Consider the following 498,832-nt stretch of genomic DNA (forward strand, 5'->3'; position numbering starts at 1 on the left):
TGGGGAGATTATTCCAGTGGTGACTGTCCTCACTGTGAAAAATTTCCCTCTCGTGTCCAGTCGGAATCTCCCCAAGAGCAACTTGTGTCCATCCCCCTTGTCCTCTCCATGGGACTCTGTGTAAAAAGGGAACCTCCATCTTCTTTGTAGCTGCCCATTAAGTACTGGTACATGGGGATGAGATCCCCTCTGAGCCTCCTTTTCTCAAGGCTGAACAAACCCAGCTCTCCCAGCCTATCCTCGTATGGCAGCTTCCCAGTCCTCTGATCATCCTGGTGGCCCTTCTCTGGTCCCCTTCCAGCCTGTCCACATCCTTTTTGTACAGCGGGGACCAGAACTGGACACAGGACTCCAGGTGTGGCCTGACAAGCGCTGAGTAGAGCGGGATAAGGACTTCTTTCTCTCTGCTGGCAATGCCCTTTTTGATGCAACCCAGCATCCTGTTGGCCTTCTTGGCCGCAGCAGCCACTGTTCGCTCATGTTGAGCTTCCCCCCACCAGGACCCCCAGATCCCTTTCCACAGAGCTGCTCCCCAGCCAGGTGCATCCCAGTCTGTGCTGCGCTCCCGCATTATGTTTTCCCAGGTGCATGATCTTACACTTGTCCTTGTTGAACTTCATAAGGTTCTTGCTGGCCCACTCCTCCAGCCTATCCAGATCTCCCTGCAGAGCAGCTCTCCCTTCTGGAGTGTCTGCTTCCCCACTCAACTTGGTGTCATCTGCAAACTTCATCAGGCTGCACTTGATGCCGTTATCCAGATCACTTATAAAGATGTTGAATAACACCAGGCCCAATATCGATCCCTGGGGGACCCCACCAGTGACAGGTTGCCACTTGGAAAAGGAGCTATTTACCACCACCCTTTGGGTGCAGCCTGTCAGCCAGCTCCCCACCCACTGCACAGACCCTTGTCTGGGCCTTAACGCTTTAATTTCTCCAGGAGGAGGCTGTGGGGGACCCTATCAAAGGCCCTGGGGAAGTCCAGGTAGACAATGTCCTGCATAAGACCTTTTCGATGTTGCTTTGTATCCCTTTTTGTCTTTTTTTTTTTCCCCCCAATTCTGTTGGTCTGAATTCCCTCATTGCAAGGACCCTGACAGGTCTCTGAAAGGACAAGCATTTCAAGGGGTTGGGTATTACTAGTGCAACTAAGGATAAGAAATGCCCTCCAGTGTAAGGAAAAGCTAGTTTAAAATCTGTTTCCAATGTCTCCATTAATCTAAAGGTTGTCTGTTCAAGAAGCTTGTGATGACAGTGCTGTTCATTTCAGTACTTACTGGTACTAGCTGCTTTTGAGGATGTGTAAGTTTGGGTGTAATAACTTTTTAGTCTGGACGTGCTCCGCCAGGACATGTTACTGGAGGAAGGCTCAGCACTGGCTCGCCCCTGCTGCGTTGGCAGGCCTTCCCCGTCACTGATGTCTGTTTTCTTTGCCGCTGGAGCCAGAGAGAGGAGGATAAAATGAAAGTTAGGATTGGCAAGGAAAGAGCGAGGTGTAAACATCTGAATCTCATCATTCTAATCACAACTATGGTTATAATTAGTGATATGGCAAAATAAAAATAGGCAGCATGCCTGAGGGTCCTATATATCCAACTGCTCCTGGATTCCTATCTGACAAGTTAATTAGCCACAGCATTGAAATACATACTCAGAATGATTGCCTGGGACTGGACTCACAGTTCATAGAATCACAGTGACATGGAGAGAGCAGAGAGAAACTTAAGGGAGTAAAGAAGGCAATGAGATGAGGGAATTATTTCTCAGCCAGCATGGAGGAGTTCAGTCTAGTAAACCTGCACTACAACTGATGTTAAAGATGAGCGCGTGAGCTCCCAACCGCAGTCTGGACTCAGAGCGTGCTTAGAGCACTCAAGCAACAGGGAAGAAGAGGAAAGAAGTTTTCCTCTGTGGCCAGCCCACTTCAAAATGAATTTTAGAAAAAGACCTTTCCTGCTTTTAAGGAGGTTTCTTTTCTTGTACTTCTGTTTTCTAGTGTCTTCTGTTTTCTTTTGCCCAAGAGTGGGCACTTCTGAGTCACCAGGCTTTCTGTGAATGACAGAACAAGAGCGTAAGCAGTGGAATGATGATGGAGCATTTGTTCACGGTAGGCAGAAGGAGGCTCCAAGTTTGGCTTACTAAATTAATAGCTTGCTCAGCTGTAGGTGCTCGGGTATATAGTGCTGAGTAACTACACTTGGATACATCATTATAGCTTGGTGTGTGCTGACAGATTCTGGTGCGGAGGAAGGAAATCCTTTATCCAAAGGAGAAAAAATGCAGAGGTGGCCACGAACGACAATTTCTGTCTTCTGTGAAATGGTGATGTGTCAGCATTTGGTCTTGTCCTCCCTGCTCAGGACAGAGAGGTGAAATAATGACCTCTGCTTTTTCTTCTTTTTACCTGTAGATGATGTCGGTCATGTGTTTTCTGGAAAATTTCAGGTGGGCTTCTCTACTGACTACACCTACAAAGACTCAGCAGGTCACCTTGGCGATGCTCCAGTGGCACTCTGCTCACCCTTTGGTCTCTTTGCCGAGTGTACTGCCGCCCCCTTCTCTGTCGCTCCAATGGAGATGGACTGTTCCTAGGTCTCTAAGTTCAAATAGCTGGGTCTGTCCATTTGCTCAAATGTGGAAATTTGAAGTGGAAACCCCTGCAGGGAAGTTGCTCACTGTTGAAACCCTATGACTAGCAACTTGAAACTGTTAAAGAATTACAAATGAAATAGGAGGTCTTGTAAGTGAATTGTAGATCCCTAGTCAGACCCAGCTTCCCTCCTGTCACAGGCAGAGTTTGACGTGTCTGGTTTGTTGGTAGAGAAGAGGCCTCTCTGTAGGAGATGGCACATCAAAGAGATCCATCATAGTTTTCCTTGGCTCTGTGTATATTGGAAGGGTTTTTAAAAGTACTGTTCAAAATTTCAACAACTTTTCTGCTTTATTAGCTATAGAGGTGTATTTGTGCTCGGTCTAATGCACCTCTTCTGTGTCTTGTGTTTTTGCAGACGTTTGCTATTATAGGAGCTGCTTAGAGCAACTGGCGGGTTTGTGGCGGAGGCTCCTTCCTGCGTGTGAATGTCGGGGCCACCTCCATTTCCTGAATAATTGATGAGCAAATGAGAGCATCTCCTCTGAACTGAAAATTAATCGTAACCAAACTTTAGGGAGCCCCGGTAATGATAAACAAAACCAAACCACCTCACAAAAATGTGAGTTGAATAAGCTCATGCTTTTTTCTGCTCAGAGATAAACACCTCTGTTTAATCAACGTCTTTTCAGTTGCACTGTTTACTCTCCCGAGGGGACCATAGCACGTTCTCCTACCCTCACCACAATTCCTTGTTCTCTTTCAAGCCGCTAATACCCCGTTCCAGGAAGAAATCTGGAAGGAGGGCATGGAGGACTAGGAGGGCACGGAGGATTAGGAGGCCGGTAGAGCCGTACTTGATTATTGCAGGCGGTAGGAAACGATCACCACTTGCTTTAACTTAGTCCTTTGCAAAAGTATGAAATGTCACACTGTTTTGGACAGATGATTATAATTATTGAGAGAAAACAGAAAGATGTAGCTGAGTGTTCATTTTAATTTTAATCTATTGGGTATTTCTGATTGAATAAGAAAAGCCCACAATGCCGACAGACCAAAACCAAGTTTTGGCGCTAAAGCCACGTCTTGCAGTCCTTAATCAAGCAAACCTCCAAACAGTTCAGATGGAAATCTTGCTGCAGGAAGGATCAGTTTTTTGGCAACAAAATAGAAGAGCTACAGCAAAACATGAATAATTTTGACATGATTTACTTACTTTCTTCTTTGTAAAGTACTTTTTTTTCTTATTTGTGCTTGTAACACGAAATCTCCTTCTTCCTGCGCAGCCACAGAGCCTGCTTTAAAACCCAAAAATTGTTATTGGCCTGTTTTCAGCTGCTTCTGTTGACGTCAGTAGGGAGATCTGGCTCTCCCTGAAATGCATTAAAGTAGTGGATATGAATGTTATAAATATATCAAGAAATAAAGACATTTCTTCAAAATTAGTAAGCAGCAGCTCCTACCTCAGCAGACACCCGGCCACCCCCACTCAGCAATAGGCAGGAGCATGGCTGTTTGGATGGGTGCCCTTCTTCTGAGCTCTTGTCTTCTGTTCCAAAGCACATCTCTTATTTCTAAAGGATTCAGTCATATCAAGTTAAATCTAAACAAAGGAAGGTCCTGACAAGTCAAACTAAAAAACAATATCATTTTACTACAGAGTCAAAAAATAAATCAAATATTTGCTATAATTTTGTATTCTCTGTGCAGAAAAAAAAGCTTACTCTTCAGGCATGATGGCTGTATTTTTTTTCACTGCGCTTTCATATTGCAGGAGGTGCAGAGGGTAACCCAGGACGTCGGTAAGTGGCTTTTCTCGTAACGTGAGATCTTCATGCAGCACGCATATGAGCAAAGCATTTGTGTGCAACCCAGCATGAATAATCCTGCAAAGATGATCATACTTTGTTACTGATGGAAAGATGATACGGCTCCTCAGCCGCACAGAAGCAGCTCTCCTGATGGTTTGCATTAGTTCATATAGAAGGCATCCAGACTATGTCGCTAGCAGACAGCTCTGCCTTATTAGGATGAGGCTGTTTTCTTCTCGGAGCCTGCGCTTTCCTGGGTTGCACAGGAGCCTGATGAATGGGTAGATGTTACACCCATCTGACTCTCACTTTTTCATGCCAAACTGATTATACTGTTTCAATGTAAACTAGAGCCCCTTTCCTTAAGCTATATGTTGGCATTTCTTTGAGTCTAAATATGTAATTTTCTATCTATGGGAAGTCATAGATTGTGCTCATCGCCATCTGTGGGTGAAAGCTATATTCTTCACATGTTTAGGTTCACATAAAATCCTAAAGACGTGTATGCAGGAGGGAGGATTTCTACCTGAGCCTCTTCCCTCCTCAATACGCCAGCAGTGGTTTTTCATGTGAGAACTTCCCAAGGAGCTGCTGTGATATTATTAAGACTATTTGGACCGGTCAGCTCTGGGGCTTGAATGATGCTGCGAAGTAAACACAGATATAAAACGTTAGGCACTGGAATTTTGGCACTAGGCACACGTCTGGGGTTTTTACACCAATAAATTCTATACTTAAAAAAGCTGCAGCGGTGGAAGAAACAGCTTCAAGGAAACTAATTCTAGTCTCCCTCTTCCCTAAAGAAACTTAACGTGATAAACATGACTTTTTGCAAAGTTGAGCAGAGCCCGGTGCTTTATGCAAGTGAAGGCGCTGGTCTCCACTTGCGGACGCTGAAGCTACACTTAGAATGTGTATCTGCAGGGCAGCTGGTCACTCGCCTTTCTGCAGGTCTGTGGAGCAGAAACCTTGCCCCGGTGCAAACACTGGAGTCTGCCCATGGTTACTGGGAACTGGCAAAATAGTGTTGTTGAACTTTACTCTGATTTCCACCATTTGATGTAGTCTGGCCCATAACGTTCAAGCAAGAAGGTATCCTGATATTTGCCTCCAGCTTCAAAAATACAGTTTTGCTGAAGCTGACAAATTACTTTTGTTTGTTCTCTGGTCTAAATTTGCAAACAAAGCAGGACTTTCTGAATACTCAGAAAACAACTGACAGTGTTGTTCCAGAATAGACTTAACCAGGTAACTTCTGCTTTTAGAAGTCAGACACGAGGCCGCATGACTACTTTGAACATTTTCTGATACCATGTTTGGCAGTAATGCCTCTTTCCCGTAGTAAGTGTAGGCTTTCTCAGCACCATCAGAGGAGCAGCTCTGGGGTCAGTGGTGAGGAGGGCAAGATTTGGAGCCCCACTGCATTGAGTCCCACTCATTTTACAGAAATCACAAAAGAATAGTCAGTCACAAAATCCTGACTACTTCCCTAAGTGGTTTAAAATTCCTTCTGTTGCTTACGTTGCTGTTACAGCCGTAACTAACAAAATAGCAGAACAGGAAAAACCCTCCTCTCACTCCTCAAAGTGAGAGGTCCCAGAAGCTGCTCTTGGGGAACCCATCACTGCTATAGCATTTCATTTCTTCTTCTGCAAGAAGCTGTCAGTTCCAGAAGGAAGATGATCCTCTTCTAGACTCCCAGTCCAATAGGAGATCCATTTCTCCTAAGGTTTTCTATCAATTCTCTTATCTAGATTTTTCCCTTACTTTATAGCTTTTGTTTCTGTAAGTTTGCCTAGGGACACCCCACAATACTTCCTGCTCTAGACTTCCACCAAAGCCAGAGAGTGCTGCAGTTACTCCCATAACTTCCTTAGACAGATTCCTGAGAGAATACATAATCTCCCTCTTTTTTTGGCTTGCTGTAACATGCTTGAGTCTTTTAAGCATTAAACCTTTTAACACTTTCTAAATTTATGCCACCAAAGAGATGAGCAGTATATAAGGGTCCTAAATTGCATCTCTTACATTGCTCTGTTAAATATACTCAAGAACGCAATGCCTCTCACCTCACGGAGATTGCACTTTGTAGCAAAGACATGTTCTTTTAATTAATAAAAGCTAAAAGAAGGCCTCAAGCAATGGTGTTGTCTTGGAAATCATTAAATTCTTCAGTCTCGATCTGGGGGAAAAAAAAGAAAAAGACAGGTTTAGACTGTTACACTTGTGCAGAACGTCGCTACCTCCTCTCTCATGGGTTATAGACTTCAGCAAGAAAGAAGTGTGCAGAAGGTGTAAAGAAAAGGAAATCAGAGGTGAAACAGAGTGCTGACCTGGCTAATGCACCGCTTCTTTAAAGTTGTATGTTTTTATTGGCTACTAAATGCTAATTTCTCCATTGTAAAATATTTACAGTAACAGCTTCATTTCTGGCAGAAACCTACTTCCAGTTAAATTTGTAACACTAACAAAAGCTCCTTGTAGCCATTTTTCCAACGATATCTGCTTAAGATACATTTGAAAACTGTCTGATGTTTCACCCTTCTTAAATACCATTCCTTGGCTGTTCTTCATACTTGTTCCCTAGCTCCTCTTTCCTTGGAACTTTTGTATAAAAGCAGAGTATTAGTTTGGAGTTCTTCACTGTGGGTTTTCCCTTAACTGTGTCAGGGAGAAATGACTTTTTCCTTTTTTAATCCCCTGCAATGCTGGCTGTAAAACTGTTTCAGTTTGAGAATGTCCACACTTGGTCTGAAAAGAACAGATTATAGCCAGAGAACCTGAATACACCTCAAATAGTTGCCAAACTTTCAATGTCATAGAAATAGTCAGAGTAGATCCACCGTGAAGTGTCTTCCATCTGCTACTTGCCTTCTTCAGCCTTCCAAAGGGTTTAATATACCTTCTCAGGGTTCTCATGTCGCTGTGCATAAGCTGTATCAAAGAAAGTGGTTTATAAATTACAGGGTTTGGGGTTTGTCTGGGTTTTTTGGATGGTTGGTTGGCTTTGCTGTAAATAGGTTTGCATCTAATCTTCCTTCCATTGGTTTTAAGGAAAGCTGCTAGAGTTGACCAGATGACAGTGGTGTAATTCCTACCATAACAGAAGTCAAGCATTAAAAAATATTAAAATTAAAATCTAGGGGTCCCTGAATAATAGAGGTATTTAGCATAAGATACATTTGTGATGATAGGATTGTGATCCTATCTGTTCATTTTTGTACTAAGCATCCAGATTCTGCAAGTTCTATTTTGGGTAACCTTATTGTCACCTGGCAACTTAGCAGATTCCCCTAAAGCAAGCCTTTCACATTTGGAAACACCTCCAGAATAGCCAGTTAAGAACAGTTTTGGTGGTGTTCATCTCTGAAGTGATTTCCACAGTATCAGACACCTGGCTTCAAAGCTTTGCAAGTTTTATGTCTGAGAGCAAGGGCTGAATTTGCTATTAGTAGCAGCTTTCTTATTGTGTAAGCCACAAAACTAACATAGGTAGTAAGATGGTATTTCAGTCCTCGCATCACCGCAGTTCTCGGCATAGGGTTTGCTGTGATGGAGGGTCTCTGTTCCAGGAACAGTTCCCCACGTCTTCATCACTGACTCATAACAGCTTGGTTACAGTCTGGTCCCACCCCATTCTTTGAATGCTTTTGGGGATCCAGCTGCCAAAACCCACCGAAGTCCCCTGTGTCTTAACAGTGACTGATGGCTGTTTTGTAAAGCCTGGGTGCATAAATGCAGTCTGATCTTTGCTGGGGCCATGGGACGCTGCGGTTCAGCTCCCCACGAGACAGAGCCACTGCCACCATGAGCTGCTGGGGCTTGCTGTGAAACCTTAGTCAAGTAATGTCCGCCTAATCCTGTGCAGGTGGCTGATAAAGCCATTAGCTGGCTTGTGGCTTAGCCTAACAGGCAGCAAAGATGAGGACACATGAAAGTAGAGAGAATCACGTCAGCCCTTTGGAGCTGCTGTGATATGAGATGCCTCCTACCACTCATACTGCAGAGGCTGGTGGAGCTGTGCTCCAGTGCGCATCCGTCACAGGAAGAAAGACATAACAGCAATAGTGCTAGTGTTGGCTGCCAACCCGAGAAATCCACGGATCGCCATAGCCCTGCTCACCTTTGCCTCCCTCCAACACATGAACTAGGCTGGTAATGGAAACAATGTACACGGCAATGATTTTTAATTGCTGTCACTGAGTAATGGCCACAAACTCAGAGGCAGGGCAGAAACTCATCTATTATTCTTCCAAGAAATAAATACCTCAACCATTTATTTGGCGTTACAGTAAAAAAGAGTGTGTTACAAAAATTTATCTGAATTTTTCTGCTTGTCTGAGCAGATAGGTGGTGTAAAAAGATCAACGCTTTCTAGCAAAACAGGGCAGGGCTTTCTTTTTCATTTTCTAAAGAAAATGATCTTTGGCTTTTTAGACTGAAATGAAATAGAGAGAGGTGGGAATACTGCCTTTTCTGGGTCCTTCTCTCAATATTTGCAACACATTTTCTGAGCCCTCCTAAACAGATTATTTTGCTATTTAGCGTAGTTATGATGGTGGGTAGGACTAGAGGACCAACTGGATGGCACCTCTCTGCCCCTACTGCATTTTTTAAGACCCTTTAGAGAGTTTTCAGAACATGCTTCCATCTCACATAATTCGAACAGGTTTTTTTTTCTAGTATGATTTATGATGTGCTCAATTTTAACTCTATTCCTTTTGCAAACGACAAATTATTTCACTTTATTGAAAAGCGACATTAGAATCAGCACCAAACCCAAAAATAATCTGAGGTTTTCTGGCAACCCAGGGAAAGCTGTAACATAAGACAGGGGATAAAAGCTTTCCGATGTTACTGACCTGCTCAGGGCAGCTGAAGACTGGCATGGCCTCTGATGTAATCTTATCCCAGGCTTTGCTTGGAAAGTGATGTCTCACTACACCCCGATGAAGCCCGGAGTGCTGTACACTAAGCTCACCCATCACTTGGCCAGCATTGCCGCTGCTGTGCTGGAGGGAGGGACAGGGCTGACAGCCCCTTCACTGGGGGAATCCTTCATGCTATAGATTCGGTAAATTTTGGTTGAAGTAAATGCCACTTTTTAACAGTGGCACTCCTCCACGTGTGGAGCTGCTGCATAAGACTCTTAGCTGAGGCCAGAATTAGATCCTTTAGCTTTTAAACTTGACATTTTAGCTTCATCTCTTTATAACTCACTCACCTGTGAGCCACCAGTACTGGGGTCAATTGGATAAGGAGGTTTATTTGTGCTGTTGTTCATATCTGTTGTGATACTTCATTGGATTTCTAGGCTGCATGACAGGAAGGGAGAGGCAAGGTCTGTCTTCCTCCTGCCTGCGTGTTAGCTATGCCAGAATGGGACTAACGGCACCCAAAATTATTGCCCCAGTAACGTCTGCAAAACACTTTCTCATCATTGCTTGGATATGTTGGAAATTATTATGGGTTTGAGCAGAGATTCAGGGACTGGGTTTCCTCTTCTTTTTTCTAAATGTGCTACACAAAGCCCTTGTCTTGTGAGAGTGAGTGGTCACCCTAATCGCCTCTGCAGACGTGTTCCTACTTGCTGCCTATGTCCTGATGTCGTAGCCCAGTACTGGATTAGTGCCAGGATCAACACGCATTTCCGTAACACGGCGAAGGGGGACATCACGTGAATATTACCTTTGAATTGCCTCTGGCTGGATTTGCCAGCCCTCTGTCCAAACTGTGCAACAACAGTCATTTGTTTAGGCTGCATACGGTGCTGTGGTTCAGGTCTGTACCTTGTTCCTTGTTCCTTGCCATGGGATCTAACTTGCCCCTGCACTCTAACCAGCACACCCCAGCACAGAGCTCTTTCAGAACATGGGGTCGGGATCTGCCCTGTCATGTCTGAATGTGGTTTCAGAGGTCAGGCTTGTATATACATCTTTAAAAGATGCTTCTCAAAATCTTCCAGTAAGGCAAGCTAAATAGGCTACAGCTTCTACAGGAAAAACACATGAAGTTTTAAAGGCCTAACTATAGCGAAGTATAGCAATTACCAACATGTGTGTCCTATTTTCAAACCTTAATCCAGCCAATTTCAGTTAATAAACTGGATCATGTGTTTGTTTACAGTACTCCAGTACTCTTTGTTTAAAAGAGAAGTCACATTTACAGTAATCACATACACACGGAATTCATTTTATTCATGCCTTATCAGTTGTTCATGCTTTTTGAATATTCCTTATTCTAGTTTCCCTGAAGCTAGAACTTAGTTCAGAACCTGGTTAAACAAAAATTAGTGAAACGAATTTGTTTACTAAGCACTGTAAATGAAGTGAGAATTATTTCTGTCCAGTGCACCAGCTCTATCCTGGGGTTTTCTGTTGATGTACAACAGTGGTACACTCCTTGTGTGCCCAAAAACTCAGCCACGTGCCGGGTAAGACTTTGTAGATGCAGCTGAGTGACCAATATCACCTTATCTTCCTCGTTCATTCCAGTCTTTCCCACAGTGAGCGCATGTTTCAGGCGTTTGACGGATCCAAGTGCTGCTGTCACCCGACACAGCCTTGCAAGCAATGTCCTTCAAACGCTGCTCTCCGGTTGCCCATACTGCGTGATTCCCATGCAAACTTAGCCAAATTAATGACTTTTTAAAGTCCCTGTTACAGAAGAGTAGAAAGTATGTACACAGGAGTATAAGGGAGCAAGGACTTGCTGCCAAAACTGATGGCGAACTTAGCGTCATATTCAATTGTTTTTTAACAGTTGCAAAACAGACTGTTCTCTTTTCGGGTTCATTTAAGTTTTCCGATGGGCTTAGCCTAAACTATGATTGCATTAAGAGAAGGAGGTAAATAGTGATGGATTTTCTGCTGGAATATATACTTTTTTGTTGTACTTCAGCTTTCGTGTGAAGGATCATTTTCATTAATCTAGTCTTTATTGAATTAATATATTTATGGTCCCCGTTTTCCTGTATTTTGCAATCCCAAAATAAGCTTTTAACCTTACAAAAAGACTTTTAAATATTTCTGCCTGTTGTTGCTCCCCTAACTTCCACATTCCTAGCAAGCAGATCAACTGTGTGATACCCTTATTCCCTTCGAGCAGCACCTTGCTTCACAAATAGCTTCACTGACATCAGTGGACGTCCTTGTTATGTCTGGCAGCAGCTATCAAACTGTGATTTATCAGCCCAGAGACATTCTGGCAGTTCCAACAGGGTGACTAGCCTGGCAGAAGTACAATCGTTCATACAGTTTATATGGTCACAAGCCCAACAGAAGTGGGATAAAACAGAGGAAAATTGGGAAGGGCTAGGGTAAAGGCAAAATAGCTGTGAACACAGATATTACAATCTGCCCCTCGATCTTAAACAGTGCTGTGAATGCTGTAGGGCTCCTGCCAGTGTTGTGTCACGCAAAATAGAGAAGCCGTCTTTGGCATTTGAAGATGACCTGTGCATGCCAGGATGCTCCATCCATACAAACATTAAGTTTGCACCCCAATGGCTGCCTGCAGAATCCGTTTCAGCTTTGTTGCAGAAATTGTTGCAGTAACTTGTATGGACAAATGGAAAATATTATGCCTTGTTTTTTTCAGCTACAATGTCATGAAGGATTTTTCTTTGCAAGACTTAATCCTACTCACACTGTGTCTCCCCAAATCATCCTACTTGTTCTGCTCTTTCAAAAGAACCACCTTACAACCATTCATCATTGTGTTTGCTAAACAATACAGTAAGAGCTCTGTTCAAATGCAGAGCTAATCCCACAATATTTCTTTTCATTTCAGCTAGTGTATTGTTTCATCATGTTTATTAAGTCTTTAAGAGGCCACAGTTACTCTTGTAATAGTCAAGGAATGGAAGTTAGTTGAGATCCGTATCTAAAACTGATAAACTTGTGAAAACCTATAGGGCCGGATAATAAACAGCAGGTTGTTCTGTGATGGTAAGTCCATCCTTGTACAGAAATCTGCGCTTCATAAAACTGGAATTGGCTTAGTTTCATATGTCTGATTACTGTGCATAGGGGCGGTAAGCACCTGGGAGACTGGCTGTGGGAATGGGTAAAGGCATGCAAAGCCTTCTAGTTCTCCATCAGAAAACTTAGTGTGGTTGAGTAAAGCCCATAAGTAGGTACTGGGGGAAAAGCTGCCTTGAGCATTTGAAGCAGTGAAGTGTGGTTCTTGTGAATACCAGTTTTAGAAAGTCAAAATTGATCCAGGTCAGTCAGCTCAGACATTGGAGGATGAACAGTGGTAGTCTGAAACTCTAGCTCTTTCCTCCTTTGAGGTGTTTCCCCAGCTTCGGGCTGCTCAGTGACACAAAGAGTAGTCTGGAGAAATAATTGCCGCTGTTGCTCATACCGTTCACTGCTCTTTGGCTGCCCTGGTCTTACTTTATGCTGCTCTGGCAACCCAGAGCAGCCATCAGCCCTTAATGCTCTCACCTGGAGGCGAGTGGCAGGCAGAATGCCACCGTGAGTCCCCATGCTGTTCTCCTGTAGGCCATTCCCAGCAGCTTTTGTTATTCGAGTTCTCAATGCGAGGGTCCACCTGGCTGCTTAGCTAGACTTCGAGAGTCAGGCAGAAGCCAGGACAACGGCAGACCCTCTTTCCTCATTGCAGCTAATGAGAGATGGGCTGCTGAAGGTCAGTATGAGTAAGGAAGAGGGAACTTCAATGGGTGAGATGAAGAGCCTGGACTTTGCCTTACACGCGTTTTCCTCAGTGTGCACGATGCACGAAGGGACTGTGGCAAGAGCCTCTGAAAGTGTGTCTGAAACACTGACACCCCCAGCAACAGGTTGTACACAGGGTTGTCTTGACCTTGGCCCTTCTCCCGTTTCAGCACTTTGTACTGTGAGATGTAGAGTAATACGAACCAGCAAAACTGCCCGAGGTGTTGGTTAACACTGTTCTGGAAGATTTATTACCACCTAAAGCATGAGAAATTCTTCTCAGTTGACTGACTTTATAGTAGTAAGATCTCAACTGAAAAAAACATGTACTGTGGCAATGTTTGAAAAAATTCCCTTTGTACTGCTGTGTTGTAACAGGCTGCCAGCCAATGTCATCCACATGTCTGCTTGGTAGCAAAAAAGATTTTCAGCATTTCTTCTTGCTAAAATGAAACATTTTATATATGTTTCAAAAGCATCCTGTCATTTTAAATTAGATCACATACATTTAGTTTTACTTTGAGAAGGAAAACAAGGTTCACACCACTTATAGTTTGGCTTCACTTCCTATCTCTCACTTCTCTCTCCTTTTTCAGTCATCTTTCAGCAGAAACTCCACTATGCCAGCCAGTTTTAAGCAGAATTCCTTAGACTAAATGGGCCCAAGTTTATACAGCAGAGAATAAAAGGCACAGCACTACAACTCTACTTGAGGAAGTGCCATCAGTGGAGTTACTTCCACGGACTGGGAGTCTGGAGTCTGACTTACCACGTGAGCTGAGCTCACATGAACCCCGAGTTCGTCACAGTTAATGCTTCGCCCACAAGACTAGAGCAAGCCAAGGGAACAGTCAGATAGTCATTGGAGACATTTGCATCATGAGCAAATGGAAAACTGCTGAGGCAAGGAGGTCTTGTGTCCTTGACCTGTGTTTTCAGTTGTACAGCAGTCTGTTAACATTAATAATTTTTACTTGTATTGTGGAGCTCCAGTCTGGATCTTGACTGTGTTATGCTTGGTGCAATACAAAGACCCAAGAGACTTTTCTCTGCTTGGGATGCATTTGCCATGACCCATGGACACTGGCAGCAGCCTGGTCTCTGGCTAATTCTCTTGATAAATCTATGCCAGAGTCAGAGGTGCTGGATTTCTGGCTGCTGAACACCACCACAGCGTATGAACTCTGGTGGGACCAGATCAGCCTTAGGACAGGCCATCTGTCCTTCCTTAATGTAGAGATTGTGGCTTTGTGGCCATCTAAGAGGGTTCCACAACAGTTCATCAAATCTGTAAGAAGTATGAGATTAAATACTTCAAACTCGCTAAACGGCCTTTAATATAATGAGGAATTTCCAACCAGATTGTAAAAAGATATTGAGCAAAGTCCTTCTATTTTAGAAATAGCCTTTCTGCTAGAAAACAGCAAGTTTTTATGCCCTCTAACCTTCCCTGCAAAACAACTCTTCAGATTGCTGAGTGGCCTGTAACAGGATTATTTCCTTATTTCCATCCATTTGCACTCATTTATCATCCATTGTATCCCACACAGATTGCCAGCTTCCTTTGGGCCTGCCTTTTTATTCCAGTTCCATACAACATTCAGCACAACTGATTTAGGGGCTCCAGAAACGGGGATGAATAATGCCTGTACACAACTCTGCTAGCTTCGCGAGTGTGGCTCTTGGAAGTGTGGATAACTGTCCAAATTAATATAATTTTACCTTGCTTTTCGCCTATAATAGGGACAGTGAAGTGAAATCCCTCCCTCCAGACCTGTTGCACTGCTGAGCCAGTCACCTTCTCAATAATGCTCCTGGGAAGGATGGGCACAAAGGGAGTCTTCTGGAGTGCCGTTTCTCATGGGCGGAACAAAAAACTGCCAGCCACTTCCTAAATGCACCATTATGCAGGAAGAGAAGTTACCCACAACTTCATACAAAATTCTGCCAACTCATTTTTGCAGGTTTTTTTGTAAATAGAGTACATGTGCGTATTAAAGATCACGATTATTTAGCTGGCTATTCACCTGAATAGCATTAAGTACTTCACGAATAGCATCAATGGAAAGCAAATACTTAAAACAACTCTTTAAAAAGCTTCAGAGAAGTGACTCAGTACTTTACAGTATAAGAAAATTGAGAGTTAATTTCCCAAATTAATTATTAAAGTTACAAAACCTTTATCTTTGTATGGGGTTTGGATTGTTAATTTTGGGACCACACCTTTTAGATACCATTACAAGGCCCATCTGCTTTTATAGCACATGAATGATTACTGTGTGCAAGTCTAACCCCGCACGGTATTATGTTCGGCAAGACAGGCAGTTCTATGTGCTCCGCATCCCCCTGCGCATATCAGATGTCAACGTTTTGGCATGGAATTCCCTCAGTCCCGCTTTCTGGATCCGCACCCAGGGCCCCGAGGTGCCCCCTTGCTCCTGGGGGCAGAGTGAGCCGGCGGTTGCATCATCCCACCCGTGCACCTGTTCTGGATGTATTTACTTTTCCTCTACCTCTTCTGTGGATGCTATATTGACACTCAGACAGAAAAGGGAGATTGAGTGGTTTAACAGTAATGTGAAGAGTATTTTGCAACATGGGAGTACAAAAGCACAAGTTTTAATGGTTACGACTAGAATTATTAAAATGCATAAAAATAGAGAAGCTAAAGAACAAGTTTAATTGTTTTTATTATAACTGGCAACTTACTAAGAAGCAGATTGTTGTTAATGAAATTACTCATATGGGTAAAATGGGCAGGAGTCAGCTCTACAGCTCTCTAAGGCTCAAATCTAATCACTTTGGTTAATTTGTTATTTATCCAGAACATTTTGTTTATTACCTTATTGTCCTTCACAAGTAACTCTGTATAAATTTCTCCCCCTATTCTGGTTATATGATTGTAGAACCTGAATGAATCTAAATAACCCAGCAGATGCCACTCTCTGTAACCACAATTTCAAACAGGGTCATGGGTACTTTTTTCTAAAACGGTTGTCAGAACAGTCTTCTCTTCCAGCTGCTCTCTTAAATCACAGTCATCGTGTGCCACCCAGAGTTGGGATAGCAGAGCCAGGGCACAGAGTGGGTTTGGAGAGGAGGATGAGTCACCACGGTCCTTGCCTGTCAAGCATCGCCTCCCATGTTTCCCTAGAGATGAGTGACTTCAAATACAGCTAAAAAATAATGCGTCTTCCCATGACAAAACACAGGGAGGAAAACATCATCTTTGGTAGCTATATAGATGTGATGGGTGGCAGAAAACTGATACTTAATATGGTGCATATGCTTACCTATATATGTTTTATTTCCCTATGTCTCGCTTCTAAACAGATCATTTCTCATCCTGCAAGGGACAGAGGGGAGAGGGGGTTAAAAGTGGCAACCCACTCCTAGATTATCTTCCTGGCAACACAAAAAAGCTCACCTTGAAGTGTTCAATGCTATGTTTTCCCTCTTCTGTGGTGACTTCTGCTGGGACTGACATTCCATCTCCCCTTCCGCACGCGATAACACTCTGCATCTCCATGCACCCAATAGTATTTTTAGCACATATTGCAATTCCCTAGATGGGAAGCAAAACCACAATGTTGTATCTCAGCCCAATGGTATCACTTCAGACTGCTGCCATGAGCTGGAACTTAAGTCATACATCCTTAATTATATCAGATACATGCTAGGATCGCATTCTTTGCCCTGGAAGGTTGCTGTGGTATGTCATGTGTCAAATCACACCACAAGCAAAAAATACTCACTGTACCTTTTTTGGGCAGTTCTTACAAAATACAACCTATGTGCACATTCCCCTTCTGTGCTGTTGGCAGCCAGGCACCAGAAGTGAATTTGGGCTCTGAAGCCCAGAGGTGTCCTGTTTGAGTCTCCCACAGGGGCTGATTGAGCCACCCTTTCCTGTAGAGCACCTACATCAGTGTGGTAAGTTCCAGCCTTGGACCTGGTGCCTGACCTTCAGGCACTGCACCGAGCCACCACTGAGCCCAGGCTCTGCTGCTGGCCTTCATTGTCTTTTCATTAATGATTTACCAACCTTTCTTGGTTTTTCCCTGGTTTAAGCACAACCAGCTCTCCACACGTCCACACAAACGCTCCTGCAAACACCAGGGCAGGGGAGTCGTGGGATGACAGCAAGTAGCTGGAGGGTGGGGAAGGGTGGACAGCTTATTTCAACACCAGAACTGGTTTATGCTACCTGAAAGCATTCATGAAACTACAGCCACTGCTGACTATCAACAGGGTGAATAACCTACCAAAAAAACCCCAGCTGCTATTAGTCTCACTTGGAGACAGGTAGAGAAGAAACTCTTGGGAGCTAGAAAGCTCTGGCATCAACCATGGTGTTTCCTGAGGGGAAAGGTTACACTGCGACCTGGGTTCATGGCGGCTGAGGAGACACAAAGAGCTTCTGGCCAAGATGCGCTCCTCTGGCCCATTCCCTCTGACGGCCCGGCTCCGGGGGAGGCGTGGAGCTGCCGCTGCTGCACACCACCTGGAGCATACGCGGCGAGCACAGCTTGCAGCCCTGGACTGAACGGAGTGTCCCGGAGACCTGTGCCGACCGCTGAGAGAGTGAGTGCTGGGTGCCGTGGCCATTCTGTGCTCCTCCCCAGCCTGTGCCTAGGCTGCCTGAAACCTCTTTCAAAGGAGAGTACAGTGCTACAGAAACACCAGTTTATGCCCACACAGCAGCAGCAGATGACATATAATGCATTCACACAGCTCCAAGAGGTGGTCTAGGCAAACGCTGACACAGACATGGATTCTTCTGCCTGTATCTTTCTGGACTGTCTCATTTTTATGCATATTGGGAAAAAAAATGCAATCTCTACATTTTCATATATCTTTTCAGTAGCAAAGGATGGATAAAGAAGAATCCATTGTGGGTCTGGGTTTTTTAATCTCTTTATTTGTAAAATCAACTTAACATCACAGCTCCAGGTCTGTAGAGTTAAGAAAATGGATGCCTGGGTTTTCTATAAATAAGCTTTTAGGGGAATAATTCACAGAGCACACAGTGACCAGAAAACATGTTTGCTATGTCGCAAGGACAGCTGTAGCAGGAGGGGAGGAGACTTCCTGACAAGGTTCCCATCAAATGATGACGTGAGATATGTGACCTTCCTAACAGCATACTGGAGCATTTGTTTGAAGAGCAACCTCCTGCTGGCACCATTTCAAAACCTGACCATAAATTAGTTCTTATCCACAGCTGCCTGAAACCCAAAGAAATTAGCTCAGGTTCTTCACATTGCTTCCTTCTGACGGGAAGGACTAAAACGTTTACATGTCATGAGTACTGTAGGTGTGTGTTGTTAAATCTTGGCTACTAAATAGAGCTCGAGATTGTATTTTTATCTATTGTTTTGATACAACTGAACATCATATGGAGTAAATTATAGACGAGAAATTGCCGATGAAAGAACCTCAAAAAGGAGGAATGGCCAACAACTGTAGAAATTCTACCACCCTCAGAGAAAAAAAATGATTGAGGAGTGAATATACTGTATTATGTACGAACAAATGTTTCAGGCTTATAATCTTGTAACTGGTCTTTATTTATATTTGGGTCTAGTTAGAATCAGCGGAATGAAAGGGTCTAAACTTAAAAATATTTGTCTGTAACCATTGTGACAAATTCTCTTTGTTTTATGGACAGACAGAGCATGCCTCCCCAAGAGGGGTAGAACAAAGAAGTCGTCATGCACATTAACTTGTATTGGCACAAGTGCTTCTACCAAGAGTAAATTGCTCACTGGAAAAAATATAGCTATGAAGTTGAAGATCACGTTAAACGAGTAAGTTCAGTTGAAACCTGATCACAATCTTTGCATCCTGTAAGTATTCATACAACATAGAAAATTAGCAAAAGCGTACATATTGTAATAGGAACATTTAAACATTCTTGCAAATAATTATGTGTATTTTGCCTCCATGTGTTACAAATGGAAACTTGTGCTGGAGACCGATCTCTGACTAGGTGGAGCCTCCCTAGCTCTGTTCTCTCTCCCACCCTGTCTTTCAGGGTAGTTACAAAAGAAAGACCCAGGTGTATGTGATGTTTATATTGATCTGCCCTCTCCTGCAGCTGTTGGCAGGATATTCTGCATTAATATTCTGCATGTTTCATAATCTCCTGGTTTTATCTTGTAGTCTACCAGAACTCAGGTTTCTTAACTTCAGGATATGGCAGAGGGCATTTCTTTGCCCGTGCAGAATGGAGCAAATAGATTCACCTGTGGATACATATTTGGGTTGGTTTATACTATGAGGGGCAGGTTTTTACCATTCAAAGAGTATTGTAGATCACTGGACATAAGTCATCTATACTCTTACAAGTTTTCTGCCTTTAATGCACATACTGAGCAAATACCATGGTGGATGTAGAGCTACGCTCTGCAACGATTACTGCACAGGAGGAGGTCACTGTAATCACTGGGAGGCATTTCTTCCTTGTCTAAATGGGAGTGTTAGGGACCCTCCACAGTGCTGAGGATTTTGTCTTCCCTTTCACTGTCATTTTGGGTAACGTATTCACTTCAGGTGTCTTCTCAATTTTTTTTCTTTGTGGCGACGCCGTAAGGGTAGTTGTTTCACCAAAAAGGACTGTTACTTATGCCTGTTTCCAGGGCACACCATCCCTGGATTATTACTCCAGTGCAATTACTTGTCTTCTTATTCCTCACTGTTCAGGACTGTAACACTGGAGAATGGAGGAGAGAGGGAGGAGATACTGTAAGCTTTTGTAAAGCTGAAAGAGCCAGAAAACTAAAGCATCTGCAACCGCTGCATAAATAAGCCATTTGACACCTTTAAAAGCTTTAACATACTCTATTTTTGGAATGAAACTAGCATCTGTGCTGACAGCTTACATGCCAAGTTTCAGCTTGATGCAAATTTGAAAAGTCCTGAATAAAAACTGCTAAAAATCGGGAGTGTATAAACACTACCTGATCCTAACTGACATTCAAAATAGACAGTAGTTAAGCTGCAGTATTTATATAGCACACGACTTCATACCCTGGAAAGATAGAAAGTAATCTCCTTCTTTAGAAGTGCTTTACCAAGTATACGATTGGGTCACCTGAAAGCTTATTATAAATAGAACTACTTGGCTGAATACAGATGACGTTATAACTTGGCACCACTGTCTTGGGAAGGAGCCTGTACTCCTGCAGTGCTCTCCAGCAAATTGGACACCTCTGTACTCAATAACAGTAAATTCTGCAATATCAGCTGAAAATGTGGGAGACTGTGCTATACATACAGCCGGATCCCTTGTTCCCCTGCTGCCAGCTCAGCCCCTTGGAGGGAGCAGGGCCATCCTCGCCCGACTTCCCCTCCACACCCTGCCAGAGCGGGCACCCCTGCTCGCCCCTGGCCAGGCTTTGCGGCATGGGGGCGATCTATACACGTCTCTTCATTGCCTCTTCTGCTGGACAGAGGGTTCACAGGAAGCTCTGCAAGACCTTTCTCCTGCCCCTTTTCTTTTTCCAGAGAGGTCGGGTGGAGCGGTGCAGGTTGGAAGACCAGGATAAGCCCAGTTCGTCACAGATTGAAAAGGAATGTGATGTCCTGCTCACACTAACAGCACTGGCCAACAAAGCCAGATGCTGAAGCCAGTCTCAAGAAAAATGCTTCCAGATTTATTTTCAGTAGGTGGAGTTTTCAGTTTAAAGAATTGTAATAATTTATATGGGAATCTGGTGAAGCTGTTAGTTTTAATATCTCTTATTTACCTATGAAGTGTTGTGTAACTACAGGGTTCTCTACTGCCTTACTGTGTGTCTCAGGGACTCCAGTGAGTGTGACCCTATTAGAGATGTACAGGCAAAGATCTCTGCGAAAAATCTTGGAGTACTTATTTTTTAGCGAGAATAAATGCAGGAAAAGTACAAAGGGGAAACATTTCTTAAAAGAGAATTATTCAGGAACAAGTCAGATATATCAACGCTATTATCTATACCAGTGCTTTGCTTTCATAAAGTTTCCACCACTAGAGTCAAACACTGTTGGTTTTTTTTATACAGGGATTCTGTGTGGGGCAAGGGCAGAAAATGTGATTATTAACCGCTTGGTGAACATTTCCCCTGAAGATGACAGAAGCAAAATAGCATTATTTGCTCATTTATTCAGTAAATTCAGTTGTCATTACGTTAGCTGTGTTTGCATTACTCCTTCAGTTCCACACATGCTGAGGGGAGGCTTTTTGTTGGAAATGGAGGTTTTATTAGAAGATACTTTGTTTAGGAATGAACCAGTTTTTGGGTGAACATGAGTATTTCTGTGAAATAAATATCCATAAAACACATCTAGATCTTATCTACTTATATTTGTGCATTTTTTTAAAAGGCTCTTGGGGAATATGCTAGTGCAACCTGCACTGGAGTGCCCTGTCTGCAGGCGCAGGCCAGCCGTTCAGGGTGTGCGAAGCACAGGGATGCCCTTGGCACCCAGCCGATCCCAGAAGCGCTTCTGATGCTCTTTATAAGTGATCTGGATAACGGCATCAAGTGCAGCCTGATGAAGTTTGCAGATGACACCAAGCTGAGTGGGGAAGCAGACACTCCAGAAGGGAGAGCTGCTCTGCAGGGAGATCTGGATAGGCTGGAGGAGTGGGCCAGCAAGACCTTATGAAGTTCAACAAGGACAAGTGTAAGATCATGCACCTGGGAAAATATAATGCGGGAGTGCAGCACAGACTGGGATGTACCTGGCTGGAGAGCAGCTCTGTGGGAAGGGACCTGGGGGTCCTGGTGGGGGGAAGCTCAACATGAGCGAACAGTGGCTGCTGCGGCCAAGAAGGCCAGCAGGATGCTGGGTTGCATCAAAAAGGGCATCGCCAGCAGAGAGAAAGAAGTCGTCTTCCTGCTCTACTCAGCGCTTGTCAGGCCACACCTGGAGTCCTGTGTCCAGTTCTGGTCCCCGCTGTACAAAAAGGATGTGGACAGGCTGGAAGGGGACCAGAGAAGGGCCACCAAGATGATCAGAGTACTGGGAAGCTGCCATACGAGGATAGGCTGGGAGAGCTGGGTTTGTTCAGCCTTGAGAAAAGGAGGCTCAGAGGGGATCTCATCCCCATGTACCAGTACTTAAGGGGCAGCTACAAAGAAGATGGAGACTCCCTTTTTACATGGAGTCCCACGGAGAGGACAAGGGGGATGGACACAAGTTGCTCTTGGGGAGATTCCGATTGGACATGAGAGGGAAATTTTTCACAGTGAGGACAGTCACCACTGGAATAATCTCCCCAGGGAAGGGGTTGACTCGGCCACGTTGGACACCTTTAAGGGTCTTCTGGACAGGGTGCTGGGCCATCTTGTCTAGGCTGTGCTCTTCCCAGAAAGGTTGGACTAGATGATCCCCGAGGTCTCTTCCAACCTGGGATTCTGTGATTCTGTGATCTCTACTCCCTCTCACAGCTACTCCAGGCAAGCTGTTGAAAGGCAGCCAGCAAGTCTATAGCAGTGTCCGAGGGGAAATCTGCAACCAAGAGCAATTCAGGAAATTTAAGAAAATCTTGTGAAAGTGGAAGTGTTGGGTTTGTAATTGACGGTCTTTATGGGAGGCAGGGGAGAAAGCCCTGGGACACGTTTTGAAACAACTGACTTTCCCAAAGAACTGTTAAGGGAAGGAGGGAAAATAAAGCAGCCCTGGAAGAGAGAAGGCTGCGCCTCGAAAGCCAGGTACCTGCCTGTTTGGCACAGCACCCAACAGCTACTGCTTGGACAGGCACTGAGCTGCGGCGCACACTACAGATCTGCAGGTGGATCCATGCCCAGCTCCAGCTGCATGTGAGGAGCGGGATGTGGGGAGGCTTGTCCTTGGGACTCACTTTGTGGCAGGAGCAGCCCCACCAGCACCCAGCAGGAGGAGAGGCTCCTCCTCCACTTTGGGTTCACATGGGCTTGTAGCAAGAGATTAAAAGCAGAGCTGATTTTTCTTACAGACGAGCCTGAGAAGCGTGGCAGGAAAGGAGCAGACTCATTGGCAAGAACAGCACCGTTCAGTGGGTGGGGGCAGTAACGGCCCCAGCCCTCTGATTTTAGTAACCATTGTACATCTGCCAGAGGCCTTTCCTCCTTGCGAGATTCAAGACCTCTATAAGTTGTTCAGAAGCCTCCCCTTTTATAAAAAGTTAGCCGTCATCTTTTCAAGGAATAAGAACCGCAGTGAGAACTAGCTAACCAAGGTATCAGAAGGAGCAAGCACCGTGCCCGGTCCATTTAGACACTACAAAGTGAATACCACATGCTGTGTTAAAATGTGGAATTCTCAACAGTCTTCAAGCATCCAGCTCTCAAGCCTGCCAAAACTAACATATGAGATGAAGTTAATCTATGTCATTTGTCCTATCAGTTTGCAGATACTCATGTGACTTACTGCGTATGTGACCCGTTTCCACATTTATAAAGCTCAAAATCTTGGAATTTCTATGATGTCCATCACGCCTGTGAGTTCGGAAATAACTGCCAGGCACTGGGAGCCAGGAGCACAGCCCTGTGCGATGCTGTTCCAGCCAAGGCTGGCTCCTTCCCGGCCCGACTCCGCAGCTGGAAACGCCACCGTAACGGCGCTGGAGGGAGCTGCAGCCCCGGTTACCGCCGCCTGCACCGGCACGGCTCCCTCCGGCTAAGTCCTCGTAAGCAAAGAGGATGAGCGTACTAAAATTACTTAAATTTTATCCCTCGCTGTCACTTCGGTTCAAGAATGTTCGCGTTTTAAAGAAATCAGGCTAGTTTGTAGCCTGTAAGTAAGCAAAGATTTGCAAAGCCTGCTAAACAGAAATCTTAATTCTAACAGTATTTTAGTTTTATAGGTCATATGATGAAAAAGGTACAGAAGCAACTTTCTGAATTAAACATTATACACTGCCCCCTCTTTTGAATCTTCTTTAGCATGGCCTACTTGTTTCTTATCTCCAGTTTGAATAGAAATTGGATAAAATTCTGTCTAATATCTGCTTCTATCTCATTTAAAAATAATTTCCAGATCAGACATGACAAAGATAGAGGGTTATCTCCTAGCCTTAACTTTTGTCCCTTGCTATACCTTGGGCAAGATCATGCTACTGTTATATCTTTTATGAGTTTAAGTGAAGTTAACTGAAGTTTAAAGATTGAATAACAAACACCCACTTTCTGGAGAGAAGAAATGGAAACCTGACTAAAAGTTGTGTGGTCACTAAGTTCATTATCTTCACTTAGTGAACTTTCCTCTTGCCGTGTCTCTCTCCTAGCATTTGCATACACTGCATTATCACAGATAACCCCACCCTGGACTAAATAGACATAGCATTTCTAAAATAGAGGCTAATTATTTCTTTCAGCCCAAAAGTGCAAGGGGTAATATAATATTCAGCTTATTCAGGCAGACAGAAAAGAGCTAATCGCTAACCTAAAAATCAGCTGTTGCCTAGACACCAGTGTCCGTGAGTCTTTTATAGCTAGCTGGTACAGAAGTTGTATTGCACCTGCCAGTGATGACAAGGAACCCAATATGCAAATGTAACGATGCAGATATGACAGAATTGCTGATTACCTCTTCCTTCGCTGTACTAGGAATGCCCAAGCAGGATGCATCCCACCTGATGATGTACCTTCAATCAAAAGTTTACCATTTGCCAAAGAGAAATATATAATGGAGTATCTGCCAAAGCAAAACAACAGCTGGGTAACTGGCATGTAATTGCCTCAGATGAATTAGCTGAGGAGTCCTTTGCACCACTTTTCTAAATGTTTATAAACTCTTTAAAAAACTGGGGCTTTCCAAGGACTGGAGGACAGCCAAAGGGTGAGAGCTATAGGTTAGTTCATCTGATGTTAGTCATAGGCCAAATAACGTGGACTTAGCTCAGGAGAGGTTGAGCACACCTTGCACATGTGCTCCTGGAAAAAAGGGAGTTTTCTCTCTCATAGATGAAGGCCTATAATGCAGGGACTGAAAGACAGAGTAAGACAAGCTCAAGTTTGACATTACTTCCTATTCCCAGCAGTGGCAGACGGATTCACAATCATCTGGATTCTTTAAGACAAAATTCCCCAAATTTATCCCTTAGTCCAATTTCTAGGCAAACGGATGGCTGCCAGTAGGAGAGGTCAGACAAGACTGGGGTCATGCCTTACAAGCTCTGAGGCTATGCAGTCACAGAACTGTCATGACTTGTGGGCAGACATGAAATTCCATCTTCCCTGATGGGTGATGTGGGCAGATGGCACAGGAGGGTAGAGCAGCCCAGGAGTTAGCTGGCCAGGGAGTCCAGAAGTCCTGCAGTCTTGGATTTTGATGATTCGCATGGCAAGTGGGGCGAGCTTTCCAACTGAGTCAGCAGAGTAACAGGTGGATTTCGGTGGCATCTTGGCTGAGTTCTGCTAAAAGGTCACTGAAAAAGATGCTTCTTTGTAAAACATTTCCGTTTCAATGAATCAGGTTCTTTCTGTTGCAACTGAAATGTTTTTCTGAAAACCTGTTGTGTTGGAAAACTCCCAACCATTTCTCTCTCCTCCCATAGAGAGGAGAGGGGCTGTCTCCAGCCTTTGCTTCCCTTGTGCGCATTCAGGGTCCATCCCACAAAGCACACATCTGTTAAAGGGTCCAAATATTTTGTTCTGGGAAGTGTACGAGATCTTCAAACAGTATGAAAAGAAGGAAACAGTAGTACCCAATGAAAGACAGTGACACAGCATAGGTGTGTGATGAGAGCGTATCACCAGCTGAACAGGAAATTCAGCCTACCTCTTCTGAAGGACACAGGTCACTTCAGTTCCTGAAATGCCAGTTTGCACTAGGGATCTTTGATACTCTTTGACTGCAAACACTAGTAAACCATTTGAGGGCCAGGGAAAAACCCATAATGGGCCAAACCCACCCCTAATGTTACTGAATTAAACCACGGCTGATTTTGGCTATGGCTGCATTTTGACTTCTGACTGCAGAGGGACATGTGCGGTACACTCAATTATTTGTCATGAAAATACTAGCCAGAGAATTTAGCCCTCTTTATTTTTTTCATTTGTGCATGACTCCCAAATGGCAGTCCCTGCGAGTGTATCTATTACTTGTAAGCATTTACTAATGATTTGTGAACAAATGTTAGCATTTGGTTTGTTTCCATCTGTCATTCCTAGTGGCGGAAAGTGCCTGGCCACGTCATTGCACAGAGATGTGCCGTTCAGTTTTTCCCCTTCCTGACAACTCAAATAGAACAAATATATTTGTGAACAATTTTAAAGCAGTCAAGAAGGTCGCCTTCTGGTTGAAAGGATCATCAGCTTGCTAAGACAGAATTGTTCCCCCCTAAGTACAAGAAAATACGTTCAGGGTCTCGTACAGCCTGTGTTGTCCCCCACCCAATCGTTCAGGGGTGTTACTGCAGTGAACGTATGCATATCTGAGCCAGCAGTGTGGCGAGCCAGGGTGGGGTCCAGCACAGGCTGCAAACTCATCCAGGAACCAGGGGGGATATGTAGGCCCAGGCAGGATGTACTTGGCATGAGCAACAGGTTTTGATTGAACTTCACCTTTCCCACTCACCAAAAAATACTGCAGACTAGCTGGCACCATGTGATTTACGATTTTTAAGTGGCTCAGAAGAGATTAAAAAAATCAAGAGTCCTTGGAGGGGTAGAGGAGGAAGCATAATAACAGCTGAGGATGGAAAAGCAACCACCGAGGTAAGCGAAAGCATTATCAGCCTCAGAGAAAGAACTGGAAAAATTATGAAAGGTAGTGCAAACAAAAAGCCTGCAGACACTTTCACAATAAAGGCATTGAGTGTGCATGGCCCTTTGTCAAGGCTCCCAGGCTATCTGGCCAACAAATTCATGGACTCTTGTAAATGGCAGTTGCATACCTCTGTTTAGTTTTGCAAAACTTTGTACACTGTATATCCCGCAAATCTTGTCTGTTAGAAGACAGACTCTCTTCATCCTGTTTTCTGACTGCTTCATTGCCCACGACCCTGGTTTATCACTTTGGCAACAAATAATTGCAGGGTTTACACGCGTTGCCTCATTACCTGCAGCACTGCTGCACGCAGCATCCATCAGTGCTAGCAAATTGAAAGCCGGTTTAGGCATGCCTTCCCCAGCCATGGTTACATCTTTGACTGCCTTGTGGATCTATGAATTATATAGAAATACTTCTAATTACAAACCCCAGGCACCAGTTGTAGGCTAACTTTGTTAGTAGGGAAAATGTGTTTGCTTCTCCTACAGTGTGTGGTCCTTTTGCTTTCTTATAAAAATAGGAAGACATTTTTTAACAGTACTTTTATGCCTATTTTCATAATTTTCGTGGGTCAAAATATTCACTTGAATTAGTTTAGTTCAACAGAACACTTCAGCTTCAAATAGCACAGGACAGTTTGGATAGTAAAAATTGGTGTGTTTGATGTTGCATTAGCTTTTTGTGAAATAATCTTTCTATAAGGCTATTTCTGTGTTTTCAAAGCTGTTGAAAATCAGGCTCTTATAGCTCAATGGAACTCAAAAAACCAAGCATTATGAATGCATTCGTACACTTGCCTTCCTACATTTGTATTTCCCTTTGCTTCGTCTCTCTCTGCAGGCTCAAGGGACCAGATCCTTCCATGTTTCAAGCTGGCACAGCTCCACAAAACAGCTGTGCCAATTACTTCCAGCTGGGGACTGCCACTGGGTGTATAGCTGCTTGTACTGAAGTTGTTGCAATTACTATCATTATGTTATTTCTTGGCATGGAAAGGAAAAAGATGAGTGAGTGCTTGGAGGGCTTTGTTTAAGTGCAGCAGGACACTTACTCATGCAAACCGCTGAGAGCAACTGGGAAGTAAGCACAGCGGAGTGAACTTTTTGGAAAACCAGCTCTCATATTTAACTTGGTAAGGAGACAAAGCAATTCCTTAATGAAACCTAATAAACTCCAGGTCTGCCTGTTCCTTCAGAAAGAAAAGCATTTTTTCTGTGCGTTAGATTACCACTGCAGTGCCTATTATGCCCTTGCTTTTATTTAGTTTACAGAGATCTTTACCACAGCTCCAACCTGCAGGAGGTACTTGTGTAATACCAATGCTGAGAAAAACTATCACGTGATTTACCTCCGTCCAAAAAACAATTTTGAAGATTTGTTTCAAATGGTCTGTAACGCTATTCAGTCTCCTTTGATCCTGATGCTGGGAGGGGAACTCTTCTCCAGACACAAAATTAGAGTGGTCTGGAAGCAACTTGTTTCATCTGGCAGCTAGTGGGTCGAAGGGCTTACATTTTGTGTAGTTTAGCATACGCAAACACGGCAACCCTCGCAGGTGGAAGGGCTCCCATACCTTTGCATACCAAGCCAAGCAGTAGGTCAGTACCCCACAGACAAATGCTGTATTATATCTAGTCTAGGTGTTGTATTGCAACCAGTGCAACATAGCACATCTTCTGAAGATGATTTTTTTTTTTTGTTGTTATGTTATTACAGCACCAAGGCTCTGACAGCAGGTATTACCTCAGGCATCCTGAGACCTGTCAAAGACCTGCCTGTCGCACAGGCCCTGGCACCGCTCTGGCTTTGCCAGTGGAACAGAGACAGGACTAAGCTTATTTCTGTATTTTCCTCGTTAAAGTGTGACCTGAAGCCGTGATAAGGTCCCCTGAGGTGACAGGGCGGTCTCGGGGGTGCCGCTAACAGCACGCTCCCTGCCAGCGGTGCCATACGCTGCACCGGCCCGGTATGACAGAGGAGCGCCAGCGCCGTGCCGGTACCCGCCCTGAGGTCCCTTCACCGCAATTTTTTATTTATTACTCTTGTATTTACTCATTGCCATGCCCCCGGGGCTCGGCGGTACCACCCACCCCCACCCCGCCGAGTGAAGCCCCCGCGGAGCCGCGGCCACCTCGCAGCGCTTGCGCAAAGCGCGGAGGGCAGCCCCGATTCCCCTACGCCCGGCCGCCGCCTGGCCGGCACAGTAGCTCTTCCTGCGCTACGCAGTTTCCGTAGCCGTGTCCTCCGCTGCCCCCGCGTGGCGCCCCCGGTCGCCAAGCGCGTTTCTATGAGCCGCCCATAAACAACATGGCGGCCAGAAGGCCTTCTCTGCGCCGCCGTCTGTAGGTGGCGCGGTGGCTGAGGGGGCGTCGGGGCAGCGGTGTCCGGCGGCGCCGGCCGCCTCCGCTCTGCGGCCTCCCGCGCTCTCCCCCCTCGCCGGGGCCGCGGCGGGGGCGGCAGGGCCGCGCTCCGCCCCGCCCCGCCCCGCCGTGCCGTGCCGAACCGTGCGGGGGTGTCTGAGCGCCGGCTGCTGCATTGTCGCGGCAGCCCCGCTGGGGGTGCCCGCGGGGGTCCGCGGAGCGGCTCGGGGGCGGCGGCGGGAGGGAGGAGGAGAAGAAGAAGAAGAGGGCGCGGGCGCTGGGGCTCGGGTGCCGGCGGGAGCTGCCGTGAGAGGAGAGGCGCGGGCGGCCCCGAGAGAGGGGCGGCCGGGAGCGGGGCCATGTCGCTGCAGAGCCCGCCGGCGGCCACGGCTGCCGCCGACCTCCCCCCCGCCGACCCCGGCGCGGGGCTCCCGCCGGGCGCAGAGCTGAAGCAGGGCAGCGCGGCGTCCCCGTCGGCCGAAGAGGGTGGCGAGGATGAGGAGGAAGAAGAGGAGGAGGAGGAAGAAGAAGGGGAGAAAGAAAAGGAGCGAGAGAAACTGCCGCCCGTCCCGTCGGCATCCAGCGCGGCTGCCGGGGTAGGTCTCCCGCGGCCGCCGGCAGGGCCGAGCGACCCCTCAGCGCCCGGGGAGCGGGGCTGCCGGCCCCGGCCCCGCTGTCGGCTTCCCTGCCGCGTTATTCGTGGTGGAGGTGGTGGTGGTGGTGGTGAGCATCGTGTTCGTTTTCGTTCATGTTCTTTTCCGTTGAGAGGCTTTCATTCAAGTTTCTTAAAAATAACAAGTGCATCTGTAAGCGGTGACATAATGAAGCTATAAATTCTCTGTCTACTTATAGTTCTTTAACATTTTACAAGGCTCTGCTCTTTTGGGTTAGTCATGACTGAGGGTTTGCAGCATTGTGAGTGTTCGTTGAGGGTTTTCAGGGGTGGAGGGTTTCGGCTCTTAATACACTTAATACAAGATAGCTAACTGGAAAATACTTTTGTATTTTTAACTTATTATTAAGAGATTTTTTCCGTTTTTTACATTGCATTAAAGCAAAGGTGACAAAACACTGCGATAATTGATGAATGAGTTAACGCGGGTAAAAACTTTGAGAAGGATATCTGCCAGAATAATTTAATTTCAGAAGCCTCATTTAAGATTTTTAACTTTACTGCAGTTATGATTTTCTTTCTGCTGAACATACAATATTACAAAACATAAAATTTTCCTGGCATGAATTGAATATCTTACGTAGCTAAATGTTAAAGCTTTCTGTAACTTCAGTCCAACAACAGAGCAAAAATTTTACCAGTCCTGTAGTAAGTAATACAGTTAGGAGATTTTAATTCAACAGTTCTGGTAAGTATCTGACTTACTAGAAATTATCATTTGACATAATTTGAGTTTAAAAGATTGAGCATCTAATGTTTATGACTGTCGTGAAATAATTGTAATGTTAAATGAAGTAATCATAGGCAAACTGCAAACTCCTTGGAGCGGTTCTGCCAATTTTGTGTTTTGCCTACAATGTTCCAATTTTTTGAAGACTTTCAGTTTTGCAGATCTGTCTGAATGTGGAAGAATGTGTTTGTTCTTGTGATTCAAATACAGATTTGGTGGGAGAAGTCTGCCAGGGACAAGTGCCCAGGAGTTATTTGTACCTTTTGAAAATCTCCACTTCAGAATTTGAGTGGCACATGCTAGTGCCTTAGAATAAAGGTATAAGTGCTGGTCTAAAACATGTCAGGCTTAGCTCAGCTAATGACAAATGTGTGCAACTGGGCAGCCGTGTAGGCTTCACGCTGCCTTAAAAAAATCAGAAGAACTTGTTTGTAGATGGACATCCTTCATGCACCTCTGAACTGTTGGACACCCTTGGTGTACCTCTGAACTGTTGCCCAAGGGTGTACGTTGCCTCAGTTGACCTGCTACAGAGGAGCTCAGATCTGGCTAGGTGTGTTGGCTTGTCAAATACATGTGGGATTTTGAATTTATGAAGAGCTGCTGTGGGTTTTAATAGTATGTTACAGAGGGAGAGTTTTGCGGACAGTTGTAATAGATATTTCCATAACCCTGGATTTCTCTGTATGTAACAGCATGCAGTTTTTGATCCAAATATTCCAAATAAAGAATGCAGGTATGCTTTTGCAAGACCTTTATGAGTTGCCCTAAAGGAAGTGTTGGACTGTTGGTGTGCTAAGCCCTAGTTGTGACCAACCTACACATCTAATTCTAGGGCTTTGTGAAGTATGTTATGAGATTCATCTTACATAGTGTAATTTTAATGCAAGTTCTTGTATTAAAAGTTCTGATTGAATATATAAAAAAAAAATAATCAGTGTTACTTAACCAAATCCTCTCAAACACTTTTAAAGAGAGAGATATGTTCTCAGCTTCCTCCTCGTTAAACTGGGGGAAAGTTTGTAATTTGATGTGATGTAAAAAGGAGGAAATTACTCTTTAAAAAAAAACAACCAACTTATTCATAGGGTTTTTTTTCCTGTTAAAATTCCCTTCCTTTAAAAATACATACCTGTTACAAATATAGTGATACTCCAGATTAATTTTTCTATTCTCTCTGCCTATTTCTAAATCTATAGCCATCATATGACGACTGTGTTGATATAGGTACTATACCCTGTCCCTATATGAAGTGAGCCTCAGATATCCTTGTCTGAGAACATCTCCCCAGATTTCGTTTAGCTGACATTTTCTTCAGTGCACTAAAGACCCACTACAGATTTGTGCAACTGATGTGGCATGACTAGAGCTTCCTCAAAGGCAATATGAAGGTGTGACACATCGTTTAAGGAGTTTCCATTCTCAGCAATAGCTGTGGTAAAGGTCAGAGTTTTAGTAAGTCAATAGATAACCATGGTATCCTTTTTCTCCTGAGAGCATGTGCGTGAAAGATATTTCATCTGGAGTTTAAGATGGCTGCAGCTTGGAATAAAGGGATTATGTGACTATTGCTATTGTCATTCATATTGTAGCTTTTTCTAGCTGAGGGCCGTGTGGAATTGGAGAAGAATGGTTACTCTTTTTTGGTTCTTTTTTTTTTTTAATTTTTGGCTTTTATTTCTAAGGAAAGCTGCAGAGATCAAATTAGTCCATGAATAAATTAACATGTTCCTGTAAGGAGTACAGGTGTTTCTTATGGGCCAAATGGTGACTAGAAATAATGCATAAGGGATAAGGGTTTGGAGGTCAGTATTCAGATTCTGAAAAGAAACTTGTGGGAAGCTAAATAACTTGCTTCCTGGTAAGCAGGAACAAGTAGGGACTTCTGTAAAGCTAAACCAGTCCTATGTTACGACTTTTGAGATATGAATGGAAGGGAAAAACCTACATCTTGAGTAGGCTGTTACATTAACAGCTGCCTTTAGGTAATCTGAGCATCTTCCATGTCTTCTTGCAGAAGGAAGAAAACCTTTTACTCCTCACTGGCCTACTTGTTATGTACACATGCGTCTTGAGTGAGTTATGTTGGGGCTAGAGAGTATGATTTTTAGGTAACTCTTCCAGATAGTCTTTTGCCTCTTCCCAGAAAGCACTCTGTGTGTGCTCTTTGCAGTTGGACTTACTTTCACCATCTACTTTAACTTCAATAATGAAAAATATAGAACCATAGAATCATTAAGGTTGGAAAAGCCCTCTAGGATCATCAAGTCCAACCATCAATGCAACACCCCCCAGGGCTCCTAAACCATGTCCCCAAGTGCCACGTCTACACATCTTTTGAATACCTCCAGGGATGGTGGCTCTACCACTTCTCTGGGCAGCCTCTTCCAATGCCTCATCACTCTTTCAGTAAAGACATTTTTCCTAATATCCAATTTAAACCAACCCTGACACAGCTTGAAGCCATTTCCTCTCATCCTATCACTACTAACTTGGGAGAAGAGACCAACCCCCACCTCACTACAACCTCCTTTCAGGCAGTTGCAGAGCACGATAAGGTCTCCCCTCAGCCTCCTCTTCTCCGGGCTAAACACCCCCAGCTCCCTCAGCCGCTCCACATCAGACCTGCTCTCCAGACCCTGCCCCAGCTCCGTTGCCCTTCTCTGGACACGCTCCAGCACCTCGATGTCCTTCTTGTACTGAGAGGCTCAAACCTGAGCCCAGCACTCGAGGTGGGGCCTCCCCAGGGCCGAGCACAGGGGCCCCATCCCTGCCCGGCTCCTGCTGGCCACACCAGTGCTGACACAAGCCCGGGGGCTGGTGGCCTCCTTGGCCACCCGGGCACTGCTGGCTCATGCCCAGCCGGCTGTCAGCCAGCACCCCCAGGGCCTTCTCCGCCGGGCACTTCCCAGCCACTCCGCCCCAGGCCTGGGGCACTGCCTGGGGTTGGTGTGACCCAAGTGCAGGACTTGGCACTTGGCCTTGTTAAACCTCATACAATTGACCTCAGCCCATCGATCCAGCCTGTCCAGGTGCCTCTGCAGAGCCTTCCTACCCTTGAGCAGATCAATAGTTTTATCAAGGATAATGCTAGTACCTCTCCAGTCTTACGGAGGGCTTAATGCTCTGGAAAACTTGCACTAAGAAGCCAGCAGAGCTGTGAGTTATTAATATGCTCTATAAAAAGAGGATTAAAGATTGCTTTGATCCACTTACCCCCCCTAAGTATTCTGTATGTGGCGGTTCCATTTCCTGATGGCAGTATGTGTGTAGAGTCTTAGGCCCTAGAGGCTCACTGACCTCCTACAAAATTTTGTAAGTATGACATGGTGCTGTACACCTGTCCTAGATTACTCTCCCAGGAGGTGTCAGAGATCCTTATTAATGAGCATGTAGTTTCCCAGTATTCCTCCAGGGCTTTCCAGTAAAGCCTTTGTCCATATGTTTGTCTAATGTTGTTGGAACCGCACTTGGAGCGAGATTATGGTGTTAAATAGCACATGCAGGGGTTGTTCTTTCTGATCGCTGCTGAGGAAGGTGGCATTAAGAACCACCTTTTTAAATAACTGTTCAACTGTACTCTTTCAGTGCTATGGCTGGAGTAGAAAGCTGAGTCAGTCATAAAGGCTGTCACAATAGAAGCTCCTCTTCTTAATCATCCATGATCTCTATTCCCTATTAATCATAATGAGACTAGTCCAAGCTCCAGAGGTTTTCTACCTAGAGCATAATGTTTTGTGACACAGCAGATTAACCCCAGATCTGGATTTGTTTAAGTCCTTTTTCAATCAGTCATGTCTTGCCATGTTTGTTCATGGTCTGTTTTATTCCAGTCACGTGCCAGGTGATTTTTAAGAAGCATCTTAATGATATTTCAGAGATTATAGATTAAAAGAAAAAGTTAATGTTAAAATTATAGTGGTAATTGAATTTTATTTTTTAATGCTTGTTGCATACAAGGAATTTGGAGCTAGAAATTGAAACTTGGTATTTTTAAAGCCAGAAGTCCTGCTGATTGTTCAAATTTATAATTTGTTGAGTTATAAGCCATGGAAAAATGGCTGTTTGTGCCACGGTTATTTAAAATTCCTGGCAGCGTACCAGCTTGTGTACACTGTGGCATGGCAGGTTTATTGGCTGTGTTATTACCCTCCTGGTGATATTTCAGGATGTTGTGGTAGAAGTGAAGTGCTTTCCTCAGAACTCTGGCTGCAGTCTTAGTCCAAATTTACTACTCCTAATGGGAAAGGGAAATACATGGGTTTTAAAAAAAAATTGGTAGGAAATTACGTTAGTTATTCTAGAATTTTTATTCTCCATTGGCGAATTACAGTTTTGATTCGCATGAAAACTTTTTTTTCTAACTGAGAGTGCAGATAGAAGATATCAAGCAAAGGAATCTTTGGTTTAACATGAGGCTGAAAATCATGATGTTCAGGGAGAGGGTGTCTATTTTTTTTTTTGAGTTGATCTACCTTTGCCTGCTATCAACTGATGACTTGGACCTGAGATGGAAATTAAAATCCTCATGTGACTTCTGCCATTTGGGAATGACAAATCTAAGTCCAGGGACTTGGGCAAGCCCCTTAACCCACCTATACTTTGCAAATTCTCCGGAGTAAATAACTATATTTAATAGCACTCGGTGTCAAACAGTGTGATTGGCACAATTCTTTGGAAGTCTGAGTGATTTCACTTCTCTTCAGTGTTAAAACACATTAGTACTCAACATTCCTTAGCAAAGGTTTGTGTAGACTCCTTGGTGGCAGCACATATAGGTACTCAAGCATTTCTTTTTTTAAACACGGTCTTAACAAATGTTTGTTGGTCAGCCTTTCTTCAGTGGCAGCTGATGCTGATGTTCTCGAATCACTGGGGTTTTTACCCAGGTAGCCAGCATTTAAATTCTATTAGCAGGTTAGCTCACATAGCATTTATTGCCCGACATTTCAGGTTTTGGGAAATTTGTTGAAAGCATGTTAGGCTTATTTGGAAAAAGGAATATGTGACACTTTAATCTGTTTAAACTGAGCTGCATGTAGTGAGGAATATAAAAGTAGTTAGAAATTAGGATACAGAATGTTAGAATATTGTTGAAAGCATTCTAATTGTATTGTGTTTTCCTCACAGTAATCCAAGGATATCTTCATATCTTGCAAAATCATACTTGAGGTTTTTGAATGTAATGGAAAGGAATTTTGTGGTATGTCTCCTGATTCAATTTGAAACAAACTTGCAGAATCATTATTCATGTTTTATTTAGGTATTACCAATCTGATTTCAAGGTAAGAGATACTTAAGTATTCTGTGTAATACCTCAGGAGTAAGATTATTCTTGCAGTAATGTATTAGCCCTTTATAGCATGCTGTCATCTTAATTACAGGGGTTGGAGAGAGGAGCCAAAAATCAGTTTTCCACTTTCAGCAACTTCATCACCACTATCAACCAAAAGAAAGAAGGCATCGGAAACAGAAATTCACCTACGCAACTTGTAATACCCAACATCAAAAACGGTAAGAGAATAAAAGCCCTGTGTTACTTAGTCACCAATTTAAGAAGGTGCTCACTGTTCTGCCAATATATTTATTGTGGTAGTGCCAGAAAATCTAGAATTCTAGACTTCATTAAATTGTGCTGTGCTGTACGTTGTACAGGCAGTGATATATATTGTAGTCTGTCCTCTTGTAGAGGTTATGTCATAGAGACAAGTTGGATAAGAAAAACAAATAGACCTGGAGAATGGAATAATCATATGAAGTTTGAAAGAAAGTTACAGATCAGTAGCCCATCTGCAGATACTGTTTGTCTAACTGCAGTCAGATGGCCATTGCTCTAGAAATTGTGTCGGAACTTTGGGGGGAAGATTTTTCTGTCGCTATCTGTAGGATGGCAGGGATTAGGCAAGAATAGGGCTCTTAAGGGAGACAGTTGCTGAAAGTTGCTATTTTTTCAGTGAAAGTGAAGGCCAGTGATGACACAAAAATTCACAGGCAAAGATTGGTAAGTTCTGAACAGCTTTAAAGGCAAGAAGGAAGGTGGTTGTAGCATGATGAGGGAACGATAATCAATGAAAAGATAGAAAGTGGAGCTGTGTATTCAGTATGGTAGGCTAGAATTGTGAAGCCACATGAGATGACATTGGGGTTAGACCTGAAACTTCTATTAGGTTTTTGGGCTAGGATATGGAATTTCAGGAATTTGGGATGACTTTTGATAAAAAGCTGTACAAACATTTGTCAGGTTTGTACTGATCTTGCCTCTGAGCAGGCCCCCCTCAGCCTTATTATGCTGGGGTTCTCCAAGTCTTTATAGCACTCAGCGAATTCGAGGCTAGAAAGAAAAAGACTGCATTAATTAAGAGACCTCAGTAGTGCCAGTTTGAAACAAAACTATGGGCAGGAATTGTCAGTTTCAAAGCTGTGCAAAAAAAGGTGGCTTACACCTTTCAGGATTAGATCCTTACTAAAATAATCTTTGTATCCTTTCTAGCTACACTGCAAAAGTAGAAGTCAATGCAAGACTTTTTTTTTCTTTTTTTTTTTTAAGCAATTTTTGTTACGGAGTAAGGAGGTGCTTTCTACTTAAAAAAAAGGCAATTGCTGAAACACAGAAGACAGTTACGTGTAAATGACAGCTTGGTAGGATTTTGTACTTTGCTCGAGTCACACTGTACTACACAAAGGAAACCAAGGTGGCTGGAGGTAGCCAGGGAAGAATTCTCCCACTGCTGCATAACTTAGAGGAGTTAAGGTAGAAGTGGTGCTTTTGAGAGCAATACTTGGGGTAAGCAAAGAAGATGATGCTGCAAAGCAGGTCAGAGCTCTGCTGATTCTTACAAAGTGCTGTAAGGTTGAGCTAACAAAGCCGGAAGAACAACCTTCAGGTGGCCATTGCGCACTCATATATATTTTTAAAGAAAAGTTGTCGTATGTGAATTGCATGTAAACAATTGCAATATTGTTGGAATCTGAAAGTCCTCAGAGGAAAGAGGTGTTTTGCCTTTCTTGGGTAACTTTATTTTCCTCAGAAGCTAAAAGTGACCTCTTGTCAATATTAACTACTCAGCTGCTAGCCTTTTCACAGAAACATGCATGCCGTTGATTCATAGACTCCAAGTTACTGTCTTTCATTATTTAAGCCTTAATTGTTTCCTGCCCATCTTCTGTCTGAATAGTTGCTTAATACAATCTTATGTTATGATATGAAAGCCTGCTGCTTAATAATTTAGGACAAAGTAAAATTAAATCTAGTATTGGGCCAAGCAATGTGAAAAATACAATACCCTTTTGCAGAATTCTTTTTACTATATAGAAGAATTCTGCGTCATCCCCCCCAGCTTTTTTTTTCTTTTTTTTTTTGTACATGGCAAGAATGGTAAACTCTAAACATGCCTCTCTCTCAACATGCACTGGGTTCTTGCTGCACATGATACTGTCCTGGTTGTAATTACCACCTTGTAAGTACTTAGCTGTCAATTTTGGCCACACTAATGCATGGCCATATTTATTCTAGTCAAGGATATATTCTTGAAATTGACCTGAATGGGTAACATTGAGCAGATATTCTGGTAATTTCAGGATCAGAGTAACCTGCCTATGTAAAACCAGATTATTTTTGCTAACAGTCCAAGGTGCACTCAAAATTTTTTGAGTGTGTTCTATGGAAAAAATAATTGAAACAAACTCCTCACTTAAAAATGCTTCTTCTCCTGTTCTGGAGTTCAGGAATGATGCTTGGTCGGTCAATTCTGCTTTGCATCAGTAAGATTTTCTTCCTCAAAGTTTTCGATCATTCCCTAAGTAGTCATGAATTGCTGAGTCTTTTTACATGATGTGACTGGGCAAACAGCCAGAAATGATTGCTTTTTCTTGTCTTGTAATACTGTGTTATTGCTGCTCATCAGCTCAATACATAAAGTTTCAAGTTTCTCCTCAATGGAACTCAAGTAACAGATCGTAATTAATATTTTTGAATGTCAGATAAATAAATCTATTTACAAATAGACTTGAATTATGGCAAAACATACTGAAGTTGACAGTATTTATTAAACATATTATTAAAACTCAGATTTTGTATATCTAATTTAAGCTGCATATATTTCAAAGAAAATTATATCACTGGCAAGGGTACAAGTTGCCAGCTTAGCACCTGCAGCTTCAATTTACTGAAATTAGAAACAGCTTCTGTCAGCAGCTGTCTCTTCTGCAGATGCGGAGATAATATTTTTCTTATTTCAGTGTATTCAGCTGGTTATAATTCAATGTTTAATCCATTTAAAATTGAGAAGGCAGAATGAGAGCTGAATTAGAATGACTTGTCTTTCTCAGAGTATAAAAATAAGACATAGTCGTTAGGTTTTTTTAAGTCAGTCCATCCTGTTTTCAGAGAATGATGTGCAATAGCAGAGCACTTGTGTGGTGGGTTTGTTTGACACCTTGGCTTGAATTAGTTTAGTAACTGTGTGTCCACTGTGATTTTTAAATTACTGCTCCTCTCTTTAATCCACCTGTGAGAGTGGGCAAGGTTCCATACCTATAATTGGTGCCATACTTGGGGGATTTGAGGGCAGCTCTGATCTATTACCACCTGACAAATGGTGGCTGAGTTGAATCACAATGACAGTGTCTCTATCATTAGCATGAGTGAAGAGAATCTGCCTTTGGGTTTGGGGGATTTTGTTAGCAACTATTTCCCTGCTGTGATAAATGAAGTAGACAGCGGAGTAGTGATGCTACTTTGATGTTTAGTTAATTGTAAAAAACAACAACTCTTGGAATTGTGGCTTAGGGGGTTCTTAGACAATTCATAGAGGATTTTGGTTTAATATATTTGAATTTTGAGGGTGCTTTTATACAGTGCCTTTGTTTCCAAACATGCGTCATAATTCATGTAAATGCTTTTAAAAACACGCAGTATAAATCAGACCAAAAAAAGCATTTTAAGGATATTTGAGAAGACACTGTCATAAAATGGATGTTTGTGTATACTGCATTGGAAGGGGTTTTTTGTGTTTTTGGTGGATTTACCTTGGCTGGCTGCCAGACACTAACTGAGCTGCTCTATCACTCCCCCTCGTCAGCAGGACACAGGGAGAAAACAAGATGAAACAGCTCATGGGTTGAGATAAAGGCAGGGAGTCCACTTTCCAATTACTGTTACATGCAAAACAGGCTTGACTTGAAGATACTAATTTCTTGCCGGTTAAACAAAAGAAAAGCAAAACTCAAAACACCTTCCCCTGGCCCCCCTTCTTCCCAGACTCAGCTTCACTCCTTTGTTCCCTGCTCTTCTAGCTCCTTTCCCCAGGCAGTGCAGGGGGTGAGGAATGGGGGTTGCAGTCAGCTCATAAAACTTCATCTCTGCTACTCCTGCTTTGCACTGATCCAGCACGGGGTCTCTCCCACGGGATACAGTCTTTCACAAACTTTTCCAACATGGGTCCTTCCCACAAGCTGCAGTTCAAGAACTGCTCCAGGCTGGGCCCCTTCCACAGGGTACAGTCCTTCAGGAACAGCCTGCTCCAGTGTGGGTCCCCCACAGGCCACAATTCCTGCCAGCAGCGTGTGCAGGCATGGGTTCTCTATGGGCTGCAGGTGGATATCTACTCCACTGTGGCCCTCCATGGGCTGCAGGGCACCGCCTGCCTCACCATGGTCTTCTCCGCTGGCTGCAGGGGAATCTTTGCTCCAGAGCCTGCAGCACCCCCTCCCCTCCTTCTCCACTGATCTGGGTCTGTGCAGGATGATTTCTCTCTCTTCTTTTTAATCCTTCCTCTCTCAGCTGCTGAGCGGTGGTTTTTTTACTCTTTCTTAAATATGTTATCACAGAGGCACTACCTGCATCATTGATTCCAGTGGTGGGTCTGTTTTGGAGCTGTCTGCATCTGACACAGGGGCAGCCCCATCTCTCCTCTCACAGAGGCCACCCCTGCAGCCCTCCACTACCAAAAACTTGCCACGCAAACCCTATACAATGTTCTCGGATCAAATATAAAGTAAGGAGAAGAATAGAAAGACATTGTTAAAGCACTGCTATTTATACTTAGAATAGACAGCCAAATTTATTGAGAATAAATGTTTCAAGATGCTACTGTTTTAACAGCAATTCTCTGCAAGACAGAAAACTTGCATTTCCCATTCAGTTTATTGGAGAGATTCTTTTAGGAGGCTGTAGATGATCCACAGTCAGCTCTAGCTGAAATTACATATCACAGTATGGAAAAACTGAAGACTTGTCCTTGTACATCAGAAAACAGTTGGACTTTGGTGTGGTTGTGCTTGAGATTTTTCTTAGATGCAGGGAACACCAGTGTTACAGTTTGTACATTACAATATTTACAACATATATTGTAAATACAATAATGGACAACACTAGTATTAGTGGCTAATAGCTGCCAGTCATGGGCGGCTCCGTTTGTCTTTCAAACAGCAAAGGATCACCCTGGGTAACTCTATAGTTCCATGACATCCTTTGAATTTATTTTTTTAATTATGTTCTAACTTGCTTAGCCTGAGTTCCTTATAGGTTCACATAGATGTGATGTTCAGAATAGGCACTTGGCTTAATGCTTAGAAGGTTGACCATCTACAGCTACAAATAGATTTAATGAAAATTCTGCAGCACTCATTTCTAGAAATGAACTTCTATATGAACTTGAGGTTTTCTTGTGTGATGTGAATGCTGCTGTTTGTATACCAGGGTGTTATTACTGATGTAATACCAGTGCATCTTATGTAAGTACAGTATTTTGCTATTTTCCCTAATAATGAATTGAAATACAGAGGACCAGCTGTTTTTTGTGTTTTTTTGGTATTTTTGTAGCACTATGCCAACAATTCATTTGTGAAAATCTGTCTTGGTTTTCTTTGGTTTTGTAATAGACAAATAATTTGTTTGCAACTTTGTCCAGCAGTTCATTTATAAAATAGTGGAGACTGCTGTCCTTCGGAAAGCCTTAGATAGGAGACAGACTGGCCAATTTTCTCCCTCCTCTGGCAGAAGGAAGCACTTTGTTCACAAAGACTTGGTTACAGATTCAGGACACAGTGTTTGTTCGTAGGGTTTTATTTCCCTTCAGTTAGTGGAAGCTTCCATGCTTTCTGGGATGAGCCACATGGTAAGAAAAGTACTTGGATGAGTAAAGATTTAAAAGACAAAGAATCAGAAGGCAGGGAGAGTTTTTTGGGGTTGGTGTCCCATGTCCTGTCTCCCCCCCCATATCTATATTTCACTAGCTAACTGTCTGTTTATATGATTGCATTGTACTTATTTATTTATTGGCTTTTTTGGTTGTGTTCTTTTTTTTAATAAGTGAGAGACCTACCACCTATTTGCCTCGATGTACGACAAAAGCAGCGCATCTCTATAGATACATTACCCCAAGAACTGAAAGCACCAATTCCTCCTGAACCTTCCCTTCCCATCCGAACCAAAACTGTGAAAGATTTTCAGTAAGTTACACTGGTGTTTCTAGAAATATTTTCTCTTTCTTTGGACTTCCTTCATTTTGTCCTAATTCATATATTCGATTTTGTTAATCTCAAATGAAGGAACAGTTCAGTAAGATTGACTAGTAGTAGTAGGTGTTTGGTTGTGATGGTGGGATTGATAACTCTGTTACTGTGAAAAGTATCAAAATACTGTCTAGCTTGAAGTATTCTGCTCAAGAAATGGCAAAGCTTGTACTTCAGAGATAGAAATTCAATTCCTGACATCCTGTGGATGTTTAGGTGTGGGGAAAAAATATGTATGGCTTATTGTAGGTTGGAAAATCCCTTTCAGTCTTAGGTATTTTGTTTGTACTGCCAATTATGGCGTGTCCTGTCCACTGAGGTACTGGACATTCTCAGTCTTGTGCGAAACACTGCATGTCAGACACTGAAATGTACAACATCATATTTGAGGACCTGGACCAGTGATATATGTGGACTGCACTATTTCTAACTTTGGCTAAAAGTATGGATGACCTTTCTTCATGCATTATGTTAAAGAGCGTTAATTTTCAATATTAGGTTTATGGCAAAAACTTATTTCTTTTTTCATGTATACTTGCTGCTTATGTGACCACGATTTTAAGCAGTGTAAGTGTAAGCTATTCTAGCACGTGTCTATGAATCACAGAATCCCAGGTTGGAAGGGACCTCAGGGATCATCTAGTCCAACCTTTCTGGGAAGAGCACAGCCTAGACAAGATGGCCCAGCACCCTGTCCAGGCGACTCTTGAAGGTGTCCAACATGGCCGAGTCAACCCCTTCCCTGGGGAGATTATTCCAGTGGTGACTGTCCTCACTGTGAAAAATTTCCCTCTTGTGTCCAATTGGAATCTCCCCAAGAGCAACTTATGTCCATCCCCCTTGTCCTCTCCATGGGACTCTGTGTAAAATGGGAGTCTCCATCTTCTCTGTAGCTGCCCCTTAAGTCCTGGTACATGGGGGTGAGATCCCCTCTGAGCCTCCTTTTCTCAAGGCTGAACAAACCCAGTTCTCCCAGCCTATCCTCGTATGGCAGCTTCCCAGTCCTCTGATCATCTTGGTGGCCCTTCTCTGGTCCCCTTCCAGCCTGCCCACATCCTTTTGTACAGCGGGGACCAGAACTGGACACAGTACTCCAGGTGTGGCCTGACAAGCGCTGAGTAGAGCAGGATAATGACTTCTTTCTCTCTGCTGGCGATGCCCTTTTTGATGCAACCCAGATATGCTTTAAGTTTGTGTAAGTAAAAAGAGTGTTAAGATTCAAGAGTCTGTGCAGACAATATTTATGCTGCTGCCCTGTAACACTGATTTAGCTAGAAAGAAGGTAGGATTGATGCAAAATAGTGTCTTGTGTTCCACTTCCGTTTTTCCAGATCAGTACAGACCCTTAATCAAAACTGTATCTGCATTAGTTTTCTTCCAGCACTGTTATATTTGGTACATGATGCTTGATCAGCTTAGCTAGGCTAGCAGAAGTCCCCAGGGAAACCACCTGAACTGTTTTTAACTATTTCCCTGATGTCAGGTCTACACCACAAAGTTTTTCTGGCATTGCTTGGTTCACTATAAGCACAAGGCAGTAGAGAATGTTTTTTCTTTACTTGACAAAGCCGTGTTCCCAAAAATTGTGATGTTAACAGTGTCATTTGAGGAAATGGCATAATTTTGCTGAAAAACTAATGGCATAAGGGGTGTCTGTACTAGGGGATTCTGCCTGCAATATGTGAGGATATACTGGCAGGGTGTTTCTTCAGAGTGGATGTTTAGAGGGGTATTTACTAATTAATTGAAAGCGAGGCTGCTGGTTGTTGGTTTTGGTTGGGGTTTTTTTGTTTGGTTTTGGTTTGGTATTTTTTTTTCCCCTTTACCATCCACAAAGCAGTATTATGCTGCTGTAATACCCTCAAGTGTTTTACAATAGATTAATCTGGTCAGGACATGGGGAGATGTATTCCTAGGAAAAAGCCTGATTCATCTATTTTTCAAACAGATGGGGAAGGGGAAAAAAAAAAATCACAGTTGCTCCAAGAGGCGTATGAGCATATACTCTTTGTTGCTCTTTTCTGTGTTCGAAATTTTGTACATTCAGTGAGGAAGGAGAATGCTTTTTGATTAGTCTGTGTGTATTTGGTGGAAAAGGAAACAGGTATAAAAGAGAATGGACGAGAGTTGATCATTTGTTGGTATTCAGGTGATCTGAAGAGCTGAAATTTTTTCCATCTTCACATTTTTGTGTCTATTGACTGCTGCCTAATTACATAATTACCAAGAATTTTATTCTTTCAACTAAAGTATTAAAAAGTCATTAGCATTTTTGGTGTGTCCCACTGATAAATTTTTTTAAATATCTACTACAAAAGAAATTATCTGTGGGGGAACAAACTGGGATTTGTGTCAACAGCATTGTGGATAGCTAAAATAAAATTCTGCTACAAAGGTTGTTTGGGGTTTTTTTTCTTGGTTGGTTTTTTTTAGATGTGTGATATTATACAAAATTTCATATACAGATACTTTAAGGTCCAATACTTAAAATGACTTTAAGAGTAAATCCATAGATTTTGTTGTCCCCTTAAAGAATGTGTACAGTCATATACAAAGATTCAGTTTTACTTGAAAAATTTGAAGAGAAATAAAATCTTCTAGAAATTGTAATGAATTTGACTAGTAGCCTGCATATTCAAATAAATTAGTCTCAGAAATTTTATCATGTCAGTATATCTTCAGCGTAATTCTATTCTGCTAATTATTTGTCTTAACCTACTGAACTGTGACACCATGAATTAACAGTTTGAATAAGAGACATTGCTCAGGTGTTTCAAGCACAAACTATGCTTTTGTTCTCTTGTAATACCATAATCATAAAATGACAAGGAAGATGTTAGAAAGATACTGATATTATACTTGTCTGTCTTCTAAGTGTGCTTAGTGAGGAAAGCTTATAGTTACAGTGCAGTCTAAAGTTGAAGTGGTTGAGCAGATTGAACCCTTATATTGCCAATATTTTCATATATTCTTTCTAGGGATGATGTGGAAAAGGCTAAGTCATCAGGAGATTGGAGAGCTGTACATGATTTTTATTCTACAACATTTGATTCTTTCCTGGAGATAAATGCTGCATTTAAGGTAGAAAAAATCATAATAGTATTTAGTACTTACAGTGCTTTGTATCTTCAAAGTATTTACAAAAACATCAGTTAAAGGCTTGCAGCAAGTTACTCTGGCCACTAGGATAATTTTGTCATGTTCTCACCTGCCTTTGGTGGACAATCAATTGCACTGATGTATTGATTCCTGTTTAAGCAGATATATTTCAAGTGTATGTGGAGCTTTACAATTCCTGTATGTAGTTCGTTTTGTGACGCTATGACACTGTAGATACTTCCTACACAAATTGCAGTTTAAAAGCATGCAAGGTAATGCAGCTAAAACAGAGGCCCAGACAAATCTGGAAACAGAAATTCCCTGTCCGTAAAACACAGTGTGATGTGGGCTCAAGTAGTATAGCTATTCTTGTGTTGGGATGGCATACTCAGCTTTCTTTGGGAAAGATCATATTTGTGTGTGAAAACGTTGTGAATTCATGCTAAATTGATATTTGCTTATTTGCTGCCAATTACAGAGCAGAAGGTACTTAGGATGTTTAATATGGACAGTAGGGCCTGAACCTAAGCAAAATAAGCTGTGACTTTTAGTTACTTAACAAATATTGAACGCTTATCATTTTGTTGCTCTTGTCTGATGACGGATCGACAACAAAGATGAAAGGTGGAAATTCAAACGTAACTCATTATTTGAAACCATCTTACATTTTTAAAATAGAATGGCAAGGTAATGGAGTTACATGAATGTTGCCATTGTGTAAGATTAATATTGTTTACTTTCATCTTTCACGTATTGATAAAAGCAACTTAGATTCTTATGTTTTGATAAGGAAAGTAAAGTTATATCTGTATGTGCTTTGTTTAAATTTGCTGTTAAACTTTTATTTTCAAAGACAGCTAAAATACTCAAAACATTTCAAAACCAAAATGCTTCATGTATTATCTGACTTACAGAAAGATACTGATTCTCCATTTAATACCATTGAGGACTCTGGAATCAATGCGAAATTTGTGAATGTTGTCTATGATGCCTTATTAAATACTGTAAGTAGAAGAAAACAATTCATGTTTTAAAACACTGTAACAATTGCTTCAGCAAAGAAATATGCTAAGAAGCAATTTATACTGAAAGTTTTTCTCAGATAGGCACAATTTCTGAAGAATCTCTCAAAACATACTTAAAACGGTCCCATGAGAATTCCCATAGAATCATGAAAACTGCTGTAGGAAAAGAGGAGGAAATTTTTGCTACTAGTAGTGCAGAGTTTATTCCGTGCTAGATCTCAAAGACCACTTGCAAGGTATGACGTGACTGTGGTGGGACACTGCATGGTGGGCAGTAAGGAAAATGTGAGGATGGGGGTAACAAAAAGTAGGTACTCTGCCTATAGACAAAGGACAGGAGTAATTTAGAAATTATATTTACAGTTTGTAAGTTGTTTAAGGCATTGAAAGCCACCATTGGCACAACTCCAGGCCTCAGCAATAGTCTTCGAGGAAGGATACTTAGGAGCTCAGCATCGTAACACAAAAGATTTCTTAGCTGACTTGAATTACAAGCAAAACAAACTTGCTTGTTTGTGCAATATCTTGTATAGAATATGTATAATTACATCAGATATGATTTTTCCTCTCCTTTTTCCATAGCCTCAAGATGTTCAGAAGTCAGTCCTAAAAGGAATAATTAATGGTCTGCTACAAGAATGGAAAGGGTAATTATAACAAATGTTTGCATTAGTGCTGTGCCAGCACTTAAAACTGATGCACTTTCTGTCTTTTTTGTTTTAGCCAAAGAAAGAAAATATTCTAATAGAACTTATTTGACTCATAAGAACTTGTCTCTGTTCAGGAGGCAAATTTGCTGAAACATATCTTCAACTCTCTAAACTGACACTGACCCTCTGGGAGGCAGGTCCAACCCCAGCCATGCATTCCCCAAAAATCTCAGCTGCTTGTTGCCAGGGCAGTCTTTTGGGCGTCTGAACTGTGAGATGAATTAAGGAATTTTTCTGGAGTAAAACATATTGTCCCCATGCACCCCTCAACAGCAACTAACATGTTTTAACCTAGATAATTCCTTGATCTGAAGTTTCCTTCACAATACTGTTCATGTGTGGCAATGGCATAGAAAGGGCTGGCCCAAAGGCAGGAGGTTTGGAGATGACAGCGTTTTAGCAAGAATTAATGGAAGTGAGAATGCATGGTTTGATTCACAAAAATATATAGCAAGAGACAGCACCTTGTGGCTAACCTGTGACCCAGCCCTTGGCTATTCCTTTCTCTGCCTTTTACTACCTCTTCTGTGCTATTGCTGCATGTGTTCGTGGTTGTGTAAAAGCCTTGAAGCAGATAAACAGCAAGAAGTACAGCAATTGCAGTGGTAAAAGTGTACGGAGAATTCTGGCAGGACATATCTAAGATGGGGCAAATAAACTCTCCTGTGGTGTCACCCGAGATAGACAACAGCATGGACTTCCCTCTTTGGAAAACCTCTTACTGTTCAATTCTGAATTTTTTTTCCCCTTCTCTCTTGTGCTGTGCCACAAAAGACAGATGCTACTGCCTTTAGACAGTAGTCAGAATCTTTGTGTGCTTTTCAGTTTCTGAGAGCAGTGAAGATCCTTAAATGCGGTATTCAACACGTATTGGCAAAGCAAAGTTAAACCATAGGGTGCGTATTTTCATGACTCTTAATGTGTGTATACATGTGATGTATACATATGGTTCTGCTTATTTCATTCATTCATAGGCCGCGAACAAAAGATGATCTTAGAGCATACTGTATACTTTTACAGGTAAGAAAAAGACAGTATTTTTATTTAAGTGTATGTCTGCTTAATTTATAATCTATAAACCAGTATACTATGCAAACAAGATACTTTGAATAGCTGAGATACTTCACATTTAATTTCCTATTATAAGAATGTATTAAAATATGAAAGAAGTGTAGGGTATGCATGATGGGAATGGGAGCTTAATGCAAGGTAGTTGATGGGGAAAGGTTGCAGAGATTAAAACTATGAACTAAGTTAGACATGTAATTGTTTCCTGTCATTTTGTGGGTTGAAGGAACAAATGTTTTAGCAGGTTATTTGTTCTTATTTCTTCCTTATTACCAGATTTGCTTTATTGGTATGCTGTAACTCTGATCTTTCCAGAAACTTTCAGTATATGCACTTTCTGATATTGCTGTAACTTTCTCCACTGTTGCGTTTTATCCGGCAGACTCTCTGCAGTCTGTCTGACAGGCTCCGTTGTCTGATTTCTGTCTGTGTTAACCTACCGCCTTTGCTGGTGTAGCTGATTTGCATTTGTAGCAGATGTCCCCTGTAAAGTTTGCCAGCGTAGATAACACCTCTCTGCACAAAGAGAGGTTTCTGCTCTTATTTGAGAAGATCAGACGGTAATTTAATTTTTTGAGACAATAGTTTTCTTCTCTGGGGTGGTGTACTAGCTGTGAATTATAAGGAATATCCTGCTGAAAAGTGGGAATGTGTGAACTCATACATAAGAGGGAATACAAGTTTGGATTGGTGTACGGGAAGACTGGAGCTATGAGAATCCTTATTACTGAGATGGAAAGCACATCACTCAGAGGAGTGTAATTTATGTGCTACACAGTAAATGATAATTGAGAAATATATATTGAGTACTGCCTTTATTACCCGTGGGCTTTCTTTTGAAACCAAACAAACAAATCTTACTTTTACAATATAGAAGTTACATACTTTTTATTTTGACTAGAAGTTTCAAATCTTTTTTTCATAGTCTTACCACTGTCACAGCAATTTTGTGAATTCCTGTCCTGCGTAATTGTATTGGGAACAGCAAACATAAGAAAAAAATCCTAACGACTTTTTTCCCTTTATGCAGTTTATTAACCTAACACATTTTTTTAATCTTTTTCAGAATCCTCAATTTAGTAACACTTCTACTTATGTCATCTATGCTCACTTGCTAAGACAGATAGCAGCCTTAACAGAAGCTGACCATCATTTCCTAGTGCACTGGTCTAAAAAGTAAAAAAAATAAAAAAATAAAATTAAAAATTCCATTTTTAGGATTACAATTGCTACTGTATTTCCATTTGATGTTGACTGTTTTATAGATTATATGAAAGTTAATTTAATTGACTAAAGAGATTGTTTTTGTTGTTTTCAAAGTACACTTGGACATAGTCCACTAAGTGATACTGATTTATAGATGCAAACTGTATATAATGTATAAAAATTAGTATCTTTATGCAAAAAAGCCTTAATTGTAAAATAACTTGTAAGTTATTTTTCCGTAACACATGCAAAATAACTTATGTATGTAATTATTTTAGATACATGTTTAAACGGTATTATTAATACAAACATCTTTATGGTCTTTGTTTAAATAAAGGTTTGTCTTGCATAATTTTCAAAAGATACTGTAACTTTACTATATGGTATACAAACCACAAATGAAATCGAGTCCCTGCTTCGTAGTGTAATAGAGGTGGTGAGAGAGTGTAGTTAGAACATTAGATTTTTAATTAATTGAAATAACTCTAATAGCACCTTACTAATAAAGTCACTGCCCAAAGAGCGGCTTTTAAATTGGTATGTAGGTTGCCTTCCTTATAATGACTGTGCAAAAAGTTTGGTCTGGGGTAAAAAAGAAAGTTTGAATGGCCATTTTCACAATTCCCTTATCTCCTAGGGAATCTGTTAATAAAGGATTTTCTTCTCTCCATGGATGGAAGTTATATTTCCCTGCTCCCACCCTGTAATGTGTCTAGATTTGCTTAAAATGGTGGTAATACATGATTTCATTTTAATCGGTATTTACAAATAAAGTTTACCCTCCTGCTTAAGGATGCAATACGCATATTGATGTTTTTATTCCTAAAACATGAATTAGAAATCTAAACCATTAAAACAGGAGAGCTCTTATTTAGGAAAGGATGCTTTAGTATATCTACCCATACATGTTTGTTGTGAAATTATGGAAGTGGTGCAGCACATAATTTGAAATGTGCACTTGTCACAAGTGTAGGAAGTACTTTCCACTCTTCATTCAATAGAACCAAGTATCTCAAAATAAAAGAAATCAGAATCCCTCACTATTCAGATTGTGGAGTGAAATAGCGAAGGATTTTTGTTTTCTTTTTGTTTACTAAAAGTCAAGAACAAGTAATGATTCTATTGCCTTTTTTTTTAACAGACATTAAAAAGCATAGTTAGGGGTGCCCTGAAGAGCCTTGCTGTGTGCCAATATTTCAAAGCAGGCTTCTTCAAATTTTATATTTCAATTTTTCTTTTTTTATGTATAAGATAAAAGCATGTTTTTTAAAAAATGACATTGAAATCTGATAATACAAACTCGAGTGTGGGAGTAACTGCAGCATGTTTGTTTTAGGATTTCCCAGAGAAGGTTCAAGCAGCTGGTAGACAGATTACTGCAATTTATTTCTTTACGCCTGTTTCCTGCAAAACCTGAAGAGTTTCCACCTATGGTGAAATGCTCCTGGTGGATTCCGTCAGCAACCAAAGTCCTGGCTTTATTTAGTAGGTGTTTTTCTTGAACCGTGATGCATGTGTATGTATATATATGTACATTTGTGTGTACATATATATATGTACACATATATATGTGTACATATATGTGTGTACACACATATTGGGGAGGGGATAGTTTGTGTCTCTCTGCTTCTGCAGGAGACTGACAATGATGGTGGCACAGTACAAACTAAAATAAAATGCCAAAGAGTAAGCAATAAAAACGTGTTCTATTGGCAAGTCTTTGTACTTGCTTTCCAATAGAGGATAATTGCTATGCATCATGTTCCTCTAACAACAACTGAAGAACATTCAAACAAAAATCCACAGAAGTAACCAATGGTTAAGGTTTCCCTTGGATTTATAAAAGAAACTGTTTTAAATGTGTAATTGCCAGAATTTCTTCTGTAATTGGCTTACCCCCGCAGAATTGTTTAGCATCTAAGAGAAGTTAGGCAATGCACGTGCCTCAACTCCAAAACCACAGCTTAAAAAGGTAAATTCCTTTCCAGGTCAACACAGAGCACAGCAACTTTGACCATTGCAAATGCAAATCTTCTCCTCCACTCATCCCCAATAGCTTAGTGATGAGACTATTTACTATGGAAATGGGAGGCTTAAGGTCAGTCCCCTTTTCTACAGGGGTAAAAAATCTTTCTCCTTTCTAGGAGGAAATGAAACCACAAAGTTAAAATTCAGATTGGAATGAGTATGTTTTCATTTCAATGTCAGCTTAAAACTTGTACTTAAAAGCAGGCTGCGCAGTCCTGCCTCTCCAGAGTGACAGTTTAGACACATCTGCCCAACTCTATCTAAAACCAAGACTTGTGCTGTCTAGTCATCTGTGAAAGAGTTGCTATTCCTTAATTCTGGGAACAGAGATACTTAGTGATTCAAAATACACTACTTCATTTGACTGATCAAAATTAAATGTTGTTTAAGTGCAAATAGAGTAAACTTACTAGCTGTTTGACATTAAATGAATGTTACATAATTAGATAGGCAGCTTAAATGTGAATTCGTTTTCTTCATGTGGTCAAGTACTTAATTTTTGTACTGGTGAGTCTAGATGGTATAGGCGTAACTTTGCATGCTCTGTATTGTGCCCCTCCCTTTCCATCCCTTTTGCAAACAGGCATTAAACTCAAAGGGATAATTGTTACCTGGAAAGCATGTGTATGTTATATCCATAGCTATGTTTGAAACTTGGTGAAGGTGTTCAAGAAATCCATCTATCAGACTGCTGTTTCATTGATCCCAGCAGAACATAGCATTCTTTATCCATGAAACCTTAACTTAGTCTATGTTATTAAGTGGGCTAGAGCCAAATGGAGTTTCTCTTGTCATAAATGGGTTGAATTAGGGCTGAACTTTATTTTCTACAGCAATTAATATGATGTCATATGGTGTTGCGTTATAGTTGTAAGTCTGTAGCTGAGACTGAGGCAAAGTTATCAGTAGCTGATTTGGCTTAAAGTTTCTGATGTCACTGGTGCTCAGGATGCCTAGGAAACGGATGTGCCAAATCCAGGCAGTATTTTAAAAGGCTTTTGTGTTTTCTTTGTAGACGCTGCAAATAGTCTGATCAGTCCTCCTATTATTTCATATACGGATTTCTATAATTCTACACTTGATCATATTGATCTTATGGAAGAATATCATAACTGGCAATGTTATGGAAATTCTCACAGGTAAGAAGAATAACTCTTTTTTTCTTATATTTCACAGCACCGTATCTACGCTATGTATATTTCTCCTCTATATAGTGTGTGTATATACAGTGTGTGTATAAATGGTATACCTACCCCTTATGCATATATATAGCCACATTAAATACTGTATTTTATTGGAAAAACATAGAATAGCTACACCTTGCTATACTTGCTACTGCATGGATGCGTGACTGACCGTAATAAATCTTACCTTTGCAAACTGTAGAAAAGATGTAAAATATAGATTATGTTTATTATTTATTTGCATAGACTTTTAATTGTGTCTTAGTAAAGACATATTTTAAACCTCCAATACATTACTAGAAAGTGGTGTTGTGTGCATACTTGCCACTTAATGATGAAAATATATCTACCTACCTGTATATATGTGGCTCCAGTCATATATGTTCCAGTGAAATCAATTGTACTATTTCTGTTACATGAAAGTAAATACTCAAAGATTTACAGGCTCAAAGCTTGCAAAGGTATTTCTCTTCTTGTCAGAGGCAGCCAGCAGTATGATTTAGATTTAGAAATATCTAGAGAAACAGGCATTTCATCTTTCTGCTAAAGTCTAAAATCTTATTAACTGTATTTTTCAGGATATCAGTATGTATCACTCAGTCTTTACACGAGACTGAATCTGAATCAGTTAAAATTTCCCTATATTTCAACACTGTCCAGTAAGCTGATTTAACCCATCGACCATCCATATGGAGCTTTTTGTTTACTGTGTGTGCAATCTTCCTTGCCTTTGGCAGCAGTTGAGGAAAACTCAGAGCGCATCATTTGCTCCACCAAAGCAGGTATTTTAGGCTAGGCTTCTGTCCAATACCTGATACTCTGCTTGGGAAGGAAGAACAAAACACCCCAAAACCCCAACAGAACCCACAATACATGATAGCAATAAATGTACAGTAGGCTTTGCGTTGTCTCAGTCAAAGCATTGCAATCTGAATACTGCTGAGCTTCAATATTTTAGGGTTTTTTTCCCCATTGGCACCATCTGGCTCTTCTGGCACCCACATCCAAACTTACAAAAGGGCTGTGAGATTTCTACCTGCTCCATTTCTTTTCAGTTAGCTGGGACAGTGGGAACTCAAAATATATCAAAACAAAGTTTGCTTTGTACATGATTTCAGGAGTAGCTGAAGCGCAGGCTAGCTGTATTATTCGTAAAGTAAATTTCGTTTCCTTTGTTACAACTCCACTTTTTTCCAATTTTACATCTTTTAACTCTGTGTTGTTCCACTTAAAAACAGACAAACAAACAGTAACAAAGAATTGCAATCAATATTATATGCTTAGAACTAAGAAGGCCAAGTAGCAGCAACTGCTGGTTTACCTTCCCTATGAAATATTTTGAAATACATAATTCTTCAAACTAAGTCAACACAGCTTGGTAGAACATTTTGGATGAGGATTTCCAGGAGACCAAGTGAGAATATTTTTTCCTCATTTTCCTTTCTTTCCTAAAGACATTCGAATCCAGAGCTTCTCACAGGCAGGATGCAGGGTGCACGTGCAGTCTGGATTGAAGATGCACACATAGAGTCTGAAGCTCTGGGTATTTCAATATGAACTTCTGCGAGGTGATGCATGAGCTAAATCAACAAAAACTTACCAAAATAATCAGTAACAAAAAAATCTTTTATCCTAGATGATTTCTGAAGTTTTTCAGAATTGTTTGTATTATTTGATTGCTGTGGAATGTAGCTGTGATCTGATATTTTAGAAGTCCTAAACCCTTGTAACCCCGGGTTAAATCTGAAGGATCTGTGGAAAATCAGTCCCTTTGAAAATCAATTCTGCAGCAAATAAGCCAAACCAGAAGTATTTCTACGGTGTACCTAAGAATGCTGCACTGAGATAACTGTTTTTCTTGTATTTAATAAGATGATATAATTTTCTTTAATTCAATGTAGCAATTAAAATGTAGTATTTAAAGCAGATGACTTTTTATTAGGTCTCTTGATAATGATAAACAATAAAAAAGAGGGTGTTATTACTAATTATAATTTCTAGTAGTATTTGCAAATAACGGCTTGTTCTGCTGAATTGAGTATCTATGTATGCAACAAAAAAACCCCAGCAGCTATTTGCAAATGACTGTCAGTGGAGGGAAGGTAGGTATTGAATGATAATGCAAAGATTCACTCCTGTATTCTTAAAAAGAAAATCATATGCTAGATGCTAAAAAGGAAATATTTTATCTTCTCTTCTCTTGTTGTTAGGTTTTCTTTCTGTCAGTACCCATTTATTATTTCTATAGCAGCAAAAAAAGTAATTATTCAAAGGGACTCAGAACAACAGATGATAAGTATTGCACGGGTAAGTCATTTAGTGATATTAGTGATAAGTGTTTGTGTCTCATGCACTGGCACTTTATAAGTTTTTGTTGGATTGATATTACATACAGCCTTTCATCACAACTTATAGTATTTTGGACTACCGTGAAAAGAACTTGAGCTGTTTTGCTATTACTAGTCTACAAATGTCGATGCTGGATTCTCTCAATATTTTCCATTCTACTGTGCTTAGTTTCAGGATGCTTATAAATACCAGAAAGAGTATTCTTTTTTTTCTTTCTGAGACACCAGCATAATGTGCTAGCATGTTAAATTAACAAGATAATTAAGGAAGAAAAATTCCATGAGGCTTTTGGACAGTTTCCTGTTTTATTCTGTGAAGATATGTTGTCTTGGAAGACCAAGATGCAACTGCATTTTCACAGGTCACAGAAGAGGTACTCTTTCTGGGTGACCTCTTTTCTTTTGAAAGAGGCGTTGTCTGCCTCCTTCAGAGGTAGTTTTCTTCAGGAGCTAGGTGATAGCTGGTTTCCTTGGTGCTCAGTGTGGCAACACCACCGCCTATCCATTCCTGTCCTGCTGTCTTATGAATAGCTTAGTAAAGCACAGGCCAGTCTCCAGAATCTTATGGGCATGTTTTTAACTATTTGGGGAGTTTAAAAGGTTGCTGCACAATTGCTGCTTTCTTGTTATCTGCAGTAGAAAAGAAATTGCTCACCATCTCTTAGAAGATACTGAGGCAGCTATCATATTAGGGTAATGTGTTTAATGCAAGGTACTAAGGACTCTTTACATTTTACACAAGTGGCACTTTGGTTTTTTTAAATGAAGATACTGCATGTGTGATGTTTCTTTTTCAATCAATAGCAAAGCCTTGTGGATAAAGTCTCTCGCAGACAGAAACCTGACATGAATATGTTGTTCCTAAATGTGAAAGTGAGAAGGACGCACCTTGTTAGTGATTCACTTGATGAGGTAACAAAAATGTAATTAAAAGTTGTGTTGCTGCAGAATAGCTATTGCGCTTAGATTTCAGTTTGATAAATCATATTTAAATCTTTCTGTGCTAAGAGATTGGGAATATACCTGTATAATACTAAACAAAAAAACTGAATTACTGTCACAACAGCAGTGCTGCAAAATAGATGGGGTTAGACATTCTCAACTTTATTTTCCATCCTCGTACTGCTCCGTAGCTAAGCCCGTAATAAACATACATGTTTGCATGCCACGTGTTATTGTATTTGTGTTTGCAAGTCTTGTCTTAAGAATACAGTGCATAATTATCAGGTTATGTAGGACTTGGTTCCATGATAGAAGCATGAATAGTAAGTGACTAAAAACTGAGTTTGTTTGTTCTAATTCTTGGAATATTTTTATGCTTTTCTTTCACTAACTTCTCTGTCCTGTAAGAATTATTTTAGGCTTTATTTTCTTAAGTTCTTATCTTGGTTTTAACTAATTCCTCACATTCTTGAATGTAATTTTTCCTTTTCAAAAATGAAATAGCTGTGTCCATTAAAGTAGGTAATTCTCTAGTATCCACTGAACCTTGCTAAGTAATGTTATTTGGTGAAATCTTGTTCCCTACTCTTTCTCAACGCTAAAAACAGCCTGATGGTATTGAAAAATAAGTCCAAGTGGTGAAAACAAGACCAAACAAATTCTGATTACTCATGTTCAGAAAACATAAGTTTAAACTTTTTTTTCCTAGATTAAAGCCTGTCTGTTTTGGCCTTCTCTCCTAAGATGGAAGAAATACAAGTGGTAATGCTGCTCTCTCAGGCATTGTTTCCCTGCTCTGGGTGTACCTGCTCAAGCAGGGGGTTGGACAAGATGATATCCAGAGGTCCCTCCAACCCCCACCATTCTATGGTTCTGTGAGAGCAGGGCTTTTTTACCACACTGAAATAACCAAGAGCAACTTCAAGAGTTCTGATAGCCAATATATTCTCCTATTTATTTCTGATGTTTTCTTCTCCCCATCTCAGGGATGAGTAAGAATCTATTCTATTAGCCATGTTCTCAAAAGTGTGGGGAAGGGAAGGTAGGGGAAGAGGACGCCTTATTCATAGTTCAAATGTAAAAAAAATAATTTGCAAAGGAAAATCACATCAGCTAATAAATAGTTTGTGTCAAATAATACAAAATAGAAATATACTTATGAAATTTGTGCAACAGGAATTTACTTGAGCAGCTAACAGTGCAGAAATTATTTTAGTACATGCATCCTCCTGATTGGTTTAAACGCTTTCTCTGGAGCTGGCCAGTAATTAATGATTTTAAAGCAGAATTGTATAGGGACTTAATCTGAAAGATCACTGCTAATTGTGAAAGGCTGTAATCTAATTCTTTGCAGGTCTTTTGCATACCTGGATGAAATGCTGTCTCTTAGGACAAAGGAATGTAAAGAGCCTGTTACCATTGTCTAAAAAACAGTTTTACAAAGCAGCTGATACTTGCTGGCAGGTATCTTATGCTGAACAGAATGGTGTCCAAATATTGAAAGTTTTAGCTACCTCCTTATTTCTAAATATCTCCAAAGGATGTCTAATATATTTTTTTTTAATCTAGAATTTCCTCCTGGCAGAATGTCTTCTGTGTAGGTAAAAAATGACAGAGGTCCAAAATATTCTAGACAGGCTCAATTCATTGTATCTAGTAGCCTATTAAAAATCTGTTTGCATACCATTTAACTTCTCTTCAAACCTAGAGGGTGGCACTATGTGCAAGGTAGTTGATGATGTCAAGTAGTCGTGATTGCTTCTGAAATTCAATCATTGTTTTGAGCTGTTAATAGGAGATGATGCAAATTACTAGTTTAAACAAGGCAAGAGCAGTAGAGACAGAGAGATGTGCATGTTCTCTATGGCTAGAGGTAGCAGTAATATGCTAAATCTCCTTTTTCTTCTTCCCCACCTATTTTGCAATAGCTAGCAAGGAAGAAGGCAGATCTGAAAAAGAAGTTGAAAGTCACATTTGTAGGGGAAGCTGGTCTTGATATGGGTGGACTGACAAAAGAATGGTTTCTTCTTCTGATTCGCCAGATCTTTCACCCAGATTATGGTGAGTCCTCATGTATGTTCTTAAGTACGATGTGAAATTTTGTTCATTTTAAATTATCGAAACAGTGATGGGTAAGAATTTTTCATTAATGCAGTATTAGGCAGGCCAGTTACTAACTGATGTAAAACCAAAAGTGGACAGGAACTATTCCTGTATATGTCCTGTATATATGAGGACAAGAATTGTATATATATGAGGACAAGAATTGTATATATATGAGAAGCTTTGGCATAAAGGAAGGTGGAAGAGAGTGGGGAGTACATGAAGAACTTAGAATATCTTGGCTTTTGACAAAGAGGTTCAAGCACTGCTAAATTCCTTCAGTGATATGGCAAAATTAGAGGGTGAACAAATCTCTGATCAATGGAAAGGTTTAGAATTAAAATTAGGATTCAGGTTTTTAAGATGTTAGACATGCTAAACCTTGTTTCAGAAACTGGAGGCTCAATATTTATCATTTGCTGGTATCCCTAGGCCAGTGAGCATATTGGATACAAAGCAGGGGGATTCAAGACTAGCCGTAGATTTTCCTTGAAGTTCTTCCTCTGATATATCTGTGTTAGTGTTCCCATGTCTGTCCAGAGACAGGACCTGATTTACCTCTGGGCAGATGGGAGAAGGCCGTCAACTGTTTTATGGAGCGTAGGACAAGGATAATTTAAATCTGTTATAACTCAAATGGAATCAGGCCTTTAAAGGGTTGTCTTAATTTTCCTTCTGAGTAGAAAACTCCTGAGTTTTCGATAAGTGTTGGTGAACTGCTAGGTCTACTAACAAGCTAAGAAGAATAAGCAAAAGCTGTGCAAGCCGTTGAAACACTGACCCTCGTCTGCCTTTAGAAATTTTCTAGAATTCACACAAGTATATGTGTGAATTCGTATATTTGGATTTAAGAATAAGTTTCTTCCATAGTTCAGTATGGTTTTTTGGTTGCAATTGGTATATGATATTACTGTTCTGAATTAGGAAGAGACATATAGCAGCCTCTGAAGTAGATGGTTTAGCAAATATTCCAGTGGAGATAAGGCCAAATGTATTTATTTGTCCCCTGCCATCCTTGCCTCTTCCTTCTCATGCTACATTTTCTGTTTTAACGCTATCCTCAGCTATCTTCATATTGCTAGTTCAGGGAGTTTTCCTGGTTTTCATAAGCAGCTACAGTTGGATGCTGTTACTGTATGCAGTCCTGGCCAACTGCTGACTTTGGTCAATGGTTTCCATTTGCACTGACAGTGTTTACAAGTTCTAGCACTATTTTGTGATTAGTATAGGTAGAGGTTAGTTCTTACTTGCATCTTTGTCATATATTCTGTTTGGGGTGTCTGTGTGGCCAGGGTTCTTAAAGTGGTCTGAGATGCTCTCAGGAGAGAAAGTCCTTCAGCTGGGGACAGAGAGAGTATAGGCAGATGTGAGATTGAATGAAATAGCATGCTTCTGTTGTTACCAGGACCTGTGAGCCCATAATGATATTTGCAGGCTCAAGGGGGAAAAAGGAAGATTTTTTTGAGTAAATAGGAGATTGGAAGACATTAATGAGGATTCATAAACATGCGGTTCAATCTACTTATTTTATATTTGTGTAGGTGGATCTGGGTGGGGGTTTTTCCCCTACTCCAATATTTTTAAAATGAGTCAGCTTTCCTCAGCTATGCATTACTGATGTTATAATGGGTTAAAGTGCTCCCAGGCTGGCTCTTAAATTAGAAACATTGATTTCCAGGGACTTCAGCATAACACCCAATAGTCATTGGTAGAATGCGAGAGCTTGCCTGTCCTTGCCTAGAAGTGTTCATGTCCCTTAAATGCATGGTCCTCTGTTGTTTATCAGACTCCTTCTAAAGGTCCAGAGTTTTAAGTCATAAATATGTCCTCAAATCTGCTGAGATCATTATTTGCCTGTAGCCCTTTTTCTAATAAAAAGGTGTCTGTGTGGAGAGATGACATTTGGTGATAACAACCGTAATAGGAAACAATTTATCCTGGAGAAAGTGTTCTGTAAGTTTGACGGTTCTGTTAGTAAAAATGTGTTGTCAGCGGAGCTTGGTATCTGATGAGTTTGGAAACATTTGAGTAATTTTTTTTTTTCACCAGCTCTGGCAGGCTTCCTTGCTTTAAAGTGTAAATTCTTTCATTGATATGAGCATCAGCTGAGTGTGGGAGGAGTTCAGAAGTGTTCTCGTCCCTTGGAAAGGGACTGTATACTCTGCTGTCTTTAGTGTTTGAGTTGCAAATAATGTATGTCAGAAGCATGGAAGCAAAAACATAGGAAAACATCACTATTATCACCCTTTCCAGGTTAGCCAATCCTGCAGATTTAACCTCTGAAACTAAAGAACTCCCAATTAACTCAGTTGTCTGCCCTCCTATGTCTGTTACAATGCTTTCTTCATCTTGGTGTGGACAATTAATAAATGGGATTTGAGATCTATTTTGTTCCAGCATCACTGTTGTCTTTTAGTATGTGAACCTTGTTCTGCCTTACATGCAACTGTTATGTTCCTTCAGGTAAAGCCACTGTGTAAAAGTTTTGTGATGAGCACCTTTCTGAGCGAAAGTTCAAAGGAGAAAGTTAAGACTGTTCAGGAGAGTAGGGAAAAATATTAAGGCAGGATTTTAATTTTAGTTTTTCATAAAAACTAGATGTCCCTGGGACATCAATTGGATTTTTATTCTTTTTTTAATCCAAAGAAGTCTGACTTTTCATTTAAATATTATTTTTCCCCAGCTTTGTCTTCAAACACAAATGCAGTGAGCTACTGCATACAAGGTGTCCTTAGAACTATTGAGTGCTTTGGTTTGTACGCTGACCATGGAAACAATAATAAATTGTCGGCCCATTCAATCCCAACAAATTAAAACCAGTCATCAAGTTTTATCCAATTTACTTCTGCATTGCTAAAGTTAATTTCCCTGTTAGTGCACACTTAACTAGAGTGTGTCTTGCTTCTCTGAGCAATACTTCTTGGGCATCTTAAAGCAGTTATGTGGTTTCGTTACATGGGTTTTTACTTTCTGTCACTCTTGAAAACAGAATGATCCATCTCTGACGCAAATAGAAGTCAGACTAGTCTGTAGTCATGACTTCACTAGGATCTAACTTGTGACTAGACCAGCGAGTGGCTTTTTAGGATATTTGTGGTTTGGGGTTTTTTTTTAACTTGTCTGATGTAATTTTTTGACAGAAAATTTGAAGCATACCCCTTTGCTGCTAGTGTGTGTATAAGATAAACCTTTTACAGCTTTCTATTATAAGAAGATAAAGCTTATGGTATTTGTATCATGGGATTTACGCCAGCGTTTTTTAAGTTTGTCGTCTGCTGTTGACCCAGGAAGGGAGGAAGAAATGGGTTTACATTGCAGCAGGAAAATTTTTGGTTAGACAATTGACATTTCTGGCTGTACAGATGATGAAGTACAGTGGAGCAGCAGATTGCACAGAGACAGTGCAGATTATCTGCGACTGGAGGCACTGAAGAACGCGCGAGCCGGTGGGCTTGGGCCCGCTTCGGGCTTGGCGCTGCGCTTGGTGGTCCGTGCCCTGCGCCGGCAGGCTCCTCCTGTGGGTGGGAAGGCAGGGCTGAGAACAGGCATGGAGATACCGGCGCTCCGACGAGCGCTCCTCAGGGTGCACGTGTGAGAAAGATGAGGTTTTGTACGACTGTCTTTTGAAGCTCAGGCTTTGTAAAGGCCACCGTTCCTGTTCTGCAGGCATGTTCACCTACCATAAGGACTCGCACTGCCATTGGTTCAGCAGCTTTAAGTGTGATAACTATTCTGAATTCCGATTGGTTGGAGCTGTATCCTTTAATGTCTGCTAGACGGTGCTAAACGAAATGCCACTCAGTAAGTTGTTATGGGGATGAAATAAACCATTGATTAAAGCTCATTCAGGTGTTGTATATACAAATGTGTTCTATTTTAAATGTATAAAATGAATGTCATTCAAGCAAGTGAACTAAAATTAGGAAGAAAATGGTTGTATGTGGGAACATGGTACATTTTACAGTCAGAAAATACTAGAATTAAGATTAAATGTGCAACTTTTTGTGTATAAGCTATACTTTTTTATGTACTTACACCTCTGAGTTTCATTCAGTAAACATAAATGAGCCTGTATGCATTAATATCTCATTTAGGTCCCCATTGAGCAGTATGTGGTCCTTTTTTAATTTGATTTTTATACTAAACAGAAGCCACATGCTATTTTGAGCATAACTTTATTTCCTAGACTTTCTGTTGTGCTCATTTATGGAGTTCTCAGACAAATTATTAATGATAATATATGCTTAAAACTCCACTACGATGAGATGGTGAGGGCCCCATTTTACTGATTGCGGTTGGACCAGATGATTGATGTAGGTCTCTTTCAACTGAACCATTCTGTTCTAGTGAGAAGCTGAATTGTGAATTGGATTCTTCTAATTTTTGGTACCATTTCAATTTTGTTTCACAAGGTACACTTACATGTGCTAGCTGATGAGCTATAGTACCAGTCTTTATGTTTTTAGATTTATTTAAAAGAAAAATGGCTATATAGAGCTTTCTCTAGAATTTTTGGATTAAAAACATATATCTATAGTTCTCTATAAAAACTTTTTTCATAATAGTACTTTGGAGTAATGTATTCTAGATGCTTGTCTACAGTATTATGTTGAAGATTCTCAAGTATTCCGTCAATGTGCATCATTTGACCATTTTAACTACTACTCAATTGTAATGCAAAACTATTTAAAATTTAAAACTTAAATTTAAATTTTTCCATTCCTTCTGGTTTTTTGGCATGTATTAGACTATGCTGAGTAAAATCTTAAAATATTTTTTCCAAGTTACTTAAAATATTAACTATAATAAGGATGTGTGGGGTTTGCCCTTAACATTTGACATATATAGCTTATGGGACTTGCTGTTTATAATAGCATCACCTTGGATATTCGTTTCCCACCTTGCTGTTACAAGAAATTATTGAGTCCTCCCATTGTTCCCTGCGATCATAGCACACTTGTAGGCATCTGTGATGTCACATTAGATGACCTGTTTCAGATTATGCCTGTAAGTATTACATTCTTTTATGAGGCTAAACTACTGATTTAAAACCTGTTTTATTTATATTTAATGCTTGAATTGTAAACTGTTTGAAAACAGCCTTTTTTTCCAGCACAGGCTGATAAAGTCTCCTTTTCTTCTGTTGAAAACAGAAATTCTCCATGTTTTCTAGCGTAGCAGAATTTGTGTTGATCTACTTGAAATTAAAATACCAACATCTTAGCATTCTAGATGCATTTTCCCAAATAAAAAGAAAAATGTAACAGTTTATACTGAAATAAAAATAAATAAATATATGTATACGCATATGCATATATTAATTAAGCAGTGAGTTTTTCTTTGTGGGTGCATTTTGAATATACAGCTTTTTCCAAGATACTGTGTAAAGTACTGATTCTGGCATGTCCTTGCAAAGTGCATCACTTAGTTTTGTAGATTTACTAAAGAGTTTTTACTCGTATTGTAGGAACTGGCCCATGGACTAAGTGAACTTCTAGCCTATGAAGGCAATGTTGAAGAGGATTTTTACTCAACCTTCCAGGTCATTAAATACACAATTATAAGTGATTCTCAAAATCATTCAGTAATTTTTACCAATGTTTCTGCAATGGAGTGGCCTACTACTGTGTGGTTGCTGATTGTTTGGAATATAACTGAATGGGCATTGAAGTTTGTTTCAAGAACCAGTCTAGTCCTGGGGCCTCGGGGCATACAGAGGCTGGCTGCGTTACGGGGCTTTAAGCTGGTGTCTCCCAGCAGCGTCGCGTGGCCGGCTGCCGGTGCATTTCCAGCAATTTCCTTCCTCTGACACCATCACCTTGCAGTCAGTACCCTGGTTTGTGGGATTCATCTGGCTGCAGAACAATCCCTTCTCTGCCTAACCCAGATGCTAGTCGAAGCATACTCTGGTTATTTTATGCACTTTGTCCAGGAAATCTCACTTGAATGATAGCTTGTTCAAGTTACAATAGTTTTGCCTGACCTGTATGTCTAACTGCTACTTCAATCAATAAAGCCTTTTTCATTTATTCATTGTTTTAGAACACATACTAGGTAGTAAAATTTCATGCTGGTTTATGGATATGTATTGGACTCGTATTGACCTTTTTCCCTCAGCTTTGAATTACATTATTGCTAGACCATAAGAGAATTTTTGTAGAGTGGGTGCTTTTGACTTCCTAGGTGAGCGACAGCGGAACAAATACCCTCTTACTTGTATTTGATGCTCCTAAATTTTTCTTTTGTATGAAAAACTCTGTGGCTGCAGAGCCTGCAGGTCACTTTGATATGCCACTGTGTAACAGGGTCAATTTTTCTACTTTAAACACAAACTTCTTGAGCAAAATGCTGAAAATTGTAATATTGTTGAAAATTGTAATATTTAACTTTTTAAACCCCCACATCCATCAGAACTACAGCATGTGCTAAAGAGAGAGACAGGGGAAATACATGAAATAATAAATACAAGCTTTGTAATGTGTGAGTAGATGAATGTATTTTCAAGTACTGACCTTAACTTTTTTTTTCTCCAGGTTTTCCAGGAAGAATTTGGTGTTATAAAATCTTACAACTTAAAGCCAAATGGAGATAAAATTCCAGTCACAAATCAGAATAGGAAAGGTACTTCAGTATATATTAACTACACATATTTGACAGATTTGTTTGTCCTTTTTTTCCTTCTTATAAGCCTAGGTTTTCTTTAACAAAGTGTGAAAACAAAATTAGTGCTGTCCTTTCTGGCATGCCTACCAATTTAATAATATCTAAAATGAAATACGTACATTTTTCTTAATTCAGTACCATTTGAGAGAGCACAACAAACGATTATTTAAAATTATTATGATGTAACAAAATAAATTGTTTTTCTTTTTTAGAGTATGTGCAGCTCTATGTTGATTTTCTTCTCAACAAATCAATTTATAAACAGTTTGCAGCTTTCTATTATGGATTTCATAGTGTTTGTGCTTCATATGCGTTACTGGTAAGAATAAAATGAAACATTACTTTGCACTTCTGTTTCAAATATGTGACAATGACTTATCTAAATTAAACAAGTTACACTGGATGAATTTGGGATTCATGAAAAATCTTGATTAATCAATATAGTTGATTACCTGCTTTATTTCTTCTGCTTATGTTGGATTAATCAACTGTTCTCTGCAGTGTTCCACTGAAAACAGATAAGTAAAGCTCCACAAATTAGGTTTATCAGTATGCTTTCGCAGAAACTTCACAGGTTCTTGTGTGAAGGTTTACAAGGACTGACCGTATTCCCCACAGTTATGAGCAGCAGAGGAACGGTGTCTGGGTGCTCTTGAGTGACTCCTCTGAAAACACCAATTACTTTTTGCAGGAAGAACACTCAGTGAGGTTGAGATTAAACATTCTTCCATATTCAGGCCTGTTTGGTTGTTGGAATGCCTTTAGTAATTTACATCATCCATTGTGCAGTAAGAAGAGAAAGAGGAAGCAATTACAATTTGCATGAGATTTTCTTCATTCCTGTGAAATTAGCCAAGTATGGCACACTTGCGCCAAAGTGAGATGTGACTAACTGCAGGGAAGGTTCTGGAAGGAGCATGAAAATCCATTGAAATGCCATGACATACTTTCATGCATTTAACGATGTTGTCGTAAATTAATAAGTAGGTTCTGCAGGTGTAAGGTTAGTGGTTGTTAAACATGGTTTACTGTTATTGTATTTGCTTTGCACAGCAGTGTGTACAGCTAAGAGTCAAGTTCTGCCAACCACTGCTACTCATCAACCTACACTGGGACTCTTCGGTATAAAAGAAATGGAAGTTGTAAGCAAAATTGAGATCAAGACCCTCCCTCTGAATTCCATACCTACAAACTTAATTTTCTTCCTGACCCATTTGTAAACTAGTCATATGACGAGCAAGTCAGTGCAATAAATCTAAGAATGAAAAAGAAGTGAGGAACAAAAGAAATATGCTAAAATACTATGTTATCCAGTAATTTGCTTTCTACTATATACAGTTATAAGAGATTCTTCAAAGGACTAAGGAATTTATTTTTCTATAAAATAGTATGTATCTAAGTTATAGATTTATATTGAATTGAATGATATTGTGAATTTTTCTATAATGCCAAAAGAAAATTGAGTGTTAATCTAGTAGCATGATTTTTCACCTTTAAAAAGGTTACATATTTTGTCCTTAATTTCTGACAGCTACTTCGTCCAGAAGAGGTTGAAATTCTTGTCTGTGGCAGTCCTGAGCTGGATATGTCTGCTTTACAGCGAAGTACCCAATATGAGGGCTACCAAAAAACTGATCTTACTATACGGTAGGCTTGATTTTTTTCTTTTTTTCATTCTAATTACTGAATTTTAAAACATCATAGAATGGTAGACTGTTGGGAATAATCTCTTCAAGGATAATCTGAGAATGACTGAAGTTTTAAAAAACCTATTTCCAGATAACACAAAGGCACTATTAAATTATCTATAAGTAGGATGTGTTAGATCCTTAACAGTATAATATGTTGCTGAATACCTTTAAAAGGTTATGATTAGATTGAAATGGAGATAGTTCAAAACGAGTAGCTTCAAATCCCACGTAGTGAAATCTGAGTCTTTGTTTTTATTATCCAATCTTCTAAAAATGCTTTTTCTCTTCCAATTCTGTTTGATACTAAGGACGTTTATATTAGTGAGGAGAAGGCATTTATATTGTTATAGAAAAGTGGCTTTGGGCATCATTTGACAAGACATCATTCCAAAACTCATAAAACATTGTACTTGTCAAGTCCTTAGGAATTTATTTAACCTTCCATATTAGGATACTACTCATGTCCCATATATTACATTAATTAAATTCTCAGTAGATTACATTCATCAGGTAGTACTTGTGGTTGTATTATTGTCCCCATACTGTTTTGTCATGATGTTGCATCTTACACTATTTTCTTCTTCCTCTGCCCTGAACATAGATACTTTTGGGATGTAGTACTTGGATTTTCACTTGACCTTCAAAAGAAGCTGTTACATTTTGCTACAGGAAGTGATAGAGTACCTGTGGGAGGAATGGCTGATTTGAATTTCAAGATTTCAAAGAGTGAAACATCTACTAATTGGTAAGTAGTTTTCTGGATTTTAAAAATTTTTTGTTACATTATTTTCTGAGAGCCCTTATCGCTCTTGAATGTCTTTTTAAAGAACAGCAAACTAATGTATAAGGAAGAAACTGCATGGAGTCCTTTAGTTTGTCTTCAAAATGTTGTTTTACCCATTTATTGATTGCATAAATTTTGCAAGTGACCACCTAATCCAAAATTGATTCTCCAGTCAAAGTTTACATTTGAGACCAGGAATTTTTTTAGTCATAGAGATTCCTTACATGTCTTCAATTCAGATAAATTATGTGTTTAATTGTTCCTAACATGACAGCTGAGCTAATGAAAATATACTGTGAATGACAATGAATTTTTCTGAATTCATTGAGTCTGTTGATCATTATGAATAGCAGCCCCTGCAGTTACAGAAAACGCTTGCATTCTTTCCTGATGGTCTGAATTGATCAGAGTAAGGATTTGAATACATGTGGCTGAGAAGATGTAGCATTCCTTTAGGGTCTCTGGTGACTAAGTGTATGGCTGATACAGAAGTTGCTCAGAAGAAATGGGAACAAAGCAGCCTTGTAATTTCATTGTGAAGGTTAAATTGTTCATGCCAAGTTCTTATGTTTCTGGTAGTGTTTTATTTTGTACTGAATTGACTTGAGAAATTCCATATGCTTTCCAGCTAGTGTTTTCCTTCTCATGATTGGAGAAAGCCAGTTTAAATAATTTGGAAAGCTGTATAGAAAAGCTTACTGCGATGAAGCTCACTGCTAAGCAGTAATTGCTGCTAACCAGTAATTACTGGCTTTACCAAGATTTCTCAAACATTTAGAATAATCAAAATACTTAAATGGAACTATATTTTTAAAGTCAGTTTTGTTGGGTTTTCTGTGGACAGGTGAATTAAATGCAGAAACAAAATAAATTTTGGGTTTTTAAACTTGGTTTATCTCATTACTGTGGTATTTCTAATGCTTTATTCGATGAGCTAATAAGTGTTAAAGGAACATGAGGATCTGATGAAAAAAATGAAGAAAAATCAGTCAACATTGAATTAATTCCAAATTTGAGTTAATTCCAAATTAATTCCATTGAGTTAATTCCAAATGTCATTTTGAGCTTCAGCTTGTTGTCATTCTCCTCTCTCCCCCCAAGTAGTCAGTTGTAGGACAAGCCTATATCCGCAGTGCTGTCCTGCATGTCACTTGAGAATATAAAGGGCAGGAAGGTCCTGTAGCTTCTTTTTGTCTGTGGCTATGAGGCAGGACATTAGTGGCATCTCATATTGACGGCAAAACAAATGCTTCTGCTACTGAAGAACAGTTTCCATGAAACAAATCCACTCTAGTGAGGAGCAGAGTTTGCAGTGTTTCAGTCAGGCAAGCCTAAGAGGTATCTGCAACATATATTCAAACTCAGCTCTCAGAAGAAACTTGCACTTGAAAGCATTGGTATGGCCAAGACCAAAATTAGTGAACTGTTGTTTTTCCAGGGCTTCAGTGGGCTCCTCGGTGCTCTGCACCGAGGCAGATATCTGGAAGAATGTATTTAACAGGCCGAACTTTGAGTGCTGTATCCTTATAGTAAATGGTTCATCAGGTATCTCTATACCTACTGCAGGACCCACCTTCCTTCTTCATGTTGTGGAGTCTGATTATACTCAGATTTCATATTTAGAGAAAAACTGATTTTGAAGTTATGCGGTACCAAAACCTGGAAGGAGATGTTTCCATCTTAACAAAAAATAAAGATGGGGAGGGAGTTGCAGGCAAACAAATTCACCTGAGGTACATATGACCAGCAGTAGCATTATCTGTGTTCAACAGAACTTGAACCGACAACATTAGGACAAATCTTCCTTATACAGGGTTTCTTACTTAAGTAATGTTTAAGTGAAAATGTGTAAGCCGTTTGCAGTGTTCTGCTTCTATTGTATTATTATTAAATGTGTTTCATTGGTGGTTTTTTTTCTTTAATTATTTCAGGTTACCTGTGGCCCATACCTGCTTCAACCAGCTTTGTCTCCCTCCTTACAAGAACAAGAAGGAACTGAAGCAAAAGTTGATAATTGGAATTTCAAACGCAGAGGGTTTTGGTCTAGAATAAAATTAAATACTTCAAGAGCAGCATTTTTATGTAGCATTCACTCTCTTCTGATTGTGCCTTTAAGCTTTTTGTTGTTATGTCTCTTGATACTGTGCCAGTCTTACCCAACTGAGATTTTTTTTTTAATTAAATATGAAGTGTATGTTTCTTCCTGAATGGCAATACATTTACTGCTTGCTTTGTCACAGAAAGTAGCTTTCTTCGTACAAAAAGCTAGTCTGTTTGATAAACAAAACCCAACTAAGATGATTTCTAAGTTATAGATTGTTTCTGGTTTTTCTTAATAGCACTTTATCATTAATCATAATTCCTTTATATTGCAGGTATCCCACTGGGAGATAGTATACAGAACATTTCTTTATTAGCTAATCCCAGTGGTAGAATGTTTTCAATTAACATGAATAATAGGGAAAAAAAATAACATACAGCATGTAGCCATATTTTCACAAATGCAAATAGGAATTTTAGTCTTTATAAAATGTATGCAGTTTTAATATTCTGGTTTTCCTTCTCAATGAAACAGGCTGTCTAAGAAGCATGTAAATAACTGCCTGTGGACAAATAGGGTTTTGATAGTGCCATTTACTGCTAAAAATTTATTTTTTATGAATAAGAGGTTTTAGATGTTCTATATTCGGCTTTTGCACTTGACTGTACAAGAGTGTTAAAAGGTACTTTTTTCAGCTTGAGGGGATTAAAGTTCCAACTCCAGATATTAAGCAACTTGTATGTTCATTCTCTGACAGCAAACTAACCAGATCTACTGTAGCGTTATAGTAATCAAAACTAGATATTTAAAATAAATTCCACATATGATGAAATATTTCGGGAAAAGACTTAAATCCATGCCACATGGAAAACTGATGGAGTGTATCATGCTATCATTTTTTCCAGCAACTTTATTGAAAGTCTTAAGTAAGCTCTGACAAAAGTGAATACAGCAACATTTCAGGAGAATGTTGAAGCTTTCATTAACTTGAAGGCCAGCATTTAAAGACAATGTTATGTGGTTTTCACTGCACAAACTACGTTAAAAGAATTCTTGGTGTGCGTGCTCTGAGTTAGTACATTAGGCGCCGGGAAAGGAGCTGGTTCTAAAGAAAGGAGCTGGTTCTAAAATGCAGATGTAATTATAAGTCTGGGGTTTATCCATTAAATGGAAAGAATTTATCAGCATGCAGTATAGTATTTTTTTTAATATGAATAGCTACTGTGTGTTCTCTATAGATTTTTCTTTCAGCTGAATGAGGCCCACATCGTTCAAGACACTTTTGGCATCTAATTTGTCAGCTTTCCCCATTGACTTCTGCTGGGGCATGGATGCTTAAATATCTTGTAGTGTCTGTACTCAATTACTTATTTGCAATAAGAGTAAAATGTTATATTATTCTTGTTTTCCCTCTCTGTATTATTTACATACAATCAACAGTTACACATGGTGAACAAATGAATCTGCCTAAGCTGTAGTTTCAAAGCTGTTACGGATTTTCTTCAATAGCTAAGTGTAAATTTTATTTTATTCTATTTCCTAGAGAAGGTATGGTGATTTTACTGTTTTATTAAAGCACAGATAAATACTAGGATACTTCAAAATATTTGGCACTGTATTCATTTTGCTCTCTTTGAAACCAGTAATAAAATTTCCATTGACTTCAGCCTGGAACGAAGCTAAGTTAGCATGGAGAGTGTTAAAAGCAGCCCTTCAAACTTGTGCATTTTACATTGTTTCTCCCAAATGGAGTTTTTAAAATAAATTTTAATTTACAGATTTCAGATGGTAAGAAATAAATGAAACTTTCACCATTGCACTGAATGAACTAGGTAACTTCAAGCAATGTTAAATTTCTAACAGCTGAAAGTGGACGTAGGTAAGAAATCTGGAAACGAACACCTCCCCTCTCTCCCCTCTCTGTAGAATTGGATACATGGAAGGTTGGCTCATGAATAAATAGCTATACAGTTTATCTGAAAACATGGCAAATTAGCCAAAATATTTTTTTATGGCTTAAGCCCACTTTTAATAACTATTTATCTATTGTTGTTAAAATAAAAGTTTTATCTTCTTATTTTCACTGAATTGCACTTTGCCTTGGGTTTAGTTTTATTTATTAAAGCTTTTTTGATTTACTGTATAATATTACCTCAGAACTCTAAAAAGGCTATTGTATTTGCATCAGTTTTTAAATAAGATTGTCATTCAATGACATTTTATATATTTCCTGATGTTGATAAATTAAACAGTAAATTTTGTATTTGTTAAATGAACGCATTGCACTGTATTTATGAAATAAGCCTCTGATCATTTTAACACCTCCCTCAATGATGTTTTGTTGTTCTTTTGTCTTGCCCTGTAATCCAGCAGATCTTTTTATCTCCATCATTGTTTTGTACCGTACAAAGGAAATCTGGTTTGTATAACCTTGTTCATTACTAAGTATCTATTTTTATGTATTAAAATTGTGCAGTCATTAAATCCAATATTTAAATTACTGGCCTCACTTGTTTAGTTTCAGATTTCCAGAATTGATCATAATGGGTTTAAGAATATGATCAACCTATCTGCTTTTGTCTTATTTTTCTTTTGAAAAGTTTTCTTCACAGTAGCAGATTTGCCTTAAAACATTGCATGGCTCACTGAAAAAGAATCGAAGTTTCAACTACCAACTGTACACCCAGAAGTATATTCCATATTTATAGTCAAAATTACAGGTGTTCCAGTGCATACCATGCTGTAACAATGCTGTAAAATAGCATGGATCCTCAATTTTCCTTTTTATTTCCTTGGTTGCAAGACTACTTTGAGGTACAAGGGGAAACAAAGCCAAGCTGTTGTATGTTTTGTCTTTTTCTGACTAATTTTAACATTATAATCGGGAGGGGCAGGTAACAGAGCATCACGCTTTCTCACGGGCACAGGTCCTGATGGCAGGACTAATATCTGACCAGATTCAAACTTGCTTCTTCTCGCCTTTGTACCGCTCAAGTTACCTACAGATGGCAGCAAAGATGAGGATTGAAAGCATTTAATTAGATGTCAGACTTTCCTCTTAACCAACAGTAGGTATTTTAAGTACAAATAATGAACAAAACATTTGTCTTACAAATGTGAATCACAAATAATTTCAGATTCGCAAAATCAGCAAATATAAATTGGCTTCTAGCAAACGGATACCAAGGAGGGAGAAGCAATTGCCTCGCTCTAGCGCTGGGTTTTGAAAATGTCTCCCCTTTCCAGGAAGAGTTCCCTAATGCAGTGAGAGACTGCCAAAGCCTCAAAGAGAGGTGATTGTTACTGATCTCTGAACAGTCAATAGCCTCGACTGATATTTAGAGAGAGGTTAGAAACCCTAGCTTGCCTTGCCCTGTTCCAGCTAGGCATCAGGTGGCTGGTGCTGGGGCTTAAAACTGAAATGCAGTAGTTCCTTTTGATTTTTTTGGCCAAAAGCAGTGAGGTTCCTTCTCTGCAGTTGTAGTTGTTGGTGGTCCTGGTTGACTTGCTCCACGAGCAAATGCTGTATCTGTTGTTATTTTTCATAGCTGGGGTATTTAGTATTGTTTCAGAATTCTTCCCTGAAAAGACTGGAATATCTTAAAGGACCCTCAAAGCCTCTGTTTTCATGTCCTGACTGGCAGACTGTAGAAGCATGTGGTTTTCCTTCTAGAGCACCTAGTTCTCCTCCAAGAATATTTCTTTATTTCCTTGGGTCAAGTAATTTTCCACTCTATTTGTGGTTTTTTTTCCTTCAGGATCTGTGCTGTTGTATGCGTTGTTGAAGTTCCTTGCACTTTTAAAGATTCGTAGTGCCTAGGAATATAGTAACAGGACGGCATGGGCTGCCACAGCTGTTTCACTTGTTTGAGAAATGTTCCAGTTCATCAGTGGGCCCCCAGAGGTCTGCACCTTTCAAATTGTTGATTTCATTCTTATTAAAGACTTGAAACCCCAACGGCTTTATGTAAAGTATAACGGGAACAGGTTATGGCAAGGGTTGTGGTAGTTTGATATAGTTAGTGCATTCGTAACTGTAGAATGGATGTTTGATTCAAAAATAACTTGTTCTACAAATTACACTTAGGAAAGAACTCTGAGGTCAAGGAAGATGGAGAGATTCTGTCTCTGAGGATCTGGTGGAGTAGTTGCTCATTAAACTTGGGAAGGGTGGGAGAAGTTCATGCAAGTTGGGCAGCGCCCAGCGGAAGTTCAGTGCTGGACTCTCCTGCAGTACTGATGTTAAATAATGCCTGTGCGCGTAAGAATAGGATACACACGTTAATGGTTTTCTTGTGTGTTTCAGGAGGTTTCTGTTCTACCACAGCAAGGCTTCATTTACCATTTCTCTTTTTGGCATCAATTTTTGTGGTTTGATATTTGTAGTGAGTTGAGGAATAGGCCTTTGCTTTCTGACGCAATCTTTTCTTCCCACCAGAGTTGTCCTAGATTATGTAGATGCGTGATGGACAGGTTTAATTTTGGGCTTCTTGTTCATACAGTGATTTATAGCATGTTTTCACAATAACCAGGAGAAATGCATCTGTTCTCACAGAGTCCGTAGTATCGTTCCACTAGCACCTCTGGCCGCTGCCGCACTAGGGATAGTAACAATCCAGCCTCCGCCGGGCTCTGTAGGCATTATCAGACAGAACTATCTGTAACTATGTGTGAGTTATTCAAACCATCTTGTCAAAGAGTGAGTTTACTCAGTGTACATTCCATCTCTTTGCTCTAGCGGAGAGCTAGAACATTCATTTATTTTGCTCTTCATTTTGTGTCAGTAGCGATACTGTGGAGGGGAGGAACTGTGTTTTGTCTCCTGAAAAATCGGTTTAGCTGGAATATATAAAGTAGCCAAAGCACAGTCATTTTGAAAACAGTGTGGTTTCAACTCAGACATGTGGCTCTTCATTTTGGTTGTCTTCTGGTGATTTTATGTAACCTCACACACCTTATTTTCAAGGCCTGTGGTGGCAGCATGTGTACTGCTTGGGGTTTTTAATAGTCGGCCGTGATTAGTAGGAAGGACTGGGTAGATGAGCCAGTACCATATGCCATAGTGAGCTGAGAAGGCACGTAATTTTGTCACCTCACTCATCTACGTTACAGAGGGATCTTTCCCCTGATCTTTCTGGATTTCAAAATGGAGGAGTACCCTGCTCAGGTTTTAAGATTCCCTGAGGGGACATCACAGAACCACAGGATGGTGGGGGTTGGAAGGGACCTCTGGAGATGATCTTGTCCAACCCCCTGCTTGAGCAGGTACACAGTGATACTAAATGCGTCATACTAATTCTGAAAGATTTCACTTCATTAATAGACAAATTAATCACAGCAGATAAATGTGACCTATGTTTACATAGAGGTGAGCACAGGAAAAAATTTGGCTAGTGGTGAAAGAGAAAAATCTCCTTTCTTATACAGAAGTTCTATAGAATTGCTTCTGAGTTGCAGAAATCTATTTTTATTCCCTTAAATGATGAGGTTTAATTTTTCTAGTGATTAATGTCTGAAATTATTTTTCTTTAATTCAATCACCATGTTAGAGAAAGCTAAAATTGAGTAAACTGTAGTATTTCCCCATGTGCACCGCTGTGTAGTGCTTACTGCATTGGCTAATCGTAGTGAAATCAATAAAATGTTCTGCATCCATTTTCTTTCAGAATTCTAACTTTTACTGCAATTTTTACTGTGAAAGATAAGCTTTCCTAAGCATTGAAAGTACTTGGTATTCATTCAGACTGAAGCATTTAGAGTAATAACATACGCTTGTTCCTGTTGCATGTAAAAAACCTCATTGCACTTTGGTTTGGGTGGTTTTGGTTTAGGATTCTGAATTTTTCAATAACATATTTGTGTGTATTGATTGAAATGCATTAAGCTATTATCTCAAATGGCACATTCTGGAAGGTGAAAACTCGCTTTCCAGTAGCGTGTGCTGCTGGAGGTTACTGTAAATCTGCGAAAAGGATTCCATTTCTTACTTCTCTCTGTTAGTTGCCAGGCAGGGGCTGAAATCTCCTGGGGTGTTACAGCAAAGCTGTGTTTGAATTACCGGGTTTGCTTTCTTCCTATTGATTGTCGCCTATCCCATGCTTGCCCAGTTTCTACTGGTAATTTTTTAAAATGTATTTGTTACACTGAAATATTCAATACCCATGAATTCTTCCTTTCAAAAAGTGAACTCAGTTTCTTCAACAGTCTATGACGTAGGCCAGGAACTCACAGGTACAGAACTAAAATCTCAGTGAAATTAGTTTAGAAGACCCAGTTTTATTTTCCTATCCTTGATTTTAAGAGTTAAACATCATCCTGTAATCAAAGCTGTTCAGGAAGCTTCAACTGAGCTATGCCGAGAGCTGTGTCCCGTGTTCCTCATTCCCTGTGTTTTTGTGTAAACTACTGCAGGCGTGTAACCAAAATGCGAGAGACGCGATAGGAGTAAGTTTTTAGTGTTAGAATTTTTTGAGCTCTTTGCTTGATTTCCCATCCCCTTGTGCGAGCTGTGCTTGCGCATGGTTTTTGTTCGTAACTGTTTGCAGTGGGTACTCTGCAACTGGGAATCCGAAGGTGTAATTGCTTGTGTCATTTTCTGTATCCTTAGTGTTCAAAAGAAAAAAAACGAACTTCCTGGGTTTCCCTTCCCTGTCCCTGGGGCACCATGTGATGATACATCGAGGCTTTTATATTTTATGGTACAAAGGTATTCTCAGTTTATCTTTTGCCCTTGAATTTCTCCTCAATTTATTTGTCGCTCACTTTATTAGTAGAGCTTATTGATTGTATAGGACATAGGCACGGATGCTATGCTTAGTCATGCATTCAGTTAGCATTTTCATACTTGTAGGTGTACCGTGAGGAAAGAAATTACTACTTTCACGCAGCACAACCAATCCCTGACTAATTTCTCCTGTCATTACTTATAGCAGCAATCTGCACTCTTTGCATAGTGATGTTGCCTTTCGCTATGTTCAAGATCTACTGACATTCGTAATAAAACAGATACGTGATTGTAGAATGATAAAGAAAGGGAAGCTTTCGCTTTGAACTTCCCTGGATTAGGAAATCATCCCTTAGGCTATTTGTGACAATTTTTTTTCTCCCTTTTTTTATTTCACTAGACCTCAGGTTTTATTTTCTATTTTCTCAAGATGTAGGGTAACTTAGGGGAACGTAAGAGACATTTTAGAACTGAGTTGTCACTTACATAAATGAATTATTTGGCTAGCTCTCTTGTCAGTCTTTATCCTGGCTACATGCAATGTCAATCCTCTATTTGCAGCACATTTTCATAAATCAGTGATTCTGATATTAATGAAGAACACGCAGATAAAGCTGCTGAGAAAGGGTAATGAGTTCTGTATCTCGGGTGGAACTTGTAAATGTGTCTTTGCCTCTTCAAAAGCAAACAAACAAAAAAAGGGCTGGTTAAAAACAACGGATCGAGGGGGAAGCGTAAAGAGTCACTGTGCTTCATCTCTTATTTCTGAGGAGCTCCACAGAGGCTCCATATTGAAGACAACCTGTCTGGGAGGAAAATCCCCGAGGGATAACACACTAGGCGTTTCGGATCAGTGACTGTAATTTGGTCCCCTCTTCCTTTTGTGATTAGCCACTTATGTGAATTATCTTGGGGATGTTTGCTTTTTTTCCTGTTGATCTTGTCAAAGCCCGTGCTTACCTAATTTCTACTAGCGATGGGTTTCACGTGCTTTCAGATCGACAGAATTCAGATTTAACTTGCTCGAACAGCAATCGAGCTCCACTTGTGAGAAAGAAGCCAAGACCTGTCTTGGACCACGTGAGATCCCGCCCTATTTGACAATATTTAGAAAGCTAAAGAGTTAACGATATCTATCTGAGCCTGTCTAGATGGACCTATTTTTAACCAAGGCTGATGGCAGCGCCGCTGGGAGACTGGTGTTTGCTCAGCTAGAGCCACAGCCTGCTGCCGCAGCGGAGCCACGGCGGGGGCTGGCAGCGCGCTCCGCGTAGCGAGCCGGCTGCCCGTTCAGCGAGGCCGCAGCCCCTCGCTTGCAAAGTGCCGCGCGGTGTTTCCCTTCGGAGCCGTCGCCGCTTGTTAGTGTCAGCCAGTCGGTGAGGGCTAGATCCCAGCTCAAGTTCGCTGAATATCTTGCCTCTGTATTCCGTAGCTGATTTCCCAACCTTGTTCAAACAGGTTTTGCTAGAAATTGATAAGTGGAGTTGAGCAAAGAATTTTGAAATGTAGGTTTATTACCAAACTGATAGGATTAGTAGGTCAAATACCAGTCATTTCTTTTGAATACAATAATTCTGGGGGGGGAAAAAGAAATCCATCTTTTTTAGATATCACTTATTCATGTTTTTTAGTACGTGGGCATGCATACAGCTGCCCTGAGAGTGCCATCAACGCAAAATCCTGATGCGTTAGATTTCTGCAATTAGCATTCATCTTTAATTGGGTGCATGTGGGTATCCCTGTGATGACCACACAATTTGTACCCCAGTATCTTTTCAGCTCACGGGTCAAAGGAGAAAACCAAGCAGCAGGAGATTCTTGTGTTCTGGGTGGATCGGATACTGCTACCAAGTTGTCAGCCCCGTGGTTGGTGACTACTTTTTAAGCTGTTTTACATCAAGGCAGTTTTGGAAATGCGCAGCGTTGATATCACAGCTTCATTTGTCTTAATTGTAGCAGATTAAAAGACAAAACATCTGCATCAAACACTATCTTAGAGCCTTTTGTTAGTAATAGCATTTTTCACGTAGCTTGTCATACCTAAAAGCAGTGATATAAAATGAATGTGGAAATGTATTGCTTCGATCAGAGTTTCCTCACAATTACTGAATATTACTAGTCCGAAGCAGCTAAATAAAGGTGTCTCAACATATAATACATGCTGGGCATTCTAGTCCATTATATCTTGTAAAACTGGGTAACAGCCTTTCCAGTCTCCCTCAACTACTTTTTTAGCACAGGCGGATTGTGAAGAGAGAACCACACGTTGGCAGCTTGCGTACGATGAGAAAAGGTTTATTTATTTTTGTGTATTGAAGGGTGGGGTTTCTTAGATATTTTTTGGTGTTGTTGTTTTGGTGGTTTTATTGGTGGGGTTCCCAGACTGCCCACAAGCAGAGCACGGGATGGCTTTGGTGAAGGGAATTAAAAAAAAAAACAAGAGGTAACTGTAGGGCAACGTTCTGGTTTGTAGTTGCTCCCTCCCTTCAGTGTTTCGTCTAGCCAGTAGCGTAAGTGCTCATTTCACTAATGACTTAGTTTTATAGCAAACGCATCTGATTTTTGCAGCAAGATAAACTAATACACATCAGAAATATTTTGTAAATAGACTATGCATAAAATGTAGCTACAGGGTTTTGCATACTTAGAGCCATGCAAACCTATAGCAATCCTCCCTCGTGCTTTCAGAACCTACCTGAGTTGTTGTTTAACCCAAAACCACTGATAAAATTTAAGGATTGATTTCAGCTCATGAGCTTTGCAGGGAGAAATATTCGATTTACAAAGCGAGGGAGGTGTCGTGCCTTTCCATGCTTTCTATTCAACACTCAGGTGCTCCGAGCACTTACCGGTGACGGGGGGGAAACTGGAATTCAGGTATTCTGAGGGCAGGATTTGAACTCGCGTAGCCCGTAGCCCGCGAGCTCCTAAATCTGCGGTTTGCATCAGGCAGAGGGAGCCCGGCCCTCTCGCGCTCGAGGCGAGCACAGCGGGTCGGTCAGAGCGCGCCGTGTTCTCCCACCATCGTGGGTGCTGTGTGAGCTCTGGCTTTTAACTTCTGTGCTTGCTCTTGTTAAAGGTCTCCAAGCGGAATGAAAGTTGTGTTTCTGATTCCGTGTGAACCAGGGCCTTCTGCTTCCTCCCCTCAGGAAAAGAAAACAGCCCTCACCACGCTTTTATCTTGATTTCATCTCACTCTTTGTTTTCTGAAAATGGTTTGGTTTGGTGGCCGAGCCAAAATATTCATCATGCCCAGGAGTTGTGCCTGAAACCCTCCGTCCTGCTCGCGAGCCAGGCGTGACCTAAGAGGAGTTCAGAAGGGGCTGAGAATGGGAAAGCATTCTGCAAAATGTGCTAAGTCTAGTAACTAAAGTACCATCATTCTTCACGTCTCGGTATGAAATTTTCCTGAGCAATGTTGAAAAAATAACAAGCCCGAGAGACCTTACAGGCTGAAAATGCAGAGAATAATGGGAAAGCCATCATGGTAAATTGTTCAGTTATTACATAGCACTAACTTTTTTATTATCGAACTCAAAAATGACATGTTTTATTGTAAAATAAACACTGTATTCTTTGGGCTTTTTTTTAGCTGTTTATATAACATCAGAAACCTTCGAACAAGGCCTTGCCTGGCCCCTGAACCATCGAAGGGGTTGTTTCCTCTGGGGAAGCTGCCTTCTTTCTGGGAGGACTGGTGTAGGGTCAGGCTGTGAGCTGGACAGCCACTAAGTGGAGCAGGCAGGGAACCTCTGGGTCCTGGACTCAGTTGCCCTTCACATCAGCTGTGGGGTTTATCTGCAAACACTTTCTTGTGTGAGAGCAAGAGACCTTATCGCCAATTCTTACTGCTACTTTTCAATATTCCAGTCCAGCATTTCTTCTGCAAAACTGTGTCCTGGATTGCAGATCACTGAAGAAAGAAGTTTAATTTTTAAGTTTGGCGTATGTTTTTTACAGATTTTGTTAGTAGAAGAACCTTTGCGCTGCAAGTGCTGGAGGGGAGCATGCCTATGGCATTTTGAAATCATTTGCATCACAGGAGAACAGAGCATTTTTCGCAAAATCACATACAGGATTGAACCCAACCTGGGTTTCCTGACTCCTGGTTCTCTGGCCTACTTGTTAGCTGTTTTTTCTCGTAGATAAATGTACACAATTTTTAAGAACATTGTGTTGAAAAACATGCATTTGGAGTCTCTGTGAAACTTTGAATTTTTTAACATGCTTTCTAAGCTGAAAATAATCCATTTTTATTATAAAGCTTCAAGCAGTTTTGCAGAAGTAGGTGTTGAGAACACTGTGTCATTTGCATTATGAAGCATATCGTGTTAAATTCCTTATTGGAGCCCGTGAAAGCGCTCGCTGATTTCACCAGGCTTTGGATGAATCCTATATTTGCCAACTTGTAAAAATGCTGTCGATATAGAACTAAAGTTTTGACTGTAGAAATTTCAGTTTGACAACCTGATTGGCAAAGACTTTAATACAACTATTTATATGCTCACTAGTTTACAAAATATGTTCCCTAGACTTAACAACTTGATCATTCATTCTTTCCTTATTTATGAAAATCATAACTTCATGTATAGAACTGCAATCTGCACAATGAAAAGGCATTTTTTAAGCTTTGATTTCAAATATTTTCCTCCTTTATCAAGCTTGGATGTTTTGTGAGTGTTTATACCCAAAGCATAGAGCACGCCAGAACCACATACAGCCGTTATCCCCTTGGAATATTCCTAAATTCCTTCTTATTAAGTTACTTCTTAGGATACCCTTGAAAGAGATATACCCTCAGTTTTAATTGATGAGGTGTTTGTTTTCGTGTTTCAGAAGGTAAACAGTGTTCCTGTAGGTTCCCCCCCACCCCACCTTGAAGTACTCACTACACTGAATGTTATGCATCTTTTTCAAGGGACCTCTCTTTCTTTAATGAACTGATTTTTGTCAAGACAAGTAAGAGAGATTGAAATGCTCTTGCAGCTCTGGAGTCTGAGGGGAGGGATCATAATCAGCTTGAGGAACAATGTGGTTCTGAATATACTAAGGAGAAAGATCATCAAATCAGAAAACAGAAAATCAGCCTGAGCAATTGTGTGCCCGTTTCCCATGGGTGTCTATTTATGCAGCATATATTTAAACGTTAGCTGCTCCAGTTCTATGCTTGGGGTCAATTGTGCCTCATCTCTTCACGATATCATTCCCCTAGCTCCAGAAAAAATTCTGCCGGAGGTGAGTTTGAGCATTTCCTAACACGAGCTCTGCATTGCTGTCTTCTGCACGGCTGCCCTGAGGACGTGGCTGCTGCAGAGTGTACGGACCCAGTCACTAATCTGCCGGCAATAACGTCCATATGAGCATTGCCTTCCAAAACTGTTGACTACCTTTGAATGCTTAAGGTTTTGAATGATCAGGCCAAATTAATAAAGTAAATCAACATCCAGAATGTGTAACCTTTGCAGTTTCTGCAGGTTTGTATGGGTATCTCAACATGGGTTTGTATAACTCATCACCTTTAACTTCAGTAAAATCGTATTTTGTAAATACTGCTAATACTCAAAAAGACTTCTCCAGTCTAATTTGTTTGTATTTATTCTGAAATAGTTACTTTTTTTTGTCCGCTAATCGGTCTGTTGCTCTTTTTCCCTCTTTCTTAACAGGACATTAGGGGTTTGCCTGTTGTTCTCTAAACTTGTTGAAGAACTTCGATTCTGACCAAGGCAAGAAATGCTGTTGATAGGTTGACATGGAATTCATGTGGGGACCCCGCTCAGGTCACGTACGTCGTCAGCACCAAAAGCTGTCATTCTCAGCATCAGCAGAGAGACAGCTATTTGAACAGGCAGAGCCATCCTCCATCCTAAAAGTGTGAGTTCACGCTGGGCAAGAATCTGCTCCGAGCTTTTATCTCCCCATTAATCCTCATTCTAACGTGAAGGCGCGTTTGCTCAGAAGTGTGTTGACAGTTAAGGGGGGGTGGGGGAATCTGTGCTTAAAAACTCCTGAAAGGATTTAATCTACAGAAATGTACCCAGTCTTGCATTACAAATTTTTAAATCCCGTTAAATGTTTTATTTTCCATTATCTAAGACCAGTTCACCACCCAATTACCTCACCCCTGGAGTATAATTAATGCATTCTTGAAACGCAGCAGAGATCCCACTTAACGCTGGGATTCATGGATTATGCACATCAGACTGCTTATAGTAAGAGTACCCCGGTATCTCTGGCACCCCCTGTATAAAGACAGGTTCATGGGCTCTGCCTCCCCTGTCCCCTGCTCTGGTCCATCAGCAGGAGTTTTCTCCTGGCAGGGGGCTGCGCCTTCGTCCCCGTCCCACGGGCCGCTCCTCCCAGTCTTGTGGCAACAATCTGCAGGGAAAGGACTGAGCTGCCCCACCGCCGCCGCTCCAGCACGGAGCCAAAGCCTGTTTGTGGGCTGGGCTGGATCTGCGGCGGAAGGAGCCACCTCTTCTGCCAAGGCTGTCAGCCTGCCCTCTCTGTAACAAGGCTCTGAGTAGTGTGTCAGTGTGACTTGGCAATCGCCGGGCGTGCTTCAGGCAAACGAAAATGCTATTTCAGGCTTTTCTTGAAGCGCCTTTCCAATATTCTCACTGTCACAGCTTATTGCAGATGCTTCTTTTAAAGGCTAGCACAACAGCTTAAAAAGAGTCGGGGAATGAAGTGAAAAAAACCATATTTTATGTTTTTCTTAATCTAAAATTTCTTTCTCTGAGAATTTAGATTCGCATTAGGCCTTTGCTCGGATAGAAACTACTCCTGAGCCTCCCATAAGCGAAGTGCGTTTGGCTGAGCCCGCTCACCAGGGTTCACACGCTTTTTCTTCCTGCAGCAGCAGGACTTCCCGAGCAAGCACAGACAGATGAGGAGGGGAATGGCAGACAAGGCAAAGCACCCTTTTCTTTCCCTGTGCGTTCCCAAGTCTGGTAATTACCAGCTCTGTAAGACCACGAGTGATCACAGGATTCAGAAGAATACAGAAGCCAACTCCTCTATCAGGTGCCAGGAGGGGAAAAAAAACCCACGCCACACCAAATGAAATGGCTAATTTGCCACGTCAGCCACAGCTCATCGCAGGGGCCTGCTCATCCATCTGTTGCCAATTTATCGCTGAAGAGCAAAGCGTCAGCATCTTGAGCAGCCGAGGGCAAGAGGCAGCATTTCATGCAAATCGTAAGGTCTTTGATACAGTGATAACTACACAAGGATTTCATTAGCAAGGCCTGTCCTGTTTCCCTAAGGCTGGTCATCATAGCAGACTTGCTAATAAATCTGATCTGAAAGTTATGCATCCGAAGCTAAATTACCCTTCCCAACCTCCACAAGCTTTCTGCAAAACCCAGATGAGGCTCTAACCGCTGTTCTCCTTTTTCAAGCTTGCCTCAGGGTTAGTATCATAAAAATCACATAGGAAGGTAGAGAAAATACATCTTCCTGGCAGGGTACATGCTCTGGGTGAAAGTCAGTTAATGCAGAGATTAAATTCAAAACTGATGCATGCATGCTAAGTCTGGATAATGTGATTTGCAAAATGATACCGTGCTTTTAACTCAGGCTCTGGTACCTTTTGGGTGCCTGCCTGCACTGGGAGAGGAGTCTCTTGTGGACCGCTGAGATGCCAAAGCCCTTCTTTCCCCAACCACAGACTGTATGTGGCCATGTCAACAAAAGCTGGTAAAGCATCTATTTATTTGAAACCAAGCTAGTAGGCTATTAAATTCACTGGTATTTTGGGAATGACAATTGGTTACTAATGTCTCTAATACTTCCACTGCAGCTGGCATTTATATGAATAAAGATATAAATCTAGCTCTGAATTTAGCTCATTTCATGCTATGAGCAAAAAATGTGTTTGTGGGAACTTAGTATGACAATGTGCATTCACATTACGTGATGTATCAGTTATGCGAGTACCCTGGGGAGGAAAAATGTTTTAGGATGCGTTTAATGGGCAAACATCTAAAGATAAAGAGGTAATAATCTTTTCCATCTTGCAATACTTCAATGAAGTGCGTTTGTAAGGTAGCAGAAGAATATGTATCACAGAACTGTTCAAGTGTAATAATGGTGAACTTTGTTACAGGTGAAATCTCTCTCATTCAAGTATGAAATTGCTGATTTGCAGAAGGAAATAATGTCCCTGGCAATCTTTACGTAAGGTCCAAATGATAAATTAATGCTTTATAACTGGACTTTTTAGGCTTGCTGCAGAACTCCCTAGCAGGAATACAGGTCTGGATGAAAAGAACAAGTAATAATTCTTGATAAAATTCTGCAGACTACTTATAATTTCTGTGGGACTCTTTTTCTATAAAATTCTGGCTTCTTTTTTGTATTATGTGAGATTTTTCCATAAATTAATTACAATTTTTATATTTCTTTTAATTTTTTTACTGTTCTTTTTTTTTTTGTTCACAGACATACATACACCTTGGAGGGTAAGTGCGAGGGATTTCACAGGAAATGAAGGGGGTTTGTGATGAAGGCAGTGGCCTGAAGCTCCGGAGATCTGGACTCAGTGCCTGGCTCTGTACCAGGCCGTTTGTGTGAGCCAGGGCAGGCAGGCAGCAGCTGGCACCCAGGCGCGGCCCCGCGGGCGTGGGGAGCAGACAGGACGTGTTGGACATGGAGCGTGGCTCTGGGCCGGGCTCAGTAGCTCCACGCTACCCCCCCCGAGCTAGGTGGGAGACGCAGCAGCAGCAGGAGCCCACCCGACCCGTCAGACCACAGCTGGTGCTTACCCAGCTTTAGGCAGCCTCACCAGCATCCCACGGACCTGCCCCAGCTCCTGTTTAGCTGGTGGGCAGACCCACAGCTCCTCGTGCAGGTGTCACCCCCCAGCACTCGCAGGCCCCACGCAGCAGCTCCCACCCACCCTCGGTAGAGTGTGGGGGCCCTTTTACCTCTGCCCCTTCCCCAGGGATGCGTCCCAACCACGGCGATGTTCCAGTCACTCTCTCGTAGCCTTTCCCAACGCTCCAGCGACACCCTTATCCCAAAGCCCGTCCCATTGCAGCTCCCGGGTTACTCCTCCAGATAACGCCTGTGTAAATGGAGGCAGCCGCAGATCACTCTTTTATAGGGTGAACATGATTATTTTGCTTTTGGGTTTAGTGCAGCCGACTCATTCCCTGAGCTACACCGTTTGTGGGTGACGTTACTTCTGTAAACATCAGTACGCTTTGTTATCGCTCCGTTTTCAAAGCCGATAGCCGTTACCTGGGAATTATGGTATGTTGTCAACTGTCTCAAGTGAGGTTGCAACAAGATTGGAAATTACTGACCCTGCAGTAAATCAGATAATCTCCCCACGCTTCATTTTCCACATATGAAAAAGTGGGAGCAATGCAGGGTTTTAGTAAAAGCTCTGGATACTGAAGGACGCCAGACAGTGGGGAACAGCAAAAGGGGCCCTGTTGGCTGCTGAGCAGTCAGGTAACCTCACCAGAATTAACCTTCCTCAGAAACATTGCCTCTGGATGCAAATTATGATTTATTTTCAGAATATATATGTATCTGTAAAGGAACGACAATACACGCTGAGTAGAATGAAGATAATTCTAGGCTTAGAACAAACATAGCTGGGCTTTCAGCTGGGGTGAGAGTGTCTTGATGCCAGAATAAACATGCTCTAGTTTTCCTTTGGCCTTCCTTTGGAAAAACTAGCTGTGCACACATAGCTGCCAACTTCTGTTGGCTGAGCTGACATGCTTCTTACAAATGCAGATTTAACTCAGCCAGCGATTACAATAGACTTTCTTTGCCTTTATATGGTGGTTTCATATTTCTCTGCGTCTAGCTCAGCCTACTCCCAGTTATGTCCTCAGAGATTAAGAAACAAGCTTTGTCTTTCTGGGCATCCTTTGCAATTTCTTAAAATAGTGTGGCACTGATGCTTTAATGCTTAAGGGGTGCTAAACCCATTACTTCTAGTCGGTTGTTGGAACCCGATAGCATCAATAAAGAATGAGTATTAGAGCAGCCCCTTTTTCACCCCAAGAAATACGTTGTTATTGATTATTCTCCCCTAAGACTGATCCATTTTCAGCTTTTTAAAAAGTGTTCTGAAATAAGCAGCAGGCTTTGTTTACACATGGAATAATTCTTTGTCCAAATCTTCACCATATTTAAGGAGAAGGGTGTTCATATTCCCCGAAGGAAGTCTTCTCCAGGACATGGTCTATTAGCATTGCATTAGCAGAACAAGTCTGGAAGCTGGAAAACAAATTTCTGTGCTACTGACTTCTCTCTTTACTCAGGATGAATAGATGTGCAGAACTATTAAGCCATATGCAGTGACTCCCGATGACCTTTGATTTCCACTCTCTGCAATGACAAGTGCCACTAAACATTGCTTTTATTTTTTTTTCTTTTCCCCCAGGGTTAGGACTGTCAGAGGTTCAGTGTTTGCCCCCTCTTTGGCAGAGGCAATAGATGGAAGAGGAGGTAGAGTCAAGCAAAGGAGGCAACAAAAACAGGTGAGAAAAAATACTGGGAAATGGGAAATTGGGAAATTGAAGAAATTGAGGGGGCCAGAGCAGGGGCACAGGCTGCCCAGGGAGGCTGTGGGGTCCCTTCCCTGGAGACATTCACCCCCCGCCTGGATGCAGCCCTGTGCCCCTGCTCTGGGGGTGCCTGCTCCAGCAGGGGTGGGACGGGGTGAGCTCCAGAGGCCCCTTCCAACCCCCGCCAGTCTGTGATTCTGTTAATATAAAGTAAGCAGTACCAGTGTTTGATGCCAGAGGATTCTGCCTGCAGTAATAGATTGTTACTTTTTCCATCCTGGCAATATCGGTGTGGTCCCGGTCCAGCGCCCATGAAAAGACTCTTTTCAGTGCACTTGGAATGAATCCAAACCAGGGTAACATAAGGAAGACACATCATTACATACTACGTGTGTTTGTCTGGCCTTTGTTAGATTTTTCTTTTTTATCAGTTTTAAAGACTGCAGTGCTTTCAAAAATTTCTTTTTGTGGTATTTTCCTATTTCAGGTATATTTTACACACTACTATCTAAGCTGAAGTCCATTGAAAACCTGGATGCATTTTTGTAACTCACAATCACCTTTAAAATCCAAGACAAATTAGTCAGGAAGTAGGAGCAAAATAATATATTGTCCAAAGTAAAGATCTTCTGGGTTGGAAGCACTTCCTTCCATGGCAAGCACTACCTTGCCCTCTCCTATTTTAGAGGTCAGTGCAGGCAAGTACATAGTTTGTACAGTAAGAAAGTGTAGCCAATCTCTCTCTATTTGATGGTGGTTTTCTGCTATAAACCAGCATTATCTCAGGAGACTGTTTTGTTTCTTCCTGGGAAGCTTTGAACAGGGCAAACAGGATAATGTCCTGAGTCTGCAAGAGACAGCATAATACCACCACAAATTTCCAGACAGCCTCAACCTTCGTTATTCCTGGGTCAAAGCAAGGTGCTGGGGTGCCAGGGGCGTTGCTCTCATCCCTTTTTACCAAGCTGCTTTTTGTCTGCCGCCACTTCCTTACCACAGCAGCCCTTCTTGCTCTTCAAGCACTGGTAAGGTGCAGTCAAGTTTGCGCCGCCTGGCATCTCACTTGCTGCAGCCCCGGCACTGCTGCTAGGCTCACTAACACTGCTGAAATTCCTTCTCTGTAGTCACACAGTGCCCCAAAAGAGGGTTTAACAGAAGCAGACGGCAACGCTGGCAAAGGCAGCCAAGGGCAGGCAGGGTTGGGGATGTTTGGGGAAGAAAAACCTGAAGCTGCTTCAAAAGGGGAAAGCTATGGGCAGGGAAGAGTCCAGCTCCTTGGGGGCAACCCCTGCTTAGCAGGAGCTCACCTGGCATTTCTATCATGGCAATTTGCACCAGATTTCTATGCTTTCCATACGCTGGGTGGCTAGGGGAAAGGAGAGAGACACGCCACGAACCAGAAGTGATGCGTGAGCAGGTTGGCTCAGCCCAGAATCACGCTTATCTGCCTGCTGAAAGCGAGGACATTTTGATACCAAAGGTATGGCATAGGTACTCCCAGCTGGCTTTTCTTTGCCTGAAACAGCTGAACATTTGCCCTAGGTGTTTTCCTTTCTTTCAGCAATATCCATATATATCCTATTAAGAACACAAAGTAGCTCGTTTAGGTAACACAAGTCTTACCAACATGTCATCTTTCCAACACAGCGCATTAATCCCAGTCAGGGCTACATTAGTCCGCTACTGGAATAAGACACTAACTTCTAGCCATACAAATTATGCAGAATGAGGATTTTGGCCACTGAAACAAAAACACCTCACAGTTTTCTCATTCCTAACACTTCAGGAAGAATTGGATAAGGCATTTGCTCTGGGATGGCAAACAGCTGCCTCTGTTCTCTCAACCAGGAGGACTAACGGCTCCGATCAGACTCGGAGTCAACAGATTGATCCTGACTGGCATCCTTCAAAAGTCGGGTGCATTGACAGGCTGCATTTGGAAGAGCCGTACCACTCTTAGCTCCTGTGTTTTGTGTTTGTGGTGGTGCGGATCCTTTCTGTGTCTGAGTTCATACCACAGCTGTGTGCCTCTGGGATATAAATATTTATTGGTAAAACATCAGTGAAAATTTACTGTGTAGCATAACTGTGCTAAGCCAACCGAAGCAGTTTAGCTTCGGTTCCGGTGCTGGCGGACGAGAGCTGCGTGGCTGCATCACATGAACGGGGTTGTTTGCCACACCAGGCAGCCCTTCGGCTGTCTGCAGGTGAGTCGGTGCTTTCTGCACCCAGAAAGTGCATCTATTTGTTCATGCACCAGCTTTCTGGAAAACTCTGGCCACCTGACCGTATGGCTCTTAGCAAAATAATTTTAATATATCAGCTTTGATGATTATATATTTTCCTACCTTTGCTATGAATGTTTTAAACAACATACACACATTTTTGCTGAACAAAATCTGTCCTTTTTTTTTTTTTTAATGTTCTTTGAGATTGGAAAACCCAAACATGTTCTTGTGGGACTGAAATGACGATAGGGCTGCCTGTCAGTTAACGAGTCCTGGGGTATTCCCATATTTAATAGCTATTAGGTATGAAGATAGAATTAAAGCCACTTCAATTTCATTTTCTGGCAATATTGCCTTTAAAGAAGTTCAAATACTAGCTTAGAGGCCAACTGAAATGCTTGCTTGGGGAGGCAGGAGAGGAAAGGAAGACCTTTAGTTCATGACATGGTTTTAGTTTGTTAAACTGCAGAGTGTTTACATTTTTGTTTGCTAAATGTAGAAACAGCCCGTCTCTTTCAGCCGAGTGGCATCTGGGAATGTGTGTCGAAATACAAAAAGCACAGAGCAAAGGAATGGCTCATTAAGCTGCAGCGGGGTTGTCCTATATGTTTCTGGAAGACATTAGTGGGAGGATATGTTCTAAAATATGTTAAGAAAAAAGTAGAACCTCACATTTCATCAGCATTTTGTGTTGTTCATATATGGCACGCGATTTTGTCGAGAGTTGTATTTCTCCCATAACCAGAAAGGTCACCTCTGCTTTCTGCTGCAGTAACATTCATGCTGCAGAGGCCACAACAAAGGCTTATGGCTTTATTACTATTTCCTCACATGCCTATGTTAGTTGTTTAAGTGTCATATTGCAAAATCCAAGTTTACACGTGCTACTGAGCAGGGCAGATGGCATTGAAGCACGCTGTGTGTGCGGACACGCTTTGGTGTTGGGGACCATTTTACTGAAAGCACAGGTTTTTCAATCTGCTGGAAGTTTGCTTTGAGGCATCTCCAACATGAAGCAGGGGCTGAAAATCACTGCAGGGCTTCAGAGATCCCCGTAACACTTTGGTGATGCCTGGGGGCCCTGTACCTGAGCTAGAGGCGAGGGTTCATCCTTTCAGTCCTGGGAATGAGGTCAGCACTTAATTATCATAAAAAGACATAGAGAGTTGAACCTGTGATACTTATACTCCAGCCTCTGAAAATAAAAACATAGAACAGCTATCCACTGCTGGCTGCCTTTTGAATTAATGATAATTGGATTTAAATGTGATGAGTTCACTAATAGGGTGGCAGGAGAAATCTGTGTCATGCACCAAGGTATATAGATGGGGTGGATACTGATATTAACACTGGCAACAAGTATCTTCTTAAAATATTGGCATTAAAGAGAAACTATCAGGGGTTTCCATTTTTTGAAAGGACAATCTGAGGTGGCATTTTTGAGGAAAAAAGCACAAACCAGTGGTGACCTGCCTGGGGGTTCTCCAAGGTGGGCCGGGGATGGGGAGGAAGCATGCGGGGCTTCAGCAGCACACAGCAAAGACCGCCAAGGGCCGGGACCTTGCTCCGTTTCCTGAAGCAGGAGGAGCAGCCTTCAGAAGCTTAGGAAATCCTGCTGCAAATGAGGGGAAGTGGTTGTCCTGGGCTTCCAGATAAAACCTTCTCTAATCTGTGCACTAGCACAAACTACACTGAGAAAAATGGACTGACAAGATATACCTAGTGTTTCCCTTCCCAGCTGCAAAGAAAGCTACCTACAGTTCAGGATCCCGTTTGACAAAGTACTATGCAAACGAGACATTTAAAGCTCCGTGTAGACTAAAATTCTCTATTGCACGGTTGTAGCTGCCCACACCTGGGTCCTGTGGTACTTTCGGCGTAAGTGGCATACCTAAAAAATGGCGCTATTTTATTGGTGAAGGACAGAGAAAAAGGGGAAATGAGAATACCAGTGTCTTTACATCCCAGCTCCAGCAAGCAAATCTAACTATTTTTGCAAACAACCTTCATCACTCTAAATTCATCCTAAGAGAGCTGAAGCAGAGGTCTAAACACCTGATTTTGACAGCACATGCAGACTAAATGAGAAAATTCTGCTTTTGATTGTTCAGTCCCATCCACGAATCTCCAAATTAGCCCATCAGACAGTTATTAATTAACATCACGCTAAAATAAATATCTTTATTTAGTAAAACATAAAAAGGCCTTGGGCAATCCCCATTTTATGTCAACAATCTAGATTTACCATTAGGGTAAACTTTTTCCTAAAATCCTGTGATTTTTTTTTTTTTTTTAACTTGAAAGGTGCTCAACGAGGACAGAAACATTTAGTGAATCGGGTCCAAGAGACATTTCACCATGCTCAAGGCAGATGTTATCAAGAAGGATCATTTGTATTGGCAGTCCTTCAAAGGTTACCCTCTAACCATGCTCAAATCAGGTTAGTCCCACAGAGAACTCCTACTTTATTTTGGGCATGGCTTCAAAGTCTGCAGCTACACAAGTTAGATGATGACTGTTAATTTTTAACTGACATTACAGTTTCTTGCTATTAAACCTGAGTAACCTATGATTGGTAAATACGTATTTTTAGACATCTGCATGTTAGTAAACACATGGAGGCTGATCCAGAAAGTTCCGCTCCCCTGGGTTTTCAGAATGATCCCCCGGCATTTCAACTTCTTCGGTAAAAAATTGGAATGGTTTCAACTTCAATGGGTTGTAAGACTTTTTTTCTCCGGTGCCAGCTAAGCATTATGCCGGTGCATTTTAGAAAATCAGCAAACTTTAAAAGTCAGAAATGTTTTTTACTTCCTTTTCTTTTCTTCTATTTGCCCATAAATGGGAGGAATGAAAAATTAAAAAAAAAAAACAACACGTTCTTTTTCACAAGTTGTGAACTACTCTTTTACCTCTGTGTTGTGCAGGCGACCCACTGTTGGGCAGCCTGAGAAGCTGGTACAGACCTCTGCCAGTCACCAGACTCGGATTTAAAAAAAGAAATGGCACCGCTTATTTGCACTTATTTTACATGAACTTTGAGGGTGAATCACATAAACAAAGCGCCACTCCCAGCAAATGATGTTGGCATTTAATTTACCCTCACTGGGTATTTAGAAATTTGTTTATGTGGGAGGGTTGTACCCTTGCTGCACGCTCATGCCAGGGTTTCCGCAGCCTCCCCAGTTTCTTTTGCTTGGGGACTGGGGAGTCGGGGGGTGAGGAAAAGTGGATCTGAGACTTCCATTGCAATTGTAATAGTGAGATATGTTCTTTATATTCCTCTTTGGGTTTTTTTTGGGGGTGTGTGTGTGTGATATTTTTGTTTGGTTTTCTGCTAACGAAGTTGAGTGAAAGATTGAGGGGGAGGCTGGTAAGATGCACTGGTCATTTCTGAGCCCCGATTCTTGCAGATTCAAAGGTCTGTTCCAGAGCTCTCCAAAGCATTAGCAATGCAGAGGTTTGCTGCCGTGGGGAGGTGGATCTGCCACGCAGCCCCATCTGGGGCCAGGCCTCCGGCCACATCGATTAGGGTGGAAGCCTGGAATCGTGTACATTACAAACTTCACCTTCCCCACCTCTAGAAAGGAATCATGTCCCCAAGGGAACAAGTTCTTTCTTATCCTTTTCACATGAGGGAGTCCTTGGTTCAAGCCTAGGATTTTGCTTATAGGGAAAAAAGCTCAAACCTACTTGTTGGCTTTAGCCAACTTAGTTTTACTTCTTTTCTTTCTGGAAAGATTTAGCACATGTTTAACATGGATCTGTAAAGCTGAGAATCCTCTTTCCCTGATATCTCCAGCCTTCCTTCCCCAGCAGCAATTTTCTGAAACACATCACTTTGTCTGGCCTGTCACTGATTGAACATTAGCTATTCTGAAAATGTCCTCTTTTTGTCTAAAGGGATTTTGTCTGGCTGCCTGACAGAAGGCTGCGAAGAACAGCCCCAGCTCTCGGTCTGCCGCACGCCAGTGCGGAGCCCAGGCTGTCGCTACCCCGGTGTCCCAGGGAAGATGCTGACAAGCTGCACCACCTTCGCTTCTGAAAATTGCCAGAGTCAAAGGGAGGATATTAATGAAGTTTGGCATCGTGGTTACAGTTGTACTTTTTCTGAGGCCAAAAGAATAGAATCAAAACCATGAGCTAAAAGATGCACCGAGATACTCACAGTCACTGGAACATCGTCACCGTTCAGCAATGTGCTTTGATAAAGTATAACTCTTTCCTTTATATAGCATAGACCACTAATAAAAAGACCACAATTAAAAAGAATCTAATATAAACACATTACAGCTTAGACCAGAGATTTTCCTGAATTAGTTCCTAGTTGAACAAAATGGTGTCTAATTTTATTTCAAAATTGGCATTGGTGGAGTATCTACCATAGTCCTTAGCAAATTGCCCCAGCAAGTCAGACGGTCAAAACTTTGCAGTTTACTTAAATGATTTGGTATTGGCTCCTAGTTTTTGTATCTTGTCACACGGTTAAGTTTCTGGTCCTTCTATTCTCATATTTGCGATCTCCATGTAGGTACTGAAAAGCCGCAGGCAAGTTCTCCCAGAATCACAGAGAGGTGGATGGGGGCAGGGGCCGCTGGAGGCTGTCTTGTCCAAGCCACCTGCTCGAAGCAGGGCCACGTAGAGCCGGTTGCCCAGGGCTCTGTCCAGTCCAGCTTTGAACATCTCCAAGGATGGAGACTCCAAAAGTTCTCTGGGAGACCTGTTTCTGTGTTTGATTACCCCACAGTGAACAAGTTTTTTCTTATGTTTAAGGGGAATTTCCTGTGTTTCAGGTTTTGCCCGTTGCTCCTTGTCTTGCCACAGTCCTGTCACTGCAGAGGCGTCCGGCTCATTCTTCTTTACTCCTCACCACAACCATCAGGTATTAAAAAACAATGACACAGTGTTAAATTAATTACTCCCTGTGATCTCAAATTCTTATTAGAATCCGTTTCTTACCCCTTCGGTGACTACCGCCTGGCTTCTTCCATTTTGGACAAATTCATTTCCATTTGCAAATGTACATTAATCATGCAGCTTGTCGGCTCATGCAGATTGAATTGTAGCAGTGGGTTGGCGCTTTGCAGTTTGACAGCTCTCCGTCTTCACGGTAAATTGTCATACATGAATTTAAATTGGTTCTGTGTTTGAGATTTGCTAAAGTGGTTCGAGTGAAGGACCGTAGCAAACTTGCTTTTGCTCTTGCTCCGAAGTCTGTGTTCCTACGCAGTGTAACAAGGGAGAAGAGTGGGAATGGAAAAGAGGCAGAGGAAGAAGGAACACTGTTTGGATGACCTAATTTGGTCAGGGATTTGGAAGTTCGTAATAATTTGCAGTTTACTACTCTCATTTGGTATTTCTACACTAGGAGTAGATTTTACTTGCAGGATCTGGCAAAGGGACTGCTACGACTTATTAATAGAGCTTTGTTATTCAAAAGAGAGATTAAGATAGAAATTAACTGACAGTCTACCCACATTTGCACTTTATAATTCACAATCCAGTGCATGAACAGGAACACTCTATTCTACAAACTTGCTCAGGTTCCACAGATCTGTAGATCTTGAACAGACAGGCCAGTGACTCAAGGCAATCCTGCTAAGAGATGCTGTAGTCATGGCTCACGAAAGCCCACTAAAGTCACGACCAAAAGGTATGAGTCACTTCAGTGTGAGCACCGTGACCCTTCATCCGTGCGCTGGGCATTTATCTGACTGCTTTCCAGTTAGTGGGAACTCGAAAAGTGCCTCGTCTGTGAGCTGCTAATATGCAACCTTAGGTTGTTGAACTCAGCCTGAACCGTATTTATTTTTACTTCTGCAGAGAGGACACGAATTGTCCTTCTGACACCAGATCTGAGTAAGTAGGTGCATTCCATGTGATCACATTCTTTCTATTGCAGGAGGCAGCAGCAGACTCCAGCGCTTCCTCTCGGTACTCTGTTCCTATATATATTGCTGCGTGGCATGGATATGCTTACATGGTCATGTGGGAAAAGGATCGTGTCACTTGAGAAAATGTGTAGGAGTGAATTATTCTCAAACAGAGACAAGAGAGTCCACAGCAGTTCACAGTTGAGCAAAGCTGGCAGGTTTTAGCAGAAAAAAAATTGCCTGAGTTGCATACGGTCTCTTACGCTACGTGCAGTAACAACAGAAGGGGTCTTGGGTCCCAAAAATGCCCAATATTTTGATTCAGCCATAAATTAAAGGCAGATTTTACAGATAGGAGTCTCACTCTTACACGTAAATAGCGGCTCAATACTGTTTCCAGCCCTTCTCCAGACTTGAGCGAGACTCTGATCTCGGTTCCGCAAGTCCAGGGGCTTCGCTCTCCCCATGGTTCCTTCATGCCAAGGAGGATGCGCTGGCAGCTGGGGAGCCTGCTCGCTGGGATTTGGGCTGGTCCTGTGTAGCTGGTGCCGTTGTTCTCATTCCACAGCAGAAGCCGCAGGGGAGGAAAGGGGCAACTCTTTCTCCCCTCCTGAAAGCAGAAGTGTGAGACTTGTTTCTGTGGTGGTCACTATATCTTGAGCAAATGAAGGAACCGAAACCTTCTCGGAAGTCATTATAAAGCCTAGTAGGAAGTGCTGCAATGCTGCTCATATAGTCAGCTTTCAGGAGAGCCCTTACTGTCAGACGTGATATGCTTCAATTAGAAACTCAGCTTAGCAAGAAAAGCGCTCTTTAGACTGCAGGGCTGGTTCCCACAACTTATCAGGGTGGCTCCTGTGGCTAGGTTTTACCCAGGCACACAAGAAGTAACATAAACTCTTGCTTCACATGCTAATACTGCAAGGATGGCAACTCAGAAGACAAGGAGAGTGGTGTGATAACAGGGAAGGATTGTCCAGCTTTTATGGTCAGGCCTGGAACAGGGGCAGAAGCCCTAGGTGCTCTTAGGAGATGCTCAATATTTTTCTTCTTAGGTCCCCATTCCTTTCCCAGAGCCTGCAGAACCACTGATATATAATTTCCATACGTAGCCTCCCCGATGACATTCAGTAACAGGGATAAAATGGAAGGGCGGAGGGGAAGCGCACAGCATCCAGGATCATTGCATGGTAGCAACTGGACACAACCTGGTGTGAGAGCTGCTTCTAAATAAGCAAGAGCTGATGTCCAAAAACCAGAAGTGTTTTGTTGAAGCCTGAATGACTTCTATGTCTGTCTGACCACCTCCCTGAGTAGCTGCTAGCTTTTTCTTTCAGTTTCTTTTGTGATGTCGCAGAAGGGAGATTTCAACGCTGCTGTCAGTTCCAGCCATTTCTCAAGATGCTGGGCAACAGTCAGGCCTCATGTAGTCAAATCTGTAAAAGCTAATTCTCAACTGGGCTTTCTCTGTACTTGCATAATTTCTTGCCGCTGTTCATTAGAGGCTTCCTGATGTTTGTCTCATTTTAAGAAAATAATCCAAGCCAGCCTATGCATAGAAACTCCAGAAATCTCCGTGTCTTCCAATGGCCTTGAGACTCAGTTCCTTTAGTTCTGCTGTGGGCTGCAGCAAAATAAATTGACCTCTGAAGGGAAGCAAAATGGAGCTTGATTTATTTGGTCAGGGTTCAACCTTACCTGTAGCACAATGCAGCCCTTCTCTCCGGGGCTGACTAATATCCACATAATAACAAGTGGCCTTTGCAGAGCAAGCTGAGCAGCAGCGCAGTGGCAACAGCAAGTCTTGACAGGGCTTGCTAACAAGCAAAGAGGGAGAAACATTGGAAATGCAGTTCGTGGCAAAAGAAGAGCTGCAAGAGATCAGAGGAAAAGGAGACGAAAATGATCAGAAACACTTGAAAATTGTACAGATGTTATGACAAGAGCTATAAAAAGGAAGGCAAGGAAGGGAAAAGGCAGCATGAAAAAACCAGCAAGTTAGCAAAGGGCGGACTGAATTAGCTGTGTACACACAGCGGCTGCCAGAGGAAGAAAGGAGCAGAATGCAATGTTCTTTCTGGCCAGAGTCAGTCCAGCATGGTATTGCAGCAGCACACACGGATAAAAAATCTGGACTAGATCCAGTAGCTGAAAAGAGAATACAACGTGATGGAAGCAGGAATCCTTTTTATAGCCAAGCTACCGTAAGGTCAGCAACTAGATCTCTCTGTGATCCAATAATTGTTATCTGCGGAAAATAGCCCAAGATAAATCTCCATTACCTGAAGCATAAGTGATTCATTGGGCTTTGGGAGAGATGGTCAGTTCCTGAGACCAGCCTGGGGAAGCCGCGAGGTGTTTTATTTATAGTCAAATAATTCGATTCACAATGTTTGAATTGTAATTAAAGATAAACATTTCTCATGGCTTCAGCAAAACTTACAACTAATGTCATAGTCTGTTACAGACAGTATGGCAAACATTTGTCAGTTTTTCCAAACATCCTGGAACAAAATTTATTCAGCAATAATGAGAAACTTACTAAGAAATGGACTTGTGAAAAGCAATTGGACATGCCACCAGTAAAATTTCAAGCAAAGTTACAATCTATAAATACTTCTCCATTGCTAACGTGCTGAAGGTAAGAATCAAAATGCCAACAGTAATTTATTTTTTGAAAAAAAAAATCCACTGGGCTGAAAGGCAAGAAAAAAAATTTGCACGACTAATTTTAGGAATCCTGCATTACTTTTTAAGAACCGGGCTCTCTGGCCACGGCTGAACGTTAGAGCAAGGTGCGTTCTCTACTGCAGCACGCCGAAACCCTAATCCCCTACCACCACGCCGAAACCCTAATCCCCTACCACCACGCCGAAACCCTAATCCCCTACCACGCCGTCAATGGCAACAGCTGCTTCTCAGCACTTTTGAGGTACAGCGTCAACTCTTGCAGTAGACACTATAATGTTTAAGCTACCTGGAAGCATCCTACCCATCACAGCTTTGTCAGGAGTTATATATCCTTTCAAATAATTATAGGGTGCTTTATGAATGTATAGTTAATAAACAGAGAATAAAGAAAGCCTGTTTTTCAAATAGTGAAACTTATGAGCCTGCACGCGATATATTTACACGTAGGTGACACTATTGAAGAGACAGGTGAAATTTCGATATAATTTTACCACACAAGCACTGAATTGTACAGGCTGCAAGTGCCTCGTACATATGGCAGCAAATTCCATATTTCTGCATTCTGATGGTAGATATTTAGGTGTGCCTTTAGATTGGTACGTAAGGACATGTAAGCTGTTGCTGTCAAGAGTATTTGGAGTGTGTTTTTACCAACATATTTAAAAACAGACTAGAAAGAAAACCAAACTATGGTGCTTTTAAATGTTCTGACCTGAGCAGTTATTAAGGACAGACAATCATTTCAGCCAGCTTACAGCTCACTAAACAGTGTGGACCTGCTATCCAAAAAGAAAATTCAGAAAGATCCAGAACTGTACAAAGCAGCAATGTGTTAAAGCAGAGGGAGATGCAAAATGAACTCTGTATTTCAAAACCCTTCAAGTAAAAACCTGTGTCCTCCTTATGCCTGTTAAGAGAGCTGCTACTGTGGAACTGTCATGAAAAAGACCCTAGAAGCAAAGCATAGTACAGACAGCTGGAAGGGAAGAGCCTGTGTCAAGGGGGTGTTTGCTGGAGTATATTTTGTGGACATGTTACATGGAAACATTTTAATTCTGAGGGAAATGGAATACCTGCTTTGTTTTATCCCCGTAATGCTGACGCCAGGGCCCTGGACTGCCAGACTGAGAATGTCCAGGGAAAATCCCAACAACTGCAGCTGCAGAAGCACCTGCCCTGCCAGCACTCGTCTTAACATCCTTTAGGACTGGGTTTAATGTTAAGAGCTGTCCCAGGACAGCCTGGTTTTAACCATCACATAACAAAATTATTAATTTTAAGATTATTTTTTTTAAAACAGATGGAGCTGATCACTCAGCCTAAAGAGGCTTCCATGTAGGAAAACTGTTTCCACGTTGTTTTATTTATCTGTATTTTCATACAGAGTTATGCCATAAGAGCAGCTCTTTAACTAGGATATGTCGCATGGAAGTTTATTGTTTCTCCAAGCATTTTGGAGCACTTACCATATCCAAGCTCAAGTCTTCCCAGTTACAGCTGAATGCAAATAAACTACACTTAAGAAGCAAGCTTAGCATTAAATGAGAACAACCCTCCATTGATTAACCACCATTGTAGTACCGTTTACAGTGGGTTTCAATGTTGCTTCTGTTTCTCTCTTAAAAAACAAAACTGCATATTTACCATAGAAACTGTCGTGAGCTATAATAAACAAAAGCACACTTCAGAAAAATCACTTATTTTGGAATGATCATAAATATTTATACCAGACAGACCATAAACAGCACCTTAGAGACCACGCTCTGTTTATATAAATCCCTCGTAATTTAGAAAATACTGATTTGATAGACTGAGGCAGCCATAGCCAACAAACATATATTTGAGAAAACCGCTATAGAGTCTCCCGTGCCTGAAATTTTCCCATTCATACAGCATTCAGCTTTTGTTTTCTGATTAAAGCTACTTATAACAGTTGCCTGCCATATTTTGTTTTTAAACTGTCTATTCATCCTGAATTCTAACGCTGGAAAGCCTGCTTAGGCCCAGACATTACAGCTGGAGTCACCCAGACAGGTCCTTTCAGCCCTGCTGCCAGCCACGCACCGGGTTTCTGCAGGAGACCAGGAGTCCATCGGCAGGCGCAGGGCTTCAGGCTGCGCGCAGCGGGGACCGTGCGTGGTTGTGTGCCTAGCACACCGGCGCTCCCACCCTCCTCAGCTGCTGCTGCAATAGAAACCAAATGATTTATTTACAGCAGTAAAGAAGTATTTGAATTATACGTGGTTCAAAGGCACTTCACCGTCTGGTCACACAGGCCCAAGAGAAGGGAGAAAACATGCAGGCGAAGGAGGAGAGCAAGGCAAATCTTTTGGTGGCACTTGGATTGACGTAGAGCTGTTGAGAAACCATTGTCCTAGAAACGATTTCTCTGAAAGTGTTTTTAAAATTTGATCTTGGTCTCGGGCCATGTAAGTCTCATTTTCTGCTCAGAACAGATGATTATCTCTAGAAATAAGTCTGCCATCCATGGCTTATAATTGCAGTTGGAGGCTATTTTCAGACATTCTTAACCCAAAATGATATAATTAAATGTTAGTTCTCTCCACAGACTGTATATACAAGACAAGACAACCATGCTGCTGAAAATCCTTCTATTTGCAGGTTGTAATGGATTGTGCAGCAGTGTTGTCCACTTAAAATCATTTTTTATTATCACAGAGTAGAGCCTGTGACTGTCCTTTCCTGATCAAAAGGAGGGCCTACCCACTTCCCTCATCCGTGAGCAGGTTCAACGCTGGGGTGTGGGAAATAAAGGAGCAGCTGAGTTTCAGAATCTGCACCCGAGCCACTAGCAGTAATGGCACTGGTTCCCCAGTTATAATGAGGCCACATTCCCCAAAACAAAAGTATTATTTATCTAACATTTCCTATCCTGCAGCAGAAAATGGGAACCAAGTTGACCAAAAACCTTGCTAATGAGAGGTCATTTGCCAAGTTGCCATGTCCCATTAAGACGGCACGGTGTTTTACACACTTGCATTACTGTACTTTTTTCCCCAGTTTGAGCCGAGTTTCCTGAAATGAAAGCGATTTCATATAAAACGTGAAGGCACGATGTGAGGAACAACAGCTGAGGGCCCTGGGTGTGCAAATACCATGCACCTGGTTTTAGTGACACAGGCTGGGGGAAAGGGCAGCTCTTCCAGAGGATTTTGAAGCCTGCATGATGGAGGTAAAGTGTAACTGAGCTACAAGATCTGCATTTTCTCTCTGATATCCTGATATTCTGATATCCAGATTATGTTGAACTGTCCTTGGTCGTGTTCTGTGTTAGTATTATAATAGTTTAACAACATTCTTAGCAAATTTACTTAGTTAATCCAAATAAAGCCGAACTCCCAAGAACATGCCAGGTTTGGTGGGTTGCTGAATCTGTGTTTTTATCAGAACGTTTGTTTTGGTGCTTTGCCCATCTGCGAGACCTCTCTTACTACTTTTTAACTTCATTGCTCATTTGTTGCTGCTCTGCCCATAAATCAGCGATGGCATCATATGGTTTCAGCTGCAACTTTTTCTAAATATATCTAGTTTATATGGAATAAATTCAAGTCACTGTGTGGAATAATGAATTCTCCAGCGAACCAGCCAGAAAGATGTTTCTCAAGAAGTGATGAGGCTAGGACAGGGTCCTACAAAAGCACTTCCCTGAATGCTGCTGTCTCACTGGCCCTTTCTTGATTTTTCTCTAGAGAGAATGAATGTTTCTTATAGCATAGCACCTGGCCTTCACATGAATTCACTCCGTTATTAAAAGCAAGAAACCCCTCAGAACCCCCAAAAAAGTGGATCTGGGGTTCAAAAGGTGGGGGGAGGCGTTGGACTTGTGTGCACTGAGCTTAGAGATATATAGGGGAACTTTTCAGAAAGGCAGGGGAGCATATGGGAGAACCAGGGCTCACTCACTGTCTCCCTCTGGAAGGGACCTTTAGAGGCCATCCAGTCCAACCCCCCCTGCAATGAGCAGGGACATCTGCAACCAGATCAGGTTGCTCAGAGCCCCGTCCAGCCTGACCTTGGATGTCTGTCTCTAGGGATGGGGCCTCCACTACCTCTCTGGGCAACCTGTGCCAGGGTTTCACCACCCTCATTGTAACAAATTTTTTCCTTATATCCAGTCTAAATCTACCCTCTTTTAGTTTAAAGCCATCACCCTTGTCCTGTCACAACAGGCCCTACTAAGAAGTTTGTCCCCATCTTTCCTATAGGCCCCCTTTAAGTACTGAAAGGCCGCAATAGTGTCTCCCCAGAACCTTCTCTTCTCCAGACTGAACAACCCCAACTCCCTCAGCCTTTCCTCATGGGAGAGGTGCTCCAGCCCTCTGACCATTTTTGTGGCCCTACGTCCCCACATCACGTCCTCTTAACTGACAGTCCTTGCATGTTTGCTACGCAACCCTAACTCATGTTGGTGAGATGGATGGCTTAGATGCAACTGAGCTTGCTGCTGTGAAGAAAGGTTTAAGCCTAGAGTGCTAGTGCCAGCTGTCCTCTATTTGAGGTCCTTTAAGCAGCATTGTCCCCAAAAATATGGAGGACTTGGGAATTTAGGCTCTTTTTTTGAGAGAGAGAGAGAGGATCCTGGACTGTCTGTGTCTTACAGGTTGAGATCAAGTTGTTGTACTGAGCATAAAAGAGTACCTTCTGGCAGTAGGAATGTGAGCTTGGGGTCAAGCTCTGACATGGGCACGTGGAATCCTTCTCCTCATGGAAATCAAGCCCAGGACAGTTTTTTTAATGCAGCTCCAGCAAGGAAAACCTCCCACTGAGCATGACTGGTGGGCTGGGGGTAGGGAAGGATGCCTACCACTGACACTTCTGGCATTTCTCTCAGCAATTAAACTCGGGGGTTTTTTTTTGTAAAGGCTCATTTAGCAGTTCTGAGAGATATGATATGACCAGTAGATCCCAGAAGCACTCAGAGTATAAAGGGTAGACTGTGAGGCATCACAGCCTTCATTTTCCAAAGATTTAAGGCTAGAAACCCCTCTGTCTTCTGAGCCTGCAAGAAGTTAAAATTGTGGTTCCTTGTCATGCTCTTCATATCTGTGCTTTTAAACCCACAGCCTGACCCTGCATATTTTGGGGACTCAGTACTCTTTGCGCTATAAAGGGACCTGGCAGAAGATCCACACCCCTCTTCCCTCCTCTGTGAAGCTTTATATAGCCACAGTGCCCAATAGTCTGCCCGTCTGCATTGCCCCTGTCATCCCACGTGTAAGGCTGTGACTCAGGCTGACCTCAGGAAAGGTCTGGAGGACAAGCTGGATAGTCAGAAATGTGGCCAAAGTGCTCTGTGGACCAACCTCCTGTAGCTTCAGAGCAGCCCACTCTCCTGCTCAAAGCCACGTTAACAAGAGCAGCTCCTCGCCTTGCTGACGAGTTCTTACATTGGGGCCAGCTCTAGAAGGTGCAAACCTGACTTAGCATACTTTTAGCTCCCTGAAGCCACCATGAAAGTCCCTGAGAAGCCACCCAGGTACAGTCTTTGCCAGAGATATAATTTCTTCGTTGCCCGATTCTGCTGTATGCTCACCGCTCAATTATCCAGGATAAGGATGAGGTGGGATAACCAGATAACACAAAAGAGTCATGATATAAAACATATGTAAATGAGGCTGTAAGAACATACTGAGTGTGTTCGCCTTTGCCATCAGCTCTCTGAAGAGGAGAAGAAGAGCTTTAAAAGTAAGCAAAGCTGTGTCTGAGGTGAGCATAAAACATTTTCTGTCATGAGCTCCATAATAGAGGCAACAGCTGAAGGCAGGGCCTGATTAATCCACAGTTTGGGTAAGTATATGTGTATTTCAGATTATGTCCCAATTTTAAATTAAAAAGAAAACCCTGTTCATTGAAAATGAAACTGGAACACTTCAATATGGGAACTGTTGTGGGATCTCCTTGGAAACGCAGTAGTTGTGTCCTTATGGTACTGTCTGGTAAAGTAAATTTATGAATACATATTTTGCTACTTCAAGCATCACTGAACGCAAAATAACACATTAATACACTTTATTTCTTATTAGGGAAAACATTTTTCGGCATCTCAACTATGTTTATAACAAGGTATTTATCAGTACAGTTTGGACAAATGTGTCAGTGTAGACTTTCTAGCCACCGTTAAATGCTTTGAAAAAACATAACTTTTCACACTGAAGAAATATTTAACAACTCTGTAAAACCATGTAAATAAATTAGCTATATTAGCTGTATTTTTTTCTGGAAAAGGCAAATACATTTCAGAGAGGGCATCTGCCATTTTCTCCATGAAAATCGGTTTCCTCTGAGTACACTCAAGTTATCCATGAATGCCCTTTATCTCTTTAACTGCTACTTCAAGTATTATCAGGGGCCTATGGTAATCTTATTATGCATCCACCTTTCTTTTTAAAGTGAAGGGAGGGCCAGAGGTCAAATGACAGAGCCCTTGTTGAAATCCAGTGGAAGCTTCATTGCACTGAGTCCAGATCCAGAAAGGAACTTTGACATCTGAATCCCTCTGCTCCCCTAACTCCATTTAGCTGCTGCACAGGCAGACGCCGTCTATACCAGCTTCAGGTTCTGTCGGTAACGTTGCCCAGTTGCCTCGTTCTGGGACTGTGTGCCCCAAAGGCACCTCAGCTGTGAGAAACCCCAGCAACTGAGCACCTACTGCCAACTCATTCCTGTTGCAGGTAAGTGGAGGAATACATTCCCCCCCCCGACAGCTTCAGGAATTGCTTGTGCATTTTATCCAATGGCAATTTCAAAATATTTAAGTGTTCACAGGGCAAGGCAGGTTAATACTTTAAACAGTAGGCTGTTAAGATAAATCCTTTTTTTTATTATATGCAAGGAAGCTTTATGTCTATGGTGCACAGTAGAATACCTTGAAAAAGGCGTTTCCAAGCATTTCCTCTCAGATTTGGAGGGAACATTAGCTCGTGGGCAGGACACCCTCCTAGAAGACATTATTTTTACTATTCTCAGGTGTGAAAGGGAATCAAACTGGATGTCCTGCATGGGGGTTGAGGTAGCTAGTGACAATCTGGCACAGAAACGCGGGTCTGAGACACCAGCGGCCACAAGAGTTCCCACAGCCTGTGCTCCATCTGGCAAATTTGTCCTCGGAGTTACCGTTCTCTGTGGTCTCAGTGAGGTGCTAACACTGAACTGGCGACGAGGGCATTGATTAGGTTCGTGCACCGTGGATGCTTCTTACAGTGTGTGATGCCTGCAGTCTTCTCAGAGTCTTGAGGAAGGAAATGTACTGAGCAGAAACCTCAGTAACTCTCTGTGCTTGGAGAAGGACACCTTGATGTCTTCACTGTTTGCAGTTCAGCCCTTGAGAGGCAGAGAGGGAGTAAATGGTGGAGTTATCACAGCCAGGCTACCAAAATGCCATTGCCAGTTAATATCAGCCTCCCTCTGCTGTCTTTAGATCCCTCTGATTCTTTTATTTCACAGAAATGGGAATCTTGAAAGGAGATAAGTAGGTTTTAGTCAGACTTTCAAGAAAGGAATCAAAAGGGGAAAACCCGAAAGCATCGAGGACATTTGGCAGTGCTGAATTAAGAGAAATTTTTGAAGTACAATTAAGTAAAATGCAAAAAAAGTTATTGAGAGGAGCAAGGCTTGACACACACTTTCATATTGAATGGTTTCCATAACCATGTAGCTTTTACAGATATATTTTTGAAATGCCTTGTTTTCCTTTAGGAAGAGCACGAGCAGTCTCATTTCTGAACTTAGGGAAAAGTAGTTGCATGATCAAGACCCAGCTACAGGCTTAGCAGCCTTCATGTCTGCTGGGATGTGACTTCCCCTGCACACCCACAGCACTCTCATTCCACTCGCATCTTTCCCTACTTGGCATTCAGATGGCCTCTTCTGCTTACATTAAAAACTCAGCACTTTCCTTCTGACATGCCTTCAAAATATTGTCAACTTTAAAGAAAATATTTGCAGAATGTAACATCTTTATAATAAGTAAACAGATAATGAAACGCGATTTTGTAAAATTAGGACAGCCATAAAAAATACTGTATTAGCGGCTACAAATGCTGTTCAGGGTATTACACAAAACATATTTAGGAGATAAGGAAAGATTATCCACTTGGCCTTATAAAGCACTGGGAGGACAGCATGTCATTGCTGTACAATACTGCGAGGCAAAATATGCTAAGCATTGCATTCCTTAAGCCACAAACCAGAAGTTTCTCGGTCTCATGCTGACCCTTTACTGATTCGTCTCATACAAAATATCACATAATTAGTAGGTTTTGTTTGGAAAGATAGACCGGAAGGGGAAGACACTGACAGCCGGGGTCAGCGTGCTGGCAGGGCGGCAGGGAAGCCTGCAGACTTACACGTCCCGCACAACAGTCTGCGCCGTGCAGCTCCGTCCAGTGACGGTTCACCCTCAGCCTCGTAAATAGCTACTCTCAGCTGCACAGTTTTAAAAAGAAATTAGAAATAGTTAAATTTTGGAAGAAATGCTTTTGACTTTAGTTTACATTGCTAATTACTGTAATTTATAACAAACATTAACTAAGCCAATCACACAATTAACTGCTGATTCCTTTTATGATATTGGTATGCAGTGCTGGTTTGCTCTTGTTTTAATGGATGCTGCAATGTAACCCCATGGTGGATTCATTATATAAATCCAATCTTTATTGTTCAGACAGTAGATTTTAACTCTGCAGTCAGACTGACATCAGTACGGCACGTCTCTGCCATACCTGATCGGCCATCTGCCTCCAGCCCCTTCAGAGCAAGTATTAAGCCCGAAACACATGAGAACTGGCAACGATTAAAAAGGCAGAACAACTGGAGAATGAGGTTTAATTGCTAGTGCCTCAATTGTGCCAGGATAATACTATGAGCACTGAGTCATCAGAATTAACTGATTTCTAACTACAGTGCTGTGTTTTGTGAGAATCGAGAGAAGAACATTTGATAGGGTAGACAAATGTGAAATTGCACGTAGCACTTAGACACCATCCCTGCCCTTCCACAGTGCTTTAATTTACAGTCTGTAAGTGTAATGGGATAGCATATTTCAGGCTACTACAGAAAGCCTTTAGGATAACTCTCTCTTACATGATCCCCTGTGATTTTGAAGCTCGGACCTGATGACTCAGGTGTGATGATTTCCAGTGTGATATTGCTAATGAAGTGTTCTGCTGAATCACCTTCAACTCCTTCACCACTGTCTTTCCTAAAGATGAAGTGTAATTACTGCTGACTCACACTAGCACACACAGCCTGTGAATTTCAGGCAGGGTGTAAGGTGAGAGTAGCTCTGCGGCAAGTTTGGGACCTGGGGACGCATGAGAGGAACAATTGGAGGGAGCCCGAGAAGGGAGGCAAGCACGATGGCAGCATTACTGTGTCGCCTGACCAACAAAACCAAGGGCTGTCCAAGAGAAATCTTAACTGCTTGCAGCATGTTCAGCACAGGGTGGGAAATCCAGCCGGAAATCAAAATTCATAGAATCATAGAATAGCATCATAGAATCATTAAGGTTGGAAAAGCCCTCTAAGATCATCAAGTCCAATCATCAACCCAACACCCCCAGGGCTCCTAAACCATACCCTGAAGTACCACATCTACATGGTTTTTGAACACCACCAGGGATGGTGACTCCCCCACCTCCCTGGGCAGCCTGTTCCAGTGCCCGACCACTCTTTCAGTAAAGACATTTTTCCTAATATCCAATCTAAACCTCCCCTGATGCAGCCTGAGGCCATTTCCTCTAGGGCCTTCTACTCCAGAAGCAGTCTTTGCAATAAGAATGTATTTGTTAATTGTGTTTGAAATATTCAGCAGGCCTGCAGAAACATGAAAACGGGTGAAATGGTTTAGATCAGCCACACCTTCACACCTCCAGCTTCTACTCCACTCATTGCTAAACAAAATTCAAATTTGACCTGTAGCTGTGGCCTTTGCTGAATGAAAGGAGTAAAACCCCTGTGAAAACAGCAAGGAATAAAAATACATGTATTCCCCAATTATGTTTCCAAATCAGTGAAATTAGCTGCAGGCTCTCAGCACTCATCTCCCCATCACTGGTCCATCTGTCAAATGTAGGAATCAAACAGATGTTTGAGAGGAAGCAGATGCTGGCAGTACAACTATTTTCAGTGTCTCCTTAGAGCTGAGGAATATTTCCTTTAGCAGTGCTAAGCTGCAGCCCAGCCATCCCCTTAACCCTGTGTCTGGAGCTGGCTGGGCTCTGCTTGGCAGCCAGCGTGGGAAGCGAGGCGCTACGGCAAGCGTTACGGACCGGATGGTGGAAATCATCCAGGGACTCCGGTCCACGTTCTGTCCTTTTTCACTTTTGTGCTGTTTGGCAGTTTGAGAGGCAGTCACACACATCCCAGATTTATTGAAGGATGGAGACACTTAATTTGCACCATTATGTGAAGGGAAATCCACACTGTCCGGGAAACTATGTGTGCTTGCGGTGTTGAAATGGAATGCCCTTTGGAGAACAAAAGAGGCTTGAACGTGATGGGCCAAAGTCACTCTGGCAGGACTGGCATTAGTTCAAGAAGAATTGCCCTACAGATACTTCTCCCTCACCAGCGATGTCAGACCAAGCTGGTCATGTAGTCACAAAACCAGCAAATTCGTAGTAACACCACAGATCATTTGCAGGAGGCCAGAATTTAAAGTCAATTGGAAAAAAAAACATTAAAAACCACCGTGCAGATTTGTCTCTGTAAAGGTGCACAAATAAACCCTTACATAAAATACTGCAGGGGCTCCCATACTATTCTGCACAAACTTGTGACTCAGAGCAGGAAAGGCAAGAACTTACTCTGACAAAAATTGAAACCATAGATATAAAAAAAAGCCCACCGCTGCCTCAAGATTATTTTAAACCTGTGGCAAATGTCCCTGTGGCACCTAAACCACAGGTTATATGCCTATGAATTACACTGCTCTATTTACCACAAGAACCGTATAAAAATAAAGTTAAAATATTAGGAATTTATTCTGGTTCCTAGTCATGCCAGAGTGGTGGTAACCCTGATGTCTGAGAAGACCCTTCAAAAATGTTACAAGGGCTCATTTTTGTAAGTACTGCTTTAATAGCTATGCCTTGAGGGTTTAAAAAATACTCAGTAAACAGGATGAATTGGAAAATGGGTAAAATGGTGTCTGGAAAATGTCCGAAGGTCATTTCAGAAAGCAATGCTAGAGCTGTTAATAATGTTCCATTAAGAATTGAGAAAACGCACTCCCCAATCTCTTTATTGTTTTAATTAAAGATTTTTTGTTTGGTACATCAGGACCATCCAGCGAAAACCAGGTTTTTACTAGCTTTTGCCTCTGATTGCCAACAACTGCAGATATCAATTAAGCTATAACCCAGTCCTGGCCAAAGAGCTATAGACAAAAACACTCTCCTCTTGTCTCCTGAAACAACACTTCAACAGTTTCCATGCCAGATCACGTACAGCAATGAGCATTTGACAGAACTTTTATCCAGCTTCCCTCTCCTCCGGTTGCTCCTGTAGCTCCAGAGGGACTTTAGCCTGCCTCCCTCTGGGCTGCCCCGCGATGGGCTCCCCTCTCCCGCCTCCGCTTGCACTGCAGCTGCATCCCTCGGGCCCTCCTGGCTTTACGCACAGGCCAAGGACTATTTTCTCTGTTGCTAATCTAAAACCAGAAGCTGGCCAATATGCTTTACATTTTTTATTCTGTACGTCAGTGATGCCAGGCATTAAATCCCAGAGCTGAGAACACTTTGAAAAGGCTCCCAAGAGGGATAAGTAAATGCCAGAGCAGCTAATATAATCCATAGGGAAAAGGAAGAGGGGGGAGTATTTTGCATTTGGAATTCACTCTGCTCTTGCTGCCCTAACATGATAATTAACTATAAATATATGTCTCTGCCTAATTGTTCCTTGTAAAGGCATTGCTGCTTTATGTTCACCGGTGGCTCAGGAACGCATTACTGCAGACCTGTGAACTGGTGATGCTGAAGGGCAAAACTTGCCTTTTCTAAGGAGCTTTTAACCCAGGGAAGGTGACTGATTATTTAAAATGATTGCACAGGCCTCTCTTTCCCCATCACTGCCACACCCACAGCAAATAATTTGTTCCCATGTTGCCACAAGAGACAAGAAAGGCTACACTTGCGAGGGTGAAAGGCTTCAGCCACTGCGACCCTGAACTCTGCTCAGGTGCATGCCCTGGGCAACCTCCCAGAGCTGGCAGGAGTAAGACGTTAGCTCTAATAACTAGGTAGCAAGATGTGATCTCGGAAACAGACTTCATCTCTCTTTTTTTCCCTCTTTGAATAATGACTGAAGTGCCAGGAGAATCCAACACAACCTCCGCTGTCAGTTAGCCGCCTGAGGCTATGGCTACATGACACCTGAACCTGCGCTTGCCCAGAATGCAGCATTCGTATGACATTTTATACTTAAGAAGTAGCATATTTTTCACTGGATAGAATAAAATGCAATGTTATTTATGTAACTGATCTTGAGAATAACAACATAATATTTGAGATTCGCAGTCCACTGAAAATGTCAAAATACTATGTTTTTCCAATTACTAGCTAGAATGAATATCAGAGTTGAGTTCTTCAGCGTTCAGCTGCTCATGGATATTGAAATAGAGGAGCAGAGACTTCACTCATACTCGTCACAGAGCGTATTGCCCCGCTGATCTCTCTTCCAGCTGAGGAGAAGCACCTTGTACCCACACCTGTTGCTCTAACAAGATCCACGCTGCATTCAGCACAGGCCCAGGTATTCCTTCAGTGGTGCCTTGACATTATGCTTTCGCATGAGCCAACGTAACAAGTTGGGCAACTGGTCCCGGTACAGTCAGGATGCTGAGATAGGGGCCTGTGAGATGCCCCTTTTGATTTAATCCAGCATGGTAAAGGTTTGATTTGGAAGGGAACGAACGGCATTCAGTTCTTTAGCAAATAACCACCATGTGTGCCATACAATCGGCACCTGCTAAGCCCATTGCCTCTGCTGCTGCTAACGCGGCACTCGGCACTAACCCACCACTCCCAGGCCGACATCGGGCCTGCAGAAGATTTACTTCAGCAATAACACCTAGCCCTGAAGCATCATTTCCATCTCCTACTGGTGGGAGTGGTGCTTAGCTCTTGTCCTGAGGGCCTATGAGTGGTCTTAACTCTTTCTATCCTAATTGCTGGGGTCTCCTTTCTACCAGTAGACTGTTCCTGTGTACTGGGGTTATATACTGCCCTGGCGTTCTTCCTGAACGAAGATGATGACAGACCTCTGAAAGCAATATTGTCCAGCAATTCAGACACCTGTGGTCTTTCAGAAGGTTTTGGCAGGTAAGAAAAAGAAGATCTTGTAGCCTGATATAAAAAAAACAAGCCCTAGTGCTGGGGAGAATGGCTTGGAAGTTAACGTTTCCTGACTTCCCAATGCAGAACAAAGGGTAAATGTTTTTGCTGGTGCAGCTGCTAAGGTGATAGTTACAGACACAGAGACCGTGCGCTGGCCTTGACTGTGCAGCTTTGGGGGCAAAAGGGAAGGTGGGACTCTTCCGAGAGAACAATAAAGTGGAGCAGAAGAGTTAGGAGCTCTTTCATCACGTTTGCTGGATGGAGAGTTTGAAGGGGATCAGTATTTGATATGTGATTGTCACCTGAACACAAAATCACCCGTGACTGTACCCATCCAGCTCTGCAGTTGCTGTGTGTTTCTGTACTGCATCAGTGCGTGGTCGGAGCCACAGGCAGAGGAGGGGAGAACAGCAATGGCTGTGGCTGTACTCTGAGTTTATGGACAGATCTGTTTTCCTGGGGTCAGTGGATTTGCTATGGTGGTTAGAGCCAAGTCAAAGGGGTCTGTGCTCTACCATAATATTCTTCATCTGACTGACCTGACCTGATGGACCTGCAGTATGTAATTAGCTTTAAATTGAGGACTAGAACTACTGGTTTTGCTTGTTTGTTTTTTGGTTTGTTTGGTGTCTTGTGGTTTTGTGTTTGAGGGGTGTTTTTGTAAATAAATTCTATTGTAACTGTTGGGTTTAAGTAAGGCAGCTGGATGCTTTCAGAACCTATCTGTCTCCTGATTAGATGTTGAATTAGCTCTGGGCATGGGCAACTGGAGGGAGATTGTGAGTGGGAAGGCAGGAGACAAAAACAAAGCCTTGCAAACAAAAGCCTTGGAAAAAACCAAAACAATAAAAAAGAAAAAAGACCACACACACAAAAGCATACACACACAAAACAACCTCGCTCTGAGCTTCCCCTGATTTCAGTTAACGATACTTGCTGCATGCTATGAATTTGTCTGTGAAAACTGTATTTTCTCCAAGGAATATCAGTAAGACACATTCTGTCAAAAAAACAAGAAATCAGATATTTGCTTTTGACATTACAGTTTCACGGGTTTGACTCAATGGTAAGCTACAGTTGCATGTGTGATTGTGGGAAGAGGGGACTATCTAGGGCAGGAGTTGTGCTGTGTCAAGTTTTTTGTTTTGTCTTACCACTTCTGCAAAAGAGGGGAATTGCCATAGCAGTCCCATTGCCTCCTAGACAGGCCTGTAGGGGCAGCCACACTCATGCCGTTCCTGAAAGCAAGGGGCAAGATGCTGCAAGTCCAAAAGCACACGAAACACTACAATGACCTAAAATATGAAAAGATAGCAGAAGTATTTCCCCAATAACACCTTGAAGCAAAGAATTTTTACTTTTATCGTATCCTTCCCCATTTATTTCTTTTACAATATAGTAAACTGCAGACCAATTTCTTCTCTTGCAGGCTTCCAGTTTCTGATATACTCTGTCTGATTGCTTCTTTAATACCTACTCCTTTCCCCTGAATCAGTTCTGGTTGCTAACTTATTGCAACCATAATCTTGCTGACAGTCATTCTTGTCAGAAAGCCCGGTCTTCAGCTGCTGAGCAGCCTTATTTTCCCCCTGTGCTCAAAGCAAGCTGAGGATGTAATGCACGTACACAACTGCTGCATGTGCAGTGCACTGCAATGCCTAGAGCGGCTTACAAAATTATGCGCGACTGAGCAGACCCACAGTGCTGCGTCCATGCTTTGCCTCACCAGAATTAATCCTGGTATTTTCTACCTTACTGTTTGAAAGATCAACGCTGCCGAGATCAACAGTGGGCCACTGGCAGTGAGCACTGCAAAAACACAAGTCAGGCTGCCTTTTCTGCACAAACCCTATCAAGCTTGCATGAATTTTGTCACTGAAGCAGAAAACACTGTTCTTCACGTGGAAGAAATGAAAGCTGACCAACTTAATGACTAGTCCAGAAAGGAGATAAATAAAGGCTGGAGTGTTAGAAGCAGTTTGCAGCATAGGGAGGAGGAGCAGGAAAAAGATGAATGTTTCTAATGGAGGAATTGCCATCGTTACGTCAGTGACGTGCGTTAACTGATTCAATCTGTCCAGCTGCCATAAGCTTCACAGAGCGTCTATCGAGCACTACAGAAATGATACCTACGTTCCCGAGGCCTTATTGTGTGAGGCAGATGAAGCCAGATAAGCAATGAAAAACGGGTACTGAGCTGTGTTGTTTTCCCTGGTGAGGGTGAGGACTCCAGCACAGGGCTTTTACCAGAGCTAACAGAGGGTGACATTTCTGCCTTAAGGCAAATCCAAAGGTCTAACAGGTTCCTTTCCAAACAAGGATGAAAAGCTAAAATATCCATTTTTCATTAAATGAAAATTAGCCTAGAGAAGGCATGTGGGGAGGGGAGGGAAAGCTGTTCTCTGCTCTCAAGCACTTACAGGTTATTGCGAAAAGAAAGCAATAGTTTCCTCTTCTTGTCTATGCAGAATAAAACAAGTAATTAGGAGCTTAATTTTAATTAGGCTAAGACCTCAGGATCCTCTTTTAAGGTAAGAAGAGGAAAGAATAATTGGAAAGCTTGTGGAGCTTCTATCACTGGAGGGCTGTAAGAACAGGTTAAGCAAGTGTCAGGAATGGCTGAAGTACAGGTGATTCTTGCAACAGGAGGAGAGGCCGCTCAAGACAATTTAGTGCAGCCTTATTTTCTTTTATTTCAGGCTCACTGAAACATTTTATTCTTGATTACATCTTATTTTAAAGCTCAGAAGTGTCTGAGAGGAATGGGAGTTGTTGCTTTATGTTTACGTAAATACCATAACATCTACCATATTACCATTAATTTACCATATAAATTGTGGTGATTTGTTTAGGTACATACAATTACAGAGAAAGATATTCACTAACTGCCTGTGAAAATTCTAATTACGTTCTCAAGAAACGTTCAGATGCTGATCTTCCAGGGTGACAGATGTTAATATGAAACACCAGCAAATTTCAATTTAATTTTGCACAGTAAGACTAGGCCTAGCTTCACAGAAGTGAGTACAGTTATTAGGAACCCAACTTGAAACACTCACCTGTGAAGTACTGTGCCACCCATAGGCTATAACTGAAAGTTATACCTTAGACCTACAGAGCTGTAGGAGCAAATCCAGTCATCCCCTCTGTCACCTTAGTTGTGGAAATACAGATCTACAATGCGGCTGGAAAAGTGACTTCCTAAGGGAATGAGATGATGCCAGAGGTTTGCAAGCTCTGTTTCAAGGACTGCATCTGCTTTATACGTTCAGTTTTTGAATAGGATGTGTCTGAAAGAGCAGCATCGAAGATGCATGTTTGAATACCCTGGGCTAAGACAGTTTTCCAAGGGTGACGTTGGTTTTTCTCAGTGTCTCATAAATACATGTATAAGAATATTTTTTTTTCAGTTACTATACCTTAGTGTTGCTAATACCTTCCTCTAGGAGCCTGTTACCTTTTTGATGGATGCGCGTTTTAATGTTAAACCCAAGCTCTGTTTTAAAAGAGGAAGGAGTGAAACTGCATTGCTTTGGCAGGGAGTGGAGAAAGGAGACATCCTTTGCTCACTTGACTGAGGGAGGGATTTGGAGTTGCTGAGCAACACTGCAGCACTGCATTGCCTCTCTGCTGGGCAAATAAGATCTTGCAAGGCATCTTTGCAGACAAGGCGGCTTAAAGCCAAAGCTTGGTCAAAGGAACACGGTATTTTTAGTGTGATTTATGTCTCAGTCAAGAGGAGAGGTAAGCATTTTCAGTTGTGATGGCTGGTCACAAAACTTGGCTGGAGGATAAGAAATGCTCCTTTTCCTCATGCTAGAAGGCTTCTGCTCTACCCAGTAGGCTTGCATCTGGTTTGATGAAGCAAAGTCCCGCATTGAGGCAGAGGAGCCTTCAAGCCAGTTAAGTTACAAATCTCTCTTCAGTTCATTTTTTTTTCCTAGAGCAGGGAGCTGGCAGTGGAGTATATATCATAAGAGCTCCTGCACAATAAGACACAGTGTCATACTTAGTAGGGTTTGAGATTGGTAGATAGTGTTAGGGAACAGAGGAAAGTCTGCATCTAGTAAGGGCTTTGCAACGTGGAAGCTCCACATTCATTCCCCAGGTCAGAAACATGCTGTTAGTACCATATTGTTTTTCACCTTTTGGGATTTGCTTTTTCATAATTAATGCTAGTTTTATTGCTGGAAAACCCTTGATGGATTGACCTGAACTGTGTCTTGTCACTGAGTTAATGTATTAAGAAATCCCATGTGAAGTATCTGGTGTGCAACTGGGGCTGGTGTGCAACTGGGGCTGACTAGCCTGTTCTTACTCTCTGCTGGTCTAAATTGCCACCTAGGAGAAGCAGGGGTGTACCAAAACCCTGTGCCCCCTGGGTACTAGGGCCCAAAGAGAAACAACCCACCATTTTCTCCGTTCTAAGTAATTGCAAGGGTAGGTCCATGCTGAAGTGTCAGAAGTGAATGGCTGGCTCAAAGACGGACGCTTCATTTTGCAGGGAGTTGTTTGTTACTGATGGCAGTTCAGCTGGGTTCCTGGGTGTAAGAGGAGAAAACCCAGCCTCCCAGTGCCCCACACACCAGCATAGCTGTAGGAGGCAGCACAAGGAGCTAAGCACCAGGTGAAAGCAAGCCAGAAGACATTAAGTGCTGCTGTCTGGATGCACCCATGCAAGCATCACATAGGCTAGAGCTCAGCAGGGAAGTCTGGCCATTGGACTAAGACGGTCTCCTGCCAGACAGCCTCACCCATGCCCCAGCAAGATCCCTGACAATCTGTCAAACCAAAATATTCCAGTTAAATTTGGTGAGATACAGGGTTGTTTTTAAATGACACAACTCATAAGGCAAATACTTTTCAGGATCTCTCATTTAGTGAAGAGCTTGGCTTTCATCTTCAGGGTAATACCAGCTGCTGACCTGAGATACCATACCATAGCCAGCTTCAGCAACATCCCAGGGCACGAACAAACTGATTGTACCTTATACCACAACTGAAGTTGCTTAAAGAAGGTGAGAAAATAGACAGATTGAGGTAACACAGTACGAAGCAGGTGTATCAAAATACAATTTATTCTTAAAATGGCTAGTTTACACATAACAGCAAGGGTTACGTAGGGGAAAAAGTGCAATTAGTGAAAGAGGCTTATTTCACCTCAGTATTTATCGTCTCGCTGCACTGCAAATAGCTTCAGACTCAGGATATTATACTTCTTAGCAATGGGCAAAATGTGATTTATATTTTAATGTCAATACCATTTCTGTACAGCTAAAAGGTGTGCCAGTATTCACACTGGCTGAGTGCATGAATTGAACAATTTCTCACGCAAGTTTTGCAGGAAACACAGATCACCTTTACAGTTTGATAGTTCAGAAAGCTAAATTATAAGCATACAGAAACAAAATATACATTAGTTCACTGAAGTCTAAAAAAAAAAACAACCACCAAACAACACTTAAAATGAGGTACGATAAAACAGCAGGTTTCTATTTATGTGCAAGCCTATATTCAGTCTAGAAAAAACCAGTAGCAACCCTGCTCTTTTAAAGAAACCAGCTTTCACAAAGTATAGCTAATACAGTGTCTTCAATATGAAGGAGCTTGACTATGTTACACACTTGTGAAAGTCATCGTTAACTTTGCAATAGGAAGCAGGATACTCAACCATCAGATGCTGTAAGATTGGATCAGGTGATGAGTAAAAATCATGTAACGCTGCTACAGAGTAGGAAGTTTACAAATCACTGTCACCTAACCCTATTTTTGGCATGTAGGGCGGTTGTAGAATGTTTCTACAAGGCACATTTTTAACATTAGAAGGTAACCATCTGCCTGCTAAGTGAGTAGGATGATGATGTCAAGGTTAGATTTGTTCTCAACTGCAAGACATTTATTATTTGCAAAGCCAGCAAGGACAGAGATGTCTTCCCAAAGCAGCAGTCACTTCCACCATCCACTCTGCATGATTTTCTCTAGCCTCCTTTTTAGAACTTTCCCTGGGATTTAGCAGACCAGCTTTGGAAAGAAGAAATTGGAACATTGCCTGTCTCCAAGTTATACAGCCCATCCTACCTCTTCGCCTTTTCCCACTTTTCCATTAGCCTCTCCAAGTTTCTTAATCCGTATAGAAGCCACAAATCCTAGCCATGCATTCCTACCTGCCTCTGCTACAAGCATGCAGAGGGTCACAGCAAGCCTCCATCCTGACAGCATCGCCTCATCTCTACTGCACTCCTAACGGGTCCAGAATGAATCATGAGGTTCCGCTCATGTAACGCCCCTGTGCACACACACACACTCGCACACATGCAGTTAGTACAGCTTGCAAAGATACCATCTCGCCTTCCATACTTCCTCACAAGAGTCTCTCGCCTACTGAGTCAGGAGAGTCTACAGCAGAATGAAAGCAGCATATACTTAAGATATGGGCATGCTGTTTCTATAGTAGGTGGCATACGCGTAGGTTTTATCTTGGTTTCCTTTCTTTCCAAGGATAAGTTTTGGCTAAGAACTTCAGTAGCATAATATAGTTTAACAAGTCCTGCAGACTAGTGAATTTCTATTTGTTCAGACAGCCAACAAAACCTGCCAGGTATTTTTGTCACATAGTATGTGACCCAGAAAACTAACGCTTCTGTTGCCAAATGGAATAATGCTTCCTTGCTAGTCTTGATCACCAATATGGTGATGAATTTTCAATCCGACCCATGCTCTGCCACTGGGGAAAGAGACCACTGGACAGCCTCGGACTGCCTAGTTGATCAGGCTCTCTCTCTTGTCCTCTCCTTGGAGTCTGAAGATCTACACAGTCCTTCTTGGCAGATGGTATCTGAACACCATCAGACTTCCACTCTGCGTGGAGAATCTTGTAATTCTGACCCTCGTTATTGTCCCAGAAGGTATGTTCTCCACTTTGGTAAGAAATGCAAAACTCTATCTTCTCTTCAGAGGAAATGGCAGGGGGCAAGTCAATGGTAAATGAGAAGGTATCGTTTTCAGAATCGCTGTAAACATTGTTCATGTATACACACTCAACGTCCGTGTAGGTCTTCCACGTATCAAAGGTAATTCGAAAGAGAACCTTTTTCTCAAAGCTCACGTTTTTTACTTTCACAGTGCCCGACAGCACCTTCTCTTGCAGGGTGCAGTTCTCCAGGCAGACCATGTTCTTCTGCAGGCGGTTCCTGAAGTCCAGGTAGTCAGCTGAGGGCCGAGGGAAACCCAGAATCAAGTTTTTCTCCTCATGTAGCTTTAAGCCAGATGTTATGTTTTCAAGGCCTAAGAGGTCAAACTGAAGATCCCACCCAGGTTGCTCCTGGAACTCAGAGAAGGTGTGTATCGCCGTCAGGGACAGCCCCTTCGAGTCCGCAAACACAACTCGCTTCTTGGCTCGGTCTGCTGAGTGGTTCCAGTCACTTTTCTGAGCTTCGGAGTCACGTTTCACATGAAGACATGGTCTGAGAGGTTTGAATCTGTTCACAAAGTTGTTTCTTTGACAGTCCTCAAGGGGGCTGAGAAAACTCTTCAGCGGTGGAGAATGGGCTAAGCAAATTCTCATGGCCACATCCACAGGCATGATGGAGCTTGGCAAGGGTGTTGGGTCTAAGATCTGTATCATTCTGAAAGGAGCAGAAAGACAGGATGTTATTTGTTACATTAGGTAAGAAGCTTCTTAAGAATGCACATTTGCTTCACCCATTGTCTTAATTATTCATGGCCTCATCTTTGCACGGCTTTAAATAACGCAGCCTAAATTAAAGCTGACAGTTCAAGCTAAGGAACTAGGGTGAGACTACTCAGTCATTTCTTGCTAATTCTGAACTTCTTCAATTCAAATGCAGTCTCATTTGCTTTCCCAAAACCTCTGAAGAACAGATTTTAGTGACAGCTAATTAAACTCATTTCCTTGAAAATACAGAAGAGAACATTCTAGTAGCCAGTAAAACAGGCCCAGTTACAGTGGAAGTGCTCATCCTCTTTAGCTTCCCTTTCACAGACTCTGAGCCAGGTCTTAAAATTCCAGCATGCTGGATCAACTGCTTCATCTCTGAGCAGAGACAGCACTATATTAAGCAGGTCACCTCTCCCATCACAGCATCAAATGGGATGCTATATACCTTCATGCAGAACCATCACACTGTGACTCTGAACAACCGTAAGCGCATTTGTTAGGCACTCTGGTTTTGGTTAATTCAGATGAATAAAAATGCTGAAGCACCTTTGGAAATATTTTCTATGAGCTATTAACACAGGTCTAGGTAACAGAGCTCTTTTGCACTGTTAATGCTGACTGCTGAGTGAATAGGAGGAAAAATAAGGAGGGGGAGGGACACGCTACTTTTTCACCTCCTCATACTTCAAGAACTGGCTTAAAAACATCATTTCATAATCCCCAAAGTCCTTGCCGAAAGCCTTCTGCAAGTATTCCGTAAGAATGCTACAGCTTTATTTGTAAAGATTTATTCATATCCCTTCCTCTCAGACGATGAAAGTCACAATTACTATGCAAAATCATTGCCCATTCAAAGCCAGTTAGTTTGAATATTTGTAAAAGGGGGCTTCAACTGCGGCACGTCCCTTCTGAGAGGGATGCAGTCCTTGCTGAAATGTGGATTTTTGTTGAGTCATGGGAAGCCAGAGCTTTGTCACTTAAATAAATGGCTTTCTCCTTCCCAGTGTTCTCACTGGTATTCCAGAGCCCTGCCAAAAAAAAGCAGAATCTGCGCTGGCTTCTTAATTCTCCTTTTTTTTTTTTTATTTTGGCAGTATTTGCCATAATAAGTAGGACGAGGAGAGTACCAGCATCAAATTAAGCAAGTTTTGCTTTGCTTCAATAGGAAAAGAACTAAGGCTTCAAAAATACTCTCTCTGCAACTTTCGCGACCAGCTCCTAAGCTTTTGCAATATCAGAAAAAAGAGGGAGGGGGAGAAAAACCCAAAACAGCAAAAAGCAACCAACCAAAAAAAAAAAACAACCCAGCAACACAACCTGGAAGGGCAAAAACGAACTGCCAGCAGGAGATGGGCTCAGCAGCGTTAACGGGCACCGCACAAGCACAAGGACGCTTCTGCAGGACCCATAAAACCGGAGGAGGGGAGGAGCGCAGTGCCAGTTTGGGGGCTTCATCCCCCCACGGGCCGGAGGAGCGCCCCTGGAGCAAGCGGAGCGAAAGCAGGCAGGGCAAGGCGCGGGCGAGGGGGGGCGGCGGGCGGCGCTTACCTGCTGCCGTGCATGGGGCCGCTCCGCGCCGCGCCGCCGCCGCCGCCTTTATGGGGCCCTTCCCGCGGCCGGCGGCCAAGGGGCGGCCCCGGGCCCGGCCCCGGAGGGTGCGGCCCGGGCCGGGCCGGGCCTGCCCGCGGCGGGGGGGCGGCTGCCGCCGCTTCGCATACCCCGGCCGTGTGGCGGCGGCTGGCCCGGCTGGGGAACGCTGTGAGCCGCCCCCCGCCCAGGGACACCCGCCGTTTCCTTCCCCCTTTTTTTCCCTTCCTGAGGCTCGGCGCCCGCCGGTACTGCCCGCTTATGGCCAAGGGTGGTTGCCTTTGGCGTTTTCAGAGTTCTTGTGTCTTACTGTGAGCGTTGTGAAGGGGCGGCCGAGCAGAGCCCTCCGAGGCAGGAATGGGTCTGCCTGAGCTGGGCCCGAGGGGAGCAGGGATCTGCAATTATAGATATATAGAATCATTAAGGTTGGAAAAGCCCTCTAGGATCATCAAGTCCAACCATCCATGCAACACCCCCCAGGGCTCCTAAACCATGTCCCCAAGTGCTACATCTACACATCTTTTGAATACCTCCAGGGATGGTGGCTCCACCACCTCTCTGGGCAGCCTCTTCCAATGCCTCATCACTCTTTCAGTAAAGACATTTTTCCTAGTATCCAATTTAAACCAACCCTGACACAGCTTGAAGCCATTTCCTCTCATCCTATCACTACTAACTTGGGAGACCAACCCCCACCTCGCTACAACCTCCTTTCAGGTAGTTGCAGAGCGCGACAAGGTCTCCCCTCAGCCTCCTCTTATCCAGGCTAAACCCCCCCAGCTCCCTCAGCCGCTCCTCATAAGACTTGTGCTCTAGACTCTTCACCAGCTCTGTTGCTCTTCTTCGCACACACTCCAGCACCTCAGTGTCTTTCTTGTCCCGAGGGGCCCAAACCTGAGCCCAGCACTCGAGGTGGGGCCTCCCCAGGGCCGAGCACAGGGGCCCCATCCCTGCCCGGCTCCTGCTGGCCACACCAGTGCTGACACAAGCCCGGGGGCTGGTGGCCTCCTTGGCCACCCGGGCACTGCTGGCTCATGCCCAGCCGGCTGTCAGCCAGCACCCCCAGGGCCTTCTCCGCCGGGCACTTCCCAGCCCCTCTGCCCCAGGCCTGTAGCGTTGCCCGGGGTTGGTGTGACCCAAGTGCAGGACTTGGCACTTGGCCTTGTTAAACCTCATACAATTGACCTCAGCCCATGGATCCAGCCTGTCCAGGTGCCTCTGTAGGGCCTTCCTGCCCTCGAGCAGATCAACACTCCCGCCCAACTTGGTGTCATCTACAAACTTACTGAGGGTGCACTCAGTCCCCTCATCCAGATCAGTGATAAAGATATTAAAGACTGGACCTAAAACTGAGCGCTGGGAAGCACTGCTCATGACCAGCTGCCAACTGGATTTAGCCCCATTCACCACAACTCTCTGGGCTTGGCCACCCAGCCAAATTTTGCCCACCAAAGAGTACCCCGTCTAAGCCATGAGCCTCCAGCTTCTGTAGGAGGATGCTGTGTATATTTCGGCCTGCTCTGAAACTGCGCCCTACTCTCTTTGTCTTCCTTTTGAAAGGCAGGAGAGGATGCCTCAACAGAGCAGCTGGAAGGCAGGCCAGAGTTTCAAAGTGGGCCTGCTCAAACACCTGCCTCTTCAAGCAACCGGAAAGCAAACCGGGATTTGCTACGAGGGAATTCCATGTGAAGTGGATATTGTTTCACATGTCAAAGTAGGGCTGCTTCAGGTCGCTGCTAGAGGACTTGCTAGCGGAACAAAAGTAATACCCAGTTGAAATTATAGACTGTCAACTTTGTTGGAAAGTTGCTGGAGCCCTACATTGTAAGATAATGTTGCCAGGGCCAGAAATCTGTCATCCTGGCATATAACTGTCCTTGTCCTCAGTGAAAAAGTACTTTTGGACATTTAATTTGAATGGTGCTTATGGCTTTTCACCTCCCACACATGGTGATCTGTACACTGTGAGGATCTGACAGGCCATGCTGTAGTTCCTACATTTTATCTATTACCTGTTTCTAGAGCAACGGGACAAAAATTGGTAGAACACAGCCTCTACAGCATTAGCTGTAGCAGTGCTGTCTTACCACTTGAGTCCTGCCTCCCAGAAGGCCCCATGCGCAGGATCCACAAGGCTGACAAGCCCTTGCAGATGCTGGAGGGGTAGGCAGCCCACGGATGGCAGTGTGCTGTCCTCTGCCGGCTGTGAGTCACCCAGAGGAGGTCCATCCCCAGGTTACTGCTTCTCAAAGACTATGCCCTGGCTGCTAACTGGCTTTGTCCATCTTCTGTGGATTGGCAGTTTCACTGTCACCTTCTTGCTGGCCCATCTGCTCTTTCCCAAGGGCAACAGATTACTTGCTGTCACCCTGTGAGATGTGATACCTGGAATTTTCTGAGTTCATAGTTTTTTACCAGTAGATGAGACCATGCACAAATGTACAGCAGGAAGTCCTGTGCTCTACATGAAGCAAAGGAGGCTTACAGTGATGAACAGATGATACAGGATTTTTCTGGCTCTTGAAAATTATTTTTCTGTTCTTGGTTTGTGAGCAAAACAACTGAAAAGCTCCACTGCTATGTCTGAGAGTTTATTAGGAGATAGTGTGTGAGCATGGTGGGTGGTGACAAGGACACATCCATTTCGGATTCAGGCTACATAGAAGCAGAGAGAAAAAACAGTCACAAAAGGGCTGGAGAGGGAAGACTTCTGCCGACTGATGTGTGGCACATGGATCAGTACACCATCTCTGTACATATAATGGGAGTATTCATAGGATAGTAACACTTTAGTTTCTTAGCTTGGACCCTTGGTGACTGAAGTACCTGCCTTTCATGCCAGTATGTGACACTATGCATCATGCAGATGAAGCCTGAATCACTAACTGGCAACACAGACAATGTTTTGGAAAGTACTGCTCTGTTCTCTGGCGCCAGTTATTCAGGATGACCTTCCCCAGTCCTCAGCTCCTCCAGCCTCACCACACCACTCACATCATCTTCCTCTCCTTTCCCCTCTCCATCTTGCTTATCTCTTGGCAGCTGCCAGCTCCCTCTCAAAGGCAGATGATACGTTCTTATTGCTTGCCTAGGGAAAGTGCTAGAAAACAGTAGCTGTGCTCTGGAAGCCTGGCTAGTTGCAAGGGATTTATTTGTCTTTAGGAAGAGCTACAAATACTTCCAGCCCCAGCTGCCTGCCTAGCAGCAATAAGCAGTGCCCAACATCACCTGTGGGCATACAGGAGGATTGGGCACATGGCTGGCACTTACCAAGTCTCCTCTATTTCCCTGTTGTAAAAAATGAGTGAAAAACTCTTGAGAAGTTTTATGAGCCTATGCTACTATAATCTTTGTCCCTGCAACTTCCCCCCCAGCACCGCTTAGCTGGGCTGCTACGTTATCAGGGAGCACGTGCAGCAGCTAGGGCTGCTATATCACACCACCTATGTGCAGGCATTAAATAAGACCTGGCAAATTATTTTATTGCATGCTTGGAGCCTGCACAAAAGGAGTCACCTCAAGGCTTTACTACACACATTTCTGCTACTGTGTAGTAGCTTGTTGCATTGTTTGCCACTATAAAACATTTTGTTCCCGTTGTGTTAAAATATCTGTTTTGCCTGACTTAGCATATCACCTTAAATAATCTTTCATTATGTTTTCTTAGCAAAAACCAGTACTGAGATGCAAAGCCTTTCATGGCCAGATCATTGCCCAAGTCAGTAAATATGGGCTGGATACAGCAACGTTGTGCCTACTTGGTGACCTGGAGCACATTCGTGCCTGCAGACTGGTGTCCTAGGTTCTCGTTGCCAATACAATCAGAGAGTGTTGTGCAGAGCCAGGGCAACTCTTTCCTCATCCGAGGAGGGCAAACCAACGGAGTTATCTGAGGTACCACACCAGTTTGCACTGTCAATGATGGGTCCTTAGCCGTGCTTTTTATAGACGACTCAGGTTTCCAGTTATTTTGGTTCAGCAGCTCTCCTGTCATTGGCAGCTTAAAAATGTAGATCTGTCTGTCTTACCTTTCAAACAGGGCTGCTAAAATGGGAGCACCAGAGGAAAAAATATCATTGTCTTACTGTGTTTTGACAGCACTTTGTGGCATAGCAGCTTTCCTGACATTTGTAGGTGCATATAGAAGCAATGGCAGAAACGTATATATATACAGGAAGAGGCAGGGCTGATTATAAAATCAAGCCCCATCATACGGGGTTGTACCTGCAGCTGCTTCTGGAACAAGTAAACCCAAATTGAGCACCTAGACTAGTTTCGGTCTTTTTCTGAAAACATTGCACTTTAAGTGTAAGAAGCTAATTGCAACAAGTTAGCTATAGTGAGTATAGTTTTAGTATAGTCACCATAGTTTGGGCAAACTTTAAATGTATGTTTTTAAAAATAGTTTGCAGCCTAGTTGATCCGGAGGCAACGTGAGGCCCAGGCTCACTTCGCAAGGAGCTCACAGAGGTTGCTCTGTGACAAGCAGGCAATTGCATTCACACTGTTCTGTTAAAAGACAAATACATGGTATTAGCTCCACAGTGAATGCTTTTATATGGGGACAGCCCTCCAGGTCTCGCTGTTCTTCACCTGTCTGAACTAACCAACGCTTTTCAATCGGCAGCTCTGAGGGCAGATAATGAGGGATTGTGCCTTTCTGTCAGCTACTGGGCAGCAACGGTGTTGCTTTGGTCATTTGTTTGTTGGCTCCGGCTATTTTATTGCAAGTAGAATGAAAGAGCTGCTTTTACCCCGCCCCGCCCCGTCTGTGTTCTGAAATTGAGTAATTAAACAAGGTTTCTGTGGTTTACTCTGACTTTATTACTTTCAGGTCACTCTGCTTCTCAGCTGTCCTCCCCCACAGCTCCAGGAGGGAAGAAAGGAGATACATTGCAGTTGAGTATATAGAAAGAGTTGAACAGCCTTTGGCACTTAATTAAAGCCTTTTGAAGCAAAGATAAGCAAGCATTTCCTCACAGCAAAGTTAAGTCACGACCACATTTATAGGACAAAAAGTCCAGAGCGGAAAAAATACAGATCTCCATTTCACTTGCATAGTAACGCATCCCTTGAAAAATTGTTGCTGTTTGCAGGGTGGGAGAGCAGTGCTAGCTCAATGCAGTTATAGTATGCAATTTCACAGAGAAGTTTTTTATTTTATTTTGGGCTTGAGATTAAAATCAATTGCTAGGCCAAAGGCAAAATACTGGGGTTACCAGAAAACAGAAAACATCTATCTGTTTTTGGCTGGCACATATTTGGTTCCTGCAGCATCACTCAACACCTGTGAATGAAGCAGAGCTTTAATGAAGAATATCTGTGACAGTAGCCAGACGTGGCCCGGTAGGGCAGGGGACAGTGCTGTCACACAAGGCTTACAATGGCTTCTTTTTTTTTTTCTTGAATTGAGCTCTTCAATATTCTCTCTCTGCTACTAAGACTAATCTTTGTAAATCTGTGATATCTGTGAAGTTGAGCAGCAGGTTTCTATGAATGTGATTGTGATGCAAACAGTAATTATTCAGGTACATAGCAAAGCTAGTGAAGTCCAAACTGAGTTGAGCCTGTGAGCTTTTGAAAATTTTAAGTCAGTGATTTATCCAATGAAATACAGTGAGCAGAAGTTTTATTTAGTTTTAACGGAAGGCTATTTTTTTTAAGTTGCTTCTCAGAGCCCTGTGGTGAACTTTGGACGTTCCTAATGGTTACGAATATATACCGAGGAAACTTATCCTGGGAAACTCCATTGTTGTTTTAGGGATTTCTTCAGCACTGGCACAGTCCATATGAGGAATAAATAAGTTTTTGATCTTTTTAGAATTTTTATTACCCCATTCCTCATGGTTCAACCAGACCTAACATGCTCCAGCCTTTGGGATCCCCTCACCAAGAGGACATCAGTAACTTGTGACTGCTTGTTAAGAGACAAGTCACAGCAAGTCTGGAAAAAAGTATCCCAGTGCCCACAAAACTCCTCTTTATCATGATGATACTGCTATGCTTTGGAAGACTCTGAGAGCATTTTTTGTTGGTATCATTCAGGATGAAATTGCTGTTAAACCATGTTTGTTTGGGGTATGCTGCTTTTGGAATAAACTTTTACCTTGGAAAGAAAGAAGGTAAAAAATACAATGAAACATTTCAAAAAGACAAAATTACATAAAGTTGGAGATGGGAATAGGAAGTTTTCAGAAATGTTTAACTCTTTCAGATATTTCATTATTCGACAATGTTTGAAAACTCAGACTTTGGCAGGACAGTAAATCCTTTTCCTACCCAGTTGCAGCTTGCTTGTAGAAATCAGGCCTTTTTGCAGATCTGCCTAGCATAATACACCCATCCCCTAGAGAACGGGGCGAGCGGCACGCAGCCAAACTCACTGAGAAATTATGCAAAGATGGATGGGGTTTATGCTCCCTTATAGCAACTGTAAGGATAATCAGTCTCACCAGGATACGATGGAGGCCTAACTCTTTAAGCACTGTCAGGGGGTCTAGGCCTGGTTCTTTTTAAGTCAATAGCAAAAGTTCTTGCCAGTACTGGGTCTCAGAACTTTGTAAGGTTAAATTCAGTGGCATTTAAATTTAAGGCATTTAAATTCCTAGAAACTGAAAGCTTTGGAATGAATTAGAAGCTAGAAATTGATTTAAAATGTCTAATCTTATTATGTCTGATTAATGACAGATTAGTCAATGGTAGATGAGTCATCACTCTGGAAATGTATAGTGTAAGAGAAGTGCATCGCTTTCTGAAACAACTGACATAGAAAAAGCAAGAAAATGTATCTCAGGCTACTCAAATGTTTTGTGTAATGTGATTATATTAAATTCAGGGTATTTCAAGCAAGATTCCCTTAAACAGCTTTTATGCAAAATGCAGCCTTTTAAAAGCATAATTGCCTTGGTTCTATGTAGTAAGCAACAGATGAGATAAAGACAATGCCATGTTACTTATAAATTGCTGCTACTTAGAGTAAAAAGGGAAAGAAAAAACTGAAAGAAGGAAGAACAGGAATGTAGGTATTCATTCTTGGAATAATCTGAACTTCCAGTGAAGGATTCACAAGATTGCAGAATACAAAACACATACGTATAATTTATACATGAGTATAAATCTGGCTTATGAATACAGACCAGTTTTTGAGAATCCAAAGGCCCTCCTAGATGTTTGAAAGAAATACAGTAAGTATTTCAGTATTTTTTGAAACTATATTTCTTTTCTCGCTTTTTGTGGTTTGTGGTTTTTTTTAACCACACACCTAAGAAGGTTGACCTTGAGGGTCCATGGCCCAATGTTTCATATACATAAATCATGTCACTGTGTATAATCACTGTTTATTCTCTGTTTTTTTTTTTCCTAGGCACAGGTGGAGGAATTACCTCTGCTGATCGGTAGTCTTTTCCAAAGAAAACAGCAATGCTGCTTTGTGCAATTTGATTTATGTTTAATCCTGTGTGACCAAGCAAATGTTGGTTCAGTAGATACTTCCATCAGCTACCTGGGAAGTATTCTTGTTCTTTGCAGTCTTTCAAGCAAAAATGTGTTTTCTTTATCCACCTGTGAACAATTCCTTACAGCCTTCAAAGAGCCATGATTTTTCTATATGATTACCACTCCTATAAGACTTATGTTGGATGAAAACCTTCATCCTGGATGAGTATTGCTGTATCTGACAGCGGCCCAGCTAACATCTGCAATATGTTCACCCAGCGTGTTTAGAAGCCTTTGAAGGTCTGAATAATGTGCCTTTTCTTGTTCTGCCACCCAAGAGACATGACCCATTCCTGTATTTTAACTCCTCTTACAAGGTTCTTTTTGTCTTGGCTGTCACAAGGGAAGAACAGGGCTTGGACATCAGTACAGTGAAATTCTGCATCAAGTTTTTCTTGGATTTCCTATGTGGGGGGAAAAAGCTCCCCTATGGCATAGGTCTGAGAGATGAATGAACCTTTTCTCTTTCAGATTTAGTCTAATTGCTAATCACTTCAGCTGTAAAATTGGAGTTTCCTAGGACCTGGCCTAGTTATTCTTTTTGGATGCACAACATCTATATCTAAATGTGTGTGTGTATTTTACCAGTTTCACAGGGGTCAAATTTCATGCAGAGATTAATTTCATTTTTAGATTTTCTGGAAAGAATGAAGGTCTTAAATCCAAGTGCTGTAACAGCATCAGTTTTGTCTCATCCTGCAATGGGAGGGGAAGTAGTTAGGGCCTCTGGGTGTAGAAAGATCTGTGGCCTAAGTAACATATTTGCAATAAATTGGTTTGCTTGGGTTATTCTTGGATCCTGCTTCCCAGAACACAGAGTTTATTGTCAAAATGTGCTTGCTCCATATATGCAATAATGCTTAAGTAAGTTTTGCAATCTTTAAAATGGATTTAATCAGTGAGAAGAATCTTGCATGATTCTCTGCAGAATTACAGTCACAGAATAACAGAGGTTGCAAGGGACATTTTGAGGTCATCTAATCCAGCCTCCTCCTCGAAACAGGACTAGCTTCAAAGTTAGATCTGGGTGCTCAGGTTGCGCGTCCAGCTGAGCTTTTAATACCTCCAAGGACAGAAAGTCCACAGCTTCTTTAGGCAACCTTTACCAGTGCTTAACCCCCCCTTGTAATTTTTTTTCCATTTATCTATCTGGAATTCCTTTGCTGCAACACATGACCACTGCCTCTTTTCCTTTTGCTGTACATCTGGGGGGAAAGTCTGGCTCCATCCTCCTCTTTCAGCAGTGGGAGGCTGCACTCTGACCCAGTCATCTGTGGAAGGGATATTGCACTTCTGTAAACAGACTATTGCAATCTTTCTCTCAGGCCTTCAGGACTTTTAACATCTGCTTCCATTTCCAAATGACACCTGTTCACACTTATCTGTAAAACTGGAAAAAGTTTTCTCCAAAATGCTGATACACAAACCATTTGCTTTCTTTGCTATCATGGATAGACCAACTTCAAACCTCTTCGGAGGCTTTTGCTCCAACACTACATCCTAAGATCTTCCACATCTTTATTTCCACACATGTTGCTGCTTCCATCTCCCTATCTCTTCTTCATTTTGGTTGTGTGATTTCTCATGCTGTCACTACATTTCACCTTCTCATCCCTTCTGGCTCCATGTCTACTAAAGTGGTTCACCACGCTTTACATTATCTCCCTTAATCTTTTACCCAAGGCTTATTGCCCTGTTAGCTTAGCAAAAGCCACTAAGATTTTCATTACTGCTTTACCTCATCTCACTTAAGCATTCAGGCTGGCAACCTTTCAGTTTTTCTTTCCAAAGCCCATTAAACAGGCATCTAATGTGAAAAATCACAGCTGCTTTTTCACCATGCTGTTCCTACACTACACCAACAAAAATTTGCTTCAAACCACTTAAGGTTGCTCAAATGCCAATCTAACCCACACACATCCTTCCTGGCTAGCTCTTTTTAGCCACTTTATGTTAACCAGGCAACTGGATGGACTTGGTTCATTGAGCAAAACACAGCTCATGCACTAACTTCATCTAACTTGCACTCTGCTGCAAAAGCGTAGATGTCACCTTGGTGACACTGACATACATTTACTAGTCCTAATGTACTATTTAGGGATATGAGGAGTTACTTGAGGGCTTTTCTCTGAAGGAGAAGGCTGGAGAGGAAGAGGAATTCTGTTTTATTCCCAGGCCAGTAAAAAAGGGAAAAGCTGCTCTTAACCAGTGGTAGTTAGAAATTTTTCTTTGTTACAAAATGGGAATGTTTAGAGGGTTAAATGTTTATCACAGAATGGTAGGGGTTGGAAGGGACCTCAGAGTGCTTCTTGGAAACGTTACAGGTTTTTTATAAAAAACCAAACCCTTCTCTTTGCCTTTAGTAAGGAGTTCTACCAGGGACCCCTTCCCAGAGAATGAGATGGGACACAAAATAAGATGTGGCATGGGTGGCATTGCATTCGTGTCCTTCTCCTGATTAGGGAAAACCCATCCTAAAGTTCATGTTCCTTTTTCATGCGCCTATATGTTCTTCTGCAGTATATTTCTGTACGCAAAGCTGCGTAGCTTTAACAGGAGAGGCTGAGAGCAGTGGATTTCAGTAAAGGCAGTTTGTAGCCTACTGATAGGACAGGAACAGGCTATCTCCTGAGCCAGTGAGTGCCTGGCCCTGTCACTGGCTGTTACGGGAGAGGAAGTTGTGATTCTGTCTTTTGGGAGCAAGGGAGGGAGTGCAGGGAAGTAAAATATTTTAAAAATAAAGCTTAATAAATCGGTTTCCATCCAACCCAAACTCTTTTAAACTCTCCATCCCCCAAGGGAAAGGGAAGTTCCTCCATTTGTAGCTTTTTTTCTCAAGGTAGTCATAAAGACAGTGAGAAAATGAATTCTACCTCTGTAAAAAAACAGTAGCAAAGAAATGATGTATCCATTTTATTACTGCCATCATGCATTACACATTTGGCTTCTCCAGATAACAGCTATATTCATAATTCATACAGGCGGTATTTGAATATCCCATGAAGAAGGTATTTAAGGAGAAACTTCTCTGCTAGTCATAGCACAGCAGTGTTGAAAGCAGGGTGGGGTGTTGGTCAATGGAATGTCTCTGTTTTAGAAATGACACCTTATTATCAGGGCTGCTAGCTCCAAAATCAGGTTACGAACGCCCTGCAGGTATAATACCAGATAATAAAATAGTATACCTGGCCCTTTTATGTAACACAACCTAAGTACAGATAGAGGAAGAGAAGTAATGATTCATTATCTGTTCATCCAAAACCCAAGATTGCTGATTCATATGCTACATCCCAAAGCTTCACGAGTCTAAACGTATTCTTGACTATTTTCAAATCTCTATAAAAATCTGCTGTGCACAGGAGTGTGCCCGTGCTTTCTGTCATTGACCTTGTCCTAAATCAAAAGGTCTAGATCAGCCTTAGGCTCACTGGTAGGTAGTGCCTCTTCTAGTAATCCCTACTTCTAGCACCCCTTGTTATAAGCTTTACAGGTAATACAGCATTCGTTTTGTCCTCTGTGTTTTTAAATGGCACGTAGAAGTTTAAAAATGCATAATATAGTCTATAGCACAGCACAGTACAATTTTGTAAATTGCATTCCAGGCTTGTGCTTGTGCCCTGTTTTTTTTATGATAGCGATATACAAAAATGAAGGCAAATCAATCCCTCTTGCAGGTAAAGGTCGTCCTGTCCAAGCCAGGGATGGACTCGGACTTTTTTTTTAATCAGTTTGAAATTAGAAAAACCTTCTTTCTAGCATTGTTATCAAAATCAGGCATTAATCTATTTTGTTTAAACTGTATAAACCTATTAGAGTTGGATGCAATGTTGATTAAAAACAACTGTGCCTAATGAAACTGCAGATTTTCTGAAAAAACATGAGACCTACTCCAGTGTATGCACATCAAACCAATGTCAAGTGATGAATAACTTGTTACCATATAAATATAGAAGGTCCCTGCCATGATTCTTCAGCTGACATTTCTAATGATAGGTTCTCAGCTAAGTCAACAGAGCTATTCCTCTTGCTTTCATGGGTCTTTGAGGTCCTCTGTTCTTAGGATCATTTCCTTTCTTTATCCATATGAATTTGAAAGAGTAATTATACTCCTGAAGATCTTTCCCTGAACAATGTTACCACACTCAGTGTGTAACCCTTACAATGCAAGTAATAACAAGGGTGGAAACTCCCACTTGAAACTCCTACTACCAGTCTTTTCTTGATGGGGCAAGGAGATGCTTAGAAAGCCATTCAGTGGGATGTGCTCCGAGTTTTGAGACAGTTCTGCTTTCACGGTGCATCATCCCCACAGCCACAATAGTTTGCAGAAATTTAACAGAGCATGAGATTCCTTTGAATATGTGGGTTTCTGTACTTCAGTGCCAGTATAATTCAGTCAGCTTGAATGGTGATAAACCAACTCCAGTCTGTTGCAATGCTGAAAAGAAACACCATAAAAAACCTGTGATAGTTTCAAGAGATGTTGCCTAATATTTATTTCATCTGTCTGTATTGTTTATGGAAGAAGAAGTGGTTCAGCAAAAGCCAGCTGAGCAAATCTGCTGCCTTCCCTGCAGATTATTATTGGTATAAATTTCACAGCTGAATGATGATGTTTTCATGCCTTATCAAAAGAGTTATATGGTCAAAGACCTGAAACAAGGAACTGGAGCAAGACTTTCTAGCAGGAGGGAAAAGAGGCTTACAGATATACCGTGCTATATACACTCCAACAACCTACAGCCAAACTACTGTAGAATTCTTTGAGCCACTGTTATGTCATACAATATTTAACTGTTGAGTCAGCATACTTTTAGCAGGGTAAGACTACCGAAACATATTATGACTCCACTGCTGATACATAGCATCATATCTAAAACCAGTTTTCTTCCTTTTTAAGTCTTATGAGTAGATGAATTCAATTACCCAGTGAGACTTCACTCTTGCAGATAATTGACTACCCATCCATCTTAAATTGGTCTTTGGGAGCCCGGCTCAGAAGGCAGGTGATAGCATGGCTGATGCAAAGAGCGTATGTGTGGATTTAGAGTGGGTGTGAGAGATATGAGCACAGCATACTGAGCAAATGCTTAGTTAGTTGTTTGGGGGTTTTTTTCATCTGCAAAATGGGGCACTGATTTCCTGCCAGGGGATGCTTTTGAATAGGGGTGTCTGGAGCTATCTGTTAAATTGGGTCTAACTTGGAGTAGGAGGCAGAGAGCAGGAGGAAATGGTGATGGAAAAAATGGATACTAGGCTAGGAAATAAGTTGAGTTAGAGGCTCTGTATCTCAGAGGCTTTGTTCTGTCTTTGAGTAGTGTCCCAGAATGGGTACTGACACCGCACTGCTATGGTGCCCTGCACCTTCCTCAGAGGGGAACCAGAAATCACTGCCAGTTCACATTGGTCATTTTCTGCCATCACATATGTCATAACTTAAATGTAACACGTGCCAAGAAAGAGCTAAGCAATTATCTTTTTATTTAGATACATTGTCTGAATATGAAGGGAAATTTTAAGTCTTCATAAATTCTGTATTTTCAATGCAGGTAAGTGTTTTGTAGGCATATTTTATTTTATCCAAACATCACTACTCTGGCAGAAATTCCCTCTTGGGTTTTATTTAAAATAAACTTTTCCATGTCCTTGAGCAGTGCTAAGCACAAGGACCCTAATTCAGAGGTGATGTTGGCCACTGCCCTTCCTTTGCTCTGTTCCGTTCACCTTGTGCCTCAAGAGATGCAACACAAATGTTAGGAAAAGGTGAGAGCTAAAATGGTGGTGACATCTTAAGAGGCACATTTTCCTGCCATCCCATTCTGCCTCCTACGGCTCTTTTTTTTTTTGTCCCTGCAGTTAGAGGAGCTGTGCCAGGCCTGAGCATGTCTAGCTGCTGTGTGTGCCAGCCTCAGGGCTGGGCTCACACATCCGCACAACAAACCCTCCTCAGTGGAACACTCATCACTGAAATGTGGCAAGGCAGGTTGCTGGAGGGAATATAACAGGGGACTCAACCCGCTCTTCTGGCCCTGAGGACGTGAGGGGAGGGGATCGGATCCATCCTTGCCTTCTCTCACCTGTAGCTAACAGAAGGCAGCCAAGAATTGATTCAGTGAGCCTTTCCAATTAATTTTGGGTCATGTCAAAGAAGTTTGCTGAAGCCACAGCAGGACTTCAGATGAACTACTTTGCCCTGAAAAACAACTGAGAACTGGCATGTTCTCCATTACTGCTGAGTGACAGCTTAAAAAGTTAGCAGCCTGTCAGCTCCAAAGCGGTGCCTCACTGTTAAGTGTGCTATTAGATTTACCATATGCTAATGTGTCAGATGCAAAAACAAGGTTTGCATGTCAGTGGGTCTGCTGCAAACAAGCTCCAGTACAGCAGCTCAAATGCGCAACCATGAACATATCTTCTAAAGGAAAGGGTCTAGATCAAATTCAGAAGCAATTTAAAAATAGGAGGGTGTTAGTTTCATATAGATAAATGTGGGAGAGTGATATAAGGTGGTAAAAGGCACATAGCAAAGGAAAGGAACATACAAATAAGTCCTTGCAGGTCATTGTGGCCTTGCTTTGAATTCCTTCTGAATTTAGCCTGGAATGTCAATGCCTGTGTCAAGTCGCTGTTTGAACACAGCACAACACAACCTGCCCAAGCTAAACCACAAACATAAAAACCAGTTCCCCTATTTCTGTCATATTCTTCCTTGTTAATCACTTGATGATTTACAGTGCTATCCTTCTGATAGCTGATGGAGAAATTGCTAGTTGGTAAACTGTTTAGAGATCCCTAGATTGAAAGGCAAGATGTAAAATGAACACCAGATACACAAGATACGAAGAAGTTACGGAAGGTCTTTCCCTCTTCTGTGATCAAGCCCAGGAAAAGATGTTGTTTGTCTTTTCACAAACATACTTTTTTCTATGAGAAAAGCAATGTAAACTTTCCTATCAAGCAGCCACAAAGCGCAGGTAATTGTCACACACTGGTGAAAATATTCCCTGTGCCTTGAAATTCAAAGGTTTTTTTTAATATACGCTGGGTTTTTTTGTTTGGGATTCTTAGTTAACATTTATGCTAATGAGCCCATTCATCAGTTTTAAGCATCCCAGTGTTCTGCAAAAGGTCAAGGTACAAAATAGCCTGCGTGCAGTATTACAAGGTAACTTGTTAGCCATATTTCTAAGGCAGTTTTTATCAAAACAAAAGCACCATTTTGGCCTGAAAAATCAAGGTCTTTCACTGATTTTAAATTTTTCGTTTGAAACTTTTTGATGTGGAATGCACATCATGTTTGTGTTGGTTCCTCTTCACTTGACTTCTTTTTTGCTGAACAGCGGGCAGAAGGCAGGGTTTCCAAATGGCACAGACCGTGTTCCAAGATATATCAGAGCACTTGGCATCTGTAGTTAAAAAAGCGGCAGAATTTGCCAGTACTCACAATAACCACATATCTAGCTGCTTTATGCAACTCCTCCCAGTATAGATACAGAGGTGCTATATCAAGCTTTTACACAATGTAAGTTTGGAAGCTGTCTGGGGAATATGAAGTCACCTAAGCCTTCACATGCATGCTGGGATCAGCTGGAGCAGAAGCAGGGGTTTAAAAGAGGACACTGGCACTTTGCCTAAGAAAAAATAGCTGCCAATAAATCCTCTGTCTAAAGTATTTGGAAAAAGCGTAACTGGGAAATGAAAAAAATCTGTAACTGGGCTATTTCAAAATACAAACATAGACAATCTTAGATTCCTTGTTTCTTTGTAAAGACGAAATATATTTCTGAAGTCGTTCAGTAACTAAAGGTCACATCTGGTTCCTTAGGCTTCTCTTTCCTAAAGGATGACTTTCAGTGTTGTCCCAAGCTGACTTCTGTCCATACCTACAGATCTCTAGCTTGCGTAACACTATGAGCTTGGCCTGTGTGGGAGCATAGCTTGGAGTTCATGCATTTCTGATGCTCAGACCAATAATAATAGCAAGGTTATGACTACTCCATTCTGCTGGTATAACTACTTGGGTAGTTCTAATACCACTTTGCAGCACGTCTGCTTTTACTTACCTCCTCTTTCATTCTTGAGTTTACTCTTTTACCATCTCTACGGGTGAATTACCTCCATAAAAAAAGACAAAATGGCTGAATACATGCTGCTTTGAGGAAGTCCACAGAGCAGTGCCGTACTCCCTGTCCATCTTCAGCCCATCTTGCTGCCTCACAAGCTGCTTGCAGGCTGCAGCCTTTGTGGCCTCAGGTGCTGGACTCTCGGCACTGTGAGGGACCAGCTCTCACCATCTCTTAGCCTGTGCTTCCAAGTTGGCATCTGACTGATAAGATCATTGCTTTAGAGAGTGGTCTCAGGGCAGCCATTAATGCATAATTGAGGTTTAGCCAGTATGGTTTCCTGGAGCTTTTGTCAGCAATGTAAGTAGCATGAATACTTATTTAATTTCTTACTGTACTGAAGCATAATGTCTCTGATTTCATATAAGAGCTAGTTCTTCTCTTCAGGGGTTTATTAAATATGCCTTTTAAGAACATTATGAGCTCAGCATCAAAGTACATTATAAATCTGTCCGAGGACTGAGGAATGTTAGCTAAGGGAATCTATAGTAAGATTTATTTCTTCCTCTATCCCTTCTGCCAGTGCAGAACTTCAGGCCTCCCCCAGCAGAACTGCCTGGTCCAGAAGCAAAGCCATTGGTTTCCTTTCCTATCCTAAAGGGACCAGCAGTTGCCTGGCTTATTTACCAACGCATTTAGGTATGTTTCTGAACTCCCTGTACGCGGGTATCCCTATGTAAGTCAACACGACTATTCAAAATACCGTAATACTCTGCTAGCCAGAGCTTGGCCATCTGAGAAAAAAAAATCACTGATTCAGCTTTTAGCCAAGGTGGGCAACACCTACAGGACTCTGTGAGATCTCTACTAAAAGCAAAGTAATTCTTCTCCAGATGCTGGTCTTGCTGTGCTGTTAGATGCAAGGGACAGTTTCTACCTCACACTCTATAAGGTGGATCCACCTTTCCAGAGCTGCCCTTTCTGTGTTGCCTGAGTAGATGCCAAATGAGAACAGAATTATTTTGTCTGGTTCCAAACTCATTTTGCTAAAAGCTAATTTGGCTAAACTGGAGGATTCCTAAGACCTTCTGATGTTTCCTTACTGGCATCAGTCTGTCTCACATAAAATGCTAGTAGCATGAGGGCAAGCATATATCAGTTGTTCTGATAAGAAAACTCTGCACTTTCATCACTCAGATCTTTGCTAAAGCAAGCAGACTTCTTTCAGATCCTCAATCTAGCTATAAAATGAGAAACATATAGACCTAATAAAATTATTAGATACTGTTGTAGTCTAAAGTGTCTGAATGCAGAAGAAAGTCCCTGAGCTGTTTCTGTGTACTCTCCTGTATATGCTGTCATTAATCATTTCTACAGTGCTTTGCATTGCTTTGAATACATGGCTGACACTAGGGACTTTGCTGGTTGCATCAAACTAACCCAAATTATAAACATTATTTGTTTGCCTACAATTAAAGGTCCCTAGTGACTAGCATGCACCCATATATTTTTTTCAAGTAATTTCACTTGTCTTGGAACAAATATAAACGAGGCCAACCTCTGTCCAGTGCTTATCTGTTGCATGGGGTTTTTTGTTTGCAAGCTAAGAGGACCACAAAAATGACTGGGTGTTATGTCCTCATCTACACTGCAAGGGCTATTCTGGTCCACACTGAAGAATTTCCCTACATGGACAATATCAAGAAAGACAGCAGTAGCTCTGCTGCATGAGCTGTCCAGACAACAAAGAAAGGATCATCAGTGAAATTATTTCTGAAGAAAACCAGTTGCTAACTTACTGGGGGAAAGCTATTTCACCGTTATGTGCCTATGGGGCATTTATTTTGTGTGCACGTACATTGTGTGCAGTGATAGCATTTCAGCTGTCTTTAAGATTTTAAGATCTTATCCAAGCCCACTGCCTCCACACCAATCTAATTTTCCATTCAGCTGTTCTGTTTACAGTTTTGAAATGGTTTGGTTTATGAGGTATCTGGAAAGTAAAAAAGGCTCCCACCGGGCACGTACTGGTGAAGTGAGGTAGGAGACTTCTTCAGCTAAATACTCTGAGATCCCATCTTGAAGACCAAAGGACCTGGCCAGATGAGGAAAAGAAGTGAAAAGCAAAGGGAGAAGGATGACCACTCGCTCTCCTGGAGACACTCCAGAATGATAGAACCTGAGATATATTTAGTTTTAGCCCCAAGTAACCTTGCTGTTGACATGACATCCTGGTAACTTCATCTTAACAGCAATAGCTAGTATTTATGTAACTCTGTAAAGTAAAAAGGGCCTATTTTAAAATTTTATAGAAATGTATTCAGCCACCTCTAAAATACAAAAAGGATAACTTTTAAATATATATCCTGGATAGCTAAAAACCCCACAACATTTAGGAATACCCTATACACTCGAAAATGTTGCCATCTAAAGAGGAATTTATCAGGTGTTAGGCACTGGCTGTACTGGCCAAGTATGCAGAGGGTACATGCTATGCAAAATAATCACAGTCCCAGGTGAAATACAAGCACTACTATTTACTATTTTTAGGCACCATGTAACCGTGATCTTGAGTGTGACCATAAGGCAACATTTCAACAATCGAGGGATGTTCCATCCAAGAAAAAAACAATAATTTTCTGGAATAAATGGAAAAATTATTTTGCATGGATCCATAAAGACATAAGTTACTGTTATAAGGCTTTCTATAACCTGTGCAGAAGGAACATCTCAGTTGCTTATAAAGAATTATAGAAAGAAGGAGAACACAGAAATAATCCTAGAATAAACTGTTGGAATAAGGTGCTCAAAATTTTCCCTCTCTTGCTATCAAATACAAAATCCAGAAAAAGATTTTCTGTGCACATAAATGAATGGTACATTGCCATTCATGTACATCACTCTACTGTGGCAGAAAGCAACAATACTTAATTTGCTAATATTTTCCCATCCTTTGAATATATAATACTGGCAATAAACAAAGCCTACCAATACACTAACTCTTCTTTCAATTAAAAAAATAAATTCTAAAATTGCTTTACGCATGGGTTTTTTGTGTGTGGCACTGATGTCCAAAACATTTTACTTTTAAAATGTTTTAACAGCTGTTTTTAGTAGGTGCTTGAAAGGGAAGTAATTCACTTGTCTACTTGATAATTCTGTGAGCCTACATGTAAAAGGTAACCCAAGTGAAAATATAAAGATTACAACAGTTAAATAGTTTGAACTTTGGTAATGTATCTGCACTTGTAGCTGGTACAGTCTCTTCCGACATACCATTAATAATCTGCCAATGCATGAATGGAAAATAAGCATTATTCTTTGCTTGCAGTTTCTATAGACATAATACAAAAAAGCCTGCTATAGATAAGGAGTTAGTCTGCTGTCATGTTTCAGTGCCCACCCCTGTGCTAAATACTCACTGAATCTTTGTAGTAATATGTTCCAGTGTAAAAATCCAACAAACCCTTTGTATAGCATCAGTGAAACTGTTGGAAGATGTTTTTCTTGCATACACTGAGCCAGGTAATACACAAGAAAAACAGATACTTATGTGGTAGAGTCTCAAAATGATGCCAAATTAATGACTTTCAATTCAGTTTTGCTTTTTTTTTTTGGCTCTTAAGACATTTCTACATTCAAACGTAGAAATATTTTAGAATTTTTTGACCACCCAGGGTTTTCTAGGTTTTGTTAGGCCCAATTCTACATTAAATTTAAGGCATAACAAGCTGTTGTGTTACTTTGACTCAGTCTGAGAGGGCTCATAAACAGATGTTCTCTTCAATTTACTCATGGAACAAAAAACTGAAAGAGATGATGTCCCTTAAGAGGGGATTAGTCCCTTAAACGCAGGGTGGCGGCCTACCCTGCATTCAGGTAGGAATGCAAATATGTTTACCTGGTAAATGTCCGAGTCTTTATCTGAGATTTATCTGTTACAGGCAAAAATATCTTTGGATGCAGACTTTAAACCTTGTTTGGAGGAAGAGAAGAAATGTTTTAATGGATCACAAATTTTTTTTTCTCTAAGAATATCCCTGGCAAAACACACTCTACCCTTCTTGAGACATTATTACTGGTTACAATAAGTGATAAGCTGTTGGAAAAATCATCCCAAAGGGGAAGTTTCTAGCTGTCATGTGTTGGTTTAGCTCCATGATAAGTTATGCTTAGCAGGACGTACACATAACTGTGTCTACTTCTCATAACTCTCCTGTTTTTTTAAAAAAATGACTATTTTAATTGTTTTTTACTGGCAATTTGTGGCCATTAGAGTTTGATTCCAATAACATTTTGAAGCTGCTTCCTATTTTCTGTTGCTTGGTTAAAAAAACTGCATAAATATATTCTTCATGGTAAGTCTTAGGATTGTAATGTTTTCATATCTGATTTTTGTGCCACTAATGGCATTCCTTATTTTCATCAGAATTCCTCTTCTGAATCAGTGCCATAGACTACTTTTCAGTAGGAGTCTTCCATTAGAAATGTTTACATTCTTTGGATTTGATCATTATTACTTCATGGTGAAGCTATAATTACTTCTTGAACCAAGTAACTGTGTTGCTTAGGCTGAAGTCAAGAATAGCCCCTTCTTTTTTTCCACCCCCAAGGTTGTGGAACTGGCTGTTCCAAGAGGTTGTCATTTGAATGGTTGAGAAATTGCCTCTCAAAGATTTGTCCTGAAATAACATTTTGCCAATCTACGTGCCAGTAGTTGGAGCAGTACACTACCCCTTTTTAAAAGACCATTGCATTTAGTTGCTTCTCTGCTTTCCTTCACACTGCATACTCTGTGTGATATTTATGTTACATACTATAGGCAACCAATTTAGGTATCCAAATTAAAAGTATAGGCTTCTTTACCGTCAATGGAAAGACATAAAGTGCTTCAGAGGGCAATTAAGAGTACATCAGTGAGAAACCTGCCTGCTTTGTTAATTACATGGAGGACCTGGACACTTCTGTTAAATGCCATGGGTAGATTGTGAAGATGCCTGAACCTCCCCAAAGCCTTTTTTTTTATTTTTTTTTTTTTCAATTGGGACAGGAAACTAATACTGAAATCTGTTAAAATAATGTCACTTGAACTGCAATTTAGATGTGTGGAGATTCTCTCACTAGTTATTGCTCCTCTGAAATTTTCTCCCTCTAAGATGATCTTTCCAAGAGAATTACTACTTCCCATCTCAGTCTGTTCTAGATAGATTTTAACCGAAGTAGCCCACTTATTTTCTCCTTTCAGTCAGCTTCAGAAAAGCTGAATATGTCATGCTTGGATAGACATTCTAGTTTTCCTTTAATTGTTCTTAGCTTTTACATATTATTGTACCTATTTGAGATACAAACGAGCCTGTTCTGCTAACGCCCCTAGTCATTGCTGATCTTTGGCCCTACTGCTCCTCTGCTACTTGTGGCTTTCTTCCTAATAACAAACAGCTTCCCAGGTCTCTGCCATGTTTCCATGCTGGCAGCCCATGTAATTCTGTTTTGCATGCATGGAGTCTCTGGTTTTAAAAAAGCTCTCTGTCCTCGCAGACGTGTTCCAAGCACTAGAGAAAAACAAACAAAAGCTCCCTTTAAACCCTTTAGGCATGTGCCTGACTAGTCATCTTTGACAGTGAAACTGGAATAATTTTAAAGAGATCACAAGCCTCCTGGACTAAGAGATTTTTTTTTTCTGTGTAATCTAGTTTCCGTGAACTCTCATACACTGATCTGTGCTTCTGGTGTCAGGCTCACAAGCTTCTCCCTACCACTAAAAAGAATCTTCTCTAAATGTATCATGTGAACTGTCATCTCCAGTGCTGGTCACCAGGCTGTTGAACAGTTCTCTTGGTCACTGTGTACATGAATACAATATTTTGATAACTAAATCGCCTACCATTACAGCCTGTCAACAGCTCACTGTGTATCCACATCTCCTAGAAGGACCACTTGGCTCTGTGTTTGCTCCCCTCTGCAATGGTCAGTCCCTCAGTGCTTCACTATTTCCAAGACTCCTTTCATCAATTTTTTTTTGAAGTCCCTTTATTATCCCAGAACAACATTTTATATTTATTCCACTTTACCCCCACCTGCTGGTAAAACAAAGCTGGCACATATAATATGGCACTAACTACAGATGAGTGACTAGCAGAGAAAGGGAACTGGCTCCTGCTTAAAATGAGTAGCCAAAGTACTTGGTAGATGTGACGAGAATTGGAAGGGAGAAGGTAAGTTCCTTTAAAGATCTGGTTGTACAAACATTCGCTGTTGTAAAACCTGTACTGCTTTGATTTTGCAGTGAGCTTGTATTTCTTAAATTGATCAGCCTCTTTTCATTTAGATAAAGTATATTGCACTGAGAAAGATTCTATTTATAATTTTTAAAATGTAGGAACTAAACAATAGGCCACTTCTATTTCTCTCCAAAATTACCTGTTTTCTTTATAGGCATGTTTTATTACTTTCTCATGTACAGCATTAACTATTGATGGTTGGTTGGAGGTTTTTTCCCAAGTCTCATCTGGAAATACTTCAAATGGAATACATTTCAAATCATTCTTCTTTTGGAATAAGCTAAATTTCTGAACACTTGAAATGTCCTATTAATTCTAGCATTTTACTTTGCTTCCAAGAGCAAGGCAAATCGCTCCAGGGACCAGTGAGAGATGAGAAACCTCACAAAATGAAGGGCTGATAGCTGAAAATCCTCAACCTGATGGACTGCCTTGCAGGTCGGCATGGACGATGTCTCTGCCCATAAGCAAGCTTTAATCTCCTGAGAAGAAAGGAAAAGGGTTTAAGGCAGCCTTAGTCTGTCCATACCTAACAGTCCTTTTTTCTTTTTTAAATTTTTTTTTATTTTTTTTATTTTTCCTTCCTTTTTCTTTTCTCTTCTTTCTTCTTTTCTGCCCTCTAGCGACCAACCGTGTTCCTAAGTAAACTGTCCAAGCACACTTCACAGAATCACAGAATCCCATGTTGGAAGGGACCTCAGGGATCATTTAGTCCAACCTTTCTGGGAAGAGCACAGCCTAGACAAGATGGCCCAGCACCCTGTCCAGACGACTCTTTAAGGTGTCCAACGTGTCCAAGTCAACCCCTTCCCTGGGGAGATTATTCCAGTGGTGACTGTCTTCCTTGTGAAAAATTTCCTCTTTGTACAGCGGGGACCAGAACTGTGCACAGGACTCCAGGTGTGGCCTGACAAGCACTGAGTAGAGCGGGATAATGACTTCTTTCTCTCTGCTGGCGATGCCCTTTTTGATGCAACCCAGCATCCTGTTGGCCTTCTTGGCCGCAGCAGCCACTGTTCGCTCATGTTGAGCTTCCCCCCACCAGGACCCCCAGGTCCCTTCCCACAGAGCTGCTCTCCAGCCAGGTGCATCCCAGTCTGTGCTGCGCTCCCGCATTATGTTTTCCCAGGTGCATGATCTTACACTTGTCCTTGTTGAACTTCATAAGGTTCTTGCTGGCCCACTCCTCCAGCCTATCCAGATCTCCCTGCAGAGCAGCTCTCCCTTCTGGAGTGTCTGCTTCCCCACTCAACTTGGTGTCATCTGCAAACTTCATCAGGCTGCACTTGATGCCGTTATCCAGATCACTTATGAAGATACTGAAAACATTGGGCCCAATATCGATCCCTGGGGGACCCCACTAGTGACAGGTTGCCACTTGGAAAAGGAGCTATTTACCACCACCCTTTGGGTGTGGCCTGTCAGCCAGTTCATATCACAAATTACACTGAAAAAAAAATAGCAGTGAAATTTTCCAAGCTGTTAATGGCTGAGCCTCTTGAGTGGTGCTAATAACAGGTGGGTTCTAAACCCCTCCTGCCTCTAGAAAAATCTCTACCACATACATTGGGTGGGATTTGGCATGTATTTCAGCTGTGGTTTTCTAACCATACTCTTTTCAGAAGACTGGAGGAAAGCACTGGATTTTACAGATTGTTTTCTCATAAAAGAAATAAATATATAAATAAAATAAAAAGTAGGTTTATTTTACATTATGTGAATCTCAAAAATCAGTGTGAAGGCTACAAATACACCAATCCTAAAATATGCTGAGACTCTGTGACTTACTAAACTCAAGTCTAATTGAATCCTGCTCTTACAGGATAATATTTTAAAAAATTATTTTCCACTCAGAGGGACCTGCCATAGTTTTACACCCAAGCTATCAGGAAGACATACTAGAAAAGGAAGCCAACCTATAGGTAATTTAGAATAATAGTATCTTTTTGATATAATGATGTGAAAACAATGGGGAGTTTATTTTATATAATTTTATTTTTATAATCTTGCTCTTTCTCTAACTCAGTTTTTTTTTCCACTAGCATTTGATATTAGCTTTTGCGAAGGAAAGAAACGTAGATGGAGTCTATAATGAACTAATGAAAAATTGTTCTAAACTTCTTTAATAGACCTGGGGCACAGGACGAGTTGGTATTTACACAGATATTTAGACTTCCACAGACTTTTAGATACACAGTCCCTCCTTCAGTTTTGAAATGGAAGCAGCCAAGTTAATGTATTCGCTGCCCCTGCTGTAGGCCCAAAGAGGGATTTATGAACTCAAAAGCCTGTACATTTTTTCCAGCTATGCTACTGGGGCTAATCAAACATTGAAAAGGCAGCACTGTAGATCTGGTTTTCAGTCTGTGGAGCCTGCCCGTAGAAAGGACAGTTTCCATCATGCAGACTTTGGAGATGCTGGGAAAGTCTGAGATGGCTGCAAGCCTCTGAGCCACATATGATGACAGTTTATGCCGGAACATTACAGCCACATGCAAAGCAGTGGATGAATTATGTATGTGTGACAAAGCTGACAGAGGCACTCTGGTCATAGCCTGACTTTTCCCTGCCTGCTGAGCACAGCTTGTCATTTAAGTGGTGGTGGGGAGGAAAGCCAGTGGGGTGACAGGAGATGCACATGGCCAGGGCATCACATTTATCACAGCGCAGGGTTTCTATCCCTGTGCTGGCTGCATTCTTCTGTCCCACTTCTACTGTGGCTGCTTGTGAATTAGTGAAGAGAACAGTGCCTGGCATTGGTCCCTGACCTGTTACTGTGGCATGGTTTTGGCCTGGGACAGGCAGTAGTCACCCCAAAAAAATTCCTGGGCACAGTTTAGGCGTTAGCATGGACCAGGGACAGACCATGCGGGTGTGATCGCCTCACTTCAGAGGCAAGGATGTTTAACAGAATGGAAGTGACTAAACCACGGAGATTGCCAGCTGCAGCTCTTCCTTGTTCTTGGGTCATTTAATTTACTGGTATAACAACAGCCTGCGAATTCAGTTGAGTTTGGAGGCACTTACCCTTCCTGCCTTTGGAACAGGAAGCTACTGACCCTGCTCAGCTGCCTTTCCCAAAGTAAGTGCTTTATTATGGCATGAGCGGAAAAAACGCATTTATAAATTATGAAATGAATCCTCTAGTTAGTCCCATCTGAGCTCAAGCTTCCCCCATCAAGCTTGTTAGGCTTACAAGGGCAAAAGAGATGCTCCTTGTTATTTTCCGACACCTTGAATTGGCAAAGTCGGCCAAGAGTATTTTCTAGTATCTGTTTACTGAGATTAAGAAAGAAAACAATGTCATTTATATTGCATAATGTTTATTTCATAGTTATTATGCAGTTCATTTCAAGCAAGATATTTTGCTATGTAAATAGCTATGTAAAGATTCTGATTACCTCATGAAGTTATTACCACCAAAATGCAGTCTTCCACATTTTACAGGGGGAAAAAAAATCCTTCGGTAGCTGTTGCATCCTAACCTACATGTCATTACTGTAAGCAGCAAAGGGACACTTCTGTTCTTCCAAGATGAATTACTAGCTCTGTATTTGAGTTTCTGTGCTACAGACCTAAAAAGGAGCAGGCAGCAGGTTAAACGTGAGCAGTTATCTTTTATCTCACTTCCTCCACAACTTCAAAAAAAGCGTACTGAGAAACTGTTTCGTGTTAACAAGAATCCAGTTTCAGGGGTTTCCGCAGCAGTAAAAGCCTTCGGGGGTGGGGGGAGAAGCAGCACTTTTGAGACCACGATTTTCGTGAGGCGGGAAGGGCCGGCAGCCCCCTACCTTCCAGCACACCACCCGCACCCGGCCCCAGCAGCGCCTCCTGGGGCGCAAGGGCCGAGCAGTGCCGCGGCACCCGCAACCCCCCTCAGCCCCAGACCCCGCCGGGGCCCGCAGCAGAACCCCCGAAGCCCGGCCGCCGCCACCCCCTCAGGCAGCGCCGCGCATGCCCAGCGCCCCGGCGGCGCGCCTGCGCCCCGCTCCGCCCGGATCCCTCCGCTGCCGCCATGCGGCGGGCCCAGCACCTCGCCCAGCGCCCCGCCCGCAGGCCTGCCGTTGCCGAGCGCCGCGGCCTGTGAGCGGGGCGGCGGGGGCTGCTCGGCCGCCTCCGGCGGGCCTGCTATGGCGGGGCGGCGGTGCGCGGGCGGCGCGGCCGCCTTGGCCGAAGCGCCGGGCTGCGGGGGGACGGCGGCGGCGGAGCCGGCTCGGGAGCTTTTCGAGGCCTGCAGGAACGGGGACGTGGAGAGGGTCAAGCGGCTGGTGCGGCCCGAGAACGTGAACAGCCGGGATACGGCGGGGAGGAAGTCCAGCCCGCTGCACTTCGCCGCAGGTACCGGCCCGAGGCCGCCGTAACCGCCTCTCCGGGGAGGGGGGAGCCGGGGAGGGGGCCCTCGGGGCGCCAGGCCCTGCACCGCCGCCAGCCCCGCGGCCTGGGCTGGGCCGCGCCGCGCCGCTCCCGCAGGCCCCGCGGCGGGGCTGTGGCTGGGCCCGGGCGGGGCGGGGGGTTCGGAGCGCTTCGCCGGGGCCCCCCGGGGCGTCGGGCCCCGTTCCGTGGCCGCTCTCGGGTGGCTGGTGAGCCGTCTGTCACCCAGGAGCGGCGGGGTTGCTGAGCGGTACGGGCGGCGCCTGCCTTCCTTCTTTCTTTTTTTCTTCCCCCGCCCCCCACCCCCAAAATAAAAAACAACCCTCAGCTGGCGTTGGGGCCATCTGGACCGTGGTTTAGGCCGCTGGTGTTGGGGCATGCGAGCTCTGACAGGTGACGTGTGCCCCAGGTACTGCTTCCATCGATTTCCTGCTCGCTTTTTTAGAACTTCACCGGTGAAGGGTGCCTGTCAGATAACACCATTTCTGAGGTTTTTTGCGTTCTTCTCTTTAGCAAAGAGGCTTTGTTAATTCGGGGCTTGGATATGCAAACGACTGACATCACAGGACAACTGCTTTCACTGGCAACAGGCCAGAGGATTGTATCCCACCTTTTCAGACAAAGACCTAGCTGTGGCTGTTGTTTTCACGTTATTTGTTTTGATTTTATCGCGGCATTAGGTGTAGGACCCCAAAGCTGGCAGGCTGCAGAAGACAGCCGCTCCTTTTCAGCTAAACAATATGGATAGTAATAAAGATGTTCGTTTCTTAACGGAATTGCTTTGGAAAGGTTTCTACTTAAGGTGTCCTTTCCTCGCATGCAGTAGACTTTGCAGGTCTAAGTTCTTGAAAGCCTCTTCAGGACAGCTGCATTTCACAGATTTAAGAAGCTTGATCAACAAGAGAGCCCAGGAGACAACTTAAAATATCCTGTCAGAGGAAAACAATGTTACAGCTATCCTTTTTATATGAAGCAGTCCTGTCTGTTTGCTAACAAACTCTGAGCTTCTAAATGAATTAGCATGTTCTACAGCGTTTTGGAGGAGTGAGGGATTTGGGATGTTTTTTTGTGCCTAAGGAGTTCCTCGTGCAATATAGCAACCTAGTTTATCTCTCTGGATAGATGTGATCTGTCTTGATTTTAAAAAACAGAACTCCTGATCTATAGAAAGCTTTTTCTTTAAAAAAAAAAAAAATTGCATAGCAATAAGTTCCTGTAGTTATTAGGCTTCTAGAGTTAAACAGGTTGGTGTGTAAATGGGAGAGGCCATCGCTGTGCTTATGTCTACTTCAGACTTGATACACAGAAATTAATTGCTCCTCTCACAAGACTGTAGGAGATACTGAAAGTTTCTGGTTCACATGTGACGTAAAATACTTGTATCATTTCTTGATTTAATACTCTTCCACTGCTTCAGGTAGAACTCTGCTGTTGTCAGCCTACCTGCAGTAGACTCAGTGTGAACAGTAGACATAAGTAACTCCTGGATTTTGGTGTTCTTGGTTTTTGTTTTGTTTTGCTTTTTCCCCATTATCCACAGTTGGAGTAATACTAGCTTCTTTTGTCCTCTGTCTCTAAAGGAATTACATTCCAGGAAGTAAAAGCAGAATTGTGTTGTATTCTTGCTTTGTTTAGCCTGGGTGACTAGGTGTTCTTAGAAAATATTTCGCAAAACTTCTCTGACTAGTTTAATTCAGTTTCAGGACAGAGGTGGAGCAGAAATATGAAGATAGGTTTTCTATTATCCTTTTAAAAATTTTTTTTTAGTGGTGTTTTGGGGTCTGAACCTGGATTCCATTTTTTAAAGTCTTTTCCCAGATCTTACCTAGCAATTCAAAGAAAAAAAACACCCCAATTCTTCTTTTTTTCAATGTGTCATTCTGTAAAGGTTGTTTTTAAAACATATTTTAAAAAAATACTGTAACCTGGGCATGTGTCATTATTAGAATCTTGGTGAAGGTTCATCTTTGGATTTGTAGTACGCAGTTGTGTGTGGTAGCAAATTGTACTGAAGCTTAAGACAAGCCCACCACCCTTCACAATATAATAGGCTCAGTCCTCTCTCCCAATAAGCTGCGTATACTGCCTCAAGTCAATCCTTTCCATTACAGTGTATGTCAAACTCAAAAGTATCACAAGGTTTAAGGCACTTGGCGGGAACCAAAACGCCCTTCCTGCAAACTAAAATTAATCAAAAAAGTGAACGCCTGGGGCAGGGGAGAAGAATCGGAGCTGAGTTGTTTCTGTAGCTTTTCATCCTGTCAGAATTCGGTGAATATCAGTTATGACACAACAGTTGACTGTAAAGAAATAAAAACTTTTTTTTAAACAATATATATAGTTACAAGTTTCTGTTGTGATTAATGTTCAGGATTTGTTGGCTAAAAGTTTGTAACTTTTAGGGGAACAAGTGCAGTGAGTTACTGAGCTGTCATAGTTGGTAGAAGAGTGTTAGCTGGAGGCCCTGAGTAGCCCTTCTGCTTTGCAATGGGAAATAGTGTTCATGACGACAATATGGTTATCTTGCACAGTTGCAAGCTGTGATATCATGTAGTTGGTCTTTTGATAGAAGCTCGAAAGCAAAAAGGAAAAAACAACAAAACCACCCCTTAAAAACTACAATTACATTTGGTTTTTTTAAGTGTTGAAATTGGTTTTGCAGCAGTGGCCTAATGGCAAAGGGGAACTGTTACAGTAGGTAGTGGCCTACTGTATCAGCAAAGGCTATCCCCTCTTTCCACTCTGAGTGAAAATAAGAGAGAGGAGGGAGAGATCATCGAACAGAGTTTGGCCACCTCCTCTCTACACATGCATCCTTTAGAAAATAATGAGAAAATACTTTTCTTTCCATATATGGTGCCCTCTTGTACAGATGCTTCCACAAGGAAGTAAGGAATCCCTGCCGTGCTCTCAGTGCTGAAGAGAAGTTACAAAAATGGGGTGTTGCAAATAAGCTTGTCTCAATATTAAAATAACTACAGGTAGTTGAGGAGTATTTAGGCTATTTTCTGAATGGATGCAGGCTTTGTGCAGAGAGAGGCTATGTGTTACTCATGAGCTGTCTGATTGAGCTGATGTACTAAATAGAGGGCATCCAGGTAAAATTCCTATGCCTGTAATGAGGTTTACTACAGGTGATTTTCAGTTGTGATATTGATTCCTGCTAAGATTGGCATTTACATTCAAAAATGGGGCTAAATATCAAAGCTTTGAGGGACAGGAATGCCTTCTGTACAAGAATGAGTGATGTTTACCTACCAAATGTGTAACTTGTGGACCGAGAATTTGATCAGAGGGTTTTCTAAAGTAACTAAAGCAGGTCTGGAAAACATTTTTTGGTACTGAAAGAAAATACCAAGCAGTTTGTCATCACAGAACAGCTTTGATGTATTTGCAGGACTCTGGTGCTTGTGAAAAGTCCCATCTGAGTAGATCCTTGATGAATTTATCAAATTTTGAGTATACATTCAAACTAGAAATAGAATTTTTTGGAATTTTGAAGACATAAGAAAAAATCAGGAGGACACATTTAAGGAAAAAATATATCTAGTTAGGAAAGCAAAATTTATTTAAGAATGAGAAATATGCTGCATATAATTTACTATATAGACAGTATGGCTGCATAGGTATATGTTGTATAGGTACTGGGGTTTTTTTTTTGGCAGCAGAAATATGCATGCATATGCAGTGAATGTGGCTTACTGTGCCTGTGCAGGTAAATTGTTTTTGCATGGACCATCAGATGGTACATCGGATCCAGTGCTCATCTCAAGCGTGCTGAGCACCTGTTCTCTGTTCGGACAGGCAAGGTGCCTTCTGTTAGTTAATGGGTAACTGTCACATTGAGACTCAAAAGTGAATTTGCTGTACAGTATGTGGTTCTCGAAGTCACGGTGCTAGCGAGCTAGGATTCGTATTATTAATAATGTATTTTGAAGAATTGAAGCACATCACCAGTATAGTCCGGTAGCTGTGGCTTGAAAATACCTTGGAATCCATTCTGGGATTAAAAAGTTTCACATAAAATTATGTTTGTAGTAATCAGAAATCTGTGGGGAATGTGGTTCCTTACCAAACTTTTGAAGGAAGAGGAGGAAAGATTGAATTTAACACAGGCTTTTCTGAATACCTTTCCTGGCCTCTTTATCTTTGGCATATACAGCTTGTATGCAAGATCTCCTCTCAGCAAGTAGGTTCCAGAAATTGCTTAATAATGGCAGTGTTTGCTTTTTGAGCTCTGAATAATGAAGGTGAAAGTGCTTCTTGCTCCAGGGTTTCAGTTGTTGCCAGTTTGGGAGAAGGATTTACTGAATAGTCAGATTTAGTGAAGAACTTGCTATGAAAAGTTAAGTTGCAACTAAACTCAAACTAAAAAGTTCATTTATAACTAAAATGCTGACATGTCTCACATGCTTCTATGACTTTGTCACTGAAACACTGGGTATTTATCGGGTTATTTCTAGCTTATGGTTGCAGGAACTTCTACCTGCCTGCTGACGTTCCATGGGTGATTTGTAACAAAGTTTAGATTTGCTACAATCTGAGTATCACTGGTGTTGGCAATGGTGTGATGACTCAGTCTGAGGGAAAAGCTCAAGACTTCATCCCCACCCAGTTCTTGATCTCTTTAGGAAAATGGTTTGCAGATCGGATATTTAAAGCAAGGAAGGCCAAGTCCTGCACACAGAGGTTATTTCCCAGAAGATGCTTGGCAAGAGTCTGATCTATACCAAAATATGGCTCTTACCTGCCTTAATAATTCCCAAGACCCAAAGAGACCTTCAAGAAACCTTTGAGGGATTTCTATAGGTGGTAGCCTTTGGAATATAACCAGGTGGGCACAATGGCTACAGGTAGAAGTCTGAAGTCATTCTGGCCTCTTGTGAAGGTATTGGAGAAAACATAGGTACATTTGATAAGTTTGATGGCCTGGTTTATTTGCTGTTATATGAATGTGCAGATGAAATAAAACAATAGTAGCTATAGAATTGGCTTATAAGAGCAATTACCTTATTTATGATGTGTTTCTAGCCCCAAACATGCAAGTGGGCATAATTTTTTGCTGTCTACTAACCTGAAAAATAGGATTGTAAAAAAGAGCCTCAGACTGTGTAAGAGCATTTTTGTGCTTCAATCATGATCAAATATAATAATTTTAGGCATGACTGAAAATAGACATTGTGGATATCTTTAAATTATGGTTGCACATACTCTTGTAATAAATTTCTTCAGTAGGGAATGGTCTCAGATAAACTTCGGATGTCCCCAAGGGTTTTCTTAAGTGATCATTTCAAAGACGGGAACTGTGTGCACATTATGTTAATTATTCCTTAGAAGGCCAACAGCCATGCTTCTAGTTTTAACATAAGAGCAGTGCTGCTTGCTTTTTTTAAAAAAAGATCCATAGAACATGAAAAGTATTTTACAGAAACACATTACTTTCTTTTTTAAAAAGCTTAGGATATGAATTGTACGTGCATTGGCTCGTAGGCAGTCTCATCCTTGCCACTCCCACGGCTCACCTATTGGCCCTTGCACAAACTGGCTGTGGCTTGGCAGAGTGTCATACAAAATATCGTTCGGTTTAATAGCAATATAAAGTGACAAAAGAGGTTTTGTTTTCAATGGTTTTTTCTTTTTGTTATGTTTTCAAGAAGCTGTTGACTCATGTGGGCCATATCAAGATATTCGTTGTTCTAGTAATTTTAAATACTATTTTTCTGCTGATTTTAATCTAATTTTTAAGGGTTTCAAAAATAGCCTTAGGGTGTAAATGCTTCTTTAGTAAAGAACGCCAGTTGTGATTGTTATTTTGAGTGGTTCCTGTTATTTAAATTTGTTGTTTTAATCTGTGTATGTGAGAGAGGGAATTCTTACCTCTCCCTGACACCTTTCCTCCCTAGCAGATGGAACAGAGCTCTTTATCTCTTCCAGGTTTTGGTCGGAAGGATGTAGTTGAATATTTACTTCAAAGCGGTGCCAATGTCCACGCACGAGATGATGGAGGCCTTATTCCTCTTCACAACGCTTGCTCTTTTGGTCACGCCGAAGTTGTCAATCTTCTCTTGCGGCATGGTGCAGATCCTAATGCTCGGGATAATTGGAATTACACTCCCCTTCATGAAGCTGCCATTAAGGGCAAGACAGATGTCTGCATTGGTAATTTTCTCCCACTCTTCCTGTGACTGACTCATTTCTTTTCACTGTGAAAAATCAAGAACCTTTTAAAGACCATTTTTACTCTGTGAAGCTATGGCTCCTATAAGGATTAGAATTCATGGCTAAACTTAAATTCGTATGCTAGTTTTATAAGAAACAAGTTTTTAGAGATCTTTTTGGTAATTTTGCTATAAAGGTTCACATCGACATAATGGAGAAAGAGCTTTAGAGTGACGTGATGGAGCTAGATTCTCTTCTGCTTCATGCCTAGACGTTTATGCTGCTTTTTGCTGCTACTCACAGTGCAGTGGAGAGAACAAAACTGGTTTTAATAATGGATTAATTCTGTCTCTATGTGTAGCTGCCATGTTAAATTAGTTAAGGATAGGAGCTAAACTTCAATTATATTGACTGCTTGTTTTGCCCACACAGTTCTTAAGAGGTAGGAAGTTAGATATATGGTCAGGAAACTAATTTTTGGATTGTGTGGAGCACATACGGAGAGTTGTGTATATAACTTTGCCTGTTTGGCCCCAATATCAGAGCAAGACATGGCCTGCAACTGCTGTGAACAGTTTAGGGCATATTCACTGGTGGATTTGAGGCAGCAAGCTCTGGAGCTGGTGTGAAGGAGCTTCTGTTTTTTGTGGTGTATGTCACTGTCTTTCAACTGAGATTGCCTCCTGCCAGACTGTGATTGTTCCATTGCTACCCTGCTTTTTTCACATAAAATGCGTCTAGGCATGTTTCAGTAGTTAAACTGTTCACAGATGACATTAAGGAAGTCTGCCATTAAAAATTTGAGAGGGGAAGTTAGGATCAGTAACTGGATGTTTCTTTTGTTGCTTGCAGCCTACAGTAATGATATGTCTCTCAAGCCTTGTCTTATAGAATTTTTTTCTCTCGGAAACTTTGGCATTTTGTAGTGCTGCTGCAGCATGGTGCTGAACCAACCATCCGGAACACAGATGGAAGAACAGCTTTGGATTTAGCAGACCCGTCTGCAAAAGCAGTGCTGACTGGTAAGTGATAATCTTTAGATTATGTTATGACTAATAACAGTCAAATTAATATAATGCAGTATTTTGGGTTTTGTCTTTCTGGTATTACTTTAACTTCTCTCTGTTTTATAATTCTAAATAGAAATTCCTATATGGCCTTCATCATCTCAGTCATGGGATGTGTTCTGGAGAAATAGTTTATTTTGCTAGTTCAGTAATGGACTGTCAAATTTTTTGCACTTACATTCTCTAATATTTTGGAAGAGGGGGATAAGTAGCGAACTTGATGTAAATAGATATTTATTTAACAACTAAAGAAACTCTCTTTTGTCTTCCAGGTGAATACAAGAAAGATGAACTCTTGGAAAGTGCCAGGTATGGATGTTTGGAAGATATCTGGAATTTGGTTATATTTTCAGAATTGCATGCAATGAATATATATATCAGCTTTCGAGCTGGCATTCCGTCCAGATGCTGAGCTTTGGCTGTTACCTGTGAATAAAGCTACGAAAATAGTTATATAAATGCAATTTTGTTTTCCCTTTAACATTGACAATACAGAATTGAATGTATTACTTCAGAACAGATCTGCTGAACATTGTAGCAAGGAAAAATGTAAAAACATAATGAGCCACTGAAACCAGAATAAAAATATTTCTGCCCATTTCATACCTTGTTTTTCAGGAGTGGAAATGAAGAAAAGATGATGTCTCTTCTTACACCATTAAATGTTAACTGTCATGCAAGTGATGGCAGAAAGGTATTTCGTTTAAAACCTGATTTAAAATTAGTTCGCTCTTACATGTTTCACAGTATTGTTTGACTAGGTTTTAAGAATGTTAAACACAGAATCTATCTGTTTTCTTTAGTATATGTGGGAAAAGAAGATTGTACCTCCCTAAGCAGCTAGCTGACTTTTTATGTTTTTTAACCTTAAAAGGACTGTGTAGGTATTTCCACCAAGGAGCAATAAACAAAACCCTTTTCAGTTGGAACTTCTGCTTGACCTTCATATCTGCAGTAATAAAGAAGGGGAGGCCTTTTCATAGATGTTGTCACTATCACAAATTGATGCACACAGGCCCCTTATTTGTCACACATCCTAGGCAAGTTATCGCTGCTGTTCAAGGAACAAGCTGTTTATCGCTCTAAGTATTGGTGAAGAATTACGTGAAAAATGTTCAAAATCTCCATCCTAAAAGATCCTGACATTCTAAAAATCTCCTGCGTTCATTCCCTAGCCTACCAAAGTATTAAATTTTTAATACCAGAGTATTAAATTTTGGCATCCTCACTGTTCTCATTAAGTATGTGTACACATTCACTTAAGTTTGTTCGAATGTTTACCTCTTCAGGGCTTTGTGGTAAGATGTTAGGATCTCCGAAACACCTATGCACCTCTCATTTCTCATCTTCTAGTTAATAGACTCATTCTCTAGGAACTGTACAAATCCAGGTCAGTTGGTGGGTTTGCAAATGAAGAGAATGAGATGTCTCTTCACTAATTTGTAACTCTGCCCTTGGTGCTGCTGATGGGTATGCTTGAGTGGGTTTGCTAGAAAAGGTCATAGAGCAGTTACCCGACTGCTCTCTGGAGGGTGAGAATTTAGAAGATAAGATTGTTTCCCCCACACCCTACTAACTTACTGCACTCACAGGTGTGAATAACAGTCTCTCTTGATAACTTCTAAACTTAATCTATTGATTGGCAAGGAGACCTCTTTGGAATTTAGCGGTCGTTGTTTCTAATGGCCATCTTATTTCCCCTTTCACAGGGGACATAGTTTGTCCCAGCAAGGCCAAAGGACAAAAATGGACTGCAGGACTCAAAAATCCATCAAGAGAGCCTTCGTTGCCAGAATGTATTAGTCATGGAGTAAATTCAGCGTTTGTGTTTATGATGACTGCGAGAGTAGTCAGTAAACAATGAACATGGTTATCAAATGTCCGATTCAAGCACGCTGTTTTTTTTAATGTTGCAAGTATTTTAAGGATTTCAGTAGTTAGTACTGTTAGCAAGTTTTGGGAAAAAATGTAAAATCAATGCTTGATTCTGTATTACTGATTACTTCTACGTTCTGTCATTTCAGTCTACTCCTTTACATTTAGCAGCTGGGTATAACCGTGTAAAAATAGTACAGCTCTTACTGCAACATGGGGCTGATGTACATGCTAAGGATAAAGGGTATGTTCATTTTTCCTTTGTTCAGAATAAGCAGAATTTGTTAAAAATTGAGGTGAAGTAAAGAACAGTAGTATTATTTTAACCATGAAGAATTTATAACTTGAGACCATTATGCCATCTTTAACCTTTCTGTTATGACAGAAATGCAAAATGTACAGGCTTATGACTTGTGAATCAGTAGAATCCAAATTGAGCTGACCAGAGAACATCCTGCCTTTTAGGTATCACTAGCCAAATTATTATCTTTTGTTTAATAAAATATGTTCATATACCACTGAAGTCAGCAAACGTTTTGACAATTGACTTAATTTTCTTTATACTTTTAAGTTTCCATGCTTCTTTTTGCAAAGAATATGAGAAAAAAAAAGATCTGTTTTCCAAAGGTTTTACTTGAACTACATTTTCAAGCATTTGGTTGTTATGTCAGGAAATGTAATGAAATATAGACATGCTAAATTTATTTAGTTACATAAAATATAATGAAAAACCTATTTTTAAAATGTATATTAATGTACATTAAAGATTATGGAAAGCAGCTCTTACTCCTCCATTTTCGTAGGATCACTTCACAGCTACACAAATAGCTGCCTGATCAGACAGCCTTAATTGTCCCTTTGGGGCTGGAATTCACTTCTGTCATTTCTCCTGTACCAGCCCACAGTGCAAGAATTCACTTTGGGCAATTTCTCACTTGCTCCTAAGACCACTAGATTTGAGAGAGTATAAAGCTGGCTTTAAAACCTCTGTAGCTCTGCTGTTACTGTAGAATATTGTACAGTTACTTAAACATTAGCCAGTAAGACTTCTTTAGTTTCCAAGGGAGAAGTTAATCTTACAGCAGCATTCTTGTGAAAAAGAAAATAATTACTGTCACTCCTGAAAATGCCCTGCAGATAGTTATTGCTGCTTAGGGTTCCAAGTCTGAGCAGAACCATATCATTTGCAGTAAAAGAGTGCAATTAATTTCTCATAATCTGATTCTTTTAAACGTTTATTGTTCTGAAAAATGCTGACAGGATTTTCTTCTCCAGTTTCTTATTTCCCCTCAACTTCATTTGAACACCTCTGATACAATTTTTGTAAAATGTTAAAGGTGCAACATAGTACCATTTGCAATGTTATAGATGCATTTGGAATTGAAGTATGCGTACAAAGAGAATCATCCTCCCCCTTTCTCTCCTATATAGAGATTTGGTGCCACTTCACAATGCCTGTTCCTATGGTCATTATGAAGTAACAGAGCTTCTAGTAAAGGTTGGTCTTTGAAGAGATTACATTGCATATTATTAAATAAGAATAGTTTATAATAGACTAATGCAAGTTGCTTTTTTTTTTTTCATTTTGCACTTACATTTACAAAACTTAAAGAATGGTAGATTGCTTTTGCTCTACATGTTAGTGATTATTAAGCTGGAGCTACAGAATCTTCTGCTTGCAAGGAAGCTTTCTCCTTATAAATGTGCTTTCTGTTTCTTAACTCTCTGCTTTGAAATTGAATGTTTTTGTACCACCAAGTAAGTACTTCTTATCTCAACCTTCCCATCCTCACTCAAAAGAAAACTACAGGAAAAAAAAACTCAAAAACTGAGCAATATTGTGAGTTTGACGATAGAAAAATATTTCAGAAGACAGACTATTAAGAGGTTTTTGAAAAGAACACTGGTGAAGTTCATAAATGTTTTAAAATTAAAGAGTAATCAGTCTCTCAAGAGAATGAACTTTACAACATCAGTTCTGACCCTGAATTGTAGCCTTCACCCCAGAGAAAAAAAAAATGTGTCAGTTTTCCTAATGTAACTGAACTCTCAGAACTGAAGTGATTTATCTGGATTATGTTAATCTTGAAGATAAATTATGATGCACATTAAACTAGTGGCTTGAAGATGTGGCCTGCAAAAAATCTGGAGTATTGTCCACCAAGGGACTTTCAAACTATGCTCATTCTCAGCTGCTACAGCAAATCATGATCACTATAACATGTGGGGGTGTTCTGTCAGATAACTCTAGGTGTTTGGATGCTCAACAAACAGCTGTTGTTGTTCTATCCTCTATGTCTCAGTCCCCACTAATTCCATGTGTCTTTCTATTTGTTTAACAAAAATTAAGTAAAAAATTATTGAAATAAGCATATATTGTAGTAAGTATAAATAGTCAAGTGTTTTTTTGCTTCAGAGGCCAATTGTAAAGTGAATCTTTACAGTTGTGGTACTAGACAAAAAAAAATCCCAAACCTCTTGCATAGACACTGCTGTGTGTCTGACCAGTTAAGCTAGAGTTGTATTCGCTGTTGGGTTTCTGCTCCAGTGAATCTTGAATTATTTTTTGCAAAGCACTACAGCTTTAATGGGAGCAATGGGAAAAAGCATGTCCTATCAGACTTGCTAGCAGACAGAACTCAAGGTGCATACACTTACCTGAGAAGAATTACGCAGATATTAACCATCCAGGAGTATTACTTGCAGAACCTTGTACTTAAATGTTTTGAATTGAAGTAAAAAGTGCTTATCTCCTTCTAGATATCTTGGCATTCATATCTTGGGGGTATTCACAGAACATGTATTTATCTTAGTGCAACTGTTCACTCTAGGCTTTTTCTAGAGCAACAAGAAACAGGAGCTTGTTGAAAGGTGAATTGGAGTATATGAATTAGGCTATTTCTCCGATTTGACCTGTAGTAGAGCTATTCTCCTTTTAGAGGCGCTGGGGAAGGCCTGAAGAGACTAGCTTGCCTTTGTATTCTTTGAATGTACCTGTGAGTCACTAGAGGATTAAAAACTGCAATGTGCTGAACTGTTGTTGTATGGAAGATTAATGTCTGGAGGATGTCTTGGATACAGTTTGTTAAAATAAAAACCAATGCTTGTATGCAGTCTACTGCGTTGAAACTAATGACAGAAGTCTTTCTAATGATCTGGTTTTGATATTGCATCTTTTTTACCCCTTTCCCTTTCAAGCATGGAGCATGTGTGAATGCAATGGATCTGTGGCAATTCACCCCTCTGCATGAAGCAGCTTCTAAGAACAGGGTGGAAGTATGTTCTCTTTTGTTAAGTTATGGTGCTGACCCAACACTGTTGAACTGTCACAACAAAAGCACCATTGATTTGGCTCCAACACCCCAATTAAAAGAACGATTAGCATGTGAGTATAAAGTGAGATCAGTTCTACAGTTATAGATTGTAATGCGTACTTAGTTCCCTAGACAGTGACCTGCCAGAAATCAGATTTGGAAAATGCTTACGCGTTCCAAGCAATTGTGCAATGTTGGACAGTACATTTCACTGTTTATAATTTGAGATTTCTATATTTTCTGAATATAGGCATTTAAAATAATTTTCAGTTTTATAGCCATGTGGTTGTGATGGTTTTCATAGCTTTTCTTCCCTCAGTACATGCTTTCCCTCACGACCTTGCCAGTACACTTTCATTTTCCATACTTGCTCCTGTCATTGCATCAAGACTGTTGAAATATTCATTTTTTATTCCATTGTGTTTTGTTTGAAGAAAAGAAGAAACATAACTGGTTAGAATGCTGAATATGTTTGAGTATGCCACAGTCACTGGAAGGTCAAAGAAATTGATGAAAGGCATTGATTTTTGTCCAGCAAACTAAGGAGTTGAATAGAATGCCCTCAAATTCTGTCCTTGAGTGGTCAAACAATAACTTCCTGGGATATGTACAAAAATCATCAGTAAATACTACATTAGACTTCATATTAGCATCTTGAAATGGTTTTCCAAAGGCAGGTCAGAAGTAGAGATTTATGTATGATTGAATTGGTACATATGGGAAGAGCGGAACCTAGAACAGTGGTGAATGAAATAGATCTTGTTCAGCCAGTTCGGATGTCTCTGGCTTTGGTTTAGAAACAAAGCGCATTCCGGTAGTGTTTTCACTTGTTAGCTAACAAGTTCTGTCAAGTGATGTAGGAGCATAAGTCTAAGTTGGAAATGTCTGCGCCATAGTCTGCTGAATAAAATGAGTATTTTTGTACTAAAAGAAACAATTCTCTTCGTCCTTCTCGAGTTAAGGAGTGTAACCTTCTGGTATGTATTTATTTCTCTTTGAAGATGAATTCAAAGGTCACTCACTGCTGCAGGCTGCAAGAGAATCAGATGTAGCTCGTATAAAGAAACATCTTTCATTGGAGACAGTGAACTTCAAGCATCCCCAAACACATGAGACAGCATTGGTAATATCTCAGGATTAATTAATTATTTTGCATGTATTCTGGCTAATAATACATAATGATACTATGTAATTACGTGTCTAATATATATAATAATACCTGACATACTAGGTAATAGTTTAGAACTAAAAATTTCAGTGTCGAGTAGTGTAATTCAGACCAACCCAGAATATCCAGTGTGTGGTTAAACAAATAACATTGATTAATATTTGGTCTAAAGGTTAATATTAAGACTAATCTAAATTGCGTGTTTAATTTAGGTTGTCTAAATGACTGTTTTTCTGTAGAGTAGTCTAGTTTTAAGCAACAGCAAGCTACATATGTTAGTTTTGTTTGTAAAGCTTGAAGGTTTCCAGCAACTCTTGGAGGGGGAGCTCTGGAAAACACCAGGGTAAAGCCAAAAGCCCATGTGGAAACTCCCAAATTAATAAGCTTTTACATGTTTGTTTGGGGATTTTGGGTTGGTTTTGTTTTTGTTTTTTTTTTTTTCTGTTGACTTTGCACACAACCAGCTTTTAACTGCCAGCTGATCAGGAAGCAGTAAAACCTGTATCTTGCTAGCTAGTTGTTAATGCTACAATTTTTAATGTTCTCAGCACTGTGCTGCTGCATCTCCATATCCTAAGAGAAAACAAGTGTGTGAATTGCTGCTGAGGAAGGGGGCCAACATCAATGAGAAAACAAAAGAGTGAGTGGTTACAAATGAATACTCCTAAGTGTTTGTTTAGAAGATTTTTGCAAAACATGTTTTGAATGATTCTTTTTTTTTTCTTTTTTAAAGCTTCTTGACTCCTCTGCATGTGGCATCAGAAAAAGCTCATAATGATGTTGTTGAAGTAGTTGTGAAACATGAAGCTAAGGTATGAGTTACTATTCACGCTTTTTTGTAGAGGTTTACCTGCTACATAGGTTTTCATACCATGAGAGCGGACAGCTGAGTAGACAGACTTTTCTAAATTCATTTAGAAGGCTGTAGATTTATATGGCCAAGACATAGGCCATCAATTCACCAGTGTGGCCCTACACATTGACACGTTGTTGTTTTGGTCCTATTGTATAAGAAGTGTAGATGCAGTTCTTTGGACTTAACTGAAAGCTTGTAGAGTGTCTTATTCAGTGCTCCATTGTCCAGCAATAGTAATGAAATGCTTAAGGAAAAAAGGTAGGGGATATATATGAACAACAAGAAGCTAGACTGAACTGTGTAACTGGTAGACTTTACGTGGTGATGTGTGCAGCAAAAACTACAGTAAAGGCAAAATGTTAAATCATAACACAGTGTTTAGTTCAAATTTCCACAGAAAGAAAAAGTGGAAAGGAGATACTCTCTGTAATGCTTGAATCCTCCAAAACTAGGAATGCCGTCTCTCTCTCAGAGATTTGATTCTAGCCTGACTGCTGCGACATTCCCAAAGCAATGATCAAAACCAGAGGAACAGTAGGGAATACAAGTAACCTTTGGATGCAGGGTTTTAAATTGTTAAATACACCTCGACTGAAACATACGAAGTCCTCAATCTGAAAAACCACTATAAGCCAATGCAGATAAAAGCTGTTCTACATGTTGGCACTACGGATTTGTGCTGCCATGGGCAAAATAATGGCCTACTTCTGTATGCAGTAAAATTTCTGTAGCTGTCTGTGCTGGATTATTCATGTGCCTCTAAAAGGGGGCTGTTCTTCCTCAGTAAATGTAGTTATAACTTTATGAACTGCTTTTGTTTAAATTTTATCTTTTGAAATGTCATGAGCTTTGGAAATACGCTGAGTATGTTCTTTTAATTAAAGTAAGAAGAATAGTTGTGAAACTCTCCCAGTCAGCAATGGAAACAGCTTTAACATTAAGTTTTAATGGTGGCGTTTCTTGTCTGTGTTATCTTCAGGTTAACGCATTAGATAATCTTGGCCAGACCTCTCTTCATAGAGCAGCACATTGTGGTCATCTTCAGACATGCAGGTTGCTCTTGAGTTCTGGATGTGATCCTTCCATTGTGTCTCTGCAGGGCTTTACAGCCTTACAAATGGGGACTGAAAGTGTCCAACAGCTACTGCAAGGTACAACTGATTTATTAAAAATCCACTTATGAAGTAACGTGGTCCTTCATTTTACTTGCTGAATCAAATGCTGTCAAGAAATACTAGTGAACACAGGTCAAAAAAAAAGTAGTACTTTCTACAGAAGACAGTACTGGGTTGTGCAGTTCTTACTCCATAACTACGTGCGCAGGGAGAGCGTCTGCTGTAGGCATAGTTAACAATATCATTCACTCTCAAGTATTCGCTACATGGGTTGTCAGACATGCTCAGAATGTTTCACGGTATAGCCAGCTGGAATAATTTTGGAAAAGTCCTGATGTAGGGAGAGGGGAATCTTGAAAGTAGAAAAATGAGTTTCAAAAGCAAGAAATGGCCGCTTTGCATTTGTGAGCAGAGGTAACAAGGTACATAGATTTTCAAGAGTAAGGTTTGGATATTATACACATAGGTAGGCTTCTTGCTGTAGTCTAATTCTGAAACTGAAATAAGAATGTTGGTTCCACAGTTAAAGGCGACTTCGCAAACACTGTTAGAACTAATAGCTATGGTTGTAAATAGTAAGAAAAGACAAAACTTGTCTATAATTAGTTAACTTTTTTGTAAGGGAAATCCTTTAAATGATTTCTGTCTTAACAAATTCCTTCTACTACTACATACACTTACCTATCATGCAACCTCATTTATTTTGCAGAAGGTATCCCATTAGGAAATTCTGATGCTGATCGACAGTTGCTGGAGGCTGCAAAGGCTGGAGATGTGGATACTGTAAAAGTAAGCTTAAACCTGTCCTAAAAAAAAAAAGAGGGAATTATATCCCAGGCTATAATTTCTCAAAATAAGCAATCAAACAGCCCTTCACTGACTGCTTTAGAGTTGTGATCCATGTCCTAAAACTTGTGTGTTGCACAAATACTACAGATGACAAAATAGAATGTTCACCACCTCCAGAAGTTTGTCTTATATAAAAAGCATAAAGAAGTTGTCACAGGTGTGGATTTTGGGGGGGGAGTATTTAATGATTTCCTTTCTTGGGACGCAATCTCTGAAAAGAAAGGGTTTATGTAAAATTAAATGAAAATATAAGCTTTCTTCTTAAAACAATTTTTCAGAATTAGATGTGTATAACAACATTCTATGACTAAATTAAAAGTGTGCCAACACTACATAGTGATGTGTGTTTTGTTTTGGGGATTTCACAGAAACTATGTACAGTTCAAAGTGTGAACTGCAGAGATATTGAAGGACGTCAATCTACACCACTTCATTTTGCAGCTGGATATAATAGGGTATCCGTTGTCGAATATCTTCTTCAGCATGGAGCTGATGTGCATGCAAAAGATAAGGGGTAAATACTCAAATGTATATTTTCTTGGCAATTGTAATTGCTGATATCTGTCATCTCTTGAATATTGCTAGCTGATCAGCATCCCATCTTTCTTCAGGCATTCAGTTTTTTTATTGAATGGAGATGTTCAGCATATCCACAACAGCATTTTACAGTACTTGAGACCAGTGTGTCAAGAATTTCTCTGGCGCTGTGTTTTTGCTTTTCTTCGGTGCCACTGTGGGCTGCATTTTTACCACTTTGGCAGTAGATACTCCTACTATATTAGGCTATCGTGGAAAATAAAAAAAAAATAATTGTTTGATTGTTGAAGGTGCGTTGTGTTTTAAGTTTATATCACTCTGTGAAAAGAAGCTCAATTTTTAAAGATAGTTTTTCTCTTCTTTTAATTGTTTCTAGAGGACTTGTCCCCTTACATAATGCTTGCTCATATGGTCACTATGAAGTTGCAGAACTGCTGGTTAAACATGGTGCAGTTGTCAATGTAGCTGACTTGTGGAAATTCACGCCCTTGCATGAAGCTGCAGCAAAAGGAAAATATGAGATTTGCAAACTCCTGTTACAGGTATTACATATGCTGGGGAGAGGTTTCTTTCTTTCTTCCTTGTTCAGTCTGAAATGTGATTGGACTTCTCTGAGAAATTGATTTGTGTTTTGTGGTTTCTAAATGATTGTAGTTAAATGTGTGTTTTCAGTAACAGGAATTATATTAGCAACTGTGGTGTCGTTTCTCATGGTAAATGGAAGGCGCTCTCTGAAAGATTTGAATAGGTGTCAGAATATTTGCTCGATAAGACCTAAGATGCAGCGTGTTTATTACATACTTACCACCTGTTTTTGATGTGCATAGCATGGAGCTGACCCTACAAAGAAAAACAGAGATGGAAATACTCCTCTAGACCTTGTTAAAGATGGTGATACTGATATTCAAGATCTCCTCAGAGGAGATGCAGCACTACTAGATGCTGCAAAGAAAGGTTGTTTGGCCCGAGTGAAAAAGCTCTGTTCACCTGACAACGTCAACTGTCGGGACACGCAAGGACGTCATTCAACACCACTACATTTAGCAGGTCAGTGTTTTAATTAACTGGTTTGATCAGAATTACTAGTTACTGTGGCTGAACTTTCTATGTCTAAGTATAAAATGTAGCCTCAAGCTAGAGGATTCCATAATTTCTCTTAAAAAAAAAATTTATGCATATTAATCTTATGTTCCTCTTCTAAACTGTCCAATGACTTCAATTTCCTGCTCTCTCCTAGCTAAAGAGGGTCTTTTATTGTTTATTGACAGAAGATTTAAAATCAAATACTCTTAAATAGGGTGAAGCTGTCCTCACTAATAGGTAATACACAGACTTCACTGGGATCGAATTCTTAATTTTCAAGTAATTTAAGTGAATTACTACTGCTCTTCAGCCTGTTGAGAATGTTTGGGTTTCTTTTAATATGTTCTATTTATCCTCTCCTCTTACAACCTTCCAGCTGGTTACAACAATTTGGAGGTTGCAGAGTACCTGTTACAGCATGGAGCAGATGTGAATGCACAGGATAAAGGAGGCTTGATTCCTCTGCATAATGCAGCATCTTATGGGGTAAATACGTAAAACTTTCTGAGGCTTTATTTATTTAAAAATAAATAAATGAAAGTGATATGTTTTATTGACAACATTGTGAGCCAATACTCTAAAAAGCTTTTGCCGTTGAGTTGTAATGTAATCTTATTTGTAAAGTGCACACACACACACACACACAAAAAAAAAATCAGTCATAGCCAGCTCATTGTATAGGTGAAGACTCTTTTGAATTTGTAAAATCACGGTTGGAGTTCACAGAATTGAGCGTTCTGAACATGAACACTTAGAAAGCCAGCAGCCTGAAAGGTGTTCCATAAAATACGTTTCCTTACCTGCACCAGTCAAATCATATCAGCAGGATATCATTTTCACTTGTTCAGCTGGTGTTGAGACACTAATTGTTTTTGTGGATTTCCTGGATTTTTGTGCTTGGATCAAGCCTTTAATCAAAACAGTTGCAGTACTTTCCAAACTGGAAATTCAAATTCAGGCTTTTTTCCTTTAGATTCCCCTGGATTTGGGTTTCTGTCGTAGTCTGTCCCTTTTTCATACGAGAAGAAATCTTAACTTTTTACTGGTATATTATAGGTGAGGAAGAAGTTTTAATTTTTTTTAAATCATAATCAAAAAGTACATGTATTCTAAGAAAACTCAGAATGAGGATTACAAAGAAGCATCAGTGGTAGTTCCGAGTTAGTTTAATACACTGTGGTACCTTGGAATTTAACATGTGTTTTATTTTCCAGCATGTTGATGTGGCAGCTTTACTTATAAAGTATAATGCATGTGTGAATGCTACAGACAAATGGGCTTTCACACCTCTGCATGAAGCAGCCCAGAAAGGAAGGACACAGCTTTGTGCCTTGTTACTGGCACATGGGGCTGATCCAACTCTGAAAAACCAAGAAGGACAAACACCATTGGACCTGGTCACCGTAAGTGGTGGGGCTCTTCTTGGGAAATCTGTACTCACCTGTCATTTGTGGCAGCTCATCTGAAAACTGTCTGTTAAAAAAATACCATAATATGGCAACTTCTGCAAAATTTAAAATACTGTAGTTTTTCTGGTGTTTGTATGTGCCTGGTAAGGAAAGTCGCTAGAGTCTTTATAAACCTTCTTTAAATATTTTCTTGCTCACAACTTCATATTTCAAGATAGAGTAGGGAGGAAAAAAAAAAACCAAAAGGAATTCATGCGTATAATTTGATGCTTTTAACTTGGTACGTAAGTTTAATACAAAAATTATGGCAATAAAATGTAAGCAAACTTTGTAGCAACATAAACTTTGGAAACTAGTTTTTGGGTGTTTTTTTCCAAAGTATTATAATACAATTCAAAGCTATACTTGGAGTAACTGTTTTGTTTCATAAGTTCTAGTTGCCAGTAAAGCTCTCGTTCATTCTTCCTAGAAAATTAATTCAGTTTAACTGTCCCTAAAGTTTTTTAGAAATATTGAAGTTTTTTCATCTTTTTACAGTTTATAAATGTTTTACAGTTTCATGTATGCTGTTGGCACGAAAGGCCATTGGTAAGCTGCGTTGTAAAACACATATTTTTTCCAATATTCGTTTATGCTTAAGAAGTCTGGCATAATGATAATGCATTCTAGGAAAAAACATTGTCTAAAAGTGTTCCTCTATTTTAATAAGTTGTTTTCTGCTAATTAGGCAGATGATGTCAGCGCGTTATTGACAGCAGCAATGCCTCCTTCCGCCTTACCGACTTGCTACAAACCTCAGGTTATAAGTGTGTCTCAGGCTACAGGTTCTACGGCCGATTCCCTGTCTTCTGTTCCATCCAGTCCATCCAGTCTGTCTGCTGCAAGTAGTCTTGACAACTTGTCTGGTAGTTTTTCTGAACTTCCGTCTGTTGTTGGTACAAACAGTGCAGAGGGAGCTACTGTTCTGGAGAAAAAAGAAGGTGAGGCTTTCCAGTTAGGAATGAATAACATTTTCTACCGCGTGGTAAAAGAATGCACAAGTGTGAGGTACCCACACATGCACGCAGTTACTGTGACCTATGCAGTATCCCTATTCCTTATGATGATGTTAACAAGGAACAGAAGTCTAAAAGTCTTGTAGTATAAGATTTTAGTACTTTCCCCTTACGGAATCTTTAAAATGTTCCTTTTCTCCTGTACAGAACCAAAATGGTGAATTGTGTTTTAAAAGAGAAGTCAAATGAAATTTGGCTACATATCAAGCAGTATTTTACTACAAACTTTATCTGGTTTCTAAGAGGCTGTTCTTAGATCAGATATATTGAAAAGGTTACATCTATAATGTTTTAGTTCTCAAAATATTTTCTGTTTGAACATGCATTTCTGGTAGCTAGTTAGTTGCTTATCTCGTGGAAGCACAAAGACCACTCTTGGGACAGGTAGAAATCTTAGAATACTAGGGTAGATTAAGTAGTAGTTGCCATTGGTTGGTGATATAGATATTTACTCCCTGTCTTCAGAAGACCAGGAATTTCTGTCTCTCTCGTTATTGCCACAGACAGCATGAGATACGTGTACTTTATTTTACAATACATGTATGAATATTCATTGTGAGTTTTTCTTCCTACCCAGTTTCAGGTGTAGATTTTAGCATAAATCAGTTTGTGCGGAACCTTGGCCTTGAACATCTAATTGACATATTTGAGAGAGAACAGGTAAGTAGCTATATTTTTCTAGATGCTCAGCTAGAAAGCAAAGGGATAAATACTGACTGTTTAGAATAATGTAATGAGACAGATTTAAAATGAGTGAATGTCAAAAGGAGTGGAATGAAGGAAAGGAGCATAACTGGATTTTTTAAATTGATATATAAATATTTTAAAATATATGTATATATAAAAAAAACGGAGGCAGTAATATCTATATCAGTTTGAGAGGGTAGGCATGTTTCCTTTCAGTGGTATAAATGATGGAGTAAATAAGTAGACAGTGTTGAGTAGTAATTTCTGGTTTTGTTTCTGTTGGCTTGAATACATCTAGAAAATTTTATTTCTCAATCGCAAACGTGATTCTTGCAAGCAGGACAAGTTACACAATTGTAGTTAGTAGCGTATTTATTTAAAGACAAAAGTTTGGAGAAAACAGTAGAGTAAAAGTGAAGTACGAGAATAATACACTAAAGTCTCCAATGTTAATGTTCTTTTCACACTTGCTTTTTATCTCCTTTTGTGAGGTATATTTTCACTGTCATTGGCAGCTGTTTTAGTCTGTTTATGTGGTTGTACAAAGAAAATGGTGTTGCTTTCATTATAGATAACACTGGATGTATTGGTTGAAATGGGACACAAAGAATTGAAGGAAATTGGAATTAATGCTTATGGCCATAGGCATAAAATCATTAAAGGAGTTGAAAGACTCATTTCTGGACAGCAAGGTATATTCTTATTTCAACTTGTTATGTAACACTGTCTTTATAGAATCCACTTTTATAAATGCTTTAGATTATTCTAAGTTGTATCTCATTAAAAAGAATTGATAATAAAACTTGTCCTAGAAAATGGCAGTTCAAACTATATTTCAAGTCAGAAACATAAGCATTTTTATTTGTGCTGTGAATTACTGTAGTCTTGCCTTTCAGTTCTCTAATTTATTTATTTTTCCTTCGTGTTCACTATTTTGTCTTTGCATAGGTAAAGTGTAGATCCTAGTGCAAAAGGATTGTAAGCTTTTTGAGGTGGGGAGTATTTATCTTCATCAGGGCACTCTGGAGAGCAGAGCACACTCTCTGTTGGTGGGTTAGGGCCTGTCATATACTGTTCCATTAGGTTCTGCAAAAGAATACTGTGTTTGCTCTCTCAGAACGGCAGCTGAGATTCTTATATATACATTTCTTTAAAAATACAGTTGGTGTGCTTCCAGTGAACCAAAATTAACATAATTGTTTAATAGCTGCAGCTTGTATTGAAGTTTATGCTAAAACCTCTCTATTTGTGCAGCACTGTTGATACCAACACAATCCTGGGAATAGTATGCTTCATGTAAATATGGCTGCATCAGAGACAAAAAACCCCAAACCTTTTGTTTCCTCGTCTCACTGAAACATCACTTACTATTGTTTTGTTGTGTTTTGTAGAAGTTGAATAAAGTAGTTAGAATTGGTAGGATTTTTTTGCCCTCTTGAGACACCATTTGTGAATTCGCATTCTAAAATCTGCGCTCCCTAGAATGAGAGAGTCACTATCCCAAGTTCTAAGTTATTTTTTGCTCCTTAAAACAGTATTAACCAACCCTTAAGATAATAAATTTCCTAGTAATGAAATACTTAAGCAGATCTTTGTAATTTTCTCTTGTCACATGGTTTTTGACAGATTCATTGAATATTTTGGATAGAAGTTGCTTTTAAGGTGTCATTTCAGCCTCATGTCCTGTTTGAGTTCTGAGTTTACACAACCAGTAATCATATACTCATTTTGCCTTCCAAGCAGGAGTGATGTATTTTTGAACATATGTATACGTTTGCATACTTTAGTATGTCTGTATATACCCAGAATGTCAAGCATCTAAATCCTTCGCCACTCCCACCCCCATTCTTTCTAGAGTCTTGCTGTCTTGCCATGAAAGGCCTGACGTTTTCATTAACCACAGACATAAGTACTTAAACTACGTATTTTATCGGCTCTTAATTTTTTTTTTCTAGGGTGTGTTTTTGGGGCGGAGAGGGTTGTTCTCGTTCAATTATTGTGTCGGTTTTGTGTATCTTGCCGTTGTGCTTTTGCGCTGAAGTATGTTTGCACTTGTATTTTGGCAGCTCTTGCTGAACACAGTGTGGCCATTATTTCGAGGTTAGAGGGCTTTTGTGGAAGAGCTTTATTTTGGTCCTTTCTTGCCAGAGTTGTTTGCTCCTGAACACTATGTTCCAGTTGCACACTGCCGACGTGAGGCTTTTGACTGTGGATTAATCTGTAATTTCCCTTTTCCCCACGTTATTCCTTTCCAGGGAGGTTATGACAGACCTAGTATCTAACTCTGGTCACCTTCTAGTTGTCTGGGAAGGCCATGGGCAAGACATCTGATACACACTGTCCTTGTATTCTTATGCCCAGTAATTACGTTCCTGTTACTTGCCAGTTGTGATTGAAGTCTGTATGTAAATTGACAATGGATTCTGCATAAAATTCCAACTTTTTTTGTTTTTTGGAGGTTTTTTTTTTTGCATAGTTGGAATGATAGTTTCCTTTAATCATTCAGTATCAGGCTCAGGCTTTTTAGGTGCAGAGAGTATCTTAGTTCTTTTGTGAGGTCTTTCTGTGTGATCCATGGGAAAAATATTCCTATTGAAATAGCATTTCAAGTCAATTCTGTTGTTCATGATGCCATTGCCATCAGTAGTCATGGACTCTGTACAGGGACGGGTTCCTCGCTGTTCCACTGCCTAGAGTTGAAATGAACGCTTAAATAAAAAACTGCTTACATACAGTTTCCCTGTCACATACATTAACATACTGAGCTAAGCACAGACAAATGGGTTAGTGTGTCTGAAATGTTTATTTTTGTTGAGAGAATGATTGATCAGTATCCACAGATCAATGAAAATGATAGCTGTTGATCTGCATCCAGACTGAGCTGCTGTGCTTCTTGTGGCATTTATAGTGTATGTATGGTAATGTGTGTGTAGAGGTTATAAAAAGAGATGCTGAAAAGGTTGTTTGAAACTAATGACATCATTTGAGGGATCGCACTTGGATATCCTCAAAAATATATGTGGCTGATGCAAGGCAATTAAAACCATTGCTAATCTCTGCTGGCCTTAGCAGCTAACCTTTTCATCTTTTAAACTGAGTTTTGAGAAAATGGTCCCTTTAAAAAGAAAAATGTCTTACTGGTTATCATTCCAAATCAGCAGTCTTAAAGCAGTTTCTGGAAGTGTTGTTGTGTTTTGTTATATTCACAGGACTTAACCCATACCTGACTCTAAATACTTCTGGTAGCGGAACTATTCTCATAGATCTTTCCACTGAAGATAAGGAATTTCAATCAGTAGAAGAGGAGGTATGCCTTTCTTGGTAGTCTCTCAGTGGTTTTGTTATTTCAGATAAAGAAGTATTGCTAGACAATTTCACAGTGCAATAAACACCTAAGCCTAAGAAAAACTTGTATAAGGATACCTCAAGTTTCCAACTTTGACTGCTCCACTTACAATCTGTGCACATGACGTCTGTCATTGTTTTCTTTCTTCTACTGCTTGTAGTATTTTTAAAACCTCTGCTATATAGAAAAGCTCTTTGATATAACATATAAATTCTTTGCTACCAGTTGCCTGTCTGTTGCATGCAATTTTAAGTCACTTCCTTCCAAGGTGTCATAATCACACAGGAGAAAATTCTGAAGAAACCGTATTCTAAATAGATTAGTGACAATCTTTTTCTGTTTGAAAACTAGACCATGGACTATGGCTTACAAAAAAAATCATTAACCCTATTCATGTGCATCCATAAAATCTGGCATTGCTTTAACATACAGTCATTGCCTAAAAATTTCTTGTATGATTTTTTGATCTTTTTAAGACAGAATTAGTTATACTGATTATTTGACTGTGTGAAGAATATGTGTGTTGAATGTGTTCTGAAACAAAGTGATCCTCCTTAAAATTCTCAATCTTCAGATGCAGAGTACTGTCAGAGAGCATAGGGACGGAGGACATGCTGGCGGAGTCTTCAATAGATACAACATCTTAAAGGTAGCTGTTGCATTTTTATGGTCAGGGGTTACACCTTTAGAGTTTTGGCTGAAAAATAAAATGTCCATAAAATGCTCTACATTTGTTGAGTTCCGTAATGTGATATGTGAAGGCCACAAAAATGATCTGAAGGCTGGAGCACCTCTCCTGTGAAGACAGGCTGAGGGAGTTGGGGTTGTTCAGCCTGGAGAAGGGAAGGCTCTGGGGAGACCTTATTGCAGCCTTCCAGTACTTAAAGGAGGGCTACAGGAAAGATGGGGCAACCTCCTTAGCAAGGCCTGTTGTGACAGGACAAGGGGTGATGGTTTTAAACTAAAGGAGGGTAGATATAGACTGGATATAAGGAAAATATTTTTTACAATGAGGGTGGTGAAACCCAGGCACAAGTTGCCCAGAGAGAGGGTAGCTGCCCCATCCCTAGAGAGAGACATCCAAGGTCAGGCTAGACGGGGCTCTGAGCAACCTGATCTGGTTGAAGATGTCCCTGCTCATTGCAGGGGGGTTGGACCGGATGACCTCTAAAGGTCCCTTCCAACACAAACCATTCTATGATTCTGTGATAAGATATGCCATTTTAAGACATGCACAGGAAAAAGATCATCTTCCAGGGAAATCCAAAGAATAAGATTGTATGGAAAAACTGCTTATGGTTTAATAGTCATTAAGAAATTTTATGAGAAATTAACATAGAAAGACCTCACAGAAGACTGCAGAATGTTTGAAGAAAAAGACAGAAGGTTTTATGGGAAACAAAAGAAGGCTTCTTTTGAGGGAATGGCAGGGGAAAAAAAAAAAACAAACCAAGAAGTGAAGGCAAAACTCTTGAAGCGTGGAAATAATGGTACCTACTTTGGCTTGATTTAAGTAATTTAGTGAAATTTTGATTTGCACTCATATTTTTTTCCACTGAAGAAATAGTAATTTTCAATAAAATGATAGAGATTTTGATTTGCAACTAAGTACTACTAAGTTTTATTCTGAACTGATGTTACAGTTTCCCCAATAGAATCGACATGCTGTATCTACATAAGGTGTTGCCAGTGTTCAGCATACCTGTGCAGAGAGTACATAATTTCCTTTCTTTTAAAAGTGTTCTACATAACCTCATGGAAGACACTTCTTCATTTACTAGGTGATCTTTTTAGTAGTTATTCAGCATCAAGCTATGTTTGGAGTGATACTCGAGTAGAATCAGGACTAAGCCTGCTAAATTTAAATTCAGAAGTATTGCTCAACAGTTGTTTAAAACTAATTGATTCTTAATTCAGTTGTGCTACAACAGTCAGCTTCTGCAGGGTAAGTTAGAGAGTTTGTGTTTCAGTGAGTTCTAGTGGAAGTATTCTTGTTCAGGTGGCAGCATACGTGTACTGCGGTATAGCTGCTATAGGTTAAACATCTGTCAAGTAAAGCAAACTGAAGTTCCACCCTGATACTGAAAACTTCTATTTTGACTATTTCAGATTCAGAAAGTCTGCAACAAGAAACTGTGGGAAAGATACACTCACAGGAGGAAAGAGGTCTCTGAAGAGAATCATAACCATGCTAATGAAAGGATGCTGTTTCATGGTGAGATACTGAAATGTGCCTTATGAACTCATTTCACCATCAACACTTTTTATTAGAGGGTTTCTACTGGCTTAAACGAAGCAAATTTTCTTAATGCAAATAGGTTCTAGGTTTTGCGTGAGTTTTATATGAACAAGCGTTTGTGTATGTCACAATGGGGACATGTAACACACTGCATTTTTCTTCTGAAATTTGTATCTCCTTGTCCTCTCCCTAAAGGAGACTTTGAAGTTCTATTTGAAAACATTTTAGCAATTATGAACGGAGATTAAGGGGTGTGCCTCGTTCTTGGTTAAGTTACTAATACTGCTGTATCAGCTGTATGACCAAAAAAGGTCAAACTTTATTCTGCTATGGGTTGTTCTGGGGTTTAGGGGTGGGATTTGTTTTCTTGTTTTTATAATTTGATAAGTTAGTTCTTGTTCATCACTGCAGAAAAGATAGCTTATAATCAGCAAATTAAAGCCAATTGAAAGCTCTCCTGTGCACAAATATGTAGTTTTTCCTGACAGGCAAATTAAGCAAGTTCATGGTACATCCTTACAATGAAAGCTACATAGTTCCCAACATAATGCGTTACTGTTGTAAGCAGCAGTAGCACAATAATTAACTGCTTGCCCAAACTTGTAGATATCTAAATCCCAACTTTTGACTGTGGTCTGTACCCCTGTAAGAGGAAACGGCCTCTTAATGGAATGACCTGTCTTTAATGGAAAGTCTTTTGAATTAGGTAGATAATAACAAAATTATCCCTGGAACAAAGCAATTACTGCCTTGGGGGGATTTTTTAGGTCTTTAGTTTATATAATTTTTTAAGCATTAATATGTGTCTTTAACGATGTATGCCACTTGTAGAAGGTGACGAGCAATTGTAGGTTTTTCTTGTTCTCATCTGGAATATTCTTCTGCTTCATATATGGTTTTATCATCTTTAGTCTGGAGGATAAGGCTTTGGATTATTTTCCCTATAATTCACAATGTAATTCTGAAATTCCATGTTATCTTAGAACAGCTTTTCTCTAAAGGTGCTTTTGTATTCATATATACTGTTGTAAAAATTTGTACTTTGTCACTTTTGTGACAATTAATGGGTATCAGGTGTCTTGTATGCAGAATCCAACCATTTTGAACAGGTTATTTTTTAAGGCTAAATTCTGTGACCATTGCAAGTAAATATTGGTTTACATTTATTGCTTTTTAAATGCAATCTACTTAGTGTTAGGAAGAAGACAGGATTTGTTTAGCAGTGCATTCAATTAATCTTGGTTAGAATGAAGCTCTGCCAAAGGGAGTGCAGATCTGTAGAGCCTTCTCTTGCAGCAAGGGTTCTCTTAGTTATTATCCTTTGTAAATCTTTGTTAAAAATGTACACTTATCAGCTACTGGCGTTTGTATAATACCTCTAGCCAATTGGCTGTGTAAATTTGGGGTCACACTTCTTGGAGGCTGATTTCCTTGTATGTATAGAAAAACTGTACAGAAAAGTTGGGAATGGATGACTAAATTGTGACACACACACAAAAACTGTGTACGGTAATTTCAATATTTTGCTTCCTTTCTCTTAGGCTCCCCATTTGTGAATGCGATCATTCACAAAGGCTTTGATGAGAGACACGCCTATATAGGTGGCATGTTTGGAGCTGGGATTTATTTTGCTGAAAATTCTTCCAAAAGCAATCAATACGTGTACGGAATTGGAGGCGGCACTGGATGTCCAATTCACAAAGATAGATCTTGTTACGCTTGCCACAGGTAAGTCGTTCCAAAGAATCTGATTTTGCCTTCATGTGTTGTGTTATAGACCATCGAGTCAGCAGAGTCTCTGAAGAAAGATCTGCTGGGTAACCAAACCTTCTCAGTGCTCTCTCTATGCTGGGCCTAATACAGACTTTCAGAAAACTTTGATATTTAAGTCTTAAAGAACCTTTAATCATCTTCAGTGCATTTAACCAAACCTTTGCCCCTTAACTTATCGCAAAAGTCAGACTTAGGTAGCCAGAGAGCAAAGAGGATCTGCTAGATGCTTGTGTGAAAGATGCAGCAATATGAGGGTTTAGTCCATTGCCCGTTACAGAGAAGGGAGAAATTCAGTGGTACTCAGATGCTGTATTTCTTTGAGGAGGATGTGCTTTGTAACAGCCAATGCCTACATCACTGCTGCTTCACTCACTAAAATATAGATGTGGATTTGTGGACTCTCTACCACTAATAGAGTTCTTGAATCCACTTTTCTGCAGAAAGCCTGTTATGTCTTGTTGACACCCTCAGTTCAGAATAAAGTTACTCTTACTTCATGGAGTTAATTGTGGCGGTAGCCATCATTTCAACCAGGAGAATATTTTGTGTGTTTGTGTGCATACTGTTTTGCACTAGTATCACAGGGTAAGGGCATTCTTCTGGTTTCCTTCCATGAGTCTCTGCCCCTTTTCATATTGCTTACTGTTTTCTGGCACTCTTGATAAAGAGAAAAACCTTCTAGAGTTATAGAGGATGTCAGAAAAAAATTAAAAAAAAAAAAAACGCAAACAAATAAATAAACAATGCTTAAAAAAACGCACACAAAAAACCCCAACCAACCAAAAAAACATGAAAAGGTAGCAAGAATCTTTGAATACATTAAGCATGCTCTTTCCACTAATTAAGATGAACACTTTTCAATGTTATTACCAACCCTCTCCTCAGAGCTAAAGAGCTTTTCCAAAGGGACTGTAACTTTTGTCCTTCAAAAGAGAACTTCAGAATTTTGTGAACTACAAAGTGTAACTGAAGTGGCTTTGAAGTTCCACTGTTCTCCTCAAGTAAAAGTTTCAACTTATGAAGGTGGTCTTTCTGGAGCTTCACAAGCGCTTTGTATTCATGGTCCTTTTTCCCTTTTAACACAGGCAATTGCTGTTTTGTCGTGTAACACTGGGCAAGTCTTTCCTGCAGTTCAGTGCTATGAAAATGGCTCATTCTCCCCCAGGACATCACTCGGTTACTGGGCGACCCAGTGTAAATGGATTGGCATTGGCAGAATATGTCATTTACAGAGGAGAGCAGGTAAATAAGTTGCTTGGTTTGGTTTTTCGGACTTTTTTTTTTTTAAAAAGGCATGTGATGTGTTGGGTTTTTTCCTTACTTTTGAGGTGCTAGCACTTGCTTTTGACTTAAAACAAACTCCAGCTGTGGTTACGGATAAAAGGATGCATGTTTCCTGAATGCTCCAAGCATTTTACCTTTTTTCCTTTGGCATAAATACCTTTTTCCCCCTGTCTATGGAAACATTCTGAATTTATCCAGAAAATAAAATCATAATAAAGAACGTGTGTGTCACTCTTTCAGGCTTATCCAGAATACTTGATTACTTACCAGATTATGAAACCTGAAACCACCACTGAAGCTTAAGACAAATTAGTTGTGGGAAACCATCAGACTTTGGATGCGAAGATACCAATGGCTGCCATCCTGTTAAATACAACACGTTGTTGAGAAACTTTCATCCACAGGTGGTGTGGTAGCAAATGTGAACAAAATACACCATTTTTGACTTGATAAAGCTTTAATAATGTACAGTATGTTTTTCTAAAACTTCAGAAATGTCGTCTTCTTCAGCACTTTAACAGATACCATTCCAGGCATGAACTGGGGTTTGGCTGTACTAAATTATAAAGAAAAATTAACTTGAAACAATGGTTTTATACAACACTGCATTAAAATTTAGCAGAAATTGTAATGCTCTATACAGAAACTCATTTTACTAATATTGTGTTCTTTAAAACACTGCATTTACACTGAAAACGTTTTCATTTGTAAAATTGTAAATAAGAGCTTTTGTACTAGCCTGGTATTTATTTACATTGCTTTGTAATATAAGTGTTTTAGAACTGCAACCTTGTACGAAATGTTTTTTCCAGATGTTGGTTTGTTCATCTGTGTCGTCTCATGCACGATAGATTTGAAAAGCCTTATTTTTTTTTTTTCCCCTCTTCCCCCACCCCGGTATATCACTTATTTGTGAGGGAGAAAGCAAATTTTATCTGAAGAGGTTTAGAAATATCCAACTTTAGATTGAATATGCAAATGTTTGTTCTGTATTTTTATTTATGAAATATACATTCCTGAGAATGATGGGCTCTGAAAATAGAATGTTCCAGCTGAATACTGAAGTCTTTTCCACCTATTCCTAGAGTTGCATATTTTATTTCTGTAAAATGTCTTCTGAAGTTTTTTATTTAACTATAGGTATAATTAACCTGTATCCTCACTTCAAGGCTAGTAGACCTTGTAAGTTCCAGTTTTAGTAAATTATTTTCTTTGAATGTAGTTGGAAAATTAACCTCAAGGAGGTCTTTCTTGAGTTCCTCTTGCTTACATTTAAGCCGGGAAGTTAAATAGTTAATTCCTTATGTGAGGGCAAACAACTTGGCCTTTTTTGTGTGTTTATTTTGGTAAATTGCTCTACCTGTCGGTGCCCTCAGGATATGTTAAAAGCCATCCTGTCATCTCCTGTGTTTCTTTCATGCTAACGCAAGCTGCAGCTGAAGCAGGTGCATAGAAGCGTGTTTATCTGCAGTGTTTTTGGCTGAGTGGGACTGGTCAGGGCGCAAGGTTCTGCTCTCTGTGCTCGGCCGGCTGGGCGAGGAGAGGGTAAGCGGGGTGAGTGGCTCTTCAGCAGCTGCCTTCAGGAGCCCTGATGAGTCTGCTTGGGGGGAGGAGGAGTACCAAAGGTACAGCCCCCCTGTGCAGGTCTCATTAGGCGTTACTGAGCGCACCCATCAGTTCAGTCAGCCCTGCTGTAGCTCTCTTGTGTATTCTGCTGCTCTTCCATCTGCAGTTTTTACCTACATATTTCAAAAATATGTAAATACAAATTAAAGTTCATTTGGGGTTAAAGTGGTTAGGAGTATATTTTAGTTGTTTTATATTTCTACATACAGGACACGCTGTTCCAGAAGACAATTTATTTGCAGGGCATGTTACCATACCATGGTTTCAAATATAGTAACTGATCAAGATAATGAAATCGTCTTGCTGATGTGGTGGTTATGTGATTATGCTCTATGTAAAAATGTATTGAACCTTATCCAGTTACGTGGGGAATCTGAATAATAAGATTGCATAACTCTTGCAGAAAGTAATATTGGCTATGACTAAAAAAGGCTTTGATTTTTAGGTACTTTCTCCCAGCATGTTGCCTGTTCCTTAGGTATAGTAATGCTGGAATTGGTGTTCATGCAAAATCTGTTAAGTATGTTTAAAACTTTTTTGTTATTGCTAAAATGCTTCATTCTCTATGAATGATCACTTAATGTCTTGTAAAATATTGTGGTATGATAGCATTTTAAGTGGTACCACAATGTTGGGTTTTGTCTGTTTGGGGATTTTTTTTGAGCTGGTTTGTTTTGGGTTTTTGGGGGTTTTTTTTGCATGACATACCTTGCACTCTGAAGATGGAAGCTGTAATGATTTGGTAATACTGACTATTGAGGTGAACCTTTAATCTCTTGTGCAATTAGTTCTGCTTTCTCATCTTGAAGTGTCTTTACATGTACTGTATAACATTCCATATCCATTTAACACTAAATAAATTTAATTCACTGGTTTTATGGTAGCGTGGGAGTAATTACAGACATAGTATGTCAACCCATAGTTTTAAGTGTAAGCATGCACAGTACTATAACAATCTACATCATTAGAGGGGAGATGAATTTGGATGAAAAACTGTAAATAGTGTGGAAATTTGTAGTTTGGGATATAGCTAACAGCTTTAGCTACCAGTGAAAGTGTTTTAATAATAAATCTAGAAGTAAGCTTCAGTTTATGCATTTAAAACTCCATTACATGGTCCAAAACTGAAAAAGAAAACTGCCTTACATTGGTTTTGTAAAATGAAAAGTAACCTGGAAAGTCTTACCTTTCAGATAACTTCACAGGTACCAGTATGATACATACATGAGCAACAACGAAAGTACTGCTTAGATCACTTGTAGTATCGCAGTAAGTAAATAATTTTATTTCAGTAGGACCACTTACCTGCTAGGAGGTTTCTGAAACCAGACTTGTAGAGAAGAGTTCAATAGATACGATCACTAGAGGGCAGGAAAGCAAATATTTAGTAAGATTGAAGGTGATGAAAATCTTTAAAGTATCTTGGGAGTACAATTTCTGATGAAATTGCTTCTGAAAATTCCAGCTACCTAGGCTGTATAAAAATTAATGCAAAATAGAAAGTTAATTTTAGGTTTTTAAAAAAACTAAGTAATTGGTATAAAAACAATTGCTGCAAGTAAGCAAATTGAAAATGTTACGTTTTTTTCTTTAAAATCTTTACTCCTAACTTAGGTCTAAGTTTTTAGAAATTAAAAAACAATTTAGCCAGATGCTTCTGTCATATATAACTGAAAAAAGTCAAGATTATCTGTGCAGTGCATATTCAAGAGGTATGTTGGCACTAATTCTGAATGGAAGTAACTGTATAAAAGGAGTTGCCACTGTCTTTTCTACCCTGAACTTGCTCATGAAACACCATGCTGTGTGTGTGTACATACGCGTGCGTATATCGGTGTACACGCACACTTGCTCGCTCTCTCACTTCATTCACCAAGCTGCTAAGAAAAAGTAAAAAAGTGACTTTGCAAGCAGAACCCCATTGTCAGTGAGGGTGCTGCGGCCCAGGAGCCATCTCCCCTTCTGCCCATCTCCTGAACTTAATGTGATGAAACAGTTTTTTTTCTGGAGACGACAACAGAACCCCATGGGTGGCTTGCCTTCTGCCTTCCAGTACAAAAGTATAAAGGCTTGATTTATACTCGCCTAATGCAACAATACAGCAAAGACTGCTTTCTCACCTTCCGTGAACTGGGAAATGGGGCTGCCTGCGGGCTGCCCCTTTGTGGTTCTTGGAGTTGTGCTTTTCCTGCACCCGCTGAAGTCGCAGTACGTGGAGGTAGTGTCAGCAAGGGAAGTGCTATAGTCGAGGGCAAGGAGGGAGGCGCGTGCCTCTTCCTGCCCCTCTCCAGCAAGCATAAGCAATGGTACTTCTGCGAGTATCAAGGGGTTTCTTCTCTCTGCCTGTGGCTCACTAGATCAGAAGCTGCAGGCAGCCAGAACAGAATGCGAGATAAAAAGAAAAAAGCATGTAGACGACTGGTTTGAAGTTAACATGTTCTGCCCTAAAAAGGGGCAAGGTTGGTAACTGAGAGAAGACAGACAGGAGGGGAGAGATAAAGAAAGAACTAATAACAACCTGTGAAGAAAGGCGAGTCCTCCAAGCACTGAAAAGTTGTGCTAGGAATAACTAATACAATTATTAGGAATGGCCGAGATAATGATGGTACATCAACTTCCCACCCTGTGTTGGGAATCATTTCTGCCTGTTTTGAGTTAAAAGAGCGAACAAGGGTTCATGTGTGGACATTACAGGGATTTCAAAATAACTCCTCTTGAGAAGAAGATACGTGTTGAGGAGGAGGAGATGGCAGCCAATTCCAAACATAAGCATTAGACCTGGATAATAAGGTGTGCAGGAAAAGGAAGACCTGAAGGGAAATGTCCTGTACAATAGTTCTTAAAAACATAATTTAATGTTATTTTTGATAACGTTAAAGTTATCAGAAAGCATCGATTATCAGAGACTAGCTGAAAAACCACAGTAGATCAGGTACCTGTACATTAAAAGTATGTCGTACCAAATGACCTACCTGGATACTGTCGAGTGGCAGGAGGTATATGGGGAGGTGGGGGGTCGGGATTTTAATGCAGGCAGAAAATTCAAAGAAGGAAGTGGAGGTCAGATCCATCTCTCCATCTGTAATCTTGATAAAACCGCTGAATTTATTCAGCCGCAAGTCCAAGTGTGTTTCAGCTGGGGTCTTAATGAGGGGCAGCGAGGGGCACTGGGGGGGCCTCTGGCATGGTACAGTTGCAGTGTACGCGAGGCCGTTGCACAGCACGGGCAGTGACACAGCGAGGGGAGCAGTGACCTGCCAAGTTTTTAAGTTGGGACCATTAAGAGTTCATAGCAGTGGTATTTGCAAATCGTAATAATTAGTGTTAATATTGAAAATATATGTAAATTGTTTAAGGAGCAAAAGGAAATGGTCTAGTGGCTGAGAGTGAACGATTGAGACTTCTCATAGTTGAGAAAGCAGCTTCATGTCAGCTAAAAATAGTGGTTACAGATCTAGGTTGGTACGTGTGGGAAAGGATTAATACTGAATGAAGCTAACAGAAATAGCCTGACGAGTGGACTTGAAAGTAGTCATTTGTTTCTGGGCTAGTGGTGTCTGGTTTTACATTGTCTAGCTGCTCTCCACAAGGGTAATATTTTCCAGCAATATATTTGGAAGTTTATTTCACAACCAAAATATATTCAATTTTGGGAGAGAGTGGGCTTCATAGATCAATAGACGGGTACAGAATTAGGACTTCTTACAAGCCTGATAAAGAAGTGGGTAAATAAATTAAGCAAGTAAATGGGACCGACATGTAAATAGAACTGAATTTACATGAACAAGGGGAAAAATTTATGTTGTTGCAAAAATCAGTAAATCAGTGTATATAATACTTATGACCCAACTGAGGAGGATATTGAATCTAATTGTTTTTAATTATTGAAGTCGTCAAAGTGGAGGCAGACAGCAGTTACATTATTGTTTTAATTAATGATAGAATGAACTACCAAGGAGTCCAAAAGTGTTATCTTTAAATAAATAAATCTGTATATGATGATCAGTGCTTGATAGATAGTGGTTCCCTATTTGGAAGTATTTTACTGAAGCATTGCAAATGTGCAATAGAATAAATTAGATTTGGGTTGGTGTTAAGGGGCTTCATTTTGAATAACAAATATTCATTAGAGCACCCGTTCTCATAAAACAAAGTCTAATTAGGATTTAGGGAAAGAATGAGGAGATCTTAGCAGTAGGTTACTAAAACTCAGAGATGTCTAAATAATAAATAAAAAACTATATGAATAAGGGCAGTTTCACAGATAGCATGGTCCCAGTAATAGCATGAGGCCCTTGAAGCAGGTAGTATAGAGGGTGTTATTTAATGCAAAGATTCTAAAACCAGTAATCAGGCAGAGGAATAAGTCTGACTTCAAAATAAAGGGACTAATGGTAACGCTTATTTCAAAAGTTTAGGAACGTGAAAATGCACTAGAAGCTGCAAAAACATATGGTTTAGGAGAAGAAAAAGTTCTGTCGGCACTAGAGCTCTATGAATGGAGAACAGGTTAGCGCATTACTAGTAAGATGGATTCCTAAAGGTGCAGAACAGACAGACCTTGAAGAGAAGGTATACAAAAGGTGGGGTGGGGGAACTGACTGAACATCTCGGAGGGTGGTGGTAGATAACGGTAATAGAGAAAATCTGGTCCGTGGCATACCAGGAGATCTGAAATAGCCTACACAACTAGAGTGGAAGGCACTGAGCGTCTTGATAAGGAGACAAAAATAGAGAGGAGTGCTGCTCTTAGCTGTGGTGAAGAGTAAGTCAGATCGCTGAATTTCTGAAATCAAGAACTTCAGAGTCAGCCTTCTATCCAGTGTCCTACGTAAGCGTTTCAAATTTCTTTAAAAGCCTCTGAGCATTTGTATATCAGGCTCAAAATGACACGGAGTGGCAGAATGATGGGCTGGTGCTGGCCCATTTCAAGCAATCCTCAGTAGTAGCACAGAGCAGACTCGTCCCGGGGGGATTCTAATGGGAACAACCTGCTGTGGGTAGGACTGGACAAAAAAATACGGAAACCTGCTTTTTATTTGTGTATTAGATTATATTCTAAGGCACCACTTCTGAAATACCATCTGCTATTAGAAGTGTGCTTAATCAGTTACAATTTTGGAAACACCTAATAGGAAGAATAGATGTTTGTAAAATACAAATATTAGTAATTTCAGACCTGGACCGATTAAAAGGAATATTTCACACTGTAAATGGAAAGATTTATTCTATATCAGTACCATGTGTCTGCTGTAGGGAGGCCATCCAGCAGAAATACTGAAATTATGACAATAATTTGCAAGAGACAGGAGAACCTCTTACCTGTGGCAACTTTTAATCGCCAGAGGGTCATACAAAATGGTCCGTAAGCGAATAGTTCTGGGTTAAGGTATGCCTGCTTTCTGTCTTCCGAGACTCGCCCCCCCGTTCCCAGAACATGCTGGCTTTTCAGTAAGAGAGTTTAACAAAATGTGTGAGTTAAATATTTCATATATTGAGTTTTGGTTGTGTTTATTTTTTTTAAGAAGAAAGAGTAATGATGTGATGATGTACAATTAATAGCTTAAATATTGTGTAATAGGGTACATTGCTATGTATTACAGATGTTTTATTGCAATATCAATAAATAACATATTTTCCTGTAAAAAAAAAAAAAAAGAAAAAAGAAAAACTAAAAAGTAATGCTTAGTATGTCTCCTTCGCTGGACTGATTTTACAGAACAGATTCGGGGAGTTTGTGGTTCAGCATCTTTAACCTACTCCAAATACTGTTAAAATAGTGGGTTTGGATGTGCATAATGAATTTTCTCCTATCTGTAAACACAATGAAATCACATGTATTTGCCTCAAAATTCTGTTCTTCTCAGAGAAATTAATCAGAACTCTATTTGTACATACCCAAATTTAGCAATACAGGCATTTTAAGGTTATTAATCAGAACAGCTGGTTTCTCAAACTCAGACCCAGTTCATTCCCCTCCCTACCGCTGGAGGTAAAACATACCCAGGATTTCCCAAGCAAATTTATAACGTATGTCCTTTAGCTTTAAAGCTTACTTTATTCTGATTTCTTCTTTTTCATAGCATTTTTTCTCTTTTGACCCAGTGGAATTACTTTATTTATTTAACTGTGGCTACCTAAAAAAAGCCTCACTTCATTATTACTCGTTCTCCCTTATTCTGAGCTCAGGATGAGGTTTGGCACGTAATACTCGAGGGAAAAGGCTGTACACGCATTTTGGCTTTAAAGTTTGTTTCTGAACTAAGCTTTTGCTTGTTCCCCTCAGGAGGGGCTTGCGGGTAGTTCGGGAAGGCTCAGGCGGCCAGATGATGTGCTGCCCTTCCCTGAGCGGTGCCGAGGAGCCCCTGTCGCGTTCTCCGTCATCGCTGCTACGATATATGGATATATTTATTATTTATTGATATACAAATGTTTGGGTGATGTTTTGAATGGCATGTGACAGGAACGCACATGTCCTAAATAAACAGCAGTTTCCATGAGGATCTCTGTACCTACAGATAGCAGAGAGCCCAGTATCATTTTGATTGCTGGGAATTCCTGTTTCTCTACAGACGTTTCTCTCCAGCATTCTCTATAATTTTGCCTGGTTTCTTTTTTCAGCCCAACTCTGTAATAAGGTGATTTGACTCGGAGTTCTGTGATAGTTACAATATCCACTGAGAAACTGAAAGGCATTTCAGTTTAGACAAAAGTGAGGTTTTTCCAGCTTGCTCCCAGGTCACTTCACACAAAAATATCTGCTGTGGCGCTTTAATATGCACCCTGTAAAAGGAACTTAGATTAATCCTGGTTGATGCTAAAGAACCTAAATTGCAACTGGTAATTTTAAACCTTGTATTTTAGAAGGATAAAGTGAGTACAGATTTCTAGAGGTCTTTGATTTAGAGAATTTTGCTTGCTTTGAAATAGGATGTTTCAAGTCTCAGTGTTAAGTCATAACAGTAAGATCACATCGTGATAAAAGCTGTTTGTCATTTTAAGTACTTTCAAGTAAATAAGGAGTATTTGCATGAGAGAAAAGGAACTTTGTCCAGCTTGTATTTGTAGTTTAGGATTCAAGAAATTAAGTTGAGGAGCCTATACTGCTAATTGTTAAGAACAAGATAGATTCATCTGCATACTAACGACACAAAATGCAGGCGAAATCTATAGCTCTGTATGCGGAAAGCAGCACAAGGCGGACCACCAGTTCTGCCAATCATTCATTCCCATTTCCCACTGTTTTCTTCTATTGTAGCAAAATGTGAGAAGCTGCTCTCAGGCCGCACAAACAATGCTCTTTATTGGTCTTTACTGAGGCATGATCAGGCGTCTGTGCTGAGACAGCCAGCCTCAAAGAAGTGCTGCTGGATGACATCTGCCAGCGGGGCTTTGCTACAGATAGATTTATGAGCTGTGAAAGACGGTCAAATTAACATCTTCTGCATTCTTGATAGGATTAGAGTTTCTGGGATATGCGGCCATTTGCATATTGCCCTGACTTACCACATTAGTATTGTGTTCGTGGCTCATGTTAATAGATTTTTGGGGGTTGCTTTCTCCCTTTACATCCTACCATTCTTCGGTCGCTATGGGCAGTGACACAGCTGTGTTGGTTTAACAGGCCTGGCAGTAATTGTGCTTCTTGCTCTCACTCCTTCCAGTTACAATCTTAACGCAAATCAAGAGCAGCAGCAGTTGTAATAAGCTCTTTCACTCGGGGAGGGATGCTCTTCACTAGGGATGAGCTCAGGAACAGCATACGAAGTTGAATGACTGAGGCATTTCTAAGCCCACAGAAGTTGTCCCTAGGAGTTAAAGAGGGAAGATCTGATCCAAGCTACGCGTCTACAGTCTCAAGCAATTATTGAAGGTCTCAGACGACTTAATTTCCTCAACACAAACTTAACTAAAGACCCTGTCAGCATTAAACGCCTGTTCCTTTCCTTTTGCCCCCTCCCCATGCAAGGCAGGCTATGTTTTTTTCTCCACCCCCCTCCAATGCTGGTCATCCAGTGTTGCTAAAATACAGCTTGTGCTTGTCGCTGGACTGGAGATGGCTTCCATTTGCTGCACTGAGTGACAACAGGCACGCAGCCCTCAGCAGTTCCCCAGGGGCCTGGTGTCTGCCTGGGGGCAGCACAGGGAAGGGTCTGGGCTTGTGGGACCCCCGTGGGATGGCGCAGCAGGTGAGGGCTGGTGGGGTGAGAGCGTGGCCAGCGCTGGAAGATGCTGTACCGGAGCACAGGCCAACGATGGAGGGGGGGCATTGTCCCTGCAAGCCCCTAGGGTGGCTCTTCACCTTTGGGTGTGGGTAGGAGTGATAGTGGAGGGTATGAACTGCAGCTTAGATGCACCATTATAACCCCATTAAATATAAGGCCAAGGACTGTGTTTATTGCCGCTTCTGACCTAGATACTAGCAGGCTCACGTCAGCGAGGCCATGATTTTTGTCATCACAGAAGAAGAATACCACATTCTCTTCATTAGTCTGACTGGTTGAACTTCTTCTCTGAGTGATCAACCCCACAGCTATTTTTTCTGCCCTCCAGCTTTGTATTGCAGATAGAAATAAGCAGTGTAAGTGAGACACGCTGTGGCAGGATGCTGGAAGGGTGGTTTTGGCTGCGCAGGCAGCTCGCTGCCTGTGGGGCTGGGAAGCAACAGCCAGCGGCCGGCCCAAGCCCAGAAAATACAACTCAGAGCATTTCCAGATAGAAGGCAAACAGAACTGCAGTTAATTCTGCGTAATCTCATAGATTTCAAGCTTTTGGTGATCTTTAGAGCCAGAGATCCATGGCCTTTCCATGCTGCTGCTGGGACAGCCTGGCACCCTCTAGATGCTCTGGTGAATGTGCACGGGGGGTTTGGTAGTAACACCGGGTCATCTTAATTCTGGTGTGTAATTTGCTGTACGTGACGTTAAGTGAAACATTGCTGTTAGCTAGTTTGCGATCACCCTTTCTTCAGACCAGATAGAGGGAAACATAAATAAATAACTGGATTTTTGCAGACCCCTAATTGCTTTCAGTTGCAGGAAAAAACCAGCTTATGCTGTAGACTTACAGCCATTTCAAATGGGATTTCGGCAGCCCTGTCACTGAAAGAGCCAGGCCTGCCTGCCTTTGGCCACTCGCTTCAGGCCCGGTGCCATCCCTTCCCGGATGCTGATGTGACCATCTGGGAGAACTGACCCAGCCGAAAACCCCCCTGTCCCAGAATGATTCAACCCAGACTGGTTCCCTGATCTCGTTTGCGATGCGGCTGCATAAACACTTTCACTGACATAAAAACACGGGCAGTGGTTACAAAAAGAGAAGGACAAGGCTGCCTCTTCCAGCTGCAAGGCCAACTTCTGCTGACTGCAGTTGATGGCGTAAGCGACGTGCCCCAGCCTTGGGGCGCCAGTGCCAGATAACCGGGGGGACAGCACAAGCACATGGCGAGCAGGCTTTCCAAGGTGTATAGAAAAGAGAGGGATTCCAACATTTCAAATTTACAAAGAGTACTTACACGTGCTTAGTCCTTACCTAGACTGTGTAATAAAAAATTTAAATGAGCTATTCTTCTTCAGGAAATTACGACTTTTCCAGCCTTCTGAATTTTTGACACTCGCACTGATTTAATGTTAGGTGGTGCCTTCTCTATAGAGCCGATTGCTTTTGCTGCAAGTGACATGTGATGGAGATATTTTCATTAACCTCATTGAGGAGTTAGCTCCAAATGTCCAGCAAGAAGCCTGCTCAGCTCCAGCATCTTAGTTTAAATAACTTGAAAGGATTTATCATCTCTGAGAGTCCCACCACACTGTCAAGCTGTGGGCAGAGGAACTCCAGAGGCAGAAATGTACACTATCATCTGAGTCTAACTTCCTTGGGCACCAAAGGGCATGAAGAAGGCAATGAAACATCTGCACAACCATGGCAGGTGAGGACCCACATAAAAGGCAGAGCAAGATGTGACAGGTTATAGCCTGGTGGCGTTGGGTGCGTACTCCTAATTTGGTGATGTTACTTTGCTCCGAAGCCACATTTGCCACATGGGCACTTTAAAAGGAAGCAGGCAGCTGGCGCCAGGCGATTCGGCCTCTCCCCACCATTCTGGTGCTGGCAGAAAGGGTCAGCCGGAGCTGATGGGTGGCCCCATGATACGTTGTCACTGCAGGTGCCCCCTGCACACGGCTGGCCCCGGCCCCAGGGCTGCCTTGTTTCCCAGAAATGAAAATAGGAGCCTTTATCTACCTTAGAGCTATAATAACTTCTTCAAGCAAACTATTTTTTTCTTTCGTGGTGCTGTTTTCCTACAGACTATGGCACCATAAAGTTCCTGGCTCAGAGACGTTCATTGAAACAAATGGTCACGTTACCGTTGCTATTTACCACGGACTAATAAAGCTTTAAAAATCCCCCAGAAGCCATTAAGATGCCGTCGATGTGTACGTGTGTGGCGGAGCCAGGCGCCGGAGGACGGTCATTGGCCCCGCGTTGGGTGGGATGACATCAGGCCCCACTTCCCATAGGGCCTCCAGCTTGCCCCGACGTCTGCTGAGGCTGCGAGAGAATAGAGCCGAGGGGAGAAAACCTTCTCGCTGCACTCTCCCAGCTCCAATGAGAACACAGGCAGCTTCAGCTGGGGATAAAAGAACCTAAAAAAAAAAACGCAAAACAAAACAAAACAAAACAATAAGAGAGAGACCGTAGTCTTGGAGCTGCTATTAACGGGAGACGAATCTCAAGAGACCATTTCATGGCGAGGGACTTCAGAGAGCAGCATCCCTAAGAGCCGTTAGCTCTCAGCGAGAGCCGTGCCGAAGCCCTTCGCTGTCAGGACAGAAGCATGCATATAAATTTTATACCGCTTGTCTTTGAGCAGAGACAAAAGATCTGCTCTAAATCCTCAACATTTTGTCTCAACTAACATGAAATAGTACTTTCTTGTGTGGCTGTCTTGTTACTATTTTCCCATCAAAAGAATACTAGTGATAAATTTATTCATAATTTTGAAAGGTTTTGCTCTTACAATTAAAAAAGAAGCACCAGACACATGGGGTTGAGGGTGTGTGTATTCCTGTAAGTGCAAACTGCTAAGGAAGGCAACTTTGGGAAGCACACAGTACTTTTTTTAATTAAAAAAGCAGCAGAGCTTTAAAAAGTCAGCCACTAGGTTTTCTTCTCCTGCTTTTCAGTAAACTAACCCTGAGGATGATACTGGGCAGTCTGAAAAACAATAGAATTTTTTGCTGTTTTTCAACCGAGAATTCAAACCCTACTGACATTTTGGGACCTAAGACATTCACTTACTCATGCAAGAAAATCTCTGAATCCAGTAGTCAGACTAAATAGGGGCTCTGGATATAATTTGCAGAATAAAATGCTTTAACATCTTTTTTATTAGATTAACAATGTGTGCTGAAACAGATATTACATATACTTTTACATTTTAGGATTTGGATCTCTTTTATTGGACCAGATTTTGTTCTATGTGTTTCCTTTGTTAAACAGATATTTTAACTTCAGTAATTTGTGAACATGTAATAAGAAATTATTTAATTCTGTGTTCACCGTGACCATTTCATCAAACATTTTCTCATTTTATGACAGTTTAAATAGAAAATAATGTCATGTTAGAATCTGAAATGAACTACAGCTTAATCCTAAGAAGCTTTATTTTACAAAGAACAATTAATTATTCCTAGATTTCCTCTAAGAGATGAACATAAAATTCCAGCTGATCCAGCAGCCCTGCAGCGGGTGTAACGTGGACGACTGAATTGCACGATGCAGGCGTTAGCGTGGCCATAGTGCCGTGTGGCTGAAATATATACGTAAAAAGTAGAATTTATATATATTAAAATATATATAACTTTTTTGTTTGTCTGTCAGTGAAGCACCCGTGTGTTTCCCTGGGGCCCTGAGACGCCCGCACCCGGGCCAGCCCTCAGGGTTTGTCCCTGCTGGCCAGGGCTGTGTGGGAGCCTGAGGGAGGCCGGGGCCGCTCGGGGGGTCTCTCCCATGGGAAAGCTGCAGCCGACAGTAAAATCAGAGCTAGGCAGTCAGGCCACGCTGCTATTCAGCCGGCGGGAATGTGGGCTGAGCTCAGGCTGCCTTGCTGCCCCTCTCACACCCTCTCCCCCCTCAGAGAAACATGCATCATTAACCTGAGTGCTTGAAATAAATTGGGCACAATATTTGCCTTCAGAGAGGCCAGCACAGACTGTGCACACTTCACAAAGCACGGCACGCACTGAACAAGGTTAAGCCCTAAAACGCTGAATTATTTCTAAAGTGGTAGATATTTCATACATGCTTGTACTTAACAGATCCTTTCCACATAAGGAAGGAGTGCGAGGGCTGAGAGATAATCTAAACTTTGTAATACAGCACGGTTAAAAGCCTCTTTCATGTAACTGAGTTCAGGAACTGGGCTTGGAATTCTTAAAAATCCAATCTATTACAAAGGAAGGGGTTTGGTGTTTGGCAAAATGACAAAGCCTGCCATTCTCCGGCCTCTTGTGTTGCTTGGCTTTACAGTGAGTCTCAGACAGGGCTCACAGCACAAGGGAGAGCCTAGAATACGTTGGAGGCATTTCAAGAGAACTCCCCAAAGATTTCAGGCTCTGTTATCCAACCAGCTCCCGCCTGAATGGTTGGGGATTTTTATTCTTATTTGTAAATAGCCTGATGGCTTTTAAGTTGCACCACAAATCCCCAAACGCATAGCATCCCTTTGTAGGCTCCCCCAGAACAGTCTTAAACTCAGGTAGCAAACATCAATGTCAAATGATCAGATGTGGAAACATTACATCTGCAAACACAGGCATGCAGAGCCGATAGCTGAACTGAGGCTGCCTGACCAGATTTCACTTGTTGGAACTGCGAGGTGTTCCGAGGAGTTGTGCAGGCATGAATGAGAAGCTGAATTTTTCTACCGCTTGCCTACAGCCGTGCAGGAAAGTGGGTGAAATCCCTTTGTGTCAAACACCTGATGATTAAGCTCAGTTTGTGCTGCACTCTCTTTAGCTTTTGTTATCTCATAGAATTGAACTTTCCCCTTCAGGCCATGCGACGTTCAGCCCAAGAAGGGTGGCGACCCAGGCTAATCCTGGTAGCCCAAAACACTAGCCACACCCCTTTTCCAAAAAACAAATTTTCAGAAATATCTGTAATAACTAAACAACTTCTCCAGCCCGGCTGAGGCCTCGGTTTAACCAGCTTTTGGAATAAGCAAGATTTACATCATGCCCTCGCTGGTCGTACAGGCCCTCGAGCGCTGGTGCTCGGAGGCGGCACGAAGGGCTCCCACAGGGAGACGGGGTACATGGGGGTGCCGAAGCCCCAGCCTGGGAACCCCGCAGTGCCCACCCCTCGGCCAGGGCACTGGGGTGCTGGGGACAATCTGCAGGCCAGCTGGGACCGCGTATGCCGCAATATGTAGTACTAAGGACATTCTTGCACTGCTGCACATGTAAATAATGACATCTTGCTCATGTATATCTCTCCCTAGTCCATCCTCCTGTTTTTTTGCTTCTACCGGGCATTTTCCACAGGCAAGTGCTCAGCGCAGAACCCGGGAAAGAGTAATTCCTCTTGTGCGCTGGGACAAAAGACCAAACTGCTCCAAGTTTGGGGTCTGGAACCCCAGCGCCTTCCTGGGAGCAGCCACCTCGGGGCTGGCAGCTGTGCCGGGGTCGTGCTGCTGCCACCGCTCCCCACGCCACATCTCCTGGCACCCTCCTCCAGCAGTCCCCCGCTTCGTTTCAGGTTTCACGGCCGCTGACGTTTCTGGGTGAAACTCCCTGCAGCTTAGCCATTTCAAGGTTGTTTTTTTTTTCTAACTCGACCTCCACAGACCGCTTCTCGCAGTGCCCTGGTGCTTGTGCTGGCAGGGACCCAGCGCCACTTGGGAGCGTATCGTCTTTTACTTGTCTGCGTTGAGGCAGCACGTCCAGCTGCCTTTTGATACTGTGTCTACCTTTGCATGTCTTGAAATGGGTTGGGAAGAGCGGAGCAGGAGCAAAGCTCTTGTTTCTGCAGGCCCCGAGTGTGTAAGAAAGGAAGAGAGGGTGGAGAAAGTAATTTGCAGAGTTAGTCTCAGCAATGTAAGCGTGCGTGAGAGCCCTCGCGTGCCCTGCTGCAGTAACTAATCCACGGAGGATGCACAGCAGCCAGCGCCCGCTGAGCCAATGTGTTTAAAATACGCTCCTGACAACTCGGTTACACTGCGGCACCTTAAACCGTGAGAGGTGTACTACACCTGGCAGGTTTTTGTAGGACTTACTGCTTAGTAAAGCCTCAGCTGTTGCTCGTGTGGTACAAATGCTTGTTTTTCTCGTTGGGCAATTTCAGTGTAACTTTAACCTTGAGACTTAGAGAAGTGGATTTGGGAGAGGGAATGGCTGTCTCTGGGTATTTATGTCCTTTGAAAACCTCGACTGTGCTCGAACACCGAGCTGCCCCGGGATGCTCCCACCTCAGCCAGCTGACAGACCTCCCGCCCGCCGCTCAGCGCGTCACGGCGCCGCAGGTATTACAGGCCTCGGACGAGAAAGGAGTTACGCGAGCTTCTTGTGAAACAGCGACCGCTTTATTGGAGAGAAGAGGGAGGCCGGGGGAGGCCGGGGGAGGCCGGGGGCGGGCGGGTGAGGGCCGGGGGGTCCGGCCGGGCACAGCAAGCCCTGGCCCGGCGGGGCGGGGGCGACTCAGCCCTCCCAAAATCCGACGAAAAAGCTGCAGAGCGAGTGCCACCGCTCGGCGCAGTAGGCCTGGGCCGGGCCGGCGGAGGGCTGGGCGGAGGGGGCCGGCGGGGCGGAGGGGGGGCCGGGGCCGGGCAGCAGGCGGAGCTGGGCCTCGGGCGGCGCCCGGCCCGGCCCGCAGAGGCGGGGCCCGAGGGGGCCGCCCGGCGCGCAGGGGTGCGGCCGCCGCCGCCGCAGCCTGCCCAGCACCTGCCGCCAGTAGCGGCGGCTGTGGCCGCCGTAGGCCGGGCAGAGGCGCGGCTCCCCGCGGTAGGCGCAGCTCCGCGCCGCCCCGCCGCCCGCCGGGGCCCGGCAGCTCAGCCGCAGCTCGCTGCCCGCCGCCGCCGAGCGCAGCTCCCAGCTGCAGCGGTGCCGCTCCGCCGTGGAGAACCGCCCCGCCGCCTCCGCCGCCTCCCGGCCCGCCTCCCCGCCGGCGGCGGCCCCCAGGGCGGCCAGGGCCAGCAGGGCCAGGGGCGGCCGCATCTCCTCGGCGCCGCGGGAGCCTCCTCCGGTGCCTCAGCGACGGGGCGTCCCGGCGCGGGGCCCGCCGGCCCGCCGCATTCCTCCGCGCCCTGCGGAGACACGGACACTGGTGGGGGGCTGCCCCCGCTGCTCGCCCCGGGGCCGCGCCGGGCTGAGCGCGGGCGTTGTTTCGGCAGAGGGGCGCACGGCGGGCTTGTCCCCCCAGGCTGGCAACGCCCAGGGCTTTCAGCCTGTTTCCACCCACCCCCGGGACCACCGGGGAGCCGCGACCCCGGGGCAAGCGTGAGCCGAGAGCCCGCACCGTGCTGCAGCCGGACCCGGCTCCCGGCAAAGCGCTCCCCTGCAGCCCCGCCGCCCCGGCCGGCCCCGCTCCCCCTCATCGCCCCCCGGGATCCCCCCTCGGGCCGGTGGGCACTCACGGCGCGCTGCGGGCTGGGCGGGGATGCCCGGGGGTCCGCGCTCTCCGGTTGCTGCTGCCGGCGGCGGGGCCGGGGCCGGGGGTTATCAATGGCCGGGGGCTGCCCCCGCCGACGCCCCTCCCCGGCCCCGCCGCCGCGGGGGGACAGGCGGGGGGGGAGCGCTGTGCCCCCGCGGCACCGACGGGCGGGGGAGGTTCCCCGAGCTACCCCTCACCCCCCCTTTGTGGGAGGAAACGGCACGGCGGTACCGCAAACCCGCGGCGGGGCTGCGGGGAGCCCGAGGGAGGCGGCCGAGGGAGCGGGCTCCGGGCAGCGGCTGTGCGGAGAGCATCCCTTCGCGGGGGGCCTGGTGGGCGAGAATCCCTTTGTTTATTTATTTTCCTTCCTAGTTGACGGAGTTAGATCACAGAGAGGGAATCTCATTTCGGTAGTAAAATACCGGCGAGGGTTGCTCAGGGATGGTTATTTTTTGTTAATGTGGAGGCAGGCTTCTTCGGGGGGGGGGTGGGGTGGGGGGTGTTTAAGAAAAAAAAGCCCGAGGTTTCAAAAGAACGTAGAGGTGATCTTTGTGTCACTGCACGTTTGGGGATGGGAGGTCAGACACCAGTTTCGGGAATCTCTGGTCGGACGTAGACTCTCAAAATCCACGTGTGCTTCCATTTCACGGGTGATGATGCACGTTGCCCGTCTGCTCCAAGCTGCCGATCGCTCCGACCCGCTCAGGCAGCGCGGAGAGAACCGCCCCGCAGCGCCCCGCAGCGCCCCGCAGCCTCCGCGGCGGCGGGCCGGCAGAGGAGCGTGTGTCCCTGCTCAGCACGCCGAGCCCAGCACCGCAGAGACGCTCCTCGCCCCAGGCACCTGCAGGGGAGGTCCAGGCTGTCCCCTGAGCCGTCACAAGCTTTTGGAAAGATTGTTACTGAGCTGTATATATAAATACACTCATACCCCCCCCCATGTATATTTGTACCCTATATTTACATTGAGGTGGAGATACCATCCAGACCGCCGTACTGTCGGCGCAATGCGATAGCTGAACTGCAGCCACCCTAAAGCGGGCAGGGCTGTGGGTGCAATGCGAGCTAGCGGGGCAGCGAGGGAGACCCAGGGTCAGCCACTGCCCGGGCCGGAGCGCGGCAACAGAGTTGGTGGTAGAGCAAAGCTAAAATGTAGCCTTCTTTGCACAAGGAGATGAATGTTGCTGAAATGAAGACCGACTGGGGCACTGATGTCTGCCTGAGGCGTTGTTTTCATGTCATCCCTCCTTTACAGTGACTTCTTTAAAGATACCCCATGCTTACAGTAGGGCAAAGTCTGGCAAAGCATCCCAAAAGAGTGCCTCAGTTACACAAGGATATTTGGGGGTACAAGTACTCCTCTAATCTTTCCTCAGGGGGCTGTTCTATTTTGGACAAATAATATTCAGTGGGACTCAGTGGAGGAGAGAGAGGCTGGTATTGCCTTGTTTATCTTTCTGTGCAATAAGTCCTACAAAGGAAAGTCTTCTGCAGAGACTGAGAGAATGGCTGCTGGAGACGAGGTGGGATGCAGAGTCCTTTCTCCAGTTCTGGGGAGAGGGGAGCATCTCCAGACAGATCTCCCATCTCCTAGCTGCATTTCGTACTTCGCTCTCCCTAGTTGGTTGGGATGGGGGGTGGGGGGAGCAACAGGGGAGAGAGTGTCATGAGGAGGAAATAAAATGGCTGAGGCAACAAACCATGGGAGAGGGTTTACAACCAAGAATCTCAGTGGAAGTCGGTATCTCCTTCTCCCCTCGGGTTACAGTCATACTGTCTCTGAAGGACAAGGCTTAGCTGACTGTTAGCTGTGCATGGCTCCTTGCTCGGCATGCTGGATTGTGTAAATCTCTTTCATGGGTGCTGATGACTTCCCAAGGGCTGTAGGAGGAATCTTGGCACCTAACTTAGGCCTGTGGGTACCATGAGGCATCATAAAGAACTGCATTGTGACTTTTAAAACCCTCTGTGGCTCCAACGAGCATAAGGCACATCATGTGCCTTAGCTTATTAGTCCACCAAACCTTGGAGTTGCTCTCAGATTAAGTTCTGGCCACCTGTAATTGCTATATATTATTACACTGAGATCCTTGTCCATTTTTTCCACGTTGTTGCTATCATTTATGCAATGTGAAATGGAGTTGTCCAACATGTTTGAGATCACTTTTATGGCAGGTCATCCTAAGTGTATCAGGTTCGGAGGGAAACATTACTGTGTGTTTTAATAAACCTTGATGCTGTTATACTTTTTGGACAGTTTACTTTAAATCTCATACAAGTTATTACTGTTCAGGAAATAAAGAAAGAAAATGAAACAAAATGAAAGTTTGCCTAGCAGCCCATAGAGTCATTTTATCCTCCTTAATCTTCGCCATGTTCTCCTGGTACCTGTATTTACACATTTATTTTCCTCCTCGATTGTGACTCATCTTTTGCAGTAAAGCAGATGTTAGTCTTTGATACTCATTGCTTCTATATTAATTTTCCTGCACGTGCTACTGTTTATCTCTTTATTACTAAAATCACTGTATCCTTTTGTTCTGTCTTTGCAGTTAAAATAGTTAGTCTGTGTTGCTGCTGTAGCTGGGTTTTGACTTCTCTTTCCCCACCACCTGCCTCACCTTAGGATATAATGCTTATAGTTCTAGAAGTCAGCTGGTTGTGGAGTTATCTTTGAAAACACGATCAGTGTGCGCTGTGGCAGAGATTCTTGCCTTGTGTCTGGAGAGAGCCTGAAACAAATCTCTGACGATTTAAAGGGCCTGCCTATCTAAGTAAATGAAATAGTGTGCTTACTAGGTGACTCCTGCAAGGAGACTTGGCTGGAAGGAATTACAGATGTACTGCATTAGATTGCAATTTAGACTCCAATCCAGATTTAACCAAAATTCAAAGTTAACGTGAGCACTCACAGGAGCAGCCTAAACCATGGGATTCAGCTCAGTGGAGAGAAGTGTGAGATACAGGTCTGAAACACCTGCACAAATCCAAGATAATGACTATCTAAGTAACATGTTTGCAGAAAGGCTAGGGTGCGTGTGTAGACTGTAAGGCTGCAGTGAATCACGAGCTGAGTGTGAGACAACATTTGTTGTGCAACTGCGGAAAAAGCAGACACATAAATAAGGCTGTCACCTATAAGACACAAGAAGCAAGGCATGGGCTAAAGCCAGGCTTTGACTGGGCCATTATTGTATTGTGTTAAGCATTGCTCTTCAAAAAAGATAAAGATAAACTGGATTAAGTCTGCAGAAGAGCAATAAGAATATCACAGACCTAGAGAACGTGATTTATCATGAAACAATTTTGGCAATGGGCTTGTTAACGTAAAGAAGAAAAGAACTAAGAAGGCAAATATGGCAATAGTAAGAATTCAATCACTGCTTAAAGCTGTCTCCTTCTTATGCATCTTCCCATTTCAGAAGTTCAAGCCATAGCTTTAATGACACTTTTCATTGGCCAGTTAATAAATTATCCTGTTAAATTTTAACTCTGAACCAAAAAAAAGCTATATCCTGTTCATCGGCCACTTTGCCCACATTGAAGATGCTGTACAGGAAACTGGGTTACAGCTTTGACTTCAGGTTTTGAGCTTTGAAAACTCGGTTGAGTTAACCATTTTTTTTTTTATGAAAGCTCCAGTCACTGTGAAGAATAATACTTGTTTCTTTTATTCTAGCCCCTAGGATTGCAGCAACAGTTGTTAATGGTCGCAAGAATAGTTTTGCTTTACAAGTGGAAAGTAGCTGCTGTCTCCAGCCCTGTCATTATAAGCTCCTTTTCAGAGAAGTGTGTAGTGTAAAGAACGCTGATGATTCATAAACCTCAATTGTTTTAAATATACAACATGATGTTTAACCTACCTGTTTGATCTGTCAATATTCTGATTTCTTGTTACTGGCTCAAGAGAATAACATCATGTTTGATGTGGTAATAAGCATTTCCTACTCAGAGATAGACTGACCTTCTCAATTACCTGGGTTCTGTTCAGGGCAAGCCAAGCTCTGCATGGTATAAAAGACAAAAACTGGTGGCTGAAGAGCCATGCAGAGACTGATTTCTCAGTTTGGTCATGAAGCAGGATAAAATATTACCTTATACTGGGAAGGTGCCCAACAGTCCCATTCATCTCTGCTGGGCACCTCGGAAGTTCAATCCCTAAAGGGTATCATGTATTTACTGGCTTTACTGGTAGAAGTGTCTAATGTGTCATGTCCAGTTAGGCTGGAGGATGTTCTGAACGCAGACAGTTCTAAGGTCCCTCACTCTTAGCTAGAGCACTGCAAGGCAAAGTTGTGAAGCATTTTTCATTGTCTTTCCTCCTTCCACCACAAGGTGGCAAATAAGCCTGAGTACTGAAAAGTTGTATAAGATTATTTAGAGGTTAATATATTATTAGCCCCTTTGATGTGCAGGTAGCTGAAATTCTGCTGTTTGTGTCTGGTTGCCAATAATATAGAAGGAACAAAGTGAAACAAGAATTTCCTTGCTCACATTTTCCTTTCTTTTAAAGTCTCCTCTAGATGCTGTTTAAGCACTTCTGTATAGAATCATAGAATCATCTGTATGCCCATCCTTCAGCAAAGGGATCATCCTGCTGCTGAATGCTCCCTTGGGAGCCAGGCCATTGCAGGGTGCTTCAGAAGCATCCCAGAATATGGTTTCTCCTCAATTAATTTGCTTTAACAAAAAAAATGTTCCACATATGTTTCCACCATCTTTTCTGCCTTGCATTCCCTGCAGGTGTTTTCACAAGCTGGTCTGAGTCGTTTGCCTTGTGTTCTCCCACACGCTGTGTTTTTCACACTGGAGTTCAGGAAATCTTTGCAATTTGAATTTTTGGTAGTGGTTCCTTTGCTCCATAGGAACCACTTTGTTCCTTGCACCATGTGTATATTCCTTTCTTGCTTCGACTTGTATATTCTCAGCTCAGATTGTTGTATTTCTCATTAGAGATACATAGCTACATGCACATTTTTCCAAGCATGTAATTTTTCACATTTAAAATGCCACCTATTAAATGTTTTCTTATGTAATCTGCCTTCCACTGTGAGGATGCTTCTTCCTCAGTCATCTAAAGGTTACCATGCTTATTCTTTACCTTCATAAGCAAACTTATAGGCTTTTTCATTTTTGTTTCTCAAAGAGTCATTGTTGTCTCCTTTCGCAGAGAACCCACATGACCACTATTTCCTCTCTTCATTCTTTACTGTATAATTAATAGACTGACCTCAGCATTGACAATGCCCCTTGTTGAGCTTGGTATGGGAGCTGCTAAAACACCCCTGCCACTCCAGGCTTTTCTATCAGCTGATCAAAATGTTAAGTCTTGTGAAAGGCTGAACTTCAGCTTTGCCTTTTCCATTCTCTAAGCTCGTTCAAAATAAATCAGCCTCTGGCCTCTAATTGTGGAGGAAATCACAGAAGGAATTGATTTCAGCTGTTACTGAACAGAGGGCTTCATTAGGATACCAAAGAGACCATTTCCTTTCATAGAACTTATGGCTGGTCATCCTACAGTTGATTTAAAGAAGCAGAAAATGTATTCCTCCTTGTTGTAGCAACATGCATACAGACCCGTATGTAATTAAAAAACCATGCAAGTGTTGTAGGATGAAAATGGGTTGCCTTTTAAGTTGACCGTGGCCACTTATTTTAGACAGAGACAGAAGGGGTGGGGGGAACCCATTTGTTCCGAACGTTTCTAGAGAGGTGAAGTGTTAAGATTAACTCAACAAATGCATCTCAAGACTGTTTCTCTGATGCCTTTCACAATACGGTGGAGATGACCAACACGCGATGAATGGCTTATTTTATCATTTAAGTGAGAAGAGCAGCTAAAGAGTAGAAGGAGGGGGGCAGGGGAAGCCAAAATGATGCGGGAGATCAGCTGTTAAAACGTTACCAGAGAACACTTGTATCAGATGGTGTGAGGGAGCACTTTTATTCAAGAAGCAGCAGGCATAGTGTGAGGATAGCAGACGGCTGGTAATGTAAAGCCTGGTACTGCAGCATGAACTCCCCCTTTGCCACGTGTGGGAGGAAACGTGTTGTACAGATCACCGAGAACTCAGAGGGGTGGGATTGCTTCTTAGTTTTCTTTTTGTGAAAGGCAAGGAAATTTCACACTCTGAAAATATAAGTTGTGAGGGTTTCATTAACAAAACATAGTGGCAGAGATTTTCTAAAAGGAACCAAATTACAATTATTTGACAACCAACTTGTAAACAGAAGACTGAGTTCTTTAAAATAGATTAAATGTCTTGTGGTTTGAATACAAATACTTCAAAGCCGTATATTGGAATACAAGTTTAAAAAAAAAAAAACAGTAAAAGAAAATTCTAGTACAAAAGGTCTGATCTACCAGGTTCCAGTTAAAAGTCCAGAAAAACTAAATGGCAAATTTATAAAACATACAATAAACTGACCTGTTATGTTTAATTTTATTTCATAAAAATAATAGAAATAGTCTATATTTTCTGAAGAAAACTGAACATGGATAATACCTTCTGTATTTCATCACAGTAAAGTACCTCCCCTGAAACTGGAGCAAGTTCAGGCATTTAACTTGTCCAGACATTCAGTTTATTCAAAGCTTAATTCTCTTACCAACTGCTCGCAAACTGAAGGCTGGAGATTGGTTTTCCATGGTGTGAGCTGATACGCAGACTATTACAAGGCAGAGTAAACCTCAGAAGAGATAATTATGAAAGATATCATGTACCTAAAAGGTGGATCTTTTTCTACAAAAAACCCCATTTTTTTAACCAGTTATGTTTATTTTTATATTGTGGTTTTATCTAAAGCTCTGAGGTAGTGGGGAGAACACTGGTGTACGAGACACTAGCAAACAACGAAGTCGGCCCTGCCCTACAAATTAAAGTGATTTTTATAGGGTAGAAATACACAGGCTATACAAGCCCATGTATACCCGGACAACATATGATTCACAGCCCTTGTATTACAAAATTAAAACCAGTTTGATATTGTGGGTTTTTTTAAGAACAGCTATACTATGGTAACTATCAAATAAAAAAAAACCCACACCAGAACAAAGAACCATCAAGGAAAGACACCTGATTAAAAGGAGGACTAAGAACTTAATACGAGTAAAAGCAGCTGAGCAGCATATCCTTGCTCACGTGTGTTTGCCTTGACCCTACACAGGCACCGAGTTTCTAAAACAGTGTTTTCTGGTTTGTTACAAACGTGCATCCTGCTCCCAAGCACTTGCTGCAGGCACAGTTTTTCAAGCAGTTCTGGCATTTTCTTTTGTGTGTTAGAAAATATGGTATTTTATTCTTGTGGTAGAAGGCACGGAATAACCTGCCCTTAAAAGCGAGTAGTAGTAAACACCGCACTTGTACATTTTTACCCATCTGCTTTCTTGTCTTGGTTTGCTATTGCAAGCTCCTTGGTCTGGACCCCTAAAAGCCCAGGTGCACTGTAGCTTCTGTGAGCTCTGCTGCCAGGTTCTGCCTGCGCCTGTGGTCCTAACACATCTATGAAAGGCTTCTGGTACCCATTGCAAACTTCATGTAGGCGGTTGTGCAGAGTTCAGAAGTGATAACTGAATCTATACCCAAAACAGAATTTTCCCTTCACATGCCATAGCTACTGCTCTTCCCAATGAATATCATTACTTTCCCTGGTGCCTTGCTGCTCTCAATATGAACCAAGGGATTAGCAAAGTAGGAAAGAATTGGACAACTGATAAACTGAAGTTCCTTCTCTTATTTAAGTGTGGTAAAAATCACTCTAAGAGTTTTTTTTTCCCTTAATTTAGAAAGAAAAATGAATCACAAAACCTAGAAACCTTTTTTTACACTTTTGCTAATGCTTCAGAGTTGTGGATAAACTAGTTAAATCCCCTTTTCTCTGCAAGGAAGGAAATGGGTATCACTTCTGTGGTACATACAGCAAAACTGAAATGCAGGTAGAATGTGTTCCCATCCCTAAATCAGGAATGTCGAAACCCGAGGCATCCTGACAGACAGCGAGACAAGCCTATCCCACTGGAGGTGTGGGCTGGCTCTGGCTGCATTTTGGTGAGGTCCACCGGAGAAAATCACATAAACCAAGTCCTGCCCGGACACTCCGCGGCTGTCCCTGTGCTGCAGCCCACCATCCCCTCTGCTACATCTGGACTACATCGCTGGGTGACCACCCAGCCCCCAAGCAGGACCTGGGACTTGTTAAGCCTGGAAAGGATCCTTCTTTGGGATCTATGTTTTAATCTTTCTAAGGACCTGATGTTTCTGAAAGAAGCCTTCCCATTGTGGACCGAGTGCACCCAGAAGAAAGTTGGAGACAGGAGACAAGCGGGGTGCAGAATGTTAGTGCCATCGCTGGACAAAGCACCTTGTGCGTGCACTTCGTCCTTTTGTGCAATCTCTCTGCATCCAACATGGTCGGGCATGTCTCTTTTCTTCTGTTAGCAGATTATAGCTGCTTTCCCCTTTCTGCAGCCTGGTCTCTCCGGGCCTAAAAGGCTCCATTAGAAACAGAAAATATTTTTTCCACACCCTGGCTTATTAGGAGAACATAGCGATGAGGCCTTGATAATTACCGGGTCAGGTGGTAACAGAATCACAGCAAATACCACAGTATCGGGCAGGGAAGGAACGGCCTGTAGCGCATGGAGGATGCATGCTAGCGTGGTAGCAGGCAATATAGAGCAGTGGGATTGCATGCAGGCAGACTGAAATTTAGGAAAAATCTATTTTGTGGATACAAGATTGTATGATGTTAGATGCTCAGCCTAAAGGCTATCAAAATCACAATGACGCCTTCACCTCAGAACCTCAAGTTCTTCCAGGTTAACCCTTTGGGGGTGCTGAAATTCTTTGTGTTTTCCATTGTAACATGTATCAGTAGGCTGAAGTTGTAGAAGTGTCTGTTTCTGGAGCAATATGCCATGAAAAGCCTTTTTCCTTTCTTACCACACGTGATACTCTTTCCAAGAACGATGGGTCTTCTGCCTCTAAAATCCGATAGCCTAAGTCAGAATACAATGAGGAAAATCGTCTGTTTCACTGAAAGCACACCTTAGCTGTGGCTGAGAGACAGTGATGAGCATTTCCTGAAAAGAAATGTATGATTTTTCTAAGTAATACAGAAATATTAGTGTCAATACTCAGTGGTATTAAACTACATGAAAATTTTCCCCTGTACTGTTCTGCCTTCAAGTTTATTCCTTTTTTTATTGTATATAGATTTCCTTCATCTTCCACCAGTGTGCTTCCTGGGAATGACCGTCTTGACTGGACTGCAGGGGAGCAGGTGTGTTGTAGCAACACCTAGGGAGAAAACAATATACTTGGAAGCGTACAACTTGAGGCATTGTGTCGTGGTTTAGCCCCCGGCAGCAACCCAGCCCCACGCAGCCGCTCGCTCACTCCCCCCTGGTGGGACGGGGGAGAGAATCGGAAGAGTAAAAGTGAGAAAACTCATGGGTTGAGATAAAGGCAGTTTAACAGGTAAAGCAAAAGCTGCGCACACAAGCAAAGCAGAACAAGGGATTCATTTGCTCCTTCCCGCGGGCAGGCAGGAGCTCAGCCATCCCCAGGACAGCAGGGCTCCATCACGCGTAACGGTGACTTGGGAAGACAAACGCCATCACTCCGAACATCCCCCCCTTCCTTCTTCTTCCCCAGCTTTCTATGCTGAGCATGAGCACGTGTGGTGTGGGACATCCCTTGGTCAGTTGGGGTCAGCTGTCCTGGCCGTGCCCCCTCCCAGCTCCGTGTGTCCCCGGCAGAGCCTGGGGAGCTGAGAAAGTCCTTGACCAGTGTAAGCGCTACTTAGCAACAACTAAAACATCTCCACTGTTATCACCACTGTTTCCAGCAAAAATCCAAAACATAGTCTCATACTAGCTACTACGAAGAAATTTAACTCTATCCCAGCTGAAAGCAGGACACATTGTTTGAACTCAGCTTGTGTCACCCCAAAATTACGCATTTCAGCTTTATAAAGTAAGATGTACTGAACAACAACTGAAGCTCAAGAAGTCACAATTCAATTTTTTTGCCTGTCCAGCTTTCTTGTCTCTGAAAGTTGGGCTTAAATTCACAAAGGGGATTTTTCAGAAGCAAAAAAACATAGTTCCTATAAACAAAATAAAGGTGATGCATATTGAGATAAGCAGCTATTGTGCATTATCTGGCAGCAGAAGTGATGGCAGTAGTGAGCACGGTGACCTGTGCTCCAAATAAAATCAGTTTATTTGAACTGTCAGATATCAGTGCAGCACAAAAGGCATTATGCTTTATCTCTATTGCCTTGTCCCTGGACTAGCCCCAAGACGTGCTAAGACAGTGCCTCTGAGGATCATCATAGCAACTTTTTACCCCACCTCGAGAAAACGGCTTCCACCACAAACACCTTTAAACACTTTATGCTCCTTCAGTAGCGTAAGTTGTCAGCGGTACAGTGAAAATCTAGCCCCTTTTTGAAAGGGGTCTGCAGGAAGCTGCTGTGTCCCCAAAACACCCTATTGTTCCCAGTAATAGTTGCTCTGTATGTTTTGCTTTCTTGCTTTATATACGCACATTTTATGAAGTCATTTAGGCAGCTGATACCTATTAAAATCTAGCCTTAAAAGGTTCTTGAAATGCACCAGTGGCCCAGAACTTTTATTGCCGCTCCATCAATTGCCTTTTGTTCTCAAGAAGAGTCTTCCTATGAGTAAGATGCTGTTAGGCTGGGTTAAAAAGTAGTCGAGGTGGCTGGACCGGTCCTGTGGTGAGTACCTGTGGCCAGTGCTAAAGTGTTAAGGCAAAACTGGGGGCCTAAAAATATGTAGCTGGAAATGAAAAGTGGGAAAGGAGACAAAAGCAGAAGTACTCACTACTACCTTTTTGTCATGGTTTTAGCTGTTGAAAGGAGAATATCACACCAGAGGAACATCTGCAAAAATGTAACAGCAAATGTGGCTTTTGTTGCTGATGCCACTTATCTAACGATTTGGTTTCTAAAGGATTCTCCTCTTCCAAGCTTCTTCAGGGATGCTGGGAAGAAGACAGCAGGACAGCGCCATCAGTCACACAGCAAAGGAAGGCAGAGTCGCGGGCCCAGCACGGGGGTCCCTGCGGCACACCGGTAACTGCCGGGCAGCCGCAGCAGGACCAGGCAGCACCAGGCTCAGCGCGGCCATGTGCCGTGTGGGAGGGCAGGGCAGAGCGCCCGAAGGGTGTCCTGCTCATGCGGAACAGCCGCTGTCCCCAGGGGAAAGGGGCAGGCTTTTGAGAATATGGGCAAAGCCTTTCCTTTCTTTGGAGGTCCACCTAGCAGAGCAGAGCGCTTCTTTTGACCATTGCCGTGGGTGTGACCCCCCTAACAGCAGGAGTGACAGTAGCAGAGGGCTTCCTGGGTTATGATGGTGCAGATGTTTTCTTTTAAGCTCTTGAAGAGCTTTAGACTGAAGGCTGGCAGCACAGCAAGGAGGTATCAGTGTGGTGCTATTGTAACTTATGGCTCAAAAGCACTGGTGCTACAGGATAAGCATGCTTAGAGTGGAAATTATGGTTATTAATTACCACTATCAATTCATTTGTTGTTACAATGTAGTTTGGCAGCACTAATATTCTCCTACAGTCCAAAACATAAGAGACAAAATGTCTAATTGCCAGATTGCTGTCTTGAAACTCAGCTCTGTTATCTATTTTCCTCCCTCGGTTAACAAATACACTCCAAGAACATTTGCCGTGATGCTGCCTCTGATAACTATGTTACTGATTTAGGCATTAGTAAACACTCTATGCTCTGTGTTATTTTACATATTCATTTATTTAAACTACTTTGGAAAATTGTTAGCTCTTTTTACATCTTTTTATTTCGTGAAATCTAAATGGTAAGTTTAGAGAGACTTTTCACGCTGACCGCCAAACAGAGGAGCAAATCCAGCTCTGCATATGTAGGAAAGATCTTTACTGCTTGTCAGGCTTTTAGTGTGATCACTAACTGCTTCAGCCCTGTTATCAACAGCAAAAAAGTACTAGTTTGCACACCTGGTCATGTTATCTCCTGTCTGTTACTGTCCTGCATCACCGTGTTGGTTTTTGTCTCCTTCAGCTAGTCAGAGCCTAGAGTTTTGCCTCTTATCCTAAAGTAGCTATCTTCACCTGGCCCAGTGAATCACTCTAGACATGTTTGACTGTTTGGCCCAGATCTCCACTGATTGTACTAGAAGCTCAGACAACTGTAGTTAGCTACCTTTCATGCAAAGTCTCGCAGGATTTGAGCCCATGAACCAGTGTATATAAACTCCATTCAGCCAGTTCAGATCTAAATATGAAAAGAGTAAAATGACGTGATGTGTTCTCACTGAGGGTGGGTGCAAAGATTAATTTAATGAGTTAAAAATATATTAAAATGTTGAACAGCAGAAAACTCTATGACAATGATCTTTAAAGAAAAAGGGGAACCTAGCAACAGTTTCTGCAAATTTTACAAATGGAAATGTCTTCTCATTAGCTAAACTGTAATAGAACTGGGATGAAATTCTGCTTCTCTGGTTGATTAAGATAAACCTACATTTTCCCTAGCATCTTCATTCGTTCTATGCTATGCACATGTCAAGGTCCTGCATACATGTCCGCTCTTCATTAATTGCCCTCAGTAGTGCCCCTGATAGGGGGGTTCCTGTCATGTAGCTAGTTAACTTAGAAAAACATGAAACACAGGCATAAGCCCTGGGTTTTCTAAAATGTCTTGAATGACACAGGTAGGGATTGGGGAGGGATAACAAGCCCAGATCAGGATTACCGTAAGATTTTTTTCAAGGCAAATATGCTAGAAAAATTCACTACTTTAACATCTTAGTGCCTTTCCTCGGTGTAAATGCAAATCTGTTCTTAAGAGAACTAGAAATCTGGGCCCACAGGTGCATCTTGCTGCACGTCCCTTTGCAGTAGGAAAGGCAAGAGGGTTCAGGAAAGTGAGTGAAATTATAACAATGAGATAAATGAAGTTAAGAGGTATGTGGTGGGAGCCTGTAACCATGATGGTGAATCCACTTAAGTACATCTGAGTCCAGAGGGACTGGACTGATGGTGCTTAACGCCCAGAGAGCTACTTCGACCTCCAGGTGAGGGAAAAACCAGTTTATGAAGAACTGAGAATTTCTCACAAAAGAATTTTTACTGAGAAATACTCAGCTGATTGAAATATACTTAATATAGTGTGTGCAGGTGCATCCTCTGAAATCCAACACAAGAGGCATGATTTTGGCAGAAGGAAAACAACGGATGCTTCTGGCAACCAAGTTGTATAACGGATTTCCTTTTGCTACCCAGGTCAGCTGTTTCTCACTGAAAGTAAAGTTTAACTGAAATGTTAAGACGTCAGCTTAGTATCAGAGGGATAAGAAAAAAATATACACAGTATATACATCAGTTCAGCATTTGTTAAAGTTATACCTAACTATAAACTTGTGGATGATTTTTGTTTGTTTGTTTGTTTTTTTTAACCTTTATCATAGCAACTATATGTAATAGTTGCTAAATCCGAACTATTTCATTCATTTTCCATTTGTACATATATTTGGATGGAGTTTCTAAGGACACAATGTTATTTAGACTGCATTCAACTCAGCAAAACAAATTACAACCATTTAACAAGAAACAGAGGAGGAGCGAAGACTAATTTTGGAAAAAGATGATGTCACGGTTTTTGCCTGGGATGGAGTTAGTTTTCCTCACCGTAGCTGGTGTGGTGCGTTTTGGATTTAGGGTGGGAATGGTGTTGATGGCACGCTGATGTTTTAGTTGTTGCTGTATAATTGCTTATTAGGTGCTAAGTGTTGCCGGGGTGTGGTGAGGGGGGTGCCTGTACTGGTCAAGGACTTTTCTGGCTTCCCCCGGCTCTGCTTGGGGCGCAGCTGGGACAGCTGATCCGGGCGGGCCAGGGTGGGGGGGATGCCCCCCATAGTATATGACATCATGCCCAGTATATTAACTGGGGGGGGTGGGCCAGGGGAAGGTGCAGTTGTGCCTTGGAGACTGGTGGTGTTGGTTGATGAGCAGTTTTGTCACTTGTTGTTAGGTTGGTTCTTTATTCCCCTTTCCCTTCAGGTTTTGCATCTCTCCCGCTATCTTCCTTTTCATTATATTATTATTGCTGTTATTATTACTATTACTGTTTTATTTTAATTATTAAACTGTTCTTAACCCATGAGTTTTCTTACTTCTGCTCTTCTGACTCTTGCCCCTGTGCCAGTGGGGTGGGGGGAGTGAGCGAGCAGCTGTGTGGGACGTAGTTGCTGGCTAGGGCTAAATCATGACAATTATTTCTTCTGATGCCTTGGAAATGCACTTTGCAATATAAAAGGGCTAATATCCCTCTGCAATATCTGCATGTCTGTGTGCATTTGCAAAGGAGAAAGAAGATGAGGAAGGTGGAAGACTTCCTCTGCGGGCTGGATACATGGGCAGACTTCTAGTCTGGGGGAAGGGGGAGGCTGGGAGGAAATCTGGTCTTTTTAGATTTTTATTTTTATTAGGATTTTGCCGCTGGGGAGTTTCCTTGAGAATGCATTTTTCTGTTATTACGGTTTGAATTGCAGAATTGTCCCAAAGCTTTGTTTTCTCATTGCAAGTGACACATGCTTTTTCAGTCCCTTCTCATCCCTGTAACTGAGATGTGTAGAGGCAGTGCTGTAGCTGTAACAAGCTTCTTAACATGAATAGCCATCGCTGAAAGTTTGTGTGTAATGCAAAATAAAGTCTTACGTAAATAAGATGATAGGCAAATAGATAAGCAATAAGCAACCACACAAAAATGTAAGCATCATGTCAAGGATGCGTGTGTGTTGCAGTTAATCTTTTTAAAATATTGCTTGGGAAACAAGATGAAACTTTGCACCAGCCTGGTGTTCAAGGACATCTTTGCTGTCCAATGGCTGCCTCCTTCTGCGGAGGCGCTGCATGTGGCTGGTGGCACCACATCTGTTCTTAGAAACCATGCCCTGATGGCTGGCTACGGAAATGTCACCTGGCGGCACTTTGGCACTTCGGCCACACAGAGGTGTGGGACCAGCCTTGGCCTTTCACCAGGAAGGAGTTCTTGTCCTTGCCCTGCTGTATCTCCAGCTCCAGGCAGCCCTGCCTTGAAGGTTTAAGTTTCCTTTTCCTTGAAGGATGCTGTTTAGTTTCTAGCCCAGTTGTCTAAGACGGCACGCTCGTATGTGTCTCCATTTACCCCCATGCTTAACTGTTAAACCCAGTGAAAAATTTCAGAGAAGTCTGACAGAAGAGCTCTCAGCTGGATAAGCATCTCTACAGCCACCCAAGGAAGCTACAGAGACATTGTCTCTATTTCTTATGTGCGACGTAACGGTGAGAGGGGCTGCCCTGGCAGCTCAGCCACATAAGCTTTTAACGGACCACAAGAAGTTTTGTATTAATTTCAGTTGTGTAATAAAGTAATAGGACGTGTAGCTGGTTGAGAACTTTGTAGGCTGACAGAAGGAAAGGGAGTGGGAATTATTTGAACAGAGAAGGTATTTGGTATACCTCGTAAAGCCCTACCACGTCTACTTTGCTGAACTGGAACATGCTTTGATTCAGATGTTTGGACACTGGCTAATAAGAGTGTTTAGATAAGGTGTCTGTGAGGTTGGACTGTTTTGACACCAAGGGTATTTAAAACCTATTTTTTAGGTCACTGTGATGTTAATGGTATTGTAAATGTGGAACTGCTAGGTATGGAAGTGAACTGCTTTTAGTCAGTGAAATGCCTTACATATATTGTGGTGAAGCCATAATGAAAAATGTAGATTTGATGATCTGACTTATAAAAAGTGTGTTTGAGGAATAGCCATAGATATCCCTAAAATAATACCTTTGCCGTTTGTGATTCATTTTGTCCTGCCAAGCCAAGAATGTTGTGACCCAGAAATGGATAACAAAGTGCTGCCAAATTTTTGCTTTGGAAGGTGTTTCTTTTGAGTGGCTACAATGGTGTAAATAGGAAATAATTTTGCCTCTTAATTTCTGCTGAAGTAAACCTTTGGCTTTTTGTAATTTAATATGTCTCACCAGACTTGAACCTAACAATGCTAATTGAATCCTGTGTAATCTAACACAGCAGCTTGCCCTGTCATGAGAAAAATGTCAATTTTAGACATCACAGTTAATAACTAAAAAAATTATTGGGAAAATCTTGCTCATTTACTGTTCACAGAACTGCATGGTCTGTATTACGCTTAACACTTGGGAGCTTTCCCGGTCTAGGAAAATAACACATAAATATTGATACTGTATATATTTTCATTAAATCAGCAACAGCAGAAGATGTAGTCTGAAGGGCAATGCGGTGTAGCTTTCGTATGAACTACGTTCGATAAAATGCCACTTAAAATGAGTATAAACAGTTTATAATATACAAATTCTGAAATGTATTGCAGCCTTGACCATTACACTGCACTTACCACAATGGACCTTACAGCTGTAAGCTATTGTAACGTGTATCATCTGCACATCAGCAATGACCGCTATAAGTTAGGTGCAAACAATTATTTCCAGCATGACTTACAAAGATCAATTTTAAATTGTCCCTTTAAAAAGCATCAATAAAGACCAGGCTTTCTTCTTCGGGTAAATACCCATTTATTTTTAGGTACAACGTGACCTATTAATGACCCTTATTTAAACTATAGCCACAAGCACTGATACAAATGGCTTTTTCCATTCTTAACACGTAGTTTCATAAATCAAAGCCACCATGCATTTCTGATTATTCTTAAGAGAAAACATTATTCAAATATATTTATTGCTTAATTTCTGCCACCCACTCTGCCGTACACTAAGTTTTAATCACTCTGTGTAGTAAGTCCAGACTCCTTCCTGGGCAAGACAGCTCCCCTAGGCAGGGCAAACCTTGTGAGAAGGTAAATATTACCCTTCCATTAATCAACAGTTTTTATCACTAATACTGAGACTGTACACACATTGGGAAAAAAAAAAGCTGTGTGCATAATAATTTCATGTGTGGCCTTGACTGCCAGAAGACTGCCTGCCCACCAGAAGGAAGAGTTGTGTGGGCAGGGAGAGTTAACTCTCTGACGGATGGAGCCAGCTGAAGCTCTTGCAACAGAAACAGAAGTGTAGCAGGCAGCGAGGGAGTCATACTTCAGGTTAGTGTCTTATCAGGTGTGTCAGTATGGCCCCAGGATGGGTTTTAGTGTCGAGGGGGTGAGATGAGAAGTCTCTTACAGCTCTAAGATATATATTGGGGTTTTTTAGGAGATAAAATATACTGATACTCTTACGATATGTGTTTCTGGTCTGTGTAAGAAGGAAAAAATATAGCAAGGAAAATCCTGTCACAAATTGATTGACCCTTAAGCATCTGACTCCACGTACAGATCACACATGATCACCTAGAAAATAATCTAAGGGAACCAAAACAAAAAACACAGGTCTTGTATATCTTCTAAGGAAACACTGGGTTTATTTTAGGGTTGCTCTCCAGATGAGGATCTAGGCGTGCTGAATGATAGTTGTTAAATGCTGAGAAAAATTGGCAATCACTAAGAGAAGAAGGGAAATATACCGATGGGGTCTGAAAGTTCTTATCTTTACGCATTTTTGCCTTCAAGAAAATGGCTAAGGATCATTGCATGCAAAAAAGAAAAAAAAAAAACAACAAACCCAAAACCCAACAAAAAAAACCCAAACCAAAAACACAAAAACACCCCAACAAACCATAAGTTAATCAATGCTCAAGGTGTGATGTTGTCATAGTGAAGCAAGACTAGAAAAGATCTCAAGATACACTATGCCTCTGCCCCAAGACAGGTTCAACAATGCCAGTGCCATTTCTGACAGATGTTTAGCAACATCATCTTTAAGACTTTTACTAAGAGAGATGTCAACCTCCCTAGGCAATCTACTCCAGTGCTTAATTCTCCTTATTCTTAGGAAGTTCTTCTGAAGTCTTGCCTTGGTCTTTCTTACAGTTAAGCCCATCACCTTTTGTCCTGCCACCCTTGGCCTTGAAGAACAGATTAGTCAGTCTCATCCGACCATCCATCAAGGACACATTCCTGAAAAGAGAATGATAATGCAAGCAATTTTTCCCATACTATGCTGGTTTTGGCTGAGAAGGGGTTAATTCTCTTCACTGTGGTGTCTGTGGTGCTCTGGGACCCTTCCAGCTTCCCGCGCTCTGCCACGTGGGCAGGGGGCCGGGAGGGGCGGGGCCACGGCCGGGGCAGCTGACCCCGACTGGCCAATGGGGTGTTCACTCCATACCACGTGACACCATGACCAGTATATTAACGGGGGCAGTTGCGGCTCGGGGGCTGGTGGTGTTGGGTGGCGAGTGGCTGTGTCATGTGTGGTTTGTTTGGTGGTTCATTCCCCTTCCCCCCATCCCTGCCCTGGGTTTTGCGCCTCTCATTGTTTTCCCTTCTGTTGCATTTTTGTTGTTGTTTAATTATTGAACTGTTCTTATCCCAACCCACGAGCGTTACCCTGCTGATGCTCTCCCCCGCCCCACCGGTGGGGGAGTGAGCGAGCGGCTCTGTGGGGCTGAGCTGCCGGCTAAACCACAACACATGAATTAATGTGATGGGGGAAATGTGTACAGGGACTTAAGAACTACACGTCATTTAAATTTACATGGAGCAGGACCACTGAGAGGAGAGTCTGGCTTTTCAGCATGGATCACTGTTCTGATGTTCAAGATCACTGGACTGGAAGTCCAAGAAAACTCTTGTGGTGTTAACAGTCTTGGTGTCTTTCTGGACAGTAGCATCTTCATCATCTTCCTTAGCTGAATCAAGGTCACCCATAGCTGAAGGACAGAAAAATGGGGTAGTGATAGTGGTTAGTGGAACACAGTATTAGATGGTCAGCAGCAGAACTCCTACGTGGTCGACAGAGGAGTGGAGGGCAGTGAGGTGCCACTCTGTTCCCTTAATGTCTGCTGAACCCTTTTACACATACAAAAATGATCAAGTTTGCACAGTATTTTCTCTCCTGCAAGCCATCCAACACCCATTTGCTCTGCCTTTTGCTGCTGTTCATGTCTACAAGTAGTGAAATGCGTTCCGAGAGATGACCTGGTTGCTGCTGCTTTTGTGGGCCAGCAAAGAAGGGCTGCAGCTGCCTCAGCTGAGCAGCCGAAATCGCACTGAAGTTGTAGTGTTAGTTCTCAAACACCATCCTGCTGTAACTTCAGCCTAATGCAATACTACGTTTTCTAACATTTGAGGATGAGGAGGATCCTAGCTCAGTATTATTAAGCCTGGATATCAAAGTTTGGCACCTGAAACTGTTTGGGGTCCTACATTAAAGCAACTTATTTTTTCAGGGTTTTTGAGCAGTCTTTTGACTCAATGTAAGATAGTGATGTTTTAATACAGCATTTTTTTTTTAAGAGCCTAAACACAGATTCAGATGTGTAAGTCTGGACAGGCAGCTTTAAAATAAACACAGAAGTGAAACCAAACACAAACCTTTAAGAGCAGAACTATGCACACACATGATGTGAAACCATGGTGGGGGGAGGAATGGGGTTTAGGAATGAAGCTAAATCTAATATTAACTTATCTGTGTGAGATTATATCATAGAGTCTCAAACTATGAGTTGTTTTTATTTTTATCTAATTATGTCACTATTCTTAATAAATATCACATTTGATTGAAGTGTGGGGTTGAACAAATGCATGGGAAATGTCTACTGACAGTGAAAGAGAGTAAGGGGTGGAGGTGACTGTGGGAAGAGGTTAATGTGTGGTTTCTGTGTGCTTTTGGGGTGGACTTCATATGCCTGTCGCCCCAATGGGGTAGGAGCAGCAGGTCCCCATCCCTCTGGGATGGGACTTTTTTTGCTGGGGGACAAGCGTATCTCGTGCAGGCAGAGTGAACTCCCCCCGTGGGATGGCTGTGTGTGAGAAATGCACGTTCACTTGTCCCTCTGGAACAGGGTGATGGGGTCCCTTGCACCAACCAAGCCCTGTACAGGGAGTAATAGTTTCCAGGGATAGCTCTGCCTTGCAATCAAATAGCAAAATTGCTGGCACCTGATGACCCTTGGGGCTGCTGCCAGGGGCAGCCTGTGTCTGAGAAATCACAGACCTCTTTGCCATAGATATCTCCTCACCGCTGTCCTCCCCCTGAAGACCTACAGCATTGGGTACGAGCTGCACCCAGGCAGTGGTGGAGGAGGGAGTACTGATGATGAGGCAGCTCCTTCCTTCTGGCAGGTGGTGTCACGGTGATAGGAAACCAGCTCATTGCTGAAGTTGACCCTCTCCACAGTGGATCTGGGTGTGCCACAGCAGGAGCACTGGCAGCCCAGCAGGTTGCCGAAAGCCTGCCTGAAGGCTGTGTTGAAAGCATAGATCACTGGATTCACTGAGGAGTTGGCCTGGCCAAACCACACAAAGATATCAGAGGTGGTTTGGCCAACTCAGGGTGCCTGTCCTTCATGGTCACCCTCCAACTTGGGCTGGCAGAAAGGCAGCAGGCAGTTGAGGAGGAAGAAGAGCTGGGGGAGACCCCCCGGCCACTGTGTTCCCCATCAGGGGCACTCCCCTGGCCGCTGCAGCTCTGCTTCCCCGGGCCCCCCCCGGCCGCCCCTGCCAGAGGGACGCCCCTTGGGCTGGGGGAGACCCATGGCTTTCTGCCTGGAGCCCTGGGGTGGATGAGCATCAACTCTCAGCAGCCCCCACGTGCCACAGGCTGGTGGGCTGCAGCTCCCTGTGCAGCTGGAGGGAGCAGAGGGGTGAGCCCGTGTTCAGCGGGAGCTTGCGGCCAGGTGGAGAACGGCGTGGAAAGTCCCCAGGATCAAGCGGCCTTCGTAAGTGCACAGAGGGAGATTTCCCCACAGCATTGCCCTGGGAAGAGTCCTTTTTCACTCTTCAGTTTGTACTTGCTTAAGTGTCAGGGATGGCGATCTGGTGCTTTCAAGTATCTCTTTCTTTTGGAGACCACAACCAAATTTCAGGTTTCTTACAGAGCAGGATAGTGCTTCACATTTGTTTATGGTGAGAATGTCTCAAATCTGGGTATTAGAAGTTGTGCTTTCACCAAGACGGTATTTTGCTATTTGGTTTTTTTTTGCAGTTGAAATCCTGTGTAAAGAAACCAAAAGCATAGAAACCTAAGACATCTCTGGTTTGGATTTGTTGCATTTTGGTGGAATGTTGTTCATGCATTTCCTCAGACACAAGCACCCAAAACCTGCCTCTATTTTTCACCCAAAGGTGTTTTCTGATGTATTTCAACAGCTTTCCATTGCTATTACAATAACATAAACATTGTCGTATAAATTATTTGTATATATTTAGAGCCTACTTTCTCTACAGTATCCTAATGCAAATAAGGTATAATCATTTATTTTGGAAGAATTTATACAGTAATCCTGTCACAAGAAAAAAGAGATTGGGATGTGAATAGAAAAATATCAACTTACTAATTAACGTGGCAAACAGGCATTTATTTTTAGGTGACATAATTTATGCAACGGGTACTCAGCAGTAAAGATGCTACCTCTTGTGTATTTGGACCACTAACCAGCTAAACAGATTTCACTGAGAGATAAAGGGAAGTTTCTTCTTTTTTTTAAGGAATTTTAAATTTCAAAGAATAATTGCCATCAATTCTCCCTTGTTGCTATTTTGACTACATCAAGACAGTATTTTTTTACCAGCTCAGCAAGAGATGATGTTTCTTTGCAGAAACTTTGCTGATCAGATCCTTTGCTACCACAATCAATGAGGAGTTTTATTGGAGCGTGGTTGACAAACTGACTGGATGCAGGGTCTCTGCATTATCTGTAATCTAAATGGAGTGGTTCTATGTTCTTCTTCTGACTGGATCATTCAGGCTTCGCCTAATTTGAGCAGTAGGTGTGTATTGCAGCATGCTCCAACATCCTCACCCAGACCGGGAACTTCATTAGGGCATCCCCTGGCTCCCTTTCTGCTATCGTATCTGACATTCCTTCCCATGGTTGCCAGCATGCCCAGGGAGTGACGGGTTAGCACCCACTGGAGTCTCTCACTGTGGCTGGGTCAGGACGTATCTAGGAAGTATACACAAGGCTATCTGGACCTAAAAGTTTGGATATGTTTAGAGTTTTAGAGTGTAGAGATTGTGGGCGTTAGTTAGGGGCCTGATAGTGGCTTCTAGCAGATACCGAGACATTTGGCTGAGGATCTACTGAGCTATGCTTGTCAATCCGATGTCTTGAGTAAGCCCCTCTTGTTGGGAATGCCTGGAGACGGCACTGTATAGTTAGAAGTGAAATACAGGTGCACTGTTTTGACCCTTCAGGTCTCGCACAGAAGCTGCATGTTTTTGCTAACAGCCTAACCACTTAATCTGTAAATGCTTTCAGAGTTCTTGGGTATGCCATCTCGACGTCAAAAGAAACTTAGCTAACATTGTAGGCAACCCTGAAATAAATAAGCAATGTCTCTCCTGAGTGTGTGATTATTGGCTCGTTGCACACCGGGCGACGGATCCGCTTTTCGGACAACAGTTTTCTGGTGACTCTGGTGGGACCGCTGTGAAGCCTTGCCCAGATCGTCTTGCTGGTGCTGGTGGGGAGAAGCTGCTCTTCCGACTCCAAGCACGCACCAAGCTGTTGTTCAGAGGACTCCGTGAGTGATGTCCCATCCAGAGCAGGTGACTCAAAGGTGCAACGCAGGATAAAAAGACATTGCATGGGGTAACAAGTAAAGGTATTTTGTAATAGGTGAAGGTGTTTTGAAAGCTTTGGGCACGTTTGGACAGTGATGACCAGAGTGCATGGAAGCGTGGTTGGTAAGAACATTCTTTTTGGATAACAACATGGGAGCAGGACAAGGGGGCAGGACAATCTGCAGAGGTTTCCCCTGTTCCCCATTAGGGTGCATCCTGAAACACTGGGATAAGTTTGGTGGGGATCCTCTAACAGAGAGGAAATTAAAAGACTATTGTACTCTGTGTTGGCTGAAGCATAAATTGGAGGATGAGGAGAAATGGCCAGAAATGTGGTCTTTGAATGATAATACAATTTTGCAACTTACGTTGTTTTGCAGAAGGCAGGGTAAATGGGATGAAATCCCCTATGTGGGATTACTGACGGGAGTAATGCTGGAGTTGAGTTGGCTCCTGACACAGTCCATAATTTAGGAGGCCAAATGATGGTTTTAATGCAATCTTTGCCCTCTTACATGTGAGCTGTATTTTTCAGTTGCACAGCACAAAAGCCAGGACTTTCTCTATGGAACAAAGCAACATGTCCATGTATTTTATGACAGTGGCTGCCTCTTTCCAGAGAGGCGGAACACAGTAAAGAGCTTTTTGATTTTGCTTTTTAAACAGAAATGCAAAACACATTATAGTGTTATAGTAATCAGTACCAATGTTATTTTAACCAGCATTTAATCTAGACTAAAGTAATCAGGATAATTATAATGTGGAAACCAGTCTATAATAAAATGTTGACTATTTCAAAGCGCTACCTCCACATACTTTGGGATACAAATACTTCATTGACCGTCATTGCATTTATAAAACAGGCTTTAAAATTAAGACTGAAAAATGCACTCCATCATATGTTTCCAACAGAGGGCACACACAGCACTTTGCAGAATGAATAATGTTTGAAATCCGCTCTTACTAACTGATATGGCAGAACTTTTGCCAAATCATATGCAGATTCTGGTAGAAATTAATAATTTGTGCTCCACTTCCAATAAAAAGTTATCTGCTAAGTTGGGAATGTATCGCTTTTGGTTTGCTTTAGAATATGCAAATTTTAATTATTCAGAAAATCAATGTGAGTTTTCCTTACTTTTTTTGCCTGTATCCCCACAATCTGTAAATAGTTTTTTGGGAGAAGTTGATGTGATATTTCGAAAGGGTAGACTGCAAATGGATTTTCCCTCTATATGGGACAGCGCTCAGTGCTCAGCACTGAGAAGTGCATTTTAATCTCTACTCAAAATGATTTGACTGTAAAGAATTTCAGACAGCCACAGCATTGTGTTTTGCTCTGTGTTCACTTATTTTAGAGATGTAGTGAAACAGAGCCTGTCAGCAAGCTGGAAAGCTTTCTAGCACCCAGCAGATGGGATACATGGTAGCCACTGAATTTTAGTGCTTCACAAGGACCATTTCAATCTCTCGTCTTCTTAAAAGTCTGCATGCAGCCACTATCGGAACCGGCTGGACTACACGGTCAGACAACACAGAGATGATGCACAATTGTTTCTGTCCTGAAGAGATGACTACACCACTGCCACCAGTAAGGCTGGGTGCTTGGATAACCTGGGTTTGAGGAACAACAATTAGGTGCGCAGAACGTAAGCAAGACAGAAGTGATGCCAGGAGGCAGATAAAAGCCTTCTGAAGGCTTCACAACCCTAATTCACTCTTCTTTCTTTGAAGAGCCCACACCCCTACAATCTATCCAACCTGTATTTTAGAACAATCTTTGGATTCCTTTCAAACCCTCATTTGACAGCACAAACTCTCTATTATCTAAGCTAGGTTATTAGCCCATACTGGCAAGCAATAGCAAGCCTAATTTATCTACTTACTGCAAGCTCATGGCTGGACTACAGCATTTAAAGTAACTGGGCATTGATATTCAAGGACACTTACAGACCTGTGGTCACAGTAGATAAGGTGCCCACAGCCTACACTGGCTACTTTGGAAATTGATTCAGATTCATGTTCTTGTTCTTTATCTTCAAGGCTTTCCCAGACTTCATGCTGATAAAGGCCACATAAAATGTTCACAGAAAAGGTCATGCTAAATAACTACTTGGGAACTGTCCCTGAAAAAAAATAATCTGTCCTCTAGGAGTCACTTCATTGCAGTCTTTGACCCAGAGTTTCCAGTCCCTCATGCACCTTGCCACCTAGTGCTCCATCTTTCTCCTCTCGGAAAAGCTGAGCAAATTTATGTTTGAATAGAAGGAAAAAAAACCACACAACAAAAAAGAAAAAAACACAAAACCACCACCACCAACGACAACAACAAAAAACCAACCCAAAACCAAAAAACCCTGTCTGTAGCATGTGCTTCTTTCCCTGTGGTAGAACACGACAAATATTAGTTGCACTGGCTACGTCGCGATTGCATGACAGGTACCTCCCATGAGACACTCCCGCTGTTCAAACCGGGGATAGGTCCCTTTCAGTCTTGCCTTGGCTTTCCTTCTCTGGAAACCATTGCATGGAGAAGTAGAGGCATGATGTATGATTAGGTGTTAACATCAAGACAGGGTAAAATTAGTTATAGCCCTGGAACTGAGAAATGAGAAGTGTTCCACCGTCTCACGGTTCAGACACAGCCATTAGTGAATGCAGTGCTGGGCTGGGACACCGCAGTGGTGAGCACGGCATGAAAAACTGTATAGAATAAATCAGCAGCACAAGCTTCCGCTGCTGTCTGGAAAATAGCTCAGGATATGTGTAGGATGCAACACTACATAACTAGAAGGTGATATTTCTGCATAGTAAATATATGCCTCTTTTTTTTTTTTCATGTTCATTCCTCATTCCTGTCCATCCATGGTGCCAAATGTTGCGTGTTGGGTTTTTTTTTAATAAAAAAATTAAAACATTTCTTAGTAAATAAATTTAACATATAGCCTTAATAAATAATACATTTAAGAAGTTTCTTCCCTTTTGCACTGCCTGTGATTAGCCCCAGTCGTGCTGGCTGTAGCATTTCCTAAGGGACTGTCTCCCAGTTTAGCACTGCTTAAACACAGAGCAGTAACTTAAACCTTACCCCTTCCAACCACTCCCTGTTATTCTGTTTGCTCAAGATAAGTGAGACCTGTTTTTTTAAGGATAAACTCTTATTTACTATTATTTAGGACCTTGTTCAGCTCTCACAAGCAGCAGTTTGTAAACTGAGGTAGGCAACTCCTGCTTCCAGCTATTTATTCACGTGTCTGCATCACCCAGCTTCGTGTGCCGTGAAGCCAACAGAACTGCCAGGGCTGTAAAGTAACATGGCAAAAAAAATTAAGTTATTTTTCAACCATGTAACTTTCTCATTCTGATTCATTGCATGGGCACACAAACAGCTGAGATGGCATAACAGCAGGCAGGATTAGGAAGGTGAACGCACGACCAGGAGCTGGGACAGAGGAAGGTCTGTTCAGACCAACATTGCCACTGAAAAACTGCTCACTCTTTCTGCCATTTGCTCGCATAAACACTGTGACAATTTTTTCAACTTTCTGTGAAAGGCTTGAAAGCTGCTGTGCTGGTCATATCTCAAGAATATAATTTATAATAAAATTCAATTAAAAGATTTCATCTGCAAGTAGTCCTAAGCCCTGAGTTCTCACTGAATTCAGGAGGAAAGACTCTTTCAAGTGTCAGCTGTTTTTCTTAGTGGACTTCTCTTGCCACTAAATTTAGTGGACAGAATTCCAGAGTGCCCTGGACCTGATGCTCAGTCTCGGCAACATTTTACAGTCATGCTGTTTTATATATATCTAAATCTATATATCGCCTGTAGGTTCAGGGCAGCACAAAATCAGATTAATTAGATTATTCCTAAATATTTGACATGAACTTAGTTTATGAAGCAAAGAGAATGTGTTTGGAGAATGCAAAGACAGAGTCCTGTTCACATAGCCCCCAATGTGCATTGCAACACTTTAAAAATTATTATTTTGATTTAGAAATTAAAAATCCAATTACTTGGCAAAAAAAATTAAAAGGAAAAATCCCAAGAATCCTTTTTTTTTTTCCTGCATATATTTTATCAGCCAAAGAACTGATTTTATTAGTATTAGTGACACAGTAAGCAAATGGAGCACAAGACTGAGACAGGAATTTGTGATAAGATTGTAAACACTATGCTGATATCCTGCCTGAAAACAGGAAAGGGTGAGGCTGAATATAAGTGATTCAAAACTGGTATAATTAAAGGAGCAAATGAGTAAAGGAATAACTGCTTTTGGTCCTAAAAACACCCCAAAGAAACCCAAAAACATTAGATGGAGTATAACGGGCCAAAATATTCTCAGGGAGAAAAGGGGTCAGATCTCTGCTTCATTACAGATTTCATTTCACCCCAGAAATATGCCTCCACTAACACCAAAGGGTTATTGCCTGAGCGAGTGAGGATCCCAGGCTGAGGAATGTGAGATCCTGTGTTGCCCATTTCTCCTCATCTCTTCCTTTTCTTCCGCTCCATCTGTGTCCGCTCTCTGCCGGCTCTATCCCAGAATATTGGGATGTGCTCGTCTCTAGCGTTTCAGTATCTTGACGGTGATAGCCAGAGGGTATCAGAAAAAAAGCCTGTACGTAGGCATGTCATTACATAGGCCTGTCTGGAAGCAGGCAACGTGGCGGTTACATGCAAGCAGAGTCTTCCAGTGACTGTCAATAACCTGGAAAGCCTTCTAGCCCCTAGCAGAGCAATGGCAAATATAGCTTACCCCACTGCAGTGCTCAGGGAGGTTTCGGCGCTGTTTGAACCACAGCAAGCATAAGCATGCACAAGTGAAGCACCACAGGCTAAATTATCTTAATACAGGTATTCAGCGTGTTTGATCCACAAGCAGTGGATCATCATTTAATTCTAGGACTGCAGCACAGCTGGGAGTGCGCTAAGGAGAAGCTTGCAGCGTGCAAGAGTCTGCCAAACATCATGGATGTGAACATCTTAATTAATTGTTAGTTGTACTCTGCGATGAGACCTTGTCCAGAGGGCATTGTATTAAAAGTGCAAACTGCTATTAGCGGGGTGCAAAGTAGCATTTCCAAAGACATGAGAGCCTCTGGAGTGAACAGCCAAAGCACAACTATATTGCAAACGGAAGAACATCTGAGGTTTGGGGAGCCCTAGGGTACAGTTCTTCCTATGTATTGATTGGAGGAAGCCATTCTATATTTTAATTACAGAAGTAATGAAACAGCACAGGGAAACCACCAGCTATATATTGGTTATGTAGGTATTAAATATGTATTTCAGTTACCAGCAGTGGTTGGCACAAGAGGTAAACTAATATCTGTGGCCTTGCTAGTCGTTCTTTTGAAAAGGAGAACCTAGTGATGGGCATTGGCTTATTTTTTGTACAGTTTGTTGATTTTTTTTTACAGAGTAGTGTTGTTTCTCAGCACTTGGAAACAAATTATAAATAGACAGTTTCCTTGTTCATAATTTCCAGAACTGCAGAGGGTGTCTGATTGTGAGCTGCAGACGGGAATTGGAGATGAGGACTTGTATAAGAACATAAGAAAAGTCATTCCCATCAGACTAAGGGTCTGTTTATCCCAGTATTCTGCCCCTTAACCAGAGTCTGGGGCTCTCTTACCACTGCTAGGAAAATGTTTGAGTCTCCCTGGGAGCCCAAGTTGTACAAGCTCCGTCTCAGTGGCCTCAACTTTGAAATTATAGATGAGAGCCCTTGAAACCACCCTGAGAAGTTACATACTCCGACTGGCTGAACCTTGCTGGATCTCTTGGCCAAGCACTTTCCCCTTGAATCACTGTAAATGTTTTGCATCCATAGCCTCTAGCCCCCAAATTTCCCCTCTCACTCCTTCCTAGGAGAATGCCCCTTGCTTGTGCGTTGCCTGTGTACTCCTTCTGTAGACGGCACAGATAGGCTTGTGAGATTGATTTCAAGTGAGCTAACTTGCCCTTTAAAGTTCTCTTTCCACTGCCTATAGAGGGGACTTGTAAAAATGTTTAGAAATAGGGAGGATGAGCCTTGGACTCTCCAACTCTTGGCCTCCGTACTGGGGTTCCCTGAAGCCCTTGCGCAGCAGTCATATGTAAAAGTAAGTGTATCTCACCACTCTAGGAAGTCAGTGACACAGAAGCAGATCACCCGTCTCCTCATTTGATATTCTTTTCCTTGAAGAAACATAAATATAAAGGAGAGAAGAAGGTTGGCTGGTGCTTAGGCCACTCTGTCTACCATGGTACATAGCCCTGGCCAAAACAGTATTCTAATGATTTTTGGAGTCAATAGGAACATTCTCTTTGCTTCCCACACCAGACCTGTTATATGAAGAAAATTATTTTTAACAATTTCAGGCTTAGCATTTTCAGTAGCCCTTCTGATGTTAAAATTTACTGCTTTATTAGCAGTAAATGTCTGTGTTAGGGCATTCAAAATACAAAGCTGCATGATCTTGATGACAAAGTGCTAGTGACAAGAAAAGATTCAGGTGTTTACGTAGATCAGTTTTCTCAAGTTGTATTCAATATCACAGCTGGCTGGCCTTTGCATTGGGTTATATTAATGCTAGGGCTAGTCAAAAAATTCTCAGATATCTGGCCCTGAAGAGGAAAGATGGTTCCTGGTTTATGGCAAAGGCTCTTGAGGAGACTCTACCAGCATTTGATGAGCAGTCTAGGTAAACATAGAGTATTACTGCAAACTAGGAATGCTTACGTTAGTATTTGTTTGCAGACTTTGTCATCTAAATTCACTGTGCTAAAATGGTGGTCAAGAGAATTATAGTCACAGCCTTTTTTTTTTTTTTTGGTTTTGTGGTAGAGATCTGTCCTGACAGACCTTTGGACTTAACAGCTAGATAATTTACTAAAGGTGTTAAACATCTGAGGTTTTAAAAATTTCATACTAGACCTGAGCCCCCGTGGAGATGTCAGTTTGGTGGGGAAATCAGATCACTATATTCTGCATTTCAGCAACAGGTTCTTGTTCCTGAATGAATGTCTTATGATTTTTTCAGTACTGCCAGTAGCATTGTGTGAGTCTAGTTCTGCAAGGGCCACTCACCAAAGTATGCAGAGTTCACAACCATGCGTTTTTAGCACTGCTGATAGTGACCTTGTCATAAATGTTTGCAAGATTAGACTCTTTGCCTGTGTTCACAGCCTCCTTGAAAACAATTGCCTGGCTTATGTTATTGCAGGATATTCCTTATGCTTTAAACTTGGGAGTAAAAAAGGGTCTGTATCACTAAAATCCGTAACTGGATGGGGCAACACAGATCAAAATGGAAACCAGAGCTACAACTAATGACCTGGAATTGTGCTAATTATGAGAGAGATGTGTGACATTTCCTAAGCATTCAGACCTTTGAAAGGGTGCAGTTATAGGCAGGGGCTATTCCTAATGAGGGGCGGTATTGAAAGCTCAGCTGCCAAAAACAGTCAAGGATGCAGACAGGTCTAGTTCTCTGTTGCTAGTGCATTTAACAACCAAGAAGGCTACTTCCCTCAGGCATCAAGCCTGCGTCACTATAGCATGCTATAAACCCTTGGAACAAGGGGCAGGGTTGCAGTCCATGCAAACCCTAAGTAAGGAGTATTGAAAAGTCTTACATTGTTCCCTACATGATATTTTAATTGTAATCTCTTTGGAGTAAATTATTTATTTGTACACTGTCTCAGTGAGGACTTGTTTAGAAAGAAGTTGCGACATAAAATAATGAATCCAGTGAAGATGGCTTCCTTTCCCTGCCAATGACCGACAGTGAGAACAACCCAGCCAGATCCCTCTCACGTAGTTCCTGTTTCGTATGTACTCTCTTGCTACCACCCCAGAACTGGTACAGCACTCAGAGCTGACAGCCTTCTAAGGTAGAGAAGATAGTGCTGTCTTCTTTCTGACATCCAAAATGCCTGGAGTATCTTCTCCATAGCTGAGATATTTTATAAATTGAGTTAGAGGTTTTGTTACTGCAGAAAAGTTTTTAGCCAAAGAAAAAGAACTCAGCTTCAGGTTTATGTAATGTGAATCAGTCTTTCTTCACAGAATCTTTTTTGGTAAAGTTGCCTCCTTTGTAAGGGTCACCTCAGAGAGCCAGGAGCACAAAAGAACTTATTAGATGTAAATTGCCCTAATCAGAGAACAATACAAAATCACTGCCTAATGAGATATTGACAATATTCAACTAAGCAGCTATTTTCTTTTCACTAACAAATTTTGCTATTTCTTATGTGAATATGTCTAAAACATTGGATACCAAGGATCTTACTACCAGATCAGAACTATAGTATAAATAATGTCTTTGTAACAGTATCAGGCAAGAGCACAGTTACTATACGGTGTGGTTAGGGCAGAATCCTGAGTTGCAGTGTCAGGGAGATAGGAGGTTCCGCTCTAGCCAGTCATTCCCAATCTCCAGTCACTGTTTAACTATCTTTCACTTGTGATGATTCAATTGTCTGGGGGGCCTTGCCCTACAATGAGTCAGTGTCATGATGTGCAATTTTGATTTTCTGAACCAGATGATTTCACAGATCCACTGTAATAATTGTAACATGGGACTGCACTCTGGCAAGGCTCAGGATGTGTTCCTTCACTCCCAGTCCTTTCAGCAACCCTCCTCTTAAAATTCCTGGATTTTATAACTACCTGTCTGCTCCTTAGTCCCCACTTCTTCCCTGTGGATTGCTGACAACCCTCTAGACTCCAGATTACCTGCTCATCCTTTGCTCATCCAAGTCAGAATGACCTTCGAACATAAAACTAGTTGCCCAGGGGAGCATGCACTTTTCTGTGAATTATTGCCTTGACTTTCAGATAGTTGGCTCAAAGCTGTTTCATTATCAGCTACGTGTGAACTGTATGATACACATCCCTGCTAATCACATCTTTAATTCTTTAGTTCACTGAGGTATTCCTCAGGATTGAGCATTTCTGGAAAATACAATACAGAGCTTCAAAATCCTCATTCAGCTCTAAACTCTATCCTACACGAGTGATTTAAAATCCAAAATATTATTTGGAAATCTGGGTTTTTAAAAAAATATATATATCAGAACGATCTGCCTGTCTAGCAAGTCCTAGAGGTGGAAAACAACGCAAATGCAGCGAACCAAGTGGTTCTATTTTGTGCAAAACAACCTGCTATCCTTTGGAATCCCTGGCATAATTACCAACCATCCCAGCTGCACTGACTGAAGTAAGTTCACCATAAGCTAATCTTGTGTTACGGTCTCAGTGTCAGTCTTCATTTTGCTTAGCTTGTTTAACATCTCTACTGTTTTGCAGGTTCTGCATTAATTACACCACAGAGGGCTATTCAAGAGTGACACTGCCATACAGCATCCCAGGTGAACAGTGAACACTTTGTTGAACATGAGCACAAACACTATGGATTCCCGAGTGTTTCCTTAAACTTAAAATCCTCACTAGTAAAGGCAGATACATCCCTCGTTTAGTCCCAGTGCAGAATGAGCTCCTGGATAATTTCTACTTTATGGATTCACACTGCATCCACCCCTTCCTTATTTGCAAGGCATAAAGTGCTGCTGTGTTTCCACAACAATTCACTTCATATCACGTTATCCAGGGTAACAATGACTATGTAGATGTTAAGTGAAAACACTGTTGATCCCTTCTTACAGTGTATGAAGTCACCAATTTAAGATGGGTAGAATAGTACCAAGACTCAATTTTTGAAGGCACAGCCCCTACAATCCCTGTGCCTGCTGATTACTCAAGTACTCTTTGGGATATTCTGCTTGCTGCGTCAGTTTAACTAAAATACAACAGAAGTGCAAGGTGGATGAACTGCCTGCCCAGACCCATAGTCTGAAAGAGAATCCATAGCACATGCTACATGTAAACTGTATAGTCTCCTTGCACAGAGAGCCTCTATAGCACCCAGGATGTACGTTCACCCAGCAGGCACGGTGATCATGACCTGGATCACAGTGGAGAACAGAAAACCTACCACCTTGATTACAGCAAAGACCTTAATTAAAAAGCTTTAGTTAACAAAAAAGCTTAATTAATTAATGTTCACTAATGGTTTGTTTTGACCCAAGTAGCCTACAGGGTGCTCCCACAAGTGTAGCTGGTGTATCCAAAGGAGGGGTAATCCTGGCAACCTTCGCTGGGCATTTTTGTGAGCAGCTGAGGCCAATGGTCCTGTATCTGGCACAGCTGTAGCTGGATGAGGCTGCATGCCTGATATCAAGATGGGCAAGACAAAAAAATCCCAAATCAGATTTGTTTCTTTTTCAACCTCTGAGATCCCAAGTATTTGCCAGCTACTCAGGTCAAAAGGGGTGAGATCGGATTTGCTTGGTACATGTAAAACACCCAGTGTTGCATGTCTGACCTCAGAAGTAGTTACAAGATGACAAGAAGGGGGGGAAAAAAAAAAATCACATACTTCATGTTTTTAATTATTTCTTTACTAAAGCAAAGCCCAGAAAGCTTTATATTGTAAAGTCCTAACATGAAGCCGTAACACAAGGAAATGCATCAACTTTTTATTTGGATGACGATTTGCAGTTTAAACCTTTCTTTCTAAAACGCCCATAATTTTTAAGAAAAAAAAAATATTAAAAGAGGATGGCTGTTCCTTCGCCGTTTCCATGTGGTGGGTGAGGTCTCTGGGCATGCCCCACTTGCCTGCCCTTAAAAGCAAGGACCTCCACAATGCTGCAGGGTCTCTGAAGGTGGAGTTACAAAATGGAGGGCTTCTCTGGCCAAGGATTTCCAAGAGAATGGTACTTCCCTCCTTACCAGCGGTGAGTATTTACTGTAGGAATACAAAAAGTAATCTGCGGGGTTGAGGGGCAACCTCTGGTGCTCGCCTAGGATGGGCAGCAGCCTGGTAGACCTGGTGTGGGGCCGATGTTGTTACTGCTGCCCCAGGGGCTTGAAGCCCCTTTGCCCTCTCTTGTGCCTGTGGCTTGTGCTCTTGCCTTGCGTCCTCGCTGGGCAGAGGGGGCTGGAACAGCTGGGTTTTCCCTCTGAGAGATGCGGCAGGGAACGCGGGTGCTGGCACCTGCCTTCCACGCGTCCTCCACCCGCCTCCCCGGTGTTAACCTGAGGGGTTCTGAGATCCCATCGTTGCTCTGGAGAGGATTCACTTCACGATTTCAAAGTGCCCATCCTATTTCTCGTTCGCCCCCGAAGCTCACGTACGCCCTGTGTCCTCACAGGAGAGCCCCGGGCAGGCGCGGGCGCTGCGCTGCCCGCCTGAGGCGCCGCGGCCCCCGGAGGACTAACGGCAGCCGGGCCCGCCCCCCCTCGCCGCGGCCCCCGGCTGCCTCCCCCGGTGTCCCAGCGGTGCCGGCTCCCCGCGGCTCCTCTGCCGCCCTCCCCAGAGCCCGCCCGCGGCCTGGGCCTCGCCGCCCTCCCCGTCCTGCCTCGCCTCCCGTAAGCGCGCCTTAGCCCGCGGTACCGGGCGCCCCTCGCACACCCTCGCTGCGGTTAAAGGTCTTTTTATTATTGTTATTCCCTAACAGAAAAAAAACCAATTGAAACTAGCGAACGCCCCGCGGGTCGCCCAGCGCCGGCGTCTCCTGCTGCCCTGGGGCTGCAGTGACCGGCCTCGCCGGGGTGTGCGCGGCTGGGCAGTGCGGCCGCCCAGCTGCCGGCTTCGGCGCGGCTGGAGGGTGCTGCGGACTCGTACGAGCTGGGCAGGCGGGCGAGGCCCGGAGCGCTGGCTCAGGCGGTGGGCATTAGCCGGGCCCCGGGGAGAAGGGGGACGCGGCGTGCCGGCGGAATGCGGTAGGCGCTGCGCGCGGCGAGCCTTTAGCTGGAATACGGTAGCGGGAGGGGCGGGGCGAGGCACCTCTCTGGCGGAGAAGATCCTGTCTAGTTGGCATCTCTATGGTCCCGGATGTGGTGGCGCCGGGGGGGACGCGCTCGCTCCTCCCGCCCCTCCTCTCTATGGTGACTTTCCGGGGGGAAGGGCCGCCACCGGCGCCGCGCGCCTGCGTGAGCCGGGCTCCCCCCGCCCCGAGGCCGCCGTCCCGGGCGCTCGCAGCGCCGCCGGTGCGGAGGAAGGCGCGCGCCCCGCCCCGCCCTCCAGCCGCGCCGGGGGGGGCCCGCGCCCCCGCCCCGCCGCTCCATCCCCGGGGCTGCGCGGCGGCAAATGGTGGGGCCGGATGATGCCGGAGGTGCGGGCAGCGCTGCCGTGCTTCCCGCGGGAAGGCAGGAGGAGGCGACAGCGGCGGCGGAGGAGGAAGACGAAGAGGAGGAGGACGGGGAACGGGATGGGAGCCGGGGCTTGAGCCGAAGGAGCGGCGGGCCGGGGCCGGAGCGGCTGCTGCAGCGGTACTTGGCGGCGGGTGGGAAGCGGTGCCCGGAGAAGCCCGCCAACGGGGCCGCCTACGCCGTGGGCCCCCGCGGGAGGATGACCAACGGGGACGTCGGCTTCTTGCTGCCGCCGCCACCGGAGGAACCGCCGCCCCCTCGGGCCGAGCCGGGGGAGGAGGAGGAGGAGGAGGAGGAGGAAGAAGCGAAACTGCAGAACGGGGGCTTTCTCCTGTGCCCGGCGGGCGGCGGCCCCGCGGGAACCGCCTTGGAAGAGCCGCTGAGGAGCTGCCGGCTGCGGGGCGAGGCGGAGCGGCGCGGGGGGACGGCCGGCAGCCCCCCGCCGCCCCTCGGCCCCGGGGACGCCGCCGGCAGCCGGGCGCAGGCCGCGCCCGGTGCGCGGACCTCCCGGGGCCTGGCGGAGCCCCTCGGCTTCACGGACGTGAACCTGAACTCCCGCAACACCTACGAGGTGAGCCGCCGCCGCAGCGCCCCGGAGCACTTGCCCCACGGGGGGGCGGCCACCGCCGCCCCGGTGCCGCCGCAGGAGCCGGCGGAGAGGGCCCGCCGTGCGGGCATCGCCGCCGCCGGCAGCAGCTTTGCAGAGTTCTTCACCAGGTAAAGGAGCGGGCGGCGGGGCCTGTACCGGCGGCCCACTGGTGTCCCGCGGGGCGCGGGTGGGCTGGGGCCGGCGGGGCCGGGGCGCGATGGGGCGGGGTGGGCTGGGGGACCGCGTCTCGGCGGCCAGCAGTGTCTCGCTGCTGGGCAGATGATAAGCGCTTCCAACCCCGCCGGGATCTTTTGCCACCCGGTAAATATCGCTGCAGCAGGAAAGAGGCTTCGCGTTGGACGTGGGGGTGATGTGGTAAAGATGCTTTTGCTGCTACGAACTACCGGGGCTTCAAACTGGAATTCGCTTTCTGTGCCAGAGCGGTTACTGGCTGAAGGCGTACTGATTAAAGGTGTGCTGATTAAACCGCTTGACGTTACTGGAAAATTGTTGGTATTGGAAGCAGCTTTCGGGTCATTCTGAGAATCACCCTGGAAGTTTAGGAGCCTCATAAAGCTCTTGCTGCTTGTTGACAGCACAGATACGATTTACCTAAAGCGTTGTGCGGAAAGCTTCGGGGGCTAGGTTTTGTGCTCAAAATAATCGGGCTTCTGTTAAGTTGCTAGCACAAAGCCAAAAACCTTAGGACATCCGGCTTTGTTACCCGGGGACCCTGTAGCATCGCTCGATCTTTAATGTACTCCCAGGAGATGCGTCTTGACTATAGCAGTTTATAGCATACTCTATATTACTTTTATTCGCTTTGAAGAGGGGAGTTTAATTTCTAAATTTCTAAGAAGTTTTTATTCACCAAAACCCTGGCTGTATCGTTACTGTGTGACAGTCGCTCTGATAGCACAGTGGGTCTCCTAAGTGTTTTGAGAAGGCAGAATAAGATTAAATCTATTAACTGAAGAACTGATAACAGAAGAAGAGAGGCTTGATCTCAGGGCAGGGTCCCAAACTGAGAAAGAGGCTCCTTTTGCCAGCCCTCAGGAAAGGGGGAGGTGGATTCCTGCCTGAGGGTGAGGACAGTGGCGGTTGCGGGGTAAGTTTGATGCCTCCACTTTGTTTCAGGGATGGGTTGAGAGATGTCCTCTATTCCCACTATTTCCTATTAGTGTTCTTCCCTCCCACACTTTTTTTGTGTTCCCCATGGTACGTGACTGCAGTATATTACTTTCCCTTTGCCTCATTACTTGAATGCTTTGACCAGTAACATTGGTACTTGCCACTTTTTGCCCCTGAGCGGAGCTTAATGACATTCTGGAGACTATTCCTCATAGAAAAGACTGAACTTGGTGTGTGGTAGAAGTTGTTGTCAGTATAAGCTGATGTTTGCTCTTTTCCGTGCAGGCTTGGATGATACATGGAAAGATGTAATTGCTTCTTTCCTGGCAAAAGCTATAGTGCTGACACCTCAGTGAAAAAAAAGGATTAGCCAGAGAGCCAATTTCATAGCCCCTGACTGGCCCAGCTGGCTGCACCTCCTGTATGTTTTGCCTGGTGAGCAATATTGGCTTCGGAGACTTTGCCTTCAGCTCTGCCATAAAAGTGTCTTGGTTACAGCTGATTTCATCTGAGCAGCTAAAATGAGATCTACTAATAAAAAACACTTTTACTGATTTTAAAAAACAAACCCAAACTTCTCTTCCTTGATAGATTTGTCTTTAGATACATTAACACTAGGGTTTGTAGCCTCCATTGCTTGAAAAAGTGGTAATAAGATTTTCTTTTCATATTTTTTTGAGTAGCTAGTTCGTGTCTTCTGAATGATTGCTGATAATTTTAAACCTTAGACCTCTCACTTCTTTTAAACAGCTCAGATTCATTCAAAACTGGCAGTTGCTATTGTGAGTGGATTTTTCTCCAGCTCTTAGAAGGAGAAATACCTTGGCTCTCAGTAACGAGGAATCAAATTGTTAAAAACTGCCCTGTGATTGAATGTTGGTAGCAACTGTAGCTCTGTGTGAAGCTTCTCAGCACATGGTTGCTTGTATGTTTGAATGAGCACATAAATGATGTTGCTCCCCGAAGTTTAAGTTGTACTGGGTGGCCGTGTTCTATAACGGGTACTTGCTAAGAGAGAACAGCTCGTTCGTGTGTTGTCAGAGTGTGTACCTGCTCCCACAGCGTACAAGAAAAGGAACTGGATGTGCTAAACACAGGTCACAGCAGTCTGGAGCACCTTATGGAGGATGTTCTGCACTTGTAACACTCTTTGTCTAGTTTACAAACTGTCTTAAAATTTGGTAGCTCCCATTGTTTTTTTCTAATAGTCGTGATTATATGGAAAATCTTTTAAAAGGTGGACATTTCTTGCTGTTATTTAAAAACTGAGAGAAGGCGCAGGGGAAATCCTGCTGCCTTCAGTGTGAAAGCTTCATTGTTGTAACTGCCCAGTCAGCCAAACTGTTCGGTCATGGCAGATCTGGGTTAGGAGGCTGCTCTTTCCAGCTGCTTGTTCCCACCTCTTCAGTTATCAGACTTGCCTGCTTCGCAGTTCTTTGAAATAATCAGCATTAACTCTCTTCATTTCACTGAACCGGAGGAGAAACCGATGAGGTGAGGTAGGGGGAAAAAGCGAGCAGCTGTCAACAGCAGCATCTTACCCGAGCTCTGTGACCGGAAGAGTGTCTGTGCCCTCGAGATTGTCAGTAATAATTATTCTAAGATCATGGGAAAGTTTACATCAATGATAAATTTTTTGTGGTTTGTTGTGGTTTTTTTCTGTGGGTTTTTTTTTGGTAAGTATTAGGTGTAACACTTGGCCCTGGGATGTGAAGTTGTATTTCTGCCAAATTATTAAGCCTTTGAAATCAGCGCTAACAACTTTTAGCTGAAAATTAAAAATTTTTGCTGTCTTTTTGTTTTACCTCTTCGGTTTTTTTCAGCATGTGAAGTGGGATGCCTCAAGTAAATCAGAGGTATGTGGAGCAGAGTGGCGTGGCAAGGAAAATTGCATGACTATAGTCACTTGTCTCCACTGTGCTACTGTTTTGGTCAGAGTATTAAGTGGCTTCTTGAAAGTCACCAGTCACTCTCTTGTATTCCTGTGTATGACTCTCAATACAGGCATATGTAGGCACTGTTCTTATGGTTTGTGGTCTTGCATAGCAGCTTACAAGTGCAACACTCTGTTCTTGGTTGTTGGATCACTTTTGGGTAACCCCAGTGGATCGTGTTGGCTACAGAATGGTTCAGTGAGCAGGAATGTTGCATGGACAGTTGAATTAAAGCCATGCTGATTACCTTGATTGCAGTATGCTTTATCCCCCAGAGCAGCACATACGGAGCAAAGCAGTAGACCAAAAAGGGCAGGCAGCAGTGAGTATTCCAGGGCTGAGATGAAGCCATGGTGATTCTGAACCTCTTATAAAGATGAATTATACCTCATAGTTCTACGCTTATGTGCCAGGCATCTTCTCGGCTTGTGTAGATATTGTTCCTTTCTGAATTGTGTATTTACTAGATAAATTTGGTGTCTGTTAGTTGAAGTTTCTCATTCTTGGGTTCAAAGCTTGCTGTAGACAACAGCAGTGCTAGCTACTTTGTTGTAGTAAAGGAACATTTTCTCAAATATTTATTTTCCAGAATTTGTCTAACAAGTTTTCCTGATAAAATCCCAAAGAGCTTGCTTCATAGCTGCTAATTCTTGTGGGTGTTTAGCATGTGCTGTGAGCAGTAGGTGTAAGGGGTTGTAAGTATGGATGGTAGTCAGCACTTATACGCTTGTGAAAACTCTCTCTAGTCTTACCTTTCCTTCCTCACCCAGAAGGGTTGTGCTTAGTGTGCAGAAGTTTTGAAAAACCTTCCTCATGGAGATGATGGAAGGTTGAAGGGAGTCAGTATGTGTAGGAACGAAGAACTGAGAAATCGCTGAAGCCCACATCTTTTTCTCCCTCTTCGTAAATGCCGTTCTGTGATTCAGTAAGTAGGTAGTTCTTCAAAAGCTGCTCATCATCTTGCTCCTACAAATGTCCTTTACAGAGACTGTGGAGGGCTGCAAAGAGGCTCATTTCCCTGAGTGTTGTTACTTGTGTACAGGGTAATGTCTCTAGATCTGCAGTTTGTATTTCAATTTATTACTAAGTAGCACTTGAAGCTCGCTGAGCCGGGTAGGCATATGCTTAGTCTACAGTTGCCTCTTGCCAATGCTTAATACCAGAATCAATGTTTCTTTTTGTATAGAAAGCTTGTCTGTTTCATAGATCAGCATGAAACTTCAGAGGCTGTTCTGCCCATCTATGAGGAAGAAACCTGTTTTGTGGGGTTTTAGTCAAAACTGAGTGTCAGGCGGGGAATGAGCTGTGCTAGTTGCGACAGATCTTCTAAACCTTCTGTTTGTATAAAGATCAAGGGACAGCTTGATGGGACCACTTCACAATGCTTAATTTATATTCCTGTATTGCCTGTGCCTAATCTTGGTCTGTTCTTGCTGACATCCTGAGAGACTTGTTTGGTCTTGGGGTTGTTTTTTTTACCCTGTCCAGATAAGAAAAAATAGTGCTTCTGACAGGTCAGGGAAATATATTGACAATATACTAGAAAGATAATTAGAGCTAAGGGGATACCACAAAGCTTCCCCCCGGAAATTGTGGGGCACCCTTTTGTCTTTGTCAGACCTAGTTTTTTTCTTTAAGCAATCTTGTAACTTCAGTGAACAAGCGGATAATTATAAATTATGAATTTGACTTAAAGCTGACTGGAGAAAGTAGGCAAGAGACCTGGAGCCCAACCTCTGACTAACTTCAAACAGTATTTTCTTCCTGAGTTAGACACATAATTAACTTGCTGTAAATATGAAAAAGCATTCATGTTATCAAAATGAGAAGCTTCTCTGTAGATTCTTCATTCATTGTTCGCTGGGAATTTCTTATTTTATCAAGTTGTGTTGACATGTTCACCAGTTTCTGGCTTTCAGTCATATGTAATGAATATAATGACAACTTAAGTAAGGGTAATCTCCAAAGTAAAACAAACTGTCAGAAACTTTGAAGATGAATGCTCAGGATTTTTCTTTATGTCCCAACCTTTTAATAACTGTGTACATAGAAAATTTAACCCTAATTCATAAACTTTTTTAAATAAAAAAGGTCAAGGAAATCCTCTGCGCATCTAAAGTTCCTCTCACAAATGTGGATCCTACTGTAGAAAAGAAAATCTATATGGCAGCAGCCTTGTTTTTAGTACTGTACCAGTTCCAAGCAGCTCATGAAAATGAGCAAGTCCTCAAAGTCTGAGTTGGAAATGCTTGTCTGAGAAAGGTTTGTTCCCAGGCCTCATGATGTGTAGATCTTAGTTTTGTGTGTCTGAAAAACATTAGCAATAGCTGTTTCACCATAAGTATGCAAGATGCTGTCCACCTGTGTTATCTTGGCTAGGAGGTCTGTTGCATAGCAAACCAAGGTTAAATTTCAGGTGCTCAAGCATGGGAATCACATGCTGATTTAACTCTGGATAGGTATCAGGTTGCTATATTGCTCCAACTTCTGTCTGCAGCCTGTCTGTTTTTTTTCTCCTAAAAACCTGACTAAATAGATGTCCCTTCTAAGACCATAGAGCCACATGTATAACTTCCATCAGTGTAACCTACCCAAAGTACTATTAGCAATTTCTCTGCTCTCTTTAGTAGACAGTGTAATATTCTACATTGGTACAGGTATTTGCACTGGGAGTAGAATAATCCTAATAGGATTTTGCCTGAAGTAAGTTCTCCTTAAACTAATGCTGTAGTTCTTGGGGGGGAGTGTTTTGTGGGGGTTTTTTCAAGCCAAACAGCTGAAATTGCTGCTCAGTGTGTAACAAACTGATGGAGTTATAGCTTGTTTTGCTGAGGAGTGCCTTACAGGGGCTTTAAACCTAACCTGAAACCACTTTGCAGAGACCTTTTTCATTCCTTGGTCTCTTCTGCCTATTTTGTGTCACAGAATTTCTTGCAGACACAATATGTTGAGAGTAGTGTGACAAAGGGAATGGGACTTCCCTTCTGACTAGGCGACAACTAGAAGGAGGATGTTTTACATGGAAAACAACAACCGAAGGAGGTTGCTTTAATCACAGCTGGCCTCTAAGAAAATCATAGTTTTATGCTTTTGCTCTTCTGGCTGTTCAGTTATTCATTAGGCTATTTAGTTTTGATTTTTTAAGAGTGGAAAACGAGTTTAAGGGTTTTGATCATACTTCATTCAGATGGATGCAAAAATTTTTTATTCCTTTTCAGTTTCTGGGCACTGCTGAGATGTCATTTTTTTAACCCTTATTGGTAGTCTTGTTCAGCTGGGAAGGGACTAGGTTTGTTAGACTGGGTAGTAGGCATTGCTTTAAGCTGCTTGACCTGAGATGGTGCTGTGCTTCTCAGCCTTTTTATTATTGCTTTCTAAGGAAGGGAAGCTTAGGCAGTTACTGCCTGATCTCTCTAATACTGCAGCCTGTTAGCCAGGTTCAGTCAAACTTCTCCAAGACTGAGAGGACTTGAATATAAAGATCTTAGAAGTTTTTGAATGCAGGCTGAACATAAGGAGAGCCTGCAAAAGACAGGCTCTGCTAATTTGGCTCTCTATTTGCAGAAATCGGTCAGCTGTGCAAACTGCCTGCAGAGCATATTGCTTCTGGTCTGGCACTGGGGTAGCAGTGTGAGAGGTGGATGGATGTTGTGTGGGTGAACTAATGATTTCTATTAGTAGGAAACTAGTTTTGGTGGTCATAGATGAGTTTATACTTCCAGAACTTCTGAGACCCAAACACTCAGGCTGGTGTTCTTGTAAATGCCTTTCCTCCCAACTGAAAAGAATACCTGTATCCTATGGGAGAAAGATCTTTGCAGTTTTCCCTCCATTATTCTTCAAGGTACTCCTTTATCAAGAAGAAATAGTATTCAATTTTCACTGTTATATTGGTAACTTTTATTTAATGGGCTCTTGGGTAAGTGAAAGAGTCTCTCTTGATCAGGTGTTATAATAAAAGCTCCTTTGTTGGCTCCCCTTGCCTAGGGCAGTTCCGTTGATCAAAACAAACTTCCTGAAGGCCAGCTGTAGGGAAACGGGAGAGAGCAATGGAACTTCTGTAGCCCTCCTGCCCCTGCTAGAACCGCAGAAACCCATTCTTGCTGCTGCTGCCTCTGTCGCTGAGGTCTGGTTTGATGTGCTGAGAAGGGTGATTGTGCTTCATGCATCTTAATTGTGCTCCAAGAACAGCAAAGAGTTGTTGATGCCAGCTCCTCTTCTTTCTGTAGCAGGGGAAGGTTGGCCCTGGCCATGTCTCAGACCCTGCAAAGCCCAGTCCGATCTGTATTGTTTCAGTTGCCTAATGTGTACATTAATGTAGGATCTTGTCTGTCTTGCTGCTGGGCAATAATGAAGCTGTTTGTATGCTGGATGTCAGAATGCTTTTTAAAAAAAACTAAAAACCCCCAACCACCACCACCAACAAAAAAAACCCAAAACCCCAAACACATGAACTGTTAAAGGTATTTGGGTGGTTGGTAGCTGTGAAATGGGAAGCAGTGGAGATTCCAGTGCACAAAGTATCTCTGCTTTGGGTGACTGAGGGAGCTGGGGGTGTTTGGCCTGGAGAAGAGGAGGATGAGGGGAGACGTTATTGCTCTTTACAACGACCTGAAAGGAGGTTGCAGCAAGGTGGGTGTTGGTCTATCTTCCCAGGTAACAAGTGACAGGATGAGAGGAATGGCCTCAGGCTGCATCAGGGGAGGTTTAGATTGGATATTAGGAAGAATTTCTTCACTGAAAGGGTTGTCAAGCACTGGAACTGGGGAAGTGGTGGAGCCAGCATCCCTGGAGGTATTTAAAATCTGTGCAGATCTAGTGCTTAGGGACATGGTTTAGTGGTGGGTATGGCAGTGCTCGGCTAATGGTTGGACTTGATGATCTTTAAAGGTCTTTTCCAATCTAAATGATTCTATGATCCTAGCTTTTTGTTGTTGTAAACTTAGGTGTTTTGCAAGTGGCTTGCTGTTGCTCGAATTCTGTAGGCAGCTGAGTGGTAGATTGGGGAATTTCTTCCTTGCTTTGTAAAACACAAAGCCATGAGGCAAGACTGGAAGGAGTCAGGCTTTTACATATTAATGTATCAGCTGTCTAACAGATCAAAAATGGATTCTTGCATTTTGTAGTATTTATGCAATTTATCACTGAAGCAGTGTCATAAAATATATTGTGAATTGCTAACCACAGCAAAAACCTGATACACTGAGTGGCTACAAAAGTAGTATAGTAGTACTTTGTAGTACTACATTACACAGTCAAGTAGTCGACAGGCGCCCTGGGAGCAGAAGGGAGAAATATTAAATGAGGTTTAACCAGGCTGGTCAGAGTAGTAAAGCGTCACCAACTCCTGGGACAATCTTCAAAACAAAACTCTGCCCTGTGTTTGAACTTATGGTTCACAGACTTGCAGGCTGTTTTAAGGGCTGGAAGTCTTTCTCTCCTTTGCCTTGAAAATGTGTCTCTCATAGGAGCATTTGGACTATAGATATAGTGACTGCCCTGGTAAAGCTGGTGATTTTTTTGCCTTAACTGAAAGTGAGTTACTACTAGAACAGTTTTAGGTAGTTTGCTTCATTAGGTTCTACTGTGAGATAGCTTGGTGAGCTGATCGAAGAATTTGCTGTTGTCAGGAAACAAAGGGAATGTTTCTTCCCTGCTTCTGGTATTTATTTGATCCTCTGTGAGCTCCTGTAGCTCATCAAGCTGGGGAGTGAAAAAATGTAGATAGCTTTCTGTGGGATTAGTGAGGTGAACTGACTTGCAAGGTGTGGAGAGTCTCAGAATTGATGCAGCAGAAGGCAGTGTAAGACATGACTGGTGCCAGGAAGAGAAATGGGCTTCCTCTTAGTGGAGCTGAAACAGCTTGGCTGTTATGTGCATGCGTGGGAGGAAGGGCTCTTATTCCTCTAGCATTGTTTTGCTTAAAGTATGTTGCTGGTTAACCAGCTGTGGCTTTGGAGCAGATATTCCTGGCCATGCAAGAAACAGCAGAACATCTGTAGTCAACTGGTAGAGATTCTCCATGTCTTCCAGCTGTGATCTAGGATTTTGATTTAGATTTTGTGGGCAGGTGACACTTGGTTATTATTACAGAAGATTGACCAATGTTTGGTGTAGTGTCAAAATAGCTGCTGAACTGCCTACTTAAATATGAAGATAACAGAATAGTTTGGCATAAGGCTCTGTTTTGCTAGTTTGCTCTGAAAAGTAAAGGTGAGACCACAGTGATTGTCTTCCTTTATTCTTGTACTTGAGCATTCTGAAATTTAACCGTATCTGTTACCTTGCATATGTGTTTGCTTGTTTACATGTGTTTTGGAATGCTTGAGCCTGTTTGTAAAGCTGACCTGTGCATGAGCTCTTTAAGAGTATAACGTAGACTGTTAAATACTGTTTTCCAGTAAGTGTTCTGTACAGGGTGTTCTGTGATATTGCTAAACTCTTTCAACTCTTAAAACTTCCCAAATGTTTGTGTACCTGTAGTAAAACTGTTTTTCCAGCAAAGTCTGTAAAGCCACTTTGGGATTGGTATCAGCTAGGAGCTTGAGCTGCAGGGATGATCTAATTTAGTCTTTTCAGCGCAGTTCCAAAACAGTTGTGTTAATCTTTGTGTCCTCTCCAAGAGGACAGAAACTTCCTTATTCCCTGCCCCTCAAGCCTTAGCAGCTACTCCTTGATAGTTCATTAGATTTCAGGTAGCTGAGGCTTTAGTTGACCCGTAATATCAGTGGAAATGTCATAGTTTCATTTAACAAAAGACAAAAATAATAATGCAAGCTTGATCTTGCTGAAGGTGCGTGTTCTCCTGGTTAGGATTTTTTTTTGTTTTCTTATTTTATTTTTCTTTTAGGAGGAGGGGGAAACCAAAAGCTTGCTTGTATAGCACTTAAGACTAGTTTTAGAGTATTACAGATGCAAACATTGAAGTTCCTTTGGAGATGGTGGTTTGAGATACTCCTCTGGTTGTCTTGGTGTGGAGAGAAAGAAAGTATCTTTTGCATGCTAAAAAGGTGCTGAAACTAAAAACATCCTGTAACAGATCTGTGTTTCAGGGTAACAAAATTTAAGGAGAGGCTGGTGTCTAGCTTCTCCTTGCATCTTCTACCATGTTGCTACAAACTAAAACTGGTTGAGTCACCTCTCCAGTATAGGGCAGAGCTTGGAAACTTATGCTTGGAGCAACTGTATGAATATATTGAATCAAAATAGCCTGACATTATTCTGAGTTATTGAACCTAAAAATGCAGAATGTGTAATAAACTCTAAGTTTACTATTGTGTTGTTCTAAATCTCCATGTTAAGAATTTTAAACCAAACCTAAAACCACTGGGATGCTAACTTATAAATTAAAGTTGAAATGTGAGGGTAAAGGGTGACTTGAAAAGTATATTGGTAAAGTAGGAGGCCTTTGCTGTTAATATTTTTATGTTTATGTCACTTTTCCAGGCATAACTAATAATGTGAGAAAACACTTCTGAGCATGTGAAAGTGAGCAAATAGCCCCTCGACAATGTCAAGTAATTAAAATAAAAAATAATGGAGACACCCTATCCAATGGTCTAAGAATGGTATGTTCAGAGTATGTGCACTCTGAGCATACATTATAACTTTTTGGACACTTTTTCATCAATTCCTATAAATGGTGTACTGTATATAAACAGTTTAAAATGTAGAAATAGAGTAGTACTTTTGTTGCTCTGCAAGCTTTGGAAGTGGCTAAGGAAAAAGCTTTACTTTTCCTTTTAATGGTTCATTATTTTTGCTTGGAGTTGAGTTACATTTGTTTCTGTATGTAAATTATTGAAAAGTCTTGTTTAAAGCAGAGGAGCTTGTCTATAATCAAGCAATGTTTTTTTCTGCTGCTATTTCCAAATTGTTGCACGTAAGACCTTACAGAATGGACAAGGCTTGAGTGTGAAAAAAATTTTGTGTTCTTAAGCAGCTTTTGCATTTTACACATGGTAAAAACATGCCAATGTGAACATAATAGTTCTTGTTATATACTCAGTTATAGTCGTGAAGGAATATGGAATTGCAGGCTTGTGGGGTTTTCAAATTTGTGCAGACTGTTCTGAAAGTATGGCTTTAAGTAAAAATGATTTATTTTAATGCTGTACCAGTAAAAACGCATCAGATTTCTGAAGTACTGTTTTCTCTTTCCTTTGTGGTTCTAGCACAATTCATACTCCTGCTTCTCCACCAGGTTAGAATACCTGTGCTACCGACCGACTGCCTTTAGTCCTGTAGCGTTCCAAGCTGGGGCTGGCACTTCACAAGTGTGTTGAATGTATGGGTTGAAAGTCTACAGGTTACAGTTTTGTGGAGGGAGTGGGGATGAGTCAGGATCTATATCTTGTTTTAAAGCTAAGGACTAAGGGCAGATACGGGCTTGTGAATGCCGGTTCCAAGTGTTATTGTTAAGAATGCTGGACTCAAAGGGGATTTTTAGGGGTGGAAAATGGGAAGTAAATAAAGTTGATGGCTTCCAATAGTGCATTACTATATGTCAACAACATCAGAGCTCTGAATCATCAGAGGTTATTCTTCTGGTGGGCTTCTTTGAGGCTCAAAATTAAGATTGGAAACCCAAGGATGTGCATTTGGAGTGGGAAGGAAAGCCTCTTTAGATTTTTTTGGGGATGCACAAAGCAGTGAAATAGATCTTTGAAAGAACTGTAGCAAAATGACACCTAGCTTGAAACTAAATTTGAGTTTGATGTTTTTGGTCAAACAGAAGACTGTATCGCAAGACTGCTTGGCCTTGTGGAAAGGTGAATCAGTTATACCTAGGGGCAGAGTGCTGGAGTTGTATCTAGCCTGGTGACTTTCCTACCTGCTGATGTTCTTAGCTGCTGCTGTTCAGAGCACTTCAGCTTTCTTTGAGTGGCTGTTGTGCAAATAGGGCAGCCCAGTTTTCTAGTCTGGTGTTGGATGAAATTTAAGATCAATCTTACATTAATTGTCTAGTATTTTCCAGAAACTTTCTCTAAAACTTGAAAATCTGTCATCCTCTTGGGCTGGCATGTAGCTAGCTCGAAAAGTGCAAAGAAGTTTTGTGTTCAGATTTGATGGTGGTGTGGAAGGCAAAACCCCAAAGAAAAGAAAAGGAAAAAAACCCCCAAACCAAACAAACCAACAAAACAAAACCCCAAACAAAACATCAAAAACCAAAACCTTTAAAATATTGAGTTCCACCTATACTATACCTTTCTGAGGCTTAGTTCTAACTGCGTTCAGACACCAATTTATCTTAAACAGCAACAAAAATGTGATTTGAAAAGCAAGAGCAGAGTGGAAACAAGTAGAATGTCACATTAATGCCACCTGTGGAAATGGTGAACATCTCTGAATTACCGTACCATCAGTACGGTGAAACTCTTGCACAGAGTGCTGTGGGCACAGGCAGGAATAGTTGAAGCAATCTTGTTAAATAAGGAAGAAAACTGCCACTTGTAGCTGTTACTACAGCTGTTGTAGTTGCGTTGAGTGCCCATAGGTTTTTGTAATCCAAACAATGTTAGGAATAGATGTGCCAGTAACAGCTTCTTATTCTGTAGCACTTCAGTTACTTTTCAAGCTCTTCAGTGCACCTACTGAAACATTTTTGAGTGTCATTTGAGAGAGTTAATATGCGTTCCAGTGTGGTTTTATAAAACTAGTAGGGGAAAAAATCTTGCAACTTTTCTGCTGGACTTTTGTAAACCAGAACTTAATTTAATGAGCTAATTTAATGCTTGTATTCCACAGGTCCTTTCAACAGAAAGCATTATTCAGTTCTAAAGTGTAGGCTGCTTTTTAAGGAGTTTTGAAGTTTTCGAATGGATTTTGAGATTCTGTACCAGAATGCTACTGACTTTTCAGTCCCTCTCAATGGATGACTTTTTTTCCTGGGACAAGTGAAACTCATGAATATTCTAAGCAGCAACAAATATATGAAATCTAGTACGCTTCCTGCAATTCAGTGAATGCAACTTGTAAGCATTCACAGATGCTGTCCCTTAACAGGGCTTTTGTAAGGCTTTGCTGTTGTCAACAACATATCAGATGTGATGCTATTAGCTGCCAAAACAATGTATTGAAAGTGTCCTTCCATCTTCAGCAAAGCTTATTTGTAAACCTCCCATTAATTTCTCTTGAATTAGAATTCCTGTGTGAGGTTTATTCTGACATAGAATAAAGTTTGACTGGCTTTTTGCCTTCACAAGGAACAGACTTCAACGAATATCTACTCAATAAAAGTGAAATTGTATATTTTCAGTCATGCATTTTAAAAAGCGAAACAAGCCTTTGCTTAATTCAGTACACCAAATAATATTAAAAACACCCACCAAGATTCATTATGGTGGGGACTACATTCTGGATGGTTTGTTTGAATGTTATATTTGTTTTTTTTTAAAAAATATTTTAAAAATAAAATCTTGTAAGAGCTGTGAGTATGCCTAAATCTTTTGTACAGAAATATTAATTAAAACCTTCTGTGTGTTTACATGTTTTTCCTTTTTAAATCCACCAGCTTCCTGGTTAATCATAAAACAGCATTGATACAGTGGCAGATTGCCGTCAGTGTTAGTCGTACATCTCTTCAGCTTCCACAAGTGCTAGAAGCAATAGAGTTGTGGGTAATCCTGGTGGCGTTCTGTAGTATGTGCAGAGACCGGATGGTTGTTCCTATCCATGAAGTCAGGACACACCGTCTATTTTGTATTTTTAGAATGGTACTCCAGAATGTATCTTCCCGCATACCTGCTTTTGGGGAAAGAAGTCTCCTCCAATTAAGTTTCAAATGTAGCTGCTACAGCAGTTGCAGATTTAGGGCAAGACTATAGTTTAATACTTAGTGTCATATTGGTCTTTAGAGTACTTGTCTTGTTTTCTTGATTCTTTGAACACCCGTCCTTCCCTCCTGAAGGCAATATAAGGCACTGTGAAAGGTGTCCTGTACTTCTGAAGTGAGCTTTTGTTATTTACATAAACACACTTTTTGCATCTTTTCTTTTATGGGTGGACCAGGTCATTTCACTAATGGAGTGCAGTGCTGGGATTGACTGAGGGCAGTGTCTTCTAGAGATGTCAGTATCATGGCTTGGCTTTTCCATCAGCCCCTCCTTCCAGGTCATGTGTCAGAAGTCACCAGTTTGGTGTTCTGGGTGCTTACTTCGCTTCCACAGGGACAGATATTGTAAGTTTCTCTGATGGGGACAGAGTTGTGGGATGCATGGATCACGACCAATGCTTACTAGAACACCTTGTATTAATTAAGCTGTTATTAATAGCAACAGCTTGAGTCCCTTAATGGCAGGTAACTGTTTATACAGTGCAAGCAATTATTCCCAACCTGCTTACTCATTGACTGGGTTGGGACAACAGCTGGGAGTTCTCCGCGGAGCAGAGGGGTATACTGATGCACCAACAGCTTCTATGTGGGTGTTCAAAAAACATCTCTCAAGGTGCTCTCTCTTTCATCAGGTGTGTATGTAACCCCGTGCTCCCTGCCCGCCTACAGCAGCTGCTGCTTTCTTGAATTAAGTAATTTTTTTTCTTTCTCTTTTTTTTTTTTTGTAAACAAGCTGTTGTTGACTGTAGCGTGCACTGGTGGCCTTGGAGAGACTGAGCAGAGTCTCGGTGTTCTGACTTTCTCTGTTCTCCTGGATTCCACAGGACTGCTAGTCTTGAGTTTACCAGTTCTTGGGAGACTTCCACACTTCATCTGCATCTACTTCTACTCTGCAGCTTGCTGTTTCCTGGTGGCTAGATCTTCAACTGCACACAAGTATCTGTAGAGTCTGCTCATGCAGACTTGCACAAAGGGATTTTGGTGACAGGCTTGTTTCCCAAATAACAAAAAACATTCTGGGAACTGAAAAGATAGTTTGTAGTTGAAAGCTATACAATGTCTTACAAACACTATCAGTTCTTAACTGTAAAACTATGCTGCATGGTCAGAGACCCTGACAGTGCTGGAATTTAAGAGCGATTGTGCAGTTTTCGGACAGACTGTGGTGGTTGAAGCCTACTTCTATCTGGGCAAGGCCAAGAGACTGCTTTCTGTGCACAAATGTGAATGTGTTCAACCTGAGAAGGAAATGTATTTTAAATTACAGAAGATGCTGTAAGTGAAGAATAAATCTGGGGATCTCTTTCCAGAGGAAGAGTGTGAAAGTACAAGGTTAGCTAGTCAGCCCTGCACAAAAACTTCTTCCAGTAAAAGTGCTCCATATTCTGTTGGCTCGGGTCAACTTGTAAGCATCCTGAGAAGTAACCTTACATACTACTCTAACTTTTAATCCCTCTGTGTCTTTTGTAAGTTTTTGGAAAGTAATTTTCCAGTGTTCGGAATAAATACACTTCTTTCATTTTCAAAGCACTTGCTCATAGTGTGCTCAGTGGGAGCTTGTGATCAGAGGCAAATAGTACAGCCGTGTACCTAGAGAAATGCTTGCTAATATGATCTTGTGATGGTTGGCTTTCTAAGAAGTAACAGAGCAATTCAATAATCTGTCTGTTCAAGTGTAATTGCTTTAGGCACTGGCAAAGGTTATCTGCTAAACTGAAGCTGTGTGCATGTTTCCTGGTTTTCTAGTCCATGTTATGAAAGTTGAAGGTGTGAAGATTGCAGAAAATATTAGTAAAAGTAGTAGTTTCCTGTTTCTTTCTTAAATATGTACTTTAGACAGTGATTTCCAGCTGTTTTCTTTTCAGCCTCCAAATAGCTCCATAAGATATGCTAAACCAAACTCCAGACAAAAGTCTGAGAGCTGTTGCGTGCTGCTGACTTATGTTTAAGAAAGTGTCCAGTATGACTAAAAGAGCTCTGAGACTGCATAAAGTAGTTTAGAATTCAGAGGTAAAAGTGGGTATTAAGTACAAATATTAGCATGAAAGCACCTGTAATGAAAGCTGTTCCCCTTCAAGTTAATTATAAGAGAAAGCTAAGGTAGCACACTATGCATTTGCTGAGCAGAAGGTCTCTACAGTGGTGAACCTGGCTTAAAGAAATGTAAGTGGGTTCAAATATAATTTGTTTTCTCTTTTCAGAAACTTTTTCACTAAAAGGACGAAGGAACTCAAACCTGCTGTCCAAAGTGCTCCTGGCTGGAAGTTATTTGGAAAAGTCCCACCCAGGGAAAACTTTCCAAAAGATTCCAAAATTATTCAGCAGGTGAGTAAACATCACACAACTCTAGATACAGAACTTGTAAAAATTAATGCATAGGTATTGCAGTTCTGTGCTGTTTGTTATCTCCACGCTGTTACTGGACAACCGTAGAGTGCTCTGGGAAAACTCTTTCGAGGCCTTGTCTAAAGAATAGCAGTTACTGAGAAGGAGTTTGAATTTTATGGACTAGACAATCTTCAGTAAACATCAGTGCTTATAAAAGTGATACATGTTCAACAAGAGTTTAAGCTGTTTAGGTCAAAATGTCAGAACTTGTATTAATACTTCTCAAAGTTTTGCCTTATTCAACATGATATGCTACAATTTTTTTTAATGGTAAAGTGATTGTGAAATACTCAGAACTTCATAAAGTAAGCCTGGAGTTACTTCTGCCTGTTTTGTACAATAAAACTATAGTCATACTTGCTCACTCAGTTTTTCTTCAAACTAGATGTTGATCTAGTAAAATTTATCTTCTTAAAGTGTTCTTGGATATTCTAGTGTTACAAAACTGATTTTTTTATTTAATCTAACTCACCTTTCCATAGTCCTTCTTGCCTGGAAGACTTACGGTGTAGGTAAATTGTGACAAATTGCTTAGAATTCTGAAAAATGTAATCTTGTTTCATTTAGACTTTTAATCTTACTCAAGGTATTTTTGTTTCAAAATAGTACTGTAAGTTCAACTTGTTTTGGAGTTACTGGGGTGCTACAGAAAGGTAATTGATTTCTTTCCTCTGCTACCAAGTTGCACTTCCATACATTTGTTCCTGCGGAATCTGTCTGCCATTTTATTATTTATCAAATTAAATAGTCTTTAAAGACAAGCAATTGGTAATGTACCATTAACTTCATGTTAACATGCAATCCTGAAGTTGAAAGTTTTGTTGACCTGAGAAATGTGAATGTCCCTTGTGTTGGTGAAAGCAGGAACTTGAATCTCCTGAGAGCTGCTTTCTCTTTGTCTCCTTTCTCAAATTCCATATAAGCTGATGTGTTTGGCAGATGCAAATAGCTGTGAATGAAGCAGTGTTCAGCCATCTTCTAGAAAGAGCTTTGTGGTGAAAAGGGCCTTTAGGGAGCAACTAAAGTGAAAAAGGAGAGATTATTTTTGAAGGACTTTAGTGTAATGGGACTTGTCACACAATGAAATGTAGGAAAATTATGAGATTGCAGCAAGTGCTATTTACTCTGAAGTAAACTGGGTGCTTTTTCAACATTTTCAAATACAATTTTCCTTACTGAAATGCTTTCCCTTTTTGGGTGAGAGAGGGCAAGTGTTCTTTCTCAGTTTTCTTGCAGATGAATGCTGTGGGCCTTGTGCTATGAAAATACTGTGGTAAAAATCCAGATGTCTCTTCCGTCCTGAGAAATGGAGAGTGCACAATGCTACCAGTCATCTGCTTCCCATTTTCTAGTAATGAAGATGTTTGTTCTGGAGACCAAGTCATAATCTGCAGAAGTAGTCTTATTTTCTTATCCTGTTGTCCCTTAGTGACTGTTTTTCTTTTGAACTTGTAGCGTTCCCATTTTTTTAAAACTTCTCTGAAGTGGCAGAAAAGCAAATATAATAAAACAGTATATTGTCTTTAAACATGATTGAGTTGGTCCTAGCCGCTAGTCATGTGGTTTGTGTCAAATGGTTGCCAGATTAGGGTCACTATTGGATTTGTATAATCTTGAGTAATGTGTCTGTAATAGCTAATATTTTTAGCCTCTAATTTAGCTAAAGCATGCATGGTCTTTAGATAAAACATCATGATACCCAGTTATCAGGGAGGGATCCAGATTGATATACTTTGCACAGAGTTAGATCTACAATACCTGAGAATCTCATTCTTAAATTGAGAGGTGACCCTAATGTCTCCATATTTAACATGTGTCAGATATCTTGCATGTGTGTTGAAAATTTACAATATAGCTCCGTGTACATGTGCCCTTGCAGAAAAGCCAGCGGTTTCTTTTTCTCAAAAATGTTCAAATTTGCAAAGCTGGCGATGGGTTGGAACAAATATAGGCACGCTTGGTTATTGAAGATCAGTGGCAAATAGCATCTTTGCTTTTGAATGGCTGGCTGAAGTCCCTAGGCTAAATTTCTCACTGTTACAGGAGATGAGTGTAAAGAATATAGGCAAGAACGCAGTTATGAGGCCCTTAAAAAGTTGACAGAAGTATGATTAGAGCTTACTATGTTCTGTTCACAAGCAATTCTGTGAACCTGGCAGAATACTTCATATCCTACATGGAGTGTCTCTACAAACTTCCACACTGACTTTCTAAATTGAAGTCAAGGGATCAAGTGTGATCTGAAACACAAAACCTGCAATTTTTCCCCCCAATTTTTTTAGCCATCTGTGGTCAGAACAGTAGCTACTCACTGTTTACCAGCTTATGTAAATGAGCTGCTAGGTGTAAGACTGTGCAGGTAGAATGGGCTTCAGCTGTGGGCAAGCTGCCTGTGAGGGAGTTTATGGGAGTTTATTATTAGCAACAAACCTTGCTGTTCCTGAACAGCTATTTCATTCTGCATGGTTGAACACAAATTTCTGTGACTGTACTGATGCCAGTGGCCAGCTTTGGGAGGGTGCAAATAAACCCTTAGTTAAGGAAACTCATTACTGAGTCAGCATCCTGCAGATGAAAAATGCAATCTTAAGACGACCTTTTGCAGGAAAAATTAACTCACGACAGGAAAAACTTTGTAATTAATAGAAGGAGGAAATTATTTGGGTACGGGAAATACTTATATCAAAGGTTTATGGCTATATTGTGGAGCTTAAGGGACTTCCCTATTAGTAAAACAAGACAAAAATTGCATCAACGTAGATTTATAGTCAAATGGGTAGTAGAGCTCACATGCCCTGTTTCTCTCCTGGCTGATGGATGCCTCCTTTGTTTTGGTAAGGATGATGTAGTAAACGGATAATTATGTTTAAATGAATGTTTGAGGCTCCCAGTCACTGTCTATCAACTAGACACTGCTATATATGCCTCCGCAGAGAAGTCAAGTAGTAATTCTAATATCTTGAATAACTCCCAATAAAATCTGGAAACTTAGTTTGGGATACTGTTTCAGACAATCACGCTAGCCAGCTCTGTCTTCAGAGACTGTCTAATGAATATTACTGTAAATAGCTTCTTTGCAAGTTTCTTAGCCTATGTAGAAGATGAAAAATATTTTTGTCGAAAAGCAGCCTGCGGGGCTTGCCTGGCTGGGGAGGTGGCGGTGCCCCCTGCAGCTGTGCCGCCATCAGCATGCTTTGGGCGAGATGCTCGAGCTCAAACTGGGTCAGAGGTTGAAAGTTCTTGGCAGCTGCATCTCCCCGCTCGCAGCTGCTGGCACGCTCAGCTCTCCTTGGATTTGGAGCTGCCCAAGCAGGATGTGATTGAGGCCAACTCTTTTGCTGGACATCTCCCTCCTCTGGGCTTCCTTCCTTCACTTTTTTGTTTTTAAAAAAAGGAAAATAGCAACTCCTTAGGACTGCAAATGTTGAATGCGTTTGGTTTTAGGAAGCGTGCCTTTTTTCATGAACTGAAGCTAATAAAACTGGCTTTTATAAGTAGTATGTGGTATTAATGATCAACCTGGTAAATTCTTTTTCGTCTGTACAGAAATCTGCTGAAATATTTTAGCACTTAAAGCAGTAGTTGACTGAAGAGCAAGTTCTGTTTAAAAATGCAAGCTCAATTTCTTCTTTTCTTTTTGTGCTTACGTTAAAGAAAAGAGCTTTAAGTCTATGATCAAAATGATTTTGAATATCAAGTCATTAAGTTTAGCACTTGCTTTTTATTAAAGCAGTCTTGAATACTTTTTATTAATTTGTATAAAGGAGCATGGTGATTTTTTCTTAATATGCCCAAATTAAAGTAAATTCAAAATATGGAAATATACATTGCAAGATAAAGAAACGTAAAGCATGTACCAAATTCACTTTGTCAGCAGTTTTAACAAAGTACTGTCAGTGATGGCCTTAAAAGGGGGGAAGCTTTTCTATTTAAAACTGGCACACCATGAAAAGCTTGCAGTGCAGTTAGAAATGATTACTTATTCACAAGTGAAGCCAAGCAGTCTTTTCCAAAAGCTGTCACCTTGTGTACAAACTGGAAAGTATTAATTATAGACAGTCCTTTAAATACTACCTCTGATTTTGATGACTGGGTCACTGTCCTACAACTAACCTCTGAAAAATATTATTTTTGGGTGGCTCTGAAATCTTAAAAACAGAAAGTAAAATACTCTGCTTGAGGGCTAAAAAACAGTGTCTTCACTTGCATATTTTTCTGGTGTCGATATCTCCAGTCTGAAATCTAATGGCGAAATTGCATTCAGTGAAGCAGCTCAACTCCTGTGGTGTCCCAGGGACAAAAGTTGTCAGAGGCTTCTCTTCAGAGGAACAGATAATTTTTGAATTGGTTTTCGTATGACTCAGCCCTTCTAACTCGCAATATTAACTCTTCCCTCTAATCTTCGTTGTTTCAGTTTAACAATGCATGAAGCTCCTAACGCTTAAAAAGCATATATGTCATGTTTGTCAACAAATATAAGGATTTGCATATCTGAAAGAAGTAAATAGAATGCTAGATGCTTTTTTTCATGCGGGGTTCGTAAGCAGATAGTTATCTACGTAGAGGTCATGTTGGCTTGTTTTGCTCTGCTGGAGAGAAGTGAAAGGCAAGACTCCTGCCTGTTTAGCACATATAGGTAGAAATACTTTGGTAACAAACTGCCTTGAAACCAAGACAGGCAATAAATAGGGGTATTGGGTCTTGCAAGGAACATGTAACACCTGAACAACAATTTGCCTGCTAGCAGCCGTGAGAAGGCTGTGACTGTAGCAGCCAGATTCTCAAGAAATGTCCGTCATCTTTCTGGAGCCACACATGTAGTTAGTAAAATGCTATGCTAGAGATTAAGTGTTATGTTGAAGCCTTTCAAAGACATTTTCTAGGATTTTAGGCTTTTGCAATGATTATATTGTCAGTAAAATGAAACTGGTAGGATGTCAGTGAGACAAACGTCTCTCCTTTTGTTTGCATAAAGGAGAAAATGCAGTTTGGCTCCTAGTACCAGGGCGTACCCAGCTCCTTTGACAAGGAAAACCTGTCAGGGAGAACTTCTCATGATGTCAGTGCTGCGTCAGCGGCACAAACGTGTATCCTCAGGGGACTGCTCTGCAGTGAGCATGGGACTTATGTTTGAAGATACCGCAGAGGTGTTGACTCCGCTGATGTGAATTCTTCTGATTGCTGGTTGTTTGTTTTTTTTTTTTTTAAATCTTCAAGGTCAACTATGAAGAGTATTGAAGGAAACTTTCTCTTCCTAAAGCTTGAAAAAGAAAGCATAAGCATTGCACATATTTTCATTTCTGTCCTTAGAAGTTGCTGGGTTTTGGGGAAACAAAGACTATAGAAACAATTTTTAGGTAACAAAAATGATTTCTTTTACTTTGATTTGGTGGGACACTAGATTTTTTTTTTTTTGTCTTCTGGATCGCATTTTGGTGGTATTGCCTCCTCCTCTGTTGGTTGGGCCTTTGAATTTCTTTAGCAAAGGATGAGACAGATAAAAATAATAGTTTTTTCTTCTCTTGAGAAGCAAGCTTTTGCAGGTTAAGCAGACTGAAGCTGGTAAGCTTGAGGGGCTGCAACAGCAAAACCATCATCTAGGCAGCTGTATCAAATTCCAAAAGGGTAGGATTTAGCAGAAAGATTCAGGTGGTAAAGATGTTGCCTTTCATGGACTTTTTAAAAGTGTGGGTTTATTTTGAATATAAGCCTTATCCTTCTGAGGCTGGCATGGTACTGCAATACTGAAAAGTTGAAAATAATATGGCAAGGGAGAAGGAAGCCTTTAAAATGCTTTTTATCAGTCTGGGGTATGCATGGTACAAGAACGCTGCAGATACGTTCAGAAATAATGTTGAAGGCATGATAAAAAGCTTGTTTTCCTCCTTCTAGCTGCTGTAATCCAATGTTTAAAAGCCATGGCGCTGTCTCCCCCAGCCCCCCGCCCCCTGCCACTGTCTTTAACGATGGCTGTTCCATTAGAAATCCAGCTTTGACTTTTGAAGGGAAACCAGCAGAGCTGTGGTTGTACAGGGTCTCCTGTAGTCAGGTGTGCTTTTGCCTGGTTGCCTCGCTGCAATGTGGTATGAGGGGTCATATTGCTGCTTAGAATCTCACTTTTAACTTAAGCGACTGTTTCTCAAAGCCTTAAAAATGTGTCATAGTTCTCATCAGCTCACCAGTGAGGTTGAGGTGTAGTTCACTTTTTAGCTTTCAATTTAGAAATACTAATTATTTTTATTATTATTACTAATACTAATTTTAACATGGCGAGGGGGGAAGGTGGGAGACTTAAGTCACTGTGCTGTTTAATGGCATTTTCTACCCTCTCATTTTAAATAGAAAACCCGAAACCCTTACTGTGGAAGTTCTGTTCCAAAGTTACCCTCGTATTTTGTTTCTTTGCAAATGCTTATACAAGTCCAGCTATGTTTCTTTTCCCTTTCTCGACAGTGCAAGTACTATTCTTGAGTATTCATTTTAAGCTTTGAAGCTAAGTAGCTTATAGGTGAAGTCTAGTTGGGTGTGAGATTCAATCTAACACGACCTGAACGAAGGCAAGGTCTTCAAGATTCATTTTCAGAGCAAAGTTACTGTTTCTTCTGTCAGCCTATAGACAATGTTTTGTTCTTGCCCTTTTAACAGTGTATTTTCCAAGGCTAGTGGTTAAAAAAATAAAGAAGTGTAACTCTTATGGGTGAGGTGGACTAGGGAAAGATAGTGTATCAGGGAACACCTTTTGTCAGGCACCTGGGAGGTGCCATGGGAGAAGATCTCCCTTCAGGCGAAGGTGCCAATTGTAGAAAATATAAAACTTAAATTAAAACAGAAGAATAGCCCAACAGATGACTATACACATCTTGCACAAGTGGGAACTCTTGGTGGTTTTGTATATCTTGAGGGCTGGAGAAGGAGGAGGAACAGCCACATCTATGTTTCTTCAAACATGGAGTATAAATGCTCTACATGTGAACTTAAATTTTGGCTTGCATGTTGCTGTATTGTAACGGTCTTTTCTTTCATTTATTCACTAAGGCTTTCCTTCTGTTTTTCTCATTAGGATGACAGTTCTGGCAGTCTTGCGTCACTATCTGCTCTCAGTCTATTAAACGCAGGGGTATGAAATTTAATATACGTTCTTTGTAGTTGTATTCAATGCCATGCATGGGACTATGTAGCACTCATTAAAATAGAAAAAACATCACATTTTCACAGTAGCATGAATATTTTATGGCACTAACCATCAACTCATTAGATACCATTAGTAAAACAAAGAAAATTCACAGATGAATCTCGCTAACAACTTAAAGTAATAGAATATTATTGTTTATTATTGTTTATATTGCATGTACTTGAATAGCAGGAAATAGGTAATGCTAGAGCTTGACACTAATCTACTTTCTGTGTTTGCTGTGCCTCCTTGCTTAATGGTAAAAATTGTTAAAAGGAATAATTTGTAATATTTTTAAGTGCCTTGCATTAGCTTTGAAAATTGATATCCTAGAGCCTTTTTTCCCCCGTCACACAGGCTTTTAACAGTGGCACTTCAGAACTCCAGATGCTTTTAATCACCATTTCCAATATGAAATTGGAAACCTAGAAAAATGTAGCCATTGAAACTTTTGTTATATGCTGTTATGTCTTCTGTGACTGGTATCCTTCTGAAATCGGTCCAATGCACACACACGCCTGTTACTCTGAAAACTTTATGTAATCCCACACCCTGTGTTAAACAGGAATAGTAGAAATTAGCTTTTTAGTTCTGTGGATCTGTTACTCCGGCTTTGTGAAATAGAGCAGTAACATAACTGCCAGTTGATATGTGATGGCTGCCGTTCATGTTATGTGGTCCAGCTACTCTCAGCTCTTCTTCAGTGGGCCCAGAAGCCCCTGGCTTACTTCATGCTTTTCTGTAAACAACAAAAGATGAAACCTGATGCCACATGTTAAATATCCAATTGAGGAAAAAATAAATGAATGATTAAAGATGGATGGCATTACTTTGGAAGGTTGACCTAGAAACTCTTCAGTGTTTGTTTGGGTGTTTCCTTGTACTATGTGAAGATTAGTGTTTTTCCCTCTTTGATATAGGTTTTTCCTATATTGCCTGTAAATTAGGAAGGAACGTACTGTTCTGCCTGTCCTGATAGCACCTGACCACCTTAATTCTAGGGAAATGTCTAGTTTATGACTCACAGAATTTTTCAGTGACATCTACTCTTGCTATAAGCACTTCTTTGTTTTTAATCAACTTGTAACCAGTTCTAGCTCAGCAATTTTAACATTTAACCTGGGGTGGGGATGGGGGACAGGACATGGCAAGATACATGATGACATAGGAGGGAATACTTACGCTTTAGCAGAAATTCTTCTTACATAGATTTGCTATTAGTTTTATTAAAGTGATGTAGGTGGGTGCCCTCCTAAGTGATTCTATTAGTGCTTCAATTTTTGGATTATCAACCCTGCTTGAAATGAAGGGAAATCATCTTCCTGATGCTATTTCTAGTTAGCTGTACAACATTGAAAATAATCATATAGATGTTTTTAGAGGCACATCTGTTCCACAGTCACATGTGTGTAGAGGGGGGAGAGGTTTAAAACCAATTGCAGAATATATGGCAATCCCTGTTGTTTCCTCAACAGAAGTCATGGATGATTGAATAAAACTGGTTTCAGTATCAGGTTTAGAATTATGGTGGAATAAAGCATGTTAAAAGAAGCTGTAATACACAGGGTGCATGCTTTGTTTAAATGGAGTATTAGTAGGCCTTGACATCTACTTTAAATAGAGGCAATCCTTAAGATAGGCAACACTGAGTTAACTTGCACTATCGGGTCACTTTTTCCTCCAGCGTATATAAAACATCATTGGCTCTGTGGTGCTTAATCTGTATAATTGGTACTTTCAGGACTGTGAGGACTTTCACAGGCCTTGTAATCCAAGGCTTTTATAACTCATTACCAGGACTTCAGCTTTTGTTGTGGATCCTAGATAGATCAAAACTTAGCAAGGTGCATGTTAAATTTCATGGTCAATATTTATCCATTTAAAGCTCTATAGTTTGGGCACTGTAGATGCAAGTTTGTTGTCTAAAATTGAATCATTATGCGCACACTTAGCCAAATACTTTATCCCCACAAGTATACCCTACTTAGGGTCAACTAACGCTTTTGGAATGCCGCGATGCAGCTGGTTTTCCTTTCTGTAAGTTAGTGTGCTGAGATGCTGGAAGAATCAGCTATGGGCAACTCTGTGGATGTTACACAGTGCAATCCTGTACTGTTTAGAGATCTCCAAAATACCTCCGAAGGGTCTAGCTGCCCTATATGGCTCTTCTGAGGAAGGATGAAAGAAACTTCAGTTTTATGTTTTCCATGTAGATATCAAAAAGGTGCAGGCAATAAAGACCTGTGCAGGGTTCTTTTTGTTTGTTTAAAACACCAGGGGTGGTGGTGTTGGGTGGTTTGTGGTTTTTTTTTTTGTAAAGAAGTTATAATTTTGGATATTTTTCTTAAGCACAAAGGTAGTTTATATACAAAAGTCTTTTTTTCGAGCCCCTTTTGTGTGACCTGTCTGTAGGTTAATAGGCTTATCCATCCTTTTTTTTTTTTAAGGAATAAATACCAGAAATACAAGTCCCTCCACATATCAAAGTACTCTTAAATACATTGTCACAATGTTTTTCAGGAAAAGCATGCTTCTAGCCTGTTAACAGGTTTATTATTGGCAGTTGGTGAGAGGATGCAGTTCCAGCCTTAATAAGGAAACAACTATTCTTTCTGTAAAAGCTGAGATTCATTTTTCTTTATCTATTTTGGGATTGTGAAATGTTCTGTGTCTTTTAATAACTGTCAGATATGCTGCAATAAAGAATTTTTAACATTCCCTAAACTACTGAAACCATACACGTGACACTTCCAGAATTTTTTTTAATTTGCATAAATAGATCTTACGTAGTCTTGAGTCTTAGTTGTCAACTCTTCTATCCTCTGGCATATGCCCTGCATGTTAGGCATTTGACAAGACATTTGACTTTAAATTGCGTTTTTTACCTTGTTGTTTAGGAGTATTAGCTCACATCTTCTGCTGAAGTGAAATTCTGTCAGCTCAAGCTTTTTATCCTGTGCCAAGAATTTTAGATTCTTCACCAAATGCATGGTTAAGGCTATTGGATTCTTTACATCTAGTCATACAAATTATTCTAGAAAAAAACGGCTGTTTTAGTTGCACAAACTACTGTGTTCCATGCATGTCTGATGGCTCTAGGATCTAATTGTCAAATAAGTTTCCTAGAGCACAGGCTTCTTCAGGAAGAAGCATCTTCCATCAGGAATTTCTGATACTTTGGAGTATATTTCATCTCGGGGTATGTGCAGTCATGACAGTTAAAGCTTGAAGATATTTTGGTCTCCATTTTTGACTCTTTCTGGTAATACTTAGTTATCCTCTCTGTGCATGTGTTCTTTTCTTACAAAAGCCAACTGTTCGTAAGGTGTACTTACTCCCAAAAACACAGCTGGATGATGAGTTGTGCCTTTTGTGGAAATCCCTGTTGAAGACTTGACTTTTCCCTTTGCTCTGGAAATAGTGTATCAGTTCTCCGTGTTTATGATAGCCAGAAGCACTAGTACCAGTCAAGCCTGTTGCTTGTAATAAAAGGGTGAGAGTGGCTTCATTTCCAATGTCCATCTTGCAATGCCTTTTTTTATTTAACTTGCATACAAATAAGGTATGTAGGAATGTTGTGAACAGGTTGGTACTGTTTGAGCTTCCTCATCTCTGACCGCTATATGAACTTGATTTTGTGGCTCCTGTTATAAAGTACTAGAAAGTGTGAAAGTAAATCAAACTTCTACCAAGAATGAGGGATGGCATTGCTACTGTACCGCAGCCCAGACGCTGACCTCCGGGTGCTATCACAGGATGTGTTCTTATCTTAAGAATATGCTGGGGTAGCCTAGGGTTAGAGCATGGCAGGAGTACCTATTATGTCCCTATAGTTTTAGGTGAAGTAATGAAATAATTTTAGGCTTAAGAATATGTATATTCATTCATAGAGCAGATGTTGGTTTCTTGATTTTTTTTTTCTTTTTTTTGGTCCCTGTGTGAATTACAAGAGAACTGTACCAACCCTGTATGTGTATATGTTCAGGATACTTGTTTGAATGTGCCAAATGATGTTGAATATATAGTATTTGCAATCAAAAAAATCCTCTTGGGAGTTACCCTTCAGGAAAGGAATATGTTCTAGGAAATCTGTATAACCACTGCTCTTGGCCGGAGACTTAGAAATATTTAGAATTAAGTTATATTTAAGAACAGTTTTAAGTCATTGTGTTTACCAAGCATTAGGGTTTTAGTGTGAATGTATTTATAAATGGTGATAGCAAACAATTGCTCAGTCTCTTTCTTTACAAGGTCTGTATTTGAGCTTTTCTTGAAGACAGAAAAACAACAGAGCTTCTCCTCTAGTTGAAATAGTAGGCTGGTTGCAATAGATTTGTGCTTGTCTTTCCAGGGCGCTAACAAATTATTTGGTACGCTGCAGCAGGGTGGAGTATGATGCACTGATTAAAGGATGGATAGCTGGAAGGAGAGCTGAAGACTTGAGTTGGGGGTGTGTGTGAAAACCACTTCAAAAGATACTGAGAATGTTTCAAAACCATTCTTTGGCTTGTTTTGTGGAGGTGCAAGCACCTTTTCTGATCAACTGTTGTTCTGACTCCCACAAACCAGAAAAAGAAAAGGGTAGGAAGTCCAGATAACTCCTCAGATCTGCAAACTAATGCATATGGTCTTACCCCTGTGAGCACACCTGATCTCTTAAACTAACAGATTGGGCCAGGCTGGTACTTGGACGGGAAACCACTTGGGAATACCAGATTAAAAAAACATGCGTGTACAAGTTAGAGCTCACTTTGCTGTGCTTAAGAATAGAGCTGTGTGATCTATGGAAGTACGTTACTAAAGTACCTTGAATTTTTTCTCTTAAAAGGATGATTTTTCTGCTCTTAGTATTCTATGTTTGAATTCCATCATGTGGAAGACTTGCAGAGAAGCTAGTATTTAGCTTTCATGCCTAAGGAGAGAGTGAATCCACAAGCTAACTTGGTTTGGGAATAAGTTGAAAGTCTTCTCACAGATAACCTTTTAAGGATTGCTAGATCATAAGTATGGGTTTCCCAGTAACTTGGCAGTAAATTTTTATTTACAGAAGCTAAAAATCAGGGAACGTGAGATTTGAGGTTTTCAACTGGCTCTGTCTAGCCTTTTTCCTAAAGATTGTTTCATATTTCTGTTTTGTTGAGTTGCTCTGTGGAAAAAGGAATGGGATTCTTTCTTCCTCAGAATCTTCTGTGTATTAAAGGCTCTGAAATATTTCTTTGTAAGTAGAATGCATGTTTTAACCTCTGAGAAAGAAATGCTGTGAAACAGATTTGTAACGATAAATATTGTTATATTGTCACTGAGTATAGTGTAGGTAGTTCTGGATAATGTGGGTTTGGCTTTGCTGAAGGCTTCAGCAGCATGAGGGGTGGCGAGAATCAAAAGGGAAGGAATGGGAAGGCACACGTGTTCTTGGTTAGTTGCTTTTGTTGGTTTTTTTGTCAACTTCACAGATTACTTAAATATACTTGCGCACTAATTAGTTTGGAAAGATTATGCAGATTTCCTAACTGTAACTGATCCTTGGATGCTCAGTAGTAATATTGCCCTAGAATAGATCAAAGATTAAGTTGATACAAGAAACTGCTTTCTCATTCATCTTTATTTAGCAGTTCTGGAAAGCTGTGCTGTCTTGCTATAAACAACTTCAACTTGTAATGTTAGCTCCTTGCTGTTGTAAATTATTTAATATTATATATTTTAATATTATTTAATAAGTGTTATACAAGTAATATTAGAAGTGAGGCTGAAAGTTGTAATTTAATTTTTATCAATGATGTTGTTTAGGAATATGAAGCACGGACAGGAAGAATGTATAAACCTCCACCCCCATCAGCAAGACGTAAAAATATTGAATTTGAACCACTTTCAACTACTGCTTTGATTCTGGAGGATCGACCAGCGTAAGTATGATTCTGCTGTGGAACTGATGATGACTGAATTTGTTAATATGCTTCTGATGAGCTAAACTTAGCAGGTCTTACACGACTGTATCATTGGATTATTCCAGCCCAGGTAACAGCCTAACAAATACCTCCAGAAGAACCTTTAAATATATTATAGTCTGTATGAGGAATTCTTTCTCACTGTAATGGGGCCACCAGTCTGTTATCTACTGTGTATCGCAGCTGCCTGTGGCAGTGTTGTGGGCATCCTTAATCATAAAATTTCATGAAGACTTTTATGGATTTCTTCCCTGCCATCTCAGTGCGCACCCCCTTCTCCTTCCCCTGTTCTGGAAACTTAATTATCCTAGACCAGCTGGGAAGACTTAACCTTGGTGGTTGTTACTTCAGCAAGCCTAGATTTAACTTACCAGAAAGGTCTTTTAAAAAAGAAAAAGTATTAGGTAGGTAACAGCAGGGTTGGGAAGAATTGCCTTTGAAACGCAAGAAATACCCTCTTGTCACAAATGCTGAATGCTCATTTTGTGTCTGGCATCTACAGTTAAATGCTTTGTCGGTACCACGATGATAGTGTTCACTGGTACCGTTCCTTGCCCTTGTTCTAGTTTTGTTTTTGTGGCTTCTTCAAACAGTTGAAGGCCAGGAAAGAGCAGATCAAGATGCAACAAAAACTGCATTAAGTACAAATAGGAATAGCAATGAAAAATAGGCAATAATTTGGTCAGTATTTTCAGCTGCAGTCTTCAGCAATTTGAAGGAAAGAGGAGGACCTGCTAACTAAGAACACATGCTGTGATGAAAGCAAATGGAGCAAAGCTTTCAAATTGCACTGTGAAAAAGCTTGTGATGGTGCTGTTAAATGTTTGCTCTAATCAGTTCCCATTAGGAAATGGAAAATAGAGTATAGTGTTTCCTTCGATATTCCCTCTAGTGCTATATAAGCTGATTCAGGGTTAAGACAGAAATATTCTGAATGGAGGTATGGATTGATGTCATTATTTTTTCTGTAAATGCATTATTTCTTTTACTGTATGGTGGAGAGGATGATAGGCAGTAACTGCTTTCCTGATGCTTTTCTGTACTTTCAAAATATAACAATTCACAAGCTAACATGAGCTTGTTCTTACAAATGAGATTCCACTTGTTTCAAATGGGAGTGCCATCCCAAGCGTGTAATGTGTTGCCACAATCTCATCCTTGAAATATATTCTGCTCTCACTTTCATTGGAAATATTAATAAAGTAATCTTTTCTGCTTGCATAAGAGGAGATGGAAATTTTTTTTTTATATTAAAATGACAAAATTGTCTTCTGTTTGTTTTGAACCAAAGTAGACTAGAGATTGGGTAAGAGACCGAGACCAAACATTGTGTTCTGATTTGTCTTGGAATGAGTCTGCTTGGTCAAAAGGAGATCACTACGCAGCCAAAAAACACATTTTAAGCTGGCGAACTTGTAGCACTGCAGCAAGCTTCCTTAGCTTTAGCTCTGACATAAATGGGGATCTCATCTTTCTTCCTTTGGTAAACTTATCTTCTTTTGTGGGAGTTTCAAAGGGGTGACTATACTGAATAAAAACCTTTACCTTTTATTGAAAATATGCATCACAGATTTCATATGAACAAATGGAGTATCAATATGCAGGTATAATTAATGATTAAAATATGCACGTGCAGAAATGCATCGGAATAAATTACTACATGGAATATCAGTATTTCCCTTTTGTCACTTCATGGAAACTTCATTTGGCATCATTCCAGATGTTCAACAAATCTAAAAACCCTGCTTTGGGAAAACCTATAGGAGAACTAATAAACAGAAGCAGTAGCGTCTGGTAGTTCTCTACTGCTGTTAGTGAAACACTGGTAGTGTGACAGCCCTGAAGCTCACCTTAGAGAGAAGCCAAATTAAAACCTGTTTTGAAATGGTTCAGAATTTCATTTGTGTGTATTGAATTCAATACACTACTTGTTTTCAGAAATCTTCCTGCCAAATCAGTGGAGGAGGCTTTACGTCACCGACAAGAATATGACGAGATGGTGGCAGAGGCAAAGAAACGAGGTATGTTAACTGCCAAAAATCACTGTAATTCTATTTAACTGCGCAGCAAAAATAAAATAATTTCTGGCTTGTAGGCTAGTAGGTACAGTAAAGAACAACCCTGTTTAATATCTGGGTTATTCTCTGGTACGTATGTGCATGCAGTTTAAAACAGAACTCAATTACCAAATTGTCATCTTATTCCACCATGGTGAACATAACTAGGTTCAGAAGTCAGTTTAATCTTTTCTTTAATTTTTAAGTAGGGACTTTTTTTTTAACTATTTGTATAATGTGATCAGCTAGAAACTTTCTGGGTGTTCAGACTCTTTTTTTTTTTTTCCAAGCTGTGTTGCTGCAGTTGCCACTGAGAGCCAAAGTATAATAAAGCTGACTAAAAGATCTGTTTTTTCAGGAAATTGAGATCAATTCCAGTCTGAAGACAGATGAAAACTTTGGGGCTTTTCCAACCAGCTGTACCTGTGTGAACCTTCCTACACCCACCAGATGTGTTTTTTAAATTAAACAGATCTGTAGTGTCTGGTACTGCGTCAATCTATGAATAGTTGTTGAACGGACTTCTGTAGTCTCGTGCCTAGTATTCAGGGAATAAGCTATTTTAAGAATCTGCACTGCATGTTTTACTTGGGCTGTTGTCAGAGGTATAAGCTTCTGAACTGATTAAGCCTCTCTGGATCTGTGGCAGCTTACTCTGAGAGATGTAGTAAGAAATCCAAGGCATCTGACAACTTATTTCACTATTCTCTCGTGGTGGTGTAGTACGTGTGCCCTAGTGTTAATTAAATTAACTGTTGCTACACACACAAAGCTTCAGTAAAAACTTAACGAAGCCGGTCAGCCGTATCAGTTCACCAGGGATGGCACGTTTACTCCATTGATGTGTCTAACGCAGGCATAAATAGAATGTCTTGCTGTTTCACAGTGCATCTTAGTGATGCCATGATAGCACTGCTCTGTCCTTCTTTTAGCCTTTTTAATAAGAGATCTACAAACGATCCTTTTTTAACAGAAGGCAGAATACTCTTCTCTCGTTCAGCATTGTGGCTTCGTCTCAGATCTTTGGGTCCTCTTTCCAGAAAAGAAAATACATGATCCTTTGTCATGGTTTCAGCTGGGATAGAGTTAATTTTCTTCACTCTAGCTGGTATAGTGCTATGCTTTGAAATTAGCATGGAAAAAAACCTGTTGAGATAACACACAGATGTTTAGGCTGTTGCTGGGCAGCGCTGATACTAGTCAAGGACATGTCTAGCCTCCCATGCTCTGCTGGGTGCACAAGAAGCCGGGAGGGGAGGGGGCACAGCTAAGAGAGCGGATTCAAACTGACCAAAGGGATATTCCATATCATGTAACGTCATGCCCAGTATGCTACCTGGGAGGGGCTGGCCGGGAGAGGGAGGGAGCAATCGCGGCTCGGGGACGGGCAGCGTCGGTCGGCGGGTGGTGAGCGGTTGTATCGTTCGTGTTTCTGCGTTTTTGTTCCCTGTTTTCCCTTTCCTTCCTTCCCCCTTTTATTATATTAACATTACTGTCTTTATTATCATAATCATTTATCATCATCCTTCCATTGTAGTTATTAAACTGTGCTTATCTCAACCCACAAGTTCTTTTGCTCGTCCGATTCTCTTCCCCATCCCACAGGGGTGGGGCGGGGGGTGAGCGAGCGGCTGCGTGGTGTTCAGTTGCCAGCTGAGGCTGAACCACGACATCCTTCTAGGTGGAAGGTTCAGTAAAATTTGAATAACTTTAAAATGGATATAGAATTGCACTTTTGAATAATAATTATAGCTATAATTATTGCTAATTAGTCTAAGCAATAAGTAAGGTTAAGGTAGAACATGGTGTGAAATTCATTACAGGAAAAACAGTGCTGATGTGCTTGCTTTTCAGTCATTCTGTGTACTGCAGAAGAGAATGCTATGAGTTTTCTAGCCAGAAATTTGCTTGTCTAAATCACTGTGTATTTGAATAACTTAAAGACAGCTTAAACTAAAAAATATTCCGGAGAAATACACCTACAATCAACAGTAGTAGTACCAGCTAGATCATGCACAACTGTAATTTACCTTGGACCTCTTTCAGACATCTGAATACTTGGATAATAGCTGAATTATTTACCTAATTATTTGGGTGCACTAATATGGAATTATTCCCATGTTATACCTAACAGAAATTAAAGAAGCACACAAAAGGAAAAAAATAATGAGAGAGCGTTTCAAGCAAGAAGAGAATATCGCTAGTGCTATGGTGATTTGGGTCAATGAAATACTACCGAACTGGGAAGGCATGTAAGTGAAGTTCTGTTGTGTAAATGATGCAAGGCTGGGTCGTTTCTCCTCTGGAAACAGAGGAATCACATACTTTATTTTCATTTTCCATTCTGTTTTGTCAAGAAGTCAGGTTTTGTTGCTGTGACATAGTGAGAGGTCATTACAGAGCACCATGAAATGTGCTTTCTGGGAGCTTAACGTTTTGGTTTTTTTTTAATGGGGCTTTAGCTTAAGCAGAGATCCTTGAACAGTGATTTGGGAAATAGTACGTTGTTTTGCTTGTAAGTTGCCCAATGATTTTAGAAAACAAGATGTGCAATATGTGTCTTTCCTTTTTGGTGGTAGTGTTCTCTTTTCTGCTTCCCTGTCCTAGGCGTGCCACCCGAAGAGTTCGAGACCTGTGGTGGCAGGGATTACCCCCGAGTGTACGTGGGAAGGTTTGGAGTCTAGCTGTGGGAAATGAATTAAATATCACTCCTGGTATGCCTTAATGGATTACATTTTAATGCAAAATTAAGTTGGTTATTTTCAAACAAAAATTTAATCTTTTGTGGGAAAAAAGAAAGTATAAATCGGGGTATATTTGCTTTTTGAAGAACTGTATTTCACAACCTTAGGAACAGGTGTTTTTTTACAATTAGATATAGCCTGGTAAATTATGGAAACAGGTTTAAACTGCTTACAAAAATATTTTAATCTTGTAAGAGTTAAGGTTCCGGCCCCTCCCCCCAGTATTTCTATGTTTAAAATTGAGAATTTAGAGCTCTACTTTCTTAAGGGGGTGGAACGAGGAATCGCTTTATTTTATAACTCATGATTTTGATGAACTAGAAGTGTTCTAACCCATTCACAAAAATAAAAATCTGAATTATTTAAGATATGATTTCCCTCTTGTAATTTGCATCTTCACCACAGAAGCAAGCATAATATAGTGCACGCTATAAAGTGTGTAGAGTGGCACTCCAGTGGTTAGTGGTAACTATCTAATAGATTCTCCCTCCGCCCCCGGTGGTTAAGATGAAACCAAGCAACAAAACCAAAGCCAAGAATACTTAGTGTGCTTTTGTTTTACATCGGTGCTTTTCTTCCTTACCTTCTCCTTTTTTGTTTTGTTTTCTTGCAGAACTTTATGAAATCTTCTTATCAAGAGCTAAGGAACGATGGAAAAGCTTCAGTGAGACAAGTTCTGAGAATGACATAGAAGGTGAGCTCTCCTGAATGCCAGACAGCCTCCTATATTCACTTTTACAAACCCAGGAAGCCTCACAAGTTCAGCTGCAATTGCAGCATTGGGAATACTTGTTAAGTGCTCTGAGTCATTTCCTACTTGAATGTTTGCTCTCTTATAACAAGTCAGTGAGTGAGGGGCTTAACAGTATTTACTATATCAAAAGATGCATTAAAATACTGCATGTGCTATTTTACTTTCAAATGAATGTGTTTTCCTCTGAATTCCTAAAATAGCAGGACCGAGCTCTCCTGAAAATTTTATATGAAACACAAAGAAATGAGAAGCTAAATTACAGTATGCACTGTTGCTTACCTCTGCTTAGATGGTTCTTACATCTTCTCCACAATTTTGGGAAAGAAAAAAAAAATCTCTATTTTTTGATTGTGGAACTGAACGGTGAATATATAACATATTACACATTTAGGATCCCACTTGGCTTTTCTTGGTTGCCCACATGGCCTTTTCTCCCTAATCTATCAAGTGGGGCTGTTAGCACACTTGCATGTATACTGCAGTTTTATCACTGGGATATTGCTGTCTCCTGTGGCTACTCTCCCTGTTAAAAATTGCATCAAAGGTGCCTATATCCTTGTTATAAACATTAACTCCTTGTACTGTTAACAGTACTTCTTAAAATGCTGTGTTAAGTGATACTGTCAGTCCCAGCAGCTATGAAATAACTATTTTTTTGAGTTGGTCTCTTTCTGGGGAAAGAAAATGCTATTGTAATGCAAGAAGTGCTTTTTTTGTTTGCACTTGCAGTTGCCTGTCCTGACTAATTGGCTACTTTGACTGTAAATTATTTGGATGGTCTTTAGGCTACCGCTGTGACTCAGCTGAAACTTGTGTAAAAAACAGCGTGTGTACATGACTGTAAATATACTTATCCTTGGAAAACATGTTTGCAATGCCCCTTGGTTTGTGGGGTGGCAGTTCTGTTTGCTCTTTCGTTGTGGGGGTGTGGGCTGAGTGTGGGGAAGGCTTAGGTAATCCGTTTATTTTGGAAAGGTAGTAGTTCTGGATGGGAATGAAAGGGGGAAGGGTCCAATCTGATTGTGTCAGATGTTCTGGGAAATGTAGTAATAACGGAAAACGGGATTTTCATCTCTGGTTGAAAAGCAAGCCAGCCCACTGTGCTTTTATTGATTTTTGGTAGCAAAGTCTGGGATATCAATTATTTTGGCCTCATTTAACATATTTGTGTAGTCCTGAAGGTTTTTCCTGTTTAAACATCTTTTAACAGTTCATTTTGGCAGATAAAGATTAAAGCACGAAAAGTATCTCTTTGAGTCTTGAAGACAAGACATTCATCAAAAGATGTTATCTGTCAGATCTGTTCAAATGACCCCCAGCAACTCCTCTTTTGGAGCTGAACTGAATTTCTTGTACAAATCCAGAGTTTCTTATGCTCTATACCATAGACTATAATCGTCCTTGGGAGTACTCTAAATGGATACTGTTCCAAATGAAATGACCCCAAATTAACAAATACAATACCTGTTCCTTTTGAAAGAGAAAGGAGGGATTAAGCAGCAGTTCTTGACCTTTTTATTTTAGGTCGTGTATATTCTTCCTCTGTAATAATTGCTGCCTTTCTTCCAAATTTGCCTAACAGCCTACAGCAGGCCCACTCATTCCTGAATACAACTATCTTAATTTTAGGGGGTTTGGAAGAAAATGCCGCTTTCCAGGTTTCAGCAGAGCAGGTTCAGTTTAGCCTGGTCATCAAATTCTGCAGTCTTGCACTTTCCAGATGGCTCTTGACTGGTTTAAGGCCTCTGAAAGAGCCTGTTCCCCAAGTGCTATGTGCATTTTTCTCCTTGCTATCACTAATATTTGCATCGTGTCCCTATGTCGAGGAGGGCAGGACAGAGATAACTCAAGGGCCAGCTGAATTTCCTCTGGAGGTTCTTGAGTGAATGCTGCCTTCTTTCCTGCCATTTGAGGAATGCCACTCCTAAGGATGCAAAAAAAAAAAAAATCTGAGTATAATGAGAGCTCGGAAGTAATGTAACTTTTGAGTAATGTAACTTCTGCAGATCATAACTGTGTGGTCAATTCTGGAAACTTCAGTGAAGTTTATCTGTATATTTTAGTTACTCTCAGTAAAAGTGAGACATGAGAAAAGCATGACTTCAAAAGTAATATGCTTGACTTGGCACGTGAGGAAGTGCTAGCTTCTTGTGATTATGGTGTAATTAATCTTTTTCTTCTAGCGTACAGAGTATTTCAATGCTGCTGGTAGAAATGAGCCACCAAATGAGCCAATTAGGAGTGGAAAATTTGAAAAGTGAGAACCCATTGGATCACGTTTAGATCAAGAGCACTGCTCTCACTCTCTGCTCTTGCACAGACTCAGTAACTGAAGTCACCATAGAAGATAAGAAAGAAAACACGGTTTCGAGGACTGGGCTGGGCAAAATTCAAATTCTAGTGAATGCAGGGCTACTCTGGGCCAGGACAGTGTTATACAGAAGTAAAAGGTAACCTGTTGGTTTTAAGTTGGAATGGTGTAAAGGTGTATGACTTGAAAAAGAGTGAGTAGACACGTAGTAATTACTGATCATTTCCCTCACTTTTTGGAGTTGATGGCGTATACCAGGTATCGATGGACAGTTTTAGCACTGTAGAAGTGCACTCCAAGAATATGAAGTAGGTAGCATTTACTTAGGTCCTAAAAGTTTTTATGTGCCTATGGCAGTTTTATTCTGAAGTCTGTAGAATTTAACTATCAATTTTACTAAGTGTTGGTTTTGCTTGCAGATGCAGGCGCATCTGTTGCGGATCGTGAGGCCAGCCTGGAGCTAATTAAGTTGGATATATCACGCACATTTCCATCCCTGTATATTTTCCAGAAGGTGGGATTTCTGTAACTTTAGTTATGACAACTTTAAACTTCTGAACAGTTAAACAAGAGGAGAAACCTAGCTGGCCAAATACATAATAGTTTTTAGAAGTTGTTTGTATAAAACAAAAGTAAAATTAGTTCTTTTCTACATACAACAGCAAATAGTTATCTCTTTTTTTTAAATGAGAATAAAGTAGGGACACTTAATGATGGACTGTCAGACTTTTTCTCCTGAAAATATTGCATTTGGTTCCTAGTAATGTTTATGAAATTACATACAAAAATGAGAATATTCTGTCTACTTCTATAGAAATCTTGATGTGTTTTAGTAGACATTTTCAGGCTTTATGATTTTTATATAGAAATAACATATGCATACACATGTATATAACATAGCATGCACTGTAGAAACACAGTAACTTGTGTTACTAAAAATTAAAACACCCACTGCCTTTGAAAAGGGAAAACCAACCCTGGATGTGTACCAGATATCCTCATTTTCCATTATGTACTGATTTCCACTGAATTATTTCATCGGGTTATTGGTCTGTTACTTGTCCTTTAGCATCTCAAAAGCACACATGGTAATGCTTAGGGTAAATACTGGTACTGTTCTAGATGTGAACAAAGCAATAATTCACCAATAATTCACTGGCTCACTTGCATCTTAAAATACTGGCTTGTGACCTTCCTATAAGTATAATGTGATTTTGAAAAAACTTTTTTCCTCTCCCCCCCCCTTGTATTAGGGTGGTCCTTATCATGATCTCCTGCACAGTGTTTTAGGAGCATATACATGTTACAGACCAGATGTGGGATATGTAAGTATTTGCTGTAAAATGTTTACAACATGGCAAATAAGCTTAAGATGTCTTGTATTAGTGTATTAAATAAGTAGGTTATCTAAACTTTATGCTACTAGCACTTAAAAAAAAAAATTCAACTTTGGCACTTGCTCATTTCATAGCAGTTACAATGATGATAATTCTTAGAGATAATTAAATAGCTGAAAACGTACTGAATGTCAGGGGTGAGTATACTATCTGGCTTGCATGGAAATTTTCACATGGACTGTTCACAAGGCATTACAGTTCTGACAGACCCACAGTATCGACAGGAAAAACCAAAACGCTAGCAGGCTTCCCGTGAACTCTTAGTCTGTTCTGTCCTAGCGTTGCTCCCCCGGCTGGCATTTCCATAGGGTTACTCTCTGCTTCACTACCGCACATCCTAAAATCCAGAAACTCCTTATTGGTGTCTTGATGGCAAGGATTAATCACTCCATCTGAGCTCAGTGAAGATAAGATTGTTTGCAGCAAACATTACTGTGGGTTTTTTTTTGTTTTTTTATGGGCTTTTTTTTAACCTGCCAAGAACCCGCAAACCAACCAACTAAACCTAACATCCCTCTGAATGGTGTCAGCTTACAGAAGCAGTTAAATAACAAACAGATGCCTGGGTTTTTTTTTTCTTTTTCTTTCTTTATTCCTGGCGGTACCTAGGAACACCTTTCACAAGCTCTGATCACCTCTGGGCTAAAAAGAACTTGAACGGTTTTAAGTCTGATCCATGCAGCAAAGCATTGCTGAGCGCAGGGTGTGTTTTCCTCTCTAAATTGGACATGCTTGGGACTCTGCGTCAATATCTAGTTTTTCATGTTCAAATGTTTTTAGCCCTGAATTCTGTCATCTGTGACCTCATTTTTGGAGACCCTCCCATACTCTTTAAGTGAGGTTATAACTCTGCAGATTCTGAGACTGCTTGTTCCCAGGGTGGAGTTTTAAAAAGCAAATAAGTAATTTTTCATGGATAGGTTGTCTCTCTTTTTCATTAGGAACATATCTAGCCTGGATATTGCTGATCATAATCGTTTTTAATGTTAATATGGCAGTAAATTTAATGTAATCTTGTTTCCACGCCCATCTATCCCACAAAAATGGAAAGCTGTGGGACTGGTTTTGATGCATATCAGTACTTTTTCCCCTAGTTGGTTAAATACTGAGGGCGTTTTTTAATGGGATACCATAAATGCCTAAAACCAGCAGAATAATCATCATTGCAGTTGAAATTGGTAAAATAATTTTTTGTAATATATTGAGTATTCAGTATTTCTTATACTAATGAGTATTCAGATCATCAGTTAACTGCAAGAATAATGTTCTTCAATTTTATTGTAGGCTAAAGTGTTCTTGAGAGTAATCATGGAAAAATGTAAACATGTGTTGTAGCTAACCACTTAATAGTAATTTTATGTATATGAACAAATACTGTTTGCAAGTGGAAAGATATGCATTGACTGTTCTGAAACAGAATTTTGTCTCAATTCCAGCGTATCTGTCTGGGTCTAAACTGTCCCATATGTGAGGTTTTCCTGTGTCTGCTTTTCCCATAGCTTAACAATGAACTTAAGGCCAATTTTTGTCTCTTATGAGCTCTGCATCCAGCCTGTGTGGTTTTAACTTCCTTGCATTCCAAGTCCTCAGGACTTGTGATCATGAGACCTCCCAGAACTTCCATCAAGCATCTGAAGAAACACTCTGTCTTGCTGAAATCAAATTGACTGCATGCATAAAAGTTCTGTACCCGTATTGTTTCTGTTAATCTGGAAATGTTACGCAATGGTATTTGATATATTGCAGACTGTAACTATTTACATTTCCAAAGATGAAAGATGTACTGAACTTACCTATATTTGCCCAATGCTTTTCCCACTCGAAGGTACAAGGGATGTCCTTCATTGCTGCTGTGCTCATTCTCAATCTGGAAGAGGCAGATGCTTTCATTGCCTTTGCTAACCTTCTAAACAAGCCATGCCAGCTGGCCTTTTTCCGTGTGGATCACAGCATGGTATGCACAGAGTTTTCTGGGTTTTGAACTATAACATTCTTTTGACTTGAAGCATAGTTGATTTATTGATGACTTCCTCTTGTCCTATTGAATAATAGAAAACTTTATCCTGTGGTTACAAAACTGAGGATACCAGGTACTAATCCATAGAACACGTCTCACTGTTGTGATTTTTCCTCTAGAAACACTTAATTGTTGTACTTACCCTAACAAGTCATGTTGTGCTATGTTGACATCCTCAATTCTTGGTGGGGTTTGTGTTATTTTAGAATTAAACTTTCTTCTGGTGACTGCTTATGAGGTGCTTTGCTATCTCTACAGATGCTGAAGTACTTTGCAGCCTTTGAAGTGTTCTTTGAAGAAAATCTTCCCAAACTGTTTCTTCATTTCAAATCATACAGTCTTACTCCAGACATATATTTGATAGACTGGTGAGTTCTGAGAGTATAGCAAACCTAACCTTACAACTGTGGGAACGCTTTCCATTTTGCTATAGGTTTTTCAGTAATAGAAATACAGCATTTAAAAAAAGGCATTCAGTAGGCGCTTGTGTACCTCAGCTTCCGAGGTCGTGTGAAATCATGGTGAACTGTTTTGAGCAACCACAGTTCCTCTGGCAGGATTCAAATTTTATGAACTGGGATTAGGAGTGACATCAATTCAGACAGAAAAGGAAACACACAGGACTCCTGTGCGTCTCCTTTTCGGGTTGCTGCAGGTAAGAGTCAGCTATGTGTAACGCACGTAGGGGAGAGGAGGCTACTACACCGTAGTTGTCTTATGACTGATTGTAAGTGACTTGATGACACGAATATAATCAGCTACTGAAGAAAGTATGAATATAAAAGTATAGAGTTCAAAGTAGGAGGAGGATAAAATTTATCCCTTCCCAAACCAGGTCCTAAACATGGAAATACAGTGAACGTTTTGAAGTAATGAATGCTCCAAAGCAGAGAGTACCACACCACATTATGTGCCTGTAGTGGAAGGCAGTAATGTAAGCATCCTTGAAGCGTGTGTAGTGCTGCAACATACGGAATCTCTGTTCATAAGTGTGTGTGTGGATCAGGATGTGCTTCATATAGGATTATTATATGGTTTAGAAGTTTCTAGTAGAGTAAATTGAATTGGGTGGAATTAAAGAATATAAAAATGCCATGTCATCTGAGTACTTGGGAATGAAGAACTTTGGCTATAAGATGCAGCTTATCAGTAAGCAGTAAGTCTCAGCAGGGGCAGGTTTTACAACAGCAGCATTGAGTCAGGAGCGTGCTGCAGTCCTGAGAACGTAGGCAGATTGAGAGGGGTGTGTGTGTTGTGGAAATAGTGCTGCTGCACAAAGTACTAGAATTGTTCACTTCTAATTACCTGTGAGAAATGAAGATTGTTGTTATTGCACATGTTCCAAAGTTGGCTTGAGACAGAGAGCTCCCCTTATAAAGGGAGAGTATAGAAGAGGTGGTGGTAGTCTGCAGTAAGGAGTGTTCTGAGGTTCCTGAATCACTTCCCAGCAGGAATAACGGGGAAACAGGGAACACTGGGCTTTGTATCAAAGGAACCACTACAAATTTGTGGGAGGGGTTCCACAATATGGTACATAGAGCAGACTGAACTCTCTGCTCCTGTGTGATGAATGCTTTTTAGAAATAAACTTTGCAACAAGAAATGCAAGTGGACTCTTCCCAGTAATAATAGAAGAGTGACTGTCTTTAGATTTTGGTGGCTTTTAACGGGAATAGAAATTCAAAATATATCACGGAAATGTAATTATTGAATTCTCATTAGTACATTAGTGGGATGTAGACTTCTAAAGCCACAATCATTGCAACAGATTAAGTTTAGAAAACAAATGATGAACAGAGCTGATAAATTGTATGGCTTAAAGATTGGGAAGGATTATGTTCTTATTTGTATATTATACCCTGTTAGAGTGTAAAGATGTTTGTAACCTCTCCAGCCAGAGCTTCCTAGAGGGGTGGCTTTCAAATGGAGGATTTCCTGTAGCACAAAGAGATGGATTTCAGAATAGGAGTTCTGACTTTAAAAACTGGAGTCCTGTGGATCTTTGAAATGTGGAAAAAATAAGAACATATGAAATAATTTGTCATCTGCTCACTCTGAGAGCAGAGCTAATGGAACTGAGATTTAAAGGAGGTTGTATTTTCATTTTTCTGAAAGAGATTAAACTTAACTGCCTCTTTTTTCTCAATTGTAGGATTTTTACACTCTACAGCAAGTCATTACCACTTGATCTAGCCTGTCGTGTCTGGGATGTTTTCTGTAGAGATGGAGAAGAATTTTTGTTTCGGACAGGGTTAGGAATCCTTCGGTTATATGAAGATATTCTCCTACAGATGGACTTTATTCATATAGCACAGTTTCTAACAAAACTTCCAGAAGACATTACATCAGAAAAGCTTTTTAGCTGTATTGCAGCTATTCAGATGCAGAATAGTAACAAAAAATGGGCACAGGTGAGTTTCCTGGGTGCTGTGTGCGTGTATATATATCTCAAAACAGATGTGTTGGCACATGAGTATATGGGGCACTTCTCTTAATGACTCCTTTACGCTGCATGTCTGACTTCTGAGCAATGGGTGCTCCTTTTCTAGTGTCTCATTCTGGAAATTAATTTCCATGCTAATATTGTGGTTGTTAATATTGATCTTTTTTATATGACTGGCTTTTTAGTATGCATTAAATAATTTACTTTTCCAGGTGTTTGCCTCACTGATGAAGGACAACAAAGAAGGGGACAAGAACCATAGCCCAGCACTGAAAAGCTAATCGTTGTAATGCTGAGGTCAACTGAAAATGTGGAAAACCACTTGATGACAAAGGAGTTTTCACATTACTTCTGTGTGGTAAAGCACTATAGAAAATGTGAAAATGAGATGGAAAACAGACACAGCTCACAGTGGAGTAATGAACTGATGAAATCTTCACTCTTTTGCCAGTATTAGCTTTTGTCGTGGGAAGATTTGTTTTCACACAGAATACTAAAACCTATGAAACTGAGAAGCGGGGGAGCTCGTGTTTAATACTTTAAAAGAATCAGCTCAATGCAATAAACATTTGTAATAACTTCTGTTGGTACTTAAAAAAAATTTTGAGGCATAACTTTTTTTACAAATACCACAAAGGCACTTTTTTGGGGGGATGAGGGAAATGTTAAATCTTAAGGCCCCAAAACTGCTATCCAAACCAAATGCTTTGGTACAGATATTACCTCCAAAATTAACCATTCGAAAGTACTGAGGACCAAATAAGGTTGGTTGGTATGTTTGTGTGCAAGATGGTTAAAATTTGGGAAAGGGTATTGTCTGTCTTTTTTTTTAAGTTGCAGCTTCATTCTTCAGTCTGGGCAAACGTAACTAACTCAGGAATGGTGAAAGTATTGTGCCCAAACCTGTTAGAGCAAAAATCATCTGAATTTTAAACAGCGGTAAGATCAGGGCTATTATTTTCAGTGTGTACAGCTTTCAAAGCAAGTGGTGTTAAGCATTTGTTTTGGTGTATTGGTTGTGCAGCTTATTAAAAATGGAGTGGGTATTCTGTGAAAGGGTTTTGCCACCAGAAGTTTCATTTTGTTGAGCCATTTCCAACTAAGAAATACTTGTACGTAATGGTGAACACTAGAAACTGACAAAGCTACCTGCAGACTTTGTGTTGTCAAAGGAGCAGCCACTTCAAACGCTTCGGAATAATGCAGACAGAATGTTTTTTGAAACTATCTTTTATTGTGCAATACTGAAATCCAAAAAGCATCTGGTTTCGTGATACTTAATTCTTTAACATGGCAAATGTTTTCAAACACTTCCTACTCTTGAAGATGCTGTACAACAACTTGTGATAGTAGGGGATGGAAATTTAAAATGGGTAGTACTGCAGGTGAGGAACACTTGCACTCTCTTGGTCCATTTTTGATAATATTTAATGTAAATAAATTCCTTACATGTGGGTTTTTTGTAACTGGTCCCTCTGTGGAAATCAAGTCAAAATTACCATTATGTATTTTTAAGTGCAGGAGGCTTCAAGTTGTCTGGTGTTTAAAAGCAGAGTCTACCTAACTGGGGTAAAGATTTAGTGTGGTGTACCTTACGTTGCTATCTGGTTTAAAAACTACATATATATATATACACTACTCATAACATTTAAATTTCAAATTGTAATGTCAGATTTTTCTTAACTTATGTATCCACTACTTTAATTGGATCCAATTTGTCTTATATTTTTGTGTTATCTTGTACAGTTTTCTTACTTTTCAACTATAAATCTGTATATAACTGTAAATAGAAGGATCAAGCCTTCCTTAAAGACCACTAGTAACGATCCCTGTGTAAATAAAACTTATAGCTGAGGTGCGGTGTGGTTCTCTCTGTATCTTGCTCAGCAGTAGGGTAGGAGTGTGCTCTACTGCATGCTCCTGCCTGCATGTCTTGCCTCCCTGAGGGGCTGCGGGCTAGGCCTTGGCCTTAGCCTTGCTCCTTTGGAGGCTCGGGGTGAGCTCGGCGGCGGCCGCTCCGCTCCCGGAGGGCGTTTTGGTGCGGGGCGGAGGCGGCAAAACACAGCGTTATTTCTGAGGCGGGAGCGGTTTCCCGCTTCCCTCTTCCTTCCCTCTTCCCTTCCCTTCCCCCTCACCGGCGGCTGCCGCCCTCCGCCGCCAGGGGCCGCTGTGGCTGCGGCGGGGCGGGCCCGGCCCCGGCACTTCCGCCGCCTCTCGCCGGCACCGGGCGCGCTGGGGCCGCCGCCATGAAGCCGGTATGAGGCCGCGGTGGGGCTGGGCGGGACGGGGGAGCGGCGCCCGGCCCCTCCGCTGCCGCGGGGCGCGCCGGGCCGGCGGCGGCCGCCGCCTGGGGGGGTGCGGGAGCCGGCCGCTGGGCCTGCGCCGCGGGAGGGGCCGCGCTCCTGTGGTGGCTCCGGGGCGGCGGCGACATGCGGCGTCCTCCCGCCAGCAGCGGGGCCCCGGCAGGGCGCACCTCCGCCTGTCGCCTCGCGAGGGCCGCTTGGCCAAAACTAAGGGGGGAGGAATAAAAGAGTCGCCGTCGATGGCTGTAGCGAGGAGCGCGGGCCGGAGCTCTGGCAGGGAGCCGGGTGGTCCGCGGCGTGCCCGGCCCGCATGCACCGGGGCTGCGGGCTGGCGTCAGGAGGGCGCAGCCGGCGTCCGAGCCGACCTGCGGGCAGGGGCCCTGCTGCCTGTGTCTGTTCGAGCTCGTGGTGCTGTGTCTAGGGCTTAGGGACAAGCGTCGGTGGTGCTTCTGGCTCCTCGGCGCTTTCCCAGTAATCAAATCTAGAAAGGGAAGGTGAAGGTGAACTGGCAAAAATTCTGGATTCGAGGAGCCCCGCACTAGTCTAGCCACGTGTCCCCGTACCAAAGGGACCCCCGCCACCACCAGGACCCTAATACAGTGGCCCGTTTTCCCTCCGCAGCCCTTGCCTTCCAGTGCCCCGCTGCGCTGCGCCCGTTTCCACCCTGAACGCTCCTGGGAGCGTTTTGGGGTTTTGGCACAGGGCGCCTGTATTGATCTGTGGGCTTTCCCCGAGCCCTCTCTTTTGTGACTGCTGTGCCCCCCTGTAGCCTGTACACAGCCCCTGCAACACGGACACAGCTTGCGCATGATGCTGTTCTGAGCCTTGCAGCGGGCAGCCTTGTCTCTTCCATATAGCCACAGGTCATGGAGAGTTCGGGGCAGGAGAGACCCGAGCTCAGCCTTGGGAAGTGTGCTGCAGGAGGGCGTTTGCCTGAGGCTACAGCCTTGTACCAGACCCACCTGACTGTATCGTGTGCTGGGGAAGAGTGGCATTGTGAAGAGAGGAGGCAGAGTGCTTGGGAGCACACAGGGCAAAGAACAGTGTTTACGATACTTTTGAGCGTTCATGTGTCTAAAAGTGATGGACATAGGGTTTAGTAAAAAAAATTGTCCATGTTTCTGTAAAAGATTCTTCGCAGGTCTCTCTTCTCAAAAATTTAATACAGTTGGGTAAATTTGGAGCTAACTGATGATACCGTTTGGAAGAAACAACGTTCTTCAGCCCCTATAGAAGTATGAACTTTATGAGATCTGAAACTATGAAATAAATTTTACAAAGGCTATGAATATGCTGGTTACTTGTAGTATTCTGTTTGTTTCCTAGAGAAAAAACACAAAACGAGTTCCAAGCTTTCGCAAGTTACTGAGAACTAGTAAGATAAAACTTGACAACAAATTAAAGAATAAACAGTACAAGCAGCAGAGTGCTGCGAAGAAGTATCGAAAACAACAGAAGAAGCTAAGGGAGGCTGTCAGAGATGCTATCTCTAGAAAACCTTTTCCACTGGAAGAATGCAAGAAAAAACAAGTTGGTAAGTGCTCAGAGTTTTTTTGTAAGTGAAAAGGTATGAGGGTTACTAAATATCCTGCTGCTCCATGTTGTAAAATTATGATTCAAGAAAACAACATTTCATTTTCCATATACAAATAATTTCTGTTCTTGTTTAAAGGAAAGAAAGGGAGAGTTATGAAAAATATAAAATGTAGCCGTTCTGACAGCAAGATCTGACAGCTGGAGGTGGTAGAAATGTGTTTGCTCTAACCATTATTGGATGTCACAATAAAGGGGCAGTTTGCTAGAGTAACACAAAACGTGTGTGAAGGTTGATGAGCTCAAGGTTGAAGTAAGGTGTAAAATGGTCTCAGAGGGGTAAGCAGGGCTAGGTTTTCAGTTTGAATAGACGTACAGGATCTTAATCTGTACCCATCATCTTCTAAAATAGCTCAAAAATGGGAAGAAGAAGAGGAAGAAGATGCTCTTCCACTGGACATGATGGATGAAGATGACTTAAAGTTAATGGAGGATTTGGCTCAAAAGGCATCCTTTTTAACCAGAGATCTTTCTTCTAAGTGAGTGTTGTTGTGATGTCTACTCTTTGTACCAATTCAGCTTTGTTGTGGTTAATGTGTAATTAATATGTCATGTAATACACATATCAGGAGGTCTCTGTCAGTCTGGTGTTTCTTTGCAGTTCCAGTTTAGTGTTTCCTTAGACTGTCAGCACATTCAGTATTAATGTATTGATGTGTATCAGTACATTCACCTGCTCTGCCTGACCTTCAGGGTACTGTTTCTGCACAGTGTTCCTTCCAGTGAGGTGCCTGGCTGTGAGGTGAGAGATGAGTAGCATTCCTCAAACTGAAAGAAAAGCTTTAATCTGTATACAGAGTCTTTTTTTCTATAGAAAGTATTCAGGACGTTCCCTGGACTTTGGGCCACGGTACTTCCATATTGCATTACAAATGGCTGTTAAAAAAAAACCAGCAAGGTTCTGGAAGCCGTGTCTGTGAACACATGCAACACCAAAACATTCATACAGAAAATATATTACCAGTTTTCTGGAGCAAGGTGTGAGGTAGAGTTCATGGTGAAATACACAGAAGGATAGTTACCTGTTTTGCTGTTACTAGCCTTTAGGCCCTTTCATAGTGTTCCCTTAAACTGGAGAATTTGTCTTTTTAATCTGCTTTACTCTGATCAACTGTAATAATTCTTAAGAACTTGTCAGATACTACCTCACTTATAAATTACATGTTCATATTAGCACAGACTAAATACTTATGTTTTTATATACTTACGTGAAGGGTGGTACACCACACTGCATTATTTCTGTTACCCTTGGAGAGTGGGGTGTGACCCAGGCTTTCCCAGTGAGCAGAAGAGTGAGTGGAAGAGTGATAGTGGTAGTGGTAAAAGTTAGCACAGAGCTGGGGTAAATAACAATGTGCACTGCCCCACTCATTATCACATCCTGGTTAAGCGTCAGCTGAGAAGTCAAGGCAGGGTAGGAGAGAGCGAGGCTGTGGGACGTCTTAAGGGAGACACTAGGCTGTTTGTGCAGTGAGAGGGTCCTGGTCCTGCTTGCTTGCTGGTGGAGTTCTTCGTGACGGGGCTACGCAGGGTTGTTTTTAGTGAGCCTCAGCCATGCCAGGGCGCCTACTCACGCGGTGGGGGAGCACAGCGGGGAGGGAGGCAGGAAAACAGCACTCTGGTCTGGGTGAGGGACAGGCTGTGCCGAGACCCTAATAGTTTCTGCTTTGCATCTTATTTACTCTTTTCCAAAATTTTTAATATTTTAGGGCTGAAATCAAGTTTCCAAGGGATGTTTGCCTTTACAAGGTTCGTCTGATTTGTTCACCATTGCCTTACCCTGAAGGGTCCCTGAGTCCCTTACTGCTACACAAATGGGAGCAGTGCCATGTCAAAACACATCAGCTAGTACTAGGGTTTCCAGATGTCTGGTATGACCCAGAATTTTCCTTGTTTTCACAGCAGCTGTATTTTCTTCATGCACGACAGATCGATCACAGACGTGTAGAATTCCTGTGCTCGTTGAGTAGGATTTGGGTACACAGGAGAGGTTTGCTCTGCACAAGGACAGAAGGCTGAGGCTGGTGCACTGTCCTTACAGTGCATGCGTAGGTTGAACGTGTCCTGTGTGCATGGAATCTGGGTAGACTCTGAGATATAAAGCTAATTCTCATACAAGTGATTTTTACTTTATGAACCCTAGCAGTCTCTGAGCCTAGAGCTTTCAGAGTCCTTCAGATGTCCATAGTTGAAACTTTGCCCGTTACAAGAACAAAAGCAGTGTTCCCGTTATAAGACAGACCATGTGGCTTCAACAATGTGATCCTTTATCCCTGGCTTTTGGGTTTTTAATAAGATGAACAGATAACACTCTTCATAGTATGCCTGTACTATTAGCAGTTCCACCCTTAATTATTTTTTTTTGTAAATTCAAAATCAATGCAACCATTGTGCATGCATGCATGTGTTTACACTCGTATGCCAACATTTCAAAATGCACAAAGTTGGCTGACCTGCCAGATTAACTAAATCTCATTTTGTCGTTACTTGTTTCACATTTAATTTTCTATAAAAAGGAGATGGGAAGCACTGTATTGTCCTGAATTCAAAGATCCTGTACAGATCCACATTAACATTGTTTGACTGAGTGGTGACTGGTGCTGTCAATGGTGAAAACTCATTCCACTTAATAAGATCAGCCATTATTTGTTTTTCTGAGTGCGGACACTTAATCCAGCTAGTGTACTGTCATACATGGTTCATGGCTAATTAGATGGCTAATTCATTTAGTTTGCCTTGTATTTTTCAGTGAACCTGTTCACGTCAAAAAACGAAAACATGAAAGTGTGATTGACAAATATGAGAAGGTGCCAAGACGTATACAGACTGAGCCAGAAAAAGAACTCATCCATCTGCTCCCCATCAAAGACAAAGGTGGCATTATTCCTCAAACTATAGAAAAGCCAGGTAAGACACAGATACTGGAAGCAGTATAGTAGCCAAGATGTATATAATTTATTCTTTTAAAATCCCACAGTGTTTATTACATGCTTGACACTAAACACTCTATTTTTGCAGTTCTTGATGTTGCACAAGACGAAGATGATACGGAAGAAATGGAGGAAGCAGAGGGTAGTAAAACATCGTGTTTGTTTTTTGTTGTTTGTTTCTAAATCACTGACATATCTGAAGAGCACTTTGCTGTTCCCTAAGGAAGCTTGTAATTTAATTGTATTTTGTTTAGGGTGTTTTTTAATATGTTCATCACCATGTTTCCCCCAAAGCATAACAGTGATTCAGAGTTGGCTTTCCTACCTGTTAGGATCCCAGGACCTGAGGAACAGCCAGCTTCAGAATCTGTTTCTTTAAAATGATTTTGATTTTCACCTGGAACTGATGTTTGCATGAAGTTCTTTTTATCAGTTGTGTCATCTTTGCTAGGGAGAAGGGAAACCTTGGTCTTACCTAAAGAGATATGCTGTGGTTCTAGTTTGATTATTCTGAGATCATTTTGAAATGCAGTTCAGGACACAGATTTCTGTAAGCTTTTGAGTGTCTGCCTTTGTCTTCGAAATTTTCTACTTAAAATGTCAGAATACCAGGAAATTTAGATTTTGATTTGCAGTTTGCTATCCAGTTAAGAGCCATATTCAAATAACAGTTGCAGTTGTAACTGTGCCACTTCTGGGTCATTATTCTCTAAATATTTTCTGAAGTTGGGGAAGGACATACTTGTAGGACATAATACTCAGAAAATGCAAGTAAAACAATTGTATTTTTAAAAGAAAAAGTGTATGGTGAATAATTTGCTGCGAATTGTAGAGCAGTGCAGTTTCTTGGCTCAGTTGGGGTCCTACGCTGAGTTTCTATTGTTCAGCACAGATGAGTATGCTCAGTGTGTTCCCGCTATACTTAGAGAATACCATTTGCAGATTCAGAAACATTGGGGCCATTTTTTTTGGCAAGCATAAGATTTTGGAGAGGAGCAAAAATTAATCTCTGGGTTAACATAAGCTCTAGCAAGGCCATTCTTGAAGCTTCTTTTACTGTAGAACTGCATGGGTTACTCTGGTGTGGTGTTACCACGTACCCATCTAAACGCAGGATCTAGAACTGTAGTTTGCAATATGGTATTTGTTAAGTGGCTTCTCTAGTGACCGGCTTTCTAACTCTCACACCTTGTGCTAGATTTTAATGAAGAACCCCTGCCTGTCCTCTCTCCTGAGGAAATGGCTGCTCAAAGGAGACAAAAGCTGCAGGAAAGGAAGACGCACATAGCTGCCTTAGCATCGGCCATTCTCGCTGAGCCAGACAACAATGTAGGTAGCATTTACTTGAAGTGCATGTATGCGGGCCTGTGCTGTGCAGTAAGTCAATAAATAAAGATCTGGAGTGACCAAGCAATAGCAAAAGCAGAAAAATACAGGAGTAGTACACGGAAAAAGGTTAGTGTTGTATCACTTCTTGGGGGTGGCAAACAATGAAACTGCTGCCCTAGGTGGGTACAAAGGATTTGAATCAGGTGAAGATCCAGGTGACTGTGTTTGCTCTGTGCAGTTGTAATTTGTCCCTCTGAATATTTGTGATTTTAGGAATAATACTGTCTGTGGTATTTCCTGTCCAAACTACCTTGCTCCTTAAGCATGACCCTTAAGCTCAGATTTCATGGTTGTATCTGATAGTTCTCAGTGTTTCAGGATATGCTCGTCATTTGCTATAATTCTGTGCAAGTTTGTAATAGCAGGGTAGTTTGGACATTCCCAAGATAAAAATTTTGTTGGGACTTCTAGCATTTCTTGTGTCTTCATGCAGTGCTAAGTAGAGTCTGAGAAACTGCTGAGTTACTTTTTTTCTCTTTCTAGTCTTTAAAAATGAGGCACGCTTCTTGCGGCACACTTTTGCTGAAATGTACCTTGTGCTTGTGCGTTGGTTTGTGGGTGTTCTTCAGCTGACTTCGTCTGTCTCTTTTCTTAATCAGATTAAAAAGTTGAAGGAGCTGCGTGCCATGCTGATGGAACAGGATCCTAATGTGGCCGTGATTGTTCGGAAGCTGGTCATGGTTTCTTTGATGGAGATATTCAAAGATATTGCACCTTCTTACAAAATTCGGCCTCTGACTGAAGCAGAAAAAGCTACCAAGGTGAAATACCAAATTTCTTTATAGAGTATTGTGAGTAGTTCAGAGTATTTTAAGTTATGCGAAATACTAATACTGGTCTGTTTAAATTTGTAGTTTTGAGCGAAGGGTGACAAATACACAAGTACTGTGGAAATCTGGACACTTTCAGGGGCAGAGGTCTTTGTTTTGAATCTTTAATTCTTTTGTACTTCCTTCAGTATGTAGATGACACGCTCGTGGTAATGGAGGGAAAAAACAGTATATGAAAGCAGCATACCAAACCCGTGTGACTTTCATCATAGACCTCAGAATAGGATGGTGTTTTGTGTCACACTGAAGGGACTAGGAAGAAAGTAAATTATGCAACATTGTCATGTAACTGGCACAGATTTATGTGTAATGTGTTCAATAATTTGCTGAACCAATGCAGAATAACTTGTTTTCTGGAGCTTGTTTCTCACCAATTCTTTAGAAGGTTTCTTGAATATAGGTAGTGAAGTTTAGAGTCATGGCTTTAAAATAACATCTAGTTACAAATTCCACTTCAGTACCTATAAATGAAATTGGCCAAGTTGGAAAAAGCCCTCTTAGCACAAGCACATGTAGAGAAATATGTAGAAATATTTTATTTTTAATACATTTCCAGGAATGTCTGTCTAGAAGAAAAAACTACTTGGTTATCTGATAACTTGTTTTAAAACTTCAGGTTTTTTCCACCACTGGCTAATTTCAAGATTTAGCTCTCCAAATAAAATTTCGTGTGTATTATGTTTACAGGTTAAAAAAGAAACTCAGAAACTGAGAGAATATGAAGAAGGCCTTGTGAGCCAGTATAAATTTTACTTGGAAAATTTGGAACAAACAATTAAAGGTACGGTCAACACTTTTCTATTTTTGTAGTAAACACAAAATTGTTCGCAGCATCGCAGTTAACCTCCTCCAATTGATGCTGCCTTCTGTCTTTCATGCAAGTACTGATTCATATAAGTGTGTAGGAGAATGCCTGCAATAACTAAAAATGTAAATATTTAGAAGCTTCCCTCCAATCTCAACAGTAATCACTAAAAATATTTTGCACAGATTGGAAGCAAAGGAAGTTGAAGAAAAGCAATGTCATCTCATTAAAAGCATATAAAGGTCTAGCAGAGATTGCAGTGAAGTGTCTGTGTGAGCTGCTTGTGGCCCTACCCCACTTCAACTTCCACAACAACATCATTGTTCTCATTGTTCCACTCATGAATGATGCATCAAAAATGGTAAGTGATTTTCTGATTAGGGAAAGAGTTCTTGTTTTGTATGAAAAAGAATCTATTTCTGAGCTTTATTCCACAATATGCAGATCTTGTGGCCATATCTTTTCACTATTTTCCAGGCTCTGTCCACTTTCTAATTAGTAAATACCATTTGTATTATCAGTTAGCTGTTGACGTAGACTTGGCTTTACAGAAGGGTTTGTTTGAACTCATTTTTCAGATTTCTCAACTGTGCTTTGAGGCAGTTAAGAAGCTCTTCAAACAAGACAAGTTGGGCTATGCTTCACTCGGAGTAGTTAAGGTCATTTCTGGCCTTGTGAGGGGTAGAAATTATGATGTCAGACCTGAGGTAAGAGTCTTTCTGTTGTACTACACAATTTCCTTCTGTCAATGGCTTAAAAAAAATCTGAAAGTTAAGGTTGGTGCGGCTGCTGGCTCCAGACAAGCAGAATTTCCTCACTGTCAAAACACAGGCAGCTTAGGAGTGGGCTAAGCCAGAGGGTTAGAAAGAGGGATGTGGGGCAGTGGAAGGAGACTGGGAGGAGGAGATCATCTCTTGACAGAGACATGGGTTAAGTCAGGCAGGGAAACTTGAAGTGAGAGAGGCAGATGGAGGAATGGATAGAAATGGACAGTGCTGGAATGGGAAGGAACTGGGAGCAGAGATGAGAGATACAGCTGTGAAGGAGCCGGAGGGCAGTAAACAGACGAACCTTGGACCAGCAAAGCCCCCTAGCCTGAATGGAATTCAGGATTTCTTATGCTCTCCGTTCCTCTGTTGTGGATCACCTTTCATTGTGGTTTTTTTTTTTTTTTTTAATTTTGCAATAGGTGTTAAAAGTATTTCTTCACTTAAGAATTAAAGAGGTAGAATTACAAAAAGATTCTGAAGACATTGCACCAAAGAAAAAGTTCATGACTTACAAAGAGAAGAGAAAAAACCTTTCAAGAATGCAAAGAAAGGTATGATGTGTGCTTTCTCACGCTCTACTTCAGTGACTTTACGTAGCAATTTGTTCTAGCAATGATTGCACTCCTGTTGGCAGCTAACTCTCAGCATCAGTGATTAGTGTTTGCATTGTAATTGAATATTTATAAGGTTCTACAGGGAATTTAATTACCTTCCCAATTTTTTTCTCTTTCCAGTGTTGATAACACCTTTGATTGTTTCTGATAGGAAGGGATATATCCAAATTGGTTACCCTGTAGCATCACAGGGTGACTTAAGCAACTCACCAAGCATGGAAGATCTGTTCTCTGGGGATCTTTGGAGCATGGATATCTAGGCTGGTGGGAAATATTTAATCTGTTTTCTTAAAATCAACTGTATGTTTTCAGTGGAGGAAAGCAGAAGAGAAACTGGAACGAGAACTCTTGGAAGCAGAAGCGTCAGAAAGTAAAGAAAAAAAACTGAAGCTGGTAAGTAATTTAGAGATTATTTTCCCATTTTTGCAAAGTAGCAGCTCTTAACCCTTTTGTAGCCAGGTGTCTCTCCTCCAACCCAACCTGCCAGCATTCCACACCTCTAGATAATGTTGGCAGCTTACAAATATTTTGCCTGTGCCAGAGGTCTAGGTTTTAGAAAATCAAGTCCTCTCAGTTTACCCAGGGAAGCCAATTTAGCCATTCCTCTTTCCTTCTCTTTTCTGCACACAAAAGTATTTTAATCCATTGACATATGTCCTCCACATGTCCTGTTCCTGTGTCATACGTAACTATGTGATGGCTTTTACCAGCCTCTCAGAACAGCCTTTAAGCAAGGGAGTGTGGCTGGCATGGACTGACGGGAAGAGAGGCAGTTTAGCTAGGTGAGGGTGAGGGGACAGAGTAGGGGGCAGGAGAGGAGGGCTTGAGCTTTTCAGCATAAGAGTAGCATAGATGGCAGCCAGGGCTGGTGTGGAAGGCCTGAGTGCAGGTTTGGACAAAGAGGAGCGTTTTCAGTTGAGTTTAAGTGGAGTAGAAATGTCTGTTTTCCATGCTTAAGTATTTTATTTTCTTTTCTTTCCTTCAGCACACAGAGACCTTGAATATTGTATTTGTAACTTACTTTAGAATCTTGAAGAAAGCTCAGAAGTCTCCACTTTTGCCAGCTGTGCTAGAAGGTCTGGCAAAGTAAGAACTAAGTCCATCTTCTTTTTTGTGTGTTAAAAAAGACCTAAAGCACTAAAGGGAGTTTTGACTTTGAAAGGGATTTATAAGCACTGAGAGAAGACTGTCCCTGAGAAATTTGTTTAAATTCTTTTATTTCTCTGCTGAAGTTTTCACCTACTTCTTAAAACATTTCAATGTGATGTGAAATTTCCCATGATAGAATTGATGCGGTGTAAACCCAGCAGGGTGTGATGTGATTCCATTATTTTGTCTGATTACTTCCTGAAGAACACGAGCATGTCTCTAGTGCTATAGGGAAGCCGTGATTAGCAGCTGGGGGCTGAATCATCCATCTATGTGAAGATAATAGATGTTCAGCATTTGATTTAGCTTCGCTTTTAAAGTGCAGATTTTGACAGTTCAAAATACTTTGAACTGAGTTTGCAGATGACGGTAACTTAAAAATAAAAATCTCTTTGATTCAAGGTTTGCTCATCTCATAAATGTGGAATTTTTTGATGACCTGTTAATTGTCCTTCATTCTCTCATTGCATCTGGGGTAAGTTGAGCTCACTTTTATTACAGTTTTCTTAAAATTATGTTTTTCTGGGTACTTAATCAGTTTATATTCTTAGGTTTTAAGGTATCGTGAGAGTCTTCACTGCATTCTCAGTGCTTTTCATATACTCTCTGGTCAAGGTAAGAGATACTTAAAGGCAAACTTTCAAAAAATATTGTCTGATAAATTAATGGTGTAAATGTATTTATTTCGGATTATCTTAATAGGTGATGTTCTTAACATTGATCCAATGAAATTCTACACACACCTTTACAAGACACTGTTCAGCCTACACGCAGGTAACTCCACATTCTTATTTTCAGTGTTAAGTTTATTTTGCTTGTTTGGTACCATAGCCTGAATACAGTGTTAATAAACTACAGTTGGTTTAAGATATCTGAGTTCTGAAAAGATGACTGTCTGTTTTAATTCACTTTTTTCTCAAGTTGCACATTGCACTACTGCAATTCAAATACTAGCAGTATTATTGCAACACATGGTCACAGGTTCTAATCATGTCACTTCATTAGGGAGTGCCAGGTGTGTGATCTTGGATAAGCATTTATCCTGCCCTCAGTTTCAGTTTTCTGACGTCCTTATGTGGCAATTTAAAAAGTCTCTATTTTTTCTCAAATAGAGAAAAATCTCTGGGTTTTCTGATATAATTTTAAAAACAATTTCAATTTAAATTGTTTTCTAAAATCTGGTTTATATTTCTGATTCTTATAACTCTGACGTTCTAATTTTCTAATCTAAATTTTCTAATAATTCTGAGAAGCTGAATAGTTTCTGAAAAAGATACTTATAAAGTTTGAAATTAACATAATTTTAATTAACTTCATAAATGTGTATTCACTAAGGAGGAAGGATTGAGAAGAAACATTCTACAATTCTGGATGGGTAAAAGACTAAATCTTTGAACTGTTTAATGATTTATAAAAGGTGATATAATAAATGCAGTTAGAAGCAGTTAGCATTTGAACCCTAATGTTTAGAAATTTTTGATGGAACAAATATTTTCTTAGAAAGGAGCACAGAAACAATGATACGTTTTTTTTCTGTTCAAAGCTGGACTGTTTTTACCAAAAAGGGATGGATGCTTATGTCTGTATCACATTAGCGCTGCGTTTGAACCTCTTGGCTTTCGTAGTATTTCTCAGGTTCCGGTGCACAGTCAGTAGCACATTGCTTAGCTGTATGTTCCTCAAAATGGTTATTTACTCTTTGTATGAAATTCTGCTTTTGAGGTGGTACCAATGACGATATAGGGATTGTGCTCCAGTGCCTGGATGTCATGTTTGCCAAGCGGAGAAAGCAAGTTTCCCAGCAACGAGCTCTTGCTTTCCTAAAGCGACTTTCCACGCTTGCTCTTCACGTACTTCCAAACTCCAGTGTTGGGATCTTGGCAACAAACAGGGTATTAATGCAAGTAAGTTTTACTTGTTGGAATTTTTAGCTCACTGCTTAAAGCTTGTTGAATTTTTTGACAAATCGATTTTATGCAAAATATTTTGCAGGATCGTAAGTGAGAATCATGAAAACAGTATCCTTAAATGCTGCTGGGACCAAATAACATGGAATGAATCCTGAACTTAACCATGTTATAATTGGACATGTAATATCAGCAACTCAGTCCTTTTTTTTGTGTTGTAGACATTCCCAAAGATGGACCTGCTACTAGACAACGAATCTCAAGGCAGCGGCGTTTATCTCCCAGAACTAGATGAACCAGAGCATTGCAATGCTCAGAACACAGCTCTGTGGGAGCTGCATTTACTGCAGGTTAGTGAGTAGCTGAGTGATTTGAGAAGTAAAAGTCAGCAGCAAATAGCTGCTAAATGTTTATATGCTTTACACAAATAGAGAACAGAGGTCTTCAGGCTTATCAGTGAAATCTGGGCCACATGAGCCTGTTCCATACAAAGAGGAACAGCAGCCCAGTGGTTAGGGAAGAAATGAGCTGAAAAAGGGATGTTACACATCCCATATGTTAGTGCCACACTGGATCTTACTGCAGGTTGCTTAGTGAGACTGGAGGCTTTTTCAATCTGCTAAGTTCCCCTGCCGTCCAGCCCTTCTCCAAGAAGTAATTGACACCTTTATCTGTCACTCCAGCCAGCATTTAGAGTTTGTGGCTTGGGGTGGGCTTCCTGTGCCCTTTCTTTGCCTTCTGGGAGTAGGAGTTAGATTAACTGTGGACAGTTAGGCTGACAGCATGACATACTAGTGAATAAATATATGACTGGGTGTTCTCATTCACTCAACGCCAGAAACTGCCTAATCTGGGGTGCTCAGTTTCTCTATCTGAACCAAAAGCAGAAACTTCCATCTTACTGAAAGGGAAATAAATGTGAAAATCCATAGATAAATATATTATCTCTTATCCCTCAGTCAACTGCCTTCTTTCTTCCTTTCTTTCAGAGACACTATCATCCAACGGTGCAGAAGTTCGCAGCTCACCTTATTGCTGGAGCTCCAACTGAAGGCTCAGGAGCTCTTTCACTTGATTTGAGCCAAAGGTGAGTTATCAGAGTTCTGCTTTTAAAAAGAGTGCCCTGAAAAGTAGCTGTTGCTCATACTTTATTAAAGGAATCCCTAAAAGTAATTATCCATAAAATTAGAAGATTCTGTTCTTCAAACTCACTTCCTTTGTTCTTCTGCCAGTACAGAATGTTGGCTGCCTTTGTTGGGTTTTGGCTTTTTTTTTTTCCTTTTGAGGCTTGTTGCCAGGCTGTGACAAGGGTAAAAATCTGAGTGCAGTGTGCTTTCTTCCCACAGGAGCAAAATATCTGCATCAGCAGCCCTGATCTGAATAGGGATCAGGATCACAGAACAGTGGCTGTCCAGTGTGCGCTGGAAATCCAAGTTGCAGCATAAGGTCCACAGTATATTAAAATGTTGGAACAGCCATCCTGGTTCAGACTAAGGATCTAGTTCAGCATCCTGTCTTCAGCAGTGGTGGAGGCAGGTGCCTCAGGAAACGTAAAAACAGGGCAAGCATGTAAGATACATGCTCTGAGCAGTGTCCTGTCCTCCGACTGGTTTCAGCCGGGGGAAGCCGGTCAGCCTGATACCATTCTCTGTTTAGTACCTGTTCGTGGAATTCTTTTCAAAACTGTTCAGTGTCCCTTGAACCAAAGCATGCATTTTGCAAATACAGCACTGTTTGGTAGGAGTTCCACGAGTTCACAGCTCGTTACGTTAAGATCTGCTTTCTTTTGTTTTGAGCCTGGTGCCAGCATGCATCAGGTTCCCTGGTTCTTGTCCTGGGAGGTGAAATGAACAGCTTTCGGTGCCTCACTTGACTTGGTAGCCTCCATAAATATCCTCCCTCCATCTACCATCTCTTCCGGCTGGAGGGATCTGGCCCAGGCAGGAGCTGTTCCATACTTTTCATCGTGTTTGTTGCCTGTTCCTGAACTTTTGCCAATTCAAGTATTTCAAGATGAGGAAATGGGGGACTGGGATGCAGTAGTTGAGATGTGAGTGATCTGTGGATTTATATGCTGCTGTAACTATATTCTGTTGTCTGTTTCTTTCTAACATCAGACAGCATTAAGGTCACAATCCCTATTGTAAGAATAATATTTTTTTCCTAAAGTGATAGTGGTCAGCTCAGAGCCTGTTGTTTTTATGCTGAGATGCTAAGATTGCTCTTCTCTTCCACCACCACTCCACACCCCCAAATTTCATTTGCAATTTTACTGACCATCTCATACAGTCTATCTGCAGCTCTTCACAGGCAACTCATTCTTACTCCTGCCAATAACTTGGTACTCTCCAGCTCATCTTTGAGCGTGTTGAAAAGCACCAGCCCTGGCACAGACCTTGTGGAAATCTAGTTTCTTCCTGCCACTGCAGAAACTGATCATAGACTCCTATCCTCGGTTTCCTGTCTTTTAACCAGTTCTTTTCCCGTGTGATGATCTTCTGTGTTCTCCCGTGGCTGCTTAGTTTTCGTTAAACCTGTTGGTAAGGAACTGTTGGAAATTCAGGCAGATTGTATCGGATAGGTAACCTTTATCCACATCTTTTTTGTTTTTTTACTTTTTCAAGTATGTGCAGGGCAAGCAGTGACTGCATCGAGTGCTGGCAAGCCAACAGAACAGTTTGCTGGTGTCCCATTTCTTCTTCTGTGCCCCACTGGAGCATTCAGACACATTTTACTTGCTTTTACTTGCAGTGGTTCCCAGCTGTTGGCTTCCTGTCTTTTCCAGGTGATGCTCATTACTCTGAGGAGTTCTCGTAAAGCATGGTGGAGGGTGTGAATGTAGTGTATGTGTGGGAGAAGCTGCTCTTGATTTGGTGATATATTATTTAGGAACGCATCTAATGCCATTTTTCTTTCTCTGTGGTTTTTGCTATAGGCCTGCTACAGAACTTTTTGAGGCATACAGCATAAGAGGAATGACCTTTAATCCTCCTGTTGCATCAGTAACACCCAGACGAAAGGTACCACCTCGCCTCTCTTTGTCCTTTTTTAACGATGATATACCGCTATACCCTGCATCTGCTGGCTCGCCATGCAGTGCCCGGGCATTAGCACCCTTGGTTTGGCTCTCTGGTTTCTGTACTTTCTGTGTCAAGTATTTTTTTTAACTGGCATAAGGTAGCACTGCCTGTAAAGAAGGAAGAAAAGCTGTATGAAGAGTTCCACCTCCTATAGCATCAGTTAATGTAGCGAGATGAATGTGGTAGCTATTGTTTTACTTGCCTTTTGCACTTCACAGTGGCTCAGCGCAGATTTCTTGTCCCTTTTCTGTAATGATGAACTAATGTTTGTTCAAAAAGCAGTAATAAAAAGCCAGCTGTCTTTCCCCAGTGTGGGTAGTTGGCAGGACAGCTCCATTTCCAGAGCCCTTGATTCAGTATGTAGGAGGATACTGATTCCCCATTAGTGTCAGTTTATAGCTTTTAACGTGTAAATTTGAAGGGAACAAAGAGCTAATGTATAAAGAGGAGAAATAGGTGAATGCGTTTTGGATCCTTGGCACTGGATGTGTCCCAAATGCCAGCCTCCATTAAATGTCCACTGAGTGGTGTGTCCTTTAAAAAGTGATAATTTTCTTTCTTCCTAATGAAAACATTATAACCTATTAATTAACTGTGTTAGGGCCTCCAATCTGTAACTCAGTAATGTCAGTTAAAGCCTTGAGAGCATATTTTTTTCTTCCATTTTAACAAATCAACTTCTGGAAATGGATTTGTACTTACTTACTCTGTCATTTTACAATGACTTCTTGCTGCATCTGTCCTGCTAGGGTGTTCCACTGCTCTGACAGAACAAGGCTGGCAACAGCAGATAGGAGAGGGATTGTGTAGTGCTTGAACAAGAAAGTACACAAGCTCTTTAAGGTAGCAGAAACAAAGGAGGAGGAAGATAACAGAACAAACTGCCCATAGGTCGTTATAATGGACATAACCGGGAAAATTACCTTGGGGTCTTGCCTACTGTCCGGCTGTTTGGCTTGTTTTAACAAATTTTGGCAGCAGATACTGCCAGTTTTACCCTATCAGTCCTGCATGTTTTCCTTTGTGTGCCATGCTGCCTGTCAGCACTTCCCCGCTGTTGCCAGCAGCTCTGAATTGGAATTTTCTTTCCCTGTGCACCACTAAAGAGAGGGTCTCATTCATCCCTGAGTGCACAAAGTACCCACCCGCTTACATGAATGTTAAGACTTTAACAGGGCAGTATAAATCATGTGCGTGACCTTCCTCATGTGAGCACCAGGAAAGGGCTCCAGATGTGGGTGCAGGCAGAAGGGGTCTCGTGAGGCTGGGTCAGGGCACTCCTGTCTGACTCACAGCCTTTACTGTCAGCGTTATTGCTTTCACTGACCTTTTGATTGGAGATGCTTGGTCTATTTTTATAAGGTGTGGTGAACAGGAAGCAGCCTGTAAGCGCCTCTGAAGCTGGAAGCTGTGGCTATGGGTAGTAGGTATTCTTCTAAAGCCCAGTTTACAACAGAACAAAAAATCCTCACCAAAAACATGAGCGTACGAAGGACTCCCCGACACACTGCTTTGTTCCTAGCCAAGTGAAACTGGCGGGCCAGGTATCCGTGAGCTAGTTTCACGGGGCTGGTCTAGATGACCAGGGGCATGGGAGAGAAACAGGACTGCAAGTTAAGCTCTGCATGGGAAACACATACTGGCCTTGTTTAGTAATGTGACTAATATTTTGTAATTTTTCAGGATACGTTCTCACATGTGGATTCATTTATAGATGAAGAGCTAAACAAACAGCTTCAGCATCACATCAGTGAGACTGGTGTTCACAAACCCTTGGATTTTGCTAAACACTTGAAGGAATCGTCCTTGTCATAAATGGATCTATCAGTCATGGTCAGTTGGCTGCGTAATTGTGAAGAAAGATTGGCTGAAAGAAATTTCCAGTCATTGTTGAAGGAATTCAAGTAGGCTTTCGTTTGAGTATAGCAACACACAATAAATGCAACAGCGGTTTTTCACACAGAGTTACAAGGCCTCTTCACTTAACCACCGAGCCGTGCTCTGAGGGCTTGGGAACCACAATGCACGGTCACATCAGTAATTTAAAAAGATACAAGCCCAGGTAATTTAAAAATTGTTCGCAGCCATGCATTGTAGTATTTTTGTTTATATATTTTCTCAATTTTATAACAGAATAGAGATGTATTGCTGAGAAATCACCAAGTTGTTTTGATAAATTAATAAATATTTTGGAAACATAATATTGACTTTGATGTTTAAGATACCTAATGAGGTTTGGAATATGTATTACGTTTTTTTTCCCTGTTCTTCTGATGTCTCCTAACCATTTTATCTCATCTTGAAATGATTTTGCATTTGGTGGGTTTTTTTTTCCCTCCATTGAATCTTGGTGTTGACAAATCGAGGTTACTGAATTCCAGTTCTCAACTAGCATCATGAGGGAATGCTCTACCACAGTGTCTTCAATAAACCATTGCTGCCACGAAGAGTGGGCAAATTCAAGGTAAGAATTTAGACCTTTTTTTTTTTTTTTTTAAATCTACGTTTCCCCAGATACTAGTCATTGCCTAGGTGGTTTAGAATGCATTTTCAGCTGGATGTTGGCTTTGCAAACAGTAAGTAAAATATATGAAATAACCTCAAAGTGAGTATTGGCTTTATGTATGTGAGTTCCATCCTACAGGGGCGTGTGGCGGGCTGTCCCTGGCTGGAAGCTGGTACATTTTGTCTTGTTTAGTCTATGATGTGATAATGATGCATGTTGTAAGTTTTGCAAAGCTTCTGGTCAAGGTGCTTACCCTCCTTACAATAATCAGAAAATATTTTCTTTAGGGTATTTAGTCCTTTATCCTGATTTATGGTTCTTAGATAGTTTTGAAAGTATTTTTATTTTAATACGTTTTATAGTATTAGACTGGTTCACCAAATTGCAAGTAGTTAAACATAAATTCACAAACATTTTCGGAATAGACACCTATCTATTAATGGATTAGAAAATACATATTTTACTATGTAGATTACAAAGCTGCCTGCATAATGCTGATGGCAAGACCTGTCTGTTTAGGTTGCCATTCCCATAGCTTTTGAGTAGTTCTTTTTAGTTGTTAAGTGGCGACAAATATGGATGTGATTTAAATTCCGAAAATTCCAGGGGGGCCATTTGCCAGTACTTTGTCAGCTCAGGAAGGCAAAAGCAAAGAGTCAACATCTTAAACCATTTATTACGTTTACAACATATACAAATACAAGTTTATTCTTCAAGTCAGCAGAGAGAAAATAGTCCAGGTGGAAAAGTCACTTCTAAAATTGTTCATTTTATATAGTTTCCAAATGATCTAAAGACTGGCACAAAGTGATGTTGCGTTGTCAGAATACTTTGACATGCTTGAAGAGGCAGAGGAAGACACTGTACAACTCAGTCATTCTGAAATATCCTATACGTGTATTGGAGCGAAATCTCTTTACTGCTCTTGATTGTTGTGTTTAATTTGCTGACTCTGCCAAATCTCTATTGCTATTGAAGTTACAAAATATTTATCAGAAACAGGAAAGACTCCACCATTGCTACATTTAGTGGGCTACCCTAAAAATAAACTGAGTTTTATAGTGGACTACTAACAGCCAGTGGTTAAAAACCAACAGGTCTGTTTCAGAAGATGCAGAATCAACCTTTCACTGAAATGTAAAGCTACCAGCAAGTTCTTCTTTTTTAAAGGCAAACTATGAATTTAAGAGAACGTGTTCTTGAAACATTTATATAGTTCCATGTTAAAGTCTTTAATTCTTGAAAGCACGTGATTTCTGGAAGCAGATGGCTTTCTAAAGATGGCTGTTGATACCTCATCTAGTAATATTTGTAGCAAAAAAAAAAAAGTGATTCAGTTTTAAAAATTAAAACTGACATAGGATTTTTTGTTCTTCTAACTGCTAAACTTGGGATTAGTAAGACAGACACAGGAAACCCTTCAGGCGGTAGGAAGTCCCTCCTGGCGTGCCCCAGTGCCTGCAAACTGCGTATGCTGCAACGCAGCCAGCATCCGTGGCTGCCCAGCTGTTGTCCCATATACTCACGCCACTGCAGGCAGCACGTGCTATGCAAGGAAAATATAATAAATTGGTAGAAAAGTGATTTGAAAATAGTATAGAATAAAATACTCCTGTATTTTTGCCAATAGGCAGCAGAGCGTGAGCTTTCCGCCTGTAAACTGTTCCGCGTGAGGCCTGCCACCACTCGGCGACTGCGTGGTTCTGGAAGGTGTTGATTATTTACATTCCTTTCTTTCAAACTTTATCCTGGAAGCTGCTTCCTGTAAATAGTGTGTAATGTAAAAATGAATGTCTTTTCCTAATTGATGTCCATGCCCAGCCAAAAGCACAAAGTTATTATGTCAGTCTTGTCATAGGAACGTGTGGACAGGTATTCCTGCAGAAAGAAAACCTGTGGCTAAGCAGAATAAAAACTTTCCTATTAGAGTAATAACTCAGCGCAAGAAATCTGTCTAACTGGGCTTTCATGAGAGTTAACACACACAGACACAGAGACACACACTCACTCTGCCCCATTTAATGCATCAAGTGGGGCTGTAGCGTCATTATTGGGCTATTTGGAACCAACACAAATGGAAGGCTACTGTACTACTTTCCAACCTCACCCCAAAAGGTACCACATGGCACCCACAAAAATTTACTCTGACCCTTACCAATACCTAAACTTGAAAAATTAAGTGATACATAGACATCAGTGAGACTCCTGGTACGGTGTTATGGCTACATGCTTACAAAGTTGAGGCATTTCTAACAGAAAGCCAAATATTTTGCTGTTCTCTTTCACACTGATGAACAGCAGCCAACGCTTTAGGCCCCGATTGTTGGGGAAGATACTTATGTTAATAACCGAGTCCCACAGCTAGAAAATTATTGTGTTAGTAGAAATAGCACAAAAGTAATTTTTAAATTGCCACTAGGCTGCAGGTTGGTGTTGGCCCCGCGTTGCACAGTGTGACACAGCTACTGTCGTCCCTTTGTTTCCCAAGGTTTTTTTTGCTTTTTAAATCTCTGTGACAGAAGGCCAGCAGGGGATGACACCATGGGTGTAATAACTAACCTTCTATGGTGACTCTAATGCATTAGCAAGTGTATCTTTCAGACTACTGTGGTACTGGTGATGTTAAAAGAATTTTATTTTCAGTGCTGTTGAATATAACAAAAAAAAAAAGGCACCAAATAGGTAAGGGCAGCCTCTCTGGGAAGGTAAGTACTGTTTCTAAAAATGTCATAAGAACATTGAAAGAAAAAAGTCTTTGTGATAGGAACCTGCTGCTGCATTAGAATAACAGAGAGACTGAAATTAAAATAAATAAATTTAAAAAGTTGCATTAGTTGGCTTGTGCAATAGGTTGATGTAAGTATTTCCCAGTAATTCCGAAGCAAACCACGCAGTCACGCGGTGTGTAAGGTGTCACGTCTAACCCATCGCTCGGGTGCGGGGTAGGCGCGCGCACCGCCGCCTTCCGGGGCCGCCCGCGAGCCGCCAGGCCGAGCTGGAGGCGCGTGGGTTTTGAAGTGGCTTGTGATTGCTGAACTGCAAAATGCCGTTTTGCTGCATCAGTTGATGACAAGCGGTGGGCCGTGCATGGTCTCGGCGAGGATACGCCACAGGGAAATTTGACTTTTGTGTGTGTGTGTCTGGTTATGTTCCCTGGAAGCTGGACATTACCTCAAGAGGGCACTTTTCTGCTTTGGCAATGGCTAGTTTATAGGAATTTTCTGTAGTGTATCGTGAAAGACTTCGTAGCTTCTGGTGACAGAATGCAGGTTCTGTCTGCTTGTTTATAAGCCAGGTAATGACTTTGCTTTCTTTTATTTCATTTTCTGATTATTGGGTGGGGTGGGGTGTTGGTTGTCATGGGCCTGCTGCCTGCAACATCTTTCCCTTTCACCCTTGCACTATCATCGAAAGCAAACCTCATTTTAGTTACAGGGCCGTTTTTACCCTTGCCTGATGCAGCTTCTCTCTTGGAAGCAGCGGCATTTTGTGCTCGAGTGCTAAAGTTGATGTGGAATAACTGAGTGCCTGAATCACTGCCGAATTTAATGGATTTCTTGATTTAGTCACACCAGGTAACTGAAATGCTTTGTTCAGGGCTTGCCCCAGGGAGACAAAAGGCGTGCAGAGCCATTTATTCACCACAGATACACTGCATGTGGGAAAGCAGAGGGATGACTCATTGCACCAGTTGTTTCATTTGTGCCCCTGTAAATTGGTACGGCTTGTTTTAACTAATGAAGCACGCCAGTAACTCCCACAGAGAAAAAAGGAGCGAACCAAAACTAACTTAAATCAAAAGATGAATTCAGCAAACACAAAACTTTAGAACAGTGTTTCTGTGTAAACAAAAACGTCAGGAGTTGGAGAGTAAGAGTTCTTCATACTCTCTGGGTCTAGCAGACAAGTAAAAAGACATTTCCTGACTGCATGGAAAAAATGTTATTTTTGAATTCAAAATTTTGAAATGTTTATTACATTTATCAATGTAATAATGTAATAATATTTTGAGTTTGGTCAGGTTTAGGTATTAAACATTTTGTGCTGACAAGAAACAACCAGAGAGGTTCAAACTATTTTTTCATCTAAATCCACAGAGAGGTAAAAATTCTGCATTTTCTAAGTAGTAGTATCCGATAAATATATTGTACAATGGCATGTACTTTGGAACATGATAATAAATATTCTTTTTAAACACAGGCCTGGAAAACTAGAATTTACAAGAAGAAAATGTTCCTTGTCAAAGTATCACTACCAGTTAGGTCTAGTTAGCTATTGTACATTATTTTGTTAAAGTAGATAAAACATAAATAATTCAAGCGTTTTGTGTATATTCACCAAAGTTAAACAGCTACGCGAAGGAAGTTACAGTATATTTAAATCTCTTTACAATCACTTAACACAGTGTTCAACAGAAATCTTCAGGTAAAAGTGCATTATTTTAATATAATACACGTAAAAGAACACTCTGGTTCTCTGCCTTCAGCTTCCCTAGAGGCAACTAGCTAAAATTATCTTGTGTTTAAAAAGGGGAGGTCGACGACACGTGATTGCTTACAACATACAGTCCAAGGAAACTTCTTCGTCCGCCTATCGAGAATCTGCAGGTGTGAAGATACGGGAAGAGGAGAATCTTCGCTAGCTGACAGGCATCCTTCCAATCTACAACATCCCACCTGGGATTCCCACATCCTGGATGTTAATCCAGCAGCATTGCCCGGGTTAAGCACCTGCAGCACAGGGCACACAATTGCTGACCAGTTCAGGCTGCAGCAGGTTCCTTCAAAGGCGCTGCAGAAGGATGCAGTGATGTAAATTCCAGTTTTCAAAAAAGGAAAGAACAAATGCAGAAGAGGAGGGAACGTGGCTGGGCTCGTTCCTGCTTTTCTTGAGTTCAGATTGTTTTGATGATGTAGGGTTTTATAGTAGCCTAGAGATAAATTTGTACCTTCATATTTGAAATATTTTGCAAATGAAAATATTACTTAAATTCTGTTAATGTAATGATTTAGCAGTAGGTTGACAGTGTACATCAAATAATGCGTTAATAATTAGGTGTATGTGGAAAGAAAACCATAATATGAAATTGGCCCTATGCGAGATGGGATTATCAACACTGACAAAGATTTATTCTTCGTTTACGAAGAGCTGTAACTTCCCAGGTGGTACCTCAGCGCTACAGTTGCCCTACGCAAACGCCTGGTGAGTGCGCCTCGGTGCACAAGTTACACATACTGTCTTCATATATGTGAGACGGTCTTACCTTGCGGCTTCATTTGTTGTTTTTGATCAAGCAAGATGGAAGAAATTGGATACAGACAGGGTAGTAAAAATGTTCAAACATTTCTGACAAAATTTCCACAGAGAGAAATTAACACTATAAACTTGTTTTATCTAAAAAGCAGATGGTCAATTCTGATGATTATATTATATGCCTGTAATAGAGAATACCAAAAGCTCTACTGGCTACTTCTGTTTGCTTTGGCCCAGAGCAAGAGTAACAGGACATCGTTATTTAAGCACAGTTAGTTGAGTAAAATGCATACTATAAAATCAACCAGGATGCGACGTTTTGGTTTTGTTTTTCAAATGGGCAAAGGAAGTGGCTCCAGGCGTCACACCATGCTGCTCCACTGTGCAAATGCCATAATAAATAACTGGAGACCTTACTGATCTTGCTGTGTCTGTGCGCACCAACGTCTAAGGCTGTTATGGCTCCTTCTGTCAGTCCCTCGTACCTCACTACGGCTTAAGCAACTACAACTTGGAGAAAAAATACTCTAAACCGGGTGTTAAACGATTGCTCAGCGTTAGAATGACTGACTATCGTACCTGAACAGACCATGCTGTAGGTAGGCAGTGATGGGTATTATTCCACAACGTCACTAAAAGTCAAACTGCACGCAGCCCTCTCATCCTTGCCCTGCAGGGTGTCCGGCAAGACCTGCAGCGGTGGCGATATGAACCCCCGGTACTGCTTACTTGACTTGGTTAACTTCTTGAGTTCACTGGTAAAGGAAATGCCTTTTCTTTTGTCATCTCGTGCTGCCTGTAAAATAAGTCCGAACGCAGCAGTGCTTTAACAGGCTGTTTGTTAGCTGTGGCATGTGGAAGTAACGCATTTCTAAGCAGGCCTCCCTTTCGAAATGCAGCGTGGCTGTGCCAAGCACGGTCTTCTGATTGTGCTGAATAAATTAACTGGAAATTATGTATTGTCAAAGATACATTTACCCAATTTGATATAAACTTGTATAAAAATCTGTGCTTATGACACAGTTACTTTAAAGCAACACCTGCTGTGGATGGGTGGCATCTGCTGGAAAGGAGACTGCGGCGCCTTCCCCCATCAGGCCATTTTCCAAGGCCTGAGATAAAGCAACAGAACAACTTTTTCACTGGGCAGGCATAAAGGGGAGTTCGTGCCAGCAGCTTTTAAGTTCTGCCCATTCAAATAGTCCTGCTTTACTATGATGGGGAGCGGGGCACGCACGGCCAGAAGAGTCTGAAAAACGGCAAGCTGGTAGCAAAAGATAAAGGTTGTCTTTATCTGGCGGGCTTTGCAGGCTGTGACAGACATCATGGTGCTGGATGTAACTGATGCAATTTTGCAAAGAAGAAAGTAAGGGAGGTGCAGAGAAAAGAAGAACCTGCTTTTTGCTGTCGTCTCGTCTCCCCACACAGCCTCATGCCAGCCATGGCCCCTCCCGCTGAAAATACGTTCCCATCGAGCTGATACAGCAGCTGTAACACCAGCTGCAAAGTATTTAATCTCTTACCTGAACCTGTTCTTTGAGTTTGAGGATAAATTTTCCTGCTCCCTTCCACTTGCTTTGGGCCTGAAACACACACTCTTGATCAGAGAGAATCCTCTGAGATGGTTTAGATGCTGAGGACTTCTTGTTTGCCGGCTCTTTCGTCACCTCTTCCAACAGCACGTAATCACTTGGATTTGGATTGCTCAAAATGCTGTAGGAGTATTTGGCTTTGCAGAGAGTCTGTTTAAAAATGGAAAAAAAAATACAAAAATAGGATTCCCTCGGATTCAGGTTACTAAACCGATGCCTTAGCTAGTGCTGAGGCCAAACCCCACCTTATCTTGTGTGAAACCAACCTCCACCCTCCACGTTAAGGGCCTACGAAACAGAAACGTGGCTCACCTGCTGTATGACATCCTGAGCTGTGCTGAAGCGGGGAGCTTTGATGACGGTGCGTGGCTGCTCTGGGGAGACATCATGTACCTGAACAAAGAAACTGTCATCCTCAGAGCTGATGGCTGCATCTTCCTTTGCTTCTTGAAAGACATTTCTCTCGTTTAAATTCTGTAGAGAAAAAGCAGAGCCAAATTCGTTTACTTGAGAGAGGCAGCTCATAGCTGGTGGTCACAAAAGGTTTTTATCATGTGAAATTGGAGGCTGGGCCGGTGCCTCAGCTCCAGCTCATTAAAGGCAAGTCTGCCTTATGAGAGTTTTGACAAGCCACTACTGCTAATAATAAATACCAGTGTCTGAAATACCTTTCATAGCAGGCAAGGAAAGACGGCAGATGTGTAGCAGCGCATTACGCAAAAATGCTCACTTAACTTGCTTATGCATGCAAATTATGTTTCGCCAGCATTAAGATGGGAGATGGTGGAAAGCGGCCTTTTCGCTCCCTGTCCCTGCACTAAAGCCGAAAGACTGTAGAGAGCAAGAAGCCCGGGCGAACATTTTCCTGTGGAACAAGAGGAAGGCTGCTTCTCCCTCCTTGTTCAGGCTCTACGACTACTGCAGCTTGTAGACAGAATTACTCCCGGCACCTTCTCTCAGGTAACGCATTTCTCTCCAAGCCCTTGGCTTGGTAAGCTGTAAACATGGGCTGCGTCCCACACGCTGCAAGTGGACCCACTCCTCATTTTTCCATCCTAATTTGCACCTTCATTCCTAGCTCCAAGAGCTGAGGTTGCATATCTGCAGAAAGGCTCAAAATTACAGATAATGCTTTGAGGTACTAGCATCACAGGAAAAAAAATACAGCATAATTTTCACATACACTAAGATTTTAACCCACGTTTTCTGAAAGAATGGGGTTTGGCAGTGACTCATTTCTGGTCGCATACGCTTACAAAGTAAGTGTTGCAGTCAACTGAATGAAGTAGGCTACTAATTCCACAAGCAAATTTCTACCTGGTAATTTTTGCTCCAAATATTAGAAAGAAAGGAAAATGAAATACTGATTTGTGTAACACAGTGGTGGTTTGGCAAATTGAATCTTTATGAAAAAGTTGTGTCAAAATAATCAGTTAAATATATTTTTTTCATTTTAAAGGATCTCTGTCATTTGTGTATGTAAAACCTGTGTATATAAACGCGTGTACATATATTACTATGTTTGGGCTAAGCAAGCACACATGCCGAGCTGGCCAAAGGAAGTGCCTCTGAAAATAAGATCATTGTCTTTCTCCTGCTTCTTTGTTTCCCTCTCACAAGCATTTTTTCAAGCTCTGGATGTTTTTTCTCATAGTTTAAACTGAAGTAGTCACTCCATCTTCCTCCTTTAAATTTAAAGAAATCACCTATTTCATTATTTTATGCTATCGTTGGTAATTTAATCAGCCTTTGAGGTTTTTCGAGTTCTTTAATATTAAAATCCTTTCTGATTTTTCTGAACAAAGAAAGTTGCCGACATCTAAACTGACTGATAACTGTACACTGGAGTTCCGTTATCTATGATCCTTTGGTATTAACTTAGTATCCTTCTGTCTTTATATTAATTTCCTATCATGGTAAAAATCTAGATTTACATGAAATTAAAACTACCCGTCAAAACAGTAAGCTAGTGGCATTGAACTGTAAGCGATCATGCTTAAACACCAAACCCACATAGCTGATTCCAGAGCTGAGCAACGGCAAGTTAATGTCGCACAGGCGTATAAAGTCTAGTTGGGCTCGCTCAAGAGTTATGTTCATTTTCAAATGATGTACACAGAGCTGACATTACTCACCAAGCAGTGAAACAAATACTGCACCCTTTTGTTTCCTGGTCCTAACAGCTATTCTTAGCTACCTTTGTAAATAACAATTTATCTAAAACAGACTTACTTCCTCTCGGCTTTTAAAGATAATCCTTCCAACATATCCTTCTTCTGGGAACCAACTGTTCAAAAGCTGCACTAGCCCTTCCTCAGGACCAATCACTCTCTGGAATGGTGGTTTTCGGCATTCACTCTTTTCTTTAGATATAAAACTTTTCTCTTCCATCAGAAAATAGTCTGCAGCACATGACTCGGTGCCTTTTGTGGTAGCCAAGATCTAAGACAGACCACAATAAACACACAGCAATTAGAATGCTAAATATAAACACTGCATAATTAGTAGTTATAAATGAGAATGAATAAAGAAGCTTTAAGAGTCAATAACTATTCTGATAGAGTAGGCAAGATTTCTGATGTGCTATTTATTATTCAGACATTTTACTCCAGGGTAATGTACTGTTCTCTTTAGCCTAGCCAAGCAGTTCAACTATTCCAGACAAGGCAGTCCTATTTAAGCTTATTTCTGTCCTGTTTGGCTGGCCAGACAATTTATTCATAATCCCAGGACAGTACGGTCTTTTCCCACTGCTGGAACAACAATCCCTGTTGAGTTACTGGTTTTTCTACTCATGAACTTAGCCCTCTAACTTTTACTCCGTATTCATCTCGTGCTCAAGTTCAAAGAACTGCGCAGAAATGTTTGCCCTTGTTGTAAGGACAGCCCATCGGTCACAGGGATTGTTTTCTCATCTGCATATGCCAAAATATCGAACTACTAATGGGGGATATGTTCTAAGATTATAAATCCATTCTCTGAAGCCAAGATTGGGAAAATGTCACTGGTGATAGCCTGTGTTTGCAGTGCAATTAATTCCACAGCAGTACGTTTCTAAAGCACCTCCTTGCTGTGATGAATGAATTACAACGAGCCTGCGCGTGAGAGATGCAGGGAGATCGATGTCCAGAATTACATTAGTGTGGATTCTTGTAATTAAGAGCCTGCAGTTAGCGGGCAGCTTACCTGATGGAGAAGCTGTGCGGCCGTGGTCCCCCCGCCTACGTTAAAAACAGTGAAAGGTTCCGGGCCTGGAATTCCATGAATCGTCACTTTGTAAGTCGCAGGGGCTTTCCTTTCCCCCACGCTAAACAACTGTTCAGGCAACATTTGACAGGTTACTGAATGTTTTTACACAGGCATGTTATTTTTAGGGTTCTTAAACTGTACACACAGGTTGTAGGGGCCTTGACAGAGCAAAGCTATCTGGCTAAGGCATGTCTCTTGCGCTGCAGATCAAGGCGTTAAAACCTCCTCCAACAAACCAACCCCCCCGTAAGACCCCACCCCCCCCACCTTGTAGCTGAAGAGAAAGAAGAAAAAGAAGTTTTCCAGTGGGACTACATAAACTGCCACTGAACAAAGGGTAGAGCTCCATTGTTCGCTGTCTGCATTCTAGCTGAGCTCAGACTATTTGGATCCAGCGTATGAATTACTGGATGAAAACCTGTAGCTTTGTTTCACCCTTCAAACCATTTGTTCTTCCTTTCTGCCTTAGCAAGTCATCAAGGTATGTTTTGGGCATATATTCACAGGAAGATAACATCTGCCACATATCTGCTGCACACCAGTAGCTCAGGAGGCTTTAGCTAACACTTTAGGAGCCAGCAAAATTATAATATACATGCCTGAAGTTACTAAAACACAAGTAACCCAGGTAAACTAATATTAAGGGCTATTTTAAAAAAATACTTCACATCCATCCATCCATCCATATGTATTGTCATATATATGTACAACTGCATGTGTACGTATACATATTTGTACATAAAAGCATATAGATGCGCACACACACATATGTAAATATGTATTTATGCAAATACAGATTCCATCTTTTCCTATAACAGAATTAAATTTTACTCTCATTATTCCAAAGCCGTTGGCAATTTGCATCTTTCTTTTTTTGTCCCAAATGCATTGCTTATGATTCGTGCATAAATGAATGCATGAGGCAGCCCTGAACCTACTGCTCAGCTGCACTCCTTCTCCAGCATGGGATTGCTCGCACGTTACCTAAATACACCAAAAGTCAGACTTTGAAAAGATTCAGCCACCCACAGTTTCAGCCAGGTGGGAGACCCTGACTTCCACCAAAGGCCAAAAGAATTAGGCATCGAGTTACTCCTGAAAAGTGTGCAGGTTTAGGGGCTAACATCTTTGAACAGCCTCGTTCAAGAAGTCTTCAGGCCATAGTAGTCATTAAGACAAGAATACATGGCATTCACACACTAAAAAAAAATTAAATTACCATGGATGCAGGCAGAGTGTTTCCAGAGGGAATTTCTTCCATTCTCCGACTGTTTATGAACAAACTAGAGATTTCTAATGCTTCATTGTGCAGGTTATGGAGCTGGACGTGTCTATAGCCTGAAGAGAAAAAACCCTTCTGTAAGTACTTTGCTACATCCCAGGACACAAGTCTCACAAATGGAAAAGTCAGTTTACTATATTTAGAGCTACAATTTGCCACACTTACAGGATTTACAGCACTGTAATAACACCGCATTAACACTCTTTCTCGTACAACAGTGTAACCCAAATGCTACGACCTGCTGAGTGGCTCATATAACTGCCTACCTTTGTTTTGCTGTAATATTCAATATATTAATAAATGAAATAGCTAACTATTAGAATATAAATGAAACGAGGACAAATTCTCACTGGGAAAATGCATATCTATGGCCAGATCTCCTCATATGTTGGGTGGTATTACAGTGGCATGAAGTGAATGTTGAAGTATTTTTACTGTTCTGCTGAGGAGCTGCTGGCAATATGGAAACTCCCTCTCCCAGCTATCACAGAATTAATGATGCTTCCTCATCCCTCTCTCACCTTTTTTCACCCTTCCTTCACCTCCCCTCCAGCCACGGCTGGAAGAAGGGCAATTCCCCTCTGCCCAGTGATCACCGGTACAGCTGTTTCTTGGGCAAAGGACAAGGCAGGGAGTGAAACCACTCCACGCTTCCTGAGGGAGCAACAAGCCTCAGGGTGAACACAACCTCACAGCCACAGCTCAGGATCGGAGCAACTGCGTACAAGATGCCCCAGTCTCTGCAACAGCACAAGATCAGACTTTTTAGAAGCCACTGGGGCAGCCTCCTGCTCCCAGGGAGTCGATCAGACCAGCATCGCACTGCCAGGACGAAGTATGCTGTCTGATACTCGCTCCCTGTCTCCTCTAGAAAAATGCAACCAGATGATTAAAGATATCCCTCCGGCAGGATTCAGTCCAGGAGTCTGCTGGACCATTTCGGTGTAGGGTGTCGCTACAAGCTATACCGTACCTCTTTTTAGAGCTTTTAGGGGAACGATTCTCTGAGCTGTTACAGCTGAGCTGTTATTTTCAACAACCGCGAACCGAAGAAAGACCAAATCTTCGAAGTGAACCCGGAAAAGGAACTGTTCATTCCACATGGGGTTGAGAGTGTTGCGATGAATGGGCTTTGTCCGGAAATGGCAGCCGTCCAGAGGCATCCCCAGCACGTCGATTTCAATGCACGGACTGCCCGTGCTATTGCTGGGGCAGACGTTCTGTCCGGACACGATCTGAAGCCGAGGAGTACACAAAGAAACCAATTAGTGGAGTAATTCTTTTACTGTCATGATCCTGAGCTAAATATTGTTTATCACACTCCGAAGCACAGTTTGTTAACATGCTGATTTAATTCCAACACTCCCCTACTTTTGTAATTGCCAGGGCAGTAATTTCAGAAGCAGAGCTGCTTCAACCCGCCCCGTGCCATTGCTATGGTGTCTTTCCTCTGAAAAAAATACACTGTACATCATAGGCATAACCATTCGAGGCATCTGAAAGGTAATCCAGAAAGAATGTACCAGTAACGTAGTCAAAAAGGATCATATTTTCTTCTCCATTACCCTGGGGTGATGGCACTGACCTCCGGCTTGCCTGGCTTACTCAACACAAGAATTAGGTGTGCAATTACCGTAGCTGGGAGGATTTAGATTCTTATGAATCTCATTTTTATGAAACATTTCCTGGAAGGGACTAGCTTCTTAGAATACATTCCTTTGGACCATAAATCCATGAAAGACAGATCTTATTATATAACTTTAAAAATACTTTTCTTTTTATTATATATATTATAGATATTTATATAAATATATTGTCTATCACAGATAAAATTATAAACAAAATATTTTTAATATTCAGTACGGCTTTTCATAACAGCTTTTTGTGTAGCTTCTCAAGTGTTCACAACTGTGTGAAACACCCAGGCACAGGTATCATTTTACACAGTTGTGTAGTCCCAGGGAAAATGCTTTCAGGACTGTGTTTCAACAAATATTGTAAAGGAAACAGTGAAAGTAACTATGGATACAAACCAGCCAATAAAATAAAATAAAGACAATTATTTGCTTCTTCCCTCTCCAATTCCTTTCAGTTATGCTGACCTTCAGCAGTACAAGCAACAATTAAAGGTTCAATGTTTTCATACAGAAGCATGACTGTAATGTTGGCTAAGGACTACAGTTAAACGTTATCTACTTCTACCTGCTTCGCTGTAGGAAATTCCCTTTTAATGTACTTACTGTTAAAGAATATATAGCTGGCTCCTTACTATCGAGGTCTCTTTCTAACGGACAAAACTGCTGGTACATGGAGCAATTTTTATCCCACAAAACAGGAGGTTTCAAAACATATCCACAGCCCCCATTAGCCTCAAACATCGCTGCATTAAGTTGCAGAGGAAGATCTGTGAAAGTAAGGCAGCCGCAACTGACAAAGAGCAATGGTACAATGGAAAAACTGTAACAGTGAAGACAAAGACATGTTTTAAGTACCTTTTCTTTTTAATTTTAGTTGTGCACTATCAATTTGTTCTTGGTTTTCAGAGAGCACTGTAATTTATCCATCCAATCTAGGCAATATTTAATTATACAAAACTGTAAGAACAGTTGATTCGTTTCTATCCACTTCTGTTGTCTTTATGCAACTGTAGGGCTTGTCTACACCTATCCTCTGAGAAGTTTCTAGGTATTTGCCCTGAACTGCAGGATGAAAAAGCATTGACTATGAAGCTTTGTAGATGACCTAATGACAAGACCCCATTGACAAGGTGAAGGAACACAAGCTAGGATAAAAAATGGCCCCAAACCATTTTGATCAACATTAAACCAGCATCCAAGGCAGCACTTACAAGTGAAAAATATAGCTCAGTACCTTTTTGTACCTGAAATTATCAGAAAGGGATAACAGCTACTTGAACTGGGGACAAAAAACAACCTTCAGCAATAAATGAAAAATAAAAATAACAATAAAAATGGAAGGTGTTGCTGTCCAGGCACGTCTGTGCTATCAGATCTGCTGCACTGGCATAAAGCTCCTGAACTCTGGGATTGCTGCTCTCAAGGACCAGATCGTCATGGTACGAACCTGCTGGTGCTGGGGTGCACAGACAGGCACGTCCCGTCACTAGAGCAGGTAAAAGCAAACGTCAAACACTGATGCACAGTTTAAGGACTTATTTCATATTTAAAACGTATTAAAATATGCATTCATGTACTCTTACCATCTGTTTGGTAGTTAAGGGCCACAAGCTGTACGCCATGGAGCCAGAAGATCAGCGGATGGGGATTTGAGGAGTCAATGCGTGTGGCAGCAGGGTAGGTCCTCAGGAGCTGGCAGGTGGTGTGCTGGATCAGCTTCTGGGAGTACCGCCTGCACAGCCGCTTGGCAGCGTTCTCGTTCAGGGAGGAGATATGATAGCACTTGGGCGTCCTTATGATAGCACTGAGAGACGCTGGAGAGTTGTAAGGAGAGCAAGGATCTTCCCAGGTCTGCCGCATCACGTCAAAAGGGCCTGGAAAATAAACAGTACCTTCAGGTTACAGCTGCAGATCCAGAGGCTCCAAGAATTCAATGTTTTCTTTGTTTTTAATGTTTTGTGAACGTTGTGACATTTGTGTCAATGTGACTCCAAGAATTCAATGTTTTTCTTTATTTCAATGAAGTATGTGTGCATATTTTGGTGATGGTAGAAAAAGGTGATCCTGGAAAATGACACTACTTGGTATAAAAGTGTCACATTCCTTCTTATACAGTAAGAACAATCCATGAAAGAAAACATAATGTTTAAGTATTGAAATGATACTGTGATCAGATGTGCTAATAACCATTTTCATAACTAAACACTTAACTGGCATTTGCCTGAATAAAATAATGGAATAAAACTCAATTCTTCTCAGTTATACACTTTACATAAGGATGAAAGGCAAGATTTTCCATCTGCGAGGTCTCCAAACAGGCACTCCTAGTGCTGTAAGAGTTAGGGGGCAAAGCCAGCAAAATACTTCTGTCCTCTAGAATTAGGTGCTAAATGTCTTCATTTTTAGGACACTGGCCTCTAGAAGGGAATTTAACCGGTCTGCTGCAGCTGTGCCCTTGGGCTGAAAAAAATGTAACGTTCCTTGAGCCAGAAAACGAGTACAAGAAAGGGCACAACTCTGTACTTTCTGTTCATGGCACTCACCTGAAAGGCACGGGAGCTGGGTTTCATCCCGGCTCCAGAACCTCTTCTGTACTTTGTATTTCTTTACATCTGTTCATATGCAGGAATACAATTGCCAAGTTCACAGACTGGAGTCGAAATACCTCCAGTGTGGAACATGGGAGTTTGCACAATTACACGTTTGGACTTGGCTGAATTTTAGGGCAAGTAAGTCCTACTTCAGACACTAAAAATCATTTTCTGGATCCAGCCCAACAGTTCTGCTTTGCATTTGTACTTTGAAAATATTCATTCATACCTTTTAAAATACAAACTTTTAAGATACCTCACTTAATATGTATGTTAGTTTGAATAGTTTATGAATTAGGCTCTTCATATTTCTGACTGAGTAATCCTGTTTTAACATTCCACACTCAACCCTTCAGATATAATAGTGTTACTGTAATAGCTGCTGCGCTAATGAAAAACCATTCCAAAGTTCAACATCTTACGCATTGTAAAGTATTTGATCTTTAACAACTTGGTCTGGTACATGTGTTGGATTACAGAGTCATTCCACGTGACTGGTGAAAGAAGATGCTAACTTTACCTTTTCCAGATGCTTTGGCAAGAGTAGCTGACTCCCCAGGGCTCAGCCTGCCAGGATTGTTGCCAAAAATGGACTTCCTGCTTTTTCTTTCTTTTCCTCTGCTAGAGCCAGATGGGTTTAGAGTTGACAAGCCTGTTCCCATAAATGTAAAATAAGTGAGCCAAAAAACATGACCAAGAGGGCACGACATTTTCCATCATATTTAACATTATTTTTGAAGGCATGAATACTCCTGTTGTATAGTACGCAGGGCAAGCAGTGTATTTTTCTCCATAATTTAATTTTAACATCTTTACATACACACATGCCTTTATATAGATATATTATGTATGTTGATATATAAAATGTATATAAAAACTTATATGCAGCAGTAGACATACAGTTCTCTCTCTGTGATATAACTTTTCTTCATTTTACTTTTTCCCTTGAGGAAGCTAGTGGCTGTGTCTCAAACTACCAAATGGTCCTAATTAATACTAAAAAATTCTGTAGTAACAGTCCCAATGTATTCATCTTTAGAATAATTAAAAATAAAAATCCTTTCTACAGAAGCAAGAAATCTGCACAGAAGTGTATGTAATGGAATTCATCTAGGATAGGGTACCTACATTATTAAATAAATGCAAAAATATGATTTAAAGATATAACGTAAAGGAAAAAGCTCAAATGCTGTTGGTTAAACAGTTTAACCTCAGGACGTTTTCAGAGTTATCTTCATCCGTTTAGAATTTTTTATTTCAATGATGGGAAGTATGGTAGGTGTGCAAAATCCATTAAGCATTTAATGGCCAATACGTACTAGAAGTGGGGCTGGAAAGCTCTAGTATAGCTATTATTCAAACATATGCATTCCAGCAAAATAATCATTAAAATCATGATCCAAATCCTAGTTAAATAAACAAACCTAATCCCCCCTAAAGTCAGTTTCTTTATGTTGACTTGGACAGAGCACATGGCAGACCAAAATTGAAGTCAAAATGCAGGATAATTATTCTGACACCCGCAGCAGTGACGTCTGGGATGCTCTCAGAGACCCAAGATGTACTTGTGATATAACAAAGCAAGTATACTGTTATTTGCCTAACTGTGGCTCATAAAATGACCCTCATGAACCCACATCAATTCACACCTGCCTAAAGACAGTTCTGGATTTAATACTAATATTTCAACTACAAATGTAAATCACAGAGGATACATTGGACTCTCTTCTGCTGAAGTCTGTCCACAGCTGTAAATTTTCAGCTCTCAATCTTTATGGCATGTCTACATATATTTAGTAGAATTATGCTGATAGTTTCAACGTAACTGCTTAGGTCACTAAAATTTAGGATATACATAGATGTTTTCAGCATTGGAGATGTTTGGGCCAAAGCATACACATAAACCACAGAAGATGGTAGAAGGTAAGATCAAGGAATACGAGCTGACTAGAAGAATGAGGAGTTATGCACTGTGTGCTTCCAGCACGATTTAATCCCAGTTTTCAGTGGATCAAATGGATTTGGCAAGCAAGATCCACACTTCAAAATTCTGTTGTGGAGACAGTCACTGAGGAACGGACTAACCTCATAAATCACCAGAGAGGGCAATGCAAAACACCAGGGTTAACTGAACCCCACGCGATGGCCACAGGGTAAGCTGCAGCTGGGAGTTTTCTTTCAGCCTTTCCCATGGCTGTGCTTTGCATGGGACATGCCTCCTCCCAGAGACAAGCTACACTTTTTACTCCAATTTAAACTTGACTCCAAAATATAGGATCATCTATTCATAGAATCACAAATTCATAAAATAATGGAGATTGGCAAGGACCTGGAAGTCATCTGGTCCAACCCTCTGGTCAAAGCAGGACCAGCTTAGATCCCACAAATTGCACATAGATCCTATCATACTACCATAACGACAGCATAAATTTTTGTATTTCTCCACAACCCCTACACTACATCCTTTGAGTTACAGAATTTAGTGCCTGTCTCCCATGTTAGATATAACCACACTGCTTTACTGTTTTTAGATTTTTAATCCAGAGGATGGCAAACTTCCCTGCCCTTCTTATTCTAACCATGGTAAAGTAACTGGTTAAACTGTAATTGTCACCTTCTCACCATGTGTTTCAGACCAACACTCAGTTATTCTGCGGGTTTGCAGACCTTGAAAAAGAACTTACGGTACTTTTGTACATAGGGTGCCCTTTTTTACGTTCACTTTAATTTCTTGAAAAGTGATACCATAGGGGCAGATAGTCTGATACAATGGAGATGGTGACTGAATTTCATGCTGGTTAGCTCAGGTGACTCCCTGCTCTCTGAACTTGATTGTGCAGGTCCTGTTTTTGTGTACTCAACTTTCTCTACGCATTGTGTAAGGACCCTCAGCACCCAGGCAACGAGTCGTGTGCCCGTGGGTTATAGCAGTACTGTGCTCAAGTGTGCTTCACTGCCCTCGTCTTGGGCGGCCCAAAAGAACAGACCTTCAACCTCTTAGATAATGGTATGATGATACCCAACAGACTGAAACTGAAGTTAAGCAAGGACTGTAAGGGTCAAAAACCACTGAAACAACAAGAGCTCTGGTGGGTTCCTAGTTACCAGAGATTTTATGAACAAGATATGTTATTTCCTCCACATGATAAATTCTGTTTGACCAGGGAGCACTTAAGGAAGTCTGCGTTACTCAGTAGGCTAGGACAAGTGAAGATAATGGTCCTTGTCCTGTTTTATAGTAACAAATCAGTGATTAGCATTCAGGGATATAGGCAACTGTAAACACGGAATAGAAATATATGAAGACAGGAGAAATAAAGTATTTACACCACTGATCAGCCACTGACATGAATTCTGCCCTCCCTATTCCCAAAACTGTTGTATTTTCTGAGTTGGTTAGGAACCCAGTCATGGATCTACCAGCCTTGTTCTCATTTTTAATTGTCAGTATTGGGGTATGGCAGTGCACAATGTCTGTGCCCTCCAGCTGAGCACAATAATCCAATCCATGGCGTGGTGGCCGTGGAAGTCTACATATCTTGAAAAGAAGGCAGTGTTTGTCTCAAAGGAGACAAAGTTTGTTAGAAGGCAAATTTCTACCGCTTCAGGTGTCCATCTGTGAAAGGAGCTCATTTTCTTAATTGTTCTATTCATGTCACCTTTAAAGCAAGAGCAAGAAATCCGAGAAGGAAAGCAGGTATTTCTTTTATAACTGAAATTATATTAAAACACTGAAATATTTTAAAGTTTTCTTAGAACATCAGAACTTCTTTGTGTGTCAAAATGCTTGGAACAACTTAAACTATCTCTGTTTAATCTGGAATATCATTCTTTAAAAGAAAATATTTTATTTGAAAGATATCTCAGTGCAGATTTCATTAAAAAGAGTATCAGATTTGAATTTTTAGAAGTTGTTAATTTTACAAGTGACACCTACAATTCTTAAAGTTATAGAAGATTACAAAAGAATGTGTCTCCATTTTTCAGCATGCTTATCTTGCCTATTTGACACTATTTTATGTTTGGTTAGCTTCTCTAATCTGATTATAGTTCTATTTGTATAAGATCATGACCTGGCAGAATTACTAACATTTCCACAGAGAACCATTCCGTTAAAAAGCAGATTTTTCATTCAAAACATTAAACACATCAATAAACAATAAGTTCTCAATTTAAAAGTATTTATGTACACAGTATGAGCCAAAACATACTCAACCTCATCTGTCAGTACTGAACAAGTAACTATCAGTGATCTCCTCTTCAGTTACTCCCTCTCCTTTTCCTCTGCAAACATTATTCTTCCTACTGTACAAAAGAAGACCCTCCCATTTCCTTAACCCCTTCCATAAGGAGTGCGTGTGAGTGTGCCATCAGCTGTCCTCTCCCACCCCATGAAAAGGCTCCTTTACCCCCCCCCAAACGGCTCCCCTCCTGTCCACTTAGGAAAGAACAGAAGATGCAGCTGTAGGCAAAGGTGAAACATGCTACACTGAGGTCACTTAAAGACATGTGACAAGCTCTTCCTGCAGGGTTGAAGAATATTTTCCTTCCTAATTCAGTACGTCCTTGCATGGAAACTCGGAGCTCTTAAGATAAAGCTTTTTCTCGTCTGTCATTTGGCAACGAATCAGTTGTCTAAGTTGTGAAGACTGGCAAATTTCACTTTTGTAAACATTTTAATATGACAAACAATATGTCTTCACATAATTTATGTATACTACTTCTCAGCCAGGAGCTATTATTATGTAGACTACCAATCATCAGGAAAAAAATCTCGACTACTTCCATTTGAAAATGCTTGTACTAATTCAAACATAAACATAACGTCTCCAAGAATTAGAAAGCCTACAGCAATCCAAAAGGGCAGTGTACTTACCCGGGAACTTTACGGCTTGACAGTAAATGACAAGATCTGATAGCTCCGGGGCTATCTGTCTGCTTTCCTTCTTATTTTGCAGAAGGTAGAATTCTTCACCCAGCTCCATATCGTACACCTAAGTGACAATTCCAGGAACATATAATAATAAAATTACTGAATGTGAAAGTACTCTTGTATATCTTATGTCCTTAAAATTCTTTATCTCTTTCCTCCTATATGGTTTGCTGTCTTCACCTAACAGACCTCTGTGTGCAGGTTTATGCATCAAAACCTGTTACTAGGATAATGTGCAAAAGCCTCAGTCAGAGCCAGTTCTACAAACATTTAGACAAAAAACATCTGTGTTCAGGAGAAACTACAATTTACTAAACAGCAATGCAGTGGTTCAGTTGTCAGATGATTTAATAAAAGCTAACGTGGCTATCTGATATCATAGTGCCATACGATAAAGTCACTTATATATGCACAAAAGACGCTGAAGATTCAGATGAAATCTCCAGTTCTACTGATGTTAACGGAAATCAGGTATCTAGATAAACTTCTGGATTTAGCTTCAAAGAAGTCTTTCACTGAGAGCAATGACAGTTAAAATTCTCCAGCAAACAGCCTGTATATACAATAACCTCTGAGGACTTTTCTCAAACAGTGTGTTGAGTGTTTGTTCTATTTAATCTGTTTTCTCTGGTGTGTTTCCATGCTTTCTATTTGTCTTCATTAAAGCGCATTTGCCATCTGATGCCTCAGTTACCTAAACTGCTCAAATCCCTTTGATGCTTGTTATATATCGAAGTGTGGCTGAGAAGAAAGGGGGAAAAAGCGGAACTACCTTTCCTTTATTATTGTAGGTAGCACAATCAGCCTTCTTTATTCGTTTGGCAGTCTCTTCATTATATTCAAACTGCAGTTTATCACTTGATAATTTATTCTCAGGTCGGTCTTCAAGAATATTATCTAAAAATTAATGGGATTTTAATAAACATAAAGCCAAACAATTTCAACTGGAAATTTAATTTGAATTAACAATATTTGTGGACAATGCTGTGAATCTTATCTGAATAACCAGATGCCAAAATAATGCATTTACTGGTCAAAGCATTCTCCTTTAGTAGTAACTTTCTATTTTAAAAATTTAATGCTCAGCTTTGGTTAATATGTTGCACTTCTTTTAAAAGCCCATCCTTTTGTGCTCAGAAGATGCTTAAAACAAAATCATCTAATGAATAAAGTTTGCCATCTGAAAACAACTGATATTCCTGAACAAAGAAGAATTGCTCAAGTCCAAACACAATGAACCAAATCAAACATGTACACGCCTTGGTACAGCAAGTTTTGGGTTTCCTCTCCTTACGTTCACCATGAACAAATATTTTTTACATCTGTAGAAACTCCTCTTCAAAGCTACATATTTATCAGAGAATAACACGCCTACTAATTTGGTCTTTCTGGACCAAAATATTTTAACTGTCACAAAAGGAATGGTTTTATTTCATTCCTGATACTCTGATGCTTTGACCACATTTTTTTAATGCATAACTGGTGTCACACATGCAGCCTTCTAACAGTTCCTGACCAGTTAACAATGCCATATAAAAAATATCTGATTGCATTTTTAATATGAAGTAGAAACCATATATGCACACTGTCACATTTAACAGGCTGGAGATGCAGTGCTGATTTCATGCAGTTAAAATGCTCAACCAAATGGCCTTTACCTTCCTGGCTGTTAGGAGCAGGAGAAGCATTAAGGACATCAGCTACAGGGAAACGGATTCAGAGAGGGAATAAGAGTAAAGGAAATTAAGATTTACAGCCAGAGAAATGAAAATTAAGTGTCAGTTGTAAAACTATTAGCCTTACGCAAACCTAATGTATCAGCAAGGAAAATAAAATTGAAAATCTTTTAGAAAGTTTACTATTTAGATTAGTTTTGCCAAAATATTAATGTAATTAAAGATCCCAAATAATAATCATTGTAATAAAGCAGTAAACCATGCCTCAGATTCCTTCATATATTGGAAAGTGTGAATGTTTCTTGCTAGCTTCAGATTTCTCAAACCTTCTCTTAACTAGAACATTGCTCAAACATCACTTACAGCTGTTGGCTTGCAATGTTTTCCTGGCAAGTGTGTTAACAAAGATGTAAGTTTTTCACAGTAATTTACATCTACACTCTCTCCACCCCGTCCCACACAAGGAGTATTCTCACGTACCAGTTAGGCCAACTTTCTAGCAAAATGCAGCCGAAGACACCAAACTCATAAATTTTCCTATTAACATAAATAATATTGGACCGTACATCTCTACCTATAGAATTTGCTTATAAATATCTCCATGAATTTCTCCAATCTTTTTTTTCAATCTGCTGACATTGTTTGCTTCTGCAGTTTCCTGTGGCAGCAAATTCCAGAAGTTTACTACCAGCTGCACAAAGAAATATTTTATTTTACCTGTTTTAGACTATTCTTCCATTTGTTTTACTGAGCACCTCCTAGATCTAATGAGTGACAGTTCTGTACTCCTCCTACCCACCACTTCGTGATTTAGTAAACCTGCTTTAAATTCACCCCTCCGTTCTCTTCTCTACCGGCAGGACAATTACAGCCTTTTCAGACTCGTGCAAGGCCACCACCACACTCCCTTTACTCTAACTTCCTTAACTCCACCGTATCCTTCTCAAGATCTGGAGGCAAGAACTGGACACAGAGCTCAAGTTGTGTCACATTAAGGTTTTATATAGGAGCAAAAAGATGTTCTGTTTTCAGTACTGCTCCTGATGATCCCCATCTTTTGGCTGTCACTGCACACCAAACTGAGGATTTCAGAGAACTTTCAAATTCCATGATCTTCCAAATTGCTACTGCCATTGTTGAGCTGAGAATCACATAAGCAAGGTTTAAGTTTTATCCCCTAAATGTGTCACCTTATGTTTATCTACACTGAAGCGCATCTGTAACTTTTTTGCCCCTTTGGTCAGTCTGTGACGCATTTACGGAGTTTAACAATGATGCAGCATTTAACTACCCAAAAAGCTTGATATTGCTCGTACCATCACTGCTGTCTCATTGGGTAAACATGCTGTGGTCTATTTTTATATATTCTCTGACAATTACCAATGAAAAATAATGAGTAACCCATTTAGATGCATCCAGCTTGTTCAGCCCATGCACGAGGGTTTTGACAAATGTCCTTTGACAAAACTTGAGGGGATTAAATGTTTCTGACTATGGCTGTTTGCTCTACCAGAATCTCTCAGCCCTGCAGCAAAGGCAGCAAAACAAGATGCATGATTTCAGCTCAGCTGCCTCAATCTGGCACATTCCATCCTTCATCTGTAGTTAAATCAAATGTGTCTGGCTGAACTGGAGAGCTGAGGAACTAGTGGAAGTTACTAACTGCAGTATTTTTAATCACCTCTGGCATGCCAATCATTATATCCAATCTATAAAGAGTCCCTAAAGGTGGATTTATGCTAAACTGTCAGTTCCTGAAGGCTAGGATAGCTGAAGTGTAGGCAGCACACGAACGGATAAGGCAAGCCAGTAAGGCATGCCTTGCCATTTTTTCACTGAACAGCTAAAGCTTTAATAAAGATATCTTTATTGAACAAGCCAGAGACTGAGTGGCTTCTCTACCTTACGCATGAAGTGAACATCTGTTGCTGAAGGTGTAATTAAAATAGGTACTTCAGGGGTCTCAGGGATTAGGCAGTAACCAAGGAGGACTGTGGAGAATCTGCATCTTAGGTCAATTTAATGGCAGTCATGCAGATGCAAGGGCTATGCCTGTTGTGAACCTTGAGCTGTCAGGTGTCTAAACTCCTTAGGAAAGACTGTACAGGCGAATGTAGATAGAGTACGCTATGAACACAATCATTTTTGCATAATATAAATAATATAAAATATAATCTATAAACACTACAATTTTGCATACACTGCACAGTTAAAACATCTAATGGTTGGAGTTAAAGTCATGCTTGTGCCCTCCACACAATCAAATTATTTTCACAGTTTTATAGACTACAGCACCAAAGTGCCACTGAGGACATTTAGTGCATATTCCTCTCACAAGGTAAGATCAACTTACCTACAGCATGCCTGAACTACAATATTTACATGCCTTATTGCTGCAGTTCTAACAAGAGCACTATAATAAATAAATAAATAAATAAATAAATAAATAAATAAATAAATAAATAAATATTGTTACCATCAGAGAGAGATTCGTAGTCATAGTCGTATTCATCCTCTTCATCTTCTTCCTCTTCATTGGTAGGTGTGGCGTTGCTAGCACCATTGCTAGCCTGCGCTTGCATATGCGCCAGCTGGTGAGCCTACAGCAGCAGAATCAGTTATTACATTATTGGTAAGTATTTTTAAGAAGCAAAAGAATTTTCATCACAGTTTGCATCTTATTTTATTTATATGAAAGCACTGAATATATATAATGAAAAATAAGTAAGACTGAAGATCAAACTAAAATACCATTTTAAGGGTTTGAATATAAAGAAAACTTCCATTGGTAGAAAAACAACCAATAAGATATGAAAACTGATTAGTTATAGGAAAATGTCCACTTTGCACGTTATTCAGAGCAAAACTGCGTTTTTCCAGTCTGAGGTATGCTGTTTTGGAATAATTTAAAAACTTTTTTAAAAGATGGGGAATGTCCATACACTGGCACAATGAGCGTAATTTACCTGTTCTGATACAAGAATTCAGTTCTAATTCGATTGTGTTTACATTTTGGGTAAAAGCAATCAGTTTTCAAGGATACAATCTAATTGCTGACTAACCACAGACATTATTAAGTGGAGGCTACCAGAGATGCGGCCCTAATTTTTAGAAACCAAAAAAATTCTCATATAGCTATAAGCACTACTTGAATAGCAGAGTCCCCCCGAAAAGGGAGTAAGAAAGAGAGCATTTGCCTGGCTTGAATATGAAAAAAGAAACAAAGCAGTGTTCTACTAAAAATTACTGCACACTATATATATGCACACACGTACTCAATGCATAGTACTGTTTCTCAACAGGAACAGCAAACGTTATAGCCTCAGAGTGAAACTTCATTTATGCTTATCACATAGGGCATGTGGTGTTACTCATAATATTATGCAGTATTATAAAACTGAAATACACTAAAATTTTGTTATGCTATATCTACACTTTACTATACGTCTTGTCTACTTACTTGAAAGTGTTGCAATCCACTGAGTCTTCCAAGCATGAATATGCATTAGGTTATTCTGCTGTACATATCAGAATGGCACAACCTTCAAGCATGAATCATTTCTAATGAAAGTTAGGTCTCCCTGCTTGCTATTAAGGAAAGACTTTACCTTCTGTTTCAATATATCCACTGGTGTTTGATGGGCTTTCAGCTTCTTGTTTTTAAGCAGTATTTTTCTTTTCAGTTGGCCAGGTGAAGGAAGCATGGGATCATCAGAAAAGTCACTCTCAAATAAAAACTTGGTTACCAGCTTATCTCCAAATACATTCTGAAATATCGAGAACATGTGATTATATTATAGAATTCCCAAGGCATGTGCTTAGAATAATTTACCCCAATTTATTGCCTACCTTGAAAATCTCAGCCATCTTGCGCTGCTGAGGCAACGAACAGTGGTTCTCTATTGATATGATAATTGGCATGTCGGAGGTGATAAATGCATTGCGATCAATAGCTTCAACTACCTCCTGTGAGAAAGAAAGGTCATTGAAAGAACATGTTATTATTTTGCAGCATTCGGTTAACTTGCCGTTAGTTGAAAGGTGATAAAAGGAAGGCATCCGTTTTCCTCTCTAAGAAGGAAGAATCCACAATCTGCTTTCAAAACAAGCTCCTACACATCAGTCTAGCATCTTGTTACAACAGTACTGGTAACGGCTGCTTCTGTTAGCCATGTTGACAATAAAAAGAGAAAATTACAGTACATATGCTACAAAAACTAATTTGTAAAGCATAATGTTTACAGTTGAGGGGTTCATGTCTGACATAGTCCATCGTTCATATTATCATAGAATCATAGAATAGTTAAGGTTGGAAAAGACCCTTAAGATTGTCGAGTCCAACCGCTAACCTGTCACTGCCAAGTCCACCACTAAACCATATCCTCAAGCACCACGTCTACCCTTCTTTTAAATCCCTCCAGGGATGGAGACTCCACCACCTCCCTGGGCAGCCTGTGCCAATGCCTGACAACCCCTTTGGTGAAGAATTTTTTCCTAATATCCAACCTAAACTTCCCCTGGCGCAGCTTGAGGCCGTTTCCTCTCATACTATCACTACTAACTCGGGAGAAGAGACCGACCCCCGCCTCGCAACTACCTCCTTTCAGGTAGTTGCAGAGAGCGATAAGGTCTCCCCTCAGCCTCCTCTTCTCCAGACTAAACACCCCCAGCTCCCTCAGCCACTTCTCATAATATTTGTTCTCTAGACCCTTCACCAACTTTGTTGCCCTTCTCTGGACATGCTCCAGAATCAAAATGTCCTTGTAGCGAGGGGCCCAAACCTGAGCACAGTACTCGAGGTGCTGCCTCCCCAGTGCCGAGCACAGGGGCACGATCACTGCCCAGCTTCTGCTGGCCAAGCCCGGATGCCATTGGCCTTCTTGGCCGCCTGAGCACACTGCCTGCCTGTGTTCAGCTCTTCAACAACTGGGACTTCATTCTGCGTACCACCTCCATTTCCCAGCACAGGGGCCTGACAACCCTGAGGATGACCATTCTGACTATTAAAGACTGAGGCAAAGAAAGCATTAAGTACCTCAGCCTTCTCCTCATCTTTCCTGTCAAGGTTACCTTCTGCATCCAACAAAGGAGGGAGATTCTCCCTGGCTCTCCTTTTGTCACCGATGTATTTATAAAAACATTTTTGTTATCTTTAACGGTGGCAGCCAGTTTAAGTTCCAGCTGGGCCTTTGCCTTCCTAATCTTTTCCCTGCATAACCTCACAACATCCTTGTAGTCCTCCTGAGTCACCTGCCCCTTTTTCCAAAGGCAGTAAGCTCTCCTTTTTTAATTGAGTTCCAGCCAAAACTCACTATTCAGCCAAGCCGGTCTTCTCCCCTGCCTGCGCGACTTATGGCACATGGGGACGGCCTGCTCCTGCGCCTTTGAGACTTCCTTATTTAATAACATCCAGCCTTCCTGGACTCCTTTGCCCTTCAGGACTGCCTCCCAAGGGACTCTGTTAACCAGACTCCTTAACAATCCAAAGTCTGCCCTTCTAAAGTTCAGGGTAGTGGTTTTGCTGACCCTCTTCCTTACTCCTCCAAGAATCGAACACTCTATCTTGTCATGGTCGCTGACCCCAAGACAGCCTCCGACCACCACATCATATTCTATTAGGATTTAGCCCATTAGGATTTGTACTTTTCTAGTATGCAAACTTTTTCCTTCATTAGAGTAAAAGTTACTGATTTTCTTCATATTTTTTGTTTCTACATGCAATTGTCAGCATACCTTAAAAGAGATCTTAGTAGTAAGAGTGTGCCCATGATAAATGATAGGCATCCCATCATCGCCATCCCAGCAGTCTAGTTCTACACTTCTGCAGCCTTGTAAAAGAACCTACAATGCAATTGAACAGTGTGAGCACGTATAAGCCACAGTCTCACGCCATCAAAGCAGAAGACAGACATCACAGAGCTAAATGAAAGCTTAGTGATTCAGCAAGAGTGCTGGAAAGAGCCATCTCTGTGGAGTAAACATAGCCCACAGCAGCTACAGTCCCCAGCAAACTGCATTTCCCAGGTTGAGGAGGAGTGGGAAAATGAAGAAAGCAGCATGTTCTTAGGAGAAGTACCACAGAGCTTTGAAACTCATGATGTCTTACAGGACACACAGAATCTCTTTGCAGAAAGTGGTTCTTAATGTATAGCTTAATGTTTGGAGGGAGAAAAACACTTCCATATTTCTACCTGCAAAAGCAGCTATAAAGCAACATGGCAATTTATTCCAAGCTGCTACTATGACAGCTTACGGGCACGGCATCTGCAGCTTGTTTGCTCATTCTCTTTGTTGTTGTCATTAGTTTTTTAAATAGAAGAAGGTCTGAAAACAATGTCTTATGAACAATTTCCATGAGGATAGTTAGAATGGAAATGTGCCAGGCCATCTTATTTAATGATATTAAGCTAATTTACAGCCATCCATCCATCCATCCATCCATCCATCCATCCATCCATCCATCCATCCATCCATCCATTTATTTTTTTTTAATTTATTCATTTATTTATTTTAGAAAGCCTTACTTGCTAGAAAGCCACTGAAGAAAGCAAAGAGGAAGGATGGAGGGAAAGATAAGCTAACCCATCTGTTGGCAGCCCAGCTTATTATTGCTATCAATATTTAGCATGCCTATCACTGGAAAAGTTATCTGTATTACAATTCAATATTTTACTGAAAACAAAGATCTCAACAATCAAAACCATTTCCAGCAAAATATTCCGGAAAATTACTTCTCCTGTTCAAAACCTGAATAATTAGATTTCAGGCAGTTGTGTCTGTAGCTGGCGCACCACCACTTCTGCGAGACCAGACACACTGAGCCAGAACAAAGTGCCCCTTCTCTTCTGGCAACAACTACTTGAGGGACAGGAAGCTTTTCTGCATTATGCAAATTTTGGAGCCAGCTGAACTCTATCTCACTTCCCTTGCCATCTATTACCAACAGAAGACTCATCGCTCTGTGCAGAGCTACTACAGAGATCTCCTTTGCAACTGCATTATTCAGTGCGATCATGTTATCTGAGCTTTCCTAACATAGCTCACCCCTCTGTCATATAACTTCAGCCGCACATGGGACGCCAGATGAGCCCTTCTCACTGATGAGTCAGTAACATTTAGAGTAACGAAAACACTACTCACAGGAAGTTTGATGCTTTCTCTAGCATTTGGTAAATACACAGGCACACAAATACATATATATATATATATATACACACACACACACACAGAGAACCAAAAGCCCTAGGGAGAAACTGTTCTTTTCCTGTTCAGCGCTAATAAGGGATAAAGTCTAAAACAGTAGAATATTCCTAGAAGTAATGTTTTTAGAAGTTTTAGTTCATTTGAAATTTGTCTTTGCAGTGCAAAGCACAGTATTTGAGTGGTGTTTTTGACATCTGAATGAACTAAAATATTAGATCAGTTTTTCCTGTGGGAAAGTCTAATTTTAGTAGGTTGGGTCAGACCGACTGGTGTCTAAATGCTATGAATCTCAAACTAAACCCAATTTTTGCCTTAGAAAAGGCATTTGAGCACAACTGTGCTTACAGGCAGCTTTCCCACACATCATGTTTTCCAACGCTTTGCAAGCAGGGGTTTAGGACATTTAGATTTTCAAAGCGAAAAGGTCATGTTTCTGTGACTTGCCAGTTAAACAAACAAGTTCATGTTGAAAACTACACCACAATCCAATCCTGCATACCTGGCTGTAGAGCTCTACTGAGGACTCCCCTTTAAGCTGATGGCCAGTAAGGTAAGTATTGTGTGAAGATTCTATGTAGTAATATGACAGTGGAAAGTTCAAGTCCTCAGCATTTGCTTGTGACTCATCATTTTTGGAGGCAAAGTTGTCTTTATCCATCAGAAATCTAGAGGTGAGAAGATGTGAGGAAATTTTATGCTGTGCTGAGTATTTTGTGACTGGCATACAAACATCAATACACTGGTGTAATCTTAATATATATAGATATATAAATTAACACATAAATAATTACCTTGCAAATCCTTCAAAAGATAGCAGCCCCTGCTGGCACATACTCACACTGGGTTCAAATTTCTATAAAGAGGAAGAAATTTAAGAGATATATAATTAATAACAATTCTTAGAAATATGGCTTTTTCATACTTTCATAGTGTTGTCTGCTCATTGAACTAACCAGTTACTATCTAAACCCAGTCTTTTTGTGGATAAAGTAATGAGGTGCCTGCAGTATGCTCACGCTTGTTTAACAAATCACTAAACAAGCATACTAAATCCATACTTGTAACTCATAGAACCATTCAGGTTGGAAAGGATGTTGGGAGGTCATCTAATCCAACCTCCTGCTCAAAGCAGAGTCAGTAGTTAAGCTGAAATTAAAAAGTATATATAATCAGGCATCTTTCTCCTATCTATTGTGCTTGAACACAACACACCACCATCTCGAATTAGAGACGTGTGGTATGCTAACTTGATGCTTTCTTCAGAATTTCTGTCTTTTAAACTTTGCAATTTTATATTACATATTGATAGTTGAAATACACAGTTTTTAGCCTTTGTTAACTCCTAAGCAGGGGCTTAATTTTGGAGTATATTAATTATGCATGTTGTTCAAAATTTTCTACATACTTTCTAATCACCTCAGCCATTGTACATAAGGGAATAAAATGTCCACGTTTGCTCTAGAAATGTGTGGAAATGGTGTTTTTTTTAAGCTCCAAATTAGGGTTAAGCTCTGTCAAAGGTGGTCACAGACAAGGAGAAAACAACACACTTTCATGAATATTTTTCCCAAGTGGTGACATCCCTTTCCTGATAAAGTACACAGATCCAATAAACTCGTCATTTGCATGATTTTTTTTCCTTTTTATGGACATATTTATGGACATTTTCACAATTCTATAGCCCAGAATAAAGATGGTATTAAATTTTAAATTCAGGTAAGCTGTAGCGACAACATCAGTGTGAAAGGAGATATCCACACAGATACGCTATTCCAACTACAAAGCAGACAATGCTGGTGGGGAAAACAGAAGTAACAAGAGTTCAAGTAAAAGCAGTTGCAAGATGTTTGTATTACAGACCTGGATAATACTGAGGATTTCATCATAGGTGCAGTGTTCTCCCTGGCAATTCACTAGGAAGTCATTTAGCTGCTGGATTCCCACTCCAAATACTCCCAGCGATGCGCTTTCAACTCCAGTACCATTGGTTACAATACTGGCAGCAGCAATAGCATCAGATATTTGCCTCTGGTTGTCTGATAGTTGCTGCCTGCTCTTAATGAACAAACCAAGGTCTGAAACATTCCTAGTCAACAAATCTTTAAAGAAAAAAAAGAAAGGAAATATAAATAAAAGCTATATAAATATATGTATTACATATATTGTATAGAATATAATGTAACATATAATACACATGAATATCTGACTGAATATTTTAGCACTGACATAGTAAATTAGAACAAGACTGTCTTGTTTCTATTCACTAATAGAAGAAAGAGTATTAAGAATGTATGAAAACGGTGGGAGTGGATTATAAACAAAATCCTGGAACCTTTAACAGGGATTCACACCCTTCCACACGCTGTCACCCAGGACCTTCCTGCTGCCTCTCACCACCACATACAGCCTCAAAGCCTTTCCTTTGCTCTGTACAACCCTATACCCTTCCTGTGCGATCACCGTTTATCTTATTCCTGTCCCATATGGCAATTGTACTGCACCCTCCCCACAGGCTGCTTGGCAGAATGGCTGTTTTCTTTAAACATGGACAACGCTCCAGACTTAGATTATGGTAACTGGGGAGTGTAAAGGGGGACAGAGGTTTCCTTGCCCCGTGTCCCACATAAAGCAGATCTACTAGGAAATCAGATAGGAAAAAAACCAATGAAAGGAGACACAGGGCACAGCCTCCTCATTTCTCCTCCCTACATTTGCTGAGTGTTGTAGCCCTTCCCAAGCTCCGCAACAAGACAAAGATCCCTGGGTTGGGCCCAGCCACTCCGCAACAAGTTTTATGCCTCTGCTATACCAGTTAAAAACATACCTAGCTAATGTAAAGCAGGAATACTTTTCTTCTTCTTCATTCCTGAACAAAGAACCTGTCTTACATCCTACTAACTAGGTATTCGTGGAGGTACAGCAGCAATCCTCTACTTAAACTTATAATTGATAATTTTTTATGAGACTGAGACACTTTTTCTTAAGGCCAATAACTGAAGCTGTTCAGCAGTCTAACAGCTGTATTGTCCTCTTTAACAAACCTAAATCAGGCTGAAATCCACTGCTGTTTTCATCAATCTTCAAATTCGTGTAAAGTGGAGCAGGCTCCAAACTGGATCGATTGCAAGGCACAGCATAGACATCGAAAAGGTCTTTCAGATCCTTTCGGCTGCGGACACTGCAGAAAAAGTTGACGAGTTAAGTTTTTGCTCTTTTAGAAATTTGGATGAATGAGATCAGTACAGAATAAAAATATATTTTACCTGAAAGATTTGAAGAGCTCTACAAATTCCACAAAAGTCATGTTACTATCAGACACCATGAAGTTCTGAAACCCCTTCATTCCTCCTTTGACACGGCCATGCCAGCTACTGCTGCTCCATGTGCTAAATCAGAAAGATACTGCTGTAGTTTGGTTACGCTGAATTTCTACTTACTGAAATATTATGCATTACTGCATTAACGCTTTATTTATGCTCTCCTTAATGCATTTATTACCAATATCTGGAAGAAGTAAAGAAAGCAGTATCTTATAAGATGCATAGTGACCATTTGTACCTTCTTGTTTTATAACAGCTATTCTTTCCCCTCAAGACAACTGCAGACTTTGCCAGAACTGATAATGTGTATGCATGCCATTTTAAACTCTTCCTTGTGCAAAAGGGCCCGATGCAAATGGTACAAATGAAAGCATTTTTTCCCTTTAAAGAAAACAATGCCGGTATTGCTGTACCATGGGCTGTTTATGAGGTTCACTGAAGATTTGCTAAGGGAAAAATAAAACAGATGTAAAATTCCTTAAACCTCTGCACTGTCAAAATAAAATAGTAATATTCTGACTGGATATGCAAGAAAACCAAGTATTTTCCTTATGCACCTGGGGTTTCTCATATCTTGGAGTATTAAAGGTGCAGATTTTAAGACACACAACCCTTTCCCTTTCCTGGCAACTCAACCCGCATTGTTTCCCAGCCCATGGGTCTCCCAGATACTTCCCATGAACAGCTGGGATTATTAACAGATACCTTAAACACAGGTCAAGCTACAGTCCTCCTCCTCTTTTAGGCTTGGACAGTAGCCTCTGGAGACCATTTCCTTCCAGAAACAAGGTTCTAATGATTTCCTCCTTTCAGCTTTGTGGGCTGAAGGAAGGAAAGCAGACTGGAATTTCTCGAGAGCAAAGGCAGAAAATGATCACAGAAACAACTACCTGTTTGATGTTAATTATTTTAGTTGACTTGAGTAATACCAAGGCCAGCCAATTTCTTTATAACTGCAATTGTTAACCTAAGTTGTGCAGCTGAACAAAGTTTCTGAAGCAGCACCAGTGTATTTCCAAAAGCCACATCCCAAAATCTTCAGTCTACTACAGGATTTACATTAGTAAGTATAATTGGGCCCTGACTTGAACTATCCCTTGAGCAGTACGAACAAGTCCTTAGTGCATTTCATGTACTAATTTGCAATGATGGGCCGAGCTCTTGAGCCCCTTCCTGGGCCTAATCACCAATGAACACACACTGCAGGAATGGGATCTGCTAGCACCAGCATCCCGAAAAGGGAGGGATCTAAGCAGCCAGCACAAATATCAAGAACTGTCTAGTTTAAACCATAACTAACTCCAGAAGTTACAGTATTTGTTTCAAAATAACCAGACTAGGTGACCATGTGTCAGACTTCATTGCTCTGTAATGTTCAAATCTACAAATCCATTAATCTATGAATTCTGCCATTAGGTTCAGTACGAACACTTCCAACGGCTGTGATGGAAAAGCAGGACCATCTTGCTGGCCAGTGTTTGTAAAGATATTTGCAGTCACCTGCAGCAAAAGCAGGCAACTTTTTACATAAATATGCTAGATCAGATTCCTCAGTTCATTCCTGGCCTGGGATGGATGCATGCAATTGAAAACAGAATGTGATTTAAAAGTATTAAAAAATACCATCTATTTTAGTTGATAATGTTCAATTTGTTTGACATCACTATGGCAAATACTTACATATCACGTGTAACTTTTTGGCTAAAATCATTCCTAACATTTTTAGGAAGCAAGAAAAATAAACCACGATGAAGGAAGTCTCTTGACTCCAGAAAACCGGCTGGAACTGTAGAGTACCAAATGGAAGACTAGCAGCAGATGATAATGCTCAGCATTTTACTGGATCTGATCACTAAAGAGTATGGGTAATAAATACAGGTTGTTAAAAAAAAAAAAGCCCAAGCCCCCAGGAAATCCTCACTACCACCAACACTGCAATTAGCAGCAGTCTGGATTATACCTCTATACAGCTAATGAAAGAGGCAGTTTACTCTTCGCAAGAAAGCCCCCATCTCTGATTTTCCATATCCTGTTATCTGCTTCCCAGTGGCATTATCACCCTTTCCCCTGCTTCCTCCACCTTACAGGTGGCACTAGATTACCAAAGAACTTTGGAATTTGCTGGATGCACTCTGTTTGAAAGAATGACAGAAGGTGGCTGCAGGCTACCTGTGTCTGGAAATTATCTGGACATCTGGATTGTGCAAGGATTTACTCTCAACATAAATTATTTGTAAGGAGGTCAGGAATATTAAGGTTGTGAGTTATATACGTAAAAATACTGGTTTTCATTCTCTACTTATAAGAATTACTATTATTTAAAATGTACAACAAAGATAGCCATGTCCTCCTCTTTTTAAATTCCTCTCATTATGTTTCAATGATTTTTTTTTCCAGTTTAAGAAATTTTATTTTATTTAGCGCTTCTCACCTGGTGGAGATGATCTACTTTACTGGTCAGGTAAAGCTAATGCACCTATTACATGGCAAGAGAAGAACAAAAAGAGCTAGAAATCTCTCTTGCTCTCCTCCTCCTAGCTGCTACACAGCAGCTAATAATCATTCGCTACCAGCTCAGCTTTCTGTGCTGTAAAGGCTTCTGCGCAGCCCAGTGGGACTCTCTGCTCCCCACTCTCCTAAGCTCTGGGTTCTGTGAGGGATCATGTACCCATCTAACGTGCACAACCAGCTCATGTCCAGTACTGCCTCCAACTATGAAGCTTTGTCGGTGTTTGAGTCTAAATCCAGATGCTAATATAAATTAATAAACTCTGTTGACTCTAATCTGTGCAGAGCCTTACAAATGCATGCAATCACTCCCAGTGGATCCTGTATTTCCTGGGTTATTTCACTGTCTGTGTCATCCCAACTTTCTTTTACTTTGGAAAATGGATACTTCATTTTATCTTACTTTACGATACTACTGAAAAACTGGCTGGGTATAACTAAGCATATAACTTGATTTTTATGAGACTGCAGAATTAACAATAAAAATGGAACAAAAAGAAAGAAGCGATGTCTGTGTTCAGCCTGTGCGGGTTCCCAAACTTAATTTGCTTGTGTATCACTGCTCTTAAGGGCAGCAGCTTCCAGGAAGAATATTGTGCTGCTGGTGGTCTATACGTACCACAGCTTGTGGACCGTGGCCCCAGTCTGCTCCTCCATCAGCTGCATCTATACTGCCGCTTCTTCTGAGTGGGGCAGAAAGGCTCAAGTTCACCTTGCCCAGCAATTGGCTCAGGTCTGGTGTGGACTCCCATGGTGCTTGTCTGTCTCTAAGACATCATTTTAATTTCTGGTGTGTGCTCTCTCTGAAGAGGCTGAAATAAGCTGTGGCGTATTTTATTGCCTGACAGACTGGCATTTATTCAGTGTAACACAAAGCAATAGGATATGCCATGACTGAGGGTGGATTGCCTGAAGGTACAATCCTTGCTGGGAGTGTGCCCTGTAAGACAGTATACTGTAGACGGTTTGGGATTGAGTAAACTCTCCATCCATTCTATCTAATTACAGAAGTCTCTGGAACAAATATTCCCAGAACTGCACCTAAATTCCATCTTGGAGGCAACCAGGTGGTGTACTCTAAAAGAGATCCCAGGAACAAATTACTACACATATAGGATGGATGGTCACAGGACTTTGCAGCAAAGCAGAGCGCCAGCTATTTGATAGCTTAGACTTACTGACCACAGTTGAGGCACTACAGATATTTATTTCTTTTATCACGTGAAGTGTCCACACACATGAAAACTGGCAAGCACAATTCAGACCTATCAAGGGTCCAAAGGGTAAGGGTCCCAGAATCTCTCTAGTGCTCCAGGTCTCTTAACAGCTCATGAAAACTGGGTCAAGGTAATGGATAAAACACGTAATTCTGTTCTCAGGAAGATTTCCCCAGGACAGATGAAACAGCCATACAGCTGTATCCTGAGCAAATGCTAGCAAGAAGGGTCATATCAAGTTGGGGAGAGCTCTACCAAGCGATGCTGTGGAGTTTCCAGACAACTTTGCCAGGGAAAACCTGTCATAGCTTGGGGAGGCCCACAGTGCTAATCTGTGCAGCGATCTGCATGGAAACCCAGGACTGAGGGGATTTAAAGGAATATTAGCTGTCCTTTCCCCAGGAATGTGAGTTCTCCATTGAGCCTTTTAAGCTCATTTAGAGAACAACAATTATTCTGGCATAAAAGCAAAACCATATTTGCAAAACAGAGAAGCATTTTCCAGAGGTAGTAAAGCAGTTTCTTCAATTTAATTTTAAAGAAAGCTGTTCCAATACTTAAAAAAAATAAGATAAATGTCTTACAGAGATAAATCCTGGTCTGGCATGTTCATCCCATGGTTGTGAATGACAGTGAAGAACAAAAAGTAAAGAACATAGTAAGAGTCTCAGAAAGCAGCGTTAAAAGGAGAAGCAGCCAACCACAGATGTCTCCAGGTGGCTCTACTACTCACATCTACTGCCAAACCCAACCATTTTAGAGTGTAAAAAAAAAAAACCCCTAAGAAAAACAAAACATAAACTGTTACATAAGACATGTCTCTTAAAATAAAAAATTCTACCAGCAGCAGTAATCTCTTCCACTGTTTACCATTGCTCTCCTGGAAACCCCAAGATACATACTCCTAACCATACCTCAGCATTCATTCTGTTAAAAGTCACTAGAAGGCTGCCGTTGAGACTGTCTTCTTGTATGCTATAAAGTACCATCCACGTCCCTGACATATTGTTGTTGTTATATTAGTACCAGAACTACCACCACCACCATTATTACCATTCATACAATTAATACATTAGTGCACTATGTCACTGCACAACCACAGCATGACCTTTTGCACTGCTTCAGTGACACAAAAAGGATTAAAATTAGAGGAGGAGAGGCCTGTAAAAGAAAGATTTCAAATCTGTTCTTCCAGTTCCCTGAGACAGTACTGCAGTCATCACCAGGAACGTCAGCAAAAGTTAGTACTCCACCAGGTAGAAATGACTTGTGCTGAGAAACCTCAGAACTTCAGTTCACACATTTATAACATTGATCTTCATTACACAGAAAATGTCTATAGCTATGTTTTGGAGAAGTTCTGCAGAAAAAGTTAAACTCCATATTTCTGTAATTTTGGACCCGCATTCCAATCTGCTTCTGTAACAGACATAAACTGAAGTATGCCGCTCAGGGACTTGCTACAAAGCCATCCTCAGACTCATTGTATTCGAGCTTAAATGTCCTATGTTGTTCTACAATGTGTTTTAGATGTCTATTAAAAAGCTAATGACATTTCTGGCATTGTTTTTGTCAGGTTTTGTCAGTTTGGCACAAAAACCACATTTGATGATAATTAAATACTTTTTTTTCTTTCTAAATCAAAGCATTGATTTTGTCCTTACCTAGACTGACTCTTGCTTGAAGACATTACAGGAGAGGAGACTGGTCTTGCTGGTGAAGATGTTGTAGCTCCTAATTTAGGAGATCCAGATGCTGTCAGAGAGTGAGCTCTTCTTGATGGCAGGGTGTTAGATGGAGACGCATTAATAATAATATTTTGATCTATGGAGAAAAAAGTTTGCAGCACAATTACAACATCTGGCCCAATAAAAATCCTTTTGTGCAAGAGACCTATATCATAATTCATTAACATGTAGTAAGACACTAAAGGGATTCTAGATTTGTCCCAGGAAAGTCAAAAGATACATTCTGAACAACACTTATATACCCATTTCTTCTGAATGGAATGGAACTGCTACTGAAACTAAATGAAAGATCATGAACAACTACAGAAATAAATTTAAAAGTTTATAGCATTTGGAATTTCAACTGCAAAAGTAGTTCTTTTATCATAAATGTGTTTGTAACACCATTAAAAATGTCTATATAAAAAGACTTTGCGCAAAACCCTGCGGGACTTTTAAGTGCTGCAGCTATATACCTACCTGGTTCTTCTTGTTCATCAATATCTTGAGGATCCGAACTACTTCTATTATGATATTCCTTACTGCTTTTTGCCTTCCGAGTTGCCATTTCATCATCAGTGGCCTCTCCACTTTCACCCTAGAAATAACAAGCACCACAATAAACATCCCAAAAACACTACGTTTCCCATTCTTTATCAGTGCAATCTGTAACAAAACCATCAGATAATTCATCTATTCCTTATGAAACAGACTCCGTAAGGCTGAAACCAGCAGAAAAGAGACAACTTAAACGGGATACGTAGGAAAGTGTGGGACCATTAGGTGTTACCTCAGTTTGACATCACACAGAAGACAACAGTGATGGCGCCTCTCTAAAGTGGTGCAGCTGGTTTCACGCTATCCTGCTGGTGCACAGGAGCCCGAAAGAGGATGGATCTTGTCATCTGAGGATCTCCCCTACCAGCCCACTGGAACATGGATAGCGGAGAGCTGCTAGGCCCTGTATTTTCCTCTTTCCCGGCTATTGCTGAAAGTGGCAGAGCGGTTGAAAGGAGAGGAGTCTGACAGATGAAGTCCAGTGTTCCTGTCAGCCCCATAAGATAAAACTCATGCTAACCTGAGGCAGAAAAACTGTGGTGATGTTTTTGGGAACATGAAAACAAAAAGGAGCAAAGAAACTGACACCAGCCTCCAAACATCACGTTGCACAATATTATTTTTATTACCACCAATATTTTACCTTTATACTGAGGTAGCACCTAAAGGTCTCAACAAGATTCTGTCCCCTTCTGCTAGCCCCAGGGCCCATGTGTCCTGAGAATGCTTCAAGCATGAGAAAAGAAACCCAAACAATAAACCCAAAATGTGAAACTGCAATAAACATTTAAAAAATTATCATCTAACTTCTTTTCTCTGGTTCGGAATACACAGTAATGTAGGAAGGAAACAAATCAGCCAGAGAAGCAATGAAATACACGAATAAAATAGGCTACCCTCATGAGGACTTTCTTCTTTTTCTTAGCTGTGCTTATTCCCAGAGTGTTGTTTCTCTGTACACTGGGTTTCTCAGTGCTTTTGGTGAGAGTTCCTGTGCTTGTGTTTCTTGCACTCCATCGTCTGCCTCCAAACAGCTCAACAGCCTGAGCCAAGGTTGGGCCTTCAAACCTTCCATCCTCCTACAAAAATCCTCAGTGTTAACAAAACAGGAGAATAAGAACAGACACACTTTCTTAAGCAATGATATAGACATCTCTAAGGAATCAATGAAAGACAAAACATCAAGAGGAGGCAATTTTTAATTACTGCATGATTACCAAAAGGCTATTTTGTTTGCTATTTTGGGGGTTTTTTTTGGCCCTAACTCTCTTCACTTGGTATTTCAGCACCCTTTTCCAGTACAGCCATTGCTCTCTCTTTAATAAAATACTTATTACAAAACTCCAAACATATGAAGAGCTTCATAATGAAAAAGATTTAACTTCAGTGTATTAAAAACATGCAAGGTTTGACAGAACATTATGTGGAGAATCAGATCTCACTGATTTAAGCTGTGTTACAAAGTTGGAGATTTGGCACTCGTTTTTAATCTTAGCTTTCTTATTATAGAGACTAATTGCATTACATTACACTGTTGACAATTTTTAACTTTTCTTACACAAAATCACAGCATCTTTTACCTGGTAAAGGCTGACATACTGTTTCCGTAGCCACTGTAGTCTTTGATCAGGGAATCTCCTCATTTTTCTTACCGCTCTAGTCAATTCCAGCAATCCATCATATAGCATTCTGGCAGTATATTTTGGAGCAACAAAGTGCAGCAACTTATTATCAGTAGTCTGAAGTCCATAAAGTAGTGTTATACCATTTTCTTCAAGGGACATATTACAAAGTTTATTCTGAACACACACAGTGTGCATATCAATGCCAGAGTGTCCCATATATACAGCCTTGGTTGAAAACAAGTCCAAAAAACCTTCCACCAATCCAGTATTTCCAAGAAACTGGTATTTACCCAGCTCAGCAGTACTACCCAGAACACTCAGTTTTGCCTTAGCATTGGCAGGGCCAACCGTTGTGGGTTTTGTCCAAGTCAAAGTACTGTTGTCAGGCTGAAGTTGAAGAAAGCAACGCGCTGAGAGATGTGTCTCCTGGTCATAATGAATGACGGTTGCCCCTTGTTGCATGAACTGATGGACATCAGCCCTGATGGATAACACGTACCAGGGAATGAGTTCGATCCCGTGGCAGAAAGCCTTTTGTTGCTCTTCTGTTGAGTTTGTGTCCCAGTCCTTCACCTGCTCAAATATATCGCTTTCAGAATCTGAAAGATCTCCAATTATAAATCTGTAAGTGAACAAAGATGAGAGACTTATATTTAGTGATACAGGTACTGATTTATGCTGTTTGATGAATATTTTTTATGCTGCAGTTTCAATAAAAAGAATACTATTGCCACTATATAATTTAGACTTACAGGAACATCTGCAGTTTTTACAGTATTACAATTCACGTTATTGCATTTTTTAATTAATAGATGCTGCTACAATTAATTATAATACAATTAATTAAAATATAATTATATTTTCTTAGAACTTTCAAAGCATTACATTAACAATAAAATACTTCAGTTTCATCTAAAGCCAAGTAAGTCCAGTTTCTAAATCCACAGCATAAGATTGCTTCAGTTGAAATATCAAGTACCATATGTGGAAACTGTTAGGACGTAGTGGATTGAAGGCAGGTCCTCTAATCTCTGTTCTATTATTGATTTAATGTGCAGACCTTTCACATTGCATAATTCTCTGATTAACGCTTGTAAAATAGTGGTTAAAATACATGCCTTCCTCATAACAATGCAGGAAGAACTTTATCGGATACTTTCCATTTGAAAATTTAATTTTACTTCCGCAAAATATTAACATGAAATTTGTACACAGCTATCAAAATTTTAAAAATATTTTACCATAATTGGAAACAGTAGATACAGAGCAACAATACTGAACTAATAAATGAGGTAGCTGAAATAAAATTTCTTCCCTACAGAAGCTTCTAACATATACGAGTGAGCAAATTTTCAATATTTTGACACTGCTTTAATGAACACAAAAAAGACCAAACTGTTCCGTGTACAGCAGAACTAATGAAGCACATTTTCCTAAGCATATCCGGACAATAAAATGCAAAACATCTTCCTCTGAATATTCTTTGAGGCATCTTGTCCTAATACCCTCAGTGCTCCCCCTTCATATTAGCAGAGTACTCTCCGCTCCTGCCCATGTTCTACCAGCTGAGCAAAAGAGCATTCATGTTGTGACTTGGAACAAGTCCCATGTACTAGCTCCCTAAGCTAATCAGCACGGATAACCATTAGCTCTTCCTCAAACTCTCCTCTCCCCAGGGCACTAATTAATTTGAATTTTTCCTTTATTCCATACATCAATTCTAATGATTCCTTTATGAATTTATTAATAAGTGAGACCTCTACCTCACCTCCAAATTTAGCTAAAAGTGGCCAACAGGCTAAGGATTTATTCCTTGTGGTGAGGGGACTGACCAAAAAAAAAGGCAGGATAACTCTATCAGCCTTAACGGTAGCTCTATTTCCTTTAAAAAATCTTCCTAAAAATAAAGGTCATGCATTATAACTAAGCCGGAATAAACTGTCTAAACAGAGTCTTCCCAGACACGTGTACATTAAAATATTTACCTGCATTATACAAGATTAAGATTTTAAAATTAAACTAACAACTAAAGCAGCTGTTTCTCCCCCATGCTCTCAAAACAATCAAATGTCTCTGCAAAATTGCTAGAAAATGTATTCTGAAACTAGATGCGCGTGACTGGAGGAGTCTAGTATAGCGGAGACAGAAATGGCAGAGCTTTGTTTATGCCTTATTTCACGTTTGATAACACTGGCATGCTGCAGATCAAAAGGTACAAGAAGCAGATAAGCCAAGCACACACACGTAGTCATGTACAGAAATACAGCCTCTGCCACGAGCTGCCAAAAGCGGCACAGCGATCAATATTGAGAACACACTTACAGAGCTCGGTTTGAATCAGAGACTTTCTTTACCCGGGTTGCACTGAGATGCAAGGAAATGAAAACAAAGGATAAAGGAAACATTAAAACTGATTGCAGTTTGAGAGGGGAAAATTCCACGGGATACAAAAAGGATAAAACTTGAGGTTTCCCCCTATTATTTTAAGAGGTATTTACTGCAATTAGGAAAGCTTAAAAGCAAAGATGAGACCAGGCTAATAAAGCAATGCATCAAAGTTTAAAGTATCTTAACAGGTCATTTGATTAACCATTCTATAAAAACTGTATTTCAAACTTGCAATTTTTTGTCTTTTCCTACCTTTATTTATTTGAGAACTGTCAAGACAGATTTCTAATAAAAACTAAAGTTTGATATTGATCTGATGTGTACAGAAATTCAGGGTGATTAAACAGGTCACCGATTACAGAGCGATAAAGTTTACCTGCTAACACCACTGGGAAAGTAATTATACCTACTGCCCACTGATTTTATTTTCTTCAAATCAGACTAACCTATCAGCTTTGGTGGGTTCATGTTCCACAATACTAATCTAAATCAGCAAAAGGTAAACTAATTTAAAATCTTCCTTGCAGTTTTAAAGCAATGAGAAACATGCTATACACTGTATTTTATCTGCCCTTTGACCACAATACTACAATTATCAGGTAATACATAATTATTATATAATTTGGATTTTGTAATGCTGTATGCAAATGTGACTTAGACCTCACAAGAAAGAGACCTAAAGCTGCTTCTTTAGAACTCTTTAGTTGTTCATAGCATTAAAAGTACACCAAACACTGCAGCCTCCAACAGAATATGGCCCTTCTGCCTCTGCGCTCGCTTGCTCCTGTGCCTCTCCCAGCTCTCTGAACGCTCAGGAAAGACGTGGCAGGTGAATAAGGAATTTCAAAAGCCTATGAGGTACTTGAGCTAACTCAATACTTCCAGGGATATTTTTCTACAAGTCATTATACTGTTAAAATCGGTACTTGCTGCACCTGAACTATAGATACTAATAACTGAGTAGCTAGTAGCCTGAATCAGGAAACTTAACTTTAATTATCTATCTGCAGTTTTGTTCATTTAAATTTTAAACTTACATTTCAGTGTCATTTTTGCATTTAATTCTTACTTTAATTAAAGTGGAACTTGCTAGATTATATTGAAACATAAAGCATAAATAACTAATTTACCAAGAACTGATTCCATAAACACATAACAGAGAACTTTATTTTCCCTCTATTGTTCTTTTGTATTGAAATTCTACTTTGTTAATCCAAATGAAATGTTGATTGTGACTGTGAGTTGCAAGCTGATTTTAAAGCATATTAATTAATGACTATTATACCTGGAAGAAAGCAATGGAACTGAAGTAAGTCAAGGGACAGCATAAATGGACAGAGAAGTTGGACTGTCTTTCTTGGCTTAATCTGCTGCTCCACTTTCCAGAAGCAACTAAAGCCAGATGTGAATAATTCTATTAGAAACCATTCTTTCAGGAAATAATGATTATTTATTTGAAATAAAATTTAGAAATGCATGTTAATGAAATAAATGCATTTAAAACAGGAAGATGGTTGTTCCTTCTCAGGCAGTCACTTATTAGATTTTATGCGTAAGTAGCTGAAATACGTTGGATACTTCTGAACATATGGATATTTCTGATACACATTATCAAAAAAAAAAACCCTCAAGCAGTGACCTAAGCATGCTCTTTTATGGAAGCCCTCATGTAATTTTACAGCACTTCACCTCTGAACAGTACAGTTCTGCTACTTAATGTGCAGTTACTCTAGCACGGTTACTTAGTATAAAGCTGTCCCACCTATGTCTATATGGGCTGCAACTTCACAGAAAAGCAACATTCTAGAAGATTAAGTGATGTCTTCAACTCTGCTGGTGAACAGTATAGAATATACCACGTCTTTGAGGTGAAAATCTGTGTTTACTGAACACTGGGCTTTTCCATGGCGTGCAACTGAGTAAACTTCTATGCAAAACAGCAGGACTAGAGCAACCTGAAAATTCAGAATCTGTGCTGACTAACAAATGGTTTCTGGACATAATCTAAAAGCCTCGTATGAACATGTCCTTAAAAGAAGAGGTCTTTTGAAGATAATAAATAACCTTTGTTTTGAAGGGGGCAGAACGCTGCCCAAGCATGCAGAATATAATGTTCTGAACTCTGATAACAGATATGTCCTGCTGCTATTCCTGTCACCACAGATCAAAATTGTAATCGTAACTGTGGATTTTTAAAGCTCTATGTGTAAGACGAAAAGGATTTACCCTTATCGTAAGAGGAAGTAATTACATCATGAGGGAAAATATAACTATACAAAGAGTTTCCAAGCATTTGAATATCAGATGCTCTACATAGCTCCAGGGGAGGAAAGTTCTGAATTGGAAGAGAATAAATACAAAGGAAGATGCTAAAGTTGCCCTTATTTCTAAAAGCGAGCCTTGGTAAAAGGAAACGAAGGATTAAAAATGTGAAATAAACAGGTGATGAAAGAAAATAAAATGAGACCTACTGGTAGCGGTTTTTGTCCTTGAAAGAGTTTTTTCTTGAATTGCTCCCTTCACTAAAATTGTCTTCACCCTCTTCAGATTCCAAACTGCGATTGCAGCTCCGAATAGTTTGAAAGATACTGTTTGCTGTTGATTCTTTTTCTGGATTATTTAAACCATCTTGGCCTACTCGTTGCAAGAAATTATCTTGTCCACTGTAATCTGAAACAAACTAGACACATCTGAAACATTAGTATAGTCAGAAATAGAATATTGTGTCCTCTGCTTCTCACTGGAGAAATTTGTACAAGAATGAAGAATATTTAGCATGTATTTCCTATTAGCTTCTAATGGGATTTTGTACCTACTTCCTATCCTAAACAGACCAAATCACTGCATAAATCAAGTAACATAAGTTACGACTCCTGCAAACTTTTTAAAAGCCTCAGTCTTAATGTTTTCATGTAACGAGAGCATTTTTCTTTTAAAACCAAAATGATAAAACTCGAATTGCTTCTTTTCGTCGAGGAAAAGCTTCATCTACTGAGCTTCTGAATTCCATTTTTCAGGAACTGAAAACCTTCCCACTCCTAATGAGTTAAGTGGAAGGTCAGAGCATTTAACAGGAAATAGTTACAACTTTAAGGATTTACATACTTACTTTGACCATGATCTTTTGGTACTAACTTTAATTTCTCAGTACTCCAACACTGAACTAGGTACAAACAAAGAAACCTAAATTGCTGCAGTAACCATGGGAATTAAATTGAGGTCCATGTAACTGAACAGTCTGGTAAAAGCCTGGTTTAGAGAACTTTAATTAGATGATGCCTTCATAGAAAACAATAAATTATATAAAATCAGATAATATAAAAAAAAGCACTGGGTGGCTATGAACATAACTTCTTAGAATATCAATCTCCTTTACCTCTAGTGTTTCATCCTGGGAATTATATCGTGGACAGAGTCTGAGGAGGCTTGATGCTCCATCCAAAACTTCACAAAGCTCTTTTAAAAATACACCACAGAAAGGAACAACTTTACAGCCTGGAATATTGAGTGCCCGGTTGACCACTTTCTTGTATTCAGATGATGACTCATGTTGTGCCATAGCATCTTTCAGACTTCGCATGGTTTCAATATCAGACTGGTCCATAAATTGCCACATTTTTAAAACTTTTCTTGACCTATTGCAAAAAAAGATCACAACATTTATAAAAAAATAAAAAACCATTTACATTCATCACAACATTTATGTAATAGAGGAAATTATAATCATTACTCAGAAATGAATTAATGAAATCAAGGTCATTATTTTTATGAAAATTCTGGTTGGTGGACCATTTCCCCACCTTTGAATTATTAACGAACAAATCTAAAAAGGAGAAACAAGCAGTCTGATCTACTGGAGTAACATTTGGCATTTTAATAAAAGCCCCGCTGCATGACATACAAGCAGCTTTTCTAACACTTTCATTGTGTCATTGCCTTAAATTTATAAGGGCCTGGGAGAAATAAGAAAAGATTAAGGAAATGGCATAAAGGTAAAGCAGATGGCTTATTACAAATTCCTTGAGTTGTATTATGAACAATCCATAAACTTAGCAAAAGCGGGTTTTTATTAAATATATTTAAAATGAATTACAATAATTTTTTTTCTCCTCATTTCACTCACACAATAAAGTATTTCTTTTCACGGAAATAAACAAATCAGGACCATGTTCCAGCTCTTGGGCACCAACACAATGCTGTAGATGAAAAGAATCTTTGATTTCAAACAGAAATAGCTCCTGATACTCCCCAAGGACTGCAAGTACTGCTGGGACGTCTCTCACCTTCTGGGCTGTATGTCTGTGCAATGGTACGGCCTTTCTACCCAGCCCTGGCCCCAGACATACCAGAAGGTCTGCAGAAATGCTAACAGCAGAACGTCCTTAACCCCACTTTCTGTCCCTGTCCAGGAAACACTGCTAATCAGCACTAGCCTTCCTCTCCTCTCTTTCCCTTGTGCTGTGCAGATGCATTTAGAGGTAAAATTAAGCCCTTAATTTGCTTCGCATTTTCCCTCACAACTTACATGGCTTAGAGAGAGTAGGTGCATTCAGCTCAGAGAGACTCCCGTGTCTATGAGTGTTTCCAACGGGTTTTATATACCCAAAATGTAAACAAACAGCCCAGTGAGAATCCTTACCAAACCTCAAAGAGCGACCATACAAACACTTTAAAGCTTTGCTACACAAACACAACGCACAAGGAGGATCAGAGCGAAGAGGTGGGAAATCTGACCTTAACTCTTCCCTGTTCACTGCAGTTTGGTGCCCGCTGCACTGCCAGGGCGAAGGCACTGCTCTCCTGCTCACCCGGTCCTGTACGAACCTGCAATTCTGTAGGAAAGCTAGCAGCAAACTGCCTTTAACCCCATACTCCACCCTTCTCCAGGAGGCACTGCAGGTCTGGCTGTGTAAGACTATGACAGTATCAGATCCCAGCATCAGTCAGTGTAAGTAAATCGGAGGGCTTAAAACAAAAGGTTTAGCTGTTTGGATTTGTTGGGGTTTTCTGTTGTTTTGGTTGGTTTTCTTTTGTTGTTTTTGGGGTTTTTTGGGTTTTTTATTGTATGTGTGCTTTTTTTGGTTGGTGGGTTGGTTGGTTCTTTTTTTGTTTGGGTTTTTTTTGGGGTGTTTCATTCATGTTCTGGAAACTCCAACCTCAAGTTACATTAGTTTTAGTTGACTACATCTAAACCACAACTACTTTCCCCTCTTCTTTTCACATTTTAAAAATTTCTGTTTAAAAAAAAAGAGTATATTTTCTAATGTAAGATATTTAGCATGTACCAGGAAAACTGATGGTGTCTCCAGAGCATTTTGAAAAAAAAAAACCAACCAGCTTTAGCATGCTTCATTTTTCCAAAAGGGATTACTAGAAAGTCACAGGGTGAGATGATGTGGTTTAGCCACAGATTTCTGTTTAGTCCATTGTTCTCCAGAGACATCTGCTTAACAGAAGCTGCAGTGCAATCTATCACTGAAAAGCCATTTTAAAAAAGAGTTGCCAGTACCTCAGTCCTGCCAGAAATTCCATGACAGCATTGTAGTTGCCCATATTCCAGCAGCATTTCGCCACATGTACTAAATATGAGAAGACTTCTCGTTTTTCCTCCATAGAACCTGCAGTCAGGATCAGCCAGGTAACCCACAAGCTCACCTTGTAAAATAAAACAGACAGTACAGTCAGCTAAAGCAATGTCACTTGATGGATAATGTGGGGTTTTTTTGGTTTCCTTCCATCAGGAGGGTATCAGTCAAAAGTCTACTTACACACTCACAGCCAAATCACATATGCATTGCAATCACACCTTACACACAGACATACATTACAACATTTAAACCATCAGCTACTCTAGAAATACTTGTATTAAACAAAAAACTACTGTATCTTAATATAAGATATTCTGAATATGCATTCAGGCTGCGGAAGAAGGTAGCGCTGATTTTTAAAGCTGCCAGAGATATCTGCAGTGTAAATTCTCATTAACATACCTTACAAATCTCAGCCTCACTCTGAATAACCCTTGTTCTTACAACATCAACAGTGAAAGTTGATTAGTTGGAAATTTTATTGACATTCTTATTTTCACTTAATTTCACAAACCTGGTAGTTGTATTTATTGTACACATTTGTTAATTCCTACATGCACTGAACATTTAAAATTATTCACATTATCTGTTTGCAAGATCACAAATGAAGTCAACAAAATACCCCCACCTTCCTAAGGGTGACCCTACTACCAACTTCTGTTCGGTGGTTAATTAATGCCAGAATCAGAAATTAACTTAGTGAATGATTCTGTTTCTATTTAAACAAATAAAAATCAAACCTTCAGTTTATGAGTGTACAGATTTTCTTTCCAGTTTATGTTCCCACAACATCCATAAAAAGTAGCTATATTTCACATGGAAACCTAATTTAAACCAACTGTTCCTTTTTACAATATGATTCCCTGGGGGCTTGATTTTTGTCGTTGTGTAAACACTTAGGAAGCCATAAACGTGATTTGTTTACTGACACTGAGTTCCATTCTTTGGTCCTGAAGGATTCAAGTGTTTACAGACAATACCAGTGTGAGAAGAGGCTTATAAAAATTAGAAAATATTAGTTCACCCCTCAGGGGGCACAGACTTTTATTTAAAAAACCGAACATGAGAAAGAAAACGTAAATGCATTAGTACTAACAGGAAAAAAATCCACTTAGAATATATAGGGTTTCCATTTATGTAAGTCTATACAGACACAGTGTTCTGAGACTCTTTCTCCTGAGGGAGAACAGTGAAAGAATATGAAAAATCTAAGTTACTATTTAATCTTCCTGATGCCCAAATCAATCAAGAACAGCAAATCAGAAATGTGCAGATGAGAAGACAGGCCCTAGCTCCAATATAAACAACGCATAAAAAAAGAAACCACATTTTTAAGACTGAAGAAATGAGGTTATAAAATAATTCTGTCTTTCATGTGCTGAGGACATCCTCGGGAGTGCGTACCTTGGGGATGGGGGTGCTCTAATGGGACGTGAGGATCAGGGAACAACAGAGCCATTAAGAAACACCGTTCACCTGCTCTAGCCCTCATCGAACAGCTTGGGTATGGAAGACAAGAGCTGGCAGAAATGTGCTTCAAGGCTACTGCTAACAAAAAAGACCCAGGTTAACTCCTGTTTCAGTGATTACTGTAAGTTTTCATAACTAACATGTAAGAATAGAAAAGAGTAGGAGCAGGTAACAGGTACAGAGCTTTCAACAAAGGCAGAGCAACTACCAGAGTCCAATGTCGCACAGGTAAACGTGCTCAAGAAGCTTGCCCAAACACAGCCTTAATGCACTGGTGCTGTAGGGGCCACAATACAAAAATAAATAAATAAGAATTATTCATATTGGCTGCCCTATACAAGATTTATTTAATCGCCGCACCAGCTTTGAATGAGAACTTCAATTTAGCTGAAATTTAAGTGCTCAGTTGGTTATTCTTAAAATGTAAGAACTGAATCAACAAAGAAGTGTATACCTGGAGAGCGTGAAGGTATGGAAAAATACAAAAAAAACCCAGAGCACTGCATGACACAAGGTCAAACGAGGGCAAAAACAGAATAAAAGGCAATAAATTAAATGCATTTAAAGCATCAGAAATTGTGAAACAGAACAGTTATATCTGTGATTTGAGGTTGGCATAGATTTGTTTGTGTATGCTGGAATAAAATTATATATTGTTTTTGGATATTATTCCCATTTTCCAGAAATGGCTCGGTTAGGGAATGCAAATGCTAAACATGCAATCTCACAAAAAATTAATATCTGTTTGGTATGAAATACCACGTGCTGTAATGACAGTTTGATTAATATGTGTTTAAACATTTTAAAGAATAATGTATTTTTTAAACAGATCTGTTTTAGCCTCAGGTAGTGAAGAGGTAATGGTCAGGAGAAAACAGTATCAAAATTGATAAAGAATGTCTAAAAAGGTAATTGAACTCAGAGTCCCCAGTAAGAAGCAACCCTAAAACTAGGACAGTCACTTGTTGAAATTTTACTTAATAGAGAGTTTAGGACTGCTATAAACAGTTATGCTGATCTCTTACAAACACTCTGTGAAAGCAAACAAAAAATTATAAAGGTCAGCCTGAACAAGCCTTTGCAGCCTCGAGATGGCATATGTATATGTAACAGCAAAATAAGGGTGCAAAAGGCGGTAGTCTTCCACATAGATTATGGTCGCTCCTCTTGCAGGACAAGAATAGACTTACACGAAGAGTAAAAAACATTTTAAAAAATCGTTCACTAAACAAGAATTTAAAATAAATTGTCTGAATCTCTAAATTTTAAAACAGAACGGGCAAAGGCAGATGTCGAGGACTGGGCAGAATCAGGGGACCGAACCGAGCATCTGAAGATACAGCCCACTCCTGAAAAATAATGAACGTGCCTGCTTTAGAAACGTCAGTACTTTCATATTTCCTGGAGATGAGGGAGAGTGTGAGGACCAGGCTGGGGTACTTCAGTCAGATGCAACTAATGGAAAAGTCATTTTACACATTGATGAATTTAGGAAAGGAACAGAATTGTTCTGCTACATATGCTACAGATCCTTTTAACTTATGGTTCTTTTATGTCATGTCTAGCAGTAGCCAGCATCATAAATTGACCTTTCTGGTGGTTCTGAATAGCACCAAGTCTCCATAAGGTTTTCTATTAATTATTCAGAGACTGTTGGTTGGTTAATCTGAATGCATCATGCAACCCCCAGAAAGGGGGATGATGGGCTTCTCTAAAAGCATAATAGCCTGGTACCCCAAAACTGATTTCTTGGGAAGTTGCATCAGTCTGAGACTAGAACAGGGATGACCAAAGTGCAACAGTACTGTCGGAAAGGACGAAGCAGAGGAAAGGAGCTGTGAACAAAAGCTGTCTCATTTCATTCAGTGAGGTTATTGCCAAGTGCTGTGACTAACATCTGCAAAACTTTCCTATTCCTAGCTTTTTTAGTAGAGACAGCTGGAAAGGGAGGAGAATTGTCAGATAACAGAGCTCTGGGTGCGTTTGCCCAGAATTAAATGTGGTCCTGGAGCCCAACTAGGAAACAAACACAGAATTAATATGCAGAACTCTAGCAGTTATCGGCTTAAAATGCCACAGAAGATTTTCTCACAGAAGTTTTCAAGGTGGGAGATCTGGTTGAATTGGTAGTCTCTAAAAGAGCACAAAATCGAAGCTGAACTGCTGACTGAGGTCACTTCCCAGCTCTCAACTCCCTGAAAATTTTATTCTGCCCAGGCAGACTGAACTGATGGATCCAAGAACTTTATCATGAAGAACAATACTCCAAATCAATGCATACTGAAATAGCTTGGATTTGGCTATTTGAGATGATTATTCATAATGGCCATAGCTAAAATGAACAATGTACAAACAACACTGAAATGCAGGTAAGTTGACAGGACCCAGATCTTCAGGAAACATGTTTGACAACTTAGAGGAAATATAGGTTTGTTAATTAAAATGTACACTCATTAAACAATACTCAGTAGATGTACTTATGAATTTTGTAATTTATTTATAAATATATGAACAGTCCAGTGTACCTCCTGAAAGGAATGCTCCATAGGAATCAACAACAACTCAAATGACTGTAGAGCTGCCACTGGATTCTCAAAATACCTGATGATGCATATACTACCTTTTTGCTGTCTGTGTTGCATAAAGCTTCCTCTGCACAGATGGTGTTCAAGAAATAACACACTTTTCAAGATCTTCATTCAAATGAAAGTTCAGAATTGGGATTCCTCAGATGATGTCTGTGTACATCTGAGCTAGATGCACCTCACACAAAAGCAAAGCAGAGAACAACTCTGTATATGTACATATTTCTTGGCAACTATGGAAATCACCTAGAAGTTGAATTGAAGACCCTGGGTTTTGCACTTTGGTAAGCAAGTAGCACAGATAGCATTCTGGAGTGGCACAGTTTCTCTGTCACTAAAACCAGGTGTGATCCCTACCTCCAAGTGGGGGTTTCCAGTAGGGTGAACAGAGCAAAGGGAGGCTCTGTCCAGGCCAGAAGCAGGCAGTGACTTCTGGGGACAGCCGGATGGATACAGAAAGGCACCTCCTCTTCCAGCAGTTTGTTCCTGAATGGCTTGCAGAGCTTCCCAGCTGCATCAGACCTGAGGAGCACCTAACCTGAGGATGAAGTACCATCAGCTGCGCGGTTATGGGACTGCCACTACATCAGCGTGAGGGCTTCGCAGCTCTGGCACTGCCTGAACTAGCTCTGGGACCAGAGACAGCACACCCCCGCCAAACAACTGCACAGTAGCCTTGCCAAGAAGATCAAAATACATTGTGAGTATTCATCAGTATGAGCAGTTATATTTTTTGGACCAAGTTTTTGTATTAGCTATCACTCTAACATCAGATCGCAATCTACATATTGACATATTAATCATTATTTCCTTTATTTACTTGTTTTCACACTCAACTTACATAGTTCTGTTTATGTAACTCATTTCAAACTCCCTTCAGAACGGAAATCATCACAGCAAACCTATAATTAGATTTCCACTGCACTGCTGATGAGTCTGAAAAGTACGAGAAAATGTATCCTGGCTTTATTACTATAATCCACGTGATTGCAAGACGCAAGAAAAATCATAAATTGAAACATGATCCACTGATGTGGATAATAACATCCATCTTCTCTTCATTCAGTGGATAAAAATGAGTGTCCTTCAGGGTTACTCCATACTAATATTAAGTAGTAAACAAACAAAATCAAACCCAATAGGTAAGATAGGATCTTATCAAGATAATTAACTATTATGATAATTGTTAAGATGTCAATATTTTCTGGTGGCCTCATACAGGGAAGCACTGACAACATTGTGCCAAATTAATTTCAGATGTATTGCAGAGCAGCGGCATTTAGAAATTTTCCGAGGTAGAGGAGCCTCCTCCAAACCTTAGGCTGAGCACACCGGATCCGCATCAGGTGCCTGGGCAATGCAGTCTGTAGCTGAGCAATGATCTCAAGCACAGTAGTACATAAAGATCTGTATAGTTTTAGGTTTTTTGAAATTATATCACCTCTTACTATGTTAACTGCAGTAAAATCTATTCAGTAAACTTTTTTTTAAGGTTTTTAGACTTACTTTGATCAAAATTTTCAATTAAATTCAACTTAAATATTGCTAATGCATTTGGGAAAGGCATATTATAACTCAGCACTAATCTTCAAACTGAAAAATAAATAAACCCACCCTAAACTTTTAAACATGGGACATCTGTATCAATCATTCAAAAAGTAATATAAGGCTACATTTTTTAATACCTAATCACTGAATTGCCACTGATTTAAAGCCATGTCTTTGTGCAGGCAAAAATCTCACAATCTGTCAGGGGCAGAATATAGCTCATTACTGATGCTCAGCTGCTTTTACTAATAGAATATGAAGGATGTAAAAGAGACACCCATGACAGAACTTGATCCTCAAGATGTGGCACATGACTTTAAACTCCTTACAAGTGTAGGCTACAGGTCTCTTTACCAATTACTTATAGGAATCCTGCTCCATGCAGTACACTGGATAGAACAGCGTGTAAATCATGTTGAATTATTTACTGTATCCCTAAATTTGCCACGCATTTACTGTACTCCTTTTCTTCTTTTAGTCTTCTAATCCTCAAGACTATAATAATTCATGTATATCTATAAAATTGGTTAACATCCTTTATATAGCTGCTAGACAGTGTATTCTGCCTTTTTTTTTTTAATGGGAATTACTTTACTGCTTATCTTTCATCAGAATGTAACTGCAGAAGTGCTATTGAGGGAGGAAACTATTCAGAATCTCCCCCTGTGAAGCCAGGTGTTTTGTCATTTGTACTGCTTTACACTCATTTCCCCAGCTCTGAAATTTATAAGGCTTTTACAGCAATTCCCAAGCTACATACTTCAGTGGGTGATGCTACGTGGAAGAAATTGTGACTTCTATTTTTATATTACGTTTTTTAGGAACTTCATAATACTTGAGAGGTGCAGCTTTCAGAGGTGAAATTAGCAAACACAGCTGTCTACCTGAAGTTAACTCCATTGCCAGCAAGGAAAACAAAATCTTTTGGCTTACCACAAAGTAAGATTACAGTGCATAACTTCTCCAACACCGAACAAATCAACAAATACTAGCCATGGATATCCTTCTATCGTAAACTGTAGCTGATTTAACTACACTACACTGGAGCAAGAAAGCAAGCAATTTTAATAAATACTGAGGAAATGAAGTATGTATATGAGAAGACTTTGAATACAAAAGTAGTAGTTGATTTTTTAGGTATCCAAAGGGTGAGCATGACAATCTGTAACCCATTTAACCAAGCCATTCTGGTTTTAATGATTTCATTGGATAAATCAAGAAATTTAAGTAAAATGTGGAGAACATGAAAAATCCGTGTAAAACAATAACCCGCATCAGATATCATGCAGTATTTACGGCAAGAGGGAGAAACATACATTATCTTGTTTAAAAGCAGAATTCTTAGTATATCAGTGTATCTGACTTCTCCCTCTTAAAAAAAAAAAAAATTAATTCACCTTTCGCAACATTACAAAGTCTTTCCACAAAGTGAAAGTGTTGTTGAGGGATATAATTCTTATAAAACTATAAAGAGCTAGTTTTAAAACACTAGCAATATGCAGATTAGCACCAAGAGCTGGCTACCATGAGTTCCTTTGTATTGCTAACTGTGCACAAGCCCATCAGTACATACTGATGAATATAAGGATCACAGTATATAACACAGAATTGGTTTATTTTACATGTGTTTCACTGAAGTTTCATTATTAAAATTTTGGGGCTTTTGGTATAATATGCAACAATTTTCTGAGTTTCTTAAATTGCCTGTCTTATGAACCATCTTATGAAGACGGTTCACTTTACATGCTTGAGTGAAATTATATAACCTTACTAAGAACATTTACCATTTTAAATCTGATTAAACACTATTCCAAACAAGGACTGGAAACAGTTTGATATTTGTACAAACACAATTTTTAAAAAAGTCTTATGCAAACCCATTTAGGCATTGCAAAAAAATGCTGAACTAAGAGACAGAGCGCAATATTTATTTACATTCCATTATTTCGGTAAAATGATATGTTTCTGTTTTGCTAGCGAGGGTTTAAATTTGTGTTTTGAATGAACAATGAGGAAAACGTATAAATTTAAACCATTACAAATAAAACTATCATTATCATTTACTGTCCTAAATAGCCATATTTTTAATTAACTTTAGTGAGTATAAGAATGACTTAATGAATGATGAAATCACCCCAGTAGCAGGCTACACTGGGGCAGTTCAAACATTTTTACCTTCTTAGCTTATTTTCTGGCAATTCAGTCTTTCCAGAAAAATCGCCTTATATATTGAACCGCTTATTTCGCGTTTTCAGTTCCATACACAGTTTCAGACTTCCTTCAGACAGCTGTTTGAATGATCTTTCTGTCTGGTGCAACTTTCAGTCTAAGGCATCGCAATTGCTTTGTATACATATCTCAGCACGGAAAATTAAATACTTCAGTTTGTTTTAAGTTTTTATTGCTTTTCTTTTACTTGAAGCTGTGGCTAGAAAGGTTGAGTTACAGGAGACTCATGTTTATACAAAGCAATGCTTGAAATTATTTAAAATGTTTACATAAACATAAATGTTTACAACAGGTACACTGAACTTGTGTTTCTGTGGTTGCTCTGCTGGCAAGGTGCAGAGGGGTGGCTGGGGGTGAACACCATAAATGTACAAGAGTCTGGGAGGGTAAAGATACAGAACAGGTGCCAAGAAGACTATGGAATACGATAAAGGTATCATACTGAGTAAGGACCGCACGGCACTTGAAGTAAAGAAGCAGGGCGAACTCATAATAGCACAGAGGAATCATAGAAAAGAACTAAATGAAGAGAAAGGCACGGCAGGCAACAAGGAGAGACGGGAAAAAGTATGTTGTTACAGTTCTCAGGGTCCCTGAAAACCACACTTAGCTACCATTCTCCTAATCTCTTCCCATCTACCAGGGCTCTGCTAACACTGCAGAATCTCCTGAATAGTTTCCTCCCACAGTTTTTATACGTCCATGAAAACTAAACTTCTGGTAATCAGTGCTCTATCAGAGCAGAAAGATATATTACTACTATGAGTAGTAGTATTATTATGTGCACCATCTTAGAGAATCCAAAAGCCAATAGTTTTGCAGCGCTAGATGTTACTGCATTTCACTCTCCTCCTCCCACGCTAGCCACTAATTCAGAATCAGCTTTTAATCACATTTAGTAACAGGAAAGAGAAACTGTCTTTACCTCGATCCACTGCCTTGCTCTTACAAGACTCTATGATCAATTTGATATTATTAGAAGCAAATGAAATATCAGCTGCGTCTCACTGATGAGTACATGTTGTACCAAGTCTCCACTACCATAAAGCTACAGTTTTAATCAAACTTTTAAAGACTATTTATTTATAGTTTGTAATTATAATAATAATTTATAGTTGGTTTTACGGAAAGCCTGTAGCCCAAAATCTTCATAAATAAAAAACAAATGGCAAAATACCTTCTAATTATCTAAGTTCATGTGGCACAGGCTACTATATAGCTTTAAATTATTCTAGCACAGTTAAAAAAAAAGCAGCAAGCTTAAAAGCTGAAACATATATGAATATTTGAACTATCTAAGGTGGATTTGCTTCTTCCACTCCTGTAAATCTGAATTAACTATTGAATCAAAGTTACATGCTAGAAACTGGCACATGTAACAGACCTACAGTTTTTTCTCAAATACATCTGGCTTAGCAATAGATTTATCCTTACATATATATATAGGGACACTATGCATCCTTAAAATATACAGAAATGTTCTTCTTTACCTGGAAAAGATTTAAAGATATCTTAATTCCTATACTGCAATACTTCCATGTTTGGAGCTACATGCTATCTAAAAATCCATCGTTTTAAAGAAGGCTTCCCTTACTGTCTTCTGGCAATAAAACCAGAATTGGAACAAACAGAATATTCTACCAAACCTATTTCACAAAAATCTTGTTTAGTCACCTGCTGTTGAAAATTTGAACCAAATGCATTCAGAGTATCTGAAACAATGTTTTCTTCAAAACATTTATAAAGAAGTAACAGACTGCTGATACTACAGGTAAGGAAACAGACAACCCATAGGAACAAGATGTGTTACACAAACAGAATTCCAGGTCAAGCAGGTTAAAGGTACAGAAATGTAATTCCCTTTCTCTGAGACCGTTTTAACCTCAGGCTGTTGCAAGAAGAAAGTGAGAGAAAAAACAACAGGATCCATTCATTCAAGTTCCCAATTTTCCTACGATACATTAAGCAAAAAACAGAATTACTTTCCATATTTTCAGTTTTTCCTTTAAATGTCTTCTGAAATCTTACAAAGAATTTTGTTAAGTTTTCTGTACATTACAGAGACAAGAGGTCAAAACACAAAAACTTTGTGACAGCTGAGATTACAATCTGCCATCCTAGAAAATTAGGGTGACAACTGGACAAAACAAAGTTTAGAAACATATCTGCAGTCTAAAACCGCAGCAGTTAAAACATTTTCCTTTTAGTAATTTAACTTACCCTTGGATTTCATATATTTGTTAAATCTGATCTAAACTTCAGGCTTAAGGAAGAACTGAAAAAAATCTGCATTTTAATCATAGTATTATAAAAGAACATTTCCAATAAATAAAGTTTAGATGTCTAAGATAGTTATGATAGTGCACGGACTGCCTAGAAGAGCTGTAGATACAGGTGAATAAAATATAATTTTCTCTCCTTTTTCTAAATCCAACAAAACTCCTTGTTTCATTTGCAGTGTTTGATGCCACACTATGACATTACTCCAACAAGTGATTTATTGGATCTGTTCTTTTCATGGTAATTAACACCTTGCTAATTGCAGAACACTAGGGTGCATTTCTTCTTAAGCAACCTATTTATTTTCTTTAATTCTGAAATATGTGTATTTCAAATCCATTAGAAGCATGGTATAATTTCTCTCAGTTTTCTCCACCTCATTAAATACCCGCTAACTATTACATAGTAATCTGTATTCTTTCTGGAGTATAGTATGGAATCATACTTATCCGGTAATACCTTTTGTCTGCATCCCACCCTTCTGTGGTTAACCATCCTCAACTTTTCCTTGCATCTACCTAGTCTTCTAATTCTTTGATTATTTTTTTAAATTTAACTTTAGTTTTATGAATTATTTCTTAAACAGTTGTGACCAGGCTTTCTATAACAGCATTGCAGAAGTTACTTAAACTTCAGTAGCAATCTCCACCATGACTGTCATCTTTCTGTATGGGAAGGGAAGGGAAGCAAAGCCTGAAAAAATCACTGTAGTGGCTGGGCTATATATCATATGAACTTCTATCTGTCTAAAAACTCCATCAGAGACAGTAAATTGTCCAGACATACTGCAACTTTAGCAGATTATGAGATTCTTATTTGCCTGTGAATATTTTATTTCTCTGTGAATTTCTGTAGAGACTTGAGAGCTGGAATGACCCAAAACTTTTAAAATACAAATGAAATATAATCTGAGAATGTATTCCATCCCATTTTGTGGGATTCAAGCAGATCATTCATGAATGACCCTTCTCACAACAAATTTGTCATTGGGTGTACAAGCTCCTTGTCATGGCAGCCACCTTGATTAACACAGGAGGGAATAAACCGATACTTGAAAACCCATGACAAGAAAAGACACAGGGAAACACATAATGCCTGAATCCCCTCTAGAAACTGTACCTCAGGTCTAAGCCATAACCACACACCTCTAACAAAGGTAGCTTGTTTCCCAGCCTCAGCAGCACAGGATTTGCTAGCTGCATGTTTGTGCTACTATTCATGGAGTGCTTGACTCCATTAAGCCATTAAGGCTACAGCCTTAATCCGTGCTATCCATCTTTCATGCCTCTACACTACTTACACTACTACAGTTTTTTTCCCCTATCATTCTGGACAGTGAAATGAAAAAATGTATACATGAAGAGGATCTAGAGTGCTATAATTTCCAACTTTTGTGAATATTAATAAAGGTAATCTATTTCTCCAACCTCCATTGTTTATTTTTTAAGACCTTCATAAATCAGAAACAAAAGCCAGTCAGTTTTTAGTTTCATCAGTACCTGTGACAAATAAAGGTAACTCCAGCTGCAGTAAAGTTCCTTGCTGCACCCCTGGGGTTAAGGCCAAAGCACTCACTAAAGCTACGCAAAAAAGGGCAAGGTGAGCAGTTATCATAGCTCCCAGAGGTAAACGAATTATGCCTCTTCCAAAATACAGAGGACCCAGTCCACTGACACCTCGAGCAGACGCTGACATTATGACAACTCTGTTCAGATTGTGGCAGGTTAAAAACAAATTGTGTGGCTCTTCAGGCAAGGTATAAGCAGGCTGGGGAAACCTTGCCACAAAGACAGTAACAAAGGAGCTCTCCTAAGTTTGTTACCTTGCCTTTAAGGCCGGAACAGAGCTCCTATTTTCAAAGAAAAAAAGGTGAGACAAGGCCCACAGATTAATTTATACCACGTATCACTACTTATTTTTTGCATTGTCACTCAGTAACACTAACGTACTGGTTAATGTCTGGCTGGCCAAAAGCCTAGTCAACCTTCGTCAAGGAATGGGCTCCCACATTCCACTTCAAAGCAAAGTCCTTCTGGCCTGAGGCACAACCACAACTTTTCTCTTTGGATGTTAAATTACTTAGATTACTCACTATAATTCCTCACTATATCTTTCTTAACTTGGTTTCTGAAATTTTTTTTTATCCTTTTTACACTTTTCAGCTCCTCTCATCAGGCTCACAATGCTGTGATCTCAGAACAGAGTATCTGGCAAAAAATGTATTTCCGTTGTCATACTAAGAGACACAATAATCTTCAGAAATCTTGCAAGACTCTCAAAATGTTAAAACAAGCTACAGATATAATGAAACACTGAAGTTGGCAAAAGCTCCAGCTACCATCATCCTGCCTTTCTACAGAAAAATAATTTTAGGAAGTGTTGCTGATGGATCATCAGCATTAATATGATCAGTGAATCACTTCCAGTACCTCAAGCCAAAACACCTTACCCAGGTAATACAGCAAAAGAAAATGCACGTTACAGGCTTCATCCAGTGTTAGACTGTATGTCCACTATTACGCTTTTCCGCAAATGAGAACTGAGTAAGAAAAATAACAGCAGTCATTTATTGCACAGTTAGAGGTGTTAATTGTCTTCAGGTACCAATTTTACTCACTGCAGAGGGCAACTGATCTCTGATTCAGTTCTGCAGTTCTTCATAGACCATTTCCATGCCAAATGCTTAAGGCTGACCACTCAACACAAGTGCTTTCTCCTGTGTAATTCTTTCCTATACCTTTTACACCATACTGAGGTCTAAATACAGTAATTTGTACTAAGCAACACTAACCAACAGTAAATAGAAAGGTTTAAACAAATGATTAGAATATATTCATCCTCTATGTATCTCGCCAGTAATAATATTTAAGTCATTCACATCTAGACAACAACAGTGTGTAACAGCAAACATTTAAAGTGTAAGAGAGCCATGTGATGCTTCCCAATATCTACTGCTGATCTTGCACTCTGCAGTCAAGAGGAGTTTGCAACTTCAGTCATGAACAGGAGTTTCTGGGAGTTACTGGAATTTAAACAGTAAATAATCCTAGTAAAATTTACTTAATAAGACCAAATTTTTTTCACCTACTTTTCACTTAAATTCACCTTTTAAAATATATTTTAATAATTTGAAAGTATATTAATCTTTGTTATTTTTAATTACGAATGTATTTTATAATACTCCTGCAGCCCTCAATCAAAGCTTCCATGAAAATGTCAGTATCATTTCTATTAAATAAAGAAGTTCCTTTGTGTAATAAAGGAGCAATTATTGACTCTCATTTTAAACAAGTATTATAAAGTGTTCCTCATTAACATGTAGTGTCAGAAAAATTACTAAAAAGCATATTGCTTTATGAAAAATCCTCTATATACTATAATTGCTCCTTCAACAGAACAATGGCACGGAATGTTTTTTTCCCTGTTATGTATCAGAAGCCTGTCATCCTAAAAGTCATTCTGGCTCCCACATTAAAAATACACTTCAGTATTTCTATAGGCAATGCCAAAAAAAATCAGCAAGTGCTCACTGATTTTTGCCAACAAAAGCATGACTCTCTGCACAAGAATTTTCTTGCCATTTATAAACAAAGGCATTTTGAAAGTTCACGCTTGTGATTGGCTATGGCAACTGATACGCTCCACCACAAGATAAAGCAGATCGCAAAACAGTGATTTATTACAAGCAGTAAATACTGTACAATAACGCCATTTAAACATATAACATCTATGTTTTGAAAAAGTTATTCCAGATTATACTTTAAATAATCCATGCATCAAATATTATATAATCTGTGCACAAGATATTCAGGAATTAATTAAAATTATACAAAAATTTATCCTGTTGCATTACCAAACAAGTCACAAACCTCTAACACTAAAAGATAATGTTTGACTGTTTAACCAAAAGGCAACTTCAACATTAAAATTCTCATTGATATGGAATATCATCAGCCGTTTCTGACAAGACCTACTTGCCCTTCAATCCTGTGATTGTTCAGTGGCAGAGCACATGGCGATCGATCTAATTTGCACAGCTAACTGCAAAATGTCCTCACAAACTGCTCTGGCTTTGTGCCTCCCCAGGCCCTGCTAGAGCTTGACCAGTTTATCTTTTCCCACTGCCCCCACTACGGTGATCACCGTAAGAGAACCACCACGGGAAGGAGGACCCTGGCTGAGGCAGGAGCTAGATTCCTCTCCAGCTACACACCAGCCACAGTATTTTCCTAAATACAGCAGCTAAAGCTAATTTAAACAATTTTGAGGCTCTGTCTAAAGACTGAATATTGTAGATGCAACTTTCATTAATGTTCCCATAATAGAATTCAGTGAGAGAAGCCAACATATTTACACTGGTTTAGTTCCTATATTTCAGTAACATGCAGGAAACAGGAATACTTTGAAACATGCTAAACATTCAGTCACTGATTCCTATTTGCCCAGGAAGAAGGAAGTTCACTGGGGGGTAATACATATTCTGCTCTATCTACTTAATTTTGTTGCCTGTACAATTTTCATCTCTTATTAAAGCATAAGAATGCAGTAGATAACAAACTAAAAGACTACCTTCATTTTATTCCACTTCTCCAAATCTAGAAACTGCTAACTTTGAATATGGTTCACACAAAAAAAAAAAAAAAAAAAAAAAAGGAAGAAAGAAAGGGTTCTATTTTCTGCAGCTAAAACCTAAGGTTTTATTTAGGGGGTTTTTGTTTGGTTTGCTTTGGCTTCAGGTTTTGGGGTGGATTTTTCTTCAGTTTTCTCAATCCTTGATCAATTTTCTATTAAACTGATGAGAAGATCACCTTACAAAAATAAAGTAAAATCTAAGCAAAGAACTCATGATTTATCTTATGGAAATGTGTCATGCCAAATGACACTGCTTCGTACAACATTCAAAACACACCCAGTGATTAAATAAATAAATAAGTAGGGCTGATTAGTTTAGTTATATTATACAGAATACAGAAACTTCTAGTTTATAATACTTCTGTGCTGACTCCTGAGATCCTGCTTAGTCTACAAAAATCCAAAACAAATAAATAAAACTCCGACTCCTAAACAAAATAATAAACTGACTGAAAGTATACCCCATACTGTCATTATAAATACAAAGAAAGAGAAGCCTGTAGTTTTTTCTTCCTGTTTATTTTACAATGTGCAAGAAAAACTTAGGTTGCAGTTTTCCAAACTCACTGAGCAGATCGGTCGCATAACTCCTATCAAATTCAGTGGAAGTTATTTAGCTAAATCCCCTGGTCAATTTAACTTCTGTTTTAAAAATTTGTCATTACAGCTAAATTCAGCTCAGAGATAAAGGAAATAACTAACCTACAAATCGGGTAATAACCCTTATGAAAAGTAATTTCAAAGTTTTGTCTTACCTCATTAAACCTTGTCACAAGATCTTCTACAGCATTATGTTCACCATTTGGGGAAGAAAGAATAGTAGCAGATATGGAAGCTTTAATAGATGGTAGCTTGCTTTGACATTCAGCATTACCCAAATCCCTGGTTAAAAAGCAGAGGTAGTCAATGGGTAAGACCTTCCGGTAGAGCTCCTGCTCCTGCTCGGTCAGAATGCTGGCAACCTCCTCCGGGAACTGGATGAGGTGCTGCAGTTCGATCAGCTCTTTGCTGATACCAGCCACATTGGAGGGAAGGACGCTGGAGCCAGCCATAGAGGTACACGCTTGACGTTCTAAAACAAAACAAATAAAAAATTTATTAGGTTTCGCCTTTAACTCTTGGACTGGGCTGTGCAAAAGAAAGACAATTTGTTGGTTTTGTTCTGTTAAACTGTTCATTCATTTATTCAGCAGTACGCTCCATCCTAACTGTATTTAAACAACCCAATGCGTTCTTTTAGTTGGGGTCTTTCCTCATATCTCTATATTTGGTACTAGCTAGATAGCTGGTAACTGAGGCTTCCTTCAGGGATTGTTAAGCTACCGGCCAAAACGTGCTTGCTTCCTGACTTATCCAAACACCTGCTTCAGCCACCTGCATTCTTGTGAAAACTTCAAATAAAAGGATCATCTGGGCAGGGTGTGGCTCCGTTTCACCTCCTTAGTAGAGTCTGTGGTACAAAGGGGTTTGAGGCCTTGACTGGGACATCACGACTCCACTGCCACAAGAAATAATGAAAAATGATCACGTAAAACCCATGTGGGTCAGCCTTTTTCTTCATATCCCTCTTGCTACAAGATACAATTTATCTGAGCTCACTGCACTGTGAAACTATACGTCCAAAGTTACAAAACATTTTTCATTCTTCTGGGAAAATGCATGTATCTGGGAGTATGCACGTTTTATCTGTTATTACAAAACATTCATGGTAGTTTTAGAATATCCTAGCAGTGATATCCCTTGAAAATTAAAACTTTTCCTAAGAAGGAAGACGCCAAGCTTTGTTAAGACCGTGTGGGAAGCCTGAAACATCAACACAATGATTCCAAAACAGTGAGTATGAGCCTTCGGACTAAATAAGTTTAGAATGAGTTCTCAGAACAACAATTTTTCAATAATGATTTAAATGTATAAACAGTCGTAGTAGTATATACTGTACTCTTCTTCCTTTCCAGGAAAAAGAGTTCATTTTTTTGCATTGCTTCACAAGTATCTTTAGAGGTTTTTGCATGCATAATGACAGTACAGTCCAAATCTTTTACCTCAATTTTTTTTTAAATATCAATAAAGTCTCATTCCATAGAGGGAGCAAATATCCTTTCTGTCCTCTAATAATAACCCCCAAGTTCATAATGACTGGTTACAATACATTCTCTTATAATTAACATAAAATATGCTACATGAGGTTCCCCTTGTCATTTTCATTTTATGCAATCTCTATTATCAGTCAATGGGAAGACAGAAAATTGCCTTTTCTTAATATATTCTACTAAAAGTCAAAAGATAGATTATAGCAGCCCTAAATAAAGCCTTTGGGCTAACATAACCTGTTGAGAAATTTTCAAATACGTAAAAGGCTTCTGAAAGAGCCGAAGAGTAACAGTATCTGTATCTAGACTGGCAAGGAAAAAAGTAATGGACTTCATTTGTAACAAGGAATATCCTGGTTACATAATGGGGAACAGGTATAACTTCAAGGAGAGTGAAGCAGTGCTGATATCTGCGGATACCAAGAGATCTCTGTCACTGAAACTCCTGCAAGAAAGATTGGGGAAAATAGTACAGTCAAGAACACCACTTTGACATGCCGATCCTGTTTTGGGCAGCAGGTGAAGCGCAGTGAGCTTCTGGGCTTCCTTTCAGTCTTGTTTGCTTTGATTCTACATGAGACTCCAATTCTGTTATCTACTTCAATCTGCACGGAACAGTTCTGAAAGATTTCGTAAAAAAAAAAGCTCTTAAAGCTCATTCGCACTGTTCTTGACTGCAACAGAACATAAGCTTATGCCAAAATAAAAACAGTGCAAAATATAATGGTCATTTTATATTACAGGGATTGTATATTTGCATAGTGCTTTGCATATACGGACTGAACTGGCACTGTCACAACCAGCGTTATCTCGGAAAGAGGCAGAGAAAGGCATGACGCAAACATCCGCTACCACCCATCTGCTCCCTAGCAGCCACAGCGCCTCACTGGCCCCCCAGGCATGACAGCTCTTCTCACTCAAGGACTTTCCTTGGAAATACAAGGCTCCCTGTCAGCCAGAAGGCAGAGAAAGTGCAGCCTGTACCAGACTCTCCTGTGCCTCACTGCTGAACCTGAGGGTGTAGAGTTTGTGTCTATGTTGTCAGTTTATTTTAGACCACAAATGCACTTCTGAAGCGAATCTCCCAAACATCCTCGCTTACTGTGCTTTAGTTTACAGTCTTGGAGCACACAAAGTGCATCCTTTTCAGATGAAACTGCACCAGAAGATGCACTCCCAAAAGGCAACTAACACATCCCAATCGCTAACAAGCTGTAGCTGTCAGCGGCATCTGAGCTCTGGAGAGGACACTGAGGTCAGGGAAGGACAGTCGGACCAGACAGCTCAGATGGTGGCTCAGCTGCAGGTGATGACATAACTTAGGAGACAAGACTGCAAGTAGCACACGACAACGCAATGCCATAGAAATACTGGTGCTTTGCAAATTCAACACTATTTAGTACCCACAGTTATAAACACCTTACACCTACCAATACAGTAGGAAATGAAAGGTAACTCTGTAAGGAGTGCCCAGTCAAGCAGTGACTGATGGAAGAGAGATAACACAGCTATTGTTAACTGTTCCCCAATGCACTGCTTGCTGATGAGATTTAGACGTGCATTCTCAATAATTCACCTTCTCCATTACAACATCAACTACAAAACCTGCTCACATTCACACCTTGAACAGATCTACATTCCACATTGTCTCAGAACTTCAGCTTTGCTCAAAGACCTCAAAAACTGGCAAGGTTGACACTGAATTTGCAACAGGCTAGAACACTGTTCGTGATCCTATTGTGCATTATACTATCACCCTTCAGGCTCCACTTATTAGAACCTCTCACGTCGAAGAACAAGGCTCACCACACTGAAGTGAGCAGAGGTAAGATGGCGGCTCCACAGTGTATCTCCAGACTGCCAGAAACTATGGGGAATATCTCATCTGAAATGTATTTCACTAGACAGACTGCCCATTGATCAAGTCCAGCAGAAAGCTAAAGCAGGGATTTTGAAAGCCTTTAAGGAAACTATCTTTAATGAAACCTTCCATAATGGAGGCTTCACAAGCCAGCTTCATTCTAACAGAAAAATGAAGCTGTCAAAAAGAAAATCTTTTCGTGGAAGCTAAGCCAAGATGATTCAAGTCATAGGCTAAACAAGATCAGCCACTGGTATTACTGGATTTGGAACAAGGTAGAAGATAAATGAAACTCCTCCTGATAAAAAAAAACCCCAACAACTTAATTTCAAACTAGCATTTCTCAATTCTCCACTCAACTGGAAGAACTAAGCGAGTGTCGTGCCTTTAATGTAAGAGTACATGGAACAAGCTGCTGCAGCAAGAGAGCAGCTGGTATCCAAAGAGGGGCGCACAGGCCAAACAGAATTATAAAGGCTCACAGCTCATGGCTAAAATATGGATATAAATACTGAAGAAGTGGAAATATAACTTACTTCTGTTGACTGTTTCTACACCTATAAATATTTCTTTCATCCATAATTCACATCTTTGCAAGTCTTGGTTGTTGACATATTTTACCTCTCCAGATTCTGATATCTTTCCTCATTCCAATCTTCTGTGTTTTATCACAGAAAATCCAGGATCCTCCTTCTCAGCTTCACCACCCTCCATGATTTACACTCTGCACAAAAGTCTATGTTTTTTCTGGACTAATTTTTTGTCTATTTTTCATGTCTAAGACTTTTATCATTTTTCATGCCAGGAACTGTTCTGCACTTCTCTGTTTCTGCTGTAAAACTCCCTAACCAGTCTTATCCACAAGTCCTCTAGCTTTGTGTTGTCAGCTTATGTTCTTCAGGAAATAGATCATATCTTTCTGTGCTTCAAAGAAAGACCAGGTCCTTAGATTAACTTGCAGAATAGAACCGCTTTCAGGACAAAATCACAGTAGATTTTGTAAGAGTTAAGGCAGGATACCATCCTCACTAAAATTAGCTGCTGCTGCAGTAAATGGTGTTACTCTTTGTGCTCTACCACATCAAGTTAATGCTAAAACTAGTAGAAGAAAATGAGGAAAATGAGGACTTGAATTTGCAAGTTGTCTAAAGCTGGAATTGATAACTTTGCTTATCCTTCTGATAAACAGCTGAAGCAGATAATCTTTTAAATAGCAAGCACTGTTTTTATTAATCAAAACATGATAACCTCTGTCTAGCTTTAAAAAAAGGACTCACAGGTTGACGTAATCATTGCTGGTACACATGGGAAAAAAAGGCCTCGCCTTCTCGAACAAAAGAATAATCTATTTAAGAATGGGAGAAAAATACAGAATGCTTTTCTTCAGGATATTACTCAGCCAAGGCTCATCTTAAACTCTAAAAAACTCTGTCTCAAGAATTAGTAATTTTTGTTTTTTAAAAAACTTTCTACAAGGTTTAGTAAGGAACTCTTCTATCAACAGATTAACTTCAAATTAACTCAGCCTTTATTACCATAAAACTTAGGATTTCCATGCATCTTGTGTATGTATAGGGTCTATAAAAGCTATACTGAAAAAATGAATTTCAAGTATGTAAGCATGCAAAAAACCTGTGTGCGCATTTTTGTGTGTGCATACAAGTGTTTCAGGACAGTCTTGAAAAACTTCTTTCCTGGTGTTTTTCTCTATTGAGCTATATTATATGTTTGCTGTATTAGCAAAAGGTTGATTCAGTATTGTTTTAATATGAAAAACAGGGAGTTTAAAGAAAAATGCAAAGAAACTTTTATAAACAAAACTATGAAAAATACTGCTAGAAGGCTGGTGTTAATTATCTGTAATCATCCATAGAATTTTTCCAAATGTAGATGTCCTACTAAACACAGCAGTTATGTGACATATGTGATATGTCCTAACAATAAAAGCAAAATTATCTGTAGGTTTACCATATTTCTTGCAAAGCTAAAATTAAAGGTGCTTATATATTAAATTTTATTTCATCATGCACACAGTTAAGTTATTAATACATAATATGATAAAATGTTGGGCTGCTGCCATCAATTTTCTCTAAGCAGAAATTCAGGATGGGGTTTGAGGAAAGTAAGTGGAATTCATACAAAGACAGAACAAAAATAAATACAGCCCTGACTGTAATCACACCAGTGTAAAAAGTGCTAATCTTGCGTAAAATTACAATTGCCAACCATGTAATTTGTACTCTGATAAAATCACATTGCTTTCCATGTGAATTGTGACCAAGTAAGGACAGTGGTACTTTCATCCCAACTCAAACACACCTACTCTTACATTTGATACTTGTAGGAATGTGCTATGCATATGGGAGTACAGCCAGGGAAAAGACACCGCATTTTTTAAATGAGCAGAATCTCAAAAGAGTAAAACTGCCAAAAAGACAAAAATTGACTTTCAACAAAGTTTGATGAACTAACAAATTAGATAATCAGATTTGTATGCTAGTTTTATTTCTAGGTTGCTTTTCTTTCTACACTTACTTTGAGGGAAAAAAGTATTCTCTCTATACATTAAAAAAAAAAAGCAGTTTGAAAGCAGTGAACTGAAAATTACTACCACTGAAAAAGGGCTCACTCTCTAGGTTACTGGGGGAAGATCCTGTGATTATGACAAACTGTGTGTTCTAAAGCAGAAATCAAATATCAATAGCTGTAAGAATAAAAGTAACTATGCAACCTATTATAACATCTTATAACTCAGTTGGTTTTTTGATAACAGACTTTGCTTCCATGAAATTATACTATTGTGACTGAAATGACACAGAAATCTTAGGGGATTCTTTCTCTCAGCTGGTATTAAAAGGTAATGCAATAACTGGATTATAATAGGAGCCGTTTTAACAAGTCATGCTGCAGAGATCATCCAAACTGTTTGCATGCTTTAAGAGAACATATGGATTATGTTTACAGTGAGAAAATAAAAGCAAACCATGGGGAGCGGGGGATCAAACTAGAGTCATAGGTGAACAACTGTCAATATATATAATACAGAAGTGTTCTGTTCAAAAAAGAGGAAAAAACAATAAAAACTCCCCCAAACAGAAGACACATATGCACTATATGACAGTTTAATTGAACACCACCTTCAGATACAGATCAGTATGACTGGGATAGCATTGATTTGCTGTCCCTTGGATGCGACATATCTCATACCATAAAACCCAACCAAACAAGCTTTTGTTAATCTCCTGTTCCTCTTCTGTATAATTAAAACCCTCTCTCACTCTCTTTTAATGAACGTGAATTCAACGATATCAATTTTGACTGCAAACAGCTCGCTCCAGTATCAAAGGGCCTGATATTAAACTCAGTGGGAAGCTTGCCACAGAACAGGATCAACTTCAAGTTTAATTTCACTGTAGAAACCACCGAAATTAATAGATGCCATTTATTCTTCAAATTTACTAATGAGTCAAGTAACCAAAGAATCAGAAGACACACATGCTCTCTCTCCATACGCCTAAATCTAGCAATATGTGCTACCTCTTAAAAATGCATATGGCATGCATTTTCAATTATTAGCAGGGGAGCTCTGGAGCTACAGGGTACTTGCGCTAAATAAAACCAGAGTTCAGTATGACCTGAGCACCAGTAAGCAGAAGATAATATTCTGAGCAAAAAAAGTTCCCAGATGATGACTTGAGGAAAAGAAGATTAATTTAGCCAGAGTCTGTATGGAAAATAATCTTTTATTAGACCAAGTAATATTACAGACACACTCTGCGGGCACAAGATCTTTACCAGGTTTCAATAGAAACAGTAAACTTGACAACTTGTTTGAGGATACCTGCTTTGAGTTTAATTTGATCATGGTAATAACAAGACATTGGAGAAGGTGATCTTCTCTGGTGGAGCAGCAGCAATGGGCCAGGTGAAAAGAACAATAGTTTCTATAGTACAAAGGAAAAAAGAAAAAGGTCGAAATCACCTGTAGAACAGAATTTTGCTGGAAAGCATAACTACAAAACTGTAACACACAGATATTTCTATCAAGGCTGAGATTTTACTGTTGAATAGACTAATGAAACCTCTGGAGAGGGTTTTAAAAAAGGTAGCAGTCATGATGAGGTATAACTGAATTAAATTACAATTATATATTACAAAATTCTGACTCATGAACTGACTGGCAAAGTGTAATTCAGCAAACAGAAAGATAGGGAGTGCTTGTAACAACCACTTACTCCCAAAATTACTTCTTGCTTTAGGAAATGGCAATGGGTTCAGTTTTGAAAACCAGACTCTGAACTGTGTGCTTTATTTTATCTTTTGCAATTACATCATTAGTCAAATTAAATCCCAGAAAAAACTGAAAAGTACTGTATAATTAGAGATACAAACTGCCTATATAGTTTCTGACTTGAAACAAATTTAAATTGACTAAACAAATGGCATGCTTATCAGGACAGTTGAGATGTATAGGCATGGGAATTTTTTTTTTTTTTTGCCACAAAAGTTGTGGATAAACACAACTCTCACAGGGTAAAAGCTATGCACAGAGAAACAATCATTTAGACGCATGAAGGATTTATTAATATATTAACTTTAAATTAACAATTATGTAACCATCCTTGCATTTTTCAGAAGTTTCTACCCGTAAGTATGAACTTGAAAACCCATTTAAACTCCATTTGTGGTTGGATTCAGAAGATCCTTGTTGTAAACTATCTTTATATGAGCACTGACATTATATATGAAAGAATGTAAAGTATCACCATGATTTCACCACACCTGAGACTGCCATGCATCATCCCCAGCGTACAGCCACACACTGCCCTGTGTAATTACATCTATGCTGCTGCTCAGGTTTCTGGCAGTGTATCCCAGGGCTTTTACCGCTCCACTAGCCTGAGTCATTCGCGGAAATATTTTGCAGCGTACAAAAGAAGAACTTGGCTGCTTGTCTCTGAATTACCATATACTGTCAACACATTTAACCAACCATTTCCTGCTCTGTGTGCAGTTTGGCTGGTACTGGCTACAGCTGATAGAAACAATCACAGACCTGTCCATAATAAACGGATCCGTTGGTTTTGCTTCTGGCTGTACACTCACCAGAAAAAAAGATGCAGATAGTAGCATTGTAACAGTAATTTCGACTCTGCAAAAACAGTAGCAGATCTCAGAGCAAAATTTATCCCATTTGATGCTGATTTCCCCATTTCTTTCCATTTCAGGGCAACCAGCAAAGAGGTGGGACTGCATCTTCATGCAGACACAGGATGACTAGCAATGCCTCCAGCATATCTGCGTAAGAATCAGTGTGATAATGTGGGTTAACCCCAGCCAGCAAACATTTCTCCTGCACCTGAAATAATAGGCTTTAAAGGCAGTGCCTGAACAAATGACCCTGAGGCTCCCTCAGCTACAAAGAGCACCCAGCGTCATGCAAGGTTTGGCTGAACAGAGACATGTTCATTGATAATACGGAGAAATGAATCAGCAGTGTGTATTGCCAAAAGTCTGAAGAGATCCACCATATTCATATTTAGTCAGAAAGCAGCCTTATTACTTCCAGTCTACATGTTTGGCAATGGGCCACTTGGGCCCTGCTATTTTAGGGGACCTTCACCTATTGCTATAGTTCATGAAACTATATCCTGATTTCAGAACACCTGCCAGAAGAAGGTTTAATTACAAATTTGGTAGGTAAGTCGGCGAGTGTCCAACTGGCTGCTTGAAAATTAGATCTCAAAAGCTGTTTGACACCAACATGCCATCTGTCTTGCTGTGGCACGCTGCAGCCTGCTCCGTGCAAGAGCAGACATGAGATTTTCTTGCTTCAGAGGCAACTGTCATCATGAAGGCTGGGTGAAGGAATTAAGGGAAATAACGGCTGACTTGTAAATCTACACCTCTATATCACAGTGTAACAGATACATGGAGAGGCTGTGGAGAGGTTAATAAGACACCACCACACTTGCTGTTGAACTCTTTTCAGGTTTTTCATTATTTTCCTGCAATGAAACCCCATCTAAAGAATTTCCTCCTCTGCCAAACTCCTCGAGATGTTTTCAGAAGTATTCCACTCACACATACATCCCACAAATCTTTCTCCTAAAGGCAGGCGCAGTGGTAGTCTACCAGAATCTTGTCTTGCACAATGCACCAGCAGGATTCTCTATGCAGCATCTGTATTCAAGACCTTTTAACATACTGGATATAAATTAAGCATAGCACATGGAATGTTGAGTTCAAATGCTAAATAAATGTATACATAAATTACCAGAGAAATTCCAGCACATAGGAAAGAAATGGTCAAAGGGAAGACTGATGAGTTGACATTGGATGAAAAGAGTGTTCTAGCAACAGAACCCTACAATTCTCACTGCAAAATGAACAAGTTACTGCCTGAGTTAAAGCAGAACCCAAGCTTTAACTTCACCCACAAAAATTGATACAAAGCATGTCCAAAATCACAGCAGGAGTTTCTGTGCACTGACAGAACAAAAGTAAATTAACTCAAAGTTGTACGCATTTTAACTCTGCAATGGAGAAATATCCAGTGGTTAAACAGAGCACAAGAATCTCAGAGCAGGTTCCAATATTTGAGTATTCTGATCAAGCTGGATCAAAATTAAATTTTTTTAAATTATATTACATTTACATAATGTAGAAATGAAATAACTTTTCAGTTTTAAAAATAAAACAACCCTGCTCTGAAGCAGTGAGAATAGGAGAAAAGTTAAACAAAAATGTAATTTGAGAATACATATATACCTACAGAAAACAAGGACATTCAAAATAATATGTATATAAAGTTAGGTACCCATTACAGCAGAGGCTTATGATCTCGATTTTTCATATTTTCTTTTTTTTTTTGTGCTAGGCACTTTTTAAATTTGAAGGACTAAAGAAACTGTAGTTATCAGTCAAATATACCATTCATAATGTAAATAACTGCAAAACCGCCACCACAGACATTTTCAATGTTTCAGAGCTTCAGCCCTGAAGCATTCCTTTCTAGCTTGAGGGCACTGGTCTTCCACTTCAGCAATCCCTGTGTTTCGTTAATGATCTGCTGCAGCTTGCTCCTCGGCTGCACAACTTTTAACAGTTACCACAAAGGAAGACCCAAATTCCATTTTTGGTTTTAAGATCCTCAGAAATACATTTTGTAACAAACATCATCATCCTTACTTTGGTCTCACCCTGAAGGCCAGATCATATGTGACAAGACACCCTTCAAGGATGGGGGGAAAGACAAATGTCTGTTCCTGCCTTGTTCAGTTATCCAAATACCACAGAGAATAGGAACGCCTAAATTCAAAGAACTATTTCAATGACAGTTGTTTCACTTTGGGAAACAATTGGTAAATATAGCCCTTTAAGGTAAAAACGATAAGAATGTTCATTATGGCTTCCATGTCATACCAAGTGACGCAAATACTAAAGCTGCCATTGATGTTAGTGGTACAAGATGAAGACTAGACACCAATCTGAAAAAATAATTTTAAGTATAATTATGTCAAGGGATAACATGAGAATTAAGGAAGATCTGACAAGTGTACAGGCTTTATGATTAATGATTCTTGCCTTTTGAATCTTCATAGAAAAGACAATCCTCTGTATGAAAGATGCTACCAGATTTTCCATGTAAACCGAAGGAGGCAAATCTGCTGCATAAGGTATTTTGGTTGTTACTCTTACCAATTATTGGAACAAAATTAATCCAAGACACATCCACTAAAAACAAAAACACTTGATTAAATGTTCCCAAATTAAGCCCTGAAGCTTAGCAGTGAAAGAATTTTAAAGGAATGTAATACACTTGAAAAATGTTTGATCAATCCAGAGGTTTCATCATCCTGGCCTGCTTTCAGCAGTTACCTAAACAGAATCTGATCATAACACTAGTTTGTGTGAGATCTCTCATCTACATAATTGTTTCACAGAAAAAGGACAGAGAATAGAACGACCAACAGCACTTGTGTTCAAAATATCTTTGTGTGATCTATTAAGGAACCTTGTTCACTTTTTTTATATTACACTTTGAATAATACAAATTTGATGACTTCTCCGCATAAATGTAGCAGAAACCCTTCAGTCAACACCTTTGCCACCAGCTTTGGTGAGGGTTCTGTTACTCTACTGTGTGCTCTGAGCATTTCCTGATGAGAACATTTTGTGAATGGGAGAATTATTGTATCAGCTATAATTTAATTTGATATCCAAGATTTTTAGATTTCAAACAAAAATAAACCCCAGGAAATGTATCTATATTTAAATGAAAATGCCCTAAAATGTAACAGAGAAGGTAGCATGAGGTACTAAGGCATCAGTCAGAAAAATGTATTCAAACATCACAAAACTATTGTGATAATATTTTTATATTATTCATGTCTGCAGTGTGCAGCAGGAAGAAACTACCAAGAACAATATGTGGACTATCTTCAAAGCTAGTATTAACACAGTCATATTTATGAACTATCATAAAAGCAATGTTCGAGTATACAGGCATAGTCTCATAGAGTTAAGCAGGTATGTTTTAAAGGACTGTACTTGGAGGCAGTATAAAAAGTACTTTGGCTTAAAAATTATATTAATAACTGATAAATGTCTTCAACATTTATTGGTTGTGATGGAGGGGCATAATGAAAACAGAAAAGGATATAAAGAACTAAAAAGATATAAAGACAAAGAACTAGAAATAGGTTTTACTCTTTCTCTGAGAAATACATCATGGGCTAAGGTCTACGAGTGCTCTCAGATCAAAAAATTTGTTACTTAAAGAAATACTTTAAAAGAAAAATACTAAAAAACCCACAGTAATGTAACATGTTTCTTCCACATACATTCTGTAATATCAAGAAAACAAGGAGTTGGAGACACACGCTAGCTGAAAGCTGTGGGAACTTGAAGAGCATCTGCAGACCCAGGCAGCCAAAGACACCTGGAGAGTATTGCATGCCTAAAACTACAATACTCAACATGCAAAGGTTCCGTGCAGGAAAGTGCAAGCAGCTTTCCTAAATCATGTTTATTGGTTAGTACGCGGTGGATTAGTGTCTGGTTTGTTTTTTCTTCCCCCAGACATGGTCTCTTCTCCAACCTCATTGGTGAATATGTAGTATCTATTAAAACTAGATTACTGTAAATGTACAAAAAATGTCAAATTCGTTTTTTTCATGTAGGGTTAAACTATAATTCAGAAACCTAGCCTGAGAAAAGGAAAGCCTGTAACTAGAGGAATAAAAACTAATTTTTGCCATAGTATGTTTCAGAAAGGAAATAATTCACCTCTTTTCTTATGTAGACTACTTCCCCCTCTAACTTGGGAAAAGTAAAACCAATCTCTCTGCTTAGAATAGCAGCAATCCTCTTAGCTACCCCTAGTCTCACATCTTTTCCTAAGTTGCAATTTGAGTGCAAGTTCCCAGTGCAGTATAATACCTATTTGGTAAAGACCAATTACCATAGCTAAGTTTACTGAGTAAAGAAAAGGAGCGTATAATGAGTTTACAAAATTAAATGAAAGAAGCTATTCTTAATTTTAAAATGCAATTTCGAAATTTTAAAAGGTAATTCTAAAAGTTATCTTTTACTGTAAACATCTAATTACACCAATTACCAGAAAACTTTCAAAAGGGTTTTAACAGCAGGCATCCTTAACAAGCTCATTTTTCCCATGAGGAGGAGGATGGGAAGCTAAAGGAAATTCATATACTATTTTTATAAAGCATTAGCATGACTTTACAACTTCCCATCAGAGTAAGTCATGTTTGTGATGTTATATAAGTACTATAGCATGCCAGTATTTCTTTTAAGGAAGCATTGCTACTAGCCAGCTATTCTTAGCTAGGTTTCTGGAATCATGAAGACTGTGCCAGCAGCCCAGTTAAAGGATGCTGAGAGGCATTTTAAGAGGAAAAAGAGAAATAAAATTCAGCAAAACCCAGGTCAATATGACCGAAGTCCTTCCACTGACATACAAAACACATCAAATGCAAGGCCACTCAATCTCAGCGGGTGTATCAGTGAGCGAAGGATCTAGTCACCCAGGGCTACCTCACCACTCAGGCGAGAGGCAGGACTGCCAAGCAGTACAAACATGGCCGCGTGAGCTACCAGGTATCCATGGAATTTACTGAGGGCAACCCAGGATTCAGTGTAAATTGTGAAATCACATATAAGAAGCGATTTAGCTGGGTTAACATTTAACTCACTGAGCTAGTTACTTGTCTGTCAGGTCAAAGTCAAAATTTGCATACATATTTTAGCAACAGATTCTTGTGTTCAACATGTTGAACTATGACAGAAAGATCATTCATCAAACCAAATACTTTTCTTGACAGTACAGCCAAGAAGTCTAGAAATGGAAACAGAGCAAAAATTAAGAAAATGTATTATTCTTTGTGATTAGATAACTGGTCAAAAGGATTTAGCTATTTGTGAAATTACCTGTATTCTGTATAAAATTAAAACTCAGCATATATTTAAAATACTTTTCCAGGAGAAATAATTAGTATTCCAAACAAGTAACTAGAAAAAGATATGTTTTGCCTAGTAAATAGTTAGTTTCTATAAAATTCTAATATTTTACTTCACAATACCATTTAGTTTGAACATCCACATATCATATACAATGCAATGTCTTACACTTTTTAAATCTTTCCATACATTTTTCTTGATGAGTGAGTAAACCAGCTTCTTCTGCTATATTCTCAGAAGAAAGAAAAACAAATCTGCAAATGTGCACTGTTTGTGTGCAGATAAATATTCATAAATACACATCTAAAATTACGGAAGTCAAGAGGCAAATTCACCTGTATATGTAAGTCCGGACATACTAGGGTATCTTTTAACTTCCATGGAACACAGTGGTATGGCCTAAAACTAAGCTTATTAGAAAGTCTTGAAACTTCTGCTACGCCTATACAAAAAGGTAAACGTCACTAAGTGAGAAACACAGCTCTATGAACAAACTAGAACATCTGAAGATGTACCAGAAAGCAATTATTGACTGAATAAACATACAACTGGATATTAATTTCTAAAATTTCTATTTAAATAAAGCCTGAAATTCATGTAGATTATAGCAGTCAACAAAATATGGATAAGATTCTCAACCTCTCCAAATATACTTAAGTACATACATTCACTCATATAAAGCCCTCGTAACGGAGAGCAGAACATGAACCACCAATTAACTTTATTGGATACTGCTTCTCTGATTACTTAATATTCAGATCCAGTAAATTTAAGTAATTTCTTTGGTTTAACTTCTTCTAGAGCTATATATGTATGCCAAAATTGACCTGCAATTTAGGAGAATCACAAAAAACATATTTCAAGCTTAATTATTTGTTGAACAGTAGAGTCTTACACTAAATGGCATGGGCCTGGTCTCAGAGAATGGGACAGCTTTCCTGAAGAACTAGAGCAAATGTCTTGATCTCTCAATTTGTTATTTCTTCATTTTAAAAAATAAGATTAATAACAATTTCTTAATATGATTTAGCAGTTAGAGACATTGCCTTTTTTTTTTTTTTTACCACTTCGTAATAGCCTAGTTATCTTATGAAATTTCTATTTGGTTTCTACCAGCTCTCTCAATTCAGTTCATTCCAACAGTCATGATTTAACCAGGCCAACAGACACAAAATAAATAAACTAGTCAGTTGCCTGCTGAAATTCACCGATGCCTTCAAAAGCTGTTCTAAAACATGCATCTATCTCAATGGAAATTCTGGTGTGCTTAATAAAACTGTGAAGTCCAAGGAAGAATCTACAGTCCTGAGACAGCAAAACTGTTACGTAGCTTAATGGCAAGCCCTCAGCACAATAACAAGAACTGCGAAGAAATCAAAATTATTTTGTTTCTTTCCTTTGGATGTATTTAAATTACAGAGTGGAGAAGCCTGTGTGATTTAGCCTTAGAACTCAAATCTGTTCAATGACTCAGGAGTTTAAGCCATAGAGGGATTAATGGAATACAGCAAACTGCAGAGAACAGGGCAGACACGTGTCTAGAAGCCGAAAGAACAAAAACAATAGACTACATGAACTATTAAATCAGCCTTAACTTCATAAAAGAGATTTCAGCATCCACGACTTGCCTCAATATCACTTCTTCCTACCTCAAGCATAGATGCTTTAAATATTTACTTATCCGTGCAAGCTTTTTTACAGCCTCACTAGTGAAATGCTATAGTTCTGCTAGATTAAATCCTGCTATAAGAAATTATTTTCTATAATTGTTTTTGTTTAGTTCATATCATTTGGGAATTAGTGTAAGCTAGATTAACAAAGATACAGTTATACAAAATTGTGTTCAAGCAAACAGAGAACAGCTCTATGTATTATACTGTTGTAACCAGTTATCTGGTAAAAATGAAAGTATTTGTTATTTGATATTCACAGGGTTAATACACTTACTACATAAAAGGTCTTCTAAACAGTCACAAGACTTTTTAATTAATTCTGTCTGTGTCACTAGCTTTAGCAGATTATACTGGAAAAGGTGTTTGCAGTCCTTTTCTAACATGAAAACTTTCCAAATTAATGATCTTGCTATCCAAACCAAACTCAAAATTAATACCTAAAATCATAGCATTGTTTACATTGGAAAAGATCTTTAAGATCATCGGGTCCAACCGTTAACTATGCACTGCCAAGTCCACCACTAAACTGTGCCCCTAAGCACCACATCTACATGGCTTTTAAATACCTCCAGGGATGGTGACTCCACCACTCCCCCAGGCAGCCTGTTCCAATGCCTAACCACACTTTCAGTGAAGAAATTGTTCCTAGTATCCAATCTAAACTTCCCCTGGCATAACTTAGGACATCTCCTCTTGTCCTATCACTACTAACCTGGGAGAAGGGACCAACCCCCACCTCACTCCAGCCCCTCTCAGGCAGCTGCAGAGAGCGATAAGGTCTCCCCTCAGCCTCCTCTTCTCCAGGCTAAACACACCCAGCTCCCTCAGCTGCTCCTCATCAGACCTGCTCTCCAGACCCTGCCCCAGCTCCGTTGCCCTTCTCTGGACACGCTCCAGCCCCTCAAGGCCCTTCTTGTCCCGAGGGGCCCAAACCTGAGCCCAGCATTTGAGGTGGGGCCTCCCCAGGGCTGAGCACAGGGGCCCCATCCCTGCCCGGCTCCTGCTGGCCACACCAGTGCTGACACAAGCCCAGGGGCTGGTGGCCGTCTGAGATTACTTCCTCAGATTTTAAGATATCTCCTTAATCTGAAGAGTTCAAATGCAACTAATTCCTTCTCTAAACGTACATAGTAAAAATTAACAGTTCTCTTTCTTTCCCTTCCTTGTGGTGCCACTGCTACCTGTACGGGGTTTAAAATGGAATTAGGGCCAACTTTGTCAACAATATTGTTCACGTAGTAAGAAAACAAAACAACTAGGAAAATAAAACACATCAGCCTTGCTTTGAGCAGATTTGGACTCAGTCATTGGCACAGTCCCTTCCAATCCAAATGATTCCAGGATTGTTACATGGCAGTTTAGCATTTAACTTACAAACCGTTAAGTACCACTTCAGTAGTGAAGAAAAAAGTAGTTGGGTTAGAGTACACATTTTAGATCTATTGAAAATAGGAAATATTCTAGACACAAGAAATGCAGATCCTGTGTTTGGAATGGAGTCCTGCTTTTCCAAAGGCAACAGCTCTGAAAAAAATAAGAAGGGACACTAAACCCAAATGTTTTCTCTGAGTTTTTAGAAGAGTGGAGTGGCAAAAATAGGTCCTCCTGCATAAATCACTGATGACACCAATAATGCAGTAACTTTTCAGTGGTTTTAAAGACAGAAACCACAGAGAGTGCAGAAGTGAGCTTTAAAATTATTCCAGGCTTGAACAGTGAGACCTGGAGGGAGAGATTTAGGTGAGAAATGCTTAACTTCAGTTTAACAAAGTGAGAATAGAGAGGTGACTTGACTGTAGTACATATGCAAGCATCTCCAACATGGGAAATATGTCAGTATTTAAGGACTTAAATCCAGCAGAAAAAAAGGCATAACAAGAACAAACAGTTGGTCCCTGATGACAAACTCAAACTAGAAATAAGTCACCCCCTTTGGCTGTGAGTGTCACTGACCACTGGAAAAAGCTGTGGGTGATAGTTCTAAGACATCCTCCGAAGGCTGTACATTAGCACTGCTGCCTTTCAACTACTGCACTTAAGAGACACAACTGGGTTTAAGTAAATGATATCTAAAAAGCACGTCAGACTATAGCTAAAGGTCTCCATTGACAGTAGGCTTTACAATTCTATGACCTGTCTTACTTTCCCAAACAACATGCTCTTGTTGCCCTCTGTTCTCACCACCTTTGCCGCTTTTGTCCTGCTAGTTACGCCAGCCAACAGCACTGTGTCCATTTTCTTCAAGTGACATTTAAAAGAAGTCCTTTTAAAGAAGACCCCTCCTCTGTCAAATCCCCCTTCTATCACAGTACCTACGGTGAGGTGTTTGCTGTTCAGATCCATTTTTTGTCCCACTTCCAGTAGGCATAAAGGACATCTGCTTACTTTCACTTCACAGTAATTATTCTCTATCTGAAGGTTATCATGTATGTCCTGACCTTTTCTCTACAGAAAGTGCTCGAAGCTGGACAGTCAGCCATGACAAGACTAAGAGAACTACTGCATGGCTTTTACATATGACTGACTTATTTTTGCCTCCCAGCAAAATGGCAAACGTATTGCCACGACATGGCACACTGAACCAGCAGACAGCTTGTAGTGCACTGTAACCGACAAGTGCTTTTTTGCAGGCTGTTTCTCACCACTCCTCCCATGCTGACCTAAAAAGTGATATAATTTTCTGCCCAGCAGAATCAGAAAACTGTTACTTTCATGACTCATGAAGTTTGTTATTGTAGAAATGAAACATTACAATACTAACTTTATTCTCCCATCAAACAAGCGGCTGTAACCTCCATTCATGGCAGCGGACAAAAGTAATGGAACGAACAATTTTTTTCTGTTTTTAATAAATGTAGTCAATTTCCAATCTATGCAAAGATTGGGGTTTTGTTTTATTTGTGACACCCAACATGCTTGCAGTTCCTTAACTTTCAATCGTATGAGAGAGATATCAAATATGCAGGAATGTTGTCTGCAACAGTCTGCTCTAAGTCAAATAAAATATAAAACTACCATTTTCAGGCTTTTGACATGGCTTATGGAAAAAGCGAATAAAGCAATTACGTTCTTTGAAAGATAAAACATTTTATATGTAAAAATAAACATTTTTAAAACCACATATTTTTGCGAAAGTGAGCATGTTAAACGCCAAATCTCTGCACAAAACTTTTGATAAAATTATTTCATATTTGTGTGACTATTGTTTATGAATTTATATTGAGTTTATCCAAATGTTTTGGCCAATCAACAGCTTTTGCAAAAGAGATACTCTCAAAATAAAAAGTATCAGCTTTTCATTCTGACGCTGATCTATATTTGGTCTTTTAAAATCATATAATTCCACATAGACAAAACAGGACTATTTTTGCCGCTTTATGATCAAAAGAAGTTTTGGTTTTGGGGAGGGGTTTGACCGTTTCTTTCACACACACACACACAAAAAAAAAAGTCCAATATTTTGGGGTTTGGGAGCAAACAGAAATCCTAGTTCTAGACACAGTTCTAGTTGTATCTCTGCATACAGAAATTGTAAAAATGTTTTAGTTTTTCCCTGTTGTCTTTTTTAAAGCAATTCACTCTATATATAGTTCTAGAAAATTCCTGAAGTTTTTTCCTCCCGAACACTAAGCTTGTAAGCAAAATCCTGCCCCCATCTTCAAGATGGCCAGTACCTGAAGCCAGGACCTCTTTCTCTTTTGTGCTCCAGGCACATATTTGAATGGTTCGTTGACAGCTCTTAGGAGGTTTTACATTCACAAATCCTTTACTTATGAGGTAGACAAGTACTATGTCGTTTAATTTAATCCTTTCTACTTCATGGCAGTTACAGAACAACATATTATGAAGATCTGAAACGCAGAAGAAAATTCTACTTTTAATGTTTATTTTCTCTCTCAAATTGAAGGCACTATTAAGCTTAAATAACAAAACTATTTCATGGTGCTTTAATGTATGACACCACAAATAAGTTAATAAAATACTAATTACATTTTCTCAGTAAAGAAAGTGTCTAAACTGGCACAAAACAAGAACTAATTACTATGACGCAACTCTTCTCAGCAACATGGCAAAAGCATTCTTTCCTGACCACACTAATAATTTTTTTATCTTTTTAAGTTCAAATTAGTTACTGTACATTTTCTTAGGTTGAATTATTAATGCCACAATGGTTTATTTGGGGTTTTGTTAACACTATTTTTTGTTTAATTTATTCACCAATAAAAATGACGTTTTAAAGATCTCTAAAAGACCTATCAAGTCTTTAACCTACAAATTCTGGTATGACCTTGAGCAGCTTATGACGGTTGAGTACATGAAAATAAACTCAGATGTTTGGCACATTATGCCCTTCTGAGATTTGCAGAAGTCTCAATACTGTTCCAGTGGCTGCAGTTCCATAGCTGGAGGCAGTAGGAAATGGTAGTATTATCTACAAAACTAAGTGTAGTCAAAAATAAGCCCCATGTAGTTTAATGGCTTTAGGTATAGCTATTTTCAGGACCAGGGCCCAAAGAATAAAAATGTTTCCAATCTGAATCCTAAATTCCAACCTGAAACTTCTGGAAACTCAGCAGAAGAGCAACTTATTTGAAAAAAAAAAATCTTGTAAGAATTTTTAGAAAATGTCATATGTATTTATGATACTTAATAACTACTCCTCTTTTATAAGGAAATATCCACATTAAAGGTATCTGTGTTCAATTTCTTTGTAGAGCTTTGCAATTTAATTCTGAACAAGAAAATACAGGTGAGCAACTTCAGATCAAATTTTCTCCAAATCCAACAGTAACACAAAGGCATTCAAAACTATAGTTTTTCTAGACTGAGATTTCTTCGCACACACACAAGGAAAAATGTTCTCAGAAGACACAACTTCTGCCAGTGGCAATATGGTTAAGTCAAAAGGTATGTATCTTTGCTTTACTCCAAAATATCAGAGGAAAAAGAAATTGAAATGGTGACTGGGGAGTGGGGCAGGGAAGAGAAGAGACCTACATGCAGCAGCATCAGATCTACCCTCTTTCTGGAAGATCTGAAGACTTTATAAAGAAAGCTAAAAATGTGCCTGAAATCTGTTGTACCAGGTCCATGAGAAATGAGAATAAAAATATTTAATTGTTGCACAGTTGTGAAAAGCCCTTAAAATTAATCACAAGAAGCACTTAAAGGTACTTTTAGAATCAAATTTTATTTCTATTTCTTTTATTGTTGTTTTGTTATTTTGTAGGCAAAATAGTTTCAACTTGTGCTTGATAAATCTCACTGGTAATTTACTTATTTCAGAATTATTAAAATGTGTAGTAAAGCATTTTTATACATATCAACTATTTCCAAAGCACATATTTAAATGTTAGAAAACTATGTCAATATGAAGCCCCTTAAATGAAAACTAAACAATTTATGCACTAACAAAAATTCTCATATCAGCTTATTTTCTAGAAAATGCTAGCATCATTCTACTTCAAACCAAAGCTAAAAACATCAGAAATCAGCCTATCAAAGGCAGGGTCTGAGCTGAATTTATAATTTTACCATTTCTGACATTGACTAACATCATTTCCCCTCCATTTCCTGTAATCCTACCAGGTATCTCAGATTGGTGATCACTACTGAATAAGAGGATTAAAAACACCATTATTTTGCAATTAATACGGATAGATTTGACATCAGGGCTTTTTCTTCTGTGCTATTTAAACCACTGAGGTGAAAATAAAGGTGCTGACAACCAATACAATCACTCTATCGCAAGGGGATACTGCCTGTTTGAATGGAGTGTGTTTTTCCTAGCCTTTAGCTAACAGCCAGATTAGGGAAATGGGAGGGTTAGCACGTAAAAGACATTCCTTTCACAGAGTAAAATATTATGAACATTCATTCAAGTTACACATGCCAGTTAAAAAAAAATAAATATAAGTGTTTCTTTATGACCAATTAGTAGCAAAATGTTTCTTTTACATGCTGCTATGCACTCATGTCATACAGAAAGGGAAAAAAAATCAACTGACTTAAGCATCCACAAAACAGAAACTGGTAACAAGTTATAAACTGTACACTGAAAATCCAAGAACAAAAACTTGCTAAAGAAAAAACACAGAAGTGGATTTACATTCAAAAATATGTTACTAACTTGTAACATTTGGGTCATTATTAACTTTAGGGAAGAAAATAATTACCTGGTTCTACAGCTTTTAAAAACTTCTATTGTATCTGACATTTATATTTTGTCCAGCATTTTTCATAACAGTCACTTAGTTTTGTAGAATAAAAAACAAAAGTCCCACAACATAATTTGACATGAAAATAGTTGCAATGGGAACCGAATGAATGTTAACTATACCTAAATTACTTATGAATATTTTTGTTGCATGACATTTTGAACAAGTTGAAATACAAAATACACACTTAAGACTGAGAGAGGACTTTAAATTCCTGTTGTTTATATTAAATCCCTGCTTCATTTTCCACCTACAACAGTTATAGGTGTCCTTAAAGCACTGTTACTAAATGCAGACATTATAGATCCAACATTAGATTAGAAACCCCCTACCCAATCTACTTCTAACTCTGGAAATAAAACTATCACTTTGTTCTAACTACCTACATATAATCAGAACCCTGTACTGCCATAGAAATGCAAATCTTACCAGCAAACGTGTCTTCCATTGAATCTCAGATCCCTCCTAAAATGCCAGAAGAGCAGGTACTTCCAATACCACAGAAAGTCTGCACGCTGCACTTGTCCAAACTAACAGTCAGGCAACAGCTGCTCAGTTTAAAGCTACAAACCGTGGCAAAATGCATAACCGACATGCCTTGTGTAAGCCATGAAGAAGACATGCATTTGGCTGGCTCACTGAAAGGTCAGGTTACCCACCTCCCCAGATAAAAGTTGAAACACTGGGATTCGAATGGAAGGAAGTTTAGAAATTAAGGATGAGCATACATCCTGCTAAGACTAAAAGCATTTGATTTTGACAGCAGAGTTATAAACAAGAGTGATTTAAATTCTGCTGGGTTTTTGTCTTTAAATATATTAAGAAATAAGTTAGCCTACACCCAAGCTCTTGTACAAGTTATATTTATATCAGTGTTGTTTAAACAGGCCAAAAGCAATAAACGGAGTTAGTTTTGTTTTAGGAAACTTCAGCTGAAGCATTACAAAAACCACGACATGGGTTTCTTCGTTAGCAAATGCCCTACCTTTACAGCTATTATGCACTCTGCACTAGATTCTCTAATAAAAGGCAACAGCATTGGCTTTAATGGGACAAAGGGCTATGACTTAGGCAACAATCCAAAGAGTTTCTTTGAGAGGCAGAGAAGAAAACCTCCCCAAGGCTTCCAGAAGTGTGATTAACTGTAAAGAAATTACAAATAGAGGGACTTAAAAAGACAGCATAGCCTTTCAGGCTGCATCTGTGTTAGTAAACTACAGAGATACCAAAACTCTGCCTTGATCCCAGCAGCCGTTAATATCAGGCTCTGGCATTTTTATCACTTCTTTTCTTCATTCTAACCTTAACCTTGTCTACACACAGTTTATATCACTTTTACAAGCAGCAGGACTATATCAGTGAAAAGTTAGTTATGAAATTTGCTAGAGTACACAAGGCTGAAAAACAATACGCTGCCACAAGAAACCTTTCTCCATTTCCCCAGGAAGCTGGAAGGAGCAACCTGTGCAGAACTGGAATGCGAGCAGTACACTTAGAGTCACTTTGTTTATATGGTGAATATACGTCTTGTCTGAAAAACCTCTACTGGACAAACGATCATGGAACCCGGCCAACGCACCATTGTTTTTCATTGACAATACCACCATATTCTTTCTTAATTGGAAAAGTGACAATTCTGTGTTGAATTGTCTCCCAGCTGAAACTAGCATTCTTAAATTTCTGAAGAATTCATGTTAAATATGGCAATATAAGGACTCCCATGGGGATACAGTATAGAATTTTTATAATATTTATATCTATAAATTTTATTAATGGTATCTCCCTACAAAAATAGAAAATAAACTGTCAGATTAAACATTTCTCATCATTATAAGGTCAATACTAAAGAATTATTCACTAATCATAAAAGCAAATATCTGAAAACCTAAATTAAAAATTAGAATGTTCTTGATTCTACAGAGAAAAATCTGCAGGATAGCTTAGAATTTAACAACAAAAAAGTTGTGTCTGGATATAAATAAAAGCATGATCCTACAAAAATGGGTTTTCTTTTAATTTGTTTCCTAGAAACAAAACTTCAGGGGAATCTTTAGAGATGACTCTTGAGTCATCTTGAGGCTTGAGGTCCTTGGGGCTTTTTGCTTGTGATTGACATGCTAACATAAACATACCAGAAAAGTTCCATTCTACACTTTAAAAGTTCCCATGGACACTACTTTTACAAAGCCCATTCAAACAAACGCTCAGACCTTTAAAATAATAAACAATAACAAGCAGTTTAGGGATTAACTATCTGCACTTAGAACCCCATTTCATTTTTTTCTGAAGACCAATTACTCTTCATTAAAAAAATGAGAACTTCGATTTTAAAACTAACATCACTAGATGATCCCCGAGGTCCCCTCCAACCTGTGATTCTGTGATCACTTTGCACAAATTTCTGCTCTCTCAGCCTGCATGCACAGACATTAGTATGTCCTTCATTCCCTTCCTCACATCAAAGCTCTGTTAGCACAGTCAGACTCATTCTATGAATTAAACTCTTTTTTCTGCTGGTGGAAACCAGCTATAGACTACCAGCAAAGATATTGCTGTGAGCAGAGACTGAGCTACACAAGTTAAAGGATCATCAGTGTACCAAACCACCACATAACATTATTGGAACTAAAATCTATTCAAAACTATCTGACACTCAGTTCTATTTCTTACCTGCTTACCTTTATACACTGGTTAGGATATCCAGATCCATACAAACATGTACCTTCCTCTACCATGAGTATGATATGTGTTCTGTCCAAAGGAGAAATTTTACAGATAAAAATATGTTTAATTTTTTTACTTAGATTACTTACACTAGTTAACTTCAGTCTACTGCCTGGATCAACAACGTATCTTTTCACCTTGCAATAATATACTTTACCCAGAATAACCACAGAACCATAGAATCATTTAGATTGGAAAAGCCCTTTAAGATCATCAGGTCCAACCGTTAGCCAAACACCACCACGTCTCCTAAACCATGTCCCCAGGTGCCATGTCTACACATTTTTTAAATACCTCCAGGGGTGGTGACTCCACCACTCCCCCAGGCAGCCTGTTCCAATGCCTAACCACACTTTCAGTGAAGAAATTGTTCCTAGTATCCAATCTAAACTTCCCCTGGCATAACTTAGGACATTTCCTCTCGTCCTATCACTGCTAACTTGGGAGAAGAGACCAACCCCCACCTCACTCCAGCCCCTCTCAGGCAGTTGCAGAGAGCGATAAGGTCTCCCCTCAGCCTCCTCTTCTCCAGGCTAAACCCCACCAAGCTCCCCGAGCTGGTCCACATCAGACCTGCTCTCCAGACCCTGCCCCAGCTCCGTTGCCCTTCTCTGGACACGCTCCAGCACCTCAATGTCTTTCTTGTCCCGAAGGGCCCAAACCTGAGCCCAGCATTCGAGGTGGGGCCTCCCCAGGGCCGAGCACAGGGGCCCCATCCCTGCCCGGCTCCTGCTGGCCACACCAGTGCTGACATAAGCCCGGGGGCTGGTGGCCTCCTTGGCCACCTGGGCACTGCTGGCTCATGCCCAGCCGGCTGTCAGCCAGCACCCCCAGGGCCTTCTCCGCCGGGCACTTTCCAGCCCCTCTGCCCCAGGCCTGGGGCGCTGCCTGGGGTTGGTGTGACCCAAGGGCAGGACCCAGCACTTTGCCTTGTTAAACCTCCTACAATTGACCTCAGCCCATGGATCCAGCCGGTCCAGGTGCCTCTGCAGAGCCTTCCTGCCCTCGAGCAGATCAACACTCCTGCCCAATTTGGTGTCGTCCACAAACTTACTGAGGGTGCACTCAGTCCCCTCATCCAGATCAGTGATAAAGATACTAAACAAGACTGGCCCCAACACTGAGCCCTGGGGAACCCCACTCGTGTCCGGCTGCCAACTGGATTTAGCTCTGTTCACCACAACTCTCTGGGCTCGGCCATTCAGCCAGGTTTTTTCCCAGCAAAGAGTACACCTGCCCAAGCCATGAGCCTCCAGCTTCTCTAGGAGGATCCTGTGGGAGACAGTGTCAAAGGCTTTGCTAAAGCCCAGGTAGACACATCCACAGCCTTTCCCTCATCCACTAGGCAGGTCACCTGGTCATAGAAGGAGATCAGGTTGGTCAGGTAGGACCTGCCTTTCATGAAGCCATGCTAGCTGGGCCTGATCCCCTAGTTGTCCTGCACATGACTGGTGAGCACACTCAAGATGAACTGCTCCATAATCTTCCTTCGTACCGAGGTCAGGCTGACTGGCCTGTAGTTTGCCAGATCCTCCTTCTGGCCCTTCTTGTAGATGGGCGTCACATTGGCAAGCAAGGATGAGACAAGCTATGCTGACAGATCTTAGTTCTTTGTGCCTACAATGTATTAAATATGTTGGATTAAACAAAGTTTTTGTTACATTAACATTGGCAAGGACCCTCCTTAAGTCCTTCTCCTACTGCCCTTGCTGTGACCAACCTGGCTGCAACCAGGCCTGACCAGATGGTGACAGGTCTGGAAGACTGACTGCAGCAATCTTCCCCTTCTGCCAGTTTATGAAGACAACCATCGTAGCCAGCTCCAGACAGTCCCAGGTGTCCCTTGGCTACAGCTGTCCTCCCAAATCTTTCCCCTTCTTTCTGCCATCTCAGCCTTGATCTGTGTGCTTCCTGCCATGTCACTCCTAATTCTGCCCTGACCAGATGACCTGCACTTTTTCCTCATCTTCCTGATCGACATCCTGGAGCCAGCCAGGTAGTATGAAATCCTTGTTTTCCTGACCCACACCCTTGCCTCAGGTCACATTATCAACTTACTGTCTGATATATCTCCTGGATTTGATTTCTTCTCCTACAGCATGTGCCTGACCCTTCTTCTTACCTTAAGATCCTTAGCCTTAGACACGTTTCTTCTTTTCAGATCTTAATCTCAGCTCATTTGGCTTTATCCCTCTTTCTAGCTGGCCTTAACCTTTGGGCCCAAAGCTTAAGGAGACCACGGACCTGGTAAATCATGTTGGCCTTCCTCAATCTGTGCACATAAAGTTTGTATCGCCCATGACTTCTGACATATAGCTGTCAGACAACTACCCCAGCTTCAGGGATCCTAGAGTTTCCCCAATATTGTCACAATAAGCCTTGTGCAAAAGGTGCAAGAAAAGCCACAGAGGCTTGGGTCCTGTTTGCTGCCCAATCTTTGCTGATAGCAACATCTGATTACAGAAAAAGGGTAATCTCTGGATACTAAGGGATGAATAAATTTGGTTTTCTTAAGATCAGTATAGTTTGCCTGCGTGTTCATGACAAATAGTTTCCTTCTGTTCTTGGTCAAAAATTGTTGTCTTTCCAACAAGTTCCGAGTAGCCTTTCTCTGGAAGATAAACAGCAGCAATCAAGGATGTAGTCTGATACATATCACTTTAAAAAGTGGCATCAGACTTGAACAGTTTTGAAAGATGTTAAATTGAAAAGAATATTGATACAAAATGTTTGCCATCTGCTCCATCCTCAGACACTTTTCACTTTTCTTTTGTTTTTCTTACATTGCAAAGCTACGGAAGTTATCCTCACAATGGGATTCAGGGGCGGCAGCACAGGGAAGGAAAGGTACAAGTTTCTTTCCAGCACTGACTCTGGACACAAGCATCAAATACAAAGCACAAAGACTTTCACATACCCTAGTTCCTCCCTTAAGATTTAAAAATAAGACCCAAACCTTTTTTTCACTTTCTGCAAACAAATTGTCAACACTACATGAACTGTGACAAAGACTGAGTCTTCAAATATGGTTCCAGTGAAAGTTCTGGCCCGTTAACAACTATGAACAAACTTCTGTAACAATCAATTTGTAAGAAACAGAACAGACTGAGAAGCAGGATTTCCTTCCTACGGGAAGAAATCTGGTTTCAATCCAAATCCCATTGAAAGACTTTCTCAAAACTTCTTACTAACCAGAAATTCTGAGTTACATACAGAGGTGCTAAAACAGTGCAGCTGAAATATCTTCAGTGTTCATACGTGAAAATTATGTTCTCTGTAATAACAAAGATGCTGATGAGGATGTGAATGTCACTGACCAGCTGTGGGAACTCCAGGCATCTGTGGTTCCCGGCAGTCCACTCTCAGACTGTCTGTGCTACCGGGACCAGAGTAGCAGCTCCTCAGTTGGGAGCCTGACAGCTCTGTGTGTCTCCTACAGAGCAGGCCCTACATGAGTTTTCAAAGGCTCTCAGTCCCAGATCCACATGACTGGGAATTCTGGCTTCAGAGGTCTGGTATGTTTGGAAGCCTTCTCTGGAACAAACAATACTGGCAGCTGATCTGCCTGCAAGACCATCCTAGCCCTGGGGACTCAGAGCATTTAGGGTCCTTAGCTACTGAACTAAACCTTAGAACAGTATTTTCTGGAGTTGGACTACTTGTGACTATAGGGTTCATTGCTCAGAGCACTAACTAACTCTTAATGGACTGAACATGAAGAACTCACAACATGCTTAGTGCTAGGGAGACATAAAACCAGGAGCCTATTCCAGCTCCTGGAGAGTTAGAGATCCTGTGTTTGCAGGATCACTATTTCTGGGGAAGATATTACATCAAATCCCTAATTACAGAGACTATAACGGTTTTGAGAAGTCTTCCTTTTAAATCATGAAGGACACTCCTCATTAAAGTAATAGGCTCCTCTTTAAATAGATTATCACAGAATCACAGAATCACTGGTGGGAAGGGACCTCAGGGATCATCTAGTCCAACCTTTCTGGGAAGAGCACAGTCTAGACAAGATGGCCCAGAACCCTGTCCAGACGGCTCTTGAAAGTGTCCAATGTGGCCGAGGCAACCCCTTCCCTGGGGAGATTATTCCAGTGGTGACTGTCCTCACTGTGAAAAATTTCCCTCTCATGTCCAATCAGAATCTCCCCAAGAGCAACTTGTGTCCATTCCCCCTTGTCCTCTCCATGAGACTCCATGTAAAAAGGGAGTCTCCATCTTCTTTGTAGTTGCCCCTTAAGTACTGGTATATGGGGATGAGATCCCCTCTGAGCCTCCTTTTCTCAAGGCTGAACAAACCCAGCCCTCTCAGCCTATCCTTGTACGGCAGCTTCCCAGTCCTCTGATCATCTTGGTGGCCCTTCTCTGGACCCCTTCCAGTCTGTCCACATCCTTTTTGTATAGAGGGGACCAGAACTGTACACAGGACTCCAGGTGTGGCCTGACAAGCGCTGAGTAGAGCAGGAAGACGACTTCTTTATCTCTGCTGGCAACGCCCTTTTTGATGCAACCCAGCATCCTGTTGGCCTTCTTGGCCGCAGCAGACACTGTTCGCTCATGTTGAGCTTCCTGCCCACCAGGACCCCCAGGTCCCTTCCCACAGAGCTGCTCTCCAGCCAGGTGCATCCCAGTCTGTGCTGCGCTCCCACATTATGTTTTCCTAGGTCCAAGACCACACACTTTTCCTTGTTGAACTTCATAAGGTTCTTGCTGGCCCACTCCTCCAGCCTATCCAGATCTCCCAGCAGAGCAGCTCTCCCTTCTGGAGTGTCTGCTTCCCCACTCAACTTGGTGTCATCTGCAAACTTCATCAGGTTGCACTTGATGCCGTTATCCAGATCACTTATGAAGATACTGAAAACACCAGGCCCAATATCGATCCCTGGGGGACTCCACCAGTGTGGAGCTATTTACCACCACCCTTTGGGTGCGGCCTGTCAGCCAGCTCCCCACCCACTGCACAGGCCACTTGTCTGGGCCTTAATGCTTTAATTTCTCCAGGAGGAGGCTGTGGGGGACCCTATCAAAGGCCTTGGAGAAGTCCAGGTAGACAATGTCCACTGCCCGCCCCATGTCGACCAGGCACGTCACTTTGTCGTAGAAGGCCACCAGGTTTGTCAAGCACGATCTGCCTTTAGTGAAGGCATGTTGGCTTTTCCCAATCACGTACTTCAATTGACTTGTGATGGCCCCCAGGAGGATTCATTCCATAACTTTCCCAGGGACTGAAGTAAGGCTGATGGACCTATAGTTACCCGGATCCTCCCTCGAACCTTTCTTATAGATAGGGGTAACTTTTGCCTTCCTCCAGTCCTCTGGGACATCCCCCGTTCTCCATGACCTCTCAAAGATTACGGAGACTGGCCTTGCCATGATGTCAGCCAGCTCTCTCAACACCCTCAGGTGGATGGTGTCAGGGCCCATCGATTTATAGGGGTCGAGCTCCTGTAATAATTCATGTACTAACTCTTCCTTCGCTGATGGTGGGTCCGTGTTTGGATCAACTGTCAATTTCGTTCCCAAAGCCTGGGACGCGACAGTGCTGGTAAAGACAGAGGTGAAGGAAGTGTTGAGGACCTCTGCCTTTTCAGCATCGTTGGTGATTGGCTCTCCTATTCTGTTTAACGGTGCACCTATGCTTCTTTTTCTGCTGGTGGTTGACATGCCTGAAGAAACCTTTCTTGTTATATTTTGACATCTACAGCCAGTTTTAATTTGAGCTGGGATTTTGCTTTTCTCACTGCATCTCTGATTATGCAAGAGTGTGCTGAATTTTATCTCCAGTAATTGCAAACATTTTGAAGGAAAAAGACTGGATATACTGCAACACAGTCTGTACGTGGGCTGCCCCTTAGAGCCATTCAGAAATCAGGAAGTGCGGAACTCAGTAGTCCACCCACTGTGTGTCCCCTGTGACTTTCTCACCAGAGAAACTTCATTCTCCCTTGTGCTACTGTGGTAGTGTTCAACACAGGTACATAAACTAGATTTCTTTTTTTAATTGGTAAGAAAAAAGGAAAAGAAAAGGAATTTTATTATTTACTTGTGTATTGGGTTTGCGTGGCAAGGTTTTGGTAGCAGGGGGTGCTGCAGGGGTGGCTTCTGTGAGAAGCTGCAGAAGCTTCCCCGATGTCCAGAGTCAATGCCAGCCAGCTCCAAGAGGGACCCACTGCTGGCCAAGACCAAGCCCATCAGTGACGGTGGTAGCGCCTCTGGGGTAACATATTTAAGAAGGGGAAAAAAGTTGCTGGGCAACAGCAACTGCAGCTACAGTGAGGAGTGAGAATATGTGGGAGGGAGAGCCCTGCAGACACCAAGGTCAGTGAAGGAGGGGCAGAGGTGCTCCAGGCGCTGGAGCAGAGATTCCCCTGCAGCCCGTGGCAAAGTCCATGGTGAGGCAGGCTGGGCCCCTGCAGCCCGTGGAGGTTAGCGGTGGAGCAGATATCCCCCTGCAGCCCGTGGAGGTTAGCGGTGGAGCAGATATCCCCCTGCAGCCCGTGGAGGTTAGTGGTGGAGCAGATATCCCGCTGCAGCCCGTGGAGGACCCCACACCAGAGCAGGTGGGTGCCCGAAGGAGGCTGTGGCCCCATGGGAAGCGCACGCTGGAGCAGGTTTGCTGGCAGGAGCTGTGACCCCGCAGGGGACCCAGGCTGGAGCAGTCTGTTCCCGAAGGACTGCACCCTGTGGAACGGACCCATGCTGGAGCAGTTTGTGAAGAACTGCAGCCCGTGGGACGGACCCACGTTGGAGAAGTTCATGGAGAGTTGTCTCCCGTGGGAGGAACCCCACGTTGGAGCAGGGGGAGAGGGTGAGGAGTCCTCCCCCTGAGGAGGAAGGAGCAGCAGACACAATGTGTGATGAACCGGCCACAACCCCCATTCCCACTCCCCCTGCGTTGCTCGGGGGAGGAGGGAGAGAAAATCGGGAGTGAAGTTGAGCCCTGGGAGAAGGCAGGGGTGGGGGGAAGGTAGTTTAAGATTTGGTTTTATTTCTCATTCCCCTTCCCTAATTTGATTGGTAATAAATTAAACTAATTTCCCCAAATCAAGTCTGGTTTGCCCATGATGGTAATTGGTGAGTGATGCCTCCCTGTCCTTATCTCGATCCACAAGCCTTTTGTTATATTTTCTCTCTCCTATACAGCTGAGAAGAGTGACAGAGCAGCTTTGGTGGGCTCCTGGCGTCCAGCCAGGGTCAGCCCACCACAACTTGCAAGATAACTCATTTAAACTAAATTTTGTTTCATATACATTAGTAAAAGACCTTTTTCTACAAATCATTTATCACTTGCAGTTTTAGAGTAAGACGCACATACAACCCTCCTACTCCCAAAAGTTTTACAAGCTAAAACTAGAAGTACCCAGATAATCCATATTTTTCAAATAAAAATAGAATCCTCTTACACTTAGAATATATTTGCATAATGCCTGCACAAAGGTAATGATATGTCTAAATGAAATATATTACAATGTATACAGGCATTAAAAACTAAAATATTAATCACAGCACGTTTCAAACACATTTGTAGTTTGACTATGTTATAGGTAAACATTTTGAGGAAGTCCTATTAACCGATTGAACTGAAATGGGTAATAACATATACAAATATCTACAGCAATTTAGAGATCTCTAACTCAGGACACGATTTGACAAAATTAAGAGGTCAGTGGCATTACTAGGCCAAAGTGGCTCTGCACCTTATTGTTCTCCTCTTTTACAGGATTTTTTTAAGTGAAATCAGTTTCTAGGAACAAGAACCCAGGAAGAGAGAGGTGATGAAAGCTGATGCTGGCATTGCCACTTACCATCAGTTCAAAGCTTCAGATATGTAAACTTTAATACACAAGAGTATTTGTCATTGTCTAACACTGTAAGTAGTAACATGCGATACAGCAAGTCTTCAACAGCACCTCTATGTACCGCACCTTCATGACATAAAGACCTGATGAATTGGATCCACCACAAAAATGTTTTACTGTAATTGCTTCATAATAATTCACCACTGCTTTCAGCTTTTCTTTACAATGTTTTTAAGTATTACAACTTCTGTAGGACACAAAGGAAGTCCGAGTTCAAATTTCTGAGTGGCAGAACAGTAACTAGAGAGTTAATTCTTTTATTTATGCTTATATAACATCACAAATTACTTTTGGAGATATTCTAAAATAAATTTATATAATCTTTTGTTTTCATAATGCATACTAGTTTCACCTGTGTCAGCGCTATTGGTGTTCACATTTTCATTTGCTAGTGGTTTCTTCTATTTATTTCAAGTAACCAATATAATTGCTGCCTTTGGGCGTGCCTACCTCTGCATAGTGAAGTATGGTGCGGCGATGCTCAAAATACCACCATCTCAGCAAGTGCCATCACCAGAAAGGGTCACAGTTTGAAGGATTACTAACTGGGGCTGCCTATATTGTTTTCAAACTAATCACTATATGGGATTTCCCTGCATCATGAGAATACTCCAGTTCAGATGGATCAGAATGGGTCAGGAACAGGTCGTGTCTCTACTGCACTATCCTGCACAAAACAGATGTCTATAATTTCTGTCTTTCTGAAAGAAACAAACATCACATCAGTGTTCTTCTGTACTTCCAACAGAACCTTTATTCGTGGACCTTTGATTGTACTATGACATCTTCCTACATTGCAAATCCTTTTTCAAGTATAATTTTAAAGGAAAAACCGTAGGACAGGTTCTAACACAAAAATTAAAAAAAAAAAACAAATCAATTCAATACAAAGACCTGAGAACATACGCTTGAAGTTTTTATGGAAGCAAGGCAACACTTAAACCTGTCCTGTAACAGCTTGTGAAACACAGTAAAAAAAAACCAACTGCAATTCTTGATCAAAACAGTAGAAATAAAAATCAGAGAAGAGGTCTTACCTCCACTCTTCAGCAGGTTGAGCAACATAAAGAAACCCAACCTGAAAGATATACTCCTAATTTCCTGTTGCTGATAGCAATTCAGGGCAGTGCACAGCACTGGAATTACTACATGGGCGCTCATAACCTATGAATGTCAAAGCAAGTATTTCTTTTCATCTCCTTGGTCTCTCCGCAACATATGATACTCTTAGATATCCCGCTGTCTTGGCTGAGGAAGGTTGGTAGGGCCCTGATGAAACGTACAACAGTTTGAACAATTTCTGGCGGGCTACAAACCACAAGGGCTGAGGGAAATATCACCTTTGCTATTGCACCAGTTTTGGGCAGGTCAGAGTTAATCTTCATCATAGTAGCTCGCATGGTGCTGTTTTGGGTTTGTGACTGAACCAGTGTTGAATACACAGGGATGTTTTAGTTATTGCTGGACGGTGCTTACACAGAGTCAAGGCCTTTTCTGCGTCTCACCCGACCCCACCAGAAGCTGGGAGGGGACACGGCTGGGACAGCTGACCCCAACTGACCAAAGGGATATTCCACACCAGCAATAAAAGCTGGGGGAAAGAGGAGGAAGGAGGGGATGTTCAACTGATGGCATTTGTTGTCCCAAGCAACTGTTGCGCACGATGGAGTCCTGCTTTCCTGAAAAGGGCTAAACACCTGCCTGCTGCTGGGAAGTAGTGAATTAATTCCTTGTTTTGCTTTGCTTGCATTCACAGCTTTTGCATTATCTACTAAACTGTCTTCATTTCAGTCTGTGAATTTTCACACTTTTACCCTTCCGATTCTCTCCCCCATCCCATCAGGGGGGAGTAAGTGAGCAGGAACGTGGTATATATCTGCCTACCAGGGTTAAACCACAAGAGCTACTAAACCACACCAGGATCAATATATTCTCTTTTCAACACCTCCAAACAACTACTAAGTGAAGTGTTCCGATGCCATACTGCATCCTGTGATAAACCTCTGTTGCATTTGACAGAGGAGTTCTCTATGTCAATTAAAAGTTCTCAGGTTTAAATGAGAATAGTTTATGGTTGAACTTAAATCCAGCAGTAAGAGAGGACGTCAGACAGATGAAAATAACCTTTTATCAGTCTGGACAGTTTTCTTTCTTAAAAGGTAATTAATAACTGCAGCTCTGAATTCAGAATATTGTTGGGTTCCTTGCTAATGCTAATGCCCCGGTTAATAACATCACCAAGTAACACTCTGTAAACGTTTTTTAGAGAGGACTCTGTTATTGATACCTTTGTAATTTCTCAGATATATTAAATCACCATGATATACCTGAACATGAACCTTCCACATCCAGAAAACTTCAATATCCTAAAGTTGCAGCACATCTCTTCCTCAACAGAGACCACTGCAGTAAGCCACACCTAGGCCACTACAGTAAATCAAATCTCTACTCTCTACACAGGCTGTCTGAAATCGCAAATTAAGTTCAAGATCTTTGCCTTTTCTTTAAGGTCTCATTTGCTCGGGCTCAGAATACAACAACAGCGGAAGCATACACCATACAACACGGGCACCCCAAAGATCCCCAAACTAGCGCAAAGTGTGCTGGTACACAGAGCACACGTGTGCAGTCACTAGCTCAAGCGCTATAAAATGGTACAGACATATTAGCGTGTCAGTGAGCCTGAGCTAATTACTGCTGCTGCTTCCAGCTGCAGATCTCAGCCAGCCTGCAGCACCACGCTGACAGTCACCAGCTGGGCTTTTCAGGCACTGCAGCAACGTGCCCCATGGGAGGCTGACATTTGTACTCAGGGGACAGAGCGTCCTTAGAGTCTCCATCAGGTCTGGAGCATCAAAACCCTGTGCTCTGTTCTCCCACTCTGTACGAAGAAGGTCCACCACACTGCGCCAAGTACACAACGCAGTTCTTCAAAGCAAGGTTAAAAGAGATGTCACAGGAATGTACATGTTTATTTTTCTAAAGCACTCATCTCCCCAGAACAAATAAAACCCAAACAAAATAAAAAGGAAAAACCCTACCGAAACAGGACACTGTAGTGTACATATCTCTGCCTCTCACAGACGATGAGCGTATGTGAAGGTTAGTAATGTTGCTCAATGTACTACTGAAATTCGCTCAGATGCTGCAGTTTGCCACCTGTGCCTGTTGTTCCTATACCACTTTAGTGTCATTTGATTCACCTAAAAAGAAACTAATTAAATCTATAAAGGGCCACTTTTGGGGATAAAAATAAGACAACCGGATCCAAGCACAAACTCTATCATTATTTGTCTGCAAAAATGAGGTCAGTACCTGCACTAGTTAAGGACCTGCACTGAGAATTCTTTACTGATTTTGTCATATTCCTCTAAAATTTTGGGCAAGCCATAGTATCCACATGCTTCAATTCTACACCTGTACAACTGAGATACTATATCCTTTTGTTGCAGTATATCAGATGATGATATATCCCCAAATGCTTGAGTATCTTAGGAAATATTCTAGGCATTAATTAAAAATTAATTGAAAATGCAGTTACTATGTTGTACAAAACCTTGTATTAATGCAATGAATTTGTGCCAAGAATGCCTTTGTCCTCCTTAACTTCCAAAACTGACCAAACTAAATCACATAATGGTTGGGGGGTTTTTTTTGCATAAAAAGATGATCAGCATGGAAAGTTAGTATGTAATATCTATCTTCCAACAGGCATTTTCCACATAGACAATACCCACATTATTTGAAATGATCCAATGCTAGAACGATGATGGGTCCAGGAGGAGACCATCAATAAATCAGTAATTAATTGTACATACTTACCACACAGTGCTATGCCGACAGTTAGTTGGATAATCACAACAATAATAACTGAGTAGAATATATAGCCTTTTCTCAAGTCCTGAAGCAAGTCAGCCCATGAGCAGGAGCGCTTAGTAAATGAGAAATATTATACAAAGGAACACCCTAACAATGGCTTAGGTTTTAACTTTGGATGTAGACAGGAACATTTCTAAAAAGGAAAAAAAAACTGAAAAGGTATCTGTTTTGTAATATGAATCTTTCCAGCTTTGCATGCATTTTCACTTCATTAAACTAACACAGCTAGCCATTATGACATCTAATGACATCTAATGACTGCAAAAGAAAATCTTTGAAAACCTGAAAACCTTTTTTATCTGTTATCTTCAGCTATGACTATATAAACTACAGATTATTATATAGTAGTATATATTTTGCAATACACCCTATACTTAAAGTGGACAGGGTTAAAAAAAAAAAACAAACTTCATTACCTTTAAGCATTGTTCTTCCAGTTGATCCTCCAAAGATACTTAAAAGACCGCTTCTTGCTCCTAATGATGTAGTTGCTTCTAGTAAAGCACCAGTTATATAGTCAGAGAGTGCAGTCCTCTGTGAAGTGGCGCGGTATTGACAGTAAGCACCTGTTACACATGGTTTTACACAAAACCCCTCATTTTTGCAGATACAGTCTCTATCAAACGTTGGGAGCTTTCTCAGAAGATGAGGAAAATATTCAAAAATATCTTCTGCTCCTTCTTCTTCTCCTCTCACTGTATTGAAGATCTGTGAAGAATGCAAAAGCATGAACTGTTAGTTCATTCGCTCAAGATAATAAACTGAACATAAAAAACGTCAGATTAGTATGGCTTCTTGTAAAGTTCAACAGACTGTGCAAAAAGGCACTGTGTAAAACACTGCATTTATGCATTAAATCTGAAATATCTATAAATCCAGAACTGATTTGTGAAGATTTTGAGTTGGGTTCCCAAACAGGCTATTTAAATAAGATGGCATTCTGGCTTTCAGTCTATGGTTAAAAGCATTCTAGTAATGACCAGCTTTAAGGATCACCATTAGACAAAAACACGCCACATCAATACATCTGGTCTACATTTAAAATAAAGAATATACACAGAATTACTTAAAAGATACTTAATAGGCTGTACTTTCAGTAAAGTCTTACAGATATCAGTAGCAGAAAAACAGATCTACTCAAGGTTTGCACTTTTCCTTGCCGAGTGGGGTGGGTTTTCGCAAACAGAAATGGTTTTAATCACTGTAAGCAATCTTTCAAAACGTTCTGGTGTCACGTACACTGCATTACTTCCAGCCTACGCACAGGTCCTCTATCTAATATTGGTTTAGTACTCTTTTTCCAATATTTGTGCTAACACACTAATGAAATTCAGTCTGTGGCTTAGCAACTAAGTAATGTTTGCTTATTTAAAAGAGTCTAATGATCAAAGCAAGAATCTGGAAGAAATCTTTTCGTTTAGTATACAAGGAGAGACTTGATTCTTTGCATTCTTTTATGCTGACTTACTGATTAACATTAATAATTTCTTTCAATGATCTGTACTTTGTAATTAAAGTGTAAACTACCAAACTAAAGATTAACACAGGGAAAGGTCATTATAACTGTTACCAGGACAGGTGCTGAGACAATTTTCACGGGGTTGTTCCCCCTCAGTCCTTAGATGTGCACATGAAATAAGTTGATGGCTTAATGACTGGTTTTTTTGTGATTAATGGCTTGTTTCTTGTTGCCATCCATCCCCACACATAAACAAAATACAGCGATCCATCAACGTGGCAGAAATCACATCCAGTCCTATGATGCAAGCACACATGTGCTCAGTCAAACGATAAGAAGCTGTTTGCACAGTCTGCGTGCTGTGGGCCACACGTCAGAGGCACCAGCACCCTCACCACAGGACACACACGTGCCCAGCCATGTAACCACGGAGGGAAGCAGCCCCCAGCACAGGGATCTGCACACCTCCACCCCTGCCCTCAGACCTGCATCTACCCTGCCATGTAAGTGAGGAGGGTTCAAATGCCCTGCTCCCACGAGGTATCTCACCCTCCACAAACAGAAGCTGTGAACAATGATGTAATTCTTTCATCTGGGTAAAGAAATTGAGCATAGCAGCAGTTTTGATTCAGCTACTGAATTGAAAATTTGGCAAACTGTTTACTTCTTATTTATTTTTCCCATAGACCAGTAAAACAAACACAATATATTTATTAAAGCACACCTTTCTTAGCTTTTACTTTTGTATTAAAAATTTCTTGGGGAAAACAATAAAATTTTATTCAAAATATAATAATTTATTAACTAGTAATGTACTTCATTATTTGAAAAAGAGCACTGACATTCATTAACATGAACAAAAAAATCTTTCATATGTTACCTATGACTTGTATAACTCAATTCCATTAGAAATATGGCTTTTATAATTCATTACCCAGTGAAATGCTGTGGTATCTATCTTCACGACCACCACCACCCCCCACCCCCGCAAATTTTCCAATATTTTTTTGGTCTGAGGCTTCTAGAAATAGTCAGCCTTTACTTGAGCCTCTTTATCTCCTTTTCCTTGGTATACAACAGTTTTCTGGACTTGTGAACTCCCAGGAAGAGCACCGCTCATCACCTTTGTTCAGAAAGGAAATGTACTCTTAGAGTGAACGTTCTCTGGGTAAGATACGTGCAGACCTTTTAATCAGGCAAGTGTCTGCAAGGAACAGTGGGATGTGCATACGGCTCACCTTTCCAAAAGGTGTATTGTAAAAGAGCAAACCTGCCTTACGCACGGATTACGAGTGTGTCTCATGTAACAGACCTAATTAGTCTTTTTAGCTGGTTTAAAAAAATATTTAGTTAATGAAAATAATTTAACTTCTCAAAACTGCAGTCACCTTCCAAAATATTTTTCAAATTGGGTTCTGCAACTTATAAAGGCATGTTCTGTTGTCTACACAACTAAAATTTCTTTCAGCTGCCAAAGCAAAGAAACCATTTGTTGACAGAAATAGGCGACAGTGTTTTGCTGGAGAGATTATACGTAGAATAATGGTGTTAAGCTCTTTTGTATAAAGTAGACTTCAGGGCACTAGCTGTCTCCAAAAACTCTGCGCTTCATATAACATTTTCAAATACTGTTTGTTTTGATGTGTTAAAGCTCTGAATGTGTTACTTTTGCTGCACAAAGATGCGGTCACGAAAAAATACTGACTTACAACATATATCCTTATCAGCCACTGAAAACAACTGAAACAATCGGAGGAGAAGCACATCCCTCAGGTAACTGGTAGGGAAAATCACCTCTCAGTGAGATTGCACCAGACAATTGGGGAAACTTAATCTTGCCTGGAAGACAAAGTAGTCAATTCCAAGCCAGGGCTTCCAGTTCGTCCTGGCAGACGTAGTTACATCGATCTGTATCACCACCAAGGAATGACTACTGTAATTAACAATGAATGCAAACCAAAAAGAGCAAGATGCAGCACCAAACTGACCTGTCAAAAAAACTGTCAAAAAATAACGATTCACAAGGGCATATTGCTCCTGATTTACTTTTGCCTTCCACATCAAATTAAAAGGTTTCAAAGCCATCTGTAGTCTGATGCTGCAGTATCTCACATACTACATATCGAGCAGTAATGCACAAGAAACTAAGGATAGTATCTGTATCTAAAAGCACTGCAATATTAAATGTCATACAAATTTCTTTTTAAGTAGCACAAAGTACTTACAGGAAGGGGTTTAAGGTGAAATTTCTTATCTATACCACTGTAATGAGCACACATGTAAGTGGTAAAATTTATGTCCAACTACAGTACCTCAAGATTTACTTTGGACAATAAAAGCATACATTCTAATACTTTTTTTTTTTCCCCCCACAATGCTTTTAAAATAAGAAATGAAATTAAACAGGTCACTCCATCTACTGTAGCTTTGGTAGATTTTGGCTTTCTTCTGTATTTTAAACAGTTTTTATTGGTAGGTAAAAAGGATATAAAAATTACTTGCAACATACAATTTTGTAGAAGACTATAGAAGAAAAACATGTCCTCAACTCAAAAATGAAAATTAGCTTTTAAATAAAGATTAAATTCAGGTGGGATTCCATCGTTGTAGTTTTACTACCAAGTCCATATTTGGAAAACACATGGAAACAAAATAAATCTTTCAGCTCTTAATAACATATGCAATAAATCACCAAAACTTTAAAACACCCTCAGTTTTGCATCTAGTAACTTCGACTGGTATCTGCAAGTTAACTTATTGATAACCTTCAGGCGATAAAACTTTCTTACAGTGACAACATACATATTTTGTTAAGATATTCTTTAAACATAACTATAAGAACAAGTAACTCATGCTGGCTTTGAAAATATTCCACATTTTTCTCTTATAATCTTTCTTCCGTTTAATCATCACTACAATTGCAAATCGCATTACGTCCTTTTCTCCACATACATCACTGTCGGTTCATTACATAAAAGTGGCAGAAACCTAAACACCATCGCCATTCTTAGCCCTACAGTTTATGACAGATATCACCCCAAAACGAAGCCGGAGTTCATGGGTGCTGTGGTACTGGAAATACCAGATATAGAAATCCTTGAAAACAATTGTTCTGATTTCTGAATTAAAACTTACACATATCCTTTCCTGTTCACTGCACTGTTTCTCTTTTCACGTTTTTTGTGCCTCAGGTGTTTAGGTTAGAACCTGGCAGTATGTTAGCATTTTGCTAAACATCTAGCAGCTGCTCAGCACGTATGAAACCCAGAACTGGGTTTAAGAACTGACCACAGGCTGTTGTTATTAGGAAGCAGGCTTAATTTCTCTAACTTTATTATAGCAATAAAGAATATGTGTACCTAAAAATTCATTGTAAAGAACAGCCACAGAAATTTATGCGTTTTGCTACTATGCTATAAAAACAGCACAAAATAGGCTCTAATGGGGCTTTAATAATTCATTGATTCTTTCTGTCCAAATTCAATCTACAAACCTCTGTCAATATATCCTAAGTGATTAAAATGAAACACTGAAATGTAGGAGGTGTGCATATATACACATATATGCCCAGTTGGTACTAAGCTTTCCAGTCTGATTTCCTGGCTGTTTACCTACAGAGCATTTCTGTTATGAAGGGCTGCTGACAGCCCCTGCGCAGCATTCCTGTGACAGAAAGCCTTCATCCATTGCATGTTTTTGAAGCCATTTTAAATGTCTGTAAACCGGAATGGTGTATTAACAAGTAATAACTCTCAGGATGGTATGTCTTGAGGATCACTTAAATATCTCCTTTGAAAACACAGAAGCTTTACAGAACATATGAGCTTAAACACAATTAGTAACATCACAGGAAATGCTGCTCTTTCCAACTTTGGACTGTTCCAAGAAAAATTTCATTAACATGAGTAAATTCTGATGGCGATTTTTCATTTTGGCACTGCAGGTTTTTCAGAGGAAACCCCTCATTAATATCGACCAAATTAAGCTAACAATGATCTCCGGGAAGTCATGACCAAGGGCCAATCTAATCGCTCTTACACATATTTATTACACAATAGTGTAATCAAATATCTATAACATGGAATACGACAGCAGTCTGCTATGAAAAATTCACTTTGGGCAGAAAGAAAGGAATATGTAAAGTGAACCTGGGTGGAGGGGAAGGTTCCAGAATGAGAATTTGCTCAGAACAAAAGAATCAGGCGATAATTCACAGTTGGTCAATACTTGTTTTGTGTCTTCCAAACTGGCACTCCAGCACCGCGCTTCGGAGCATTTATTTAATAAAATTTTAAAAAGAGTTGATGCTGATAGTCACATCATTTTCTGAAGGATCCTGGGTTTTCTCAGATTTATCTCATTCAGGTTATGACCATACCCACGCTGATTAACCCATGACGTTTTAAGATCACTGCTAAAGTACAAATGCAGACTATATTAAGAAATGCTTTTTTGTAAGGATGTTGCCTACCTAGAGCCAGCACTTGGCACTGACCAGTTCCTTCTAAGGATATTGTGGGGTCAGGTATTTTTTAAACAAAAATGAAAGAATATTCTCCTATTAGTCCATACTATTATCACCTTTTGAAAAAACAATACTATTTTAAAAGTAGAAATAAACAAGTTTCATAACAAAATTTCTATTAATAAATTAATTTTCTCAACATGCTTACCTGAAAAATTGTTCACCTAGTTAATCTCAAAATACCACCCAACAATATTCTGTTAAAACAGGAGTGAGGCCATAGTCCAAGGAACATTTCCTTTAGCTACAAATGCAAAAGCCATTTTGGACATAATTATTTTTAACATTTATCCCTTGGTCTGGTTCACTGTGAGAACTTAATTACTCTTCAAACAACGCTAAGTTGCTAACCACTGGATTTGTCAAAGATGCTGTAACAAACAATTGTCAGTTGGGATCTGCAGAAATGCTGAAAATCAGACCAATCTATGAAAAAAGGTCTGCCACTGATCTGGGATTTAAAGGTCACGTGAACTCATACAGATTTCTAAGCCAATACAGAATAATTACTGACCTTGTTTTTACTCTAGCACATACTTTCAAAAGTAATTCCTGCCGCGCATAAATAGAAGTGAATCACACTATTTTTCAGTCAATTCTCCGTTTTTCATTTACAATTATCTAGTCTGAGTGAACACTACAGGTACAAAGACAATTGGACAGTGCTCTGAAGGCCAGCTATGGAAAAGCACTGCAGCCTTCTGACCTAAGCCAGCTCCAAACAAATTACTTGTTTCTCAGCACTGTGTTTGCCAGAGATCCCCTTTCTGAGGGGGCTTACTTGCTTGTGCATGCTTATTGCCTACAGCACTACAGAATCTAGTTACCCTGCTTCCTTCATCAACTTCCCCTCTATGCTCTCATAAAGCTCAGGCATCTCTGCAGAGAAATTCACTACAGAATTTGGTTAAGAAGACAGCAAGAAATCAGATTCTGTACAGATGGATGTTTGCAATACCAAGGGAAAGAAACTCTTTAATAAAAGAAAACTTTAAAAGCTGCAGCAAAGATAGTTGTACCATATTTTCTATCATTACTACTAAAGTCACCAATTAACATTTTGGAAAATATTTTATTTAAATTGCCAGAAAATGCAGATGAAAGACATGCCTAGAAGAAAAAATACTTAGTATTGAACAGCAGGTTAGCAGACATCTTTACGCAACTTCATTACAACTCAAACTTCTCCTGCAAAAAGTCAAATGTTTAGCTACGTGTCTTCTAGTATTTTACAAGACGAATAGGACAAGGGATAAAATCCGTGGTCAATCAAATTCCATTCTTAACTTATTATTCAAGATGAAGTGAATGATGACAAGTAGTCATCCACAAGCTTTAGTAAATTCACTACCTAACCCAAGCTTCTCTGATTTCTTGTTTGTGAACTCTATTGCAGAGTTGCTCTCTAGGTGCGCTGTGGCAAATATGGAAACAGCTATCTGTAAGCAACTGCAGGTTTGCAAGTTGGGGTCAAACTCAAAAATTCCCACGAATCCTCTCCCCACATCTCATGATCCATCTTTTTTGGCTAACAGACAACATTCTTAGAGTATTAACAACCATCCCGGATTAAAATAAAATAAAAGTGTTACATATCATGATGCACTTCATACTCAACAGTTTTTGGAGATGCGTTTGAATTTCACCCTTCAGTTGGCTCTGCAAGCCAACAACTGCCCTGCAAAGCAGAACTGATAGCAGTTTCGGCATTGGCACTTGCCATCCAGTCTGCCAACAGGAGAAAAAGAACTGCCATCGCCTGAAGGAAACACAGCCATTTGGTGCAGGTTTGTATTTGTATTCAAGAAACAGCAGTAAAGGACTGGTTTGGCGGTGTGACGCGGCCACGATCTGCTACTGCACATGGGGGTGCTGGTAACCTCAGAGCTACGGCTGCTACAGTAGCAACCCACCAGCAAGAAACCTGGAGCTATTAACACACATTTGCAGTGAAATACATGCAATTGTGCAAAGACTGTTCAGAACATCAGGCATTAACAGATGTGCCCTCTACATCTTAATTTGCTCATATCTTGCTTTCCTTATGTATTTTCATATGGTGCTTAAACAGACTGCTAACATGCTAATTTTCGTAATGGAAAAATTCCTTAAAATATCCCTCAACTGCTGAAATGCTGGTTTGTATTTGAAAAAATGCCTAGAAAATAAGAGTACAGTGTCACTGTACAATCTGAAGTGTACCTTGTAACAGAGTAGGAATGCTGCTGTCTTGGGGGAGGGCAGGGGGAGAAAATGTTGCTCAAAATAGAGTAATCAATAGTGCTAGGATTTTGCTCTATTTACTATAGGGTGGTTCAGGCATGTTCAGGGTGGTGCGGTTCAGAGGTGCTGTTCATCTTTTGTCTGGGACATTATGAAGAAGAAAACCAGGAACTACCTTGAGAATGCAAGAACTGGAAAGGTTTGTTTCCTGCAGCAGCAGACCTGCATGGAAGCACCAGGAAAGACAAGGGGGAAGATTGATGAGTAGATAGCTAAGGTAGAAGCAACGTAAGCGTCACTGTATTGAGGATGAACGCAGTCAACAGGAGTAGGGAAAAGAGGAAAAAAAAGGAAACAGTAAAATTAAGTAAGGTGGAGGGGCTTTTTTGCATTGTATGTATTTTTTTCCATGCGTTTAACAAGACTGTGATTTTAAAAAAAGATCTCTGCTTGCATAACTTACCATTGCAGGCAGTGAGTAAAAGCAAACACTGTCTGTTATGCCATCACCACCCAGACACTGCTGGGGCGGGGGGGGAGAGGACACGATGCCAAGATATAGTCTAGCATATACTATCACTTTCCTCTTACATTAGGAATAAATCGACTGAAGGACTAAATGTACTAAAGGAAGTTGCCCTCCCTGGGGCACGGTGCGGATGACAGCCAGATGAGGTGTGTGCACCACAGTCTGTCCAGTCCCCTTACACATCCGAAGTAAAGAACAGACCACAGGAGAAGAATAGCAGCCTTCAGGCACCTCTTCATCATGGGAATCAATGCTTGTTCCAGCACACAACAAATTCTAGTTTGCTCATGGCTTTTCTAATAATGACCAGTGTTGCGGCCACTGCGGGGGGCCCAGATGTTTTCCTTTGCTTTTCTGTGCATAAGCTTCAGGTTCTAACAATTTAAATAAAACACTGCAGTGACCTGTCAGTATCCTTGTTGCAATGTCTGTTCTCAAAGGCTTTTCAAACTGTCGCTCTCTCTTCAATGAATAGGGAGTCATGAATCTTTGCAGTGGCAGGACAGAGCACAAGACAGAGTACCTTGCTACAGAGCAATAATGCTCCCCTGTTCAACAGCGGTTTTTGCTGTGTTTCGAGTTTTACACAAGAAGTTGTAGCTGGGCAACATGGCACAGAGCAGCAGAGGACACACAGGAAAACAGATGAGTTCACCCTGGTAACACGGGCAGCAGATTCGATGGCCGCTGGAAGGGTGCCAAGAGAGTGAACAAGCACAGATGTGCTCAAATATTAATATTAATTAACCGATGTTCTCTGAACTTTCTACAGCTTCAACTGCAATTACAGAATGTGCATTACCTCATCAGCCAATATTTCTTATGAATTGCATCCTGTTAAGGATGAGATAATTTCAAGGAGCAGAAACTGAATTTAATAAGGATCAAACCGCCTTGCAGAGGCCATCCTTAAATGTAACTCAACATTTTTCAGAGTCTATATCAGCCATCCCTATTCAGGTCTGATATATAACCAATATCTTTAGTAGGGAAATCTTTTTATTCATTATCATAAGAAAATGATGACACAGTTTTTAAAAACCAAGTACAGAAACCAGAAAATACAGAACGAAAGAGAGAAAACGCAGCGTGACATAAATGGGGCACAGATTTACCACAGCATCTCCACCCCCAGAAAGTCCTCCTCTTAAAGAACCACCAGTCCAGTGAAGAACAAATAGGGAAAGAGTGCTCATTACTTCTCGTGGCAGGTAACACACTTTAGATGCAAATAACTACTATGAAGAATCATCTTAAAGTAGAAAAAAAGAGAGGCTGACAAAAGACATCAGTTAACGGTCATTTGAGAGATTGTTCATAAGTACTTGAAATTTCAATTTGATTAAGGAGAAACTGAGGCTAACACCAAACACAACGTAGGAACCCTTCACACCACTTTTCGGCAATGTGAAACAATGCCCTTGCCAGAGAGCGCCACTTCTGTAATCTTACCCAGAAAAGGCAAAAAATATCACTTTCTGGTCAGCCAGGTCAGCTATTTATATTTCTGTTGGCACAAAAATACATGTGAAAAAATGTTTTTCTTATAGTTATTAATTATTTGCTTACTAAGTTCTCTCACTAACTTCTTCAGTTTATATCATAATTTTTATACTTTTCTAGTACTTCTCAATTTAGTATTCTGAGCTACATTTCTGTTAACTGTTCTGCTCTTGTCAGTTCTTTGTGCAGCCAGTATTCTCCTTTTGTTTTATAAATGAGTGCTTATTTACTTCCTCCAAACTTTTATCAACAAATTCACTTACAAACAATACGCTGTCTTTGTAACTGAATTAAATACACTAAAAAATCTGTGTTATTTCAACTGTATTCTAAATGTAACTACCTATTATAAACATCACTTCTAAGCTAATGTACACCTTTATTTACTGAGAAGATGATAGTTTCACTAGTCTGATGTGAGTCACATCTTTGAACACCTGATCAAGTGGATTGGAATTGCTTGAGTTATCAGCTTTCAAAATTGTCTACTGAGTTTTTAACATAAAAGTATAAGCACAACACATATTTTAAAAGTAATATAATTTTAGAACAGAAGTATTTTAATAATTACATTTGATAGCTCTTACTGATGAAAAACAAAGACATTCTGTTCATATAAAACTTCTCAGGTATGCTATAAAAACTATTCAAAACAAGAAAAGGACTAGCAGGTTGACAGTTCAATAGAGAACAGAAGTTTTCCTGTAGATAAGTATATTATCTAAAAAAGACAGTAAGTAGGATTAAAACGCCATGTCAGAAAGCAGACTGAAATAATTCACAGTCAAACCACTTAGAATATTAGATGTGTCATGATTGAATAATTTCAACTCCAAGGAGATGCACATTTTTATTGTAAATTCCACCTTTCATTAAATGTTTTTGGAACATCAATCTGTAGTGGGATGCTACTACTACAATGGGATATCTGAGCTTTCCAAATGCAAGTAAAATTAGTACAAAATACTAACAGAAGCTACCGAAAACTCTATTTAATACATCCTTAAAGGCTCACTTTCTTCAAAGGTAGACATAAATTAATTATTTTAACTAGGTCATTAAAGGTTTCAAACAGCCTCATGTTCATCTTTTTCATTTCTGAAATGCTGACGGTGTGACAGGCGCATTCAAGACAGGTGAATGCCAAGCATTCAACGCAGAGGAACCCACCCATTCAGGGAGTTCAACAGCCCCCTTCCCACATGTCTATTTTTTTCCAACTATTATTCCATATGTGAAGCGATAGTGAGTCTAGATTTTCTCCAAGAAAGAAACAAATAAAAAATAAAACCACACACACATCAGATACAGGCAGAAGTCGGTATGGGTTTGTAGTTACTAACAGCTGTAATGTTCCCATTTGAGGAAAGGCTTCCACAGAACTCACACATTTAAAAATAACTGCATCCCCACACGTGAACTGAGTAGTTAAACAACTTTGAACGATGAGCTTAGTTGCATATTTCTGAACTACGAATTTACAGTAAGTTTGAGGGACAACCCACAGTACAGGAAAAATATTAAGAGATCTCCTGTCACCAAGACCATCTTAAAAACAAAGAACCTAACAGAAAAACTAAAAATTATGGCTGTTGAAATCTTAGCTCTTTGCCAAAGTTAATTGTTAACTGCTTCTGCAAAAGCTGCCTTTACCTGTTAAGTATTATTTTAATACATATACTTATAAAACTGAATTTGGAAAGCATACAGTCTATTCCATTCCTGCGTCTCTGATATTAAAAGTCAAAAGGTAATCAGTGTTAGGGATTAAAGTTCACAGCACTGGCTAGTTCAGTTTTTACACAGTGCGATGTTGCATCCCTGCGACGAAAGGAACTGCTTAGAATTGCTTATGAAGGTCTCAAGCTCAGACTAAATGTGTCAAAGCTCAAAGACAAAGTACATGTAATAAAATTGTCTTCGTGTTTACACAATCATTAGTATTATTTGTATCAAAGAAAGACTTGTATTGGGATTTTACTGTACTATACATTGTGGATTTATATTGAAAGGCGTATCTTTCCAAATATATCAGAAAGGGTCTACAGTTTAGATCTACAGTCAGAAACCTATTACATAAATGAAAAGAGCAACAGAACCTTGCTGTATCTCTAAATATTTTTCATTTATAACCAGTTATAATTGTAATTGATATTGTTGTAAAAGATCAGTAGGTATTCTACTACAGCTGTAAAATTTATGCATCCTACCCATGGCATACAGCTAATAAAAGAGCAACTTGGAGCATTTTCCTTAGCACAGGAAATCTAGTTCTCATTTTCTAATTTTGCAGACACTGAATCCATGCCTATTTGTTTGCTTGTACTTCAGCTGTTGGGTTCACAGGGTCACATGAATAATTATAAGATTATTTTGGACAGTACTTAGGGGCCAGGAAATTCTCAGAGTTTTCATGACTGAATTGTTTAATAGACTTTTAGGTCAGGCTACAGAACATGATTTCATGAAACAAAATAACTTTGTTCTATAAAGAGGCATTTTCCACTTTAAGGGTTTTTTTAATTACCTAGAAATAGAAAAGGCACCATTCCTTGCCCAAGCAACAGAATACCGATACTCTGAACTTAATTTTTAAATGACACATTTAATCTAAATTTACTGATAAAAATGTGAGTCTTCATTCAACACTGCTCACAATGAACATTCAATAACAATCCTAAAAAGAAAAAATCTTGTAAATTTTTAGCAGAAAATTTTTGGCTAAAACGAAGCAATCACAACAATCCACCATGATACAATGAAGGAATTTTACTGATGTTGGTATATTCAATCAGTAACTACTACCGTCAACAGTATTCATCTTCCCTAGTCATTAGCTGCTAAGAAAGACTGTGCTGTAGCTGTAGAAAGTATCTGAAGTTTAGGAAAGTTTAAGAGAAGAAGACAACATGAACAGATAATACACAATGCAGTGCCCTAAAGAAATCTCCTCTTTTCCTTTTTTTCAGCTGCTGTGTTCAAATGCTGCCTTAAACTACTGCCCTGCAGGACACAGTACAATCAATTGTCACATCATTATTTATTTTGTATGTGACACAATTTGATGTTGGATACCTAATGTACACTAACAGCCTTACTTATATTAAGACAACTATGTACTTGAATAAAGCTGTATTTACAGAAGTAATTGTTACTGGAAGAGTTTTTTGAGTTTCATCCGAATCTGCTAAGAAGATGAACTGATGGTAACGCTGTGATTACGTTAAAATTGTTGAGTTTATTTTGCTGTCTTCAGATAGAGTTTTGGAGGCCAATTCCAAGATCTAAACATGGGACCATGATTCATTAATTGTGTTTCCAGTTCAGTTCTACTTGCCCAAAATGCACAAAATAAATAACCTACGCTCTACAATTTACAAAAGTTCCATATTCCTTCATCACAGTTAAAAGATGCTTTTTAAAGTAAATATGCTTGTTTTAAAAAAGAGAGAAAGTGAGTGAGTAAGACAGAGTGACCAAACAAGGGAGTGGGAATAAGAGAGCATTAGTTCAGTATTTAAACTACACTTTTTAATTGTTAATGAAGTAAATATGATTCTGCAGGACCAGAGTATATGTTCCTGTTTCTTTTCCCACTGGAGTGGAATGTCACTTGAGGCTTGATTTTCAGAATTTAAGGCATCTGGCTTAAGACCAGAAGAACAAAAATATTTTACATTAACTTTCCTTATTCTCCGGGGATTGTTACAGACCCAGGGACTACGGTTTAGTCATCCATGAGATTTATTTTGCTTTAGCATTAGCTTCAACTAAACTTTGTATATAAAACAGCTTCCTTACCAAAATTCATAGCCACTCTCCTCCGTGCAATCATTTTTATAAATTGCAATTATATTGCTCTGAATTACATGAGTAAGTGAGCTTTGTATATGCTTAACCTCTCAAAATGAAGGATAAAACTTAGATTCTCTTTCATACAACCATGCCAGTTTTTTAAAAAAAAACCCCTTTAACTCACTTATCCATAATTTCACATGCCCGGTTTAGGATTTTTTTAAACTTTTTCAAAAGATTCATCTTGGTGAGAAATAGTGCCCTTCAATAGCTTTGGGAGAGCTGTGTACAGATTTGTTTTGAATTAACTGCACCAAGTTTTCATGTGTCTAATAAAGTATTCATGTACTTTAGGGAGGAAAATTTATGGTGGATGTTTCAGTTAACTCCCAAGCAAAAATGGTTGCCTGCTCTCTCATTTTAAATAATTCTCATAGAAGGATGGAAAAACTTTGAAAGCACTGCACGTTTCCATGAAACTCTAGTAGTAGCATATCATTTTATGAAGTCTCGAATACTCTAAACTTGACAAGTACATTGTTAAGATCTTTGGAGGGCATTTTTGTCACAGTAGCATCATTCTGAGAATAAGCAGGAAGTCTTTTTTGCTCAAATGGTGCTACGGTAAGAACTTGAGGCAACATCAGGGACAAAAACCAGAAAAAAGTACTTCTATAAAGGTTATAGAGATCTAATGGGTGTTTATTGTAGTACAGAATAAACAAGCAGAGATAATTTCCAGACCCTTATCTTCTCAGTAGTGTATCAAGGACAATCTATTCCCATGGAAGGTAAAGTTTTCATATCCTGTTAGTAACAGAGGTCTCACCAAATCCCAAATCTACATAAAATATATAAACCTATTATAATACTAGCATAGAAAAAGACATTGCTGTAGGGAGAAAAAGTAATTTCCATTTGAGACTTGCACTTCTAAAATCTATTTTCAGATTCAGTCTTTATATTCCAAAAGTCACTCTACAAACTGTACTAATACGTTCTTCTACAATGAAACCTGCCTACAAAGATTTATCTGTCAAAGAACATATGAAAATAAAAAACAAAGCAATGATTGAAGTTTAGTTGCTTATCAAAATTTAAGACGGAAAGTCTGGGCACTAGTTTAATATTATTGAAATAACTGATACAAAAAGGATACTTCTTAAGAGTCACAGCCTCTCAAAATTAACAGAGAAGTAAGAAGGAATAAAGATGGAAACAAATACTATTCCATAAACTAAGTTAAAATGGTTTTGATAATTCTGTACCCTCAATATGTACTTGACAAACTTAGTGACTGTAATTTAAAAAAAGAATGAATAAACTAAAATGTTATCTCCTGACTGGCTACCCAGGTATTTACATTCTTCACAGGGCATTACTCCTCTGGACTTATATCAGCAAAAGCCCATATTCACATACATGCTATTTATCAATATGGTAATTTAATAATATGTTATATCTGTATGTCCCACAGCTCACCTTTTTTATCACTATGTACACACTTTAAAACAGGAATTTTATCTTCCGATGCATTTATTTGGCTTCTTGGAAAACAAGTCCGCAGCTTAATGCTGCCAGACATTCTCACAGTATATGCGAATTTTTAACACTATTCATAACATATCAACCTTCAGTTACCTTTGTTTTATCACTTCATAGCAGCACAAAGGGAAAAAAGCAGGTATTTGGGCCCTTTACTGAAACCTTAAAGCTTTGTCATAAGGTTCGCAGCCTATTTGCTTTTAACACAGAAAAGCTGCAACACTGAACTACAAAAGCATCAGAGAGGTAAAACTCCTCCTGCTATAAAAGCGAAAATGAGACAAGGTGTCACAGAGATACGCAGTTTGTGTTCATTAAGTATAACCACCACAACTTACTCTCACTAATCATCAGAGCTTACATACAAAAAGACCAACATTATTATGTTATTTTTAAAAGTAGGTACTTGGATTCCTCATTAACCAACCTACGTAATGAATTGCCTGGGCCAAGTCAAAAGCATTGTTCATAGTTTAAATTCCTGAAACATGGTACTTTACTGGAAGACTAGTCCAGTACACTTGAACTTACTCAATTTTCAGGTTTTTTTGACTGTTTAAAAGTACAACGTACGTTTGAGACAAGGAAACAATTCTCTCGCTGTCATCACTACTGTGTAGTGAGCTGTGTGTAATTTTAGTCTCACATGCATACGATGGGAGAGCAAGAAAAAACAGTATTTTTAGTTTCTATAAGAACATAAATAATAATCAAATGTCATCCTGATTGTATTTCTACTGAACATTTTTCTATTGACTACACTGGGTGAAGTGATAGGTACAGAATTTGCTTTCATTCATACTCTTATTGAATATTCAAAAAAACCCCAGGTCTTATATACTTACTTTATGACTTAAACATATTCTACAAAAAAAATAGCAAGCATTTTCTACACATCCTTGCTGTACATGCAATATTTCATCATGAATTTAACAGTAACACTGAAGTATTCGTTAGGGGTTTTAATGCTGACTTCATTAGCTGTGTCTAAGTATTTTGTCAAAACAAGAAAGTAAGATAAAGAAAAGTCTGTAATTATATTACTTTTTTTATAGAGTTAGAACCCAATACTAAGCAGACAAGTAGACTGAAGTTCATCCAAGTTTTATAATTTTAAGTACTAAAATTCTGTAAGTGGCTTTATAATCAATTAAACACAACAAGCTAGTAAACATTCACATGCAGTGCGCCTAATTTAAATAAAAAGGAAACACCACAGACTTTTAGAAATTACTAATTGTTTACATCTGCAGGGTAAGTACTGACTGAAAAAGCTGCATGTTCCAGTAAGAAATATCCTGCTTGATATACCAAGAACATACTTTTCCTGCAGCACTACATTCTTCTTTCTGAAGAAAAGCCTTCCTGTTATTCCTGCAGTAAGAAAAACTTTTTAATATTTTATATTACATGAACCATACCTTTTCCCCTTGTGTTTCACCATATCCACATCATATCAACCGGTAGGAAAAATGACAAAACTGTACAGAAATTGAAACAAGCAGACACAAGCAGAAACCGCAAGTTAGCTTTCAGCAATGCAAGATGACAGTCTGTTCTCGTCCACAGAGACTGCCTAAGAGCCTAGTGAGAAATTAAGTACATTGCCAAATCTTAATCCCGTTGCTGCATTTCACATGGTGCTGCCTCACCTCTGCAGCTCCTACAAGTGTACTTTTCCAACAACCGGTTGAAATCTGTTCATTGTAAAAACTCCGTGAGCATTTTAGTTTAATCACAGACACACAGATAATAAAATCAGAAGTATTTCATACTTAATTTTGCTGATGTACTGGAGTTTGTGTTTACATTACTGCAAATGAAAGGATGCAATGCTAAATTCACCTGAAAGCACTGCCTCAGACTCCTGGTATTGTATGAATTTATAGAAAAAATATTTTACAATGTTAGCAATTAAGTAATTTTTAAAATGTATTTGTAAATACTGAAAATAATGTCACTGGCATGATATAAACTCACCATAAGTAAAATTATTCTTCCCACATTAGATTTCTCATCTCTAAGCTACTAATACAATTATATTATTGCAGAAAATATACAGATTAATAGGAAAAAACTTTGACTGAAGTTATGTAAACACTAGAAGATTATTTCTAATTACTGTCCTCTTGAAGCAGTTCCCAAACACACTGCTGAGGCTGCTGCACACTGCTCAGTTGTAACGCTGCAGATGTCCTCCTCTACTGACCCACCATATTTCTTCACAAGGGGGCACAATTTAGAAAGGAAAGGCCTCTTTCAAAAGTAATTTCTGCAAACGTAAAAATTCCAAGGGTGACTATGCTATTTTAAGAGGGCTACAGGGGAACATAAAGTGGACGAAGGAGAATTTTTCCTAGTGCAGGAACTAAATAAACAGCCTTACAAATCCATTTTCTTTTAGATTAAAGTGTAGAGGAAGGAGCCAACCGGAAGTACTAAAGCACACTGGGTATTTTGTGGCTTCATAGCCTTACACTCCTCAGGAAGACTCCTTAAAGTGGTCACACTTCAAATAAACTTGAATAAATCTGTATCTGGTAACATGGGTAACTATCTCAGAAGTGGGCCTTGTTAGTATTTGGTTTACCCTCAAATACTGCTCTTGAATAACCTCATCTGGGGACAAACACTGACTGAAAATCAACGATGGTGAGAATAACAAGTCATGGAAGAAAAAAAAAAAAACTAAGAACTGTGTGATAAAGGTGATGATAAAGGTAAAAGTAGGAAAGCCACTGAGTAACAGAAACTGTGCAGTAAACGTGACCGTTGCATATCTTCTGAAAGACATATTTTAAATAACATGAGTCACCCCTTACTGTCTTTAAAATACCTTCTCTTACAGTTATGGAAAAAACTAACACAGAAGAAAAACTACGACAAGATATGCTCCAGCTGCACGCTAGAGTGTCGGGAAAGTAAACAACATGCAAAACATCCAACTGTCAGTAAAACCTGATAGCTTCAGTCAGTGTCCTCTTCCAATAATTAACAGACAGCAACAAATACAGAAAACCAGTACACAGCAGAGACCATCGTTCGTTACTTCTCTCCACAGAAAACAGATACAATGATTTCTGAAAACCAATGTTTTAATATTACTGTACCAATAGTGCTTATCAGGACTATCATTATTAAACATTTTACAAAAATTCACAAAACCTTGTCATTAAACACTCCAAAGATCAGTACACTACAGACATCTTAAGTGCTGTAGGCTCTGGCATTACAATACAGTTTTCTCACTGTTCCAGAACCAAAGCAAAGACAATTTCACACACGTGTTTTTGTTGAATAAGACCTTCTGGAATAAGTTGTATCTATTTTTCTTCAGAATCTTTACTTTTACTAAAAACAACAAAATATCATACAACTACCACCTGTGGGGAACTGCTCTTTCGGAAAAATAATTTTTCTCTGTCTAATACTGATTTTCTGGTATTGCCTGGACATTATAGCACCTGCTTTGGTACCCAAAATTACCTAATGCCACTACGTGGTTTACTTCCTCAAGTGCTGGAATCCAGAAAAATTTCCTACCTGTTATTGTCAGGGGAAATGTACTTTTGCTTGACAAGGCATGACTACTGGATGTTCTAAAATTTGGCTCTTTCTTCCTCTAAGGATTTGCATCTAGAAGACGACCCCTTCTCGTGCTATCAATACCAACAAAGTCTTTACACAGAATTCCCAAACATGAAAAGACAGGGTAGACACCTCTTCCATATACATCAATTTCATTACATGATTTGAAATAGGGATCAATGACATTTGAGCAAAAGGGCAACAGAAAAAGTACAGTGGAAGGAGAGTCCGCGTGGGTACTCAGTGAGAGGGATAGCTATAGTCTCCTTTTTGCCTAGTTTATGCCCAATAGCGAGTGTGTTTCTAGGTAGAACAATGTAGTGGGTACTTACACTCTGCTTTCTGTTTTCTAGCTACTGATTAACTGTGTTGAAAAGCGTCTGTCAAAAAGCGAGAATCTTTGATAGAGGCATATATAAATATTTAAAGATACTTCTCCCACAGAAAACATGTTGGATACACTCCTAACCATGCTGAGGTTTGCAGCGCAGATTAGCTCCTCAAAGAAATCCCCTATCATTATACATGTCTTGCAACTACAGGTTACAAAAACCAGCTATTCTTCCTTAGCTGGCCTGCCAAATGTTTTACTGGAAACAGAGAGAAACGTCTACAGATGTTCAACCTGCTAATATTTAGAAAATGGACATCTTACATGACAAACCTGTTCATTTCATTGAAACCCCTTTCTTCATAAGGGGTAGCCCCACTTTTACGTGGGACATATTAATGAAAAGATGCCCATCTTTACTATAATCATTCCAGTCCCAGCAGCAGCTTCTATCTCCACTATAAAGTAGGGGAACAACAATCATTCTGAATTAAGCAAACTCAGGAATATAATGAAGTCTCGATAAGTTGTTTAAATTGTTTGTCTTACCTACAAAATAGTTTATTCCAATACAAATTTGAAGTTTGTTGGCAAACGCCTGTGGGCATTTAGTTCATAATGTATTGACATTTTCAAGTCTATGAACATCTTAAAGGACATGTTAATGACCTGTTAGCAAAATGGGTTTTGAAAAAGGTAATGAGAAGAAACATGACTAAAGTAAAAATAATGGCTTAAAAATATGCAATGGATGTAGCTAAGCAGCTCTAGAATCTATAGCTTTACTTATACGCTGCTAAGGTTTACATTCTTTCACAGCTACTACTCCACAGTTGCTGCAAAAGTGTTCTTTGAAAAAGCACCTGAAGAAAGATATAATTTGAACCGAAATTCCTGACTCCTGGAGTCCATAGTAAAATCTTTGCTCTAAGTGCCTATGAGCACGTCATTATCCAAATAGTGTGAACCCTGATACCATCTAGTACAGAAACTGCTTTACTCTATTAAGCTTCTTTAACATGCAGCATGATCCACTATGCAAAGGAATACTTCAAGACAGCCAATCTGTTCTTGGCAGTCCCAACAAAACAAAAATCTAACGGATTTATTCAAATACAATTTAAGTGCACGTCTGGCAGATAAACAATGAAATTCTCTTTCCTCTTTGGGGACTTAGGTTTTGTGCAGAAAAACAAAACACTGTAAATTCCACATATAGTTTGGTAATGCTCTCTAGCAGTTGAATTCGAGATCACCACGTCCCTGTGGTCCTGAACATATTCTTTTCTACACAAACAGGCTTGTCTAAATCCACAGCACCCTAAAGTGCCTCCCTACAAAACAAACAAACAAAAAAACACAAACCCATAACCCACAAAACACCAAAAGGAAAGACTGGGAGAAGGAGGCTGACAAGTCTATATTAATTTAAGTTTTCAGGCCTGAGCAGGTTCTAAAATCTCATCAGGAGCTCCAAGTATTGCATGCAGGGCCCAAGGTAAGTGTTGATATGCCTAAACCAGTCAGGAGTCGCACCAGTAAGACACCCTTGCTCTCTTTGTCTTAGGACAGGATTAGGAAGAAAACCAAATGCTTTTGCTGTCAAAGACACTTTTTGTGTATTTTCCAGTGCCACAGCATATGGACCTAATGGCATGAGAAGATTTACAAGAGATTTCACTCATCTGCAGAATCCAACAGACCAACAAGGTTGTTCCCTCTAACCCACATCAACACCTTTTTTGTTATCTGTTGTTCTTCCAGTCCAAGGAAGAAAAGCTATGTTTTCTCAGTAATGTCAAGGGACTTTAGGTAAACAAACCACTGCAAAATGCCTGAGGCATAACAGTTTAGAGTTTGTTGTGCCAGCACATGAGGCATAAATGGTGCAACCTGCTTTAGCAGAAGATGACATTCTCCCCAGCTGCAGGATTTTTGACAAAAACAGTGAAGGTGCACTATTACTCAGCCTTGTTCTCCTTCCAAAGAGAACAAACTGTCTCTACAGAAGCTCTACAGGTTCTTAATTAAGAGCCTGACACTGCTAAAATAGCTTTAATTTCATAGTGACTTTCTTTGACACTGCAAAGAGCAGAAAATTTGTGCTGTTGCATGGAAGAAACCTCCATATTTCCTGCAAATCATTAAATACACATCTTATTAGCTTTCAGCTTCTCTGTATGAATGGAACTGGAGAGAGTACCTATCTGCGAGGAATAGTATTATACAGCCTGGGGGTGGGGCGGGAAGAAAATGAAGACAACATCCAACATATCCTTTTTGGTCTGCTTGCCAAGCCTGTCCCAAAGCAGAAAAACCCAGATGCAGAGCTCTGGCGTTACAAGTTCCCCCACATACTATTCATGTAGTTTGTCTGTGTAGGTTTATCCCAAAGGCTTTAGCTTCTTAGACATTTTGGAACCTGCGTCTGTACCAAGACACGCATTTGCAATACGTTAAGTACTCCAGTCCTTTCACGGAGAAAGCGCGAGCTATGCTTTGAGCTCCAGTAACTTATGCTTTTCATCACAGATATTCTATATGGTTTGATCCAAACCAGCCCTGGAAAGCTTCTCCTCGGTGAAAGGAGAAAAACATTCCCGTGTAAAATAATTTCCTCCAAGAACATAAATGGGAACTCTCCAGCTAATAAAATTACTGGTAAGAAAGAAGGAAAACAAAAATTCAGGGGGCCTTTTTAGTGGCTCAGAAAAACAGACGGAACCCTAGCTTGCACTTTTTATACTTGACAAAGACCAACTGGAAAGCCTATGTTAAAGCCACCGGATATGTCCATCACTGAAGACCATAACGTTTTCTTTCCTATATATTTCCTAATTTCTAAAGTTTATTGAAAAGTTTTACTAGTACTGGGTAGGTGAATTTTCCTCTTACTTTCCAAAGTGCCCAGGAAAAGGGAAAACTATACCCCAAAATCGGTAAATAATACTACTACAGTTTTACAAACACAGCTGAAGCCAAGACTATGAGTATGTAAATAACATCTCCAGAGTAAGAACTATTCAGAGGACGAGTCTGAAGGAAAATCTGTAATTTCAAACTTCCAGTATCTCCCTCTTCCCTGAAGAGCTCTCAACTGCCACAATTACAAGGCTAGACAAGCCTTTGTCTACTGCCTGACCTTTCCAAGCGATTATACACCTCTTTCTATGAGTTGGGTAAGGAAAAATTGGTGTATGAATCAGTCACTTTTAGACTGAGTTTTGTGAACAAACTCAGATTTTTCAGAGCAGATACAAATATACAACAATCCTGTTACCTTAATAATTATACATCACATTAACGAAAAATCAACAGTGCCAAGACTTTATACACACAATGTAACTGGGAAACCTTTGTTCCCTTTTCCTTTTTTTTTTTTCCCTCCTTATGAATGCTTCTGAGATATATAAAGAAAAGAAGTTACAGTGCCAACTTTGTTCATAAGGGGTCTGAAAATAAATCTAATTCTAAAAATTTAGAAAGATGATCAGAATGATTTTCTAAAATAGTGTCTACAAAGATCATACCTTACTAAGGTTTTGGCATATGATATTTTGCATCATACAGGTCATTATTTGTAGTCTGAAGATTTTAATTCGAAATTTCTATTAAAAAAAAAAAAGTTGCCCAGAAGAAATTGCCTAGTGGGCAGCTACAGATACTAACAAAAGAACAGGATTTTCTTTCACTCAGACAATGCAAAAACACCAAAACATGACTATAAGATGACATCTGGGAGAAAGCTTTACAGTCTGACAGTGGTAAACATCATATAAAAATAGAACGTTTTTAACCCATCCAGGAGTACTCTTCAAAAGTGCACATGGGGAATCAGTATCAAAGCCATACTCTTCCTAAATATAAACGCTAACTTCATATTAACCTAACTTGTATTATTCTGAGCTAAATGATTTTTAGAAAGCTGCTATTATTTGCAAACTTCAGAACTGGAGTTACTGAGGTGATTTACTTTGGCCAGATCAGAAAACACAGCTACATACTGTGTTTAATAGTTAAGATTTTCATCTGATTCCACCTACTGGTAGGAAAATTGTTTTCTACAGCCATTGGAATGGTACAAACAAGCAAAAAAGCTTTGCCCACTATCTTATTCAATTAGTAGAAAGTAAAATGGGCAATCAGGTTTCTCCAGCAAGGTAGCTGATATCCAACATTTAAAAATTTGCTAGTGAAGACTTTAAGGAGTGATTGTCCAATGGTTTTTTGAAATTCACAGGCTATATTGAGACTTCTTGATTAACTTTTTGTAAACATTTTGGCTTTAAAGCCTAAACTTGCTTGAAACGCATAGCGGTGAAGACTGAACTAAAAGAATTTAATTTTAAATTTTTCTTTTATACAATCTAACTTACGTAGTGCTTGCACTGCTTTATATGAAAAAAAAGTTTCTTTTCATCATTTTACGAAGAGCAACATTTTTCATAAATACAGATTTTTAAATGTTTTCTAAATATATATGTGAACACAGAGGACATTTTAAGCAACAAAACAAAGCAAATTGAATAATTTTTATATTCAGACAATTTTCCTGAATAAATCTTTTTGTATATATTCATATAAACATAACTGTCATGACACAAGACTATCCAAGAGAAAATATCATCTCTGTTCAAGCCATATAAGCACAAAAAGCCAGGGAGGTTGGCTCCATGATGGGCAAATTCACCTCAGGGAACAATTATTTTGTCTGGTTTGTAGAACAAAGTTAGCAAAACACCAACCCCAACTTTAAACCATTTTGTGAGATTCCCAAGCTGGTAAAGGGGGGGGTGGGGTGGGGGGTGTGTGTGTGTGTGTGTGGAATCTCAGAAAAACAAGGTTTGACATACACATCCCAGACCTTACTCTTCTAAATAAATGTGGGATCTAGACTAATTGACCTACATGACAACATAAAGCCTGTGAAAAGGCCTAACACTTCTGCTTCATCCCGTAGGGTGAAAAAAGACCTGCCTCCCTAACTGTGCTCTGAAGTTGGAAATGAAAACAAGAAAATTGCTGCCCAGCTCTTCAGTGAAAGTGGAGGAGGGCTTCACCACAAATTGCCTCAAGCAATCCTTGAATACCTTTTAAATACCATAAACACACTTCCTTCCCCCTACCAAATATTAGGAAAACATATCTACCCACTCCCCCCTCTCTGGTTTTTTCAATCTCTTAGCCTGTTTCGGGCCAGAATTCACTTATATTTCTCCTTTGACCATCATTCAATCAGATTGGGAAAAATACTTTTATTTAAATACAATATGGTAGGAGTCATGCAGCATTTCACGGAAAGACAACAGCAGCATGTGGAAAATGCTTTTAAAAAATTACAGGAAAGGATCTTTTCAAAGCAACCTTAGACACCAGTGTTTGTTGAACCTTTCTAAGTGCTGTGGGTTTTTGAGGGTAAATAATCATATAAAACATTTTAGACACAGTAAGATTCACAGCACAAACCAGATAATTTACTCCCAATGTAGCATACATATGTTTCTGAAAGAATACAGGACCATGAAGACATATAAACCTGTAGCCACTTCAGCAATGCTCTGCTGAACACCTGCTTCCCAACCAGTGAAACAGTTAAAAGAGAGCTAAGCTTGTATGTGCTACTCCTTCATGAAATATTTGACAAAGAAAAGCGCCAAAGCAGCTTAGTTCAGAAAGCAGCTCTGTTATACTATGGTGCAAAAACTTTTCAACTGTAATTTTTGCATATGATGTGAACACTTGTCTTCTGGACTTTTAAACATTATTTATCTTTGAATGTTGTGAAATAAATTAGTTACAAGAATAACAGAGCCATGACATTTGGAGTCTGTTGAGTCTACTGTAAGTAAACTTACTATCAAGAAGAATCTTTTTAAATACTTCTAAAGTAGCCAGTTACTTCCAGTAATAAAACAAACCATGAATGTTTCCATGTGCAATTAAATCTCCATCTCATTTGTGCACCATGACTGAACTAATAAACTTTGAGAGCTGGGAATGTGGTGCAGCACAGTGCAGACACCTGAGCTAGCAGTGTGAAATCAGGAGCATGTGGAAGCAATAGCATTACCTGTTTCTTTCCACTGTATTGTATTTCAGCTCTCTCCTTGCCACTACATTAGCTAATGGAATGATGACATAACAGGGCGATGACAATTCCATTTCACGCATGCATTGATCAAAACGTATGTGAATAATTCATTCCTTTTCAGACTATGAGCACAAACCTGCTTTTATTTGATCTGATCTGTAGTAAATCACAGTATGAAAGACATTATGAAGGACTTTTTCAATTCTTTTCTAATATGCTAAGAGTAAGTTTAGAAAAGATAAAATTATTAGTTTTGATCAGAATAAATTTAAAAAAGGAGTTGCAATATCAGTCTTCCTCCATGCCCGTTAAAAAAGCAAATAAAAACTATCCACCAACATAACCGAAATTCTCTATCAGAATCAATATACACTGACAGCTCCACTTGTTATCCCACACTATGTCTACTCTGTAAACTGTCTAGAAATATATATCCTGCAGTCATGCACCCACGCTCCATTGCATGAAAAGAAAAATATTTAATCTTGGCCACACTCTTTACTGTATCTGCCTAATCTAGGTTTTCAAAATACCCAAGTCATGTCTATATTCACATCCAATAGCTATCTAACATTTTTTAAAAGCACAGCTTTCTATACAAAATGGTACTTAATGAAACTGTGCCCCAGCTGGCTGGCAAAAAGCAATTCTGAGCTGCAGGCAGAACCTGGACGCTGCTGTATGACATGACCCTATGGGTTCTGAAGGGCTACTCCAGTCTCACCTGCCACGGGTGCAGACCTAGAGCAATATCCAGCCTTTCTGCAAAGACCATGTCAAGCAGGTCATAACTTGGATTAAGGCAGGGGGCTTGAGAAAGGTGTATCAGAAAAGATCTTTGACTAATTGTCACACATTTTTAAACCTTTAGAATTAATATTTGAAGAGGGAGAAAGTGGTTACCTTTCCATGTGGGTTTGGGGATTTTTTTTCCAAGCATCCAGTTCAGTAACCATACACCAAAGCCAGGTTTGGAATTCCATTTTGCCTTGATTTAAGTTTTCAGATATTTTTTTCCCCTTTACTTCTGACTAAAGAAATATCTGTCAATGCCACTTAAAAGTCATAATGCAGCACAGAACAGAAATTGATTTAAAATTATAATAGAAACTGCTTGTTAAATATATCAAGATTACCAATAAAACTGTATGAATAATTCTATCCACCAGATGGCATATGCTTCACGTTTTGCTTCAAACATAGTCAAACATCAGCAGAATGGGTGAAGATCAGACTTCCCTTGTTTCTTTTTCTTCTAACGTATAGATTTCAATAATCGTTTAGAATTTATAGTTTCAACAAATGAACAGATATGTGCTGCAATCAAAGTACAGAAAAATTACTGAATTTCCACACTTACAATGCCTATAGTCATCTATGAGCTGTTTTGAAACTTTAGCCTTTTCTCTCCTAGCAAGGAGATGCTAATACAGTTCTACCAGAAAAGGTATACCTGTAAAACTATCCTTGCGGATATTTGGGTCAGTGTAAATATAGTATAAGGATTCTTCTACCACTATAGTTTGTCCAGGTTCTTTGTTGGAATTGTATTGTCAAAAGGACTGCAGCAAACCAAAGATTTTATCATTATGGGTATCGTATCAGATATTCACAGGTACTTATTATCTGAATATATATGTATAAATGTGTGTGCGTGCATGTATCTATGTATGCAAACCAGGTCTAAGTGGAAATCAGTGATGACAGTTATGCAGATATTGTAGCCGAACTGCAGGGAACCTTGTCAACACTTTCAGAGAGTGTTTCAGTGGAATTTAGGCCCGAATTTTCAAACTGGACTCCTAAAATCAAACCCATAAATCCCTACGACTTCTAAATGTTGCTGTTCTGATTATGAGACATACAAGGCATTCAGCATCTCTAAAACCATGATAGTTTTATCCAGCAGACTAATAATTATTTGTTGGTGTCTAATTTAAATGCTTGTATTAAAAAAAGTTACAGTCAAAATTTTTAAGAGTAGAACTAAAGTGTGAATTCTACCTTCAAAAACAGTATAATGAGAACTACTGTATAAATGAAGCTTTCTCACGTGGTCTCCCTCCTGTTTTGGGGGCTCAGCTCTGACAAAGAGTAGTTCAAACCTCGATGCTTTCTTTGACCCATGTCGGTCAGATCATTTGCATCTGTCCATGGTATTTGGCTAAGACGAAGGCACCATGTTTGACATTTTGTCAACAGCTGGTTGGACAGTAGCAACTTGCAACAATTAGCAAACAGGCCAGCCTTTGAACTAGGGATCTACAAGGTCGCACGGTCCTAGAGCTGTTTGATTCAAGCAAGTCCTACGATCAAACTTGGCTCAGGCAGGAAACGCAAAATAGAGTTTCTTATATACCCTTACCTAGGTCTTTTGTTAATAAATGCAGAGGATCAACAGCTGGACCATGTGTGTTAACATACATACTAATAAGGATAACCTCTACAGAAGAGCAGATGAAAGGTAAAATCAGGTAATGTTCTTCGATATGGAGATGTTTTGTGCTAGAGAAAAACTGGTATCAGTAACTTTTTTACAGTGCTTGCTTGCCTATACAAGCTAAAAATTAGAAAAGTACAATAATTAAAATTGCACAATGTTCAGTGGCAACAACACTCTGCCATCTTACAAAAACAGTGTGGTTTCAAACTTCCAGTTAATAAATTGTCAGTGCATAATCTATTTTCTGTTTTATGGACCTGTCTTCTAGGGAAAAAAAAAAAAACATGATGAGGCAAATATCTAGAAGAAAAAGAATACTGCTTTCAATATTATGCAATATTGATGAACCTATTTGAGAAAAATACACCCAAACTACTTATTTTCCCACAATGGTAACCTTGACAATTCACTAAGAAGTTGTTTCCCAGTCTTAAGGGGTCTTGAAGATATTAACGTCATAACATTTTGGCCTAACAACATGGCAAGGGCTTTTTCAGAAATAAATAGCTGGAAAACATGAACTTTTCTACCATCCTGCAGGCATACTGTGCCATCCAGCCCCTGCTCACCTAGCAGCTGCAGCTGCCCAGTACAGCTGTGGGATCCCCTCACAAGCAGCTGGAGCTGACACAGGCACAAACAGCCCAGACAGAAGCTCTAGGACGTGATTCAGGACAAGCCTAAGAGATAAGCAGCTCCAGTGTGTTAATAGGAGCAGCAGAGTTTCCTTCTCCCCCCTTTCTATCTGGACATACAATGGCGGATGTGGAGAGTGTGTGAGCCCCTGCAATAACTCTGCCGAGGTCCGCAAAGTTTCAGCAAACCATAGTTTTAGTGGGGTTGGACCCTGGGCTCAAACGCCCTCAGGCTACTCATAGCACTGAAAGAAATCAGCATGCCTGACAAGGGGACCATAGCAAAGGCGGCAGCACTTTTAAGATCTGAAGTTGAAAGTTCCCTGCACTGCAGGTTGCAGGGCAGAGGAGAGGGAGGCAATGAAACAGGACATTTGGACATGGCTGGGGCAGCGGCATCAGGCTACAGGATGATGATGCAATGCTTATGGGGCTTTTCATTTTAATTTCTTTCTTTTTTTTTTTTAATTACATTTAATGTCAACTCTTTCTTCTATTCTCCAAAAAATGAAACCAACTTATGGTCTAGATTGTCTTAGATTTGGGCCAACATAGCATTTATCAACAGAACACAAGGCAAATAATCTCATCTCAGTCAAAAACTACAAAAAACTGATCCAGCCAAATCATGGACCCAGTCATGGGTTTCGAAGCTGTGGTGCACATGCTGTTAACGATACACAAATGTCACCTAAGCAACCAGACAACTTTTCTGCCGTGCGCACATGTTAAGTACTGCTGCTACCATGATAATGGTAATACATGAGCAAGATAAATTTGGGAGTTCTGCCCCTCCTCTCTGGAAGAGAGGTGGAGGTGGAAGTCTAAGTCTCTGGAAAGCACAGAGTCTCAAGTTATCAACAGTAGTGTTGAATTTTCTGATTTGCCTCACCTTAATCTTCGAAGAAACTTAGTCTAAGCTTTCCAAAATTAAGTTTCATTCTATTTCATTATTTAATTTCGTTTGTTGCCCAGATAAGAATTTGACACTTATTTTTGTCAAGCCTGAGACTCGGTATCTCTGCTTGCAGATTTGAATTTTTTGAACCAACAACCCATTTTAAAAAGGCGTGTTATTGTCATCCAATACTTTCCATGGCAGAAAATATTCCTGGGAAAAAAAAAAAAACAACCAAAAAAAACCCTATAAAATATCATCTAATTAAAAACCAAAGAAGCTAGCAAAATAGCCCAACTACTGAGCCTTGCCACACATGCTTGGCCTTGTCATACCAAGCCTTGCCAGAATGCCTCAGTTCATAATGGTTCAGAAACCAAATGATGACTAATAATCTCTCTCAAGGTTCTTTTAATTTTCTTCATTTTTCTACTTGAAAGCGTAACCTTTGTACATAACAATCATGATAGTACTAGCACTGGTTTACATACGTTTTAGTTCCACAGAAAAACAGCAAAACCTGTAGCAGTTCTGGCTAGGTTTGGAAAGAAGATTTTGTTGGTTTTTGCTCTCTATATTTTTAAAGTTCCAGAACTCAAAGAACTCTTTGTCAACTATCTCTTTTATTTTCCTTCCAAGTTTTTCATAGAACATTGGCTCCTTTTCACAAGTTCTTTCAGTTAACTACCTTTCATATCTCATTAGCAAACTCTACCCAGTACTGTTAAATCAATTTCCACTTCTTTTACTTAATGAAAAGGGTTTTTTTAGTTTTTTGTTCTCTTGTATCCACTGAGTCACAACCACATGGGTATTTCCTGAGAATGTGCTTTCATCTTGGCTGTTGTTTTCCTTGTGTTTCTTTGCAGACTGGAGAAATTTAAATTAAGCAAGGATCAGAGGAATCCTGGTCATTACTGCCTAGTATAAATACTAATTAGCAAATACTTCTTTTTTCCTGACAATTTTACAATAGGACAAAAGTTACAACTGTACTATTATCTATGACACTTTGATGAGATGGACATTTAACTTCAGCCAAAAATATCAGCTCTTTTGAAGAGTCATTTTCAGTGTAATACTACAACCAAGTGCATATCAATAGTCCAATGTGAAGTTTAAATGCTGTTTACTAAGCCTTCACTGGAAAAAAAAAATCCCCAAAAAGAACATGGAAAGGAAGAGGACCAAAGACAAGCTAAAACCAAAATATAGAATATATAAATGGTACAGATGCTACACATAAACTTGTATGACCTGAAAGCAGCTGGACATAAGGCTAATAGAACCAGGAGCGCCCATTAAGACCCCACAATTGCGTGAAGAAGGAACTTCAGCCTTAACTTTTAGATTCAGCTTAAGAGTAAAGTGTGAATACTATGGAAAAATACTGTCTAGAGGTAGAGAACTAGAGGGAGACATATTAGGAAGTTGGATAAAGGAGGCTACCTAAAGACCACCAGTCTAGCAAATACTAAGCAAGCTGAAGGTAAATTCAAGAATGGCACTAGGGAACATGAACAGCTACTGATAGGTTTGAAGTAAAAAGAGCAAAACTAGTTAGGAGGAGTTAAAATTTAAAAATAGCATTATTTTCAAGGCAGGGAGGGGAACACTCCCCCCTTCCCCTCACAGAATTTAATGAGAAACCCCATGGAGACTTCCAAGGTCAGGAAGCCTAGAAAGAGAGACATCTACCAAAAGGAACCTGGGGAGAAAGAGCCTGGAAAAGCCATAGGGAAATGAGGGCAATGCAAGCTGCAGGGGCGAGTCTTTTTCAAACAGCAACTGACGGACCATACCCTTCAGTAAATGCTATTAAGTCTGGCATCTGCAGAAGTCTGCAGGGCCCTAAAAATGGTATGGGATAAGGCCTATAAATAGGTAAAGATTAAAAAAAAATAATTGAGGGATACAGCACCTTCTCCAGGGGAGCAAATGCATGCTCTAAGGTTCTGGAGCTGGGATCTTCACCACAGATAAAACCCCAGCTCTTCCTCTGCTACTTGGTGATAAGAAACTCAGTGACCTAACAAGTAAGGAATATTTAACGCCCTGCATCCAAGGAGGATCACTGGCCATGGGAGCTGACATGTTATCAACTGTCTCTGTGTGCTTTTCCATCATGCCAGAGAGTGCAGACTAAATAATGTCTGACCACTTAGATCACAGGGACGACTGAGGCAGAGCAAGAGACAGGTGATGCTGGATTCCACAGAACAGCCTGCTACATTAGGATAAAAAAAAGAAGGGGCAACAAGCGATCCTTCCACAATACTACATAGTGAGAACCTGAATTCTGAAGACAGAGGGCAATATTTTCATTACTATCTACGTAAACACCTTTTGGGTTAGTAAATAACTCATTTAAAGGTCCTGAAGAAACATGTCTGAAGCCAGGACAAAATGTAGCTGCTATCTGTGTGGATGTGGAGTAAGTTCAGTGCATAAGCCAGTCCTAACAGACAGGCAATATACCAACTCTTCCCCGTCTTCCCTGGTAAAACTGCCCTGCTTTATTCTGCAAAAATACAGATACAAATTCAGTTCTAAAATTCCAAAATAGTTTGTATGATTACAAAAACCAACACTTCCCCTAACCACACCAGTCCAAAAACTAGAGGGGGAGGTTGAACAGGACAAATATGATGTAATGGTCAGGTCATTATGTAAATCACAGATCAGATAAATCAAAATATTCTCATAGGAACACCAAAACTTGGAACTGCTTAAAAAATTCTGTCACACACACCCAAATTCCCCACACAAAGCTTCACCCTGGTGTTTCCGATGCTGGATTAATTTTCATCTATCAAAAGAACTCCTTGTGTAGCAACAGCTTTGTAATCTAGAAAAGATCTAGCTACAGCAAACAATACTTCATCTTCTGAATTACACCATAATTTTACTTGTAGTGGTGTCCAACTTCTATGTTTTAATCTTCCATCATTTTATAAAGGTAGTTTTAATACTGAAACAAACAGTGACACATTTATCTCCTCAGCAGCTAAACCACTGGGCCACTGGGAGAAAAAACAGGAAACAGCTGTTCAAAGCTGAAGTGTGATGAGGAAAGTGTTCAAAACTGAAAAAAATTACTCAAAACTGATCATCATTTACAAAGGCTGGATTTGCAGTTTTTCCAAACCAACAGCAAAGAAACTCTGTGCAAGCAAAACTAAATATGCAACAATTCACAAATGCCTGCTAAAGATGAAAGCCTACAGAACTTTGCTCAAAGGAAGCATTCAAATTTTTATAGAAGTCCATCTCCAACCTGTTGGCTAAAGGGAAAAAAAGGAAAGAAACAAAAAACCTTCTGTTTCTGGACTGCCAGAAAATAAGAAAATTAATATGCTGCTGTTTTAAATATGATCCATGTTATATTTCCTGCATGTTGGTAACATCTACTTATATTTCTACAGCCTCAACCTGCTGAGTTGGTGTTAATCAACCAAAGCTTCCTTTATCCTTTATGCGACAAATCAATAGATGGCAATGAAATCTTCATGCAGCAGAAGATTTTGCACTCCTGTAGTTCTCCCTGACTGTATTTTATGTATTTTAAGTAAGGTAAGTTTCAAAAGGACACATAGGTGAGCCAGAATACAAGTTAATTTCATAAAAGGGAAATATTCTGAATGTTGATGAAATAATATTTTTCCCTTTAAAATATATAATACGCTTACACACACAAGCCACCTAGTGCAACCCCAAGACTGTAAACAGCAGACAGGAAGTCCAATGTTATGGTTCCCATGGCAACCATAACGTGCCTATATAAAAGTAAAATATCTTACACATGCACAGGGTCAGAACTATAATGGCCTCAAGTTTGTAGCATGATGCTTTAAGTCTACAAAGTTACTCAAGATAAATTCCTAATTTAAAACAGAGAAGACTGATGAGAGTTTTCTCTCAGGGGTCTTTTTCTTGATCCAACTCACAATCATGTTTAGAACAATTCTCCACGGCTCAGATACATTCTTATGTGTTTGCTGAAAGATAAACTACTCAGAATTATCATTCAGACCTTTATTCAGCCTAGAAGCATTTCAGTGGTGATTGGCTACATATATTACAAAAAAAAAACAAAACCACCACACACAAAAAAAACCAAACCACCACATCTTGTTTTTCCTTTGCTCTTGTGCATGTAACTCTAAAATTACCAAATATTAACAGTTGGAACTGGTGGGAAAATGTTTTTCTCCCCCACCCCACACCCCCACGGGAAACTTAGGATACGCCTCTTACGCAGACTCCAGTGCAGCACACAGCTACTAAGCCTGCTGAGATAAAAGTTAGCCACAGCATACGAAGACTTTTTGGGAGAAGTTTATCTTCTCCAAAACCCGAGTACGCTCGCTAACAACTAGCTGCTTCTAAGTCTATAGAGCAGATGAGATCATCACTTGTTTGTAAAACCGCTAGGACAACAGATTCAAGTCCCAGAGTAGGGCGTCCAAGGAGTGTGGTAACATGAACAGTAAGTAACAGCTTATGCAATGAAGGGTACTGAAGGAAGTTTTATATATCAGGTTAATGACCCCACCTGAATTAATGTATTACACATATTTATATAGACAATAATTTTAGTTTAAAACTATAGTTTTAAAACTGCTTAATATAAGTTTTGCATATGTCTCTTTATTAAAATGTTTGATGTAAAATTACGGTTCCCATGAAGCCAATAGCTCCACGTTGCACGTGCTTTTTTTTCTCCCTCCAAGTAACATTATCCAAATGGGAGATTTTAAATAGATTACAATATGACCAGGATTTCACCCATTCTCCAATACTTGAAGGGAACTCTCAAACACTTTAAGAACTAAGACTGCTGTAACATGAAACTAGAGCAGCTAATAATACATCCTTTGTTTTCCCTACACTTTACTAATGAAAGTCTGTATCTGTCGTGATTTTTGAAAACAATTTTCACAGCATCAGGAGAATAAAATAAAAATAATCATGAAGAGTACATAAGAAGCACTTTTAATCATCCTAAATGAAGCTCACATTATTTTACTGTGGATTCCAAGTCCAAATATTCACAAGAGCCAACAGGCATTACAGTTACTGGAAAAGCTAAGGGGGGGTGGGGAAGAAAACATTTTCTGCTTTCACAAGAGTTAATTAGACTATTTGGAGTCCTGCAACAAGTGCATGTGCTGATTTCAAGATAAAACCACACTTTTTCATTACTGTTGCATGTTCCCATACTATGTCAGCAAACTTATCTTTAGGTATCTATTTTTGATTATTTGCTATACTAAAGAAATCTTAAGTTTTTAAAGTATTATAATTCCAGAGATGAAAAGACTCTTCTGACCTTCGTACAAATGGGAAGACAAGAATATTATCTGTTGGTAAGAACGATCACAAGCCAACCCAACATGTTTTTCTCTCTCATACTCAGCTTGGGGATTGATGAATACATCTCAAAACTGAGTCTTCAATCTCAGTTCAAAAATTATCATATCTGGTTACAATTCAGAACATTTTAAAAATGGATACTTTCACACAATTTGTGGGACAATATGTGCACTGCCCAATACATTTGCTTTGCAGGTAAGGAAACGCTTCTAACGAAATAATTTCACTCTAAAATTATGAGGAGAATTAAAAAAAAAAAGTTGTTATAAATGCCAGGGCTGAATGTTTATGTTTCCAAGGCTGCCCCACTTCCGACATTCCTGATGAAAGCTGTATGCTGTCACACTGCCCTGAGTCACGCTGCTTCCAACTGCTGCACTGATGTAATTAGCTTTGGTTGGTGTGGGAGCACCCTCAGAAGTCTCCTGTCCCTTGATACTCCAGCTCATATGTACTTGGACGGTACCTAACAGCTGTATTATGCTCAATTATTATTCCTTTTTTTAAGCTGTCACCAGACTGTATTTTCAAGCAAAATTCTTCGTGACCAGAGGCTCATAACCATACTATATCAAATCACTTTTCACAAATAGAGAAACCAAATAGCCTCTTATCTCATGGACAATCCCTTCGATACTGTGGCAAGTATAATTTTACAGTAGAGGTTTTTCCTGTAAGTCCTTCTTGAAATTTCATACCGATAAGATGTATGCCTACCAATTATTGTCAAGCCAAGCTTATCCCATTTTAGAAAACATTCCTTTTAACAGATCCTGAAAGACTGTAGAAAAGCAAGGCAAATTAAAACATATATGAAATCTCATCAATTCAGGTTTTAATTATTCACCCACCAACAGAGTGGTCTTTATACAGCGCAGCTTTTATTCACTCATATGAGAGTAAACAACCCACACTTTTCAACAGTTCATACAGGTAATGGAGATAATTTAGCTTCAACTGAGAAAGAATTTAGAAGAGTGTCCAACTCTAACACTCTAAAATGAACTCTTTAATGTGCTGCAGGGAGATTTTCTAAAACAGATCTTCATGCTTCTTTACAGTTAATGAACAGTCACTAGAAGGAAAGTCAGAAAATGTGGAAAAACTGAAGGCATAATATAGTGCTCTTGCCAAGACTCCCACACTATTGGCTCCGAGTACCTAAGTGTGCTCACAGCTAAAACTTATTGTTCATAATTTGGCCCAAAATTGTTACAGCTATGAGGCAACTACAAAATAATACAAAGTATTAAGAGATTTATCTCTGATTCTATCACACATTATGGTAATAAAACTGACTACTTCTACAGACAGAGGGTAAATTTTCTATTTTTAACACTAGCCTTTAAAACTGGAGTAACTCAACCCAAAGCAAATATAAGTATAGAGCTTCATTTAACAAAGTTCAATTTATTTTTACAGCACTTACTGAAGGGAAAACATAATTTCATGCCTATTTGGCTTCTCTTTTGCTTCCCTGGTTTTTTTCCAAATACTCAATTTTGCTCATGCACTTTTTTCTTCAAGCAAAAGACTGCAACTCTTATGCAAAGAACCAAGAAACACTGGGTCCAGGTAAAACAAAACCCAGCTCATCCATACCTACTCACCTCTTTAACATGTGAATATAAACCTTTATGCCTAAAAACATGACAACATTAGTAACAGGCAGAATACTCATGCACAGTCAGATAAAAACACCTTATCGTTAGAGTGGAGAACTCCAACCACTTGCAGATTATTTGCTTTATGTCATTTTTTTTTTCCTGTAAATCCCTCTCAGAGCATCGGACTAGAAATTTTATTTCAAAGCTGAAAACCAAAAAATCTCAAACCCCAAATCTGTCTGCAATCCACAATATAGAATAGCAAACTATCTTTTCTTTTGTTTGTTTTTTTTAAATAAAAGTACAAGCATAGCATGACCTTTAGCATAAAGAGCAGTCTTACATTTCACGTACGCATGCAAAACTGGGAGGGAAGAGAGTAAAAGACCATTTAGAGAATTCCATCTTTTAAAATACGGAGCAAGAACAAGACACCTGTGGGAAAAACCACATAATCCTAACAGAAAGATGGTATCACTGCAAATCTAGACCTGAAATTCCTACAGAAACCACTAAAAAGAACTGAGAAGTGAAAGCCTGTAAGAATTTAATTTTTTTAGGCTGCTTCATGGGTTGCGAATCTCACAGTGTTTAGCAGAATAACTTCACTAGTAAGACTCCTATTGCCAGGTGATTTCATGTGGCCACTCCAACAAGCTTTGTGTCTGTTCTACCAAATCACATCAGTCATCTGAGTGAAACACAGCACACACACAAGAAGTCTTATGCTTATTATTATTATCATTAGCACAGAGGGTAAGTCAAATTTATATATATAGTTAGTGCAGAACTATTCAGAATGTATTCAGAATTAATAATCAATTCTGAACCAGATAAGATTCAGACAAATACCATCTATTAAACAGAAAACCACTTGTGCCTGGGTCTGTTTCTTTAAAAATATTATCCAAGATGACTATTTTAGATATCACATTAATAAAACAGGATAGTAGAAATTTTTTAGCTCCGAATCTTTTTTCCCCTCCTTAACTATGTTAACAGATGCCACCAAGTGACTATAGCTCAACTTAATGGAAATCGAGAAATCTTAATGGAAGACTCCTTAAATTAGCAATGCATAATCAAAAATCCTTGCATTACATTGATTTTACACATGAAGCATAAAAACACTACGGGATACTACATGGAAAAAATAAATACCTGATGCTAACAGATGCTAAACTACTATACCAAATTATTAAACTAATTATGAAACACTCCTGCAAGATAAATCTATAATAAAATCATTATTCTATCTGGAAACAAATGTGGGGGCAATTAAGGGTTGGGGTTTTTTTAATTGTTACTTTATTGCTATTTGGCATTTCAGTAGCACCTTATCAGCTATGAAGAGTGAAAGATATTAGTATGCAAACTTCTATCTGAGCAAAGTTAAGAAAACCAGCAGAATTCTTGCCTCTTAAAGCTCAAACTACAAGCATCGGGAATGTAATGACACAGGAAAGATAGTACTGATGCCTAAAAAATAAGCTTAACTAAAGAATTCAGCTATATGCATTGCAACTATGTTGTTGCAGCTGTCATCTGGAGATCTTGAGGTCACTTACCTGGTTTAGGAGGATCACTCCACAGTAGCCTAGAGAGCTGCTCAAGTTTAATATCTTGGTCAATGGTGGACCTGGCTACTTTTGTCATGTTGCATTGCCGCTACTGCAGACACACCACCATACCAGGAAGAAAAAGCTTACTTCCGCGCTATGAACCTAACATCTCACAGACAGAGATGGTGCAATGATTCCAGAAACTCTGACTTCAATTAGTCAGGTTGCTAACATGATGCAGCTGAGCTGAACCCAAGTAGTGGATACATTCATAGAATCATAGAACGGTTTGGGTTGGAATGGACCTTAATGATCACCTAGTTCCAACCCCCCTGCCATGGGCAGGGACACCCGCCACTAGACCGGGTTGCTCAAAGCCCAGTCCAACCTGGCCTTGAACACTTCCAGGGATGGAGCATCCGCAACTTCTCTGGGCAATTGTTCCAATGCCTCACCATCCTCTTAGTAAAGAATTTCTTCCTTATATCTAAGCTAAATCTACCCTCTTTCAGTTTAAAGCCATCACCCCTTGTGCCAGGTCAACAGCAAAGCTTGCACTCTCATTATTTGTTTCTGTGGCAAATCCTTTGCATTTGTGACATCTTTAATATGTACCAATATGACGGGCTTGCACTGTTCCAACAAGGACAAGCAAATTTCTCATGAACAGACACAACAGCCATGTTACATGCATCCCTCTGATAAGGGCGAGTACTGCACTGTATATAACTGCAAAAACTACATGCAAAATTAGAAAAAATATTCAACATAAAAATCTTCTCTCTTCATACAACACGTTATTAAATCCAGAGCAGAAGAGTCTAAAATATACATATAAAGCACCTATAAACAGTAATCATGTGCTACATTTAAAAAATACATAGTTTCGTGTGTGTATATATATAATCCAAAGCCTCGGCCCCACCTTCCTATGTAGCAAAAGAAAAAAAATTATTCAGCAAGACAACAGTTCAGTGCCTTTCCTTTATTAGCGCTAGAATTTTTATGTAAGGGATATGCACAAATGAGACCCACATTTTCCTACTTAAAACATAAAGGTCTCTATTGTTCCATGTTACACCAGTACTGCTACAAAAACTTAATTTCTCCAACTTTTTTTTCCCCCTTGAAGAACAGAACTACTGTTCACTTAGCTGTTCCAAACAGAATGCATGCTCAAAGGGTGAGATAAGGGGAAAGAAAGAACAAATTACCACATTCATTTACTACTTTCTCCTTCTTCCTTTGATTATTAGCATGAAAGCTTCCTACAAATGCTCATAATTAATTATTTTAACCAGTGCATATGTTCAGCAGGTCCATATATGTCATATTCAGAGTTAATTTCTATGTTTGTGTAAAAACCATCTACACTGCTAATAATATAAGCCATAAACACAGAAAATATTATTGCAGAAATATTTTTTGACATGAAAATAACAAAAATAACGCTAAGAATGCTTGATGCATAATATACATAAAGAGATTAAATAAAGAGGTTGATAAGGAAAATATCTGTAGTCATCATTTGGAAGAAGAAAGACTTAGTAACATGCAGTTTTAAGCCTTTTCCGACCATGATAAAACATTCTATGTATTGTAGTTACCCAGAGTGCTTTACTGTGCCTGTTATTTTTCATTTGTAGACAGAACTTTTCCTATATAAATAATTATTCAGTTGGTATTTATTACATTTATTTCTGAGTTTCTATATGTATTACAAAAAAAAAAAATCTTCAAATTAAAGCCCTCACACCCCAAAATGCTGTACATTCAGTACTATGCAGCAGCAGCAGAACGTGGTGAAGCAGGCATGCAAGGAACTCAATTTAAATTGGAAATGCCCAATGAAGAAACCTAAACACATCCTTCCCTTTTCATACCTATATAAACAAAAATTACGCTAGACCTCAGCTACAAAATATTCTCCTTTTTCTCCCCCAAAAAAAGGTTATAACGATAATACAAATGTGCTGAGCAGACATCATATTAGGTAAATACGTAGCTCATACTCATCCCTTCATGGGAGCACGACCATGCACTACGCAGGGCATGTGCTGTACCAGCAAGTTGGTGCTTCCACTGACTAGGATAGTGTATCTCATGATAACGAACAGCACCACCAAGCTTTGTAACCAGTACAAAAACCTGACATATGCTTGTTCATAGAACTCTGCAATCAACAATTTAAACAGAAAAACTACCAGTTTCTAAAAGGATACGGGGATATTACTGGAGGGCACAACCGCCATGGAGCTCCTGAGCCACCAAGTCCACTCTTCTGTTATCACTGACAAAATTTCATATAATCCATTTCATCAATTGTACAGTTGGACTCAATGACCTTAAAGGTCTTTTCCAACCTAAATGATTCTATGATTCTATATAAGTAAGTTTTCCTCCATTTCAGTCCTACTGAAAGCTGTTGCAGAGCATGAACACTACGTGCTAGAAACTTCTTCAGTTTTCAACCTACATTTATTCAGGACCAGTTTATAGGCATAGCTTATCCGGCCACACTCTCCTTTACTTTCCCCTCCCTAGAGGCTGTTCACACATTTTACCAGAGGAAAACCACACCTCCTTTTTTTGCTAAGCTCAGTAAACCTCTCCTCTCTTAACTCTTCTTGAAAGAGTTTCTCTTGCTGTGACCATCCTGCTGGCCTGCCTTTCTCAGTACACACTTCTCAGATGAATCCTTGAGAACCAGTGGTCAAAATTTTTTACATATTCCATAGACAACTATTCTAATTTTTACTGTCACACAAAATCTTTTACTACTTAAAATAATTCATTACGGATGTGCTATGTCATTTCTACAATAATTAATGCATTCATTATTTCATTCTAAACTTAGAATTTTTTGTATTATCTAATTTCAGAGAATACAAATCAGGGCAATATCAGCACATAAATATACATTATTTAACTACTAGATAATTTTTTTTAACTCTTTGCAAGTGTAGAAGCATTATAAATATCAGTAACTTAGGGGAAATACTATGCTTTCTTTTTTAGATCAACAAAATTTTTCACTGTGATCTAATACTGCCACTTGCCATCTTCTACAGTTTATTCCATGGAATTATTATATCATTAATACACCCATCAAATGTTTATATACACATATATGCTATATGCATTCATCTATGTATATATATGATATATTAATACAGCTATTTTTACATACATGTAGAAATTTAAATGCATATTGTATACATTTCCTGTTTAAAATATAAATATCTAAAATGTGTATATATTTTTAATAGGTATATTACATTCTTATATATAAATAAATCATATCAGGGTATAAATTTATACATACATCTACATATAAATATGTATCTAAAAGCATTAATATATATGTATATACATGCATATGCATAGATTTTATACAGATATAAAACTATACATTTTACCCCAAGCCTATTTCAAATCAAGATGAGTTTTGAAGGATAAGAATACATTCTTCTAAAAAGCAGTGTTCAGCATGAGGTACAACGTGGGTAAATGAAGTACCCTATTCAGCGTTCCTACGTGTTTACTAGTTGAAGCTGGATTTTTAAATGAAAATGTCATTAGGGTATCAAAACTTAAAAAAAAACAACACTCAGCACCAAACAAACAAAACAACACTATCAAGAGCTTACCTCATACCACAAAGACTTCTCAAGAAAGGAATTGAATTCCCATTTTATTAAGGACTGAATTATAGTTAGCTGTTCTGTGGTAATCCTGGAAAGCTTCAAGCCACTGCTGTTTCTCCTTTGCTCAACGTAATTCCAAGCAAAGGTTCCTATGTGCCCTGAAGGTAAAGTCCTAACAATTGCTCTCGTTCCAGTATAAACTGATTTTTTAACCTCTTTATCATTTTTACAGAAACGTCTTATTAATAAAGTAGAACGTTCTTTTTTGTTTCTAAAAAAATCCTCTTCCATCTCTTCTTCACAGTTATCAAAATGGCTCAGAAAGGGCTTTGAGGGCATTCTTCCAGTAAAGTTATTTCCACAGAAGTTGTGACCTAAGCATGCCACTTTAACCTTTCGCGGTGCTCTTTCCAGACATAGATACTTATCCCTTAAAGTGTCTTCATACAACTGCTGCCCATTTTCATTCTCACAATTATCTGTCAACTCCAATAGTCTGCAAGTGCTGGATGGGGAACCAGTGGTGTTACCATTGCCAACACTTACTGGCTGCAAGCAGTCATCCAAAATGAAGCTGCTGTGTAAACTGCACAAAGCCTTTGATATATTCCTTTCACTAGCACAATGAAAGTGAAAAAAGGCCACTTTATCAGTATCACTGCTATCATTCTTATCTATTGCTGTTTGGCTTCTTACCGAAGGTCCATTCATTTTCAACTGAATTTCAGCAAGCATGGCTCTTTCCAGTGAAACAGGAATTCCAGTTTCCAGGCATGCCTCTCTCCCTGCTAAAGGATCATGAGATTTATACAACTGGCTGCATGGGATATTGCTCTTGTAGTTTTTCTGTACAATGTTACAGTTAATATTAAGAAATTCCACTGAATCAGGTATGGAGCTGTTTCTCTCCCAGAATTTTTCATTACTATTGTCATTAGTCAGTTGTTCTTTCGCCAGAGAGAATATTTTGGGCACAGAGCCCTGAAGACTTTCTTCTTCAAGTCTGTGTAAGTATGAGAGAGCATGTGTGGTTTGCCTTCCCGGACTGGCAGTATGTCTTTTTATAACACTGGTGTCCAAAGCATTTTCAGTATTTTCATCTCCAGCTGACTGAGCAGGTATCACTTTACCCTGTACCACAGAGACGAGAACAGACGCTGTCATTTCCTCAGAGGTCATCTTGACACAGTCTTTAGTTGTTAGTTTTGTGCTGGGGATGGAGGGGAGCGTTGTCTACCAATCCTCAGACCATGATTTCAGTGTAATAAAAGATTCAGTGCTAAATAATCAGGGAACACATAGTAAAATATACATTGACTACTTGTCTTTTTGAACTGGGTTTTTAAAAAAAACAATTTTTTGACTGTTGGGCTACTAGGCTTTCCCAGCCTTGGATTACTGGCATGAAATACAAACATATTTAAGCCAGCTTCTTATTGCGATGTAGCCATTCACCTTGTCTCTTCCCACAATTAATTCTTCTATCATACGTAGCACACACACTGTTGCCTCAGGTTGCAGAAGACAACCAAACACATAACCCATGTCAAAGATGCATCTCGCCATAGAGCGTCCAAGAAGTTGGTCTTCTGTAAAGAGAAGAAACAAATATAGATATTGAACAGAATCCATGGCACAAAATCTACCACCACAACTACAAGAGAAGAATTTTTTTAATGTGAAGAGAAGGAACACCAGACAACAGAAGTTAATTATACTGAGACCTAGAGCATTTCAAAATACAGGCTTACATCTGTAAAGTCTCGCTTTACAATGTGGGGAAATCACAGTCATGTTTTACATATTTAAATAGCTGTCTTCATTTGGAAAGGTACGTCACTGCAGAAGACTAATTTTACTGAAGCTGTAACACTGAAATTGAACATACAAGATACATACAAAGAGAAAAAAGGAAATGTCCTTCCTATAGTTCTTCTGACTCATAGCCAGGATAAGTTACATTATGAAGAACAAAATAGTTTTTAAACCTACACTGTTTTTAAAACTAATTATTTTCCTGTTCAGAACTGAACTGCATCACAACTACAATTGTTTTGGTGTTATATGGTTTTTGTTTTCAGTAACCTTTATGTTGTTACCCTGCATGCATGACAAAAACACAATATTTCTGCCAGAAGTGACTGAAAAAGCATCAAGGCAGAGCAAAGATTAAAGTATTATCAGTAAAATTTTTGACCCCTTTATTTACATGCCTTGAGCTAGAAAGTTAAGCTGCTCTTCAACTTTGCCATTAATTCTCAGTTTCTTTCCTGCAAATAGCATGGTACAAGTAAATCTTGGAAGCAGAAAATAAGAGGCTACAGATAGTTCAACAAAAGAAACAGAAGAACAAAAGAGACAGACCCAGATAAATCATGGTGAATTAGAATTAAACAACTCTATGCTTATATTTCAATTTATCATATTTAATGTTTTAAAACTGTAAGTGCATTATTAAAAAGGTGGAAAACACAGAAACTTATATGAAGGACTAAGTCTACTAAAACTGTCTAAATTCTACAGAAACAAGAAAAAAAAATGACTGGTACTTGAGTGGCAAAATTTATCACATAACTGAGGCAAATCACTGGCTAGGTACAACAGCTACAGATTACTTAAGTGATCAATCAAATGTTGAACCATCTACATAAGCAGAAAGGACCACCTTCAAGTCAGTTCGTGCAGTTTAGGTAATTAAATCATCTGTAGCTGATAAAACAACTAGGAATGATGGGGGGCGGGGAGAGGGGGGGATAAAATTCAGGAAAGCTTAATAATTAATTTGAAGTGTAAAATATATTTTGAAACTCTTCTCAAGTAACTATGATTAACGATATTGTTTTAAATCATTTTAGAGTGTCAGCTTTCATTTTTATTCATTACTAATCTTCATCCAAAAGCAGTTTGGCACAAATCAAAATGTAAAACACATTCTTTAGTTAACAGGATATTTCATATCCTATTTTCTCACACAATGAAATGCACAAGTCTAACTAAATGTATAATTTTTCATGCAGGCTCATCAAAAAGGAAAAACAAATTTAAGAAAAGTCACATTTCACTACAAATCCATGGCTTAAAAGTTTGCTAGCCAGTGAACAGCATTCTTTTTTCAGATACTAAGTGCAGTAAAGGCATGACAAACAAAATTGCAATTTAATCACAGAATCATAAAATCATTAAGGTTGGAAAAGACATCTAGGATCATCAAGTCCAACCGCCAACCCAACACCCCCAGGCCTCCTAAACCATGCCCTGAAGTGCCACGTCTACATGTTTTTTGAACACTGCGCCAGGGATGGCGACTCCCCCACCTCTCTGGGCAGCCTGTTCCAATGCCTGACCACTCTTTCAGTAAAGACATTTTTCCTAATATCCAATCTAAACCTCCCCTGATGCAGCTTGAGGCCATAAATACTATAAATATTTAAATATTTCAACCAAGATTTCATTCTTTGGTTTAACAACAGAAGGGTGCGGGGCGCCTAAGGGAAAGTGTCAGAGACAGAACAGAGAGCCACAGATTTTACCTTCTCCATGCATTACAAAATGCACGTGCATGCCAGAGCAGCCACAAGCACGTGAAGTTGGGAAACTTGTATCCTCCGTAAGAGAGAGATTTAGGACCAGAAAGGAAAATAAAAGCTACAGTTCATAGAATAGCTGTGTAGAAAGAGATAGCAGTAGTTGGATAGAGTGGCAGGAACAGGACTTAAACTGGGGTCATGTTACCAACACAGTTCACAGAGCACCCTATAAAATACTGTGACAGCACAACCGTAGAGGAGATCCAATGAGAAACCAACACCCAAGCAATCCCTGATAGTCCCTATATCATTAAATTGTACCCTGAAATTGATTTTAGTTCGTTTTCTTCAGTCTTAATTATTTCCCTTAAAAAAAAAAAAAACACAAAACAACACACTTAAGCACTTAAGTGCACACACACACACACACACACACACACACACACACACACACACAAGTTCCTCAGCCCTTATCTTATTTTACCGTATCCTATCACTCTTCCCTGTCCTTCCTCTTCAAATCCCCAGATAACGGTTTACGTAACTTTTTGCCACTACGCATTTGAAGAAAACTGCAAGCAATCCATCTAGAAATGTTCCCATCTTATTTCTTCTGGCAACCATTCTGCGCCTCTGAGCCCAAATCTACAAATGATAATGCTGATCAGAGGAGAAAGATCTAGGAGGAGCAGATGTTTTTTTCTTGTTCTCTTAAGTTTCTTTGCTGCTCTAATCAACTTTTTTAAAGGTATGAAACACATGTATTTTTAAGACTCTTCAGTACTGATTTTTGAAGTATTTCTCTCATATATCAAAACTCCTCAGTCTACTGATTCATCTTTCCTGTTTGCATCAGAAAAATTCCAGGCAATCCAATGAAAATACAAGCCACCAAAATATATTCATAAATGTACTTCCTATAATATTGCTAAGCCAGGAAGCAAAATTAATTGAATGGGTTTTCACTGTAAAGAATATACTGCTTATTATACTGGTTGCCAAATGAAATTCTTACAAAACATCACCACTCCTCGAGGCAAAAAAGACAACATCATTATGCAACTTCAACATTACACAATGAATTGGAGATCACAAAACTGACCATGTATGTTAACTTGAATTTTTTTACATCATTCTTTATGGAGAAAATTTTAAAACAAAAATTATATCACTGATTTGCTTCTGTAAACAGAAAGCTTCTAAAATCTGAGGTCCATTTACATCTGAGTCTCTGACCACAAAGCTCATTCTGAGGCCAGGACTGCTCTTCCACAGTCTTCCTTCCTTCAACACCATTCACGTATCTCTTTCTTATGCCAAAGTGTCTCCACACATGTCCTCCCCAAACTGCTTCCCCCAGATCTTTTTCTTTTCTCTAGAAATTTTATCTCAAGTCTTCCCCAACAGCGGTTTTGTTGGTCACCTCTTCTCAACTCCAAAGACTACATGCCTGTCCATTTCTCTCTACCAGCATCACTCTTCTCTATCCGTCCGTGCCTATGTTTGAAATCCATCTCATCAAGAATAATGTCTGCTTAAGAAGCTCCCTGTCTAGGTCCAGCTGTTCCCATCCTCTCATGACCATTGCAACTTGATAGGGAACTGATCCATCTCAAGAATTTTTTTGCTCAAGTTACTTCACAGCTAGATCATTTTCCCAATCTAGTTCATACATGGTTGTACTAACACGTGTGCTACAACAGCACAAGGGAGAAAATGAGCAGCAGGGGGAAGGGAGGAAAATGCTGCTTACACTGTTTTACACATTTCTGCAATCTGCAAATGTAATTTGATGTTTCAGCTATGTTAATCTAGCAGGTAGCTGTCACCAAAGCAGGCAGGCTCGCTCCTCCCCCCTCTCTTGACTTTCAGTCCCTGTTTCCCCCATCTCATGCACCTACAGACCATGAGTTCACAGAATTAAGTTGATTCAGCTGGCTGATTTGTCAGGAAACTATTCTTTTCATCCAAATGAACTGACTCACCTTGTGGTCACATGATCGCTACATTCCATGAAAAGAAGATTTTAGGAATGCCTGGTAGGGACCACATGTCTCAGTAGCAGCTTCAGTTTAGATCATGTTTGCTATTACGTCTAAATGCACCCTGAACTAAGAGAAAAGTTACCTAGTGTACAAGTATGCTAAAATCTCATGAAATAGCAAGCAGAAACCATGCTGGTAGAACCTCTGATCTATGGACAACTGCAAAAATATCTGAATCCACGGCTCTGATGAACAGTTGGACAAGGGTTTCACGTGTCCCCCTCTACACTCTTCTCAGTCTCTGCTTCCCACTGTAATCAACAGATTTCAACTCACTGTGCCCAGCAGATTCATTAAACTGTTGGAATTCATTAGACATGTTATGAAGTGCGTTAACGCGGTGTTATAAATGCAATCAAGTGTAAAACTCACAAGCTCAACCAGTATTTTGTAACTTACTGTAAAATTGCATAACTATCACTCCCTGTTGCATCCCTTAGTTGCCTATCTGCATGAGGGTGACCAAAGCCTAAATCCTCATATAAAATCCCCATACAAACATATACATACATTTGCATATAACAACAGTGCTGAAATTACTCAAAAACATATTTATCTTGTTGCACATTCAACTCAAAACTCTGATTCACAGTTAAATCGCTATATAAAAGCCTGTGAAGTAAACAGCTATGCCTGCACTGTATTCAACACATGCTGACATTTTCTGAACCCACTAGATTAGCTGATGAAATCCATTAATAACTACACTGGTTCATTTTACAAGGCTTAAGTTATGTCAGAAATGTAATGTACTCCTGCTATCAGTAAAGGAAAGGAAAAATGTAAGAAACTAGAGCCAGCATTAATGAATCATCCTGGATGCAGAAGTGCGCCAACAAAGACAAAGGAATAGTGAAAATAAACAACCTGGCAACCTTTCAACCCACACATTCACAAAATGCATTAAGTCCGAAAACATGTGACACAAAGCTAATTTGTATCTTTTTTTTCTTTTTCTTTATACTACTGCATACACTTTAAGACTTAAAGTGCAACCCGGTTCTAGTTAGTAACAATTAATAATAATGTTTAATAATTCCTTATTCCCCTATCCACCTGGGATTAAAGTCTACAACAGCCCAGGTAAAACATCCAACATAATCAAAGACTATAAAACTGTATTAATTTAGTATCAGCTTAACCTATAATTCATTACTCAAGCTAATTTCCTTTAGAAGTCAGCAGGAATTCTGCTTCAGAGAAAAAAAAAGTATGCTAAGACTTACACTCTTATTTAGTCTAAGGAAACAGGCTGCCCAGGGAGGCTGCGGGGTCCCTTCCCTGGAGACATTCACCCCCCGCCTGGACGCAGCCCTGTGCCCCTGCTCTGGGGGTGCCTGCTCACGCAGGGGTGGGACGGGGTGAGCTCCAGAGGGCCCTGCCAACCCCCGCCAGTCTGTGATTCTGCAAAAGGCATAGGAAGCATTAGAACTGTCACGCAACGTGTAAGTTACAAAAACTTCCAACTCTAGGAAAAGATGATTAGATAAATATTTGAGGATGCTGGATGGACTATGGGAAGAAGCAGCAACTGTATGAGGGGCAAGTAGTGGATGTGTCTCGTGGTAAAGATGGGGATTAGAGAAGTTGTATGCTGCCAGAGATGCCAAACGCAGTTCAGCACATAGGATGCCCTGGGAGCTTCATGAGGAATTTGGTGAACGCCTGGTAGGGGCCTAGATTATAAGTGCAGAGAATGAGGGGCGCTGACAAACAGATACGTGACATTACAAAACACGTACTGGTGGTTTCTACGGGCAAACTGCTATTGGACTGGGACAGAGGGTAATTCAAGACACCTAAAGGGCAAATGGAGGCAGCCTGACAATCCTCCCTTCTTCCCTGGCTCCGCTGGGACATCATAGCTATTTCTCCAACTTTCATACTACATGCTACATATACATGGTGACTATCTATCCTAAGCAAAAGATGTTTCAGCACACACAAAAAAAACCCCCAACAACCAAATAATTATATTAATTCAAATTAATAAATATTTACACAGCATCTAAGGCATAAGCAATCAGTGATTAAGAGATTGTTGGGAAAGAGTAAACTACAGAAAAATTTGGCACAGTAAGTAGATACAAAACTATTGATCATCTCGCTCACATCACCCCAACAACTGTGTTTAAAGTAGTTCAAGCTTTTAAGGAAACGACTGATTCATGAGCAAAGTTGGTTGTATACTACAACCATACATTTACAATTAAAAAAATTAATGAGCATTTTTTAGTAAACAAGCTACAGTTTGTTCCAGACCAATTCCTTGAAGAGAATAAGGAACCTATATTTATTAACGCCTCTTTATTTTATCCTGTATCATGCACACTATTAGTTTTTCATTACAGTGCCTTATCTCAGGAACAAGCAGATGATCACAGTACAAGAAGAGGACACCAACAGATCATCATCATCAATTTTCTAAACCTTTCTTCTGCCCAGGGAACCACAGGCAAAAAGGAGGAAATAGCCAGACTTTAAAAAAAAAAAAAAAAAAAATCACTCAAGATGTGCACAAACCCTGTTTGAACAGTTGGAAGCAAGTTATAACAACATTTTATTTGGCACAGAGCACCATGCGGAACCTCAGATTTACCACCAGTGTCAGTGTTTCAACAAAAAAAATCTCAAAGAACTACAGTATTTATATATCCTGTCAGGTTAGAGCCTTTTTCTAATTTCTAGAATGCTTATCTAAACACGATCAAGTATTAGATGTCTCAAACTATGCAAACGTCTGCCAGATGGTGAACCCTCTCAACTGCCTCAGCATTCATCACTGCATCAGGCAGAATCTGAAGCTACTGCCAGATACTAGCTCCACTCTTCATTTCTTTACAGAAATTCCTTTTCTGTATGAGGAGACACATTGAGAGAACCCAAGACTGAATGTACCTTACTGTCAGGTGTAGTTCTTTATTTCTTTCTAGATCAAATCTGCAATAAGCTGTTTAAATAAACTTTCTGTTTGGTGGTTACTTGAACTTCATGCTAAGTGACCTATTGTGAAAGCTGTAATTTCATCATCAACACTCAGACGAACAAGTCCTATCTGAGATGCATGGCAACTCTAACCATGAAAGGCAGGATTAGCCTTCTCCATCTTTGAACAAGTACTTCTGGAATAATTTCCTTAACTTTTTGAAAGTTTTTGAAAGAAGAACTATGAAAACAGTCTTAAATGGGTGAGATTTTGGAGCACTGAGTCCATCGTGAAAGGGAATGCAGCAGAATATAAAACAAAAACCTTCAAAGCACAGAATCCAACAAACTTGACACTGGTAAGTAGAAACTCTTGGAAAGATTACAAACTATAAAGGAACACAAAATAATTTACAATTAATAAAAGATTTTATATAAAAGACAAGGACAAACAATACTTATGAAGAAGAAAAAGAAGAAATATAGTAAGAAATAAACATTTTTTAAAAGCAGGTAAAAAGACAAATGGACCAGCACATCAGATCAAGATCTGAGAATTCAAAAAGGAACCATACAAACCATGCAAAAAAAGGACAAGATTAAAAATTAGGTTTGAGGCTTAAGCCAACCTACTGACAGGCTCTAGCCAAAGTAGCTGATCCTTCATTCCCTGTCACCTTCAGTGAGGTATTTTCACCATCTCCCAAACAGGAACTCCTGCAGGGATGGGAGTCAACTCAACCAGAGGAAAACTAATCCAAGAAAAACCAGAGAGTAGTCTTCAGGCAGGATTATCTGATGCCACTCACAAAACTATCATACAAGTTGACAGAGACAGTGCAAGCACAACCCAAGGTGGAGACCAGAGGAAGAATCTAAGACCAGAGTGGAAATGTATCTGCAGCATCCCACCTTGAGACAGCTTTAATGACACATCAAAATACATCCTAAAACTTGATCTATAGGAACATAGACATGTAAGTATCTAAGAGGTTAAAGCAACACAAGTTACAATTAAGAAATAAGGTAAAGCACAACAAAGCAAAGACCACAACAAAAGTTCCATTACTTAAATGGAGTAAGAAATAGTAAGATTGGTACTAGCTGAAATGTTCGACCATTTTTCAGAATTTAGATGTTATCCTCTGCTTCACTGGAATTACTCACATAATTTATTAGTTTCAACACAGCTAGAAAATCATCTTGCTCTGAAGGAGATATGAAAACTCCACTACCAAAAAACAAATATGTACCACTGTGATATTGAAAACGAGGAGCATCAACTCAGTTCCCCAGAGTTAATAACTACAGTTACTAGATGAACAAATTCTTTCTCTGCCCCTTACCACATAATCATCAAATTAGAGCTAGATCTGTTTAAAACTAATAGAAGAACTACACCTCTTAACCACACTCAATTTTTAATCACCAAAATTTCTCTAGTGTGACGGCTGTCAAGATTTAAGGGTACCTGATAATCTAAATGAATGATGTCCTCAAAAGGAAGAGTTTAATTCTAACTTTCTTACAAGGTTACATTTTCACTACAGGAAATTCAGCTGAAAACATAACAGGGAAGATGCATCATAAGCCAGGCAAAACTTTAAAGATTAAGATGTAAGGAATTCCTGTTAGAAGAAATGAAACAAAGACTGTAAATACCTCCAAACAACAAATGAAAACAGGAAATGCTGTTCAGTAAAGCAAAATAAAGTAACCTTCCTGGTCAATGGTGAGAATTATTATGATAAAATTGAAGTGTCTTGTAAAAACAAAGGATAAAAAAGGCGGAAAGGAATCCTAGATGAGAAAGCTGACTACTTTAACATCTCAAGCAGTATCAGCTGAGCAGGACCACTTTTCTACAGTTTCACAAACACATTTTTGTTCAGTCAATCAGCTTGCAAGACTTATTCAGAAAAGCTTTGGTCAACCCCCCTACACCATCCTCCATATCTTATATTCACTATATCCATCAGGATTAAAAATAGGTTTTTTCCATCCACATACTCTACTGAAAATTTTTCACCTTGAAGTTAAATGTGAGATCAAGCGACTGAACAGCAGCTGAAACCTGTCTCAGATGTGCAGAAATAAAAAACAAGATGGAAGGGACACGGTTTCATTGGGCAGCAAGTTTATTAACCTTTTCACCTGGCAATAACGTGCACTATGCAGATGGTGATTTATCCTTCCACAGATGATCCCTACACCAATTAAGGGGTCCTCACTGCCCTCCTTCTTTGCATGATTACCATCCCAAGCAGGGGGGTGCCTTTTTCATTGTGAAAACATGATGAAGTCCAACACTCCTTTCCAGGTTCTGTCCAAACTACCTTTTTCTAATTTTACTCTAGCTTCAGTTTAGCCCTGAACTGAACTGCTATGACGGAACACATGCACTGGCCACAACACAAAAAGATAAGGGCAAGTAACAGGTTTGTCTCTTTCAACTCCAAGCAAGCATCTTGCTAGTTAGCTCAGTATTTAATACAGGGATTAACTGAGCACAGTGATAACATCACTCTTGCCACAAGACGAGAACTACCTCACTCAGGCCCACCGAGGATCTTGTACAGATCTGCAGTGAACAGCAAGTACTTTTCATGTGTTACGTGTGTATTTGAGTTTGGGGCCCCTCACTACAAGAAGGACACTGAGGTGCTGGAGCATGTCCAGAGAAGGGCAACGGAGCTGGGGAAGGGTCTGGAGAGCAGGTCTGATGAGGAGCAGCTGAGGGAGCTGGGGTTGTTTAGCCTGGAGGAGGCTGAGGGGAGACCTTATCGCTCTCTACAAATGCCTGAAAGGAGGTTGTAGTGAGGTGGGTGTTGGTCTCTTCTCCCAGGTCACTAGTGATAGAATGAGAGGAAACGGCTTCAAGCTGTGTCAGGAGAGGTTTAGATTGGATATTAGGAAAAATGTCTTTCCTGAAAGGGTTGTCAGCACTGGAAGAGGCTGCCCAGAGAGATGGGGGAGTCGCCATTCCTGGAGGTATTTAAAAGATGTGTAGGTGTGGCACTTCAGGGCATGGTTTAGGAGACATGGTAGTGTTGGGTTGACGGTTGGACCTGATGATCTTAAAGATCTTTTCCAACCCTAATGATTTTATGATTCTATGATTCAGATCCTGCGAAACACCTATAGCTTCAAACTGGGAAAGAATTCAGCCCTCATCCCATTTCAAGGCTTTGTCCACTTTTGAAGATTTTGTGGTTCCCCTGGACTCAATGCCATCATTCATTTCTTCAGTTTATCCTTTAACAAGTTCTCAAGTTCTACACACATCTCCATTCTTATGGTTTCTCCTTAGTCAATTCACACCATTTCTCCTCAGTTGATAAAGCACAGTAAGTTCTTTCACAAAGGCCACCCAGTGATAAATATGCTGGAACATAACAGGAGGATCTTCTACTGATCAGGACTCTAAGTGAAGTCCTGCAAACAGAAGTGAGGAAACAGAAGTGGAGGGGGTTTGTGCAAAATGAATCTCAATAACAAATTATTTCAAAAATACTGCAAATGGTGTTTCTCTTAAAATATGAATGAAAAAATCACTGCTGTCATCAAAATACAAATAATAAGTATGGGAAAAATTATTGTATGTACTTTCTGTCATTTGCCAATCACTTCTGCGGCCTTAAAATGTTAATACAAAATCAAATGCTTACATATAAATATTACTGTTCTGAGAACTTGGTTATCACATTCAAAAGCTGCCACTTTGAAACATGAAGTGTTTATGACTCTTAAAAAGTCAACAGGAACTGGGACTATATACTAATGTCATTTGTAAACATGGTATACTTCCTCCATTCTAGTTTCTCTCAAACTCCCTCTTCAAAGAACTTTTATCACAAATAAATTCAGTATGTGAGAAGGAAAAATTACGTTATTTGAAAGCCAGACAAGTTCCTGAATGCAAAGGGAAAGTAAGCAGGAAATTGATTGCAGGCCTTCGCTTGGAAAAAAGCATCCAATCACAGATTCCCAATGGCACACCAGTGACAGAATTGGGCATTTCATGCTCTCATCCCATTCTTTTCCTACCACACCTGTGAAAGATGCTTTCAGAGATGCTACCTTGACCAAAGGATATTGTTTCTTTAAGTCAGTTGCTCCAGGCCTTTAGAAGTTAATTAATGCCTTGGTTAGCAGCCACCAGCCCAGCCCCAGAGCAGGCTGACCCTTTCAGACTAGTGGGCAGGGCTCAGACACCGCATCATGCCAGCCCTTGCTGGAGCACCATCTATGCCTCCCAGCAAGGTTCCTCTCCCTGCACTAGGATCCAAGCTCCAGCAGTGACAGAAACCAACACATCAATTTCTACAGAAGTAGGTTTATTTACCTGGACACTGCAATAACAAGTACTAATGGAGGATCTACATGCCTTAGTTCAGCAGCTCGTAACTGAGTGACAGTTCAGCCTCAAGGTAAAGAACCATTTCCCAAATATCCTAATGCCGTTCTCTCTCACCCTCCCTTTTCCTAAAGTAATACTAGAGAGCTTATCATCACAAGGTAGAAATCCCTGCCCCTGCAGCAGGAATCTCCAGCCCTGGCAATCCCCTTTCTTATCTAGTTCCAGTTAAAAACAAAGGGCCACTGGTAGGTAGCCTCCCCATCTTAGCTCATCTAGCATTTCTGCCCAATGTGAAACCATACCTTTAAGGGACTTAAAGTGGCACGCTGACATGTGTTTCAACAAACTGCAATTGCACCTTGCCATAAAAAACTGCCACCTTGCCAAAGTTTTAAAATTACTCCGAACCAGGCCGCACAATAAGCAACAAGTACACCTCAGGCTCCTCATCTTGTTCGTTCTTCCTCATGGCATTTTTCCTGCATGAGCACCCAGGTCTTCTCTTGTTTCCCTCTCTCTCGCTCTCCTGCATCAGCTGTAATCCTATCCACACTGGTGAGAACAGAACAAACCTGTAATAAAAATATTTCTCACTACTAAAATGTCGGATGGTATATTAGAGGTGCATACATCACTACAGTTCATCTTCTGTACACACAGGCTAACACTTTTATTCACATTATGCTAAGCCACAGTAGTCCTATTAAAAACATTACTTGAGTAATAACTTACATATTATTGCTCAGCTGTCATAACTGCAACAAGAGTAAATCTGAAACCCCAGTATATGTTTCAAATAAAAATGAAAAGTTAATCTGTATGTGAACAAGAGTTCAGTCATTTGTCAATCTATGCATTTACACTTTGGTTCTAAAAAAAGCTAAGAAAAATATTTCAAATGCTGAAGACTAACATTATTAAATTACTGCTCCACTCTTGCACTTTCTCAAAATAAGTTTTCTTTGTACCCCATTCCTGATTTATTAATACTACTCATTCAGGAATCATAGTATTTATTCTCTTATTATTTCTACTTTCTCTTTTGAACATCTGCTATTTCATCTGCGTATTATTATCATGCCTCAAAGAGAATGCAAGGGGGAAAAACAGGGGTTTTGCTTAGAGGGCAATTAATTATCTGCTTCAGAAAGATGTAATTTTCAGAAGCCTATTGATCAAGCATCCCTGAAAATACATGAAACAATTTCTATACTACTACTACTGTTCTAACATTTCTAATTATTAAGCACTGTGGCACTGAAAACAGCACTACTCAATATGGCAAACAATATTTGCTCAGCAAATGAACACTAGATTCATTTTTTTGCCTACGATGGCTTTATCAACCACGTAATTCCCTGGGAGACATCTGACTCATTCAAGCCACGAACTAATCTCTACAATGTTGGCTCTTGCCAGAATTAAATGTGGAAGCAGCAAATCACCACACAACTGCAAATTTTTTGGTTTTGCAATGTTGCAAGATATTTACTATATTAACATAAGAGGCCATTAAAATCAGTTAAAATTGATTATGTTGGTAAATTAAATGTTTTAATATTTAAAAACTCTTGTAGGCATCATTGTAATTCACATTATATATACTAGAAATTCAATCTCATTCAATAAATAAATAGGATGGAAATACATCCAGGGTCAAAATTAGAAGGTTTCTTTTATAATGTACCATTATGTCTTCTAAGATAAATCGAACCAGACACAGAGAAAACTAAGTTCATAGCAACTTCCATCTTCCTTAAGCTCCACCTGCATTTCTTTAACAACTCACTTGAAGGAGAAATCTGGGATAAGAATGTGTGGCAAAAGCTAATTCTGTACTTATCTAACACAAACAATCACTTCTTCAAAGTTTGTTACATTTCTTAGAAGTTCTTGTACTTTCAGCTGAATAGATGGAATCCATTTTAACACAGTGAAGTTGTTGATAAATTAACAGACAAGTATTTCAGAGGATATTTAATTTCCATGTAGAGTATTTGGTAGCTAAAGGTACACTGAAAAACAACAGAACACGCAATAACCAAGCATTATATACCTTAGTTACTTCCAGAAGTAATGAATTCTGAATAACCATGATGTTTAAGGAGATGCCAGTTCCAACTGAAACTTTTCTTACAGTTGGGCTATTACTTAGGACTTTCTCCTATATGGACCCTCCACTAATGCATGAGCTCTCAGAGCAACTTCTTCACGGCCTGACTGATTTACGGAACTTCTCTTCTGTACCTGACATCTGCATAAAATTTGTTCAGTCTAACATCTTTGAGATCTGCACTTTTGTAATAAACCTGATTGCTACAGGCCAAGTTAAAAGTTGGAAGAAAAGACATACAGACACACAGTGTGACTTTACAAAGTTGTTTCCATAAGAAACCAGGCTAAAATATGCAGTCATAATTTGGAAAAGGACCCTTCCTTCTCTGGAACACCCTTTTTTATTTTTACATAAATGGCAATATGTGCCAGAAACTCTGCTAGTATTCAAACAACAGTGCTTCATTAAAATCTGAAAATGCTACTAGGGAATCTTCTTGGGATTTTTTTATCCTAAACCAGATACACGTACATTCCAATATTCATATGCCTCAGTAACGACATATTATGTAAAAATGAGTGTTACATATATAGGCTGCATTTTCTCAGTCAAGCAGAAAGATTAGTTTGCATCCATTTGATTGTGCATCCCTGCTGCTACCACATTACTTAATATCCTTATATTTAGCTCAAAAAGGTCCTAGAAGGGAGGAGGCATATAGATATGCCTGATGCAGAACCTGAATCTGAGCAGAGGAGAAGGGAAAGCACCAGAGAGGAAAAGTCAGTGCCACGGTTAATCAAGCTAAAGAACCCAACCACAAAAGGACTGTAGAAGATAATAAACCAGTGAACGCACGCAGAAATGCTCAAGGTTATTTCTGCTCTAACAGTTAGAGAAGATGAAACTACTCCATCTTCTGTAACGTACTTGGGCATGATAACAACACACCAATGCTGCAACTAGTACAATGATGTGTGATGTTAACCCAGGATGGGATCATCACAGATATCTGTCAGAAGGAGCATCAGGGCCCTGAGGATACCAAGGCCTTTACGTGCCATAACCGGCCCCACCTGCAACCCCCACCAACGGGCCCAGGAGCCATTTGAGCTCAGGATTGTCCCCCGACTACTGTCCTGAGCTATGTCATTTTCAGCTGCTCCTGACTTTTGACCAGACTCGTCAGGTTGATGTTGAACCCAACTCATCTGTGGGTGCCAGTCTCGGGATGAGCGGGCTATGGCAGAACCTCAGACCCCAGCTCGTCCTCCCACTGCCCCCTCCTGTGGCTCCCCACCAGGGAGGTCATTGGCCTCACCGTCATGACCACATTCTCACTGCAAATGATAGAAAGAAGCTGAGGAAATTTAATGATCAGGTAATACCCGAACAGCACAATGTATATATGCATGTCACCAGCAAGGCCAAGAGCAGGGACAAGGAGGTTACTCTGAAACACTGAATCAAACACACTCAAGCCGATGCTGAGACAGCAAACAGAGATAAGGAGCGGCCCAAGGCCTTGCAATCAGCTTCTCTTGGGCAAGATGACAACACCAACTTCATCCCGCAGAGGGGGAAAACCTGTAGACTAGACGCAGGAGGCTCACCTGCTGGACTGATCTTTCTGTTATAAAGTAATAACTGGCATGAGGAAAGATCACTGAGGGGAAGCAAAGCAGCAATGAAAACTAACGGTCTGTGCAATGTACAGAGTTTTGAACAAAACAAGAGGTTATGCTAGCAACAGTGCTCTGCATGCAACAAAAAACTATGGAATGTTTCAAAACTGTAAAAACAAAAAATTGTTTCAAGGCAGTTTGTAAGGTGATGTGTGTCAGTGGCTTGCCACAACTGGTCAAGTTCATTGATGATACGTAGAGAAAGTGTTTTTAAATGGTAACTCAGTGAGGGTATCATCAGCTGTACCAGTACTCACAGGGTGCAACAGCCAGTCTGAAGCTCTCCATTTTCCCAACTAATATCTTGCACATTGCACACTATGTGGAGTTCTTTGTTTAAATAATAACAGTTTCTACTGTGGATGGTACTGCTTTTCTGCACGTCACTTTCTGGTTGTTAGGAAGCCAACAAGAAAGAAGCAGATCATGTGTAAGAACTGAGGTGAGGAAAAAAAAAAAGTACCTATACAAATAGAATAAAGTTCACGGATAACAGCAGACGACCTATGAAAAAACAACATATAAAACCAGCATACGTAAATGAAAGCAGACTAACCCGTCCTTTGAGATTTCAAATTAATTATTGTTCATCTGTCTTCTTAGGCATGCTACTGCCACACCTCAAAACAGTCACCTCCTGCTCCTGCAGATCTTTTTCATTTCCATCCTTTCCAAATCAGCTGGCACCCCTTCAGTTCTAGGGCTTTTTTCCTTTTTTTTTTTTTTTTTAGATCAGTAGTTCTCTTATTTTATTATGAGCTTATCTTGCAAGCTGTTAAGTGTGCCCTTAGACTTGCTCCTGTTAATTTAGCAGGGACTACGTCACACTCAGACCCCCTATATATTCAAGACAACTTTTTATTGACTTCCAAAGCTATCAAAAATTATTTATTGAATACTGCTTTCCCTTTTTACCTACCTTTAAGAAAAACAAAATCAGTAGAATGAAATTTAGTTTAGGAAAAGCAAGATTTACCTTCAAAACCAAAACGTACTGTAGATCTCTCAGAGTATCTGACAAACTTCGAACAGTTCCTGAGGGTAACCTGAGAACAGGTTAAATTAGAAACAGACAGTGTGCTCCTCACACTCAGGTCTTCATGGATTCTGTATAGTTTTCTGGATTTATTAAGTGATAATTAATGCTGGCTGTTTTTATTTAAGCATTCTAATGCTGTTATAAAAGCAGAAACAGCTACAGAAGTAACAACACTAATAGTACTATAATGTTTCAACATATTTTTTAAAATACAGTATGTGCATTTCATCACTTTGTATTTTACATGTGACCTCTCTGAAAAATATAGACTATACCCACTACAGAAAACATGCCATAACTACAGAGAAAAAGCCAAGTCAGGTGTACATTATTTATATAACTGTAAAATAGTTGTACATAAGTCAGGTGTACATAATTATCACCTATAATAACCATAAAAACACTTGCTTGGTTTTCATGATTCACTCACCAGAAAAAAATACATAGCAATATCTACATAGTCTTAGGTACAGCTACAGTAATAAGAATGTGCAAGAGGTATTATTACTCTACTACTTTTAAACTCAAGATTTTGAATGCTTTAAATTGAAATATTTGACAATAATGAATATTTTAAAACTGTACCAGTACATATTAAAAATAAGCCTAAATTCTATGGATAATTTCCTTCGTAACTTAATATTCTTACTTTATTTTACATAGTCACACATAGTTCAATGGATTGTCAGATTATCTGAATACTGAAAGTTTTAAACCCCTATATGGGAGAGGACCAGGTACTAGAAGCGCCTACACCGAAACACACAATAAATATTACAATACTAGATCACAACATCTCTGCTCTTTTAATTGTACACTCACATGTACATCAAATATTTTTTAAAAAATGAAGCAAGCAGGTCTTTAGATTTAGTAGAAAAAAATAACAAAGACAAGTCACACGCATAAAAACCAAATTAGTGTAGATATGAGATTTTTTGGTTGATATTTAAGACTAACTAGAGAGGGGAAAAAAGTACAGTCAAACTGATAATCAGAGGAAAAAGCCCAGATCTATCTATACAAGTCCACTGTAGATCAGAAGTTTTTTCCTGGGGGCTTTAGGCCACATCTAGCAAGTAAGAGTCAGGCAAGCCCTACCAGACAAGGTCAGGGACTCAACACTTGCAAAAATCTGTATGCAGGAAGATCAGAGCTTCCCTTTTTCTTTGACGGAGGAAGGGCCCCAGCTTTCATGTTTTTCTGGCAAGTAGAGGGAACATGGCCAACTTTCTTTGCATTCACTGGCCAAGAGCTGAGACAGTCTCTGCCTCAATTCAAACTTTAAAACCTTTATTGAGATGCATATGGTTGCTAACAGAACAGAGCTTTACTGTAAGCAAGATGGGTAAGGCAGGAAAACCAGGGAACAGAGGCTATCAGGATTTTTCCAAACTATCCATTGATATCATTGAGTCAAACGCACCTGAAATGTTTGGGAGAGTTTCGGTAAGTATAAATTCAAGAAAGAACACCAAGTGAAGGGTGGAGTTTGGTTGGGTTTTTTTTTTTTGTTTGGGGCTTTCTGCTCTTCTCGGTAGTGTCCTCAGAGCTCAAAGAAACAGAGAAAAGCTGACAAAAGAATGGCATTATAAAGCAAAAGAAAAATAATCAGAGCACCATGTCAAGTCAGAGGAAGGCACATGAGTTTAGAGCAAAGTAACTCACTCACAGATTAGACACTTTACTGGCCATCATAGCTCCAATGCTGTTATACCAAACAATTTTGCCTTGCTTTAAATCTACACACACCCCCCTCAAACATTTTTACAGCTCTTCCACTAACTCATAAGTCAGCTCTGTACAGCTTAAAAGTTTTCATTATCAACTTGCATAACAGAATAAAGAGTATATGGAACAAACCGAGGCGATGACACAAACATGGAGGTAAGCTTTTGGCAAAATGACATTTGCAAATGTTAAGAGAACATGCAGACTTGCCTTTTCTGGAGGAGTGGACATGAAGACCTCCTGAAAACCCTTAATTGTTTACACATCTCTACCATTCCTATGCCTATCAGGTAACAAAACTCCAAACAGTTGTTACGATCTGAATCTTGAAAGAGAATTCAGGCAGGCATAGTAGTCTCATGCTATGCAGACATTTGAAAGATGTTACTGCATATTTTAACACTGACCTGTTTTATAGCCTGCTGTCTAGGGAACTGTTTATTTCTACAAACCACTACTGAACCTGGCTTGCAAATCTAGAATCACAGTTCAAATAGTATGGAGAATTAATTTCTAAACAGACTTAACAGTATTGCTAATTCTTACAGTCATGTACTCAGAAAAGGCACTATTTCTCTAGAAGGCCCCAGTCATACAATTGTATAATTACTCATAATCCCAGCTCTAAAAACAGACCATTTTGCCATAAAAACAAGAGGAAAATTAGAACAATAAAGGTTTATGAATTTTAAGACAAAAAGGAAGGTTCCATATATTACTTTTAAGCCAAACTAATCATAGAAGGGGAAGGATAATGAGGATTTGGAACCTGATGCACTGAACAGTTGGTGCTGACAACAGTTTTCGTAATAAAAATCAGTTGGTTGGCATGCCCGTGAAACAGATTTTAGTGCCTAGAAAAACCTGTGAAAATAGATTTCAATTGTAGATATTATTCATTTATTAATATCACAAATTATCCATTCTTTTTTTCTGATTCTGCCAAAGATAGTAAAATTTCAGGTATTTCATTATCTTGGAGAAGTAGGAAGGACCATTTACATCCCAAAATGTTGCTGATTTGCAAGAAATTCTTATTATTTTATACAAATGAATCTACAAAAATTTAATGAACACTTCCTATTTTCCCTGGTCTCCTCCAGTTATGATGTCTCCCGTTACACAGAAAAAAGAAGTTTTAAGACAGAGTTCCAGAATTTGCTGCATGAACATAATCACAACAATCAAAATATTCTTCAAAAAATATTCATAGTTGGGTAACACAGAAATTCAGTCAAAAACAAAACATTTGCCATAGATCAGAATTTGATGGAACAAGAAAAATTTTAGCTGACCACTAAGAAAAAAAAAAAGGCATTTAACAATTTAAGAGACTCATAAGCCCCTCTTACTCATGGCCCTAAACTAACATTTCAAAAGAATATTCTTTCTCTATAGCAAATGCAAAATGTTTCCATAACTATATACAAACAAATCTAATCTGTGCAACTAGATTGGTAGTTGAAAATATCTGCTTATCACAAACAAGAATAAACAGTATTAACGTTATACTCTTTCTCTACAGCACAACTGGCCACTAAAGCTAGATTTTTAATGACCACAACATTCTGATACCAGGGTACTATGTATACACTTAACTTTCATTTTATTTTAGGAAAGCCAGATGATAATGGAAACAACTGAATAGTGCATTTTGGGATTCAACTGTATTCCCAAACATGTTTAAACTTCATCTACAAATGTTTTCTGCTTTCAGGAAAAAAAAAAAAAAAGAAAAAACCATATCACCAAAACACAACACCTCCTTCAACTTCACACATCAGGGGGGATTCAATAAACATTTCTGTTTCATACTGCAAGTTAGTTCAATGATGTAGTAGAACCTTGTAATACAGTCTCTGAAATCTGTTTTTAATAGGGGACCAAAAGGCAACTGGATAGCAAAACCTGTATTTTTACACACATCATATTTCTGCCAACATGGAATAAGTAATGCAATAAAAACAACAGCATCCAATGTTACATGTATTTGGGCTAAGCTAATATAACTTTCAATAGAGAAAAGAATCTATCCAGCGACAGATATACTACAGATCCAATGTTTACTGCTCCTTAAAAGAGAAGAATTATATTAAGTCAACATCATTATTTAAGTTAAGAAGCCTCTCAGCCTTTCAAATATGAGATAACACTATACATGCAGCTGGCATTTTTAAATCTCTGCTTAATTAGTTGCACGGTAACATCTTTATGTTAACTATTCCATAATTTTATCTGTAACACAGGCATATTACATAAAATATATACCCAAAAATGTAGGAGAGGTATATAGGTTTCTATGACATGGTATACTCAGAAGAGCCTGTATTTTCAAAGGTGCAGAAGGCAAAGAACTGCTTTTAGATACGAGTCAGGAGTACAGACAGAGCAGTTTTAATGCTTAGGAAAGAAAAAACTGTGCACTTCTCTCAGCAAATTTCAATAATTCTCCTTTTTCAGAAACACTGCAGACTTCATATAACACTGGGGGAAGGCATGACTGAGCTGTTCTGCTAGATACTGGCTCACCAAGAGGTCTTGCGGGGAGCAAGGGAACAGCGCTGTTAAGCGATATACTGGTTGGATGAGTAGATTTTGACGTGTGTAAACACACAGTCAACCTTTTATTTGACTTGACCCTTTCTGCTGACACACAGCTCCTGCACGGGTCCGGTCTGCAGGAATACAAGGGTATTCCCACTGAGACAAGTATCTCTGATAGGAACACACCCTGAAAACAGAAGTATTCCTTGCTTCCATGCGCACAAACTCTCACTGCAGGGAACTGAAAGCGTGCAACCATTGCATTTTCTCTTGTGGAAAGCAATCCGTAACTCCATATACTACAGTATCAGGTAACAACAGGCAACGGGCTAATACCACGCTGCGGTTATGGCAAACCAAGAGTACCGGAGACGCATAAGAATGAAATGTTATCACCCTCCCCTAGTATCAACCACTCCCTCCCACAACCTAACTCTGCGTAACAGGACACAAGACAACACTATGGAGAAGGAGGGGAAACTGGAAAACATCTACAGCAAGAGCAAGATTCGAAACTGGAGGAATTACTGGTGGGCAGGGAGCACTGAGCAGTCATTACTGCCCTCTAACACTGCCCTCCAACCGCCGTATCTTACTACAAGTAAAGACCATTTTGAAAACAAGCCAAACAAAACCAAACACACAGGACTGAACCATTAAGTGTACCTATTACATATAGATAGACATTATCACAACTATTCAAAGGAATAGTATATTTAATTTGGATGGTATAACTTCTTGGAATTGTTGTACAGCGACAGATGATAAAATAGTGATAGCTACTTTTAAAATTTGTCCTATGAAAATAAAGATATTTAAATTACCCAAGTTAATGATATTGGAAATGCCTCTAAATGGGATTGCCATGGAGGTTTTAGTTAATGACACATATGAAACCATCCCGTTGTTATAACAAGTTTCTCCATCTTTCATTTCTATGCCTACTGAGTGAACACAATCTCCAAAGTGGAATTTCTTGCTTATACTTCTCTGAATTAAAGCACAGCATATTCAAATCAATATCAGCAGCAACATTTTGAGTGGTTATTAAGATTAAAATATTTCCAACATAAACAGCTGTCCAACTGCTTGATTTTATTGTTTCTATTTTTGTTGTCTCTTCCATAAATTCACTATTGAGAAAATGAAAAAAAAAAAAAGACAACAAACAAAAAAGGTGCAATCACAACAAAGCAAAGCTAATTATGCAAGATTCTCCCCTTTTTGTACATCCACTTTGCTCTTTGGGGGAAAAATGCAAACAACAGACTATTCACAAAAGTAACAGCTACACTGAAAAATTTCAAGGGCTCTAAAGGAGCCCCATTAAGAAATAATTTTCATCTGAAAAAATCAGAAGTACCACAATACTGCAGAAGCACCACAATATGAAACACTTCAAGAACCATTACCTGCCTGGTACTCTTTCCCATCTTTGCCACAAGATGTTACAGAAAAGCAGCCCACGGTGTAGCTAAAGCGCTAATGTGAATTACAGAACCAAGCAGAGAGGTAGTCTGTTTTGTCAGCCTCTCCTGCAGCCAGAAATCTAGGGGGTTGCAGCCTTGGATAGGTATTCGTCTCCTTTTACTGCTTCCCGTAAGTCCATTGAACTAAAACAGGTGCACAGAGTGAACAGAAACTTGAAGCTTTCACAAGAAATACCTGCAATCAGATTATTTTCCCACAGCTTTCAGGAGAAACAATGCATATGCTCACAGAACATCTGACATATTTGAAAACCATTGAAAGCTTTTCTAGTAAAAGTTAGAAAAATACTAACCAATTCTTAGAAATCTCTGCCCACCGATGAAACTATCTCATTATAAATGCACTTTTAAATATTTGTCCGAACAGAATAACTAACTAGTTGAAAATATATCTCTGAAAAATGTCAGAGTGTGAAAGTTACCTAAAATTAGACCAGCACGAGAATACTGCCTTCAGAAGGTGATTTGGCCTGGATATTAAAACACTGGCTTTTCTTCCTCCCTTGCAATTTGGTACATAGCTGTAATCCAAAACAATCGTAGCAATGCTAAAGGAATTAAAAAAAAGAGGCATTCACGTCAAGAAAGTTCCTCGAGAGGAAACCTACAGGTTGTTCTTTAACGTGAACGGCTGGTAGTGCACAAAGCAGTAGCTACTCTGCTACGTGACCCCTTTTTATTGTGCTAAATTCCAAAGGGAAACCAAGTTGGGTTTCCCCAAATACTGCTGAAAGACATTTGCACTGCCACAGAAAGAAATTAACCTAACCCAAGCAACAGAGTTTTGTACTTGGAGTAAAGGAATGCATTATGAAAACGCTAGAAAGAAGATGCAGTGTAACAAAAACCTCAAATACCAGAGATCACTGCAGCAGCATTCTTGCTGTATGCTGTAGCACAGACAGAGAGAAATACTGTGGGAGGAGAGGTCTCACATCAGAGCATTGTCTGAAACAGCAGACAGCAAGGTCCTGCTACACAAGGCAAGGTCAATGCAACTGGAGAGTCATCTGTTTAAGAAAACACACTATTATTAGATGCAAGTTATGCAGCACTTGTGCATACTAATAGAATAAAACCATTACCCCAAAAATAAATGTTTTCAAATGGTAGCTTCGACTTTGCACTCAACTTTTCCACCCTTTGCGTCTTATTTAAAACAGTTGAATGGGTAATGCAAACAATATTGGAAATACCCAGGTATTTAATTTTAGTTACTTACGAAACGTTACAAAAGTTGAAAAATACAACAACATACTTAATTTTTTTTAATGAGGTGGCTCCACTGAAAGTGACATAACAAATTATTAAATATTACTTACTGACTGCAATGTAGAATAAAAAGTATCCCAGAGTTGACAGCCTATTTAAACTATTATGACATGCCTCAGACTGCTGTGAGTAAAATATTACGGTAAACATGCTGGCCTGCAGAATACACTTCCTTGTGCAGGACTCGAGCCTGCACTGCCTCCATACTCGGAAGTTATGCTGGAGTATGTAAGGGTTTGGATGTAAAGAAGGCAGAAGGCAGCTCCCTGGGGCGTGTCACATATTCCGCAAGGTGTGTGTCCTGGCTACTTTAAATCTTTCAGTGAAAGAGCTGGTATTACCTGCGGCACCATCACTGACACTTGATAAATTGGAAAAATATAGCAGGTTCTAGAAGAAAGTGGAACATTGAGCTCATTCCTTCTAGCCCTTGTAGTTTACCAGTTTTCGGTAACTGGTGCCACATCCAGCTTTTGTTTGAACATGTTGGATTATTTATGAATGACTGGGCAGTTAAGAAGAGAATATTGTGGATGGCCTAGCTGAAAATCAGTGACATGAATTAAGGCTTGCACAGAGGAGTCAGCATGACAGGGTATACAAACCCACCAAGGACCAGCCTTTGATCCCACGGTGACAAATTTATACATTAATTCCATTGTAAGTAAGATCAAAATTCTGTGCCTCAAAAACTGAAGAGAAAGATCACAGAGCTCCCAATATAAGATATGCAAAGAAAAACTGTCACCACTTTATCCTCAGCTCTTAAACACGAGTCTCATTTCAGCAGATGGACATTTTGCTCAAAAAAAAAAAAAAAAAAAAAAGAAAGCGTGAAATATGACCAATATCTGGCAGAACTATGACTATGGAAACCCCACCCACAAGCAGATATAGGTTTGCCAAGACAAATAAAGCAGTATGCAGAGTAAGCTGGACCACTCTCATATAATATGTACTCAGTCATGTAGGCCCTCAAGTGCATGTGCAACAACTCTCTTCTGAATGAGATTAAGAAGGCTCAAGAAGGGACAGAATTAACCTAAAGAAAAACGTGGATTTAAGGTTAGCATGCTAATAGCTTTCTAAAACAGAGCCGTGATGAAATGTATTATTTAAAAATTAATCAGACTGCATACTAAAGGTACAGACAGCCGTTGACCTGCTGTCTGCATAATCAAATGACAGCCATTACTCAAATCAAACCGTCAATGGCTCCATTGTGAACAGGCGTGAGTGTAAGTCTGCCCATGCTGGAGCTGCGTGATTCGTTCCAATGTTTCAGTTACTGGTATTTTTGAAAAGTCTATAAAACAAAATATACGTGAATTATTCCTGATAACACCATCACTGTCATTTATAAAGTTTAGGGCTCATAAGAAAGCAAAATTTAATGGATATTGGCTTCCCCCCCCCCCCCCCCATTAAATTGCTGGGACTCCAGCTCAAACACCACACTCTCATCGGCTAAGATACATCACATTAAATTAATGTGAATTGAGAGGGCAGAAACTGCACTGGCTGGTCTGCAGTCACAAAGCCTTGGTAACAAACTTCTTACCATGTGTGAAAATAGGAATGAACTCGTTACACTATACTAGATTAATACCTCAGTATGGCAGAATGTGAATAAATTCTATTTAGATGACTAAGAAAAATTTTAGTAATCCTTTGTGAATTTATGCACAGACCGGACATGCTTTTATGACTTGGGCATTTCTTTCTGAAGCATTTCCCAATACACAAAACATTGCCTCTGTTTCTGGTTTCACCTCCTTTGTTTCATCGCTCCCTGATTTGTTTAGGTGTGTTTCATTTTGGTTTTGGAACAATGACAACCGTCAGCTGCTTGCCATTGACTTTTCGCAGGATGTGATACCACGGATCAAAGATGATTATCTGTAGCTGGAAATGCGTGACTTCTTCAACTACATAATGGTCGCCGCTGTGCGATAGCTGCTACATGGCTTTTCCATAATTGGCAGGTTCTCTGATCCCCTTTCAAATATACAAGGCTATAAAACGCACAAGATTGAAATATTTAGAAACTTTTCTCATACAAATACAACAGCAAGCCCAATCCTGCTCCTCACACAAGTGCCTTACTATGGAACAAGAAATGTTTGACTGTTTCTTGGAGTACAGCCGACCCTTTATGCATTTCTCTACCACTCTACCCAGCTCTTACACTTCCTTTATCAGAAGCCCAGTTCACAGCCACCTGTATAGGCTCCTCTCCATATCACTTGCGCTGGTGGCATCCCAAGAGCGCACAGCAGAACTGATAAGCATCGCACACAGCCGCTTTGGTCCTGATCCCACAAACACTTCAGTGAAACTACTTTTACAAGTGTTTGCAGACTTAAGAGCCTTCGTAACTCAACCGCGCTTCACTAAGTGGGCCAAAGAGAAGTCTGGAGCTGGAAGGAATGCGTTCGCCCTTCGTGCCCAGGGGCCGGGGCCTGCAGCACCCAAAGGGTGCCCAAAGCCTGCGAGAAGGGCTCGCCAAGAGCGAGCGGGGAGAGAAACGCCACCCCATCCACCTGAACCCAGAGGCGCCTTCCAACACCAGATCTCCCGCCAGCAACACCGCTCTTGGAGGATTACAATCAGCCAGGTAACCGTAAAAAAGTAACATTAACGTAAAAGAGTAACAACTGCTTGTAGAATCCCAACCGGGGAAAAAAAGAAAAAAAAAAATAAAAGGAAAAGAACACTGAAAGCGAAGGATGAATTAATTACAGTTTAGAGCGTGTAGGATAAGGGCATCCACACCAATCTACTGTTGCGTTTGGGATTTCCTTGAAGCCTCCCGGGGAAAGAGGGGGAGCCCCGAAGCCGAAGGGAGGCGGGGAGGGCGCGGGCACCGCGGGACACCGCGGGACACCGGCTGCTCCGGCCGGCGGCGCGGGGCCGCGGAACATGGCCGAAAGCGGAGCCCCCGCCCGCCCCCGGGCACGGCGACAGCGGGGAGCTCCCCGCGAGGGTCGGGGCGCCGGGACCCAGCCCCAGAGAGCCCCCCGGGGAAGCCCCAGCCTCGCCCGGGAGCCAGGGAAAGCGGGCGGGGGCGAGCAGGGCACGCACCTTTCAGCGTCCCCCCGGGATCTTCTTCCTCTTTCTCCTCCTCCTCGGGCCGGCCGGTGGCTCCGGCAGCAGCGGGGCCTCGGCGGCGGAGCGCTCTGCGGGACGGGGCCGCCCCGCCTCGCCAGCGCCCCACGGCCGCCGCTGCCCGGGGCACGGAGCGAGCGGGGCGCCTCCCGCGGCGGGCCGGGGCGGGGCGGGGGCTGCGGGCCCGCACCGCCCCGCCGGGCCGGGCCGGCCGGGGGAAGGTAGGAGGGAAGGAGGGAAAAAAGAGGGAAGAAGGGGGGGGGGGAGGTGCCGCGCCACCGGCTGACTCAGCCGCGGAGTGAGGGCGCGGGGCCGCCGGGGCGGGTTCCCCCGGGACCGCCCCTCCTCGGCGGCGGGGATGGGGGGGGAGCCTCCCTGCGGGCCCCCGCCCCCGGGCCGGCCGGTGGGGTCGCCCTCGGCCGGCAGCTCCTCCCCGTCCTGCCCCGAGCTCGCAGAGGCACCGCGGCGGATGGGGGGCGGGGGGAACCCCCGGCGGGCTTTGCAGCCCCGCACCGCCCTGGGTACGTCCCGGTGCCGCGGGGGCACTCCTGGCCCGCGGCCGTGCCCGCCGCCCCTCAGCGCTCCCTAGCCGGCGTCTGAGCCCCTCCACGTCCTACAGCCCGGCGGGTGACCCAGTGCCCCTAAGTCCCAAACCCGACCGCTCTCCCCCCGCCCCGTCCGTGCGTGACTACTCATAAAGACCGGACGGCGCCCGCGGAGAGGGTCCCCTCCCGCCGCGGGGCGCTGGCGTTACCCGCGGACGATCGTTCTCCCTCCCGCCTCCGAGGGCCGGCGCCGCCCGAGCGCCCCAGCCCCGCTCCTCCGCTCGGCATCGCGCCGTCCCCCGCAGCGGGAGCCGGCCCAGCGCCACCGCCGTGCGAGCGGGGGCCGGGGCCGGGGCCGGGGCCGGGGCCGGGGCGGGCCGGGGCTGCCTCACCGCATCGGAATGTCGGCGGGCCGCCCCGCGCCCCCCGGCCGGCCGCGGGGGTGCGCAGGGTGCGGTGTCCCGCACCGCGGAGCGGGGCGCGGAGACGGCTCGGCTCGGGAGCGGGCTGAGAAGCCCAACCGCCCCTGCCCCATCTCCGCTGCAGTTCTGTATTATAGTCATATTTATAAAGTTATTTGTATTAATATTTATATGATTCAGCCATTATCTCCGTGAGGAGAGTGGAGCCCGGGGAAGGGGGAAGCGTTGCATCGCTTCCATTGGCGCTACGGAAAAAATACGGTTTCGGTGAGCTCAGCCGTGCATCTTCGCGTGCGAATTTTTCCATGCGGCATCCAACGTGAAGAAAAGCAATCTCATAAAATTTCGTTTTAAAAGAAGCATTCTCGTTTTTTAAACAGGCGAAAGTTGGCCATAGATAACACAGTTTTATTTTGGACGTTTTTATGTGAAGGACACCGATTCTCATAACTAAGGTATGTGGAGATTGTGTCCCAGTACAGGGTTGTAAAACTTACAGTTCATTTACTTCACCCTCTTCCAGCGTAAGGAACTTGTCGTACTATTCTCTAAGGGAAGAACAGATCCGAGCGCTTGAAAGTCAGATTCATTACTACATATTCTACTCTTACCTCAGCAAACACCCTGCACCTCATTGCAATAATTGTCTTGTGGGGATGATACCAGTCCGATCGTACTGATGCCCTGGAGGTGGTAACCACAGCGGAGAGCAGCTATGAGCAGTTCGACGACGACGACATCAAAAGAGTCAATGAATTTACCCACTGAAAACCTACAGAAGTTACGTAGTTTCAGAAAGTTTATATTTTGGGGTTTTTTAACAAATTAGGTCAGGTATAGTGTTATATATATTATAGTTATTCACTTACTACTTCCTGGCTTTACATTTCTTATCTACTCTGACTCTTTCAGTGGCTTAAATGTTCTGATTATTAGAATAGTGAGAGAAAATGCATCCTCTACAGTAAAGCACCTCGATCTTTTCAGCAGTGTAACGTCAAAATCACTTTTTGCTTAGGAGACACGAGTCATGGCCGGTCTGAAGTAGTTCGGTTAATTAACTCATAATATTAATCATTCTGTACTGAAATATAGCACAAATTGGATAAAATCTGGGCCGTACAGGAAATGTAATATTCCTTTTGCCACCAGCGTGGCCCAGATTTCATTCACTGCCTATAGTACCCCCAAAAATAGCCATAATACAATATTTTGCAAAAAGTAAAATTTGAGTAGTCAATCTTTTCCAATTTATGTTCTCTCTGATCTGCCTATTTTTCGGTACTTTCATATATTCGTATACTGAATATTGACCCAAAATACAGTTAATTAACAATACTTCAGGGTAGTTTACATTTTGTTAGTGTCAGAGGCATAGTAACTACTTCGTAACAAATCATGCAATAGGTTTTCAGCCCTGCACTAGTGACAATGAATTATCCTCTAAACACACAGGGAACAGGAACCTTTCCATGGAGGTTTTTTCCAGTTTCTCTCTGCTTTTCCAGTTGTTTTAAAGAGCGCAGGAAAGTTATTATCACATTATTCCAGTGGAAAATATCTATAAATTTTCCTTCACAACGTGTTCGCGCTTTATTTTTTTCAGCTTGCAGAACTCCAACAATAAAAGGTATCCTGTACTGAAAAAAAAGTAATACATTTCACAGAATGGAAAATTTGGAGAAATTGCCGTATCCTTGACTCGACAAAAGACTAAGGCATCTGGCTAACTTCAGGCACGTGTCAGTGGGACAACTTAGTGTACCAGGGATCAATAACATGCTCAAGCAATTTGTTGCATCAAGGATCTCTTCCTGAGATCCAGCTCCTCACCTGTAAATCGAAGACTTCCATGTTTCACCAGGACACTGGAGGATTATTTAATAACAGTACGATTTTCAAACATTATGATGATGGAAGATACAGAAAAAATTGTAACAATGTGAAAGTTATGAGTCAGATAGAATGGTGACAGGTGCTCTCTACAAAATAATTAGATGCTCATCTCCTCTGGGATAACATTCACTTCTCTGAATATTATAGGAAAGGAGAAATGACCAAGATTACACAGCGGCAGGACTGCTGATGTAGCTGCTCCCTTCCTAAAACGTATTTATGCAATTGATACTTCAGAAATTGCATCCCTGAAAAGCATTGCAGGCTGAGAAAAATTTAAATATGAAGGATTAATGTGCCTAGAGATATCTAACAAAATAGGTTGTTCCTTAATATTTTGATATGATTTTCTTTAAAAACAAGTCAGAAGTTATATGCAGTTCGTAAGAAAGATGAAATTGCATCCCAGTTACACACTTACAGTTGAGACAAGCCATCTTCCTTCCATTCCAAAGAAGTGCGTGCTCCTCCGAGATGCTGCAGGCAGATTTACTTGGAAGAACCTCATTTCCTTGGTGACACGTTGCGAAGCTGCCTGTTAGAACAGTAACCCGGCTGATCAGTTTGCCTCCGTTACTGCGAGATGCATCGGTTTGGGACCTCTCTTCCTGGTTGTACGCTCCCCTCAGCAAAAGTCACTGACCTTCTTGCAGAACTAATTAGTTCCCGAGGTGGGAGAAGTGTGCAGGCACTCCTTAGCATCCTGGGCTCCACTTCCTCCGCAGGAGACTCCCGTGCCCGAGTTCTGCAGAAGCGAATTTTGAGCTGCCTGACCTCAGGGCTATACGGACGAAGAAACTATTTATTCCCGCACTGGAATTGACTTGTGGGTCACAGTTTCTTTTTAACATTCTCACCTAAGCAGAAAGTGCTTTGAGAATGCTTCCATTTTCTTTTCTGTCTCATTGGACATCAGTGGGCACCGTGTTTTCATGAGAACTGTCTGTTAGTCACCGCACTGTACCCTACTCCATCAGGCTCGACCATATAGAGAGACAACACATCCAACTCAAATTCACCACCTTGCTAGATTCACCAGCAATATATAAGCTCAAGGTGGAGACTCAGATATGAAGTTTCACTAATCTAGGATTCTACATACAATGTTTATATGTAGGGAAAAAAATGGGACTTTCAGAAAATATTGATGTGCCTTCATCCCTTACCAGCTACTAGTTGACTGAGTGTGTATGTTGGAGTTTGGGCTACAAAACTGATTTTGAGATGAACTTCAAAGTGATGCTTAAATATTAAATTCCACATATTCCCGCAAGATGGTAAGTATTATTCACATTATGCAGATGGGGAAACTAAAGCAATGTGAGTTTACTTGGGCAATTTTCCCAGCGTCAGGAAGAAAAAGTAGCTGCAGTAGTAGGATCACGACTCAAGAATACCTGGCGTTTTTTCTGCGCTTAGTCTGAACTATACATCACTTGCCTAAACCCTGCAGGATAATGTATAAAGGAATATTTTGTCTTTAATCGTGATATTCTATAGCAATATTTTCAAACAATTTATTTAACAAATTACATAAACCACTTAAAATATGCTTTTAATTTTAAAAAATAGCCAAAAGGTTTTTCCTTGGGCTTTGCTCCAAAACTCTCCCTTCAGCCAGGACTAAAGAAACCCACGCAGGGTTGCACACACACAAACAGAAATTTTAAAAGAAAATTAGAAACACATGAAAATAAGGACTGAACGCATTTTCCTAACTGCACTCTGGTTTCAGCACAGCAAAATTTTCACCAATACGCTAATGGACAGCAATTTTTCTTGTGAAGGGACACATAGGCCTTATCTACAATTAATTCCTCCCTTCCATTAGGCCAATTATCATTCAGCACAAGACGCAGGGTAGCGACTGCTCTTCGGGGCAGCTCTGCTCTCTCTATAAAGCACAATTCTATTTCAGTTATAAGGTGATTCTGCTTTATGAGAAGAGTTTTTATGGACAGAGTTTCAGTTAATACAGCTATTATTTTAGTAAAAGCCTGATTTTGAGACTATTTTATTGTGATTGCTAGATAAATAGTCAAAACCAGTACAATTTCCATACTCATTCAAAATAATAAACACATGGAAGACAAACTACTTGAATTTCAGAAATTGTTTTTAAGTTATTAACTCTGGACTAGAGGTTTTGGAACAAGCCTGCTCTTCTACGAATGTTCCAGAGGTGGTGTAACTATATTAAAGATGTAATGTCACTTTACGTCTGTTTTGCCCATCTGAATACTATAAACACCAGCAGTCACAGAGAAATTCTGAAAGCCTAAAGAACATGTTCAAAGAACATGTGTGTCAATGTTTCTGACATTTCAATTAGTAATAAAAAAGATTAAATAAAATAAATAACTGTTTAAAAGCTGTTTAAAAAGCTGAAACACTTAATTTAGAATTTTGGAATAGACATCAGCTGCTCAACCTCCAAATCATTAGTAAAGTCATCTTCCAATTAGTCTTGTGAAGAGGTACAAAAGGGTTTGGTGTAAACTTTAAAAACTCCTACACGGTATTTTCAAATATCTCTAAGATAGGACATTTCTGATAAGGATGATTAATTGTAAATATCAAATAATTGCATTATCGCTTTTTGGCTATACAAGTTTTAGTCCGACAAATTTCCTATCTCAGTGGAGTAACTCCTGATATAGATCAAATTAAAGGAAGCCTTTTATGCCTCAACTGTATTCCCATGGTATAACTTAGCTATATTTTTAGTATCGATTTTTGCTACACCATTATCTCATGACAGTTTTTTAAAAGCTAAAGACTGTATTAGAATACAGGTCTTTAAAACACTGGAGGAGTAACTCTGGTTTACTTCATATTACAGTTCAGGGACAATGGAAGTCAAAGTATTAATACTAGTAATTGAATAAACTTAATAAATTGAATAAAATGGAATACTACACCAAAATTTGCTGTTAATTCTCCCTAAAATCAGAAGATGGAGAATATATATCTATTGATGGATTAATCTATGAGAATTTGAGGTCAAGAATAGTACATAAATATTAGCGATACTAAAGTGGCAAGTAATAAATACTCTCATTCCAAATCAAATCACACAGCTATAATTAAAATGTATCGAGAGGCCTACTTTACTACTTTCCTCGTACAGTCGCAGATTTAAAGTTCCTCAAATGCACAGTAGAGTCTTTAACACATTTATAATGATAAAATGTGTTGCTTCTTGAATGAAATTACATGGTCCAACCAGGATGGAATATTGTCCTGAGCATCTAAACAATAAAGCCTGATTTCTCAAAGCTCATTAGATGTATTTTTCTTTGTATAATCCCATTAAGTGTTTAGGTTCACCTCATTACTCCTGTTGAGCCATCTTTTATTTCTAGGCTAGTTTCTCCTGACTGACGTTTTCAAGGAAGCTTTATCAAACGGCAGTTGTTCTATCGCCTCATAATTGTGCCTTTAGTTTGAATATCAAATTATTACTATATATAGGGATTCACTTCCTCCACAAACCAACAAATGAGCTCACGTACCCGTGGTCTGTCATCTCTTTAAACAAGCAGCCAGGACAATGAGTTATTCAGGTAATAAATTATAAAACCTGTATTGTCCTTAATGCCTATGTCTAAACAACAACTAGTCTACAGGGTCAGTTTAACATTCAGTTCCTTTACTGGCAACCTGCCGTAGCATACATTTGATCAAATCCAAGAACCAACACAAGAATTTGTTTAGGTAACCAACCAGAACTGTTGAAGCCATAAGATATTTTACACGTTTGTTTTTCTTTTAATAGCTGAAAAATTTGGGTGCCAACACAGTGGGCAGTGATGTTAGAAACATGGAGTTACAAAGTGTGTTAGTGTGTTTGCTCTTCTTAATGTTAAAGATACTTAGTTTCATGTTGAATGATTCCAAGTACCCGCTAGATAAAAAGTTTAACTCAAAATCTTTTAGTGTTTTCCAGTGAAATTTGTCAAAAATTGTTCCTTTGCAGAGATATATAATACACAGACACACATATCAAGAGATTTAATTATTTAAAATATGGAGGATACAGGGAGGGAATCGCATAAAGTTGCCAAGAATTTTGTTGCCTTCTTCCAATAGGCTGCTCTTCGTTTAGGACTTAATTCTGCTATTCGGCATTAGTATAATTTGTCTTTTGTGCTACAGGAAACATGTATTCTCACTATAGCCAAATAAGGCCATTTTATGTGTTATCTATTTATTGCACATACACACAAAGTTTAATGTCCACAGCCATTTTATTTTCTGCTGCTTCTCTAAATATTCTTAAAATATATGCCTGTAGATCAAAGATTATGAGCTGACAACTAAGATTAATCTTTAATTAAAATTTTAATGCTTGAAATAAGCGTAATCCTAACTCCTAATGCTATACAGCCTTAGCATCAAAATGAGATTTTCACATGTGTATAATACACAACCTTCTTGAAATTAGTAATATCAGAATAAAAGTACGTTTTGCAGAAACTGACATCTGTTTCAAAGTGTAAACCTCAATATTACTTGATTCTTCCAAGACTATTTGAGAAGAGACATTATAAACCTTATAAAAACCCTCAAGCACATCTAAGTTACTTCTAGCTTTCCAAGAAAAACTCAAGTTGCTGGAATTACTAACGTATAAAGGCTGTAGAACAGACCATATACCATGTTGGCATACACAATTCAACTGAGTTTGCCTCATCCTGAAAGCAGATATCTAGGTAGGGCTTTTTACAGTCTAATGCTGGGAAGTTAAATTTTACGTGATAAAGTCTAACGATAAATGAGTTCTATAAGCTTTTGTATCATTCTTATGAATTAGGGTAGAGTTTATATAACAATAACTGGCAACTTTTGCTGGTCTGTCTAGTAAAAACGTATTTTGGAATTCATATACTCTGAATGCCTTCATCGTGTGGTTGCATCATATTTATCATATTCTCCTACCTTATGCAAGTACTTGCAAGAAGACGTCTTACATATTTTGAGGAATGACCTTGATGCAACGGGCTTTGATCTGCTACTGATATCACTAGTTGGCTGAAGGATTCCTAAAAATGCATTTGCTTTTGGGCAATGGATGTGTTCAGGAACGAGGGTGCTCAAAAAATCGGCACACAAAACTTTAATAACTGTTTTGGGGAATTAATATCCTAGAAAAAGGTAACACACACACAGATATTTGTACGACCAAACAGTGTTAACCATGGAAAAGGAAGTACATTGAGTAGTAGGTGATTAAATTTAAAGTAGAGTTGAAAGCGAGAGCATCATTCATAGGGCTAGATCAACCTTCAGACTTCGCTGAGCATTTGTGAACTACGTCTCATAAGGAGTTAGGAAAAGCCTCACTCCCAGGTCACACAGCACAGAGGCAATTTTGTCCTTATCACTCTTGCATTTTGGGATCCTTCATTTCTGTTGCAAAGGGATGGCTTCCAAATACAAAGCTTAATTCAGACAATGTTCAGGAAACCAAGGCGGTTTTGGTTATATGGCACTGTTTTAAAAAGCCGGGCCCCTCGTGTGTCTTTTTCAAATTTAGTTCTTCAATGAGAATGTAATGCTGTTCTTTGTTTTTCTCATTAAAAGCTGTTGAACTGAAGTGGATTTCAACATGTATTTAAACTGTTAGTTTATTGAAACTGGCAAAAATAAAACCGAATCAATTTTATAAAGAAACCATATTATTGGACTATTCAGATATTCCAATGTGTAACCAATTACTTTTTTTCTTTTTCCCCAGCTTTGACCAGCATTTGCTAGCGCACGTGAATTCTGGACATGTAATAAAAGGTCTTGCTTTGCCCACACTTTTCACATTTGATACTATCAGAAAAGGAAAAAAAAGCTCAAGAATAATCATCTGACAGTTAATATGTTGAAGGATCCATCTTTTCCATCAATGATGGAACACTACTTTCTGTAATTTTACATTTGAAACAAATCTGCATTTTAGATTAAGTTCCCTTGTAGCTCTGGTAACATATTGACTTTTGCTGTCACTGTGCTTGTGTACGTGCTCTTTGTCATAGCCACATATGCCACCGGCAGCATTTGAACAATACATAAATTCAACATAATTTCTTTGATACTTAGGGACATAAAAGGTACATGAGGTTTTGCCACATCGTGTTTCTTTTTAGAAGTGTGAACAACAGAATTAAAAATAATGAGTATACTGCTCTAAACGAAAAGGTTTATGGAAAGGAAAGAAGTCCACTACCTGCCCAAAGTATTCTGAAAAGTCATGAATAGTAATTCACACTGCATAGTAATTCAGTGCAATTCTAATGTAGCATTACACTAGCAAATTAACTGAAAAGGAAAATAAAGTGAGAAAATTTGTTTAGCGCTGTAGTAGCACCCCTGTTTTAGCCTGGTAGGCACTTTAGCGCTTTACTGAAGTCTATAAAAGGTAAGTAAATGATCATCTACTGTTTTCTACAAAGTCAGGTTGGCTGATTAGGTGTTGAAAATCTGAGAGTATGGGAATATTTGTGGTTAATCCTAATGGTTGCTCAGAAATTAGTATATATGACCAGGACTTCCCTTGAAGGTAGCCAGATAATCAGACTGCAAGAAGGGTAATCACTACTTTGCTCATGAAATTAAAAAAGGACATGAACTTTGCAATATCTATTACAGCCTTCTCCCCCAAAAGAGGACATCATTACATTTACTATAAATTCTAAAAAAATACATATTTTACAATCAATGTGTAAAGTTCTAGCACTAAATATTTAAAGCAAAAATATTTGCCTTGTTCCATGGAGCGTCACATGAGTTTCACAGCTAGTCCTGGACAACTGAGTTTTGCGTAGCCTTAAATACAACAGAACCTGAGTAAAGTGTTCTTTTATAATAAAAACAAAATAAACTTCAGCTTCTGTTTTATATGCCAGTTGCGATTCTTTGTAGTAATTCCTTCCACATCTGCTCAGCAGCTTTCAGGTTTAGAAAAGCAGTATCTCCCAAATTCCTTTCATCACAATATCCGTATGCTGTGTTTCATAGACACATTGGTACACCCTAACACTGAGGCACTAATTACAACTTGGAATCACATTCTATGGCTAAAAAAAATAAATACCTGTGGTTATGAGGCATCTAACGATGAAAATCCCAAACAACCTAGCCAAAAATTCCTCCAAGTGTGATAACATACCAACGTAAGTATGCCTGAAATTATCACAAAATTTGTAAAAATAAAATTAAGGGAAGTAAAAAAAAGTAAAGAATAAAACTAAACACAAGCACCATCAGACTCTAAACTAATGACCTAAGACCACACGCCGAAATGTTGCCATCCAGATTATGACAGCAGAACTGTTGCTGAAGAACCGAGGTGTTTGGGAAAGGGGCTGGTATGGGAAGAGCGTGATAAACCATTTGCCCAGAACATAAGTTTCTAGGATTTCTGAAGATAGTACAGTGTTGGCATCTCGTCCTGATTTCGTGCCTGTAAGTTGCGAGTTGTAAACGTCAGTGGCTTTCCAGCGAACGCTCCATCGATGGAGCATTTGGGGGGACGGGGAGCTCAAGATGGATGACCTCCAAATCACATTAATCTCCACTATATGCAGGATTAGGAGAGTTTTGCACTGTCCTGACCAACCTGTAGTGCTGTATTCCCTTTTTTGTGTGCTGGCCCTGCACACCCGGTACTCCTACCCCTCGAGGGTACAAGCACGGTAGCCACCCTCACTTCCACAGCTGACAAAGCAGAGCTAAGAAGCTGAAGGTAGCGACTGTTCTTTAGAGCAAATTGGATGTAAGCATGGTATGATCTATATAAAAATTAGGGGGCCTAAAAATAACCATTAACACCAAGGGAACTAGACTGTAATTTTTAAAACTGCAACATAATCCTTCATGTTTCTGTCTAGAATTTCCTAGCGCACTAAGAACATTCACATGGGAGAAATGAAATGTAAATAATGCTTTTTCATTAATTACCTACCTGGAACGTATTTGTAAATGTGCATATGAAAGAGGAAATCTGTCTTCTCACAAAAATTGATCAATAAAGACTGTAGAAAAATGCTTTTAATCCTAAAACGAAGCTCTAAATATCCGATAAAAGGAGACAGAAGGCAAATTAGAGAAACAGGCTACAAAATATCTGTGGACACACAAAACTTGAAAAGACAAGAGTCTCCTGTAGAAAACTTAAAAGAGCTGAATCAAATTGGAAAATATATTCCTTTTGAGGAAAACAGTATATAAGTTTATTGATCAAAACTCTGACATCTAGAGTGTTAAAAGCTAACTAATATAAAAGAGCATCCATTACCTCAAAACCAAGGTTTCTGGGTTTCAACAAAGGCATACTAAAGAAACAAAATTGTGGGTTTAACGCTAGTTTTCTTATTTTCTTCCATGCTAACCCTGGAATACAAGTTGTAATCTGAAGCAAACAACACACACGGTCAAGGGTATTCTTATATAAACAGCAGAGAACAAACTGTTCCTTTTCTTCCTTAAATCTGTGTCCAATCACACAGACAGGCTTCATCAGGACAGTTTTGCTACAGAGGACTTGCCAGTGAGAGAACAAAGATTTTTTCCCCCCACACTTTTCCTTTCCCGTTTCTTCCCCCCCCCCCCCCCCCCCAAGTGAACATGAGATACAGGAGGCTGTTCTCTAAAGCTGGGTCAAGATGATTTATGACGGACATTTACATTAAAATTTACAAGTTCTACCAATGCCGGAAATACGGTTAATCTGTAAATTTTACAGTTTGCATAGCTTAAGAAGAAAGGGAAATACAGCTACGTGCTTCCAGCAAGTAAAGCAGAATAGTCAGATGAACAACACGAGCAAACTCAGCTTCTGGTGTAGAGAAGGCTACCTTGCTATTTGTAGTCCTCCCATAGCAGATTTCAGATTGTAGTATTTCTTTATGACTCTCCATTTTTAATAATGAAGAAAATGTTTTGCCATATGGCAAGAGTAAAGAATGTCGGCTAAGTGTTTTTGTATGGACTTCCTACGTACGTTACTACAAATAGTAGAACATAGGGCTTTATTCATAGTATATAAAGATGATGTTTAATGAAGAAATTGAACATACGTCTGTTATAAGGCATTACTTGACATGAAATTTTCTGGTAAAGTGGAAAAATTACACAATCAGGATTACTTTTTAAAAACATACAGCTTTTTCCTTCACTTCCTGATCAAAACTCGATAGTGACTGAACAATTTTTATGGTTATATAAAGGAATATTTGCTTTAAAAACTAATTACAAATGAGAAAGTAGAAAGTAAATATTAATATCTGATTCACAGTGCACTTTATATGAAATAAAATGGATTTGCCACATAGCCTTTCCAAGTAATATTAAAAAGATTTTTTTCTCTCCTTTACTATTGCCTAGCTTCCCAAAAACCATCCTCTACTTCCTATTAAATAGAACGACACCTACCCGTGCCAGCTAACACCAACAAAAAATCCTCCAGCCAACCTTCCAATGGAAAGCAAGTTGACAAGTATTTTTTCTAGCTCGCTATAGTAGTTAAATGTATCACCTCCTCCCTTTCTAGTATTTCCCTCCCTTAATTTAAGTTGAAGCAACCATTCCCAACTCTACCAGGCTCCAAGCATGGTGTGTCTATGCTCAAACGCTTGCATGACTTTCCCATTTAATCGGCTGGTCTGAGTGAAGAGGCTTCTCCAGCACACCTGGTCCTGTCCGTACCCCGGTGCTGTGGTGACCAGAGCAACACAGTTACGGGGAAACCCTAGCATTGGACATATTTGGCAGCAGGGCTCTGGGAATGAGGTGCTAGAAGATGTATAGGGCCTCCCTGCCTCAGCACCTGCACCAAGAACCTACTCAAAGGACTATGTAGGGGTCTCACCCCAGACCCAAAATAAAAATCAGAGTGGAACAGAAAATACTCTTGTAAGCCCCCCGGTCAAACAGGAGAACAGGGGGCAACATGCTCATCAACAGCTCAGACAGCATATGTGCTTTATTTCTGTGCAAAATTAGAACTATTAGCCTAAATTCATCCTAACTCATCACAAATTACCCCAAAGAATTTAATAGCAAGAATGCACTTGCCATATCCCAATCCAGCAGCATCATTACTGATGAGATGTCCAACTTCATTACAACATCCCCTCCCAGTTCACTGACGCCCACATGAAGGCAGCAGGCCCGCTCCCCCCTTGCTTTCCCAACTGAGTGTCCCGGGGCTTACAGAAGCCGGCAGAATTCCCGAGAGCACACTGCTGAAGTCCCCCTGTACCCTCCAGAATGTGTTGCTCTGAGAGGGGGTGCGGGATGCAGTTTAAAATATCAGAGAAGGGTTTACAAGATCATTCAGGAGTTTGCTGAGCAGCGTTCTATACAGTCATTTAAGTGCTTCAGTAGTGTTTGGACTGTATTGAGGCTTATATTGCCTACACTGTGGATTTGGAACTTTAACAGGGTTTAATTTAATCTTACACATTAAGGAATAAATTAAGAAAGAGAGCCCCACCTACTGACAGAACAGTCATAGTACAGAGCAAAATTAAAGCACTTCAGACTCGCTGACCAGAAAACACGGGTTTTCTTTTCACCTCTTTCACACAAACCCCAGAATCACGTTATACCAGCAGGGCAAGAACTCAAAAGTCTCATTTTCCCTTGCTCAGTACACAAGTTCAGACAACAAAGTAGTTTCTCGCTATTCTGGCCAGAATTTACTGCTACTTGACAGGATAACGTACAAACTTCATTCAGTAGCGTCAGAAAATAAAGTTCCATACAAAGCTAATTGAAGAATCAAAAGAATCAGCTGAAACCTATCTGAATAGTTATATGATTATATCTCATGTATTGCTGCCCATGCTCAGGACTGTAAGAACACTTTATCAAGTTAATAACGAGCAGCGCAAGTTATGCCCTAAGTATTCTGCAACTTTAATGAAGTTTGTGTTCCAAGTAATAATGGGAAGGCTTTTTCCTTTAGAATCCTTTGATTATTTTTCTTTTTTTTTTTTGTGGGTAGACATAATTCTAGAATTTTGTTTCAAGAGTCTTAGCGTTCAGTAATAGCCCTCACCTCTTTGTGCTCTATGCCACTATCCATTTGTAGATACAGATTATTTTAATGTTGTCTATCCAAAAAGCCCTTTTCCCCCTTTCCTTAAAGCTTTAATATATTTATAGTTGTCCCAAGGAACCTACAGAACTGCCAAGAGAAAGTTGCGAAGTTTCTCCATGAAATTCTTTCACAATTAGTTTTCTCCTGCCTATGCCTGGCACAGTAAGCTCTCTTGGAAGTACTTAGCATTTCCTTTCCTTCAAGCCTGAGAAATTGGTGGTGGTCAAGTCATCCTACAGTGAGTTAATTTTTTGAGCATATAAGGTGAAGAAGAGGGTGCTGGGTAGACAGGCTATCCCTGCCAGTAACTTCCCACTAGGCCAACAACCCAGCATCCTGTTGGCCTTCTTGGCCGCAGCAGACACTGTTGGCTCATGTTGAGCTTCCCCCCACCAGGACCCCCAGGTCCCTTTCCACAGAGCTGCTCTCCAGCCAGGTGCATCCCAGTCTGTGCTGCGCTCCCGCATTATGTTTTCCCAGGTACAAGATCACACACTAGTCCTTGTTGAACTTCATAAGGTCTTGCTGGCCCACTCCTCCAGCCTATCCAGATCTCCCTGCAGAGCAGCTCTCCCTTCTGGAGTGTCTGCTTCCCCACTCAACTTGGTGTCATCTGCAAACTTCATCAGGCTGCACTTGATCCCCTTATCCAGATCACTTATTCAACATCTTTATAACACCAGGCCCAATATCGATCCCTGGGGGACCCCACCAGTGACAGGTTGCCACTTGGAAAAGGAGCTATTTACCACCACCCTTTGGGTGCGGCCTGTCAGCCAGCTCCCCACCCACTGCACAGACCACTTGTCTGGGCCTTAACGCTTTAATTTCTCCAGGAGGAGGCTGTGGGGGACCCTATCAAAGGCCCTGGAGAGGTCCAGGTAGACAATGTCCACTGCCCGCCCCATGTCAACCAGGCACGTCACTTTGTCATAGAAGGCCACCAGGTTTGTCAAGCATGATCTGCCCTTAGTGAAGTCTTCTGCTCCTACAAATCCAGACAGTACTGCAGGAAGAAGCACTGTTATATGGATAACAATATTACGCCAATCTTTTTGTAATGTTTAGCAATGGTGCTGATTTTGCAAATAAGGGTTTTTTTCTGCTTTTTCCTCTCTGGTGAAAAGTTAATTTAATTATTGAAACACTAGATAATGAGAAGCACTGGGATGAATTAAGTATCACCTTGTGACAGAAGGGACAAGACCTGAATTCAAATAATGAAATGCAGAAATAAAACAAAAAGCAAAGAAAAAAAAACCACAAAAACAATTTGCCACTTGGACACCAGAAAATTTAACTTTACTGACCTGTCAACACCAATGTTTCCAGTTAAGAAATTGCTGTATGGAGCTTCTTTTTATTTCTAGCTTGTTGCGAGGCATAAAAAGTGACCCAGCATGCTAATAGTAGCAGAGTTTGAGGATACATTCGTATTTAACAGGGACTGTTTGATTAACAGTTCTTTTACAAAGCTTTTAAAATCACTACATTCAAATATGTTCTACTAATCAATGCAAAACCAGAGATTAATTCTTCAGGTTCATTTTATTAGCAATGATGAATATAAATCTCTTATGAAAATATTCTTAACATTTCAATATATAAGAATTGTCTATAAAAATATACTACTACATTACAAAGCCAGTAACTTCTACAAAACATATCATTAAACTTATTTGACAATATATAGGACATAGTAAAAATCCTTTAATTAATGCTGAGGATATTTTTACCCCCTTTTTGTCAAACAATAACTCACATAACACAGGAAATTACCCATTCTGATATACAGAAGTGTTATCACCATAGAAGTCTATGTATGTTCCACCCTGAAGTTGCCCGCATCTGCGGGAACGTAAAGCCACAACTTTTCTTTGGATGGACAGGTAGTTATGACCACAAAAACATTCTGTTGGTAACTGCAGCATCCTGCTGAAGTCAGTGTTGCACATCTGTCAGCATCACCAGCCCTGAATCCATGCAGGGACAGAGGTCACGCTTCCACTACCCTCGTGGGACTGATGCCACAGATGACCCTACCATGGTTACAGACCTGGAAGAGAGACTCTTCCTGGTTAACTACTGCTAGCTAGCAAGGAAACAACTTGTAAGAGGCAGACTCTCTAAAAAATACTTTCTTCCAATACACTGCTCTTGAACAAAAGCTCAGGGAAGAGAAAATACTGCGGGGGACAGGGATCAGTGTTTATATTAAATGATGCTCAAGGGTCTTGACAATCTATCTTGTCATTATCAATTACAGGAAGAGCTCTCTTAAAACAGTTTTTGGACTTGGGAAAGAGCCTAGTCTCAGGTTTCAGAAGAAAAATGACACATTGAACTAGTTATTTCACCAATGCCGTTATGCTGAGGTTACTCCATGCCTGGTGTTAGACAAATCAGGAAATCCATTTAAATTATGTAGGCTGCCCTTGTCTACACAATGAACTTGTCAAATTCTTATTATTGATGTATTCAGAGAGCTTTTAGAGGATACTTTTACAACCAACTTAACCTGAAAGGAATTGGCTGCTGCACAGTGACAGTACATAGCTTTTTCAGCCATCAGCTTTATATAGGAGAGTTGGGTACATAAGGCTTTTAGGCTCTGAAGTCCCACTGGAGACAACGGATGATTACAGTGTTTTGCATAGTAAAGAACATATGAAGCATGCTTGTGAGGCATCAGTAACAACTAAATCTTTTTTGTGTTTATGTGCAAAACAAACATTCTATTCAGGATCGACTGAAATCAGTACATTGATTTGATGTTAAAATTCAAGAGAAACTTAACTTTATAGCACAGCAATTGCAATGCAACAATATTCCATCATATTACAAAGGAAGGACTTCCTATTAAAGTAGTACATTTATCAAACTTAAAAAACACTGTAAAGATCACAAGAGGACACTACAGACAGTGAACATTAATAATATAGTTCTGACTCAAAGCTTAGAAAAATAATATTTGACCCTGAGAAACTTGCTGTATTAAAACTGAAAAAAAAAAAAATCTTTCAAAGTAAAAATCTATTGGGGGGGGGAAGGGAAGAAAAAAAAGATCAGACTGAAAGAATCAAGGCTTAGCCAGTTTAAGTTCAGAATCTCAAATGGCTAAGGTCTGGAAGAAAAAAAAAGTTTGACCGTCCTAACAAGATTTGTAAGAAATATTTTCAATTGAAAAAACCCAAAACATTTTAGGATATGCATACTTTTGTATAATTTCATTCTCTTCAAGGCTTCCAAATAAAACTCAAGTTTTCAATCTACATTTGAGAAGAAGAAAAACTAAAAACAATGTGATTGAAAGAACTTAAACCTTAAATGTCTTCCATTTCCAAAACCACCTAGAAAAGCTAGTTATAGAAGCTACCTTGTCATGTTTTATGACTAGAGAAGCCCTAATCAAGTCCTTTGTTCTTACACCAGTACACAATTCTCTAAAAGATGGATCAAAATAATGTTCCAAAAAAGACAATGTTCTCCAACATAGGATCTTGTTTAGACTATTATTTTAACAATTTAAATATTTAGGGAGGCTTAGGAACAGCAAAAGGAAATAAGTAGATGGAGCCATAAGGAAACCCTATAGGTTTGGACCTATAGAAAAAATAATCATCTGGGGTTTTTGGCACTACAGGTATGGAAACATATCAAAAGAGTTTCTGCAAGAACTTGAGAGAAAAATTACCAATCACTATACCAGGTTGTTGATTTCAGGACAGCCTATTTTCTACACTTACTTAAGGCCAAGAAAACAGTCCTTTCTTCAGTAGTCTGTTCTTTTCTACTAAGTGTAAACAAGTTTCATCAAAATCATATGACCTAAAGATTTTTCAATATAAGCTTCCATGTAAGCTTTCCATACTAACAAAGCAGCATTCATATGCTGTAATTTAAGCTATTACCTAACTCCCCTTCCCAATGTTTTCACACTGTCATCAAGTTTAGCCTACTCTGGTTTTGCCCTCTCCAACAACCTTACTAAAACGTTACGTAGCTGGATCAGCTCCCAGGGCCAGCTCACCACATAACTACATAAGCACGAGCACTGAGCCAACAGGAGGGAGCAGGACTAGCTGACGACCCAAGTTTATATCAATATGAACTGCTTTGGAACAGCACCTTTCTAAGTGTCAATTCAAACACATGCATATTAAACATGAAGTGAAGCAGTAAAAAGTGCAGTCTGTTTTCCTTCCCTCCCCTGAAAGCTGTTGCTCAATAGCAGCGATGACTGAGCAGCAGAAGAAACAATCTCAGTTCACAATTTCAAGTATTAAGCGAAATGGGTGCCAAACTGGAATTGTACTATTACATCAGGCTTTAAAGATATGTGAAAGTGGTTTCATACTAGTCCTAACCTTGTCAGCAGTAGCTGAACTTCAGCCTTTGGGAGAAGCAGAGAATAGACAGCTATAAGCAGGAACTGGTTCTATCACTCAAGTGGAATTCGCTCATGTCCATAAACATATACAGATTCAGGGTGCTGGTTTACGTACAGAATCTTGTACGAAGATGGCTCTTCACATCCAGATGCATCCCAAGGTACTATACACATCCCAGTCCTTTGGGACTCAAGTCCCTAGAACTGCCCTGCCAGGATGCAATGCTTATTGGCAAAAGAAAAACTATGTGACTAGACATCTGTAAATCAAAATTAGAAAACATCTGCTACCTTTAGTGACTTTGAAAAAAAACATGTATTAAGTCTACAGAACACAGCATTCTCCTTTAGAAAAACACTGGAGTGAGTAAATAACTGAAAACCACCTCATGACAGATAGGACCAAATAAAGATCCAAGTTAAAGTTTTCTCTAAGCACTACTGAGACAAGACCCAAAAGTACATAAGACTAACCTATATTAACTGATCATATACTCCTCCTCAAACATGAAGGACACTAAGCTCAGTAACACAAGCCTTTTTTCTTAGTATTTGCTGCTATCAAGATAAAGCCTATAAAAGTGAGATGATGTGTAAGAGAAGTGACTAAGTGCAGATTTAAAAGGGCCACCTGGAGAAACGGGCCTGAAGCTGCCCACTAGCACTGCCTGATGCAGCGAGGGTGCCTCCGCACCATGAGATGTGTACACACAGCTCCACCCTCCCACCAAGCTCTCCTCAAACCTGTTCTGTAGAATCTCTGCTATGACCTTGGCCAATCTTCATTTTCAGTGACACTGCAATTACTTTGCACTCTCGTAAATTATTAGGAAATAAGCAAATGCTTTATTGTAAATCCTCCTAACGTTATGAAGGCCAAGACGACTTAAACTTGGTCTCATAAAGAACTTTTGTACAAAAGAATCTAAACAAAAGGGTCATAAGCAGCATTTAAAATAACCTATATTAAATACCTAAAAAATATACTCTTTTGCATAGAATAAAGAAAAGTGCATCTACAGCATAACATTCCATACCACAAGAAATGGCTAATTTACGAGTGGTATACAATTAACTATTGTCTCTCATCACCGAGACTGCAGCAACTAAAGACATGTTTATTGGGAAAATCACATTTTTTAAAAAAGGGATTAGGTTGTTTCATTATGTCTGTGAAGCAAGTGCAAACATTTCAAATTCTTATTGAAAGAAAGCAAAGCCGATAATTTTCACAAGTTAATTTTCTCTTGATATTACTTGGAAAGATGAAATAGCCTTTGTTCTTTTACAATCCAAATTAAAAATAAATCCCCATTTGGCATCTGTTTTGTGCAACAACAACAAAAAAAGAAAGCTTGTAAGTGTGCAAGCTTTATCTGTTCTATAAAAGTTTGATGTTTATAGGATTATAACTCCTCATTCCTTTCTAACTTTTGTACTGTGATCCCTCTGGTAATCAAGCACAGAACAGTGTTAAATAAGCCTGGGAAACTGATTTCCACTGCTCAGAAGTATAGAGAAAGAGCCTAAGTGGTGGGGAATCAGGAATTTTAGGAAAATAGAAGGCAAAACACTATTGTCCACTTTTGATAGGAAGCAAGCAACTTCTAAATATCTTTCTACTTTTCATTTTTGCATGCCTAAATATGAGGAAGAGAAGCATATACCTAATCAGTTGTTCAAACATCTTCAATTTTGTTTGTTTTTTTTTTTTTTAAAAAATCAACTTATTTCATTGGATATAACTTGATACTACAATTTGGTAAATGAGATATTTAAAATAAATAAAAATAAATATTGTCTATATATTTCAAGATTGCTTGTTTCTGTAATGAATTAGTATCTTATTGTTAGATTTCATTTTGTTTAGCTTTTTTCAAGCTTTGTCGCCACTTACGAATGGCAGTTCCAGAACTACTAGCTACTACACAAAGGGCACCACCCACAGTCCACCAAGTTGGTAGATGATTGAGAAAAAGAATTTGTAAAATAAAAGCAAACACCACATCCATTGTTTTCATTATGGCTACAGGTCCTGCTTTCTCTATCTGTAGTGCTTTTGTGAGAAATATCTGACCCCCTAAACCTAACAAGCCTATTAATATGAGAAGAACCCTGTCTTTACCACAGTAAGGTAAACGCCATTCATTCATAACAAACAATGCTATAACACATCCAATTAAACCGATGACTGCGTAATACCAAATTGACAAAAAATAATGCACAGATTTTCCCACCTTCCTTAGTATAACAAAAGTCGAAGCTGCAGATACCGTGCTTGTAATTGCTGCTATAGTTCCTTTAAGGTGATCTGTGTAACTTCCTTCAATCCCCGAAACGTCTGACCCAAACAGAAATGGTGGTCTGGCAATAAGAACCACTCCAGTAATTGCGAAGAGGGTAAACAGAAGATCCCAAACACTGTACTTCTCTTTGAGAAAGATCCACGCAAGCAATGATGTAAAAACAGGACTGCTAAAAGTTATAACGGTGGCATCAGCTAGTGGCATGACTTGGAAAGCATAGTAGAGGAGAATCATTGCGCTAGAGCCAAGGAATCCTCGGAAGAAAAGAAAAATTCTTTTACCTTTTGGTCCCAAAAACCCTGTTCTGGAAAACAGAAATGTCACATTAATGTCACTAGCATGCTTATTTCATGACCAACATCCAATCACATTTAAATGCACATACCCTTCTAGATTGTACACACCTTTCTAGATGAGAGACCTAACTCAAATATCAGCATTTTAACTGTCTGATCACAGACCAATTTATCCCCATCACCACCCCCAATCACATTCAGAGTCTAGCTATATTCTAGCTATTAATTTTTTGCTTGCAAAATAACCCAAGAGCATCTGCAAATTACCTTCTACTTTTTAACAACACCTCCTCCCAGAAGATCAATACGTTTGATATAATCCCTGGAGAAACCTCTACAATTCAGGGAGTCAAAGATTTTCAGTTGTCTGAATTGTATTAAGAAGCTATCAACTCATCCAAAACAATGCAGTTATGCAAATGAAGTCTGAATTAAAATAATATTGCTATCTGATTAAACGAGTGATAATTCTAGATCTGTTTTTAAGAAATAACTTTAAACATTTGCTACACTTACTTGTAGTATATTAAACCAGGAAGAACAAATGCCATTTGGAAAACACATCGAAATGCACTCACTTCCACTGAATGTACATCTTCTATTTTTTTAAGAAATAAAGAGGCCACTGAGAAAAGGAAGGCAGACAGTACGGTATAAAACAGACCAAGTCCTGGACAGGCAGCTTTCTTCTTTGTTCCTGCAACAGATAAACTCCAGTTAATAACGATGTATTAGAAGATTTCTCAGGTCAGGTGGCTCTACATACTGCAGCATTTGTAGCTCTTCTTGCAGTAGAGGACAAGGGAAGCCAAAGAAAAAAATGCAAATACTATGTGTATTTACCAGACCCACCTTGAAAACATGTTTCACTAACCACCACGGCTCCCCTTTTTCCCTTAAAACAGCAGTTCACCTAACTCTAACCCTTTGCATACAAAACCCTTCCTCCACTTCTCACAGCCCTACATGAGTTAGCAGGCTTTACTTCTTGCAGGCATCGGGCCAGTTTGGGCGACTCACTGCAGGACTAGTTGTATGGTTCTGACCACCACCCAAGGACCAATAAATATAACTGACTGCCAAATGGTCAGATTCTGAAACACAAACTTATTACCTAGGAATAATCTGATTATTGAGTAAGTTAATTAAGGTCCGTAAGCAACAATTTAATTTCCTTTCTCACAAACACGCCCCCCCCCCCCCCCCCGTAGAAATTGTGTACAGAACCTCACTTCTGTTATAGCTTTTTTTATTTTGCAGCTAAATAATTCTAAATTTGACCAAGACCTACAGAAGTTTTATATAACATTTTTATCTTGCTGTAAGAATCCAAATATTTTCTTCAAATAAACATCAAATAAATTTCTTCTGCTTATAAATATAAAAATGATCAATTTTAAAACATCATAGGCCTGCTTAAAGTACCAATATCTATCACAGTTCCATGAAGACCTTAGTTTCACCTGAGTTTATGATTATTTATCAGACTTTCTCTTCCTGAAGTAGTTTCCTAAGTCTAATGGTTTCTATTCAAGTTTCCCCGTTGCCTTAGGCCCTCTTCAGTGACACACTCTTCCTTGTTCCACTCATCTTTTCCACCCTCATCTGTTAGGAAAGCAAACAGAGAGGGTGAACTGCTGCTGACCTCAACACTGTCTCCAAAGAAACCAGCCTCTTTTGTTACTGCATTTCTGCATAAGGGGAACAGCCTTTTCACTGAACCTAGAGGTGAACACCATGGAAAAGAGAACCATCTAAAAATTCGAGTGGGATGTTACCTCACTATCTCTTTTCCTTCTCTGCATAAAACATTGGAAGTTACCTTTTTTTCTACAACACCCTCTGAAGACAAGAGGGAGAACTCCACATCCCTCAGGCAGTTTTGATAAAAGGGTGCTTCTTCTCACATCAGTGTGGGAGCCTGTGAGGCTTATGGATCCTCTAAAACACAATCAGCAGGGCACTGCTGAGAGTTGCTTAGCAACTAAATATGGTTTCAAGGGTTTTTTAAATTTTGTTTTGGGTGTGTGGGGTTTCTTTTAAATCAACAAAACTTGTCACAAATCATTTTGATCCTCCTTGAGATCAGTACTCAAGGCTGAGAAACTGCTTCTTACTACCTAAGAGCTCAGACTGCGGGCTGATCCAGCGTGTTTAGCATTGGTTCTGGCTTTAACAGTTCTAGAGACCAGGCTTTACAACTGCAACTAGAATCTGAAGTAGGCCCAAGCCCTGCTTTTCAAGGAATCCAGCTGCACGCTACAGCTGAAAGTGACTGAGGGTTTCTACTAGAAATATTTCTGTTCAGCAACAGCCACTTACATAGAAGTGACTATAAAAACTACCACCAGTCAACACCGGACCAGGACATCTACTAACTACAAAACAGAGTGGATTTAAAAAATGTTCATGAATTACGTAATGTCCTAATCCGCATAGTCATGCAACAGAACTGCAAAATCAACATCATCTCTAACATTAACGCAAGAGGAATCAGACTGGCCTATAACTGAAATGGGAAATCCAAACCCAGGCTGGCTTATGGATGAACACAGCACAAACAGAACTATTATTTCAGGCATGACAGCTTGTCTGATTACTACAGAACAAAGCCAGTCTAAATAATGGAAGTGTTGAAATGGAAAACCAATTAAATTAAAGCAAGGTAAGCTGAAAGGATCTTATATCCAGAACTAAGCTTTGGATTTGAAGGAACAAAGAAAAACCAGAAGGAATTCATTTTTGTAAGCTACCCAATATACCAAGCCTATCAGAAACAGTATCTTGTATTACTAGAATTTAAATGATCAACATCTCATATTGCCAAAGCACGTACTCAGTGCAATGAGAGTGTTTTATTTCATTTTAAAAATAAAATGGAATGAGTTCTTCCACAGAAAACAATTGCAGTTCTGAAGAGTACTGATTTCAAAATATGTTCTAAGGAGAAGTTAGGTTAAGATAACGTTCCCACCCCACAAAATACTAAGCCTCCAAGCACTAGTCCAACACCATCAAAATACTCAAGCACTCATGCCTTTTTTTTTTTTTTTTGAAAGTGGAGCAGTCTGAAAATGAAAAAGTTCCAGGTAGGACCCAAGTCCTCTTTTCTGAGTGAAGTTTGGTTTTCCAATTTTATTCCCTGGCCATCTCCACAAGTACGGCTTTCAAACAACCTTCCACTCCTGTTTTAAGTCCCAGTCAAATGCCTCCCACTTGCACACCATTTCTGTGCAAATTCATTTTGTTTGCGTTTTAATGCATGCTTTCTTGCAAAACGCACACAGTGATGAAAAAAGACCCTTCTCACATACATGCGTCTTGAGAACAGTAGCAGAGGAGTACTGGCTAGGGGGAAGGTGGTCAGTGAGAAGGTGATACTTCCAGACCTTCAGGAAAGCCAGAAGAGGGTGATCTGTACTTCACATCATAAGAAGCAGAACAGCAGCTCTCTCAGACTTCAGGAGAGCGCCAGGAGCACAACAGCCTGCCTGTGAACTAACCATGGTCATGCAGACAAGAACTAGGCATGATTCATAAAGTTCAGCTGTTGACTCAATCAACATTTTGCTAGACAGACTACCATAACAAGAAACAACAACAACAACAAAAAAGTCTTTTTTGGTGAATAACTGCAAGTTTCTCAGGACTTCAAATACTGGGTTTTTTTCAAGCTTTGCGTCAGAAGTGATTCTAACGTGAATTTCCGTGAAGTATGCTATCTGTTTTGGCCTCTCCACAGCTCACTAGCTAACAAAGATTGCCATTTTATCCATTTTCTGCTGGGAAGTTAATGATAGCCCATATTTCATAAGAAACACATTTTCAGTTAAGTTGTTTAAAAATTACACGTTAAAGTATTTCAGATAACAACTTCAAAAATTATTTTAAGATTACATTTATGTTTTAAAAGGATGCCACATTAAACTTGGAAAAGCATGTTGCGTATTTCGCAGTAAGTTTGTGGCTTTAACAATTGTGAGTGCCCGGGAAGTCAAGCATGGATTAAGACAAAATGAAGAGCGCACTCACACTAAAGGAAGGTAAGAACTACCAAGGAAGTCATAGTTGCAAGTACATGGACTTGTTGAACAGCACCTATGCCCCTTCTCAACATATTTACAGCGCCAGAAGTTCACACTGCTAGGAGGCACCTCTATTTACCCAAACCTGACAAGTCTTACGTTAAAACTTTGGCAGCAGGAAGAGCGGTCTCCCCGGGGGATAATCGCTGCGCAGGCTCTCGCAGCCCTCCCTGCAGCAGGGTCGGGGCAGCCGCCGGCCCGGGGCCGGGAAGGAGCGGTGGGCGGCCGGCGGGGGAGCACCGGGTCCCGGCCCGAGCCCAGCCCGGCGTACGAGCACCCGGGCTGGCGGACCGCGGAGGAGGTCGTGCCTGCCGCCCCATTCCTTCACCAGGTGAAGAGGTGGGAAGAAGAGGGCGAGGCCGAGCCCGCCGGGCAGCAGGTGTGAGGCGGCTCGGAGGCGGGCACGGCTCGGAGACAGGGAGGCGGCGCGGCTGCAGCCCGCCGCCCGCGGGGAGCTGGCGGCGGGGCCGGCACGACAGCGGGGCGCCCTCTGCGGCCGCCCGGCCTCGCTCCGCGCCCCGCCACCGCCTGCCGTGAGCCCCGGTGCCCTCGGGGCCGCTTCCTCTTCCTCCGCCCCGCCAGCAATGTCACCCCCAGCGCGGGCAGCCCAGCCGGGAGGGCGCTGACACACACACACCCCCCCCCGCCTGCCCGAGTCCCCCTCCTCACCGGGTGCCTTGCAGCAGCGCGGCCAGGACAAACCCGAGCAGCAGCCACAAACGCGGCGCTCTTCGGCGCCCGCCGCCTCCACGCCGGGCGCCGGGCACAGGCGAGGCTGCCCCGTAGCCGCACCGTCCTCCCGGCTCAGCGGCACCTCCGGCTCCTTCCCGCCCGCTGCCGGGAGAGCGGCGGCCTCGCCGCCCTGACACAGCACCATGAGGACGCCGGGCTGCCCCGCGATGCTACCGGCTTCTCACAAGCCGGCGGGCACCTGGCCTCCTGCGCATGCGGTGCCACCGCCCCGCGCCGCCCGCCCTCCTCCCGCCCAGCGGCTGTGCGGTGCTCTGGAGTGGGGAGGGGTACGCCAGGTGGCGGCTTTAACCCTCGAGGCAGGGCCCCGCCTGGAAGCAGCCGGGCCACCGGTCCCCCTCACACGGCAGGCACCTGCCTGAGGGTCCGTAGGGAGCCACGCTCCCGGGGCAGGCGGCAGCGCCCCGCCGCTACCTCCCCGCCGTCCTCTCAGCACGCCGCGGCCCCCCGTGAGGAACGCAGAGCTCTGGCGGGCGAGGCGGGGAGGAGCGAGGCTGCGGCGCCTCGGGAGGGGGAGCTCGCGCCTCGCCGGAGAGAGGAGCGGGATGGCCCCGGCGGGTGGCCCTGAGGGGTGGCGGGAGGAACGGGGCGGCGCAGGCCGCGGCCGGTGCTGACCGGCTGTCTGAGGCGGTGCGCTTGCGGGGAAATAAAACCGTGCAAAACGGTGACGCGAAGTTATTTCAGGGGCGTTGTTGCGTCATCTGAGCGCCTGAAATAAAAGTATATAGCTGGCAGCGTGCACCGGACTGATAGCTCGCGGTATGGGCTCGTCAGCCTGCTTATAGGCAGGATCTGCGCCGAGAGAATTGAGCTTTTATTACGGCTTCTCCATATTCTGTGTGTCACAGTTTGAAATCCTACCTGTCCAATCTCCTCACGATTTAAATAGCTCGGCTTCCCTTCAGTGGGCCCATTAACGTTTAATTGCCATGTCAGCGAGCAGTGGCAGCATCTCCCTGCGGAAGAGCTGCCGCCTGCACCAGTGCCATTCAGAGAGGTCAAAATGGAGCTGGGAACCCGGTGGGCGGTTTAGTCATTCTCTATGTGTATGAAAAGCCTTACAGGATTGTTAGTAGGTTGCAAAAATCATTTAACTACCTTCTCGTGGTACATTTTCCTTAAAAAAACACTGCTGCCTATGATTTTGGGCCAGGGAATCAGAAAGGGGAGCTGGTACAAAGAAATGCAGAGTAGCCGCTTTTCCATACCCATCAAAGAGTGCAGAGAAAAAGCAACAGAATAAATTTCAAATGCTAAAATTCTCCCCTCTTGAGCAAGTTGAGCTGCCATCAATAATTAAAATAGGAATTTCTATTCAAAGAAGAGATTTATGCTCACACTAATCTTGTAGCTGCATAAATTAATCAGTGTTTATTTCTGTGTTCTTAACAAGGGGAAGTATAATCTATAGCTTTAGCAAAATGAGTACTAAATGGTAAATACAAGCTATTTCACACAAACTATTTCAAGCTTTCCCTCAAGCTACCTCATAAGAGCTATTTCAAGCTTTCCTTGTCTCTGATTTAGCACATTTTATAGTACATGCTAACCCACCAGAGGCCATAAGTATTTCATTATCTCAGAGCTCGCATTTGATTAATATGACCAGAACTATTTCACAAATTATTCTTAACTAAAAAATGGATGTGTTATATCAATTATTTAAAAGGAGAAATCAATTAAAAAGTTTGTGTTCAAATCAGGATTCATTCTTTCTAAAGATTTGTATTATGTGAACTCCTTTTCCTATAAACCAAGAAAATAAGTATCTGCTGCACTAGATATAAAATACTTTTATTAAAGCTGCTATCAGCCTAGCTCTCTACAAAATCTATATCGAAGGCCTTACTAAATCTTTCCTGTGAGGGGATGCCATGGCAGCTGCGTGTCCCACAAAGGGGAGAATCAGGCCAGCAAAATTTCCCAGACAGACACCCTTAACTAGGAAGTTACTTTCGCCTCATGCCCTTCCCTATCCCTCAGAGTTTGGTTTAATTGAGAGGGAGCTGCAAATAAACCTGGCATCTCTCTGCTTTCCCAAGAAACTTGCACTTGTCTGTACTCCAAGGCAGCTTTTACAGGTCACCGTTGCGTGAGTCGCCAACGTGAAGTTAGAGCTGTCCTTCCCCGGGGAAGTGTGGGTGAGAGGCAGCAGTGGAAATTCAGCCCCTCGCCAGCCCTCCTGGGGTGGCAATCCCGCGGCCTCCGGCAGGAAGCCCTGGCACGTCCCCTGGGCAGCGGGAGCCGAGCAGGCTTGCAGGGCACGCACACCCACAGAAAGGCCTGCCTCTGCAGTCACTAGGGGAGTTACGGCAACAGCAGAAGCGGCTGGCTAACCTGACTCTTCAGCGAAGAAAACCAGAGCCAAAACATTTAATCCATAGTATAGACGCAGGACAAAATTTAACGAGTTCTTACAATTTCTGACTATTTGTTTTTATACTTTATTAAAATACGCAGATTATGTATTTATTTTGTAATACTGCCGCTATGAAAGCCAAAGTTTTAAGTGCCACAATGCTAAACACTGTGCTTTAGAGAGTTTCAAAGAGACTCTGCAACAACCCCCTCCATACCCCCCCACGCTTTGAAAGGGAACATCAAAGGGCAGTTTTTGTTTATACCAAGATACATAAAGTGTTCTGTTTGCTCCTGGTTGAACTGCCAGGCTTGTCTCAGCTTGAGAGCCTCCAAGTTCTGCTTGTGAAGTACAACCCTCTTCTCTGAGTAAGGAGAGCACCTCCAAACCGACAGAGCAGTTGCAGCTGCCCAAACTAACCAGCAGGCGAGTGTAATTTGCAGTCACGCTGCCCTAGATTAGAAAATTAAGTAGCTGCATAAATGTGACAGGTCAATGTTTTATGCAGACCTTTCAAGTACAGATTAAGCCTCATCTGTGTAATACTGTGCTCAGAACTAGCTGTTCCTTTCTCCAGCACATTGCCAGCTTGCAACCAACAGTAGAGCAGTAAGGACCTCCTATAGTATCTTCCCTGAGTACAAAGGCCATAAGAAAAAGCTTTCGTGAACCTGGGCAATTTGTCCATTGGAAATTGAACTGCAGCACCGCTAGAATGGCATTTATCTGATTTCCATAATATCATAAATGCAGAGAGGGAGCCACCTTCTCCTGCGTAGCCACCACTCTCCGCACAGAGGGTTTTCTTGGGTTACCTTTTTCATCCTCATATTCTCATCCTTATCCAGAATTTAGGCAGACAGTTTTTGTCATTATAAATGCCAGGAACAAGCCAGTGCTTCATCACAGGTTGAGATACAGACCTGACAGGTACTGTAATGACTCACTGGTCTGGGTCTGTGTGGTGAGGGATCCTTTGGGACTCGGTTTCCATCTCCCTGCCTGCAAGTGCTGTCTCCGACTCCTTAGAGTGGCTTTTCAGAAACCCAGACAGAAACAGGCACAAATGACAAAGCGATTAGCTGAGTTTTGTGGAGAACCATGGGAGTTTTCTATGAGATTATAAGAACTTTATCCGCTCTAATATCATTTCTTTTATCCACCGCTGATATATCCTAATAAGCTTTTTGAAACACCACTGCTTCTTGGAGGTTTAGTGAGAACTGAATAATATAAACCCAAGGAGCCCTGGAACTGAACTGGCCCGCCCTTGCCTCACCTAAGGGCAGCACTAAGGGCTCTGCAGAGCCCAGGCGGAGAAGGCGGCAGGCTGGGTTCCTGGTACTACTGCACGTGGAACACCCTGGTGACGTCTATCCCAGTTTGATCTTAACATAGCTGTGCCAGCACAGCTATATACTGCTTAAGCTATAAAAATAGTACAAGATTTAAATCGAAACAGAGATCCATATTGATGGCTTTTATACTGTAAAAATGCTAATTCTGTAAAACCGCTTTTAAGATCTTAATTTGGGATTTCAGTTGTCTAGTAATAAATTCATTAAAACTAATATAGGCTTATGCAAAGGAAGTAACACAATAAATAATAAACCTGCATTTTTTCCTTTCCTTCTGAAAAGCTTTAACAAAAAATAGATAAGAATTACTTCATCAGCTTCTGAAATGGATCCAACTCTTAAGAGCATTGTAATAACCGTTTACCTCTGCACCTGAATGCCATAAAACAGATGATTATTGCAGCACCAAGGAGTTTCATTGTCCCAGTCATTCATTCGAACTTCTGGTCAACCCAGAGCTGTTTGGGAGTCATAGAATCGCTGAGGTTGATGGGCACATCTGGTGCCTTGAAAGGTTGTCTAGTCCAACCCTCCCTGCCGAAAGCAGGGTCAGCTAGAGTTCAGGGCTGTGTCCCTTGGGGTTTTGGATATCTCCAGAATGGAGACCACAACACCTCCCTGGGCAATGTGCTCCAGTGTTCAGCCACCCTCACAGTGAAAAAAAACAACCAACCAAACAAAAAAAGTTTAAAACGAATGTGCCCTTGTAGTCTCGCAGGCCAGTGCAGATGTGGTCCATATGAGCTGCTGCCTGTCCATCAAAATTCCAGTGCATGTCTTAGTGGTTTTTATGTCCATCTTATGTGCTAAAAGAGACCCATATTTTTCAGCTTCCCTGTTAAGGTGGATGGTGAAAAATACTCAGTCTTGCCACCACCACAAATTGCTTCCACATATATATACATATATGACAGTTGTACAAATGTTTAATCTTGTGTCAAAGAGTGTGTTCAGAGTATCCCAGTTTTCTTCCTCCTGAGTTGGTGGTTGTACTGAATAGTGCTGTGGTAGTGGGAGAGAGGCTAGAACGCTGTAATAGCAGGGAATCCTGCAGTTGCAGTCAGGATAATGGGGAGATCCTGAGGCTCTTTAGGTAAAAGATTTTCACATTGCACTGTTACCTGTCGCTGTTCAGGAGACTGGAAGTATTGAGACATGTACATTCGGGTAGAAGTAAGGAGTATATGTAACAAAAAACTGTGCTTTGCAGAATGGAAGATTATTTTTTTTACTTCTGAACTGAAAAATAATGGATAAGCAGGATAATATTCAAATTCTGCTTCTATACTTGTTAGTGTGCTTTCAGTCCAGTATTAAAGGTGTGCTGCTTAGCTGATTTTGGTCACATAAAGGTCATGCAGCAGTGCTTCTATCCTCAGATGGCTTAACTGCACTCCTTGCTAAGCAATCAAGTCTCTGTAGCTAGTATTCATGGGAGGATAAATTAAAAATAATTTTCCATTTACACTGAACACTCCAAGCTTAGTGTTTTCTTTCCTGTATTCCCGATAAACTCTGAGGAATTTATGCAAATCTAGATGGTGAGCCTTAAATTAAAAATGTCATTTTTTGGATCTCATTAAGCATGTGGAAAGGCTGTTATTCTGATACATCTTGGTCAAAAAAATCTTTTAATCTCTTGATAAAAAAAGCTATCTGATTCTTTATCATTTTGTGTACACTGAAGAGCATAAACAGCTAAGCGAACTGCTAGTGTGAACTTTAGCAGCTCACTGATAAGCAAATGAACAGCAGTACTGGTTTTGTTGGTGATAAATGCATTTGCCACAGGCCAAACCACTGTAAGTTTTGTAAAGCACGGAGGCAGGTGGCATTCGGGTATTCGCCCTGGTACTCAGAGGAAACAGCAGCACTTGCTCCCTTACTGCAGTGAAGTTTTACAGATTGTTGTTACCCTGTAAGAAGGATGCCATGCTAAAAAGGCAAAACTTACTGAGTCATTCTCAATGAACAGGGTTTTAAACTGTAAATGTATATTTACACACCCTGTGTGCCTCTGTCTCAGGTGTCTCTCGGGTACATGTATATGTGTATGTGTATGTATTTAGTTTATACTGGGAAGGTAGTGAACGAACTCCTACATGTTTAAAAGTAACAGTGCTTGATAAAACATACATTGTCAAGCCTATTACTTCCACTTTTTTAGGAGTATCTATATTTTGAATATAAACTTGGCAAAGCAACCAACGTGAAATCCTGAATTTGGAAAAAACTCCTTTCTAGCAGAAGAAGTGTGGGTGGTGTTTTATTTAGGCATATTGTTTCATTTGATTGGTTGAGGGTATCCGAGTCCTTACTATATGTAAAAAATTTCCAGGAAAGTGTATATAATTTTTTTTTTGTACTAGAGGAACATGGATTCGCTGTAACACAGTAACTCTCATAATTCCTTTTTCTGTTGTTTATTGGGGCCATTTAGGCAGTGAAGAGCTTGCAACCTTGGCATGTTCCCTTTCCCTTACTGTACTTTCTGATCTGATGTGTCAGTACTATTGCTAGGAATGCAGAACATTATGAGATTAGCTATAAAACTAACTAAAGCTCTGTTCCCTTTGAACTCTTTACTCATAAAGAATAAGATCACCCAGTGCATACAGAAATGCACAGTGAACAAAAATATTGAGAAAATGAACAAGGAATCCAGATACACTCCACCACCCCACCACCCCAACACTGTTGTCATTTGATGTATAGAAGAGAAGAAATGAGCATGCTAGCATTTATGTATACATTGCTCTGGGTAGGTGCTTCTCCTGGTAAGCATCTTCTTGTGGTAGTTGCTTAAGTTTAGATATTTCCAAAATAAAATGCTTTATTTTGAAAATACCTAAATGTAATGTTTTGACATTTTCAGCTCCCAACATCCTTTTAATTTAAAATTATTTCCTAAATCCATCCCAATTACTGGACCTTTCAAAAAATCATGTTTGGCAATTTTGGTAACTTTACTTGTTTTTTTCTATCTCTTTCCTGGAGGAGTTCTTGGAAATTGCCTAGGAACTTGCCCTGTTATTTAGTGCAAACTGCCACTTCCATAGAGCAGAGATTACTATATAAGCTTGTTCAATGCAGCTACTAAAGCCAAAGGCCTTGGAAGAAGGAAGGGCAGATATTCTTTGAACTGTAGATAGTGAAAACAGAAGAGGGCAGCAGGTATCAGTTACCATTCTGTGACATGCATGGACAGAAATAATGTAATCATGAATCATAGAATTGTTTAGGTTGGAAAAGGCCTTTAAGATCATCAGGTCCAACTGTTAACTGTGCACTGCCAAGTCCACCACTAAACCTTGCCCCTAAGCACCACATCTACATGGCTTTTAAATAACACCAAGTGATTCCACCACTTCCCCAAGCAGCCTGTTCCAGTGCTTGACAACCCTTTCGGTAAAGACATTTTTCCTAATATCCAACCTAAACCTACCCTGGCAAAACTTGAGGTCATTTCCTCTCGTCCTATCACTAGTAACTTGGGAGAAGAGACCAACCCCCACCTCACTACAACCTCCTCTCAGGTAGTTGTAGGGAGCGATAAGGTCTCCCCTCAGCCTCCTCCAGGCTAAACCCCCCCAGCTCCCGCAGCCACTCCTCATCAGACCTGCTCTCCAGACCCTGCCCCAGCCCTGCTGCCCTTCTCTGGACACGCTCCAGCACCTCGATGTCTTTCTTGTCCCGAGGGGCCCAAACCTGAGCCCAGCATTCGAGGTGGGGCCTCCCCAGGGCCGAGCACAGGGGCCCCATCCCTGCCCTGCTCCTGCTGGCCACACCAGTGCTGACACAAGCCCGGGTGCTGTTAGCCCTCTTGGCCACCTGGGCTCGTGTTCAGCTGGCTATCAACCAGCATGCCCAGGGCCTTCTCCGCCAGGCACTTTCCAGCCCCTCTGCCCCAGGCCTGTAGCGTTGCCTGGGGTTGTTGTGATCCAAGTGCAGGACCCAGCACTTGGCCTTGTTAAACCTCATACAGTTGGCCTCAGCCCATCGATCCAGCCTGTCCAGGTCCCTCTGCAGAGCCTTCCTGCCCTCGAGCAGACCAACACTCCCGCCCAACTTGGTGTCATCCGCAAACTTACTGAGGGTGCACTCAGTCCCCTCATCCAGATCAGTGATAAAGATGTTAAGCAAGGCTGGCCCCAACACTGAGCGCTGGGGAACCCCACTCGTGACCGACTGCCAACTCGATTTAGCCCCGCTCACCACAACTCTCTGGGTTTGGCCATCCAGCCAGTTTTTTACCCAGTGAAGAGTACATCCATCCCAAGCCATGAGCATCCAGTTTGTCCAGGAGGATACTGTGGGGAATGGTGTCAAAGGCTTTGCTAAAGCCCAGGTAGACAACATCCACAGCCTTTCCCTTGTCCACTAGGCAGGTCACCTGGTCACAGAAGGAGATCAGGTTGACCAGGCAGGATGTGCCTTTCATGAAGCTGTGCTGGCTGGGCCTGATCCCCTGGTTGTCTGGTACGTGCCACATGATGGCACTCAAGATGCTGTGCTCCATAACCTGGAATACATGGTCTTTCTAAATTACTTGATTAGAGAATTAGTAGTAGACAAGGGGAAATATTTTCTTCCTTCTTCATAGCAGTCAGCACTATGGAGAGAAGAGAAAGGAAAATTAAAAATTATATAACTTCAAAGTTCATGTTGATTTTTCCAGAGATTTCTTTTCTAGCAGGCAGCACAGTACAAAAATCAGATAGTAGAAGTACAGCCTGAGTGCCGTGGAGTGTTAGAGCTCCCAAGGAGGATGGGATTTATATATGTGTGTTTGTATAGTCATATATTTATATGTATATATATGAGCGATATTTATATAAAACATATTTATGTTCTGTATTTAGATAAACATATAAATAAAACAGTAACAAGATTCAGCCTGTGCACCTCTCGTCTTGTTCTGACATGCTAATGCCATGTCTGCTCCTCTCAGTTTGTTTGTACTGGTATCTTCAAAGGGATCTGATCTGAAATGCAACCCTAACTCTTGCTACGGGAGGAAAACCTTGCAACACAGGTTTTAAAACCCTTTCCATTTGTTAGAGTCACAGATATAGGTGGGATCTTTTTTGTTTTCATTATTCTTTAAGTGAAGTCAGTGCTCCTTCATTACCTCCAGGAGCTGCAATGCAGAACAGCATTTCTCATTATAGAAAAAACCCCTGCTGCTGCCATGCACGCAGAACATACCGATTCTAGCCATTTTGCTGTCCACAAGAACACTGCCTTAAGGCAGGAAGCATGGTTTCTTTTCCTTCCTTGCTGGAAGCTGAGCGGGTATCCTGGAAAATCATCATGCTGTATTTCGCATACTTTTTTTTTTAATAAGCATCGCTTCTGGCCAAGTAGGCAGGACGTTGGAGCACATGAACCCTGGCCTATCTGCGAATGGTTATTTTTACGTCCCTGTAGCCTCAGCTAGCTCAGATCCTGCTAACACTGCCAGTGTTAGCCCTCAGGAAAGGGCTGACCACGCTTTTGCAGAGTGTGCTGATCTCTGCAATCTGTTCCTGGCTCCCCAGCAAGTGGACACTAAGTGAACTTGGGTTTGATGACACATGCAAGCTGGTTATTCCCTCTGAAATTCCAGTAAAACTGGGAATGTTCCGAAATGCAAGAGCTGGCGTCCTCAAGACCCTGCGGAGTTGTCCTTGTCCCTGGGAGCAGTGCCTCCAGTCTGTGGCTGTACTTCAAGGAAGTTGCTGCTGTTGAGGCACACATGGAGTTTGTTCCTTTCTTCCAAGGGCAGCTTCTGGGCTGCCTGTTCCTTGTGCAGGCACAAGGAGGGCTACAAGGTACTCTCAGGCAGGGAAACAGAACTTTGCAAATTACTGGCTTAGGAGAGCTCTGGTTATAATCAGGGTTATCACTGTAGCATGGCGTATTTGTAATAGTCTTGCCAGGTACACCGTACAGTTCCTGTCATTGAATTAACTGACTGTTTTGCAATTTTACCTAGTTACATTTATGCATACTTTTAGACAACAGTCACAAACACCCCAGTAGTAGGGTTTTTGAGAAGCAGTTGAAGTTAGCTCCCTTTTCTCTTACTCTTAGATCCTTTGATAGTGTCACTGCTCTCAAAATAACTTTACAGAAATTCTGAAATGAGTTGTAATTCTGGAACAAACATTCATTGCCTATTTGGTTCAAGCTAACAGCAGATGATCGTACTGCTGTTGCAGGTTGATGTACTCCAGAACCCTGGATAGAAAGGCAGAGCTTTCCTAGGAGCTGCTGTACCAGATATTTTTTCTTGATCTCAGCCTTGAAGCGAGTTTAGTTTGAAGGAGTTATTGTTACCTTCAGTAATGCTAAGGAAAAGTTAGAGATAGGGTTTAAGACTAGACTAACACCAGTGCCTAGGGATTATTTAAAAAGCAGTGGATTTGTATTGGTGTTTGCAGTTTATAATCCAGGTAGCTAATGGCTTCAAATGTCAACATTAAAAGGACGTTCTCTTTTCAGTAACGTGCTATATATCAGAAAATTTAGACCTTCACAGGTGCAATTAAATTTTCCAAAACCAAACAGATTTCCTGACCGCAGACTATTGTTTCTGTTCCAGCTTTGTCCTTTTTCTTCCTTTGTTTTGCGCTCTGGAGCAACATATTTACTAGAGTTTTTCCTGAATGGGCAGTATCACTCTGTTATTGTATATGGAGGACAAAAGGGAGCAGGATAGGGTTTTCAAATTTCATCGTTATTCTGAAATTGTGAAATTTGGAGTTGTTTATTTCTTTCTTTGTTTGGTTTTTTTTCCAAAACTGGTGATCTGTTCTTGTGGTTTAGAAACAATTCCCTCACCAGACAATGCCATTACCTGCTTAATCATAAGGTACTTTGCAACTAATATTCCTACAGCTCTAATATTCAACTCTTAATAATAAGCTTGTAAAGAGGCTGAGTTCTGCTCTTCCCAAGTGGGTCTATGTCAGCACTTACATAGCTGAAGCCAGCCAAAGTTGTGCAATTACATTTTCAAGCACTTGCGAATAGTTTGCCAAAATTGCTAATCGTTGACATCCTTGAAATACATGTTGCTGGTATCATCCAGATTTTTTCAGTGTTTCTGTTCTCAATATTGTAAATGTTTCCTGCACAGCTAATTCATACGTACATCTTATATATTTTATTTTGTGAATCTCAGCAACAGAGTTGAGCTAATTTCTGAGCCATGTGTCTCAAGGACTGGAAATAGGAAATGCCACACTGGAGCACATTCATTATCCAGCTGCTTGGCTCTTCTCCTGTCCAAAATGGCTGCAGCCAGATGCTTCTGACAGAAGTGTAAAGAACCTCCTCTTCCTCAATAATTAGAAATTTTTTTAAGCACTAAAAAAGAGAAATACAATTTTTATGTAATTTGTCCGACTGTTTTCTGAATGCCATGTTTTTGTTCTAAACAACTGCCTGTTGCAACGAATGCCACAGTTTAATTTGGGGGAAAGTATTTTGTTTTATGGCTTGGTGTTTGCTAAAGTCAAGTGTCATCTTGTTCCACACCTTGAATGAGTTTACCACATTTCTCTGAGTCCTTAATCATTCTGCAGTGCGTTTTTTGAGATGGCCAGATTAATATTGCATGCAGTATCTCATATAAGGCAACAGCACTGATTTGTCATCACATGTAGTGTTGTATTCTCCCTACTATCCCGCACATGTTGTAACATTATGTGTTATTTCCTGTAGCTGTATGTTGAGATCGGTGTCTTGCGGAGTTGTTCACAGCAATGTCAAGTTGCCTTTCTTTACTGCTAATTTTAAACCTTGCAAGCATTTCTTTCCTGTGTATAATATTTTGCATTTCTGGTCCCTGAGCTTCACTAGCCCTCCTGCCCCACTTGTTTAGTTGCCTGCTTTCTCCTGAAATTTTACGTTTCCATTTTCGGTTATCATTTCAGATATTCGACCGGATATAAATGCAGATCTTACTGGTCTGAAACTCCGCTGGTCATCCCATGAACTCTTTATAAAAATAGACACGTTATTTGTTACTTCCAGTTCTTTTGTGCATAAATGGTTTTTAATGAAGGACTGTGTATTCTTAGCAGATCAGCCTGTTTATTCTGAAGCTCTTTCAGCATTCTTGGATATTCACCATCTGGGCAGGTTGACAACTTGCTAACATACTGCTGTCGCTATCCAGGCCTTCGAACAGGAAGTGAGGATGGGTCAGAAAGTCCTTTTTCAATTGAAATAATTCAGTAGGAAGCAAAAAGTAAGGCTGAGTTGAAAACAACTTTTGAGAATTCAGAAATTGGTTTAATGAATGAGAGATTGGGAACAGTAACATAATTATTGCCATTATCCACTTCAGTTTATCTGGAGAATAAATAAACAATTATATGAATATAAATATGCATATTTGGGGGAAAATTGCTTTCTATTGGAACAAATTTGAAGACAGAAGTATTACACTAGCATAACTAATTGGAGAAATTCAAAGTCTCAAAGCACAAATACAACACCACTTC

The 498,832-nt window shown here is 40.6% G+C and overlaps 8 protein-coding genes and 3 long non-coding RNA genes across 43 annotated transcripts; 6 read left to right on the top strand and 5 right to left on the bottom strand.

The window, feature by feature from the left end:
- Positions 1-29,203: 29,203 nt before the first annotated feature.
- Positions 29,204-70,395, top strand: HECTD2 (HECT domain E3 ubiquitin protein ligase 2). Of its 12 annotated transcripts, XM_064463789.1 has the most exons (21): positions 29,205-29,778; positions 35,970-36,099; positions 41,898-42,036; positions 45,078-45,180; positions 46,113-46,202; positions 46,806-46,870; positions 47,908-47,953; positions 49,068-49,177; positions 50,544-50,692; positions 52,251-52,374; positions 54,630-54,726; positions 55,572-55,679; positions 57,638-57,770; positions 61,479-61,567; positions 62,661-62,819; positions 63,280-63,354; positions 64,346-64,433; positions 64,688-64,794; positions 66,007-66,122; positions 66,768-66,911; positions 68,882-70,395. In XM_064463789.1, exons 1-21 carry the CDS (start codon positions 29,542-29,544, stop codon positions 69,000-69,002), a joined length of 2,430 nt encoding a protein of 809 aa, XP_064319859.1. In that variant the 5' UTR covers positions 29,205-29,541; the 3' UTR covers positions 69,003-70,395. The 12 variants fall into 12 exon arrangements, 8 of the variants coding, with proteins under 8 accessions (XP_064319860.1, XP_064319859.1, XP_064319862.1 ...); XM_064463790.1 differs by lacking the exons at positions 64,688-64,794; positions 66,768-66,911; positions 68,882-70,395 and having other exon boundaries at positions 29,204-29,778; XM_064463792.1 differs by lacking the exons at positions 61,479-61,567; positions 62,661-62,819; positions 63,280-63,354; ... (1 more) ...; positions 66,768-66,911; positions 68,882-70,395 and having other exon boundaries at positions 29,206-29,778; positions 66,007-66,095.
- On the bottom strand, positions 69,598-84,897 carry LOC135315476 (uncharacterized). 2 transcript variants are annotated; one of them, XR_010374966.1, is made up of 2 exons: positions 84,643-84,897; positions 69,598-73,623 (listed from the first exon to the last, which is right to left on the bottom strand). It is a non-coding gene; the product is annotated as an uncharacterized LOC135315476 (long non-coding RNA). The 2 variants fall into 2 exon arrangements; XR_010374965.1 differs by lacking the exon at positions 69,598-73,623 and adding an exon at positions 77,982-82,090.
- LOC135315475 (uncharacterized) lies at positions 79,021-142,594 on the top strand. Of its 14 annotated transcripts, XR_010374961.1 has the most exons (12): positions 80,956-81,189; positions 81,379-84,822; positions 86,121-86,217; positions 90,777-90,912; positions 92,376-92,684; positions 93,266-93,354; positions 100,058-100,229; positions 102,712-103,728; positions 109,615-109,807; positions 110,247-110,376; positions 139,158-139,571; positions 142,118-142,594. It is a non-coding gene; the product is annotated as an uncharacterized LOC135315475 (long non-coding RNA). The 14 variants fall into 14 exon arrangements; XR_010374962.1 differs by lacking the exon at positions 139,158-139,571 and having other exon boundaries at positions 142,118-142,593; XR_010374959.1 differs by lacking the exons at positions 139,158-139,571; positions 142,118-142,594 and having other exon boundaries at positions 110,247-111,276.
- On the bottom strand, positions 115,452-119,718 carry PPP1R3C (protein phosphatase 1 regulatory subunit 3C). 2 transcript variants are annotated; one of them, XM_064463787.1, is made up of 2 exons: positions 119,618-119,718; positions 115,452-118,016 (listed from the first exon to the last, which is right to left on the bottom strand). In XM_064463787.1, the coding sequence occupies exons 1-2, from the start codon at positions 119,629-119,631 to the stop codon at positions 117,071-117,073; spliced, it is 960 nt and encodes a 319-aa protein (XP_064319857.1). In that variant the 5' UTR covers positions 119,632-119,718; the 3' UTR covers positions 115,452-117,070. The 2 variants fall into 2 exon arrangements, with proteins under 2 accessions (XP_064319857.1, XP_064319858.1); XM_064463788.1 differs by lacking the exon at positions 119,618-119,718 and adding an exon at positions 119,387-119,597.
- A 2,876-nt stretch (positions 142,595-145,470) lies between the features above and the next one.
- On the top strand, positions 145,471-178,181 carry TNKS2 (tankyrase 2). The gene is made up of 27 exons (XM_064463798.1): positions 145,471-145,832; positions 151,800-152,024; positions 152,951-153,046; positions 153,364-153,400; positions 153,710-153,785; positions 155,116-155,210; positions 156,398-156,464; positions 158,165-158,351; positions 159,282-159,403; positions 159,997-160,088; positions 160,182-160,260; positions 161,284-161,455; positions 162,129-162,208; positions 162,637-162,782; positions 163,182-163,347; positions 163,633-163,852; positions 164,265-164,374; positions 165,103-165,291; positions 166,025-166,277; positions 166,930-167,012; positions 167,611-167,731; positions 170,249-170,346; positions 170,960-171,034; positions 172,495-172,600; positions 174,166-174,352; positions 175,483-175,639; positions 175,922-178,181. The coding sequence occupies exons 1-27, from the start codon at positions 145,625-145,627 to the stop codon at positions 175,982-175,984; spliced, it is 3,510 nt and encodes a 1,169-aa protein (XP_064319868.1). The 5' UTR covers positions 145,471-145,624; the 3' UTR covers positions 175,985-178,181.
- Positions 178,182-191,878: 13,697 nt separating this feature from the next.
- FGFBP3 (fibroblast growth factor binding protein 3) lies at positions 191,879-193,015 on the bottom strand. The gene is made up of 2 exons (XM_064464498.1): positions 192,942-193,015; positions 191,879-192,611 (listed from the first exon to the last, which is right to left on the bottom strand). The coding sequence occupies exon 2, from the start codon at positions 192,520-192,522 to the stop codon at positions 192,007-192,009; it is 516 nt and encodes a 171-aa protein (XP_064320568.1). The 5' UTR covers positions 192,523-192,611; positions 192,942-193,015; the 3' UTR covers positions 191,879-192,006.
- A 33,310-nt stretch (positions 193,016-226,325) lies between these two features.
- On the top strand, positions 226,326-273,385 carry TBC1D12 (TBC1 domain family member 12). 4 transcript variants are annotated; one of them, XM_064463803.1, is made up of 14 exons: positions 226,326-226,399; positions 244,506-244,629; positions 251,753-251,809; positions 257,651-257,766; positions 259,747-259,829; positions 262,000-262,117; positions 262,473-262,579; positions 263,223-263,303; positions 266,094-266,188; positions 266,928-266,999; positions 268,897-269,025; positions 269,347-269,456; positions 271,241-271,499; positions 271,744-273,385. In XM_064463803.1, the coding sequence occupies exons 1-14, from the start codon at positions 226,341-226,343 to the stop codon at positions 271,810-271,812; spliced, it is 1,479 nt and encodes a 492-aa protein (XP_064319873.1). In that variant the 5' UTR covers positions 226,326-226,340; the 3' UTR covers positions 271,813-273,385. The 4 variants fall into 4 exon arrangements, with proteins under 4 accessions (XP_064319873.1, XP_064319872.1, XP_064319870.1 ...); XM_064463800.1 differs by lacking the exon at positions 226,326-226,399 and adding an exon at positions 227,524-228,533; XM_064463802.1 differs by lacking the exons at positions 226,326-226,399; positions 268,897-269,025 and adding an exon at positions 227,517-228,533.
- Positions 273,386-273,703: 318 nt separating this feature from the next.
- NOC3L (NOC3 like DNA replication regulator) lies at positions 273,704-291,102 on the top strand. The gene is made up of 21 exons (XM_064463809.1): positions 273,704-273,786; positions 275,161-275,368; positions 275,780-275,906; positions 278,177-278,334; positions 278,446-278,499; positions 279,556-279,686; positions 280,346-280,507; positions 281,264-281,357; positions 281,567-281,742; positions 281,960-282,088; positions 282,571-282,702; positions 283,078-283,158; positions 283,751-283,851; positions 284,317-284,389; positions 284,466-284,529; positions 284,617-284,688; positions 285,637-285,818; positions 286,043-286,171; positions 286,811-286,908; positions 288,757-288,841; positions 290,585-291,102. The coding sequence occupies exons 1-21, from the start codon at positions 273,778-273,780 to the stop codon at positions 290,714-290,716; spliced, it is 2,397 nt and encodes a 798-aa protein (XP_064319879.1). The 5' UTR covers positions 273,704-273,777; the 3' UTR covers positions 290,717-291,102.
- Positions 291,103-292,065: 963 nt separating this feature from the next.
- On the bottom strand, positions 292,066-461,663 carry PLCE1 (phospholipase C epsilon 1). 4 transcript variants are annotated; one of them, XM_064463806.1, is made up of 34 exons: positions 460,809-460,893; positions 433,054-434,639; positions 391,710-392,001; positions 355,254-355,570; positions 339,676-339,821; positions 337,543-337,801; positions 336,638-336,846; positions 331,734-332,400; positions 331,050-331,232; positions 330,076-330,193; positions 329,533-329,692; positions 324,087-324,209; positions 323,865-324,001; positions 322,684-322,922; positions 321,615-321,676; positions 321,323-321,488; positions 319,354-319,461; positions 317,470-317,586; positions 317,229-317,387; positions 316,097-316,220; positions 313,603-313,644; positions 312,717-312,841; positions 311,888-312,005; positions 307,532-307,663; positions 306,004-306,294; positions 305,024-305,187; positions 303,757-304,018; positions 302,721-302,839; positions 301,439-301,567; positions 300,485-300,694; positions 298,565-298,726; positions 298,184-298,402; positions 297,240-297,456; positions 292,066-296,198 (listed from the first exon to the last, which is right to left on the bottom strand). In XM_064463806.1, the coding sequence occupies exons 2-33, from the start codon at positions 434,227-434,229 to the stop codon at positions 297,277-297,279; spliced, it is 6,915 nt and encodes a 2,304-aa protein (XP_064319876.1). In that variant the 5' UTR covers positions 434,230-434,639; positions 460,809-460,893; the 3' UTR covers positions 292,066-296,198; positions 297,240-297,276. The 4 variants fall into 4 exon arrangements, with proteins under 4 accessions (XP_064319876.1, XP_064319875.1, XP_064319874.1 ...); XM_064463805.1 differs by lacking the exon at positions 460,809-460,893 and adding an exon at positions 461,587-461,663 and having other exon boundaries at positions 292,066-297,456; XM_064463804.1 differs by having other exon boundaries at positions 292,066-297,456.
- LOC135315477 (uncharacterized) lies at positions 460,871-471,128 on the top strand. The gene is made up of 4 exons (XR_010374967.1): positions 460,871-461,053; positions 462,180-462,254; positions 463,406-464,972; positions 469,436-471,128. It is a non-coding gene; the product is annotated as an uncharacterized LOC135315477 (long non-coding RNA).
- A 4,945-nt stretch (positions 471,129-476,073) lies between these two features.
- On the bottom strand, positions 476,074-486,800 carry SLC35G1 (solute carrier family 35 member G1). Its single transcript, XM_064463810.1, has 3 exons — positions 486,540-486,800; positions 482,302-482,482; positions 476,074-481,793 (listed from the first exon to the last, which is right to left on the bottom strand). The coding sequence occupies exons 1-3, from the start codon at positions 486,745-486,747 to the stop codon at positions 481,034-481,036; spliced, it is 1,149 nt and encodes a 382-aa protein (XP_064319880.1). The 5' UTR covers positions 486,748-486,800; the 3' UTR covers positions 476,074-481,033.
- Positions 486,801-498,832: the final 12,032 nt, after the last annotated feature.

Source organism: Phalacrocorax carbo, chromosome 12 (assembly GCF_963921805.1).
Source record: "Phalacrocorax carbo chromosome 12, bPhaCar2.1, whole genome shotgun sequence".
In the NCBI taxonomy this organism is placed as follows: domain Eukaryota; kingdom Metazoa; phylum Chordata; class Aves; order Suliformes; family Phalacrocoracidae; genus Phalacrocorax; species Phalacrocorax carbo.

Coding starts and splice junctions, on each gene's coding strand:
- TNKS2 (XM_064463798.1), top strand. CDS start 145,625: ATGGCGGGGCGGCGGTGCGCGGGCGGCGCGGCCGCCTTGGCCGAAGCG. Junction 155,211..156,397: donor GTACATGCTAAGGATAAAGG/GTATGTTCATTT, acceptor TCTCCTATATAG/AGATTTGGTGCCACTTCACA. Junction 158,352..159,281: donor ATTAAAAGAACGATTAGCAT/GTGAGTATAAAG, acceptor TTCTCTTTGAAG/ATGAATTCAAAGGTCACTCA.
- HECTD2 (XM_064463789.1), top strand. CDS start 29,542: ATGTCGCTGCAGAGCCCGCCGGCGGCCACGGCTGCCGCCGACCTCCCC. Junction 36,100..41,897: donor AATACCCAACATCAAAAACG/GTAAGAGAATAA, acceptor TTTTTTAATAAG/TGAGAGACCTACCACCTATT. Junction 61,568..62,660: donor AATTCCGATTGGTTGGAGCT/GTATCCTTTAAT, acceptor TGACATATATAG/CTTATGGGACTTGCTGTTTA.
- FGFBP3 (XM_064464498.1), bottom strand. CDS start 192,522: ATGCGGCCGCCCCTGGCCCTGCTGGCCCTGGCCGCCCTGGGGGCCGCC.
- SLC35G1 (XM_064463810.1), bottom strand. CDS start 486,747: ATGGTGCTGTGTCAGGGCGGCGAGGCCGCCGCTCTCCCGGCAGCGGGC. Junction 482,483..486,539: donor GCGCTGCTGCAAGGCACCCG/GTGAGGAGGGGG, acceptor TATCTGTTGCAG/GAACAAAGAAGAAAGCTGCC. Junction 481,794..482,301: donor CCTGGTTTAATATACTACAA/GTAAGTGTAGCA, acceptor TCTGTTTTCCAG/AACAGGGTTTTTGGGACCAA.
- NOC3L (XM_064463809.1), top strand. Junction 282,089..282,570: donor ATTATGATGTCAGACCTGAG/GTAAGAGTCTTT, acceptor ATTTTGCAATAG/GTGTTAAAAGTATTTCTTCA. Junction 282,703..283,077: donor TTTCAAGAATGCAAAGAAAG/GTATGATGTGTG, acceptor GTATGTTTTCAG/TGGAGGAAAGCAGAAGAGAA.
- TBC1D12 (XM_064463800.1), top strand. CDS start 227,755: ATGGTGGGGCCGGATGATGCCGGAGGTGCGGGCAGCGCTGCCGTGCTT. Junction 228,534..244,505: donor TTTGCAGAGTTCTTCACCAG/GTAAAGGAGCGG, acceptor TTCTCTTTTCAG/AAACTTTTTCACTAAAAGGA. Junction 262,118..262,472: donor CTACCGAACTGGGAAGGCAT/GTAAGTGAAGTT, acceptor TCCCTGTCCTAG/GCGTGCCACCCGAAGAGTTC.
- PLCE1 (XM_064463805.1), bottom strand. CDS start 434,229: ATGACCTCTGAGGAAATGACAGCGTCTGTTCTCGTCTCTGTGGTACAG. Junction 392,002..433,053: donor AGAAGTCTTTGTGGTATGAG/GTAAGCTCTTGA, acceptor CATTCTTCACAG/ATCTTCAATACAGTGAGAGG. Junction 301,568..302,720: donor ACACTCTGCCTGCATCCATG/GTAATTTAATTT, acceptor TTGCCTGAACAG/TTGTTTAGCGTGGGGGAAAG.